Source organism: Talpa occidentalis, unplaced genomic scaffold, assembly GCF_014898055.3.
Source record: "Talpa occidentalis isolate TD23 unplaced genomic scaffold, MPIMG_talOcc4v2.1 talOcc4.14, whole genome shotgun sequence".
NCBI lineage: Eukaryota > Metazoa > Chordata > Mammalia > Eulipotyphla > Talpidae > Talpa > Talpa occidentalis.
The window spans coordinates 44841119-45417834 of NW_023601433.1; the positions used below are offsets into that span (position 1 = coordinate 44841119).

The 576716-nt window shown below is 41.1% G+C and overlaps 2 protein-coding genes across 2 annotated transcripts; both read right to left on the reverse strand.

Moving 5' to 3' along the window:
• Positions 1–151299: 151299 nt before the first annotated feature.
• On the reverse strand, positions 151300–466858 carry DISC1 (DISC1 scaffold protein). Its single transcript, XM_054694671.1, has 12 exons — positions 466801–466858; positions 419437–420416; positions 410713–410782; positions 369887–370031; positions 360232–360361; positions 357854–358089; positions 338278–338332; positions 332629–332731; positions 325084–325272; positions 220293–220353; positions 172328–172583; positions 151300–153943 (listed from the first exon to the last, which is right to left on the reverse strand). The coding sequence occupies exons 1-12, from the start codon at positions 466856–466858 to the stop codon at positions 153779–153781; spliced, it is 2448 nt and encodes an 815-aa protein (XP_054550646.1). The 3' UTR covers positions 151300–153778.
• Positions 466859–514936: 48078 nt separating this feature from the next.
• Positions 514937–544632, reverse strand: TSNAX (translin associated factor X). The gene is made up of 6 exons (XM_037510422.2): positions 544408–544632; positions 543873–543977; positions 541317–541431; positions 535905–536035; positions 520200–520327; positions 514937–516753 (listed from the first exon to the last, which is right to left on the reverse strand). The coding sequence occupies exons 1-6, from the start codon at positions 544421–544423 to the stop codon at positions 516376–516378; spliced, it is 873 nt and encodes a 290-aa protein (XP_037366319.1). The 5' UTR covers positions 544424–544632; the 3' UTR covers positions 514937–516375.
• Between the last annotated feature and the right edge of the window lie 32084 nt (positions 544633–576716).

Sequence of the window (576716 nt, forward strand, 5' to 3'; positions counted from 1 at the left end):
TTGTAATTTAAAGGAATGTTGGCCCAGAATGGCGAAACAAAAGCAAGCGCCTACTCGGACAGATTTCATCTGGATTTCCACCTGACACACTTATACTCAAAACCATTATTTCTCATCAGTCACAACTCAATGTCCCCTCAGTTCTCTCCAAGAAAATTCAGATCTGTAGGATAATGCCCTGCTCCAACTGGACAGCATCTATAAGAACGAGCACAGCGGATATACACTCTCCAGACCAAAGTCTATTTCCAGTAGAGCTCCAGGACCTGGTGACCTGCCAGGGTGCCCACCAGGACTCACTTCTGATATGGTGGCACAGTCTACCTCAGTTCAATTTTTTTTTAATTGGGGATGCATAGAGAAAATGTACACTAGCTCATGAGGAAGAATATCTTTTAGTGCATGGAGGAGACCCTCCAGGGGCATGGTCACCACTTCTTCCTAGAAGTCTCTGGAAATTTGATTGGGTTTAGCACTGTGCACGGAGAGGAGCTGAGCTCACCCCTAGGAAATTGTGAAGGTGTTTTCCTGTGTGTTGAGCAGAGTTTGTTTACATGTCTTACTTTCTCAGTGACAGCATTAAGCATTTTAATAGCACCATATAGCACAAGGCTTTCCTCTCTTTCCATTTTCCCTTGAGGATGTGGTGAGCGATTTAACAAAAGTCCTGCAGCAATCAGTTACTGAGTATGGCTCTACCTCACATTGACTCAATAAAGCAATGAACCGCCCACCACAAGGTTGAGCCTAGCTTGGGGCTGGTGAGGCAAAGACAAGCCAGCTGCGGGCTCTGTACCAGGGGAAAGAAGAGGCTCTCTTGCCTTTTTTGGCTGGATGTGGCAAATTTATTTAAAGATTTTTTTAAAAGATTTCTTTATTTATTTATACAAGAATTGGGGGTACAGGGCATAGGTAAGGGAAGGTGAGAGAATTCACCAGAGACAGGGTGGGGAGCAGTACAGGCAGACGGACCGAAAACACTGCTGAGTGGAGCAGCAGGATGACAAGAGAGGTCATGTGGGTAGCTCCCTGGCCGGCTGGGAATCGAACCCGCGCTGCAGAGGCTGTGGACAGCTTCACAGCGCTGCGTTCAACCCACTGCGCCACCGGGGAGGCCCTAGATTTATCATTTTTGAATGTGTTTTGTTTTCCTTCATTGAAAGTTTTCTACATCTTTACTGCAAGAGAGAATATGCTGGCACTAATATTGTGAACATATTATAAAATTTTCTGGGACCTGTTCCAGCAAGAGAGCAAAGCCATCTTCACAGGCTGCATCCCGTATGGAGGAATCTTCTGCTTGGAGGTAAAGGCAAGGAAGATTTAGCAAGGGGGACCTGGACTATGCAACTCTGCTTTAGGAAGGAAGGCATTAAATCCTGCTTGGCCTTCCTCTAGCATTTACTATTTTCAGCTCAGGACAACTTAGAATTAGAAACCCCACCAATCAAAAATAATTACCATCTTAATGTTGATGACTCACTGTTTCCACCTATTTAAATTCAAACTTGTGTTTATTGGAACAGTTCTCACAGAGTAAAATCTGCTTCCTGGGTTCAAATCCTCAGTTTGATTATCTAATAAACTCTTTGTCTGTCACTGAGATTTTATTTTCAGTTACCAATACTGTCACAAAACCGAGACAACCATTGTGCCAAGGAGAGCTATTTAACAGCGCAGAAGAAAGAACTGGGACTTGGGGTCAGAGGCAGGCACCAACTTTGAATCTCTGTTCCTTCTGCAAGACCTCAGGGAGGTAGTTTCATTTTCCTGCACCCCAGTTTTCTCACCAGTCTTCACAGATCTGTGTTCAGTTGCAGAGTGGGAAAACTAGAAATACTATCCTGGGGTAGAGTGGGATAATGCTCAGGAATTATCTGAGCTATGTAAATAATTATGATTGAACTGGTGGAGAAAAAGAGTGAAGGTCACTTAAACAGATTTTCAGTGACTATGCAAATCCATCACCAACTCATCAAATTTTCTCTTTAATAATATCACTCAACTTTAAGGAATTGCAAAGATAACATCATGGCATTAAAAGTGTTAGTGCACAGGGCCTCCCTGGTGGTACAAGGGTTAAGCCGCAACCTATGAAGCTACCCGCAGCCACTGCAGCACAAGTTCGATCCCTGGCCAGGGAGGTACCCACATGGCACAGCAGACCTCTCTGACTCACCCGCTGCTCCCCTCAGCAGTATACTTCAGTCAATCCGCCTGTTCTGTTCCCCACTCTGTCTGGTGAACCCTCTCACTGCCCGCTCCTCTGACCTGTACCCCCGTTCTTATATGCATAAATAAAAAAATCTTTGAAAAACAAGTGTTAGTGCAGCAGCTGAGGGAGCACCATAGGACCCCCAAAACCCTGCCTGCTCTAAATAGGTTCTGCCATCAGTCACATCACAATAAACATACTCTAGTGTTTAAGACCTTCAATAGAAAAGAACATTAATACAAATAGTGCACAATAGAGAGAGGAGAGAAAGAGAAAGAACACAGTGAAAATAGTTTCAAATTAAACACCCGAAGTTACCCATCCCCTCATGGGTAAATGCCCAGCCAAACAGGGTTGGACTAAAACAGGACCACTAAAGCTTGCCACAAGTTTAAGGCACTTTCTGGTGGGGACCTGTAGGAAAGGGGCAGAAGGGGCCAGGCAAGTCTGGAATGAAAAGATCAAAAATCAAAACCCGAGGCAAGATAAAGACTGCCGTTTTCAGCCTCTCTGTGGGTCTTTGGCCTACATCTGTCTCTTTCAAGTGTCTCCTATGTCCCCTAAGTCCCTGGTACAAGTCCAAGGCCAAGAAACAAGCTTCTCCATATGTCTCTCTGCTCCATGTGACTCCACGAGGTCTTCTCCCTTAGCCTTCCAGTCTTCTCCCTCCCAGCTCAGCCCCACCCTTCCTTGAGTGGGTTAGGGAACCTGGAACCGCCCCTTTCTATGGCTGTTACAAAAGATTATGTTATAGAGCCTCCCCTGGTGGTGCAGGCAGTTGAGCGCCGCACTGTGAAGCTGTCTGCAGCCTCTGCAGCACCAGTTTGATCCTGGCTGGCCGGCCAGCAAGGGTCCCACATGGTGCGAAAGACCTCTCCTGTCTCGCCTGCTGCTCCCCTCAGCAGTGTATTTCGTCAGCCTGCCTGTTCTGTTCCCCACTCTGTCTCTGGTGAATCCTCTCACCCTCCCGTGCATCAAATCTGTTCCCCTGTTCTTGCATAAATAAATATATAAATTTAAAAAAAAAGATTGTTATAGGTTCGAATAATAAGTCCCTCCCCTTAACAGAGGTGTATCTGAAAAAAGTCCACATCGTTCTTGCACAGGGTTTGTAGGATATTGTCTCTATCCTCACTTCGCAGGTGAAGAACATGGAACTTCATGAAGCGAGGTTACCTACTTAAAGAAAGCCCAATGTGGCAGAGAGCTCTGCAGCTCCCATTTTGTGCCCAATCTGACTTTAAAGATCTGAGGATTTTTTATTACCTATAGATGATTCTCAGTCAGAATGTTTAGTCTTCACTACTTAGGAAATTCGTATATTCTAAATCTGCAGGGGTTGTCAAGAAGGTGAAAGAGGGTACTTCAAGGATTTACCATCTTGTTAATGATTCAGCCAGCAGAATCATTCAGAGTTACAACAGTGGAACCCATTCTAGGGATTTTTAGCAGGAAAAGAAAGTGTCGACAGATAGTAGGGAGCTCATAGGATCTCAAAGATTTGAATTTGGAGTTTTCACAGACAGCAAGAACACACGTGCAGATCACTATAGCAGAGACCCAGTGAGATAAACAAGAAATGGACGTGTTGGTCATGTGAATATGTATTTCTCGAACATATTTGGTCATCATCCACAGCTCCTGGTTCAGTGCTCCCAAAGCCTTGGAATTTCCTTTGCTGAGAGTGTTAAAAGGTGTCTCTTGTTATGTTAATAAGGTGATTTTTGGAAAGCACCTTTGGTTGGGAGCTGGTTGCCAAGGAACCATTCCTGCAATTAGAGGGTTGAAACTTTAAGTTCCACCCCCTGACCTTGGAGATGGGGAGAGGAGCTGGAAATTGAATCAGTCACCAATGTTTAAGTAATTATGTCTAAGTAAAGAAGTCTCCCTAAAGGCCAAGACGAGGGGACTCCAAGGGCTGTCTGCTTGGTGAAAACGGAGATTTGGGGAGAATGGTGCTACTGGGGAGGACATGGAAGCTCTTTCTCCCCACACCTTGCCTTCTGTTTCTCTCATCTGGCCTTTGACTTGTATCTTTTAGTATCCTTGATAATAAATTAGTGATCTAGTGAGTAAAAGGGTTTCCTGAGTTCTGTGAGCTGTTCTCACAATTTGTTCGAGCCAATTAATCTAAACCCAAAGAGGATGGCCTGGGAAATGTTGATTTATAGCCAGTAGGCTTGTGACTGGCACCTGAACTCTGGGGAAGGGGACAGGGCACCTCTCATCTGTAACAAGTTTACCAGAAGCCTGGGTGGCAGCCTGGCTTGCTGCTAGTTCTGAAGTGGAGGTTGAGTCTACAATTCAATGCCATCCCCAGATAGTGTCCAAATTGAATTGAATTCTCTGGCTCCCTACTGAGGTGTAAGAATTGCTTGTTGGTACGGGGAGGCTTACCCACATACTCCTATTGGAAGTTGGCCTCAGAGACACTGATCTTCACCTCTGAGGACAGAGACTGTGGCTCACACTGCCTGCGGCCTCTAAGTCATCGGATCGCTCTGTTACATTCTCTCCACCTTGGCAGAAAACAACATTGCCTTGTATTTTACACGGGTGCCCTAGTAGCCAAGTATAAATCCTGTGGCTGGACCTCAGGGGCTGACGAGATCTGGAAAGGTTACACTCTCGTTAAAGTTCCAATTTCTACCGCGAGAGGACTGGATTCATTCCAATGTTCCCCAAGTAACTGTTAAAGATTCTGGCAGCCACAAAAGGAGACTGTTCACCAGCCCCCTACAGCTGTGCTAGCTGCTGCCCTCGTTATTTCATTTCTGGCTAATGTGGTAGCTTCTAACTGTTCTCCTTCTTTCTAATTCTTCTTTCCTCATCCCTTCCTCTATACAATTCCTTGGTTCATTTTTCTAAAATGTATCATCAGTTCTCAACAATTCCTGACTAAGATGCCAATATTATTGTCAGGGTCAAACATTAAATAATTAAAATCAGTTTAGTCTTTGTGAGTAATCTGGAGAGAAGCCACCAGCCACCCTGGGAGGATGGAACACCAGACAGTATTGTGAGGGATGGAAAAAGACCCAAAGGAAGATGGAGCTGCTGAGGGAGGAGGCCCAGGGAATGGAGGGTCAAGGACCAAGCAGGTTCCTAGCCCAGGCCTTGCCTGGGGGATGGGCGAGGTGGGTATATAAATAGAGGGGGGACACACATGAAGAGGGTCTTGGAAGATACACATGGAGGAGAGACATGTAGAGACACATGGAAGAGGTGACTGGAAGAAATATGTGATTGAGAGGCGTGGGGAGACAGCTCCTGCTCCTTGGCAGAAGTGACGGCAGCCATTAACTTCATGTTTGCTTATGTTGTATATTTTGAATTTTGAATCTCTCCTGTTCTCTAAGGACCTGCCTATTCCCTTCCTTCTGGTTCCTCACCAGAAGCTCCCTTAGGTTTGTGGCAAGATTTTAGACCTCAGTGGCCCCACTTTGGGCTGAATCCAGGCATTTGCCCAAGAAGGAAGAGGTCATTTGGGGAGTTTTATTGGAAAACTATTACTTAAAATCTTTCCTATTCTCTCTTCATGCACACCAATTCTATTAAAAATCATCGCATTAAGGGTCTGTTTCCTTTGTCTTTGTGTGAGTGGCCAAATCCCTTTCAGAGCATGCACTTCTTAACATTTTGGGGTCCCTGGGTGCCCCTTGGTTGTATGCTAACCCCACAGATTATTTGGGGAAATAGTGGGGGGGTGGCGAGAGAGGGGAGGGCTCAGGAGAGGGAGGGAAGAAAGAAGAAACACTCCTGTATTTGTGTGTTACTCTGTCTAAGAAAGAAACCCCTGCCTTATATGCCAGGGTGAAATTGCAACAAACTCATTGTGACTCTAAATGTACCCCTCTCTCCTTTTCTCCTTCACACCTAGCCATACACGCTTTACCTGTGATCTAACTTGTGATTTTGCGAATTTGAAAAAGACTTTTCCCCACACACAAATCATGTTCTTTATAGTTCAAAATGCTGATTATACATAGCTTTCATCTCATATTTTCTCTCCTAGACTTGAAGTGAATGTTTATAGCATTAATTTATGCAATATATAGAAGAAAAATTCTGTCCCATCAAAGCAATATCGGGCGATCATTTACAACCTAAACATATATCTCACTCCCTTACTCCAAAATCAATACACATCTTTTTCCAAGCACTTATATGCAGAGATATTTTCAGCTTTCCTTCATTCTCTTAAACATCTGCTTGGTTGTCTCCCTGCAGACATCCGCTAAATAATATGGTTTATTTTGGGTGACTGATTATAGGAAACCTTCTCATATATCCACCAAATGACATTTTTAATCACATCTTCTTTTCAACTTTAAAGAACCAAATGATTTCCTTATCTTGACATAATTTATCATTTGAGCATGAGCCAACAAACTATGAGGATATTATCTATGCCTCCTTCACATGAAGGGCTCTTATCAAGCAAGCAAAGTTTATAATCACTGCAAGGGAAAAGAAGGAAAACAAATGTCCTGGTCAATAGTTCTCTATGTAAGATTTTTTCAAAGGATCTTATCTAGTAAACCTCTTTTCAAAGAGCTCACACACGATGTGATTTTCCATTAACTGCAGAGATATGGTAAGTGATGTGGGTAATATTTTGAAAGTTTTCTCTTTTCCTTGGCTGCCAGCTAGGGCTCCTATTTTATTTCTTATTGGATGTCAATTGGATTTTTCATGCACGAGCCCAAAATTTATGTTGCTTAAGGAATTTGCTGATCATTTTGTTTTGCTTTTTAAAAATTATTTATTTATCTATCTATATATATATTTATTTATCTATCTATTTATTTATTTATTCAAGCACTGGGTACAGTCAGAAGCACGGGAGGGTGAGAGAATTCACCAGAGCCAGAGCGGGGAACAGAACAGACAGACTTACGAAACACACTGCTGAGGGGAGCAGCGGGCGCGGCAGGAGAGTTCTGTCGTGCCATGTGGGACCCTCGCCAATGGCCAGGGATCTAACCGGCACTGCAGAGGTTGTGGGCAGCTTCACAGCCCAGCACTCAACCGCTGCACCACCAGGGGAGGCCCTGCTGATCATTTTGATCAGAAGTTTAAAAAAAAAACAACAACTGTAAGGATAGGGTCACCTCTACATACTTCCCTGCTCTCCTGGTATGTGGTGACTTGTGTGCTCTCCGTGGAGGTGCACCACAGAGCCACTCTTTCTTTCTACCCTTACTTCACTCCCAACCCCCTGCACCTCCTTCCCCAGTTGAATTGTCTATGCCTTTTCCCTACTTCAAGTTTTCTCATTACTGATTACTTTGTTCAGAAGCTAAAAAAACTAAGTGTGAGAAACTGTCCTGGTTTGCCCAGGACTGAGTTTCCTGGGATTCAGGATTTTCATATCTGGGAGACCAGGTAAATTAAGAACATGAGTCCCTTTAAAACTCCATCCTTTCTTAACTTTTCAAGGACATCATTCTAGCTAAGCTCCTCTTTCTATCTTAAACCAGCCATCCTCCCCTTTGGAGCACATCCTTATTTTTAAACATGTACCTCATATTTTTCACATTCAAAGATAATAATGATAAAATAAATAAAATTCAGTTTACCAACCAGCGGCCTGCCACTCCCCTGCTCTCTTTTGCAGCAAAATATCTGGAAAGTTGTTCGTTCTCACTGTCTGCAGCTCCTCTCCAGTTATTGTCTTACACCTGCTCCAGTCGGCCCTCATCCCCACTGTGAAGCCACCAAAAAGCATTATCAGCTAGATCCAGTGTTCTTGGTCTTGCCTCTATCTGTCCATTGCTTAGGTCAGATTGGCCACACCCTCATTCTCGATCTGCTATCCTCCATTGGCTTCTAAGACCCACAGTCTTGCTCTTTATCCTCCTTGACCACACTTCTCTGTCTGCTTCCTTACTCCTTTTCATCTCCCTCCTGTGTAATATTGGAGTCTCTACCCTGGGATCCACCAACATTAACAACACTATGGCCCAAGCTACCAGCTTGTCTGAAATATTGTACTAATGATCTTGTCTGGTCTCCTTGCTTCTGTGCTTCCCCGGATCTGCCTGCATGGAAATATCTTGGCTCAGTTTAGTTCCTGTTTCTTAATGGCTTGGTAAAGTCCAGGTAAGATATCTGAGAATTGAAACACTCACCATGTTGATTTAAATGGACTCAGTGTTTATTGATAGATGAGTGATCTTTTTTAAAGCTTTTATGAAAAGTGTAAGTAACTTTCAGGCAATATATGATCAAATGCAAAGGTTTGTGGTTAAAATAGGTTGTGCCAGTGTAGTTTATACACAGATACAAACTGTGAGCACATGCATTTTCTCCTTGGCCCATGTACAAATTACTAAAATGATCAAGGATAACTCACAAATATTTCCAAAGAAACGCCATTGTATTCCTTTCAATATATAAATTCTAGCTCTGGAAAGCTAATCGTGGGCTCCATGGAAGAAACATGCTCCTCGGGTGGAGATCATTACAAATCACTTCAATTAGTTGTATTTAACTACGTCAAAGGTAGACTTGAAGTAGGGGATTGTGACATATTTGTGACTTATCACATTGCTAGAAAAAGGAAAAATGAAGCTTCCTCTCCTGTACTCCTCAGCTTCTTCTCACAACGTGTATTCTATAACAAGAGGAATATTTAAGAACCAGTATTCACACCACTGGCATTTCCCCAGTTTGAGCCATTTCTCTACCTCTCCACAGTGATGGCAGAGTTCAGATCTACCCATATAACTACATCAAATAAAAGTTTTCTTTTTCTTTAATTTATTTACAAATGTTGGCTGAGTACTTCATTTGGTCTAGAAATTAGGCTCTGTACTAGATGCACAATGATGAACAATTAGGGCCTCCCTGGTGGCACAAGGGATTAAGATGCAGCACTATGAAGCTATCTGCAGCCACTGCAGCATGAGTTCGATCCCCAGCCAGAGAGCAATTCATATGGCACAGCAGACCACTACTGCTCCCCTCAGCAGTGTATTTCAGTCAGTCTGCCTGTTCTGTTCCCCACTCTGTCTCTGGTGAGTTCTCTCACCCCCCCACACACACCTCCGACCTGTACCCCAGTTCTTGTATGCATAAAGAAATAAATCTTTTTTTGAAAAAAAAGATGAACAGGTAGACACAATCTTTTCCCCATGGATCTGACACAAGTAGATCATGTAAAGTTTCTTTCAATGGGTGTGTACTATAACCCCTACTTATATGATATCATTAAATGATATCATCAAGAAAATTTTAAGATATGTTTCATGGTCATATGGATATCATTTTTAAAGTGCAGATTCAAACACCTTGTCCATTTTGCTTTAGGTATCCAATGTTTTTCTTACTGATGTACATAGCCATTATGAACTCTACAATATCCTTCTTTTCATATATATTGATATATCTGTAGATATATTCTCCTATGATGGCTTGATTTTTAAAATTTCTTAATGATATCATTTAATGAAGAATTTTTATTTTCATATATTTTATCAGACAAATAGCTGCTAAAGTAAAAGTTGTTACTAGAAATATATTGGAAAGTCATAATGAAAAAAATACTCGAGAACAACAAAATGACAAGTCATTTCTTAATTGTTGCAGCCAATAATAGTTTCAAAATATGAAAAAGTAAAAATGTACAGAATGAAGGAAGATATAGAAAATCTATAATCTTTTACTAGCAACTGATGAGATTAAAGCACAACAATTCACTCTGCACTGCTGTGTGGGACAATTTAAATGTAAATGTAGTACAAGTTTAAAAATAAATGGATGGAAAAAAATGGTAGAGGATTCAAACACTAATCATAAGAAAACCAGTTATTCAACATTTATCCAGTCTGACAATCAAGAGATCAGATCCAATTTGTCATGCGCATTGCTTTTTAACAAATTGATACAATTTGCTAAAAAAAATTTTAAGATTTATTTGTTTATGCATACAAGAGCTGGAGGTGTGGAGGGTGAGAGGATTCACCAGAGACAGAGTAGGGAAAGAGAACAGGCAGACTGACTGAAATACACTGCTGAGGGGAGCAGTGGGTGAGTCAGGAGAGGTCTGCTGTGCCATGTGGGTTGCTCCCTGGCAGGCAGGGGCTGGGGGTGTCGAACTTGTACAGCAGAGGCTGCGGATTTCTTCGTAGTGCTGTGCTTAACACCTTGCGCCACCAGGCAGACCTTGCTAAAATTTGGTAAAATGTTTTGTGTTTATGTTTATGAGGGATATTTGTCTCCAGTTTTCGTGTAATTATTTTGTAAGTTTTCAGGAAAATACTGGTGTGTTAAAATGAGTTAGGACATCTTTCTTCTCTTCAGTTTTCTGGAAGAGTTTATGTTAAATTGGTATTACTTCTTCTGTAAATATTCAAAAGAATTCATGTTCAAAGTTTTTTTGTGGGAAGTTTTAAACTAATAATTCAATTGATTAAATAGATAAGATATTCAGGGTCACTATTTCTTCTTGAATGAGCTTGCATAGTTTGTTTCTTTTATAAAACCTATTTCCTCTACATCATCAACTTTATTAACAAAATTTTTTATAATATGTGCTTATTATTTCAAGGTCCACAGAGTCAGTAGTGACATTTCCTCTATCTGGGATTGGCAATTTGTATTTTCTGCATCTTCTTTATCAATTTTATTCATCTTTTCAAAGACCAGATTTTTGTATTCATTGATTTTTTTCTATTATTTTAACTAATTATATTGACTTCTGTTTTTTTCTTCAATATGTAACCAGAAATCAAGAATTCTGCTACGTTACTATTTGTCCAGTGTAGGAAACTTAACTTTTTGATTTCTCATAGACCATGGGAGGCATGAACCTTAGGGTAATGTCTAACACTATCAACTGGAAAATGAAAGCTTTACTTCATGAAGGAAATGAGTAATATGTCATCATAATTTATAATATCTCACATATCTGCCCTTGTGACACTTCATAAATTCAGTGCTATTAGGCTAATTGATTTAAAACACTTTTTAAGCTCCCTTTAACTTAATATAGTTTTTCCCATTTTATGGATGAGGAAGCAAAAAACCAGAGAGAAGTTTCTACTGTGGTCTTGGTCGATCACACATCAGCAAGGAGCAGATTAACTTGTGAGCCAAGGCTCTAAAACGTTGCAATTTACAACTTATAAACCAAAATCATTTCAAGTCTTCAGTAACCGAAACAAACAATTAAAGAACTCTATCCTTCTTTTCAAATTATGGCTCAATACGAAGGCAGTCTGTTTTATTGCTGTCTGAATGCCAAACATTTCTTTTTTTTTTTTTTTTTTTTTTAATATTAAATTTTATTTTTATATTCCCCCATACAATTGCAAACGCCCCATTCTGACCCCAATCCTTCCCCTCCCGCTCCCCACCCCCCAAAAAGTGTCTCTGGTTCATAGTTTTTTGTTGATTTTGATTTTCACTTTCTTATATTCATTTTCCTGGTCCCTTATTTAAGTTTTCTAGATTCCTGCTATGAGTGAGACCATCCGGTATTTTTCTTTTTCTTTTTGGCTTATTTCGCTGAGCATGATCCCTTCCAGTGCCATCCATGTTGCTGCAAATTGCATGTGTTTATCTTTTTTGAATGCTGAGTAATATTCCATGGTATATATGTACCACATCTTCTTGATCCAGTCATCTATTTTTGGGCATTTGGGTTGTTTCCAAAGCTTAGCTATTGTAAACAGTGCTGCTATAAACATAGGAGTGCAGGTGCTCTTTGGAATTGATGTTTCTGTATCCTTTGGGTAAATACCTAGGAGTGGAATTGCTGGATCATATGGAAGCTCTATGTTTAGTAAGTCCAGAAATCTCCACACAGCTCTCCATAGTGGTTGGACCAGTTTTGAATGCCAAACATTTCTAATTCTTATTTTGACTATTGTCATTTTATCTTCACAATCCCTTTGTCTTCCTTACTTACATAACATTTAGAAATGAGAGCTTAAAATCTTTTCTATTTAGATTTACCCCCAATTTACATGTGCCCTCTATAAAATACAAATGAGAACCTACCCAATGCAAGAAAGTCTTAACTTTAACAGAACTGGGCTCAAAAACCAGGCCTCTGCATCATTGGTATCCTCCCTTTGGACAAATCATTTTACTGCACTGAGTCTGTTCTCCTCATCTGGGAGAGGGCACCAGAGCTACTTGAAGATGAAGTTAAAAGGGTCTCTATGGGGCCTCCCCTGGGGGTGCAGCAGTTGAGCGCTGGGTTGCGAGGCTGCCCGCATCCTCTGTAGCGCCAGTTTGATCCCCAGCCAACAGCAAGGGTCCCACAAAAAATAAATAAATAAATAAACAAACAAACAAATAAATAAATAAATAAAGAGTCTCTATGAATCTGAAGATGCTTCATAATATATTTTCATTCTTTCTTTCAAGAATAGCTGTTCTTATAATGCAGTTGTAGTAACTAAAACATACACACACACACATATAATCAGTTTAGGAATATAGTCTTTAATTTGTTTATTTTTCAACTGTTAACTGTGTTAGCAGTCCTAGGGCAGAAGATGGATATCTTAGTTATTTATTAAAGTTGTATCTACTGTGGGTTAGCTTATAATTTCTTTACCCATGATGAATAAGTGGCTGAAAATCTTTAACTCAGAGATGAGAATCTAATGTCTGTACCACTGGGGGATTTAAATTGTCTATGCCCACATGAAAGCCAGGAATATTTCTCTTGATTATTTTTCTTTGTTGATACTATTTAAGTTAGATGGCCTTTCTCTATATCAAGATTGGACTGGGGGAGTGGAACTTAAAAAGAGTGGAGGAAGGCATTTGAGGAATGTTGAAGCAGCATGAAATCCAGGGATTTAACCTCCTAAGCTAGCAAATACAGTCACAATTCCTAAGAGAGAATCTCATAAGCCTTTAGTTGCTGGGTGCAGCCAAGGTTGCTTTGTCCTGGCTCCCATCTTAACCCGTCATCACTAGTCTCCCATACACAATTCCATTAAGAGCATTGGGCCATCTGCAATTCTTGGCCACAAGGAGGACAATGCGCTAAGCCTCCAAGGCCAGCTGCTCAAACAAAGAAATCACAGAGATTTGGTCACTTCTCCAGGGAAGAGGCTTCTCATTATGTCAAGCACATTTCTTCCCAGAAGCCCTTGTAAACAGTCAAGCCATCTTGTAATATCAGTTCTGATAGTGAGCTCAAGAGGTGCCGTGGGTACAATCACATCTGACATAATAAAGCTGCTAGAACACTTGGTCTGGCAGTTTTAAAAAGGGACTTTCCTGATTAAACCACCCCTTCTCCGGCAGCATCTGAGATGCCACCTACATAATATGCCTGAGGGAATCCCCGAGGGTCAATATATCCTCCTTTCTCTGCCTTTGTTAACTCCGTGAGGAAGAGTGAGTCAGACGTTGAGATAAATGATCACACATATCAGTGTGTGTTCATATCTGAGAATAAATGAAAGAAAAATTAACCTGTTATTTTGCTGTGCAAGTTATATTATTAATCAGTTCGCTACAATGTGTTTTAGTGAAAAAGTAATAACTCATCATTAGGACGCTGCCCAAGGGGATGGAGCTACCATGGAAACGGCCCATAATAAGAGATAATCTTTCATTTTCCCTCTGAGGTACCATTTCATCAGATACCTTCACAGAACAGTCAACATTTGGACAGAAAAAGAATATATGTCCTTACGTCTATACTTACACATATGGGACTACATCTATGTGATGTCTGTGTGTGTGTGCACACACACACATATACATTTATGTATATATACATCACATAGTTAACAATTTGTGCCTAATAAAGCATCTTCCCCTCAGATGCAGTTCTTCTGGAAAACTCCCTGGCTCTTGTCTCCTGACACCAAAGAAACTACCATTAAAAATCTCACTAGATACTCCAGTAAAATCATTACAACGAGCTCTACATGGAGGAAGTCAACAGATGGGGGTTCTTTCTGACTTAAAACAAAAGGGAATTCAGAAAATGCAGGCCCCTCCCAGCTTCTGATCCTCTGGCCTCCAGCAGTGGAATCCCAAGATGGGAGGGCAGCTGCCCCTACAGCCAAAGCCTGGATGGTATTTTGTGAGAAAGGCAGACTCCTACTCAAAGCCAGGGTTGGGGAGCAGGACAGGGAGGCCCCGTAATTCTGCATAGGGAATACTTACATGAATTAAGGCTTCCTTCAAGATGCTACCTCTTGTTCCTCTCTAGTCAAGAGAGCAAACACCAGATTTATTAACCCATTTCACAAAAGCCAATCCGAAGAAGTCCAAGGCATTGTAACATTAAAACCAAAATTGTCAGACTTCTAGTAACTAGCTGACAGTTAGAAAAGGTCACCCTTCTCTCATATAGTGCTTTCATCTATCAAATCTTGAGCTTGAAATAAATGAATTTAAAATCTTCAAGCAAAGCCACAATATACATGTGACCTTAAATGTCAGGTTCTCTGTGCTTGGTGACACCTGAGCTGGAACTGTCTGGCCAGTTTCGTTGTAGTAGCTCAGGTGAGATGCTCTGTGTCCCCCAGGCTTAAGCTTAAATCTCACTCGATGGAGATCATTTTCAAATTTCTCAATCCCGAACAATCTCTCTCTTGCCTTCTGTTCACCTATATTCCTTGGGCTTTACCTCTTCCTCTGTGTATGTCAATTTTCCTTCCCAGACAGCAAATTCTTTAAGGTCAGTCATCATAGGTAACATAATATTCATTGTACACAGGACACTGTTCCATATTATTTGAAGTACTTTTCTTACATTCATTCACTTGCTCTATACAACAGTCCTAAGAATCAGATATGCTATTGTTAGTCTATACTTTATAAGAAAAGTTAGGAGCATGACAAAGTCACATAGCTAAAAAGTGAGTGAGCCAGGATTCAATCCCAGACTGTCTGCAACAGGAGACTGCTTTTCCCAATTATACTCATTATACTGTCCTGTCTTCTCTGGGTCCCAGAGCACCTATGACTTTAACTACGTAAGTCACTATCTGCTGTTCAGTTATTAACCATTGGTGAGAAGGAGAAACGGAATTGAGAGAACTGAAAAGATAAACTTGAATTAGTACTTTTGCAGGAAAATAATCCAAATCACCTGCTACATTGATGATAAGTGAGTAGCACCATTTTAACATCTGATCATCAGACTTTTAAGACCATTACCAGAATACTTTCTTAGGGTGCCTCTAAGTAGAATTTTATCATCTGTAATACTATGTTTTATTGGAATCTGTGCAATTTGCATTGTGCTGAGATACATTTAGTGAGAGGGCTGGACCTGGTGAAGTCTAAGTTGCCAGAGACTTGGACAAAAGGCACTTAATAAGACCAATATTTAATTCAGTGGCATCATAAGGGCAGGGTTGGTTTAATCCCAGGCCTCTATTGCTACTTACAGATGGGCCAGTTAATTCAACACTATCTACTGAGCACATGGGTAGGCACCATTGCAGGTTCTGGGGCTTCAAGGTAAGTAAAACAAGTGAGGTTCTTGCCTCTGTGAGCTTATATTTCACCCACAGGGGTTAAAAAAACAAATGTGACTAAAGAAGATCAGTTCTGAGTGTGTTATGCGTAATGAAGAAATTAAAGAGATGTACGGGTTCGCATGATAGAGTGCTGGCAGTGGAAGGTGGCCAGGGTCAGAGATTGTGTGATTAGAAAAAATCTCTCTAAAGAGATTATTTTTAAGCAGATTCTGAAGGAGGAGAAAGAGCCAGCAATGCAAAAATATATAGGAAGATGTTCTCAGTAGAAGGAACAGAAGGGGCAAAAGTTCGTAGGTAGGAATTATCTTAGTTTTTCAAGAAACAAAGAGTTCATATGGTTGAAGAAGGGAGAGAAAGAGAAGAAAATGATGGGGTCTGATTTTAAGGTCCTATGATCTATGACCAGTGACTGATTTATTCTAAATCAATAGGAAACTATTGGAGCTTAAGTAAGAGTAAGACTGACCTGATTTGTTTTTCTGTAAGACCTCATTGAACTCTGGAAGTGACCTGTGTTCAGGAGACAGTGTATATTACCCTCTCTTGACATCCTTGTATGTTTGCTACATTCCTTAAATCCTGTCCATACAAGTCAGCATGTCCTACACACCTAAACCAAGGTCAACTTTAGCTTAAAAAAGCACACTTGCAGCCATGGATTGTTACACTGCTGAAATATGAAGCAGTAATACATACAATTTATATCTTACAAAAAAATTCTATTTCAGCCTTTCTTTAATTTTTTTTTGTTTTGCATTTCAGGAAACATTATGTTATAATCACCCATGTTTTCTTCTTTTTTTTTTAGCATTGTGCACTTTTTAATTAAGAAAGTATATCAAACATAAAAAGACACTGAGTCAAACATGTGAGCCATCTAAGCTTACTTGGAATGGAAACAATTTTAATTGATGCAATTTGCAGCCATTTAAATATTTCATATTTGGTTATTAACACTACAGGAAAAGAGCGGGCATTCCATGCTGACAGACCAACAGGAAAGGGACTGCTGGTTTTGTAATTTTCACTTGCTCCGGTCTAATTTGACTGAGAGTGGCGTAGGTCAATGAATATGGTGTCCTTGAAGGACAGAGGACATGGAAAGTGACAGAGGACATGGAAAGTGATATTTCATATTTAAACCCAGTTGTTAGCATCAGAAAAGAGGCAGAGCTATGTTGGGGTAAAGGCTCTTTCTCCCTTAAACCATGTGAAAAATCTTTCAGCTAAAGTACTGTAGTTTCGTGCTAAGATTTCATGATGCCCACTGTAGGAGATGTGGGTGAAACCACTCAATCAGCTGTTTAATTAGAAGACCCTGGCTAGCAAGAAAGAAATCCTATTGAGCAATGCATTTTCTGATTTCATTTTCTTGTCTTACAGCTTGCAGGGAGTGGTGTTTTCTGATTCGTATGTACCTAAATTCTGCCTTTGGGAAAATGTAGAAGAGGAATCAAGGAAGGAGGTATAGAAATGAATTGCTTTTTCACCTGTTGATATCCATAATGGACAAAATTGTGGAAAATAGGGTTTAAGAAAGAAAATGAGAGATTCTGGGGCCTCCCTGGTGGTATAGGGGTTGTATCTCAGCGCTGTCACCACTGCAGCCTGGGTTCCATCCCTGGCGAGGGAGCTAACCCACATATGGTGCAGCAGACCTCTCCTGTCTCGCCTGCTGCTCCCCTCAGCAGTGTATTTCAGTAAATCCACCTGTTCTGCTCCCCACTCTGTTTTTGGTGAATCCTCTCAACCCCCGTATCTCTGTCCTACACCCCAGTTCTTCTACACAGACACACATACACACAAGATAAAGAAAAAGAGAGGTTCTGGTGCAATATTGGAAAGAATTTATCCTCCAAGCTAAGGTTACTTGTCTGTCACAAACAATTCTAGAGAGATGTGGCCTCTTACTTGGAAACCTCAACAATGCCTCTCCTCCCACTAGAGCTACATAGAAAAGTTTGAAAACAATAGAAATGTGGACAAGGAGGCCACTTGGGTGCTAATGAAAACTCTGGTAAAATTCTAAAGGAATTTTCAAAACCCCATGGCATAGAAAGAATCCTGTAATGCTTGCAAAATTTGCTTGAGTTACATGCCCATTTTTCTCACTATGAGGAGGAAATGTAAGCCATCGCCTGGAGGCAAAGCGGACAGAAGCTTCCCTGTAAACACAGATTCTCATCAAAGCACCAATGAAGTGCAGGCCAGAGGCAGGGTGTTGCATTTTTCATTAGATCCTGGGCATGTACGTGCCTTTGTTTCACAGCTGTCTTCGTCATTGGATTCTCCAAGGCCTAGTTTCTCGTTAGTTCCCACCTCATCTGGTCAGGACAGAGAAAAGTTCCCAGCACAATGAGGCCACCACTCACTCTTTTGCACAGCATCCCATTGGACTTGGACTTGACTATTGTCTGAATTCAGTGCACTCTAAAAAACGCCATTGTCAACGCACTTCTTCCAAATCCAGTGACTGAAGGCTTCAGGGGAAAAATAAAAACAAATGCTTTCTAGACAAAGACAATAGTTAACATTTTGAACCCTTATGAAAAGAGTGCTCTATGGAAGATGTGACCCCCAAATTGCCCACTGAGTCCCCTGAGGAACAAGCAGACACTCCTGTATGAATATATTTCAGTTCTCTAATAATCCAAGACCAATGTTGATCTAGTTCTAGCCCCTCTGCAGGTGTTTAGTCCAGTATAGGAATTTGGGAGGCGAATCACTTGCTCAATCCATCATTAGTGTCGCAGACACTATTGAGCCACCTCTGAGTGACGTGGTTTGTCAGAATCTAGGCGGGGTGGGGGTGGCGCTGTCCGGCTCCATCGCTACGTGTGCATTGCTTTTGATGTGTGCTTAACGCTGTGGTTTACTGAAGTTTTTCATTTTTTACTTGGTATCTTGCTAAATTTAAACCCTAAGAACTTTATTTTTTCTTTTAAATAGTGGACTCTTTCCTACTTGTGTCACACATGACATTTCCCTCATGTGATTTTTCCATTTCTATTTAGGGAATCTATGAGAAGATGAATTTTTTCCTAAAGTTAAATTTGCTGAGCTAGGGTAATTTTTTTTAGTTTTTGGATATGCTTAGAATCACTGCAAAAATCATGGGATGCTCTGAGAGGGGAAATGTCTGGATAGGGCAGATGTGACTTGCAGGGAACATCTGGTCTCAGGAAGCGCTCTCTCTCTCTCTCTCTCTCTCTCTCTCTCTCACACACACACACACACACACACACACACACACACACACACACCGATTTATTCAGCAACTTATCATTACCCTACATGATCTTAACCATGTTCCATTGTATCCTGTGGGATAACAGTTTGGACTTCCACCTCTGTACTTTTATAGGATCATTTCTAGATGACAAATGAAAGAACCAGAATCACTAGATGATGCCCTGTTATTAATCCCAAGACATTAACATTCAACCAAGCAACTTCACTAAGGCTAAAGGCACATGTTGCACCCTTCCTGCATTCGGACCAATACAAACCCACTAAAATAAATTCCCTTCAACCCACCAGGAAAGCCTATTCCAAGTGTTCAAGAAAAATGAGCCAGAGAATACAGCTGAGGGGCGCAGGGGTGAAGGGGAGCAGAATGGCTATGGTGATAAGCTGTAGAAATAACTGTAGAAATAGAAATAAACAGGATCATCCACGGTGATTAGTAAATGTTTAACAATTAGCCTTTCAAAAAGGAAAGCACAGCAAAACACATTCAGGCACGCTGATACTTACCATTTGCCGATTTCTGTGGAGGAAACACTCCCATCTCAGACAAGTCACCACCTGACACGACCCACCACCTTGGAGAAGGGCAGAGGTGTGCACCAGCAGCATGGCACATGCCAACAACAACTGCAGAGCATAGATAGTAGTGAAATTGGGAAATGAAGGATTTTGAGTATTTATTAACTTTTTTAAAAATGTTTTATTCCATTGGTAACTTAACCCCCACAAATTTTTACAGTGACTGCATTTAACAACACGCTTACAAAATTGCTGAAAATGCCGTGACACGCTCTGGTAGGCTGCCCAGTGCTGTCCCTAACACACCAGCAGAGCCAGCTGTGTCTTCATCCCGGAGGGGACCGGCACATGGAGTAAATCTGCTCCCCTTTTCCTGTCCAGCCTGGGGAGGAACTGGGATTAATGAAATGGCCATTATAATGCTGTGGTCCCTTCACTTCCCCACCTGCTCACCTCCCCCCTCCGGAGTCATTATTGGAAGAGAAGGACAGTTTTCAATTGATCTTTTCCTTCACCTTCCAAGTATCGTCCAGGACCCTGCATTGATTTCAGCTTCTGCAAATGTTGATACTGTGTTCAGATGTCTTAGGTGCCAGTAGCAACGCCTGCAACAGCATGCCCGCAGCTCCTCTTGGACACTGATGCTGAGAATAAACTTCCAGTCTTGCCTTGCTGGAACCATGCAGCCCTCGCAAATATAGGCTTATAAATTTTACAACACCCATGAAATATTGCTCTTGGAGTAGGAACATTACAGAGATGTTTAAACCAGACCTCTGATTCCCTTGAGCGCTATTTTTATAGCTATTAATCTCAGTATCCAACACAATTTACAGCTATTATAGCTATCTCTTTGCCGACACATACATATACACAACCATAAACAAAACCAGGATAGAAGAGGTGTTTAGGCACAATTAAAGCATCCGATTCCCACACACACTTACAATGGAGAACCCAGACGACTCACTTCTCTCAAAAGTCATTATCTCTTGTATAATTTTTCCTTCACTAAATTCTGCAAAGAGTCCTTTGAAAGCAGCAATCACAAATCCCCCAAAGCCAAAAGTAACTTATGCCACCATGAAGGGAGAAAGCACTGCCCTGAGATGCGGAAGATGAATATCTGAGAATTCCTTTAAATGCTGGAAGCCACAGCCCACCAGTATGACTGCAGGGCCTCAGGGAGCTTATGAAGTGCAGCTTAGCAACACATAAAATGTTATAGTGTATATTTTCATGTATCTACATTGTTTCCCCCATATAAAAGTTTATTGATACCTTCAGGGACTCAGATGAATGTTACAAATGCTCATATTCACTGCCTGTGCTGGAAATAGGTTTTATTTGAAGTTCCTAATTTTTTGCAATATTTGTTTATTGAGTTATATATTCTCCTAATTTTATTTGGGGACCTATGAATAATTTCACGAGCTTATATATGAGTCAGGTTCTATTGAGACCATCACTTTAAAAAAATAAGATATTGCAGTGTCCAGCACCAGGCTTGCAAATAGGGACTCTCCAATCACTGTGTGGAGGGAGAATGGAAGAGAGGGAGGAGAGGAAGTAAGTAGGTAGTAAATTGAACCCCCACAAATTTTGAAAGTGCCAATAAGTTTCAAATGAGGAACATCTGTTGTGTATCACACAATAGGAGAGGGACTGTGAATGCCCTGAGCCACACACTAAACCTGAAAGCAGAGGGGCTCTTGGTTTTAAGGGGCCGGCTGTGGGATGGTGTAGTGGAAAGCAGCATCACATTGTGTTTTAGGCTGAGCTACACAGGGGCGTGGACAGGCGAGCTGACGTTCTTTGTAAGTTGCACGTCTCATTAGCATATTGAGTCTCCACCCACAGTGTCTATTTTAGCATGCTAGTGATTCTTCAGTCACTTCTAGGTCAGGAATTAGGCCATTTACCTCTGTGCCACCATCTTGTTTCAGCTGGTTTTGGAGTCCTTGCCCAGAAAATAAGAAGCCTGCGGGATGGAGGGTTGGTTTCTCACTGAGGATTGACTTGTTGGGGTTTTGTGGAATTCCTATTAGCTGAGTGTTCAATAACAGGGAGATGAAAAGAAGCAAGATCTAGGTTCATGGGTCCTGTAACAGATTCATTCTAGAACCGTATGTCACTCTCAGAAGAAAACCAACCCTTTGATTATGAGCCATGCTTAAGCTGTTGTGAATTTTGATTTGGAACCAATGAGCTGAGCAAGAGAAATCTTCTATTTCCAATCCATCTGTTGGCACATGGCAGCACAAACTGGAGGGAAAGCATTTAGATATTTAGATGCTCTAGACTTAAGGGTTCCTTCACTCCTGCTTTCTTCCTGTCATTCAAAATAGCACAAGTCCACCTCATACTCATCTCTCAGATTTCTCCCTTTCTGAAATCGCTCAGTGTATCCTCACTGTGATACCTAATCTAGCTATTTATTTCCTAAAGCTGCATGTTATTCTCCTGTATCTATTTATAAAATATCATCAAGGCAGTAGACTGTAGCTCTGCTGTTCACTGGCTGTGTGACTGAGCAAATTTCTTAATCTCTCTGAGTCTTCTTTTCACTATAAAATGGGGCTTAGAAACCAGCTTAGAGGAATTTTGAAAGCATTAAATGAGACAATGTATATACAGGGACTAGCAGGGTGCCTGGTATATCATTGCCTTTTAATAAATGTCAGTCATTATAGCTGATGTAGTTTTAAAAATTAAATATACAAATACACACGAAATGAACTTAACTGTTAAATCAGCCCTGAAGTTAAGACATACACACATATTCTATAAGCATATGTGTATACAAGTCATGTACATGCATAGACTATAAGACACACACTATTCCCAACATTCCAAGAGCACCTCCTGCTCTTCCCAGTCACAAACAACTGCTCACTCATGGCATCATTGTAGTTTTTGCAAATAAAAGTACACAGACATTCCCATCATCTGCTTGGTGTCTGTGGCTGTTTTTCTATCCAGCAGCAGGACTGAGTGGTTGTAATGGAGACCAGGTGACCTGCAAAGCCTAAATGATTTACTGTCTGCCAAAGAAAAAGCTTGCTGAACTCTTCCAGCAAAGAATATTTAAAGGTAGGAGAAAGATAATATTGAATTCTCCTGATGAACTGGACAATGTCTTCAATTCAACACACACTCAAATTCCTTAGTACAAGACAAGTACAGTTGACCTTTGAATGACATGGCTTTGAACTACTTACATGTGGATTTTTTTCTATCCTGTGGTTCTGCATTCTTTATTCTACCAACTGTGGGTATGGAATATTAGATAAGTACCCTGTGGATATGGAGGAACAAATAGAAGGGACTTGAGCACGAGAATGGGGTTGATCCTGAAACCTTGGAGGGCTTGGGGGTGATCCTGAAACCAATCCCCCCCAGGATACAATGGGAGGAGATATTAAATTTGGGGAGAGTCAAATGTTATACTAAATTGTCAACTACACAGCAGTTGGCACCTCCAATTCCCATGTAACAAAAGGGTCCACTGTAGTCTCTCTACTCCCATTGCTCAGAGATTATCTCTAGGTAGAAGGACACCTTTACTTTGTTCAAAGGTCTTTCAATGATCATGTATGTCTTCAATAGAAAAAAAAAAGGTTAAACAGTACCAAAACATTGTTATAGAAAAAAATATATAAATGCGGAATGAAAGAAAGGTAGCCAGTCAAGGAATCTCAGTTAGAGGGTAATGAGAGGTCCCTGCTGGCAAGGTGCCTCCATCATTGCTCAGGTAGAGTACAACCTGATCCAAGGACACAGGTGGCCCCCCTGTAGGTGGCAGCTCAAGGGGAGAGAGGATGAGTCAGGCAGTGACAAATTGGTGTCTTGAGCATTTCAAGTCATTTAATCTCCCCTGCTCCACAGAGTCCACAATTAAAAATTCTGATTTTAATTTGCTTTCCCCTATAAATTTGCCTGCAGGCTAATAATAAGCTGAACAGTAAATTAACAGCAAAACTGAGGAATAAAATAAACTGACCAGCAAACATGAGTATCCAATCTGCTTGATGGTTTGATTTTTCATTAAGAATGAATAAATTGATGATATGTTTTTATAGAATCACTGTATATTCCAAATGAGAGTTTTGATCTTAGTTAACATTCAGTGAGATCAGGAATAAGATAGGACATACCAAAAACATATACCTCTTTGACCTAAGTCATCCTTATTTATTTGTTTGTTTGTATGCATGCTTAAGAAATGAGATATGGTCACCATAACCTCATCTATTAAAACCACTTTATTCTTGCACCCCCATCATGCTTTTTCTCCTCTTCATCTGTTCAATCTAAATCTTAAATGATCACCTTATGAAAAACGTACATTTCTAAATCATTGTAGATATTGGAGCCAAACTATCTACTCAGTCCAGTTGACCATTGCCATTTGGATGGACTAACTGGAGTGGTTGTCTCTATTTTACAGTTCATTTTGTGTTCCAAATTTAGACTATGGATATATCACATAAAACTTCTCACCTTTGGGATATCTTGCATATAAATTTTGCACAGAAAAGAAAAATACAGGCTTTTATTATTTCTCAAAACTTATTAGTAAAATGCCTTCTATGCTTGTTAGAGGAGGGTTATGTGAGTCTAGATGCTGGCAAGTTGTTTGTGTAAATAACCAAGACCTTTGAGATAGTGGCTTAGGTCACATACCCTAGTAGCAGGATCCATTTCAGGCATTCAGATCCCTGGGATTTGTTGGGGTGTGCTGTCTGGGAAGGGATGGAGAAAGCAGGATATGCAGAGGGAGAAATTCAGCAAGGATATAGTCTCAGCTGGAACCTGTCACCAGCCTGATCTGATCCCACAGGAGCCTCTCGCAAAGAAACTATGCCAATAAATTGATCCCTCCTTGAGTAAAGGATGGTATTCATCCTGCGCCTCTCTCAGTCCATCACCACGGCGGGATGAGGATGGAATCAGGGGGGCAGGGCATGCTGTCCCAACTGTGGGGGTACCTTTTGTCCAAGGGCCATTCTCTGGAGAAGGGCTACCGTGAGCAGGCAACACTCAATGCCGCTGAAGAATGAAAATCTAGTCAGTAGAGGGATCTGGATGGGGAAGCAGCAGCTTCCCTGAAAAGGAGAAACTTACTCTGTCTCTGAGTGAATGTGGGCTAGTTTCTCTGATAATATATATTTTTTAAAGATTTATTTATGCATCAAGAACTGGGGTACAGGCCAGAGGGGATTCACCAGAGACAGAGTAGGGAGCAGAAGAGGCAGATGTACTGAAATACACTGCTGAGGGGGGCAGCAGGTGAGGCAGGACAGGTCTGCTGCACCTCCCTGACCGGGGATTGAATTTGTGCTGCAGTGGCTGAAGATAGCTCCACAGTGCTACATCTTAACCCCTTGCACCACCAGGGAGCCCCCTCTCTGATAATATTTTGATAAATCCTTTTATACAAGCTATCACATACTACAAAATAGAGAACAATAGCAAAATTACATTATCTCTGAGAGTTTCTGCTTTTAGAATAACTGAGAACTAATTTGGCCACAATTTGGATGGCATATTGTAAGCAAAGGTCATTTAGGAAAGCAGGTGTGTGTGTGTGTGTGTGTGTGTGTGCAAAAAGCAAAATCAAAAGCAGAAAAACTTTCCCCTGAAGTATTTAAATTTACTAGAAGCAAGGTATTCTTGTTTTTCCACTAAATGCACCCTTTATAGACATGAGCATAAAATGTAAACAGGAGTATTAAAATTGTGTCCCAAATCCATTTGGGCAGTACAGGCATTTAGGAATTTATTAAGAGAACCAACTCTCCATCCATAGTATACACACCCCTGGGCGAGGCTCATCTACTTCCCAGGAATTTCATTAATATTAAGGAAAAGATCAACATTGATATCACACTAGCTTTAGAAAGATCTTTCTTGTATTACATATCTGTAAACAGAGTAGTGATTAAAAAAGTGTAGATTTATACTGCCTATTACATAGGTATTGAAATTGAAATTAACTAAAATTAAGAATTGAATTTCTCATTTACATGAATCACATTTCCAGGGCTCAAGAGTCACACGTGACCTGTGACTAACAGATTTGTTGTCACAGATGAAACATTTTTGTCATTGCAGAAAACTATTAGATAGCACTGACATAGACATTTAAAACCCTTCAATGGGGTCTCCCTGGTGGCGCAGCGGTTGAGCGCTGGGTTGCGAAGCTGCCCGCGGCCTCTGCGGCAGCGCCAGTTCAATCCCTGGCTGCTCCCCGGCCACTGGAGGAGGGTCCCCCATGGCGAGCAGACCTCTCCTGCCGCCCGCTGCTCCCCTCAGCAGTGTACTTCGGTCCTTCTGCCTGCTCTGCTCCCCGCTCTGGCTCTGGTGAATTCTCTCACCCTCCCGCGCTTCTGACTGTACCCAGTGCATGTATAAACAAAACAAACAAACAAATAAACAAATAAATAAAACATGCCTCTATTAAAAAAACGTGTTTAAAAAAACCCTTCAATGGATAAAATTTGGAAATATTTATATATATACTTTATATGTAAAAAATATTCTTGATGTTAGATGGACAGAAAAGCAGGCAGCAAGATAGGTAATTGCATTTGCAAATTGTCTCATTTTGAAAGTTATTGTTGATGCCATTAAATTTGATAAAAAGACAGATAGGCAAACAGAAAGGATTTGTACTTTGGAAATGAGCTTCTGTTCATTCAAATATACTTACTATCCATTGATTGGGCAAGTTAGCAACACATTTAAGTCTGTTTGCTCTTTGCAAAATGGGTATAATAACAATTTTTTTGCAAGGATTTTGTGAGTATTGAATGAGTTACTGCTTCTCAAAGGTCTAGCCTAGTGTTTGGTACACAGCAAACTGATGAAAAGATGGGACAGTTATAAGAGGGTGACTTGTGTTATCAATAAAAAGCAACCACTTGTTTATAAAGACGCGTGAAAAGCAAGGACAGACAAAAGCCTTGTGGTTCAGAGAGGCCTCACCTACATCAAAATTAACAAGTTGCCTGATGAAGTGTAAAACAGACACCAATGTTGAGATAATTTGAGCTATGAATGGATCCCATGCCAAGGGGCCTGAAGGCCTCTGTGCTTTTTGGGGAGAGCTACTAGGGAAACTGGTTTTGAGAAGCAGCAGACTAGTGGATTCCAAGAGCTCCCCAGATGCTTACTCTATGTCCGCCATTTCCTACACTTTGCCAAGAGGCCCATTACCTTCCCCCCTTCAATTTAATTGTATGCTTATATTATTGTAATGAGGAGCCACCATTAATTCATATTGGAGGTTTTATGCATTTGAGTTGGGGTGTAAGTAAAATCTAACTTTGAGGAAGTTAATACTCTGATAAAATAAGTAGAAACCTTATAATTATTATTGTTGTCTTTATAAAGAAAAAAAAAGAGTGGGCTCCCTCTAAGCAAGCTTTCAAAAAATTTCAAGCTGCTAATACTAGATTTTCCCCATTTATTTTGATTAATATTTTAATTATCCCTTGGGCATATGTCTGAAATTATTTCTAAGTTAATTGTTTTGACAGAAGCAAAGAAATTGATTTCCTTCTCCATCCCCCTCTTCTTGGTTCAACCTCAAATACATTACTGAAAAGGGTTTAGGAGAAATTAAACTAAACTTAGATTTTAGGATTCAATATTGGGAGATATGATTAGAGACACAGAATTGCTATAAACCTGGACCAAAGCCTACCTCTATTATGGTTAAGAGACTAATTTCTCTCAGCAAGGGTCCTTGACAATCATTTATAGAAGAGGTTTTTGAGAAGCTTTAAAAAAAATCAGAAGAAAATTCATCCAAAAATGAGTTCTCTCAGGAGTGCCAATTAGACTGTATTTAATCTGTATCAGATCACAGGCATTTCAGCCCACAGGGGCTCACACCAGACCTTGGGGATCAGCCTCCCATCCTAAATGCTGCCTAAGCCCCAACAAAAGGGCTTAAGTGGAGCTCCAGGCACTGCCTCCTTTGATCAAAAACAGATTAAGGACCATTTCCAGAAATCTTAAAGATCCTGTGAATATGGAGCCTCCCTGGTGGCTCAGGGGTTAAAGTCTCAGTGCTATCAAGCTACCCCAGCCACTGTGGCCTGAGTTGTATCCCCAGCCAGGGAGCTACCCACATGGCGCAGCAGACCTCTCCTGACTTGCCCACTCCTTCCCTCAGCAGTGTATTTCAGATCTGCCTGTTCTGCTCCTCACTGTGTCTCTGGTGAATCCTCTTACCCCATGCACCTCTGGCTACACCCCATTTCTTGTATGCGTAAATAAATAAAAATAAATCTTTAAAAAAATCCTGTGAATATAAATTCAGTATGGAGAAGAGAAGATTCCTCACTGTGCTGTTTTTGCCAGTTGGCCAGGAATTTAAAGATTGAGATTTTAAAAACGGAACAAAATCCTCTTGGGATACTAGTAAATCCTGGTACCCTGAGGTAGCTCTCCATTCACAGCACAGCCAATGCAAAACATACTACTAGTCAGGCCATTCTAATAATTTTGTTTTATTGCTTTTTACTATATGAATCTGGGTGGATTTGCCTGAACAGCCACCTTGGTCCCCCAGTTTTGAATTAAGACATTGCCCCATGGAGTCTTCCAAACCCACAACTAGCCAGTACCCCATCCCACCCTGCCATTAACACCTCTGAGGGAAAAGACATTGACAGTCATCAGATTCTGATTCTTTGTCTTACTGTATACTGGAGGGTGAGATGACCTTTTTTATACATGTCAGTGGGTGAAGTTTTTAGTTCTCATGGACAGTGATTTCCTTTCAGGTACAGAAAATCTGCCTTTGGATTTTCAGGTATAGATTACAATCACTCCCTCCCCAGAGGGATCCTAGGGAAGGAGATGCCCAGACCCATGGCTGCCTAACCAGTACACAGAAGCAGCTACCCCTGATCAGCGGGTCCCAAGTCCCCAGAATGCTGCTGTTTGTTGATTCGATGCTGCTTCAGAGCAAGCAGCAGCGACTCCTCACAGAACTGCCTCAGCTTGGAAAGGGGTTTCTGACCTGCCTGCTGTGCTTCATTTCCAAATGGGCTTTCTTATTCAAAAACTGGATTCCTTTTTCATCTGTGAACCTTATTGTCTTACTTGCCCTCAGGCTACAAGTGTTGGCACAGCCTGAGTAGAGCTAGGAAGGATGTGCCTGGTTCTGGAGTGCCTCTCCCTTCAGGAGGTCAAAGGCTGGGGTGAGACAGGGTAGCCACAGCCCCCAGGGACATTTTCTTAAAAGGTTCCAGATCCCTGGCTTCTAGCAAAGCCTCTTTGCTTAAGGACCCCAGTGGAAACACTGCCTTCAGGCTGTATCTGACCCTAAGACAGAACTTAATAAGAATGCACACTAGTAGGAAATCAGCTGGGCTTGAGTGACTCAAATGAGAGAAATGGCGGGAGATGTGTTAAAAATGGCTTCTGGACATGAAAAAGGTAACCAGGAACCAAGAGAATAAAATGACAGACACAGAACCCATACACACCTCCTCCAGCTGAGCAGTGTAGGCCTCTGGAGTCACCATGCTGGGAATGGGCACGCAGAGGGGATTACAGGGATGAAATGGTTGACAGAATTGGCTGGAGAGGGTCAAAAGGAAAGAACATTATATTCAGAACCATTGCAGCCCTTTCTAATGTTATTACTACCCCCTTAGTTCCCAGCATTCTCTTTCATATTAATTATTAAGAGTCTGCAAGTGCAATTCCCTGCCTCTAATATGTCTCCTTCCTTCCTTCTTTCCCTGTCTCTCTCCCTCCATCCTTCTCTCTTCCCATCTACTCACTCATGATTCATTCAACATATATTATTGAGCTACTATATATCAGATATTGCATTTACTCTATAGCAGGCATGATTCTAGACCCTGGGGAAATAACATTGATTGAAACTCAAGGAGACTACATTTGAGTGAGGAGACAGATGATAAACAAGATAAATAAAATATATGACATTGTTAAAAAAACAAAATTCAACTGAGTAAATTTTAAAGATCTTATTGACTTCATTCAATGATTCATGAATCGGGCAATTTCCAATATAGCAGATAGAAAGTCGCTGAGGAACTGTACAAAATGAAAAACTATTATAAGCAGAAGGAAGCAGGAACAAACAAGTTATATGGGGCAAAAAAAAAAAAATGGGTAGGTTATGGTAAAGTTACTTTCCTTTAGGGATGGCAGGGGTTTATCAGACAGATCACCTAACTAGTGCTGATTGGGCGAGTCCTGATTGATCCATTTAAGATTCCATTTGGGGGACAGTCAAAACTGTAATTAAAACTTGGTTTTGGGGACATGGGACCTTAGCACAAGTAACTCCATTTGGAGCCTAAGTAAGTCTTGTTTTTAATAACATGTAGGATGATGATAAAGAAATGGAGAGAGATATGAAACAGGGTGAGACTCCTTTGTGCAAATTTAGATGGTGGTATACCATCTAAATCCTAGATAGACAAATGAAAAATAGCCTTTCCTTCATGTGAGAACATGGCCTTTGTGCCCAATCAAAGTGAGATTGGCCTTTGTGCCCAATCAAAGCCCCTTCCTCTGGGGAATGCGGCCCGCACAGGGCTCAGGTGAGGGGGAATGAACGCTGGAGTTTAGAACCTGCTTGCTCCTCCTGTGGGAGCTGCATGCAGCAGCCATGACAAGGGGAGTGTGTGCATGTGTGTGTCTGTCCAGGGCAGCCTTCCTTGGGGAAGTGATGATATTTGAGCAGAGACCAGAGGAGTCAGGAGGCAGACCCGTGCCCCAGGATGTGCAACAGAGGAGCAGAAAGGGACAAGGGCAGGAATTGAAGAATCCACCTGATGAAGTTCAGAAAGGTGAGGGCTCCAGGCTAACTAGTGGAGGGAGCGAGTGGGGGGAGGGGCACGTAGGGACATAGGCAGTAGCAGGACATCGGCCATCACACAGAGAGACTTTGCCTCCAGTCCTGACTGACCAGACCTGGTCCTATTGGTTGCTGATTTGAGGGTGGGCTGAAGCATGGCGAGGGTAGACTCGGGGAGGCTGGTTAAGAGGCTACATAAGAAATGCCCCAGTATAGCTCTTCTCTAACCCATTTCTTCTGCACAGTACACTCTTTCTAAAGCTTAATTTATAATCCGTCGGTGCCTCTACTGGGCCCATACAGTGAATTCTGTGCAGAATAACATTCTGATTCTACCAGGCCCTCGTGTTCCTCTTAACTTCATAGCCAAGCAGCTCCCCTCCTGGCTCCCTCCTGGCACCCACTTTTCCCAAATTCTTGATGTAAGTCCTCAAAAGGGTGTTCTAAAGGTGTTCCCTGCACTGCAGAACTTATGTAATTCTAGTCTCAGGTGACAGGTCAGGTTTGGTAGATTAGTGCTCTTCAGGAAATATGTGTGATCAAAAAAAGAAATGTAGCCTGGGAAGGAGAAGGGAGAATGCAGGATGTGGGGGGATATAGTCTAAGGGAGGGAGAGGACAGGATGCAGGGGTGAGGAGGAATACAGGCTGGGAGGGTGAGAGCCACTGGCAGGTAGGGTGAGGACTCTGAGTGGCCACCACAACATCTACTGCAGTTGGCCTAAATGATCTTTTTTCCTTTTTTTTTTTTTTTTTTTTTTGCATAGAAGAACTGGGGTACAGGTCAGAGGTATGGGGGTGGGGTTAGTGGGGAGGGCTTGAGAGGATTCACCAGAGACAGAGACAGAATGGGGAACAGAACAGGAGAACTGACTGAAATACACGGCTGAGGGAAGCAGCAGGCAAGACAGGAGAGGTCTGCTGTGCCATGTGGGTTAGTTTCTTGCCCGGGGATCCAACTCAGGCCTTAGTGGTGATAGTGTGGAGATTTAAGCCCTAGGCCACCAAGGAGGCCCTGAATAATCTTTTTAAAAATTGATTACCAATAATTAAAAATCAAGGAGACCCTGAATTTTTAATCAATAATTAAAAATTTAAAATTGTAGAAAATCTGAACTGCTGACATCTTTTGATGAGGTCATGCTGAGCCTGCTTTCCTGCAGGGTAACAATTTAGTAGAGCTGAGGGTTAACAGTCCCCTCCACACAGGCTCCTCAGCCCCTCTGGCCTCTCTCACTCTTCACACTGCAGGCCTAATCCCAAGGCCCCCACCATAAACCAATTGTCTTTGCAAACTCTGCTCCAGCCTTCTTGAGCAACCTCTTACCATCCCCCTTTCATACGCTAAAATCTTTTTTTTTAAGATTTATTTATTTTTATACAAGAACCAGGGTATAGGCCAGAGGCATGGGAGGGTGAGAGGATTCACCAAAGACAGAGTGGGGAGCAGAACAGGCAGATGGACCAAAATACACTATTGAGGGGTGCAACGGGCAAGACAGGAGAGGTCTGCCGCGCCTAGGGGGTTTCTCCCTGGCTGGCAGGGAATCGAACCCGCACTGCAGAGGCTGTGGACAGCTTCACAGAGATGCACTCAACCACCTGAGCCACCAGGGAGGCCCCCATACGCTAAAATCTTAATTCCCGTGTTGGTATTAGGAGATGTGGCCTTTGGGAGGTGGGAACTAAATTACTGTCTTATAAAAAAAACGACCCTAACAAACCCAGTCCCTTCTGCCAGGTGAAGACACAAGAGAGGCACACCCTCATCTGACCATGCCAGTACCTTGATGTCTGACTTCACAGCTTCTAGAATCATGAGAAATAAATTTGTTCATAAACCAAACAGTCTATGGTATTTTGTTATAGCAGTAGGAAAGGACCAAGACCCCATTCAGGGCCTCCCTGATGGCGCAAGGAGTTAAAATGCAACATATGAAGCTGTCTGCAGCCACTGCAGCAAGTGTTCAATCCCGGTCAAGGAGGGAACTAACTAACCCACACCGCCAGCGTAGCAGTCCTCTCCAGTGTCGCCTGCTGCTCCCCTCAGCAGTGTATTTCAGTCGATCCTCCTGTTCTGTTCCCCACTCTGTCTCTGGTGAACCCTCTCACTGCCCGCACCTCTGGCCTATACCCCAGTTCTTGTACGCATAAATAAATAAATCTTTTTTAAAAAATAATAAATAAAACCCCATTCAAAAATCTCCTCCTTTGTGAAGTCTTCAAGGACCCCACATGGAAATTTTACTCCTCATTTTTTGGAAAGCCCTTTTGATAGGGTCCATGAGCAACTCAGAGGCAGGGCTGCTTCTTAATCCCATTTGTCCAGCTTCTAACTACATCTGCCTCACAGCGGGAAGCCATAGCTATTTGTTTACATGAGGTGAACTTAAATGAGATGAATGCAAATCTTTCAGAGTTACAAAATCTAGAGTATCTCATTGGAAAGGGACTCAAATTGCTACACGTGATCAAGGTTTAGAAAGAGCAGAAGGGACCTGGGAGTTTGCTTCCCAGCTATCCTGCTATTCCTCAGAGAGGTGGGGTGGTGTGCCCTGTCACAGCAGGGGGAAAGCCCAGCGTTCACACCACACGTGCACTCACAGGTGTCTTGAAAACATTCCCAGGCAAGCTGCCCAGCTTTGATCAGCATGTACATTTATTTTTGCTACAACTCAATACACGCACGGTTTCTGTAATGTCTGTCGGGGGTGCTTGGATGAAGCAGTATCTAGTGGAGGAAATGGATGGAGACAGAGGTGAACTTGTCCAGAAGGAGAAGCAGGGGGGTTGCTGATACCAGCCAGCCAGGGCCCCAGTCTGAGGACATTTCTACTGTACTAAGCAATTGAGAGGTCTCAAGACCATAGGAGAGTGGGTCAGCACAGACAACAGGGCGCCTCCAAGAAGGACTGGGAGGTGAATAACAGGGTGAATAGCAAGACCACAGGAGTTCTCATGGACTGTGAGATACCGCTTGTTGAGGTAGTAATTGGTCTGTGATTACCACTAACTGCCTCAGTATTGTTTAGCCTTTAGTGTCTTCAAGTGAGCCCATATTTTTAACACAATAGCCCCCCCAATTATCCTCAGGGGACCCCCAGTGGATGCTGAAACCACAGATAGTATTGAACTATATATCTATATCTATATAACATATATAAATTATGTTAATAAGGCGAGATGGACAACAGTGACTAAAATTTATATGGATATGTTCTTTCTTTCTCTCAAAAAATCATATATTATGTAATATTTGAGAACTGTGCTTGATTGGGGCCACTAAAACCATGGAAAGCAGGACCACGGATAAGGGGGAACTGCTATATTAGAAAGTGCACTACAGAGAGAGCTATTGAAGAGCATCAATGCAATACTGTGTATACATATTTATAGTTTGCTGTTTGTAGCCCTTTTCCAAGCATGCAACTTAATTTGTCACCACGACAGCCCTCTTCTTAGAGCAGGTGAGGTAATGTGATTTGCTCGAGGTCACGTGGGTAGGAGGAAGTCATTGGTTTCAAACTCCCGTCTCAGGCCCACAGGCCCAGTGCTCCTTGCACAGTGCTCACTGCAGCTTACCAGGGCAAACCCGAGGCTGCAGCCCAAGGTGCCTGGAGGAGCTGGGCCAGCTGCCACACTTTCTTCCGCTTCTGTGCTTCTTGGGCACAGCTCACAGTTGGCACAGGACTGACTGACCCTTTGTCCGACTCCATGGTCTGGCATTACGCCCTTTCTTCTCACCGTCCTCTCTTCTGCCTCGGTGGCTGTGCCTGCTGCTCCTGTCTGGCAGGACCTGAGTGGCAGAGGGTTGGCTACAAGGTCCTGGGCGTTGGCTTCCGGCAAGGCTGTGCTGGTTCAGTCCTTCTGGAAGTCTGACCTCCTCAGCCTTTAGCCAGTGGCCCCTCTAGCCCTTTCTGCTGACTTACTCTCCCATTGAGGAAATGGGCTTCTGCTGCTCAGAGAGAAAGTCTGGCTCTTCTGGGATTGGCACTCTGTCCTGGAAATCCCGCTTGGCCTGCACTCTGTGCTATTGAGGAGTTCATTCTGAAGAGCAGGGTTGTGTTAGGAGAGAAGGGAAGGAGCAGGAAGTAGAAGCCACAAAAAGATCTGTCCTCACACAGGCTTAGCATGTCCTCAGGCCTCAGCATGTCCGAGTCTCATGCACTTGTCCAAAGTGAGGGAAAGAGCTTCTGTTTTCAACTCCTTGGAAGTCCCACCGCCTGGGTCTTTCCTTAGCCACCTTACGCCTTCACCGCTATGAGTTGGGATAGTCAAGAAGGGAGGCTTCAGTCACTGTGAGAAGAGAAAGAAGTCTGCCTCCTCTGAGCCAAGTTTCCTGGGGGCCATGGATGTATTGGATTCAATGCTCAGCTCAAATAGATGTAAAATGCAGTCACTGTGTTATCCCAGGCACTTTCTTGACCTTTCTGTGCCTCAGTTTCTTCATCAGTAAAATGGAGAAAATATGTACTTGCCATGGATTTTTTTTTTTTTTTAAGATTTATTTATTTATACAAGCACTGGGTACAGTCAGAAACGCAGGAGGGTGAGAGAATTCACCAGAGCCAGAGCGGGGAACACAACAGGCAGAACGATGAAGTACACTGCTGAGGGGAGCAGTGGGCGGCAGGAGAGGTCTGCGTGCCATGTGGGACACTTGCCAGCAGCCGGGGATCGAACCAGTGCTGCAGAGGCTGCGGGCAGCTTCGCAGCCCAGCGCTCGACCACTGTGCCACCTGGGGAGGCCCCGCCATGTTTTTTTTTTTGTTTTTTTTTGTGGATTGTATGAGTCATACAAAGCATTACACTAGACACATAGCAACTTGTCCGTAAATGTTAGCTATTATTTAACAAGGAAATGCCATGGAAGAGAGACTTAGGAGGCCATGCTGGTTTGTAATAGAAGAATAGATTCAGTCATTTGGAAAATGAAAGGTTTCCTTGAAGAAGTGACTGAAACCGAAATGGGAAGAGTGAGTAGATTTTAACTTCGCTGAACAAAGTTGGGAACAGCCTGTACAAAGTCATTGCATTGGTGGTGGTGGAAGCATGGTGACTAACAGATAAAAAGAAGTCTGGGCCAGGGGCCTTCCTGGTGGCACAAGGGGTTATGATACAGCCTGTGAAGCTGTCTGTAGCCTCTGCAGCACAAGTTTGATGCCCAGCCGGCCAGGGAGATATCCCCATGGTGCAGCAGACCTCTCCTGTCTCGCCCGCTGCTCCCCTCAGCAGTGTATTTCAGTCAGTCTGCCTGTTCTGTTCCCCACTGTCTCTGGTGAATGTTCTCACCCCCCACACCTCTGGCCTGTACTCCAGCTCTTGTATGCATAAATAAATAAATCTTAAAAAAAAAGTCTGGAACAGAGAGAATCTAGGCTAGATATGGCAGATGTGATAAGTAGTGGCCAGATTAGATTGTGTCTTGACAACCATGTTAAAAAATTTGGGGAAGTCATAGGATATGTATTAGTTATCTGTTGCTGTATAACAAGTGACCCCAAAATGTATAGCTTAAAAAAACACTTATCTCCCTAACTTCTGAGGGCCAGGAATCTACTATGACTTAGCTGGGTGGTGCTGTTTCAAGTTCCACATGAGGTTGTAGTCAACCATTGGATGGTCTCTATTATCGGAGCCTTGACTGATAATGGGGATCCACTTGAGGAGGATCACTCAGGAGGCCTTGGTGCTTGGATATAGATTGTGAAAACCCCTTATTAATTACTCATCTAAATTATCTCTGGGGACTATAATAATTGTGCATCATTTCTGATGGCTAAGCACTGCCACCTGGCCTTTATTATTTGGGCATCTCATGCTCATTGCTGCCAGTCAGCTCAGTTCTACAACAGCAACCCCGGCTACAGAGGAAAGATAACACTGAATTTCTCAGTGATACTCTTGGTTCTTGCACTACATTTCTCTAGTATTGCTGATGAAGGTTCCTCCACGCCTTCCACGGTGCTTAGTCACTTACAGCAGCTCTGACCTTGCATAGTACATTCACTCTGGCATGCCCACAGCTGAGACTCCATCTCTTCTTCTACCACCTGTCATTGGACAAAGTGGTTCTTCAGCAGAGGGCACTTTCTAAGGACAGCTGATATTTCAGAAGACCCTGGAGAGTTTCAGCTAACATTTCTATATAGTGTGAACCACTTGCCTTTTCCCACACTTCTAGAAGTCACCCTAACAGTGTGTTAGAACCACCTCTTGGGATCTGTGACAAAGTGTTAAATCCTGGATTGAGAGAGTGACCCCCCCCCATTGATAAACTCCCTCTAATCCGATTTGATGTTCTGCTCCATTAATTCAGAACCTTCAAAATCCAACCCTGCACATACTATACAGATTCGTGCAGGCACATCTTGGTTATGACCCATGGCTACTTCATTAGAGTCCTTCCCTGCCTTAGCAGGATCTGCATATCCTTGGTGTTGTGATTTATTCCCAGTTATTATCTCCATCCCCAGTAAGGAAGCTGGAGAAACACCTTCTGAGGGGTATCTGTTGTCCAGCAAAACAGAGGCCTCTGCACCATCTTCAGAGGACGGGGGCTATTTCCATTGGTCTGATGGTTCAGGAAAACTGGAGGATCCAACATTTTCTAGCAACCAACACATTCCCACCCCATATCTCAGGGACCCATCTTTCCTAATCAGTGTCCTGGTCATGGTAGAGTACAGGTGTCCAGAGAGCACTAAGCTTTCTCTGAAATTTGCTATAATCAAGATTAAAACCTGGACCTCGTTCTAAGCTTTTTATGACCTCCAGCTAAGGAGATAGTAGCATATTTCCATGCTACTGACTTTCACTTCTAACTTTTCATCGATTCATCACTGCACTCCTTTCATTATCTTCCCCAAAGCTTCAGTTTCCCCAGGCAAAAGCCATCCAATTCACTCATTCCTATAATTGCTATTCTCCCCATAATTTTCCAAACATTTAAAGCATTACACTAGCTAAGGCATTTCCTTCTGCCAATATATTAGTGAATTTACCACCGGTGAAAGCTTTAATAATTGCACTGTTACTTTGGGCCAGGAGCTAGCCAAGCTTCACCTAGTGATGTGCTCCTCACTGAGAGCTGACCAGAGGGTGATCCAGCTCTAGAATCCCATCTTTGCCTCTTCTCAAACCACTCAAACTCAGAGCAAGATAGGCTCTTCCTAGAAGCAGACTCTGTAGTAAAAATGAGTGTGCAAATGTTTACTGGGAAGGGCTCTTAGGATCCACACCTGTGGGGCAGGTGAAGGAAACAGGATTGGGCAGAGGCAGAAGTTGTTCTGCAAATGCACCCAGGTGTTCTGAAATGCAAAACGAGTTTTGTTTTGTTTTTTTCAAGCTCCACTGGGAGTTCTGAAGCAGACCTGGCTCTTGAGAGGTGTCTGAGTTGAGGAGAATGGGATCTTTATGTCCTTGCACTGCCTGTCACTGAATGCCGGTTGCCTTGAGAGGGGAACATGACCTTGGGAAGGCGGTCCTCATCAACAGAGGGTGCTTTCTAAGGTCAGCTGATATTTCTAAGGACTCAGAGGAGTTTGCGCTGACATACTCCCTGCATCTGAGCTATCAGTCCTTCATTACTGAATGGGGATGTCAGGAGTATAGGAAACATCCCATGCTACCAACAAGAGGTGTTTGAGAGTGACTTGAAAAACATTAATTTGAAGGGATAGTTGCCCTCCTATGTTCATGGCAGCCCTATCCACAGTATCCAAGCTATGGAAACAAACTAAGTGCTCAATGACAGATGAGTAGATTAAGATGTGATACAGATACATGATGGAAAACTTAGCTAAAAAAATATGAGAACTTGCCATTTGCAACATGGATGGAACTGGAAGGGATTATGCTAAGTGAATTGAGTCAGAAGGAAAGACAATACTGATGATCTTAGTCATAATGTGTGATCTAGAGAAACAAACAAACAAACAAACAAAAGAACAGACAAAACTAAACCAGAATGAATCCTAGAAATCACACTGTAGAATTAAAGCTACCAGAGGAGGAGGGTGAGAGTCAGGCACAAAGGGGAGGGGAGGCCCCATGGACAGTAGTGGAGGACAGTGGGTGCCTTGGTGGTGGGTGTGGTGTGTGTATATGTATGTGTAACATACATCTGAAGACGTGTGACCCTACACCTCTTAATCATATACAGAGTTGTTAGTCAATACTACGTCAATTAAAAAAATACAACAGAAAATACAAAAATTCACTAATGGATAAATATAAGACAGAACATGTATCATTATACTTCTGTAGCAGCTGCCACGCAGGCATATTCACATTTGCCAAACAGTAGCTGTGAGTTTTGACCAGTGGCTGGCAAAGGTCTCCTGAGAACTGCCTAGTTGCTGCGTAGTTGAGTTCCCACAGTCCACTTCTGGATTCACTGAAAGTGAGCAGGGACCCTCTTCATCTTCACTTTTCTAATACTTGCAACCGCTATGGAAGCTTATAAGTCTTTATATTAGGGTCTTCCTATCAAGAATATCTACGATGTTTCCTAATTTTCTGAAAAATGTTGGTACAGTTTTATCATCCAGAATTTTACCTAAAATAAGAACATGCTAGCACATCTTAATAATCTCTCCAATAATCAGATTAATATATATCTCTTGAGCTCTTAACACTTTTCCATCAGAGTCATAGGTACTGAGTGCTAGGATCCAGTAAGAATGCATTTGGAAGATTTAACATTGATCAGTAGACATGTTGATAGCTGGTAAGTGATGTGTGTATAGTAGGGGGAAGGTTACCAGTCTCAGATCAGTGTCAGTGTTCCTGCAATAGCTGGGATTTCAAAGAGACCTTGAAAGGCAATCACATAGAAAATAAAAATTTAAACATCTTTTAATGTGTTACATAGACTTACTTGGCCACTGCTTATTTTCTCAGCCTTTTTTTCCTTTTTTTTCCTTTTTATCCTTTTTTTCCTTTGTCTCGACTTTATGCTCCACTAATACCAAGCCACTTGCAGTTCCCTTCCTATGTCAATTGGCTCTCCTATCTTTTTTCTTTGCCTAATTTGTCACCTCTGCCATGATAAACTTTGTCTGTAGTCACACTTTAAAACTTAGTTTGGATACCAGTGAAAATGGTAAAGTAAGTGCCTCTGAAAATTCTCTACTCCAACAGAACAATGGGATAGTGGCAAAAATTCTAAGAATGACCTTTTTCAGTACTCTCGAACTTAACCAACTACAGATAGCAGACCAGAGCACCTAGATCAAGAAAAACAACTGAATCTCAGTAAGAACAAACTGCTTTATGTTGCTTTAACTTTCCCAAGTCCATTTTCCCTTCCTAGCACCACCGCAGTCTTAAAACCAAAACTCACAATCAAGTGAAAACCAGTAACATGGCCGCCACTTGACATGCTCCATTATTGGCTTTCCGTTTTATCCTGAAAGTAAAGGAGCAATGCAGAAATTTGTCTTAAAGCCCCATTACCAGATAATTGTTATTATTTGACCTGTCTTGTAGTTCCTGGAAGGCTATTTTTATTTGACCTTGCTCAGATCTCACCTAATATAAATAGTTTTTTTCCAGGGTGGGAATGGGAGTAGGAACATTTGTTGAGAGAGTGGTTTTTTTTAGTATCTTGACTGCCTGAGGGCATGAATAACAGTTGGGGCCAACATTAGAGTCACCAAAAATTTTATGAAAATTCAGGAAATGAGATGTGCATAGAGATGTCACCTGGAGGGCTCAGGCAGGGCCCTGTGGGCCAAAGGCCAAGTGGATGTGCAGGCTTGGTCCCCCAGAAAGGCCAACAAGGCCCAACCACAGCTCTCACCTCTATCTGACCTTGTTTGTTAGTGACCTTTCTGCATTAATTCAGTAGAAAAGTCTGCATTCTTTGTCATGAGTAGCCACTGAAGGTTAGAGTCAATCAAGGACTGGATAGAGACTCTGTAAATGCCTGGAGCACCCCCTCAACAGTCACCCAGGCAGCCTCAGACCCTACTTAGCCTTCACTGGCTTTTGCAGAAAGCACATTTTTGTGTGTTCAATTTCCACAAAATGTTCAAAATATACAAATTCATGACAAAGGCAGAAAGGAGGATTTTTGGCTGCCAGGGGCTCATGGGGGGTGAGGGGGGATGCAGGGAGTAACTAATGGGCATAGATTGGGGGGTTGATTAAAATGTTATGGAATTAGACTGTAGCATTAGTTGTATAATCTCTAAATCTACTAAGAACCACTGAATTATACATTTTAAAGGAGTGAATAGTATGATTTGCAGTCAGACCAGCCATTTGATTTCCACTTTGAGTCTTTTTCCTGTTAAGTTTATGGCTTGGACCAGAGTTTATCTCCCCTAGACCCATTTCTCTACCTGTGCAAGGGGGCATTTCTACTCTACATGAACAAATTGTTGATGCTGGGATAATACGAAGCAGAATCGAAGTTGAATGACTATGGCCAGGAAGAAAATCCAGCACATACGATTACCTGGAAGGCCAGTCAGCCTGTACTCCCTCCACCTAACCCACCCAGGATCGCCCATATTTCTGCTAAAAAAAAGGTCTACTTGCCTCTTCGGGGATACTGATCACCCCCACTTTGTGTTAGTTGGACCTGAGAAGGATTTTGCATCAAGAAGATTTTTTTTGTTCTCTTTTATGGCTGTGGTCAGGGAGAAGTCACTGGAATAATTAGGTCATTATTCACCACAGTATTGAATTGTTCATGGCTAGTGACTTGTTAGGGAGGAAAACTGAGTCAATGGTCTATAGTAAATCACTATGAAATGCTCTGGAGAAATTTGAGAATCAGAAATGTAAAGAATCTTGAGTGATGTGATCTAACTGCTACTTAAAGTAAATTATCTTTCAAAAGGGACAGCTGGAGTGAGGAAAGCGATCAGAATCACAGGTATAGGTAAGGCTCCTGTGGTTTGAAATAGTGTATTGCCTTTCTCCCCGTAGGAAAGTTTTGTGCAAAAGTCTAGTCTGTTCAGAAAATAATGTGAGAGAGTGTTTTAGGAGACAAGGGTTTAAAAAAATAGTTTTGAGAAGTAGCTTTGGGAACAAATCACTATCTGATGTTAAAGTCATACGTCAGTTTTTTTTGTGCGTTTTTTTTTTTTTTAATTCTGTCCGCTATATTTGGCATACAATTACACACTGATTCTTTACAGAGCTTATGTTAAGGAATGCAGTCACCTCTTACTCTTAATGAGAATTCCCAAGCCACGGGTAGGGAGCCTTTCATAACGAAGGATGACAAAATGATAACAGGCTCTGAAAAATATTTGAGGTGTGCTCTAAAGTGAAAATCACCTGGATTTTTTGACAACTCTTGTTGGGCTTGAACATATCACTGAAGGAGATGAATGCTTGTCATCTCTGAGACCCCCTAAGGATGCTCAGACTTTCCTCTAAAACCTAGAGTAAGTTGCTGAATAAACAGCTCCTTTCAGAAGGACAGATTCCCCCCAGGTTGGAGAGAGATAGCATCATTCTGAAGACCATTAGCTGAATTTCTGTGTGACTCAATTACAGTCTCACCCTGAATATCAGTAGTTGTGACTGACAACCCCCGACAAAGCCAGTGCCCACATTCCAACTGCACAGTGAAGCAATCTGCAGATGAAAGCAAATTTTCTCAGATTTCCAGCAGCAGCATTTCTCAAGGCTCCTTGGCTTAGAATATGAATGTAGAGTATTTCCTTGGTGTCAGCAGCTGTGAGTATAGATTTCAGGAGCAATTAATAGCCTACAGGTTCACTCTTTATTAATGGACAAGGAAGATTCAATTATTTCCATTGTTGACTATTTATTCAATGTGTGATTAATTACCATAAATATGTACATATTACTTATACATACATATGTACATGTGTAATCTCTTAACAAAAAGTATCTCCCCTTCCACTAAGAATTGCTTCTTGCTAATTGTCTTTTAAAAACTATCGCAGTGGATATCATGCTGCTAAATATACATTAAGATATTTATAACCAAGTTTAATTCCTTTGTTTTTCTTTCCAAAGCCTGGGATGATATTTTCCAGGCTTGCCTCATGGCCTTGAGCAGGTGTCAGCAGTTATGAATCGCAGGTCAAGTTCATCCTCCATGTGTTCTTGCAGGACCTGAACACATTTTGAAATGGTTGATGAAAAATCCAAAGAGAGGGCCTCCCTGGTGGTGCAAGGGGTTAAGACACAACCTATAAAGCTATCAGCAGCCACTGCAGCACAAGTTCTATCCCTGGTCAGGGAGCTGGCCCACATCGCGCAGCAGACCTCTTCTGACTTCCCCGTTGCTCCCCTCAGCAGTGTATTTCAGTCAGTTCTGCTGTTTTTTTCCCCAGTCTGTCTCTGGTAAATCCTCTTACCAACACCCCACCTCTTGCCTGTACCCCAGTTCTTGTATGCATAAATAAATAAATCTTAAAAAAAAAGAAAAATCCAAAGAGAGTAGTAGTTCCTAACTTGACAATTGTGTGAAATTTAAGTTTCAGGTTCCATGCATGAAGTTGTACATGACATAGTCATTAATTTACAGATTGCCTATGACTGTTTCCTGATGAAAGAACAAAGTTGAGTAGTTGCAACAGAGACATAGAAATCCAAAAATACTTACTATCTAGCTTTTTGCAAAAAAAAAAAAAAAAGTTGTCAACTCCTGGCTGGCCTACAACATTCTCTATTTGTTACTAGTTGTTTTAGGGCTTCCTTTGGCCACTGCCCTGTTAACTATTACAGCATTATAATTGTAGAATTCTTACAGAGTGGCAGATATCTATCAATATAACCCAGATCTACTTTAATTAATGTCACACCCACTTTTGATGGGGCAAATAACACTTTGTTAATCACATTTGACCACACTATTTATTTTATAACAAAAACTCTTGAATTCTACTGAGAAGTGAATCCTTAGCATCAAATTTCTTCTTGGGGACAATCAAATTTGTATACAACTGATGTTTAATGTAAGATTAAAACTACTATGAGTGGAAAAAAATTAAAAATTATCCTTCAATGAACAAGTCAATTGTAGGAAGCCAAACAAGGAATAATACTGCTGCATTCTGTAAATATAAAATATTATTGGAGCCAACAGACCCTGAAGACCCTTTGACAGTGAGCAGAGGAGAAATGGACTTACCCAGTCACTTCAGGAAAGGCACAGATACCTAAATGACAATATCAATTTGTATATTATTCTTCATTTTAGCTCTCTGAAGTGTTTGGTGGGAAGGAGATATTTGCGGAGAGTCAAAGGCCCCCAAGCAAAGCAAAAAATCACCAATGAGAAAATACAAGTTTTTCTTTAACACTTTGGGGAAAAAAATCTCACTTAAACATGCTCAACCAATAATTTCAAATAAACTTTTTTATTTTCAGGTAATTGTAGCTCTGCCCGAGTTGTAAGAAATGATACAGTCAGATCACATGTATCCTTTACCCAGTTTCCCCCAATGGTGACATCTTATAAAACTTTATTTAATATCACAACTGGAATAATAACATTGATACAATTGGCTGCTCTTATTCAGACTTTCTGTTTCACATGAGCACGTGCATGCAAATTTAGCATGTAGTTCCTGATCTACATCATGGGCTGTGGTTCCAATAGCAATTTAAGATTTAAAGTCCCTGCAATGCTAATTTTGGTCTATCTATGGCTCCCAATTTTCTCTCCCATTGCTGTCTGAGGGTATGGAAAGAGTTCCCCTCACCACCACACCCTCAAACCCCACTGCAAAAACAATGGTCATCTTGACAGCTCTAGACAGGGAATGGGTTTTCTGGCTCACAAGGGTGAAGAATTCTGCCTACAATTGAGCTCAACTGCACCAGCGAGGAACCACAGGAAGCCCTGATTACAGTAAGCACCGAGGACACTTGCTCACCCACTCTGCTGGCCTCACCTTCCTCTTCTCTTTCCTGGAGACACCAGGCAACAGATGTTCCAGCCCGTGGGCTTCCATACAACAAAAACCTCATCTAGAAAGTGCTCTTTGCACCTGTGAATCGTAGACACCTCCCCAAGGCACTGCAAGAGAATCTAATACACAAGCCCTGGACCCAGAAAATGATTCCTGAACAGGAATCCTCTACTGAAACATTTAAAATAAAAAGTTTTATAAAAGCAGCTCATCTCCAGTCTCCCTGGTGGTGCAGGGGTTAAAGACAGCGCTAACAAGCTATCCCCAGCCTCTGCAGCCAGGGAGCAACCCACAAGTCACAGCAGATCTCTCCTGCCTCGCCCGCTGCTCCCCTCAACCGAGTATTTCAGTACATCTGCCTGTTCTGCTCCCCACTCTGTCTCTGGTGAATCCACTCACCTCCTGCACCTTGGCTAATACCCCAGTTCTTATATGCATAGATAAATAAATCTTTAAAAAAAAAAAACAGCTTATCTCTCTGGGGTGTTTTCCTTACAATTCTCACAGAAGTTTGGAAACTGTGCCAGATTAGATTTGAGTTACTTCAGTTTGCCCACAGAGTTATTCAAGTTCTTCCCCTTTCCTCTCTGTGTTTGCTCAAGGCTTCTATCCTAATCATTGCTAAATTTTCACATTACCCTCCTCCTCAGCACTTGCTTCCTTTACCTCGCAACTCTTCTGATGAATGACTCCTTCTCTTCAGGTTTTTGCGCTCTTAGAAAACCATTCCTTCCATGGGCTCTGCCCCATTTAGCAGCCCCTCCATGGTCTCAGCAGTGGAAGCACGACAGCAGCTTCCCTCCTCTCAGCCCAGTCTTTTTTATTTTTTAAAGATTCATTTATTTATGCATAGAGCTGGGGCCAGAGGTGCAGGGATGGGGACTGGGCAGGGGTGGGAGGGAGGTAAGAGGATTCACCAGAGAGCGGGGAGCAGAACAGGCAGATTGACTGAAATACACTGCTGAAGGGAGCAGCGAGTGAGACAGGAGAGGTCTGCTACGCCATGTGGGCTGCTCCCAGGCCCTCATCTGAAGCCTGGCTTGGGGCTTTGCCCCACCCACCTCCGGGGTCTCTGAGAGACAGTGGAGGTAGGAGCTGAGAGGCACACACACTCTGAGAGTGGCTTCAAACCCCTGCTTTGCCACTGACCACCTGTCTGACCTCAGGTGAGTCATTTAGCACTTCTGACCTCAGTTTCCTCATCCAAAAAGGGGGCTATGAACAACATCCACTTTCCAGGGTTGCTATGAGGATCAAATAAATCCAATCTGGGTAAAATTCTTGGGAAAGTGACCAGCACCATGTAAACATTAGTTATTATTATCATTATTACTCTCTCTCTCTACCCCAGCTAATTTCCTCATTGTCTTCTTTACTGAAGTCTGGACTGTACACATTCTCACAAGGTTTGCATAACCTCTTTTACCTCCCAGGGTCTGTCTTCGATTTTAGCTCATCCCAGGGTCTGTCTTCTCTAACAAAGACTCCTATGCACAGCAAATTGGATAGTCCTTCTTACTATGAGTTTTAATCATGTTATATATTTATCCACGATGTTAGTCAAACTTCTATCTGACCTGTCAGAGGTAAAGGTAGTGTCCAAGTTTTTCTCTGCTTCTCAGGTCCTGTCCCCTGTGGGGCCTACCTATTCAGCTACTGACTTGCGCTCACCAACCCTCACCTTCACTGCATGCTCCACACCAGTCTGTGCATGTACCAGCATGGATGGTCTGGTCAATGGCTGGATGTAGGGTAAGGAAAAATGTCAGGCTTTTCTGCCCTCCCGCCATCAGGATAGATGATGGATCCTTGAGGTCCTGAATGCATGCCTGATGGCGGGCACCTGGAGTAGGGTGTGGGCATAGGTAGATGGGATTCACCTGGGCTAAGACTGGGCTTTTAAGGGCGGTGTCACGGGGACGCCAGGAGCAGCAGCAGCAGCAGAAGAAGAAGAAGAAGCCGAGAAAGCAGCAGCAGAAGCCGAAGAGAAGCCAAGATCACCAGAGACCCAGATAGAGTGAAGATTTGCTGGGGGCTGGGAGGCCTTCCAGCCTCCTGGCCCCCCAGCACCCCTGCCTGCCATATGCCTGGTGAACCCCAATAAAAGACCTGCAAAAAACCGCTGAGGACTCTGACTCCTCCTTTACCCGGTCTGCATGGGATCAGAAAACCTGCACTGTATCCAGTTCCTGCCTTTACACTGGACCTATCGTGTGGGGTGATCTGAATCTGGGTGGTGCCATGATTATACCATGGAATTGTGAAACCACAGCAGGACAATATCTGTAATGAGGAATGCCATGAGCAGAAACTCTTATTCCAAGTAAATGAAATAAGCTAGTGACTAGGGTCCAAAATTCCAGGTCCCTTGCCAGAACTCTTTCTAGATCAAAGTTAAGTGGGGAAATTTAATAAAGTGACAGCCTCAGGTGAGATTATCCTCAAAGTAAAGCTTTCACATCAGTTCACCAGCATTTTCCCTTGAAGCCACAATGTTTCAGTCATTTGGATCTTATGTAAGGGAGAGAATATTTTCGGCAGTCTCTAAGTTCTTTTTTAGGTATATATTTTTCTCCAGCCAACACCAAGCTAAGAATGTTAACAGGCCATCTATTTAACTTTGATTTCATCAAATGTGAATAAAGTGGTGGCAGGCTGTGGTACTTTTGCCAGGGGGCAGCAATTAAGCAGCTGAGAAGAGACTTGAGTAAGGCAGGGACTCACTCTGAAATGAAATGATGGGTATTTGCTCTGTTGGAACTGTGATTCAAGCAGAGATCTGAGAGGCGAGCCCACATACTAATGAAACCACCTTCCTTTAAACTCCAGGCTAAGTAGCTAACAAGCCCTCTCCACCTTGTTGGTGATGTCAGAATCCTTCCATCACAGAAGGTGTCCCTGATAACTGTGTCTAGATTATTCCATGTTGATGGAGAACCTTCATTTTCTACTTATCCACATATTGATTGCATATGTCCTCTAGGGACTTTTGATGACAGTAAATTGCAAAGGCTTCCTAAGGTCTTTATCTGCAGGAATTGCCTTCAGAGGGTGCTGTACCTTAACTGTGGTGCCTCCATGGGACTCCTGGCTTGTGGGTATAGTTGTCCAATTCACAATATAGAGAACTTAGCAGCCAAGAGGGCACGATACCTTTGATATCAAAAGACCAATGGATAAAGTTATATGGGGAGATCAACCTAGCAAATAGTAATGGTCATTTACCTGCAACATCATTACCTTCTGTAGGGTAAGGAAAAATGTCAGGCTTTTTTGCCCTCCTACCATCAGGATAAATGATGGATCCTTGGGGTCCTGAATGCATGCCCGATGGCGGGCACCTGGAGTAGGGTGTGGGCATAGGTAGATGGGATTCACCTGGGTTGAGACTGGGCTTTTAAGGGCAGCGTCACGGGATCACCAGTAGAAGCCGAAAGAGAAGCAGAGAGAGAAGCAAAGAAGCAGAAGTAGAGATCACCGGAGAGCCCAGGTAGAATGAGGATTTGCTGGGGGCTGGGAGGCTGGTAGTCCTCCCAGCCCCCCAGCATCCTTGCCTGCTGTGTACCGGGTAAATCCCAATAAAAGGTGTGCAAAAACCACTGAGGGCTCCAGGACTCCTCCTTAACCCGGTCTGCTGGGTCAGAAAACCTGCACTGTGTCCATTCCTGCCTCTTATACCTTCCCAGCAGGAGATTCAAGAGGCAGAAAAAATATGGATCAAAAGTTGGAGTGGGGTCTCCCTGGTGGCACAAGGGGTTAAGATGCAACCTATGAAGCTGCCCACAGCCTCTGCAGCACAAGTTCAATCCCACAGCCAGCCAGGAAGCAACCCACATGGTGCAGCAGACCTCTCCTGTCTCGCCCGCAGCTGCTCTCCTCAGCAGTGTACTTCGGTCAATCTGCCTGTTCTGTTCCCGACTCTGTCTCTGGTGAATCCTCTCACCCCCCCATACCTCTGGTCTGTACCCCAGCTCTTGTATGCATAAATAAATCTTTTTTTTTAAGAAAAAGGAGTGTGTGCAAAAGAGTAAAAATGGAAATTTCTGAAGGAATATTGTAGAGGCAGGAAGGCCACAGAGCAGGTTTTCTGATCCAGCAGACTGGGTAAAGGGGGAGTCAGAGTCCTCAGTGGCTTTTTTTGCAGGTTTTTATTGGGGTTTACCAGGCATATGGCAGGCAGGGGTGCTGGCGGGCCGGAAGGCTGGCAGGCCTCCCAGCCCCCAGCAAATCCTCACTCTATCTGGGCTCTCTGGCGTTCTCTCTGCTTCTCTTCTTCTCTCGGCTTCCGTTCGTACATGGCTTCTGCTGGCGTCCTTGTGATGCCGCCCTTATAAACTCAGTCTCTCAGCCCAGGTGTACCCACTTCAGGTGCCCGCCATCAGGCATGCATTCAGGACCACAGGGCTCCCTCGTCTATCCTAATGGCGGGAGGGCAGAAAAGCCTGATACTTTTACATTACCCTACAAACATTCATTTCACCCAGTGTTCTCCCAGATGCACTCAGTCTGCATTTATGTCTGTCTTTTCTACTGTGCTACCTGATGTCCCAAAGTCAAAACCTGGGTTTGCTCAGTTTTCTGTCCCTTGTTCCTCAACAGTCAGTATTCACTAAAGGCTTATTGAATAAGTAAATTTCAATATGGAAATATTGATGTAAGAAACATTTGCTTTTGGCCTGAAAAATAAGTCAGTTATATTTCAGCGAAAGGATTCTGCAAAACACTGTACTGTTGGGGGCCTGTCACTTTAGCCCACACAATGGACAACAGCAGGAGTGAACCCTAAAGTAAACTGGACTGTGGGTGATAGTGTCAATCTATCTATTGTAACAAATGTCTCGCTCTGGGGAGGACTGAGATGTTGATAGTGGGGGAGGCTGTGCATGTGTGGAGGCAGGAGGAATATGGGACTCTGTGCTTTCTGCTCAGTTTTGCTTTGAAACTAAAGCTGCTCACAATGTCTAGTTAAAGACAATAAATCATAAATTGTATTTCAACATGGTGTGAGGGTGGGTGACATTATTCCAGGCAGAGAGGCTAGCATGAGGAAAAGTGACAGCTTTCTACTACATTTACATAATTTCAAAATAATTTCAAAATGAAATCTTGGTGTGATTACACTCATAGTGGCTACTTATCACCTTCTTTATCTGTTTAGTCTTAATACCACCCCTATCCAAGATCTCCTACTAAAGTAAAGTGGAAAAGGAAGAAGCAGAGGTCTCTTTAAAGGAGGTGGGGCCAGGATTAATGACCCAACACTTATAAAGCCCTACAGCTCATTAAAGGACAGTATGAAAAACACACCCCTAAAACTTTCCCAATACCCACACTGCAGATTCCACTCTAGGGAGTGTGAAGAGGATCCACAGCTTCCGAAGTCATAACAGGAGCTCACACACTACTGATCACCTTCACCAGGGAAAGAAATCAAGACACTTGTATTGCATCACAATTATTTAAAAGGGTAGCCCCTTCCATTGCAGGGACCTTGGCTTGATGTGGCTGAGATTCCCCTATGGCAAGGTCCCCTAACTGAGCTTCTGAACAAGCAAGTACTGTGGGGAATCTATCCAGGTAATGGAAGCAAGAGTGATAATGCTGGGTGTGGGCTGAGATGGCATGTTGGGAAGGTATGAGATGTTGAGATGCTAGGATATGAAGGTAATGATGTGTAGCATCGACCTGAAGGCACAGATGAGAGATGGTAGAAGGAACCAGATGTGAGTATAAAGGACTGGCAACTGGCAGATCCCTCTACTGCTTTCTTTGGGATACTTCCTAACTCTCTCCAAGGATTCTGATCGTTATCTGACCAGCAGGAGGAAAAGGAATGGTTCAGACAAGTTTCCATGTCAGAAAGCTTTCCAAGGAGACTTAACATTTGCAATGTTGCAAATGCAATGGCTAAAACGTAAGGAGCTCGAAGTGCTAGTCCTTATTCCAAGGACTTCACCTACATTACCTCCTCACACTTCACAAATGCTGCAAGGTAGTTTCTATTATTAAGCCACTTTTACAGATGAGGGCCCAAGGTAAAAAGGGGTTAAATGATTCACTGATCTTTATAAGATAAATAAAAGGCAGGGCCTATCTGTCTACGTCTTCACAAACTGTGCCATTGCATTATTGCAGAAGGAAGAGGTGGGTGCAGAGAGGAAGGTGAGATGGAGAATTCTAGACATTCATTTATGTAGCATCTTGGTTTGGCATCCCACATAAAAGGCTCTGCAGGACTCTTAACAACAGTTTCTTTTCACCTGCTCCTGCTCCTAGTTCAAATTTCCATAGCCCCACAGTGCATGTATATGAGGGTGCATTCCATGAGGGCAACGAGCTACCTCTGACTGGAGATGGGAATGAGCAAGTTTGGTGAAGATTCCAGACGTACTAGTCCTGGAGACCCTCTTTCTTGGTGGTGATTTTCATTTTGGAAAAAATCAAGGTGTTTCAACTTGACTTTTAATCACTGATTAGAATCTGATAAAGTATCTCTGAAGGAAGTCAGCATTAACTGGCCAATCTCCGGACCTCTATATGGCACAGGGATCAGTAGGTGTGGGCCGGGGTGAGAGCTAATTGGAAAACTGAAGGGTAATAGGACCACCCAGTTAAAAATGAGGCCTCTAGACATGTGGTCTAAGTCATCACCATCCCTCCTCCCCATGGTTCCTTGGGCCCAAAGGATTTGCTCTTCTGTTTCCCTCCTCATCAAACAATCAAGAAAATACAGTGATTTCAAATGAACTAAGGAGATTGCTCCTGGAGAAAGAAGCCCTTGACCACCAGATACATCCTCAGACAGCCTGAGACACGGCAAAAATAAATGGCATCATTCTTGGAATCAATCCTATTATTACCAATAAAGGAATTTAAAGGGCACAACAGAGCCACAGGGCAAGCTAACAAGGCAGCGGAAAGCAGGCGCTGCAGGTATCTTTTGAGTCAGCAGGACAGGTGAGTGGGCTCCTGTACCAGGCTGGTGCCCAGCATCCCCAGGGAGAGACAGAGAAGGGCCATGTCTAGAACAATAAGCTCTGCCTTTCTGTTGGTCCTGTAAATATTCCCACTACCTCTTCCACTTGGGAGACAGAATTTACCAACATACTCCTCATCTCGGGCCAGAAGCTAGGAGCGGAAAGACGCAAACATGCTGTCACGTGCACACGTGGGCTCACCCAGCTGGAGGGGGCCTGTGGCTGCCATCTGTCATCTTTGCCCCTCTGCCAGGCCCACGTGCATGTGAAAGAGGCACACGAACTCAGGAGATGTGTTGCCTGAACATTGCCAGGTTCTCCCAAGTAGGGCACATAACTCATGCTACGTAGGTGCAAAAAAAATGAATTTATGACATACTCAGGCTGCCTTGAGCTGGGCATGGGGACGTAATCCTTTCCAGGAAGATCCAGGATTAGACACTTCTTTCTCAAGTGTTCATTTCAGGAAAAACCAATGCCAGGGAGTCAGCAGACATGTTGAAGGAGGCCATTTTGAACACATATGTTTGGGCCTGATGAGGAAGGCAGATGTGACTGGGGAGCCAGTGAGGTCTTGTAGTGGCCAGAAGGAACAGTGCAGGATCTCTATGATCCGAGCAGAAGGGTAAAGGAGAGTGTCCTGGAGCCCTCGGTGGCTTTTGCAGGCTTTTATTGGGATTTACCAGGTACAAGGCAGGCAGGGCTGCCTGGGGGCTGGGAAGGTTTCTGCTCTTTCACTGTCTTTCCCTTCTTTTTGCTCTGCTGTTCCCATGATGCCACCCTTATAAGGTCAGTCTCTCAGGCCAGGTGTACCCACTTACATATGCCCACACCCTACTCCAGGTGCCCGCCATCAGGCATGCATTCAGGACCGCAGGGTTCCATCTTCAATCCTAATGGTGGGAGGGCAGAAAAGCCTGATACTTTACTTACCCTACAGGTCTGTTCTGAGATTTATTTATTTGATCTTCGTTTTTTCTCTTCAAGGTAACATTGGTTTCCAACATGGTATGTGATTCTGAAGTATAGGATCCCACCTCTTCAGATGTAGGTCACCATACCATACCAACCACCAAAAGCCAAACCCGCCCCCCCACCCCCCCTAGATGAATTCAGTCCAGGACCTTCTTCTGCTCCCCACAGAGAGCCAGGTGCCTTCTGAAGATTTCTGGGATTTTCCAGGGAGTTTGCCTGCTCCAATGCCCCGACCATGACCTTTCAGCTTAGCTGAACACAGGTCATCATCTCTGTGTCGCTGAGCCCTTTATGTCTACTTTGATGTCAGTAAAAATATGGGCTTTCCTACATTCTTTCTTCTACATTCTTTCCTACATTCAAAGGCCTTCACCCCATGTGCAAGAAAGCGAACTTACCCAGAGGAAGCAACCTCAGTTAAAGTTAAATATTAAACCTCCAGAGGTTGCAGGCAGCATTGTCAGCCCTGCCTGCCATCTCCAGTCCCCTTGCTTCCTCTTGGGGCGCCCCCTTTCTTTTGTGTAGCTCTCAGAGTCCTGCCCTGATAGTCTGTTCCCAGCCTCTCTGTGTATTCAAGGACTCTGTCAACTCAAGCTGAGAAATGCCTGCTTGTGGGGGTGAGGAGGGTGATTATGTGTGTGGACTAGGAGCCTCCTCCCTCCCCAGGCTGTGATTAAGAATCTGGAGAAGTAATTTCTTTTCCAATAACCTAAGATAAATCAAACTGTTACTGTTTTTGAGAGTCTTAAATCCAGTTGGAAAATCATAGAATAATTAACAGAACAACATGAAAGAAAACAGGGTCAGAGTTAGAAGGGTGGGTTCAATTCCCCAGCTCCCAGGCCCTGGCTGCCTGGCTGACGCTGGACAAGTTACTCCCCCACTTCCTTCCTCACCTTAAAATATGGCTATTGCCACCCATCAGGGGGAGGAGTTGTTGTTGGTGTGAAGTTCCATGTTCAAAATGACTAGCTCAGTGCTCACATCAAAGCAGGAAGTGATAAGAGCTAGTGGTTCTAAAAAATGTAATTCTTCAAATATCTAACGGAATAACTGCATCTTAAGAGTTAGTTACATTCTTGAAAACAATATAAGCACTAAGTAGAGGCATAAGCAACATGCTTATGATGTGGAATGGAGTGACCCTACAGGAATTCTTTGCCTTGGAAGAGCATTCCTTCACTTCGTGTAAAAGGCCTTCAGGACAAAATAAGAAACACAATTCATAGAAGGACTCCAAGGCAAAGCAGTTCTCCACATCTTGTTCAGCAGAGCAGATTAACTCAGCATTTCTCTGACATGTAGTGACTTTGTGCTCAAGGTTCATATTACACATAATCATTTGTAAATAGTTTGTTCAAAGGAAAGACATTCCAGGATACAACAAAAGATTTGGCGATGTGGAGGGAGAGATTTAATATTACCCCATTTCTATTCATGTCTCCCTTATTCTCACCCACAATTTTTCTTTCCTTAATGGTTATATTTTTTGCTTCAACAACAGTAGTACCAGTTTCCTAAGCCAGAGCCCTGACTCTAATATGTCAATCCAATTCAAAAGCCAAAATAGAAATAATAATTATACTCCTAAGGGAGTCATCTCTGGCTTTAATCTGTGGAATCCAGACCGTAGTCAAGCCTGGAGGGACCAGGACCTAGAAACTCAAAACCCAACTTAGTCAGGAGCAAGTAGGAGTAGACCTGGGTCGGGGGGCAAGTATGAGAAGGTAGGGGAACAGGGCAGGAACTGGAAGACCAGACAGACAGAGGGGGATAAGACACCCGAGATCACATTGGGGTCTTGAGACCTCACAGGAGGTGCCTGTGGGAATTTGAGACCCAACAGGAGGTGTCACTGACCATAGGGAGGCAGGGAGCTCAAGGCCAACCAGACCTGTCCATAAGAAAGACCCTCTCTCCAGGGAGGAGTTGTAGGTAGATAAAAAGGTGAAGTCCCAGAAGTTCAGGCAGAAACTGAAGAATGGACAAATTATGGAGAAGGAAACCTGAGACCAAGAATTAAAGCTGGATCCACTTGCCAGACCTCTGACCTTAGAGAGGGACAGGGCATGAAAACAAAAGTCCTGTTGGTTGAACTGAGACTTAGGTCAGAAAAGGTCTAGAAGCAAACAAAGGTCCTATTGAACACCCTAGCGGCTAAACCACTGCACCACGACACCCCAACTGCAGCAGGCACAGGGCTGCAGAAGCAGGACCCCAGCGAGACAATGCTAAGCGCAGCTGCAGATATACCCAGCACATCATTGTCCTTGTCCAGAATTGGCTGCTGCTCACCCAAGTCACGCTGAGAATCAAAGTCTCCCCTACTTGGAAAGCCCTGTGATTATAAGCGTGGAACCCTTGGCTGTGGTTAGAGAGACTGTGGGTCATTTCCATCCAGCTGTTTCTCTGTGGTCTGAAAATTAGAGGGACTTCAACCTGATCTTTGAACAAATAAACTGAATGTTGAACTGGTGCCTCTTTTAACCTAATTCTTGGGAGAGGGAATTTGAGAAATACCTGTTTCTCAAAGTGTGGCCCTGGAGCACATGGTCTAAGTCACTCGGACAAGGAAAATTCAGGAACCTGGACAGAATTAGAAGATCTGGCGGTGGGGCCCAGGGTATAGCATTTAAACCTGCGCTCCAGGGGATGCTAACATGGACTCAAATTGAGAATCTCTGCTGCGGAAGCAGACAAGTCCCACACCGCAATTCTGGGGTGACTCTCCCTAGTTCCTGTTCCTCAATCCAGGCCTTGGAGATGCTGGGCACACCAGGGCTTGAGTCCATGCCTGCAGTGGTGTTTTGCACTTGGTGCTCTGCTTTAGCTTTTGTGTATGAGCCCTCCTAGGGTGTTCGTGAAATTCCCTCTCTGAACTCTATCTGAGGAAGCAAAGGGAAGCAAATTATCCCAGTTTAGCTCTGCATTAAGTGGAGCTCAAAATATTTCCCCCAGATCCACCTGTTTAAGCAGCATATAAATAAATGCTTTTGTTGCCACTCCCGCCCACTTCCCAGCTCACATCCCTTTTTGGGGCGCTGCCATCACAGATGTGGGAGAGGCATGAAATGTCACTGAAGCATGAACGCCAATGTCAACTGGTTACAGGGAAATGACTCTGTGATTTCCTCTTTCTTTAGGAACTTAAACGAGCATCTAGAGGAAGCCTGTGGGTACATGTGTATGTTGTTCCTTGTGTGAGGAGGTGAAGAAGGTCTCTCAGGCCCTCATATCTGGAAGTGACTGTCCATAGGACCTGCTCTAGTTCCAGTGGTCACCAGCACTTCCCCAGAGGAAAGTCATCTGGAGTCTACACTGCAGGCCTCACCAATGTTAGAATGTAGCTTCATGTAATTTAATGTCACGGCCCTATCCTTTTTCCCTGACTACTCCTCTTTTTATCTTCATCCTACTCCTCCTGATATGACTGCTCTACTGCTCTGAAGCCCTGAACGTGTTCAGGATGCAGTCTGCAACTATGTTGGGTTCTTGGACCCAATTCCAACAAGTGCGTGGAGGTTTCCCCACAGTATCAAGCAATTCTTGGGCACCAGCAGGGTCTGAGAATTCAACTCGATTTGGCTCAATTCTGATACAATTGACCCAAATAGAGTGTCAGATGCCACCAGCTAAGCAATCAGTCTCCAAAGCCCCCAGCTCTTCAGACACCAGTCACGGCCCTGACTGTTACCTGTGCTTCTGACCAACCAACTATGGACCAGAGGTTCCTAAGACACCTTCTCAGGTTTGATTAATTTGCTAGAATGATACAACTTAGGTAGCTCATTTCCTCAACACATCACAGATTCATGACAAAGGATAGAACTCAGGTACAGAAGATAGAAGAGATAGGTAAGACAAGGTGTGAGGAAAAAATGGTGCTTACAAGCTCTCTCCAAGCTTGGCATTCTCCCTCAAATCTTCATCGGCTCAATCCAGAAGCTCTCTGAAAGCACTCCTTTTGGCTTGCAATGGAGGCTTCACTACATCGGCATGATTGATTAACTCATCAACCCTAAGCAATTGAACTCCACCTCTAGCACCTCTCCCCTTCCGGGAAATCAGAGGATGAGTCTGAATGTCCGAGCCTCTATTGCTGTTGGTTTCCCTGGCAACAGCCCCCATCCTCAGGTGTCCTTCAAAAGTTACTGTAATTCATTAACAAGAGACACCTTCATCATTTTCAACACTTAGGAAATTCCAAAGCTTTTGGGAGCCATGAGACAGGAACTGTAGATGAAGACCAAATATATATAATATATATAAGAAATATATATTTGGTCATCTGAATGACCAAATACATATTTCTGTTAAGTCGCAATTTCTTGGGGCCTCCCTGATGGCACAAGGGGTTAAGACACAGCACTATGGAGCTATCTGCAGTCACTGCAACATGAGTTCAACCAGGGAGGTGACCACAGCAGAACTCTCCTGACTCACCCGCTGCTCCCCTCAGCAGTGTATTTCAGTCAAATCTGCCTGTTCTGCTCCCCTCTCTGTCTGTGGGGAATCCTCTCATCCCCCACCCCACGTCTGGCCTGTACCAGCCTCTATTGCTCTAGTTCTTGTATGCATAAATAAATAAATCTTTAAAAAAAAACAGTCACAATATCTCAGCAATCTTTCCTGGCACTCAATGTTTTTTTGGAGTTCCTAGAAAACACCTTTACAAGCAAGCTTTATCTGCCATCCTCTCCTTGGCCAAGATACTATGGTATATATTTTATTTACAAAGACACTGAACAGTGTTTTAAAAATACATGCGGTGCCCCTCCAAGGCGGCCATCCACATCTAGAGCGTTTTTGCTTTTGCTAATTTCAGAACCATGGGGTCAGCTCCTCTGGCGTGAGTTCACACAAACTAGACCCCAGGAGGTGTACACCTGAGCCGGATGAGAATGGCAAGTGAATGGCGATTGGGTGGGTTCCATCACACGCCCCCTACACATAACCTGTCATTGCCATTTGGTGTGTGCTCCGCACCCTCAGTGCTTCAATATTTTATGAATGGCACCGTCCAAGATTTGCTGGCCATGAGGGGACCGCCTGCCTCACTGACATCCTGATGTGCTCCTGGGAAGGGGGTCTACACACTGAGAAGGTCCAGATGGCACTGGCTGTCCTCCACCAGTCCCAACTCCTTGCCAAGCTAGACAAATACAGGTTTTTGACCTCAAGGAAGCAGGATTATCAGGATATTTTATCTCCCTGTGGAACATTTACCTGGCCTCCCTCTGGGTCAATGCCAAGCTCACCTGACAGCATGTTAACTGAGCTTTCTGTTCCAACACTTCCTGGGGTCCACAGGCCATTAGCAACCCCTCCACCTCTCAGCCCTGAATGGGGATTTCTACAGAAGAAGCACGCCGTCTAGTGGTCATCACATCTCTCAAGACTCATGAACCCACAATGTCTTAGAACCATGTGGTACCTCAGAGTGAAGCTGACACTATGGATGAAGTGGAGATGGAGCGTTTCCCTGTCTTCCCAAGTGGCCCACATTCTCTCCTGGAGCAGAACGGCCCGCTCACAAGGAGAAAAGGAGTCTGTCATGAAGCACATCTGGCTCAGCATCTGGAGGCAATCTAGAACAAGTGTGGTTAAAGCGTGTCTCCAAAGGGAATGTGCCCATCCAGGGGGGCACAGACATGCCACCCAGGCAAGGGAAGAAATACAGAAGTTGATTCTATTTTTTCTATCAGATAGAAAATGGCATTTTACTGATATTGATATACATAATGACCATAGTTTGTACATGAAATGTATTAAAAATTGTTCTTTTCTTTTCTGGTGGACTATACAATTCAAAACATCAGAAGACCAGTGATTGAGAGCGGGTTTCTGGGTCAGGCAGAATTTGCTGTGTGAGTCCTGGCTCGGCTGCTCCTTACAGGTGTGACCTTGGGCAAGGGCGTAGCCTCTCCTCATTTACAGGGTGACATGAGAACACTCTCTTGACAGACACACAGAGGACCCCGTGAGGAAGAAAAGAGATAGTGCAGCACAGCTCAGCACCTGGATCCCAGGCATCCCTGGAGAAGTGTTAGTTATTGTCATCACATCATCATAGTTACTTTCCAAATCCATCCACACAAAATGACAAAAACTGACACCCACAGAGTGGTTCCCTAATTCAGCTGGAGTCTTTAATGTGGTGCTTTCACCCACTTTATTTTCAATCCTCGTGATAGTAAGGGCCACCTGGTGAACAGGTAGCCTTCTAGAAGGTCTCCCATCTTCTTATTTGATCCAAAGAAATGCCTCCCTGGTGGCAAAAGGGGTTAAGCACAGCACTATGAAGCTGTCTGCAGCCTCTGCAGCACAAGTTTGATCCCCCAGTCTGCCAGGGAGCAACCCACATGGCACAGCAGACCTCTCCTGTCTTGCCCACTGCTCCCCTTAGCAGTATATTTCAGTCAGTCTGCCTGTTCTTCTCCCCACTCTGTGTCTGGTGAATTCTCTCACCCCCTGCACCTCTGGCCTGTACCCCAGTTCTTGTATGCCTAAATAAATAAATCTTTAACAAAAAAAAAAGAAAGAAACCAGATGTTGCCCACTGCTCACTGGACCTGCTTCCTACCTCATCCCACCTAGAGGCAGGGCGGTATCAGGTCTGTAGTACAATGCCCTGCAGTTAGATTTTGACCCCGGAGGAAACCCCACAAACTCAATGGTTACCTTGTGTCCATTCCTTGGTTCAGCTACATCTGCCCTGCCATGAATATTATTTGGTACAGAGACAGACATGGTGCCTATACAGGCAAAAGAAATGGGAACCACAGATGAGGCCTGCTGGGAAGGGAAATCTACCTGAGTGGTGCAGGTGTTGCTGCAGTCTGAATATACTGCCGCTCTTCCCACTCAATGGCTATATGACTTTGGAGAAGTCACCTCACTTCTCTGATTGAGCTGTGGTCATGCGAGCTGCCATAACACACCAAAACTTCAAAATCCCAGTAGTTTGGCATAAAAGAAGTTTACACTTCATTCCACACAAGTATTCCTGGTTAGCGCACAGCTTGTCTCCACACCCTGATTTGAAGTCCAGTCTCCCTCATTCTTGCAGCCCCTCCATTCCTGAGGACCTCAGAGTTCTCAGTATCCATGGAAAGATGGGGAGAGAATGGAGGAGGCACTACTCAATGCAAGGAGAGATGGGAAATATAGTCCCTTGCAGAGGGAGGCAACAATTAAGAACCCTGCTATAGAAAAGAGGACAAATTTGATGGGAAGTTACCTACCTGCCACATTCTCTGGGCCACATTAATAAAACTAGGGGGTGATAATAATACTTACCTCATGTGATTAGTGCAAACACTAAATGGTAATCACACAATAGCTGTTACATGCATTGTTAACATTGGGAATGAAAGTTCACTATCATTTACCAAAACTCAAAGTCTGTACCTGGAAAATGAATTCAGATACCAGTGGGGACTGGGTTCTGGGATGTAAGAAGGCATTAAGGTGAAAAGCCCCATGCAAAGAAGTTATTTTTGACTGCCTCTCTCTCACTCCAGATCCTTCACCTGCCTGTCCTATGCCTTGCTAGTTTTGTCAGGGTATCATTGAATAAGTTTAAAAAGTAAGCCCCCACCCCTAGGCTAGCAAGCAGGCTTGGGAGGCTTGAATAGATAAGGGAGTGGATAAAGCTGCCCTGGGAGCAGAGCCACAGGACTGACCTCAGTGACCAGAAAAGCCAGCCCGGCCACAGGAATGCAGACGTGGGGCCAGGACATGTTTCGGTGTCAAAGGCCAGTCCGCAAGACCAGACATCCCAGCAGATAACTGGTGCAAACCGGCGCCCTAAGTTAGAAAGCCCATGAAATCAGAGTATGAAAGAGAGCCTGAAATCCCCAGATGTACACCTTTCCCATCTCGCCTGCTGTGTATTCTTCTCTTAGCAGTGTATTTCAATAAATCTGCCTTTTCTATTCTCCATTACGTCACTGGTGAATTCTTTCAGCCCCTGTGCCTCTGGCCTTACCCCAACATTTCTCTCCACTATGAACCTTACCCCACATTTGCCCGTGCGCACTTTGGCATGCCTGCTGTCCTGGGTGCCCCCAGGCCACCTCCTTCCTTCTCGCATCTTCGTTCCATCTGGCTCTTTACCCCCATGATCTGATCGCTGGTTTTTGACTACATATTTGCTTCTATGGAGTTCTCAGCCTCACCTCTAATTCTGCCTAGACAGGCCACTGCCCGCAAGGCACTGCAGGACATGGGTAGCTAGTTTATTGAACTGTCTGACTCGTGTATGAATCTGAGTGTGAACATTTTTTTTTTTTCAATCGCTCCCATCAACTACACCCTTGCCCATCACTTTAATAACAACTGGGGCAGATTTCACAATACCCAGCCACTTTCAGTAGCCAAAACAATCAGTCCAGTCCTACAGGTCAGCTTCACATCCAGCTTAATGATCTTTTTCTCCCTCTTCTCCTTCTCACAACACACTCTCGGTGGGGGAGCAGCATGGGGAGGCAACAGGACCTGCTTTCCCTTCCCCTTCCTCTGTCTTCTGGGTCTCACCTGTAGAAGTTCTTCCAGAAGAAAGGATTGTGGAGAGAACCAGAGTCCCTTCATACATCCGGCAGGTGCTGCCTTTCTGGCTGGGAGGCTCACCTGAGCAGCAGGGGCGCAGGTGCTGGCTCTCTCGTGGACACTGGAGAAAGGCCCAAACCAGCGACCTTATGCATCAGCCACGTGGCCCCAAGGGCCCTCACACCCTTTGCCATGTCCATCTGTGGAATCACTGACTGTCCCCCGCATCTCCCACCTATGATAACATCACATCAAACACATCCAAGGAGAGAGACAAAGGAGAGATTTGTAATAATCCTACACTTTGGACACATACACTCCGTGTCCTGGACACATACATCCTGAGTCCTGGCTGACGTCAGGCCAGATAGCAGAGTGCGGGGTTCATCGTGGGCTCCGGGAGGACTAGGTGAGGTGATGAGTCCAGAGCGCTCAGTCCCAGAGTCGCTGAGCAAGGACCTCTGACACTGGAGCAAACCATACCTCTCCCAGAGGTCTAGCCCAGGAAAAGTGGGGAGCTTTTCTTAGGGAAGTCCTGGGGACTAAGGGAAAGACCGAATGCACAGAGTAGGAGTTGGGGGGGGGGAGCGAAGTGGCCTTTTCATACCACTGGGGGCCCGGTGGTGAAGGAAGCGCTCAGACTTGCAGGAAGCCCTGCCCCCCACACCCGAGAACAAAGTCGAGGAACACGAACACGGGGTGAGCTCTACTTTCTGTGTCTGTGGACAATGCATAAAATACCATCCTCAGGGTCTCCACTCCATTTTCTGCTCCTCTGGTCCCTCCTACTCTCCATTTCCTCTTTTGTAATCATTTTAATGCAAGAATTCTCTCTTTTGCCTGCTTTGCCACCCTGCCACCCGATTGGACCTATCCATGATGCTTAATTTGTGTCTTTGAACCTACCCTGTTATGTAAAGCAAGAGTCCATTGCACTCTGGCTGCAGTTAGTGTGTGGGGCCCAAAGGGACAAGGCCACCCCTACTCTTCCAAGAGCGTCTGAGGCTCTCAGAGCCATGGGTGGCATCACCCTGGCATTGTCGACCTCCTCTGAGAGACAACTGACAAGCCCCAAGGCTACCTCCAGGTACTAATGGTGGCTGAGCAGGGATGGTCTGGAGGATACACACTCCTGGGAGGGCAAACCGAGGCATGATGTGCATGTGGAGAGCCACGAGGCACTCAGGAAGCCAGACCAAGAGGCTGGACTCTCCGGAGTGGGAGATGCCTGAAGAGGAAAGTGGGGAAGGCTAGCAGGGAGTCTACCTGTGTTTCTCTTGGTTTAGACTTCGGGACACCCAAAATGAAAGTGGATCCTTGGAACAGGTCATGGATCACACACACACCAAGCCAGTGTCCATACTCCCCGGGCCCTGTTTATTCCAGCGCTGGAGCAAGAGGCTCCATGACAAGCTCAGGTCAATGCTACCCCACAGGCGGCAACACTGAGCTGGCTGGCTGCTAGGACACTGGCCGCCCTGGGGTGCAGGTGACAGAGGGCAGGCCATAGTCTCAATTGCCTCTCAACAGGAACAAATTATGAGTCTGGGCAAACACAGGGGAAAGGGGATGACCTGGTTAGTGGGTCCTCACCCTTGAACTTCAGAATGCAGGAGAGCACCGAAATGCAGGCACACTTGTTTACAAGGGAGAGGGAGAGGACAAGGGAAAGGAGGCAAAGAGGAAGAAAAGAAAACGCACTGGCCAGCACAAGGCCAGGAGTTGTGTGTCCCAGCCCCGGTAGTCTCCACTCAGAAGCTACAAGAAGGGAGTCTGCCTAGACGGTCCTCGAAGTGGCGGATGGGAAGGCAGCTGGAGAGAGCCCTGAGCCAAGGGTGGGAGCTCGCTGAAGAAACTCCAAGCCTGAGAGCCCAAAGCTGAGGGCAGCAGGTGGTTCCAGGTGCAGAAGCCCCAAGCTCCATCCACCTCTTCTGTCTTCTAAAGCCCACCTGGCAGCCCCACTCTGCCCTTTGGTCGCAGCCACTCACCCAGGAGGTCAGGGGGTGGAGCTGGGAAACACACCACGCTGATGATTAACCACAGGTGTGGGACACAGGGGAAATTTTCTGTACCCCTCTGGGCTCTTTCTGGGTTGGCTGAGTCATTAAAACATCAGAAGGCATAGGAGAATGGGGGAAAAAGATCAATTTAATAACATGTGCACAGGGGAGCTGCAGTGATTAGGCAAGGTTTAAATCCTAAACTAAGGAATGGGTTACATAAAGGAGCACCGGGGTTGGGGGGGTGGCTTCATATGAGGAGGAGGCAACCACTTCAGGTTTACTCTGAAAGTAAAGATGGATTTCTCAGATAGAGAAAACATTTCTACCGATAATCGTACCCTTAACTAATACCCCACACCCCATCTTCATCTAGGTAGCAAAAGGGAGCTGCAATTAGGGAAAAGTAAGGGCTTCCCCTTAACCTCCAGGGTCTTCATTGCTTTCAACTTGAAATAACTTGCATGCCAGAGCAGGGTGTCTCGAGGGACATCATCTCTGAGAATCCTGGGGACACCAGCTTTCAGAATCTTGGGGTGATTTATTTTGAGGACTGTCACATGTATGTATGTACCACACGCCAAACAAACAAAGCCAGCAAGCCACCAATGCCTGGAAGAAATACCAAGCTGTCTAATGGAATAATTAAGTGTCAAAAAAATCCACAGTTCTACCAAGGAAAGAAAACATAAAGAACCCTGAAATGCCTGCTGTGATTTGGGCGATGATTCTGTTTGGAGAGCATGAGGGACTTGCTAGGAAGTTGTAAATATAGTGCTAGTAAATGGGTTAAGGCAATGGAAGGGTTTTTAACTAATGCATCAGGGGGAAAGAGATACTGAAGTGAAAATGGGTCCACTAACAATCAAGCTGGACATGAAGCTGATGATGAGTCTGAAATGGCCAAGATATTGAACTCATTCTTCAAAACCATTGTTAGCAATAGGAATGAAAGGAAAAACACAGACAACGAGGAGGTAATAAAAACTTTTTAAAAGTAACTACTGGCAGAAGCAGATACGGGACCCTTAGACCATGGAAGGACTATACTGAACAAGGGTAGGAGAACTCCTTGGGGGTCATGGGAAATTGATTAGTATATATTGAATCATTTAAACCTCTGCCTGAAAAAAAACTTTGCTATCATTATTGTTATTTTTTTTAAATCAACGATATACTTTTTTTTTTCTTTTAAAGATTTATTTATTGATTTATACAAGCACTGGGTACAGTCAGAAGTGCGGGAGGGTGAGAGAATTCACCAGAGCCAGAGTGGGGAACAGAACAGGCAGACTGACAAAGTACACTGCTGAGGGGAGCAGCGGGTGGCAGGAGAGGTCTGCGTGCCATGTGGGACCCTCACCCAGTGGCCGGGGATCGAACCGGCCCTGCAGAGGCTACGGGCAACTTCGCAACCCAGTGCTCAACCGCTGCGCCACCGGGGAGACCCTCATTATTGTTATTTTAAATACAGTTAGAGAAGGTTCTGAAAGAAGATGTCCAGTAGTCTTGGTGGACCATTAAAAGGAGAGGATAGGCAAGAGTCAAAAGCAAATGTGAGCCTCTATCAAATGAGGCCAACTCTCAGGACTAGATGATCATGACATACACATTGAAAATCACCCAAAGGCTCAAAAAGTTAAACAACCATCATGTTTATTTGAATTGAGTTTTATTTTTAAAAATTGTTTCACACCCTCTTTGCCCCATCCGAATGCCAAACTATTTTCAGTGTCTGATACTGCATGATTCGCAGAACAAAGCTGTAGAAGAATATCAAAACAGGCTCTCCCGCATGAAAATTTTTCTGGGGTGTCCTACTCCCTGACAGCCACCCGGGGTCCTGCACCTGGCTAAGGTCAGGCCTCCATTGAGCCCCTGGCCACCTCCCTCTCAGCTGTGCCCCCTTCAGCCACCTTCCCCTCACATCCTGCAAAGCACTCTATGCTTGGCCTTTCTCTAATCTTGTCCTCTTAGGACCAAGCTTGCTATGGGTGAGGAACTAAATTACATTAAACAGTGAGTGTGTTAATGGGCTTGTATTAGCAAGGCCCTTTAAGGGATAAAGTCTTAATCCAGAGAAATAATTTGCAACGCTAATTGGCTCAGTGACAAGGTAATGGAGCTGGTTTAGGGAGGAGAGCCTGGTGGTAGCATCTTAAGTCACATCTGAGAGTGTTGCCTGAGCAGGCTTGATATGGCTGGACAGAGGCCTAGGGTTGAGGCTCTGGCTAGACAGGAGCCACGTGCACATATAAAAAGGTCACAAAGGGACATTTGACCCACTGTCTCTATTAAGTCCTACTTATCTCAGTGATCTCATTACTGATCTCTCAGAGGGAGAGGTGGCGGTGAAATAAACTCATTTGTGTGAATCTCTACATGTTATCACCAAACTATTAGGTAATAGATTTATTTGGCTATAAATTATAGAGTTAATTAGCTAAAACATAATTGGTTGTACATGTAAGGTCTATACACCCACTGAAGGTTATGCATGGATGAAAGGATTATAAGTAATAGATGTAGTCTTGAAAAGTTATATACAAATGTAAATGTAAACCATTTTTAAATGCAATAAAGAACACTGCTAATTAAGGAAATCCTATAATGATACCAATTTTTAAAAAGGATCCTTTGTAAAATGATTAATCACCTCTAAATTTAGAATCTTTAGACTGTTATAGTAGTTTATTTGAACATGTACACTTATATACCATAATTGTATACATATGGCAACCCCTCCACACCAGTCTTACTTTTTTTTTTTTGGTTATTCCTATCCCAATCTGCAGCTATGAACAATCCAGGCCCTACTAAGACAGTGCAGTTTGCCCACCTTCATTCACATAAGAGAAGGTCCCCCTGAGAATTTAGTCACACCAATATATCAATTTTGCTCTTCATTGTAAGTAATTATAAAGAAGACCTTTTGGAAATGGAATCATTTTTATAGAAATAAAATGGGTTTATAATATTATATTAGGTTTCAGATGCATAACATTATAATTTGCTTTCATATACACTATGTTATGGTTTGAACCAAAAGTCTAGTTTCCATTCTCTACCATGTAATTGATGCCTTTTATCTGATATATCTCTTCCACTCCCTCTTTCCTTCTGGCAAGCAGCATTTTGTTCTTAGAGTCAAAGAGTTGTTTTTGTTTTGTTTATTCATTTGTTATATTTTCCACATTTAATGTAAACATAAGGTATTTGTCTTCTCCATCTGATTTATTTCACTTAGCATAAATACCCTCGAAGTCCATACAGTTTGAAGATGGCAAAATTTCATCTTTTTGTATAGTTGTGTAATATTCCATTGGGTATAAATACCAGGTCTTCTTTATCCAATCAGCTGTCAATGGGTATTTAGGTTCTTTCCAAACCTCAAGTTCCATAAATGATGCTGCAATGAACACAGGGGGCCAATATATCTCTTTGAATATGTGATTTTGGATTCTTTGGGTAAATATTCAGAAACAGAAGAGCTGGATCAAATGGCATTTCTTTCAACTCATAATTTTTTGAGGAGTCTCCACACTGTTTTCCAAAGTGACTGCAATGGTTTATATCCCCACCAACAGTTTTTGAGGGTTCCTTTTTCTCCACACCCTCGTCAGCACTTATTTCTTGTCTTTTTGATAATAACCATTCTCATGGGTGGGAGGTGTTGTTATCTCATCATGATTTTGATTTGGAATTTCCCTAGTGATAGGTGATGATGAGTCTCTTTAGATCTGCTATTGACCATCTTTATGTCTTTTTTTTTTTTTTGGAGAAATGTCTATTCAGATTATCTGCCCATTTCTTAATAGGGTTGTTTATTTTTGTATTTCTGTTGTATTAATTCTTTATATATTTGGATATCCACCCCTTGTCAGATACATAATTTGCAAATATATTCTCCCATTCAGCAGGTTGCCCTTTTGATGATGGTTTCCTTCACTATGTAGATGCTAAAAAGCACTTGTTTACTTTAAGTACCACTTGTTTACTTTTAATTTTGTTCCTTGTTGTTGGAGACAGGTTCACAAAAACATCACTATGACCAGTGTTAAAGAGTTTACTGCCCATATTTTCTTCTATATATTTTATAGTTTCCATTCTTACATTCAAATTCTTAATCTATCTTGAATTAATGTTTATGTATGGCATAAGATAATAGTCTAGAGAAATTCAATCTCTCTCTCTCTCTTTTTTTATATATGACATTTCCTTCCCTGCTTGTTTCTCTTATTTTGCTTCTAATTTTGTCTAGGACCTGGGAGACTTAATGGACCATTTCAGATGGAAATGTTGCTGGTTCAGCTTGGTTGGAAAAAGTCAGGACCGTAACCTCATAGATTTGACTGTAATTTCCTGCTCAACTTCCTGAACAGGGACTTTCAGATTCTTTTAGCCCAGATATTATTATCTGTTTTTAGTATACTTGTAGGTCACTGACTGTTACTTTATTCTATCATGGTTTTTATGAGCAAGTCCAAAAAATTTCAGTCTTACATGTGAAATAATTACATCTATAATTTCTAGGCTGGCTTTCACTGCCATATAAGAATATGGTTGAGGAACATAGAATTAAGATGTTTAATTTACAGAAAATACTATATGACAATCACTGAGTCCATAGAGAAAAAAGGGAAATGGTTAGTTTATTTCTTTGATATTTCATTTTATTTCTTTTTTGACTTAATGTGACTATTTTTGCAATATTCTTTAGCTGTGCTGTGGAAAGGGGAGTCTCTGAGCCCCTGAAAAATAATCTCATTGCACTAAATTAAGTAACTTCCCCTGCATATTATTTCCTTTTGACTTCCATGAAAGGTGTGATCAGCCATTGCTCCGAATGTATTCTTGCTCTTTCCACATTGATCATCACAATTTTTTTCTAATGGTCTATTTCTTAGTAGCTGCCAATGACATGAAACCCAGGAAGTTCTTATATCATATATCTTGACTTAAGATTTGGAAAAAATAATAACAACAAAGTAGCTCAAAGTTACAACTGAAGTGGGAACAGCAGAGGAATGTCCTGGAAGTCACTATGTAGCTACCTGGAATAATGTCCAGTGAGGTCAGCTCACTCTACGCTGTTACTGTAGCTATACTAGAGAATGTCCACCAATGGTTATTCCAACTGGCCCTTAACCCAACACTGAGAACAAGCCTGGGGCTACAAATCTCAGAGCAGGAAAAGAAATGTTCCACCTTCTCACTTGCACATCCCGAAAAATTCCCTGAGGGCTTCCAATATAATGTTCTGAATAGGAGGATAGAAAAGTTAATCATATTTTGGTTCATAAATTGTTGAGTTGGTGCATTTATTTGTATGATAGAGTCATAATGTTAATGATATTCAAAATGGATGGCACATAATGAATTTATAAATCATCTCATTTATATTTCATATGCACTGAATTTTGGTCTTTTCTTACCAACTGTCTCTCCTTGATCGGAAAAATCTATAATGTAATAATAGTGGAAATCTTAGCATTGTTATTATAGTTTCATCTTTTAGAATCATTTATTGATTATACTCTAATACACAATGTCTCTGTGATCATATAAACAATTTTACAAAGCAGGAGGTTTTGGTCATAACAGCTATATTCAGATGTTTACATGGCCTCTCCTGCAGGATGAACTAAGGTTCTTATACAGTTCAAGGTATATATAATGGACAGGACTGAGAATCAGGGAAAAAAGCTGAGCTGAGAGGTGTGTGTCCCAGGTGTGAATCCTAGCCCTATCACTCACTAGCTCTATGACTCTGGACAAACTCATCTTACTTTTCTCAGTTGGCAAATGAAGGGACAGGACTATATAGTCTCTGAGGTCCCCTGCAGCTCTAACATTTTATGTTCCTACAACATGGAAGTTCTAGCAATAGGGTAAATGGAGAAATCAGGTGTGGCAGAATGGTAATGATTTCCTGTTGTGTAATCTAGGAGAACAGAGAAAGAGAGTCACCTGGCCAAAGTATGAATATCTGGGGGACAAGCTGAATCAGAAAGACTCAAGTGGGAAAAACTGGGAGATTATCAAGGAGAACCAGGGTTTAGATGAGAAAATGGGCACTGAGGGCAAACCAAATCTGGTGGTGGAAGGGCAAGCTGGTGACAGATCTCTTTTCTGGGACACTCCCAGAAGAAGACCTCAGACTTAGGAAGGACTCCAGGAGTTCAGCACAGAACTAAGACCATGAATTATGGGCATATCCTGGGTCTCCCTTAGGCAGTTCCAGGTTTGGTGTCCTGGCATAGGCATTGCTGCAGATAGAACTGCAGGTGCCAAACAGCAGTATGTTTTTTTTTGTAATCCAATGATGATGCTCACCAGGGTTTTTAGGGATTATTTTCAGAGTGATATTTCAGCATCAACGACTACTGAATCAGCATACTCCAATCACCCAGCTCTCCTTGGTGAAGGACATAAACTTCATATTTAGCAGTAAGTTTTTGACAGAGAAATGGATTATTCAATAATTTCTGTTAGCATTTGGGAGAGAAGAAAACTAAGCATTTGGGGAAAAAATAGATTCCCTACTTCATATCATGTACCAAAATAAATTCCAAACGAATTAAGTATTTTTAAGCAAATAAAATGGCAAGCAGGGAAAAAAAATCTGGTTATGTCTAGAAATAAAGTTTAATATCTTTATCAGATAAGATCTACTTATAATGATTAAAAGAGGAATTCCCTAATGAAGAAAGGTATGAAGAACAAAACCAGGCAACTCATAAACAGTGGCATAAAATTGACCAGCAAGCAGACCCCAAAAATGCTCAGCCCCATACAGAAATCACAGAAAATAGAAATTGAAACATTTGAGACACCATTTCAGTTCATCAAAATGGTACTTGGTGTTGATGAAGACTTGAGAGAAGTGTGAACCCACTCAGAGTGCAGTGCTTTCTGGGAATCATGGACCCTGAGTAATAGTCACATGGAATATACTGGCATCTTGGCATGGAGATCAACCAGTTATTTCCCAAACCCATTTTCTTATATTCTGGGATTACAAAAGAGGCTACATTTCCCAGACATTATAGCTAAGCTTGGGAAACAACCCAAATGCCCAAAAATAGATGACTGGATCAAGAAGATGTGGTACATATACACCATGGAATATTACTCAGCAATACTACTCAGCAAAAAATAAACTCATGCAATTTGCAGCAACATGAATGGAGCTGGAAGGGATTGTGCTCAGCAAAATAAGCCAGAAAGAAAAAGAAAAATACCGGATGGTCTCACTCAAAGCAGGAATCTAGAAAACCTAAATAAGGGACCAGGAAAAAGAATAACTATAAGAAAGAAAAAATCAAAACAGCTATGAACCAGAGACACACTCTGGGGGAGGGGGCAGAAAAAAGGAGGGATTGGGGTATTGGGATCAAAATAAGGGAGGTGCAATTGTATGGGGACTATAAAAATTTAAAAAAAATTTAAAAAAAAGAAGTATGACAATGCAACTAAATTTTTGCCAAAGGACAGGAACAGATGTCAGACCCACCTCTCTAGTCCTGCCCAGAGATCCCAGGCAAGGGACTGTCTTTGCTCACTTCCCCTTATCTGCTGACCAGAGGGAGAAGATCCAGCAAAGGATTGGAAATTACAAGGAAGTAAAAGCCTGAATGGAACAAGCTCCTTCTCAAACCCCAGCATCAGGGACAAGGAATAAAGTTCTTCATGTTGAACCACAGAGGATGGTGATTTAAAGTTATATGCTGTAGCGAGCATTGTTGTTGGAGACTTTTTGTTTAATGGAGCATTAAAGTTGGGTGCTATAGTGAAAAACATGTATGTGACAATGCTCAGTGGTTGAGTAGCAAGTAGAGAAAGAAATAGAGGTAGTAAGCTGGATGGTTAGCAAGCAGTGTTAAGTTATAACAAATAATTGGTAAAGCTATTGCCTGACTGCAAAGAGACAAGAAGCTATTGAATATTTTGAGAGAATTAGATGCCCTTGGAAACAAGAAGACCAGACCATGAATAGCTTTCATTTGTTGAGACTAAAATAACACTTGGGTCCTCAAATTTCAGCAGGAAGCAGGCTATAAAAGCTGGGCAGTCTCTTCATTGTCTATATGCTGAGGCTCTGCCGATCCTGAGCGACTGTTTCTCCCAGGGTTAGTTAATTCCTGGGGATAGCGAGTGACTCAGTAGTAGTGTGCTTTTTTTTTTTTATCCCCAGCTTTATAGTGCTTTATTTTTTTAATTAATTATTTTTTATTTTTTTTTTTAAAATACTTCTCCCCACCCCCTCAGTTGAGTCCTCATAGAATTTCCTTCCCCAAGGCACCCATATACCATCACCACAGTCCCCTGTGCTCCTCCCTCCCTCCCTCTGATCCCTCTCCCTCCTCCTCCCCTGCAGGATGTCTCTGGTTTATAATTGTCTGTTTTGCTTTGTTGTGTTTTGTACTGTTATTATTTTTTTTACACTGATGTCTTATTTGGTTCATATATATGTATGTGTGCTTTTCAAATGCAAACACCCCATTCTGAGTCCCTCTTCGCCCCCATCCTCTGGGTCACAAACTCCCTATTCTAATCACTCCAAGGCTAGGTACCAGACAACTAGGGACACTATACAACCAGAGTCCACCAAATTATTCAGAGTAACCCGTCCTAACCTGCTCACCTGCTTCACCCATTCCTCCCCACGGAAACCATAGTAAAGCCTTTTGTCCATGTTTTTTCTTCCTTCTTCTTCTCCTGTCAGACCTGGTACTACCCTGTGTGGGCCCCTATGGTGTGGCATTTACCCCCTGCCCCATCCCCTGCCTTAGAAACAATAATATGCTATCTTTTCAATAGCCACAATCTCCTTATGTCCTGATTTTGTTTATTGTACCGCAAATTTCTATTGAACAAGCCCAGTTAAGGCAAACTCATTAATACCAATTTCAGACATTTCATAGAGAAAAATGTACAAATGAGTTCCTTCTAATGAACAAAATCAGGTCTAATTGTGGAAACTCCCCTATCCCCAGGGTAGAGGGATTTTGTAATGCCTGCCTGGCAGAATTTCAAAATTGCTGTAACAAGTGGCTGCTCTTTGTTTCCTGTGCTTCCCTCTCCTGCATGGGAGTTTATTGTGCTATCCTGTCCCGATCCACAATTATGTGTTGGGCCTGAAGAGGGCCATACAAGTTATGTTTGAATTTGTAGGTTTCTGGGTCATGACACACTGCTGAGATCCTGGACATTTGTGATTGGATGGGTTTTTGAGTTGTTCCTCATGGGAAGGTTACATTTGTTTCATATGGAAAAGAAAATGGGAAGGGAAAATAAATCACTGGTGATCAGAAGGATCAAAAGGCCATGGCCTAGGCTACTAAGTTCTTTGTAAGATTCTTCCCCTTTGATGGGCTCACAACTAATCTCAGTCTCCATCAGTAATGGGTATGACCCCATGTCTGAGTTGAAACAAAGGGATAGGGTTGAAAAGACATCTACAACCACAACCTGGCCTGACCTCCTAACTCTCTTTCCTGTAAGTGGGTACATGCAAGGAATCCAATACAAGAATGTAAGACTGGAGAGATAAAACTATAAGTTAGAAGGAGCTTGGATCCCTGAATGACTCTCTGGAGCAGAGCCCTCTCTGTTGGTAGTTGGACTTTATGTGAATGAAGACATTGTTTCTCATTAGAGTTGTGACATAGGCTGTTTTGGGGAGAACAATCTGCAAATACAATCATTTGATGTATTGCAGAGTAATTTGATTGTATTTAAGAGCACAGGCTCCAAAGTCAGACGTCCTGCCACCTACTAGCTGTGCGATCTCAAGCAATCACTTCAGGCCGCTGTTTCCTCACTCATGCAATAGGTTTTCTAATATGAATGATTTCAAAGGCTTGTGGTAAAGAAGAAGTGAATTAAAATTTGTGAAGCTTTTAGAACCGAACTGGGCTTTAAGAAAAGTTAGCTTTTACATGAATTAGCAATTCTACTTCTAACATCATAGATTTTATTTACTTAGTCAACATTTTGAAGGCACTCTCTGCCAGAAATTTTGATAGTCACCAAGTAAACATCATTAAAAAACAAACAAACAAATATAACTAAGAATTTGTAAACAAGAATTTCACTTTTTTGTGCCAAGAGAAAACCAAGAGCAACTTGGATGTTCCCAAATAAGAGCTTATTCAATAAATTATGCTATATTCATGCAGGGGAATAAGATAATGACACTAAAGAGATCACACAGAAAAGTTTCTAAAAGCATGGAAATATAGAAAGATATGCACACAGTGTAAATGTCTGCCTCAAGACCTTATATGTGCTGTACTTTCTGGTTGGACAAAATGACTTGTTCAATAAATAATTGTTAAATAAATGAATTAACTGAGAAAGAAATAGTAAAGTAGTACACATTATATAATTTTATTTGCTAAATGTAGACATAGTGGAAAGATTGGGTTCATGCCCAAATATTATAACAACTATGGTTGATTGATAATATGATAGGCCATTCCTTTTGCTTATCTATATTTTCTATAACAACTTCTTTTTTATTAAAAAGTCAATTTGTTTAAAAATGCGAGTTTGTGTATGAAGAGTCAAATGCAGATCACTTTCTAAGCAGAAAGAATCACAATAATACGGAGCCCAGAATAATAAAATGAACTGATTGTATCAAATGCCGTCCATGTGTCACCCACTGTTTCAAAGCTTCCCATGCATCATTCCAGTTTAATGTCACCACAGTCTTATGTGGCAAGTATGACTATTATCCAGCAGTGTCTCACAGTAGCCACCCTGATATTTCTTTTCCTGGAAAATCTTTTTCTCCCCAGAACTATATGATTTAATCTTAGACCCTGGCCCAGTAATTTTTTCTTTACTTTCTTTTATTGTGGTAAAATGTATATAACATTGAACAGGACATTTTAACTATTTTTAATTGTACAACTGAGTGGTATTACAAACATTCACCTTGTTGTGCTACCAGCACCATCATCCATCTCCAAAACTTTTTCATCTTCTTAATCTGAGACTCTGACCCCTTTAAACTCTAACTCTCCCTTCCTCTCACCCCCAGCCCAGGTAACTGCCATTCTATTTTCTGTGTCTTTGTAGCTGATGATTCTAAGTGGAATCATATAGTATTTATCCTTTTGTGTCTGACTTATTAACCAAGTATCAGAATTTCCTTCTTTTACAAGGCTGAGTAATAGTCCATCCTATGTATATATCACATTATGTCCATTCACCTGTGATGGGAACTGAGTTGCTTCCATCTCTTAGCTATTGTGAATAACAGTGTGAACATAAATGAGTAATATCTGTTAGAGTCTCTGCTTTCTGTTATTTCAAGTATATATCCGGAAGTGGAATCGCTGCATCAGATGGAGCAATTTTGAAGAACAGCTATAATATTTTCATTGTGGCAGCAACTTAGTCCTGGGATTCGCAAGAATTCAGTCTGGTGCCCTTTCTTCGGTGCTTCTTCTTTCTTCCTTGGTCTCTCAACACTCTCTTCTTAACTCTTTAGTCTCCCATTGCTGCCCTTCATCGTTCAAGTGGGTTACAGAAACATTAAATAGTTGTAAGAGCTTAAAGTGAAATTTAAGGTAAGAAGCTTTGGTAATTATTTTATTCCTGTATATAATGTTGAAGACCCCTCAGTTGTATGAAAATGGAAGCCAGTTGGGATTCTAGCCTTAACTCCACAGATTACTAACTATATAGCACCCTGGGAAAAGTTAGAAGTTCAGTTTTCTTCTCTATAAGGAGACTTTTGTTTCTGGTTTTTAGAACAAGACCCTGGGTTGATTAACTAGACACGAGCACATTAGACAAAAATAAAATAGCTTCGTTTTGATGAAATACTATTCTGAGCAAGGCATATCGTCTCACGGTTGGGCTAACATTCCCAACCACTGATTGTAACCTATAGGGGATATTCAGATAATGACACACCCAGGCTCCTTCCTTTCCACTACCACTGGGGTAGGGAATGCATGTGCCACACTGCCTCTTACTTGTGCAAATGGGTACCTCTCTCTATTGCTTATCACCAGGCTTTACTCTCAAAGTAGCTGAATCAGAAAAACAATAAAGAAAGTGGGAACCAAAATGAAAATTCTCTCTTTTCTGAATATGATAGCAGACAGGTTCTTTTATGGTCCATGTGTGTCTTCTCCTGTTCTTGCTCCTCCTAAGACATGCGGTTACACTCCACCACCCAAGGACTGACCGCCTCAGTCTTGTGGGTGGCAGTCAACTTTTCTCCACTGTGAGAGGCCTGATAAATTTGCATGAGGTTAGGGGAGGGACATCCCCAAAGACCTTGAAAGATGGATCTGGGAGATTTCCCACAGACTGAATCAGCCCAGGCCCTGAAGGGATAGAGTGTGGTTTATGACTTCTCTTACAGATGCTTATTTTTCAGATTTACTCACATTGATCTTTGGAATGTGCAGCTGCCTGAACTGTATGCACCTTCAAAGCTGGATGTAAAACAGACAGCCTGGCTAATCCATCACCTCAGAGCTATACTAACAAAGAGACAAACCAAGCAGTAGCAGCCTGCCTCCCTCTTACAGCCTTCTGTGTCACTGTTATTTGTATGCCTTTGCAATAAACTACATGTTCACTCTTCCCTCACCCCAATCCCAGCCAGCCTCTTCTGCTTTAGGAACAGAGGAAGAGAGAAGCCGGCAGTAGCTTATGACCTACAAACCTGGCATTTCTAGTTACCTGCCTTTAAAACTTTACTCCATTGTTCAAGACAGTCACCGACACCCAGTTTTTGCAGATGACAGTTTCCTAGAGCCTGAGCCTCGACTCAAGACATTATTACATTTTGGGGGTTCATTTGCATTTTTGGCCATCTCCAACACCACCAGCCTTACCCCCCTCCACTTTCCCATTGGACTGGAGGATGAGATTCTCCAGTGGAGGGTGCTCCTGTTTTAGTCATCTTTGTGGCACACGCTTGATGCCAAACAAATGGTTGTTGGGAAAAGAAACGAAACCCCATGATCTTAAATTCGGTACTGTAGGTTAAATGGTTTTTCAGGCTTTTCTGTCCTCTCCCACCATTAGGATAGCCCTGCCTGATGGGGCACCTGCAGTTGTTACATTGTTGCAAACTCTCTTACTTACTTCTGGCCTCCTGGCACCCCCACCCCCCACCCCTGCCTGCTGTGTACCTGTTTGCCACACTACATGTAAAGCTCAATAAAAGCCTGAGAAAGCCACGGAGGGCTCCAAGACTCTCCATTACCTGTCTGCTGGATCAGAAAACCTGCTCAGTGGCCATCCTGGCACTACAGGTACACAGTGGCTTCTGAAGGGGTCATGGAGGTAGGCACTCCTTGAAATGGTGAGTGGGGACTTAAGAAATCTGAGCAGCCACCATGTTGAACCAGATTCCTCTGCCAGTTACAGCGTATGGACTGGAGTCCTGTGGTCTTTGGAACAGCAATACTTTCATATTACCCAAGGAGCCAGCAGGACCTGTCTTATGTCCATTAAAGCTCTCTCCCACAAGATCAGGAGCCGTCGTGTAGGGGCAGGATGGGCCCTGAGCAGGATATAGGATCCGAGCAGACTGGGTAAAGGAGGAGTCCAGGAGCCCTCAGTGGGTTTCTCAGGCTTTTTTTGAGCTATTACATACACTGCAGCAACCAGATACATAGCAGGCAGGGGTGCTAGCGGGTCAGGAGGCCAGAAGGCCTCCAAGCCCCCAGCAAGTCTTCACTTTGGACTTCTCGGGTTTCTTTCTCCCCTTCTTTCTCCTGCCTTGCTCCTGCTTCTGCTTCTCTTGGTGACTATCTTAATATTCCTCCCATGGCCCACAGAAGTAAATAAGACAATTTGCAACCATGTAACAACTGCAGGTACCCCATCAGGCAGGGCAATCCTAATGGTGGGAGGGCAGAAAAGCCTGAAAAACCATTTACCCTATAGCTCGCCAATCTTATTAAACTCAGCCTAAGCTTCACAGTAATGAAAGCTCCTGGATTTGCAGGTGGTCTTGCTGCAGGCAAAGACGAGGCTGTGTATTGAAATCCCATTTCATTTTCTCTACCTTATTTCTGAGCTCAAGAAAATGAACACTAATGTCATTGCTATTTATGTTTTATAATGCTAATACCTCAGTATGTCACAAACGTTGTAAAACAAATGCGTTTACCTGTGATAATGCATTCGTTTAATTTAGATGCTAAATACAAAATGAATAATGTGATAAACATGGTGCTGAATGATTAAAATGAACCCTTAATTTCTCACAATTGTTCAAGGAGAAAATTACAGGAAAATATTAATGCTTTTTATAATGATTACTTCACTTGGGGTAAGCAGAAAGCCAATCTTTCCTCCTCAGATATCATTTGTCCCTATTTAATATAATAAATTCAATTAAAGGCCCTAATACCATTTTAAAAACCATTCATCTACCACAGTTTTAGTACACGGACAATAATTTAAAGATTTTGTGTACAATTGTGGAACCAGAAAGAATCATTGAAGTCTTATAGTCCAGTAGCTATTGTAGACAAGCAAATGGGGCCCATCTGAGGGAAAACTTGTCCATGGCCCAACAGGTAACCAGTGCAGAGAATTATGGTAAAATTATGTACAGAATAGATCTCCTCCACCAGCATATATGTCATAAAAGTTCTTGGAATCATAAAAGAAAATGTTTTCTCTAGGTTAATAAAATTTAGCCAAATGAATGTCTTTAAAGTGGTTGATTACAGTACTTCTAGCTTAGCAGGCTCTCTCAGGCTAATTTCTCCAGTTTCCAGAGCTCTCTTTGACATCCTCAAAGAGTCAAGAACTAAGTTGCAGATTTTATGGGAAAGGTTCCACAGGGAAAGGAAGTCAACAGAAGCCTAAAGGGATGCTCCACATACTCATTCACATCTCAGGCCCCATGCTCTGCTTTATGGGACACTCTGGGGCATGCTCTTGAGGCTGCTTTTGCCTGGAAGTGACTGATTCTGGGGTCCAGCTGCCCCCCAGTGCCACCTGGCCTCCCCAAGGGCTCACAGGATCATCTTCAGCACACCTGCTCCTGAAACACCATTTGAGTAACTCGGGTCTGCGTGCAATGCAGATAATAAATATGCCCCAGCAACTGAGACCCGGTTCTGAGGGGCTAAGAGAGACACAGCTCCTGGAGGCATATGTGATAGAACTCATTTCCCGTTCCTTCTGTGTTCACATTTAGCAACAAGAAATTGAATTAAGGCTTAAGTATAATCTTTACTTAACTAGAGCTGAGCGGCCCAACACCCTGTGAGGTCATGTACAGAACATCATTCTGAGGCTGAGTAGATTTAAATATTTCATTATTCAAGTGACCTTGGATTTGTTGGAAAGACAGTTAGGTGAAAACACAAGAAGTTAACTCTATAAGGGGAGAAGTGGACTAGGAGCTGCCACAGAAAGGCTTATTTCCTTACTCTCATGGTTCTTTAGTAAGAAATATCTTTCCAGGACTTCCCTGGTGGCGCAGGCGGTTGAACACAGTGCTGTGAAGCTGGCCGCAGCCTCTACAGAGCTGGTTGGATCCCGGCTGGCCAGCGAGGGTCCCACATGGCGCGGCAGACCTCTCCTGTCTTGCCCGTTGCTCCCCTCAGTGTATTTCGTCAGTCTATCTGTTCTGTTCCCCGCTCTGTCTTTGGTGACTCCTCTCACCCTCCCGCGCATCTGGCCTGTACCCTGGTTCTTGTATAAATAAATCAATCTTTTAAAAAAAAAAATCTTTCCACAGCTCCTTAGCTGAGCCTAACCAAAGAAGCTAGTGAGGTATGGGGGATTTCATTTGACCTGTCCTAAAAGAGATAGCCTTGATGGAAGTGGGACTTTCCTGCTTTCTTTTCTTGCTGCCTCTTTGTACTTTTTTTTTTTTTTTTTCAGGAAAATGCATGTTTTGGGTCTTCTCATCCTCAATGATATGAGGATGTGTATAGTAGTGACGAGTCAGTCAAGTAGGAAAATCAGCACATAGCCACCAGCCCCTTGCAAAACCTCCATGCCAGATCAGCCCCTACCCATGCCAGATCAGCCCCTACCCTGAAATCCCCTCCCCAGATTTCACAGAGGCCCTTGAGACCACGGGCCAGGCCCAGCCTACACGAGGTAGACTGAGAAGCCACCATGGTGCCATCAGCAGGCCCCCTCTGGGCTTCAAGGTCCAAGGTGGTGATGCTGTGCAGCAGCCATGGGGTGTATTAAGATCCCAACAGACAAAGGAACAGTGACCAGGGAGATATAGGAACTGAGGAGATGTGCTATAATACCAAATTTGATCCCAGATTAGAAAAATCTCAAGACAACAGGATCCTGGATTGGAAAAAGTCCATAGGACAATAGGTAAAACTTGATGGGGTCTGTCAATTAGATAACAGTTTTGAATGAGTGCAACATCCTGATATTAAGAAATCCTGTAAAACCATTAACATTTGGGGAATCTGAGATCATTTTATATGATAAGGTAAAATATTTATATTATTTTACAGAGCATATCCAGTAATAGCTATAGACTAGGAAATAAATGACAAGTCTATAATAATAAAATGGTGAAGCATTGCTGACGGCTACTCTTGCAGAGACCAGGGAAGGTTCAGCTCAGAACTATGACAGGTGACCCAAACTTTTGCGCTTTCCTGCAGGTCCCCTCATTCGCAGGAAAGGCCCAAGCCTGCATGATCATAGCATGACCTAGAGACAGGACCTTCCAGAAGACCAGTAGGGGAAGATTCTTACCCATCCTAAGGGTACCCTAGGGGATATTCTCATTAGAAAAGACAGCACTCTCTTTGTTTGAAATCTATTTTTTATACATTTTAAAAAATTAAATATATTTCCAACTACCAGAAAATTATTGATGGCATTACATATTTTGAGATTATATTGAAATGCACTATCAATTTCTGATGAGTTACTCTGATGAGATATCAATTGCTCATTTTTATCTTTTGCAGCTTGGCTGCTACAGCTTCAATACTTGGTAATATCTGGAGTAAGGGATAATTTAGAAACCTGGCATAGGTTAGATTTACATTATGAAGACTAAGCAATTTTTCCAGCATGAGAAAATGTTTTCTGAGTTCAAGCACTTGTAATAAAATGCAAAATTAGTGAAATGGTAATATCTTTATCAAATTGCTAAGTGGGTAGGACTTCTTGTTTTACCCATGTTGTCTAGTATATAACTAGACTAGATTGTAAGTAATTTATTTAGCCTCAAAGTTCATTTCTTGGGCCTCCCTGGTAGTGCAGGGTTAAAGACAGCGCTATCAAGCTACTGCCAACCACTACAGAATCAGTTTGATCTCCCGGCAGGCCAGGGACCAACCCACATGGCACAGCAGATCCCTCCTGCCTCACCCAGCAGTGTATTTCAGTCAGTCTGCCTGTGCTGCTCCCCACTCTCTCTCCAGCTACACCCCAGTTCTTGTATGCATAAATAAATAAATATTTAAAAGAAAAAGTGCATTTCTTTTGGAATATTTGCTGATACATTGGCCTTTTGGGGAGAGGGAGGCACATCACATCTGCCTGGGTTTGTGTTGCCCCTTGTGAAATAAATATCTAATTGCTCATCAATAGGAGTTAAACTTCTTTGAGCACTAGCTTATTTTTAAAGTTAAAAGCCCAAGACTCTCATTTTTCACTTTTGATAATTTTCGGTTACTGCGTCTTCCAGAACCCAGTTGAGGTCCTGCTTCTCTGGCCTCTCCTTGAACTCTCCTAAATGAGGCCAGGGATGCAGACATTCCCTCTTTCTCCACTATGTGTAAACATACCCAGACTATCATTTTTTACCTTGTTAAAAAGCAACCCTCTGCCACACTGAGTGTACTTAACAAGGTCAAAAGGCTAACCGTTAATCTGTAGGATATGCACAGGATGTTTAAGGTTTTTTTTTTATTGTTATAAACCACATAGCTGAAATATCCTTGTGTTTATTCCTTCATATGTCCACTATGCATGTGATTCTGGGTGTTTACATGCCTACAACCAGGAGTAATGTGACTTAAGCCTGTGTGGATGAAAAATAGACACTTGGCAAAAGTCAGAGTGTCTTAGCTTAATATATGAGTAATATAATCACTGACACTCACAAAAGGTCTAATTAGAGCAAGTATATATAATACTTCTAAGTGACTGATAAATTTTAAGTGTTAGAGATCAGCACCAAGGGATAATGAAAAGATTTGAATTTAAAATATACAAATTCTAATGCTAGCTCTCCACTGTTTCTTTTTTTTTTTTTAAGTTTATTTGCAAAATGAAGTAAATATGCCTCGCTTCCTGGTTTGAGTGTTTTAAATAGGAAATGAATGTAGCCGATCTGAGTAAATATTAGACTCTTTATTCAGGCATTCCTCAAATATGCTTTGAATGTCTTTGCATTAAATGCTGAGGACACAGCTATGAAGAGGTCAGCAAGTGTCCAGTCCTGTGGGACAAGACCTTCTGGTGGAAGGCAGGCGTGAACAAGCCTTTACTAAGCAGATCTAAACTGGCCCGGTCAGGGGAGTCGGAGAAAACTTTGAGTTGGTGCAGGCTGAGCTGAGTAAGAATTAGATGTGGGAGTGGGAGAAAAGTGGAGAGAAATCCAGGCAAAGGAAACAGCAGGTCAAGCAACAAGTGCCTGGCCTTACATGGCAACAGCATGGCTTGTGCATGTGCCCCAGATGCAGTGGGGAGCCACTAGGTATTGTTTTTGCTATAGTTATTTTGATGGGAATTACATTTTTAGAGAAGTTTTGGGTTCACAGAAAATTTGAGTAGAAAGTACAGTGTTTCCTAAACTCTCCACAATGCGCGCGTGCACACACACACACACACACACACACACGCACAGCTTCCTCCACTACTGACAGTTTCACCAAACTGGTAGATTTGGTATAATCAGTGAACTTACCTGGACACATCACTGTTACTGAAAGGTTATAGTTCACATTAGGGTTCACTCATGGTTTTATACACATTTTGGGCTTTGACAAATGTGCGGCAGGTATCCACCGCTACAGTACATCTAGAATAGCTTCACTGCTCTAAGGGTGATTTTAATAAGGGAAGAAGCCTACTCAAAACGACTTTTAACAAGATCTTTCTGATGGCAGAAATATGTCTTTCAAACTTAAGGGTGGGGGGGCCTCCCTGATGGCACAAGGGGTTAGGACGCAACCTATGAAGCTACCCGCAGCCACTGCAGCACAAGTTCAATCCCCAGCCAGGGAGAAACCCACATGGTGAAGCAGACCTCTCCTGTCTCACCTGCTGCTCCCCTCATTAGGGTTAGGGTTAGCAGTGTATTTCAGTCAGTCTGCCTGTTCTGTTCCCCACTCTGTCTCTGGTGAATTCTCTCACCCCCCCCCCAACACCTCCAGCCTGTACCCCAGTTCTTATATGCATAAATAAATAAATATTTTTAAAAAACTTAAGGGTGGGGAGAGTCAATGAAAAGGAGAAAAAATCCAGACAAGTGGACAAATGAGGGTAACAAGAAAATGAGAGCAATCCAGGAACACAATCCAGAATGGGACTTGTATCAGGACAGCAGGAAGTAGGGAACAGCTGGGAGACAAGTGGGTATTTATTCCCAGACAGAGTTAGACTTTCTTGCAACCAGGAGTTTCAAGAGGGCTGTCTCCTGGCAAGTTCAAACAGACCTTCTTTCAGCAAATTACCTGTATGTTCGTGTCCTAGAACATTCTGGAGTCCTACGTGCTTACCATGACTTGTTTAATATTACTGCTTCTCCCAAACGTGTCTGCATATGTTTACTTTCTTAAGACAGATGAAACATTTGGAAAGCTCCTCAGTTTTTCTTAGGATTGACTTTTCTGCCTCACCTCCCAAAGTCAAAAAATCTAGTCTTCAAAAAATTTCCTTCCCTGCTCTTTAGCATCCACAGAAAGCAAGAAGGGTTGGCCAGGTCCTGTGAAGGAACTGAGGAGTGAGGAGACAATCCCAAGATTGGAATCATTTCCAGCTCAGATTCCAGATTTTGTGAGGAACAACTCTAAGTTGGAGATAGAAGGTATATGGTAACCAATGCCAGTCCTTCGAATAATTGAAAGAATTACCAAAAATTATATACCTGCTGAAGGTATCTGTTTATCTCTAGGAAAAAACCACATATATATTCAGTTAGTAAGTGTATAAAGCTTGACTTTCAGGCAGGGTTGTTCGCTTGACAAGTATTTGTTGAGTGTCTATAAATGTAAACTAGAGGAACCTTTTCCTCAGTATGCCCTTATTAGCTTTACTGAATTTTGAGCAAATACCAGGGGATTTCCATTCCTTCCTTCTATCCTTCCTGCCTATTTTCCTTATCATTCTCTTTCTCTCTTTATTACAGTCTTAGAACTTAAGAATATTTTTCCTAGTTGAAAACATTCAATTCCTATTTTCTCACCCAAACTATTCCAAAAATGGCCTACAAGAGATTATATAGAGAGGTGAGGTATAGAAATCTTGAGGGACTTCCTTGGGTGAATAAGATTTCTCAGTTTCCCTAACCTTATTCTCTACTCTTCATTGTTCCACTTCATCTCCGAAAGATCTTTAACTCCTCCATTGTAGATATTTGGAAGAGAATTGGGGGATGTTTTAAAGTAGAAGAGATGGTTAAATTCAAATCTCGCTTCCTTCAATTTTCAGCTATGTGATCTCAGAAAAATCATTTAACTGCTCTGTGCCTCAGTTTATTCAAGATGCTTAAACTGGTATTTCTGCCTCATCTGTTTATCTAGAGGACAAAATGAGGGCCGTACAAGTGCTTAGGGCAGTGCCAGGCAGGTGATCCCAGAACATCATCATCACTGCTGGAGGCAAAGAATTGACGGATCACTTAAGAGAACTGACTGAGGTAGCAAAGGGAAGAATCAGATCACGGAGAAGTGTCCTGCCTCCAAACCCCACACTATCCATTGTTTCTGCAGAAGTGAAATTCTATGACAAAGACTTGGATCCAGAACCCTGCATATCTCCTAAGCTTACTTAGACACAATCCACAATCCACTTCTCTCCTCTAAACCACTTTTTCCTTATCAGAGCTTACTTTTTTCCCATTCAAAAATGAAATGTATTCTCTATCAAAATTCCACTCAACTAAAAACATTGTGTGGCACATTTTCTTGGTGAGGAAGTACTCTATTCAAGTCACAGAGTCAGAGAAATAAGTGGCAAAAATCTTTCGATGGCTCTATAAGCAGAGTCTAGTTAGACAAACAGATACATCATTTGTCATACCTTATTAGTCATTCACTCATTAGCTATTGGTTCCAGAAACAGAAATGAACTATTTTTCTAGCCTGCATCTTAGAATGTACTAGAATATTAAGGAAAAAGAAGAAACTGTTACCGGGACTCGAGACCACCCCGTGCCATCAGAAAAGCTACATGTGCTGAGGTGAAGAGTAACAAGATGTTCCACCAGCTCTCTAAGAAACAATTGGTACAATCAATTTAACCTCACATTTATCTTGTCTTGACAATTATTGAGTCATTAATCTTCTCAGTGTCAAGGCATTATTGAACCCAACTAAATGAGTATCCATGGCAATAAATAGAGTAGAGTACACACAGGTGAGAAAAATCTTGGCAGCAAGAAGCACAGCATGGCCTAATGAATTCACAGGAAATGTGGAGTAAAACCAGCGAGTAGAAAAGGAGAAATAGGAAGCTGCGGTGCCCTGATGTCAAGAGTGCTCCCTGTCAAATCAACTTTGGTTCTTGCTTACTTTCTAAATGCTACCACATGATGAAAAGAACCTTTTCTAGAGCAACCACAGACAGACTAAGCAAGGTATATAACAGAACAGGGCCACGCCCACCCCTAAAAAGCATTTTTCCCACAGATAGTGGAGATGGACCTCTCCTTCCTCTGTCTGCTTCCACCCTAAGGGGTAAGTGTACCATCAAGCTCAGAGCCTAAAGCAATGGACACTCAACTTTTTGGGGTTGGGCGGCCTCCTCAGTAAAGCACACTCATGTGCTCCTCAGGCATTGTTACAAATATAAACAAATATTTTTTATGCATATTTGCTCAAAAAATGGAGACTCTACAGAGTAAGAAAAGATGGAAGAAACCATTTCAACTCCACTGCCTTCTGGTTTATGTTCCCCAGCTGCAGCCAGAAACTGTGGAGTCTATGGATTTGGGGGGAGCCAGTGGGCTGGACTTAAGCTCTTCTAGGTCTCTCTCTGTGCTGGCTGAGGTGTCTGAAACCTGGCACCGCACCTCTGACGTAGGAGGGAGAGCCAGGAGTGTTGGGAATGAGGGCAGGGGCTGCCAGGCCTTCCATGGAGCTGGACACAGGATGAGGTGCTGACTGATGCATTGGTCTAGTTCTGGCGTCATCACAGACAATGGGATCTGGGGAGGAATGACACATAATTTTTAGAAAATCAATCTCATCTCCAGTAGACTGTTCCAAAACTGTGTTCTCTGTTAATGACTTGCTCAGAAAAGCATTTGCTCTGTCATGGTTCATTTGTCACCTCCACGTGGGGCCCAGACAGGTATTCCTGGTTTCATGTTTTGTTTTGTTTAAAAAGAACATCAGGGGACTCCCTAGTGGTCTAGGGGTTAAGTCTCAGAGCTATTACCACTTTGGCCTGAGTTCAATCCCCTGCCAGGGAGCTAACCCACATGGCAAAGCAGACTTTTCCTGTCTTGCCTGCTGCTCCCCCCAGCAGTGTATTTCAGTAATTCCCCCTGTTCTGCTCCCCACTCTGTCTCTGATGAGTCCTCTCATCCCTGCACCTCTACACCCCAGTTCTTCTACATAAATAAATAAGCATCAGCATCCTACTGACAATATGTTATCACTATCTCCAAACTTGGAACCACTGTCTTTTTATAAATGAAAAATTGACATTAAACTTTACAACGCCAATACACATGCCTTCAGCTTACTTATGAACCTCTAACAGATACAAAATTATTTTCATGATCATTCTCCCATCTCATTACAAAATATTACCATGATGCTCTTCTCTAAGATAACATCAAGATGCTGCTTTCTTAGATAATACTGAGATGGCCATGTAGACAGCAGTACCTTTGGAGAACTGTGTCCTCAGGTGAGCTTGTCTTTCTGGAACATGACAAACTGTAACCATACAAGCCTGAGTGGCATAGCCTTCCACACACCCAGGCTCTGAGGTGTAGCCAGCAGTGACCATCGCTGTACGCGGTCACTATTGGCACCATCCGTACGTGGTACGTTGCAGACTGAAAGTGTGAGGTGACATGTGATTGTACTGTCAGGGTCTCTTCTTGCCCAAACTAGTCAGGCTCCTCTGAGCCCTGTGGATTAGGCTTCAACCTTCATCTATGAAAGATTTGAAAAAACACTAACATAGCTGATAGTAGCTCAAGGCCTTCCTAGGATGAACCCCAGGCCCTCTGAGAGTACTTGCCTGAGAAAATCTAATCTGCTAAACAAATTTACTATTAGTCTAGTCAACACCAAAAGATTGGGCTCCCCTTTTCAAGTCCTGTGGGAAGGTAGGAGTCAGACTTGAGAAGAGTCATTTAGCAAACTCAGATGGGTTTTATAGAGACCAAGGTTCTCCTTCCAACTCTGTCATTTATCCCTTCCCTGATGCTACCTGGCTGGCCCCTCCTCATCCCCATTTCCAGTCCTTTGCTCCCCCTTTACAACACGCAGTCACTCCCTGCAAATCGAGGTCGAATTCAGTTCCCTATTGCAAAAGCATATTATCAGTTAAAATGTGCCTTCCCCAAGTTAACTAGTGTTTGACTCTGCTTATCTCTGACACTATTTAAGTGCAAAATAGGTTTATTGCCATCAACTACAGCATAGAAAAAAGAAGCCCAGGAGGTGCCACCCACCTACTGCAGAACTTCCAAGGGAAGATAATAGCCTGGTACAGATTGCATCAAGATGCCACTGTGGATTTACATATTAAATATCAGTAAAGCTTAATGTCCTTTCTATTTTCATTAGACCAAAAAAACAAACAAACAAAAATGTAAATTTACCTTCTAGTATTTTCATGCTGCACTCCAGTGGACCATCTTACCCACCACCTCCTCCCCCGCTGCCCCCGCACCTCCATCCCAGTGCATGTAGCAGACTTTCAGGACCACCAAGCAGAAGAACAAACTTCTATGCAGGGAAAGGAATTAAAATTCATGCCTTACAGTACAACCTCATAGGAGATGGATTCCATACTGGGTGATTCAGACTTCACCCCGGTTAGCCCTGGCCCCGAAATGCCAGATCCTTTCATGGATATGGCATCATTGGTGCAGATGGTATTCCCATCTGACAAGCAGCGCTTTCTTGGACCCACTGGCTCTATGCCTAGTAAATGAAAAATGCAAGCAGAACAGATTCAAGCCACTCTTGTCTTCTTAAAATAAGCAATTCATTTTTTAGGGAGGGAGAGCTATTTTTAATAGCACTAGCTATTTGGCAGCTGTTTCCAAAATGGCTTCCACAATTCTAAGAAGCTGTGATTCATCCTTGGGCACGGCAAGGTCCTGGGTACGTGGAAATTCCAGCGGGAGTTATAAATGTCACTTTTCATGCTCAGAACTCACAGCGTCCTCTGTGAAGCCAAAAGTAAGAGTAGGCAAATTCCAGGACAATGGGAAACAAGAATGAGTATTCAACTGGTTGTTGGTCAAACACTCCTGTGTTACCCAGCGTCCTGTGGGAACCACAGTCAAGAGCTGGAAAAGCACTGAGACCTCTAACTCTGTTCCCTGTGGTCTGCAACCACTTCCTCATGGGCTGTTTTCTGCCAGATACTTGTCTTCACATTTGCTTATGTTCCTTTTTTCTTTCTTTCATTTTTATTAGATGTATATATATTTTAGAAAAAATTAAATAGGTGTCAGTTTTGTTTTTTTCTTTGCTTTTTTTTTAATAATTAGTTAGTTTTTGCATAGAACTGGGGTGTAGGACAGAGGTGCAGAGGGTTAGAGGATTCACCAGACACAGAGCAGGGAACAGAAGAGGTGGATCCACTGAATTACACTGCTGAGGGGAGTAGTGGGCAAGACTGGAGAGGTCTGCTGCACCATATATGGGTCAGCTCCCTGGCTGGGCATTAACCTCAGGCTGTAGCAGTGATAACACTAAGACTTAACCCTTAGGCCACCAGGGAGGCCCTCAATTTTGTTTTTTTAAATGTTTTAATTTTTATGTGCTTTTCATATTTACTATAATTATTTTGAACATTTGAACATGGGAAAGGGAAAGAAAAAGTCTCCTAAGCAGCAACAACTTGTTTTCTCACAGTTTTCAGAGTTCATCACTGATTAGGTTTATCTTATTTTATTTTTGTGTATGAGTTTATTGTGCCATATTTGAGACAGATGTGATAACCACTATCAGCATTTTGTTAGATAGGTTTCCAAAATTTCCCAAGCACATACATGCATACACATATATTTATATATTTTCTATGTTTACTTCTCTTTTTCTGTTTTAATGGTATTAATTCTGTATACTGATCTACATTTTCTATATTGCACCTTCAACTCTGCATTTTTATCTCATTGACATAATTGCCTTGATAATGTCCATACAGTATTTCTTTTGTGGAAGCACCAGATTTATTTAGCTGCCTCACATTAATAAAAACTTGGGTTGCTTCAGGTTTTTACTATGAAAATGTGATACCATAAAAATTCTCACACTTAACAATCTTAGCAAATTGTTAAATTTCTAACCATGGGATCATTATTAGTATATGAATTACAAATTGATAAAATATCACCCAAATGCATTTCAAGAATATTTTACCTTAACAGTTCCACCAGTCATCATCCCTGTCAGCATGGAAAATTACATTTCATATATTATTTAATATGTGGTTAAACACATAAAACATAAAATTTTTCAGCATACAATTCTGTGGTATTAAGTACACTCATAGGTTGATCACCCATCACCACCAACCATCCCTAAAGATCTTTTCATCTTCCAAAACTCAAACTATATGTATTAAAAAATAACTCTCCATACTCTCTCCCTACAGCCTTTGGCAACCACCATTCTATTTTCTGTATTTATGAATTTGACTTCTCTAGATAGCTCATATAAGTGAAATCACACAATGTGTGTCCCATTGTGACTGACTTAGTTCACTGAACTTAATGTCCTCAAGGTTCATCCATCAGAATGACCTTCCTTTTCACGACTGAGTAATATTCTACTCCACTACTATATCACATTTTGTTTAACCATTCATCTGTCAATAGACACTTGTTTAATGAATTTTAATATTCAGTTGCAAATTTTTGTACTTCTATCATCTAATTTAAAATGGAGAAATTTAAGAAAAAATATACAATATAATCATAGGCCTATAGTTTCCCTGCCTCCTCTCAAAGATGAAGAAGCACCTTTTCTTTACCCCTTTTCAACTGAGAATCTTTGAAAAATTCATTTCCATGGGAAATGCCATCAACACCCTCCCCACCTTCTTCTCAGATCCCCATGGTGGTCAAAACCCCAGTCACCCCATGGAAGGGATACATCAGGGCCAGTACTCTAACAGGGGTCAATTCAACAATAAAATTATTCTGGTATTGTATTTTCATGCACTTCTTTTTAAATTTCCATTAAACTTTACAGAGAGTTTCAAGAGATGCAGTCAAAGTGTCTGTGATTAATCTCTGAACCTACCACCAGTCTTCAGACAGATGCTGTCATGACTTTGTCAGGTTAGATGTGAGGAACTCCCTTTGTCAAAATCCCTGTGGGATTTTTTTCCCTACATCACTTAAATTGAATTTTTTAAAATAAAGCATTTCCACTCAGATACTTATAGAACATGGAATCTTGATCCCTTCTTACTTACTGCCCCCAAATGACCAACTCCACCTCATGGTGAGACTCATAAATGGTATAAAGAATACAAGTGTATTCCAGCTCTTTCCTAAGGAAAGCCAATAAATCAAATTTTTAAGTAAAGAAAATTAACTTCAGATAAAACTGAATAGTAGAAGATTACTGATATTTTGGTTGTTGTCCTCAAAGCTCTAGGTTTCCTACAGGTACTTTCCATAAGTCTTTTTATAGCACCTTGAAATAGATAACATACATTAGGTTCAGAGAACATTCCAGACCTTGGCATAGTGTAGGAGGACACTAGGTAACTGTTTGTTGAAGGCAAGGATGAAATGCACAACATGTTACAAACCACTAAAATTATTTATTCTGCTTCTTTGTAAGAATCTCCATATTTAAAGGCACAGACTTTCCTACACGTAAATTTTGTCAAAACAGAACACTTCCGAATAGTCACAGTATTTCATAAAAACCAGTTTATAAAGGATGTTTATAGAAAAGAGCCTCCCAGCACATTAAAAATGTTACTTAATATAGTTTACATACAACTTTTTTCCAGAAAAGTATTTAATGCCAAAAATGATAAACAATTTTATGCTACATTTCCTCACAGTATCCTGTTCTTTTCAAAATTTTTTCTAGTAACTAGTTAATTCCTTATTTTAAAGTTTTCTTAGAAAACTTGATTGCTGTGTGTACAGGGAAATGAACAAATATAACTTTTTGGTAAAAAGTGTAGAGGTCAAAGTCAATTAAGAACTCCCTGGATGAAATTTCAAGTTTTTATTTAGATATATGGGTAGAAAATCTAGAAATTATGAAGAAAAGGGTTTTAAGGTCCACAAGTATTCTGAGGTTGATCCACTGGGTTAGACACAAAGCAGACTAAGCTACTACATCTGAATCTGCCAAACACTATGAATAAAACAAGCATCCAGAGACACCCCCTGCAGAGACACCCCCAGGTATATCTGCATGTGGGTGCCCTTACCCACTCCCTTTATGACTTTAGTACTGGGAACCATTTTGCAGGGAACCCCCAAAGATAGTGCCCTTGCAACACCAAACAGGCAGGCGCGAGGAACAGGAGCAGGCTGTAGGGAACAGGGCCCAGGATTCTGTGGAATTCCTTCTGTAACAAGTGCCAAACACAGAAGAATATTGAAGGCGACCCACTTAGTGGACAGCTAGCCGGCTTATTTTTTATGGCAGCTGACCCATCACAGAAATGGAATGAACGAGAAATAGGAAAGACATTCCCATCCCACTTTGCCTCCGTTTTTAAGCCATTACCATTTCCCCAGGTGAACAGTTGAAGGCACTTATGAACAAATGACTGGTGGATTTATTTGGGGGGATAGCTCACAGAGAGATCAAGGCATTATTTAAGACAAAAAGAAAAAATTAAAAAAAAAAAAAAGAAATTAAACAGGCAAGTCTTCTTTGACCTCTACAGTGATCATCTTTGGGGAACCAGGCTCCGTAAAGAAAACATATAATACCATCTTGGGAAGGTCGGGCAGAAGGGCTGTGAGTGGACAGGGATGTCCACTGTGGAAGTCAAATGGGGCACGTAAATGCTCTCTTCTCACTTTCTGGGTCCTTCATGCTGTGGTTCTGACTTTAAAACTTTAAAACTTTTTCTCCGGTTCTTCCAAGGTGAAGACGTCACTACATCTTAGGGGAAAGAAGTGTTGATTTTCTTAAACCCTCCAGCCTCCTGGGTATATTCATACCTGGACGTGGCTTTTGCCCCCTCCCTGCATTTCATCATTAATTTTTGCTGAGGATGTCTGCTCAGCAGGAGATGGAGGAACAAATAAACTAAACAAAAGGCCTCTCCCTTCCAGCCCAGCACAAGGAAAAATAAACATGGTGGATCTTCCGTGCAGCCAGTGATCAAATCATAATGATTAAACGCTGTTCTCAATGGCAATAGCTGAAAATAGCAGGTTTGGGGGCCGGAGCCTACACAGAGTGAAAGAGGTGGGCCGGAAAGCACAGCATGGCGATCCAGTGACAGTAATTATGGGTGAGTTCCTGGCAGGGAGAGTGTGACTAATCTAGGTTGAAGGCACAGCAAGTCATGTCATCTGCCTGCCTCCCCACCCTCCTTTCTCCCAGGAAAATAGAAAGTGGTTTCATTCAGCGCTGGTTACTACAGCTCAGGATGCAGGGCTTTCTGCATTCCTTGCAGATGCTGCCAGCCAAAGGGCGTCAGGGTTGGCTGAATGGAAGAAATGAAGGAGCTACCACAGTGGGTATTTCTAAACTTGACCACCCGAGAACACACCAGCTTCTGCAGGACAGGAACCCCCAGGTCCTCCTGCACTTATTAATACAGAGGGGCCATGGGACCCCAAGACCTAGATACTAGCTCCTCCCTTTGTATGCTCAGGCTCTGAGAGAGTGTAATGAAGACCCTGTTGATGGTGATAGTTTTTTCCTAAATTTTGCTTTCAAGATTTTATTTGCATCTCAGAAGAGTATTGGATTTGTTTGTTCTTACTGTTTTTATTCCGATTCTTTGCCATCTGCAGTCTTGCTGATCCTGGAGGAACTGCCCTCCCAGGGCTAGGCAATTCCTGGAAACAGTACACAGAGGTCTGGGAGCCAGCCTTTCCAATACAAACCAACCAATCCACAGCCCACGCCCAGCCTCTTCCTGTTTAGGCTTTCACATCTGGGGTCACCATCCTCCTACCTTAATCAGGGCCAGCTACCAGAAATCGAATGACAGCCCCTGCAGCCAGAGTCCACTGAAATTTTTCCAACCAGTCACTTTTAAACCTCCTTAGCCTGCTTCATCAGCTCTTCCCATGGAAACCATAACAAAGCTTCTTTCCTCTGTTTCCCCTTACTCCTGGGCAACCTGGATTTCCCATGCGCCCCCATATGGCCTGGCACTGCCCCCCACCCCCTTCTTGGTAACTGTGACTGCTTTTTCAATCAGTTGTCTCCTGATCTGTTGGTCTTACTGTATGTCATTTTTTTTTTTTAATGAACATCTTCTATTTGATAACAAATCCAGCCAGAGTATGTCCCTGAGAACCACTGCAGTGTTTCCATAAGCGCTGAGACCAGGTGGGTCTTGATTTAAAATCTGAACCTCCAAAAATAAATAAATAAATAAATAAATAAATAAATAAATAAATAAATAAATAAATAAATAAATAAATTAGTTAGCTAGTTAATTAACTGGAGCCTCCAGAATGTCAAACTGGGCAAAGGAAACCAGAGCCAACACAAAGGGTCAACATCAGACCTTTCTTGACCCTCTCTAGGGCCCAGGAAGCTAGTCTCCTGTCCTGCATCCAGTCCTGTGAAGGGGGTTCTGTCTCTACTGCAGGCCCCATGTTTTATTCATGTGCCCCTGCCATCTCTTGATGACCTTGGGCTCCCTAGCAAAATATTCCAAAAGACTTTACTATTTTTAATAAAAGGACATTATTTTCAAATTTATTTATGTGAGTTTGTCAACTGGTTTATTATCATGGTCTGGGTGTTTTTAAGTAAATTTGGGTCATCCTGTGATGTTTTCCATGGGGTTTTCACTTTGATTTTCAGATTTACGCAGCCAGTCCCCAAAGGTTGTCTGCTTTCTTTCTTCCTTTATTTTTTCCTTACTTTCTAGCATATTTTAAATTTTGAAGACTTTAAAAATTTAAAAAATTATACAAAATCCTAAAATAAACATATGCAGGCCTACTTTCTAGATTAGCAAATATTATTTATCATGTTTGTTTTATCTTTTTTGAAAAGTAAAAGAAATAAAACATTTACAAGTCAAACTGCAAATTCTTTTTTCTCCTATTCCCAGGCTACTCACCTCCCTTCTTTATAACACTAACTACTGTTATCAATTTGATATGTTTTTCTAGTCTACTTTTTATAACTATACATTACATATGCATGAAACATGAACAACATGAGTATTGTGCTTTAAACTTTCATATAAATGGTTTCATGCTGTAAGCAATATTCTGCAGAATGTTTAGTTTTTAAAGAGCTACCTGTCTATATTATCTCTTGCAGTAGTTTTTTAATGATTATATTGTATTCCATAGTATGAATTGCCACATCTACTTAGAAGTCTTGTACTGATTCTGCAATGAAAATTCTTTTACATCTCCATCAGGCAGATGTGGCAGCATTTCTCTTGGGTATATTCATAGAATTTAAGTTTTCTGGGTCTGAAATTATGTACAGTTTCATTTTGTATAGATATTGTCAAATTTTTCTCCAAAGGAGATGTGCTGGTCATTTCTTCCACTTTGAAATTGCTGCAAAATAAATGTCTATCTGAAGCAGACTGTTAGACTTACAAAGTTGCTAGAAAAGTAAAAGTGAAAAGTAGATGAGTTTGTTAAACTCCAAAGTTTTATCAAATAATGACATAAAGCACTGTTACTGTTATTTTCTAATCTGTTGCCAAGATTCAGTGTCCTAAGATTTTAAAGTTGTACAAATGCTTGATACTCATGCCATTGCCTCTAATTCTCATCTACAACCATGTCACTAAAGTTTTTGCTTTCCATCTTTCTATTTTAAGGAAAAATCCTTACTTTTTCATTTACTATGTCACATTTAGCACTTGCAGGACCTAATCCTTTCAGTTACACACAATTCATTTTTAAAAAGAATTTTATTGAGGTAGCATTGGTGTATAATATTATTTAAGTTTCATGTGCATGGCATTATAATTTGACATCTGCACCCACTACATCACGATCCCCATTAAAAGTGTAGTGTCCACCCATCAACCTATAATTGACCCCCTTTACCTGTTTCACATAGCCCTCACCCCCTTTCTTTCTGGTAACCACCAATCTGTTCTCTGTACCTAAGAATTTGTTTTTGTTTTGTTTGTTTGTTCATTTTCTCTGTTCCTTTATATTCTACATGTGAATGAAATTATATGGATTTCTCCATCTGACTCCTTTCCTCATTGACACATTATTTATAATTGCCATGATATGGAAACTGCCTATGTGCTCATTGCTAGATGAATGGATGTGGTAGATATGTTCATATATAATAGAATACTATTCATCCATAAAAAAGATGAAATCTTGCCATTTGCTACAACACGATTAGAACTTGAGGATATTCTGTTTAGACTTATAACTCTTTAGGGATTCAATTCTACAGGCTCTACCAATACCTCATTCTGTAGCTATAACCACTCTGGCCACTTTGAACATTGAGACATTGTATCTTCATGAGTTTCTGCTGTGTAGCTTGTTTCATTCCTCATCCTTGACCTTAAATTGCCCATAGAAACTTTCTATTCTATTCTTATTCTATTTCTTTCTATTCTATTCTATTCTTATCCTCATGGTTAAGAAAAATTTGAAGGGAAAAAATCTTTAGTTTTTTAAAACATATATATATATATACACTAATTGTTAAGATACTCTCTTTTAAATCAGAAAGGCAATTAATGGGACATTTGCCAATTGTTCACACCCTCACTACTCACTGAATTAAAAAAAAAAGTTATTAGAAAGTAATTAAGATAGATGACCTATATTTTGGTTCAAACATTTAAAAAATTAAATTTAAATTATGATCTCATATGAGTTTTCTTGCTCTTAAACTGGATTTTTCCCATTACAGTGGAAGGTTTTAAAAAACTGTTTGAATTAAACAAAATATCTGTATTTTCAAAAATATTTCAGTGTTTTTCTTAAATTTTCATAATATAATTTACCCAAATTTTATGTTTAATTTGTACTTTTATTCATTAAATGATAGGTGAGGCTCTCAGAAAAAAAAATGAAGAGATTTGATAGTCTTCAATTTCCTACATTGTATTACATAGGAAATGCACTATGCATTCTAACATATGTATTTTGTACAGCAGGCTGAGAAGTATGTTAAAAACTGCTGTGGGTATGTTATATCATAGTCAAAAAAGAATATCCCTCTAAAGAGTAGCATTGTTTATTTTAGCTCCTGGCCACTCAAGGAAATAGATAAAATATTTGGAGTGAAACAAACAATGATTTTTTTTGTATATGTGTTTACATCAATTAGATCTAACCAGAGAGCTTATATTAAAAAGCAGAATCTTCATAATAAGGGCTAGGAGCCTTTGCTCTATAGGTCATCCTCTCTCTCTTCATAGTTATCTTTTAATATCTTTATAAGTGGGGTGACAAACATTCCTGGTTTGCCTGGACTAAGAAGTTTCCAGACCACAGCCTCTCCAATTTAAAAAATGTGAAAGTTCCAGGCAATCCAGAAAGAGTTATTCTATTTATATGATTATAAATATAATTAGAAAGTTTGCTGCCAAGATCAGAGAACTCTAAACATGGAGAGAATGGAAGAGGGAAGCTGGTTATGGGGTCATACACAGCTGATGAATAAGCTTGACAGTAAGGTTGTAAAGTCTAAAACAAGATCAGAAAGTTTGGGGCATGATTAGTCAAGATGGAGAAGAATAAGTGTCAAGATCAGACTTGAGTCAGGTATGCCCATGATTCAGCAGGAGTCCCAGAAGTCAAAGATAGCATCACACACTTTCACATAAAGACCTCTCGTTCATTTTTCCTTCTCTATTTCTTCCTTTATCTATGTACATGCTGTCAAACAACTTGAATGCTTAAGTCAGGTGAGCTGACATGCCAAAAGATGATAGAAGGCCAATTTTAATTACATTGATTCTTCCTAGGAAATGAGAACTTATTTTTTATTGTTTTCTATGAGACCCTACTTAATATTTCAAATATCAGATCCAAATATTCACTAAGAAATGAAGTAAGATACTGTGGTATGTCCATATAAAGGATTATTATTCAACCATCAAAAGGAATGATGTATTGATACATGCTACAATGAGGATTAATATTAAGTTAAGTGAAAGAAGCCAAATATCATGTGTATATAATTTTATTTACATGAAATATCCAGAATAGAATCATCAATTCAGATTGGTAGTTACCAGAAGCTGAAGGAAGGAGGGAATGGAGAGAAACTGCTCATCACTTAAAGGTTTTACTTTGAAAATAGATAGAGGTGGTGGTTTCACAATATTGTGAATGTATACAATGCCACTGAATTGTTCACTTCAAAATGATTAATTTTATGTTATGCAAATTTTACCTCAATAAATTATTCTCACTCTTTGCAATATTTCATTTTAAAATCAATTGCACTTTTGTTTCTATCCAACCTATAAAGACATCAATAATTTCACATGACTACTTGGGGAATATATTTTTCCTAATGTACTTGAGACCCTAGTTAATAATTTTAATTAACCAGTTAACCCTAATCATAGCTAAATCCTGCTATTAGTCATTCATTTCCATATGCATAGGCTTTTATGATTGTTAGAGTGGTTTCACAATCTTGTTTAGACAGCAGGTGCCCCATCATGTCTTCAATTTACTTCATAATTTGTTAGGTCTGAGTCAGGCACAGAGTAAGCATAATCTGTGTCTCAAAATAGTTATCCAAAACCAGGCAAATGTATACCCATCTCCCTTTTCATTTATGGTAAAGTCTTTTGTGAATTGAGCTGCTATAGTTTCCATTTTTGATTATGTCCTCTCTAGACTTTAAGGAGCAAAGATATGTTTGTTACTTATTAGCAACAAAGAAATGTTCTAACTTTATTGCAACTGGTGGTGTAACACAAGCAGAATGGGAGGAAACCTTAACATAAATGTGAATATTCAAATATTTGACATTCTGTTACCTCATTCTGAACCTATTCTGCTATGTGGATTAAGTTAATGCTATCGCCAAACAAGTCTTGAAGAAGTTCCTTTTAAATGTTAACTATTTTAATTTCTGTGAAACCACTGATCATCTCTAATCATTTCCCTATTATATGTCATAATCAAAATCAGTCTTGGGGGGGAACCCAACTTGATAACCAAGAGGTTAAGTCCAAATTATATTATTAATGTTCTCTAAGTATAAGCATTAAGAGCCAAAAGGATAGATTTTACTCAGAAGATAAAGATGAATGAAAATACTCAGCACATTTCCTGAGACTGTCAACCTGGATTGTAATATCTGGTAGTAGATAATAACAATAATCATCATTCATTAGAGTTTTACTTTGTGCTGAGCTTTGGGCTAAATGTTTCGATGTACATAATTCCATTTTACAAAAGAAGAAACAAAAAGGTTAACCTAGATCAGTCTGACACCTTAGTCTGAATGATTCATTATCACCATGTTCTGAAACAATGTTTTGTTTTTGTTTTACTCCATAGAGAAGATGTGAGTTGGAGTGAGTTTTATCTTTGGTCATTTTTAATTTGATTTAATGAGAGATCATTAGAAACAAAAAGGATAATTTATACAGCTAACTAGAACTTTGAAAATATCTTGTTCCTTGCCAAGCTCCTACTAGGTATGGATTAAAAAACAAAACAAAACAAAAAAAACCAAACTGTTTAACTTAAACTGGTAATTGAGTCTCACAGTCATCAAGTCACTGGAAAGGCAATTTAATACTCAACTCAATTCAACTCATTCTAATCCAAACCAATTCAGTAAATATCTACTGTGTGCAGATCACAGTTTGACATCACGTGGAATACAGACATAATAAGGAAAAGTGCCCTGATCACAAAGAACTCACAGGTCAATATCCTAGACAATGAGTCAACATGAGTAACACTCTCGAAGACAGTGACTGAGACAGAGGCAGGAAGCACAAAGGAAAATGGTTGTTGATCCAACCAGGCAAAAGGAAGACTTCCCAGAGTAGACCCTCACTGACCTGAGTTTTATGGAACAAAAACTTCAGACTTCATGGATGGACAAGGAGACAACACTTGTCAGAGGAAATGGCAAGGTCCAAGGCCAGGATAGAGTGCTGAAACGTAACAGATTTGTTATGTAGAAGACTATAAGTAGTTCTGGAAAGCATCCAATTCACATGGTCTTAACCCACCCCTGTGCCTTCAATTTTGATCTTTGCTGCATTTGTATCTCCATCAATCCGCCACCCCTCCTTTCACGCAAGGCTATTTGTACCCACTCATGGCTTAGGAATGTACTGGTAAAGACCAGAATTCCCAACATGAGGCTGAAAGACTGGGAAAAGCTTTGTATTCTATTTTTTCTAAGCTAAGATAAAAAAGTCTTTCCCAGCAGAATACCATTATTATTCTTGGATAGTTCTGTATTTTTAAAATTTGGGACAGATCATGCCTTTTGCTTTGGAGTTAGGAGTTAGGTCAACTAAGTTCATTCTACTTCCCAGGCCATGTTTCTGTCTTTTGTTGTTGTTTTTTATTCTTCATCTGTATTGAATTTGAACTTGAGCAGGCTGTTTCTGAGATTATCTTGTCATAATTGACAATGCTCTGTGCTTTCTCACTTTACATTGGTTGGCTTATAGGGTTTACTGACAGGTTTAAAAGCTAACATTCTAGCCTTTTCATCTTTGCATATTCTTACAGCAGAAACTTGGGGCAAAAAGTTAGTGGGGATTTAGGGGGAGATTGTTCTGGAAAGATTTTAGAAAATGAGGTGACCAGGCTATTTATCTCAATAGTCCTAGTCTGATATCAAGCAAATACATATATTTATTTGTAGGGGAAAGGATTCCACTATAAACAGAAACATCTCAACCATCTGCCCAAAGCTCTTCCAATATAATTACGTCAAACTGTGGCTGATGGCTGGTTGTTGATCCAAATATTTGGCAAAGAGGGTGATACCCTCCTGGGATATCACAGCCCATCCACAGCTTCCTGCCTCATTACATTTACCAGTTTTCCATTGACAATTAGAGAATCCAAAGCTTTTGCTGGAATAAATAGTTTCTGAGTTTGTAAGTTAAATTAGCAATTGAGAATGACTCAAACTAGCAATGTTTTTTCTTTTTTAAAAATTTATTTAATTTATGTGTGCATACAAGACCTGGGTTATAGGCCAGAGGTGCAGGGGGTAAGAGATTCATCAGAGACAGAGTGGGGAACAGAACAGACAGATTGACTGAAATACATTGCTGAGGGGAGCAGCAGGCAAGATAGGAGAGGTGTGCCACACCATATAGGTTAGCTCCCTGGTGAGGGATCAAAATGTTGCTGCAGTGGCTGTGGATAGCTTCATAGTGCTGAGACTTAACTCCTTGTGCCACCAGGGAGGCCCACGTTTTTTCTTAAGGTAATAAGTCAATAGAGCACATACCCCCCAAAAAAAAAATCCCCAGGAAAATTTTAGAAGCATTTTCCATGACAGTAAATATCAATCATCAAACTCAAATAGTCATATTATTATTAGAGGTCTCAGCCAACAGACCTACGGATTAAATTTTAATCATATAGGCTTATATAAAAAGTTAAGCTAGGAAGAGGGTCAGCCTCTCTGCTTTCCTATCCCCAGTCCTGAAAATGAAGTCCACTCTCTCTGTTCCCGCTCCAAAGTTTTAATAATACTTACCATCTTCTGTATTGTCTACTGGGCTAACTCTACTCCCAGAAATTAAAAAATGAAGCAAGCCATGCCTTAAATAATCCCAATTCCTCTATCTCCTTAAAAATCACCCCTTCCAGTCTGACTTCCTGAGCAAAACAGTTAAGTTTATTTATTTGATGATTTTCAAATTATCATTATTACTTCTTTATTGACAACTGAACTTATCTCAAATGTTTCCTCTAGGTGAAATTATTTGTCCTGGCTCAATGAAAGGCACAGAGCAGAATTTCAGCCCCTTCTGAAGCCCTATGACCCAAATCTTTAGATCACCCTGAGTATTATTGCTTATTCTCTCCCTTTCATAAACACAGGCACAGCATGGTGTAGAGTTGACGATAATGTGTGTTTCCTTTCTCACCCCCCTGCTAAGTTTCTTGTTCTTTATCCACAGTGAACTAGAGTGATTTACAGCTGGGCCCTGGGTTAAAAATTGCTCAGACACCCAAGAGGTAAAAGGGGAGAGCAGTGTCTATATGGGATTCCCAGATCTTCTGCTTTCCAATCCACTCCTTCTGCTGTATTCTGCTGGGGTGTCTTGCCAACATTAGACCTCATGGTGATTGCAGCAGGCTGGAGTCAGAATTCCCTGCAGATGTTACCACACTGACCAATTGTTCAGATGTACAGTTGTGAGAGAGGCAACTGGTGGGTGATGGCGAAGATTATTGTCATTCTCCTCACAGGAGGGGAGAAGGAAGAGATCACAGCCCCCAGGCTGACTTCTCAAGCTACATTAGTGATGTTGAGGCAACAGTAGTGACTATTACTCAGTACTGGGGCAAAGTTATTCATGACGTTCATTTCACACTGCTAAACCTGAACTGTGGGCATCATTCTTTCAGCTCATGTGGAGTCCAGATGTATATAGCCAGAGGGAATTTTTTTTCTAGAGACTGTGGATGGATAAAAAAATTTCTTTAGATTCCAGTATGTTATTTATATGCATTCTTTAACACACCGATAATGTGACGGGTGCCTGGGGAATTGGGAGTCAAGTTTGCAAAGGACTTGAGCTGACTCAAGTCAAACAGTGAAGTAAAAAAAAGAGAAAGATTAGAAAAAATCCCAAAAGCTCGACAGGGGGTAGACAAAGAGAGGAGGGAAAAACAGAGCTGACTTTGGTAAGACTCTTGGTTTGGTTAGCTGTCTTTATGTCAGCTCAATGAAAAGGTGAGAAGAGAAAACATTTTAATTGACCTGATGGAGCTCAATCAACCTGTATGCATCATGATCAGCCATTTTCTCCCCACTGTGGACTATGTAACAGCAATATAAGAGTTAGAGCAATAACTTACATTTTTCTTAGAATTCCCACTTAAAAGAACTTTTCTCTCTTGTTTCTCTGGACATTCATATGCACCAATCAGTAACCATCTTAGCTCTCCATCTCTACCCAAGCCCAGTCAGAATCTTGGACTCAGAGAAAAGACATGTATAGCAAAAAGTGAGAACTAGACAGCCTGTGGTCCAAGTCTCCACTGTCCTGTGTTACTTAGAGCAAATTACTTAATCCTGACTATCCTCAGTTTTTTCATCTGTGAAATGGAGGAAAACAAGGCACACCACATTTTTTGTTAGAAGATTTGCAAGAGGCATGCATTAGCCCTCAACAAATGGTAGCTATTAGTTTTTAACCCCATTTTACACATGAGGAAGTTTATCTAATGTCACTTACAACTCTATACTCCAAGCCAAAATTGCTTATTGAGGTCTGTTGTCCCCCGGCCTGCAAACTAAAACAAAATGTGCTCCATAAAGCATTTCAGAACAATAGAATGCACGATGGCATGGAGGGAAGAGACTCTGCTTTGTCCTAGTTCCTAAAAGTGTTTAGAGAAGTAACTGAGATGATTCACAGAGTATCTAGTGCATTAAGTACACAATCTCTAAGTGCCTTTTCTTTCTGTTCCTCACCGAGTTGGATGGAAATCTACCATCTCTACAGTTCCATAAATATTGTAACCGCTGCTCACCACACCCACTGCTACCATCTGAGAGAAGACACACCATCTCTGACCTGGATTACTGACTGGGGCCTCCCCAGTTTCCTGTTTGTTTTCTGCTACTGTCTATGCTTACCAGCCATCATAACAACTTCAAACATAATTCAAATCATGTCTCTACCTACAGGATTACAAAGTCTCCTGACTTCAAAGCAAAAGCCAGTCCCAATACCACCCTCAACTCTTCATACCTTCCCTCCACTCACTCCACTGTGGGCCCTGAGTCCCACATAGCCCCTGTGCAGCTCGGTCCCGCATAGGGAAGTGGCATTGGCTGGTGCCTTTCCCTGTGTTTCTTATCACCCATCACACGTTGTCACACTCTTGTTTCAATGTTACTTTGTCAAAAGACATGCTCTGAACACCCTCTTTGAAATTGTATCTGCCTTAGTTCTCTTGATTGCCTTTAACCTGCTCTTTGTTTCTCTCTGGTCTCTCTACTAATCTACTTGGCAGTGACTTATTTATGTGTTGTCTGTCTCCTCTACTAAAATGCTAGTTCTGTGAGGTCAGAGAATTTTGTGGTCTGTTGTGTTCATTGCTATATCCTAAAGGATGAAAATAGTATCACCATACCATAGGGATTCAAACAATATTTGCTGAGTAAATTAGTAAGGGCATCTTTTGAACATCTTAACTTTTGAGAGGTGGTAATTATCTTTGTTTTTAGATGTGAAGGGGAAAACAAAATGGATGATATCAAAGATGTCCTTCTACTCTGGAAATCAGTTAAAATCCATTCACTCATCAATTCATTCATTCATTGAAGCGACATTTTTTGAGGGTTTTTTAAATGCTGAGAAATACAAAAATAAAGTAGGTGCAATATATTCTCTAACATCAAGAGATTTCTAGTTAAATGCGAAAAGTAGACATACAAACTAATCAGTGAAGGATTTTGAGGTTGTAGTTATGGAGAAGTGATATGGATTCAAGGATAAGGCAGCCTAAATTAGGCCAGTGACCAGCCTGGAGTGCAGCCTCTCCTAAGTCCATGTCAGATGGAGCTGCAGCCTGCAAAGGCTTTATAAATCTCACAACTTCCCTTCTGAGTTTTTCCCATGGCTTTGCCTACCACACAGAAATGTGTCTACAAGTACTACAGACTAACGTCTGAAGCAGAAACCAAGAACTTGATGCTCTGTTTACAAGGAAAACATGCTCTCACTTTGTCAGCAGCCTAAGCTCCAAGGCCCTGATCCTCTGTCCTGGGAAGAAGTGTGTGGGTGAGGTCTTAGCAAGCAGACCCACTCAGCCAGACCATTGCTCCAGAAACACTCCTCAAAGCACCATGCCCAGTACACACAGCAACACACTCTGCTTGTCCAGCCCCCTCACCACCCACAGTGTGCATTCAGATGAATTATTCCATCTGATCTCAGCCGCAGATTTGAAAACTGTAGCTAGATGACATCATAACTTGAAATGTGGGAGAGAAAAGGTCAATTTTCATCTACTAAATGTCAAGCCACCAGTTTGACTGATTGTTTTTACTAACTTGACCAGATCGATAGGTTGTTAAGTCAACATGTTGACACTGATTGAATCAATGCAGTTTGATCTGGAGGGAAGTAGGCAGATATTAGTGGCCACATGTAGGTAAATGAGCATTCACGTGCTTACTGTGTGTCCCTTTGTCCTCATGCAGCATTAGATAGATGCCCTTCATCCTCACACTAACCCTGAAGGCAGGTACTCTTGGTATCCTCATGGTCCACACAAAGCAACTGAGTGAGAAAAGTTATGCATCGTGGCTGTTCCAGAACTTGAACCTATGACTTAACTATTATATTCTACTGCCATTGCTAATATCTTGAAAAATGCTGCAGGACCCACCCCCAGGTGAAGGCATCTCATTCTATTGCCCCACCTGCCCTCTGATGGCAGAGAAGGAGCCAAGAAACTGCCCTGGGGCCTCTAGTGACAGTCACCAAGTGCTGGTTGACTGCATTTGCTGTCCGCTCCCTGGCTTTTCACCGAGTGACAAATGTGTCCTGGAAGTCCGCACAGGGTTTATTTATTTGGATTTTTATGATTCCATGCTTTGAGGTTGGAGGTGGGGAAAAGAAGAGCTTAAGGCTCAAAAACTAACTCTGCTGGGTGCCTCACGTATGCAGCTCTGCCCGACGTGTGTGTTTGTGGATATTTATTTCCCTGCCTGTGTCAGAATTATGTGAGCCCCTGTGTGTTTTGTACTTGAAAGGATCTTCAAAGGGTGACTTCCTTTCAGATGTCTGGACTTCAAGCTTCTTTTCGCCTGTTCTTTCACGGATTGCCTCACATCACGGAGGGCTTAGGTGGATTATCTTTTCTTGCCATGATGATGGCCTAGCCATTCTTGCAGGCCCAGTTTGAGTGTTCAGCACCTGCCCTGTTCCTGTGTTGGGCAGGCTTCAGCAGAGGATAGAAGAATGGCACTCAACATGCAACCCTTCTTAAGGCTTTTCTTTGTCTCTTACTTGCTCATTATTTTATTTCAACATTCAGAGACATAATACTATAGAGGAGACAGTTTCCTCTTCAAGGTTTCTGCTATTCCCAATGATACTTGTCTTTTCCCATCCCGCCAAAACATACATTCAAGGAGGAGGCAAGAAGGGGAACGACTATTAAGAAACCTAGGGGGACAATTTTTTCAATAAAAATGGTGTCCTGAAACAGTAACAGTAGTAAAACTTAGACAGCACTTCAAATAGCGCCAAAGATAGTGCCAAGATGGGGGAACAGGTCACTGGGTTCTACCTGTGCACTCACAATTGCAAGACCACTCAGGCTCAGGCTGCAATTACAATGGGGTTAATTTAACAAATAGGAGAATGGGGAAATGAAGTTTCCAAGGCCACAAATAGCCAGTTGCTTTACTCCAAATAGTGCCCACAGTATCCAGTAGTCCCAAACAAAGGCTGCTTGTGCAAGATGGCCTTTTTGATGAGGGCCTGGGGCCGGTGCCCACACCAGTGAGTGTTAGACTGAGATTCAACTCACGGTGCTAGCAAGAGGTGCAGAGGAGGAGCCGGACACAGGTGATCAGGGTTGGATGCCAGAGTACAGGCACTAGAGCTGTAATGGTGCAATCTCCGTAGAAAGGGGAAGTCCTACATTCCCTGTCCCACCCAAGGAGGAGTGATGCTCAGCCACAAGGAGAAGCTAGAAAAGAAAAAGGAAGAAGACAGGAGAGTCGGAGGAGGCACGTGGAGCAGAGAGGCATGTGGAGCAGAGAGGCATGTGAAGAAGATACCACACTTGCTTCTCGGCCTGGGACTCATACCAGGGACTTGGGGGACATGGAAGGAGACATTTGAAAGTGACAGCGATGTGGGCGAGAGACTAATGGGGAGGCTGACAATGGCAGCCATTATCTTGATTTTGCTTCATTCCTTCCAGACTTGCCTAGTCCCTTCTACCCCTTTCTTATGGGTCCCCACCAGAATGTGCTTAGATTTGTGCAAGGTTTCAGGCCTCAGAGGTCCTGCTTTGGGCCAACCCTGTATGGCTGGGCATTTGCCCACAAGGGGATGGCTAACTTTGGGGGTTTCATGGGGAAACTATTTTAACTGTTGTCTTTTCTCTCTATTGCACATTAATTGTATTGAAGTTCTTTTCTATTGAAGGTCTTATTCATTAAGAGTATGTTTGTCTTTATGCAGCAGATGGCAGAACCCATTTAGAGCCGGCAAGTTTGGGGTTCCTGGGGTGCCCCTCATTCTGCTCACTAACATTGTTACAGCCCTGGGAGAGCTAATAGCCTTTTACAGACTCTGGGCCCAGGCCCACAGGCACAGGCAATAGTACCCGTCAGCAGGTGATGTCAGGGGCAGGGCTGGAGGCCGGAGCAATGCTAAGGCTGCAGTTTGACAGAGATCCACTGTGGAGGTTTCCGAGGTCTACGAAGGCTACAAAGTTCTTCCTGGAGGTCTGAACAAATCTTCTGACTGGTATCTGAGAAGATTTTTCCAGAAGTTCCCCTGAGTCTGTGTCTGATTCACCTCAATGTCTCATTGTCTCATTCACCTCAGCCCTGCCTCTCAACCTCACATTAGACAAGAAACCCACAAGTTACAGAAGAACACCTCCTTTGTGGGCTTTTGTTCAAATACCTTATGTGAAAGACAGTTAAATCTTCATTCCTTTAAAATATAATTCCCAGATTTTTGCACAAGGGAAAGAATTAATGCCAACCCTTTCCCACCAGAGTATTTAACCTTGGGGGAAGGTCACACCTTCTACTCATTTGTCCAACTAACTAAGGAATAGTACTACAGTAGTCAAGAAACCACAAAAGGGTGCTCAGTAAAAGCTGCCTCTCCTTTTATTGTAAATTTACAAGTTATGTAAAATAAAGCAAAGCTGTAACAGTTGCCACCACCTGTCATAAACATACACTCTGTTGCAATAGCAATAAAACCACAGCCTTTCTAGGCCTGCTGTCTTAAGTTACTTTTCCAATCTGAATATTCCATCCCCAACAGTTTATTTACCTGTTTCATAAATATAAATTTTAGAGTCCCTAAAGCATGATTATCTTTCTAATTCCAGGAAGCATGTCTTGTGTTTTTCTGACTGCCTCAAAAAAATGTGTCCAACGCTTGGAATATACCAAATGCCAGTGAGTTGAAGAAATTATTTAGAGCTAGTAATAGGAGAGTCTGGATCGAGTTAATGGTGAATCATGTTGGTAAAAGCTACCAAAGCTAATGAGAAAATAGACACTGTCCCACATTACTTAATGATTGCTACATACATTTAATTTTATTTTCCTAACTGCTTTTCAAGATCCACAAGGGGAGATCCTTTCATATTGTTTTAGGTCCACTTTATTAGGTCTATTCTACATTCTTATAAATATATAATGAACAATCAGAATGTAATATTTTTTTTAAAGATTTATTTATTTATTTATACAAGAACCAGGGTATAGGCCAGATGTGCGGGAGGGTGAGAGGACTTACTAGAGACAGAGCGGGAAACAGAACAGGGAGACCGACGAAATACACTGCTGAGGGGAGCAGCGGGCGAGACAGGAGAGGTATGCGTGCCATGTGGGACCCTTGCTGGTCAGCCGGGATCTAACCGGCACTGCGGACAGCTTCACAGCGCAGTGCTCAACTGCCTGCACCACCTGGGGAGGCCCCAGAATGTAATCCTTTGTCCCAACATCTTAGATGTATGATTAAGATGTTCTTGTTTTATCTTGATAATTTAAAAAAGAACCCTTCAAATGTGTCAGGTCATTAAAGAATGTCATTGGCCTCTGCTGCTGAGTCCAGATGGGAAGAAAACCTACTGCTCCCCCATGTCCTTGCTGCAGCTTGGTGCCCTGACAACTGCATTTCCCTCTGGGTCCTACTTTAGTCACAGATCCGCCCGAGGTAATTGTGCATGTGTCACAGCAAAGCATCAAATAGAGGAACTGCTAAAGTGAGAGGAATCAAAAGTCAGAGGACATAATCGCGTACATGACGGCCATCTTTACAATGCACTTGGCCTCATAACTGCAGTTGGAAAGAAAACAAAGGACAAATCCTCTTGGTCTGTGAAACCTTCCTGCCATACTCTCAGGCGAGATGCTTAGGTCTCTTTTGGAACTGTCCCCAGCCTGGACATGCTATGGGTTTAGGTGCAACAAATGATGTCTCTCCACCAATGATGTCTCTACCATGCTAGTCTAGCCTAAGCAGACTATTTTATCCTTTTTTGAGTTCCACAAAACAACTTATTATTCCATTCACTAGTTCATAATGAAGTGCAGGCTGTTGCCTAACTCACTCAAGGTCAGTACACGGAGGGTTAGTACATGGAAAGACATGTACATTGTTCTTGTGCCTCAAGAGTGCTTCCAAAATCTTTTCTACCCTCTTCTCAGTATGTTCTGCACATTTCAGCATCTACCAAGAAGCTTTATTAAATAGAGGTCGAAGGAGGCTTGGTCCAATCACTATAACATGGTAGGGAACCCAAAAATTGACACTGAAACATGATGCAGGATAAAAGTAACAGTATTTATAGGTAAAGAATGAAGTTTCCGATGAGATCGGGAATGTTAAGGGGGTTGTAATTGTATGGGGAATATAAAATAAAATTTAAATAAATAAAAAAATTAAGGAGAGGTATGATTTTAATCATGAAAAAAAAAAGAATGAAGTTTCAGTGAAGGCGCTGTGACAACTGGTTATCTATGTGGACTAAAAATAAATTTTGATTTACTATCTCACACCATTCAATTTTAGATATTAAAGACCAAATAGGAAATACACAACTTGAAATTCCTGAAGAAAAAAGATTGGATTACAAATGTGAGATATGCCCTCAATGGTTTGTGTTTGTTCTTTCCCAGAAGCAGCGATGCAGGTGTAGAATGCTGACAGCTGACAGGAAGGCAGAACATTTCTATTAGGAAACTACCTGGGCCCCTCTGAACCCTCTCTCCATGAAGTTGGGGGACATCAAAGAGAGTAGACTGCAGACACTCCTCTGGAGGAGATAAGGAGGGAGGGCACTGGATTCTCAAGCCCACAGCCTCTTCGTGAAGCTCCTAGGGCTGAAGACAGTTTCCACAGCCCCGACTGGTCTGCAGGGTGGACTTGGCCTGCCACAGAAGAGCCCATAGGGCCCGTGGTGCCCCTTGAGGAGTTAGGGGGCACTGGCTTGAACTCCCCAAGCACTCACCCAAGGTTGTTCAGATTCTCCAGGGGCTTTGGAGCTCATGGCTCCATTGGATTCTGTTTCTCAGTATGTTGCCTCTCTAGATAACTGTCTGACTCAGATTTGGGACCCACACTCTGCTCAGTTCCCATCAGCCAACTTTACATGCAGGTGTGTCCTGCCCAAGGAAGCCAGGTGATGAGTAGAGAAACACAGGTTTGGGAGGAAAAGAGGTTTTGGCAGCCCAGCATCCACATCTTCAGAGTGTTACAAGGTACAGTGAGGGGCAACCTAGGACCCACAAAACCTTCCTGCTCTAAATAGGTTTGCTATCTGTATTGAAATAAACAAAGATCTTCAATAGAAAAGAAATTTAATACAATTAGTGTGTGATAGAGAAGAGAAATAATATAGTTCAAATTAATTTCCAATTAAACACCCCAAGTTACCCATCCCCTCATGTGTGAATGTCCAGCCAAACAGGGCTGGAATGTTCAGCCAAAGCAGGACTACTGAGGCCCCAAAGCTTCCCACAAGTCTAAGGTAGCTTCTGGTGGGGACCCATAGGAAAGGTGCCAAAGGGGCCAGGCAAGTCGGAGGCTTGCCTTCCAGAGTCAAGGACAAAATCTAAATACAAGTCAAGATAAAGGCTGCCATTGTCAGCCTCCCCATGGGTCTCTCACACATGTCTCTGTCTCTTTCAAGTGTCTCTTTCCATGTCCCCCCAAGTCTCTTGTACAAGTCCAAGGCAGAGAAGCAAGTGTGATGTCTTCATGCCTCTGTGCTCCATGTGCCTCATCCAGTCCTTTCTCTCCCTCCTTCCCTCTCTCTCTCCCTCTCTCTCTCTCCCCCACTTCTCCTCCTTTCTCAGTCCTTCTCTCAGTATTTTCTAGCATCGCCTCCCTGCCCAGCTCCACCCTTCCTTAGGGTGGGGCAGGGAGCCTCCCCTTTTCCTAGGGGTTACCCTGTTACTAAAGGAAACAGCTCTCTGTGCCCAGGGTTGCCATCACTGTGCATATTCAGTCTTACCCAGTCTCCATCTCCATCCATGTGCCAGCTCCTCTCTTCCCATCTCCCCTTCTCCATGCCTTTCATTCCATTTATTTAAAACAGACATATTTTTGAAGAACAGTTTTAAGTTCACAGCAAAATCGAACAGAAATCACACATTCCCACGTCTTCCACCCCAACACATGCACAGCTTCCCCCATTATCCACATTGCACACCAGAGAAGACCCACATTGAGCCATCGCCATCACCCTAAATCCACAGCTTACATTAGTCTTCACTCTTGATCGTGTACATTCTATGGGTTTTAATAAATATGGAACAACTTATGTCCACCGTTATTGTCTTCTAGAAAACAGTTTCACTGCCATAAAAATCTTCTGTGCTCTGCCTGCTCCTTCCTCCCTCCCCTGAGCCCCAGGCAACAACTGATCCTTTTATTGTCTCCATAGTTTGGCCTTTTCCATAATGTCATGTAACTGGCATCATACAGTATGTAACCCTTTCAGATCGGCTTAAACATTCAAGATTCCTCTCTATCTTTTCATGCTTGGTAATTCTTTTCTTTTCAGCACTGAATAATATTCAATGCTTCAATGAACCACAGTTTATCCACTCACCTACTAAAGGACATCTTGGTTGCTTCCAAATTTTGGCAATGATGAGTAAAGCTGTTATAAACATTCCTGTTATTCAGTTCTCTTTCAGTAGCAAAATATCAAGCTCTCCATCCTCCCTTTTCCCAGGCAGAGCCCCTTCCTTTGCCCTCTGGTGGTTTGGAGGGCTTACTGACACTGCTGTCCTCAGGGTCTAATCCCTCCCTTCCTGCGTGGGCTTTTCAATTTCTCCAAGAGGCTCTTCCCCAATGTGAATGCTGAAGCCAGCCTTTCAGATAATTTTCTAGTCTCACTATGTCATGCAAATAAACTAATCCTTACAATGCTATCCTTATGCCTGACTTATAAACAAGGAAATTAGAACACAAAGAGCTTCAGAAAAGATCATCACAGTTAAAGGGTGGATCTCTACAGTCTGGGGCTGAACACAGGCACTCTTGGTGTTCTCTCTGGCCCACTTCCCTCAGGTCTTTTTACAGCTCCATGCCCCTCACCCCAGCTTCTGCTTTCACTGCTGCTATGGACAGCACCCGTAACTTTAGGGGGTCCTGCTAGGCACTGAACCAGTCTTGCATTTCAGAGGCCTAGAAGTGTGTCTCCCCTCCATGCCCCAGGACAGCCCATGGTAGTGGCTCTGTGGGGCATACCTTAGGTGGGAAAAACTACAGGGGTCATTTACCCACTGGAGCTTCCCAAAGGCTTAGGTGGAGTTTGAGACTCTACCAGAGAGCCCCTGTGTTTGGCCCTTCCTCCTCCCCTCCCTCCTCCCTATTCCCTTGCACGTTTCTTCCCTCCTTAATAAAAACAGTTGTAGCATTATAAGTCCTTGCTTTAGAGTCTGCTTCTGGAAGAACCCAACCCAAGAAGGATGGGCTCACTGTGATCTCCCTCTCTGAGGGCCATGTAGAGGGAGCAGGCTTGGGAGAGTTGGCAGCTGAGGGGAAGCCTTTGATATTCAGGCCCTAAGCCCCTGAAGCTGAGGCACTGTTGACAGGTCAGCCATGTCCACACAGCTGCTAACAGCATTGTTGTTGCTTCATCTTGAGAGGGACAAAAATAACTAGTGACTTAGGCTTACAAGACAACCAAAGGAAGTCTACAGAATAAGAAGGGAGCAGGGGGGAACAGTCAAATAAATGACAACAGCAAGAAAACTGGCTTTAGAAAAAATGGGGTCATGGAGAAAAAAAGAAAATAACTTCAAAATAAAGGTAAGTCCTGGGGATTCAATAAGTTACTGCATCCCTAAAATGGGAGGAAGAAGCAATCAGAGAATGAGAAAGAAGTCTTGACATTTAACAGAAAATTATTGCTAAAATAAGAAAATTTCAATACAGAAGTTGAAAAATAAAGTCAACGTAATCTCCCAAAATATAGACCCAAAATAGCAAGAGATGGAACAAAGGAGAGAAAAGATTAAGATGAGATTTGGGGATGGTCCTGCACTCTACTACTAATAGTTCCAGAAAGCGATCACCAAGAAAACAGATACATTATTAAGAAAATAATGTTAGAAAAGTCCTTAAGACCAATTTCTCCATTAAAACCATTTAAATGAAAAAGGCCTGCATCTGGAAACACCATTGTGAAATCCAGGACCTAAGGAAAAAGATTATAAAAGTTTTGAGAAGAAGAGGAGGTGGGAAGAGAGCTACACTGATACAGAAATATGAATCAAGTTGACATTTGCTGAAAGATATTAGACAAAATTAGATTGTCATAAAAACCACAGAAAAACAGTGATGGCCAAGTGTAGAAGAAAGATACGGTCCAGATAGGGCATGATTTTCAGCAAGTCATAAATGGTAGGGAAGAAGGTCCTTTTGGTAGTGGCATAGGATGTTGGTATTGGGAATGTGGAGGTGCACATATGAAATTGTGCAAACGGTTTCACAAAGCAATTGACATTCAGAAGGCCAGACCAAGCTTCCAGGAGAACGTCTTCGGCCACCAGAAAACTCACAGAGTGACAGCAAGTCACTCTTGTACTGCAATTCACTTATACAGACCCCTGATAATTTTTAAAATATACTGGTAGATGCATGACAGGGAGTTGGGTGTAGTATTTCACATTGACACCAGTGCTAAGTGAAGGGCAGCTTTTCCTTCCTCTTCAGAGTTCAGTTACTTTGGAACACTGTGAAAGGTGCTGGTATGTTGTGTTCCTGGAGGCCATGAGGATGGCAAAAGGGAGAGTGAGTGAGCGGTCAGAAGAGGAAAGCACATAGCAGGCTAGAAATGAAGAAATGAGTGGCACACCCTCCTCCCTTAGGCATCCTCTGTGCATTATCAGTCACGAGTATATGTTTTATAGCCATCTATTTAACCAGTATTTATTGAGTTGCTACTATTTGCTGACAGTTTTAATGGAAGCTGGATATTAAGTACTAAACAAGGTAAAATCCCTGCTCTGGGTAGATTAAAGGAGAAAACCAATGTAACTACCTCAAGAATATGGGGAAAGTGTTAAATAAAATTCAAATCTCATTCATTATAAGAGTTCATTGCAAACTAAAAGTAGAAGAGAACTATCTAGTTATAACAAATTATATCCCCTGAAAACCTATAAAAATACCATGTATAATGGCTGGGCTTTAGCGGGGGGGATGACAAAGATCGCCTTTATCACCACTTTTACTGGACATTGCCCTTGGAGGGTTTGACTATTATAGTTAGAAAAGAAAAAGAAATAGGAAGTTGAAATTGAAAAGAGAAATGATCGTCCATATTTTCACATAAAAAAATCTAAGAAACATGAGATAATTTATCCAAATTAATATGACAGGCCAGCAACATGTGTAGACTATAGTCCAATGTGATACAATGGAGAACCCAGAAACTGACCTGAACACACACTGAAACATGATAAAAGATCTAAGCAGCATTATAATATATTAAGAATGAGGTTTTCAAAAAAGGTGCTGTGAAAACTGGTAATTCCTGTGGACTAAAATAAATTTAGATCTCTTATCGTACATCAAGTAATCTCAGATATATTAGACTAAGTACAAAACATATAATTTTAAACCTTTGAAGAAAACAGAGAGGAACATTTTTTGTCGTTTCTTAGTAAGAAAGCATTGATTAAAATGAAATGGAAAATTAGATATTTGATCACATTCGTGTATTAAAGTTTATTGATATTTTTTTAAAGTCATAAATAAAGTAAAAAAGATAAGCCAAAGCCCGTAAGAAGACATTCAGCTCATACAACTAAGTAGGGGTTAGTATTTAAAATATATACATATATGGGGCCTCCCCGGTGGTGCATTGGTTGAGCACTGGGCTCCTGAGCACTGGGCTGCGAAGCTGCCCGCAGCCTCTGCTGCACCGGTTCGATCCCTGGCCGCCGGGCAAGGGTCCTATATGGCGCGCAGACCTCTCCTGCTGCCCGCTGCTCCCCTCAGCAGTGCATTTCGTCAGTCTGCCTGTTCTGCTCCCTGCTCTGACTCTGGTGAATCCTCTCACCCTCCTACACTTCTGACTGTACCCAGTGCTTGTATAATAAATAAATCTTTTTTAAAATAAATAAATAAAATATATACATATATGTATACACATACAAATAGAACTTAGATGCATAAAGTATCTAGATTTTAGGATGTATAAGATACATGTATGTTTATTATAATAAAAAAATGAACAAACATAATTTTTAAAAAGATAAAACATATTTTCTTCATAGAGGAGAAAGGTTGACTGTCAATGAGGATATAGAAAAATAAGAATGCACATGCAGGTTATGAGATTGTAAATTGGTACAATCTTACATTGTGGAGCAATATATAATGCATTATCTGGAATAACAGAATCAATAAGATATATGTGGGGAGTGGGGTGAGAGAGAGAGAGAGACAGAGACAGAGACAGAAAGAGATAAATATTTGAGATATACTATAAGCAACTGGCTCATGTGATTACAGTGGCTGACAGATCAAACATCTGCATTTGACAAGTTGGAGACCCAAGAGAGCAATGTGGCCCAATCAAGTTGACATGTAAAATTAACCATCACAGGTCAATCCCTTATCAATGGGTTACTATCCTTAATCTACAAATTAACACCATAAAGTCATAGTTCCACTTCCAATGACACAAGTATCTTATGTACAGCTGGAAACACACTAACCACTTCCCCAGAAGGATAAGACCAGTGATTTCCACAAACATGGGACATAGCCACACTATTTTTGTTGTAAAATTATTTTATTGAGCAAAAGCAATACAGTGTGGAATACAATTGATGGTAAGACATCCTGTCAGTCTACAGATGGTAGTTCTGGCAAGAGCATTGCATACAGGGAAGGAGAACTGTAGAGTAACTGTGTATTCCAGTAAAAAAAAAAAATGTGTTGCATGATAGAAATAATCTAATATAATCTACCTGCTGTCAGGTAGCTGACGGATAAATCTGGACCATGGTATCATATTGGAGATTCAGTGTTGGTTTCTACTGATAGCAATCAGCCATGGCCACAGCCTAGGCAATCTTGGTGAGTGAAGTCCACTTTACTGACCCATGTATGACCTCTATTCCTACCACCAGGCTCATTTTGTTCCTTTGGGTGATGGGAGGAGTAACTGGAAAGACTGACTCATATCCATAAATTAAGTCATCCTTTTTACCTGATTATTAAAATCCTTTGCTGAGGTCACCCTTCAGTGAGCATCCACATGGTGCACTAATATCTCCATGTTTTTGACCATTTGAAGAAGTTTTTCTATGGACCTCTTCCCCAAATTTTCTTGTCAACAATTATTTAATCATGTTAATTCCGTGTTCCTGACCATCTAGCTAAAGCATTGGACAAGACTATAAAGTTAGTAAAAGATTATAAAGTTAGTAAAAGTGAAATTTTAATATCTTTTAACCCAGCAATTTCCCTTCTATGCATATGACCAATGTAGTTTACACTTGTGTGCAAGAAGACAAGCACAAAATTGTTAGTGTATTGTTTCTAGTATTTTCTTTAATATTGAAAACAAAAAAACTTTAATATTGAAAAGAATCCATCCCATACAGATTGCATAAGTAAATTATCATATACCCATGTGGTGGAATACTACTCAGCAATGAAAATTAATAAACAAGACCTAAAAATGAAAACATAAATCTAATTACAAAATGTCAAGTTCTGTAAGGTAGATAGCATTTGTATAAGGTTTAAAATAATAAAGCAAAGTATTCCAAATTATTTTTGATATTTTACCTGTAATAATAATATAAAAAACTGTAAGGAAATGACCAAAAAACTAATTCAGTTACCTCTGGGGAGAAAGAATATGAAATCTGCAATAACATTTACAATATTTTATTTAAAAAACACGCTAAAATAAATATAGCACATGAAATTGAATAGTGTATATACGCTTTTTATTTCATTATTTTCTATAGTTTTCTGTATGTTTTCAAATTTTACAATTAGAACCAATTCCTTGCACACTCAAAATAATGTCACGTGTTCCTGCTACTATTGTGAATGACAGCAAATATTTTGTCTTACAGGATTAAGTTGCCTCAATGGTTACCTCAAGATTAGGGTGGCTTGGATGAGTAGGGCAGGAGTTATATGGAGATTTCTTCACTCACATGTCTGTTGTTGATGTTAGCAGTCAGTTAACTCCTCAGTGGTAACTACTAACATATCCATATGACTCTTCTTTTCTCTTTGGCTTAGGCTTCTTCCCAGCATAGTGTTTCCAGGAGAGTCAAACTTCTTACATAGTATTGCAGGTTTTCAAGTATGTGTCCCAAAAAGAACCACACAGAAGTTTTGTGGCCTCTTTGTCGTCATCTCAGTTTTATAGTATCATGTTCACTTGTGACAACTAGTTCAATTTATATTTAAGGAAAAGGGGCATAGATCCCTCTTCTCACTGGGAGGAAAGTCAAATAATTTGGAAACATGCTTCAATACCAGCAAATTTCACATGCCGGACAGTTACTGTTATGTTCCTTCCAAAAGATACTTAACCCTTTCAAAATCCTGCTAGAAAATCTTATCTCCGTGGCATTCAACAAAAGATTGAGACCCAAGGCACTGTCTTTTAGGTCAGGACCTTTTGCAAACTTGCTTGGGTTGGGTTCCTCTCAATCTAAAGGTCTGTAAACTAAAGATACAAGTTACTGGCCTCCACACACCCAACATACGATGACTGAGTAGACACAGGAAAACCATTAGAGGTACTCCTGTTCAAATACATGGGGAAAGGTAAGTTCATGGAAGTCACTGGTACATTGCAATTCTGAAATCCTCCTGGATTTGTGGTCAGTTCCTTGACTAGAGTTCAGTTGTCCCCAGGATCTACATTCTCTGGCTTTTCACACTACTCCTTAAGCTCTTGGTTCTGTCCTCTGAGTTACCCATCTTTTCCCATAAGAAAACTTAATGGGGAATACAACTTTACAAAATTAAAATACTAAATTGTAAATAATTTTGTATATTTTTATTTATTAAAATTTTAATAGTAATTATAACAGCGATAAAATTTTGTAAACCTTCAAGACTTGCTTTATTAAAAATAAGAACACAAGGTAATTAGCCCTTTCCCCCTTTGGTTCATATAGGGTTTTTGAAAAGTTGGCTCTCCTAGAGGTTAGGCATGCTTCTTAAATTTAATAATATATAAGTTTAGCAAAAATGTGCTTTGTTGTCCTTCAAGCTTTAACTAGGATCTTGCTGGAATTATTTCATATCCAGACATAACGACAGATATCGCCCTGTGCACTGCAATATCCCACAATAAAAATAAAGGTACTTATTAAAATGTGGCATTCTCGGGCCTCCCCGGTGGCGCAGCGGTTGAGCGCTGGGTTGTGAAGCTGCCCGCAGCCTCTGCAGAGCCGGTTCGATCCCCGGCTGCTCCCCGGCCACCAGAGGAGGGTCCCACATGGCGCGCAGACCTCTCCTGCCGCCCACTGCTCCCCTCAGCAGTGTACTTCGGTCCTTCTGCCTGCTCTGCTCCCCGCTCTGGCTCTGGTGAATTCTCTCACCCTCCTGTGCTTCTGACTGTATCCAGTGCTTGTATGTATAAATAAATAAATCTTTAAAAAAAAAAATGTGGCATTCTCCTGATATTTTAGGTCCTGCTTTTTTTTTTAATTTTATTTTTATATTCCCCATACAATTGCAACCCCCTTATTTTGACCCCAATCCCTCCCCTCCCCGCCCCCCACCCCTCATAGAGTGTCTCTGGTTCATAGTTGTTTGTTGATTATGATTTTCACTTTCTTATAGTTATTCATTTTCCTGGTCCCTTATTTAAGTTTTCTAGATTCCTGCTTTGAGTGAGGCCATCTGGTATTTTTCTTTTTCTTTCTGGCTTATTTCGCTGAGCATGATCCTGCTTTCTGTGAGATCAAACAACGCTAGGTTCTTATTGTCAGATTTTGACAGAGGATTTTTAAAAAGGTGGAAATGACAAATATGAAAAGAACTAGGATTGTTTATACCCTGAAAGCAGGATTAAAGAAAAGGATGGAAGGAAAGAGAATTGACGCGGAGAAACAGACTGAAAGAATGAAGAAAATGGTGCAGGGAGAGAAAGGAGGAAGAAGCCGGTAATTGAAAAATGATGATAAAGGTGTCAAACCGTCTCTGGCATTAGGTCTTGATCTGTCTCCATGTGACAGAATGCACTTTTCAGAATGCCCTGTATATGAAAATTAAAACATGATGGCATGTCACTGTGATGCCCCATCAGAACAATTCTTTTGGGATAATGGTTTATTGGACTAGAGAACCCCACTAATCCCCTCACATCCACAAAGCATCTGGTGAAAAATAGCCTCAAAAGACAGACAACCCTCTGATATTTCTATATTAGTTCCATGAAAGAGAGCCTTTCAATTAGTGATGGAATTACACTTGTGTTACTGCATATTGTACTCACAGTGTGGAAGTGATTACAATGCTGTCTATGTCCCTTAAAGCCAAATGATCTGCTCTTTTTACTTGCTGGTATTAGAGAAAATAGCAACACTGTCCAACAGATAATCCCCGAGTCATGACAAGTAATAAATCTGCCTGCTGAAAAATCTTTAAGAAAACTTCCTCTGGAGGAAAGGAAGGACGTGGGAGGTAAAACCAAATGTGCAGAGTAGCTGATATCAGAATTGTAATATTGCTCCCAGCTCAAACTTCGTATTTTATCCTTGTTAAAATATGGAGACAGGAGACAGGACAACACTGTGAAGTCCTCCTTATGGAAACTGAATTTTTAATGCAGGGTGGCCTGTGAACCAGGCTGAGGGAGAACAGCTGGAATCTAGCACATTTCTGGGAAATTGTTATTTTTGCAAAATAGTGAAGGTAATAAGATATCAAAATGGTCTTTTAAATTTTATCTTCAGCATGAAGCTTCTACCCTGGAGTGGAGAAATATAAGACTCCAACTGACTTTGTTGATTAACAGAAATTTATAATCATACAATGTCACCCCTAGGAAGAATGGGAACTGCTTACAGATGGCAAATGGGAGCTCAGCTACCCAAATGGAGACACTTCCTGCTCCTTAACTCTGGGGAGGTCATACTGGGGGGCACAGGGATGATGGTTCAAGGGTACTAAACCTCTGTGATTTCATCTCTACTATTTTCTGACACAAATTTGGGGATGAACATGGAAAAATGGAACAGAACATGCTGCATTATTTGACCTCTCTGGATCTTCTTAGGAAGTAAAATGTTTATCCTGACATCCGACAGGTAATTGTTATGTTTCCTCTTCTTACTAATAAGGAGTTCTTATTTTCCTTAGATGTATTTGGAGTAAGTCTACAACTTGATCTAAACTAATCTGAAAGTTCCATACTTCAAATAAAAGAAATCTCAAACCGAGTCATCCTCACTCCCATTAGTGCCCCCCAACTTCTGTCCCAAACACACCCCAAACCTGAAAGTTCTCTTTAACCCACTCCTTCTACTTTTATACCATCAACTTTCTCATGGGTGGGGGGTGCTTTCATGAAAAGGCACTGGCAACATCTCTGAAATGTTTTTCATTTGCACAAAATTGAAATCATACCCCCATCCTACCTCCATTCTTAGAGCAAAATGGAATTTCCAGAGAGATGCAGTCCATCCAGGCTGCTAATATCATTTTCCCAGACATTACAGTCTATTTCCCTCACATCTCCATGCTGTGACTTGCAATGTGCAGATTCAGGTAATCTTTTATTCTTAATACTGCTGAAAGAACTAGATCAAGAACCACCTGACATCAAAATTACCAGTTTTCTGTAAAAATTCAAAGAAATAAAAATTCTGAAATGGGGCTTTCCAAAGTTTATGTATGTTCCAAGAATGGCAATGGGAGGTACAGATTTACACTGGCAAATGCTCACTCTTAATTATAGATGTAGTGACTCAAGAGTGAGGCTATTTCTCAATGCAGAAAAACAGGAAGATGGAATTACTTGTTTATTCCCTCAGTAATATCTATAGGGTCTCTATTATTTGCCAGGCACAAAAAGATCCTGTATTTCTAAGAAATATTACAAGCATTTTCTTATTTATTGAGAAAAAAATTTTGCAAGTTTACATAAAAGTGCTGATTCTTTAAATACACAACAGGGGCTTCCCTGATGGCACAAGGGGTTAAGTCTCAGCACTATGAAACAATCAACAGCTACTGCAGCATGAGTTGGATCCCCAGCCAGGGAGCTACCCACGTGGCGCAGCAGACCTCTCCTGACTCACCCCAGCTCCCCTCAGCAGTGTATTTCAGTCAATCCACCTGTTCTGCTCCCCATTCTGTCTCTAGTGAATCCTCTCGCCACCCCCCACCACCCCCCACCCCGCCTCTGGCCTGTAACCCAGTTCTTGCACAAAAAAATAAATATTTTAAAAATAATAAATAAATAAATAAACACATAACAGGAAGGGGTATATTTCATTACATCCAGGAAGATGGACTTAGGTATTTCATTTCTTACATACACACACACACACATATACACCCACCATTCTCTTATATTACTCTCTTCTTCGGGAAAGGACAGGTAAGATCAGATCCTTACTGATTATCTGTTGTCAGAATTTAAGGTGTTCACTCCTGGGAAACAGTGCAGCGTCATTAACCCCGAGGGGGAGGGAAATGCATGTCTGGCCAGGTGGCTTGGAGGCGCTGCCCTGGAGACAGCAAAGGAATCCCCCTACCTCGCATTCCCGTGCTCTCAGAAGCCATCCACGTGTGTCTGGAGTCAGGTGTGGGCACTTCAAAGCTTGCTTTGATTGGAGAGCTGGCGACGCTGACAGTCTTCTGCACCCTGCCAAGCAATGCAGAGGGAGACCCCTTCCGTCTCCTCTCCCTCCCCCCGAACCCCTACACCAGAAGCACAGCATACTGATACCCTCAGTCCAGTCCAAGACAGACAAGACACCTGAGAAGACTAAGCTCCTGACCGCCATGGTCCTGATGCTTTGGCACAGAATTTGCCCGGATGTGGGAGGCCTTCTGAGGCTGAGCATGCGCACCAGAGAAGGGCCAGGGAAGCTCCCCCAGGGACAGTGAAGCTCTCTCTGAGGGGGACAGAATCAGCAGGGCGTTAGGTGACATCGGCATCTATCTGTTGAGGCTGAGCTAAAGCTGAAGAGACTCAAGCTGGAAATTAGACCTCTCTGATGTGAAAGGGTTAAAAAAAAAAACAACATTACAAGTGGTTAGTGAGTATTCTCTCAGGGATTTGAGAGGGGGCAGGAACTTAGTTTTCTCTGGGGAATATGAATTGCAATCTAGCCCTAAATACTAGAAATGCATTTAAAATCATTTCCACTGTGGCAACCACACCTTAGGAGAGAAATCATATATTATCCAAAAATTAAATCTAAGTCATTTCCATTATTCTATTTCTATCTCAGTATCTCATCCAAGAGCATGTAAAACAAATCTGGGACTTTCCAGGATTCTATTGCCAATTCCAAGGGCAGGGCAACTTTGGTTTTTGAGGAAGCAGTGGTTTTCTCACCATTTTGAAATGAGAGGATTGTCATTTATCATAAATGATGCAATGAGAATTGTTAATAATGCAAAATTGACAGACTGAGTATTCTGAAACAGAAGAAGGAGGGTAAGAGATGAGGTTGGAGAAGAGCTCAGGGGCTGGATTTTGCGGGTAAAGGCTTTGAGCTTAAAACAAAAGGAGTTGTCAAAAGGTGAAAATCCAGGGGGGATAGTTATTGGTTTGGAATAAGATAGCTGCCAGCGGATGGAGAGAAGAGGCTGAATACGAGGGAGAACACTCATGAGCTGCTGAATCTGGTCTGGGAATAAGGAAGAAGAAAGAATCAGGGGTAACTGGGATATTTTATAAAGCCACAGTGTAAGTGTTTGTGCCCCTTATTGAGATAGAGAAGCCAAGTGGAAGAAGATTCTATGTGTAGGCGCACATATTAAGGTCGTTGATACCAAGGGGGCGTCAAGTATACAATTGTATTACCAAGCTAAAGGGAGAAAATTGGCTGGAACTGAAGATAAGGGAAGCACTCAACTTATTTGTCATAATTTAAACCCTAGGAGTTGATAACATTGTGCACAGATTGAAGAGTGCAAAATAGGAAGGTTGACCAGAGTTCTAAGGAAAATGTATAAGACATGGCAGAAGAATAGAAGACCCTGGTATTAAGAAGAAGTGGTCAAAGTAGAAAGAAGAAAATCAACAGAATTTTTTTCAAGAATCAAAAAAATCCAGGCAGAGCAACTGTCAAGAAGGAGCAGTGATCAAGTGCAGGAATGCTGGGAAGAGTTAAGTAAGAGAGTTCCAGAGGCGAGACAATGAACTTGCTGGGTGGAGTGTTGTGTGGGGAGCTGGCCTGCATAGGGGTAGGAAGGTGTGAAAGAGGAGAGAAGGTACTTTCTAGGGGGGACGTTTAGATGTGTACGCTGCATGCCTGGACACAGTCAAGGGGCGAAACCCAGGGACTTGGAGGCCTTTCTTCTAAGCAGCACAGTTGCAGCTGGGCTTTGAGTGATGGGCAGGATTTCATTCTGCTGGAGGGCAGGGGCGAGATTTTTCATTTGGGGAATGAGCCTGAACCAAGGTTTAAATCTACACTATTCTACAGTCATCACAAGTCACATAAGGCTCTCAGGCTCTGGATAAGTAGAAAAGAAACACCGAATTTCAAAGACTTATGATGAAAAAAGAATGTGAAATATCTCATTAAGAATGTCATAGGATTGCATCTTGAAAAGATAATTTGTTAGATATATCAGGCTAAATAAAATAGATTCTGACAATTAATTTCATCTATTTCTTTTTTTACTTTTTTAAAAATGTGACTTAGGAAGTTAAATTACTTTCACAGCTTGCTACCTGTTTCCCTCAGTGATGACCTAGAGATGAAATGGGAATACAAGAGCAGGGGCCACAGGGGACAAGGTGTGTGCTCCTGTGTAAAAGGAGATAAGTGTAGATAATTTTAGTGGAGCTAAAGTAGAAAGAACTTCCAAATGCAGGCAGGGAAAGTGCCAGCAGAAAGCTATTGGAATTGCCTAAGCAGGAGCAGCTTTCCGGCTACAGGGAGATTCAGGCTGTGTTTTCAGACTGATAGAAAATAAAGGGAAACATGTTTCTAGAAGAGTGACAAGGATAAGAGAGGAGTAGACCACTAGTCTATCTTCTGTTTCCCTATCCCTCCAGCAGCATGGCCTCAGTGTCAGAAGCCAGCGCCCAGATCTGAATGGTGAATGCACTAAAAGAGGAAGGGGGATTCCATCTGTTAGTCTCTCCTCAGGGCACAGCCCTGCCAGATGCCAAGTACAAGGACTTGGGAATCAAGTTGCCTGGGGCAAAATCATAGCTGCCTCTTTTACCCTCTGACTTTTGGTAAGTCATATGGCGTCATTTGGCTCAGTTTTCTATTGTTCTCTTTTGTCCAAGGGATTGCAGAGAGTGCTTGCTGGATGTAGTGTTATAGTGAGTTCTAATAAGGTCCATGTGCATGAAGGATCCATGTGTATGTAGGGAACACTGTGACACTTGGTTCGCACTGGGTGTTGTTACTGTTTAATTCCTTTAACTACTCTGCCCAGTGGCAATCGGAATTCCTGTTTTACAGGTAAGGGTACTGGACAAGAGCTATATTCAGAGCTTCTGGATTGAAGTCCTTCCTCCACCCTGTCTTGGACAAATCACATACTAATATGACATTTAACCTGTCATTTAAACTGTGCTCACAAACTTGCTAATGTCACCAGCATGAGGGTGATGGTGGGTAGGCTGGTCCATTCCTTCTAGGTTGGTCAGCTCAAGAGAAAGGGACACACGTTCATAGAAGCCTTCCCTGCTTAACTTTCCAACCCTCTCGTTTTTCCTTCATTCTATCTGGAAAGCTGCAATCCAATTTCTTGAAAGCCCAAACCAATCACAGTATGACTTTGATTCTCTCATTAGGTTACATTTTACACATAACAAGTCAGCTCAAAGTCTCTAGTCTTTTCAGTGCATCAGCAGGTAAATTATGTCAAACTCCCACCCCCCACCCTACCAAAGCAATAGTCTGTTTTCCAGAAAGAAAAGGGATCTTGGAGAAAACATAACCACTCTTGAATTTTAGTTATTTAGGTTATTCTTTATTTTTATTTGCTATTATCAATTATGCTGTATTTGTATCTAGTACATGTATATTTTCCCTATACTTGAATGATTGACTTAAGATCTATGCTTAGAAATATTTTATTGGTTCAAAAGTGAGAAATATTTTTGAGAGATCACTACAAAACTTTTTAAAAATGATTGTACCATAAACCATGGTGAATAACTACTAAAAGACTATCCTTCCTGTCATTTATAAATTTATAAACAAACATATATCTCCTTATTCCTTTTCTGTTATATTAAGTGAATGGTGATTGATGTTAGTAAATGTTGAAGACATTCGGTGGCATGAGAAAATTAAGTATCATAATAATAATCATTCTCTCCAAGTGAATCACATGATTATGGAATATCAGTAGAATTTTCCTCTCTTCTTGCATTATAAACAAGTGATTCTGAATTTTTTCAGAACAATGAATATGAAAGAATATGGAGAAAAGTCAGGGAAAGCATTTTAATAGTCAAGAGAAGACAGAAAGTTACAGATACAAGGCAGTGCAATTATAATTGCATTGTACTGGTGCAAGAATATACACTGAATATATACCTCCTTTATATACAGAGTTTTTGAATGCATTGGGATAACAAGCAAGTAATTTGAGGGGAAATCAACTTAGATTCTCATCATACAAAGTATAAAATATTATAAGAAAATAGTTATCAATAAAATATTTGGGTTTAGCATTCTAGTCAAAGAAATAATTGAAAAGACTCTAAGGAAAGTGTAGCATTCTTGATTTGTTAGATTATGATGGGCTTCTGCTGATGGCTCATAAATTCAAAGATGAGAACAAAAGGTAAGTTTTGCTGTGGAAAAAATCTCATTTTTAAATAAGATTTTCATTTTAATTAAAATATAGCACTTATACAGAAAGGTGCACAAATCCTAAGTGTGCAATCATTAGGCTCTACTTAAAAGTAACCATATTCCAACTTCTATTATTTTATGTTATGTTTTAAAATTTCTGAGCCTTATAGAGAAGGAATCCTGTAATATATATATTTCATAAATGACTTATTTTAGACAACACTACATTTGTGAAATTTCTCTGTATTATTGGAATAGCAGTAATTCATTCAATTCCATAGTTGTGTAGTATTTGCTCTATTATTTGTGATTTTGCTGTATTAAAAATAATGCTGTTGTAATCACTGCTGTACATGCCTTTTGGGGCATATATGCTTTCATTTCCACTGATATATATCTACAATAGAATTGCTGGTTTATAGGAATTATCTATGATCTATGGAAATGTATGCATCAATCAGGAAATAAGACTACCCCTTGTTCCACACTTTATACTTGGAATCGTAGCCACATTTTTTTAGTCATTCAAAAATGGGGGAGGGTGAATCAGGGATGTTGTAATAACTTCTGGTTTTATTTCCTATTCTCTCAATTAGTAATATGTTGAGCTGTTTAGTATCCATTAAAGTTTTGAGCCCATTTTTAATTGGTTGTCTATCTTTTTCTTAATGATCCGTTGGAGTTTTGAAAAATATTCTGGCTATCCTTCTTTTGTCAGTTACACATTTTACAAATGTCTATCACTTGGTACTGATTTCCCTTTTTACTTTCATTGGTATCTTTTGATCAACAGATGTTCTAAATGCTAACGAAGTCTAACTTATCAGTATTTTATGCTATTTTTTTGTCAATGTGTCCTGAAAAATCTTTGCTTTCCTCAGTCATGAAGTTATTTTTCTTTACCTTCTAGAAATGTACTTACTGTTTTACCTTGCACATTTCTATCTAATATCCATCTGGAATTTATTTTTTTGTATGGAGTGAGGTAGGATCTCCTAGTTTTTTTTTTTTTTTCTCCCTTAGAGAGATACTCATCATCTCCCTGCCCTCCCCATCACACACATTTATTGAAAAGACCATCCTATCTCCTTGCATCTTTGTCATAATTTAAGTGACTGAATATGTACAGCATTTTTTAAGATAGACTCAGTCTATCCATTTGGGGATGAAGAGTTAGCCAAAAGCATTGGTTAGAAACTCTCAAAATGAGGTTAGTGAATCATTATTAGATGTCATTTGTTCATCTTATCTATTTCTGTTGGCAGTTAAGTGCAATTTCTGTCAAAGGCCTAGCATTTTCCATTTTTCTGTTTCCCCAAAATGTAAATTAATCTCCTAGTTTAAAAAACTAAAAAGAATCTAATGAAGAATTTTTTTTTTTTTTTGCTGTAAAGGGATATTAATTGATGGGTGTGGGGAGAGAAGAATAATTTTGAAATTTGAGAATCATAAATCTCTATGTACCATTGGAACCATAACTTCCTAAAAATGTCACCATCAAAATATAATTTTGAGTTTATAAGTATTCAAGTGTTTCAAGATTTAGAAGTGAATTTTTGTGCCTGATGTCTATAGTAAGCGCCAAAAAATATTTTATCTCCAGAGAGCTCAAAAATATTTTTAAATCCCTATTTACATGCCACATTTGAGATTCAAACTAATATCTAACATGATCACTTTTGTTATTTTCCTTCCCAACAGAACATGTGATTGAGTGACTCAAATCCAGTAAACATCTCGCTGAGGGTGAAAATTTGATGCTTTAAGCTCTAGCTTTATGTCAGTACATTACTCATCTCATCATGACAACACCACCACTTTTCTCTGTCCATTATTCACTCAATTTACAAATAAAAAAATGCAAAATAACTAAATAATTGCATGAGCCAAGACCACAGAGCAAAAACAGCAGAACTGTCCAAAGGGAGTCGCTGGCGGATACCCTGCCACCACACCATCCAATGGTCCACACCATTGGACCTCTTTTTTCTGCTGATGAGACCTTGGAATCGAAGGCATTGCTTTTCAAGTGGCTCAGAAGCAGAATGTGCAGTATTTGAAGTTCCTGTGTAATTTACATCCCACCTCTTACACATCACTGTCTTCATTTTCTGTACATTCAAGTAGGAGGCGCTTGGCATGCTAACACCTCAAGATTAGGTTAAATAAATAATTAGTCAGTAGGGAAGCACATTTTGAGGTGAAGAATTAGGTCAAAGAATGTGCTGGCAAGTTGATTCTAAGGTTCTCTGGAAGAAGGAGGCCTTCAGTTGTACTTTATTTTTTTTTAAAGATTTATTCATTTTATGCATACAAGAACTGGGGTACAGGCCAGAGCTGTGGAGGATGAGAGGATCCACCAGAGACAGAGCAGGGAGCATAACAGGCAGATTGACTGAAATATACTGCTGAGGGGAGCAACGGGCAAGACAGGAGAGGTCTGCTGCACCATGTGGGTCACCTCCCTGTCCTGGGTATGAACCCGCACTGCAGAGGCTGCAGACAGCTTCACAGCTGATGCACAACACACTGCTCCATCAGGGAGGCCCTTCAGTTGTACTTTGAAAGAACAGAAGATTTTGGTTTTAGCAAACTATGTCTATATAGTTGTCCGTAGATAGATGTGCAGATGAATAGGATTACACATGCATGTTTACATGTGCGTATGCATGTATACATATACACACAATACGTGTGTTTGTGTGTGTGTATATATATATATATACATGTATCACAGTGAGAGACAAAGAAACTGTTTAGTTACTCCAGAGCTTCTTTATTAGTCTGTGGGCCTAAATAATAGGAATTCAGGTGGAACTTTTTTCTTCTTTTTTTTCTTTAAATTTTCTGAATTATATACAAAGAATCAGTGTTACTTTAATAAGTAGACTATGAAAATAAAATACAAAATCCTCTTCAGGGATGATGTATTTCCAAGTAGGAAGATATTGTTAGGAGTGGAGCCATTCTCTACATGCATGGAGACACCAGAGGAGTTTCTATGGGAAAAATCTTTATATAGAAAAACTTGACTGTAACAAATGACCAACAACTCCCTGTCAACACATTATTTAATTTTTTTCATTGTGAATGAAGTTTTATCTGTCTCTAAGCCCTCAATTGATCAACTCTGGTGAAAGATTCTATCTCAACCAAATTTCAAGGTCTGCTCCCTGTTTCTGGTCTCAGAGTTTTATAGAAGCCTCACAGCACCAGCAGCTGTGAAATATCTTGTGGATTTTAGTGGTTGGAGACTGCGCTGTCGGTTCTTCTGCTGGCTGGGTGATGTGAAGCAGGGAGGGAGATGCCCAATGGTGCCCTCTCCCTGCTTCTTGCCCCCTGCAGCTCTCAGACTCTGCCATGGGGACCTGGGCTGCCTCCCAACACCTCTGACAAGCGGCCCACCTACAGGCTTTGCCATCTCCGGCAGGAGACATTCCAACAATTCCCAGGGAAACCAGAATCTCTAATTTATAGAAAAATCTCCCCAATATTTTAAGGTTGGCAACAAATTAAACATTTTATGTGCATTTAGCTGTCACCTTGCCCAAAGGGTAAGTTGGCCAGAACCCAGATCACCCTGGCCCATCAGTGCTTCCTGTGAGAGCAAAATAAGCAATTCTGTGTTCCTTTTTTCGCTGGTAAGTCAAAACAGCACAAATGACAGCACTACCATTAATTTTTCAGTAACTCTTCCTGCCATAAAATTGACTGTAGGAGCTAGCCACATGTGTTTGAGGTGCCAGGGAACACCAATATCACTCTCTAAATGATAAAGCCTTTGCCTTACAGATTTTACAATATGGCTGTGAATATTAATGGGCTAAGAGATGCTAATGAACTCCCTATAAGTAAACACCATTGTTTCAAAAGTGGAATAGCACCCCTTGGAAAGAGATAACAAGCGGGGGTCAGGGATGGCTGATGGAAGCTTTCCTGTCCTAGCTGTCATTGCCAGCGGTCATTGGTCACAGCCACTGTTATTGCTGCCTGTTTAAACAGGGAGCACAACTAGCCCATGTAGCTGAGCAGGAAAAGCACAGTTCCATTGCATGTCATGTGTTTAGGAAATAATTTGGAAGAATTGCAAATAAATGGATACAGATCACAGGTTGTATTGCCCTCAGAGAACAAAGAGTTGTATGTATCAGCACCATGCTGTGAGGGTGAGAACATGACCATATCTGATATTCTCATCTCACTGTAGGAAACTAAGTCAGCCAGGATATACATTCTCAAGTGGAGGGCAGGGGCACAGGGAGATGTCTCCTGCACCCCAGCGCTTAGTCCTCTGAGCTTGGACAGGTACATGGAATGGAACCGACGAGACTATAAAAAGAGATTCTGAGTGGCATATGCCCAGACACTTTGCATATTCCCATTCTCCTTTGTTGCTCAGCTAACATTATTTATTCATGATAACAGGTAATTAGATTGTGTCCTTCAGGGCCAGCTCAACAGATGTGAAGTGAGGAAAATGTGACTCTGTGTGTGTTTGTGCGCATGTGTGTTTGTAAATGTACATGAAATATGTATGGGAGTATGTAAAAACGTCACAAACCACATGAAGAATAGCTTGTGCGAGACCTCACTGGTGGTGCAGGCAGTTGAGTGCCGCACTGTGAAGCTGTCCGCAGCCTCTGCAATATGGGTTCGATCCCGGCCGGCTGGTAAGAATCCCACATGGCGAGGCAGACCTCTCCTGCCTTGCCCACTGCTCCCCTCAGCAGTGTATTTCATCAGTCTGCCTGTTCTGTTCCCCGCTCTATCTCTGGTGAATCCTCTCATCCTCCCACGCATCTGGCCTATACCCAGGTTCTTGTATAAATAAATAAATCTTTTAAAAAAAATAGCTTGTGTGTTTTACAAAGCTTGAAAAGATTTTTAAGACTTTATAATGTGTCCTTTCATAAATTATGCATTTTGATGACCAGCACAAGTGTGTGGGGTTAGACAAAGGGACACACAGGCATCTGGAGTCTTAGGTCACGAGTGCTAGCACTCAAAGGAGTTAAGTCCCTCTTGATGTAACCACCAGCAACAAGGAGGGCTCTGTCCTCCTTATGCCACCTTCTCCGCCAATCTATTGTAGCCCTACACTGTCCCTTAAAAAGGAAAGGCTGCTGAGGACGGACGGCATTTCAGAGGGTGCAAGGAGGAATAGGATGGTCTAGAGGACACCATTGACATTAGAAGAGGCACAAAGAGAATCACATCAAACAAACTGCAGGCAGCAGAGGCTGGCACTGCCTCTTCTAATTTCAATGGCACTTTTGGAAATGTAGCCATTGTGCATGAACATGCTTTATGACATCCAGGCCAACTGGAAGAATCTTGTAGCCCCCTCTCTTCACCTCACCTCCTTCCACAAACACTCCCAGACACACATAGACACTCTGACTGAAACACATACATACAAACATTTTCAGGCCCTGTGTCCTCCCAAAGCCTTGCCTGGAATGTACAGCTGGCTACCTCTCAGGAGGGAGAGTCAGAATAGAACAGAGCAGATGCAAGCCCCAGGAAAATGTTGAAGGAGAAACATAAAAGGACGTGTCCAGAAAGAGAGGGAGTAGGAAAGGTGCTTTTGAAAATGCAGTAACAATCATGAAGTGGTACCAGAATCAGGTTAATACGTTAGCTTCTGCCAGAGCTCTCAAAAGGCTTGACTAGCATTGTTGGGGGAGGGGTGAAGGGTGCTGACACTTACATCTTGGCTGTGGAAATGCATTAAAGGAAAAGAATTAGATCCAGGACCTCCCTGATGGCACAAGGGGTTAAGATGCAACCTATGAAGCTTAACTTCAAATCAGCAGCCACTATAGTATGAGTTGGATCCCTGGCCAGTGAGCTACCCACATGGTCCAGCAGACCTCTCCTAACTCACCCACTGCTCCCCTCAGCAGTGTATTTCAGTCAATCTGCCTGTTCTGTTCCCCACTTTGTCTCTGGTGAATCTTCACCCTCCCACACCTCTGGCCTGTAGCCCAGCTCTTGTATGCATAAATAAATAAATCTTTAAAAAAAAAAAAAGAATTAGATCCAGTGGACCAAGGGCAATAGAACATCTTGATGGGAACAGTGCCAGGGTCTTTGCTCTGAGTCCTCTCCATTAGGTTGGAGCAAATAGCTCTGAGTTCAGTGTGCAGAGTAACCTTCAGCATTTCCCTGACACCCCCAGGGTCCCCAATTTTTAGAACTTTCCCTTTAGTTAATGATTATCACATACCACAGAAAGGGGAATCTCTGATCAAAGGTTTTGTCTTCATCCCCATCCTGCCAAATATTCCTAACAATTTTTGTACAACAAAATCAACCTGATTATCAAATGTGTAGTTGCCAAAAGTTTAGAGAGATGATTCATTTCTTGGATAACATAACCACATCGTAAAAAGGAGCTTTCTAAAAGCTGAAATTATGGATACCAAAACTAAGATGATAAAATGTAGAAGGATTCAAAGTGAAGACCTAAATGCAGGTTATGAACCGCAACCTCACTAGTATGTGACTGAAGAACCCAATAATAGCAATTTGTAGAAAAAGGATCTGGAATGTATTGACTTGGATTTAAACTCCAATTTTTATTAAAAAAAATTGTAAGAAAGTCAATGTGATCAAAGTCACATTCATGAATATATATGGTTGGTCATGTAGTCATAGAAAAGTGTTACTGAAGGTGGTATTAGCGGTCATCTTCATTACTTAATAGAACTGAAGTCTAAGCAGTTACATGGAACAATGAATGGAAAAGGTGAGGTGGGTTCCATTTTGTGTACCAGCTTCAATCAATGGGAACATCACTTCTGGAGAATTGCTTGTGAGAAGGATTCTGAATTCTCCTCTAAGCTCAACAAAAAGGAGGGGTATCTGGCCAAGTGATTCTGCCTTGGTCTGGAGAGGGGCCCAAAGACTACAATGGGCACAACTCTCTTGGTGCCCATCCTTCAGCCCAGGGGCTCACCATCCCAGCGTGTGTGCTGCTGCAAGCCCTGTCTTGGCACTTTCTCTTGGTCTGCACTTGGGTTGGGCTTCAGTGCTGTAGAGTAAATCCCTTGACAGATGAGAGCTGAAACACATATAACTCTAAGTTCCACACACCTGGGCGGGGAACATTCTAAGGTGTGTTCCAGAGCTGACCAGCAGGATTAAGGCTCAGTCGCCATGGCAGTGACCTGTTCAGTAGTATACACTTGACTGGTTTCCTTTCTTGCCTATTTTACTTTTCCACTTCCCTACAGGAGCTTCCTGGAATCACCTCCCAAATAAACCACTTGCACTAAAATCCTTATCTCAGGACCTGCTTCAGGGAGAGCACACCTAAGACAGCCACATATAAATAAATATGTGTGTGTTTGTATTTATATGTGTGTGTATGCATGTATGTATATATTTGCCATCCTGATAGGAGTAAGGAAATAATATCCACCCAGCACCAATCTGTGACCCAACAGAGTAGATGTTAGGTGCCAGATCATTGACAAACCGGGATGAAAATCGAGGAACAGAGACTAGGATGGTGAAGGGTTTGATGTCTCTTCATCAATTCAGAAGAGCTCAGATTTTAAAAAAGGACATTGAGATCAAATCTTCAATGATACGGAGGCAGTTCAGTTTTGAGGTATAAACACTTTTGACTTTGGTTTTATAATTCTTAATACACAGTTCAGATATGCCACCTACTAAATTTTTTAACTAAAATTTTTCTTTATTTTTAAAAAATTGTATCATTTTTATTGAGGAACTTTGGTTGACTTGATTTAAGGGTACAAGTTCACACCTCTTCGGATGTGTGTTCCCACACCACGCCCACCACCAAAGCATCAATTATCCCACATCCTAATACTTTCTTTAAAAATTATTTTAATGTCTAAACCTTCATGTATTTTTCCATACTATAGAAATTATGAGAATATCTATCTCTTAGTATGACTTTGTGAATTAAATGTGATAATGCCTGACTCACAGTAAGTACAAAATAAGCACCAGTTACATGTAAGCAATGTCTTTTTTTGGCTCGTGAAAGCATTACTAGAGGCAGTGTTTTAATATCAGGGGAACTCAGATTCAGGTGTAAATTAATCAAGTGGGATCATTTTTAAAATCATACCAATAATGTATGTTGCTGGTGATGAAATTGGCATCCTTCCAAATGGCCAGGAGGAGGTGATGTTGGCCATGGTGGGTGGGATAGCTGACCTCTATTGGCCAAGAGTCTAGCTGTCCTGCCTGCCTCCTCTGCCTTCTTCCAGGCTCCTTCTGTCAACCTCCTTCCTTACCTCACCCATTCCCCAGCCAAAGCCCTAGATTGTTTAAAATCCCTAAGGACGCCTTTGTTTTTCTTCCTTATAAGCATCATTCTTGCAAATGTCGATCTCAAGACACTAATTTGGTGCCATCTGGACACAACACCTCCCCAGCACTCCACTTCAGAAATGACTTGCACCAAGCCCCAAGGCAAGTAGCTCAGCAGCACAGTTTCAGGGGAACATATGGTAGAGGCAAGTCGCCCATGGGGGTCCTGGAGAGGAACTGAAAGAGGCCTTCCTTTCTCCATATATCTGGGTTATGAACAAAAGGTTCATGAACACTTGTATGGCAGGCTTGAACAAAACAGTGTCAGGCTGCCACCTCATAGTGGGACCCTGTCCATCAGGCCTGGGCAACACAGACTGGCTGGATTGCAAAGTCAACAAGTTGCCTCCATTCCTCAGCCTCCACATGGTCTACCCTCACCTCTCCACAGCCCACAGTGTGCCTTTACCCCTGATTGGTCTAACATAGTTCTGTGGCTTTAAATACCACAGGGCATTAGACTCCCTAGAAAGAGTATAGACACCACAAGTACAGACACCATAAGGTAACACCACAAGTGTTACCTTATCAAAATAACTAAAATATGAAAAAGAATTGGGTCCAGATCACTTACAAAATATTCCCAACATCAAAATTGTCAAAGGATTATCTACATAACATAATGTCCATTTTATTACACTTTTTAAAAAAGATTTATTTAGGCATACAAGAACTGGGGTGTAGGCCAGGGGTGTGGGGGGTGAGAGAATTCACCAGAGACAGAGTTAGGGAGAAGGACAGGCAGATCTACTGAAATACACTGCTGAAGGGAGCAGCAGGTGAAACAGGAGGTCTCCTGCGCCAAGTGTGTTGCTTCCTGGCTGGCAGGGATCGAACTCATGCTGCAGTGGCTGGCGATAGCTTGATAGCGCTGTCTTTAACCCCTGTGCCACCAGGGAGGCCCCCATTTCATTACTCTTTTGAGTTATTAAACATGAGAGCATCTCTATGTTTGATTATAATCAGTAGGTCAGAATTTCTAATTTCACAAGTTTCTGAGTAGGTCCAGTGATACTGGATTAAGGATAATCAACTATCAACTAAGGGCATTACTAACAGCAAGCCATTATTCTGAGCAACATGTATTGATTAATCATTTACATGCCAGGCATTATTTTAGAGGTCATGGATCCAACTCTACACATATAAACATATACACACAGAGTTTTTACCCATGTGAAGCAGTTATTTCAAACAAAACAACATTCATTGTAGGGTGTAATTGCCTTAAGGGTGGGGAAAACCTATCAAAGCCAGAGTTCCTAGACCTTAAGAAGTCTAGACACACCAGCCCTTATACATTGTAAACTCATAACTAAGGATATTTTTATGCACCTAGTACCTTGTACATCATAGGAGCTCAATAAAAATAATGATGATAACAACTTTGGGCCCCAGAGAATTATGAATTGTGGGCTCTTTCTGTGGTCTTAATTTTTTTTTTTCTCTAGCTCATTTCATAGCAAGAGAAATTCAGACCCACACCGTCAGACACTCCCTTCAAACTTCTTGGGTTGAGGAAAAGAATTGCTCAAAAGGAGGGGAAATGATATAAAAAGAAGAAAGACCCTAAATATAAACTTTGAGGAAGTTGCAGTCTGGTTGAAGGTGGACTCTGCTGCCAAGTACCAATTAAGCAATTTACCAATTAACAGTAGGGCACTCATCAACTCCTGCTGTTTCAAGGACTGCATAAAATAATTCAGTCATGGAAATCACAAGCTGTTGATCTATTAGTTTTGTGTTTACCTAAGCGCTGTATAATATGCAAGAAGAAGAGGAACAGGTTTGCCTATGCTTTAGTTAAAGGTTGCTCTTTTAATCCTAAAACAAGAAAAGGAAGGGAGTGTTTTTATTCCTGTTATCATCACTCTGGTGGATATCTGAACCGCAGGAATCAAATTTCTCCTCCTTATAGGTAGTGATGCCTCCATAACTTAAAGGCTCTATATATGTAGAAGAGGAATAATTGTCACTACCGTGTAGGGTTGCTATTAGGATTAAGATTATTTATGCAAATCACTTGGAATGTCACTGACCTTAAATGACCTGCCACAAGGTCTCTGCAGTTCTTTACATCAAAACTCCTCCCAAGGATTAATTTCTGCAACCACCTATGATTTCTCCCCTTTTCTCCTTTTGAACTTCTCTTTTAAGTATTCCTTTATTCCTACTTGGTCTAACATAGTTGCATGACTTTAAATACCAACTATGTGTCCCGATCCAATCCAAACTCATACTTCCAATTCAGTCTCTCCATCTGCCTGTCTAATAGACATCTCAGCTCAACATGACCAACTACTGATACCCTATTCCCTCCACACAACTACCCACAACCTACTGCCTCCCAACTTCCACCCCCATACACACAACATATCACTTCTTCCCCCACGGCCTCCAGGATCTTAAAAACCGATACTACTATTAACCAACTTGCTCAGACCCAAAACCTAGAGTTCATATTAGATTGCTTTTCTTCCTTCACACAATTGACAAGTAAGCATAAGTTAAGAAAGTGAAGATCAGGATTCAAGGCTAAGAACATAGTCAGAAGCAAAGTTTCATGTGGAAACAGATGCTAAGTTGAAATTTTGTGAGCAACTCAGAGCAAATGAAAGGAGGTTAGTTCAAGGTCAGTTTGGAAGGAGAGTTTGATTACAAACAAGGATGATCCTTAAATAAAAACTTTATTCTTTGAACAATAGCACATCATGGAAGGGTTCTGGGCCTGGTCTGACCATTGATTCAGTAAGCTAACTTTGACAACAAATTTAAATGATAATAAAATAGAGACAAAGAAACCAAACAGAAATGTATAGCAATAGTTCAAGTAAGTATGATTAAAATCTGAATCAGACAGTAGATAGAGAGAGCGAGATATAAAAACTCACATTGGTAAAAGCAGTCAGAACTTGCCTGATTGGATATAGGATTAGGAAGAAGAAGGTAACTGTGGGGGTTCTAGTCAAAGTTTCCTGGAAGACAGTAGTGCCAGGAACGGAGGTAAAGAACAGCTGAATTGTAGGCAGAATTTCAAAAGGAAAAAAATGAAGTTGTTTTTAGACAAACTGAGCTTGAGATCACTGTCATGTAGTACAGGAAATGACCAGAAGACTCTAAACATCAAATAGAGGACAAAAATAGTACTTTTGAAGGTACAAAGCTATACATAACTGTGAATATGTGGTACAATCAGTACCTAACATACAGATTGTGCCCACTATATCTTGTTAACTGGATCTTATGTCTTTGGGAATAATCACTGTAAAGATGTTAAAATTGTTGCAACAGATGAAGCTGCCCAGTGAGAAAAGATATTGGAGTACAAGGGCTTTGGGGTATCCTTCTTGGAAGCGCAGGAAAGAAAATTAATGCATGAAGCTTGATATAAGATGAGAATATTAAAGACTATAATGTCAAGCATAGATCCCCAGAGAAAACAAAAATTCAACAGGGAAAAGGTTTGTTTCAACAGGGGACAAACCATCAAAACATATAGGAATGCTGTTAGATTTGGCAGGTCATGTACCAAAAAAGTTTAATGAAGTGGAGGGATCAGTCTCACCACAAAATGAGTCAAGAGCACCATGATGCAGAAATATCCGAGTAAACTATCACAGATCGTCAAAGTTCATAGTCCTTCAGTAGTTAAATGGGAATTAATCTTTTAGTCCTTCTGTCCATGCATACAAGCATCATTATCAAGTATGTGAAATATGTCCATTGTGACAGTTTTCCTTAGCTTTCCATCAAGGTTCAAGAGCCAAAGCAAAAATTTCATACCAACATCATCATTTGTCAGACTTAGAGATATCACAAGTCTGCCCCCAGGAATTGTTGGGGGGGAAACAGCTTTCATTCAGTATGCTTTTGTAAATGCTTTTCCCAACTTGGGAAGTCATTTAGCAGTTCAAGAAAATTCTCTACTTCCTCTGCAGGACAGAGAAATCTATGACGGAGGGAAAATATCATGGGAGAATGAGACATATTCTCTTGCTACCATAAGAAAATGAAAAGATAAGACCTGGGGAGGCTGAGCAAGATGATAGTAATCTTCTTAATGGCTATGATTTCAGATTTGCTCTAACTATCATAAATGAATAGACAGTTTTAAAAGACAGAGGTTTAACAAGTGAAAGAGGGAGGATGGGTTGGGAGCGTGAAGAGGAGAGCCAGTAAATGATTCAGTGTTGGCCTCATGCTCCCTAATTGGATCACCTTCCAATCCCCATGTGGCTGTTCCAATATTGCCTCCAAGAACACCTGGTTTAGGACAATCATTCCACTGGTCTTTCCCTGCCTACCTTTGGAATCCTATCCTGGAATTCCAGTTAGAGCACTGACTCGGAGAGCCAGGCCCTGCCCCATGGCCTGTTGCTTGTTAGTAGGACAGAAACATGAAAGGTATACCAGAATACCAGGCAAACAATTTCACAGTGACTTTGTAGACTAGTTGAGAATCTTCCCCACAGTTGTGACATACCTGTGGTGCATCTGTCTCATTATATGAAGGACTCAGGATCGTGCTAGCATAAAATATCCAGATGCCTGGACTCATTTCAAATCTCTTGAAAGTGAGAGACTCCCTGGTAATTGCCAACTCCTCAAGTCAGGAAAAGGGAAGAGACACCTTCCTATACTTGCTTTTGAAAGTCAAAATCCCATCTAGTAAGATGGTGCATGCATTTCCAACTTCCCTTGCAAAGGAATAAGTCTTGCTTATTTCTTATAAGCCCTGCCATTGCACAAAGCCCTTTTTCATTTCCTTTTATTCTCACAGTTTTATAACATGTCACCCGCTACCTCCTGGCCTCATAACTATTTTCTTCTCTCTTCCTATATTTCCTAAAAGTGCACTGTTTTATTGTCACCTTCTCTTTTTTAAACATCCTCCTCTTACTTGCACAGGTGTCTTTGCCCACAGAGCATGTTATCAGTTTCTCTCCAGTTTTCTTCATTTTCCTCTGTGAAGAAGTTCTTCCTTATCCTACTTGTAAACTACAGGAGTCTCTGAGCCAGCCCGAAGCATCAAAAGTTTCCATCCTGATAAAGAAGACTGTGGGGTTTTATATATATATATATATATATCGAATGTTCCTACAGAAGCAGAGCAAAGTCTTGGTTTCCTGGTTCCCAGCGTGCCAAGCCTTACAAACTTTATTGTCCTGCTAAAGCCTGGAATCCCTGAGGAATACCAAGCAAAATACTACAGTCTAGACCTTGCTTCTAATGGTTGTATGTAAATGAAGAGGGTGATTTAGATTCCTAAGTTTACAGTAACTGGCACTTTTCCTTTTTCTTCTAAGGAAGAAATGCAGGGACCCCCCCCCAGTGGCACAGCAGTTGAGTGCAGGGTTGCAAAGCTGCCAGCAGACTCTGCAGTGCCGGCTCGATCCCCGGCTACCGGGCAAGCATCCCACATGGCGTGCAGACCTCTCCTGTCGCCTGCTGCTCCCCTCAGCAGTGTGCTTCGTCAGTCTGCCTGCTCTGCTCTCCCCTCTGGCTCTGGTGAATTCTCTCACACTCCCATGCTTCTGAATGTACCCAGTGCTTGTATAAATAAACAAAAAATAAAAAAAATAAATTTAAAAAAGTTAAAAAAATAAAGAAGAAATGCAAAAAAATTGCTTAAAAAGACAGCTAAATAATAAAAGCCCCAAGTGGGAAGTATTACAAAAGTTAGGAAAATGGGTCTTTGAAGTTGGGTGCTGGTGAAGGAGAAAGGCAAATTAAGGGTACTGGTATTAAAGCGCCACTTTGGGAGGGAGGATACCAAAAGCTGCGCTAACTCAGGGCCTGGAATCTGTATTCCCACATTAGTTAGGGGGCAAGGATGTGAAATGGGTGGGCACAAGGCCACAGAGGGAGCACTCTGGCCAAGGCCATGTGGGCATGCAATTGTTCATGTTGAGCAGGATTCTTTAGAAAAACCCTTACAGGTTTATGAGTATTTACCCCTCAGCTACATTGTGTTGAGTCGATGAAATACAAGTTACCCAAAGCATGTACTTCAACTTTTTAAAAAAGATTTATTTTTATTTATGTAAGCATACAAAAACTGAGGTGTAGGCCAGAGCTGCAGGGTATGAGAGGATTCACCAGAGAGAGAGTGGGGAACAGACAGGTGGATGTACTGAGATACACTGCTGAAGTAAGCAGGGGGAGAGACAAGAGAGGTCTGCTGCACCATATGTGGATTTTCTCCCTGGCTGGGGATGGAATCCAGGCCTCAGTGGCTTGATAGTGCCAAGATTTTAATCCCTGTGCCACCAGGGAGACCCCCTCTGTTTCAACTTTTCAGATTCTTGTGTGTCTGAGACCATCATGGGGGCTGGAATAGGAGCCAATAATTAGAAGTATTCTTTTTAGACCAACATCAGCCACCTCCACCTGAATCACTGAGTGCATCTCAGGAGTTTCCCTCTTTAAGATGAGCACAAAGTCTTAACTGAGAAGGAATTCCCTTTAAATTGATTGTGTTCAAGCCCCATACTAGAGATTTTCCTCAATTTTAAATTTCTGTGTCTATTGCTTTATTTTTAAAAGTCTTTCATATATACTGACTTTGAGGTTTTCTAAAGCCCTGGAAGTCATGTTTTATTACCATCAACTTCATTTTGCAGCTGTTCAAGCTAAAGCTCAAGAAAGCAAGTGATAAGTCTAAAGGCGCACAACTGCCAGCTGGAAAACTCCTTTGGTCCAGAGCTTAGCTCTTTAAATCTTGGGCTCCTGCATGACCCCATACTTTTGATCTACAGACTGAATTGCATGGTCATAGACCCAGAAGAGCAGCATCAAAGGAGATCAATACAATACCTATTGGCAGAGTCTACTCTGTTTATTTCAAATAGTAGGAATTATCCAACTGTGATTTGCCTGGTGTGGTTATTGTGGATACAGTCGTGATAAGAAGGAACACTATGGAATCAATGAAGTAAATCCGTGCCTGGTTGGGATTTCTCCCAGTGAGTGAGGAATGAGCTCCTTGCAAGGCTGCTTAATATCTTTAGTTCCATCCTTACCTTTTATTCTACTAGTCTCACTCGTGGGAATTTCTCCTAGGGACATAGTTCAAAGGAAAGAAAAAGCTATATTACAAAGCTGTCATTGCAGCTGTATCTATAAAAGGAAAATATTTGTAAGATTTAATGTCTATTTCTAGGGATGGCTAAATTATTGTAGATCAATTTGATAGACTATTATGCTGCAATAAATACAAGGATTAAATGACTATGTAGGGCCTCCCTCGTGGCGCAGGCTGTTGAGCGCAGCACTGTGAAGCTGTCCGCAGCCTCTGCAGTGCAGGTTCCATCCCGGTGAGAATTCACATGGCGCACAGGCCTCTCCTGTATTGCTCGCTGCTCCCCTCAGCAGTGTATTTCATCAGTCTGCTTGTTCTTCTCCCCACTGTGTCTCTGGTGAATCCTCTCACCCTCCTGTGTGTCTGGCCTATACCCCGGTTCTTGTATAAATAAAAAAAATTTAAAAAATGACTATGTAGCAAAATGAAGGCAAAAAAATTAAACATAAAAAAACTAAAAATGCAGTTTGGCAAAAATATGTCTTTGGGTGGACAAAGACCAGAAAAATGAAGATGGTGGATTGTACATGAATCTTTTTAAACAATTTCTTTCAAATGTTGTTGCTGGTCTCCTTAGGCTTCAATTTTGTGACCATGAAGTATTGACAGGTTCAGAATTTGGCTGGCTTACATAGGCCAGCAAGGCATTAGAACCACTCAGTCTAATGTCCCCCTGCTTAATTTAACAGTGCAAATGTACACCTGCAATTCTGCACATGTGTAAGTATAGCTGAGCTCAGGTTCCTAGATGAAGAATCAATATTGGAGACATCTGGACCTCTATGGCTCAATCAGAAACAGGTAATATTTATTACTTATTTTGAAGAAATCTAACAATTTGTAATGACTTCCTATCCAAAAGTTTAATGCATCTTTCTCTAGTCAGTTCCTGATCTTAACATTTCCTTCACCTAAGACAGACATATTTCATACCTAATTTATTCCTAGTAGTTCTTAGTAGTAGGGACTTTTCCTACATTTTTATCTTCTGATTACTATTTTTATGTGTAAAGCCTATTGATTTTTGTCTATCAATTTTATGAACTGTGTAAAAACTTCCTTAGATTTTTTTTAGCTTACAATTACATCGCCTTAAAGATTACTTTTGCATTTTCCCCTTTCCAAATTGTAGTCTTCATTTATTTTTCTTGCGTAACTGAATGAGGTGATATTGTCAGTGAGATATTTCCAGTGGGGTAAGTGCACATTCTTGTTTTATTCTCCACTTTAGCAGTAGTGTTCATTTCTATGTCCTCTGTCAAGGGGTCTAGAAAATTCTATTTTTTCTAATGTGTGGACCTGTGTTGAAAGTGAAAACACACACAATTTTGAAGCACTGCTTTATTAGAAATATTTTGGGTGATGTGAGTAACTGCACAATTAATCATCCCGTAACAAAGAGATGAGATAAATAAACCTGATACATGTTTCTATCATGCACAATCCAGGTGACAAAAAGATGTGTAAGGTACATCACAGCTTAGATAACAGTTTTAATTTCATGTAACAAAAAGTGAACTTCATGAAGCAATAAATTATATGATAAAATTCAAAGATCAGATATGGTAAGGATATTAAAAATAAAAGTATTTAATCATTTGTATAAGGAGGCAAGGAACAATGATATGTAACTTTCTTGAATGCTTTCTGAAACACACCAATTGAATGGTATTTTCAAGAAAATCTGCCCAGTGTCAAGCAGGAAGTGATTGTTCCTGGCATGGCTCTTGTGGTGGGTGGGGAATGCATGGTGTGTGAGGATATGGCAGGTGGGTGGAATAGCCAAAGCCTGTTGAACCTAGACTTTGTTGCTGGCAGTGGAACAGTAGTGCCTACCTGGGTGCTGGGAAGTGCAGCTTTCCCTTGGCTCAGTTTCTCTGACTCCACAGACAGGACCTTCAACATGACCCTACATTCTTATGTGAATAAATAAGCTTTATGGCTCCCACCCTCAAAAGACATGAGAGCACTTAAGGAAGAGCACCAGACTCACCTGTCTTTAGGTGCCATTGTTACCCCAGGTTTGCTAGTTCTGTGCCTCCATAAAAGTTTGTTAATTTCCTGAGACTCAAGTTTCCTTATCTACAAACACCCACCTAATAAGATTGATATGAGAATGAAAAGGAGTGTCAGTCATAAAGGTCCTAGGACAATCCCCACTCATATGTGTTCCTGGGATGGGGAAACCGCCTTGCTGCAGAAGCAAAGTTTCTGATATTACGTATTAAATGTATTGGGGGAAGGATCTTTTTGATCTTCAAATTTCAGGAAATTAGAAGGAACCGGGATGGTTCCTAACTGAGAATAGGCTAGACAAAGACAAATGGGAAGACATTTGAATGCCAGCATCTCAGCATGGTAGACTTTGTGATAGATTATTTATTCTCTCACCTCATGTCACAGTGAGATCAGCTTCTAAGTCATCATTTGTAATTTGCACATTGACTCATGCTCTAGACTATCTCCACAAAAGCTCAAATTTTTATTATTGATGCTTGGTTGTTTCTAAGTTCAATCTCTTTTGTGGTTTTCCTGACAAATAGTGCCCTATAATACAGTTTAGGATAAACGGTCCTGGGTCTTCCAGGGTCAAAGAGGCCAAAGAGAAGGAGGCTTGTCCTGAGAAGCTTGTGTGGTGCCTTCCCCCACCCGCTGGCCTTAGCAGGTTTCCTGGCTGAATCTGAGACCAGCTCAGACTCGATGTGAGTTATAGCATGTGGCAGAAGCATCCTTCTTCTGCCTCAGTACTTAAAAATTTGGTTAAGAGTCTAAACAAGAAAATGAACACACTGCCCACTGAAGGGACCAGAGAACCTTAAGTTGGGGTATACTCAGAACAGTTATTAGCTTCTAGAATTTTCAAATAGATCATGAATTCAAGATTCATGATGTTGCTGAGTAATACTAACCACTTTTGTTATAAACTGTTAAGATGGCTTGTGTCAGGGAGGGATCAATTTTGAAAAGATAAATGTAAAAGTAGGGATTTATTATCAAAGATGTGGTCAATCTTGACTCTTCCTAAGTTTTGATTTACTGGCGATAATTCAAGGATTCAGAGATTCCAAGTGCCATAAGAGTAGGACATAATAATTTTTAGACATGACTATAAATAATTCAGACATTTGGTCCATCATTGAAAAAACAGAATTCATGAAATAAGCTCATTGTATTTACTACTAAAATATGCATATTATATGTTTTTAAATGCTCAAGATACAGCTATAGGAAACACAATCAGCAAATTCACGTGAATTTTGGGCTTTTGCTTTGTTCCCTGGACTTTGGCCAATTGCTGGCGTCAGCAGGGACAGCTCCTTGAGTGTGGACAGAAGCAGTGCACAGCACGGAAGGCTTCACAAAGCACCAGCTGCCTTCTGGAAATGACAGTGCGACTTCAGGAAATGACAAAATTTGTTGCAGGCCTGTGGATCCCAATGTAGGCAAGAACATCACTATTCCTATAAGAATAAATGAAAACAGAGGCACCAGAAGAACAATCAATCAATTAAACTTATCAAAATGTGGCAGGTAGTTATTAAGTTATTACTCCACCAAAGTGTGAGCCTGGTCTCTAACACACACACACACATACACCCCCCCCCACACACACACGATGTAAATAGGTATTTGGGCCACAATCTCCCCAGAGAATGCAGTGCTACACAACATGACACTGTTGGGATTTTAGTAAGATTCAAATGGAAAAAAAATCTATGATGCATTAAACTTGGAAAGATTGGGCATAGACAAAATCCAGTGGCTTTCATCGCTATAAGCTTTCTCACAGTCTAATATGCTAATGCACACTGAGATGTTCCCAGCAGAAATAATAACATGGCCTGTTTCCACCAACTTCTTGACTAAAGGGGTACTGATTCATGTGCAGCATCTCCAGAGGCTGCCTTCCTCTACTGGACTTGGGGAAGTAGATGCTGGGAAGTGAAGCCTAAGTGAGCTCACACTGATGTATGCAGCTGCCTCAACAGGGAGGAGCCTGCAGTGCTCCAGATTAGTGAACAAGTCCTGCCTGCCTGAGCACTGCGCTGCCTTATTGAGTATGTACTGTCCACTGAATACTGTACTGCACTGAAGGTTTTCCACGTCCATAGCTGCCTGGCACTTAATGGAACAAGTTAGGGAGGAAAACAGCCAAGGCTCACAAGTCTATACATGTCACCTGATCCATTCATGCCCACTACTCCCTTCCCACATTTATGTAGGTTAATTTCAAGATTATCCTGACAAAACCCCAGGGACCCTTTCTGCAGGGATAGGCCTTGCCACAATAATAAAGCTGAAAGGCTGCACGTGATCTGTGGCATGTTACTTTAAAAAAAAAAAATTCTTTTGGAAATTTTCTTGTTAATTCTCTGAGGTTATAGTGAATCACAGGAGAAGTAAGGGGGGAAAGCTGTTAATTCCAGATTCTGGGGTTAATTAGCTCCCTTATAACATGTGCCTGTAGGAACGTGTCATGGGTGTTGGTGAGAGAGACTTATTCTGCTTTCCCTATTACATGTTCATCAATCAGGAGATATTTTAATTGTTACAGAAAGCAGGATGGTGCCAGAAGAGAGGCATTTTTCTAGCAGAATTCACACCAACTTCTGTCTAATGGGGGCTGAGATAAAAAGATTTCTAAGTCCTGTGCAGGAAATTTCAATTAATGACACAGTAAAGATGCCTCTGAATGACAGAGGGAAACTTACCAAATCAACCCTCCCACCCCCCGTATTCCAGAGGGCGGACTCCTCTCAGCCTCAGGAGAGGGAACGCAGGCCCTTTCTGTGGGTAGCCCTCCAGGCTCTTCCTCTCCATAATTGATTCAGGCACATTGGTTACACAGGGAGGTGTGAGCAGCCGCTGAGCCTCCCGTTGCTGACGTGGTCACTCACCCTCCTTCCCCCATCCTGTCACGCCTCAGGCCTGTGCTTCCTGGACACCAGCTGTCACACAGGAAGCTGCAGCCTCTCTCTCTCCCACCTCCTTTGCCGGCTGGAGCTGCAGGATCATGATCTGCAGCGTTTCCTTCACCATCTGGAGCTCCCTCTTGAGAGACTGTGCACACTTTGTCAAGGAACACACGCAAAGGTGAGGGGCAGCCCTCTGCAGCCTCCAAGGGAGATAATAAGCGCCTGCAGGAAGCAGATGGGCACTGACTTCTAATTGCAGCCTCAAGTTCTTCCAACTTGTAGGAATTAAATATTAATACAAATTTTACACTTCTTTTAAGAACAACTGCAATTTCTACCAGACCTGGAGGTTATTAAACTATCTCTAGCAATCTTTCAAAAAAAAAAAAAGAAGAAGAAGAAGAAGCTTCAGCTCTTTGACAGAGACAGATGGCCAACTGGGAGGCTTCACGATACAGGGTCAGTGTACCCATAATTCCTGCTAACGCCCCAATGGGCCAGGGCAACTGTCACATCCAAGCACTTGATAGCAGAAAGGGCAAAGGCTGGACATCAGAGCCTCCTCAAAAATCCGGGATTTGAAGCAACCATAGGGCAAGATTCAGAGTCACAAGTATGGTCACTATGCTCAGCCAGCCTATCATCCTCAGTTCACATATTGAGCTCAGTTTTCTCATGAAACAACAACTTTTAACCCCTATAGGTTCTAATCTGCTGCTGTGTGTTATTATACTTCCATATACTTTTAATTAGCCATCCGGTATACTCAAGATTTGGTAGAAAGCAGGGAATTTGGTTTTCTGGTTGATTGGTTGGCTGGTTGTTATTATTTTTTTTTTTCATAAACTATTGGGTTCTTAGTTTCCTAACCTAAATGTTTCTCTCCTAGAGAAACTAATCACAGATAACTTAGCAAATAATTATACAGAATAAATAAGGCTGTCATGCTCTTAAGAAACATCTCTCTTCTGGGTGTTTAAGCTGGGAAATGTTAAACCAATAGAGTTTTTTCTGTCTATCCATCATCAGCCTCTCTGCTCTTTCCTTCATGCCTGGAGACTCTAAAATAAATACAAGATGAGAGATGGATTGAATTTTTTCAACTTAACAAGCAACCTCATCCAACAGGAACAAAGGGAAACATAGAAATATGTTGACACCCTTTAAATACCATTAAATCATCACATGAGGTTAAACCACTTAAATATTACGAGATCAGACATGGAGGAAATAGAAAGCTTTGGGGAAAAGTAGCTTTCTGAGCTCTTAGCACTTATAGACCATCTATGTTATGGTGGTGTTTTATTTAAGTACAATGTCAAGAGACAAAGACACCTTTACTTCGTGACTGTAGAAAGCTTTCTCCTTTTATAAGGAACTCTAGAGGATCATAGGAGCTATGTAAATGAAACTCTTCTAGGCAAAAAAAAAAAAAAAAAAAAAAAAAAATGCTGCTGAACCCATCCTGAAAAGCTTCTGGCTGCTTTTCATCCTCTTGAAGCTTCACCAAACTTCATCATGTGTGCAATTTACATACACTTGCTCTGATGGTTCACTTCTTGCACTTGAATTTGATGGAAAATGAGGGTGAGGATGAGGAGGTACAAGGAAAGGAAAAAAAACAAATATTTGTCTTTTTTCTCTTTTTTTAAGAGACTTCATTTTCCTCCATTTCTCTGGACAGCTCTGTTAATCTTTAGTGAAAACACATATGACTTTATACAAGCAAAAGCATAAGTGGTCCCAGACGGAATACCAAGCTGCAATTTAATCACAAAGTTGTGCTACATTTATAAGGAGTAAGCATGGAGCTTAGGCAGTTTATGAATCCTGACAAACTCCTGAGATTTAATTACCTTTGATAGGCATCCTGGGACTACACACCCCTCTGTTATATGCTAAATGATGACAAAGTTTTGAAGGAGAGACACTGAACCAAAATGACTTGTTTCTTGAAGAACTGGAAAATGTTCTGGCACTGTCAGAACACACTGAAAAGATGTTAAAAGAGAGTGATAGAGAAACCATAAAGGAAAAGGGCTGTTATAAAACTAACACAACAATCTCCCCTAGACAAGGAGGAGTCAGGCAGGTCCTTGTGGGTAGGCTCACCAGCTATGGGAAGCTGGAAAATCATTTTAGGCTTTAATTTGTCTCACTTGAGAAATGCAGAATCTCATTAAGAAGGGTTAAGGTTTAAAGTTTTTTTTTTCTTGTGGGAATATAGTGCCTTTTTTGAGGTACCCTGAGATTTAAGCCTTATTTTCTAAGACAGTAGATGTAGCAAACACCTTAGATTCTGTTTAAACAAGCCCAGATATCAGAAATCCCAGAACCCTCACTGGGTAAGCCTATGGGAAATACTCATCAACATGAATATTTTTTTAAAATTATGTTTTTATTTACAAAATACCTCTCTCTAACCAACCTGTATATATGATTCCTTCCTAAAAGAGAGTTTTAAAGGTATTTTGAATGTATGGAAATGGAAGAGCATTCAGGATAAAATGTGGAGTGGGAAAGAGAAATAGCAAGTTTCAGAACAATTTGTACACAATGAGCCTAATTTTGCAGAAATGACTAAGAAATAAATCATTTCTAGTCAGAAAAGATTCTTAACAGAAACAGGAGTAGAGTTTTAGGTATTGTTATAGGACAGAAGCTGGAGTTTTTTCCCCCCATACATCTGTGATATTCACAAAGCATACCTTCATATTTAAATCGATGTGTTTATAAGAGAAAGCACTTGAAACATTTCTCTCTAATACAGTTGGAGAAATGAATGGGCAGATAATGATTCTCGATCTTTCTTTCACTCCATCAAATATTCAAACATTTCTCGAGCTCCTACTGTGTGCTAAGAAGTGTTCCAAGCACAGGAGTTATACCAAACAAGATAACTGCCATCACAGAGCTTCAGTGCCAGTGAGCGGGGCAGAAAACAAGCACACATGTATCTGGAAGATGACCTGGGAACTAGGGGAGGATTTTCAGCCAGGGAATGACAGGATCACTCTCACTGCTTTAATCATTGATAGATTAAAGGGAGCAAGGGCAGAAACGTGGAGATGAGAGGAGACTATTGCAATAATTCAGGCAAGGAAAGACCATGGTTTGGGCCCAGGAAATGGCAATGGAGGTGGTGAGAGGTAATCAGATGCTGGAGATTTTTAAAGATAGAGCCAACAGCATCTGGTGATGGACTGGAAGAGGAATGTGATGGCAGGAATGACTCCCAGATTTTTTGTCTAAGTAATGAGCTGGAAAAACAGACTTGCCATTTACTGAGAAGGAAAAGATTGGGAATGTTTACTCAGGGTGGGAGGAATTTGACTTGGGGCATGGTAAGCTGGAGAAGTCTATTTGTCAGCCAAGTGGGGATGTTGGGTAGGAAGCAGGCATGAGTCTGAGGTTCAGGAGATACCTAGGCTGCAGATAAGTACTTGTAGGTTATACTGAAAAATAAATTTTAAAAATATTTTACAACAATTTTTCATGGATTCACTGAAAAGTAAATTATCCCATTTGACACATTGTATGGCTATTCAATAGTAGAATCAGATTTTTTGATTGCTAGTTCAATAAATTCATAGTTGAAACCCATTGACATAATTTTCATTGATTTGTGTCAAAGACCAAAGCAAATAAAGAAAAACTCCAGTATTGGAATTTCAGGTCTATATGCTAGAGGTGCTCATTACTTCTAAGTGCAAGAATAAGTCTCCAAAGGGCTGAATGATTCTTACAAAGCTTGTGCCATAGAAACCTCTATGGTCATAAACAAAGTTCCTCTGTAACAGACATACCACCAGAAACATGTGCCATCTAAGGAAATCAACACATTGATTACAATACTGGCACAAGAATTGACATGCCAAGATCTTTAAAACCCCTTTGAAACCCAAGATCATACTATACCACCTTGGGAGAGACTATACACATATTAAGCCAATTTATAACTTCTATGTAAAATTGTGCAAATCATGTGTACAATTAGTAAAGGGATAACACAACAAACCACATTTCACAGATGAGGTCCAGGAATACAGTGGCAAGGCAGCATTGCTATTTAGGGCAGCCACTGGCAAAATCCTCAAATTCTTTCAAAGGGGTCTGTGTGTGTGTGTGTGTGTGTGTATTATCAACAACTGAGTGCTTTGCTATCAAGTGGGTTGCCAAGCGATTCTTTTAGTAGCTTACTCAAAAGTAAGTCTTGAGTTCATCTGATCTAGTTGAGTTCAAAAATAAATAACAACATATCCTTCAAAGTTGTTCTCATTTGGTAAATTATTCCTTTATTAAATCCTCTGCAGTCACCACAGCCTACATTACCTGGAAATTCACTTTCATGATGAAGGTGATGAACACAGTTGTTTAAGACCAAAGAGCAAAGCCTCAGCCTTATACCCCACAGCCCTGTGTGTTGGATCTGGCAACCCTACAGGGGCCCTCTTTATACTTCCTCAAGGTTTTTCCTCCCCCACTGTGATTCACCAACTCTTCCTCTTCCTGCCCCAAAGTGTGGGTGAATATCAAAAGGAAGATCCCTAATCACCATACCTCATTATCTGAGCATAGATGATTCTTAAAATACCACCTCTTAGAGTCTCAGTTTTCTAATCTACAGAATACATGTATTAAATATGGTGAGACTTATGGTCCCTCTTCCAGTGCATTAGCTCTGGAGGAGGAAAACATTTCCAAGGAGACAACACTAACTCCAAAAACTGTTCCTTTGTCTGAAAGTTGAAGCAAACAAGGGTCCTTTAGGAAATGTGATGTTTGTGCATGTGCCTGGATGTACTTAGAGTATTTGCATGCCATCAAGCGCCACCAAAACTAATCGATTGGGCACCATGCATTCCAAATCAGCAGAGAGAATAGAATTCCACAAGGGTTTCCTGGACATGGATGTAAATAGAACCACAAATAGAATCAGTCTGTCCCCATCTCATCTATGTCTCAGAGGCAAGCAGAACTGCCCTGGGGGCTTTGAAATACCAAATGCGTCTAAATCAGGTGTGCTTCTTTTTCTTTAAAGTGTATGGTAGAAAATGAAGGAGAAAAAGAGAGTTGGAAAGCCCTGCTTAAATATCCACCTAATCTCATAAATTTTTAAAGCATTTTGAACATGGAGGATTCATTACATACACTCCAAATGTTTTTCAAAATGTAACTGCTAATTAGGACTCAAAATGACTGTGAGATTGTACTAGACACTCTGACTAACGCTCCTGGAAATCCCAGCTTGACTGGCAGTGAAGTCACACCTCCTGTCCTATCCTCAGACACCAGGCCTGAGTCACCTCTGTGATGCTGGCTCTTCCAATTAATGGTGCAGGCTCCTTCCAGGCACTCACCGCTGCAGTAGCTGACGGCTTTGTGTTGTTATTTGGTCATGTCACATATAATTTAGTGTGCCTGTCAGGATGATGAGGAGACATGGCCTGTTTCTCACCCACATCTTCAATCTGTCAATCCAATGTCTTCTTCCTCAAAGCAGGAGGTTCCCAGCAGCTGCCTGCAGCCCCAATATTAAGTCACGACTCCTAGAGGACCTGTATGGACACTCAGCCCCACTACCTACCCGTCTGTTAGGACCACACTAACTATGCTTTTTCACAAGTGCCTTTCCCATAAAGAATGAGAGTCTGTCATGCCCAAGACTTGCATCGCCTGGACATAGACTCATATTAATCACGGTCACTCCACATTATAAGCACAGTCAGCTCTGGCAGAGTGCTTAATGGAATCAAACAAAAATATTACACTCACTGTGCACTGCCTTCGTGTTGTTGACAGCAAGCTGTTTCTTTCAGACGCACTCAGAGTTGTGTCTTTGATCAAGATTGGAAACACCAACCAGTCAGTTTGGCTGTAGGATTCTGGCAGCCTCTTTGAATCTCTAGAGAAGTTCTGATTTGAAAGAAAGGCTTTAGTTTGTGTCAGGAGCCTCCACAGAGCCTTGTAAATATGTCTTTCTGTCTTAGGGCACTATGCTCCCCTCAGATCTAAGCATTGTACTCTATGAGTTCAAAGCTATCTCCTGTGGATTTACACTCAATCAGTGATACAAAACAAAGCCTGACTTTCAGAGAAAAGTCTGGAAGAAATCCACATTCTGATTTTTGTTTGCAGGGGAGAGGTTGACTTCAGCACCTACCTCAGTACTTCCCAGCTCTCATTTAACATGGTCCCTCTATGTCTCTACTTAGCTCAGCAAGGATCAGCAAAATTTTCAGAAAATATAACCTTAATAAAATACTTTTATTATGGTTTGAAATTTTTATAGCAACCTGTATGCTCCCTAGAACAGGCTTGTCCACTTCTTTACAGGCACAGCTGCCTCCCGATGGGCCAAGTAGGACACAGGGCTTGTGGCTGGACGGTTCTGTGACTTGTTAGAAATAATCTTAGACCAGCCACATAATTGCTAAGTTTCAGTTTTCTCAACTATGAAGTAGGAATCATAACTTCTATCTATAGCAGATTTATTAGAATTAAATGACTTTTTAAAACTATTTATTTATGCATACAACAATGGGGTACAGGCCAAAGGTGCAGGGGGTGAGAGGATTCATCAGAGATAGAGTGGGGAACAGAACAGGCAGAATGACTGAAATACACTGCTGAGGGGGGCAGCAGGCAAGTCAGGAGAGGTCTGTTGTGCCATGTGGGTAGCTCCCTGGCCAGAGATTGAACTCATGCTGCAGTGGCTGCGAATAGCTTCATAGGTTGTGTCTTAACCCCTTGCACCACCAGGGAGGCCCTAGAATTAAATGACTTTTAATAGAAGTCATTGTATAGCTGTTCATTGATACCTTCAAGTATTTATTCCAAAATAGTTGAATCAAGCTCCACCTCTTACGTACAAATGAGATGTGGTTTGAACTTGGGACATAGACACTAGGAAGGCAAATGGACTTGGAGAATATAGTTTTCTACCTAACACCAAGCCCTTACCACATATAAGAACTATATGAAACATATTTTTAAATTGAGCCTCAAGAGAGGAACATGTTCTAGCAGATGTTACAGATGAGGAAGCTGCTGCCTAAAGAGACTTCATCAGTTGTCCATAATCTGGATGCTGCTGCTTGATGACCTGGCTTGGACTGGTTGTGGGAAAACTGAAACAACCTTGTTTAAATACAGCTCTGTCCCCTCTCAGCCTCTTCCTCTGCTGCCCAACCTTATTAAGAAGGAAAGCCAATGACCTAAAATCAAAGTAACCATCTAGAAAGTTTTTAAACAAGAGACCAACACAAAGCCTCATTGCTCAGAGGAGGCCACCTGACCCCACCACAAGCTGAGGTACATCCCACTGAGAAACAACCTCGCCTGCTGGGCATGGGGCCAGGAACTCCTCCTTGTATATTGGCTCTGTTCATGGCATTGTTTACAGGCACCCAGGTACAGATTGTCACTTGCCCATTTGCTGAAGGTCATGCTCCCTGATAAGACCTCAGATCTGTGTGCTCCAAGAACACGAATAAACAAAAACCAAAACAAAATTCTTCTACTGTTTCTTTGGTCACATTTATAACAATAACTTAAATGCTAGTTCTGTAAGAAGCAGGAAACTATGAAGAATAGAATATCTGGTTTAAAAAATCTATCTTTAGCAACCTGAAGTTAATCGTTGATTAAGTTGAAGAAATTTCCTGCTAAGTTTAATAAGCAAGGTCAAAGATTTAAGGTCATAATGAGGAAGAAAACACAGTGTTAAATCTATCATTGAACTGTGGTTCTGAATATTTTCAACTAAGATTAATCCTGGACCTTTTAAGACTGCTTAAACACACTGGACTTACATATAATAACACACACACACACACAATCTCATATACATATATGAATACATACTCTCACATCCTTGAGAAACAATCACACACATTATATATACAATCTCACACACACATGCTCACACACACTCAAGAAAAAATAGGGTAAAAAGTGAGATTCTGAAAAGACAGCAGTGAAAAGCAAAGATGAAAATAGCGACACTTTCCACAAATTCATCTGATAAAAGTCTAGAAAGGATGAATGAACAGGGAAGTGTTTTTATCTGGAGAAGTATCTGAATTAAATAACTGAAAAGATACAGGGTGGCTGAACATCTTTCAACCTTGTGCACCATCTATCAGCCCCCACAAGAACCACACAGTGACACACTGACTGTGTCCACCAATCAGCAAACGCTATAAGCCTGCGTGTGGAAGCACACAAAGTGTGTCCTCACACTGTCTTGCTCATTTAAAGTGAGTTCGGATGAAGGTATGCGCAGAAGTGACACCAAGAGTATTAAGTCTTGAAGAAGAACTTGAAAAGGAAATGATCTAAAGTCCTGTTTGCTGTGATACTCTGCAGTCCACACAAGACAGTGTTGTATGGTAAAGAAAGCCAAAGATGGGTTTGGGTTGCTTGGTATGAAGAAAGTCCCTAGAATACTAAGCCAGTCAAACTCACAACCATCTGAGCCCCCACAAACCCAGTTCACACCCCTGAAAACTGTATTTTCTTAAACCTTGTTGCACACATGTCTGAATCTTATAGCTGATTTTTAGTGGCCAGATTTTATAAACAAAAATGCTGAATTATCAAAAACTAGAATGAAAATATTACTCTTTTTAGAGTATGGATAATATGAGAGATCTGATGTATGCTGTACTATAAATAACAGCAGTAGCGGTATCTATGTGTTTTCCTCTGCTGAGGCATGGAAAAGTTGTGTGTGTTTTTCAGACTTTCTTCTACAAAATATCCTGGCAGGTTTTTAATCTGCAAGATGAAAGGATATGAATGAGCTCCTCATCATGACTATGGATTGCAGTGTGAAGTTGATCTTCTAAGTACAATAATTTCTTGCCTATGGCTTCACATTTTTCTCCAAGTTCTGCAGAAAAGATGTAAGATTCCTGGCAAGAGAAAAAAGAAAAAGATTATTTGTAAAGGATGGGCTTTTTCAGGGTCAGGAACACATCGGCACTTTATCCAGTAGTCCACAAAGGGAAGATGTTCCAGCAGAGCTCTTCCAGCTTCCACACCCTGGTATGATTATGCTAGAACCTTTGTCTCTCTTGGAGGTCGTTCTTGAGAAAACATGAACTGATTTCAAATTATTACCGATGGATAAATGGTGTCTATGTAGCTCCACAGATTACTTCCCTTATCTAGTTATTACAAAGTGCTATTTCCAGTATGTCAACTCCTAAAGTACATTGATCAAGGGAGAAGTCTGAGTCTTCCAGCTGCATCCACAGGCAGATTCATCATACAACAGGAATGTTAATCAGAGAGGAGCTGGGGCAAGTCACAGGAGCAATGGGGCTGATGTGTATGAACATAAATACTCCTTTAAGGTACAGAAATCTAATAGGACGCTGAACATATGTCTTCATACTGGTCAAACCGCCGAAAGCTAGATACGAATGAGATTTTAAATGCCATGTAGTGTTATTGTCTATATAGCCACTGCCACCACCACTATAGGTGTTCATTTCCTCTTCCCCACATCAGGACTTATGCTCCTTAAGTGCAGGATGATGGCGTGTGGCCATTGCTGGATGCAGAGCTCTTGGTGTGATGTCAGACACATGGCGAGCACAGTGTCAGGGCACCATGAATGTACAGTTGTGGAGCCTCCTCCTTCTCTAATATTCTCCCCTCCAACTAGTGTCCTAGCAAGGCTAGGAGAGTGCCCTTGTTAGGTCACTTTGCTGCATGTAACCATCACAGAGCTGAGTCCAACGCCAGCCTCCCACCACCTGGCATGAGACCCACACACAAATTGCTAGTTGTGTCCCCTCTACTCTCCCACATACAATATAATTTTCACAGCCATTGCACCCCTGTTCCTCCTGCCTGTCCCTGTTCCTCTACCCTTCTCTGAAACCCAACCTTTCCTTCCATGCCCCCAAAATGTTTCCACCTTGTCAAACAGCAATTCTGACAGGTGATAGGTTCTCACACGTGGCAAGGGCCATGGGTTGTGCGTTCATCCTCGGGCCACAAGTGTAGCACTGGAATATAGAAGGCACAGATTTTTTTAAAGAAAAGAATAAACAAGAAAAAGAGGAAAGAAAAGAAAAAAGGGAAGGAATCTTAGGATAAAAGAAAAGGAAAAAAAACACAAAACACAAAAAATGAACTTATAATTAAAACTTCACTAAATGTTAAAGGAAGTAATGTTTCCCAAATAATTGTCAAAGTTTTAGAAGATATATTAAAAATAATTTTGCATAAGGGAAGGTAGTAAAAATATATATTCATATTGAACTGTAGAGTTACTGCAAAAGCTGTAATTGATACCCAAAAATAACAAAATGCCCAAATGTAGTGATATTCAATGTTAAAACATCCTTAGAGTCATGGTTATATAACTTCATAATTTGTGTCCATTAGTAGCCATTAAATCTTTAAATCATTAATAACCATTAAATATGCAATTTAATATCCTCTGTTAAACTCCAGAATGCTTTAAGATTTATATCCCCAATGATGAACCATATTAGAAAAAGAAAGTGCTAATGCAAACTATGATAATTATTATAAATATTAGAAGAGTCTAATATAATCCAAGTAATAGTATGTACAAAAGAAGAGAAATCAAGTGACAACAACACATAGTTTTGAGAATAACGAACACAAATGAACAGGAGGGCATGTGAAGCACATATGAAGACTTACTCATAATTGGCTGCAGTAGTGGTGAGAAGACAGCAAACACAAAAATCACTATACATATTTTACTGAGCCTACAAGTAATAACTTTATCATGCAAAGATGCAGAATTACAAAATAGACAAGTTACATGGAAGTTGAGAAATGAACAATGAATAACATCATAATTATGCATGAAATAAAAGAGACACTGAGAAACCAAACATCTGGAGGAAAATGATTGACAGTGGTGAAACCACAAGTCATGCACGAAGGAGAAAAAATACAGTGTTAGTGGGGAAATTTACACAGTGAAGAATACACTTAAAGAGAAGAAAAACTTAGAACATGGAACCAAGGAATTTAAAATACTCTTAGATGGAAACAAATGACTCAATCATCTTAAGTCTAAAACAAATAAAAATCAGAGCTGAATTAAATCAATTTAAAATATGGTTGTAGATTTCTCCCTCAACACATAATCCTGGCTGGTTTTTCTTTTTAAATTGTGTACAGATAGACAGCAATTGTGTCAATTCGGGGAACCAATTTGAGACCAAATAGCAAGAACTTCAAATTGTTCATATCCTCAGATCCAATAATTCTACTTCTCAGAATGTATCAAGAAGAACATTTATATATTTAAATTTAAATAATTTGTATTAAGCCTTATAAATAAATATAGAAAAATATGTTAAATAAGATATATTTTAATAAGGCTAAAGTCATTGCATTAAAAGAGGAAATAACTTAAATATCTGACAATAAAGGGAGTAGTTAAAATTCTGGCACATACAATTTGCATTTAGCCATTAAAGTCATTTTAATACAAGAATATTTAATGATGAGGAAATACTCAAATAGGCAAAGCACTGAAATATTCACGGTTATTATTCCAAGGGGCAGTATTACAGCAAATTTTATTTTTTTCTCTCTACATTGTTGTATTTTCTGCATCTCTAAAATTTGAAGAGTTACCAAGAACACTAATTCAAACCACAGTGGAAAAGCACAGAGGAAATAGTTTTAAAGACAATTTTAAAGATTAAGAGAACACAAAGCCATAATGGAGCAGACAGCTCCAGTTTCGGGGGCCAGCAACAGAAGCTCTGATTGCTAGTCTCTCACAGGGCTGATTCTCGAACTACAGAATCTCTCCCAGGCTCCTGTGTTGTTGGCCTCACTGATTCTGATCCTGAACTGGGAGGACGTGAAAAGTGGCTTGCATGGGGCCTCCCCGGTGGCGCAGTGGTTGAGCGCTGGGCTGCGAAGCTGCCCGCGGCCTCTGCGGCGCCGGTTCCATCCCCGGCTGCTCCCCGGCCACCAGAGGAGGGTCCCACATGGCGCGCAGACCTCTCCTGCCGCCCGCTGCTCCCCTCAGCAGTGTACTTCGGTCCTTCTGCCTGCTCTGCTCCCCGCTCTGGCCTGGTGAATTCTCTCACCCTCCCGGACTTCTGACTGTACCCAGTGCATGTATAAACAAACAAACAAATAAACAAAACATGCCTCTATAAAATAAAAAAAAAAAAAAAAAGATACAAAAGCTTTTAAAAAAAAAAAAAAGAAAAGTGGCTTGCATGGGTATTATTTCAGGAGTTGGTGGCTTGACTCCAATATTCTCAGTTGGAGTCTTGGGAATAGAAAAAATAAGACCTAACCAAGAAGTGACAGCTCATGTGCCTGCAGATTCGCACATTTCTATGAATCTGACGAGAGATTCTGTTCTGGCCAAAGGAAACCTATCTGCCCAGAGGGCAGCGTGGGCCCACAGTCATAGGTATCACTGCATAAAGCTGCAGGGTTCCTGCCTGTCAACCCTACACTGAAGGGCTAAATGGAACTTTCACGTCATTTCCTTGCTGTGTCCAGAGCATACATGTGGCCACAGCAAATGGCCTTCCAGACCCTGGAATCTCTGCCAGCAAGAGAACGTTTATACATTCCCTTGGATGGGGAAGGGCCTTTGAGGGCCCTCGATGAACAGAACACAGAGAGGTAACATGCCTGGCTTCCAAAACCAGACAATAATAGGTGGTCACTTGCCCTGGAACTCAGCTACATGTTGCAAGGAAGCCTGAGGCACATGATGAACAGAGCACGTGTAGATGAATGGTTGAGAGTCCCAGCGGAGGCCCCAGTCATCAGACATGACTGGGACTGAACCTTCCAATGATTCCAGGCTCCATTTTCAAGTCATTCAACCAACACCTAGACATTGTGCAGCAGAGACATCCCTGCCCATAGTGCCCCCACTAAATTCCTGAGCCACATATCCATGCAAAGTATATATGGTTGTTTGAAATCACCAAGTTGGGGTGACTTGTTATGCAACCATAGTGGCTAGAGCAGTGGGCTACAGGGGTTGCACCCAACCCAGGATCCTGTGTGGATGGACTATTGAAAAATGTCAGCATACTCAGAGGTCCCTAGTTAGAATGATGCCAAGACTGACTAGTTCTTGAAACTCACTAGAGTGAATGACCGGCCTGGCCTCAGGGCATGAAGTGTTTAGCCATCCACACAGGGAGCTGTGGCTTTGAGGCAGAGAAGAGAAAGAAAGAAACTTTCATGAGCAGCCACCGTCACTGATCACTGGTTCTCAAGCCCCTGGCTCCTGGTGTGGGTTTTTAAATAATGAAGGTTCATATTCTGAGCAATTACTTGTTTGCAATAAGGCCTCGCTTCCCTCCAGGTTTGGGAGAAAGCCTCTTTCTTTAATGAACACTCAGCACAGCAAGGAGCTCCCACCACGAAAGGCAGAAGGGATTCACACTCGCATTGGGACACAATCACCCCAAGGAAGGAATGTCAAAACCACGGCACCATTTAAATGGCCCTGTCCTCAGTCTCCCCCAGAAGCATCCAGTGTTTTGTGATCCTGACTCTGAGAACACCTCCTGGAGTGTGTTCTTTTCAGTCACTAGGTATTAGGCTTTACTTGCTTGCAAGCCCCTGGAGGGAGAGCAGGGGGATTTACTATCTACTCTACACCCATTTCTAATATTTTATCTGCTTTATTTGTCTAAGCTTTGGTGGGAAGTTAAAAATCAGTAAAGAAAATGGGTGTCAAGTTTTGCTTGCTGGTTTGTCTTGAAAGAAAGGGAGCTTCTTTTCAAACTGTCTTCCATAACAGCCTTGGCATTTCTGTTTAGATAAAATAATGAACTTAAGTGAGGTGTACTGGTCAGGAGGCTCAGCTTGGAATACAACTAGGTAGGAAGTACATCCTCATCTTACACTCACCTTCTTCCCCAGGACATCAAGGCAGGCATTTACAAGGCCACCTCATGTGCAAATGTCACATCCTTCCCTAGAGCCAGCAAGGAACATAAGAACTATCTACTTCTGGGCCTCCCCTGGTGGCACAGTGGTTGAGCGCTGGGCTGCGAAGCTGCCTGCAGTCTCTGCAGCACCAGTTCGATCCTCAGCCGCTGGCAACAGTCCCACATGGTGCGCAGACCTCTCCTACCACCCGCTGCTCCCCTCAGCAGTGTACTTCATCAGTCTGCCTGTTCTGTTCCCCGCTCTGGCTCTGGTGAATTCTCTCACCCTCCTGTGCTTCTGACTGTACCCAGTGCTTGTATAAATCAATAAATAAATCTTTAAAAAAAGAAAAAGAACTATCTACTTCAGTTCCTCCTCTTACCTACAGGGAAAAGGTCTCAATCCTGTGACTTGCTGAAGGTAAAACAATGAGAAAGGCTGGGGTCTGAGATAAAGGTCTCCTCACATCTAGCCAGTTCTTTTCTCTGGATCTAACTGGGGCAAACACAGAAAGGGTTTTTGGGGGGCTAGCCCAGGGAGGGAGGGAGAGGGTCACAGAGTGATGACAGGAAGAAATCAGAAAGCAGAGAGCCCCTTCCACCTTTGGACCTCTGCAATATCTCCGAGTCTTGGAGGGCTCAAAGCTCAGTAAGGGGGCTGCTCGCTGCAGGACCCAGACACGGGGTGGAGAAGATAGCAACCAGAACAACTTAGGGTGCGATGGTGAGCTAGGGACCTTTAGCTGCATGTCTGTAAATCTGGACACAGAGGAAAGCAGATCAGTCACTAGGGAAAGACAGTGAGGATTTCTTTTTTCTGAGTAAGAATATGAGAGCCTTGATGTGTCATCCTTTCTCCCACCCTGGCAGATAGCAAATGAGCATTCCCTGAGCCACGTCCACTAGTTCATGCACTGGGCTCTGCCTGGTATGAAATTCATATAGTTCACTTCCAATTTTATTATTAAATGAAATGCAGAGAAAAAAACCCCACCCACATTGACTGCACAACTGATCCTTAATAATTAAGATATCATCCACTAGAAAGCCACTGGTTTCCTCCCTGAAATGGAATTTTGCAGGATTTGCAATTCTGACTGGATAAAGTACAGGTTGGTTGGCATTTCAAAGTGTCTCTGAAAATTCTCCAGTAATTTGCCCCACCAGGCAGTCTTTTCAGAAATTCAAATGATGATTTTTTTTTTCTTTCTATACATCCATCTCATCATCCAGCCAAAGAATAACACTTTCCCCATGGGTCAGAATGAAGCTGCCCTAGGGAAAGTGTCTCCTTGCTGAACCTTTCTCCCCTGCCCTTGCCTAGCACACCCTCTTTCTTCAAATCCTGCACATTCCACTTTTCCAGATATGTTCCAGGATCCCTGAATCTCCTCCCGCCTCAAAGCTAGGTTTGGGGTGTCCCTGCCACACTGTGGGGCTCTCTCAAGCACATCACCTCTTCAGTGCACATACACCTGCCTGGCCCCCCACAACATGCTAGCAGGGTGGCGCGCTGCCATTCCTATAGTCCCAGCATGAGCACGCTGCCTAGCTCTTAAAAAACGCTCAGTAAAAGTTGTTGGGAAAAAAGAATGAAGATTTCCTTTTCATCATGTCTTAAGGAAGATATGCTCTTTCTCTGACTCCATTACCCAAGGCACCCTCATGGAAAAATGTGAAATCCATAGAAGGGGAGGTTCCAGGTTCTCTGTAACACCCCAGGAAGGGTGGCACTGAGCAGAGAGGAGAAGCCAGGAAAAGACTGGGAGAAGGGTGGAGAAAGGAGGAAGAAGTGGAGAGACATGGACAAAGAAGACCTGGGAGGCACATGTTGCAGAGAAAGACATGTATAGAAGCGGCACTTGCTTCTCGGCCTTGTACTAGGGACTTGGGGGACATGGAAGGAGACACTTGAGGCAGACATGGGTGAGAGACCCATGGGGAGGATGACAATGGCAGCCTTGATCTTGATTTTGCTCCTTTCCTTCCATACTTGCCTGGTCCCTTCTGCCCCTTTCCTATAGGTCTCTGCCAGGAGGTGCCTTAGACTTGTGGCTAGATTTCAGGCCTCAGTAGCCCCCTTTGCGCCAATCCCATTTAGCTGGGAATTTACCCACGAGGGGATAAGTAACTTTGGGTGCTTCATGGGGAGACTATTTTAACTATATTCTTTCCCTTCTCTCTCTCTATTGAACACTGATTTTATTAAAGTTCTTTTCTACTGAAGGTCTTATGCACTAAGAGTATGTTTTGTCTTGATGCAGAAGGCAGAACCCATTTAGAGCGAGCAAGTTTGGGGGTCCTGGGGTTCCCCTCTGTCTACCCACTAACACTCTTTTTTAAAAAGATTTATTTATTCATTTACACAAGAACCGGGGTATAGGCCAGATGAGCAGGAGGGTGAGAGGATTCACCAGAGACAGAGCAGGGAACAGAACAGGCAGACTGACGAAATACACTGCTGAGGGGAGCAGCGGGAACGACAGGAGAGGTTTGCCAAGCCATGTGGGCCCCTCGCTGGCTGGCCGGGATTGAACTTGTGCTACAGAGGCTGTGGACAGCTTCGCAGCATGGTGCTCAACCGCCTGCACCACCAGGGGAGGCCCCCCACTAACACTCCTGCCAGAGTATAAAGAGCCACATAGTAACCCCATGAGGAGACTTCTCTGAACACAGTCCCCATGCCTGGGTGCAGACAGAAACAGCCTAGCCTGGGAAATCCCTTACCACTAAAGCAAGCAATGGGTCCCCTGTGCCTGCCATAGCACTTCTACACAACAGTGCCTTTTATCAGCCTCAGAAAAGCCCTAAATCTTTCCTACTATCCCTCCACACAGGTAGGATTCAGTAGCAACCACTCAGCCAGGCAATATTTCAAATATAATTTGCTTAACTCACCTCATGATCAAAACCTGTAGACTTGAATATTTAGGCAGAAATTTTCAGCTGTGTTGAATTAAAGCAGATGTCAAATTTCTGTCTCACTCACCAAACTCGGGTAACATGATTTAAAACAGAAAATAGAATTTCCTTGGTTGAGCAGGATTTTCCCATTAAAATGACTTCATAAAATCATGTATCTATAAAAGTTAATACCCAAACCCCCAAATATACCCAGTAGTTAGTCTGAGTGGATGTCCAAACCTCACACACTGGAGAAAAACTCGGCGGCATATGCATGGCCTGGGTCCCCAAGGACTTTTTTTTGCTAAGGAGTATTTCCCACAAAGCTAAGTTAAGTCCCTGCCTGTGAAATTTGGAAAAATATCAACATTTAAAGTTTTAAAGCTAGAGCTCATATTCAAAGGGCAAGGGATATATATTAATAATAATTGTTTTGATAAGAAAAATGTCTCATCAGGTTATATATAAAGGAGGAAATCAAATTTATTATTTTTGTTCTGAATAGAAAATGCATTTGAAATATTTAGATGAAATTGAGTAACTGCACTATATTTTGGGTTCAGTCACTAGGTCAAGAATATTTAAGTAGCTGATTTTTTGGAGTGCTGTCAAAAGTAGTTCTAAGGGAACAGGTAGTTGGTGCCTGAAATGAAACCAAAAAACCTCTGAAGTAAGAAGTATTGCCATGACCTAAAACTTAAATTGAGAAAAAAATCAGCAACCTGCCTTTCGGGTTTGCCCTTCCTGCATGAAATGCATTGTGCTGGGTACCATGCTTTAAAGTCATCAAAATTAGAAATCAGAGACATTCTGCAGGAGCAGGAGAGAGAAAGGGGATCAAAACAGGGGAGGGAAGAGTACAAGGGACTGTGGTATTGGTTCATGGGTGAATTGGTGGCGGGAGTTTTATGGGAACTATACCTAAGAGGAGAAAGTATACATTGTATAAAAATGAACAACGATGAAATATATATAAAGTATTATATTATTTATAATATATTATATATTTTTTATATATATATATATAAAATAAAGTCATCAATTGCTTTCCCTGTTGCTAGGCATCAGGGGTGTAGGAGAAGGAGCCCCCATCTTGGTTTGGCTAGCCTACTCTTTAACTCAACCAGTTTACTCAGATCCTGTTTTCCTTAGCCAGGTAATACAGCATTAGCAATAGATGCTTATCCAGAAAAATATTTAATTCTTCAAAGACAACCCATTAAAGCATTCATAACAAAAAACAGATGACCAAGCAAATCTTCCCTTATGGTCACGAAGCCATTTACATTTAAGGATTGTGCACCATAGCAGAATTTGAGTTTAAAACTAAAATTGCAGAAGCAGGCAGGCACTGCACACATACAACTTACAAATCAAAAATACGACTTGAGCTTCACAATGTTTGCTCCATTGTTAAGTTTCATTCCCTCTCCTATACCTTGAGGTGAACCAGATGTGAATACCACCATCCGTGAGCCTAGCTGATGCATTAAAGCATTTCCTTAGTTCAGTATTAAAATCACAGCCTTAAATATGTTCCTTTGGGCTGTTTTCCAAAATATTTGCTTGGTAAATATATTCCAGGAATGCTCTATGGTTTTCTTTCTTTTTTTTTCATTACCCACATAAAGAGTATTTACCTCAAACTCCTGTACATACCACAAAGACTATCTCTCACATCTATTTGAAATGGTTTTTAGAAGTATTCATCTTTCCACAAAAATTCAGAGTTCTACAATCATTGTGTAAATGGCAACAAGAGGCACAAATGAAGACCTCAAAAGTGCATCATTATTACTCCATGTAAATATAAATATTCATTTAAATATCCAGATTATATGGTTACACCCTGAGTAAATGCATTTTCTTTTTAAAAGCATCCAGATGTCACAAGTGGTAAGGAAAGCATCTGAAATAGTTAGACATCTTTAGGTCAGAGCAAGCAATGAACAGTCTTCTAGTATCTGCAGGCTTGTTATAGAGAAGAGGCTGAGAAAAGGGATCTGAATTTACAGAGTCACGTGATAAAGAAGTGATGAAAGAAGCAACTGCCTGTTAATTCATATATGTTACTTGGGCTATGGTTTCTAGTTTACATGATAGAAATATTTGAAAAGCTATATGTTGTAGTCCCATGATCATTCAAGAGAATTTGGACTATATTCCTTTTAGCACAGTGTTGAACATCAAAGGTAAATAACACCAAACAATACTAGAACCTTCTGGGGGGGAAATCTATTTTTAAATGAGATCTACAGCATTAAAAAGTAACTACACTATCTCTATGTAACACTAGGTGAAGATTCTGGGGATAGTGACATCAAACCATAAGACTTTTGTATACATTTTTTAAAACTGTAAATTGGACACCACTGGGGGAGTCCATTGAAGGGGAAACTGTTCTGCCAGGTGCATGCTGCTGAGAAGAACCCATGACCACGAGTCAAGGGGGAACTTTGAGAACAGAATTAACTTGAGAAAAGAATCAAATGGCCACTTTCATTTGTGTCCATTTGAGATTTAAAAAAAAAAAATTTCTAGATGTGCCATTAAGCTGTGCCTTTAAGAGACTACTAAATTCCTTATTCTAATGCTGAGGCTTCCCCCTGGTTCTGGATGTCACCCTTTATAAGTGGCAAACTCTTCACCCCCAGGTGGGAGTTCCAGAACCCTAGCCCAAGCCTCATGCCTGTTCAGAGAGAGCAACAAAGACAGGCAGGAAGTTCTGACAACTAGTGGAGGACAGGAAGCTCCTGACTAACTGCCCTCGTCCCCCAAGGTGAGGGAATAAGATGCAGCTGCACCATGACAAAGAGGCACAGTGTTAGTTCATTTTCCAGAAATGGATTAAAAAAAAATTTCTCTGCTACTCAAAGGAAACCACTGCCTGTTGGGTAGATAATCTTCTATGTCACAAGTGTGGCAAATGAGTCCTCACCCTCCCGGTAGTGACTGTCCCTACTGATCCCTCCAGTGTTCATCAGGGAGTGACAAGGAATTTCCAAGGTGTATGAGGCTCCAAAGGCCCCCAAGGGTTTTTCCTCAGAAGCAGTGAACTATTTTTAATTAGTGGAAGAAGTGCCACAATTAGACCCTGCAGCACAGAAAGTGGTTCCATACCTTTCCAACAGGAGGGGAAGCGTGCATCAAAGGAGTTCACTTCCTTTCCTTGGGCAGGTGAGGGAGGCTGACAGCCTGAGAGCATTAATTAATGGAAAGAACCAGCAGGAGCCAGCTAACTGGCAACAGGAGAAGCCCCTCCCTGTCCCACCAGCCAGGTGCCAGGTAAGACTCGCTCCCTCTCTGCTCAGTGACCAAGGAGACCCCCCATGAGCCTAGGCTTTCCCTTCCTACGGAGTTGTCTGTTCCTAAACCTCCCTGTGCCTGTTGCCTTTATAAATGTAATTACATCATTTCAATAAATACTATGCAAAGTGTGAAAAGACTCCATACAAATCAAGTTTAAAACCTTAGAGAAACTCAAAAATATTGAAGAGAGGCAGAGGAAGAGACTGGGCATTGCCCTGCAAGTGCCCTTTAAATTTCCAGTCCACTTTAAAGAAAAGCAAACTGGAAATCATCCGTGTTGCACTGTGGTCAGGTGGATGCCAGGACAGAGTAGAAAACCAAGACTAGCAGGCAGCAGGCCTGTACAAATGCACAGCAGTGGTCCCACATGAAATGTTTAGTACATAAAATGAAAATTGTGTTTTGGGTTGTAAAAAAAAAATATGTAAAATGCACATGTGTCATTTTTATGATTCTCTGTTTTTTTGTTTTTTTATCAATCTACCAATTTCTGATACTGATTGCTTCTACTGTTCTACTCTTTGGGGTAAATAACTGGACTTGAGATTCACTAAATTGGAATCAAGTTAGAACTTCCCGTTGTCACCTACCTCACTCTTTTTGCTTTCTCCCCAAAGGCATCAGTCAAAAGGAATAAATCCACCTGATAGGTAAAAGTGAGCATTTTCGGGCCTCCCCTGCTGGCGCAGCGGTTGAGCGCTAGGCTGCGGAGCTGCCCATGGCCTCTGTAGCACCGGTTTGGTCCGCAGGCACCGGCGAGGGTCCCACATGGTGCTCAGACCTCTCCTGCCGTACCCGCTGCTCCCCTCAGGAGTGTATTTGGTCAGTCTGTCTGTTCTGTTCCCTGCTCTGGCTCTGGTGAATTCTCTCACCCTCAGGCGCTTCAGAGTGTACCCAGTGCTTATATAAATAAATAAATAAATCTTTAAAAAAAAAAAGAAAAAGTGAGCATTTTCGCTGGAAGTTGTCACAAACTCAGATGTGGAAAAACTATTAAGAAATCAGTTCATTCAGAGCCTGCTTTTTTTACCCTAGTTCAATGGTGAGGCAGTTGATGCTTTGAGAGCTCAAGTGAGCTTTGGGATATTCTAGAGCCAGGAAGTAACAGAGAAGAGAAAGAATCAGCTCAGAATTTGCCATGACAGAAAGAAAACCCTTTTGCCCACTGGAGATATTTCCAGAATTAGAAATAAGGTTAAGGTGGTTGAAGATACATGTCTTTGCCACCAATCCCTTTTTCCAGCTTTCTTTTCACATGGAAGAATGGTAGATATCAACAATTTTTGAAGACCTAGAATAATACAATCCATGAAGTTGCACTGTCTCTTGTGTCTTATTGCTAATTGCTTCCATCACAGACATCTGAACACACTGGCTATTCAAATACTGCATGAAATGGCTCAAAGGCGCCAGATCTTTAGACCTCATTTAGCCTTCTGGGTGGCAGCTACCTACTGGCTGGAAAGAGAAGCAGCAGGGGTGAGAAGGCAGGAGAGAGTGAATCTGTCCAGGAAACTCCATGGGAGTGGACCCCACTTTGTAGTAGAAATAGAAAGCACCCCAGCAGGACAGGCTGCAGACAGGAAAGAAAGAATTACGCAGGTATTATGGTCAGAACAGGGAGCACAAAAGAGCAACTTCACAGAGGAGGAAGCTGGCTCCCTGATTTCCCCAGCTCCTGTCTGGCCCCCATGCAATTTCTGGAAGGTCTAAAAGCCAGGGCCAAGAGCAACTGATTGTTTCCAGAGTTGGAGGAAAGGCTTGGAGGAGAACTGTAATGAAACTGAAAAAGAAGAGAGCTCTTATAATTTAAGGAAGCGCTTGCTAAAATTGGCCCTCAGCCCTGTTGCTAATTTCCTCTATAACAAAGCCCGAAGCAAATTACTTTGCCTTCATGGGCCCAGCTGTAAAATGGGGGAAATGGTGCTGAGCAGCCTTGTAGGGACCATAAACACACTGAAAGCTTTAATTAATGACAAAGCTCTTGTGACAACAAAGTACAACTAAAATGCACAGAACCACATTGGCCAGATAAGCACAGTGAAGGTTTTGAAAATCCTCTCCCCATGGACCTCTGTAAGAAGTCAGCAATTTTTTGTGGAAGATTTGGGTAAAAAAGAAATTGACTGCCTTCAGGGCATCATGCTTGAATAGAGAAAGCAGAGTGAGATGGCCAGACACAGCAGGGAGTTCCAATGCAAAACCAACTCAGCACTGCAGAGCAAATAGACATTTTAGCCACAGGATAAAAACACAAGTAGCCAGGCTTCAGTGACTCCCTGGAAAATCGAAGCAGGAAAACAAAAACACCTTCCTAAGGAGACCCTTGCTTATTGTTTCTCTGCGCCTTCAGTAGACTCACCATCTTCCATCCAAACACAAACATGATTTTTCCTTTTTTCAACCTTTCTTCTCTTGGATATCTGCCACTAATTCATTGCTCACTTCTGCTTCTTGATAAAGGAAGACAGGTATATTGTTTTCAAAAGTCTTGGACATACTTGTGATTCCAAAAGGAGAGATAAAACACCACACACAATTTAAACCTCTGCTGTGTATGCATCACACCATTTTATTTTATTATTATTTTTTTTATATAGAGGCATGCTTTATTTATTTGTTTGCTGGTTTGTTTGTTTTGTTTATACATGCACTGGGTACAGTCAGAAGCGCGGGAGGGTGAGAGAATTCACCAGAGCCAGAGCGGGGAGCAGAGCAGGCAGAAGGACCGAAGTACACTGCTGAGGGGAGCAGCGGGTGGCAGGAGAGGTCTGCACGCCATGTGAGACCCTCCTCCGGCGGCCGGGGAGCAGCCGGGGATCGAACCGGCGCCGCAGAGGCCGCGGGCAGCTTCGCAACCCAGTGCTCAACCGCTGCGCCACCGGGGAGGCCCTGCATCACACCATTTTAAACACATCTATTTTATTTATATCTTCACAGGCCAGAGTTTTCATTTTCTTAGGTGGGGGGTGTTTTGTTGTTTTTGTCTTAACAGGTGAGGAAATGCAGCCTATGAATGGCCTAGGTAGGATTACCAAACTGTGCTGTCTTCTGATGGTCCCAAAATTGTGTTTTAAATAGGTAGATGTTGTTTTTAAAACTTCTGTAAATGTTCATTCACCTTTCTGGGGTATCAAGTTATAGACAAGAACATATCTAGATGTTTATTTTAGATCTAAATGTCATGCAACTACCAACAACACAATCAAGATACAGAACAGTCCTACCCGTCTCTCCCCACTCCCAGATTCCTTCATGTGACTCTTTGGGATCAACCCCATTCTCCAGTTCCTGGCAATAACATCTCTGCTTTCTGTTCCCAAAATTTTGCTCTTTCCACAAACATCTATCATCTTAACATTCCTGGCATGACTTTGAAGGATACCTGGCCCAGAAATGTAAACCCAAAAAAGCAAAGTAGGTGCTGCACATGGGACGGGCAGGTGATGTGCAGCCATCCCAGACTGGGCTCAGGTTGATTCTGGCAAATAGAAAGAGAATTTTGAAGCCTTTGGGATTTCTAACCTGCCTTTAATGCTGGATCAGGGAACTGGAAACATAAGCAGACCAGCAGGCAGGGAGACAGGCAGGCAGCAACTGAGCCCTAGGCCCCTGGAATCTCTCTTTTTTTTTTTTTTGGTGGGACCCTCGCCGGTGGCCAGGGAACGAACCGGTGCTGCAGAGGCTGCAGGCAGCCTCGCAGCCTAGCGTTCAACCACTGCGCCAGCAGGGAAGGCCCTGGAGTCTCTTCTTTATTCCTCTCACCCAGGTGTCTGTAGTTACATATACATGAGCCCTGTGCTCTCTGGCTTCTTGGTCCAAGTGTCTGTGTTCCTAGGTGGAGGCACCCTGTGTTGGCGCTCCCAAGTGCTTTTTGCCATAACACATTATCATGTGTGGGTAATGCAACATGAGAGGCACGCAAAGCCGCAGGTGATGATAGTAGAGGCTGGTGCCGGAAGGTGAAAAAGATCCTGAGTACCCCCATGTTCCCTACAGCAGGGCAGGGACCGGCAGAAGGCCCCGAAAATTAGCAAGAGCTTTTAGGTCCCCCTGCTCTCCCACACCCCCAAGAAGGCAACAAAAACTATTATAGTATATATCCAGTGTATGGTCAGGAAGGACCACTGAGCAGGTTTTCTAGGATCCAGCAGACCAGGTAAAGGAGGAGTCAGAGTCCTCAGTGGTTTTCTGCAGGTTTTTACTGGGATTTACCCGGTACACAGCAGGCAGGGGTGCCGGGGGGCCGGGAGGCTGGCAGGCCTCCCAACCCCTAACAAGGCTTCACTCTATCTGGGCTCTCCGGCCTTCTCTCACATTCTCTCTGCTCTTCTCATGGCTCTGCTTCTCTCTCGGCTTCTGCTGGCGTCCCTGTGACGCTGCCCTCAAAAGCCCAGTCTCAGCCCAGGTGAATCCCATCTACCTATGCCCACACCCTACTCCAGGTGTCCACCATCAGGCATGCATTCAGGACCACAAGGGATCCATGATCTATCCTGATGGCGGAAGGGCAGAAAAGCCTGACATTTTTCCTTACCCTACATCCAGCATTTCAGTTACTGGAGAGGTGCTGAGGGTGGGGGAGGGAGGGCTTCTGGAAGGTCATGGAGCTCAGAGAAGCAGTCACTATAGTACTTCTGTAGCCAGATCCCCTCCACCTTGCAATAGAAAATATCTGTAGACTAAAAATTAGGAATAAGTAGAATTAAACTCTAACCACTCTTGCATTTCCTCTTCAGGGCTGTTAAATCATTAAATCATATTCGCGTTTTAGGATTAACTGTTAACTCACTGAATTGCACCCCCTATTCCCTCCTTAACATTTAACTGGCTCCACCTGCATTACTAACAACTTGGAAAACTGATTGTGTTACATCCCTAACAAAATTCTCTGTGTCCCCCTGAGTTAATAGTGGCATCAGGAACAAACATCTGCTGATTGCTGAGAAAACACCCTGCTGGGAAAGTCACACACCTTGACTCCTGGGTCACCTAGACTGCCCAGCACTTCCTTGGACCAAAATGTAAAGACCTGCACCCTGCTCATATTCCATCACCCCTTATATAATCCCAGCACTCCCACCACTAGGGAGCCAGTTTTGGGGTGCCTATCCTGCTGATCCCTTGATGGTCATCTCAAATAAAGTCCTTCACTCTGAAGTCCTTCCTTTTAGGCAAACATAGCTCTATTTCCCTATAGCCAAATGGCAAGTGGTTCTAACCTTATACAGGAAGAATAACACTTCTATATCTGGGAAAGTCATCCCCCAGAGAGCCTGGAGGGACGCATGGACACAGTGCAGAAGGGAGGGACGGAGGTGAAAGGAGGGGAGGGAGCTCTTGGGAGCACACTTTGAAGAGCCAGTTCAATCTTCAAAGCCTTGGCCCAGGACACCTCCATTCATACCAGAATATTCAAGTCATCCAACTGCCACAGGTGGCAAGGTTTCGACAACTCTACCAAGACCTGCAGCAGCTAGATTTAGGGGGAGAATTCTACCTACTGCACTTCTGCTAACTCACAAAGAAGGTGAGATCATCTATACTTTAATTTAGAGCCGAATTTTATGAGGTCAACAGGACTCTATAGAGTGGCAACAGCCTGCTTTGGAGTAGCAAAGTGAATATTTGTTATTCAATTCAAATATTGAATTCAAGGATGAATTTTCCAAGCTGTGCAAAAAGCAGTGACTATAAGTACATGTTGTCAGCAAGCGTCTGCCCTGTAAAACCAATGTCCCTCAGTCAGCACAGGGGTGGGTGTACTTAGGTGGGGGTGTCATGACCAAGACCTAGGGAGAGTCTAGCACCAAAGGTGAGGCATGAATAGGAAGTGACACATCCCTCCAACCTCACCATGCTTTTATTTCCTCTCAATAGTCAGAACCTGGAAGCCTGGTTAGAAAAAGCTCCAAGGGCTCCTGTCATGGAGCTGAAATTGGAAAAAAAACAATTCTCAAGTCCTTTCGTTAAAGAGAATATTATTGGAGGGGAAAGTGAGTGAAAGGGAAGGGCAGGGAAGACAGAGAGGGAGGCTGGGCAGAAAGAGGAGATCATCTTTGTCACTCTGGTCAACCTTATGGTAAAGTGCTAAATGAACCCTCATTTTAATTTGTAACACACAGGGTCTCCCTGGTGATGCAGCGGTTGAGCGCTGGGCTGAGAAGCTGCCCACAGCCTCTGCAGCGCCGGTGCGATCCCTGGCCACCAGCAAGGGTCCCACATGGCACACAGACCTCTCCTGCCGCACCCGCTGCTCCCCTCAGCAGTGTATTTCGTCAGTCTGTCTGTTCTGTTCCCTGCTCTGGCTCTGGTGAATTCTCTCACCCTCCCACGCTTCTGACTATACCCAGTGCTTGTATTAATTAATTAATTAATTAATTAGTTAAAAATAAAAATAATAATTTGTAACACACATATCATAGGCCAAGTATTAGGGTTTTTTTTTTTTTTTTAAATGAAATGAGTAGAGTACAAGCATTCATGATGATTTAGGTTTGGCAAAAACAATGAATGGGTTATACACATGTCTTTGAATGTTTGATTCTAACAGAAAATGATATGATATAGATTTTAAATATATGATATATCACATGCATATTATAACTCTGCTCTATATGACATGTATATGTTCTATATGGTAGTTATTAGACTATATATTCCAACTGTAGCCATTAAATTTAGCTCTTTTTAAATTTCTGCAAAAATGCCACATTAGGGCCTCCCCGGTGGCGCAGTGGTTGAGCACTGGGTTGCGAAGCTGCCTGCAGCCTCTGCAGTGCTGGTTCAATCCCCGGCCACCAGGCGAGGGTCCCACATGGTGCACAGACCTCTCCTGCCGCCCGCTGCTCCCCTCAGCAGTGTACTTCGGTCCTTCTGCCTGCTCTGCTCCCCGCTCTGGCTCTGGTGAATTCTCTCACCCTCCTGCGCTTCTGACAGTACCCAGTGCTTGTATAAATAAATAAATAAATAAATCTTAAAAAAAAAAATTCTTAGAAAAAAAAAAGCCACATTATTTCATAATCATGTCTAGAGTTATTAAAAACTTTAAAGTCTGTACATTTCAATGGGAAGCCCTCCCACTCCTGTTGCTCCCATTTGGAAAGTGGTACCAAAGCACCTCTCAGAGTAGGGCCCCTGCTGTGACTGGGGGGACAGACAGACCTCTTTCTGTTCAGTGATGGCACAGTGAGGCGAGGTGGTCAGGTGAGCCTTCCACTCTTCGAGGGCCTCCAAAGGGGTCTTCCTCTCATGTTCACAGTGCAGCCTAGGGGGGATGGCTCCCCCTAAGTCATCCACCTGCTTCTCATCATCTGCAGACTGGTTATCCCTGCCCTCCTGGAGCTGCAGGCTCTGGATAAACAACTGGCAAGCTTCCAAGTCAGCTTCCCATACTTTTCCAAGCAGTGGACACTTGCAGCTAAAGCAAAGGAGAAACAAATAATGATTAATAAAAATTAATTCAGTGATGTTTCATCATACCCAGTCAATAGCTTGTCTACCGGGCTAAAAGTTAGCAAATTACCATACAGTTAACATCTTAAGTTTACATGGTGATGAAGTGTTTCAACCAGAAGATTTAGAGGGGCAAAATTTGCATACTTTCAAGTAACAGTGAGATAATTATAGGTTCTTTTTTTGCTGTTTGGTCTGCAAGGATACTTAGGAGCCTGTGTGTTTTACTAGACTCAGTGACCCAATACAACACAGTCCCCGCTCGTGTCTGTGCTCTCGGCCTGCAGACTTTGAGTTCCCACACCTACCCAAGTCTTCCTGTAGCTTCCATGTGCTGTTCCATCTGTCTACAATATCCCTCCTCTGCCATATCCTACCAATGCATTCTCATCCAGGCAATTAAATAAGTGAAGTAGTATAGGAATGAAAGGAACCATGACAAGTGATAATCAGCCTCAGTGGCAGAAAGTAAGAGAGTTATGGACATTGACTAGTAGGAAAACATATCCTTTTCAGAAGGTCTTTCATCAGCTATAAGGAATGCAGAGTCAATGTTAACAACTAGTTTGATTTTTCATGGAAAGTCCAAAATCAGGGATTTTTAATAAAAATGTGTACTTTTCACCCCCCATTTAGCTTCAAGATAGACATTTTCTATACAATGACTTCCATTTAGTAATCCTTCTTTCTACTCCATCTAATCTACAATTTGGTTTAATAATACATTTGAATTTTAGTTACTTTATTTTTCATTTTTAAGATTTTTTCTTCTCTTTCATATATTTCAGTTTGTTACTGATATTATCCATCATGTCCTTTATTTTCTGAACATATTAATCATCATTAGTTTAAAGCCCATGTCTCTCAGTGATGCATCCAGAGGAAAATGAGGCAGAAGCAATCTGAGAAGAGATATTAGCTAGGAATTTTCAAACATTGACAAAGGACATCAAACTACAGACTCAAGAAGCACTACCATCTCAAAGCAGAAGGGGGAGGGGAAGAAAAATGCCAAATAAAACTGCTTAGTAATGGAGTTATCATAGTGAACACCAGAGGCAGACCAAAATACTTAAAAGCAACCAGAAAAAAAAAAAAAAAAGACATTCACTTCAAAGGACAATAATGTGGATTACAGAAAAGTGGAAGCCAGGAGAAAATAAAACATATTGAAAACGCTGAGAGAAAATAACTGCCAATCTAGATTATAAATCATTTCCAATTTCTTTCAGAAATAAAAATAAAATAAAGATATTTTCAGATAAATATAAACTGAAAGTATTCCTTGGCAGCATAGCCATAATAAAAGGATCCCAGATGGAAGCAAGGGCATCCACAAGAAAATAAAAAAAAACTAAACAAAAACCACAATGGGGAGAGTAAGTAACCAGAATAAGTAGGTGACTTTCGATGCAAAAAACAGCAATATTAATTTTCTTTTCAGTCTAAAATATATGTAAAATTTAAATACATGACATCCAGCACTAAGGGAAGGAGGGACAAAAATTAAAATAGTCTCAGTTCTTGTGTGATCCAGAAAGTTGTAGAAATATTCGTTATATTAATCTCTAAAAAGTCAAGGATTCATACTGACCCCTTTATGGTGATTATAAAACACATTAAAAACTTTAAAAATTAATAGATATTAAATATAAGTATTAAGTATTGCTTAAGTGTTGCTTTGGGAAAGCAGTAGAAGAGTCAAGAATAGACATAATACAGATGGGAAAATGGTAACAGAAATATTTTTAGCAAAACTTATTAGGAATTACATTAAATATGAATCAAAAAATATTGTATTTAAAACGCAAAGATGTTAGACTAGAGTAGAAAAATGGAAATCCAATTATATGCTGCTTACTAGAGACATGTTAAATATGAGAATACAAACAGGTTGCAAATAAAGGATGGGAATAATATGCTATTGTAATTTATAATAAGAAACATACATTTGGTCTTCAACCTCTTTTCTGACACAGATCCTAAAACTCCTGGAATCTCCCAAGTGATGAATGCAACAAAGATGTCTCTTATTATGTTAATGAGGTGACCATTGGAAAGTCTGTAAGGATAGGGGCTGGTTTCCAGGGGAGCCAACCACAAGATTAGAGGATTGGAATTTCCAGTCCCAGCTCTAGCCCTCTAGAGAGCAGAAATGGAGTAGAGACTGAATTTAATTGTCAGTGGCCCGTGATTTAGTCAGTCATGCCTAAGTAATGAAGAGTCCATAAAAACCCAAGAGGGAGGGTTTGGAGAGCTGCCAGTCAGTGAAGGCATGGAGATCTGGAAAGAGTAGCTCACACGCCGAGACCATGCATGAAAGTTCAGTGCCCCTTCCTGCATAACTTGCTCTTGCCTAGCCATCTGACTATTTTACAATAAATAGGAGCTCTAAGAAGTAAAATGTTTCCCTGAGTCTTGTAAGATGCTCTAGCAAATTAACCCACAGAGGAGGTTGTAGGAATCTCTGCTTTGTAATTAGTCAGTCAGAAGTGCAGGTGACAGCCTGGACCTGTGGCTGGCATCTGAAGTCTAAGAAGGATGTCATTGGAACCACAGGTCCATAGCTGATCAAAAGGAAACACAGGTAACAGCCTGGGCATGTGACTGCATCCAAAGTTGGAGGGGGAGGCAGTCTTGTAGGACTGAGTCCTTAAAAATCGTTTGTTGCTATGGGGAACCTCCCCTACCACATTGGAATTTGGTGATCTGAATAATGAAGACTATCATTGTAGGGTAAATGGTTTTCAGACTTTGTCTGCCCTCCCACCATTAGGATCGCCCTGCCTGTTGGGGCACCTGCAGTTGTTCCATTGTTGTAAGCTGTCTTGTTTACTTCTGCTGGCCATGGGAGGAGTATTGAGATAGTCACCAAGAGAAGCAGGAGAAAAGTAGGAGAAAAGGCAGGAGAAAGAAGGCGAGAAAGAAGCCGGGAGTGAACACTTGCTGGGGGCTTGGAGGCCTTATGGCCTCCTGGTTCCCTAGCACCCCTGGCTGCTGCACTACATGTGAGAGCTCAATAAAAGCCTGAGAAAGCCACCGAGGGCTCCAGGACTCTCCTTTACCCTGTCTGCTCAGATCCTAGAAAACCTGCTCAGTGGCCCATCCTGCCACTACAATCATGAAAGCATTATTAGAAATTAAAAAAAAAATGTAGTGAGGAAAAAAGTCTTTTCAAAATAGTGTACTATGCCACATGGATATCACTGCAGAAAAACAATCAATCATGATTACTGGATCATACCACATAAACATCAATTTCAAGTGGAATGTAGATCAGAATGTAATGCAGTAAAATGATAAAGCCTGTGAAGATAATAAAGAATATTTTTATGACTTTGTAGTAAGCATAGATTTCAAATAGCATAAAGTGGTAACCATAAAGAAAACAAATGATAAATTTGACTTCATTATTTTAAGAACTTATAGTCATTAAAAACCACCATTCAGAGAATGAAATGGTAAGACACAGAGTGGGAGATATTTATAATATGCATAATCAACAAAGGACCCATTACAGAATGCAAAGATGCCTGCAAGTAAATAACAAAGAGACAGACAGCCCAATTTTTAAAGAGGGCAAATACTTGAATGGACACTTCACAAAAGAGGGCATCTAAATGGTCAGTGTGTAACTAATACGCAACACCATTAATCATCAGGAAAATACTTATTAAACCACAGCATGATGTACTATTACACATCATCAAGACAGCTAAAATTTAAAAACCTGACAATACCAGGCAGAGTGGGAGTGGTGTCCAGCACACATGGGAAACAACAGTGCTAGCTATGGTGGGCACTAATTTCCAGTTTCCTAATAGTATCTAATCCAAGAAGCGCAAAGTGGCTTTTTATTTGATCTGTGATTCTACACTAGGATCACTTCAAAGTCACTCAGATTCTTTTCTGTACTTATGTTTTCATGTTTATTATCTGTTTATTCCTTTCTTGAGTTCCCCATTCTTTTTCCTAAGACTTTTGTTGAAGAAGACATTTCTATTTTTTGTTATTAGTTATCTATGTGTTATTTTTCTTTTACCCAGGTAACACTGGTTTACAGCACTGTGCATGACTTAAGAGGTATAGGTTGACACAATGTCAGATGTGTGTCTCCACCCCACCCACTCTGTGAAGGCATTTTATCACTACCTCATCTTTAATGTTTATCCTCCACTCACTTTTTCCATTTCTCAACATTTCTAACTCAGCATGTTATATCTTTTGTAGGAATCAATCCCTTTTCTCATGAATGTTGTATCATGTCTGTTCATAATTTATTTTCAAAATTCCTTCTGTCTGTAAACATACCTCCTTTTCATTCTATGTTTTACTTATTTACCTCTTTTCAAATTTATCTGGTTGAGTATTATCAGAAGTTTTCTATTTCATTAATCTTTTCAAGGATCCAGCATTGGCTTTGTGAATCTTGATGTTGATATCTGTTCCCTAGAACCTTGATTTTTTTTTAAATCTTTTTATTTTCTTTTTTTCTCATTTTCTGAATTTATTATCTTTGTAGTAGCTTCATTAAGCACTTGTTTGTTTTCTTTTCTTCTCGTTTTAATTTCCTGATAAATGCAGGCAAAGCTCTAAATTTTTTCTGACTAATACTTTAGCTATGTCCAATATGTGTGTCTATTAAGTTTTCAATGATTAAATATTTTAAAAATACAAAAAATATGGAGAATAATTTAGCAAATACTTGTATACCTACCATCAAACTTACCAGCTTTTAATAGTTTCCTGTAGTTGCATCAGATTTATCTCCATAATTTACAACATTATTGTCCCATAAATTTTATATGTGGTACTTTCATTGTCTTTCCTCAAGATTATCTCTTAAACTTAATGACTATTTAGTTACATACTTTTCAACTTCTAAATAGAAGAGATTTTCTTTAGCTTCCTTTGTGATAGGAAAGCTACTTTTATCACATACTGATGGAGAATATACTTGATAAAATTAATCGAGGTTTCCTCCATCATCATGTGCTTGATTGCTGTTTGTAAATGTTCCATATATGTCAAAAAGGAATAAACATTCTGTTTATTGAGACAAAAGTTAAAGCACATTATATCATTAAAAAATTTATATATCTGATATTTTTCAATTAGCAATAATCGTACTTTAGATAAACCTCTTTAGCTTTGATAAAACCACTGTGCAAAGCTAATTTGTTTTTATGCTAATTTGAATTCTTTTGTTGTTACCAGTTTTAATTTCCAACTACAATTCTTGATTCATCTATTGCCCCCCAAATTCTATTGATTGTTTTGTGTATTTCAGAGAATGTTAGATAAATCTGTTCTAATCACTAAATTTTCTCCAACTTTTCAATATGATGATCATCTTTGTTGATATATTTTATATTTAAATTTTTAATTAATTAAAATTAAAATCTCCTTAGTCTAATATTGTAATTGTTACTCGAATATTCTTTTAGTTCCATTTTTCCTGGCTTCTATTTTTACCATCTTTTTATTTTCAACTTTTTTTTTTAAGCTGAATCCAATACAAAACATTTTTGCTGAATTTTCAAACAATTCATTCTGGGTTTGGATTGGTGGCTGTAACCCATGCATTCATAAATACTATAATTATTGCGCAATTGTTGCTATTTTTGTGATTTATTACAATGAAGATTTTTAATTTTTTAAAAAGTTTTATGTCTACTTCTTTTTTCCAACTTTATTTTTATTAAACTTACATATAGTTGTGAGGAAAAAATGCATAGAAACCCCATGTATCCTTTACCCAGTTCCCCACAGTGGCAACATTTTCTCCTTAAATCCAATGATGGAAGTGTTGAATTTTTTGTAATTGCTCCCTGGGTTTCTCTGGCTCTATTTTTGTTGTTGTTGTTTTGGGGATTGTTTTTTAGTCTATTTTCTCTTATTCAAATTGGGTTAATGATCTGTTCTCAAGTTCACCAATTCCATCCTCTGTTACCTTTCCTCTACTATTGAGTTAGTCTCCAAAGAGATTTTTATTTCTGCTTTTGTAATTTTCATTTTACAACATTCATTTGGTTCTTGTTTTATAACATATATTCTTTTACTGACATTTTCTATGTTTTTATTTATTTCAGTAGAATTTGTAATTGTTCTTAGATTATTTTTATGATGGTTGCTTTAAAATTCTCATAACATGATTCCAACATCTAACTTATCTCTGTGTTGTGTCAGGTGATTTTTTTTTTTCTCCTGCAAGCTGTGATTTCCTTCGTTTTTATTATGATGAGAGATTTTTACATGTATCACAGATACTTTGGCCATTATGTTAGCAGATTGAGTCTTATTTAAATGTTTTATTTTACAAGGAATAGCCCTCTCTATTTTTATGGGCTATGGTTCCAATGACATTTTAATTTTAGACAACTGTAGTGAGTTTGTTTGTTGAGGGAGCTATTTTGTTCCATTTTGTTTGTTTTATCTGCTGGATTTGTCTGTTCCCATGAGGGCTTCCACTGGTATCAGCTGGATTTGGCAAAGGCATTTCCCCAGGCTACTATTGGCTATCTCAGGGAGGGAAGGGAATCCTCGGGCCAGCAGTGAAGTAGAACAATCTCCTGGATGTTAGCATGTTATCCAATAGTTGGTGGTGCAGACTCACCTGCCTGTAAGGAATCCCTTAGGTGAAAAAGGAGACTGCCTGCTTTGCACTTTAGCGAACCTTCACCTCCCTTAACCTTCACCACCCCCAAGCCTCCTCCAACAAGATATGTTTGTAGATACTTCAAGGCTATGTTTTACTTCTAGATTTTTTGCCAAGCTACATTTTTTGTTTTATTTGTAAATCCTCTATTTCATGGACAGTAAAATTTACTGAGGTTGTTTCATGCACTTTTTCACATATACTGTCCTCCTGGATTTGTTTTCATCTCGTTGAAATACTTCTTCCTCTGAAAGTGCGTCAAAGAAGATCTTGCATGGTCAACCACTTAAGGACTTATGGATCTGAGAACATCTTTATTTCACACTGAATCACTAAATAAAAGTTTACTCAACCTGCTGGCTTCAATATTTTGAAATATTACTCCATGACCTTCTTGCTCTCTATGTTGCTATTGAGAAGTTTAAGATCAGCCTAATTCTCGTTTGTTTATAGCCAATCTTCTCTTAGAAGTTTCTTTTTATCTTTGTCATCTATAAATTTTAATTATAACCAATTGAGGTTTCCACTTTCCTTTCTATTCCAGTTTGTACTCTATTAAGCTCATCTATCTAATGCCTTAAATCTTATTTTTCTGGGAAATTTTCAGTCATTGGTCACTTGAATATTCCTCCCTCTTCTCTAACAATAACATTCTTTTTTTCTGGAATTTTTTTCCTATAAACATTGATCTTATAACTCTGTTCTGTTTACGGTTTAACTTACCTTTTATGTTTTCCTCTGTCTATTCCTGATGGCCTCATAATATTTTGATATAATATCTTGACTCATAGATAGGTTTTTCAGCTAACTTCATTCATTTAGCCATTCAATCCACTGACAGATACTTTTTTTCCAATTTTTATATTGTGCACTCTGAATTTCTATTTGAATTTCATTAAAATTTCTTATCTTACTTTGTATCTCCAGTACCCTCCCTTATCTTTGGGAAATATTTGCTGAACATCTTCTTGTGTCTAATTCACTAATTATGGTTCATCAGGTATAAGTCCTGCAGTTTATTATTTTATAGCAGTTTCCTTCCTAAGTCTCATTCCCCTTTTGAGTTCATATTTCCTTAAGCATATTAGCTACATAAGCTAATGATGGGTTTTTGGAAAAGGGGATAATGCCAAGGGTCTATAGGTGTAGGTGGTGGGAGGGTGGTATACCACCCCAGAGAAAAGAGCCTCCAGGGGAACAATTTGTATTTCTTACTTGCAGAAATATGCATCCCCCCCTCAGTTGTAGTGATGTACCCCCTCCAGAAACAGGGAGGGCTGGGGGATGCTCAAGAGGCAATTCATCCATTTGCTATCCTCCCATGCCAGTGCCCTTCAGATGTTGGTTTTTAACCCTCTCTCTCCTGTCTCATCAGCTGGTCGGTGTCTTTCTCTTTATAGGCGCAACAGGGTGGGCACTGGCCTTCCCAGCACTGTTAGAAAAATGGGGCACACCTGAAAATCTCTCCTTCTCTTTATTATCTGTTTCTTCACCACATGGAAACCAAACCATCTTCAGTTGCCTGGGGAGTAGGAACTCAACAGACCCCTCAGTATTTCTTTGGCTTCCAATGCTATGTGCAGTACTGGATTCAAGGGAAAGAGCCAGAAACTCAGTTCTCATAGCTTTCCTAAGGGAATAAAGTTTGCTGCTCCTGCAAACAACTTTCTACATGATAATAGTATGAATACTGTACTTTCATGTCCATTTGCCATTTGGGAATTTAATATGTGTAGTCTATAGGTGAAAGTGAAGTTTGTCATGAAGTGTCTCTTAGAATGAACATATCAAAGTTTGGAAGCCAACTTCAGAGATGTATGCTGAATGGTGAATAAAACATGTAGGTGTAAAATTGTAATGCTTCCTATGGCACACCAATAATTTCAAAATTTAGATTTTTAAAATATCTTCTTATTGAATCCATTTATACTAAAGAACGCAGAGGTTGGTTTCAAAGTTTTTGCTATTCCTACACAGGAGAGTAATTAGGTTGTTAGTAATAATCCCTTAAGTGATGATTCATAGCTACTTGAGCTATGTGAGATCCTGTTTTCGCAGCCAGTAATGAGGCAATTTGAAGATACAATTTCAGTGTTTGGGGGGAAAGTTCTTGAATAGAGAATTGAGATTCATCATTTCTGTTATTTCTCCCAGTTGGAAGTAAAATGAGGTCCAGGAGATCATCTGACTGTGGAACTGAGGCATGTGTGTGTTACTTATGGGGAAAGGTGGTGAGAGGGTAGGCAAGAATTTTGCAGGCAAGCTTCTATCCAGTTTAGGTATGGAAATACTGAATCTAATACAGGCAGTTATAGCTTCATCTCTTGTCATCAAACTGTCTTTCCTGACTTATTAATATTTTCATTTAAAGGGTATTAGCATTTTACATCATCCTTTGGAAGGTCTGAAGATAAGAAGGCCTTTTAACAAAACCATGAAGTTACAAAGTAAAATATCAAAGCAATATGGAAATGCCCACTGGCACTCAACTCTTAACTGCAAATGGTTTAGACACTAATAGTTCTCATGTTTCTGAAATCTTTTCACTCCTCAGGCAAAAATGACCTAATCTCCAATTTAAAAAAAATTTCTATTAGAAATATTTAAATTTGTCTTCTATTTTCCAAGAAAGAAAAACTAATACAATTCTCCCTGAACAAAGATTTGGACATTTTAGCCTCCTCCCCCCAATGCCATCTGGTAAGAAAACAATAGAAAATGTAGTATAAGAAAGAGTGTTTGACTAGGAACTGTAGTGGACATTATTGGTTGCTGAATCAATATCTTTTCCTCTTTTTGTTCTTCCTAACAGAACTCAGGTAGAATTTAGGTTACCAGCCTTCCCTCCATGCGACATAGTGGAAGCTAATTACTCCCAAGTTCCTCGGGAAGATTGTTATTAGATGAAAGTAATCAAGTCATGACATTCTACTGGACAAGCCTTTATAGTGCAGGGTTAAGGACCTCCTGAGAGCTGAACTACACTTAATCATTCCATGACTTGTGACCCACTGGGGTGGTGATGACTGGGGAGTAATTATTCCTCTCCCCCTACAGCAATAAACAAAAAGACCACTACATCTATCTCATGACTCTAATGGAGCAAGCCTACAGACAAAGTCAATGCACTATCACTAGAAATGACTGAAAAGAGAAATGGAAGGAATCTGGTTTTGTTATAACAGGTCTGAGTTACTGAATCAGTCAACCCAAGTGTCCATTTTACTCTTGTTTAAGACAGAAAGAGGCAGGATACCTATTGATTTTAGATGAACACATAGCTATTCAACCCAAATCACACAACTCTTACTGGAGTTTAGCTCCTACTACAAAGTTTGGTGACCTTTGGAAAATACCTCAATTTGAGTTTCCACATTTGTAATATAATCTCTCTTATGTATATCTCAGAGGATGGTTGTAAAAAGGAACACACAATATGTAAAGAGCAGCAATAGAAGAAAAAGTACAAAAGTTTTCAAATCTTGACTAGTAGGAGGCACCAATGAAATGGAAGTCAAACTTAAATGTACATGTTATAGTGGCAAAGATGTGACTACTGTGGCTATATTTGTTTATAAATCTCCCATTATATAAGAAATAGATTGGGTGAGACCAATGATCATTTTTACCCAAGACCTCCAACTTGCCAGTAATTATAAAAGATTCTTTGCAGAGGGAAGAGTAGTTATCATTATAATCATCCTCCCCACAAAGTCACAGATTTTACAAGTCCTTTTCAACTTTGCAGCCTATCTAAAGCTGCAAGTAACAAGTTTTTTTTGCCCCCTCTGCATCACACAGTATTAAACACCCTGGTGAAGAGGGAAAGAGAATACCGCCAGACATAATGAGATAGATGATTATCTGAAACAATTATTGAACACTCAGTTTTAGGGCATAAAGTCAAAGTCACCAAGATCCTCATCAAACCAGATCCTCCTCTTAATTTCTCTATTTATATACATGGCCTCTTTATTCCTGTCTCATCTGCCTTGTTCAGTGTTCTCCCCCTTTTAGAATTCAATCCCTTGAAAGCAGGAACCCTGTCACGTTTACAGCTCTAGTCCCAGCACCTAACACCAGAAGACACAAACAAGGGCACACTACAGGTACAAAGAGATTTACATTGAATAAAGGCCAAAATCATGTCTCTTTCACTGTCTTTGTTTCCCTCAACTCCCATATCCAACCACAGATGATAAATTGATATTTTTCTCTTTTTTCTCTCAAATTATGTTTGTTAAAGTAAAGTTGGTTTACATCATTGTATCTCCTTTGGGGGTGTTATATAAAGCCTCTACAAATGTATGTATTCACAGCAAGCCCATCACCAGTGCTCCAATAATCCTAAACTGAGGATAGTCTTCAGGTAAAGTTTTACTTTTTTCAAATTGCCACCCTAAATGAAACATCCAATTTCTTCATCTCTGAAAATTACAACTAATGATGGGCCTTTCTGCCTTCAAATATTTTACTCTTCCAATCTAGTCCATGTAGTTTTGCTCCAAAAAAGTCAGTAGCTCTATTGCGTGCCAAATGGAAAGCAAGACCCTTCAAGACCTTTCCCAAAATGGCCTGGGCCCTGGCCAGACTCCTCCCCTCCTGCTCACCTGTGTTCCCAGATGCCTTTCAAGTGGACCACTCACTCTTCCCAGGACAAATACACACATTTCTAAGTACAGATAAGTACTTCTCATACCTTTCCCCGATCTCCCAACCGCAGGTCACTTGAATAAAGATCTCTTCCCTGATCCTCACACAATCCTTCTGGCTCCTTTCTTTGAACCCACATGACATTTGTGGTACACTTAAGACAGTTTTTACATCTGCCTTGATGTCTGGGCTTTGTCTGCATGTACCTTCTTCAACTATATGCACTTAATGAGGTTTGAGAATATTTTTAACTTATTTTTGGTAACCCTCTAAACCATACAGTTTAAGAAGGTATTCACCATGACAGGCACTCAATAGTGTTTCATTAACTAAACATTCAGTGAAGTTACATTTAAGGGGATCTTCCAATTTAAAGTAAAGAAGACAATTAAGTTTAAAAACATCCATTCTAATAAAGGTTAATAGGGAAAAGCTTCCTTGATAAGTGATCCCAGTAGGTTGACTACATTAAAAATTAAAGTCTCAGCATAAGCTTCAATAGGCAACTCTACTTTGCCAGAGCCACATTCATTTCTAGGCTCTCCAATGACTAAATGGAAATTTTCAAGTATTTGACTATAATTTTGTCACGGAGAAAATCTTTCTATGAAAGACACAAAATTCTGGGGCCTCCCTGGTGGTGCGGGGGGGCTAAGCCAGCACTATGAAGCTGTCTGCAGCCTCTGCAGCAGGAGTTCGATCCCCGGTGGGCTGGGAAGCAACCTGTATGGTACAGCAGACCTCACTTGCCTCCCCAACTGCTCCCCTCAGCAGTGTATTCAGTCAGTCTGCTTGTTCTGTTCCTCATTCTGTCTCTGGTGAGTCCTCTCACCCCCCATACCTCTGGCCTGTACCCCAGTTCTTGTATGCATAAAGAAATTAATTTTAAAAAAAGAAAGACACAAAATTCCAAATTTCTAAAGGAAAAAAAGAAAGTGATAAGTCTGGGCACACTTAAATTCAACTTCTATGTAGCAAAATTTCCATAAGATAAATTCAAAATACAAATGACTTATTAGGAAAAATCTCTCTAACATAGTCCAAGAGTCAAATTCTTTAGCTCACAAAGAGTTTTGAAAATCAGTAAGAAAAAAAGCAAACATTAAAGAGGAAGTAGAAAGAATAGACAGTAAAAGGAATAAAATTGGCCAATCAATATATGAAAAGGTGATTGGCTACACTCAATATAAAGATATACAAATTAGGAAATGAAAATCTGAAAGTCATATAATTTATGGTTTTAGCTTGACCTCTTTTTAGAAAAGTAACTTGGTGATATTTGTCAAAATTTAAAATGCACCTGTTCCTTGAACTAGTTATTCTACCTCTAAACATTTACTCTACAGATATATTGAGAGAAGGAAAAAGAGATGTGAAAAATAATGGAACACAGGCAACTGGAAAGAACTAGTCGATCAGATTTACTGATACATACCATATAACCCTTCACAACAGGGTTAGATCTCTTAAAATGGAAAGACCACCAAGAAAAATTAAGTGAAGACAGGTAAAGCACAGAACAAATCATATTCTGTTATAACTCATTTGAATTTGAAAAAAATAACCCAAGGGCAGGCATATGTGCTCATTCATGAGTGAGATATTTCTGGAAGGATATACTTGAAACTGCTTCCTCATGGCTGGGGGAGGGACAAGAGGCTTTTACTTTACATTTTATCCTTGCTGCTGTATTTTAATCTTTCAAACAAGCCACAAGCATCCTTTACTTTTATAACAAGAAAGAAATTTTTTAAAAAATTTAATTTGTCCACTTCTTTTCCTTTTGCCATTTTGCCAAAATTTGCATAGTTCTCAACGTTGGTGCAAAATTTTCCCCTTCTGCATAGTCCTTGGGGTTTGTGGAGCCACAGTTTGATTGGTGTGAGCTGAAAGTCAGGAAAATAGCTCCCTGATCAGAGCTCTTCAGAAGGGTAAGAGCCTCATTTAGTCCTGGAAGCTACAGGATAAACATGTTCCCATAAGGAGGGCAGCCAAGGTGGAGCAGGCTGGTGGGTGACTGATGGGAGAGAGGGAGGGAGGTGGGAGAAAGCTGGGGGGGAAAAGTGGGAGGGAAGAGGGGGGAGAGAGAGAGAGAGAGAGAGCATGAGGAGAATGCAAGCCTCATAAATCCTTTCAGAGTTTATCTTCTGGGTATATTCCAGTAGTTTAACTCAGGAAGAATAGGAGCTGGCCCAACACTGTAGATGAAATGCATTTTTCTTCCTGCCTCTCAGAACATGCTGCATTCATTTATTAGAGTTCAAAAAGAACTCTCTAGGGGCCTCCCTGGTGGCGCAAGGGATTAAGACGCAACCTATGAAGCTGTCTGCAGCCTCTGCAGCATGAGTTCAATCCCAGGCCAGGTTGCTCCCACATGGTGCAGCAGACCTCTCCTAACTTGCCTGCTGCTCCCCTCAGCAGTGTATTTCAGTCAGTCTGCCTGTTCTGCTCCCCACTCTCTCTGGTGAATCCTCTCACCCCCGCCCCCCACCCCGCCCCGCAACTCTGGCCTGTACCTCCAACTCTTGTATGCATAAATAAATAAATCTTTAATTAAAAAAAAAAGAACTTTCTAATAAATGCCCGGAGAGTAGGGAGGAAGTCGAGCCTGCTAGAAAGCTCATACCCCAAATATTTTATCAGACAAATGTGCACACCAAATAGTTAAAGAGGCAAGGGTTAGCTGCACACACATATATCTGGTTGTTGGAAAAAGAAAATATAGAAATGCCCCCAAAACTATATTGTGTTCTAACAAGAATAGTAAAAGCTACTTAGGAATAAGCAATGTCGCTGTGCCTGGTGAGTCTGGGGAGATTGACAGCTCAGTGTGAATCTCGGGAAACAAAGCTGGAGCCGGAGACAGGAAAGCGGCCTTTGAGTCCCATCATTGTGAATGTCTCAGCAAGGGCTTCCCTGGTCAGGGGCATTCCCTAGCCACAAACTGCAGAAGGTGGTCACACCATTTCCAAACATTCCTGTGCCTGCAACAGAAGATGAGAAGGATATGCCACTCTGGCTCAGGGAGTGCCAACGTGGCTTCTTTAGGAATGACAGGTGGCAGGTATGAGAAGAAAGGGCAGAAGGGAGAAACCAGCATCCTGACAGCAACGGCATGGAGGCGGTGAGGCACCACAGGAGAAGAACGTGAGAACAGCGTTAAGAAGCAGCGCACACCAGTCACTCCCGGTTGCCTCCAACCCCTCATCTCAGCCCCCCTCCAGGATTCCAGCAGTATAAACACTGCCTCTGGGCAGGCAGTGGTGTTGGGAGAGGCAGCTGACCCTTACCCAGCTGGGAAGGGGACACTGTCCAGCTGCTGTGCATTTGCTGCTCTTCACTGCCTTTGAGGGCCTCGCCAGTGGCCAGTGTCCTCTCCAAAAGAGGCAGGTGTTTCTAAGATAGAAGGACAACGTGACCAGATTCCCATCACATGTGAGATAATGGAAGCACTAGACAATCCCAAGAAATATTTCTTCTTCTTTGCTCCTGTACCTCAGTGCCTCTAAGTGCAAGATGGACACATCGTGCTTGAGGACAGTTTTGGTCACTGAAGTAGTGAGTACAGTTGCAAAGTGATGGAACTAGTGAGGGAGGAGAAATCAGAACCCCTGGGTCCCAGGCAGGGCTATACGCCAAGTCCTCTAAGCACAGGAGGGGCCCACTCCCCCTGCCCAGCCTATTAGAAGAACCAGTGAGCAGTCGGAGCTCAGCTTTACTACAGACAGCTGTGCAACCTCAGGCCAGTTACTTACCCTCTCTGAGCACGTTTCCTTACCCACCCAGGAAGGAAGGTTGGATTGAGAGGACTTCAAAGGTACCACACATGAAATATGTAGCACTGTGCCTTTCCTCCCAGCGCTGACGTGTGAGCTGTTAGTTCTACCAGCTTCCTCACGTCTCACCATATGACTGCCTCAACTTGAGCTTACCAACTTCATATTTCTCATGGTCGTCAATCCCACAGTCCTCATCTCAGGTATTCTATTCACTCCTTGAAACTTTGCTTAAAAAGCATCTTCTTTTTGAAACTCTCCCTCCCTCCTCTCGGTAAAGTTAGTTACTCCTCCCTTTGGAGTGCCACAGTATGTCCTTGTAGGGTAAAGAAAATATCAGGCTTTTCTGCCCTTCCGCCATCAGGATAGATGATGGATCCTTGTCCTGAATGCATGCCTGATGGCGGGCACCTGGAGTAGGGTGTGGGCATAGGTAGATGGGATTCACCTGGGCTGAGACTGGGCTTTTAAGGGTGGTGTCACGGGGACGCCAGCAGAAGCCGAAAGAGAAGCTGAGAGAGAAGCAGAGAAGCAGAAGCAGAGATCACCAGAGAGCCCAGGTGAGTGAGTGAGGATTTGCTGGGGGCTGGGAGGACTGCCAGCCTCCCAGCCCCCCAGCACCCCTGCCTGCCATATGCCTGGTGAACCCCAATAAAAGACCTGCAAAAACCCACTGAGGACTCTGACTCCTCCTTTACCCGGTCTGCATGGGATCAGAAAACCTGCACTGTGTCCTTCCTACCCTTACAGTCCTCCACAGCTCTATTTGGGAATGGGCCATGCATTGCAATCATCCACAGATCCAGATTCTTCAAGATCAGAGCATGCCCTTGAAAAATAAATACATCAGCCAACACGTAATGGCTTCCCCATAGGGTTTGGTCAGTCTGCCTTGCAGTCTCCTTCAGTCACGATCAAGGATTAAAGGGAATCAAAAAGCCCAGAGCAGGACACAGAAGTGAGCTTTCAGTAGCTGCAGCATCAGCAGAAAGAGCAAGAAGACTGAGTCGCTTCATCTCCTCTCACAAGCCTGACATCAGTGGGGAAGAAATTCGGTACTGACACTGTTCAGCAGTCACTATAAAACACCCAGGACTTTTTGTCCCTAAACTGGGTAAAAAGAAAGTGAAAGAGCAAAGTAGCCACTGAAGAAAAGCGACAATAAGGATTGGTAAAAGTGATTGTAGGGTAAAGAAAATATCAGGCTTTTCTGCCCTTCCGCCATCAGGATAGATGATGGATCCTTGTCCTGAATGCATGCCTGATGGCAGGCACCTGGAATAGGGTGTGGACATAGGTAGATGGGATTCACCTGGACTAAGACTGTGCTTTTAAGGGCGGTGTCATGGGGATGCCAGCAGCAACAGCAGTAGAAGCTGAAGCCAAAACCGAAAGAGAAACCGAGAAGCAGCAGAACCAATGCCAGAGAGGCCAGATAGAGTAAAGACTTGCTGGGGGCTGGGAGGCTGGCAGGCTGCCAGCCCCCCAGCCAGCACCCCTGCCTGCCATATGCCTGGTGAACCCCAATAAAAGACCTGCAAAAAACCACTGAGGACTCTGACTCCTCCTTTACCCGGTCTGCATGGGATCAGAAAACGTGCACTGTGTCTTGTTCCTGGCCTTTACAGTGATCCACAGGGATGAAGGCACTGGCGAGCCTGACTAGTGACTACCACTGAGGCTACTGCGCCTGAAATGTATAAGACATGGACATCCAAGTGACGAATCTAAATATGACAGCCCAGCAGCAACACAGGTCAGAAAGGTGGGCTTTTGGAGGCTCCACCGAGCACACCCTCAGTTCCCGTGAATGCAAGGTCTTACCAAAGTCCATGGAACCTGCACTCACTGAAACTAGATGCATAATCTTGGGGGGAACATCATGGGAACAAGGTCCACAGATATTGTGAGATTCTAAAAAGGGCTTGTGATTTATAATAAAGAAAAAAAGTTATGAGCCTCCCTAGTGGGTTGATTTTCAGCGCTATCACAATATTGCCACTGCAGACTAAGTTTGATTCCCCGCCAGGGAGCTGATCCACATGGTGCAGCAGACCTCTCCCGTCTACCCTGCTGCTCCCCTCATCCGTGTATTTCAGTAGATCCGCCTGTTCTGCTCCCCACTCTGTCTCTGGTGAATCCTCTCACACCTTCCACCTGTAGCCTACACCCCAATTCTTCTATGCATAAATAAAATAAATCTTTAAAAAAAAGAAAGTGGTGCAAGTGCATATGAATCACCTGGGGATTAAATACAGTTAAAATGCAGGATCTGGTTCATCAGCCAGGTGGGACATGAAAATCTGAACATTAACCACATCCAGGGAAGTAAGTGTTCTGGTCTGTAAGTCACACTTTAAGCAGCAAAGGTCTTTACACTAAACATGAAAGCCTCTGGATTAACAAACCGCATGTTCCTGCAGGATTTTGTGGGACACAAACCGGTCTGGATTTTAGTACATGTGACAAGGTACACAACAGAAGACAAGCTGAGGCAGGTAATACCAGCACTTTCCATAGGCCCTTTGGAGTCTGGGACCAGCTCAGTACTAACACACAAAACCTTCCCTCACCACTGACAAAAAGAACGTGAGTCCCAGGTGTCTGGAACCTTCCTATTTGTTCAGCAGGAAATCCAGCAAAGAGAAGGTTTTTCTCATTCTGACTTTCATTCACCATCTCTGGGTAGAAAAGTGTGGCTCGTCAAAGGAACCCACTCTGTAGAGACTGTGTGAGTGCTGAATGCGTAGCATATAAAGCATGAGTTAAAACCTACATGAGCAAATCAGAGACTTGGCAAATTCTGGCAGCAGAGTCTACTGGCAAACACTGACCCCCCCAGCGTGCTCCTCAGCCCTTTCGGCCTGGCGCAGCTTTCGGCCCCAGAAGGGCAGTGCAGCTGAGCAGTGCTGACATCTGGTCCTGGAGACTAAGTTTTTCAGGGGATGGCAGAAAGCGAGAGTCTTACAGCTAAATTGTGCATCAACTGCTCTATCCCCAGTACACAAAGCATCACAAAGGCTGAAATCCAAATTGAAGGCTAAAAATAGCACCATAAAATTATTTCCTTCTTTCACTCCACTAGAGAGCAAACGGCTGACATCAGTATCTGCAGGGCACCACTGACTTCTAACAGTTTACTCAGAAAGAACGGTTGTACAACTGCCCTTACTCGCCAGCAGACCGAATGCCCCAGAATATAAGGAAGGAAAAGCAATTACACTGTTGCTGAAAACCAATAATGGATATTTGATTATGACTATTAATGGGAGGGAAAAAAGAGACAGACCGCTGAGCAGCAACCAACCACACTAAGTGAATCTGCATGAGATTCCAAAGGGGGATTAATTTTTTGTTTTCTTTTCATTTCTCAGCCAGTCATTTGAATGTGACACCAAACTTTAAGCATGGCCTGTCATATCCTTATCAATATTCAATGCCACCACACAGGGTCACATTATCTCTCCTGGATACCCAAGTGACAGGTTCCTTGCTGTGGGGGAGTGTTTTCTTTTTGCCTCTAAATGTGAGGCGGATATAGCAGGGAACTGACTTGTCAGATTCAGGAAATTAACTAATTTTTCAAGGCATCAGAAAGACATCTTGGAGCAAATATTTACTTCTCTGTTTCTTTCCTACTGATATTGAACACACATTATCTAATCTGAAGGAAGCTGCATTTACAATCTCTGTGAACAAAGGGATGTTATGGCTCATTCTAAAGAAAACAATGCCATCAATTCCTTCAGCCACTAGTGAAGACACCACGGGGCAGCGTGAAGTATATTTGTCACCAAAGAATAAGCGGGACTGTGATGGACGGCGAGAAGAATGCCATTTCTCCGACTCAGAACCACTTCCTCCACATTGCCTACCTAGCCACTGAAATTCCAATCACCGTGGTCTGCCTCAAGGTCCACAGAAACATGGTCGTTTCATGCAAAGCTGGTCATAAGTAACTCAAGGTCGCTGGAGGGGAAAGCTGGGAACAGGAAGGGCTGGATTAGAAGATGTTGGGTGAGGAGACAGGTATGTGTCACCTTCTCTGTTCCCGGAGGGTGGGGAGGGGGTGTGGAAGGGTGGGGAGGTTCTGGGCACTTTTCACACCTTATTTCATTGTATAATACAATTTCACTTCACGGTATTATTACGATGATCTCTGCCCTCGAGATCCCAGCGTTTGTTCAGGTTTATCTAGTGAGTTAGGTGGTGGGGTTGAAATTGAATCCCATTCTGAGGACAAAAACCTATTCTGGTGGTGCCATATTTTCACTTATTATATGAGAAATATTTAGTTTCCTTCTCTACCCAGGAAACCTGGTTTTCTGTTCTAACTAACACAAAACAAATACTTAGGCGCTCATGACTGGTCTCCAATGCACAGCATGAGACCCATAAAAGTTCCCTTACCTGATCATTTTATCGTCTTAGATCTTGCTTATTTTTGTACAAATGTAGGAACATTTCTCTTGAGATGACAGGAACAACAGTAGTTCTTGTAAATGATAACAAACAAAACAGGCATTCATTATTTTGTGCAAAAGTGAACATTTCCCTGGGCTGCCTGTTACAAAAACAAAGGTATAACTGAAAACCATTTCAAGTTCTATGTCACACACACATACACACACACATACAGATTGTCGTGACACTCTTCATATCTAAGCTTTATATTCTTCTTCCAAGAAGTCTAATATTCAGTCTTTTCAATAATCATAACTATGAATAATAATTATTATTTTTACTATCATTCATTTTCACCTCATTCTATTATTGTATAACATATATGATTGCAAATGATAGTAATGTCAGCAAACATTTACTGAGGACATGCCACCATCAAAAAAAATATGCTTTCCATATTTAATTCATCTGCCTCCTAGCCCTGTGAGCAGGGTACTCTTTTATTTCCTTTTGTAGACAAGAAAACCAAAACTTGAAAAGGTCAATAATTTTCCCAAGATCACAAAACTAGAAAGTGTAGAGGAGTCCAGGATTAGATCATCTGACCCCAGGACCCACAACCATGCCCTTGTCTCCTCTCAAATTGGCAACACTTCAGATCTTCTGATCACTGGCCCTTGCTCAGGCTGGCCACAAACCTGAAAGGTGTCCCTTTCTACAGCTGTCTGGGCCAACTCTTCATCCAGCTTAATAGCTGCCTTTTCTTGGCATCTTGCATGACCTCTCTTCCGGGAGGTCTGGTTGCTTTTTATCATGAAGAAGATGTCATGTCTGAGCCGTAAGTTCTTCGAGGGACAGCCACATGTCATTCCTTCCCTCTACCTAGGCTACCTAGCCCGAATCTGGGTGCACAGGAAAACCTCCACTTAGATGTCCCTGCAAGACCATCCATTGGGTCTGGGGTTTTTGTCCCTTCTCCTGTCCATTAATGATGAGGATCTTCTGAATGGCATCTCTCCATATCTGCAACAATAATTTTGAAACTTCCTCTCTTCTCTGCTTTTAATTAGCTAACAGATTTCATCAAGTCCATCAGACCACACTCAAAATATTATTTTAACCACTTTAATCATCTGATTTCTTTATCTTTCCCATAGGTTCTATTCTAATTTGTATTTCCTGGTACATTCTTGCCATGTGTTAAAAGTTATTAAACTTTCTAAGTTTATAAAATATATAAAATGGATGTGGCTGCTTAGGTCATAAATGGGTTGGCTGCAAAGATTTTTCAAGTAGTTCTCTTTCCCGATATAATTGCCTTTTCAAAGATCAGTAACAACTTCAAAGAGCTGGACTGGTAGATGTGGAGTCAGATTGCTCACGTTCAAATACTAGCCCCACCCCTCACTAATGTACCACTGTGGGCAAGTGGCTTAACCTTTCTGAGTAGAAATAATGACAGTTTCTTCCTCATTGTGAAGACAAAATGAGTTAAAATATATAAAGTACTAAAAACAGTACCTGTACATGATAGAGATCACACAGTTACGTCCACTATCATCACTGCCAGTACAAGGCCTGCCAGGACCAGGGCCCTCACGATCTCTATAGGCCAGTTATGAGTTTATTGCCTCTTAGCCCCAAATGCATCCCTCATTGACTTCTTTGCAAAAATGTATCTGGGCCCTTAAATATTTTTCCTTTGCCAGCTGGCACTGAGTTTCACCAATAAAGGGCACTGCAGAGACAGTGCAGGAGGAGGGGGATTTTCTTCCTGGTCCCAAATGTACTGTATGCTGCTTCTGGAAAGTGGATGGTTACTTCAGTGCTCAGTTTCTGCAGCTTCTTCAGTTCCCAGCTCCCTCAGGCACACAACTTCGACTGTGTCTTGTCTCCTGCTGTGTGGCAGCTTCTCCAGCACAAAACCTCGGCAACATGCACAGCGTTTCAGCACCTGAACATAAGCAGCTCCTAGACGCCAAGAGTTTCAAAAAATTCTCAAGTAGATTTTTTCAGACTGCCTCTAATGAGACAACTCTTTTTTACTAAAATTTTATTTTATATTTTACATCATTCTTCATTTTTGTACAATGAATGCTTTCTCATCTTGGTTATAGTCCCTGTGAAATTCCCACCACAATTCACCTGTATACCATCACCATTGTCCCTTGTGCTCTTCCCACCCCTGTTTTGATTCTACCCCCTTCGTTCCCCCTGAAGAATGTCTCGGTTTATAGTTGCCCCTTGATTTTGATTTTTACTTGAAGTACTTTTTTCCCCCTGATTCCTTATTTGGAACCCCTATATTCCTCCTATAAGTGAAATAATCTGGTATTATTCTTTTTCTTTCTGGTTTATTTCACTGAGCATGATCCCTTCCAGCTCCATCCATGTTGCTGCAAATGGCATGAGTTTGTCATTTTTGATTGCTGAGTAATATTCCCCTGTGTATATATACAATATCTTCTTGATCCAGTCATCTATTTTTAGGCAGTGGGGTTGTTTCCACAGCTTACCTATTGTAAATAGTGCTGCAATAAACATAGGGCTGCATGTGTCCTTTTGAATTAATGTTTTTGTGTCATTTGGGTAGATTCCTAAGAGCGGAATTGCTGGATCATATGGAAGCTCCACTTTGAGCAGTTTGAGGAACTTCCACACAGCTTTCCACAGTGGCTGGACCCATTTGCATTCCCACCAGCAGTGCAGGAGAGTTCCTTTTTCTCCACATCCTCACCAACATTTGTTGTTGCTGGGTTTTTTGATATGTGCTATTCTCACTGGTGTAAGATGGTCTCTCATTGTGTTTTTGATTCGCATTTCCCTCATGACAAGTGATGTTGAACATTTTTTCATATACCTGTTGGCCATTTGCATTTCCTCTTTGGAGAAGTGTCTTTTTAGCTCTTCTGCCCAATTTTTGACTAGGTTGTTTATTTTTGTTGAGTTTCATTGCTCATTGTATATCTCTGTGAGACAACTCTTTGTGAACAATCTTCTTTGGCACCCTAGAAGATGTATTCCAGAAAACTCCCTGGAGAAGACTTTCAGCAAGTTATACCGTGTGGCCCCACAGCACTTCTTGTCTATCCAAACTAACAAGGTGTTGCCCTCTCTAATGGGGTCTGTGTCTTAGCCTGGGGGCAGGGAGCACCCCATCATAGCCCTGTGTTTAGATCAGCTATATATAAATAGATAGAGACATAGATATTAGATATTTTGATAACTGATTTTTGCTTTATTCTGCAGTTCTCATGTGATAGTACCCAACACAACACTTGCCTGTCCTCTTCTGACTTTGCTATTCTGTTAGCATTGTTAGAGGACCTGCATCTGAGGCAGTGAGTAATACTGGTGGCCAGCTCAGTGGGAAAGAGAGAGCTTTCTGCTTCATTCCCTGACTTCCTGAACAGGCACTGCTGGGAAGTGGGGGAGCATGCAGTGACCATGTGGACTTTAAAAATATGGAGCACAGGTGGGTCCATCCTTTATGCCACATGCGGCTTTCACTTCTGCTCAGTAGATGGACAGTGTCTCACCGCACACAGCTCCCACGTGAGGCTTCCACTCTGCAAACAAGCACCTTCCCCTATGTGTGGTTCCCATGTGCATCTGATCTCTGCTCAGTGGATGCTATCTGGAGTGGGACAGATGGCATCTGGCAGCATGCTGGCCAATAAATTTTCCTTTTTCTCTCAGCTCTCCTTTTCCTCACTCCCTATGTAAACAAACCCTTTTTGTTTTTGTGTGTCTGCTTTTAGAATATTTCCAGGATTCTAAGATGCGCAGGTGAAGATTCACAAATCAGGTCATTCCTCTTCCCTCTGGGATTCCCCCATAGTGGTATTTGTTTCTCCCCATAATGGCACATGTAGGGAGGGCCGCAAGGATTCTGATTTTCCATCACTGGGACATGTTTTGTCCCCTTTGACTGCTCCCATGTCTGTCTTTACTGGGACTCTGCCCTGGCCCTGTGCCTAGGGCATTCCTTTAGGCCAAGAACATCAAATACGCTCCATGTTCTGGGCCAACTCTGACTAAATACAGGGAATGGAGGGAGGTGCCTTCTCTATATTTTTTTAGTGCTTTCTGTACTTCTTACTGATGAAACCCTTATTATTCCAATTCTCTATTATAATGAATAATTCTTTATGTTATGCCATCCCTGCTCAAATTACCATTTGGATTCTGTCTCCTGATTTGACTGAAACACTCTCTGTCCTCATCTCCTTGTCCTTATTAGGAACCCTCAGTACCCTCAGCCTTCTTTTTATTCTTTATAAACTCTAATTCTATTCTTGTCTGAAGATAATTTGTCTGCCTAGATGTCCTGAAATGCCACCAAATCTTCACATGGCTCACTCCTTGGACATTTCCTCGGAGTAGCTTTCCAGAATTTCCAATATAAAATAGTTCTGCCCAGTCTCCAGTGAAGATATGGCCCTCTTTTGCCTTCTTCACAGCACTTATCACTATATAAATTATCTTGTTCTTTCATGTAATTTTTAAGACAGCAAAGACTATGCCTCATTTATTGAGGACTCCTGGTCTGCTACAGAAGTACTTACTAGGCAGTTATATAAAATGAGAAGGAAGAAGAATAGAGACAGAAATAATAAAAAGTAAGAAGTAGGGAGGGAGGACAGGAGGAAGCAAGAAGGGAGAAATCGGGAAGAATTTGTAAAATCATGCCCCTCCATTCTAATCGAGTTTCCAATCCTAATGCTCCTGATTTAATCAATTGCTTCATTATCTGTTCTCCCAATCACTAATGCTTAAAATCCTGGACTCACCAATCTGTGCTAACTTTCCACACACAGTCACTAAGTCTCATAGATTTTTTTTTTCCTTTAAATATATCCTTACGTTTGTTCTCTCTTCTCTAGTAGCTTTATCATTCTCCATAGATATTAATCTAAATGTCATCATGGAATCATGACTTTATTATTTTAATAGTCTTCTTACTAGCCTCTCTAATTCCAAGTTCTTTCTCCTTTCTTAACTATTCTAATAGCATTGCCAATGAATTTTTCTAAAATACTGCTTTTCATAGAACATTCTCCACTTCTCCTTTATAGACCAATTGTTACTTGTTTCATCCAGGCTAATGTACTGATCTACCTAAAGAGGCCCCCTCTACATTGGCCACCTGACAAGCCGAATTGTCCATCAGGCCACAACAATCCAGCCCCATGAGTGAGCCCTGCCAGTCCTGTCCATGGGACTTAATTCACAGGGGCTCTCTCCCTCCTAATATTCTGGAAGGGGCAGAACAAAGTTGTGATCCACAAAGGCTTCCCTGGAAACTACAGACGCACTGATTAGCTACTTCTATCAATAATTATGCACCAGAAAACATACATAGCTTTAAAAAATATAAATGTATAATGTCTTCTCATCTTATCAAAAGAAATTTGTGCGTTCCAGAGTTCTCGGTGGCTTCAGGGGGTTGCTGAACAAGCAGTGGAAGAAGATGGGTGATGAATAATTGGCAGCCTCCTGATTGAGGATAAATACAAGTTCTAAGAACCACAGAACCTGTGTTATGGCAATCTAAAACTTTGCTCCTCTAGAATGTTCTAAGACAACTGACCAGGTCACAGTTTTTTCTCATTATCCATATATCATTTTCTCATTATTCATACCAATGCCACATTTATGCATGGCTGATATTATAGACATATTTTTAAAAAGAATCAGAAATAAGAATTTTTCACCAATGGTGTTTTCTTAAAGGACCTCCTATCTACTTTATCCTTTCTATTTTCCTTCTTTTGAAATTGTTAAGAAGAAAGACATTTTGGGGGAAAAACTACATGTTTCCTCACACTTCCACCCCTGAGGTTAAAAGGACCCGAGGAAAGCAGAACAGAACACGGGTGCCCTTTCATTAAATGGTGTGAGTCCCCATTATGTTTAAAAAAAAAAAAAGCTTTAAGGCTCTTAAGCAAAAATAAATTTTTTTAATATATCAAAAAAGTTAGGAACCAATGAAATGCCCTTTGATGAAATATGGTTAAGCAAATTGCAAGCACTATGCACTTATTGTAATGCCAAATAACTATTAAAGTTATGGTTACAATTATCATAAAGTAACATGGGAAAAATATTTTTGGCAAACCACAGCTTGATACAACATCAACATTAATACATATAATTAGTTATAACTGTTGTCAGACCTGGGAGAGCTTGGAGTGGTATACTTTTGAGTATATGTAAAATATACTTGTAAATATATATTATATTTGAATAAAATATAAATGCCAGGACAGAATGGGTCACAAACAGAAAAATCTAAATCTAAAATGGTCTGGCTTCCAGTTCTTCAGGACTTGACCCTCTTCTGGGTCAAGCTCAATGAAAAAGGTGATTAAATGGGTTGATGGACTTAAAAATGTGAGCAACTATGTGATAGATTCTACTTCCTTTGTCTAAGAAGTTCTACATTCAAAAATGATTATGACAGGAACAGGATAGTGAAAACTGCACCTTTCATCCAAGGGGAGGATATGAACATATATGCTACATTATTAGAAATTAGTGGAAGAATAGGCCAAATTGAATAAAATTGGTTTCATGTAGGGGGATGTCAGAGACAGGTTGAGAAGAGTAAATGATAGTTATCTCTTACTTTGTACATTCTACACTAAGCCATAAAGTTTATGGTATGTATTTCTAAAAATAGCAACCACCAAAATAGAAGACAATATAAAACACATAAGCCTACTATGCATTAAGCTAACTGTGCATTGAGTCCATGAACTACACCAAGGGGAATTAATTAAGTTACTTTAAAACTCTGTAATTTAACTCTGCATCCCTTGTGGGATATAGTCTAAGAACAAAAAGAACTGCTGTGAAGTCTAAAGTTGTGTTTAATTATTAGATTATTAATAACAATATCAATATCATTCTAAAATCTGTGAATGTACATTACAGTATATATAAAATGTAGAAATATCAAATATATTATATTTAGATATACTATGTATCTAGATAGTAAGATTACTAAATATGTGTTCCAATATGCTATTTGCTATGTAAAGCTAGGTAGATATATAAGTATATAAGTAAATTATGTTGATTATGTTAAGAACCAAAATTTTCAGCCTAAGAGAAATACAAATATAAAATCTAAGAAGTTAAATAAAACCTTAACATCCTAAATTTGAACTAGAAGTAAAAATATGAATCTGTGATATTATTACACTGCCTAAAAAATAATCTCACTCTGTACACTAAAAGTCCCCCCCCCCAAAAAAAAATTAACCAACCCAGTAGTCATGTGCACCCACAGGACCTAGGATGTGGTTTCTAAATATCATTTCCTGCTAAAAATAACAACAATTCCTTGCCAAAAATTCCAACTCCTCATATGGGACAGGAAATGTATAAGATGGGCATGAAACAATGTGTTACATCAGAAAACATGGAAACCTCTAAGTTGACGTTGGAAGACTCAGGGGCCAACTTGAAAGAGTTCTCAGCTAAAGATGGGAGAATTTGAGGGAAAAACATAAGTTGTACAAAGAAGCAAAACAGGGCCTCCCCGGTAGCGCAGCGGTTGAGCGCTGGGTTGCGAGGCTGCCCCGCAGCCTCTGCAGCACTGGTTCGATCCCGACTGCTCCCCGGCCACTGGAGGAGGGTCCCACATGGCGCGCAGACCTCTCCTGCCGCCCGCTGCTCCCCTCAGCAGTGTACTTCGGTCCTTCTGCCTGCTCTGCTCCCCGCTCTGGCTCTGGTGAATTCTCTCGCCCTCCCGCGCTTCTGACTGTACCCAGTGCTTGTATAAATAAATAAATAAATGTTTAAAAAAAAAAAAAAAAAGAAGCAAAACAGCAAACCCATGTTAAAAACTACCATGACTTCATAATGGCACAAGTATACACATACATACACATTTTTTTTCACCTTTGGCAGATTCGCCCTAAGTAATAATTACTCTGTAAACTACTGCATAAAGAAAAAAAAACAAGCATCTATCATGTCTTTCATAAATTGTAGCTCAGGACAATCCAAGAGATGTTCAACAATTTTTTTTTTAAGTTTTGAGACATTTCTTTTCCTTTATTACAAGTGAACTAAGTGACTGCATCTTATATCTCTTGAAAAACAGCCTTATTGAGTGACTCCTTAGTTTGAAGCAATACAAATTTGTTCTCTTCTAGTTCTGGAGTTCAGAGTTTCATCATTAATTTCTCTCAGCTAAAGGAAAACTTTGGTCTTCATCACAACATAAAAAGTTCAGTCCCACAAGTCATCTTTGAATTGACATATGAAAAAGTATTATTTATACAATTCTAGCTTAAAGAATGAGGACAGTGACAGAATTATAATTAGTGTTTTGCAAGCCACTGGTGAAATGATGAATCTAGTTAGTAATCACCAAAATAGGTAAAAGCTGATGGGGAATTTGAATCCAAGAAGGCTGAATCCCAACATCTGAACTCTGATCAACCTCACCACCAAAGGAGAGAGATGACAGATGTTAGCAATGTCCTTTTTGACTCAGTAGAAAGTTACTCTGCTACCAGTAAAGAACTCTTGACAATAAAATCCAACTTCAATCCAATAGAAGCTCTAAAACTAGCTACCAGTTTATGGGGAAATACATAGAAAATAGAAACATGTCAATTACTCCAAAGATACAATCAGTCAAATTCAATAGGACAAACAGCTGGGTTTCTTGAACAACAGTAAGCAACTAAAGTAAAAAGAGAGGGACTGTCCATTAAAAGAAATCAAAGACATGTATTTTAATGTGACTGAACCACCTGCTAAAATAAAATTATGAGACAATTAGAGAAAATTGGAACAATAGTTATCTGATAATAAGAAGGATTATTAATGTTTTTAGGTGTAATAGTGGTATCACAGATTTTTTTTTGTCTTTATCTTTTTGAAGATAGACACTAACATACTTGTGGATTAAATAAAAAGCCTGAGATTTGCTTCTAAATATTCCTGTTGGAGTAGGTGGGTTCAGTAGGTTGAACAATGGCTCCCCAAAGATGTCTAGCCCTAATATTCAGAACCTGTGACTGTTACCTTAAATGGCAAAAAGGACTTTGTAGATGTAAGTTAAAGACTTTGGGCTGGAATGTAATCCTGGATGTTCTGATAGGCCCAATCAGATAATCACAATGGCTTTCTCTAAGAGGGAAGTAGAAGGATGTGGATCCACCTACCCAAGGAGAAGGGTAGGTGGTGACAGAAGCAATGATGGGAGGGATGTGCTTTGAAGATGGAGAGACAGTCCACAAGTCAAGGAATGCAGGTGGCCCCTGGGAGCTGAAAAAAGTCATGAAGATGATTCTCCCCTCAGAGTCTCCAGAAAGAATCAGCCCTGCCCACACCTTGACTTTAGCTGAGAGAAACTAATGATGACCTTCTGAACTCCCGAACTAAAAGAGAATAAATTTATGTTGCTTCAGACTAAGTTTGTGGTCATTTGTTTCAGCATCACAGTGGAAAAGGGAACAGGAGCAGACCTGAAACCAGCACGGCCATGTATTGAAAACTGTTGAATTTGTATGATGCCTACATGAGGATTCATTACAACATATATAGTTTCACACATGTTTGAAAAATTTCATAGTAATTAGGTTGTCTTTTTAGTCTTACTAAGGAATTTTAAATCAAAAAGTCCATCTTTAAGATAGTTTTTAAGTTTCATCATCTGTCTTATATCCAGCTCCAGAATGTTGTGCTAACTACCAAACCCACAAAGGTTTTGGGCCATTGACCATATGCTTAACTTCTGTGAGCTCCAATTGCCTTACAGAGTTGAGTAAGTAACCACGTTTGCATCTCATTGGGTTGCTAGGCTGCATGAAATAATCCATGTGAAGTATTTATTGGTATTATGTGACACACGGTTTCTTAATAGAGGTTAGTTATTGATATTATCATTACATGTCATTTCCAGCTTCCCAGTAAACATTTGAAAATTGCCTCAAATCAATCTCTAGCATGATTATCACAATCTTTTAAAATATATTTTCTACATAAGTATTTAGAGTGTATTGAAATCATCAATAGTCTGTTTTGTTTGTTTTATTACGATGGTTCCCTGAGAGAATGAGCAAGAGGCACAAAAGGGATCAAGTTAAGCCCAACAGAGAGGCTATAAAGCAATCTCTTTCCTGAAAAACAGCTGGTTAACCTCCAAGGGTGCAAATATTCCATAGTCCTTGAGCTCAGGATGAGTGTCTATGTTGCTGGTTTCTTCTGCAGCAAGGAACTGAGACTCAGAACTCTTATTATCCTATGTAAACTGAAGGGAGAGCTTCCATTTCTTATCTCAAAGTTATATCTTCCTCCAAAGCAGCTGCAAAAAAATGGTTAGACCTGTTCTTTCAAGAACAAATTTGCAGAGGCCATTCTACAGCCAGTTCTTCTCAAAAGGACTCTATTTTCTGCTAATTGGTGGCAAGATGCCCTCCTGGGGCTTAAAGGGTGGATTCAAGTCTGATCCCCAGAGGTTATAAAATAATAATAAAACAAACTCCCCTTGCCCAGCACATTATGATGCCTCAAGTTCACGTAAGATCCTGGAGTCCTCCATATAGTTGGAGATGGGACTCTCAGACCCATTAAACACTCTGCACCGAAATAGTTAGGATGTTTGTTCCTGAGAAGCACAGGAGAGAAGAGGACCACAGCCTGGTCTCCTTTCCTGTTTCAGAAGTGACAGATATTAGAAGTGATGTGCAGTGAAAATAGGAGGGTTATTTAGACATTTAATAAGTACACTAATGAACAATGGTAATAGTGTTCTTCAAATTGCTCTATAGGCTTTAAAATTTCTTCAAGAAAATTACTATATGGATTGGTATTATTGACTCATTTTACTATAATGCTAAGCTAGACTTAAAAGAGGTGGCAGAAAGATCACTGGCTGATACATCTGAAGGTTGACAGAACAAACTGGCTATAACCCTTTACATCCATGCTGCCACCCTTCCTCTAACTATACCTAAATCTTTCTCAGGCTTCTTATGTGGAAGTTAGGAGGCAAAAAAGCATACATGGCAGAAGAGGCCTCCTCAGATTAGGCTTAACAAAGACATGTCACTTTGACATGTGGATTATTTCAAGCTGAAGTCAACAGAGGCCCTGCAGCCTCACAAAAAATCTTCACTACACCCATAACTATCCAGAGGAATAAAAATTGGGGGTATTACCCAAAAATAGCTTTTTCTTTATAAGAAATAGCCATTCTGTGGAGAAATCTTATCTAGATGGCAGGACAAATATGTAATTAAAGAGCATCTTGTCATCATAATATGAGTCATCCTCTCCTCATCCTGTGAGTCCCCCTCCTTGAAGCCCTCCTTGAAGTCCCAGGCCCTCATCCCATTCTTTACCTTAGGAAACCTCATTCTGCTCCACTGGCTTTAGAATTTACATCTATGTAGATTTTCCATACATAAATAATTAAATTTGTTCTTTTCTCTCACTCATCTATCTGATGTAAATTTGAACACTCAACCTGGTCAAGAAATACCCAAAGGGCTGGGGGGGGATGTCCTCTCCTCCCCCACATTGCCAAATTTCAAATACAAACATCGCCCTTAAAACCCATGTGCATATCAAGGGAAAGCAATGTCTGTTCCTATGCTTCCCCTATTCTTATTCTTCACATTTTCTGAGGACCTACACAGAGATGGTATTTATTTTTACAACTTAAGGGAAAAATGAAAAGAAATGGTCCAATAAAAAATGACCCAAAGTATTGATTTCACATATTGCTGAACCTATTTACATGGCTGTCTATCTTTTTGTGGTCATTCATTCAAGCTCAGACTCTGACGAGGTGCAAAGGCTAAACATGCAGAGAGAGCTTGGCTTGTACCACTCTGAGATCACAGAAAAGTGAGTACACAGACATGGCCTCCCGCCCCTGGCCCTCCAGACTCTGGAAACACGCTTTTCTCCTCTGTCACCCCATTTGACCCTGCTCAGTGTGTGAACTCTGAGGATGGCAGTGGAAGGGGTACAGCTGTACTAAATACCACACTGGAGAGACAAACACATCTGCCTGGAAAAGAAAGTCACTACTGACAGAACCACAGAAGCAGTCAGAAAACAATAGAGAAAGATGTTAGCTTGGGGTGGAAGTGAGGAAGGCTCTCCACATTGTGACTCGCCTGCCAATGATTAAGCAGCCAGCTTTTCTAGCTTTGGGCTTGTTGAACCCTGAAAATACTGAGCACTGTCTAGAGTGTCTCATTGTTATTTTTATTAATGCAATTAATTTTTTTAATGGATGCCAACATGAATCTAACAGTTTCTGTTGGAGGAAAACATGCTAACCCCACTATTGAGGGTGGCTGTAGAATTGGGACAGATGCATGTGATGACACAATTAATACAGATCTGAATTCAGGACTCCAAGAGGCAAGTGGAATCAAATGAAGCTTTGGGAGGGTTGTTGATAAGGAGGGTTGTTTATCAGTCACATCTTCAAAGATGCCGGATGCTGTTTGTGGAAACTAAATCAGCAGTGTCCCTTATCCGTGGAATATGGTGGTTTTCAAAGATAATAGAAAAGTCTACCATGCCAGAAATTAGTTCTGAAACAGTAACCCCAATCCCAGGAATTCCTGCTCCCAGGCCTCTGAATGCAATTGTGGCCACCCCCCAAATATGTATTTATTTTTCCTCGAAAGAGACTTGACCTAGTAGACACCAAAAATGAGAAATGTCCAGGACCCATCAGATGGGAGGATTGGGGGCATGATTGTGAGGGTGCCAAAAAGGCATGTGAGGAGGAGAAGGAGCTTAGTCTCACAGGCCTCATGCTGGAAGGCCTATGTGCCCTGGAAGCAATATACTAATCTCAGGAACAGTTTGTTTTTGGCTTAACATTCTAACTGGTTTCATTTATTTCTTGTTTCTAGGTTTGGGTGCTGCTAACACCTCAGACCATGGAAACAACAGGCTGACCCAGTAATTGTCCCTCTCTTGATCTACCTCCCCAAACCTCCTCTCATGAGATATGGTGGCTGTTACTAAGAGTTTACCTCAGAGAGAGAAGCTCAGGGCCTGAAACCAAATGCCTGACCAATTTGCTTTCATCAGTTCATCTCTCAGGATCTGAATCTGGATTGTCCCACTGCATCAAAGAGAAGCATTAGCGTAGATTGACTGGAAGTAGTCTAGATGGATTAAAGTAACTTGAGATAAGAAGCTAACCTCCCGTTGTCACAGCTGCCACAGAGGGTTCAAATGCTGACAACCCAGAAAACTATGATGGGACTAAGTTCTTTCTGAAGTTGTACAGTTAGACTTGACTAAGCCTTTCTAGTTGGAAAGATTCATAGTCACTTACAGATGTGCAGAATCAGATGAAACATACTCCAGGTGAGACCCCATCCCTTTGGCAAACAGGAGGGTGACATGACTTATAGAAACACATCTCTTCACACCCCAATAAGCCACACAAATGGCCACATTTGCACCAAAGCAACACTCTAGAACAATTTCCATTCTGTGACTACAAGAGTAGACAAACACCATCATGAAAACAAAGTTCCACTGAACAGCAACAAATTAAGAACATTCTAGAGACACAATGCCAATGAAAACAGCCAGGCTTGAGTTCACTTGCAAAGTGGGATAGCACAGCACCAGGATGACTCTGCACCAGCAGAGCCATGTACTGCAAAGACACAGCTTCCAACCAGGTGTTGGCTTATTTTCCCATTTAAAGAAAAATAGAGGAAATAACTCTGTGAAATTACTTTGTGTAGCTGTCACCCACTTGGTAATTCTCTTCTCCTCAGTTCAGTAAATAATTTTATGATTTCTTTTGGGGTCTTTTTTTTTTTAAGTACCACTGATGTTTTTTTCTTCAAGGCGAAGACTCTGTGAGTTTTGTTTTGTTTTGTTTTGGGGTATGTGTGAGTGTGTGTGAGTTTGTGTGTGTGTGTGTGTGTGTGTGTGTGAGAGAGAGAGAGAGAGAGAGAGAGAGAGATGAATGGAAGGTACAGAATTCTCTTTGAAGCTTAGTTTATAATACAATCACAATATTCTCCCAGCTCAAGAAATGTCATCTTTACATCAGCCCTAACAGAAGGTAAAAAAGGACGGGTTTTCAGCCTGAGGCGGTTGTGATAAGGGATTTAGAACCTCTCCTGATGAGCAACTGGATATAACACGCTGCAGCCCAGCACACACAGTGTCTTGTAGCTAATGTTCACGTGGCTGTTGTATGACTCAAGATGTGTAGGGGTGGGGAGGGGAGGGAGAAGGGAAGAAGGAAAAAAAAGAGCAAAATGAGTCAGAGAAATGTAATATTTTATCTAACCTACATTTGCCACGGCTGCTGCAGAGCTGTCATCTCACTTTACATGAGATAAGGGCAGTGAGCAGAGTCTTAAAAATGACTGTCAGTGAGAAGTGAGTGTCTGAGAAATTCCATGAGGAGTCTTACTTTTATTAATCATGCGTCTGAAGCTAACAGGTTCATACCATGTTAGCAAATTAAACTATCTCACAAGCTTGACAATGCTTCCTTGGATCGTTAAAAGCTTTCTCGTTTTAATTAATGACAAATTGGTTGTCTACCTACTAGGTTTCCATTGATACAGCATTTAATTTTTCTTTCAGATTTCACAACTTACTGGCAAAACACAGCACAAGTGCTCTGGTTATATACCATGGTTTCTCTTAAGCTTGTAAAAATCATCTTAGTTTGGACATTCCTTGTTGGTTAATTACAATGGCCCTTTTGAAAATGCGACGCTGAAGGCTGCTGGCACACAGGGAGCAATGGCACCTGGACCCCATGAACCCCGTGACCTGCACTCACCTGCCCTCCTGAGTTCAATCTAACGCAATATCCCCAACTTTCTGAACTAAACTATATTGAATAAGGAAAAAGGAACCTCAGGGCATCTTGCCAAGTCTAGGGCTCCCTTAAATAATGGTTTATTTCTTAATTGATCTCAGTGGGCAGAGGGATCCTGTCTCAGCTTTAAAGCAGAGAAGCTTTAGGGTTCTAGCAGAGTCAGTTACCAGAGCCTCTGTTAAGACTGTAATCCGGACCTCCCCGGTGGCGCTGCGGGTTGAGCGCCACGCTGTGAAGCTGTCCGCAGCCTCTGCAGTGCGGGTTCGATGCAGCCAGCAAGAATCCCACATGGCACAGCAGACCTCTCCAGTTGCACCTGCTGCTCCCCTCAGCAGTGTATTTCTGTCGTCTGCCTGTTCTGCTCCCTGCTCTGTCTCTGGTGAATCCTCTCACCCTCCCACACCTCTAACCTGTACCCCAGCTCTTATATAAAAATAAATAAATCCTTAAAAAAAAAAAAAAAAAGATGGTAATCCGTCTCCTGCCTAGTTCCAGTCTATTAGTCAAAATCAGTCATCCTTTTTCTTGCTCAGGCTCTTTTTGGAACAGCACCATGTCCAATTAAATGTTGAGACATCAGTGAAAAAGACAATGATGACAGGTGACTAAGACCTCCGTATTACATGTCTCCCAACCTTTTAGCACTGATGTGGCAATCAACACTGCCCCCGTCATGTCACTGATGCCACCCAGGTTCTAGCCACTGTAACTTGTACTGGGAAGAGGAGCTCACTCCTCTTCAAAGCCCCTCAAAAGCTTCCCACAGGTTTCAATCTAACCCTCCTCTTCTTTCCTTCTGCCACCCCCCCTTTTTTTGCCTTCTCAAAGGAAATATCAGAGGAACAGAAGCAAGCATCTTGAAGTTACTTCTCCCCAATGCTATCTCTGAGACTGAAGAGGGTCAAGACAAGGGGCTTTGGTGCCCCATGAATCACAGAGAGAAGATATATTCTCCCCGGAACTCTAGAGCCCAGAATGGAGTCTCTTTCACTTCAATAACTCTTCAACCAGGCAGGTTAGTTCTAAAAGCAGAAGTCCGCTTGAGGATCTCCAGCCAATCAGTCATAGAAACCAAGGAAGTCTCTAAATCTTTGTTGTAACCATTAACAGGAATGCAATACCTCAGTTCTTTTCTTTGCCACCCTCCGCAGGAGGTGCTAACAGCTGGCCAAAGGGCAGAGAGTAGAAAAAGCTAAGTGTTCAGGTAATCAACAAGGTTTGGCAGGATCTTAACAGAGCTTATTATCTATAAGCAAACATCTCTCCTCTCCACATAATTTCACCAGGAAGGTGAGGGGTTCACTTCTGATTTTATAAAATGAGTTGTTTTTTTATTATAGATTTTTTTTGTATCATAGTTTTCCTGGTGTTGCAGCTGCTACTGAAGATGCTCAGAATCAGCTACCCCAGGATCTCAAAACAGGTTGCCCCAAGACATGCTATTTAGGCACGTGGATTACTTTGAATAAAGGTCAAGCAAGTCCCTGAAGGCTCAGGACTTTTTTCACTCCCTTAACTACCTAGAAAAATGGCAATTAGGGGTATTACCCACATTTAGGGTTATCACCCAGAAGTGAACTTTCGATCAGGAAATCTCTCTAAGAGGCGGGGGAACATGCAGTTACAGAGCACTGGCCCATTCCCCATGTGACTCACCTCCTCGCTCCTTGAAGCCCAGGCCCCTATCCCAGTCCTTAGCTCTCCCACTGAAAGCAGAATCCTCATTCTCTATGTGAGTTCCCCACACATACACAATTAAACTGATTTTTTTCTCCTGCTAATCTAGTGTCTGATGTTTTCATTACCAGCCCAGCCCCAGAAGAACTCAGAGGAGATCTACGTTGCTACGTTGCCCCTACATTGCTAAGGGAATAATAGCTATGATGTATAAGCCTTTATTATCGTACCTGAGAAACATTTTTAACTTGCTCTATTATAGACCCATTGTAATGCTGGAAAATTGACGCTTGAAGAGATTTATTAACCTAGTGTGATGGTGCACAATTCTGATACAGCCACATTTGACTCAAAGCGTAGGCTCAAAGTCTAGACTATCGGGTACCAGAGTTTGCATTTGAAGTCTAAATGTCTTTGGTTTTGTGCATGATCAGAGGGAGAATATTTGTTTGCAATTTGCTGTGTTTTGTTATAGTAAACACCTCAGGAGGAAGGAGACTCTTTTCAGTAACTCCTGTGTGGGCATCACTGCCTGGCATACCTAGAAGACAGGGTGGATTCTGTCTGCCCCTTTTCCTTTGTGGACCAGAGGAGGGGGTTAAGTGGGATTCTGGGGTGGCAGCTTCTTTCCTTGCTTACTTGGAGGCAGGAGCACTGACTATCTTCCTGAAAAGCTTATCATAAGTTACATCTTTTACATGTACTCCTCATAACATTAGCAGTATATCTGTATCATGAATCCTACTGCCTGGGCTAGTGACTATGGTGGCTAATCTAAATCCCCGTGTAAACACTGGCAACATTTTCCCTGCCCTTATACATCCTTGGTTTTTCCCTACCATTTTTTAATTCATGCCATCTTATTATGTGTTATGGGTTTTTCTTTCTGTCTACATATATCTACGAATTTAAGAATTATTATTTTAAGTACACTCCAAGTTTTTCTGGCATGAGGTGAAATAAGGTGAAAATTAAATGTAAATATATTAAATTAATGGTTTTGTACAATTTTGCAGATTTAAGTGCTAGAAGTTTCTTGTCAGTATGAATTTCAAAATAATAAGATATTTTAGATCACTGTTTCTCCTAGAAAACTAGACAATGCAGCCATATTGCTTCAAAATTCAAAAGTGGCACATCCAACAGTGGATATTTCCATGAAGGTTTTCATGTACATGATGTGCAGAAATCAGCACACCTGGTTTGAGAAGGGACGTGTGTGCTTGCTACAGATGTCTCGATCAACCAATGGGTGAGGTCTCATAGTTTCCACTTGTGGAGTCCGCCCCTGAGCAGGCAATTGAAGTAAGAAGGTAGAACATGGAGAGATAAGAGGAAAACTCATGTCCCAAGACAGTATATGCAAAGGACAAGTGAGAGGCAGATAAGAGACCAACCAGGAGCCGAAGAGGGAGAATCAGTGTGGCCACATCCACTTAAACAGAATTGGGAAGCGGAGCCGCCCTGGTGGCACAAGGGGTTAAGTCTCAGCACTATGAAGCTATAGGCAGCCACTGAGGCCTGAGTTCAATTCCCCGGCCAGGGAGCTGACCCACATGGTGCAGCAGACCTCTCCTGACTCGCCCGCTGCTTCCCTCAGCAGTGTATTTCAGTAGATCCACCTGCTCTGGTCCCCACTCTATCTGGTGAATCCTCTCAACCTCCGTGCCTCTGGCCTATATCCCAGTTCTTCTATGTAAGAATAAATACAATATTAAAAAAAAAAAAACAGAAGCAGTAAGGACAGACAGGATTCAGTTCAGTGGAGACACTGGCAGGGATGAAGAAAGGGGGTGATGCTCCTTCTCCTAAGAAAGAAAGGAGGTGGGGGTGAGGGGACCAATAGCTCTCAGCTGGGAATAGAAATGGACTCAAGAGGGTGATGCCAAATTAAGGAGGGAAGAAAAAATTGAGAACCTCTGTCTTTTCTGAGACTGTAGAGGCAAAGCGCCAAGGGATCAAGGCCACACAGAAGCAGCAAGGAGGCACATGAAGAGGGAGGTCTGACTCGTGCCTGTTGAGAGGCAGAAGAGGAAGGCGTCGGTCAACAACAAAACAATAAAATAAAAGTTACAAAAAAATGGAGGCATCCACATGTATCCGCTTTCCTTTTTTTTATACCATGCAGGGAGGGGTCCCCATGGCAGCCAGCCCCTTATTTACTTCTACCATGTCTTATAGTCACTCCCTTCAGCAGCTTTTGAAATAAGTTCAATGTGGGTGAAAAAAGGGATGGTCCCAGGTGTACAGGAACTTCAAAATCACCTTGCATAATCTGAAATAAAAGAGTATTATATGTTGGATCACAAAGAATTCCATTCATTGTCACACTCCTATTAGAAAGGGGCCAGCAGCCTCCAGGTCTGTCATCATGAAAGCTAGTATAACTCGATCAAATTTGGAATATAGACGCAGGATAAGTTGGCGCTGAGGTTTTCAGCTATTATGCAGTTAAGGACCACACACCTCACACCTCAATAAGATATATGAATTCTTGCCTGAAGTCGCCATATAGCTACCTCATTTTAAATCCCCCCTCCTCTGCCTTTTGTAATCCTGCCCTTCTGTCTCCATGCCTCTGCTTCTTTCATCTGCTTTGTGTAGTCTGAGAGCTGACTCTTCTGGTATAGAATTAACTCCCTTTTCCTTTGTTACTGTGAAGATCAAGAAGGTTGCTGGGGTGGTCATATTTCATTCAGTGTTAGAGAACATGTTCCTGGCAGCACCTGGCACACGGCCATTAAGACATGGGAACATGGGGATGACTGGAAAAGATGATGTGGTGTCTATAGACAACAGAATCCTATCCAGCTACAAGATGAAATCTTGCCATTTAAGGACAGCACGAATAGAAGTTGAGGTGACCACGCTAAAAAAAAAAGTCAGTCAGAAAGAGAAAGACAAATCCTGAGTGATTGTACTCTCATGAGGAATATAACGGAAAAAAAGCAAATGACAAAAAAAAAAAAATACAACAGAAAAAATTCTTAGAGACTCTGACAATAAAATGGAGGTTATCAGAAGGGAAACGGAAGAGCAGCAGATGAAATGGACAGAGGGGTCAAGTCGATAGTGGTGAATGAACCGAGGACTTTGAAGGTGGGTGAGGGGCAGTGAATACATGTAGGAGGTGTCAAGTTGCATTTCGGAAACTTACATAGTAATGTAAACCAATGGTATACCAATGAAAACAGATACTTTTTAAAAAGTGAATACATAAATGAATATTATCTTCAGCACTGTAGCTGACTTTTTTTTAAGATTTATTTTTATTTATTTGTACAAGCACTGGGTACAGTCAGAAGCACAGGAGGGTGAGAGAATTCACCAGAGCCAGAGGGGAGAGCAGAGCAGGCAGACTGACGAAATACACTGCTGAGGGGAGCAGCGGGTGGCAGGAGAGGTCTGCGCGCCCTGTGGGACCTTCCTCTGGTGGCCGGGGAGCAGCCGGGGATCGAACCGGTGCTGCAAAGGCTGTGGGCAGCCTCGCAACCCAGCGCTCAACTGCTGCGCCACCAGGAAGGCCCCTGATATTTTTATATGTACCCTTATCAGCAAGAAAATCATGAACATGCACTCATACTTGTTTTAGGAAGAGTCTGCATGTACTGCTATATTCTTTCAAAAAAATTTCAAAGACAGCATTTAAATGGGGGAAAGTAAAATAGAAATTCTGAGATGCTTCACCCACCCCCTAACAGACATGTGTACATTGGAAACAAGTGCTCTGGGGGTCCATCTTCAGCCCTAATACCCATCTTCATTGGATCGTGATCAGTGGGGTCATCAATACTTGCTCTTGGCCATGGCTGACAGGCTCTGGGAGCCTGCAGTGAGGGACCAACCCTGAGCTCTGAGGTGCACTGGGGAATGTCCTCTCACCCTGGAATGTCTGTATATAAGCGCTTCTCCCATACAAATCACCCTTTGAGGGTGGGGACGTTGCCTCCATTTTCTTTTGTCCATCCCACTGAGCACAGTGCTGGCTTAGACAAAGGTCAATGCAATTTTTCTGATTACTCTCCAACTCCAGTGAGCTAACTCTCAGGCTTTACCGGCTTCTGGAGTGAAGGCAGAATGATCCAGACAAACAAGATGAGGAAAGAGCAGGGGACACAGGGCCCATGACTGTGCTCACCCTGTGGGCCTCCTCTGATGTTCATTGCAGAGTGAGTTCACCCAGCTACCACAGCGCATCTGGCCGTCCATACTGAAATGTCAAGATAACTAGAAATTGAACGTTAACTTTTTTAGAAGAACCAAATCACCTTTAGAGCTAATGAATGGTGGTGGGTATTTTGATTTTAAAAGAAAATTTAAAATGTGGGGCCTCAAATAACCTCAATGATGGTTTGCTAGGGAGGAAATAAACAGCTTACTGAGCTGAATAAAAATACAAGTCATCTTTAGAAAAATATATCATCTCTAAATTTCAAAGTAATTTCAGGTTAAGAACAATGAGTTTTACTAGTTCCTTTTAGAGCAAAGAAAAGCCTTTAAGGTGGTATTTAACTTTTTCCACATTCAAAACAGATTTTAATGATGCCTATGCTTTCCTTTCTGATTATAAAAGTACTATGCACACTCAAAAAAAAAAAAAAAACTTGAGAAACACAGAAGAGCACAAGGGAACAAAAATAACCTATAGTTGACTAAATTGCATCTATTGTTTGTGGTAAAGTTCTATATTCAGCTTGGGGGAGGGGGCCGTGGAACAGAGATAGAACCAAGAGATTCTAGGAAGAAAAGAAAACTTCCCATTAGTCATGCATTCAGGAAATTCTGTGAGCTTAAATGGAACCACTACTCACAGCCTGAGGGTGAGGGGTTGGGTGCCCAAGATGCAGAGACATGAGTTTGCCATTGGACAGTAAGCAATTTCTTCTAAACAATGGTTAGAGATATAAGATGTAACAGATGATAAATCAGAAATGTAACTTGCCTACAAGACTTGAATATTTCTTTTGGCTCTTTGAGAAAGACAGTTAACAATATGTAATTGAGAAAATATAAATTAAAGCAAATTTCAGCTATAAGGGAAAGTGAGTTAGGTCAAAAATATCATGCTTAACAATTATCTCTATAAAAAAATGTACCTAATGAAGTAAGGATAAGTCCCAGGGTTATTCTATTATATAAATATACATACCATACATATACATATGTATATAGTACATATTACAATACATGTTTCATTCTATTATATTAAGATTTGATGGCAAGACAAATGGATTTCTGGAGCATAGTATCTTCCTATGTAGTTTAGACATTTTGAATCTAATAGTTGAAAAAAGTTTCAAGATACTGTTGCTACTTATCCATCCATTCTTGCACTAAATACAATTTTATTTTTTTAATTGCTTCCTTTGTTTTTTTATAAGGTTGATTTATTTATGCATACAAGAACTGGGGTACAGGCCAGAGATGTGGGGGGGTGAGAGGATTCACCAGAGACAGAGTGGGGAACAGAACAGGCAGACTGACTGAAATACACTGACTGAAATACACTGCTGAGGGGAGCAGCAGGCAAGACAGGAGAGGTCTGCTGCGCCATGTGGGTAGCTCCCTGGCAAGGGACTGAACTCATGCTGCAGTGGCTGTCAATAGCTTGGTAGTGCTGCAATTTAACCCCTTGCGCCACCAGGGAGGCCCTTAAATACAATTTTAATGAACATTTACTGCATGTCAAATGGTGTGCTAGCCAGACAGAAAAGTCCTCGTGACAAATTATTTTAAGTGGCTCCCCATGTAGGTAACAAGGAAAAAGCAGAAGACAATGACCAGAGTAGCTTTAGAGAGAAGGAAACTTGTGCTAAGTAGTGAGAGTTAGTGTGCACCCAGAGACGAGCGGGGTAGGGGTTCCAAGAAAGTGCTGCTAGGGAGGTGAAATGGGGGAACTAAAAGAATCCAACTATCAATAGTTTGGATCACTGGGGCCAGGCATCGGTGGGGATTAGCACCCTGAGGTGGGAGCAATAGGCTGGAGATGGTTAAGATGTGGATAAAAAGGGCTCCCTGGTGGCGCAAGTGGTTAAATCTCAGTGCTGTGAGCTATCTGCAGCTTCTGCAGCACAAGTTCAATTCCTGGCCAGGGTGCTACCTACATGGCACAGCAGACCTCTCCTGTCTCGCCCGCTGCTCCCCTCAGCAGTGTGTTTCAGTCAGTCTGCCTGTTCTGTTCCCCACTATGTCTCTGGTGAATCCTCTCACCACCCCCCACACCTCTGGCCTATACCCCAGCTCTTGTATGCATAAATAAATAAATCTTTAAAAAAAAAAGATGTGGGTAAAAATGGAGCCTGAAAGAACTGTAAACAGGGTAATAAACAGTCATTCTGGCTGCGGGACAAAGGAAAACTGGAGCGTTGTGAGGCTGAGAGACAATTTAATGAGCTGAGTCAAAGCTGGTAGCCACGGGAATGAGAAGGAAAGCAACAGGGGAGTGGGTTGTGGGCTGATCACGTAACTGATGTCAGCTTTCTGCTCTTTCACTGTAGGTAAGAAAAAAGACTTCCCTGGGGCCTCCCCAGTGGCGCAGCGGTTGAGCGCTGGGTTGCGAAGCTGCCCGCAGCCTCTGCAGTGCTGGTTTGATTCCCGGCTCCTCCCCGGCCACCAGAGGAGGGTCCCACATGGCGCGCAGACCTCTCCTGCCGCACCCGTTGCTCCCCTCAGCAGTATACTTCGGTCCTTCTGCCTGCTCTGCTCCTCGCTCTGGCTCTGGTGAATTCTCTCACCCTCCCATACTTCTGACTGTACCCAGTGCTTGTATAAATAAATAAATAAACCTTAAAAAAAAAGAAAAGAAAAGAAAAGGAAAAAAAGACTTCCCTGAAACACTGGGGGGCATGGAGGCAGGGAGGAGGAACTCCACCATTAGCATCTCCCCTTGTTAGGAGGGAGAACAGGACCACACCTTACAACTCCATTGTTAAAAGGCAAATACTCGCTTAAATATATATTAAAAGCCCCCATTTCAAGTTTTCCCATTTTTCATGATATACTCTGCAGGGTATTCCTTTGAACTGCTGACAGCAACAGATACTTCCTAGCTTGTTCATTCATTGACTTTCTTGAAAGAGAGACATTGTCCCAGTTTGTGTGGGTCTGCAGGTCTCAGGGTATAGACACACCTCAGTGCTTGGTTCCAGACCACCACAGTAAAGAGAGTATGGCCATAAAGAGAATAACGTAATTTTTTTGGTTTTCCAGGTCATATAAAAGTAATGTTTAGGGCCTCCCTGGTGGCGCAAACGATTGAGCGCCACACTGTGAAGCTGTCCGCAGCTTTTGCAGCATGGATTCAATTAGCAGCCAGCCAGGGAGATTCCCACATGGCACGGCAGACCTCTCCTGTCTCGCCCGCTGCTCCCCTCAGCAGTGTACTTTGGCCCTTCTGCCTGATCTGTTCCCCATTCTGTCTCTGGTGAATCCTCTCACCCTCCCACACATCTGGCCTGTACCCTAGCTCTTGTATAAATAAATAAATCTTTAAAAAAAAAAATATCTTAAAAAAAAGTTATGTTTATGCTATACTGTAATCTATTAATGATTGCATTATGTCTTTAAATAAGGTACATGCCTTAATAGCATTGTCTTTTAAAAATCAATATATATGCTTAAAAAAAGAACATGCTTAAAAATCAATATACATGCTTAGAAAAACAACATACATGTTAAAAGGCACGACACTAGCCAACATAGAGCTTTTGGAAAAATGGTATCTATAGACTTACTCAACACATGGTTGCCACAAGCCTTCAATGTGTAAAAATGCATAAGTCTGCAAAGCACACACACAAAAAGATATGCCTGCACTTCGAGATAGAAGCAAAGATAGCCTTGTCAATTAGATTGTCTGGAGTCACGACTGGCCAGATCCAACTCTTGCTGTAGCACCGATCCTGACATGTATCCTCTCCAACATTCTAGTGGGAAATGAGCCATCTATTCACTTCATAGCTACTTTTTTTCTAAACCCCTACAAGACCAAGAGATGCTGTAGACAGTGGAAATACATAGTAAAGATGTTCATCTGCATATCTCATCTTGCTTTAGTCAGTATCTTGCAATGCTCACTGAGCAATCACTATGCTACAAACCATGCAGTTGCTAACAACACGTTCTGTACTTCAAGATGCTGATGCTCGTGAAAAGAACTTTGACTGTTAGGAGACCATCCAACCCTTACTCCTTGGAGTTGGTAGGGAGGGTGGTGCTGGCCCAGGAGGGAGAGCATGACCATCACTACTCTTTCCACTGCATTGTGCTTTGAGGCAGCAAGAACAACCTGGACCAGGTATCAAAGGGGCACTGGTTCCCTAGCCTCTGCTACTCTGCCTACAGCCAGAGGGATTACAGATCCCAACCTGCATTTTCTCCTCTCCATTCCATTGTTTCTATTATACCAGTTCAAGCAAATCTGAGCCAGACCTCCTAATAGCTTAGACTATCAAGGGAAATTGTCCTTAGGAAGTAGGCTGTGAAATGGACCAGTTAGCATCCTGGTCATTCAAGCCTATTGAGGACTGAGTAAGAAATATGAGTGAAGCATCCACATGGCTGGATGACAGAAGATGAGACTGGGGTGTCTACAAATAAATTTCATTCACTCATTCATTGATGCAATCATACACTCGACAATAATTTATTGGGCATCCCTACACTGCTCAGCGCTATCAAATCACAGGAGATATAATCTAAACAAGATGGACATAATCTTCAATACCTGACATTAAGCACACTGAGAAACAGGAAGGATCATTTAATGTGAACACATCACTCAGTAATGAGAATCACAGAAAGATTCAAAGAGAAGACTCCTAAAACTTGAAGGATGAAAGGAGTTAGACAGATGAAGGACTGGTGGGGGCAGAGCTGGAGAGGCCCACTGGCACACGGGCATGGAGGGGTATGAATCAGAATGCACCTGCAGGTGCAGTGTGTCATGGGGAAGGAGACTGGCCAGTCTTAGGCCATACCAGATGGTGCTCCTGAAGATTACTTTAAATGCCTAAGCATTAAGTTGAACACATGAAATCACCATTTTTCTAGGCCACAAATAATCTAATACCAGAAATTTGACATGGTACAACCTAGCAATTCCCTGAGTAATACTCCTTGGCCTACCCTTTTCAATTAGTGTCTCTCCAGAAAAGAAGACAGTGGCACTGGAAAAACATAAGGGATGAATATGAGCAGAGTAGGATGGGGGGCTGTGAAGGGTGGCACACAAGATCATGCAGGCCCTACAAGGACACGGGCCAGAGTAATATGTTTGGGCTTTCTCCTCAGACAACGGGGATGTGTAATGACCAAATTTGTAAGTTAATGCTCATTCAAGGTGACCTGCAGAACAGAGTGGAAAGAACAACAATAGTGACAAGGAAAACACAAAAAGCAGCTACTGGGAGCATCTAGTGAGAAAAGATGGACCGTACCAGCACAGTGACAGCAGGAGGGCTGGAGGATACAAAAGAGGCAGAAAGGGTGGGACTCAGGGTGAGGTAGGGGCAGGGGCTATGATCGGGTCCACCATTCTGCAGAGGCAGCCAGGAGCCAGGACATGACCATGTGGATGGAGGAGCGTCCATTGGGTTGGACACACAACAGGAAGATTTGTTGTGGAGGGAAGAGGATGAGTTCTTGGATGTTACTGTCCAATCAGTTCTGATGATAAGAAGAGTGAAGATAAGAAGTAGGAGGCAAAAGGAATGAATGTTGCTGACTCTGTAAGTGTTTATTACACAGTGTTTAATAAAATCCACACACTGACAGTGGAGGGTAGGTGCCCTTCCATCAGTTGTATAAGAAGCTGAAGGTGAGTGTTTACCTGATATTAGGTGGCTGACAGTGGTAGGGCTATCATTTTTTTTTTACTTATTTATTTTTTTAAAGATTTTATTTTATTTATTTATTTATTTATTCATACAAGCACTGGGTACAGTCAGAAGCGCGGGAGGGTGAGAGAATTCACCAGAGCCAGAGCGGGGAGCAGAGCAGGCAGAAGGACCGAAGTACTCTGCTGAGGGGAGCAGCGGGCAGCAGGAGAGGTCTGCGCACCATGTGGGACCCTCCTCTGGTGGCCAGGGAGCAGCCGGGGATCAAACCGGCTCTGCAGAGGCTGTGGGCAGCTTCGCAACCCAGCGCTCAACCGCTGCGCCACCAGGGAGGCCCCAAGGGCTAACATTTTAATGGGCATCTCTTTTTTCTTTTTTTTAAAGATTTATTTATGCATACAAGAACTGGGGTACAGGCCAGAGGTGCAGGGGGTAAGAGGATTCACCAGAGACAGAGTGGGGAACAGAACAGGCTGATCTACTGAAATACACTGCTGAGAAGAGCAGCGGGTGAGTCAGGAGAGGTCTGCTATGCCACGTGAATAGCTCCCAGAACAGGCAGGGGTTGAACTCATGCTAAAGTGACTGTAGATAGCTTCACAGCACTATGCTTAAGCCCTTGAGCCACCAGGGAGGCCCTTAATGGGCCTCTCTCTACCAATATCCAAGCTCTTGCTACTCCAACTGGCTCCCAGTAACCTAATGGAATGTATGATGTATGGGGTGTTTAAGGCTAAAAAACTCATAACCAGAGTCAAGAGGGATGTACCAGAAACCTATCTGGGAATACATGGGAGAGGAAGAGGGGGGACCCAGATCAAGACCCTGCTTGTAAGAAGGAGAGCCATTTCCTTGGAGGATACCTCTCACCCCACATTCTACCCACCCTCTCTGTCATAGTTCCTCTCTAAGTCTGGGGCATGGGAGGCACAGAAATATCAGTCAGTAGTGGAAAGAACTTGCTTTCCAATCATCAGGATAAATCCATATAGTACCTAGCTTGCTCTGCAGAGCAGAACTCAGCAAGGCAGCTGAATTTAACATCTCTTAAGGGAAAATCAGTATTTTAGCTGATGGCATTATCTTAGCAGACAAAGGTTTAAGGCATAGCCTATTTAAAGAGTTATTTAACAATTTCCAAAATAGTAGCAACCCAGTCTCCATAAAGCTAAATGAGTCCCAGGGAAGAAAGCACATATTACATTCTCGCACTTGTTTCTCTAATTAGGAACAGGCCCCGGTGGCTGGGATTTATTTTCATGAGTACACATCCACAAAACCCAGAAACATCTTGACATGCTGCAGCATCCCTAATGTTTCTCAAAACTGAATCCTAATTAGGTTAAAAAAAATGCAACCAGGAATTTTCACGCTGGTTTTGATTTGGGATTCAAAACAGAACCTAAGATGTGCATTTTTATATTGTTCCAAAACATGTATAAGCTGGGTCAAAATTCATAAGACCCCCTTCAGACATTACAAAGAACAGAAAAACAGAGCCAGGCATGATTCTGAATTTAGCAGACCAAAGAAGTTTCTTCTTCTTACAGAACATGAAGACTATTCTGTGATCTCCCCACACTTTTAAACATCTTAGTCTATTTACTTTTTTATAAGAGGAGAAAGGGCTGGGAGATGTTTGCATGGCACCTGCTTCTCCCGTTACAGGATTAAAAGACTCCTTTTCTGTGTTTTTCTTTGTTCATTTATTATATAAACTGGCCTGCCCTTTTCTTTGCTTTCACTAAACTCTGCTCTAATAAAGAATCTGCACAGGCCATGGAGTCTGTGGGGAAGAAATTATTGTCCTTACCTGTGCAGCTTATCCTCCAGCACTGCCATGTACTTCATTGTTTTCTCCTTCACACTTGTTTCTGCAAAACAAAAATCCTATGTTGATGGAATTATAGGCAAAGATTGAACAAAACCCAGAACTGCTCAACTCAAAGCCAAAACAAAAGAATTGAGGTTAAGCCTCTAGTAATGGTCACATCTGACATTTGGAAAATACTTAAATCCATTGGATGTGTTGCAGGGTCTAGGGCATCCCGGGTCTTTGCATGAGTTGAAGTGAGGGAGCAAAGGCATCACTGCTCTCCCTTTGCTTTCAAAGGCAGCTCACTCGATGTCAGCTGTGGACTCCCCTGTGCTCTGTGCCTCTCACCTTTCCCACCCAGTAGCCAAAAGCATGGCTGGACAGGAAAGAACACCAGAGAGAGATACAACTACCATCCTGTGGAGGAAACAGAGGACCCTCACCAGTGGTAGTTCTTCACAGAGAAATTTTAACAATGAAAGGAACTGTTTAAGTTGATCTCTTATCTTAGTCATTTATGCTCATCCACATATTAAGTTGTGCTAAGTTTATTCTCCAAATATTTTCATTGAATATTTATCTGTAGCACCTACTATGTGTCCAGACCCTGCTCTGGGGATCAAGCTGTGGAGACATGGTTCCCCAAAGCTAGATGTGCTACTGGCCCATCTACAAGCCCTGCTAATTCAGAATGTCCCAATCAGGAATGCTGTTTCACGTCCTACACATATTTGTGTACCACACACTGTCCTAAGCTGGTGGGATAAGCCAGTGGACAGAAGAGATAACAATTCCTATCTACGTAGTGCTTAATTCTGGTAGAGGTAGGTAATAAAGAATAAACATAAAAGTTACATAGTGTACTGGAAGGCGCTAAGTACTAGACAGAAAGAGAAGGCAATCAGAATGGGGTTGCAGAACGGCCTTGATGGGCATTTTTGAGAAGGTGACATTTGAGTAAAAGCTTGAGGAAGAAGGACCAAGCAGTCTGAGGGTCCTCAGCAGGAGGAAGTCTGCAAGCTCCACAGCATGTGGCTGGCGCAGAAGGGCCTTGGGGAGAAGAGGCAAAGGCAGAGAAAGAACCCAGGTCTAGTCATGTAGGCCACTGTGGTACACTGGATTTCCAAAACATGGCCTCGGTAATATTTCCAGTCCCACACACTCTTCTAGGACTTGACCATTCTCCACGAAGTGGTGAAATCTCTTTCCCTCCCTTTGAGTCTGAACGGGTTATGACCAACCCAACCAACTAACTATGTCAATATAGTTGGTATATAATGTCTGGGGCCAGGATCTAGCTTGTGCCCAGCGCTTTCTCCCAGGCACCCAGTCACTACATTGTAAAGAAGCGCAAGTCACAAGGAGGGGCCAGTTGTAGGTGTTCTGGTTGACAGTCAGAAGGTCTCAGCATATAGCCTGCATCTGCCACCAGATACGTAAGCTTTCAGATGATTTGGGCTTTCGGTCTGAGAGACCCAGACATCATAGAGACAAGCCATTTCCACTCTTTCTAAATCCTTCACTCTGAATTTGTGCACATAATAAATGGCTGTATTAAGTCATGAGTGCAGGAATGATCTGTTATACAGCTGTAGTAGCTGCAAGACCAATGCAGGGTTTTCAGTGTTCTGGGCAAAACAGAAAACACTGCAGAAAAGGGACAACACATTGGCTTATGGTTGCTGTGTTGAAAAGAGATTACAGGAGAGGAGAGAAGCAGAGAGACAGGGACAATGAGGACAAGGTACTTTGGAAAGTGAGTACTTTCCATCCAAAGGATAAGAAATGCCTAGCACCTCCCTTGAGAAAAAGAAAGCCACATTCTTATATTTATCCAGAATAATCCAGATGTATACCATTGTAATTATTTTTTTAAAAAACTGAATGCTAAATACTTGACTCATCTAAGCACCTGAACTCCAGCTCATGACATGTAGGAACTGCCCAGGAACAGCTTGGCAGTTCCACATTTTTCCACCTGTCTGAGGCTACATAGGAGGATGCTATGCTGAAAAATCACCTTCCCTGGACCCAGATCCCAGCCAGACAGCCCAAAAGTGCCAGGTTGGACTAAATGTTCAAGAGAGGCCGGGGAGTTTAGGTTTTCACTTCTTAAATAATATGCCCACAGACACACTGATTGACAAAGAGTGTTCTTTGCTTCTCTTCTCACCCTCCCTCCTCTTTCTTCCTTTTCCCACAATCTTAGGTTCAATAGAGCAGAGATGGAGAAGATATTTGGTAATGGTGAGCCAAGGTGCTGGGAAGCAAGGAAAGAAAAAAAGAAGACCGGGGTCACCAGGGGTCCTGATTTAGAAAAAGCAGAAAACGCCTCTTTCTCCCCATTTGATAAGGGAATCTGATATCCACATATAAGCCATAATATCAGAATGGAAGTCATAGAATCTGTTTTATGAATCCAATTAAGCAGAAACTGATTGATAATTAAATGAGATAAATCTGTGAACACATTTAGCAGAGTGCTTGGCACAAACACAAATCAGTGTCACAGCAATGAAACCTGATTCCTGCTTCACAGAAGGCACTGTATGGGCATTATTAAAGTATAAAGAAGATGTGGCAGGGCCTCCCTGGTGGCCAAGGGGTTAAGACTCAGTGTGATCACCATGATGGCCTGAGTTCAATCCCTGGTCAGGGAGCTGACCCACATGTGGCGCAGCAGACCTCTCCTGTCTTGCCTGCTACTCCCCTTAGCAGCATATTTCTGTAGCTCCGCCTGTTCTGCTCCCCACTCTGTCTCTGATGAATCCTCTCATCCCCCACACCCTGGCCTATACCCCCAGATCTTATATGCATAAATAAATAAAAATAAATCTTTTAAAATAAATAAGTAAATAATAAAGACGTGGCTTCAGTGATAGCTGTAGGGGCAGACTCTCACAGTGATTACTCACTGTGAATACAGTGAGTGCAGAGAAATATTTTCCCAAAACTTTCATTATAACTAATAATCCAAAAATATCCCAATCGGTCAAATGCAAAATAATGACCAAGTTATCCAGCAATATCCTTTTCAGCATAAACAAGGAAGTTAGGAGAATGTTAAGTGGAAGCAAGTCTAACTAGGTTTCACTGCATTATATCTTTTGTTTGCATAATAAAAGATAGCAGTATTTATCAGGATAATAGTACAGGAAATGAGTAATACCCAGGCTGACTTACTATCAGATTGAAGACAGCAGTGACTCCAGGAACTTCTGCCCCACCACTCTCAATGAATAAGGAGGGCATTATCAGATCAATACATAATCTCAAATTTGAAAATGGAAGCCAAAGGGAATTTCATCAGTTTAGAATTAATCACAAATTTTATCTGGCATTAGTTCTTTTATTGGAATTTTCTAAAATAACATATCTATCAAGTGAGGTCTGACCTTGTTCTACAAAAATAAGTCATCAGATTTCAAAGATCCATTATTATTCAAGAATTGATTCAGATAAGACTGAGTCTACTCCCATTAGTAAAAAATCTTCCAGAAGTAAAATATGAAAGACAGAGAGAAATTTTAGGATTCTGAGACTCTAAAGTATTACTCTTCCTTTCATGAAGGAACTTCTGCTTATTTTGGTAACTAAACCCTTGTGGAGATGAAGTGGTCACACAATCTGTATAGTAAGCCAGAACAATAAAAACAAACATTGGATGTTTACTTAACAGTATTATTTGACAACAGTAAAACACTTTCAAAAAACTAGTGGACATCCACAAATATCCCAAGGGCTCCAAGGATAAGGAGGGGGAGGGAAAGAGAGAGGGACACAAGCGGGTGGTGAGAAAAAAAAAACAACATTGCAAGTAGATAACTGAAATAAAACAAAAACAAAAGCTTTTTTAAAAAGATGATTTAGGACTTGAAAACTGACAGAATCCTTTATCTGAAGTACTACAGATATCAAATTTTATAATGAAGGGCAAGATGGAAATACAATGCCTGAGTGCATCCCCACCTGTACCAAAGTGACCTTGACCACCATATGGGAAACCCAGTATGTAGAAATGCATGGTATGAAGATAATGGTATCAATTTAGGTAGCATTTTATTAAGCACTTTCTATGAGCTGGTACTGTCTTCAACACCTTGTTCTAAATGTTCACAAATAGAATCTATGAAGCAAGTTCTATTATCATCCCCATTTCATAGATGGTGAACAGAGGGCAGCAAAGGTCAGTTATATAACTAGGACGTCTCCAGAGCCTACAGCTTCAGAACACATGGCTCAGTTTTAAATACCATAAGAGGAGCTCAAAAAAAGCACATCAAGAAAATGCCTTTGGGATTTCTGCCACCAATAAAATGAAGCGGGTGTTCAAAAGACAGAGTAATTTCAGCAGAGGCCAAAGATTGTACAAAATAAAAGTCAAAGTTACAAAAAGAACTAGCAATGGCAAAAAAAAAAAAACCCAAAAAACAAAAAACCCATCAACAAATGAAAACGTAATTGTATACAAACTACAGACTACAGGGAAGAATGTTAGTAAGATATCAGCATAAAATAATTTACCATTGTGGAATATATATGTGACACATATATATAAAGGGCATAGGTCAGGTGATTTCAAAGTAAGTCATAATGAAAAAAACATGATTTATAATATTCTAGGATTTATATTGACATTAAGCCACTCTTCCCAATGATAACATGTCAAAATCATGTGGTTTTTACAAATAGATTTGAATTTGCATCTATACATTTGCTTCTATTTCTACTACCACTTTGTAGGGTGGTCATTTAGACAGAACCCTCTAGAGAGTGTTCCTGAGTTTTAAAAAAGTTGCCTCCTTTCTAGGCTTTAGACTAGTCAATGTAAATTCTCTAAGGTTGGAAACAAAGAAATGCATCATCACTAAATTAGCAATTGATTCACATCTCATTTGTGGGCTATCATTTAGTGCATTGTTCAATCTCTCTCCTTTCTTCTCATGTTGAGATTTGCAAAGAGAAGAAAAATGGTCAGGTAGGTCCTAAAGAATGAATAAGCAGTAACAGAGAGCAGGTAGGTTCCTCTTTGGGATTGTGACTGACATTCTGATATCCATCTAATGTTTCTTAAATGCCCCCCTCATGCCAGGTTGTGCATGAGGCATTGGACTGCAGAAGTGGACACTAGGCTGCCCTTAACTTGGAGAAACCCAGGTTTGGTGACAGAGGGAGACACATAAACAGATGATTAATAAAAGCAATGAGTTCAGTTCACGGTAGAAACATAAAGCAGCAGTCACTCTGGGAACATTGTGGAAGGAGAGTGATGGGGTTAAAAAAGGCTGCCCGGAGGAAGTGAGTGAAGTAGAGATCTTAAAGGATTTTCCATGCTGGCTGAAGCCAGAGGAGGCATGGATAATCCAAAACAGAAGCTTCCCATAAAATAAGATTTGTGTTTTAGAATATCAGGCATTTAATGTCCTATCAGTTTACTTTCCCAATAATTTCGGAATCATTTTTTTCCCTAAGCTTACATTAGGATTACTTGATATAATACATGATCCCACACCGAAGGAAGGCAGTGTGGCTACAAGAAATGTGTCGGTCCAAAAGCATGAACACCCACCTCCATCACAGCCTCCCTGCAAGGTGAATGGAGAGACATACTGGTTCATCCAGAGAAAGTGAAACTGAGTGAAAATGTTGTGTTAGAGTAACTTCATATTGGCAGCCAAAGGCAGACAGGGGAAAAGCTTTTCCAGAACTAAAGCATCATCATGATTGTCCATAGGAAAGCAAGCCAAATACAGTAGACCCTTGAACAATGAATCTGATCTGTGCCAATCCACTTATGTGGAATTTTTTCAATAATTACAGTAGAGACTCCAGGCCCACGGGATCGACATTCATAGATTCAACCAACTGTAGTTGTCAGTGGTTGAGTCTGCAGATACAGAAGGCTGACTACAAGGGACTACAGTATCTGCTGGGTTTTGGTATTTGTGGGGGTAGAGGGTAGGGTGGAAAGAAATAGGGGGTTCTGAAATCACTATCCAAGGGATCCCAGGGACCACTGTAGTTGGGGGTGTCTGTGCCCCAATCCCCACATTGTCCAAGGGTCAACTGTATCCCAAGTTATGCTTACAGTTACACGTCTGCAGTTTGGCCCTATGTGCTGGTATGTGGCTGCAGGTGCCCCAAGAGATGCCAAGTGGGCTACCGCAGGGAGCACTGCACTGTTGCCCTTAAGCCCAGAGTTCACCTCAGGGGCCTGTCCATCCTGATGCTCTAGACACCAAACACCCCCCCCCCCGCTTTGACGGGAAGAGATAGTGGGCAGGAGGAACGAAGGGGAAACGCATAGGTAAGTTCCACCAGGTTTAAAAATGTTTAATATTTAGTGAGTACTTAAGCTCCCTAAAAGATAAAGCCCAAGTTCCAATTTCACCCGCTGTGCTTGTCACTAGTTAATTGGGTGTCATCTGATACAGCAATTCTCACTTTCCCAATTCAGACCTGCCCCTACATGCAACCTCTTCATGCCCTTGAAGCACACCGACTAATAAATCAGCACTACTCAATGATAAAAAGAAAAATCAAGTGTGCATGGTATGGAAAGCAGGTCAGAAAAAAAAAGCTAACACTATCAGTTCTGAGCAGCCTCGCTCTATAGTCTCCACTCGCGTATCTTCACCAACCAAATGTTTTTACCACAGAGAAAGACAGACTAACTATCCCCAGTTCCCCTCCTGACAGCAGCAGGCTTGGGTTGGCTTTCTTGCTTTCTAGCGCATATAATTGAAAGAATTGTGACCTGGAGATTGATTAATGTATTTTAAAATTTGCTTAAAATGTCTATTATTTGCCTTGCCTAGTAGTGTACATTTGAGAATACATACTCGCTTTGATTCTTTCTCCTTATTTCCTTCTAACACGCAAGCACATGCATGCACGTGCCACATACATACACACACCACACACATGCATCCACCATTTGCATCCACACGCCACACACATAATTTACTTGTCTTCATATCTTTTGATAGATCAAGGAATAGAACTTGGGACTTTGTTTTTAAAGTGGAATACTATTTTCTCAAGCAATTTGTGTTCAACAAATGCCAAATCCATACTCAATCTTCTTAAGCTAAGCAAAAGGAGCTCACGTAGGAGCCTGGCTCAACGCTTTCCAATGTGTGCATTATCTTATTTAATTCTCACAGTAACTCTCTAAATCTCTTTTCAGGATAAGACCAAGCTTGAAGGAAGTTAATTCAAGGAGCAAATTAAAAATGCAGACCTACTTCTGTTTTAGGCCAAAATCTATGTTTTTTAAATGCATAGCACAGTCGCCTAGTTGCTATGAATTTCACTGAAGGAATTCTATTGTCACAGAAGGAGAGTGTTTGCTTTCCCTTCTAAGGTAGAGGCTTTACATATAACTGCTAAAGGTTTGACACTGGAATCCCTCTGTTTGAAACAAAAGTGTCCTAGTTAGGGTTCTCTGTTTAGAAGAGAGACTGGAACACTGGCAGGATAAGTTAGAAGGTTCTTAAAGGCAAGGAATGGCAACCATTTAAAACTAATCAGATCCACAACTACAGGGTGTCTCTCAACTACATGGTGCCCTTGAACTGTCACTGGAAGTAACTAAGCAGACCCTGGCAGAGTGGCACTAGGGAGGAGGAGAGGAACTTTTGAGCATCACCAAATGCCCCTCACAAGCCTACTTTTCCAGTCCTGATTTCCCATTGCTCAGTGCCATGGCATGTCATACCCAGGTGCACACCTCCACACAGAGCAGTATCTGCCCAGAACTGCTCCCATTGGGACAGCTAATCCCCCGGCCCCACTCTTTGCCAGCACATTTTAGCACACACCATCTTAGCTGAGTCTGTCCTGGATTGAGGGCTCACTGATAAGAACCAATCAGGCTCCTTTCTCCAGAATTTTCACATTTGCACTCATTAAAGGGGACCTTTGTTCTCTATGCCAATGTTAGAACAGCCAGGTTGGGAGCGGCCTGCAACCACAGTTCAGTCACAGTGCAAGAAGGAAAGTGTTGTGGGTGGGAGAGCTGCCAAGTTCCCCACACCCACTTAAATGTAGCTGCCTTGGACTAGCTACTGGGAACTAGGGGTGCAAGCAGAGGGGCCAGGTAAGGCAGACAGCCCGAGAATGAGCGCATACTACTGTAGCCCACCTTGCACCCTGGCACTGCTGGGAAGGAGATGTGGAAGGAGACATGCAGAGGAGAGACATATAGAGTCACCTGGAAGAGTCCTGTGAGTGAGAGACACATGGGGAGGCTGACAACAGCAGCCGTTACCTTGATTTGTACTTTGATTTTGCTCCTCCTGTCTCAAACTTGCCTGGCAGCTTTCATCCCTTTCTTGTTTCTCCACCAAAAGGTGCATTCGACTTGGGGCAAGCTTTCAGTCCCTGCTTCAGGCCGGCATTGTTTGGCTGGGCATTTTCCCATGAGGGGACAGGGAATTTTAGGTGGCTTATTGGGAAAGGCACCCTCTCTTCTCATCCCTCTCGATGTACTATAATTCTATTAAAGATCTATCACACTAAGAGTCTGCTGTGCCTTTATGCACATGGATGGCCAGATACCTTAGGAGCATGCAAGTTTGAGGGTCCATGTGGATCCCTTGATTTCATAATAACAGAAGCCTGACTCTCAGTAAAACAGAGAAGAGGGGAGGAGAGTCTTGACAGCTTCCAAAGCCCTGGGCTCAGTGTCCTGCTGCCAGTGACATGCCTGCCTCCAGGGTGGTAGTGCCCTGAGCCAGTTCAGTGCCTTCTGCAGTTCCGAGACTTGCACCTCAGCTCTTACTGCTCCCTCTGCCTGGAATACCCTCCTGAGGCATTTTCTGCCTCTGACTCATCAACATGTCCTCTGGGCTACAACCCTCTCCCCACAATGCTCATTCCACTTCTGGAATCTGGCAGACCTTCTATAGTCATCAAGGGCTTTTAGGGCATGATTTATCCTTTTTGCTCCAATCTAGCTTTTATGAATTCTTAATGCCTAGCACAGTCCTGTGCTCCAGGAACCCAGGATGCTGGAATTTCCCACCCAAATGTCCCTGGGCCCACTTCTGAAAGTGGGCAAGCCTGCTCCCCAGCTGGCGTCGTGAGGGTGTACGGCACCACAAGCCAGGTGGTTGTCACACAGGTGTATGGAAGGAGGGTGAGATGCGAGGAGGGCGGTGGAGTTTATCAAGCAGGGGCAATTATTGGGGAGAGCTCTTCATCTTAGCACCTGTGGAAGACTGAGGGTAGGGCAGGATTGGGAAAACTGCCATATAGATTTGACCTAACAGATGCCTCATCCAGCCCCCGGGGACTGTGGAGTTGGGAAATCATTCTGAGTTGTCCCGAGATGTGACCAGGGCCCAGGCTTTTGTCCCTGCATTGACTGCCCTCTGGATCCAGGCATGTCTCTAAGCAAGTTCATTTTCTTGAGCCCCAGAAGTCCTGAAAGAAGCTGACAGCTGAGAATCATCTCCCCCAAGCCTGCCCAGCATCTGGAGGAGGCAGGCCCCTATTTCCAGAAGAGGCTAAGTGGTCAGATCTCACTACAGTGGGGTGGACAGAGCTTGGCTATGTGAGCTGGGCTTCCCATGATTGAATTCATGGCACTCATAGTGAGAAAAAAACAGATGACACAGAAGGAAGGCAGCCCTTGGGGGAGGGTGGGGTGATTTGGGGGCCACAGCTGATTCTCCTGCACCTTTGCTTTCTAGCACATTGCAAGGGATCCAAGAATTCTAAATTTATACCTAGTCACCTTGCCATTAAGTTAGTGAAGTGAGTTAATCAATTTTAAAATTTCCTGTATTTTATGATGCTTTGCCATCTGGACTTTGCTGCCCCTCCCAGGCTTAGTCAATTGCTAGAGATAATAAAGAACTCTGCAGAGAAAAAGGCTTTCATATACAAACTAACCAGCCCAGTGTCCACACCCCAACCACCTCCTGCATGACCCTATATACACAGGTGACTATGTACCTTCTCTAATACCCCAGGACCAGGAACAGATAACGAGGGACCTCTAAGAAATCCTAAAGCTCTAAAATTACTTAAACGACCAATCCTAAATCTGCTACCCTGCTTCACCCATGATTTCCTACGGAAAGCACTTAGCTATAAAGGCTCTCCCCTGTTTCCCCCTCACCCTCTGCCTCCTGGCCAACCCTGGTGCTTCTTGCTGTGGCCCTGTATAGTATGCTCCTCTTCGGGAACTGTGGGCAACAAGCTCTTTTCATTGACAATTGTCTTCTAATCTGGAGGCCCCAGTATCCCTGAGTAATCATAAAATTTACATTTTTTAATTTTTTTTAAAGATTTATCTATTTATTTATACAAGCACTGGGTACAGTCAGAAGCGCGGGAGGGTGAGAGAATCCACCAGAACCAGAGCAGAGAGCAGAGCAGGCAGACTGACGAAATACACTGCTGAGGGGAGCAGCAGGCGGCAGGAGAGGTCTGCGCGCCATGTGGGACCCTCGGCCTGGGATTGAACTGGCGCTGAAGAGGCTGCGGGCAGCTTCATAGCCCAGTGCCCAACTGCTGCGCCACTGGGGAGGCCCAAAATCTACATTTTTAAACCTCAGCTTGAGAGAATAATACTTACTCTTTTTAGCCACTTATTAGACTAACTGATAATTTTAAATATTCAGATATGCTGTGTATACACCTTGTCTGCATCTCTGCCTCCCTCCCACACATAGATGCATGCATTAGTGATGAGCCTGTTCTCACCAACGTTTGCAGTTAATTCTATAATGGACAGGGAAAAAGAAAGAGTCAAGTCTTATCAGCTATGAACACAACATTACGAAAGAGATGGATTTCAGCCTTATCAAAACAGCCAACAGGGAACATAATCCTTCATCTTCCACAGCCAGAAACAATGTGTTGAGACTCCCAGGAGGCACCTTCCCAGGAGAAGCATCAAGGACAGTGGCAATATTAGGTGCTTAGCACAAAGAGGAGTTGGGAATAAGAGTGCCCACTCTGGCTTTGCCTCTGAGGGTTCCAATATCACACCCTAAACTGAGGCTCAGAAAGTCTGGCCATTTCTATGCAGCAGAGCTGGCAGCTAAGAAAGACAGGTACAGCCCTCTAATGGGAGGTTACTGCTGCCTTCCCCAGGGCTGTTTATATTTTTCTGTCTCTTCCATTAGAATTCAAGCATCAAGAGGGTAGCAACCCAAAGTGGGTTCTCTGTGTTTTATTCAATTATTTATTCACTGTATTACAAAGTGTGTCTGATTCCACACTCCTGGCCTGGCTACTTAGCATCCTTGTGGCTTCAGAAAACAGAGAAATGGCACATGGGAAAACATGCTGGTTCGAAGCACTGGCAGTGGGCATTTAGCATCCCTGGGGGGAATGTGCAGGCAGCCATATGTGTTGAGAGACATAGGGGCCCCTAGAGCCTTATACATTCAAAGTCAGAGTGAAACTCACACCTCCCAGCTACAAGGAACCCTCAAATTCACCCTGATAGTGCAGAGCAGCTCAATTTAGGAATATCCATAAGATCTGAAGGTTTTGTACCCTCTTAACCTGGAAAGAGAAACTCAGAACTGTGGCTTAAAGGGACCTCCTTTTGGCCACTGTTCACATGGGTGCTGATAAGAACAGCATTTGTAAGTCAGGGGGTACACGCTCTGCTAATGGCAGTGATGTAATCCACTCCCACCTGCCATCTGCAGTGGGCAAGGCAGAGACAGGGGCCTGTGTTGGCTGAAATTAGAAGAATGAATGTCAAAACTCCCCACACGACTCAGTGCAAGCCGGTCATGACTCCTCACTGCAGTGGAGAACATAATACAGCAAGCGTTGGGGTTGAATCTGCTTTTCAGTCTTTGAATTTGGAAATTGTATTTGGGGTGATGCTATGTGAAAACTGAATGCATTAAAACAAAGTGTAATAATATGCAGCATCTCTAATAGCTTCTAGTGAGTGTCCTCCTTCCTCCCTTGCTCCCTCCTTTCTTGCTTATTTCCTCCCTTCCTTCCTCCCTCTCAAACACACCCTACAGAGCACAAGATCCATGAGAATTTAAAAATAACCTAACATGGGCTTCAAAAAGAGTAAACTAAATGAGTCCAATTTTCTATGCCTTTCATTTTAAATTATGTGCTAAATGTCTAGAAGCATAAGATGTAAGTGAGGAGGATGGGACATTTAAAATCTAATTTTCAAAAATTGGGTCCTAAGGCAGAACAGTGAAAATGCATTTACACATATAATTGCGCCTGCAAATCAATACTGGCATAACAAGTGCCCCCTTGGTTGGTGAGATGGTCTAGCCTGGGCTCACCAAGCCTCAGGAAGCCAATTCACTCGCTCAGTGGGTATTTACTAGCCCCTGCTGGGTAGCAGCTGGTGTGCTAGGTGCTGAAAGAGATGGAGGTCCCCAGCTCATGGCCTCCAGAACCTTGTGAACTAGTGATAAAATCACACTGATAAAGAGATCTTGACACCACTTAGAGAAAGGGAAGGAGACAGGCCAGACAGAATGGCTAGTGAGCACAAAGACAGGCACTTCACTGGCAGGAGGTGTTTTGGGAGAGAGGAACAACTGAGTAGGAATATTACCAATGAGCAGGAAATAGGACAGGTAGCAAGAAGAGGTGGATGGGGGTGAGGAAGCATATGCAAAGGCTTGGGAGGCAAGGGAGAATGTACACCTTTGGGAAGCTGAGTGTTCAGGCTGACTGAAAGGTAAAGTGTAAGGAAAGAGAACTGGGTAAGAGAAGTGATGAGAAATGAGGATAGGAAGAGAAAACAGAGAGCATGTCAAGAAAGGCTGTCTGTATCCCTGTGGGGTTGTGGACTTCAGCCAGTCCAGGATTCTTACAAAGAGCATGACAGGATACAGCCAGGTCCCCGAGTCTTTGAGCACAATTCCCTGCAATGCAGAGAGTGGGTGGTTGAGGCAATGATATTTGATATTAGAGGATCGACTGGATGCTGCTACTGTCATGCAGAAAGCCTGGAATCATAAAATACTCATGGTTAGAGAAAGGTGGAATGATATTTAGGAAACAGAATTGACAGGATTTCAATTGGCAATTGACTTGTGCCTAGTATTAGGTTGAACTCATCCATCCATTCACTCAAAAACATATTGAGCAGCTACTATGTGCTGGGCACTAGTTTTGAGGTTGGAAATACAACCATGGAAAAAAATAATGTTAAATAAGTCAATATTTGTAAAGATGGTTAGAGTGGTGGCTGATATTTGGGAACTGTTATGTGTGCCTGGTATGTGTAGAATAAATAAAATAAAATAAAATAAAATAAAATAAAATACACAGAGAACTCACATTCCAAGCAGGGAGACAGATAAGCAAGGAAGTATCATGTACCATAGTAACTGGAAAGGGGTGATGAGATGAGACTATCCCGGGAGTAAAATGGAAAGGAGAGAAGCAGCTTGATGCCAGGTTTCTGGGTTAGTGATTGGCAATGGGAAACATCAGAAAAGAAAGATTTAGGAAGAAAAAAAATTAGTTCAATTTCTAACAAGTATAATTGAATGTGTATCTAAGAATTCTAAAGAAAGTTGCCTGGCAGAAGGGACGAATGAGTAGTAGAAATTGAGCAAAGTAGAGAATAGGGAGCTACCATCCTTTATGAGGTAAATTGAATCTGTGAGTAGGTGAAGCCATTCAGGATGGATGCATTAGTTTCCATTTGCTGCTGTAACAACTTGCTTAAGATAATACAAACATGCTGTCTCACAGCTGTAGGTAGAAAGCCCAGCACAGCATGGTTCAGTTTGTTCTCTGCCCAGAGTCTCACTGTGTGAAATCAAAGTGTATAAAGGAGTTGTCTTCAGCATCTAGAAGTTGCCCACACTCCCTGGCTCATGGTCCCCTTACTCCATCTTCAAAACCAGCAATCACATTTCCAAATCTTCTTATACTTCAAATATTCTAACTCCCCATCTGCCTCATCTCTCCACTGCTTTAACCCTGAGAACATTCTCTGTTTTTAAAGAGGTTTTTTTTTTTCTTCTCATTAGATTGGGCCCAGTTTTATAATCCAGGATGCTCTCACCACCTCAAGAAACCTGACCTTAGGTGTGTCTTTCCTCTGGACATGTAACATCACATATTCATAGAATCTGGGGTTTAGGACATGGACATCTTTGGAGGCCACTCTTGTGCCTAATACTTAAGTCCAGTAGCACGACAAGAAAAGGTGACAGGAGACAGAATCCCAAGAAACAAAAGCCTTTAAAGAATGGGTAAAAAAGTTCAATAAAAATAACAGAAATGGAGTGGGCAGAGCAGTAGAAAGACCGCCAGAGAGGCAAGGTCTGTAGAAGCAAATGAAAAATAAATGTTCATAAGGTGGTAAACAGGATTGAGTGCTGAAAAGAAGATTGGAAAAAGTCATCTGGATTTGGCAATAGAAATAATCGTGATCACCAGTTGCCTTCAAACACTAATTTGAGCGGATGCCCATCACTGAATGGACTATGCTTGCAAAGTACATTTTTCCAATAATTTTATTGCATAAAGCAATCACACAGAGCATACCTAGCTGAAGCATGGAGGTTACCTGTATGGCCTTGGACTCTCATTAACACACACATACACACATACACACATACACTCAGAGTCCTCTTTCACATTGTTTCTGCTATGCTCCCCAGCCTCTCACATCCTCCTCCATTGCTGTTGAAACCAGTTCACCTTCAGTCCCCAAGCTCTCCTGCCAACCACAGCCTGGACATGCCACCATTTGCTCATCTCCACAGAGCTGCGTGGAGGAGGCATTTCATGCTGTCACACACTGGGAACTGGGACCACATCAGTTAAACAGACATGAACCTGGCTTTGAAATAAACAGCCTAACTCTCATCCCACATGCACATTCTACCTCCCATGGAACAAAATGAAAGCTCTTTATTCGGAGGAAGCAGAGAATGGAGCCCTTTCCTACTAAATCCACTGAGATTAAGCCCCTGATATGTGAAAACACTAACTGCTGATGGAAAATCTATTTTCCAATCCCTTTCGCTTCCTGGTATTTGTTTTCAGTGTTTAAAAGGCATTAGGCTTGACACTAGCATGGTTAATAAGTTAATGTCCTAGATATTTAGGAGAGGGTAGGTATAAAATTATTGGCTTAAAATGATCCCGGTGAAACCATTTCTTCTGACAAGATCATAAAGTGCACTTTCCCAGTGAGTCATATATAACTGGCTCAACTATATAATAAAATGGGGGTACAGGCTTAATGGAAGACAGAACCTGTTGGACTGCAAATTAAAGAGTCATTTCCGTCTCACGATGCTCTGTAGTTGAGGGATTGAAGGATCTTTTCTCTGACACTCATTTTGTCATCCGACTCAGAGATAAGTGAGCCACTGGTTTCTCCTTATCACAGGGCCATGAAATAATTATGGGAGCGAGATGGTGACACCTTGGACCAAAATGCAAAAGAAAAACATGGAAAGTAGAAACCCTGTTTTTTTTTTATTTTATTTTACACTTGATACCAGAAAGGCCCAGTTACCAACTCAGAATTCCATTAAGGTTGTAAAAACGAATTAGTTTTAAGGGATTATGAAAATAGAGCCATTGTGTTTAAATATCAGAAGGTAATGAGGGGAATGCTTCTGTTGATTTGTTTGTTTTTTTTTAAAAAAGATTTATTTATTCATACAAGAACTGGGGTACAGACCAGATGTGCGGGAGGGTGAGAGGACTCACCAGACAGAGCAGGGAACAGAACAGGCAGAATGAGGAAATTCACTGCTGAGGGGAGCAGCGGGCATGACAGGAGAGGTCTGCCGCGCCATGTGGGACCCTCGATGGCTGGCCGGGATCCAGCCGGCACTAAAGAGGCTGCGGACAGCTTCGCAGCACTGCGCTCAACTGCCTGCGCCACCAGGGGAGGCCCCCTGTTGATTTGTTTTTAATTACAGGTGTTGAGATACAGGTAACAGGTACATGGCATCAGGCGCTAGGACAGCAACAGTTGCTGAATCTTTGAGATGAACTTGCTAGGCTTCATGGAAAACCAACCCTGCCAGCTTTCACCCTGCTACCATTTTAATTCTGCTGCTCTTTTAACCATATACCTTCCACCCATAAAGACATTTAAAAGTTCACTCAAAATGAAGAATGCAATGCTGTCATCTCTCTGTGCTTGGTGGGTTGGGTGGAGATAAGATCTACCCCCAATCATGGCACGTGGCCTCCTGGTCACTGCATGCCTGGGCAGAGAGTCCCTCCTCTGTTCTATCCCTGCTGCCACCTGGGGAATGACAAGGGTGCAGAGGGTCCACTCTGAGGGGATTGCACAGGTGAGGATTGGGGTTAAATGGGGCTAGAGTGTGGGAAAACAAGGTAGGATAGAAATAGCAAGTCTGTGTTTAAAAGCAGGCATAGAGGGTGGCTGGGCTAAGTCCAGGGCCATCTGGGTAACCTCCATACATTCAGCTAGGCATGTTTTATGTGACTGCTTTATGCAATAAAAATACTGGAAAATGTACTTTGCACGCATGTATCATTAAATGTTGTGCATTCACTCAAATTAGTGAAAAAACCACTTATATAACACCTTATATATTTTATTTTATGGGCATTTTATGGTGCTTCATCTTTGTCCTAATTTTCCCTTCGGAACCCTACTCTTACTTAGAGCAAAAGTCCCTCTTACAAACTGAATTGGCTTTATAGGGTTGCCCAGTTAACACCAGGATTCTACAGGGATGGAAGTTGTTTTAAAGGTATGTTCGTTGCTTTCCTCATAAACGGCTTTACACTGATTATGTTCTCTGAAATTACCTATTGTTAAGCAATCCTCTATTGTATGTGAAGAATAATCTGTACATTTGTGAGACATTCCTACCTGTCAATCTGAGCTTTCTTGCTCTGAAAAAAATCAGGATCTGAATTTTGAGAACCACATTAACAAAATTAAGTGTTCTCCCCCACCCCTTGTGTAGATTGATTTCCTTTGTATTCATGAGGTCATTGAAAAATAATCTGTTTACAAAAAAGGGTGGGGGGAAGGGACCACCCAACATTGTTCCCAAGTAGCTTGGCTTCCCCTGCTGGATGCCACTTGCATATTAAACTCAGGATATGCTACCGTTCCCCATAAAGTCTAGAGAGCAGAGTGGATCATCCTGCTGTATTAAGATGTTTTGAACTCTTTTTAACACAATCCTTTCTTGCCCCCATTTTGGCAAGAGCTCCCTCTGAATTGAGCACATAAGAACTGTGTCATTTATCTCTCTGGCTCAGGCCCAACCACAGTTAATCCCTGCAGGCTGTTCAAACAAGAGCAGGAGGCTCTGAGATAAACCCTTTCCTCGAGTTTCACCAAATCTCCCTCTAAGTCAACTCCAATAGAAGATGCAGGTCCCAGAATAAGTTTTGCCCCTCGAACGGGGGTGGTCTGGTACACCCCCTTCACCTCCAGGAACCTTCAAACCACCTCCTTGGAAGTGGAAGTCAAGCTTCAATTGGGAAATTGAATGAGAATTGAACAATTTAATAGGAACCAAACAATTTCCCATCTGATCAAAATAAAGAAGTATATATTTACAAATTTCATCAAATAGATCATTCATACAAGATACTTAATAATTGAGTTAGGGCCTCCCCGGTGGCACAGTGGTTGAGTGCTGGGTTGCGAAGCTGCCCGCAGCCTCTGCAGCGCCGGTTCAATCCCCGGCTGCTCCCCGCCCACTGGAGGAGGGTCCCACATGGCGCGCAGACCTCTCCTGCTGCCCGCTGCTCCCCTCAGCAGTGTACTTCGGTCCTTCTGCCTGCTCTGCTCCCCGCTCTGGCTCTGGTGAATTCTCTCACCCTCCCGCGCTTCTGACTGTACCCAGTGCTTGTACAAATAAATAAATCTTTAAAATCATAATAATAATTGAGTTAGCTGTTTTTCATCTAATGAGTAACAATATAAAAAATAGACACATCTTACAATTACAAAGAAGTGTATCTTTTAGAGACATTAACACTAAGAAGATTTTACCTTCTAAGTTGAATATTTCTATTGGGATCTGTGTATGTAAAAAAAAAAAGTCACTCCCTTTTTATTTCATTTGTCTGTGCTACATGGTACCCACTAAAATTCAGCACAAGCAGGCCTCCCCAGTGGCGCAGCGGTTGAGCGCTGGGTTGAGAAACTGCCCGCAGCCTCTGCAGCGCTGGATGGATCCCCGGCTGCTCCCTGGCCACTGGAGGAGGGTCCCACATGACACGCAGACCTCTCCTGCCGCCCGCTGCTCCCCTCAGCAGTGTACTTTGGTCCTTCTGCCTGTTCTGCTCCCTGCTCTGGCTCTGGTGAATTCTCTCACCCTCCCGCGCTTCTGACTATACCCAGTGCTTGTATAAATAAATAAATAAATAAATCTTTAAAAAAAAATTCAGCACAAGCACCTCAAGAGTGTGCTTGACTACAAAGACCAGAAGACACTGTCTTCAGGAGCACAGCCTCTAGGTGATGGCTGTACACTGAGACTGAAAAATGCTTCCATAATGCTGGGTGGCTGACTTCCACCACATTCTTTAAAGGCATTTATTTCGATCTTTTACCAAACAAGATAGAAATAGAGATTGTGTGTAATAGGAGAGGAAAAGGATGGAAATAAAAAATGATATCCCTAGACCAGAGGATGTGGTTAACTGCGACTGAGTGGCACTCACAGCTACTGTTACATGCTATAACTCCTCCGTGGTTCCTCCCTCCTCTCTTCTGCTCCCCACTTTCTTGGCTATCTCTTTCCTCCATCTTTCCTTCCAGATATAGTATGAGACCATTTTCAGCCATGTTAAAGGTTGAACAAGTAGGTCTGTTCTGGCTTCTAGCTTCCTGTCCTCTCCTTAAGTCTGTTTCACAACTAGAATTTTATGAGATCTGGGCAGTGGAGACTGTAGAGAGAATCCAGCTGGTCTCTTTCAATCGGTACACATCCCAGAGGAGGTGCTTAGTCACCTATATTCACTCAGATTTGGAGAGGTTGGGAGAGGGACCAACTATACACAGTTGTCCTCACTGTGTTAATCTGTTCAAGCTCTATAACAAAAATACCATAGATGAGTAGTTTCTAAGCAACAGAAATTTATTCCTCAAAGGTCTAGAGGCTGGGAAGCCCCAGGTCAAGAAGTTGCCAGGTTTAGGTGTCTGACGAGAGCTCTCATCCCGGTCTCTATTTTTTTTTTTAGATTTATTTATTTATGCATACAAGAACTGGGGTACAGGCCAGTGATGCAGGGGTGAGAGGATTCACCAGAGAGAGTGGGGAACAGAACAGGCAGATTGACCAAAGTACACTGCTGAGGTGGGCAGAGGGCGAGTCAGGAGAGGTCTGCTGCGCCATGTGGGTATAGCTTCCTGGCCGGCCAGGAATTGAATTTGTGCTGCAGTGGCTGGGGACAGCTTCAGAGATTGTGCCTTAACCCCTTGCACCACCTGGTCTTTTATCTGTGTTCTCTCATGGTGTAAAGAAGGAAAGTCTATGGAATCTCTTTTATAAGAGTGCTAATCCCATTCTTGAGGGCTCCACCTTCACAACCTATTCACCTCATAAAACTTCTTAATGCCATAAATTGGGCATGAGGATTTAGCATTTGAATTGGGGAGGGAGTATACAAATATTTAATCTATAGCACCGACCACTATATTTGATGAAATATATCTAATTTAAAAAGAAGCCAGGTTAAAATAAGCTTGGAATTTTTTTTTCTGGAAATTCACAAATTATATTATAAAAACCAGAGATACCATGAAAAGTCAAAAAGTGGGGAATGAAAATTTTAAGGAGATGTCACTCGCATGTCATAATCAAAAGGGCAAATGCTTTATCCAGAACTGTTTTAGAGGTGGCAATAAATGGCTGGATGATTTATTTTGTATAGTATCATTTTTGGTTATATTGTTATAGCACTTACTTGTTTTTGTTTTCAAAGTAAGACCCCAAAGCTCTTCTTATAATTGAAAGAGGGCATAAAATAAGAGGTCAAGAGCAAGGCTTTGAACTCAGGATAACTTGGGTTAGTTCTGCAACTTACCAGTTCAACTTGGGCAAGCTAACCCATGTCTCTCCACATCATTTATTCCCCCTAAAAGTATGACAATATGTATACTTCCCTTATAAGGTGTCTGTAAGGAGTCAAAGACATAATGGGTATCCAATAATTAACTTTTACCATTTCCTGATATTGCCATTAGCATCCATTTCATCATCAATGTCATGATGGTGGTGTTGGGATGATACAGGGACATTAGTCTCTATTTTGCATATTTTTGCATTTTATGTCTAGTATGGATATAAACTGGGCTTAATATAAAGAAGTTTCACAACTTTTGGTAGGTGCTCTCCAGAGTTGGGAATCAGAGGCATGATTTCACAGATTTTGAGACAAAAATAGAAATTTTGAAATACCGTGTTTAACATTGGATAAATATTAAGTACATCTAGTATAGGATAATGTATTACTCATTTTAGGATGATTTCATTGAGTTTAGAATACTGAATAGACATAAAAAATTGGCTCTTGGAGAGCAGTGAGGCACAGTACAAAGAGGATGGCTCTATGTTGTTCGTCTCCAGAAGCACAGTAAGCATGAGCTAGAACATGAACGTTGTCCCCTGAATTAGGTGAAACCATGGAGGTTCAGAGAAAGAACATAGACTTTGAGACAAAATGGGATCAAACATAACCCTTTCCATGAACTCATGCATGTTTTCAAATCTCAGATCCACTTCCTAACATGTAAAATGAGAAAAATTATTCCTATGTGTTAAGTGACTGTGAGAATTGCAAGTAATATATATATAGTGTGTCTAGCAGGGTGCTCAACAGATGCTCAGTACAGAACAGCTAATAACATTACCATAACTATTACTTCTGTAATTCCATTAGTTGATAATATAATATCAAATGCAGGACAAACATTAGTCTGAGACTAGATCAGTAGTTTCCAAATAATGGTATTTCCTGCCAATGTCTTTTATCATTTAATATGATGATCCTGATTATCATAAGACAAAAACCCCAATGGCAATGGGTTATCTTGCAAGATAATATCTTCCTGGGGCAGGGTGTGGGGGGTGTTACCACTCAGCATAACTTCAAGAGTATCATTTTCATAACATACCATGCCATGACTCAGTAGCACTGTGACTGCAATTCAGGACAGTAGCACTAGGTGTCAGTGCTGAGCAATAACTGGTGGTATAGTCTGGCTCCCCACAATGAGGAGCAATAGCTACACAGGTGAATAATGAATTGAGGTATACAGTGAACCCTTAATGGACAGAAGGATTGTCACATGTCAGAACAGCACAGACATCCACATATTTCTTATCACCTATTTCTTATCACATTGATTCATTCATTCACTCATTTATTCACTCACTGATTCAATATTTATTAGCCCCACCAGGAACTACTAAGTCAAGTGAAATGTTTGTTAGCAAACCCTCTCCTGGTCACCATGGCATGAGCAATTCCCTAAGGCATTTTGTGTAGGTCTGCTTGCTGACACACATGCATCAGAACAAGGTGTGCAAACACATCTACTCCCCCACCTGAGATGGTTTTCTAACAAGAACCCTGAATGTCATGGGTCTGGCTTCTTTCACGTGAGAGACCACCACAAAATGAGGACTACCCTAAAGCCAGCATGGCTAGTCAGACTTTAGCTTGGACAGCCAAAACTACCTCAGTTTTCTGGGGTTCCTTTCAGAAAAAACCATGGGACAATCAAAGTGAGTCTTTGAGCATAAACTAGTTTGGGAACCCAATAACCAGAAGTGGATCGAAAGCAGAATGACTAAAGAACATGACTCACCCAGTTGTGAGTTTAGCAGGTAAGGTGCAGAGAGGATGATGACTGGCTATTCAAGCAGAATGAAGGGAACTAAGAGTAAATCCTAAAGGAGGACAAGTTCCTAGGCCTGCATTCAGAGCTCTGCTCACCCGTGGACCCCTGAAACTTGCATCTGACTTGCAATGTCTAACATTCATCAGCACTACATTTGACATCATTCTGTCTCCTCTGTCAAATAGCTGCAGTAAGCAACAGCCCTGGGTTTACACGCCAACTAGGTGCCCATCTGTGCTGATGGGTCCCTTCTCCCTCAATAACTTAGAATATATTTGCCCCTTGGGATGTGACAACAAGCAGCGAAATTGAAATGGTAATTAAAAACCTCCCCAAATACAAATGACCTTTATATCTAAACCAGCTATCAAGACCTATGGCAGGCTGAGCAGGCTGTGTGGGGTAGTGCTAGGAGCACAGCTCCAGGGGTTCATGGTGTAGCTGGCACCCCACTGTCATTTCCTGGCTGTGGGACTCTGAGTGACAAACTGAACCCCTCTGTGTCTCAGGTTCATTGTCAATAAAGATATCAAAATAATGGCAGCAACCCCACACAGTTACAGTGACAAGGAAGTGTGTTTAACACGCACAAACCTCTTAGAGCAATGCCTGGCACACTTGCAAACACTGAGAAAACTGTTAGCGTAAAAACAGCACCGGAGCAGCTGGAAGAGTTCCACTTGACCAATGGCTCTCCTGTGAACTCTAACTCTGTGATCTTCAACTGTTACTAAATGTCTCTGCCCTCACACCTCTTCTCTGTAAATCTGAAAGGCTAAGTAAGTCTCTGTGGTCCTTCCAATTCAAAACAAAGCAAAATAATATTGGGAACATTTTGTCAATTCGTTTTTTGCAATTCCCTATTCTATTAAAAAAAAAAAGTTCTTGTTCAGTGATGTTGACATTGAGAGCCTGGTTCATCTCAAATTTGCTGAATTATAATAGGCCCCAGGGGCTTCAGGGCACCTCTCCCTCCAGGCTCCATGTCTAGAAACTGCAGCTGGCCCCACTGGACTCTGTGTCATCCAGACTCCTGCTACCGTATATTTATTAGCAGTCAGGTTTGAGCAGCTGCCCTTCCCTCCATCCCCAACTCCTTCACCACATGCCCCTTAAATACAAGATGTGAGGAAATCAGAATAGCTCCCCTTTGAGGAAAAAAGAAGTGGTGGCATGCCCTCTTTTAAAACGACTTTCTCTTGCCAGTCTCAAAAGAAACCCCTTTTTTGCTTTCCTTCTTCTCATTTGATTTTTAAGCCAACAAAAGCCCCCTTTGTTGCCCCCTAAAATCTTTGAGTCACAATGGGCTTACTAACCCCAAACAGCTGAAAAACAGTCTGCAAAAAAGCATCTTGTGCTTGTCCTGAGCTCCTTCCCCACAGCGTGCCCTGAGAAAGCTGATGCCTTGCACATTTCCAGAGTGGACTTGTCTTCCCACTCCCTGGCCGTGCAGTGCCGCGAGGGCTCATTAGCCTGGGAAAAATAACAACGCAGCGGCAGACTAATAGACGACAGCGTGAGTGATTTAAGTCATTTTCGAAGTCTCGGGGTTAAAAATACATTCTTTTGGCTGTGAGATTGTGTATTGTGATCGAGACTACTTGGGGGCAGGATTTCCATATTTTGTCAGGAGTGCGGGGGTGCATAGGAGAGGAAGGATGAAGAAAACAATAATGTTACTGGAGGCTGGCTCTGTGGAAGTTTAGCACGTTGCAAGCACAGGAGGGCACAGCCTTCCACACTGATCATACCTACGCAGAAAACCACCAAAAGGTCACTGCCCGATGGCACCTTCCTGCACATGACACCATTTACTTTACTTATGTCTCAGAAGCTTTATGTAATCATGTCAACCCCACTTTTGCGTGTAGCTCCACTGGTGACTTTTAATGTCCTGAAAGCAGAGATCAAATCTTATTCTTTACCCTTTCCTGTGTCTTTCATTTAATAGGTGCTTTCCTTATTTTAACGGAATAAACACAAGAAAGGAACATTGCAGAGATTATAGAAGAAATTTCCTCTCATGTTAAGCTCCCTAAGCCAGAGAATATGCTCCCATGTAGGGTGTCTTGGACACCACCCAAAAGAGAACTGCTGAAGAGAACTGCTGGGTCCAAGCAAGCAAAGTGGGCAGAACTGCAAAGGTGGAGCTGAAGGGACAGCTGAATCTAAAAATAAAATTTATTATAAAAAAATATATATATATACTCAACAAATATCTTTCAAAATGACAATTAAATAAACTTAATTAAAATTAAAAAAAAAAAACAAATTTCAGTGAGACTGTGATGGAGGATCAAGTCAATGGCTGGTGTTGTTAGGTACCTGAGTCTGCTCACCCATGACCAAAGGGGCTCAGCATTTGGAAATGAGCTCCTGGGAGACTTGTTAAATATCCCCCTGTTCCCACAGAAGCCCAGCTACATTACTCTCATTTACATTTATTGGGCTATCTATTTACTTCTGTGTGGCTCTCCTTCACTACCTCCTGCATGTTCTAAGCACAATTCTTGCTGCAGAATGGCAGCCCAGTCTGAGGAGCACAACCATGGGCAACCTGGGAGCAAGGAATATTGGCAATACAGGCAGGTGGGTGGGGCATTCCTGGGAAGGCTGGCTACCACAAAGAGGCAGAACTGCAAGACATAGGACAGCAATACAGCAAGAACAACACTGGTGCTAAAATTTTCGGGACACCATTTATATTACCAAGATTGGATCTGATATCCAGAACACAATAAGGTTCCAACCACCTCAATTACCTAGGTAGAAATGAAGCGATAGGAGGCTGAAGCATAGGTTACACAGGGTATATCTATGTCAACAGTAAAAATACTCTGGTGGTCATATATTTTACTGTTTCTAACTTAGATGTAAGCATATATGCCTCATGTGTTGGACTGGCATTGATCTTGGATTCACAGACCAATAAAGGGCTTAACAGAGATTATGTGGCTCTAACTGTAGTGATGTGGAAATCCAGATGGGGTATGAGAATTTTGAGTTGCCCCATCATCTGCATCTCAAAGGAAAGGGACTTTTCCTTTGTAATTGGAGAACAGCTAGTTGGTAGGACAACTCATAAGTTATCACCATCCCCAAAGGCTTTGTGATTAGGCTCTGGAAACACCCTATAGCAAAATCATTCCTCACTAAAGTAATTGTTGAAAACCATGATATTTAAAAACCATTGTTGGAATTCTAAGTAAAAATTCCAGGAAGCCCACGAACTTCTGAGAAAACTACACGAAGTTATGAAGACAATGTATCATCCCCTTGGGAAAGCCTCATTGCCTGAAGCTGGACTTCCTGGAAGGGGGTCAAGAGGGAGCCTGAGAACTGAGTTCACATTTGAAGCTTCGCTACATCCAGGCTTTCAGCCCTTGGTTTTAGTGGGGAAAAATCCCTGCCTTAAAATCCAAGAAGCTGGGCCTCCCCTGGTGGCGCAGCGGTTGAGCACTGGGCTGCGAAGCTGCCCGCAGCCTCTGCAGCACCAGTTCAATCCCCAGCCGCAGGTGAGGGTCCCACATGGCGCACAGACCTCTCCTGCTATGCCCGCTGCTCCCCTCAGCAGTGTATTTCGTCAGTCTGCCTGTTCTGCTCCGCGCTCTGGCTCTGGGGAATTCTCTCACCCTCCTGCACTTCTGACTGTACCCCATGCTCATATGAATAAATAAATAAAAATCAGTAAAATAAAACAGTAAAATAAATCAGTAAAAAACAGTAAAATAAATAAATAAAAATAAATTTCTTAAAAAAAAAAAAAATCCAAGAAGCTACCTCTCTCTTTTTTATCCCCTTGGCTTTCCTTCTACTGTGTGTAAAAGTTTTTACTCCCTCAGTCCCATTGCTTCACATTTGGACACAAGGTAGACACTGAAACTGGGGCATGTACAGATACGAGGTTCTAAGATGGATCACCAAGTTCATAAAATCTGTGATCATATACCTAGCTCTCCAGACCCCACTGTCCGGTGCCACGAGCCTGGCAAACTGTTGGAATGAAGACTGGGTAGGGAAGGCAGACTTCCACTATGCACCCTGGCTCCTGCCACCCCTGACACTGTAATTCTGGTTTTACTGACCTGAATTTTGTATACTATATATTATATGGATAACATGCCAGTGCTTTTGAGGTAAATCTACTGCTGATATTGGCTTGGAGTCAAATAGTAATAAGTATAAGCAAATTAAGAAGTAATTATGCATATTAAGTATTAATAATGCTTATTCCTAAATAATCCTGCTATTGTCTTAAGTCTTGCCACAAACAGGGCATGTGAGGTGGTTAATGCCTGGAATTTAGGTCCTGCATAGCCTTAACTGCACACCATTCTGACTGCAGGGAGCGTGTTGGGAAGGGAAGGGGACAAGTTTCTAGATGAATTCTAAAGTTCTATAATAGCACCATAATGATGAACCTCAAAGTGCCAGAATAAACTTGAAAAATCTCATACTATCCCAACTTCACTTCATCCAGAAGACAAATGCTGACCTGACAGGTGGCAGGCCAATAATTAGAGCAAAGGAATTGTTAAAAAAAAAAAAAAAAAAAAACTTGAAGGTATCTTTCTACTGTATCAACAAGGAGACACTCTTCTTTTCTGCTTGGGAGTGATACCCTCATGCCGGTCTCTATAAGAAAATTCAATTTGTGGGCCTCCCCGGTGGCGCAGCACTTGACCGCTGGGCTGAGAAGCTGCCCACAGCCTCTGCAGTGCCAGCTCGATCCCCCGGCCACCGGCAAGGGTCCCACACGGCGCACTGACCTCTCCTGCCGCCCGCTGCTCCCTTCAGCAGTGTATTTTGTCAGTCTGTCTGTTCTGCTCCCTGCTCTGGCTCTGGTGAATTCTCTCACCCAACCGCACTTCTGACTGTACCCAGTGCTTGTATAAATAAATAAATAAATCTTTAAAAAAGAAAAAAGAAAATTCAGTTTGAAATATGCTCCTTCTCTTCTTCCTCTGGATCCACTCACATTGCCACATCATCCTCATTTTACCCACACAGATACGCTTACATCCACCCCACATACACTGTCAAACATAACACCAAAGTTTCAATACATTGCCCAGGAGAAATATTTTGGTCCTGTAACTCTTGTGCTTAAATGTGCCTTCTTTGACAAGAACATAATTTTCCTTCCTGGATCCAACTTGTGAGCAAATACACAGCCGGGCTGCATGTACAGCCTTCCTGCTCCCCCACCACGGGTCCAGGAACCGCCCTGTGTGGGCTGTGCTCCCAGGGACAGATGGGCCAGGAGGGAGGGGGTCTTTCCTTCTGCCTTTCTTCTCCTGGTCCCTTCTCCTGCCTCTCCTTCATTAATTAATTGTTGCTCTTACTCACTATGGGGATAAAGTTCATCTTTTTAACTTTATATAATTTACATGACAAGATTGTTAGATTTCATAATTAAATCATCAGTAAGCTTTCGGAGAAAATAAAGAGATGTTGAAATAAGTGACCCTTCTGCCCAGAATAGAGGAAAGAACCAGTAAATGCACACAACAGGGCTTGTCAAACAAACACAAATGAATGTTCAGTTTCACAACCTCAGAGCCCAAGCACATAGCCCCTGAGCACTTGCGAGGCCTCCTCTTTTGCCAGCAATGTTCTCGAAGAAGATGAAGCAGTTCAGAAGCAGAGTACTTCTTTCTAGACTCAGGCTACTCAGGTGCCACCATGTGAGGTCCTATGTAAAACTGTCACAAGAGCGTTGTGAGAGCCATAGAGCTAACTGCTGACAGATTTCTATGTGATATAACACTAGGAATATACACTGACCAAATTCACGCCCCAGCAGAGATGTTTCCTTGGGCATAAGCAATATGAAACAGTCTGAACTGACACTCCACACAGCAAATCAAAAAGGCTACGTGTTTGTTTGTAAGTTTTTCAACAAATTTTTTAACATAGCAGGTGAGATGATGCTTGTGACATTGGCCATGACCAACAGTTCCTTCCTAGACTCCGAAGGAAAGCATTGCAGAGGAAAGAAGGAAAAGGCCTGTTTTCAATCCATAGTTTAATGGCAGACATCTTGGAATACTGGTGACTGGGAATGAGTGAAGAAGAAGGAGTCCTCCAAAGAGCAGATGATAAGGAGCCCCAGAGTCCATGTTCCCTGCTTGCCATGTCTCCTGCTTGTGCAGGAGAGCTAAGTGGTGGCTGGCTGATTCTAACTTGAGTAAGTATAGTACAAGTGGATTAAAACCATTTTGACTTTCGTAAAAAGTAAATGCTACATTTTCTCAAGTTGGGGGTTGGTGGCCTGAGTGAGTGTCACCTGGTGATGCTTTACAAGCTGGATTTTCTGAGAAGGTTGGACACCCAGAAGGTATTCTGGAAGGAGCATCCTTCCTCAGGGCAGGGCTCCAGGGATTACCAAAGCATCTCTCCTGGATAACCTGGCAGACTGGGCAGCTGTCACCTCCTGCCTCAGAGCTGCTCACAGACATCATTCTGCTCCAGATTCCTGCAGAAGTGCCATCCCGCAGGCAACAGCACTGAGTGGTTAGGACAGTTACTCACTCTGGGATCAGGGTGCCCTGATGCCAATCCCAGCCCTAGCACTCACTAAACTCACTACACTTCTCTGTGCCTCCCATTCTTCATCTATGAAAGAGAATCATGATGGCACAAGCCTCAAGCCTCAATGTGAGGATCAAATGCACCAAAATTTGTAAAACTTTTAGGCTTGTACACAGAACCCAGTAACACTTAGTCAATATTGGTGATTATTGCTATCTTTGTTCCCTTCAGACCTTAGTCCAGCTCAACAACTATCTGGTTGAATATCTGCCCAGGGCCAGATTTCCCCAAAGGAGGACCTGATTTTGAATTATTTCCTTTACCTTTCACAGTGACCCACTGAGAAAGGAAGACCTTGCATCATCCCTTTATCCCATGTCAAAAAAATGAGGTGGAGGAAAAGTAACGTGCCCAACATGGGCGGCAGAGCCAGGATTCACCCAAATCTTTTGGCCTCAGAGATACCGTTCTGGATAGTCCTCAATCAGGACAGAAATAAGCTACTAACTGCCTTTCTCTGGGAGGTAAAGAAGCAAAATGGTCAAAGAGAAAGCCGTTGGATTTGAAGCAAGTAATCAGTGAACAACTTGTTCCTTTATGTTGACTTTCAAGAATCCAATCATGATATTATTTTCTCCCCAATGAGCATTCATTTACAAGAATACAGTGGATGAGAAGCACACTGAAATGAAAGGTTAGTAGCTCCATCACCTTTCCCAAGTAGAGAACAATTGGTCATTGGCTCACAAAGTTTAGGGATGTTACAGTGCCCACATTCTGCATACTGGGAGCCCTGGAATTAGCTAGATTAAGTCACATGTGACAATGCCAAGTGTGACTTCTGTCCATGAAGCCCAGTCAGGACCCAAGGAAAGAAGGCAGAGATTCAGGCCATGGGTCTCTACTCAACAGAACAAAATACGGGATGCCCAGTTACTTTGAAAATCAGAAAAAAAAATTGTTTTAAGATTTATTTATTTATGCAAGAACTGGGGTATAGGCCAGATGCGTGGGAGGGTGAGAGGATTCACCAGAGACAGAGTGGAGAACAGAACAGGAAGATTGACAAAACTGCTGAGGGTGGAGACAGGAGAGGTCTGCCGCACCACGTGGGACCCTGGCTGGCCAGCCAGGATCGAACCTGCGCTGCAGAGGCTGTGGACAGCTCCACAGTGCAGCGCTCAACCGCCTGCGTAACCAGGGAGGCCCTGAATATCAGAAAAAAATTTTAATGTACATATATTCCAAAATTGACATACACCAAAAAAATCATTCAAAAGCACTCATGTTCATAGCAGTATTATTTCCAATACTCAAAAGGTGAAAACAACCCCAATATCCACTGACAAGTTAAAAAAAAAAAAACAGGGCCTCCCCGGTGGCGCAGCGGTTGAGCGCTGGGTTGCGAAGCTGCCCGCGGCCTCTGAGGCGCTGGTTCGATCCCCGGCTGCTCCCTGGCCACAGGAGGAGGGTCCCACATGGCGCGCAGACCTCTCCTGCCGCCCGCTGCCCCCCTCAGCAGTGTACTTCGGTCCTTCTGCCTGCTCTGCTCCCCGCTCTGGCTCTGGTGAATTCTCTCACCCTCCCGCGCTTCTGACTGTACCCAGTGCTTGTATAAATAAATAAATAAACCAAAAAAAAAAAAAAAAAAAAAAACAAACTCTGGTGTAGCCTTACAATGGAATAGCATTGAGCCTAAAACGAAGGGAATTCTGACCCGTGTTATCATGTGGATGACTCTTGAGGACATTCTGCTAAGTGAAATCAGTCAGTCACAAAAGGGCATGACTCCATTTGTCAGAAGTATCAAGAGTAACCAAAATCACACAAAAAGTAGAACGGTGATTGGCAGGGATTGAGAGATGAAGGGGAAGGAATGGGGAGTTGTTCCTTAATGGGTACAAGTTTTAGTTTAATTTTCATCTAGATACACTCTGTGGATGGACAGTGGGGTTGGTTGCACAGTGAAGTACTTATTGTCACTGAATTGTACCCTTAAAAATGGTGAAAATGGTAAATTTTATGTTATGAATACACATTAAAAAAAATCCAATTTATCCAAAATTCAAATTTAACTATCCCCAGATAACATCTGCCAAGGTCTGGGGACATTTTTCATTGCCACAGCAGGGAAGGGAATCCTACCAGAATCTACTAGGCAGAGGGCAGAGATGCTATAAACATCGTTGAGTGTACTAAACAGCCCTTAATGACATGAATTATCTAATCCAAATGTCAATCACGTTGAGATTGAGAAACCCTGCCTTAAAGGGATGGCAGAGAGACCCTGCAAAGATTTTGTCTGGGTTGTTTTGCTTAGTATAATCCCTTCCAGCTCCATCCAGGCTGCCACGAATGACTTGAGTTTATCTTTTTTGATGACTGAATAGCATTCCATTGTATGTCTACACCACACAATGATGTAAAAAAACTAAAGATTTTGCCTGGGGCCTGGAAATGTAAACTTCAGCCACCAATTGCAAACAATAGATTCCCACAGGGAAATAAAAAATACAAAACCTATTTATAATAGGGCACGCCTAAAATTATTTTTAATTACTTTGCACATGATTTTTATAACAAAATTCTGTTTGTGAGAGATTACAAGCCAAAAATAGACACCCAAAGAAACTCGTTTTGACTCATTCCAATGAAGATTAAGAGCTTATAGGGAAAGGTCTTCTGCCCAGAGTCAGCATCACTATACCTTTGCCACAAAAATAAAATTAGCTAGGGATTTATTTCAACCGAATCCCCATAGCAAAGTTCCTTACACAAGCCAAAAGGATGTACACTCAGGTTACTGCCTGCAAAATACCCCGTGTCTGTGCCACGGAGTGTCTGGCTGAGCTAATTTGACCTCAGACTCTCTTGTTAAGCCTTTTAAGCCTAAAAAGAAAAGGAAATCCACCAAGAATTTGAAAACAAGCATGATGAAGTCTTTTTTTTTTTTTTTTTTTTTTTTATAGAGGCATGTTTTCTTTCTTTATTTGTTTGTTTTGTTTATACAAGCACTGGGTACAGTCAGAAGCGCGGGAGGGTGAGAGAATTCACCAGAGCCAGAGCGGGGAGCAGAGCAGGCAGAAGGACCGAAGTACACTGCTGAGGGGAGCAGCGGGCGGCAAGAGAGGTCTGCGCGCCATGTGGGACCCTCCTCCAGTGGCCGGGAAGCAGTCGGGGATCGAACCGGCGCTGCAGAGGCCGCAGGCAGCTTCGCAACCCAGGGCTCAACCGCTGCGCCACCGGGGAGGCCCGCATGATGAAGTCTTAAACCCATTTTTCACTATTATCAATGATAAGAAAAATGAATGGTGTTTTATTAATGCTGAATTAAGAATCAAAGATAGAGTATAAGCTATTGTCAAAGTTGTCTTAAGAACAACAACAAAACAAGATTAGTGTCACTGAGCTATGTATAAATTATACTCATGATCCATCAAGAAAATCAGTGAAGAGGAGATGAAATGGTATTTTCAACTTCTTAAAAACAATTAAGATTCATCCATCACCAAAGACTTTTAAGGCAAACCAAGGGTAAAATCTGAAGGAAAACAAATGTTGGGCAATTTAAACACTAGGATAGGAAAATCATAATATTTTTTAAATGGAGGGGCTATACGGAAAGTTATACAAGGAAAAAACTGTCTAGAATGGAATGCAGAAAACATATAAATAAGAAAGGAATCTATAACCAAAATTAGGTCACAATGGGACAGCTGCTGCTGAGGTTTCCGGAGGCGGAGTTGGTACATGCTGCCTCCCGGCTGCGTAACTTTGCATTTGTTTCCTTCTGGCCACCCCCATTTCTTTCCTTCCTTCCCCAAATGTCTCTTCCTTCCTGCTGGCCCAGGGTCTCACCACCCCTGTAAACATTGAAAGAACTATTAAAAAATATTGAAGCATCAGCCTCCTGAAGATGTTCTCAGATTTTTCCCAAGGTGTCCGGGCAGGCTTTCTCGAATACACATCACCTTGGCATGTGGAACTAAGGTCAGTCGAGGGCCTGCAGGGTTTAAGAGAAACTGTTACCATTCCCTTAATGAAACAGAAATAATCTTTTAATCAAAGAAATCTATCTCTGTGGTTTGTAGGACAAATATCTAGAGCATTTGGTTGTGTCGGATGAGTCACCCTCCCCTCATTATGTGACACCCCCTTCTCTCTCCCTGTTGCCCCAGGCCCTTATTCATTAGCTCAAGAATAAAAAAAGTCTAATTTATTCTAAAATTTACAGTCACATAAGCTCCCCACTGGTCTTTTCTCTTACTAATCTGTCTGATTTAATTTGTTTGCTTGACCAGCCCAAGAAGAACTCAGAACAGTAGGGGAATTTTTCTTCTGAGTCACTACAATTCAAGGAACTTTCAGCGAATAGAGATATATTTCTCTGAACTGAGGGGCCTCAGGATAAATGTAGGTGAAATAAAACTTTAAAGCCAGCCTTATAAATGTTGTACTCCAACATAAGGAGACATTCTAGGTAAAAGAAATTTGTAAGCTGGCAGTATGAGTTGTCCCAAATCCTGTGTGAACTGGTGGGCTAAACCATGGGCTGGTGGCTCAGTCCAAATAATTTGGCCAACCACACTGACCATACGGTGCCATGCTAGACAAAAAGTGTTAGATCCTGACCCATGATTGCCTCACAATTTCCTGGAAGGAGGAGGCTGAGCACTCACGTGCACAGCGGAGTGAAATATGTATGTGCACACACAGGCATACCCCAGCCCAGAGCAAGCTATAATGCTGTGTTCCTCCTCTTGTTATAGAGCAACCCCGATATTAAATGGGTTCCTGCCTGTGGGTCCTCACCCGCGCGCTTTTTTGGGACATCCTTTTCCCCCTAACACTCTCTGTCTCATGTGAGCCTTAATATTTCCAATGCTTAGGGTTTTTTTAAATGATTTAATGACAACATATTTACATTTTAATATCCTGATCATTCCCTATAGTTTTTTTTCATTTCCATTTCTATGTCATACCCCAAAACAGGAGGTGGATGATCAAAACAGTCATTGAAGAGGGGCAATTCTGACATAATGAAACAAATCAAATCCTGTAAAGACACCAAGAGCTTACTACTCACGAAAAGAACAGGAAAGATTTGCAGGTGCACAGAAACTTGCCTATCTGTCCAAGTGCTGATTCAAATAGGTGTCCTGCTAATCAACTTGTCCAACATCATTTAACCACTTAAACTGAATTGCTCTTCTCAAGGGGAGTAAGATTGTTAGGGGGAAAAGGATGTCCTAAAGCTAATTCCATACAGGCTTTGTGGACTCCACCCCCACCCCAAGCCAAAGCCAAAGACACTGGGAACTCCAAATCCCATCACCACCAAAGGGAAGGTGGCTGGGACCTGAGGGTGGGGGTAAGCAGCCAGGTTTGGTATAAAGGCAGACACGTGGGCTTTGGGGGGCGGGGGGGGGCACAATTTTGGCTCTCCGCAGCTAGCAGCGTCCGGCCAGCTCGGAGAGTGACTTTGGGTTTCCAGGTCGGCGGATCGGGTAGGAAGCATTAAAGACTTTATTTCCCTATTTTCTCCCTGAGTTGTACATTTTCCTTATTTCCTTTTCCCTTGTAAATAAACCTTTTATTAACCTTTTGTGTGTGCCTGTAGTGGAGTATTAATAAGTCCTTTTTAAGCGCGCGGGTGAGGACCCACAGCCAAGCATCCCGTTCAATATCGGGGCTGCCCTATAACAAGATCACCGTCCACAGGATTTACATCATTAACAAAAGCAATGAATTAAGTACAGCTCTGGCAACTTTTCTAGACACAGGTAAAGACTGCAACTGTCCAAAGAAAAGGAAAATGTAGCATCAAGTAAGAGGCCCCAGGGTAGCTGAAACATGCTTGTGCAGGTCACAGGTTAGCTGTGCTGTGCAAATACTATATGGCAGAAACAGCAGAGCCTTGAGATGCAAAAACTCAGACTCCTCAGAGATGGCAACCTGTTGATGCTATGATGCTATGAGAATTCAGTTAAAGTAACTTTCATTTGAGAATTGTCTGCTTCTCTTTTCTACCTCAGCTAAAAATTGGTGAAACTTCCTATCTCTGCAGAGATCCTAACTGCTTTGTGGAGAAAAGCTATTCTTCCTGATCCTGTGAAAAAAAATGCTGCTGAAGTTCAGGCCAGGTTGTTTTCAGCAACACAATCCACCCCCTTATCAAAGAACAAGTGGAGATTCATGTCAAGCAGGTCTTCCTGGAATCCCTACCTTGGTGATCCCTGTGAAGACCTTTAGATAGTGTGACTGAGAAGAGGATTGTGCTTGGCCAAAGACAGCTAACTGTTTCCCAATATCCATCCTCCTCTCTGTCAACAGAATAGAAAGTCGCTGGGCTTCCAGAAATACATTTCTTGCTCTCCCTAGATGTAGCCATAAGACCAGGACCTTAGGGTCCTGAGAGGAAGTGTCACAGTTTCTGAGACCTTCCTTCAGGGAGAGCGTGCATACGCTTCTAATGCTTCATCCCTGCCTCCATGCTGCTGCTACATCAGCAGGTTTCTATGGCACATGAGGCTGAAGCCACACATGAAGCAGCAAGGTAACAGCAGCTTGGGTCTCTGAAACGGTAAAGCAATGTGCTGACTCTGGGCTGCCCACCTGATTTTTCCACGAGAGAAAAAGAAGGACGTCTATTTTAAGCAACTGCAAGAAATAAGTATTTGGGCTGTTCTGCCCTAGCTGAAGCTAATGCTAATTAATATAACGTCAAAAACAAATAGGATGGAAAAGATAGCTTGAGATGGGTATTTTATCAATGTAACATTTCTCCTTCAGGCAGAAGACTTGAAACCACCTTATTAGAGAGACTATGAAAGTTTTCAACTACCAAGATCTCAGTGGCTTACTTATTGCACCCTTCGTAACCTACCAAAATTCCATAGCCAAGCCCGGCTCGTAACCACAACCAGCACACTAGACACAATTCTCACATTCCTGCCTTGAAAATGGATTTCTCCTTTTGTTTTGCCAATATTTATTGATCACTTCTTTCAAAATTTAAGGTAGAAATTAAGTGAACCTATAAGAGTAACTTCTTTTCTTTTTTCCTTTACTTTTTAATTTAATTTTATTTTATATCTATTTTACATCATTCTTCCTTTTTGTACAATGCATGCTTTCTTCTCTCAGGTGTAGTCTCTGCAAAATTCCCACCACCAATTCACCCGTGCACCATCACCACAGTCCCCTGTGGAAGAACACATCCCTCCCTTGTTTTGAACCCTCTCCCTCCCCCTCCTCTATAGAGTATCTCTGATTAATAGTTGCCTGTTTGTTTTTTAATTTATTATAATTACTTATTTCCTGGTCCCTTGTTTGGTTCCCCTACATTCCTCCTATAAGTGAAACCATTAGATATTTGAGTAACTTATTTTCAACTGCTGCTGTCTTGTCCTTGGAGAAGTCACCTCACTCCCAGGTGTAAAGATGAGATGAAGAGCATGGTTCACATGCCTTGAAATCACAGGGGTGGACATGCCACCCAAGATGAACCAGAGTCCTTTAAGATTGACATACCAGAATTGAAAGAAAACAGTTCCTTTCTGTGGTAGGGAAAAGAGAGGAGGTGCAACTTAGAAGGTGCCAAGCGCCACCCTGATCATTTTCCCTGTCACACAGTGTGACTTGTTTGCACAAAAAGCCAAGGAGAGCTGTGCAAGACTACCAGTTATCTACCCAATAGTTGTTTTCTCCCATCATAATGTGTTTTAGTTAAGCACATAGCTTTGAAAGGGATGGCAATGTACTTAGCTAAAATTAAACAAACTCAGAATAAAACAAAAGTAATTGCAACTAGATTTCAGTTTCCCTTGCAAAGAGGATTGCCAGAGGACCCAATCGTGACTGATGGGACACAAACAAGCTACTCTTGGGGTTTGTAAGAAAGCTGGTTACTCAACTAGCAGACTCAATTGGTGTGTACCTTTCACCTGTTGCCTTATCGCTGCCTGGAATGGCAGATGTAATGATGGAGAGGGGGTAGCCATTTTGTAAGCACAAAGAGGCAAGTAATGCCAGAGAGTGGAACACAGACACAGAATATGAAAACTCCACGGCAAAAATATTTACACAGGGGAGCGCACAACAGACTAGGGCAGAAGACTATGGGTGCACTGGTGGTGGGAGAGCTCCGGTGACCACACCTGTGAGGAGAAATCCTGTATTGTCAAAATATTAACAAAGATGTAAAATAATGATACTTCATTAATTTTTTTAAAAAATGCATGCACTTTATGTTCATAGCAACATTATTCATCATAACCAAGCCCTGGAACCAACCTAAATGTCCAATGACAGATGATTGAATAAAGAAATGGTGGACCATCTACTCAATAGAATCCTACTCAGTCCTTGAAAAAGATGAAATACTGCCTTTTGCAACAAAGTGGGTGGCTCTTGAGGTGAAGGTGCTAAGTGAAATAAGTCAGAAACTGAAAGACAGTGACTGATGGTTTCACTTATTTGCGGAGTATAAACAATCAAAGAAAATAAACTGGCAAAAATCATTCTTAAGCTCTGTGAAAACTACGGTGGTGTCCAGCGAAGATGGAGGAAGGAACAAGAGGATGTGGGAGCGAAGGTGACAGGGTTGTGGCACTGAAGTTGGGAAAGAAGTAGAGGAAGAGGGAGAAGGAGGAGGAGCAGAAGGATAGAATCTTGAACCCCATGTCCCACTTATAGGAAGCACCAGCCCCCCAGGGTGTCCAAACTCACACCCATGTGAGAGAAATTTGGAAGGGGGAGGCACACTGACATGAAGAAAGGCCAAGTCATTCAGCATGGTGCTGGGTTTCTTTTGCTGATTCACAGATCAAGACCCATACCCACAGTGAATTGATTTTAAATTATCACGTTACAGAAAAGTTGCAAATACAGCACCAAGAACATTTCTTCCCTCAACAGTCACCCTTAAGAGTTGTGGATCCGATACCCTCTCATTCCTGAATACTTTAGTAGTTATTTCCTATAAATAAAAGCATAACCTGCGTAACCACAAGACAACATCTAAATTAGGAAATGAATTCTGACAGGTGACTACCATCTAACACACAGGTTTCCTTGAACTTTTGCCACAAATTCCAATCCTGTCTTTTATAACAAAAGGATTGCCCGCCCCCTTCAGAATCCACACTGCTTCCAGTTCTCAGGTCTTTAGTATGAACTGTTTCCTCAGTCTCCCCTGGACCTTCATAACCTTGGCACTTTTGAAGACTACAGGCCACTCATTGCCAGTGTTTCCTCATGATTAAATTCAAGTTTGCATTTTCAGTAAACAATAGCACAATTGTTCTTCCAGTTGTTTCCTATAAGGTGGCACAGGATTTACTATGATGTTACAACAATGTTCATCTTAATCACTTAAGATGGGGTCTGCCAGACTTCTCCCCTGTAAATCTATTCTTTCCATCTTCGTATTTAGAGTATTCAAAGGAAATATAATTGAAACTACATAAATGTCCTACTTCTCAAGGACCGATCAATTATTTATTTATTTATATGTGGACTCCCTCTTTGGTTATAAACCCCTGATACCATCTTCATTTTTTTCAATGCTAAAAGTATGTCCACTTTGGCCAGTGGGAGTCCACTCAAGTTGAATTCTGGATCCTTCATTGTATCCCACTGTTCTTTAAACACTTCCTTGCTTTCCTGTCCCAACATATACCAGGCTCACCCGATATTTTCCTTGTTTGTACTCAGCAGTTGCTCCTAAAATCCTGGACTCCTCACAGTGTAATGTGTAGATAGAAGCCAAGAACTGGATTCTGGGGTGTCCAGAACTGCTGTGGGGGTGTCACTACTCACAGTTTCTCTCAGTGGTAGAGCTAGAATGTGTGTGTGAATGCATAAGCTCACACACACATTCACTTGGTATTTCTTTGCCTATCTGCACATATTGAAAACTCTGAGTTCACAATGATAGTCCCAATTTTACTCCCACACCACGAGGGACTTTGAGAGACTGAGCTTCCAGAAGGGACACGACAGGCAGGACACTGCAGGTCCTCCATCATGGACACCTACTTGCTTTACCTCATCTAACGTCTTCAGATCTAAATTGTCGGGAGGGAAAAAAAAGGAGGGAAAAGGGAGGGAAGGAAAGGGAAGGAGAGGGGAGGAGGGAGAATGAAGAACTCCAATGAATTCTTGAGGGAAATATAATATCCAAGAAAGCCTTGCCTCCAACAATTATGTGTGACTGTCAATCCCTACAATAATTTTTGAGTATCCCAACTTGTATCCACAGGACTAGTGAAGTCTCTAACAGAATATCTGTATCAGAGATGGCATCAGTGGAAAAGGGTCAGGGCCTAGCCGTGATGGAGGAGAAGAGAGAAATGGGCTTCTAGACTGATTCTCCTGGGAATGTGTGCCTTGTAGGGACAGGAATTTTCACTCCACACTGGCCATTATGAGTAGCTGTATATGTAGTCCCTTCTACGCAGCCCAATTCCCTCGAGTCCATTTACCACAAGAACAGTGTCTATTTAAAATTTGGATCAGGGACTCCCTGGTGGTGGAGGCAGTTGAGTGCAGCACTGTGAAGCTGTCTGTAGCATCTGCACTGCAGGTTCAATTCCAGCCGGCCTCGGAGATACCCACATGGTGCAGCAGACCTCTCCTGCCTCGCCCGCTGCTCCCCTCAGCAGTGTATTTCAGTCAGTCTGCCTGTTCTGTTCCCCGCTCTCTCTCTGGTGGATCCTCTCACCCTCCCGCACATCTGGCCTGTACCCTGGTTCTTGTATGCATAAATAAATAAATCTTTAAAAAATAAAATAAAATTTAGATCAGATCATGTCACCCAACTCTTGAAAAGTCTGAAGAGTTTTCCCATCTTAATCAGAAAGATTTTAACATCCTAGTATTCCCAGCCCTATTTCCTCCATGTTCTCAGCTTTCATTCCCCTCTCCTCATTGAGGTTCTTCCACACAGACCTCATGGCAGCCCCCTGGATGCCAAACATGTGAGCTAGGATTTCTTGGCTCCTCAATGTTAGCTGCTAACAGCCACCTCCTGTTTCCAGGAAAGGAAAAAGGAGATTAAACCAAAGTTCCTAAGGAAAACAGCCATGAAAGGCAGCAGGGGGAGCATTGAATTCAAATCCCAAATACAGACTAAACTACTCAGAAGACTTCATCTTGAGCTAATGCTATTTTTTTTTTTTTAAGATTTCTTTATTTATTTATACAAGCACTGAGTAGAGTCAGAAGCGTGGGAGGGTGAGAGAATTCACCAGAGTCAGAGCAGAGAGCAGAGCAGACAGACTGACAAAGTACACCACTGAGGGGAGCAGTGGGCGGCAGGAGAGGTCTGCACACCATGTGGGACCCTCGCCCGGTGGCTGGGGATCGAACCGGCACTGCAGAGGCTGTGGGCAGCTTCACAAGCCAGCGCTCAACCGCTGCACCACCCCACTGGGGAGGCCCAGCTAATGCTATTGTTGCAGAGAGGAATCTCCATAAAAATGGGAAGTTCCATGTTCCCTGCCCCACCTAGCGAAGGGTGGAACTGAGTGGTGAGGAGAAGCTAGAGAAAACATGGAAAAGACTTGAAGACTTGGAGGACTCATAGAGGAGAGACAAAGAAGAACTCAAGTGGAGTCAAGAGATGTAGAGGCACTTGGAAGAGACATGTGGGTGAGAGAGATGTGGAGGGTGACAACAGCAGTAGTTACCTTGATTTGTACTTTGATTTTGCTCCTTTCATCCCAGACTTGCCTGGTCCCTTCTGCCCCTTTCCTGTTATTTCCTGTCAGAAGGTGCCTTAGACTTATGGTAAGTTGTCAGGCCTCAGCAGCCCCACTTTGAGCCAACCCTACTTGATTGGGGAAATAGTTACCCACAGGGGATGGGTAACTTTGGGTATTTAATTGGCAAACTATCATCTTTTCTTCTCCTTCTAAGCACATTAATCCTATTAAAATTCTCTCATTAAAGAATATGCTTTGCCTTTATGACAGAACCCCCTTAGAGCATGCAGGTTAGGATGGCCCAGGGGACCCCCCCACAGTCTGCACATTAACACTATAATAAATGAAAGAATTCTATTTTCACTGTGCAACTTCAGAAACTTTTACTGAGGAACAAAATATTTAACCCAGAAACACTAAAATCATTTATTTTTCCAGTATAACATGACCAAAATCCAATAAATCCAGTTTTCTATATTATGTATCTATTTTGGGAAGAAAGGAAGAGAAGGGTGCATAAAACAACAAAATGGAAAGTCTCTATATTCGGTCACTGTGGACAAATCTACTTGGCACTATCTGTCCAAAAAGTATTTTTATTGGCAATTACTGGAACATATGACAAACTCCACAGAAAACAATAATCAAATGTTCGTGCTTAGATACTAAAAATACACTGGGATGATTATGATTTTTTTTAATCTCTAATTTCAGCACTAATGATGATCATTATTAAAATATATGTATAAAGAAATCAAACCACAGGTTTTGATAGAGAAGGGAGCAAAGCTCTAAATAAATACTTCTTGCTGTAAGAGTGATATCATCCTCAAAATTAATCAGACCTTCCAAAAACAGATACAGCATTTTAATCAGGGAAAACTTATAGCCACAGTGAATAATAACAAAAGAAAGGCAGAGATCAAGTGGTAGACCAAGACCGCTTACCTTAAGGTTCCCAGAGTTATCTTTTGGTGATAAATCCAATGCAATTAACCTGGAAGAAGGTCATGGGTCCAAACTTCCTCAAAAGGAGTCATTCTCAAAATGTGCTCCCAGACCAGCAACATCAATATCCAGGAATTGCCTAGAAATGCACCTTCTTCTACTCTCCTAGCCCGATACCTCTGGAATCAGAAGCTCTGATAGTCCAATAATTTGTGTTTATAACAAGCCTACCAGCTGATTCTTATGTACACATTAACTTGAGAACCACTGCCCAAGAGCTTCCTAAAGGGCGTGAAGTAGCGTTTTAACTTTCTCCTGATTCCTTGGAAACAAGAGTAAAAAATTGCTCAGGACAGATAAGCAGTTTGTAGTTGGGAAAACCCACACGGCTTAGCCAGTGTTAGGAGGATTTTCTGGCAATATCTGTCTCCTGGGGTTTCCATCTGGCCTAGTCATTTATTGATGTAGAATATAAAGCAACTACTTCCAACTTTAATTGTTGACTTTCACCATCAATTTTCAAATTACATTTTGTTCTATTTATTCCAAAACTTTCCAAAGAAAAAGAGTAAAAATCCAGGTTTTTCTCTTTTCGGTCTCCCTTACAATTCAATGAAAGAAAATCTTTGCTCCATCTAAATACCCTTCCCTCCTCTTAGCACACACCCTGCTCAGCATACACCCCAACCAGTGTTGGGGTGTCCCTCACCTTCTGGACACTCTGTCCAGTTGAGTGGACTGCAGTTGCCCCTCAACAAAAAAAAAAAAAAAAAAAAAACAATGGGAAAAAAAGAATATGCAATTCTTTCTAGAAGCAGTGTGTTATTTTCTTTAGATCCTAAGTACACAGATGTGTACGTTTGGATTATTATGTGTGATTATAAGAAACATTATTGCCATGACTTAACATTTTTCAGAGGTCAAAGACATGACTTACCTAATTGGAGATATATATATATTTAACCCTTTCGCCATCCACATTTCTGTGTTCATTTTGTACTGCTTTACTGCTTTGATTACATCTTGCTGTTTTATACATCATGCTATTTTACTTACCAGGAATGGATGTTTCTCCCTGATTTTATTATCAGTTCCTTGAGGGCAGCAACCACACATTTCTTTCTCATGAACTAGAAATGTGCTTGTAATGAAATTCAATACACATTTGCTTGTATATATTTAATTGAGTGCCTCCTTGCCCCCTTGTCCCAGGAATGAGTTTTAAAACCCTGCTGTTTACTACTTGAAACTAGATATTTTTTTTTATTTTAGGAAAAACAAAACAAAAAGAATAAAACACCCCTGACTTAAGTTAACCCCAAAAGGAGCAACTGACAGAAAAAAAAAACTGTGTCTGTTCCTGAAAATGGCAGTGATTGGGTGTGAAGTGAGCAGGCTGTCACAGTCACCAGGGGGTCTGCCAATCTCACCAACACATGGCCCAGGACTCAACATCAGCAGCATGATGTTGCTTTCAGGAACTGACAGCAGCCCAAGGCAGCAGCAGGCTCTACAAACATGACTGCAAAATGTCGCATTAAAGAAGTTTTTCAGATGTTACAAATTGGCTGAAGGTTGTCACAGAGAAAAAGGAAAAGGAAGAGGAAAGGACAATTTTGTCAGTGCTATATAAGTGAAAGAAATATTTTGGCCTTATTCCATAAATGATAACTGAAATACTATCTGGGCCAGTCAATTTATCAAAGGGAAAGAAAACAAGCTGCCACTCTAACCCAGAGAGGAGAAAAATAAGGGACAAGAGATGAAAAAGCTCCATTCACTTCAAAGAAAAGACAGTGACAAAGAAACTAGAGCAGGGTGGACGATTCACACAAACCCTCCAGTTATCCTGGCAGAAGCATGTCCCAGTCAGTTCACCAAGGTCAGGCTGCAAGATGCCTTCCCTTCTGTTGAAAGTGCCCTGCCCCACCTCAGCTGTCTAATGAAATTCCATTCATCCTTCAAGATTTGCCTGCAGAGCCTCCCTGGTGGACTAGGGGTTAAAGTCTCAGCGCTATCAACTCTGTGGCCTGAGTTCAATCCCGGACATGGAGCTAACCCACATGGCACAGCAAACCTCTCCTGTCTCGCCCTCTGCTCCCCTCAGCAGTGTATTTCAGTAGATCCTCCTGTTCTGCTCCCTACTCTGTCTCTGGTGAACCCTCTCACCCCCTGCCCCTGCACCTTTCGCCTACACCCCAGTTCTACTATGAAAAAATTAAAAAAAAAAAAAAAGATTTGACTGCAGTGTCACTGTCTCTCTGAAGTCTTGCAAAACTCTGCTATACAACATTAATCGCCCCCTTGCCTCCCCCTGCACACCTGCTGTTGCGATGCCCACCTGGGGTCATGTGCCAGTTTAGGTGTGATTCTAACTCCCATGCAAGTCAGTGACGCCAGAAGGTGGGGCGACTTCTCAATCACCTTTCTTTCACCAACAGAATCTGCCCACAGGCAGGTTACCTCACCAGTCAGTGCTCAAAAATCTACTACTAGGGCCTCCCTGGTGGCGCAAGGGCTTGAGCACTGCACTATGAAGCAATCGCAGCCTCTGTAGTATGAGTTCGATCCCCAGCTGGCCAGAAAGAAACCCACAGAACTCTCCTGCCTTGTCCACTGCTCCCCTCAGCAGTGTGTTTCAGTCAGTCTGTCTGTTCTCTTCCCCACTCTGTCTCTGGTGAATCCTCTCACCCCCTGCATCTCTGGCCTGTACCCCAGCTCTTGTATGCATAAATAAATAAATCTTTAAAAAAATATATTCTACTAAATTGTTCAATTTAATATAGGCAATGCTTCCATTTCCAGTGGTAGAAATTTTATTGGATGGCTATGACAGGTATAAGACTTATTGAACAACTGAGAGCCAGACATGGTATTGATGATTTACATACACACCATCTACTTTAATTCCTCATACTAATCCTATCAGGAAACCCGTGCCGAGAGAGGTAAGAAAACAATGACACTGAGATGCAACCAAGTCTGAACACACACATATTTTTCACCCTGCTCTCCTGCATGAACACATGTGCCCCACACAACTTAACCTGGGTTAGCCTCAAAGTCCTCTGTAAAACTGCACATTTGGAGCTCAGTGCTTTAGTCCACTTCCATAGTGCATAAGGAAGATAACTGATATACCACCAAGTACTGGACAAGTGGGAACAATGAAAAGCACAAACTAAAATGGAAAAAATATGGCACATGACCGATTTCCTTTCCAGAAGTTTCAGAAATAGCAACTAATTGATGCTTCTCCTGAAGGAACAGCCCTCGGTAGAAGGTAGATATAATTGTACTGGCCTCTGTACAGAGATAACTTGAACATGGGAAGATTTTTATACCAATTATTTTAAACGCAATATCCCTGTCACGAAGGTCAAACCTGGGTCTCAATCCAGGGAAAATGCAGAAAATGTCAGGGCAATACGCATAACCAGCCCCTAAATGCTTCCCAACTAGACTCCATTTCACAGCACACACATAAGTGCTTGGAAAACGATGGTGGGAAGTTAGCTGTTACTAGGCAACTTTGGTGCCAAGGAAACTCCTCAGGAAGTGGGAATCTGGTGGTAGAAACACTGATGTCACCCAATACTGGCCTTTTGATCACTTGACCCCATTTCAGCCAGTGTGATAACAGAAAAAAGACAGGAAACAAACAATTAATGTATCATGAACTGTTTCATGTTTTAGCAAGGAGTGTGAGTTTTAAAACAATCAGCTACATTGTGGAAAATGGGCAGAGGGCAGAGGTGTAAGATAAGACAGAAGTGAATGGGTGGAGACCAGCTCTCCAGGCCGCTGCAGCATCCAGGTAGACCCGGATAGTGGCCAGAAAATATGAAGAGATGGGCATTTTACAAGTTATTTTATGAGACTGGTACAGTATTTAATACTAAGATTTGAAAATGGTAGAATGGAAAAACAAAAGTATAGTTAATCTGATTTATTAAGATGGATATAAAAATTAGCAAAATTTCAGCCAGGTATTAATACTTACAACACTTATTCTAAAATTATTATCCACAATAATGTTAATAAACATATGATTTATGTTTATAAATATAAAAAAGTGGAATAACAATAGTACAAAAAAGACAGGAGAGTAAAGATACAAGTATATTCTTCTAAAATTCTTATCACATATAAATATATATTATATATTATAAATGCAATTAGCCTAGATGTTTGATATTATATATTTAATTATAATAAAATATATAACAAATATAGTATTTAATGTTGTTTGAATGTAGACAGTGTTAAGTTAAAGACGCTAATTGTAAACCTTAGAGCAATCACAGAATAGAGCCGAATGGGAATCATAATAATCTAAGTGACAAGATCAAAGAGGATATTAAAAAATACTTAATTCTAAAGTAAGACAGAAAAAAAGTAAAAAAGATTAAAAAATACTGATGGAGAAAGACAGAAAAAACATTATTAGCAAGACAATAGGCATATTAATAATTACATTGACTATAAAGAGTTTAAAGATTCCAGTTAAAGGAGGATATTGTCAGTCTGCTTTAAAAAGGCAATATCAAACTAAAGTATCTTTCAAAAACCCCAATTTAAATATAAAGGCACAAATAGGTTAAATGTAAATGAATGGGAAAAGATAGTTCATGCTTATACTCACCCTAAAAAAAACCTGGAGGAGCTATATCCCTGCCAAAGTAGACTTTAGGAAAAAGGAAAATTGACAGAAACAAAGAGGAACATTTTGTAACAATAAAATGGGCAATTTGTCAAGAAGACTTAACAATCTCAAATGTGTATGATTTAAATAGAGCATAAACATATTTGAAGTATCAAGCTACTTGAATAGCAGAGCATGGAATATATTTTTGAAAGAACTGGAAAGAGAAACAGACATATCCAAAATTGTAGTTGGAGATTCCAACATACTCCCTTGACTAGTTGATACGTAGATATTAAGTCAGTAAGACTAAGATTTGAACACTATCAGCCAGTACGTTTATAGGACATCACACCCAGCAATCGCAGACGTTGCCTTCCTGTGCACATTAGACTATTACCCAAGATAAACTATATGCTGGTCCATAAAACAAGTCTCAGTAACTTTAATTAAAATCATGCCCAAGAATGCTTTTTGTACACAATGAAAGTAAATTAGAAAGTCATAGCAAAAAGATATCTTAGAAATCCCCACTTAGGAATGAAACAATCCATTTTCAAAATAATTCATAGGAGAAATCACAAGGAAAAATATTTTACTTGAATGATAATGCAAACATAACAAAATGTGTGGGCATCAACTAAAGTAATGCTTAAAGAGAATTTTATAGTTTTAGGAAAGAAAGTTTAAAGAACATATTAAACCCAAAATTACTAGAAGTAAGGAAATAATAAAGAAAGTAAATTAAATATAAACTGGACAAACAATATAGAAAGTTAATAAAACAAACACAAAAAAAAGGTTCCCTATCTAGACAGTATAGAGCAATAAACACTAATTGGGTGATTTTGGTTTTTCTTTTTAATTACCATTTATAATAGGAAAAAAACTCTAAACCATACACAGGATAAATTTAACAACAAAATTATATTAATAATAAACATTATATAAATGAAGCTGTATGTAATGTTCATGAAGGGAAAATCAATAATATAAATTTGAATTTCCTCATAAAAGCTTAATATATAAATTCAATGCAATCCAGTAAAAAATCTCTATTGGATAAGTTGATCCTAAAGGAACATGAATAGCCATTAAAATTTTGAAGACAAAAGAAATTTAATCCTGTATGTTTTGTAATAGAAAATATTTGTATGATATTGGGGTAGGGAAGCATTAAAAAGAAATATTTAGAATAAACCATAAAGGAAATGATAAAGTCATCTAACCTAAAATTTAAAACTCTGCATGACAAAGATAGTGGGGGAAAATAAAAACTCACTTATTCAGAATATGGTGGGGCAATATTGTATTTGTAATATTTTTTAATGTAAAAAAATTTATTTTTTAAAGATTTATTTATTTATGCATGCAAGAACTGGGGTGTAAGCCAAAGGTGCGGGAGGTGAGAGGATTCACCAGACAGAACAGACAGAACGGGGAGCAGAACAGTCAGATCTGCCAAAACATACTGCTGAGGGGAGTAGCTGGTGAGACAGGAGATAACTGCTGCGCCAAGTGGGTTTCTTCCTGGGTTGCTCCCTGGCTAGCCAGGGATGGAACTCATGCTGCAGTGGCTGGAGACAGCTTGATAGCGCTGTGTTTAACCCCTATACCACCAGGGAGGACCCATGTAAAAAAAAAATTTAGAAAAATAAAACCACAGGTTCCTTTGAATCAAATGAGATAAACATTAATACTTACAATGCATGGGTGTTCGTTTTGTGATTTTTCTATACCTTTCTATATTTTTTAAAAGATTTCACATTAGAAATTAAAAATTCACAAAGAAAGATATACAAATAATTATGAGACAAACTATTTGCCTATGTACATAGAGTGAGATCTCTGACCACATTCAGTCTTTAATTTGGGGCCACTTTAAAGTTTGTTAGATCATGGGGCCTCCCCAGTGATGGAAGGGGTTAAGTCTCAGCACTACAAAACTATCAGCAGCCACTACAGCACAAGTTCAATCCCTAACCAGAGAGCTGACCCACATGGCGCAGACCTCTCCTGACTCACCCACTGTTCCCCTCAGCAATGTATTTCAGTCCATCCACCTGTTCTGCTCCTCACTCTCTCTAGTGAATCCTCTTCCTTCCCCACACCTCTGGCCTACACCCCAGCCCTTATATGCATAAATAAGTAAAAAAAATTAAAATAAATAAATAATGTTAGATCATGGTCCCTACTCTGTATTGGGCTAATATGTTCACTATCCCATCCAGCACTTCTGAGTCTTCCTTTCTTTGGCTTCATAGTGCATATACCAGCATATACTTTCTTGATAAAAAGGAAGCTCTTCTATCTCTTATCCCATGTCTATTTCTTCAGATGAAAAGATCCATGGAATCCAGAATAGGACATCATGTCTTCACGGTATTTTTGAGATCATATTTACCTTCAGGGAGAGACTGTATCTACTGGTGACAAATTCTCCTCTCCTTCTTACTCTTCGACAGCAGTGTCAGCCATCTTTCATGCCTCTGAATTAGACCAGGCAACTTGTTCTTGCCACTCCACTATGAGAATAACATACCCCAGGTACCCCTTACCAGAATGAAGAGATTATATAAGATAGCTCTGACCCCCATCCACAAATACATGGCAGATGCACAGAACACCCACAAGATAAGTAAGATATTAATCTTATGAGTAGAAATATAAAACCACTGAGATTTGGGGATGTGATACTACATTATCAAGGTAACAGCTGACTAGTATACATCTTTTTATTAAAAGGATAATTTGAAAATTATTTTATTTCCTATATTCTGTTACTTTATGTTGAAAATTTTAATAATTGCCTGCTTAACTAAGATGGTCCTCTTTATGTCACATTTAAAGTTTTCTAGACTGGGCCTCCCTGGTGGCGCAGTGATTGAGCGCTAGGTTGCGAAGCTGCCTGCAGCCTCTGCAGTGCCGGTTCGATCCCCGGCTGCTCCCCAGCCACCAGAGGAGGGTCCCACATGGCGCGCAGACCTCTCCTGCCGCCCGCTGCTCCCCTCAGCAGTGTACTTCGGTCCCTCTGCCTTCTCTGCTCCCCGCTCTGACTCTGGTGAATTCTCTCGCCCTCCCGCGCTTCTGACTGTACCCAGTGCATGTATAAATAAATAAAAAAATAATAATAATAAAAAAAAAAAATAAAGTTTTCTAGACTATTAAATTTTACTAGCCACACCCATACACAAAACACAACAGCATTTAAAGCTGGGTTCAAGTTTTCATTCTAACTTACTGCTTGCTATTAACTTCCCACAATCTTCCCTAATTGTACTCTTAATTCGTGAGTATGCCATGTTCTTAAATATTAATTTAATCAAGCTTACCTACTTTATCTACTCAGTACTTTCTAATTCATCCATTAAGATTTCAATCAAATATCCTGGTAGTCCCAGAAAGCTCATATGTTTCATATGAACAAATGCATCATGTTTTCTACTTTTACACTCATTTCCCCAGTGGTTCCATGAGCATGGGGACCAAGTCTGAGTCACTTTAATGCCCATCAGATATCACATGGTAAATTATCATCATCATCATCCTGTGTAACATGTATAGTGCTAATCTTTTCACAAGTGTTCTTCTTACAATGAAACCTACAAGCTTGGTGTTATTATCTTCATTTTATAGGTAAAGATACAAAAGCACTACAAGGTTTAGATATTTTCTCCAGGACACAATTTCTAAGTGAGAGGAGCCTCCCATATGCCTTTGTGACTCCACATTTCCTGCCCATAACAATCACAAATGAATAGATCGACCAAGAATTCCTTGTTACCGTAAAAACACTTTGAATGGTATCAACATTATTAAGAAATCCTTTGTGGGAAAGAGGCTGAAACTGACTAAATATTAAATTACTTTTGTGGAAAATATAGTAATCCTTCTGGCTTCTGACATCCACTAACTCCACTTAAGACTTCGATACTTTTTTACCTTTGGGTGGTCTTTCCTAGGTGTGTAAATATTCTATGCGGTGTCATTTTTCTCCAAGCAACCAAGGCCAGAAAATGCTTTGAAGAAAGAAAATGCTTTGAGGAGATAATGAGGAATGGTTCTCTTTCTAACAGGTACTTCCTTTTGTGATGGATTTGGAACCTCTAGCCAGAAACATTCATAGCAACTGGGTCCAACAACTCACCTGGAAAGGAGTAAACTTAGGGAAACACTCTTGAAGATACGTGGGGAATCTCTGTTGTGCTGAGGTTGAAGTGTGCATTATGGAAAGGAGAGGCCAGAGGTAGCCACACACTCAAGCATGGAACACTCAAGTCCCCATGGATTTGTGGCACTGTAACATCCAGAAACAATCAGACTTCCCATGAGAAGAGATGGCCTGGATGCAATGCAAGCTTTCCATATGTTCTCTTGACCCAGGTTTGAGGTCCTATAGAGACTGGACAGCTCTTGAGCATCCAATCATAATCCCAACCTTTCACACTGGAGGTCACTGTTCTCCAGGCCTAATCACCCAGGACCAGGGATCAGAAAACTAGGGACAATCCCTAAGTCCCAGAACCCACCGAATTGAATCAAATTAGTCATTCCAAAGCCTGTCACCAGCCTTCACCATTCCTTCCTGCAGAAACCACAATATAAGCATGTGCTCATGGTTCCTCCCTTTTCTCTGCTTCCCGATTGACCTTGGGGTTACCCCATGTGCCCTCCTATGGTAAGGTGCGCCCTTTGTTCTTGGGAGCTGTGAGCAACAAGCTTTCTTGTCAATAGCAATCGACTCCTGATCTGTTGCCCTAACTCTAACTCAAATTTTATGAACCCGCTATATGTTAGAACACTGAAAGACAGCTTTCCCTACAGATGTGAGCACCTCTACCTTTCAGTTTCCACAAGGCTTTGGTGGAGCTGCCAACAGATGGTGGAAAATGAATACCCCACTCTTTATCATGAGAGGAAAACGTGAGCATAGCTTTAGCTATTAAAACATTTTTAAATGCTGAACACAGCACCCAAAGGAAAAGAATTGAAAATGCATTCAGTATGGAGAGAGAGTACAGCTCAGGTGAGATTACCAACAAATAGGAGATTTGTCTGAAACTGTGAGTCTATATTGTCATATTTTATCTTTTTTATTGTGGTAAAATATTCATAAAGTAAAATTTACCATTTTATCCATTTTTAGTATAAAATTCAGTGTCAATGAATATATTTATATTATTGTGCAAACATCACCACCATGTCCATCGCCTATTCACTAATTTTATTCATCATTCAAAACTGAAACTATTAATCCATTAAATACTAACTCCCCTCTCCCTCTCCCCCCAGCTCCTGTTAACCATTATTCTACTTTCTGCCTCTATGAATTTGATTATCTTCACTGCACCTTATAAGGGGAGCTATACATAGTGTAATTTCTAAGGAATTCCAAGTACTCCATGGAATTATTTTAAAATTTAAAAAAAAAAACTGATGTGCTATCTCTCTGACATTTATTTTTGCTTTACACTTGATGAATTCTGTGTAGACAAGTCTATATTTTGTGTATGCTCAGTATATAATTTCAGTGGGACTTCACTGAAAAAGAAATTTCCATCCCTGCATTTCAGTAGTCACTATGCTTTTTACTTATACAAGATCAGAACTGTTAAAAGCACAGAGCACTCACATGTACAGAGTTAACCTATGTGTATCTTACATTAAAGCTGTGTACAGTAGAAAAGCAACTATCCATGGCATACCTTGAAAAGCTCATGAAGAGAAATCAAACTTTTAGCAAATCAAAGGAAACACATTCCCTAAGCAAATTCTGCAGTCTAAGAGAAACAATTTCTCATACATCAATTCCAAAAAGCAAGAAGTGCTAGAACAATAAATATGAAACAAACCACAGTTCCCTTTAGTATTAACCAATGTCAGCCTTTTCAGCACAACCTGAAATACGGACTACAAGTGCTAAGCAACATCAATCTTCTAAAATAAAAATCTTTGGTGCAGCAGACCTCTCCTGTCTCGCCTGCTGCTCCCCTTGGCAGTGTATTTCAGTAGATCTGCCTGTTCTGCTCCCCACTCTGTCTCTGGTGAATCCTCTTACACACACCCGCCGCCCTGCACCTCTGGCCTATATCCCAGCTCTTGTATACATAAATAAATCTTTAAAAAAACAAAATAAAAATCTTTGGGGAAGATGATTTTCAAAAGAACTTCCTAAAAGTCCCACAGTTAAAACCATCACTACTGGGTCATATAAGGTGTTCTATTAAAGCCTTTTTTGTGCTTGACAGAAAGACATCTACTAGATGGGAAGAAACAGGGAAGAAAACCAAGAAAAACTGCAACCAAATGAAGTGTGTATATACACAGTAAGAGGAGCTCTGGGTAGCATCAGAACTCAGGATTTAAGATGCAATTTTATCAGTCTGTCACATCCTTTGTGTGCAGCCCAGCCCACCCCACCCACTTCACAGGGTCTCCCTTCCCTCAAACATGGAGGGAAGGTTGCTCCCAAAGATTCCAGAACAGAGTGGCATTCTCCTCATCTAAAAAGGAAAACATTATTCACTCACCAAACATACTGCAAAACACCCTTATCAGCTGCCTGGGACCAAGGCATGGCGGGACACCTAGAAACTCTGCAGTTGCTCTTCTTGCCTCATAAGTCCATCCCTGTCCATTCTCCTACCTTGTCCATTGCCTCAGCTTTTCTCCTTTTCTTTAAATAAATTAAGTAATGCTAAAGCTATACAAGGGATGAAGATTGTGAAATAAATAGCCTAAGATAATCTTCTACTTCATAAACGCAAGCTGTTGATGAGTCCTAGCTTGCACGTGCTCCACTGCCTACCCCCAGAGTGACAACTCTTAGGTGATTACCATGTCTGTGCACTTACTCTTTTCTGTGGGCTTATGTATGTATCCTCAACACACATGAAGTAGTGTTTTACACATTTTTAAATTATATAATTGATCTCACGGTGTATGCATTCTTCTGGGACTTGCTTTTCTCACTGAAATTTATATATATGAGGTGTATTCACATTGATATGTGTAGCAACAGTCCATTCACTTCTCACACATATAATAATTTGTTATGTAACTCACTTATTCATAAAAGAAATACTCATACTCTAAAGAAGCAGCTCACCTTTACCTGTAAAGGATCATAAATTAAAATGGAAGAGGTAGTAGTTGTCAGTCCCTGATCTATTGTCCCCACTCCCTCACATTGACTTGATATCCATAATTTAAATTTTCAGTAAATTCAATCATGTTTTTCTCTAGAGTGATGATTTACAAAAAATATTCCATGTTGCAAACAACAGAAATAGATAGAAAGCAGAAAGCCTGGACTAGTGGCCAGGTGTAACCACCTGGCACTGTAGAATTAATGGCATAGCACACAACATACCAGTTTGAGAGAGAATCTGTGGAAGACAGATTACACATTCATCTAAAGGATATTCCAGGACTCAGCTATTCTAAAAGGAACTCTACATGAATGGAGCAAATCCATCTGTCAATGAATACAAGAATCCAGTCTGGCACCTTATGTTCATCTTTCCATCATCAAATGGAAAGGAAAAAGTGAACTCTAGATAACTGTTTGGTGCCAGGGAGAACAGGGGTTGGCATGTGAAGAAGTTGAAGCTCTGAGAGAAATGGAAAATGGCAGCCACAGAAGAAGCCAATGCTTAAGGAAATGGCTAGCCCATCTGTCTTTCAGAGTTGCTTCAAGAAGGAACCAGATGTCTGATATTGGGAGAGTAGAATAATAACTTGCATTTAAAATAAAATTAAATTAGAAAGCAGACATGTCTGGTCTGTTTTGCTTGTTTCCAAATCATGTCCAATGTCTTCATCCTGTTTTATTGGCTTTTGGAGTTAAGCACTGGGTATCTTAAATCACTTTTCAAATTGAGCTAAGGGGAATAAGCTACAAAAAAACTTACAGAGAAATCCATATTATTTGCATTCCAGGAGACACAAGTCTAGAACTACTCACACAAACAGGGCTGACTCAGCTACGATACTGAGACTCTAGGGGAAGGGAGAGAGAACATTTTGATTAGCCTCTTTTGTATTCTTTCTTGAAAACTTAGATGCAACTTTCCTTCATGAAAATTCTTTTCTTAATAAAGAACCTCACCTGGAACTTTAACCCACAGAAATTACCGAAGGGTTTTGCAGATATACCACAAGCAAACTATAACAAGGCAGCCAGACCAGTATTGTTTAATAAGCCATACCATAGGCCACAGTTATAAGGGAATACAACGGCTGAGTAAGAATAATTTGACTTTGCTTAGTCAAGCAAAGGGACTGGTCTTAATTTCTTTGATTACTAAAGAACCAGCACCCAGTGGTTCTTTCCCCTTCATTCCTCCCTCCTCCGCTTCCTTCTCCACTAGCATCAAGGACACCGTCAGAGAGGAAACTCCTCAGAGACTCTTTCATTCATTAAATGCATGCCCACAGGATCAACACCCAGACTTATTGTTCAAGAGAGGCCCAGAAACTGGTGAAACAGACCACACACATAACCCAGACCATCCACAAATGGTGGAATAAGAAGACACTCTTATAAGCTTTTGAAAGAAAGGAATCTAGAACCAATCTCCCGGTCCTCAGTTAAGGCTCACACCTCCTTTTCTGACCAGCCTAAATCAGGCTTAACACATATTTCAGGCCTCACATTTCAGACAGACAAAAATTATCCCAAGAATATCATAGGAAATCACTCACCTGCTTTCTTCAGTCTTACCTTGATTGTTCAAAAATGCTAAAAATATAAACTATGATTCAGCTTTTAAAACGTCTGTGGCCCTGTCATAATAACAGCAGGCTCGACACAAGGGTGCAAGAGAGAAAATCCAATTAATCCTTCCCCCATGGGCAAACAATCTTATCAGATATTTTCCTTTAGTTCTTGCAGAAGTTTTGCATGAAAGATCCCACCTGTCAGTTTTTCACATTTCAGTACAGAATCTCTGAGGCAGGATTTTTATTTTAGCTCAAAGGTAAATTTTATTAAAAATACCTATTACAGCCAGCTGGTGTCAAATTGTTGGTTTGCTAACTAGGCATCAACAGGAGAGCCTATAACCCTCTCTTTCACAAACATGAGCACTGCCAGCTAGTAATAACTTCTAAAGCTGGTCAGCTATGGGCCAAGAAAGCAAGAAATCCAGGGATAGAGATGGGGGCAAAGGAGAAACTGGACAGACTCCCATGACATCCCCCACAAATCAAGTATTCCTGTCTTAAATACTTCGTTCCCCCAAATTGGCTCGATTCCCTCTGCAAAACTGGATCATTTGAAGACACAACCCAGAATTACATTCTGATTTTCCCACTACCGTATTTGTTCCATTAGCATAACATGTTATCAAACACCAACAATGTATGTGTCAGACATAAAATGCCCCAGAAAGACTCGGGTTCTCTCACATTTAGAGGGGATTTGCATATAGCAAGAATCCAAAGACGAGCTGTCAACTCCAGCATCAACTTACTGAGTGGCTGCATATGTGGAATGCAGTTTCACCACACCCACACCCCACACCCCACACCCCCACCCCCCCTCCCCCGAGAGGACATACTGAATTCAGGAATGTCCTTCCCCTGACACCTCCATAAACGAAGCACTCTCAGAATTTTATATCAGGCCTAGGTGTCGCCACCTTGGGCTGGCCTCTACCATTGTCATTCTGAAGCTGTACAATGGCAGCAGAGCTGGTAATACCCTTCATTCCCATCCTGGAACAGACCTGGTGGGTTCAAGCGGAAGAGCACCAGATCTGGAGTCAGTAACTCCATTCGAGCTAGGGCTTTCCATATGCTGTATGTTTAATAAAGATTTATGTACTTACACATACATGAACTGGGGTACAGGCCAGAGGTGTGGGGGGGTGAGAGGATTCACTAGAGACAGAGGAGGGAACAAAATAGGCGGGTTGACTGAAATACACTGCTGAGGGGAGCAGTGGGTGAGACAGGAGAGGTCTGCTGCACCATGTGGGTTGCTCCCTGGTCGGGGATTGAACTCATGCTGCAGTGGCTGCAGATAGCTTCACAGGCTGCATCTTAACCCCTTGCGCCACCAGGGAGGCCCCATATGCTGTATTTTTAATAAGTATGAGCCTTTTTTGGCTTTCCTTATTATTTTGCTATGGGCAAACAATCTTCTTGATTAATCTACTTTGGAAGCAAGCTCTGCAAGCACACCCCATATAATCTAGTGTGGGCAGAGAGGTGAGAGGAATCACCTTTAGTGATTCTAGTGCAGGGGGTGAGAGGAATCACCAGACACAGAGTGGGAAGCAGAAGAGGTGGATCTATTGGTGCACACTTCTGAGGGGAGCAGTGGGTGAGAAAGGAGAGGTCTGCGGCTCCATATGTGGGTTAGCTCCCTGGCCAGGGAATGAACTCACAGTGTAACTAGAAGGCTGTCGTACTTCTGATATGCTCATGTGAAGCCTGCAGGATTCTGGGATCCAAAATGAAGACGGACAAACCTGAACTCATCACATTTCCCCCATACCTGACCCTAGTCCTCTATCTGACCCCTTTGTCAATGGCACTATCGCCAAGTAGAAAGTCAGAAAGTCAAAGTCACACCTTGATCCTCATTCTCACTGTGCCCTCCCTCCATGGAGCTGAAGTCAAAGCCCAGTGATCATTCTTCCAGGTGTTCCTTCAATGGGTCCACACTTGCTTTCCCGTCCGCAGGTCAGTGCCCTCAGCCCAGTCAAACCTCTGTCTTGTATCCTGAGCAGGCTCCCTGCCTGCAGCCTTGCCCCCTCTGTCCTGCACACAGCTGTCTGGGGCTTTAAGATGAATGGCATGACCCTGCCGAAACCTTCGTAGCCTTCTGGAGAAAGTCAAGTGCCTTGACTTGGCACAGATGTCTCATTTGTGACCGGACCCCCAGCTTCTGCCTGTGCCTGCTCTGACCCGCCCCATATCCACTCAAGGCAACATCACTCTTAGGTCCTGAGCCCTGCTGAACCTTCCTTGCCTGGCTGTCAGGCTACCGCTTATCTACAGAGAACATGAGGTCTCTGAGGGCAAGGAGAAGATTTGGATGTCTTTTTTGACTATTGTTCGACTTCTTGTACCTAGAATTGTGTCTGGTACATAGTAGCAGATACCTAATAAATATGGTTGAAAGAATGAAGGAATGGTTATCCAAGACTCATAATAAACATCCTTTTCTCCTGGGAGCATTTCTTGGCTCTCCTTAATCACAACAATCAAATCTGTTATCGTTCATGTGTCTCTGCTCACAGCATCCTGCAGGTACCTGCCTTATAACATCTGTCACTCTGTATTCTGATTGCTGTGTCCTATGTGCCTTCAGCACTGTGTTAGGAGCCCCTTGGGAGCCAGAACTTTTTTTTTCTAGAAGTAACATTAGTTTTTAACATTACATAGGTTTCAGGTGTCAGTTACATGTAAACACCTGTATATACTACATTAGGCTCATCACCAAAAGTCTAGTTTCTTTTTTTTATTTTTGCATAGAAGAACTGGGGTGCAGGCCACCCCAGATGCACCCCAGGTGCACCCCAGGTGCAAGGGTGAGAGGAATCACCAGACACAGAGTGGGAAGCAGAAGGGGTGGATATATTGGTGCACACTTCTGAGGGGAGCAGTGGGCAAGAAAGGAGAGGTCTGTGGCTCCATATGTGGGTTAGCTCCCTGGCCAGGGATGAACTCAGGCCTCGGTGAAAGGGCTGAGACTCAACCGCTAGGCCACCAGAGAGGTCCCCAAAAGTCTAGTTTCTCTCCATCACCATCAGCCAGTGAAGGAACTGCCTTATGTTTGCTCTTGTGTTCTGTCTCTGTCTCTTCCTCTCTCTCCTCTTCCTCTCTCCACCCCACCCCATCTTCTGCAGATCTGGTACAATCAGGTACCAACTCTCATATCCTGTGTATGACAGGCATCGTTAGGCCTGAATGTCAGCCACAGGGATGAACACATAACAGGCTATCCTAAATTTTAGGCTATTCCACATTTGCACTAGATAAAGAATCTTTTTTTCCTAGCTAATTCATGAGGCTAATGTTACCAAGGATGTGTTGAAATGCTCACTATCCATTCAGTTCCCTGGTGCAACTCTGGTAAGGGACAGTGATTGAACCCTTCTTACCCAAAAACAGAAACCACATTCTTGTGCAGACAAGAAATAATATGCAAATTGCGATGCCCAGGTACTATTGTTAGATATGACATGATAAAATTACATTTCCTACGTGATATGTTTTGTTAATTCAAAGGCCACCCAAAGGATATGTGCAAGGAGAAAGCTACAAATGGACTGATGAGAACAGTGCGAAAAATGCTTGGAGGTATACATGGAACAGAAAAATCAAACACATTGTCTCCGAAAGATATACAAATCCAATTCCAGTTGAGTCCATTTTTCTCTTTCTTGTGCCTAAATGAATGAGAGAGGACAGGAGGGATTCTGGAGGCCAGTTAGTTATAGATGATGGGAAGGATCACCTGCAAAAAAGATGCTTCTTTATCTGGTCATTTCTCACAGCTCTGGGGGGTATTTAGAGATTATCTCTTTCCCCAGCTGTAAGGACCCTGACTACAGGCCCTGCAAATAAATCAACTGGAATGAGGAGAATAGTACATTTTCCCCAGAAGGTAACTATTAAAAATCACTATGCCAAGGCTTGTTCCATCCAGAAAAAATGTTTTCATAAAATCTGAGCAAACAGCAAACACCCCTTGTGTCCCCTGTGGCCCAAGCCAGAAGTTAGGAGAGGGGACTGGCCAGCAGGCCTGGGTGCAGATGCTGCATCTCCACCAAACAAGCTGTGGCCTGCAGGTGAGTCCTTAGTCCCAGGTGGCTGGTCGATTCAACAGAGTGGAAAATAACACCAACATCTGAGGGCCGTAGTGAGGGTGTGCTGGGAATTTGCAAGGATGTGAGTTAAAGAACCCGACACAGAAAAAAATAGGGGTGATTATTATCATCATAGTTTTGCTTCAAATTTTCTGGTGGCTTGGGGAAACTTGTGAAATAAGATAATCTTCACTGACTCTGGAAATTTTAACTGACTTTCTTGGTTGCCAGGATCTGACACAAAGTGGGTACCAGTTAGAGTTCTGTGATGGTATACATGGTGAGGGCCAGGTGGGTTGTGGCATGGAAGTAGGACCTTGACTGAGGGGGTGTAACTAGTTAAACCGAATTCCTTTAGAAATGATTTGTTGGGGGCCTCCCCGGTGGCGCAACGGTTGAGCGCTGGGTTGCGAAGCTGCCCGCAGCCTCTGTGGCACCGGTTCAATCCCCGGCTGCTCCCCGGCCACCGGAGGAGGGTCCCACATGGCGCGCAGACCTCTCCTGCCGCCCGCTGCTCCCCTCAGCAGTGTACTTCGGTCCTTCTGCCTGCTCTGCTCCCCACTCTGGCTCTGGTGAATCCTCTCACCCTCCCACGCTTCTGACTGTACCCAGTGCTTGTATAAATAAATAAAAAGTAAATAAAATTAAAAAAAAAGAAAAGATTTGTTGTGGTGCTTAACCCCCAGTGACTTTCTTATGAGATGATGTCATCAAAGGGGCATTCAAGTTACAAAGAGGTGATGAGGGTGGGTCCTGATCCAATCTGTTGGTGGCCCTTACAAAAGGTGACAGTGACACACAGAGGGAAGACCAGGTGGACACCCAGGGGGAAGCAGCCATCTGCAAGCCAAGAAGAGAGGCTTCAGAAGGAACCAAATCCGGATATTAGATTTCTAGCCCCCAGAATTGTGAGACAAAACACTTCTGTGGCTTAACCCACCCTGTCTGGGCATGGGTTACAGGCGTCCGAGGAAACTGCCACAATGTGGTCTCTACCCTGCCCTGAAAGACCGTTGCCTAATGAGCTTCAACTTGAAATGGAAATAAAATAGAGAAATATTTTCACAACTTCAAAAGTTTCATTTGCAAAACTGCTCTCAAACTAAGAAATAACAGAATGGAGCTGAACCTTCTCTTCTTACTACTCCCATCCAGCGATATATCTCGCTATGCTATGGAGATGATTCTCAACATTACATGTCACCAGATTTCCCTGAATCCAGGCCATCATGTCTAATTGCCTCTCTGATTCCCACTTGGATGTCTCTACTGCACCTCAAAAATCCAAACCCAATATTAGGAACCATGCCTCCCCAACCTGGTCCATCATCAGAGTCCAGGCCAGCACTTCTATTCACCCATTGTGCAAGGCAACAATATAGGGTGCTGCTTGTCACATCTCCCCACTGTCTCACCCAATACATCCCAGAGGGCCATCCACTCTTCCCCACTAGACTCTCCAGAGTCTCTGCATTCATCTCCCAGCTGGCCTTGCCTTGTCCCCATCTGCTCTTTGCCTGGCCCACCAGAACAGCCTCCCACAGGTTTTTCAGGAATTCCTGCCTCTAAAGCCCATTCTTCCCAGAACAGCGCATGTGGTCTTTGCAGAGCAGATCAAATCATGTCAGTGTCAGCAGAAAATATTCCATAGGAACTCTCCTGCCATGCTGATAGGGGTGGAAATCAGAATGTCCACATTAGACAACTGCGTGGCTGGGTCCATTAAAGTTAAATATATAAGTGTGCCTTAAGTCCCATAAATTCCACTCTTAGGAAAATGTCGAACAGAAAGAGGAAATAGAAATATCAAGTAGTGGGCCTCTCCGGTGGCGCAGCGGTTGAGCACTGGGTTGCGAAGCTGCCCGCGGCCTCTGCAGCACCGGTTCAATCCCCGGCTGCTCCCTGGCCACCAGAGGAGGGTCCCACATGGCGTGTAGACCTCTCCTGCCGCCCGCTGCTCCCCTCAGCAGTGTACTTCCATCCTTCTGCCTGCTCTGCTCCCCGCTCTGGCTCTGGTGAATTCTCTCACCCTCCCGCGCTTCTGACTGTACCCAGTGCTTGTATAAATAAATAAATAAATCTTTAAAAAAAAAAAAAAAAAAGAAATATCAAGTAGTTAATAGCAGTGCTGTTTCTAAGAGTCAAACACAGAAACCACAGACAAAACGATAAATAAATGAATTTATATTCACGCAGTAAACTATTCTTACATGAGCAGCAAATAGCTGTGTCATTTGTTGAGTGAAAGAAGCCCCCAAAAAGAATAAAACCAGTATGACACCACCTATAAGAAGTCCAAAAACATTAACTTATGGCCTTACAAGTTAGGAAAGGGTTTACTGTGATGACTGGGAGGCAGTACAGGGCAAGGGCTGTGGGATGTTAATAATGTTGTATTTATTGACCTTGGTTCACTGTGAAAATTGATAAAATGGCCCAATGGGAACTTTTCTGTATGCATATGTTATCAACTAAATGTGTGTGCCCTGCAAAATTCACATATTGAAACGCTACAAACCAATGTGATGATAATTGTGGTGGGAACTTTGGGTTAGATGAAGTTACAAGGGCATGAGTGGTGTTAGTGTCTTTATAAGGGTTGGGAGAACACTCACTGTTCTCTGCTCCCTGCCTGTGAGGACACAAGTCTGCAAGCAGAATTCAACCAGGTGAGCAACCTGAGCTCGCACCTCACAGTGTGTTAGCTACTGTCTTCAGCCAGTCCATACATTTGAGTATCACTGTCTAAAATGACAACTGACCCTTGAACCATGCTGGAGTTAGGGGCGCTGGTTGTTTGCACAGCTGAAAATCTGCATGTCACTTTTGCCTACCCAGAAACTTAATGACTAACAGCCTGTGAATGACTGGAAGCTTTACTGGTAACATAGACAGTTGATCAACACATGTGTTGCATGTGTTTATATCCTATATTCTTTTTTTTTTAAGATTTATTTTTTATACAAGAACTGGGGTACAGACCAGAGGCACAGGAGGGTGAGAGGATTCACCAGAGACAAAGTGGGGAGCAGAACAGGTAGAGGACCAAAAACACTGCTGAGGGGAGCAGCAGGAAAGATAGGAGAGGTCTGCCACGCCATGTGGGTATCTCCCCGGCCAGCCAGGAATCAAACCCACACTGCAGAGGTTGTGGACAGCTTCACAGCGCTGTGCCCAACCTGCTGCACCACCGGGGAGGCCCCTATATCCTATAATCTTACAACAAAGTAAGCTGGAGAAAAGAAAATGCTCAGAAAAGCATAAGGAAGAGAAAAATGCATTTATAATGCTGAACTGTATTTTATCAATACCAAAGTTTACATTAACAGCTTACATGATGAATTGTGTGTCAGTAGCGATATCAATATTGTCTTACAATATAACATACTGTAGATGTTATATGTATTACTAACACTAGCAGCAAATCAAATTTTCCAATAATTTATAATTTTTAATCCATATATTGATGGACCCATGCAGTTTAAACCAGCTGTGTTGTTCAAGGGTTCAAGGGTTGAGATACCCTCTTCCTGTAGTAGAAATTGGAATTTTTAGCATTTCAATGACATTTTCCCCACAGATCTGCTCTATGGTTTTTTGTTCTATGAGTCTTGTTCCCACATAGAGAGGACATATGCAGGAAAGACCTGATTGTGTGGTTGAATACATTTTCCTCAGTTGCTTGACGTTAATTATTTGAATTTTCCTCAATGGTATTCCTAATGTGCTTTATCATTGATAAAACTTGTCAGTATAATGCTATACCTTTCCATTTAGGACCTGGTATGAAAAATCAATTAAATTTTATGAATACTCTACTCACTCTAGTTTTCAAATCATTAATGGACTGCTGTATGAGACCTGATGCTCTGGGGGCTGGAGAGGAATGTAAGGCAAGAGACATCACAGGAAGGGGCGAAAGTGCCAGTCCTGTGTGCACCAGGCCAAATACAGCTCTGCGTCCCGACTGTAGCTGCCCTTGGTTTTAAAATCATCTCAGGTAAGAAAACAAAAATAAATAAATAAATTTATACTAAAATAAATAAGTAAATAAATAAAAATAAAATCTACACTGATCTTCCTCTCCCATATGTCTTACAGAGAACCTGATAAGAAAGGACTCCCAAATCTTTTAGGGAGATCCCATATTAGATATCGTGCTTTGGCTCCTAAGATCTCCATAAAATGGTAATAAATGGAAGGCGGTCTGTCACGGTCTGAACACAGAGAGGGCATGCGTAGATTAGGTGCTGGACATGAAGCCCTTTCCATGACCCCATGAGAAATACGTCAAGGCCCCTCACACAATTTTCTTCCATAACCATCCCTCTGCATGAAATAAACTGAAGTTCATGAGTGGATGCCTGGAATATATTTTTATATGTGGTAGTGGGAAATCACATGCAATGGGAGATTATTTTAGAATGTAAAAAGAAATATTAAAACCGAAAGCAAATGTCAAAACCAATTTCTTAAATAATTGCTTATCTGGGGTACAAGGAACTTGCCTCAAAAATAGGCACTTATCTCGAAATATGCAGTAACCCCAACAATGATTGTGTATAGAAAATTGAGTTGAGTAGATGAGTAATTTAAGGAGAATTTTCTTCTACCGGTTTCCACAGCATTGTCAAGATTATGCTCCTGTCATCTGGATTGGTTTAAAATAAAACTCAGTTGGTTTCTTTTTTTTTAAGAACAGATGGAAAGAGGGACCAAAAGGCGAACAGTATGCAAACAACAGCAGAATTTCAAACAGTAGTGGGTAAAGAAATGGAAAATAAACATAAGTCTAGGAAATAGCAACAACTTCAGTCCTAGAAAGATATTTTCCAGCCCATCACGTAGACACTCACAGGATGAAGACTCTCTGTTACTCTGTCTCTAGCCAACACATCAGACTGTGGGTGTCTTAGGGATCTAGGGAGAAAGGGGTCTGGGGTCTCCCCACTGGGAACCAGGAGTCTAGAGTTCAACTTTCAGGAGCTTTTTGTACAGTTAAATCAATAAAAGAAGCTGGGAGTAATAAAATAGCATCTTCAAGCAAATAGAAAGTAATAACCCTACAAGATCTGGTATGACACGTACATTTTTTTTCATTACTAAGATGAAGAATATTTTTAAAAGAATGAAAGAAAGCCAATGTTAAAGAGAGTAAAATGCTTACATAATTCAATAGAGTAAATGATCAAGTACCAAAGAAAATTCTCATCGTGGAGACATCAGAATTGGTCTACTCAGGCAACAGCACCCTGTGTACTGCCTCCATCGGGTTGTTTTTGGGCCATTGCCTGGAGAAGGCTTCCGAGGCCTTCCTCACCCAAATGTCCCGCTACCTAGGTGAGGGCCTCAATGTGGCATAGTGTGACAGAAATAGGAAGTAAAATGGAAGTCTCAAGCCTCTGCCAGTGAATCTATTGCAAACAATCAGCGACTCTCCTTTCAGATTAGGACGGGCAGCAGAGAAGAGCAACACCGTGTAGAGCAGCTGCAGATGGTGGGGGCAGGGTTTGACTGGGTGCCCCTGAGGGCTCTGGAAGCAATTCAGAATTGCTCCCACTCTCCTCCCCACACACACCACAAACACACACACACACACACACACACACACAAACCACATACATCTTGTGCACAGACTCCACACACACGTATGCATACCACACACATCACACATGCCACATGTATGTGTGTACATATGCACATACTGACACGCTAAAATACAAACACACGTGTGGGGGGGCTGTGCATCACACACGTGCTCACACACACTTTAATTCCTCTACCAACTCTGATCATCTTCTCACCTCCTCTACTCTCTATTTCTCTCGAGTGGCCACCTCTTGTCTACCCCACCCTGAGTGGACTTCCAGCCTGGGGGCAGCCCTCACAGGCACCAGTTGGCCCTGCTGATGTCATGCAGGTTTGAAGGTGAACTGAGTCCTACTTTCAGTACACAGAACTGTATTTGGAGAAAATTGGGCTGGGAGGGTGAGACAAAACCCAGTGGGCATGAGACAGCTCAGACCCCTCCAGACAGCACTACCATGCAGTACCAAAGACCCTCGTAAATCCAGGCTACTCCCCTCCCACCCTTACCTGAGGGGTCCAGACACCCTATCCTGAAGGAAGATAAAACTCCCAAGAGCCCAAATGGCTGTAGTAAGAAGATAACATTTAAATTAATAATGAGAGATAATCATTAATTCCAGGCCAGTTACTAAAGATAAATAGGAAGTATTCATGGCTGATGTAGTATCTTACAAGGAATTGTTCATATGTTCTATGTTCATATAGTTGATATATTTTAAAAGCTGCTTTTTTCTAGGAAGCAGTGTTTTATGTTTAACTCCATTTGCTGTTAATACCAAACATCTTTGTGATGATGTGATAACTGGTACTTGCTGGCTGAGCTCAGGTTAGGGGTGGGGTGTAGGCTCCCCCGGCAGCCTTGAGTTTCAAGTCAAATAAGCCATATTTACTCTCTCAAAGTTACCCAAGCCAGCATCTACCCAGATGCTGTTTGATAGTATAAGGTCACAGGTCAAGTGGGTCTGATCCACTGTCAAGTGGACACAGAATCAACCGGTGGGAATTGCCACAGTCAGTCCCTGCAGAAAGGGTCTAATGTGAGCCGCAGGAAGGCTCGAGATCAGGGCAGGGCACATCAAGAATCATGTTTTCCCTCTCATGGATGTCTTCGTGGGAAAGAAGAGGTAGGGTCCTGGTGCCAAAGTCAGACAGAGGCAGCTCCAAGCCAGGCTGAGGCTGAATTTAGTTCTCATTCACCTCCTGGGCCAGAGCTCCGGGCAGGCACCAGGCAGTACAATGGTATGTGACACTCCTTGATGAGAGACTGAGCCAGAGTCAAGGGCTTCCCACTCCTCATAGGCACAAGACTGTGCCACCCAACAGGGGGATGGATAGAAAACTCCTTCCAACAGAGTGACAGGTTGGGAGCCTATCAGTCAGCACTGACTACCAGTCAGAACTGACATAATCATGGTCAGTTCACCATACATAGGACCCCAGAAATAAGACTTTTTCAGACCTTACCCAAAAATGGAGAAAAATTCCAGGTCAATTCTCATTGCTTCAGGGCTTGGGTCCAAATGAAACTGCAAAAGCAAGCAGGGTGTGGGCAGACAGGGACTCATTGACTACAAAGGCAACCCACTGCTGATTTGTACTCTGCATCAAGAATTTTATGGGCCATTTTTCCAGATCAAAACAATATTCTATATCCACAAGCCATAGAAAGTAGGGTTCAAAGGCTATATGTTGCCGATGTCCCACAAACCAAGGATTCAGAAATGAAACAAGAAAACCAGCTTGTGGTTTAGATAATTTTTGTCAGGGGTCATGCCCACCTTTTCATTCAGCACTAGAAACAACTATCAAGTCTGTTTCCGAGCTAAGAACAGAGACTCACTCATGATAGTTTATCTTTCAGGCCCATACTTCTCCCAGGTCTCACCACCTACTTACTTCACTACTTTTAACTCACTCAGTCACTCAGTCACTCACACATTCATTCCAGCAACCTGACAATTTTGAGTATTCTGGATCCTAGGCTATGTCCCTTCAAAGCTGCATTCTCTCTGCTAACCTAAGGAGATCCCCACTATGAATCCAACAGTCTGGTCCCTTCTTCCATGCAGGGAAAGCCATACCTTCCTCGACTCCTGGCCTGAGTATCACTCGCTTCCTGCAGCATTTCCCTTACTATAATAGCTTCAAAACTGCGTAAGCACTGACACTTTCTAAAGGCTCTGGATTTGGTTTCATGTTATTTGTTTCTTTCTCTCTCCCCCAATGAGAACAAATATATATATATATATATATATATATATATATATATATATATATATATATTATACTAAGCTAACAGCTGCTTTGAGGATGTGCAGCTCAAGCCTGAAGCCCAGTCCAGGAGCAGGGGCACCCAGTAGAGTTAGAATTGGAGCCAAGACTGCCCAGCAGAATTACGGCAACCCCTGAAAAGGATTAAGAAAGGAATGAAAAAGAAAACAAAAGAAGGATAAAGGAAGTGAAGGGGAAAGAATAATAAAGGATAAAGTGGAAAAGAAAAAAATAGAGGGAATGAGGGAGCAGGCCAGGAAGCAGAGTGGAGTGTTGGGGCTGTTCTGATGGGGCTCCCTAGCCCACCCCTGAGTCCCAGGCACATGGCCCTGGCTGTTTTTGAAAGCAGAAATAAGTCTTTATCTTTTATTCTGCAGAGATTAGTGTTCTCTGAGGTTCTGATTTTCCCCCTTGTCTGCCATCGGCTAAGCAGGAGCTTCCACGTTTACTCAGTACCAAGACACTAATGCAAAATGAAGAGAATATTAGCAGAGGGATATTATGAGGAGGGTGGAGGCTTCCTGTTCTTCCTTCCCAGTCGTAGGGTCTCAGCTTTCTGTTCGCTTTCTTCTAGAGAAGATCCCAACCAAACGGGTGATTCAAGGTTGACAGGACAGAATAGACTGTCCCTGCATTAAGCTGTGCACAGGGAATTGCTTCCTAGCCAGACTTTCCAGTTCATCAGCTATTATCATTTGCCAGAACTTAAAACTTCTTTTTTCTCCATAAATATAGCTATATAAGAGGTTCTATTTTCCACGACAACAGAGTAAGAGAGGGGGACTGAGGATAACACCACCACCGAAACACAGGGGCCACGGGCTGTGCGTCAGAGCTTCCTCTTTTCTCAGATTTGAAAATGAGCTCCTCCTGCCCTGCACACTCAGGAGGGTTTACCAGCAGCCTGACTAATTAAAAGTTTCTGTATATCTGCCGGGGATTCTCCTGTGGTGTGAGCAGGAGCTCTCTGCTTCTCCTGGGGACCATGCTATTCCCTCTATTATTATTTTTAAACACAGTTCCAAACTGCTCTTTACTGCCTCCAGCCTCTAGCCACCGGGAGAAGCCTCACACGAACCAGCCCTGATTCTTCTGCCACTGCTTATTCTCATCTAAAGCAAAGTCAGTGTATCTGTTGAATATTAAACAATTACTTCCTTTAAATCTGTCTCATTTCCAATCACATAGAATGGTGATATAATAACTAACAATAATTGTGAATCAGTAGTGAAAGGTAAAAAAGCAGATTTAAATAAAATATCCCTCATTATGGTTCTGAGTTCTATAACTGTTAAGACAGCTGTCTGGAGCATTATAGGAAGGTGGGTTTTAAGAGGTCACCCTCCCAATCACGTAACAGAACCAAAGATCCAAAAGCAGACCTTCAAAGATGAGTGATGTCATCAATGAGCATGATTGTGTTGGTTTATCTGTTATTTTTATTCTGAATGTTACAGGAATAATGACTGGTTGACCCAAGTTCAGAAGTGAAGTCTTAGAAATGCCACATTGCTTTTGCACTTGATCCCAGGAAGGGGTGCCCTCTTAAGGCACAGAGGATGCCCAGACAGTAAGCTTTGCTACAGCGCCCTCTTGTGTCCAAAGGATGGCAAGGACACCGTTCCCGGATCCCCTTCCCATTTAAGAAACCCTATTATTATTTTAATTACAGATTAATTACACCCTTTCATCAAGGTTGAAAAAAGAATCCCTACAAAGCATGACGGCTAGGAGTAGAAGACATGCTTTTTGCTTTCCCTTCTTATTGTGACATCATTTCTTTTCAAGGCCCTTTCAACTTAGTTGTAGTTGGGAATTGGGCTCTGAAGTCAAACTGGTTTGAAGTCACTGTTCTCTGGTTTGCAGGTGTCCTTAGGATACTTACTAATTTCTCTGTGCCCAGTACCTATCTCCCAAGGTAGTGGTAACAAATGCAAAGGACATTGAAAGTGCCTGGAACCTTGTAACAAATGTTAGCCATTAGTCATTATTATTGTCATATATTTTTTTAAAGATTTATTTATGCATACAAGAGATAGGGAACAGGCCTGAGATACGGGGTGTTGAGAGGATTCACCAGAGACGGAATGGGGAACAGAACAGGCAGACTAACTGAAATACACTGATGAGGGGAGCAGCAGGCAAGATAGGAGAGGTCTGCTGCGCCATGTGGGTTGCTCCCTGGAGGGCCGGGGATCGAACTCGTGCTGCAGAGGCTTCAGATTGCTTCATAGTGGGGTGCTTAACCCCTTACACCACCAGGGAGGCCCTATTGCCATATTTTTAATAAATGAGAGAATTATTATATTTGTGCTTGAAGTGACTTTGGAAAAAATTAATTTCAATCTCCTAATTTGACAAGTGAGAAATCTCCATTCTGTAGGAACAAAGTGACCTGCCCACTATTACTTAGCCATCCAATATTGAAGCTGAAATGAGGGTTCAATTCTTCTAGCTCTGCAGGGTCCAGACCATCACCCCACCGCAGAATAGCATCCTCAGGAAGAACTCCTTTTGCCCTAAATGTACAAGATGTGGACTGTTGGAGCAAGGGTTTGGGGGGCTTGTGGGGTGCTGCAGGAATGGTGCTTAGCCTTGCTCACAAACTAGTCAGAGGTCTACACACAGGGGGAGTGAGAGATCCCGGTGCACTTTCTACTAAGGTAGTGCCAAGGTGAAGACAGCTATAATCCAAGAGTGAGCAAAGAACAAAGGAAACTATTGCCTACCTAGAAGTACTGGCCGCACACACTTACAGGATATCTAAAACGACCACACACATGCAAAAAAAAATTATAAACTCCTGTAAAACTGTCTCTAGAGTAAGAGATTCCTGACCCTCCACACTTTCAAGGTAATAGCCAATATATGGCCAAGCTTCCAGAGAAACCTGTACAAATGTGAAACAAAGAGGCACATTGGTTATGAAATTGATATCTCTCACATAAAGGTTTTGTTCATTTTGCTTTTAAAGAAAAATACTCTACCACAAAAGGACAGCTGCGCTGTGCTTCCATTTATATGGGGTACCCAGAATAAACAAATTCATAGAAGCAAAAAGTAGAACAGCGGTTCCCAGAAGCAAGGGATGAGGGGATGGGGAATTATTATTTGAAAAGTCTGGCCAATATTACCAAGAAAATATTTGCCAATCTGCAGACTGGTTACTTCCTACACTTTTAAATCTCAACCTGATGATTATTTCATTGGACTAAAGATTATTTTGTCTTGGATTAAGACACACAAACACACAGTGCAATAAAGTCTTCAGAAGGCACACAACCTCCCCTCTTGGGTGATTCTCCAGGATTTCCTAAGCTCCTTCTGATTTCCTGAGCACCTAAAGCTGACCAAGAGTCTAACAAGTGTGAACACAATTACAGTCAATGTACTTGGTGGTCTTCGGCAAATGTGAAGAGTGGCCATGATTAAATGGCACCAGAAAACTCTCTTCCAAAACAGAAAAAGACATGCTGACTTCAGATATGAACTATCAGCACATGGCAATCACCAGATTCACCAAGTCAGCATGTCTGCATCTCAAGTGCTCCAGGATAGAGATCAGAGACCAAGTTCTCATCACAGCTCCCCCACTCACCAGTTACAGAATGTTCGTGAAGAACCTGACTTCATGGGGCCTCAACTTGCTCCTCTCCAAAACAGACTCACTAGGTCTCTGACAGCTTTCAGACATTATACTGTGATCTGGGCTCAAAACTGTCCTGGGGTGTACCACAGCCTGGCTGTCACGTACTATTCACAGCGATATAATTGAAAAACTTCCCCCAAAAGATCAATTATGATAAGACTACAATATTTAGGCACCAAATAAAAAAAAAATCTACTTTCTCTTTGTGGAATAATTTGAAAATGCAGAAGTGAAAGACTGAACAGTTAATTTCACATATCAAAAACAAAAATAAAGTAAGAACTACAATGGACAGTTTTGGGTTTAAGCTATTCTTAAGTTACCCATTCTCTTTCAACACCCACAAACATAGTGCAGTGCTGAAAACTGCACTGCAGCCCCACATAACAGTAGGTGAACAATAGAGCATCTCTGATAACTCATATAAATGGAAGACCAAGTCTTTCTTAACATCCAGATTAGAGATATGAAGGTAGGGTGGGGCAGAAGGAAGAAATCTTCTAAAATTTCTACCTGTTTTCATCTGAAAACTTCCCCCGAGAACTGGGATAAATGGAAAATGATCAGTATCATTTTATATGTATGGGGAGTTGTGTGTGTTTCATAAGGTTAATCTTGTAAAGCAAAAACAATATTTAAGCTCAGCTGTTCATAAATTGTTAGCAGCTATACTCTGCAAAGAGATGTATGAACAGAATCTTCATTAAACATATCTAAGGGGCCTCCCTGGTGGCACAAGGGGTTAAGATACAACCTATGAAGCTGTCCGCAGCCCCTGCAGCACGAGTTTGATGCCTGGCCAGGGAGCTACCCACATGGCACAGCAGACCTCTCCTGGCTCGCCTGCTGCTCCTCTCATGTATTTCAATCAATCTGCCTGTTCTGTTCCCCACTCTGTCTTTGGTGAATCCTCTCACCCCCCACACCTCTGGCCTGTACTCCAGTACTTGTATGCATAAATAAATAAATCTTTAAAAAAAAAACATATATATGGCCACCCTTTTCTATGAACAGGCACTAAAACAGAATTCCCAAATGCAAGAGCAGGAGTATTCTCTCTTCAGGGGGCACAGTGATTTCTCTAAGAAAAGGAAGAATTGAATCCCCTCTTTGATTCTGAATTTCCTCTCAGGCTTCCTTCAGAGCTGGAACTTTATTTCCCTCCCCATCAAGCCTCAGGGGACTGGGAATAGACTAGCCCTTGGCAGCAGCATCTTTATTATTCTTGCAGAGTAGAGACAAGGGACTCGTTACCCTATTTTCTCAAAAAGTTCAGGACAAAGAAAGATGACGGAGTCTAAGAATTCCGGTGTTGGAAAGATACTGTGATCTGTCTCTTGAAAGTTTTATGAGTTTAATCTCCACAAAGGGGCTGAAAGTACCATATTGTCTTATGAAAAGTAATGGTTCAAATTTATCTGAATTTGACATGAACTAGACTTTCGTGAAAAGAATGTTTTATAAACCATGTCAATCATAACTGAATACTTATTAGTTCGACATTTTTGTGGCAGTGACACTGCAGGCCCCGAGGGGCATCATTATGCCCTCTGTACACACTGCTGCTTGGTGCTGATCTATAAACTGATGAAGTCATGCTTGTCATTTATTATCCCTTATCAAAAAGAAGTGACCAACTTTATCACATAAAAGCCATCAAAGTCTTTTGGAGTCTTCTAATAGTGGTTCAAATATTGGCTCTGTCCCTTGTCTGTGTAAATACGGGCAGGTTTTAGCCACACAAGCCTCGGTTTTAGCAAACTGAAAACAGTAGATCTACCCTCAAGGTGAGAGGCAAACTAAATAATATTTATAAAGTACTTCCAGCCATGATTGGCACACAGGACGTCTCCAGGCAACAGTAGCTGCTGCCACCACTACCATCATCCTCATCATCATCATCATTCCACACTGCAAGTCATTTTGAGATGTTCTCATTCATGATGTAAAACTATTGTCAAAATAATGTTTCTCCAATTGCAACAAAGATGTCTGAATGTTTCCTGGATCACTTGAAGAGGCTTCAAAACATTTTTTAAATCCTCTTTAAGAAACGAAAAGGAGGAAGTCCTCCTGTCCAGCTTCCAGAGCATTAACTAAGGGTTGCCTAAATACACGCCCCCTTAGACTAATAAAATATTATAAAGCAGTCATAACAAAATGCTTTATTTAAAGACAAAAATGACCCCTAAATATCAAAGTGGAAACAAATCACCAATATTTTTCAATAAGCTATTATTCTTTTTTGTATTTTTTTTTTGTATCTTGACATCATTGTGTGTTCCCCATAAAATTCCTACCACCAGTTCACCCATAACCCATCACCATGGTCTCTTGTGCTCTTCTCTCCCCTATTTTATCCCTTTTCCTCCCCCTCTCTCACAGAATGTCTCTTATTTATGGTTACCTGCTAGTTTTGTTTTATTATTGTTGTTGTTGTTGTTGTTTTTTCCTGATCCCTTATTTGGTTTCCTTATATTCCTCCTATAAGTGAAATCATTTGATATTTTTCTTTTTCTTTCTGGCTTATTTCACTGAGCATGATCCCTCCGTCCATGTTGCTGTGAATGGCATGAGTTTATCTTTTTTGATTGCTGAATAATATTCCATTGTGTATATATACCACATTTTCTTTATCTAGTCATCAATTTATGGGCATTTGGTTGTTTCCAAAGCTTACCTATTGTGACTAGTACTGCAATAAACATAGGGGTGCAGGTATCCTTTAGAATTAATGTTTTTGTGTCCTTTGAGTAGATTCCTAGGAGTGGAATTCTGGGTCATATGGTAGCTCCATTTTCAGTAGTTTGAGGAACCTCCACACAGCTTTCTATAGTGCTTGGAACAGTTTGCACTCCCACCAGCAATATAAGAGAGTTCCTTTTTCTCTACATCTTTGCCAACATTTGTTATTGCCTATTTTTTTAATGTGTGCCATTCTCACTGGTAAAAGGTGATATCTCATTGAGGTTTTGACTTGCATTTCCCGATTACAAGTTATATTGAACATTTTTTCATATACCTGTTGGCCATTTGCATTTCCTCTTTAGAGAAGTGTCTTTTTAGCTCTTCTGCCTATTTTCTGACCTTGTTTTTGTTGAGTCGTGAGAGCTCTTTGTAGATTTTTGTGATCAGTCCCTCATTCTTAAAGGATACTTTCAAGTAACTAAATAAGAATAATATACCAAAACAATTGGAAACTAGTCATTTATTGACTATCCCTTTTTAAAGTTCAAATATGATACCACCAAGGGACCCTCACAATGGAAACAATGCAATGAATGACAAGAGCACCAAGAATCCCACCCCTACCGGCATACGACTCTGGCAGAGCTACTTCTGTCCTTCAGGAATCTGAATCTGATGATCACACATACTATTATATGCATTACAAGGATATTTGTAAAGCAGAAATGAAATCATGGTTATAAAGCTTATAGTCTACAAAGCAATATAACTGCTGTGACTTATGTGGTATTTGGGGATCCAGCTCATGACCTAGCAAAACATGATAAATTTCCAAGAAATTTTAAAGCTACTCATACAATGTTGATAGCTAGAAATCAGCCATGAGGGTCAGACATTGCAAATCAGTTTACCAGTGCACCACTGGGTCTAGTCAATATTATAAAGTTTCCTAAGTTTATAGATGAGTAAGCAACAGTTCAAGGGAAAAGGAATCTATTGTGAGGCAATGGGTCTCCATCAGATTCTTAAAGCATCATTGTATTTGGAGAGAATGGACACAGTGTATCACATAATTAAATATAGTCAATCATAAGATGACAGAACAATACCCTCTTCATTAACAATCAAGTCATATAAGCACACAGTGGGACACGAAAATGGAAAAATGATTCCTGGATCCGCAATCTTTGGTGTATCCTATTATCTGCACTGATTTTGAGTGACATCATCAAGCTCTTAGCATAATCATTAAAGATCATAATCTTTAATGCTAATCATAAAAGATCTACTAAGATTAAAGATAAGCTAAGAGCTAGGTAGCTTCTGCAGCAACCAAAAAAAATAAAAAATGTAGGCTAGACTCTTAAAGAACTCCAAAATGTAAGAAACCTGCCATCTGACAGAAAATGTCTTCTTGTATCCTTGGTTGTTTGTTAAATAATCAGTCTCCGCACTGAACACTTCCCATCTAGACAGGGGCTTCACCCGAGACCCCCCCAGTTAAACTCCTATTGCTAACCATTCAGAATAGGACACAGAGATGCAGATTTTTTTTAAGAAACAAAAAATAGAAAAGAGATGGTTTGTACTGATAAAAATGGCCTTCAAATGTTGACAAGGTCCAGAACTATTTACAGATGCTTGGTCCAAGACGATGTTTGGATTTCTGCCAGACAAATCCAGATTAAGCCCAAAATTTCCCTCATCACCAAGCCTTTTACAGGTTATGACAGCAAGCAGTCACCTTGCCATGTGATCCTTCACATACTTTATCTGAATTAGTATAATACAGAAATAACAGAAATAGTGGGGAGCCCTGACGAGGAGCTGGGCTGACATCCCCTTCAGAACTTCAACCTCTGACTAAGTCAAACTAAAAGCAGGACCCGCATTCCTGACTCCCCAGTGCTCAGAGGTCTCTATCTTCTAATGGTTCTTGTTTTCTTAAGAAGAAAAAAACTGAATTAAAATGCAAAAGAAAAAAAGAAATGTTACAAAGAAATCTGCTTTCAAAATGAGGCAAAAGAGATCTTGAGGCAGCAGTGAAAAGCTCTGACCAAAACAAATCAACAAAACAATAAAACTCTTAGATTAAATGAACAAAATGGTGGCTACCATAGTGGAAAGGAGGGTGGTAAATTAGGTAAGGAGGCCAATTGTAGGGTGGTGGGTGGAAAGTAAACTTTTGGTGGGGACCATAATATAGTATAATACACAGCTGTTGAATTATGACACTGTACACTTGAAACCATTAGTCTTAAACCATATTACTTCAACAGAAAACAAAAATTTAAATGGAAATGAACAGAAAAGAAATAGAGCAGGGTAGACAGATTTGGAGACTTGATGAAGAATAAGTAAAAGTATGTCAGATAGATATAGGGCATGTTGCAAAAATCTTGGAGGGAAAAACCTGTAAAAGGAACAGAAGATTGAAACAGAATTCTCAAAAGAATGCTTGTTTCCAAAATGTCTCAAATAAAACCATACACCTTCCTAAGATAAGATGCTGAGCTCAGACGCCATTCCCCAGGGCCACCCAATGGTGAGTGAGCACGCAGAGGAACGTATTTTAAATTAACAAGCACCTTCTGGATTTGGAAAACTTTCCCTGAAAATCACTGATAGATCAATACCACCCGTCAAGGTGACCCCGCTGCTTATCCCCAGCGTCTTCCTCAGCGGCAACTTCTCTGACATTTCTACTCTCCCCAGACACCAGAACAAGAATATCCTGAGGAGTCGAGCAGCAGATATTAAAACACCACAGAGGCCAGAAGCAGAGAGTAAGTAACTCCTACGATCTTCCTCCAAGAAATTGAGCATGAGGAAGAAAGCAGGGCTTTGCAACATCTTCTAAGAAAGTAAATAGAAGAAGGAAAACTACAGACATCAGCTGCAAGTTATAATCTTCCACTGAACAATAAAAAAGTAGTCTACAATGGTGAGTGAGTGGAATAGCAAGCAGGGAGGTCGGGAAAGAACAGTGAGGAGGCAGGCAGGCAGCATGCAAACAGATGAGAAGGAAGCAGGAACCCCTCTATAAGCAGGGGGGGAGGCTTATAACAGCACTCCACCCTCTTAGGGAGATTTTCCATATTGGTCTGTCTGTTTCCAACAAGAACTGTCTGCAGCATTCAAGCTGAGCCCATTCCAGGAGAGGGTAAACCGACATCAGCTAACTTCATGATTCTAGCTAGCAAATCTAGGTTAAGGTTTGACTGTGTAAATTCACAGCATCTCAAAAAATAAAACACTGTCAAGGTTCATCTGGTATAAACATTTACCTTCACCAAAGCCCTGAGAGTGAGTCCCATGGTCAACACCACTCAGCAGATGGTAACCTGTGGCAAAACCCACAGGTCCTGAGCCCCAAGTGTGTGGCCTCTCCTCACAAAGGGAGAATTGGCACTTTGTGTTCTTCTTTCCCGGAAGTAAATTCAATAAAAGAAAGCTGGATCAACAAATATAAAATTTTAAAATAAATAGATCAGCATTTTCAATGACTTGAATAATTGTAAAACTTTAAGAATATCAGTTTCATTTCTTGAAATGAAAGGTTTCTGTTTGAAAGGCTGGGACTGACGCTGGAGTCTCTGGATTATGAAATAAAGCTCTGCAAAGCAGTGAAGTGAAATACCCCAATGGAGCAGAGCTGGGAACTTTCACCACCACCTGCTCACACAGGGTTGGACCAGCTCTCGGGGGTCAGGGCTACATAAGACCCTTCATACTCTGCAGGCATGTGTCCAACCAGAAGGTCATGCTTCTGAAGTAAGCTGGAGCAGGAACTGGGAGAAGAGCAATGTGTGGGAGCTAACTGGGCTTTTAGCAACTAAAATAGCATACTAATAAATTCATTACTACAATAATTGATACAGATTTCCACCAAATTGTTTGAACAACTTTGACTTTCAAAGAGTTTTTGTATTACCAATCCCTTTTGAATCGGTAACCCCTAAGAAGCAGAGGGAATACAGAGTAGAGAAAGGGGGTGTTTAACTGACCCCTTGTTCCCTAACTTAACACTGATTTCCTCCCTCTTCATTGCACTGAGTTCCTGCCCTGCTTTTACCCCTTCCACAGGTCACAGGATTCAGTCAATTTCAGTACACCGTGACACATAAATATTCGATGCAGCTAAAAGCTCATCAAGGTCACCATCCAAATAGGTCAATCCACCTCCCACCCAATAATTCCAGCAGCTAATGAATTGTTTAGGCTTACACAGCTGGACAAACATCTGTATGAATTTATGTTCTCCAAAGCCTTCCTCATACACACCAAGCTGAAAACAAAGTTGTAAGTACAAAAGCCAGATAATCACAGGAGTGTGACAGTCTGAGCTTCACAACATATACATTGTAAAGGCGATTTTAGATTTGAATTTGCACAGCCTTATGATTTCAAACTATTGAACTCGAGATGAGAAATTTTTTTTTAAAGATTTATTTATTTATTTATACAAGCACTGGGTACAGTCAGAAGCGCGGGAGGGTGAGAGAATTCACCAGAGCCAGAGCAGGGAGCACAGCAGGCAGAGTGATGAAGTACACTGCTGAGGGGAGCAGTGGGCAGCAGGAGAGGTCTGTGCGCCATGTGGGACCCTCTTCCAGTGGCCGGGGAGCAGCCGGGGATCGAACCGGCGCTGCAGAGGCTGCAGGCAGCTCCACAACCCAGCGATCAACCGCTGCGCCACCAGGGAGGCCCAAGATGAGAAACTTTTTTTAGACTATGCATGGGAACATGTCCAGTAAAGAGAGGTTTCTTTTTTTTTTTTTTAATGTTGAATCAAGATCCAACTTGGATGCTCACTTTTGTAGACTGTAAAATGGATGTACTGAGGAAGGAAAGGGAGCACCTCCCTTGAGATACAATTGCCCATAATACAATCTCATGGTTAGCAAAGTAAATTCACACTTAGGACATTGTTTTCAGGATACGAGTAACATCTTGATTTTTATCCTTATCCCTAACCCCTGCCCTCCAATAAGTTTTACATTACGAACAGAAGACAAGAAGAGAGTCGCTTTTATGAAAAGAGATCAAAAAGAGAAGTAAAATTTCAAGCTTTGAAGGGAAGACTGTTTTGATGAAAATGAAGATTAATTGCTTTTGTCAAACAGGGAAACATTTTACCACTAACACAAAGTGACCTAAGGTCATTTATAGAAAGGCATTATTTGCAAGTATATTCTTTTGTGATTCTGTACAGTATAGTAAAAATTAATGGCAAAGCCAAGAGTAAGGTGTATGTTTTCAGAAGTGTCATTTAGAAATTTAAAGAATTTTTAAGGAAAAAGCTTTGACATTAAAAACCACAATTATCTCCAACATTTTAAAAACCAGCTCAAGAATTTTTTTCTTTAACTAAAAAATTCCCTTAGATTCTTATATCACATACCACCAAGAATGTGGTGACATACTACACACCACATAGGATTATAGAGATAGCTTTGAAATTTCTGACACAAAGTACATAAATATAGGGCACTCGTACAAAGATTTACAAAAGGGTAAGAGGCTGGGAGCAAGCAGATACATGAGAATTCATAAATGTAGCCAGTTATTCTATTTGTAGCTTTATATATATAACACTGTATGTTAAATAAGAAAAGTAGTCCTGTATGTAATTTACATGGTACAAGTATATCACATGTGTGAAGTATATAAACAATATGGATATTATTAGGTAATAGGTAGTACTGCCAGGAGCTATACACATATTTTACAACTTAGCAGACATTTTCTAAAGGTTTATACACTTTATATTATCACATTGATTATACTTTATAATATCATATACATCATACATCACACATATATATATTCTATATTATACTTCAGTTACCCTTCACAGTGACTATACATCCTCATTTTCTAGATGAAGAGTTGGAGAGAAAGAAGTTAAATGATTTACATACAATCAAACAACCTGTAAGAGGCTAGCCAAGATTAAAATAACTTGGCCTCACTAAGCAACAAAGCGCATGCAGAAGCTGCCTTTGCTTTATTCATTTGTTAGTTGGTAGGTTGGCTGTCAGCCCAAGGGGCACTATCTCTTATGAGGTTCCTTGGGTTTTTGACCAGTGCACTCCCTGAGGGTGGGTAGTTTGGTTTCTTTCTCTTTGCTACAGTCATTTCCATCCTTTGCAACAGACAGCAGATTGTTATCGTGAAGGAAGTTGTTGAAGGGGTTCTTAAGGGAGGGCTCTGTCTCATTAGGGCACCACCAGGCTCCCCAAATTTCACATTCAACCATAAATTCATGGATGCAGGCACAAAGACCCAGACCCAGCACCAAGCTAGGACAGGGCAACTGGTGCCCTGGCCCCACATCAAGCCCAAGTCCAGCTATAGCCCATGTCCAGCCCACTGGCTCTGCATGACCAGTCCCTCGTCACTCACCCACCTTCAAAACAAGAAACTGTGCCTGCTCCCTATGTCCTCTCCATTAAGAAGCATTTCAATACTAGTGTTTGATTACTTTGTCTCTGACAAATATTTTTCTCTCTAGCCCTTTTTCCAAGGACAGCAACATTTTATTAAAGAACTCTAAATACCTCCAGAAAGAATGCTAAAGGCAAATATCAGCAAAGATGTTAGCACAGCTTTCACATATCCCCAAACAGCTTTACTCTTAAAAGAAAAAAAGAGTGGAATTAATTTGGTTCTGTTTAAAAATCCAATCCAGAGGGCATTCTTCACTGAACTACAGTCTAATCTTTTAGAGTTGCTATAAGGTCAAATATTGGGCCCAAATCCAAAACTATCTGTCATAATCCCTTGTCATTTAGATGGGATTTGCACAGTAGAAAAACTTAAACTTAGTTACAATTCTATTTCTATTTCACATTGAGAGAAAAAAAAGCCTCTGACTTCTTCCTACTCATTATCATTGCTAGTCTGACAAATGCATTCTCTATAATCCTCACTCCCGACTTCACCCCATATTGGAGATAGAATTGGCGGTTATCTTCATTATTACCACACTGATGGGCTAAATCCAACCCAGGATGCTGATGCCCGCGAAAGCAGAGAAAACCCAAAGTGAAAAGTAAATATACCTTGTTAAGCTCTGAAGCCTGACTAGTTAGAAGTAACCACTCTTGCCAGCTTAACCTGACTTAAACAAGACCAGGAGCACATCATTCCCCAAATGTCAAGACTGGAATGTTTTACAAAATATTAGAAAAATTAATAATGATACACTCCCTTTTATGGTGAAAGTTAATGCACACAAGGAAGATGCATATAAAGCAGCATATGTTTTCATATCCTTTGAACCCTTTCATCCCTGTGCATAGTTCTACTCTTCTTTCACTCATGCAAAGGAAAGTGAACCAATCAATAGCTTTTAGAGACCCTCCAAATCCAAAAGTTAAGACAAATAATGCTCAGAAATGGACTTCAAATAAATAATATATGACCCATTCCCAATGTGAAATGAGATATCGCTAGTGTATAAATGAAATGATAAATAACTTGAATTTTTTTTCAAATGACAAAAGGTTCTACCACTTACTAGTTGTATGATCTTGAACAAATCACTGAACCTTTCGAAGCCTCAGTTTTCACTGCTATAGAATACAATTAACAATTGTCCCTCCTCATCATGCAACTGTTCCACACTACTAGAATCTTCTAGACTAGTCACACACCTTCGAGGGAAAAATCTCCTAATTACCCTTCCTGACAAGGGAGAAGATGCCTTGCTCATCCTTTATCTTGTTCTCCAACCAGTCAGTCCTTTCCTCCCTATTCAAATACAACATCCCAATGTTCAATTCTAAGCATCTTGTAAAATAAGACTCAGATCCCACTCTCCTCAAATGATGTTCTGAGGCAGTGCCTGTTCTTCCCTCCCCCACACCTTTCCCACCAACCTGGCCTGCTTTGCACATAGCTGTCTTTACTGACCTCTTCTTTTTTCATGATCTCTCTCTTCCCAAGTCCTATAAATCCTGTTAAATGGGCATAACTGTGCCAGGGGAGGCCCTACTCTTGGGTCTTCGGTTCCTTGGAGTTATAAAACAATCACATTTCCACCCACTTGGAACAAGGGTGAAGCTCTCCCCCAGCATGGGTTGGGCTCCTTGAGGGACAAGATTCAGTTGCCCTCACTGACTCCATGTTACGCCAGATTCTGCTGCAGAGTTATCTTCCCACCTCTTGGAGAGGAAACTGTCGAGGCAAGGGCAGTCATCTGTGTGTCCCCAGGTTCTCAAGGACATGGAGTTGAAGACAGAAGAGAATTATCCACTCAGAAGACATGTGAGTCTAAAAGTAGATAGCCACATATACACAAGTGCATTCTCGCACACTTAAAGTTGTCTTAGAAAAATACAGTTCAGAAATATATTCAGACACTCTTGTACTCTGAAACAGACATGTATGGATATTTACAGTAACAACTACTAATTATGGGTTGAAATGTATGAAAGGAGCAGAAGCAGCACCTGGGAGGTCTTACGCTCTGGAAAAGTAGAGAGGGCCCTTGGAAACTCAAAGACCTCACCAGATGTGCTCTCCTGAAACAAGGTTGCCCTTGTTATGACCATCACATGCTACCCATGCAGGTTTCCTTGTAATGGTGTCTGAGACGACTAGGTGACAGTGATAACCTAAGGAAATCTAAAATTAAAACAATGAGCTATTTGTGATTCCCACTCCTATTGATGACTGACTGAAACAGAGCAAAAAGCCAGAGCCTTAGATTTTCTGGAAAAGCTATCAGAATGACGCAAAAGAAAAAATAAACCAACCATGCTCCCTTGAAATAAAAATTTCCCTACTCTTACCATATTTAAAAGAATTCTGATTTATTACTCTTTTGCAATTTCACAAAACACAGAAAAAGCCCTTTTTTCCCCTTTTTTGGTGAATTTCTTACTAAACTGACAATGTGCTTTGCATTCCCATAGTACCCACAGCTCCAAAATCTTTGGTTTATTTTTTCCAACTGTCACCATCCACAGTTATTTCAGACTATTCCCTGTCAGGGTCAAAGCAGAGGCTCTATTTTAGCGAACTTTGCCGCACTGAAATATTTTCATCATCCCAAAGACATATGAGAGAAATTTATGATTTACTGGCATTTTAAATAACTCGAGCCCAAACTTGTTTGGGATATGCATTTCACAGACAGGGACGTCTTTCAAATGTCAACAGATTTACTCGATGGCAAGCTTTGGCCTCATTCCTGATGTCCTAAGGGCTGTCTGTCATAGGATCATAGCTTGTGCCTCCGTCTGTCCCTGACTTAGCCATTGGTGATGCAGTGGGGACAGAATAAACACTTCATCGGGGGAGCGCCTGTCATTTATCCCTGATGCCTCCCTTTACTTCTATCCTCTCCTGGAGTATACAGCAAGCATCAATCCAGTCCCAGCTTACTCCTGCTCTCAGCAAACTGCAAGTCCACTTTCCATGTGGACCTGGTCCTCACAAGAACTCATAGAAAACAGGATAAGTTAGTATTAATGAAGATAGAGAAACCTCAAGCATCCACAGATTTGTTGACTTTCAAACACTGCCAAGCACTGTGGGGAGATTTTGGGGAGATAGCCTGCCCCACACTTCCCAAATTCAATTTAAACTGCCCCAAAGACACAATGATTGAAAACTGTAGGGAACAAAATGGAAAATAAATCTCAGTCCTTGCTCTTCCATAGCCTCCAGGAAACAACTGTAATTTGCCCATAAGTATATGAATTAGTACTTCAAGAGAAGTTCAATGGGGAATGGTGCTGCAAAGATAAAGATTATAGTATAGAGGATCAAAAATGTATCTATACTCTTTGTAAGTTCATAGCTATAATTAGCTTTGATGTAAAATTATGCACTTGTATAGAATCTGAATGATTCTTTGACAAGCACATCATCGTTGTCCTCATTATTGTTATCATCATCATCACCACCATCATCATCACCATCAGTAATAGCAGGAGCACCATCTTCAGAATCCTGCAGGTTTTGAATGTGGCATCTGGGCCACAATGCTTAACCTCTCTGAACATCGGTTTCCTCTTCTGTAAAAGGAGGATACTGATACTACCTTGCAGGCTTGTTGTAAGAAGCAGTTGTCATGTGTATCAACAGTAGTATGTGCTCAAGGAGTAGTATGTGCGCAAGTAGTATGTGCTCAAGGAGTAGTATCTATAGAATTCCAGACAAGGTGGTAACAAAAGGTCAAGCAAAGCTAAGCAAACTGTTGAAAACTGTGTTATGTCTTTTTTTTTTTTTTTGACAAATTAGGCTATGAACCCAGATCCTTTTTTTTAAACAATATTTGCTTCCCCCCACCCCCTCAGATTTGAGTCCCCATAGAATTTCCTTCCCCAATGCACCCATGTACCAGCACCACAGACCCCTGTGCTCCTCCGTCCCTCCCTCTGATCCCTCTCCCTCCTCCTCCCCTGCAGGATGTCTCTGATTTATAATTGTATGTTTTTGCTTTGTTGTGTTTTGTACTGTTATTATTTTTTTACGCTGATGTCTTATTTGGTTCCTCTATATTTCTGCTATAAGTGAAACCATGCAATATTTTTCTTTTTCCTTCTGGCTTATTTCACTGAGCATAATTCCTTCTAGCTCCATCCACATTGCTGCAAATGGCATGAGTTTATCTTTTTTGATTGCTGAATAATATTCCCTTGTGTGTGTATGTGTGTGTGTGTGTGTGTGTGTGTGTGTATATATATATATATATATATATATATATATATATATACCACATCTTCTTGATCCAGTCATCTATTTTTGGGCATTTAGGTTGTTTCCAGGTTTTACCTATTGTAAATAGTGCTGCAATAAACATAGGTGTACAGGTGCTCTTTTGAATCAATGTTTTTTTGTCTTTTGTGAACCCAGATCTTTTGACAACCTATGAACTCACAAGATTATCTCTAACCCTGCAGGCTGACTATCTTGCAGATGTATTAGAACACTGCCATGTGCAGGAGAAGCAAAGACCAACAGCAGCAGCATTACCCAAAGGCTGTTTTACATGCAGACTCCTGGGCCCCCAGCACCCTCCTGAATCAGAATCAGCATTTGAACAAGCTCCCCAATGATCCAGATACCCATTATAGTTTGAGAATCACTGCCCTAGGAGACAGTCAAAAGACTGTCAGCTCTAATCATTTAAATATAGAGACACTTTTTGAGGGGTGAGGGGTGGGGGGCGGGAGGGGAGGGATTGGGGTCAGAATGGGGGGGTTGCAATTGTATGGGGAATATAAAAATAAAATTTATTATTTGAAAAATAAATAAATAAATATTCATTTATTTATTGTTTCACCCTACAAACATTTTTGGAAAGCTTGCTGCATGCAAGACACTGAAAGGTATGAAAACAACATATATTCATAACCTTCAGAATAGAAACTGCTGGCTGTGGTTAACTGCTGCCCGAAATAAGATCCGATAATCAGGCATCATATATATGGGGTTGAGGAGAAATAAGGCATTCATACATGTTTGCAAGTCATACCTGAGGACAAAAATGCATCTGCTAGTTTAAATAATCATGGTCACAGAAAGGCTATGCCCCAGTGCTGGTTCCATCTCCTCAGGGATGGGACCTGTATGTGACCAGAAGACCCAGAGAGGATTAGACATGATCTGATTTTTAAATTCTCTTATAAAATGTAGCAGTGGGAGTGCAAACTGGTCCAACCACTATGGAGAGCTGTGTGGAGATTTCTGGACCTACTAAACATAGAGCTTCCATATGATCCAGCAATTCCACTCCTAGGTATTTACCCAAAGGACACAGAAACATCAGTTCCAAAGAACACCTGCACCCCTATGTTTATAGCAGCACTGTTTACAATAGCTAAGCTTTGGAAACAACCCAAATGCCCAAAAATAGATGACTGCATCAAGAAGATGTGGTACATATATACCATGGAATATTACTCAGCATTCAAAAAAGATAAACACATGCAATTTGCAGCAACATGGATGGCGCTGGAAGGGATCATGCTCAGCGAAATAAGCCAAAAAGAAAAAGAAAAACACCGGATGGTCTCACTCATAGCAGGAATCTAGAAAACTTAAATAAGGGACCAGGAAAATGAATAACTATAAGAAAGTGAAAATCAAAATCAACAAAAAACTATGAACCAGAGACACTTTTGGGGGGGTGGGTGGCGGGAGGGGAGGGATTGGGGTCAGAATGGGGGGTTGCAATTGTATGGGGAATATAAAAATAAAATTTATTATTAAAAAAAATAAATAAAATAAATAAATAAAATGTAGCAGTGAATAACCTGCTACTGTCTGAAATTGGGTGCCTCCTCCCCCACAAGTTTTTATGTTGATTTCCTAACCCCAGCACCTCAGAATGTGACTGTATTTAGATACAGTCTTTAGAGAAATAACTAAAGCTAAAGAAAGTCACTAGGGTGGGCCCTAATCTAGTGAACAGTGCCACTAAACAATGAGACTAGGACACAAACACACAGAGGGAAAGCCACGTGAAGACACAGGTAGAAGGCAGCTAACTATAGGCCAAAGAGAGTCTCTGATGGAAGCAACTCAGCTGACATCTTGGTCTCACAGCCTTCAGACTGGTGATAAAATTAATTTCTGTTATCTAAGCCTCCCACCCTATGGTACTTTGTTATGGCAAATGGAACAAATTTATATATGCTCACCCATGCTGCCAGGTAGCACACCAATATCCCCCAGGTTGATCACTACAGTCCACTTTTTTTAAAGATTTTTTAAATTTTTTTGTTATTTATACAAGAACCGGGGTTCAGGCCAGATGTGCGGGAGGATGAGAGGATTCACCAGAGACAGAGCAGGGAGCAGAACAGGCAGACTGACTGAAATACACTGAGGAGGGGAGCAGTGGGCAAGACAGGAGAGGTCTGCCACACCATGTGGGTATCTCCCCGGCCAGCCGGGATCAAACCTGAACTGCAGAGGCTGTGGACAGCTCCACAGTGCTGGGCTCAACTGCCTGCACCACCAGGGAGGCTCTCACTACAGTCCACTTTACCGAGGCTGCAGGTGAGTCCTTAATGGAAGGGAAACCAATTAACTAAACAACCCATACTCCTCACTGCCTTAGAATGTCACTCTTAACTATCCTCCTACTTCCCTGTTACAGTTCCTCATGCTACTTTGTGGCTCCTGTTCCTCTGCCTGTCCCCTAAATGTCCTTGGAAACCTCCCTTAGGCCTTCTTCTTTCTGCACTTGCTTTTCCTGTACATTCTCTTCTATCTCCATGGCTTTAATTATCATCCATACACTGATAACAGCCCAAAACTGCGGGGTCAGTCTGGCTTTCCTTAGTCAGCTTAACAACCAGCTGTCCATTCAACCTATCCACCTGGAGTCACATGAGAATTACCAACTCAACTGGCTAAAGGGAAATTGATAATCTCTTCCAAATCTGCTGTTTATATCACCTTGATTTTGATGAACATGTCCAACCTGAAGGCCAGACCAAGACTCTGACCTTCAATCTCAACTCCTCAGTCATTATCACCCTGCTGCTCCCATCTCTAAATATCCAAAACAGAGTCCTGCTGGCACTAAGTGCTAAAGATATCACACCCGACCCACTCCTGTCAGTCTTCACTATCTTGTTTCTAGTCACCTTCTTCTCTCTCCAGGACACTACACAGCCCCGCTCATCTCCCTGAAAGAGGATGACCCTCAAGCACAGTGTGGATCCACTCTACACAACACAGTCAGACCCACTGTGGTCAAGGTGTTTATTTTTGGTTTACCTTTTTTTCAAATGCAGATGTGATCAAATCACTCCCTGCTTTAAAGAGAAAAACATCTGTTAAATTGTTCTATCTTGCTCTTATAATAATCTCCAAACTAGGGCCTCCCCTGGTGGTGCAGCAGTTAAGCACTGGGCTGCGAAGCTGCCCGCAGCCTGTGTAGCGCCAGTTCAATCCCCGGCACCGGCAAAGGTCCCACATGGCATGACAGACCTCTCCTGCCGCGCCCGCTGCTCCCCTCAGCAGTGTATTTCGTCAGTCTGCCTGTTCTGTTCCCCGCTCTGGCTCTGGTGAATTCTCTCACCCTCCCGTGCTTCTGACTGTACCCAGTGCTTGTATAAATAAATAAATAAATCTTTAAAAAAAATAAAATAATCTCCAAACTATTTCAATTTAGGCAAGTACAACTGGTCCTGCCTGATTCTGGAACTTAAGCACTCCCCACTCCTTTTACATTAAAGAAACAGTCACAAATGCAAGAGTTCATCTTTTTAATAGCTGCATTGTATTCCATAGTGCTAATAAAACACAGTTTCTTTACCCTTTCATCCTGATGAACACTTAAGTTGTTTCCAAGTCTTGGCTATTGTGAGTAATGTTGTAATGAACATGCAGGTGCAGGTATGCAATCACTGTTTTTATTTTCTTCATTGTCAAGGTGTTAAGTTGTATTCATAAAACTTATACCGTATCATAAACCAATGGTACTGCCATTTTTAAAAACAACATTCATAATAGTTACATGGAAAAAAGTCTCACTGAACTTCTTACCGCCTCTAAATGAAGCATGTTCTTTCTCACCTATAAAACCTTGCTTTTGCTTCTGCCTCAAAGTGCTTTCCATAGTTTTCCATGTCTTAAGTCACAGCTTACATATCACATAGTCCGTAAATCTAGCACCCCATGCTTTCCCACCCTAACATTCCTCCAACTGTATTCTACAATTGTCTGTTTTCTGGTGGCTTCTCCAAGTGCTTCTCCTACCTCTAAGGGCTGGGCACAGTGGGTTGAAACCCAGGGCAGACATACCATTAATCAAATAACACATTGGCTTCATGGTCCTACAGCTTCATGGGCCCCTTTCAAGCCCTGTATCTAATTTTGATTCACAATTTTATATGCTTTCTCTTAAATAAGACCTACCTCCAAATTGTATAAGCTTTGGAGCCCACAAGACCTGGATCCACTGCTGGTTATATGAATAAATGAGGCAGAGACTTAGTCTCACAGAAATGAAACAACTACTCCATTTCCTGTCCCACTTCATGATGTGATAGGACTTGGGTGTGAGTTTGCATGTCTCCATACATGAGCCCGTTCTCTGTCCAGTGTGCCTACTGAGGAAGACAAGCTCATCACAGCTGGCTTCAGTTTCCTCATTTAGGAAAGACAGTAAATGTTTCCTAGGATTTTATAAGGAGTGATTCATAAATCATTTCTGAAAGTACCTCCCCAGGAGTTGGTACATGAGTGATTCTGAATATAGGATTTTTGGGTGAATAATACTTAGAAATACCATACTTCACGAATTCCAGATGGTGTCAAATTTGGTACCTACTGAAGTGGAGTTCTAATCCAACAAGCCTTTCCTCAGCTCCTATTCTATCAATATATGCACTGGGGAAGTGGTAATAAAACAAATGATCTCAAGGTGGTGTCACAGAGGTGGAGGCAAAAGATATTTGAACAAAGAACTATCAAAAGGGCAAAAAAGAGTTACATTTCTTCATCTTTCTTACTGTTTCTCTTTATTTAATATTTTGTTCATTTTTTTTCTCTCTCTCTCTGAGGAGTTATCTCTTGCCCTCTGGTCTAAGGTTGACTATGACTATCCTAGTGAATTAACAGTTCTACTCAGTCACTGGGCTGCCTTCAGTTATAACATGAATGATGTTTAAGGGGGTCAGGTTAAATCTGTGAAGTGAACAAAAACTGAATACGCTTTTGACAGGTGTCACCATAGAAATCTTCTAGGGAAGAGGTAGTTCCCTGGAAAGAGACAAATTTAACTCAGCCAACAGACAGGAAGTTTGGAGTAAAATATTCAATAGACAACTCCCTCTTGAGATTGAAGCATTTAGGAAAGTCTTTTAAAACTTTTGCTTGTTTGTAAAATTTCAGCTAATAGAACTTACAGAGCAACAGACACTGGCTGGTCTACTAGATAAATGGGGTACAAGCCTGCGTAAGAAGCTAAGAAAAGTGGTCACCATTCCCTCTCCTTGAAAGGTGCTGCTCAATCCTGAGACCTGAAGTGTGACACAAACTAGCATGTGCCAAGCTCTGCCTTCTGGAAGGTTTGTAACCTTGGACTCTTCTCCAGAGGAGGAGAGGAGACTCTTCTCCAGAGTGTCATACAAATGGAGTCAAGCAGTGTAAAGGCCTTTGAGTCTGGCTACTTGGATTTGGCATAATGCATGTGAGATGCATCTGAGCTGGTGTACATATTAACTGCATGTTCCTTTTTTATTACCAAGTAGTATTCTATTGTGTGGGTGCACTACAGTTCATTATCCCATTCTTCTTTTGGATATTTGACTTGTTTTCAGTTATGGATGGTTAGGATTATTGCTGCTACAAACATTCCTTATGCATTTTTTTGTTCATATTTCTTTCTACAGGACAAATATGTGTATGGTAATAGAACTACTGGGTCACATGGTGAGTTTAGAAGAAACTACCAACCTTTCTCAGAATGACTTTACCATTTTACATTCCGTCAGCAATGTATAAGGAACCTAGTTGCTCCAATGCCTACTCTTAGCATTGTTCAGTACTTCTAATCTTAGCCACAATAGGTGAATATGTGGTAAATAATGTCATTTTTTAAAGACAGGAACATTTATAGAAGATTACATCTAATCATCCTCATAAGATGAGAATGTTCAGGGGCATTTGAGGTCACAGAAATTGAGTTTCTTTAATGGCTAGCCTCCACTTACAGAAAATCTTGAAAATCCCAGCAGAGCAAAAAGGTATCTTGTGGTCTGGCTCTTGCCCATTTCTTCCACCTCGCCTCCTACCATTGTCACTCCTGAGCCCTTCAGTACTGCCAGATCAATAGTATTATTAAGCAAGATTGATTGAGTCCTTGCTATGGATCAGGGCTCTGAGCCAAGTCTGTCACATACATTATTTCATTTCAACCTCTCACCACCCTGAGAGGCCCATATGAGTAGTAGTCATATTTCTATACTGCAGGGGAGGAAACTGATACTCAGAGATGGCAATGTATTCCAATTTATACCGCTGCTAAATGGCAGGGCTGAGATTTGATCCCTCATCTTGTGTCCCTAATGTATCATGCTGACAGTTTGTGCTGTTCTCTTGCCTTGAGTCACAGTACTTCCACCCTCACGTACCTTCAAGCCACAAGTCATGCTTTCCCTTCCCTGTGAAGCTCCCCTGGCTTTTTCACAGCAAAATTAGCTGTCTTCATCTCTGCTCACCTCTTCTCTTACCTGTTTCACCCTCACCACCTGGTATCCTGTGGATTGTGTGTTTGCAAACTTCTTGAGGCCAGAAATCAGATCTTTTCACCCTAATGTTCTCCATTGCCTGGTTCACCCTATTGTTCTCCATTACCCAAGAGGTGTCATGTGCCAGCAAAGGCTTCTGAATGAGAGACCAGGCAGGCTCTACAAGAGCTACTGCTGCACAGGCATGTGAAACATAGGCTGATAGTTCTTCAAGATGATCCAATACATCCATATAAGGGTTTTATATGCACAATAAAAATGTAGAATCCAAGAAAGGACGTTATACAGTCATATACATAACTCTAGAAACAGACTCAGATACCCACCCCTATCCACATCAAGCAGGACGTGAGAAATATAACACAAGATGACAATAGAGACACTCACTCAATTATTACAGCTTTAGGCCAATGGGGGGAAAAGAGTGGATGAAGGAAGGAAAAAGCTCTTTTTCATTTTCATGCTAGAGTTGTTTTCCTTCCTACTTACATGAACATTAAGTCTCTTTTCTCCTATGTTTAACAGGGTTATTAAATATTTATACCTCTCTTTCTATCACTCTCAATTAAGAAAGATCATTTTTTAATGGTAAAAATAATTAAAATAAATTCATTAGCCCAGAAAGTACCTGGAGCGATGTGGGCTAATTATTTGCCTCTGGCAAATATGACCACAAATCACTCTAGACAGACGGTGATTCAGCCACCAAAGCACAGCTTCGACCCAACGGAGACCAGCAAGCAGCAACTCTCCCCAGTGTTTGCATTCCATGAATAGATGTTGAATTAACAAATCAGTTTTTAAACTGAGACATTTAATAGTATCAAGTGGCAACACTCAGCTGTTCCATGGGCCAGAATCTTCTCCAATCTTCTCCAAAGTAAGGAATTCAAAAACTATGGAGACTATGTGTATACACTGACAATTCCAAGACTTTATCATTCTTTCCCCTCCATTGATTAAATGATGGTAAACTCAAAAGCTTGAATACAAAAGTTTAGCCTCTCATAATTCAGAGCTAAGCAATTAATTTTTTGTTCCCAAGCCAGGAGAAGACCCATTTCCTTTGGCATCAGCTCCCTGACCCACCCCTTCCATCCTGGCTCTGGTTTCACGAATGACCTGCTTTGGTTCTAGCAGAGATTTATTCCTCTCCAGGCTCCATACGAAGCCATAGTACCCTGACTCATGTCCACCTCCCCACCGACTCACCATCCTTTCATCAAAGGCCACATATGGAGAATTAAATACAACACAGCTCTCCTACTTTAATCATTTTTTTAAATAATGCATAAAAAAAAACAGAAACAACCAGTGTCTTAATGTCAAATTTCTTTTTCCAGTGTTTTAGGATCCCCATCAATTCATGCTTCATATAATTTAATCAGTAAGAACATAGAACAGAGTACGCGTTAGACGTTTCCATTTCTGTGTCCGTGTACCATTTAAGGGCAAACTCCAGGCATGGTCTTTGCTTGGTAATTAGATGTGAACAACCATACTTTGGACAAAGAAGTATCATGTCTCCTTGTATTTGCACACAAGTGTCCTGATCCATTTCACACTGACAGCCATGAGCTGGTTTATATATCCAACAGAGCTTGGCAAGACAAGATGACCTTTCTAATTGTCATTATGAGAACCACAATTGCGAGTGACTTTGAAACATATGGTAAACTTCATTATGCTAAAATATAATAGCTTCTACTTTGGGGCTCATGATGAATATTAATGTCAGGGCTCCAGAGGAAAAATGTGCTCTAAATTTTATATTGTATAAAACCCTTTCAATACCAAAGACAGCATTTATTTATAGTCTTCAGGCTTCCTCATAGATGCTATTAAATATTCCATTAAACATGGCAAAAATGGAATGAATAATCATGGAACGTTAGTGGGGGATAATGATCACCTTCACAGTAGCAGGCCAACCTCCAGGCAGGGCAAGAACAAAGAGACTTTGACTACAAACACGGGTGCAAGCAGGACAGGCAATGTACTTACAGGAGTCTGTGGGGAAAGTCTGTCCTGGTGATGGAGACTGCACCAGAAGCCCCCGCTGGACAGATGTGGGGCTGGACTTCATACCCTTCATCCCAAGTATGTGGAGACTGTGGGAAGTTGAGCCAGTCAGAGGGAGCGGTTGGGGTGAAGCTTTGAAGGAATGTAGGAGTGGGTGCATGTGTGTCGCAGGGTGTGGGATATTACAGAGGTGGAGGGAAAAAAACAGAAAAGAATGTAGAAGCCAATGGGGATCGGCCAAAAGCCGTGAGAAGAAGTGGTCAGGGTGGTGGGAGAATCATACCCACAGCTACAACAGGCCAGAGGTGCCTTCCTGAAACCTAAATCACAGTAATTTATTATGATTACACATCACCAGGGCAAAGAGATCTTTGACTTAATACCCAGTGCTGCTTATTGTCTGCGGAGAGAAGGGGAGGGAGCTGTGGCAAACCCAGCCTATCTCCATGAAAGGCTGGTGACAGTTTGAAAGGTCATCCCATTTGGCCTTCTTCCAAAACAGGGAAGCCCTTTATCTCCCATGTCCTTTAACTCTCTCCCTCAAACTGCAGCTTTAGAGGCCACACACACCATAAATAGACACTCTCCTTTAGTCCCCAAAATAACAGCAAGCTTTGGGAGGAAAATGTTCCTCTGGGCAGGAGGACCTGTTTTTCTAATGAATCTTTTGAAGAAAATTGGAAATTGTTTTCTAATAAAAAGGCCAAAATAGTGAAGCTCTTAACATGAGATAACCATGCAGAAAAAGGTAACTATCTGTATTTTAATGACCATAAAAATATAAAATAATACCTTCACAAATGTATTGTAAAAAGTGAGATAGGTTTATTAAGATCCCAATTGCATTAGTTCCCTAAAGATAACATTCTTTTGAAAGGCCAGGCCCACCGAATATTAACAAGCAGAGTGAAAACACAATATCTTTACTTCCAGAAATACTATCTACTATTGTTGCTTGTTAAAACATTTCACCCAGATGCCTTAAGAAGTTTCAGCTGGTGAATCCTCTCACCCCCTCCCTACTTCTGGCCTGTACCCCAGTTCTTCTATGCAAAAATAAAATAAATAAAATCTTTAAAAAAAGAAGTTTCAGAATTCATTCTGAACTGTTATCTCATATGCTATCGTTTTTTATAAAGATTTCTTCCAGTGATCCATAAGGAATCATAATAAGGGATTAATTTCACACATACATACCAGTAAGATAAAAGATGATAGCCATATTATAGTCAGATGAAATAATCAAGTTTTCCCCTTCCCCCCACACACTAAAGAATAATGGAAAAGGACATGGACAGCACACAATGAAAAAGATTTATAAAGGCACAAGAATCCCATTGTTAGTTAAATATATCAATAATAAGGCATGCATTATATACCATTACTGCTATTATACTAATAATCTTTTAAGAAATAACTGCCAGTATTGGAAAGGATGTATTGGTAGCATCAATTAAACTGGATAATCCTTTTGGAAGTCAATTTACATTATGTTCCAAATCATAAAAGTCAATTGTGCTCTTTGACCCAGGAATCCCAATCTGGCCCTTTATCTTCAGAAAAGAATTCATAAGGTGATCATTAAACACACCAAAAGAAAGGGATGATTAAATAAATCACGGAATTTGACTCTGGGGATGTCGTAAAGATCACAAATAATAAACTGGAACTCTGTTGCAACAGGAAAATATGTATATGTGAGGAGTGTGACAGGTCTGAGTCAGCCCGCCTTGTCACTTTCCGTCCACAACTCTCAGCTCACTGAGCCTCACTGTCAGCATCTGTGCAAGGAGGGTGATGAATTCATAGTCGTTGTTTTCATTATCATCCTATAAGGCCAAGGGCAGAGCTGTGTCCACACTCTGAGTATAGTAAATGTGTGAACGGTCTGCACGTTTTCCAGCTCTAAGGGGACACCCAAGATGTTTCCAGCAGTTGTGTTACTTAAGTTGTATGATGGACAATTTTTGTTCAATTCTAAAAATGTGTTTCATTCCTATGATAAATGATATGATATTCTTTGTGGAATAAGTTAAAAAATAGGGCTAAGAAGGGGAAGTCCACTAAAGTAACCCCAGGAATGTCATAAGCCTCAAATTTAGAGGATTCTTGTATAACCCACAGGAAAAATTATTTCGTTTCCAAAGGCTGACATATTATCAGGATTCCAGACCACTGGAAATTGGAGAGTTTGGTGACATGGTGTTTGATATTCAGCCTATATGGTTTCTCAGTCAATGAAAGAAAAACAGGTTTGGGTGAAGGGTAAACAGACATTTGTCAAATTGCAATGTATCTGCCTTGCTAATATAATTGGTGTATATGGACCAAAGTCAAGTGCTGGGTTAGATAGCGTAACAAAGAAGCTCGAGACTCCTGTCACCTGTCCAAGCAAGATCAGGCTTCCTTTCACTAAGCACATCCTGGTATCACAATATATCTTCATTAGATTCTTCCTTGAGGAAGGACAATAAAATATGTGGGGATACGTGAAGTATAAAGCAGCTATAGTAACACCTTGGAAAAGAGAGATGTTCAAACAGGCTAAAATAACCAAAAGCTTAAAATCATTTTGGAAAATGAAAAACAAACAAAATAGTTTGGTTATAATTAATCCTAAGACAAAGTAGGCAATTGGTTGTTAAGAAAGACTAAAGACTCTGGAAAGTTTAATGCCAAAAAAATAAAATTACATTCTATTAAGTATGTGAGCATGTGAAATACTGCATATCTGGTTTATAAATTTTTGATGATATCAAGTCAGTATATCTTTAAGTAGCTCTTGATGGTTTCTGCCATGCTATAAATATTAAATTACAGCACATTGGCCCACCACAGTGAGCCAATCCCTCCCAATTATATAAAAATCTGGAAGGAAAGTGTATGGAGACAGGATGGTCATTCCCAAATACAAAAATATGATGGGTCCAATGGAGTAGAAACTGGTATGACAAAGCAGTCAGGGTAGGTACACATTTATCAGCATACTCTTTTTCCTTTACAAGAGTAAAGAAAACTTGAACACTCAAATTAACAAAAAATGATGATCTCTCAAATGAATATTATCTCTCTTGGGTTGCTAAATACAGGTAGCTTTAAAGAGGAGGAAACACACAGCAAAAATGGCAGGGAGCCATAACTCATGGCAATGCCAAATAGAAAGACAAGATATTTCTTACAAAATTAATTATTGAAAAATGCATAATAGTATAAGAGATGTCATAGTTAGTGCCAATTAAATTTAATGCTGCAAAACCTCATGAAATTGGATACAGTCAAATAAAAATCAGTCTTAATTCCTCAAAGTCCCTATGCATAGAATTTCAAAAGGCTGCTTTATTTAAAGTTCAAAAACTCATTCCAAAGAAGTCCAGAGAGATTACCATGATATTTTGGCAAGTTGAATTCTTTGTCATCAATAGGATGACATATTAATAAACTCTTTCAATCAAACAGGGCTTGAAGTAGTGCTCTACTAGCAACTAAATAGTGTCCCAATCTGCTTATAGGAATATATAGGGAAACAATCATATTTAAGCATTTTAGAACAGAAAGCATAAAATAACATTCTTCTGTTTTTTGAAAAATTATCCAAAACTGGTTTAACATTAATAAGTAACTATTCAATAATGTTGTTACAGTTGAATTTTTTCTCATTTGTGGTGGTATGTTAAGTCCCTCTCAGTTACCCTTCAAAAACAAAGGATTTGGAGTTTTATACAAAACATATGATTATCATAAGGGTGATAACCTTCAGAACCTCCTATGGAGTTGAAGCATCCATCTGGTATAAAATTGCAACAAATGCATCATCATTTCAGGCATGAAATATAAGAGTGTACTTAGAAATTTCAAAAATGAAAAAAAAAACCTCTGTTTTCAGGGCACTTATCAACTTAGTATCAAGAGTTGATTTTCATTCAACTTTTCATTCATAGTTTGACTATGAGTGCAGTTTTTAGGCAGGGTGGTGAAGTTGAGAGTAGGTAGAGACCTTATGTTAGGAATCAAGTTCGTAAAGAACATAACACAATGTAAAACGTAAAATTGCAGGAAAAAAAGGGGATTCAAATCCTAGTCCAGACCCTATGTCCACGTGGGATTGATTCTCTCTAAGTCTCAGCATCTTCACCTGTGAAGGGGAAACTGTACTGGCTCAGCCATACAAAGTACCAGAAGACTTGATGACTAAATATATGTTGAGTTCAGCACAGTGCCTGACCCAGAATAAGGGCATAAAACAAAAGAAAACTCATCATCAATTGTTACTGAAGAGAAAGTGACAACATAAAGAGGATGATTTCTTTCTTTCAAATACATGCAATATCCACAACAGATATAGCTAATCTGTGCACACAAGGGTTCTGATAATTGTTTTGTTTGCCATAGAGCAAATAAAGAAGAAACCCGAAAAGAACTCATTTTTAAACCTATAAGAAGATGAACAAGAGAATTAAAATCTCCTAATTTCAATTAAGTTCAAATAATAATAATAATGCTTTATTTTCAAATCATAACATTACGTTGTTTGATTGACTTAGGGTGACATTTCTTCCATCCAGGGACATATTAAAATGGGAGTAGAAAGAGAGTTGCACATCAGGGCCCTGGAATGTTCTGTCTTACTCAGGACTGTCCTATGTAACAACTCCCTCTCCCAAACCACAGCAGATGGGCTCTCCTGTAGGAATCTAGGAATCGGGAGGTTCCACTTAGCACCATTTTGAATTTCATCTTCAGAAGGGAGTGTATGAGTGTGAGTGTGTGTGTGTGTGTGTGTGTATGTGTGTGTGTGCATGCATACAAGCTGGTTGGGACAGACAATGGTTGCTAAGAATGATTTACAAAGCAGAACATCTTACAGATACTTAAGAGTCACATGTACCAGCCATTACAAAGAATCAAATTCTTGCTCCACGGGCAAGTAAAAAGAAAAAAACCTGTGTATTTCAATCAATAATGAAATACAGTTAAGTCATCATTGCACTCCCACCTAGAGGGTATGTGATTGAAATATTGTTAAGTACTTAAAGAAATCAAAATAAATAGGTAGGTATAAAAGGAAGTAACAGGTAGGACTTCTGAGAATTTGCATGAATAAAAATAGGAAAAAGATCAGAAACCAATGAGAGCAAAGAAAAAAATGAAAAATAAAATGTGTATAATACAGAATCCAGAATTCAAGACCAGATGGGAATAAAGATGACTTCAGTAGCTTCAAAGACAGTGTGATTCATTCTGGACCACAAAGATCTAGTACAGTGGGTGGAAATATTATAAACGCTCAATGAATGCTTATTGGATGGATGGATGGATGGATGGATGGATGGATGGATGGATGGATGGATGGAAATGAAAGAGAGCTCTGGATCTACTGAGTCATATATGATGCAAGAGAGAAGCAGAGAAAATTCAGTGATTTGTTAAAGATCATCAAATCTTACACAGCGATGCCTATATATGACATTTGCTATGCAGATAACTATCAAACAATAGAACTAAATTAAACTGCAGCCTTCTATATCCTAATCCTGGCATTTTACACATTATGGAGATGTCCCTCAGTAGAATTACCACAATTATTTAATAAAGGAGAAAGGAAGTTAATTGCAAATTTCAAGCTTAGAAATTCATGGGCAAAAGTGCCAGTAAGCGATAACCATGCTAATAGTAATGCAAAGATAGCACTGGAAAGGAAAAAAAAAAAAAAAACAAGAAATTAAAATACACATATATGTTTAACTGAGATCCTGATAAAATAATTAACTATTAAGATGAATCAAAATAAGTGATTAGAACTGGGAAAGTTCAGTCAAGAAAAAAAGGCTTTCAATTTTTTTTTAAAGATTTATTCATTTATTTATACAAGAACCAGGATACAGGCCAAATGTGTGGGAGGGTGAGAGGACTCACTAGAGACAAAGCGGAGAACAAAACAGGCAGACTAGCTAAATATACTGATGAGGGGAGCGGCAGGCAAGGCAGGAGAGGTCTGCCCAACCATGTGGGTATCTCCCTGGCTGGCCAGGATCAAACCCATGCTGCAGAGACTGTGGACAGTTCACAACACTGTACTCAACCACCTGTGCGACCAGAGAGGTCCGGTTTTCAAATTTTTAATAGGAAATTTCCCTCCACAAGTTCAAATTATATATTTTTTAAATCTAAACAAAGATGTCCAAGTTAGAAAGATAGAAATCAATAAGATATTTTTCATATCACAATCTAAGTTCCTCCACATACAGAACCTGCAATACTCTCCCCGTTCCATGAGGAGCAGTCTGATGAAAAGCTTAGTCCTCAGTTATTAAAAGTTCTACTACTCCTTTGGCCCAAAGAGAGCCCAGCACTCAAAGGAAAGAAGTGACATTTGGTGAACCTATACAGTATGTTCTCTGGTCGCTCTTCCAGGCAAGTGTCACCTTCAGATCACCTAAGATCATTGGAAGATTCCATATTTAACCTTAATTAGCCTGAGTTCTTACTAAATCACTTCAAAGGTGTTAGACTTTAACGTGATGTTTCTTAAAATTTGGAAGATCTTAGCATGATCCCTTTGAGAATCTGTTGAAAAACTGGATCTTTTGTAGAAAAAATAATGTATAGATCCACAGGTCTAAAATTTGGACATGGGCCTTCCTGGTTGCCTAGAGGTTAAGTCTCAGTGCTATCACTGCTACTGCCTGATTTTGATCACCGGCTAGGGAGCTACCCACATAGCACAACAGACCTCTCCTGTCTCTCCCGCTGCTCCCCTCAGCAGTGTATTTCAGTAGATCCACCTTTTCTGCTCCCCACTCTGTCTCTGGTGAATCTTCTTACGCCCCTTGCACCTCTGGCCTACACCCCAGATCTTCTACACTATATAAATAAAATCTTTTAAAAAATAAAATAAAATTTGGAGAGATTCACAGACCATCCATGAACTCCTGTTTTGGAAGGCATCCTCAAATGTCTTACCCAAGAGTAAAACAACAGCCACAGGAAAAGGACTTATGCATTTGTTATAAATCTGTCCCTAAAAACATTACATTATACTCTCAAAAAAATTTTCCTTTAGAATTTACCACTCTTCATATTCCTGAAAACTTTGTGTTTTAAGTTGCTTATGAGGCAGCAGATGATGCTTCAATTGTTTTTTCTGTCCTGGCTCCTAGGAAGCTCATTATCACATCATATTTCCAACCAAACTAATTAATACAGTCATTAACATTTTTTCTGGCTAAACTTTTAGATTTTATTTTTAAGAAAATTTGTTGTCTATGTCTTTGTTTATGTGTTTTTCCATATCTCTATTTCCTTCCACTCACTGAAAAAAGAAACAGATTTATTCTAATGTTTCTTGTAAAATTCCTTCTAAATATATCAATAATGCAGAAAGGTAATCATTGCCTACATATGTAGAACATGTAAAGCACAAGAGCTCCAAACTGGAAGACTTTTCTTAATATTGTGACACAGAGAAAGCACTTGAATAGCTCCAACATTCATTGATTATAAAAACTCTCCAACATATAGGGATAGAAGAAATAGACTGCAATATAAGAAAGGCTATATATATAGATATATAGATATATAGATATATATAGATATATAGATATATATATAGAGAGAGAGCCCACATAAACAACCCACAGCTAACATCATACTCAATGGTGAAAAACTGAAAACTTTTCATCTAATATCTGGAACAAGACAAAAAATGTCCACTTTCACCATTGAAAGTGGTAATCAACCTAGTAGTAGAAGTACTAGCTAAAGCAATTAAGCAAGGAAAACTATAAAAAGAAATCTATCACTATTTGTAGATGATGTTATATTCAATAATATATATACTTCCTTTTACTAGTTATTTCAATTTCAAAAGTTCTGAAGTAGTCCAATATGTGGGCTTTCTCATCTAAGACAAAATATAGATTCTGCTTCAAACCATCATTGAAAAGTTGATTTCACGTCAACTTTATTACCTTTATCTTTCTCCTTATTTGCCTTCCTTTTTCTCCTTACTAATTGACAGGCAAATGATTTTAATCTGAACACAACCAGCTATCATCCCCAGAAAAAACGAAATCCTGCCTTTTGATATTCACACTGAGAATCCCTTTACGTATTTTATGGATCCTCTACACGAATTCCTGGCAGTTCACCGGGCTGCACACCCAGGCAGATTTTTGAGCTACATCTGCAATGTCTTTTCTACTCGGGCAGCTGGCATAAAGTGGGAAAATTCATTAACATGCTAATGATGTCCTATTTAAAATTCTAGCCCTGATTATTCTGTGATTAAATCTCTCCCCTTGACGTCTGCTTCCTTTATATCTGAGTTACAGTGAAAAATCAACAATATTAATAAAGTACAATACCGATTACCAACTTATACACAAGGGATAGAAAAACAGTTATGTAAATCTCAGGCTTGTCTTTTTTCTGAAGAGCAGATGTAGCAAACTGTAAAAAAGTTACTGAATTTTTTTTTAATCTCACCCTCCCTTAAAAAAAATTGGAATCCACAATAATTAAAGGTTTGTAGTTCATTTCCATAAGTATTGAAGGATTGAAAAATAGATTTAGCTTTCCATTCTATTTCACAGCACTTAAAATTGCTCAGAATTCAAAAGTGTTCTCCTGAAAGCTTAAGAACAGCTCACGGGGGGTTAAAGCTCATCCCTCTCTCACCACTTCACAGAGAGTGTGTGTCACTGGGATGAAAGTCAGCAGGTTGGGTAATGATCTCTGTCTCCCTTTGCCCTTGAGTACTTTGGCATATTTCAGTCCTTTTTCATCATATTGTTCTGTCTACTGACACCCCAATCTGATTATTCAACTCAGACAAGCCAAGCATCTTCTATGAAAGACTATCAAAACTTATCACTGCACTCATTAATTTGGAAAATGAATTTTTAAAACATTTTTTAAATAAGATCTAAGATCTGTGTCTGTAACATAAAATAAAAGAAGAAAGAACTACTGTTGTGTTTTAAGATCTGGTCCCAGCAAATGAGCAATTATTTATGGTATTTTTACCATTTTAAAAAATACCACACCATACAGCATGGGAGAGGGAATGGGAGGGAAAGGAGGCAAAACATGCAGGGAAGAGCACAAGGGACTCTTGGTGGTGGAGCCAGGTGATATGGTGGTAGGAAAAATACAGGAACGACACCAGAGGGGAGAATCCAACACTATCCAAATATTTTTTTTTAAGATTTATTTATTTATTTATTTATTTATTTATTTATTTATTTATTTATTTATTTATACAAGCACTGGGTACAGTCAGAAGCACAGGAGGGTGAGAAAATTCACCAGAGCCAGAGCAGAAAGCAGAGCAAGCAGACTGACGAAATACACTGCTAAGGGGAGCAGCGGGCGGCAGGAGAGGTCTGCGTGCCATGTGGGACCCTCGCTGGTGGTGGGGCATTGAACCAGCGCTGCAGAGGCTGCGGGCAGCTTCGCAGCCCAGCGCTCAACTGCTGTGTCACCAGGGAGGCCCAATACTATCCAAATATTAACAAAGATGTAAGGAAATAAATTTTTCAAAGAAAGTACTTTTAAAACAATTAAATAAATTTAAAAATACCATGCCAGGTACACATCAAAATAAATAAAAAATAAAAACAGTGCTTTTTAAACATAACCACTGGTAACCTAGACAGGTACATAAGATGTAATGATATTGTAAGTGATCAGTAAAACAAGTTCATTTGTCATGAGCCATTATTCTTATTCCATGAATGAGTTCTCTGTATGAAAGAAACTTATCATCAGTCCCTAAGACTACAAATCTCCCCAGGTGCTATAGAAACAGGACACTGGGTGGGCTTGCTCATGCACATGGCTGCATCATCTCTCTTGGAAGGAAAGTCACATGTTGAAAAGCACAAAATAACAACACAGAAGAGCCTGATCCTTTGTCCGCCTGAAGTTGCCTGTCCATTTCTAATTGCCTTTTTCCCCTGCATGCCACATTCTACAACCATTGCTGGGAAATCAAGATTTTTTTTAAGAATACTACATATTGTGGGCTTCTCCTGGTGGCACAGCGGTTGAGCGCTGGGCTGCAAGGCTGCCCGCAGCCTCTGCAGCACCGGTTCATTCCCTGGCCACTGGCGAGGGTCCCACAAAAAAAAAAAAAAAAAAAAAAAAACCTACATATTGCTCATTCCTTTTCTTATTTTCAAATGTTTTACCTGAGAATAAAAGAACTCCGCTCATGGTACGTACATGCACACATGTACTATTCCTTTATATTTGCTCTACAATTAAACTTGTGCATAGAGCTCCCTCTGAATTGTTAACTCTCAAAACCCAACAAATGACAAGATATGGACTTTGGCCTAAGCCTACTACATTTCAATAGGCAAAAGCTTCAGTTTACTAAGGAATTTATCATTTATTTATTTGTCTCCTACATTCTTAGCAACCCACCATTATTAATTTGGCTCACTAAAAGCCAAGTCACCTCAGGTTGGTTAAAAATTAGCTCCAACCAAAAGAATAGGGAAAAGAGTAGCTGAAGCAGCAAAATCCACATATAAAAGATAAAGAAAATCTTCATAACAGTAATGAGCCATCTGCAATTTAGAATCAACCATGGTAACAATCTCTTATTCCATTTGTTTATGTTTTATTCATCATTTTGAAAATACTTAGTGAAGTGACAATGATGAGATTCAAAAAATACTATGCAGCTCATTTTGTTAAAGAGATATTAATGGCTTTCAAGTGCTCAACGTTCAAATGAAAACATCATTGGACTAAATTTGTCCAAATTTGTCATGTCTTCTTTATTCTTAGATATAACCATTTCCTCATTTTGTGCCAAAGATTAGGTTGTGATAACATGAAAATTTTCATAGTTTTCATTATTTATACATTTTTTAAATCAATAAAATTTGTTTCAAATGTCCAATGCCCATCATGACAATAAATCACGCTATGATATATGGGGAAGGGGATTGTCATTCCTTGGAACTATAGTTATATATTAAGGTTCAAATATAGAGTCTAATATATGTTTGGCAAAAACAAGACTGTACCTGCAGAAATGAAAAAAACAAAAAGCTCTGAACCAATGTAGATGTGTGAAGAATCTCGCTACACAATTCAGAAAGTCTTCAAAACAAAATGTATTCACTGTGTAATGGCACGCTTAATTTCTGCTAGCTGATTTCATATTTCTTTATTTGGTTCTAAATACTAACCTTTGTTTCCTTCGATTTGTGTAGTGTTTTCAAATAGACCTATTTCAAATGTGGCTGCTTCATATAACCATTTCTTTCTTATTTCTTTTTAGAGAATCATACTATGAAAATATAGTCATTTAATAGTATATATGTATTTCGTTCTCCCAGTAAACAGCATTTATTATGAGGGCATGTTATGCTATATATGCCCTTTTCCTTACATCAACTTCTAGCTCCTAAGAGAAATGCAAGTGAAGCACACATGTGCATACTCACACCCACTCACACACACATGTGCAAATATCTGAGGGTCTCTATGTTACCTCATTTAGACTGTACCATGTAATAGCCTATAAATTGGATATTCTTCTTCTTTTTTTACTAGAGAAGAAATAGCTTCTAACATCTAATATATTTGACATCTGAATTTACATCATACATCATTCTGCACTTAGAAACTGATGCATCAGAGATTCTTACATTTGTAGTAAGAAAAAAGTTTTTATTTTATCAATTTGTACTGAACTGACATCTTCTCAGACAATCGCTCAGGGAGAAAACTCAAGGAAACCTTAGTTACTTCTAACAATTGGAACATGAAGAGAACATGAGAATACTTTAACTACACTGGTAAGCAGTTACTTAAGCTGAAGCATCTTCTACAACATTCTTCCTAAGAAAAACACTCTCAGAAAAGCTTATTCATGAAAGAGCTAGTTCAAAGTCTTTTCTCAATTTTTTGAGTCGGCCTGCTTTACTCTGTGATTTTGTAAGCAAGACTGAGTCAAAAAACAAAAGGATGGTAATTGCAAAACACAGAAAATTCTCAAGGCCTGTGCCAAGGGAGAAACTGTTCTAAGTAATCACAAGATTATTAGCAAAAACTGGGTAAAGGAGGAGGGAAAAAACAACACTAATTCAAAAGGAAACTTTGCTATGTTAACTGCAGCACTATTTACAATAGTCAAAATATGAAAACAATCTAAATACCCCATAACAGATGAGTAGCTCAAGAAGATGTGGTACATACACACAATGGAATACTACTCAGCAATCAAAAGAGATGAACTAAAGCCATTTCCAACAACATGGTTAAAGTTGTAAGGGATTATGCCAGCTGAAATAAATCAAAAGGAAAAAGATAAATTTAGGATGATTTAACTTATATGTGAAATATAGAGAAACCAAACAAAGGGTCATGAAAAAAAGACAAAACCTGCAAACTAAACATATATCTGAGGAATACAGCAGGGCAGGGCAGGGAGAGAGGGGTATATGGGTCAAAATAGGGTCAGGAAGAGCATAAGGGACTGTGGTAATGGACCATGGGTGCCGTGGTGGTAGGAGAACTATGGGAACTACACTTGAGGGGAGAAATCAAATACTGTCAAAAATTAACAATGATGTAAGAAAATAAATATAAAAAATATTTAATTAAAAAATACACTATAAAAAATTTCATATATGAACAGCAACACAAAAACCAACAGGTAATCCTACCCCATTTGCCAACAATCCTGCCAACAAAATACTCCAGGAAAAATGCTGGAGGACACCCTCCATTGTGGCATGCACATGAAGCATAGAACAACCTGTTCAGCCACACCAAACAATAAACATCACAAACCGTTCATCAAACAAAAGTTGTAACCACTTACCATAGGCTGTTTCCCCATGGTCCAGTTCTCTTCTCAGTCTGTCGTAATCTTCTCTAATGCTTCCCAACTTTTTGACATTCCTGGAACTCAGCACCAGCAGCTTGTTAAGGAGTCCCTTCAGCCCTTCCCTCTCTGATGTTAATGATGTAATGTCCTCCGTGAGCTCCTTGGCCATACAGAAATGGTTTCCTGCAGCACATTGTGAGAGAGAAGGAAGGAATCAGGCTTTACAGTATCCCCACACAAGGAAGATTTAGCAACAGCTAACGTGCATCAACAGTGTAGATATAGCACACTAAACTTTTTAATTATGTCAAACTTCATAATATTCCTCCTTCTATGGAGGAATCTGGAAAAACACTGATTGATTTTCCTCCATAAGCTGGAAAACCTCCAGTCTCCCTATCCCCTTATTTGTTATATCTGTTTTAGGGGGTTCCATTCGCTAATTCATGTCCTTGTAAAACATGATGACACAAAAATGTCCCAGATGAACTATGGGTAGAAGAAACCCATTAGAGCAATCACATAGTATTCCTCCATTCAAATATCCAAATGTCAAAGAGATGAATATTAGAGGAGGAATCCCCCCAGTGGTGCAGGGGTTAAAGACAGCACTATTAAGCTAGTACCAGCCACAGCGACATAAGTTCTATCCCCGGCCAGGGAGCTACCCACATGGTGCAGCAGACCTCTCTTGTCTCACGAGCTGCTACACTCAGCAGTGTATTTCAGTAGATCTGCCTGTTCTGTGCCCCACATTTTCAAGCATGAGAGTGAATAAAAAAGTGGGAACCAACTGGGCCCCCAGAGACACTAGAAAAATGTGCCCCAGTGTGTCATTCCCTGCACAAATAGTTCAAAGAGAAAAGTCCCCCCCCCCAAAACAAACTGGAAGAGACTCTATATAAGGAATGCATAAACAGAAGGTTTTCTGGAAATCCATCCTCAGACCTCCCTGCAATTCATGACAAGCCCTAGAGAGCAGGCCCCTCAATAAAATATGAGAGATCATTAATTAAAACCTGAGTCCCTGCCTTGATCCTAAAAAATGTGGTTTGGGGAAATGCCTAGTGATGGATGTGGAAGTTTTATATATGCAGAATGAGTATAAATTCCCAGAGAGACAGTTAATATCAAAACCCAAGCCATGATAAAATGCTACACTGCCCTCAGTTAATATTTTATAAGCATTTTGGCTGGGGATTCAAACCCATGAGGTAAATCTTGCCTGATGTTAGCCCTGCCTGATGACTAAAGCCAGCCAAGAGCTCTGTGATGAAAATTCAGAAAAGTCAACGTTGATCTCTAAAGGAAGTCCCATCAGTGACCCCGTGACCCCAATCTCCGTAACTTTAATGGGCCCTTTCCTAAATGCCACAGGAGGATTTGTGTAGAGATGAATGTCCCGCCTTTGCCATCACACCTCACATATGCCTGCCTCCTCCCTAGCGAACTGTATTTGGGCATTCAGGTGGGTTTTTTTAAGCATCTGTCAAAAGATTTCATTCCACCAATAGCACAATCAAAAACCTCTAGGTATACAACAAAGTTGGCGCTCATTTCACCCACTCTTCTTTCTAACTTTATCCTCAGCATCTCTGAATTAAAATACTGACCCTCCTTTACAGCATAGTATTGGGGGTTATTTTCCGTGACCATTATTTGACAGCCTGATTTTATAGACGACAGAGCTCTTCTTATATCAACTGTCTTATTTAATCTTCACAACAATCCAGGAAAGGGATGTTACAATGATTGTCTTTAGTTTCCAGATGAAGAAACCGAAGCCCAGAGGATGACTTTACCGATCTTACAAAGTTTTGGAGTTCTAAGACTCCATATGTAGTTAATGAAACTGAACTCAGTATCTCCAAACTCATGTTAGGTGTTTACAAAATACAGTTCAGTAAGTGATTTGGTCCAAAGATGACCACAAATCATCTTTTGCACAAAGGGGATGTGCTTATATGGGATATTTCACCCACTCAGTACACACACACACACACACACACACACACACACACACACGCACAGAGTATACTTGCTTGGATCCACAGATAATTTTATTTACAATGATACACTTTTACCTACCCAAATTTGAGTTATACTTCTTTGTTGGGAGAAAAGTAATAAAACCAGTGCGAAAAATAATTGAAACCTACTTTTTTTTCTGGCATAACACCAGATCTTTTAAGGAGCTCTAAGCTCAAGTAGATGGGTAGAGAAGTCCACAACCTATCATTCATAGCCTCCCCTCAGTGATATCAAGACTACCTGCCACATGTGAACTTGAGGAATCTGAACATAGGTGATAAATAAGCCCCAAAAACTGTCCCCTACACACACACACACACACACACACACACACACACACACACCCCTTCCCATGAAAGTTGTTTCAGCTGAAATTTGCTGACTTGTCAGTTTTGTTTCTTTCTTCCAGTGACTGATTCTCTGAGATGACAAAAAGCATTTTCTGTGAGCAGAGCCCCAGGACTGGTTTCGCACATCAAACATTTAGACAGTCATACATTTCATAGAGAAGATGAGGGAGGACATACACTGGAACACACAGGATTTCACATCAAACAGAGGCTGCTTCAAACAGCTTAAGAACATGTGATGCCTGGTGAGAGACTAAATACACCAACAGACAGTAGCCAGTTCATATATGGAAGTAGACTGCTACCCCACAGTCTGCAGTAACCTACCCCGGAAACCAACCATAGCTATATTAAGCAGCCCTGGGAGACAGCAGGCCATAGGGCAGAAAATAAATAAACCTGGACGAAGTGAGACTGTTTATCTCCAGTAGCAGTTCAGCAAACTAAGCAATAACTTCTGCAACAATTGGCCCCAAAAAGCCACGATTTGATTAATAACAGACAGCTTCTCTAATTTTTGTCCCTCCTATGGTCCAACTTAGGACCAACCAGAAAAAAAACAAATATGCTCCACTAACCAATCACATAGGGTGTTCCACTTAATACCTCCAGCTCCCCCAGGCCAACAGCTTCCAGTCCAATGGCATCAAAAACCTTCCCTTTTAGTCACTACAAAATTTTCTCACTCTTCTGCCTGCCTCTGTCTCTGCCAACACAAAAGTGATAGTGGCTGACTCCCTGCTCTAGCAAGTTCTGAATACCAGCCTTTGCTTCTCATTTGGTAAGTGTTCACATTATTTACATTTATATAGACATCATCTTTGAAAAACCTTTAAAGGGTCTATCATCTCCTCCAGTCATTGATATAACTCATGGACTTTTTTTTTTTAAAGATTTATTTATTATATAAGAACCGGGGTACAAGCCAGATGCATGGGAGGGTGAGAGGGTTCACCAGAGACAGAGCAGGGAACAGAACAGGCTAGATTGACGAAATACACTGCTGAGGGGAGCAGCGAGCGCAAAAGGAGAGGTCTGCCGCTCCATTTGGGACCCTCGCCCGCCAGCAGGGATCGAACCAGTGCTGCAGAGGCTGCGGACAGCTTCACAGTGTGGCACTCAACCGCCTGCACCACCAGGGGAGGCCTCCAACTCATGGACATTTTTAGAGAGGGAAACATTTTCTATTTATCTAGAAAATCGAGTTTATTTTCTAGAATGGTATCATTTCCCCCAAATCATAAGCTAAGAAAGATTTCAGGTTGCCATTGATAACACTTTTGTCTGCAATGAATATATATTTAAGTGTAGATCATTTTTATTTTCTATAAAGGAAAAGTGAAATTGGATAGAACCATATTTAAAAAATAAATGGCTTGGGGTGCCAGAGACATCTTGATGTGTTATTTAAGAATAAATGGTTATTTGAACTATTTGTGCCTTGGAAATAGATAACAGGAGAAAAGTGGGAAAGAAAATGTATCTCAAGCTGAGGGGAAACCCAAAAGAGGAATGGAAATAAAAGAATCTGGAGATCAGGAATCAACAAAGGAGTGTCCTTTTTCCTAAATAAATTACTCTTATTGGCTATCTTTTGAGTGACACATATTAGTCAAAGCCCAAGAAAAAAATAACCAATGACTCAACAGATGGATCAGATCAATAACAGTGGATGAGTCAAACATGGAAAGGTGGGAGCCAGAAATGCATACTAAAGGGCCTTACCCGACAGCTCAAACCTGAACAGGAGACATAAGACAGTGAATCGTAAAAACGTTCAGACAAACAAAAGGCCCTCTAAGAATCTTAAGAACATTCTCTAAGATCCCCTCCAGTCAATAGAGCTTCTCAGAATCTCAAGGCCCTTTCACTTATGGCCCCCACCTGCCTCCCCCCACACCCACCTTCTCAAGGGAACCCAAAACAGAGAAGGCTTCCTTTGGAAATGTTTACATTGTGGTTGTCATCTAAGGGAGTGAGGTTTGCCATCCTGAAGGCACTGAAATAAACCCATCAGGATCCCAAGAGAAATAGTTTTTTCTCCTCAGGCCCTCCCAGTGTAGTACAGCTCGAATGGAAACAAATCCCATTAAGAACAGAAGTTGCAAAAGAAGATGACCAGTCTGGCCCGGCACAATCTCCGGAAATGACCCATTGACTGAAAGGTCCATCCACAAAGAGACTGAAGAGTGAGCAGGAAAAGAAGGCAGGTTAAGAGGTGACTTTTCATCCCAGTGAACTCAGTCATTCCTCATCCAATCAGGCCTCACTGCTTTTCTCAGCTGATCAAAGAGGTAAACAGAAAGCCTAGCCCCATGTGCTCTATACCATCGTAGGGATTTTCCTTGGGAGTCGAAAAAGAGGTTTTTCCCACTTGGGAGAAGGCTATCTCTGTTGCCTGAATTATGTTTCTCCTCTCTTGGGCTTAATAGAGACACTATCCACCTGTATTTCTGGAAAAGATATATTGATTAAGAAAGGCAAAACCCCTAACTCAGAAGCAAGACTGTAGTCAATCTTCTTTTTTTTTTCTTTTAGCAAATGGGGCAATAATTCCAAGTGAATGGCATGTGAAGCTGTTAAGAGGCAAGTCCCTCGTTCACATTTCCATGTTCTACTGGCTGTAAATAATACGCATGACTGCACCGGGAACCAAATTGCTCATTAGCTGCCAACATTAGTTGTTTAATGACCTGAAGAGCAGAAGCTGCCAATTATTGTATTCCTTCTTAAAATGCCATTTAAAACCCATACATGTAATTATTATACCTTTTCGTTAAATTTTTATGATTCTTCTGAAGTTGATGAGCTATGGGTTCATTCAACCTATAAAACTCAGAGAATACTGGAGGATGTCATTACATAAGTCAGTTAAAAAATACATGGATTACAATGGAGTATAACACCTGATCTGGCACCACTTAGCTAGTTGAGTGAACTCAACCAAGGACCCCAATCTCATGATCTGTTTACTGGATGCCATAGTATCCCTCCCACTCACCTAATATTGCTGTTGTAAAAATAAGAAAAATAACAGATGCAGATAAAAGTTTTAAAGCACTATGCAAATAACAGGGTAAGGGATTATTTTCAGACACTGGGGTTTTCAATCTACTAATGCATGGGGAAATACATCCCTTAATAACTACCAGATTAAACTGAAAAATGACCCACTGAAAAAACCTTCAAAGATCTACAGTCTGTAATTGTTGGCGGAAAGGATGTCCTGAACAAACTCCACTAATGTTTTATGGACCCCACCCCCACCCCAGACCAAAGAGACCCATGACAATGAGACAGGGCAAGCTAGGGTTATTAGGCAGTTTTAGGGACAGTGCAGGAGGGGACCTCTGAAGAATTTAGGGAGGCTTCAGAGATAAGGATAACCAAATGGAAAGTAGCCCATTCCACTAGGAAAAACAAACATCCCAGAACCAAGGACAACATTGTTAATGCTGGTCCTGGTTTCCTTCAGGTGGTAAAGGGAGGCGGAGATTGGAGAAATGGAGAGTGGTTTAATTTATGGACACATTAGAAGGGCAGCTGTTTAACTTCAATGCAGGGATGCCCATCCAGAAGACTGGGCCATAAATTTAAAGATGCAACAAATGGGGAAAGAGAAAGCTGTTAGATAAGGAACGTGAAGATCCCCTACTCAGTAGCAGATTAAGTGAAACAGCCGAGAACTAACCAATCACAAAGAGACTGGTGGAGCTTTAGAATAATGAGGGAAAAAAAGGTATATATTCCCTGAGACACAACTCCACTTTGGCTTCCTTGCCCCTCCCAGGCCTGGTTCCCTGGCCTGGGAGTCCCACTTTATTTCTGCTCTTTTTCTCCTCAATAATTTTTTTTTTCTTCTAAATAAACCTGCGCTTCTTGCTTGCTTGCCTGAGCGTCTGCGAAGTTCCTGCTGCGGCTTCGTGAGACACCAACCCGTGGAGGGTCTAGCGGCTGGGGCTCAGCACTGCCCTGCAGCCTGGAATCCGATCCCGGCTGGGAGACTAGGCCTGACAATTCCGGTATCAACAACAAGGACTACAAATCCCATAATGTCATCACCACTGAAGGGGGGACTGCTGGGAACTGAGGGTGGAGTTAAGCATCCAGGATTGGTGTATAACAAGATATGTGGACCTTGGGGGACCTTGGTTTTTCAACAGTTTTCAGCGTGCTGTTGGGGTCCCAGATCAGCAGAACCGGTAGGACACATTCACCAATTTATCTCTCTTTCTCCCTAAGTTATTCATTTCTTCATCTCCCCTTTTTGTAAATAAACCCTTATTACCCTTTTTGTGTGTGCCTGCAGTTGAGTCTCATTATAAATCCCTTTTAAGGGTGCAGGTGAGGACCCACAGTCAGGCCAACCCATTTCACATTAGGATTGCTCTGTAATAAAACAAGACTATTAAAATAATTATATCGGGCCTCCCCGGTGGCACAGCGGTTGAGCGCTGGGTTGCAAAGCTGCCCGCAGCCTCTGCAGTGCCAGTTTGATCCCCGGCTGCTCCCCGGCCACCAGAGGAGGGTCCCACATGGTGCGCAGACCTCTCCTGCCGCCCGCTGCCCCCCTCAGCAGTGTACTTCGGTCCTTCTGCCTGCTCTGCACTCCGCTCTGTCTCTGGTGAATTCTCTCACCCTCCCGCACTTCTGACTGTACCCAGTGCTTCTATAAATAAATCTTTTTAAAAAAATAAAAATAAATAAAAATAAACTAATTATATTACTTTGTCTCATGTCATTAGTCTGTCCTCCTATAGAAAACAGTTGATCACACCCAGTAATATTCTTTGAGCATCCATAGATACATAATCCTATATAACATTGGGTAGAATTATAGGTTATTCAGCATCTAGTGTCTAAACTGTATGCAATTCCTGTTTTAGGAATTGGAAGTCCAAAATACAGTACCAATGCTAATAGTACATTGTATATTATGTGTTCATCTGTATTTTTAAGAGCCTTATCACCACTTCATGAGAAAATCATGATGCCTATCTATTCCATCAGTTTTAGGAAACTCCCCATAAAAGCTTCAAGATATCTGAGTAGGACATATGTTACACAGAAAATGCTAATCAAAGACAAAACACGGATTTGGTGGTGATCATCACTATTTTACTCCAGCTGCTCTTAAGTCTCCTCTCTCTCCAGTTACCTGATATGGCGAGCATTTTGGCTTCAAGTAAGCCTGGTAGTTGGGTTTCAATGTCATTAACTTTCTTCCTCAGAGTGCTACAGAGTTCCTCACTCATGCACACCTAGAGGGGGATAAAGAGCCATGAGTCATTGTTTATTCAGGTAAAAATCAGATGACAATAAATCAGCCAGTTGAGAGATTTCTGGTTTATAAATAATTAAGGAGGTTATAAATAATTAAGAGGGGTGGTAAAGAGTAACTGGAGGAGAGTTCTTAAAAAGGAAGGAATGCAAAAAGAAAGGAAGGAAGAAATAAGGAAGAAGGTGGAAAGGTAAGAGAGGAAGGAGGACTAATAATGCAAACATTTGCATATTCAAATAGGTTCTGTACCTTTCACCACACCGGAAACCAAAATTGATATGAGCCAATACAACAAAGAAACTATCAACTAAAAAAATTTCTTCACTCTGCCTGCTCCCTTCTCAGGGGCCTTAGCTACTTACTCCCTCCTCCTAAAATACTCTTGCCCCAGTTAACTCAGCTCACTTACACCCTTCAGGGCTCTGTTCAAATGTCACCTGGGAGACCTGCTAATTATGCACATCAAAATGGCCACCCTCTAGGCCCCTGGCTAGAATGCAAGCTCTGTGAGAGCAGACATTGCTGTGTCTCACAGATAGTAAGCATCAATAAAAGCCCACAACCTCTAAGCTCAAGGGCAGAGCAACAGACTAAATTGAATCACTTACCAAGACATAATTGAGAGATGCTGTCTAATTAAAATTTGAGGGTTCATATTTGCTGAAAAGTCAGCTTTGAAAAATGGGCAAGGAGATCTCTGTGAGGTTTGCAGTTTTTGTGATTTTATTTTTCCAGGGTACTCTAAATTCTTCCTGTGTGTCCGTTGCTTTATCAAAAATAGCAAAAATTTTAAAGCTCAGTTTCTTTTTTCAAAATGTCTTAGGTTATCGTTTCTTTTGTTTGAAGCTAAAACATCCAAATGTTTTCTTTTGTTTAAAGCTAAACTTCACAGTCAATGGCTATCTATACTGAGATTAATGAGCTAGCTAGAACAATTCCAGTTGAACAAAAGCATATGGCACAGCTGAATAAGGATGACATGTGTGGAGACATATTGGGATGATCCACGGGGAAGTCTCCCTCTTTTTCTTGCTAAAAATCTAAGATTTCATTCAATAGTTAAAAATAACCCAGTTGGATTCACAGAGCTCAGAGAAAATAAAAAATTTAATTTCCCCAAAAGAATCTAGACCTTGCTAGATACCATCAACTTGAAAGATTTTGCTGATCTGAGGCTGAAATTGCGATTGTTTTTAGAATCAGCGGAAGCCTCACCCAACACGCCCGAAACAGTACAGTATTTCTTCCATGGCCCTAAACAAGTTATTTTCTGTCCAGAGGCTATCATTTGCCAAATCTCTCTTTAAAACTCTTTCTCTGGATGAAGGTGACAGTGTGGCAGCCTCTAACCCAAAGTCTGCACCAGCAGAGCTGAGCATACACATGTATGGATTCCAAGACCCATTTCAATAGTAGTGAGATTTGGCAGGATGTCAGAACTGGGAGTTAAAAAGAAGATATTCTGGACAGCATCCTCACCCTCAACCCCCGAGCAGTAAGTCTTAGGCTCTCTACCCAAAGACCGGCACATCTTCACCCATCATCTAAGAATGTCATCAGAAGTTCAAGAACATTTCTATGACTCTGTAACACCAGTCATAACACTAATGTCTCATCCACTATATTTCTGATTTTAGTTAACAGTTTCTGTTAATCATGACTGGGTCAGTTTCTCCTTTGTTGAGCAAATCTATCCTTCAAGCTGTCACTATTAATATGAAACAACCTCTCTAAATCTTCTTATTAAGTTGCAATGTAAATTCTTTCAGGCTCTGCTAAATGTAATCTAATATCGACCAATCTCCAGATATCCCATTTATTTCCAACTATTTCTTCCATCTCATTTATCCCTTAATTACCTTTGGTTTGGGTAACCCATAAGAGTCAAGAAAAGTAATGAATGGAAGGAAGTTTCCATCTTTCCTTGAGAGAGGACTCAAAAGAATATCTGATCTATGTATCTAATAGACTAAAGAAAGAAAACATTTGAACTACAACTTTTACCTCAAGGTCACCAGTCAATCAAACCCGCAGTGGACAGAAAGTTATTTTGTGTGACTGGGTAGTTGTTTTAATTCTCTGTTGACTGATATGTCCACATACACACATATTCATGCATGTGCATGTATATGCAAGCATGTGTGCGCGCACATACACACACACACACAGACCAGAAAATCTGCATCTCCTTTGAATTTACAAATTCAATTGGAGCCTGAGGACTCATTATCAAATGGAACTTTTACATTTGCATTTTTAAATCTTAGACATGAATTCCTTACTCCTATGGAAAAACAAAGAAATTACAAGTTTTTTGTAAATGCATTAGAGCAGCTAGGCAAACAAAGTAAACTATTTTTGGTATATGGGCAAATCCAAAGTTTTAACAGTAGCTGGAGATTAGCAACCAATTCCAATGTCTTGTGCACGTGCATATGTTTGTATATACACTGTATAAAATGTCATACAAAATATACACCTATATAAACACTGCCTGTGTTATGTAATATGCACACCTGCATACTCACTGTAGAGATACAAACTCATTATAGTGTAATCACTATATGTTCTGATATGCAAAAAATTGAAAACCAAACTTAAAAGTCCCCCTATCTTTTACCTCTACACAGAAATTTAGGATGCACCTGATAAATGGCACATATTTCCAAAAGAAATACAGAAGGAGTATTTCTACCTCTTGCAGGAGGCTTTGTCCTTTTCTCTCCTCCCTATGGCTTTGCCTAGAAGTCACGGTGGTGGATATTGATAGGGTTATGGATGCAATTGGGCTGCATGGTTGTGACTTACACAGCAGGAATTCAGGCCCACTTGCTGTCCTGCTACATATAACAAAACTGGTAAACTGAGTCAGTCTCCCTTCATCATCCACTTGGGCAGGGGAATGGTCTTAGCCCCACTCAATATAAAAGCCTAAGATAAATGCCCTTTACCAGAGTTCTGCCTGGGGACTCACGACCTCCACTGCCCCAAATAGAGCAGTGCTGTGAGTCTCCTGCTCTTTTCTTTGCGGGAAGCTCCAAAGGAGGGCAGGGCAGCTCCCAAGCAGCTCAGGTTCCTGAACCCAAGGCCATCTTCTGAACAAGACTGAATGCTAAAAGGAATCTGTTCTTTCATGCAGGGCAAAAATGCCCATCAAACTGTTACTGCGTGGTTTTTAGCAAAATCATTCAATGTTTTTTCAAGAATGAATTAAATACCAAAAGTAGGGAAAAGGCCAGAGTTACTGGAGATGCTTACCAATGACACACAAGTCCAACAGCCCACCCCCAAACCTGGGCTTAGCTGCATGGCCCTGCGAGGTCCTGGGCAGGTCTTCCTGATCACTTTCTCTAGAAAGGATTCCTTCCAGGTCAGCAGATTTTGTCTGCTTTGCTTTCTGCTCAGAGACCTTCTCTTTTTACATTTCAGCTATTACATGACCACTCTGTTTCCCAGACCAAACACAAATACTTTATTACTAAAGTATACCTTAGTATACTTTATTACTAAAGGAGACAGAGAACTGTGACAGAGAACAGAGAATTGAATATTAATTAATTAATTAATCTTAACATGAATCTTAATTCATACCCAGTTCTCTGTCACCTTTAGTAATTCAGAATAACTGATCCTCCTTCACAGTTTGTCAATAACTCAGCTGGGTATGATTGTCTCTGCAGATAGTAATCTACCCTCAGGAAGATAGTAATCTAAGATAGTAATCTACCCTCAGGAAGCACCACATTGACTATGCAATTGAATTGACCATGTGCTCCCAGAGAACAATGAAAGCACACTTTATCTCTACACAAACCAAGGTCTTGACATGATACGTCAATGGCAGATTAAATAGGCAAAACGATTCCAAAGTCAATTTTTTTTTTTAAATATTAAATTTTATTTTTATATTCCCCCATACAATTGCAAACGCCCCATTCTGACCCCAATCCTTCCCCTCCCGCCCCTCACCCCCCAAAAAGTGTCTCTGGTTCATAGTTTTTTGTTGATTTTGATTTTCACTTTCTTATATTCATTTTCCTGGTCCCTTATTTAAGTTTTCTAGATTCCTGCTATGAGTGAGACCATCCAGTATTTTTCTTTTTCTTTTTGTCTTATTTCGCTGAGCATGACCCCTTCCAGTGCCATCCATGTTGCTGCAAATTGCATGTGTTTATCTTTTTTGAATGCTGAGTAATATTCCATGGTATATATGTACCACATCTTCTTGATCCAGTCATCTATTTTTGGGCATTTGGGTTGTTTCCAAAGCTTAGCTATTGTAAACAGTGCTGCTATAAACATAGGAGTGCAGGTGCTCTTTGGAATTGATGTTTCTGTGTCCTTTGGGTAAATACCTAGGAGTGGAATTGCTGGATCATATGGAAGCTCTATGTTTAGTAGGTCCAGAAATCTCCACACAGCTCTCCATAGTGGTTGGACCAGTTTGCACTCCCACCAACAGTGCACAAGAGTTCCTTTTTCTCCACATCCTCGCCAACATTTGTTGTTGCTAGTTTTTTTAATATGTGCCATTCTCACTGGTGTGAGATGGTATCTCATGGTAGTTTTGATTTGCATTTCCCTGATTACAAGTGATGTTGAACATTTTTTCATATGTCTGTTGGCCATTTGCATTTCCTCTTCAGAGAAGTTTCTTTTTAGCTCTTCTGCCCATTTTTTGACTGGATTATTTTCTTTGTTGTTGTTGAGTCTCATCAGCTCTTTGCAGATTTTTGTGATCAGTCCTTTATCATTAGTGTTGGGTGCAAAAATGTTCTCCCAGTTGGTGGGGTTTCTCTTTGTTTTTGTTATTGTCTCTTTTGCTGTGCAGAAGCTCTTTAATTTGATGTAGTCCCAGCTGTTTATCTTTGTCTTCACTATCACTGCTTTGGGTGATGTGTCTGTAAAGATGTCTTTGATGTGCAAATCCCGTAGTGTTTCGCCTATATTTCCTTCTATGTATTTTATGGTTTCAGGTCTTATGTCTAGTTCTTTAATCCATTTTGAGTTGATTTTTGTGTATGGTGTGAGGTAGTGGTCAAGCTTCATTCTTTTGCATGTAGCGACCCAGTTTTCCCAGCACCATTTATTGAACAAACTTTCCCAAAGTCAATTTTAAAAAGCAAAAAGTAATCACCTACTATACCATAGCCATATGTTTGTGAGGACCTGAACCCTGTCCTCCTGAGAGGAAACATAACTAATTTCTCAAAGTACTCCCATCTTAAAAGTCTTTTGTAGCAAAGGTATTTAATGGGGGCACAGAAGTCTTTTTCCATGCCCAACACTGACAAACTCCTTTGGGAGCAAAGGCCAAGCCAGACAGTTCCTGGGAGCCCAAGAGTCAAGACCTCCACAGGGAGCCACCCCCACTCTGGCTCTTCTGGCTCAGTGCCTTCTCTGCACAGTATCTTCCCAAGTCTACATTTCTTCCGGAATCCAGGTGTGTAGTGAGTTAGACATGAAAATCAGTCAAAAGAAAACCTCAGAGATATTTTTGGAAAATGGACATAGAAAAGTACTTACCTTGGCAGTGATTTCTTTAAGTGACAAGTTGAGGGATTTTATCCTGTCCTGCAGGCTAGAAGGATTAGAAAGACAGCATTAGCCTTCTTGGTGTCATAGCTCAGTAACACCGCACCTGTCTTCACTGAAACAGTGAAACTTCCATCAGCCCAATGGCTGAAGAACAGTGAGAAGGATGACATCAAATTGGCTCCATATGACTATGGAATTAACAGGCTACTGGGAAGCATATTTTCCCTCCTTAAATCAGTATCAAAATCTGTTATGTCTATCATGCACGCCTACTGAGAGAGTGAAGGAACAATCCAGAGGTACTCCTGACAGCAAAGGATTAAAATTTGCATCCTATCAACACCTTCCAAGGAGAATGGTGTACACTGGCCTCTTAGAGTCTCATGGGCAAGTTATCAAATATCTGAGTCTGCTGTGTAATTCAACAAATATGTACCAGGCACCTTCTGCACTTAGCAGAGAAGCAGAGCATATAAGAGAAAACTACATTTAATGTATATCAACAATAGAATTACCTCACTCTTCAGGCTTTTCCTTGCTGCTTTTTTCTCCTTGGCACTTAACCACCTTGACATATTCATCTACTCTCATAATTTCTCTCTCCTCCACTAGAATATATGTCCCACAATCACTGCAACTGCCTATTGTGTTCACTCCTGTATTCTCAGTGCTTAAAACAATTGCTGGAGCTTATTAGCAGGAATTTCATAACCTGCAGAATGAATGAATGAAACTAAAACTCAGATCTTATATTGAATGTTGTTATCTAATGGGAAAAAAACACATGCAGGCAATCAACTATAACATAAAACAAGATGGAAAAAAATTACTATAAAGGGAGCAGAAACCCAAGACTAGGATCAAGCTGCTATTTAGAAACTGACACAGGCAGAGTAAGTGTCTCCAAGTGAGCAATGGAGATAATAACTTCCTTAGCAATTTAGAAGCTAAGGGGCTGGTGGGAAAGCTTGCTGGACAAGTTGGAAAATAAACTAGCCCTCAAAGAAAAGAGAAGGAACAAAGAAATTTCAGGGAGATATTTCGTGGACACAACTCACCAAATAGTTTACGTAGGTGAGTAGTGAGAGATAACACCACCAAAGGAAGGAGTCTTTCTGGTAGATGGGGAGAGGAAAAGTGGAAGGGGAAGGCCTATCTGTATCTGCAATGTTTGTATATTCATTTAGGAAAAGAGAATCAAAGTAAATATAAGGAAAATGCTAATATTTAATCTCAGTGGTAGATAAATGAGTATCTGTTATATTTTCAATGTGGTTAGCAATTTTTTAAATAAATTATTTTCTTTTATATAATTCTTACATCATTTTTCATTTTTGCATAATGTATGCATTATCATTTTGGTTATATTCCCCAACAATTCCCACCCCCTTTTTCTGACCCTAATCCTTCTTCTCCTCCCTCTGCCCCTCCATAGTGTGTCTCTGGTCTATAGTTGCTTGTTGATTTTGATTGTTACTTTATTGCAACAATTAAAGTAATTTTTAAAGAAACATCAAGGCAAGTTGCAGTCAGCATTGAATGCCAGGCCAAGAAGTTCTAACTTTATCCCGCAGGCAATGGGAAATTTTTTGAGCAAGAAAGCAATCTGAGAGAAATTGGGGTTTTTATCTTCTGGAAAATTAGCCGTGCAGCTGTCTAAGAGATGATTTGGAGAAGGAAACACTGAATGTGACAAACCAGAGAAACACTTTGGGCAAAACCCAGTTTTAAGGTTCATACAATAATGGAAGTTAGAATGGAGGGGAAATAGTAGATCACCTGATTATTTTGATGCTGAAAAGCAGTGAGAGTATTTGATGTACTTATTCATTCAATCATTCACAAACTCAAATTCTTTAATATCTATTGAGCACCTAATAAGTTAGGAACTTGGGATATAAAGACATGGTTCTTGCCCTCAACAACTCACTGCTGTTTGATGGGAACCCAAATGTGGCCCCCAAAATATTGTTAGAGGCACTAGAAGAGAGGTGGTCACTTGGTAAAATGATCAGGTGTGAAAGGGATGGTCAGATTCTCTGGGGTATGTGTGGGGAGGGGGTCAGGGAAAGTTTCTTCAGTGAGCATCGCAAAGTATTAGAGCTAGACAGCCCGTTGCTGGTCATTGTCCGTCAGCTGTAAGAACTGGTTTACAATGGTATTGCCTCCACTGGTCTGTGATTTTGGAATACAAGCAAACTCATCTCGATTGCCAGTAGCCTAAAACTGGGGCAGGTAAAATCTCACCAGTGTCATCCCCACTTTAGCACAATGTTCTACAGAGAGTTGTGTACTCATAGAACTGTACTCATAGAGTTGTGTACTCAACCCAAGAGGGAGAGACGAGAGCCGATGAACAGCAGGGCACATGGCAGCAGGTTTTTCTGAATTCACGAGTCACACTATGACAAAAAATCAGTATGCTCAATGAAAACAAGGGGAAACAGCATGTGCACCCCACCTGGAAAATTCTAGACACCAGCTGAATGGAGGTTGGACTGCTTGAAGGCAGGGAAGTTTGAGAGGAGAGGGACAGGCAGGAGCAGACCAACCCACTGGAGAGGCTGGGTGGCAAGGGCAGAAGGTGTCCAAGACTACTGTGATGGTTCTGATTCCAGCAGCAGAACTGACATTGTGCTGATAGTGCCTGCTCTCCAGACCTAGAAACTTCATTGAGCAGAAATGTGCTTTCCCAGGTCAAGTTTCTAGAAATCTGATCAACTAAAACTTTTCAATGTTTTTCCACATAATGGATCCTGCCTGAGCATAGTATCTTCCAAATAGAAGCAGAGGTTTCTTCTAGTAACACACAAAGACTAATTCAAGTTTGAACAATTAAGATAGATAGGCAGTGGGTCGACTTATTGACACTAAACTAAGCTGAGCAAAATGGCAGTGCCTTTAGCTAATGCCCAATCGGTCAAGAAGGATCATTCTAGAGATTGACAGAGCTCTTCAGTCTTGGTTCAGTTCTGGCCCTATCCCAGAAAGAAAATTAGTCTCCTCTCAAATATCCATGTTAGAGCAGGGGGCAGTGATGCAGATAATTGAATACATTGTTTTATATTTGATTTGATCTATATTTAATTTATTTAATTTATGCGATATTACTTTTTGCAGTAGATTTACCTTCCTAATTATGTTTTGCTCAGGCTAATATTAACATTAGTTGCATCCCTGGGGTATACACTGAATGAAAGCAGTGGGGGGCAGAAGAAGATGAATAATCTATATGCTGAGCTAGTGGTTTTCAAGTTATTTTTAGTAGTAGAACTCTTCCAAACAAAATTTTACACAGAAGTGGAATACACCAAATAGATAACAGAGAATCTGTTTTAAAGGAGGTGGTGTATCCAGCCTGGGATTCAAATCATGTCACTTTGACCCAAAATTGACACCATGCTCCACCAACACACTGTGCTCAGGGGACCAGGGATACAAATTTGAAGACCATAATTTATAAACAAGAGCTCTAAGTACTTCAACAATGCACACTGATCCCCATGTTTCCTTTAAGCTTATGTACTGTCAGTGACAAATAAGAATTGTCCTCTCAGGTCAAATTGTACTGAACCCAGGAAACACAAAAGTTGTCCCCACAAATTAGTAATAATGTTTAAGCAAACACACCAGAGGAGTATTTGCCAAAGCAATATCTCCTTTCAAAGCAGCCACTGTAGGAATAATAGTGTCAAACATTTATGGAGCACTTACTGAATTCCAAGTAGAGAGCACATAGATTAGCATTTTAAATTCTCATAACTCTATGAAGTATTATAACAACTACATTTCAGACAAGGAAACTCCTCCAAAGGGAGATATAAGTACTTTCCCCAGGGTTAACCAACCGGTAAATGGGCAGATGATAATGTAGGCAGTCTAGCTGGCTGTCCTCATCACCACTAAATTATATTGCCTCTCTTAGAAGCTGTGCACTTATTCAGAAACTGCTGCTATGGTCCAGGTTGATTTTTGGAATTCTGCTTTAGAACTGTGTTAAATTTACAATGCAATCAGTAGCATCCCTTGTAAATACACATTAATCTTTACTCACAAACTGACAGATATTCACAATCAATAAATAATGCCTTAGAAAATTTGAAACTGCAGTCAACAATGTGGGACAGAGAAAGCACATCAGAGGTGGGCCTGGGGCTGGCAGTGGTGAAAGGAAATCGAGGGCAAAACATCTGTTACAGATTAATTGTGTTCCCCTACCCCAACTCATTTTGTGGGTGTCCTATGAATGGGACCTTAGAGTGTCTTTACTGACACAATCAAGTTCAATAACTTTATTCAATATGACTGGTGTCCTTATGAAAGGAGGAGATTTGGACCCAGACACACATGTAGGGAAGGAGAACCCTGTGATGACACGGACAAGACGGCCATCTGCAAGCCGAGGAGGGGGGCCTCGGAAGAACACAACCCTGCTGACACCTTGATCTTGGAGTTCTAGCTTCCAGAACTGTGAGAAAACATATTTCTGTTGTTGAAGTCACCCAGTCTGTGCTGCTTTGTTATGGCAGCCCCAGCAGATGAATACATGTGGGAGTTTCAGATTTTAATAGTACGATTAATTATACGTGTTAAGCTCCTACATACTGATGCTCCAGGGTCCAGGAAAAAAGTCACAGCAGACATGATGGCTCTTTTATTTGCCTCAGACTCACAGACTGTTTCATTTTCAACCCACCGAAGTGAGAGACTAAGAGCTACTTCAACAACAGAAATTTGCAGAATGTAAATGTTCTCCTCTGTGGCATACGAGCTAAAGACGATGGTGGGTGGTTGTATGAAAATGTGATGAGAAGATCCCTGATTTTCACAATAATGTTCATGGAACCATTGGTTAGTACAGAAGGTCACAGACACCTAGGCTTTAGGGTAGCCAAGAAAAAAGGCTCCTGAACCACTAGTGCAGTGTTGCAAGAATATCCCAACTGATATCAAAAAACACTAATAAAATATTCAATTTGGCCTGGGACAGATTGTTTTGCAGCAATAATTAGAAGAGAAAGTGGAATTGAAGTAAGTAATCTAAATAGTACCAGCCAAGACTTGGTCAAGGGCCAGAATGAGACATCCATGCAGGAGAATATCAGCCAAGCAATTTGGGTTCAATGACAAGGGGGGTGGGGGTGGGGTGGGGAGGTGAGAAACTGTTCTAAAAAAGAACAGTACAACCAAAGAACTGCCTCTGCTGTTACCACTCTGATCCAGGTCACAGGTCCCCTCCTCTGAAATTCTACCCTTCTGAAGTAGAATTTAACCCCTCTACAATCTTTTCTGCCAGGGCCTCTTTGCAGGGCATTCGCCTGAGGGTGACCATTCTGCCAGCCAAAACAGTGGCCAAGCAGAGTCTTCTTCCAAGGGTGTGGATCTTTCTTGGACACGCAGACCAGGTGTCCACATGTGAATCCCATCACAGTGCAGGACAGATCCCAGGGCTGGGAGGGAGACCATGTCCGGAGATCCATTCAAACTTTTCCTCTGGGTCACAAATGTCCTGTTGCCTAGATGGGCTCTTTTATGTTCACATACTGGAAAAGCTACCTCACCCCATAGTGTGTTCTGCTCTTGGCTAGTGTCTCCTCCTGCCACCACTATCCCAGCCATGACCACCATGGCACCAGCCTCAGCAGGACATGTCTACCTAAAACACCAACCATGCAGCTGTCCCACAGCCAACCTCTGGAGAACAAAGTCTGTCCCTATCTTACCTGACCCTTACTGCACAAGAGTATTACTGCCACTCAGAGAATTCCACCACCACCTCACTGGCTCTGAACAACTGACTTTCTTCAGGGGTTTGATTTCCTTACCTGCAAAATGAAGAAGTCTACCTTCTAAGAAGCTTCTGATCCTACCATCCAAGATTCTTTTACTAATGTTATTTTATTTGTAGGGATTGGAGAATCTAAATACATGAAGGTTATAGAAAGTGCCAGATATAACACTAGTGACAGAGATAGATGCACAGGCCAGATCTCAATTCTTGAAGCAAGAAACAGGTTTTTCAGCTCTCGGAATCAAATTGCATAGAAAGTCTGTGTCTACCAGTAACTGTATGAACAACTGCCTGCCTGTGGTCTCATCTGAAATTCCGATTTAGCAAAAAGCTATAGGAGATGAGAAATACAGGTTTCCCCACTATCCAAAGATGGAAATTTCCTATTTGGTATAATTTGGTAGCTTATTCTTTGGGCCTGGGAACATTCAAAATATTTTCCATATAAGTTAATGGTGATAGTGTTCTCAGGCCCCCACTACCCCCCTCAAATAATAAACTACCAAGTCATACCAAATAGGAATGTTCTACATTAAGATCACTGGGGGCAGGAGGGCAACGCTACCAATTTCATCTCCAGACAGACTTCTCCTCACCCCCTTTCTCTATCCCCATCCTCAGTTTCACCCTGTGTTGTATTTAGTAAATATGTTTAAGAATGATAGGCTGTCACTGAAGCAAAGTAGAAATGACAAAAAGGGCAAAATTACAGTTATGCCACCACAGGCACTACTTGGGTCTTGATTAAAAAAAAAAAAAGGACAGGAATCAGTTGACAGTAACAGTCTTGCCAATTAGTGCTCAGTCCTTTAACTTTCTATAGGGGGCAAGTGGTTAAGAAAGTGACAGCAAAACAGCCCTTGGAAAAGCAGAGTGTTATCTACTTGGCCTTTTTCTTCCTTTGGACCCTCCTCTCCTCACAGCTGATAATGTCACATGTCCCTGGTGGGATATACATGGGGCCCAAACAACAGAAATGTCAAGAATTCCTCCAAGCTTCGGATGATCTGGTAAAAGCCGAACAGGGCACAATTTTTTTTTTTTTAAAGATTTATTTATTTATTTATACAAGCACTGGGTACAGTCAGAAGTGCGGGAGGGTGACAGAATTCACCAGAGCCAGAGCAGGGAGCAGAACAGGCAGAAGGACTGAAGTACACTGCTGAGGGGAGCAGGGGCAGGGCAGGAGAGGTCTGGGCACCATGTGGGACCCTCCCCGGTGGCCGGGGATCGAACCACCACTGCAGAGGCTGTGGGCAGCTTCGCAGCCCAGTGCTCAACCGCTGCGCCACAGGGGAGGCCCAGGGCACAAATATTTATTAAGAGCAAGCATTCTATATGACTGTAAAAAGCTATCACGCTGGTGATCTGTAGCCTTTACTCTTGGGAAAGACTGCATGGTGCAGTTGAGAGAGATCTGGACCAAGAGGCAGAAGCTCTGCACTTCTACTGACTGCCCCCAACTGTCCCTCCTGTACCCACTTCTGACCCAGCACACAGTCTCTTTCTGGTTTGGCAGTGGAGGGAAGCATGTCAAGAGCACTGCATGTCACTCCACTCTTGCTCATCAAAAACTAGGCTATCTTTGGGGGATCTTGTGTCGAATGAAGTCTAGAAATAATTTTTAATAGATTATTCATACACATACTCGAGTAAGAAAACATTTTGGAGTAATCTGACAAATTGAGCACATGAACTTTTAACCCAGGGGAAGTAAATATATTTGATGTCTTCCTTTCTGGCCCAAGGGGATTAAATAAAAGAACCAAAGCAAAATAGGCCACAGGAATATTTGGACTTGTAGCACTTGGATTCTTCCTCTCCTCTGGGTCATACTCGGGATTCACACATGTTTACTGAATCATTTTATGAATGTTAATGATCCTAAATCTGATCCTATATCAGGTAGGATACTACACTGTTACTCTTTAGTCTTTGTGATTACTAACTCAGCATACTGAGATTAAAATGTCATGTTTATAAGACTATAAACGCTTTTGAGTAAAACATATCCATGCAACTCAAGTACTCTTAAGAAAGAAAGATTTCCAATGATTCTGGAGTCAAGATATTGCTGTGAAGATACTGAGCAAAGGAAAAGAACCCTAACATTAATTTAGTGGATTTGCTGGATTTTCCCAAATTGCTGATATAAATAAGATAGATCACACACACATACGGGCATGCACAGACACACCCTAGCCTGGTGCCATCTCTTGCCAATTCTCATCCCCACTGGGAAACTGCCTGACATTACAGAGTCACAGCTTGCATCTAGGTCCAGTTCCATCAAAATTCACAGCTTTATTTCCAACCAATTAACTTGGTTATTGGCTTCTCCAGATATACCAAGTGTTAATTCAACCAGATCTTTCTCAGCGCCTCTCAAACAATCTTATTCCAAACTGAAATGTAAATCATGTGCCAAAAACATTTTGACTTACAATTTGTCTGTAAGAGATTTTAGTTGTTTAATAAAGAAATGAGAGCAGAAATCAAAAATATGAACAGCCTTATGTTCATATCCTTGCTAATCTCCTTTCAAGTCTTTCTTCCCAAGTTGTTTAACATACAATAATAAAATTGGTCGTATTGTACTGGTCTCTTATTTTCTCTACAATAAGAAAACAGAGTACTACTGGTCTCTTATTTTCTGAAGACTGATAATCAAGATGGCTCCATATTTTCAACCACTGGCATATCACAAATGTATTTAAACACTCAAACAAGATTTCAATTCTTGGGCTCTAGAGGTCTTTAAAACACTACAATTTGATCCAAGAGCAGGAATGATCCAGTTTCTGGGTTTATTCTGTTACATGATCCAAAGGTAATATCAAATTTCCATTTCAATCACTGACCCCTTAATTCTGATTATCTAATAGGTTATATTTCATTGTTCTCAGAGTTTTTTATTATTGTTGTTGTTGAAAAAAATACCCTGAACTGCATGCATTTCCTTTTAATAATGATTTTTTTCTATGTATACTGCTTTTCCTAAATTTCTGAACATGGATACCTTTTATAACTATGAAGTTTGCCCAAAAAGTTCTACTTTCTGCTTTGGACTTACTCTGCTTTTCTGAATCATCTTTAATTACCTGCTATCTAGCTAAGCACTCTCATATGTACAACAAAAGCCTGTAGAAAGGGTTTAACCTTACATTTCCCAGACTCTTTCAAAATCTGCTGACAAAGCAACAGATCAATCTGATTCCTGAAGCTGGAGAATATTATAAATCTTATTTCCTAAGATGTTTCAGTAGGTAAACAAAAGGTCTATATATTTTACTGGATAAAGACTGCAAAAATAGGTCATTGGTGAGTAAAATGAATGAACAGCAAGGGGAAAATCTAGTTGAAAAGTAACTGAATAAGGGGTTCTTTTTCCACAACTTACTTTATTTACTCTTCATTATGACTTTGAGATTGTAATTTATATAGATGAGTGTATAACTTCCACCTGCTATCTAATTTCTAACACTATACTGCATTAGTTTTTTTATGTTTATTGAAGTAACTCTGCATTACTATACTATGTTTGAAGTGTGCATCATTATAAATCAACCTCTGTATATACTACATTAAATTAACCACTAAAGGTCCGATCCTGTTCTTCACCCTACAACTGATGACTTCTACCCAATTTATCTAACCCCTCCCTCCCCTTTCTCTTCTGTAACCACTAATTTGTTTTTACAGTCAATAAGTTCATTTTTGTTTTCTTTAGTTCCTTCATAAGAATTCAAATACCAGTATCAATATGACTCAAAGAGGAAGCCGAGGAAACTTGCCAAAAAGGACAAAGTAGTCACTTCAGTGGCAGCCAAGGGCAGGAGTGCCTCACCAAAAATGACCCCCCCATAAATAAGGCACAGTTCCAGTCCCCCTCACCCCAAACTCCCACCAGCATCTCTGGTTTGCATTTATGAGAGCAGCCAAGGAATTGACTCAGGATCCATTAATCACCCCGCTAGCTACTTGGAGAAGAAGTGCTCTTAATTGACTAAGCTCCAGCATGGAGCTGGCATTTCCAACCTGGGGCTATTCCCAGTGGTTCCTTGAAAAGGGTCTGTCCAAACACAAGTGAATTCCCTTCTGCTGGAAGAGCTTTAAACTTTCAGCTCAAGGTCTAAAGAACAGTTTAGTCTGCCATATTAAAGTAACATCTGAAAAGTTATAGGAGGGAATTGTAACACACAACCTATAAACAGGAAAACATTCTCGGGATATGTCAAGAATAAGAAAATTTGATGAAAGGGAATAGAGGCTAGTAGATGACATCCAAATTACAATGAAATTAAATACAGAACAGTTCTCAAGGTGAAAATAATGGAAAATTAAAATTAAAATTGACAGAAGAAAACTTTAAAAAATAGTCACACGAATTCAAGTTTGCCAGGAGTTGACTTGCAAATGCAATAATATTAAAAGAACTATCTGCAATCATTTTCAAATGACTATCTCCCAACTTTGAGAATCTATTGAATACTGGTTGAAAATAATTTAATCTGATGCCTGAATTGTGGAAGAGGAATAGATGAGTCTACAAATTACAAGCTGCTCAAGAACTACTTCAATTAATAATAACAATATGTTGCAAATTCCTGGAAGAAAATAAAGCATAATTCATAAAATTTCAAAATACAATACTTAAAAATATATAGCTACTGTTTCACCCTCTTTGTCCTTTGTTTTTTTTTTAAATGATTGAAATTTACTATAGCACAAAACCTCTTTCTTTTTAATCTCTAAGTAAAGTAAGATTTCTCTCCTTAAATTTCTCATAGTCAAGAAAGAGACAGAAATCAGAAGCCTGATTTCTTGAGACAGCCCAGACAGGTGCTGGTTTCAAGTCCCTTCCTTCTGAGACATAGGGCAAATTAGGGTAATTATGCAGTTTTAGGGACAGTGCAGGAGGGGACCTCTGAAGAGTTTAGGAAGGCTTCAGAGATAAGGACAACTAGAGGAATGTGTTAACGCTGGCCTTGGTTTCCTTCAGGTGATAAAGGATGGTGGAGTTTGGGAGAGTGGTTTAATTAGGGCAGCAGACTCATTTATGCAAGGAGGAGATGAGAAGGGGTCAGCACTAAGACCGGTGGGCGGCAGCCTGTTTTTCTTCAAAAGCTGATGTTTAACTTTCTCTGAAATGCAGGGGTGCTTGTCTGGAAGACTGGGCCATAAAGATAAATCTATCAAACAAGGGGGAAGATGCAACAAATGAGGAAAGACAAACCTGTTAGATAAGGAATGTGAAGATCCCCCTGCTCAGTAGCAAATTAAGTGAAACAGCTGGAGAACTAACCGATCACAAAGAGACTGGTGGAGCTTTAGAATAATGAGGGAAAGAAGGTATAGATTCCCTGAGACACGACTCCACTTTGGCTTCCTTGCCCCTCCCTGGCCTGGTTTCATAGCCTGGGAGTCCTGCTTCATTTCTGTTCCTTTTCTCCCTCAATAAACTTTTTCTTTCTCTAAACAAACCTGCCTCTTCTCGCCTGCTTGCCTAAGCGTCTGCGAAGTTCCTACTGCGGCTTCGTGAGACACCAACCCGTGGGGATCTAGTGGCTGGGACTCAGCGCTGCCTCTGCAGCCTGGGATCTGTTCCTGGCTGGGAAACTAGGCCTGACAATTCCGGTATCACTTCTTTTCCCACCCATTCTCTTCTTTTCAAAGTTGAGGATAGGTCAACTTTTCTGACTGCCTATAGAGGTGACTTTCAAAGGAAATGGGAGGATACGTGGGTGTTGTGCTCCAAACCCTGAACAATGGCTGCAGGGCCTGGTTTGTGTTCTAGTGACTTACTAGTCAGTCACAAGCAATCACCCATCCAGAAAGCAAAGAGCCACCATGGTTTTGGATAGTCATGGTCCACCCAGGAACCTTTGCAAGGTGACTTATCAGGGAGCTATTAGGATCAGATTACTTGGGGTAGAGGGAAGGGTGTTTAGCAGTCTGTTTTAACCCATTTCACAAAATCCAGAAGTGCAACATGATCAAGGTCTGGAAGGACCTTCACCATCATCTAGTTCAAGCCCTCATTTTGTAAATAAGAATTCCAGCTCGTCTAGCGCCAGACCTTGCTCTTGGTAGGTTCTTTTCCTCCTACTTTCCTGTCTTTGGAACTGCTAGCTGACTCTAACTTGAATCTGTTGCCTGCTTGGTCTCCTGGGCTGCCTGTGTTTAGAGACCCATTTGCTCCAATACCTCACAGGTAACACCATGCCCCTCACCAGGGGGGCACAGAGATAGTTGTCACTGGCCTGAAATGGCATCTGCTCTCTCTTGCTTGGATGCACAGATTCTTGCTCTGCCTACCTGGACTTCTTTCCATTGACAACCTGAACTCTTGCTTCCAAGCCCTGGGTTCCCCAGGTTGTCAGTATTAATCACCCCATCCTAACCCCTTCAGAAAATGGCCAGAGCTGTCAAGACCCTTACTGCTGTGTTCCAGTGACTTGCTAGTCACGAGCAATCATCCATCTAGAAAGCAGCTCATCTGCAAAATGGTGTAAAGCAAATATATTGCCCAATATACCTTATATTGTTATTGTAAGCAAAAATGAGCTTTTTGTAAATACTGATGTTAAAATTAATGACTATTGGTATGATGATTATTACAAATCTAAATAGGAAAGACAGACATGATAAATATGAGAGTTGAAGAGGGCACATCTGCAGAGGGATCCCAGACATTGAGGTCTCGGTCTAATCAACGAGACCCACTGTGAGGCCACTTCAGACTGTCATTGCTCATATGCCATGATCTCACTGCATGGACTTCCTGCCTCATAGTTCCTGGGGAAAGCAAGGTCTTTGTGTCAAAAGAAAAGGGAAGGCGGGAAGGCGGGAAGGAGGGAAGGAGAGAGGGAGGAGGGTGGGCCAGAATCTCCTGGAGCAACAGTATTAGCAACACAAAAAGCTCCTCGTCCTCCAACGCTCTTAGTCCCAAAAAGCCACTGTTTTTAACAAACCTACCAGTGAACAACAAAGACAGAGAAGGGAGAAAAGCAGAGAACACAATCACAATACTCAGAAGAGAAGCTTAAGACCAGAGGCATTCCCCCTGAAGTCCCCACCTTGACAAGTTTGGCTTGGCCTCACCACTAGTCACCCCAGACACACTCACAGGACACACAGCTCCCTCTTCACACCCACACTGGGAGAATCTCCCAGGCCTGTCTGTTTTCCAATTCAGGGTTTGCTGAGTCTTTGTAGCTTCTCACTCTAATAAGATATGTATCTGAAGGGAAAATGGGACTATTGATTTTTTCCCACTTAGTTGTGAACTGCTGAATTTCATTATTTCGAATAGCACTCAGAAATCAGCGCCCTGAAATCAACCTGGACTGCTCACTGGATGGAGGGCATGTGCAGTGGGGATGCTCTGAACACCCCAAGTAGTCAGTCACACTGGCTGAGCCCTGAGCAGCTAAGCTAACAGAAAAGTAAGGCCCATCATGGTGTGCAGACCACTGGCCCAGCCCAGTCCAGCCATGACCCAAGGTCCCAGGTGCACCAACCACAGTCTAGCCAGCCTTGCTGTAACGAGAAGTTGAGTTTGTTTCACAGTTTGTACCATTGGTTTGTAAAAAGATGTGACATGTTTCTTCCACTGCACAAGAGATAATTAATCCATGAACTGCTGGAACTCATTTCACATAAAGCAGTGTGAAGTCCTTTGCAAATCCCTGTTCTGTCAACTTCCGTGCTGTGGAGTTGCTGCTTTCCCAGGGGGTTAAAACAGTTCTCCTCTTGGGCCTCCCTGGTGGTGCAAGGGGTTAAGTTTCAGCACTATCAAACTATCAGCAGCCACTGCAGCATGAGTTTGACCCCTGGCCAGGGAACTGACCCACATGGTACAGCAGACCTCTCCTGTCTCGCCCGCTGCTCTCCTCAGCAGTATATTTCAGTCAGTCTGCCTGTCCTGCTCCCCACTTTATCTCTGGTGAATCCTCTTCTCAGGCCCCACCCTGCACCTCTGGCCTACACCCCAGCACTTATATGCATAAATATTTTTTTTTAACTTCAAATAGATATACATGTAAGTTTTTATTGGAATGAAAAATAATGATTTATTCTTACTGGCATGAGGGAAGGTCAAACAAATTGAAGGTAATGTGAAATCAAAGAGTATAGGAATAATAAAATAAATCTTTAAAAAAAAAAAAAAACAAAGTTCTCTTGTTCATTGGAAGAAAACCATTCTTCTTGGTTCCAATCAAAAGGCAGCTCTGATGTCCCTGAGAAGACAACTCTTCATTCCATCCTGCTAGGACATTTTTGATCCAGAGCACAGACATGGGAACATTCAAACTGCTTGCTTGGCTTTCTGTTACAATATCCAGATAAAAACCAGCACACTTTTCTACTCCCATCCCTTTGGTAACACGGCCAGAGACTGCCAACCAAATTTAGTCACAAATTATGAAGGCCAGGGCCTCCCCGGTGGCGCAGCGGTTGGGCGCTGGGTTGCGAAGCTGCCCGCAGCCTCTGCAGCGCTGGTTCGATCCCTGGCTGCTCCCCGGCCACCAGAGGAGGGTCCCACGTGGCGCGCAGACCTCTCCTGCCGCCCGCTGCTCCCCTCAGCAGTGTACTTCGGTCCCTCTGCCTGCTCTGCTCCCCGCTCTGGCTCTGGTGAATTCTCTCACCCTCCTGAGCTTCCGACTGTACCCAGTGCTTGTATAAATAAATAAATCTTTAAAAAAAAAATTATGAAGGCCATGCAAGTCATAATCTCCACCAATGATTTGCTCAGAAATGCCAAGTATTCTTAGGAAGATGCTTTTCAAGCTCAGTGTATAGGTTTTCCAGACTGAGAAACATATTCTTTGTTCCCTTGAAATTACATGTTATCGAGCTGGATAAATCAAAAGCAGCTTCTCCCCAAACTAAACCCTGAGTTTATAGCAGTCCTCGATAAAAAAGTTTGTGGATGATGATCACAATAAAAACTTCGTGGATGATGTGGAGTGGTCTTATATCTCTAGATTTTTTAAATAATTCCAATCTCCACAACCTCTCTTCATAAGACATCAAGATTGTTCTGTTTTACAATATGTCTGCATCTCTCCATCTGGCCTAAAATGAGCCTTGTCTCAAAAGCAACAAAGACAGCTACTGATGCATATGAGTTGCACTCTTCTGGTGGGGGCATACACAGGATACACCTCCCCCCAGTCAGCATTTTAAAAAGACAGCCACTACCTCCCAGCAAAAGCTCAGTTAACTGACCTAGTCTAATTAGTTAAAAGTCTGATCAGTTAAAAATCTTCTTTCAAATGCTCTATTTCTGGGAGTCTGAACCATAGCCACTAGTTTAGAAAAGGTATTTCTTCCTTATGAAGTGGAAAGCCCATAATACAATGATGGTCTTTTCTAAGTGGTGTTTTTAGCAAGGAACACCATGAACTTTCCTAGATGGAAGAAAGAAAGCTGACTCGTCAAAGCTTACATACTACCCAAAGAATACAAAAACACGAATTTGAAGGGATATATGTACTCCTATATTCATTGCAGCCCACTTACAATAGCTAAGTTATGGAAATAGCTTAGGTGCCCAAGGATCAGAAAAACGTGGTATATATCCACGATGGAATACTATTCAGCTATAAAAAAGAGTGAACTCCTCTCATTTATAAGATCATGGATGACCCTGGAGATGATTATGCTAAGCAAAACAAGTCAGAAAGAGAAAGACAAATATAGGATGGTCTCACTTATATGTGGTACATGGAGAAACATAGTAAAGGGTCAGAGAAACCAAACCAATAATAAGCTGTTAACATCTGACAGCAAAATTGAGGCAACTGAAGGGGGAGGAAGGTGAGTAGAGAGAAGGGAAGAGAAGGAGTGGAGAACATGGTGGAGGATTGTTGGACACTGGTGGTGGGCAGTATACATTTGTAGAGGTTTGAACCTTTAACCCCCAACCAGATACAAAGCTGTATCTACTTTTCCTCAATAAAAATAATTTGAAAAATAAATAAACTAGACATAGAGTTATAACACAAAAAAACGGCCTGTACACTCCAAATGGTCCCAAGGCAGTGATGTGCTGCCCTGCATCACCAAGTAATAAAGGAGAGACCAAGGGTCAGCTCTTGCAAGGTCATCCAGATTCCAAGGATGTCCCAGGGGATCACTCTCCAGAGACAGAAAACTCTGAAAAGTACTCGTGGCGCTTTCTCACAACCAGGGTCCCAGCCTGGATGCACCAGCCACAACCTCACCAGGAGGAGAAGGCCATGATAGGTGTGTTTCTTTTTGATCTTTGAGGCACTGCCCTATCTCCCCTTCATCCCTCTCCCATACAACAACTAGTCCTCACATTCCTGGATTTCCTCCCACACAGAGACCTCAAGGTCTGAGCTGTTGAGCTATCCAGGTTTTCCATGATCATCTCAGCACAGAAAATGAGAGCCGAGTCTTGATCTGAACTCTGTTACCTCGGCTTTGGGAATGATGGGTCATCCCCAGAGAGCCGCCATAGCACTGCACTATATTCCACAGGCATCCTCATACTCAGTCTCCCTGACAGCATCATAAAATTGGATTGCCACAAACTGAAAAGTCTTTCCAGAGCCTGTTCAACTGATTAGAGGGCTGGGCAAGTCACATATTCATTCCCTGTTCTGTCCAACTTCTAGCCTGGATAAAGCAAGCTGCAGAGCATAGGCAAAAGAACAGACTAGAAATGCTAAGGTCTGACTCTGGGACTCACCTCTATCAGCCTATCTTTTATGAAGTTCCTTGTTCTAGATTAAAAGAGATAACTTCAGGGCCTCTCTGGTGGCACAAGGGGTTAAGCATTGCACTATGAAGCAATCCGCAGCCTCTGCAGCACAAGTTCAATCCCCAGCCAGGGAGCTACCCACATGGCGCAGCAGACCTCTACTGAGTCGCCCACTGCTCCCTTCAGCAGTGTATTTCAGTCAGTCTGCCCATTCTGTTCCCCATTCTGTCTCAGGTGAATCCTCACCACCCGCTTAGCTGGTCTGTACCCCAGCTCTTGTACGTAAAAATAAATAAATCTTTAAAAAAAAGAGAGAGAGAGAGATAACTTCCCTGAACCTGTGAGCAGAAACTATCTTTTAGTAGTTCAGACCCAAAGACAGCTATCATGGTGCATAAGATCTCCTAGTAGCTGCATCAGGGAAACTTTCTGGGTTTTGTTTTCTTGACTGTAAAATGAAAATAACAAGAAGCGCCTGCCTACCATGCCAGGCTGCTCTGAAAGCTACGAGTCAGCCAGTGAGGAAGAGCTCATTCTGCGACCCGTACATCTCTGTACAGGTACAGGGCACACATGCAGGGAGACTTCCCTGCATGAATTCATATTCAGCTCAAAACATAGAGGCTTTGTTAAATACTGCAATGGATTCTAAGTTAAGCCTGCCCTAGCTTTTTCCCTCAAACTTTTTTTTTCCCTTTTTCTGTCAACTTGTGGGAGAGATGAGAGGAGTATGACAAACCTCTGGACTATTAAGAGCAAAGGGAGAAATATGTAGGACACATCTGGATGGCAAGACCAAAAAAGCTTCATTTTTAAGGGTGATGTATAAAATTATGTATTTATAAATATAAAAATAAAATTACATGTATATTCCATCATTCATATTACATATATACATATGCTCTATAATATGATATATATAATTATGTGTGCCTATGTATATTCACATGTGATACATAATGTATAACTACATATTTTATATACCTATACATATGTATAAGTATAGACAGAGAGAATGATTTCCATGGAAGAACAAGGGAAGCAGAATAGGAAAGATTCTTTTTTTTTAAGATTTATTTATGCATATAAGAACTGGGGTGTAAGCCAGAGGTGCAGAGGGTGGATGATTCCCAGAGAAAGCAGGGAACAGGATCTACTGAAATACACTGCTGAGGGGAACAGCAGGTGAGACAAGAAAGGTCTGCTGCGCCATGTGGGTTCCTCCCTGGTCAGGGATCGAAATTGTGCTGCAATGGCTGGCAATAGCTTGATAGTGCTGTCTAACCCCTGCGCCACCAGGGAGACCCCCAGCAGTAGGAAAGATTTTTACAGGCTGAGGCGATAGGATAAGGAAGCACAGGAAGATGCAGGGAGGATAGTACAACACATATCCAATGGTGAGTTCCTCTGGTCATGCCAAATGTGACAAAAAGCCAAATTTCCTCCCTTGTTCCATGGTAATGAGCCATGGAGTTATGTCTACAGGGATATATTAGCACTAGAAAGGGAATAGAAGGAAATCCTCAGCAACTCCTTAGGGATATTCTGTGATATCCCTCACAGAATATCATCTGCGGCTTGCTTTTATGGACTAGATAAATGATACATGTGAATCATGTACAGGTGGGGATAGACATTCACTCACTAGTCTAAGATACATTTAGACAGCAGTTTGAGGGCTCTTGGGAGACTGAAATCCCCATAATAAAAACAAGGTAAGCATATTCAAGTGTTTACTCCCATCCAGACACAATTAAGAAAGCTCAGTTCATCCACATAACAACTCTATAAAGAATTTATTGGGCCTCCCTGGTGGCACAAGGGGTTAAGATGCACCCTATGAAGCTATCCTCAGCCACTGCAGCACGAGTTCAATCCCTGGCCAGGGAGATACCCACATGGCACAGCAGACTTCTCCTGTCTCACCTCTGCTCCATCTGCCTTTTCTGTTCCCCACTCTGTCTCTGGTGAATCCTTTCACCTCCCTCCCCCACACACACACTTCTGGCCTGTATCCCAGTTCTTGTAAGCATAAATAAATAAATCTTTAAAATAAATGAATTTATTGTTTACTTTACCCAAACAAAAAGTGGTTCCCAGTTAATAAGGGGTTGAGTGAGGGTTCATCTCCTGATAATAAGATGGCAGAGTCCATATTCACAACCACTCTGGGTGGTAAGTTTTACTAAGCATTTTCTTCAGCATAATAACCAAGCAGATGATTAACTTTCTCGTGGCCCTACACCCATAGCACTTTTGAGCCTACTACCTCCTGCATACGTATTGGGGTACTACTCATTTTTTTGTCTAACATATGTAAATGTGTGTTCTGTTTTCGCCAGAATAAGATTCATAACACAATGAAGAATCTCACGCCTTAGTGATATAAGAAAAGAAAACAACTAGGGTTGGAATCAATGAACAGAAGTTTAAATATCAGTTTTGCCTCTTATTGAGAACTCTGGGCAAATTTTAAACTTCCTAAAATTTCTTATCCTTATCTGTCTAATAAATAAAATAACAGAAGCTCTTCACAGAGTAAAGTTTAGCGCAGCACCTGGCACACAGTCAGTACTCAAAAAATTTTAGCTATCATTGATAATAATCCATTCTTCCAGATGGAAACACTGCCATTGAGTCTCCAGTTTTTAATAGTTTTCCCTTCCCCCATGATGAGAGTTGTTAATCCACTCTACACGATCCTCCTAAGCAAAGGCTGACATTAAAATCTCTAACTAATTGAGCTCTAATAGATCTCAAAGGGAGAGAAGGTGTCCCTGGAGGTGTTTGGAAATGGGAGGGCATGCATTAAAGTGGACAGTAATACTGGAAATCAGTAGGTTGAGTGGTCAGGACATAAAATATATTTCAAAGCTCAAGACTTCCCGTCCAGAATATCAATGGTGGCTCCATGGGAAAAAAAAAAAAATACAGCACTACTTGGAAAATATTTATAAAGGAGGGACAACAGACACAAGCAATGCTATAAACAGGTAGAATTGATGAGCCAGGCAAAATAGTTAGGAAATCACTGATACCTCTTTATGGTTTCAGGTGGTTCTGCACGGAGGGGGATCTGATTGGCCAATGCCAGGGTGTCCTGCAAGTCCTTGCTGACCTCCTGCAGCTCGCCCAGGGACAGCCTGCCCACCAGGGGTGTCAAGTCACAGCCCTGCCATGGAAGGAGCTGCTCCAGCTCGTCTATCTCCTTTCTCAGCCGGTGATCTTTTGCTTCCAGCACAGACATTCTTGCTTGCAGGGCTTCAATTTCCCTCTGCAGAGAATGGAGAGACCAGATCTTATAAATTAACCCTGCTTGTGGCAAACATCTCTGCTGATAATGAGTCCTTTAAGTGAGAGTCAGCCATATGCACAAGAACCATGAAGTTCTGCTTCTGAAGCAGGCAGATTTTCGGAGATTTGCTGAACTGGAAAAATCATGCCGACTTTATATTTCTGATTATTTGGCATAAGAACAAGCATCCCTTCCCAAGCATTAAATAACTATGGAGGGGTGGCCAAAATTTGATGTGGAAAATCCAGCAAATGTATAAGTGACTCAGTCCATTTCATGTGGAAGGACAGCAAACATGTATATGTGTGAGATGGGAGCTAGTAGGAAACACTAGGCATAGAGAAAAAAAAAAGGGCAGATAATCCTAAATGAAAATTTAGTATATAAAGATTACAAAAATCATAGTTTCTTAAGATGACAGCATTAAACAAATAATGAGATGCTGCAGATAGCATTATACAATCTAAAGTTCATAAAAATATTAAATAAATTTAATTTCCATGAATATAACAAACCAAACTCCAAAGAATCCATAGAGTATCATCCAATCTTGAAGTCAATTAATAAAATAAGCAACAGGTAATTGAATACCCATTGTGGGTATGGTGTTAGAGTAGGTCATCCTCTCACTGCCCATAGGGTTCTGAATTTAAAATGGGACTCTTTTAATTAACATCCTCCAGTGCTGCACACATTGGTTTCTAGCTGATAAGAGCACAGTTCTAAACCTGGGTGTCTCCCTAACTCTTATCTGTGTTCTCTCAACCCCACGGTAGAGATGACCTACAATTTCTTTTCACTGATCCCACTTTTGGCAGAGGAGGAAGTATGAGGAGGTACTGAAGATCCACAGCTAAGACACTCTAAGAAGAAAATATCTGTATTGCTGACATTATCTCCCAACTAACCTACTTGCTTCCACCTTTGACTTTCCTGCCACACATAAACTCCACAGGCATCATGACCATTTCATATAGCATCTGGCACATAGTAGGCAATCAATAAACACCCACTGAATAAATGACTAGCTTTCCAGAGTTCTACCAAGAACACTCCCTTCAAACACTAAGTACCCTGAGCTAAAATTAGTTTCCGTACACTCTGAGCTCATCAATAATAATGTAGACCTTTCATTGGTGACTATTTTTCAAAACCAAAAACCAGATTTCACATTTTCATTCCTCCAAACCTTACAAGATGCTCATCGAATGTGTAAGTGCTCAATCTGTTGGAATAATGAAATAATCAATAAATTTGCAAGTCCATGACTTTTGTTTCCTTTTGCCACCTTGGTATTATAGGAACTTCACTGGAAAAACTCAGGGGATGACGGGGTGGTGGGGGTGAAGGGGTGTGAGGATGAAGGAGCAAGTTTACAAGCCCCCCTGAACTTGCCAATTTTGTTCAACTATTTAAAGCCTTAACCAGGATTTGAACTCAGTCTGAAAGCCCTCAGCTATTTCTGAAGTCACATTGCCTCTAAAATGTGGCTCCCCATTCCTGTCTCAAGGCCTCCAGACTCAAGCAGGTGTGCACACATCTTCAAGGTTCCCTACCTGTAGGGGATTCCATCAACTCTCAATGTTCCTGAATGTCTCCTGGCTGTAGCTCAGGGATGCATCTGGATTTCAAGGCCCTGGATGATTCTTGGGCATCTTTTGTCCACGCTTTCATCCAAAGCTCTGTGCCAACCCCTCCTGCCTGCCCAGTCTGTCCTTACAGCTCTGTCTCCCTTCAACGGATGCCCTAACTTGATAGGGATTTCCATAAAAGACTTCACGGCACTGATTTCTTTCTATCTCCCAAAAAAAATCTTCTAAAGGTCAAAATGATGAAAGGTGACAAATTGGCCTGGCAGACAAGGAAAGCATGTTCCAAAGTTAATGAGGAATGTCTGAAACAGGCACAGCGCTGCTGAGTTTTCAAGCCCTCATTTGTAATGAGATTCCTAAAAGCCCTCCGGTTATCTCCACCCACCTCTCCTCTCTGTACTTCACGGTTGGATGGCCAGGCTTCTAATTGCCACACTCCAGCAAAGCAAAGACCCACTTTGCTGCATTTGGCCTACATGAGTAAGGGGAAATTGCTGTCCTATTTCTAGAATATTCTTCACCTGCATACCTGCAACTGCTGCTTTTCTTGAAGAAGCCAGTCTCGTCTGGTGATGGCCACATGCAGGTGGTCCTGAGCAGTGGGCACCAATGGCTTCAGCTCTGTTCTGAGTGTGGTTTGGGGGCTGTCACTGCCAACCCTTAAAACATAAAACATACATATTGGTATAGATACATTGAAGCTGAAATCCTTAGATCTACCAGAATGCCGAGAAAGAAATCTCACAAGGTGGCCCCTGGATGGTCTTATCCTTAGAAAAGTCATAAGGGTGAAGTCCCTAATGTAAGTTTTTATTTTAATTACACTCTCTCAGGGCTTTGCTTCTTCCCAAGGCCAAACCACTATTATTGGGTCTGCACTGCACCGCAGCCCTCAGCCACATGTGCTGCCTCTGCTGAAAGTGAAAAAAACACCCCAGACTAGACTTAGTATGAAAACAAAGTGTGCAAACCATCTCCTCAGGGATGTCATTAGTGGTCATCACCTGTTGGAATGATCATATTTTTGATAGCTTGGGTTCTATTAAATACATATTTTTAATTAATTTCAACTGATTTTTTTTTCTTTATTTTAATGTGGCTACTAGATCATTTAAAATCACATGTGTGGTTTGCATTATATTTTGCTGGACAGTGCTGACTTGACCCTGCAGACAGAGCCAAATCCAGGGCTGAACTTGGCTGTGATGAAAAAGATACCAATGATCAGCAGATACGTGGGTTAATGGTATATTTATATATATTGGGTCAGAGATCCTCAGAAAAGGTTTGCTGAAAGACCATGGAAAACCTCTTAAACTTTCTTTGGCTTCTTTTCTTAACTCTTACAGGAGTTGGGATATTTGCTTAAAGCAAAATTTGTAAAATATGGCACTAGCTGGAGCCTTACACTGGTGACTTAAGCAGAAGTATTAGAGGTACTTATCATTAAAGGATGACTAATTCATCCTTAAAGTGTTTGATTCGTAACTCAATGCAGATAGACAGGAGGAAAAAAAAAAGCTTTAACCTAAACAGAACAATGTCAACAATTCCAGGAAGAGATATCTGGAAAAAAAAAAAAAAAAAAAAAAACCTCTATCAACTAAAATTTAAAGGGAAACAACATGCCAGGAAAGTGATTGCGGCATACATGTCTGGAAATGGGAAAATATTGTTGCTTTCAGGAGTTAAACCAAGAAGAAAAAGATGATTACATCAATCAAATTTTTTTAAAAGATTTAATGAGGGCTAAGGAAAATGCACATCATCAAAAATGCTTTCAAGTACACATTCAAACAACTCAAAAATATTTTTCACCTAACAGGCTGCAAAACTTTCATAAGCCAGAATTCCTTGATGAGAGTAAGGAAGATTAGAATTTCATTATAGTATGACTTTGGAACCTACATTCCCACTTCTATGACATCCTTGTATGCAAATAATCATGGATATGTATGAAGATTAACTGCAAAGATATGACATTTTTTCTTAGTAGCCAAAGACTGAAAATACCATAACTATGGTCCCAAATGAAGATGAAAGCTATATACCATGACACCCCAACAAAGGCTCTGCAGCCACTAAAAATAGGTCAGCAAAGAAGACAGAATCACAAAGAAAATATCCATTAAACATTTTAAGGGCAGGAATTATGGCACTATGTATAATGTGAACCACTATTCTAAAAATAACATGTATATAAAATGAAAAGTAGGAAAATATTCATCAAAACACTATCAGCTCTTCCCTCTGGGTGGTGGAACAAGTCAATCTTTTCTACATTTTCCATAGGCACCTGTATTTTTTTAGAACTGAAATAGAAAAGTTGTCTACCACACATACTAGTAATTATGCTATTTATTTACATATCATTTTTAAAGCCAACCTGTTGTGGTCCTTGCGCAAAACGTGTCTGTGCTGAAATAAATTTCATTCATACGTTAATGATCAAGGGTATTTTCCCTGCAGAGAAGCAGCTATCTATAGCTTCTGGCAGCTGAAGCATGAATTAAAGCTGTCAGCTCCTCCCCTGGAATCTCCTTTGACACAGGTGGAACTTAGCTGACACGTGGTCATCGACTCGGGGCTCATCAAACAGAAGCACAAAGCTGCATGTTCTTAGTTGCACATTCACAAAGGTGGTCTCACTCCCTCCACATTGTGTAGAAAAGAAAATGAGTAATCCCGATATGTCTTATTCTTTGTTTGCCTCCTCTTACGCCCAGGTTGTTTCATTCATTCAGAAAAAGAAAAAGCCTTAAACCTGCCTACCACGGCTTGAGCGGTAAAAGAAACTTGGTGCCTACAGAGAGCAAGAGAGACCAGCACAAACACAGGAAAATAAAAAGACATGGATATATGTTCAACCCAAGGTTTGAACCAATTACTGTAGGAGCTGAAAGATGGAAACGACTCTCCCACTCCCAAAATCTTATTGTGGCACTTATAGAGTAAGTGAGTGAGTCAACGAAGCTCTACAATGAAGCAGCCCTAGTATTTTTAAAAACAATGGTAGAAAATGTCATTTCAGCTTTGCTAAGCTAGAAAACAGCAGTTACTAAGAAGGAGCTTTGCTTATATTCCTAGATCTAACACCGATTCAAATTCTCTGAATAATCTTGGAAACTGCCTACTTATTATAACACACCAGGAAATTTTAGAAATTTATTTTAAGACCTGTTACTCACTGTTTTATGTATTTAAGACCAAATAGTAATAGTAGTAGTAATCAGCTTTTTTTTGTTAACTGATAATAGTAAAGTAAACTAATATGGACTGAGAATTTACTGTACACAAGACATCATTTTTATGGCACTCACTTCTCAGCAACAGACCTAAGATAAAGAGATTATATAGGCTTTCCCCACTCTCCAAAAGTAGAGTGTACCTGTGAAACCTTTATGCTGAACTGGCATAAAGCCAGAAGCAATTATCATTCAAATTTATGGAAATTTTGTTGACATTCCCAGACCCAAAAACTAACTTACAAAATCATACCAAATGACACATCAAGCCTAAAATAACACTAATACATACAAAAAGCAGGAGTGATGTAATAAATCCACCACCTAAAGGAAGCAATTCCAAGCAAAGGAGCTTGGCGGGCCCATTACCCACACTCAGATTACCCGCTGCCTTTAAAATGGCTACAGCAAAACAGATGCTGAACACAGTTCTCATTTTTAATCTTTTATTATAAAACTAAAAATCTTCATGGGGTTTGTTTCCATTAGTCAGGTACTAACGATATTTCTTGCAAGAAAAATGACACAAGGCAAACTTTTGAAAAGCAGGACTATCTGCATTAGTTTTTTCAACAGGGTGAAAGAGGGGATTGACTTGCTCTTCACTGCACAGAGAGCAAGAAGAATTGAGGAGTCAATGACACCTCAAGTTAACTGATTGTCCCTTTCAAGTCCTCTCCTGGACACCATATGCCATTAGCCTCCTATCAAGGTTTTGAACTTTGGTTTCTCCCTGACTTCAAGCCACCCATATCCATTGATTAAGTTCCCTCACTCCCTATTTACACAAACAACTGAGAATGATGTGGAAAATTCAGCATTTGGAGGTAGAAGATACCATTTCAGCCTTACTTCACATTTTTCTAGTTATGTGTCCTTGGTCTTATCTAGCCTTTCTGAACTTTAACTTCCTCAATTTTAAAATGGGCATGATAATGGGGCCTTCCTGGTGGCCCAGGGGTTAAAGTCTCAGCACTATCAAGCTATCACCAGCCTCTGCAGCATGAATTCAATGCCCAGCCAGGTAGCTAACCCACATGGCATAGCAGACCTCTCCTGTCTTGCCTGCTGCTCCCCTCAGCAGTGTATTTCAGTAGATCTGCCTGTTCTGCCTCTACTCTGTCTCTGGTGAATCCTCTCAACCCCTGCAGCGCTGGTCTACCCCCCAGTTCTTGTATGCATAAATAAATAAAAATAAATCTTTAATTAAAATGGTCATGGTGATGATCATGATGATGGTGGTGATGCCCTGTTCCCCGTATGGCTGATTATGGAGACTAAATTTATCCCCAAAATGACCACTGAGTGCAGTGTGCAGGTCACTTCCTCACCCTGGGTCCTTAAAGGGAAGGAGACAGAAAACCTCTGCCCTCAGAGAACTTGCTATTTACTGCCCTGCAACATTTGCATTGGGAAAATGAACACGGCGCTCATGCCCAATGGGCATGACGTCCTATAGGGAGAATGAGGATTAAAAATGAAATGATTCTGAGGATCTTCACATGTGTCAGAAGAAGTCTCCAGAATGAAATCATCAGCTACTGACCACTGTGGGAATGGGATGTGCTTACACTTCTGAACTCCAGAATTTGAGCCTGTTCAGTGGGACTATGACCCTGGGAAGAAGAGGGACCCGACAATCTCATATTGTTGCCCCCACTCACCTGCACTGAGTAGGGGCTTAGCAAATATGTATTGAGTGACTGAATGAGCCCATGGCCTAGAAAATCCAGAAGTCATTTATATTCAGCTTTCTATTGCATTAGATCATTTTTTGCACTAATTTATTTCCCAATTTGCTCTGCTTATGCAAATATTAAGAGTCTCCAGAATTTCCTAGATAGATACCATCTGGGTCAGGATGGGAGTTAGTGAAGGAAATCAACATAGAATTGAAAATTAGCTACAGAGGAGCTACAAGTGGGTAACTGGGAATTCTCTATATTATCATTAATCACATTCATTACTTAATCCATAAGAAAAGCCCCTGTGATTAACCAAACTCCTCTCTCTGTCTCCCGCACTTTGACTCTGGGTATAGATAGTCATTGACAGGTGACTGAGCCATGGCCCCAGGATGCTCTGTAGCTCAGTAACGAGGCAGAGGACAGGTTTCCATCTTTCAAATCTTCAGTTCTCTGAGCCCTGCTCCCTCTCCTTCTACAATGTTGTTCCTTTTATATTTAATAATTCTCAATGTGTAATCCCTAATGTCAGTGTAAATTAGCATTGCGCTATAAACTAATCAGTATGTAAAATGAGCAAATCCCTCAGGGGCCAGAATTAAAAATATGAGAGCTAAGATGTTAGAACAGCACTTAGTGCCCATGGGGACTTGGGTGTCTGAGACCCCACTTTCAGAACCAAGGTTTCCTACAGATTCCCCAGGGCATGGGGACAGCCCAGTGATGGGTAATCCTGACCTTTTAACTTCTGTCTTTTCCACCAATCATTTAAAGAAAGGTAAGACCCATTTGTCAAATAAGATCCATCCCACTGAAAATATTTTAGTTCCAAATTTCCCAGGAAGTTATTTTTCATCCCAGAGATAACATTCACCACGTGACTTTGACATGTGCATAGTTCGGTAGCATTGAAAAAGAATGAAAGAATGACACCTTCTGGGTGTCAACATTTTCTGAGCCAGGTAGTCAGTGAGTGTGAGTCTGTGAAGAGCCCACGTCACCATCTCCTCTTCTGCCAGCCTCTAGCTCTCCAGAGCCCTCCATAGCCTTTCCTATGCTTGTAGGGGAGTGGAGGAGCCTTCACAAGCATTGCAGTGAGAATATGGACAGGGCAGAGAGAGACCAGATAAGTCACCTGCTTCATGACAGACTCAGGTGAATTTGAGTGAATTTGGCTTGGGATACCTTTACTTGGAGGCTTTTATTTATAATTCACCAAATCTAATACACATTCACTTCAACTTCAACTTCAACTTCTCTCCTCATTACTTCCTCCCTTCTCTTCTCAAGACAGTGAAAAGGATCAGGAGGCAGTCTCCTGGACAGGGGGCACAAGCCTGTGCCCATTTGGTTCCCCACCTCAAACTCTGATTTGGGATTCAGAAATATATCCTGGTATGTTAGTAATGCAGATCATTTTTATGAGGTACCATAATGGGAACCATCTTGTTTTATGTCTCCGGTAAAATGTGTCTGTAGCAGTCATTTTCTCATCTAACGCAGTTGTATCTTCATTCCAATCTACAAACTTAGGGCTGACTGTCACTGAATTCTGTGGTGTAATGGTCCCCAAAAGCCAATTAAGTGGAAATAATGAACCACAAGCTCAAAGGGAATAAAGGAAGAACTGATCCGGGGGAAAGGGACTCAGTTCCAGAAGCATCATGGGTTCTACAACATCTCTTCTGTTATCTCTTCTGTTTCCATCAGAAAGGAAGTGTGTGAGCAGGAGCTATTTGGAGAGGCAAGCATGAGCTCTGCCTTGATAAGCCCCATTGGAAAACCACTGCATGTCCTTATTTTTAGACTTTCTTTCATTTTGCTTCAAGTAATCCATTGGGAAAGGGTCTTTGACAAAGGGCACTTTGCACACACACACACACTTTAGATTGTAAATGTCACCTATTTTAATGCACCTTGGGAAAGTTCCTGTGGAAAAATAGGTTGATGATCAAAGATATGTAAAGTATTAATAAGAAAAAGTATCAGTCATATATATAACAGCAGGCCAAACCCCTCTCTTAGGAAAAAGGAAAAGATAACTTTTTTAACTAGGTAAAAGATACAGCCAGAATAGATTTCTCTCTGTCCTCTTCTAATGAGCGCTAAGAGAGAATATTGAGGTAGAATTTTCCAGTTGCTCCAGAATTAGAAGCTAATGCCTAAGGACACAGGCCTAAATGCCCTCTATTCCAAATCTCTAAGAGTGGGGTAGGTTGCCCTCACCCCAGGGGCTGCGTAAGCAAAGGTACCACAATCAACAACCATCTCCACACACACTCTACTGACCATGTGGGGAGCAGAGTCTTTGAGAAAGATGTTTTTCCTTCCTCTTCCCAAGGTTCCACTTAGGGGCAAAGAGGGAGTGAGAGAGAGGAGGGGGAAGGAGTGGAGAGAAAAACCCACTAGACTCACTCATAAAGATGGGGCGTGCCTTGCAAGAAGGAAGCCTGACATTTGATTCTCCAAAAGGATCCCTAATTTGGATTCCCTTAACAGCAAAGTCTGAGGCAAAGGTTTGAGTTTGGACAATTTTTTGGAGAAGTGATTTCCAAAAAACAAAAGTGAGGGAGTGAGAAAGAAATCAATGAAAGATGCACACTTGAGCTCATCACTACATGGGCAACTGGATCTCAATTCTACTAGGAATCTTCAGTGTGGAGGAGGGAGGTGTGAAACAAGCCTCTGAACTGTCCCTCTAAAGGTTAGATAGACCAGAGGCAATTCCCACCCCAGTGGTCCAGGGTTGCCCTGGAGGGCATTATTCACCCTTTTTCTCACAACTTTCTAAGACAGCTCTGTCGCAAATAAATATGTTGCCTGCCTGAGGTAGAAAGCTGTCAGTGTGCACAGAACTGTCCACAGCTGGAGTGGACATCATACCAAGGGATCAGAACACAGGGCACCATGTGTCCACTGCAGCGTGTGCTATGCAAAGGACTTTCTGAGGATCACGCCTCCCTTAATCAGGGTCAGGAGACTGGAGAGCTACCATGGGGCAGAGAGGGCCTGGAAGGTGGTGACCTCAATGCCCACATTCAGCATGGCAAGGATTTGTGAGCTTCTCATGAATTAAGGGGATCACAAAAGTTATCCTCCCCACAAGTGCTCCCATTGGGGAGAAGACACCCCACCTAAAAAGGCTGAATGATAGACCAAATGCATTTTTGTGCAGTCAGGTTGAAGGAGGCTACACTCACATCAGGATCTAGGCAGTGGGGAGTCCCTAGGCTGCCCTCTGGGGAACCAGCAGAGGCCCACAAGACAGTGAGCATGTAAACACCTACACACAGTGGGTCCCCAAGTCTCTGTTAAACCAGGGAATCAGCCATGACCAATAAGGAAAGGATTACAAACATTGAACAGGTTAGGATATATCATTGAAGTTCAGGTTGGACAAGACTGGAGGATGTTCATCCATAATTGAAAATGACTCAGACATATACATCATCTGCCCAAGATAATCATGCTGTTTTGTAACTACACTGAGTAGATACCCCAGCAAACCCATTATATCACTGAGTGGTGAGGGACCAGAAACAGAGGGTGGAGGTGCCCACCTGCCCACCTGAGTACTAGTATCTACTATTGGACGAGCCAGTCAATCCCTGAAAGTAACAGGTAGAACTCTCTGGACTGCTGGAAGGACCTCAACAAATCAAGTGTGCCTCACTTTTATTCTATGCAAGTTCAGAGAATTATACAGTGCTTTCTTCAAAAAAAAAAAAAAGCTAAATTAGATAGGTATTTTAAAAAAGTGGGAAATAAAGAACCTAGTTGTGCAGGAATGTTTACATTTCTTTAAGTTTTATCCTGAACCAAATTCCCTTAACCTGAGACCCAAAGACACTCCACAAAATGAATGGATTAGCCTCAGAGATCTGCAAGTCTCCTGGACCAGCACACAGCCATTTGTGTGTTCAGGCATATGTGGCTTCGTGATAGAAGTCCACAGCTTTCATCAGATTCTCAAAGAAACACTTGATCCAAAAAAGGTTAAGAGGCAATTATTTGTGTTACTAATTGGTATTGAAAATTTGCCATATCAATGCAACTATTTTGTTTTCACAGGAAAAGGACCATTCGTTAGAAAGTATGCTATTTCCTGTACTAGGAGAGAGCCGCTAGCCTGTAATAAACCTTTTTGTCCAGGCGCTGGGTTATGTGAGCGCTGGGCTGACACAGTGTCCCCCTGGTGGCTACTGTGAGAACTGCAACCATGGCCCTCCTCTAAAACAGCCCAAGATCGCGGTGGATGACAAGATATAGCCCTAAAGACCAAAAGGAAGGAAGAGTTAACTAGAAAACTGAGTCGGGAAGGGCCCACTGAGAAAGGGCGCAGAAATGAGGTGATAACACAATGTTCATATGACAAAAGAACAGCAATGGGGAGATGGCATTCTCCTGCTCTTTCAGGAGACCGTGTGAAAAATCAGGAGACATTCTGCTACCCGCTACCAGCCAAACAGAAGAAAACAATTGCCCTCACTGTTAAGACAGGCCATGGGGAGATACCAAGGTAAACTGAATTACAATGCCATGTACACTTACTAAGGATAGGCCAGATGATCTGTGACTGTCAGGGCCTGAATTGTGAATAGGCTCACAAACTTGTTCCCTCTCCAGCCTTTCCCAGGAAGAGAGGTAACAAGCAGGAGGTGAGTGCAGTGGCCCCCTTTTCAAACATGCCAGCAATGGGACCCTGACTTGATTGGTCTGGATGGAACTTGCATACTTTAAAACTCCAGATGACTCAAATGGACAGCCAGGTCTAAGAGCCACTGGGTTAGAAGTAGTGGCTGCTCTCTCTACATGTATGACCTATCTCAGGAGACCCTGGGGTAGTAGAAAGAGTGACAGTTGCTCAGGAGCTGGAGGGAGAGTTCGGGGAAGTACATTTTCATCCCTCAGTAAGTGGGGACCGCCTGTGGCTCTCACAGACTCAACATGACCACGCTGCCCATGACAAGAGGAAATCCACCCCACCTTCTCAGAAGGTTGCCTCCAGGAGACACTTAACACCAGCCCTGTGTTTGTCAAGGGACTCTCCTTGTCAATTAACAGAAAGGTGCATGACCCACTCTGGAACCTCACTCTGGAAGAAACCCCCTCCTGCCCAACCAGCAAAGGGAGCGCTTCCAGGAATAAGCTGCTGAGGTCTTTCCAGCTAAGCTCTCCCCAGGTCTTTGCAACATGGGAACCCAAAGAGGAAGAGAGCTGAGCAGGGACAGAGGGATCCACCCCAAGTACTTACTGCAGAGCCCGATGCAAGGCAGCCTGGGCCTGTGCTCCCAGCTGGTGCAGGAGGCTGCGAAGGGCCGGCTGCCTGGAAGGAAGCTGAAATTGCAGGTCACTTTTCTCTTTCTCCAATTCTTCTAATTTTTGTTTTAACATCTCAGCTGGAAGCCCAAAACGAAGAGAGAGGAATGAAGAAGATGAAACTCGAAATAGATAAATCCCGTGTCTCTTAGTCCCACTACCAGTGAATATTCACCTTAAAGGCATAATGCAAAGGTGACTGGTTTCTAAGCCAGTACTTCTGTCTCTCCGTTGGTGCCGTGAAGACTCTTCTGTCTTCTGACTGACAGTATCACCTTCCTACCTTTTGTTCTACTACTACAAAGATTATTATTTATGTATTCATATGAGGGTCAAAATCAGGATCGCCACATGCAAAGATACATAATACTATTTGTAAAACCATATGATGATTTGGAGAAAAGCCCACTGATTTTGAAGAGTAGTAAATAATCAGTTGGAAAAAAATCAGTGTCCAAGTGTTGATTTGAAGAAAGTTTCCTTATAAATTGCCCCTGAGACAGAACCAGCCTCAGCAGTCCTAGAAGCACTGTTCAAAGTCTATCATGTGATAGATAACCATAGAGCCACTAATGATACAAAGGAGGGGCCCTATTATTTTTTAAATGACTTCAAGTCTCCTAAAACAAGGTATGAATATAGAATCACTATCAGACAATTTTTATTTAAAAAAAAAGAAAATACAGAAATTGAAATTCCCACAGATGACAACTTGTCTTCATAATCAAACACCTAAGAACTGGAAAGCTTCCCGTATATTTTTTTTTTTCCCAAAATGTAAGAACTGGGATTGCAAAGGTCATCCCTCAGAGCTTCCCTCCTGCTGTGTATGCCAGGCAGATGAGGGGAAGCCTCGATTCCCTCTCTCCTTGGCTCATAGGCAGACCCCAGCTTCTGACATCCCAGCAGTCACCCCTGGCCACTGAGCTCCATCAACTCACCCAGGTGTGCAATGCAAACAGTATCATTTTCTACTTTGGCCACAATGAGAAGACATTTTAGAGATTTCTCCTCTAAATCACAAAAACTCTTCTACATTTCTATAGCCCTGCTGGCTATTTTCAAAGTAGGCTATTTCCCTGAGAATTAATTTTAACTTAAAATGCTGTTTTCAACAAGCTTGTCTTTTTGAAAACATGTCAAACAAAACCTTTCATCACACACAAGCAGAGGTGAGCATTCATCACAGTGTCCCCTGGCTGTGGCCCTTCTCTCTTACTGGGTGCTCCCAAGACAGGTACTTGGGCAGAGGAAGGGCAGGCACCAGGCATCCTGGACAGCAGAGCTGTGTGTCTCTGGGGATTCAGCTGAGACACTGCCCCATCAACTTGTATGCATTGGGACCAACAGCCAGAAATTGGCTAAAAGAATTTGCCAAGGAATCATTCAGAAAGGATCATCTACTTCCGTCTGAGGCCAAGTCACAAGTGCCTGCCAGTTTCTCAATCTGTGCCACCTTCTTCAAAATGACAGCTGGAGCTATTTCAGATAACGCACTTGTAATGTACAGTGGAGCTTGGCCTGGCAGGTCTCCTGAGACAACCCCCAAGGGATCTGCTCCATAACACCAAGCTTTATGCTTCAATTTTTTTTTCTTTTTTCTTTTTGTATAGAGCTGAGATGTAGGCCACAGGTGGGAGTGGTGAGCGGAGTCACCAGAGACAGAGTGGGGAACAGAACTGGGGGATCTACTGAAATACACTGCTGAGGGGAGCAGCAGGCTAGACAGGAGAGGTCTGCTGCACCATATGTGGGTTAACGCCCTGGCTGGGAATTGAACTCAGGCATTAGAGGTGATAGTGCTGAGATTCAACCCTTAAGCCACCAGGGAGGCCCTTAATATTTTTTGATTTATTGTCATTAATTTTTTTATCTACTTATTTTTTGCTATATGATATCAAAACCTCAAAGAGTTTTTACCTTATGTGATTTAAAATAACATATCAATTAAGTCATAGGCAGTGGCAAAAATGAGTTGCGATCCTCAGTTTATATCTTAACTCTGCCATCTCTAGCTGTCTGACCTTTAAATGACTCAACCATTTTTATCTTCAGTTTCCTAATGTGTAGAAATAGTAATGATAATAATATCTACTTCATACAGTTTTCTGAGGATTAAATGAGACCATCTATACAAAGCATTCAGCCCCGTGCTGGCACACAGGACTTGTCCAAATGAACTGATTATCAGCTGTACCATTAAGTATGAGTCTTCGATTGCTCACAATGATGTTCGAAATCCAGTCTGACCGACCTCTGTCACCCACCCTGCTTTAAAGTGTAACCTCCCACTGTCGGGTGAAAAGTCCTCAGACAATGCAAGCTGATCCAGCCAAATGAAACACTGGAAATGGTGAGTCGGCAGCCAAAAATCACATTCATGATGGATTCCAAAGGAAAACATAAGTTATCCCAGGAAATACCTGTGATTAGTTATGTTCTGGGCTCTCACTCACCTTCAAAAGTGTGTATAGCTAAAGTTATTAGAAGAGTTTATGGGAAGGACACCATCAATTTTATAGTTGATAATTATCTCTAATTTATGTTACTTCCTACTCCAGTCTTTTGAGAGGCTATCAGCTACTGGGGGCTACACTTCACGTGCCAGCATCACCTCTGGGTGGCATGAGGGTACAGGGGTCAACATTATAAATAAAATTTCTCTTGCCTCCTATGGAGAGGAATTGCATTGCAATCATCCTGTGGAAGAAGAGGACTATGAAGGAGCACACAGGTGGGGTGCCCACCAGCACCCATGATGCAGGGGGACCTTGGGAAGCCACACAAAGGAACATGCTGGCATGCTAGAGAATGTACCTGCCAGTGCCTATAGGTAAGGTAAAGGGACCAGCAGGTAGTGCAGACATCCAGGAGGGGAAGATAGGTTACAATGAGAAATAAGTAAGTCAGGCTTAGTAGGTAAGTAGGTGGAGGACGAAGACAGCCAGGATTTTAGTACTGGAGAATGTATCGTTGACTCTTGAACAGCATGGGTTTGAACTACAAGAGTCTCTTATATTTTTCTATCCAATGTTCCACATTCACAGATTCAATGGTTGAATCCAAGGACATGGAACTCATGGAGATGGTAGGCTGACTGAAGTTACACTCAGGGACCAACACTCCTAACCCCTGTGTTGTTCGAAGGTCAGCTGTGCTCATAATTATGAAAAGGAATAAAGAACTTAGGCCTGTTACTTTGGAATTGGAGGTACTGGAACTGAGTATTTTGTAGTATAGCTACTCACAGATATATAAGGAAATAATTACAGGGGTGTGTGCATGTGTATTTATATATATGTTCCACCTATAGCAACTAAGAAAGCTTAGAAGCAATAACACCCCAATAGCAACACACTCAGTTTCTGATTTCTAAACACCATGCTCCATGAAAAAAAACAAACTGAGTCTAGTATTGACACAGGGACAGTATGAGTCTGGATTTCTTGTACCAAAAGAGTAGGGCATGCTTAAAGATGGATGGGGCCGCGCCAGAAAGACGCAGGAGCCGTGTTGAAGGAGATCCCATAGGCCAAATTTGGGATAACTTAAGAATCAAGTGAATAATACAATGAATGAGAATTGAGGTTTGGTGGGGTGCAGGGTATCAGTGTAAATTTAGATTATCCCCCCACACGCACTTAATGTACTAATCCATCTCGAAAGGAAAATGTAAGTCTGCGGTAGAGAAACCTGGAACGGGTTTCACTCGATTCAAACAAATGATGAAGGTGTTAACATCAGCGGGGTGGGGACAAGTCTAGGCAGGGTGACACCTGGGGAGATGCACCAAGAAGCACACATTTCCACGATGTTCCTGTCAGGGCTACGTGACCTGAGTCACAAGGAAGCATCCAGGGACCCAGGTTGAAGGCTTCCAATAAAATGTCAGGTCTGCCTTTCTTAAACATCCAAGGTCATCAGAGACAGGGAAAGGAAACTGAAGAGATGTGCCAATTGCATGCAATTGTGTTCCTGACCACAAAGGACAGAGAACAATGCTGGACCTCGGGGCAATGTGCTGGGTCTGCAGACCTGAGAGCAGTGGTGTGTCAAGGTTGATATCTTGACTGGGAGAGTTGCATCTTGGGTGTGCTTAGAAGCGTCATGTTTGGGGAAATACACAAGCGAGGGCTGATGGGCATGGTGTCCGCAGCTCGCCCTCAGGTGGTCATGGGTCTCAGGTGGTCAGGGGTCTGCACATCTGGCTGGGGAATTGGAGTGAGACATGTGAGTTCTTTGTACTTTACTTGCCACTTTTCTGTAAGCGGAAAATGATTTTTTAAAAATTTTGAACACAGCCCTATTACATGCTGTCCTTGTTACTTTTATGTCCTTTCTTTGCATGAAATCCTGCTGTGTCTTTAAGACAATCCTATTGTTCTATATGGCCCAGTGGTTGAGGGAACATAACTCACTGTCTCTGGCTTTTCCTTCTATTAAGCCTCTGCAAACATTCTGTAGACATTGTTAATCTGATTTCAGTTTGTAGCTCAAGATTTAAAGCCAGATTTTCAGGGTGCTGCACACAGCAGGTGCTGAATAAATGGAACTGACTTACCATCTTGCTGACAGAACAGAAACATTAGAAATTTTGATTGCACCTGGCAAGCATAACTGACTAGAGCGAAACCAAACAAACTCAAAGTTAACCACAAATGATATTAACTTTGCCACCAAGAAATAAGCAAAATGATGCATGGAATAATATGTTCTAATGGATACTATACATTCAATTTGTGAACATAACAGGCTTTATGTGTAAACCCTCAGCGATAAAAATGTTAACCATGATCTCATTCCATTTTGGATCAAGCAAATGTATTTTTTTGATGCTACTGCAACATATTTATTATGGTTTAATTGAGGGTCAGCATTCACCTGTTTTTCGTCAGTACTAAGTGCCTGCAGCTAGGGCTACAATATGGAAGCAGAATGAAAGACAAGTAAGTACTTTCCCCATCTATGAATAAATACGCAAATAAGCATTTACAGAGCAGCAAGAAATCTTCACATATAAAGACATCCTGGTAAATAGATTCACTCCCTACTGCCTTGTTCTGTCTATGGGATGACAGGATAGATGGAAGAAACCATATTCTTGGCTAGGCAATCATTGTATATTCTGAGGAGGCCCTCTAAAGTTAAGAAGCAATCAATGTCTTCATAAGTCATTTTCCCTTGGTTTTTACATAATGGCCAAGAAATGCTATTCATTGAGAGTGGAATATTCTAATAATTCCACATTATCATACTCCTCATGTGTAGATGACCAGTTTACAAAGAATTAGAGTATAATAAAATGTATTTCAGACTAACCTGAGACAACTGAGCCAGTCTTTGACATTTCAGAATATTGGAATTTCTTGGATTCATTATCATAAAAATCAGTCACTATTGGGGCCTGAAGACTTCAAGCATAATAATCATTTTTGAGAATATATATTACATGCCTGGCACTATAATATACATTATTTCTGAGCCTCACAACAATTTGTAGATTAGGAATACAAATGCAGGGACTAAAATTCAGAGAATATAAGTCATTTACCCAAGGCCTCAAAATGAGTGAGTAGCAAATTCAGAATTTGAACCTTCACCTTTTCTGTCGTCCAGCTCTGGGCTTGTTCTATTATGCTTTCCAGGGGCCACCCGTGAGTTTCCTGATCACACAGTGGCCCTCACTGCCCACTCACCTGTCTGAGTCCTCCCACTGGGGGGGAGAAGCCATATTCATCTGTGCCTTGCCAACGGTCTACTCAGTGCCAGGCACCCAACAGGTACTGCACAGGTGCTGAAGAAAGGAATGTTTCTATTCAGGTGAGGAGTGCTGCAGACAAAGAAAAGCAGCAGCAGCCACTGGGTGAGCACTGCTAGGCACCAAGCACCTTGCTATGCATCGATTATGCCGTCCTCATAATGACCCCAGGAGGGAGAGGTGGTTATTCCCATTACACAGAGCAAAAAGACTGTGGTGCATGAAAAGTTTAAGAAATTTTTCTAGGGCCTCCCCGGTGGCACAGTGGTTGAGCGCTGGGCTTCAAAGCTGCCTGCAGCCTCTGCAGTGCTGGTTCCATCCCTGGCCACTGGAGAGGGTCCCACATGGCGCGCAGACCTCTCCTACCGCACACACTGCTCCCCTCAGCGGTATACTTCATCAGTCTGCCTGTTCTGCTCCCCACTCTGGCTCTGGTGAATTCTCTCACCCTCCCGTGCTTCTGACTGTACCCAGTGCTTGTATAAATAAATAAATAAATCTTTAAAAAAAAAGAAATTTTTCTAGATTAGTCACACAGTTAAGTAGCATCAGAAATGAACTCATGGTATCTCACCCCAAAACCTATGATCTGAATCATCATGCTTGACTGCGAAGGTCAGGTCTGCACTGTATGCAATATCCTAAAATATAAGCCTGAAAGCATTAAACACGTGCATACATGTCTGTTAGCCTATTTTCTATTTCATTTACCTCTTTCTCACAGAAAGCATGTAGTGGCCAAAACAAACAAAAAAAAAAACTCACAAAAGTGGAAATAGTTTTAGATCCAATTTCTAGGGAAATGGTGGATATCCACTCATGAAATGGGTGAATAGCAAGTCAAAAAGCAACCATTAAAACTGTTGCAAAATATTCTAATATTACGGGCCTCCCCAGTGGCACAGCGGTTGATTGCTGGGCTGCGAAGCTGCCCACAGCCTCTGCAGCGCCGGTTTGATTCCCGGCCACAGGGCGAGGGTCCCACATGGTGCGCAGACCTCTCCTGCCGCCCGCTGCTCCGCTCAGCAGTGTACTTCGTCACTCTGCCTGTTCTACTCTCCGCTCTGGCTCTGGTGAATTCTCTCATCCTCCCGCACCTCTGACTGTACCCAGTGCTTGTATAAATAAATAAATCTTTAAAAAAAAAATTCTAATATTACAAGGGAAAAACAGGATATAAAATTCTATATACATATTATCTATAATTTATATATGTTTTAAAAACTGGGAGGAACTAAGATTTCTGGCAATCTGTCATTGTGATTGTGAATGATTTTTTCTGTTTCTCTTACAAAACCAGCTGTGAAATCTTGAGTTGTTCATCATTGAGGAAAGTATTATATATTATAAAGTTTTAAATAGCCTACTGTTACTTAAGCTACTCTTTAATTTCTGCATAAAAATGGAGATTTGGGGCTTCCCCTGGTGGCGCAGCAGTTGAGTGCTGGGCTGCGATGCTACCCGCAGCCTCTGCAGCCCTGGTTCGATCCCCGGCTGCCGGCAAGGGTCCCACATGGCACGACAGACCTCTCCTGCTGCGCCCGCTGCTCCCCTCAGCACTGTATTTTGTCCGTCTGCCTGTTCTGTTCCCCGCTCTGGCTCTGGTGAATCCTCTCACCCTCCCGTGCTTCTGACTATACCCAGTGCTTGTATAAATAAATAAATAAATCTTTAAAAAAAAAAAATGGAGATTTGGTGTCCTCAAGTTTTTAATGCTTAAACTACTTACCGTAAGCTTGGTTTCCCTGGGTCATAGATATTTCCAGTGTACATCAAAAGAAATGTTCTATTTTAAGCTCACCAATATGTGTAAAGAAGACTGAGAAATTACTTTGGTGGTATAAAAGGAAAAACAAACATTTGGTGGAAACTCAAAAATTTTGGAAGACAAGCAATATTTCAACTACTTACCCTATCACCTTGCTCTTAATATATATTTGTTGATTTGCTCTGAAATATTTCAGTGGGCTATTTGGTTTGTAACATATGTTCTTTCTCAGCAAGAATTTACCAAGCAACATAAAATGAGTGATCAAAAGAACAAAAGCAGGGGCCTCGCTGGTGGCGCAAGGGGTTGTGTCAATGTTAAGTGTCAGCACTATGAAGCAATCTGCAGCTACTGCAGCACAAGTTCGATCCCCAGCTGGGGGGTTACCTGCATGGCACAGCAGACCTCTCCTATCTCGCCGGCTGCTCCCCTCAGCAGTATATTTCAGTCAGACCATCTGTTCTGCTCTCCACTCTGTCTCTGATGAATCCTCTCAGCCCCCCTCACCTCTGGCCTACATCCCAGTTCTGATATGCATAAATAAATAAATCTTTTTTTTTTAAAAAAAAAAAAAGGAACAAAAGCAGTGATCCCAGCTACTTCCCCAGGTATTGGGTATGTCAGGTATGTCAACACTAGCACTGTGTATGTGTGTGTGAGTCTGTGTGTACACAAAGTAGGTCCTGCAATAATGCAGTTCCATGCACTGTTGTTTCAGTCTATCATTGGTGAGAAAAAACAATCCCTTGGCAGTGGGGTAAAGGGCACTGTCTGTGTGAAGTTGACACATTCTCCCCAAGTCTGTATGGGTACCCCAGCTTCTTCTCATACCCCAAAGACATGCATGTTAGGTTCACTGGCCTGTTTCCATTGTCCCAGTCTGAGTGAGGGGGTGTGTGTGTGTGATGCACCCCTGCAATGGAATGGGGTCCTACTCAAGGTTGTTCTACCTTGTGCCCTGAGCTGCCTGTATAAAATCTAGCCACCCCACCCCTGAACTGGAATAAGCAGCTTTGAAAGTGAATGAATGAATGAATACGAGTGATGGTTGGATATTAGAAGTGTTTTGGATTTTTAATTAGAAGGTTGGTGATTTTTGTTATGAGCAGAAAAGGACTGTAGGAACTTAATTACTTAACTAGATCTATGGTAAAAATTGGTTTTATTAAATATTTCACTTAAAGTCCCAGTTTCTAATAACCTGTCAACAACATTAAGTAAGGACTTATTGTGAGTGTGAGTGTATATGAGTGTGTATAAGTATGTGTATGAGTGTGTGTGCACACACATGCTGTCAGTAAGCTTGCAAACAGTGATTAAAGCTGCAGTGTTCAGACATGTCAGAAAAGAGAAAATTCCTCAGGATCAAGAGTTTCTGAAAAGGTGGTTTGGTTATGGGTCACTCCAAAATATATTTTGCCTCAATTATTAAAACTAAATTCATAAAAAAGTGTTTCTTTCACCAAAAGTCCTAGGGAATTAACCAGCATACTGAATGTTGGTTACTTTTATAAAAGCCTTAAATTTTCAAAGCTACCAAACCTTTTTGAAAGGATATTTCCACAGATGCTGAGAAAAAGTGGGTCACTGCATACATGTGACCATGTGCACTGCTCAGAATCTGGGGTAGCTCAATCTCCTGCTGGCAATTCTCAGTTGTCTGCTTTTTTGTTGTTGTTTTGTTTAAATTGAGATAACATGGCCTCCCATGGTGGCGCAGTGGTTGAGCGCTGGGTTGCAAAGCTGCCCGCAGCCTCTGCAGCGTCGGTTAGATCCCCGGCCGTCGGGTGAGGGTCCCACATGGCACGCAGACCTCTCCTGCCGTGCCCGCTGCTCCCCTGAACGGTGTACTTAAGTCGGTCTGCCTGCTCTGCTCTCCACTCTGTCTCTGGTGAATTCTCTCACCCTCCTGTGCTTCTGACTGTACCCAGTGCTTGTATAAATAAATAAATCTTAAAAAAAAATACAGTCGGCCCTCACTTTAAAAAATAAAAAATAAATTGAGGTAACAATGCTTTACAGCACTGTACATGACTTAGGGGGATGGGGTCACACCTCCTCTGATATATGTCACACACCACACCCACCAGCAAAGTGCCCATGATCCTTTCCCCAAGACCACTGGGACTCTCCCCTATGTGTCCCACCCCTTCCCACCCTCCACCTCTAGTAGCCTCAATTCTGCAGTCATATTTCTAGGGTTTGTTTTGGTTTAGTTTTGTCTGTTCTTTTGTTTCTCTATTTTCCACATAGGAGTGAAATCATCTGTCTTCTTCTGATTTATTTGACTTAGCATAATCCTCTCCAGTTTCATCCATTTGTGTGCACACATACCTTTTTAATCCACCCCTCTGTCACTGGGTTATCCACTTTTTTATTTTATTTTTTTTTTATAAATCTTTTTTTTTGAAAGATTTTTTAAATGGCTTTTTTTTTTTAAGATTTATTTATTTATTTATACAAGCACTGGGTACAGTCAGAAGCGCAGGAGGGTGAGAGAATTCACCAGAGCCAGAGCAGGGAGCAGAACAGGCAGACTGACGAAATACACTGCAGCAGGAGAGGTCTGCGTGCCATGTGGGACGCTTGCCCGGTGGCTGGGGATGGAACCGGCGCTGCAGAGGCTATGGGCAGCTTCACAAGCCAGTACTCAACCGCTGCGCCACCAGGGAGGCCCGTGATCCACTTTTTTAAAGAGCAGTAAAATGTGTCCCACATCTCCTACACTTTCAACATTACTCCCACCACCTCCTCCACTCCTATAATCACCACCACTAGCTTTCCTACCACTACAGCCATTAACAACAGCACACCTGCCCTCCTACTGATTATAACAGGAAGAGAGACCCATGCACCTTCCCAGCTGTTTGTTAGGAAACGTGCACTGAAAACACCCAAAAAGGAGAGCTATTCCTCAGATTCTTTCCAATAGCTACAAAACAAGGAGAGAGAGAGAAAGAGAGAGAGAGAGAGAGAGAGAGAGAGAAAGAAAGAAGACAAGAGAAGAAAAGCTACTCAACTGCACAATGAAATAAGTCAGAAAAGACACAAACCAAAATGTTAATAGTGGCTATCTCTGAAAGCACCATGAGAAAAATAGTGGAATTTTTTCTTTAGTTAATATTTCTGAGCTCTCTAAATGCTTTTACAGTGATCATGTTTTTCTTTAATAATTTAATTTTTAATTCATTTTTAGAAATAAAAGGCAACCATTAACTGTGACATTCAGGCAGGGCAAGTAGATGACCTACCTGGGGTCAACTAGCATGAACTAGGAGGTCAAACACAGCATGGTCCAAATTCTTGCTTTGGCACTTTTCATGCAATCTTTTTGAATTTCAGTTTTTCTTATCTACACAACTGACACACTAGATAGTTTTGCAAAAAAAAGATTAGATGATGTGACGTATGGGAAGCTCCTGGCAGAGCAATGTTTTAAAATAGTTAGTTATCATTATTTGGCAAGACTGATTAAGCTATCAGTCTCAAGAACATAGTATGCCCCCACTCATCTTCCTCATAGCAGGACAATCCAGAAAAGTCTTGCTATAGTGATGGCCAAGAGAAGAGCTCAGCAGGACTCCAAGGTATTCATACTCAAGGATTAGGATTTAGGATCATGGGTTCTGAAGAGGCTACCTCAAATCAAACTCTAAGGCCACTCTTCACTGATGTCATGATTTTAAATAAGTCAGACATCCTCTAAAACTCAGTCTTCTCAACAACAAAATGGATCTATAATAGAACTTACCTTATGACTTTGTGACAATGGAGAGTATAATGCCTGGTTCCCTGTTTGCCTGCTCGTGACATGAATTATTGCTATAACCATGAGGTAGGGAAGCAGATTTAGTTAAAGTTTAAGGATCCTTTCTAAGTTAACTTACTACATGATACCCAAAGTGAATATGTGGCTAAGATAATTGATGGAATAAATTGAATAGATTAAATCTTTAGTGGCACTTCCCAGTTAGTTTCGAAACCTTCACTTGAGTTTTCTAATGCATGTTTTTTAATGCACAAAATTAACATGACCTTCCTATATTAAGAAAAACATAAAACTATTTTAGGAATGATACTGCCTAAAAATTGGGTTATAACAGAATATATTTCAAGGTCCCTTCTAATTCTGAAAATTCTGGAAGGCACAAATTGAGAAACACAGACTTAGAATACAGCTCATCCATCTCTCTTTTTTGTTTTATGTGAAAGAACAAACCTACACACAAAAACTGAGGGGGGTGAAGGAAGGGGTTATCCATTTTAGACTATGTAAACTCTGAAAAAAAACTCGTTTAGAATGTAATGGCAGATACTCCTACATAAAACAATTTTTATGCCATGTTATTTACTTTAATTGAATTTAGATATATGATCAGTCATTACCAAAATGGGTTAATCACTTGGGCAATTACTAACTCACTTAGCAATTTAGATGCACAGCTGATAAGTGAATCAACTCTGTAGACTGAATGTTGACGTTTAGTAGGTAGAATGTAACAAGGGGAGAAGTAAAAAGAAAACTTCTTTATAGCATATTGACTATACTAACAGGGGCATGGGAAATTTCTGGTAAATAATAATGTAATTTAAAGTGTCAGCCAGTGTAATTTAAAGTGTCACCTGGTGGCACAGGCAGTTGAGCGCAGCGCTGTGAAGCTGTCCGCAGCCTCTGCAGCGCCAGTTCGATCCCGGCCAGCCGGCAAGGGTCCCACATGGCACGGCATAACTCTCCTGCCACACCCGCTGCTCCCCTCAGCAGTGTATTTTGTCAGTCTGCCTGTTCTGTTCCCTGCTCTGTCTCTGGTGAATCCTCTCACCCTCCCGAGCATCTAGTCTGTACCCCGGTTCTTGTATAAATAAATAAATAAATCTTAAAAAAATAAAAATAAAAATAAAAAGTGTCAGCCAGTGATTCTTGGACCATTTCCACATCAACAGTAACCTTGTAGAATGACTCTGTTGACCTTCCAAATGGTCACTTTTGAATATCTCCTTCAAGGACTCTTCCTTCATGTATGTTGAAGGGTCTTGGACCATAGAGTAGATTGATGTGCCTCTCAGACATGGGAACACACTATGAGCGCTGAGGTCATTTTTAATGAAATGAATTTATGAAAGGATTCAAATACCTACTCATTATTCCTCACTATTGGTTTTGGTTGGACTCAGTTTTCACTATGAAACCGGACATGGCATTCAATTAGATCCTATGAATAGACTTTTCACAAGTAATTTGCTCTGCTGGTGTTTTCATAAAAAATTAGCTGGACACATCTGCTTGTCAGCGGTCAAAAACCACAGGCTCTCTTACCCTTTTAATGGTAATTGCTGCAACCTGTAATCTTTTTCAGACTAAATTATTTTTTGTAGAACATCTTTTAACATACTCATCTGTAATGGAATTCAGGATATTAGGGATGCACTACTGAGCAACCACCATCATCATTATTTTAAAAATATAAGGCAAGCCACATGCATGTGCAAATCCCTTTCTGCAATGGACAAATGGAACACACCAGTGTGATGCTCAATGCCAAGAGGATTGTACTAAATTGGTCCCTGGCTAACGATATGGCAGCACAAACAGCTTAAATTCTTTGAGTGGCATAAAGGGATCTAGATACAATGGCACAGTCCCAAAAAACTAAGAAGATTAAATAAATTATTTTCACTAGCCTGAGCTATTCCAATTAGGATGAAATCCAATCAGAAGGAATAAAGCATGCTAGACTATTAGTTCCTTGGAACAAAGTAGAATGAAGCTGTTTTCTTTTGGCTGAAGCACCACAATACAAATAAAACAGTGACCTTCAATTCAAAGGCAATGTTAATAAGAGAAATCACGAAACAGCAGCCAATGATAAGAATGGCTAATAAAGAGCAAAGCTTTTAGTGCACTGTGAACCTACATATGCACTGGTTTCAAGCACTGCCTCTATAAAGAGTAAGGAGAAGTTAAAGGATTTATAATGCTCTATAGCACTTGTTTTAGAAGTATCTTTTCAGACTCCTTAGATACCACACCAATTTTAGAAATAAAACTGGAGTTCGTGGTAATATTTTCAAAGAGCAGGAATGCATCAGTAACAGATCACAGATGCAAGAAAGACCTCAGGGGCCTTTGTGAACCAATTAAAGTTCCTGTGTGGTTCCACATGACATGAAGTCATGGTACCTGGCCATTACGCCCTTCGATGGCAAAGCATAACTAGTACAGAGCTCCAAAACCACTGAGCTAGAAAAATAAAAGCAGTTGACAGTTCAGTGACCCTTACTTGGTGGAGAACTCTAATTCTTGGCCCCAGATGGGAACTGCCAACAGGTGCTGACCAGATGCAGGAAGAAAAAGCTGTGGGCACCTAAAGGCTGAAGGTGATTCTGCCTTGTTGACTCCTGTCTCCCCAATACCTAATGCAGGTGTGCTACAAAAGGCTCTTACTGTTCAGGGATGAAGTAAAAAGTGTTATGCTTTGCATTCTCTCAAAACCTATCTTGGCTTTTTAATCCTTAAAACTGAAATCTAAAAGATAAGTTCATAGATTGTGTAAGACGGTATCTTAAACATCAGAGGATGTATAAAAGGATGATACAAACAATGTGAAAGGGAGTGTTCCTCTCTCTGTGTAAAGTCCTGTAGTATAAGAAGAAAATCCAAAATTTTAAATGATTTCAATGTTTAAGGATCAAGAGATACAGATTTTAGTGATGAATTTTAGGACCAACTTTATAATCTTGGAATTATTTAACCTCTCCAAGAATCGGTTTTCTCAATTTATAGACGAGAATAATAATTCTAGTCCAACACTGGATTATTGTGAAATGATAAGAAGAAAATTTCTGTAAATAATTTTGAAAAATGTAAGTTTGGCAGAATTGTTACAAAAAGTAAAAATGATGCAAAGATTTCTTTGATGGTTCTAGCTGTTGATTCCAATTTCATTCAACTCAAATTTGCTACTTTCAATGTGACCCAAAACCTGGAGGACTGTCAAATGCAGAGGATTTTATGGCCAGTCTTGCTCTATGTTTACTTTTTATGATGTAAAATGAACAAGACCTTCGTTCTCTCCTCTGGGCTCATTCCTAGTCCTCTATTGAAATATGCAGACAGTGCAGGTTACCTTTAGCTTCTCAGGTATCTGGAAGTTATAAAGCCCTTTGACGAACTCCTTGATACCTGAGTATACTAACTTCCATCATATGTATCAGTAAGAATATCAGCAATAGAAATACCTATAGGTATGCAGTAGAAAACTACAGTGAGGAGCACCAGCTCTATGAAAAACAGAAAAGAAAAAAAAAAGCTGTTAGATAAGGTATGATGAAGAGTTTCTGAGTTTTCCTCTAGAATTCTTTGGCTAGATATTCATCCATTTTATTTTCTTGCAGACACTAGCAGGCATACATGGCTGGTGTTTTAAGAAAAAGTTGTAATAATATTAACTACCAAGCATTGACTGTATGATTATGCCAGCTGTACTCCTAGTTGAGTCTCTGATGCATGAAAATGTGTGTATACACACACACATATATATATTTTTACATCATTGTTCATTTTTGTACAATGTATGCTTATATGCTTTCTCCTTTTGGATGGATTTCCCTCTTGCAGTGGAGTAAACTCTCAATGTTGCCCCTCAATTAGTCAAAGGCTAAGAAAGACTGTATCTGTGATATACAGTCCACCCATTCTCTTTTGGTCTTCTAAAACCACCTCCTGAATTAGGACAGAGCAGCAGAGAGACATGGTTAGGGGTTGTGTCATGCTGTTCACCTACCTACACTGATGTTTTGGCCTGAATGCATTTTGGAGGCACACTATCAACCTGTAAGAATTGATTTGGGGGGCCTCCCTGATGGGGCAAGGAATTAAGACATGGCACTATAAAATTATCTGCAGCCACTGCAGCAAGAGTTTGATCCCCAGCCTGGGAGGCGCAGCAGACCTCTCCTGACCTCTCCTGACCTCTCCTGACTCTCCCGCTGCTCCCCTCAGCAGTGTATTTCAGTCAGTCCTCCTGTTCTGTTCCCTACTATGTCTTTGGTGAATCCTCTCACCCCCCCGCACTTCTGGCCTGTACCCCAGTTCTTGTATGCATGAATAAATAAATCTTTTAAAAAATTGATTTGAGAACACTGACTTTTACATTATATAGGAATGTTTCTTCCCTGCTCTTTGGGTGTCCATGAGGCATCTGCCAAAGGCGATGGAGTGCATTTCTTGGTTGGTGTGTTGAGGGGCAAGAACAAGCAAACATAAATCAGTCTCTGCCCCCCTCCTTTCTTGTTGAAGGCCAGCTGATCTTAGGAAGCAGTCATTTTGTCTATTCCTCCAAGAGCGCAGACCCCAAACAAAGATGAGCCTACAGTTTGTTCACTGCCTGCAGCTGATGGGTAATTCTTATTCTGGGGCTGGGAATTAAGGGATCTCTTGCTGCAATCTATCTAAACCATATCCTGTAAAGTTGGCTTCATCAGTTAAAGAGTTGATATTTAGATCTCCCTCTTTTAAATTTTTTGTGTTACCTCTCAATTAGTTCATAACATGGAAAAGCAAGATGTTACTCGGGGCAGGGGAGATGCACCAGTTATTAAGCTATTATCTCTTAGCTTTTATCTTTTATTTTCAACTCTGTGGTGCTGGGGCAGGACCTCTACAAACCAACCACACTTCTGACTTTGCTACCAACTGCTATGAGTTCAGCAATGCTGGCCTACAACAGCTCATTCTAGGAACGGCAGGGGACTCCAGTTTGTAGGTTTTCCAGCACTCACTGTAGCAGCCTCCTCCCCTGAAAGACACCAGTGCCACAGGTCAGTGCCACCTCCTCAGAGTTATGGATACAAGGACCCTTAACCAGTTCAGACTTTGCCAACCTGATTTTTTTCCAGCACACTGGGAAAATACCCTGCTTATTCTAAGATGTGTTTTATGGATATAAAATGTGAGAATCCTGGAGTCAATAACCCAGAAAACCTCAGTTCCCCTTGACTGTGGCCCCTCCATGGACCCGGATCACTGGAGACATCATCAGGGTTTGTGCAGACCTGGGATGGCCTCCCCATCTGTGCACCCTGTAGCCCTCTCTGTGGTCACTGTCAGAAACTGTGAAAGACACTGATGAAGATAATTAATTGTCAAAGAGCAGCACTGAGTACAAAAATCTTGCCATCAAGTTCTTGAAGGCCCTCGGGATAAGCAGACATAGCCACCACACCACCCCTAAAAGCTGGAGGAAGAATGGAAGGAGAGAAAGAAACATCAATTCCTGCCCTTCATCTCTCCAGCGGGTCTCCAGAGCTGTCGACATCCAGCTGTGGAGGGAGAAACGGAAAAGGGAAAGGAAGTCTGAGCTGAGAATGACATTGAGCAATGGCTAAGGGTGTAATAACCTGATTAGTGAGTCAGAAGTCACCAGAGCAGACTCTGCACTCTAAAGTAAGACTAGCCAGAATAGGATCAATATTTTTAAATGCCTGCTATGGGCAAACTATGTGAAAAGTTTGACAGAATAGACACGTTACAACAAGTTTAACCTTTGATGTACACGTGAGACTGTACAGCAGAAATGACTCTCACTTAACTGGGCCGGAAAGGGGTTCCATAAAAAGTGAGTCCACACTCATAGCAGGAATTTAGAAAACCTAAATAAGGGACCAGGAAAAAGACTAATTAATACAAAGTAAAAATCAAAATCAACAAGCAACTATAAACCAGAGACACACTACTGGGGTGGAGCGGGGGGGGGGCGGGGGGCAGAGGAAGAACTAGGGTCAAAATAAGGCAGGGGTGCAATTGTATGGGGAATAGAACCAAAATGAAAATGCATACATTGTGCAAAAATGAAAAATGATGTCAGAATTATATAAAATATTTTTTAAAAAAGAAAAAAAAAGTGAGTCCAGAGTCGGTGCCTCTGCCTCACAGCCACATTACTAGAAGAGAGAAGGAAAGATTATCACCATGTTACAGACCTGAGTTGGCAAGCCAAGGGACTCCCTGCCCAGATGTTCTGCCTGCAATTAGTACACACTGCCACCAAGGGGAGAATGAGTGCTTAGTTAGGGTCCTCATGGACCCCAAAGTGTAATTCCCATAACTGACATTAATCTCAGTGTATTTTTCTATTCACTTCTGGGGGTGTTTTTTTTAACAACCATACAAAAATGTAATTGTCCAAGCACAGATGTTGCATGATAATGGTTTTGTATTCCCTGATAGGGGAAGGGGGCTTCAGTGGGAGAGTTGGGGCTGGGTAGAGACTCCTCAAGTCTACAGCCTCATGTTAACAAATGTTATCCAGGAGGTAGGGAGAGGGAGGTGGAATCGGATGCCACCATTATCCTAAATGAACATACTCTTGTCTGTGAGTCCTTTTTCTTTCTTTTCATTGTATCTAAACAAGGAACGGTTGGCTTTCTGTGTAGATATCTAACTGTTTTTGTTTTATTTAAATTTGGGGAGTTTCATGAATAGGAGTTTCACTCATAAGGTTGAGGCTTGCCTGGTGGATCCAAAGCAATTGGTCCCAGCTGCCAGGAAGAAAATGAATATCTCTAAGTGGAATGGACACAGCATAACATCCTTGGCTGGCACTAAGGGCGTCAGTAGCACACTGCTGTTGATGCTGGAACACCACACTTGCAGGAGCTAATCAGAAACACTCGTGCCACTGGGGATAAAGAGCAGGATTTGTTTCACAGCAAAGCTTGCTTGGCAATCCTGTTGTCCCTGTTCAGGACTCAATTCCAGTCAAATGCCATCACCCCTCTAGGCTGAACATCTCTCACACTATGTTTTCTGGACACACACAAGTCAAGCGTCCATTCAATATGAAAAAGAAGCCTAGATTTGGAAGGAATTTCTTCCTTCCTTTCCACATAGTTCCAGAGTTTCCAAGGTATCATTTTCAGGTCCTTATGATGGTGCTTTTCAAGTATTTCTAGTTACTTCTTGGGGTAGGGGGGGAATTGCCTTTTTTTTCCAACAGTGGGACCCCTTTTGAGATGAAACCTTACCGAAGTACTCACAACAGAGAAAAGCTAAAGTACTCTGGTCTTTGGGGTGCTACTGCCTTCTCATCTCCACAAAGGCATATCCCTAAGATCCCCTCAGAAAGGCTCAAAAATCACGGTCTTTCAGTCTTCTGAAAAGACACATATCAAAAATGTTGAGGAGATGTAAAAATATTGCCAGCCCCAAGTTTGTGTTGCTGTTTCAAGTTCAGATGACATAAATGAACATTTCATTGGGAAAGGTTTTTAAGAAAAACCAAAGGTTTGTACCTTCATCCTCTGTTTTGATAAATACAGACTCTTATCCCAGAGACGTGAGTGACTTTCTGGTTCTACAGATATGCATAAAAACTAATCTCAGCCAGATTGTTTTACTTGGAACATGAGGCCAAATCCTCAGTTATGGTACTAAGAGGTGTTAAATTTCTAATTTTCCAAAGCTTTTTTATTTTTGCATATATCCTTCTAATTTCTTCCTTTTGAAAAACTTTTTTTTTAATTGTCTTACTTTGTTGTATGAAAAAGATTAAAAAGCAGAAAATGTGATCCACAACTCCCTGATTAGACAGGCTCAGCTAATGTGTTGACATTTACTTTCATTAACACACTGTTCATAACTATTATTCCCATTGTTTCTTACATGAGCCAAGCCAAGTGGATAAAGCAGATGTTATCGTACCCATTTAGCAGATGAAGGTGTGATTTCTCACATCACAGGAGATCTGGCTCCGGGGAAAGTTCCAGAATGACATACCTACTTTTCACTTTTAATTTTCATGGTTTGGACCAACACTGGCCCATACATGCCAAATAATGACACAGCCCTTCTACTGGCTTCCTAAGGAGCAGTTGTCCATGCAGTTCATATCAGATACAGAGCTACACCTAAGTCAATGTAAAGTAGCACTTTCCTCCACCAATCCTGCAAGGCAAGGCCATATTTTCTACCAGTTTCCCAGAACCACGGCTGCCACACCACTATCTAGGAAAAAGAGCAAATGTGCAAAGTCCACATTCTAGTCCTCAGGTAGAAAAATTGTAAGAGAGAATCATCCAATGCTAGAAAGCTAAAGAGAAGTAGTCAAGTTTAGGGGAAGGCAAAAATGAGGCCCTAAAGATGATGAGAAGAAAACATCCTGTGAAGTCTTAGAGAGGACGCACTCGCACGAAGACAGAAAAGTCAAAAGAATATAGTGTGGTCCAGTCAGAGTAAACAAGTCTGTGGTGATAAAAATTCATTGTGAACAAATCTCATTTAAAAACGAACTCCCAGAGGAACTCATTACACTAAATGTTCTGGCAGTGACTTAGGTAGTAGTCATTTCTAAGCCACCCTTGGGGATATAAAAGTCACTGCTCTATAGCTAATGGGGGGGTGGGAAGAAAAAAGGGGGGCTGCTTTAGTGCCTGTCTCCTTCCCAACAATAAGCCTCTGTCAGGTTAGTGTTCTATCAAGCCTGTCAATTGTAACTTATTTTGTGTTAGGAGACAAGCTGGCACATCGTATAAAGGTCAAGTGGAAAACTGTCCCCTCTGCTACATCACTGTCATCAACTAATAAAGGTCATTCCACCCAATATATTGCCATGACGGAAAATAACTTTGTTTATCTACTGTAAAATATTAAGAAGTCCCTCTGCCATGAGCATTCTGCTTTCTCTTCACTCTCAAAAGGCATTCAATTAGACACCCCAAAATATTCCAGCAGCTGCCATGACACTGATCTGTTTGCAAACAAATTTGGACAGAAAAACACAGAGATAGTAAGCTTAAAAACCATCTATATAGACTCACAACTTCTATTTTACTGGTGTGTTTAACTGGAGTAAACACATTGATCCAGCATTATAAATAACCCAAATATTTAGCATATACCTTCTTATTTAATTCTTGTATCTCTATTATCCTATTTTACAAATGGGAAAATTGAGACTTAAAAAGATTAAAGTCATTCATCCAAGCTTATATAGCCAGTAAGCAGCAGAACCTGTTAATTTTTCAACTAGGTTGACCAGAAAGGCACGGATATTTCACTACTCCAGCATTAATAGAATTATCAGTTATTAATAACACAACATAGAACAACCATCATTTGTATTGAAGAGATATTTTGAACATATTTTGAACATGGTTGTTTTGAACAACCATTTCTTGGGAGTCTACTCTGACCATTACACTAGGTGCTAGGGATAAAAATGAAATTAGACAGCACCTCCTTCTCTCCCCCAGGGAGCTTACAGTTCAGCCAAGGGAACAGCCAACATCTTTATTAAAACAAAACATGTATGAGGATAGGGAATGTGCAGAATGCCCAAAATAAGGGATGTTGAAACCAAGTCTTGATGGTTTAGTCACCTGAGAGCCTTAGTAAGGTCTAAATGGAGAAGGGAGCAGTGAGTAGTGTCAACAGAGATATCAGACAGAATGAGAAAGCACACAGGAAATACTGAAAGACTAAAGAAGCAGTTGCTTGGGGAGAAGAGAAGTAGAAGGAAATGGAGTTAGAAGACTAGAGAAGGGCCAGGGCAAGAAGGTGTCACTGCAGGGCAAATTTAACACTTATCCTAAAAACGTCGGTCATGGGACGAGGTGAAGTGGGAAAGTGATCTTGTTTTAGGAGGAAGACTGGCTTCAATGTAAAAGATGAGTTTGAGTGGGGAAAGGATGGAAAAAGGAACCTATAAGAGACAAGTGTGTTCATCCAGGTGAAAAAAGGGTGGGCTGTAAGGACAAAAGGGAGAGCTATTGAGGATGTGAAAACAGAAAGATACAGTGGTTCAATGTCCAGGGAAAGGTGAGCAACCAGCACAACTCCCAGTTTCTCTTGCCATTATACTGTAGGAGGAAATGCTGCAGGAGGAGCTGTGCTGAGGTGTAAAAGAGACCAGGAATTTATAGACAAAGGATGGTAGGGAAAATACAGTCTCTAGATCTTAGGTTAGATATTTTAGATAACAGTATTGGATTATTCGAGTCCCTCTTGTTCGTGGAGAGAATCAAATGTCAGGAAACAAATGTACAATGAAAATAATTCTTAGGCTAAGGTGAGCTGGCAAATACATTAAGATCCCAGAATTGTCTGATGAATGTAGAACACACAGAACTGAAAAGTGTTCAGTTTGTGGGAGTCAGAGGGTTTTGGCAACTAGGAGATCACTGAAGTTGTCTCTCTCCACCACTGTATTCTACAGCTCCACTCAGTGCCTACTCTCAACACATGCCCCCCCACTTGGCCCCATCTGTCTGCCTCTCCTCACTCACAAGACCAAGTGATGCCAGACCACACACTGACAGCTCAGTGAGGCAGAGACAGCCTGGGGAGCTGGTTCAAAAGTGTGTGGAGGCTCCTGCTCACCAACTCCTGCCACCAGCCCAATGCAGACATGGACAATTCCTCCTATTGCTTTGTACCCATGAGACACCCTTCAGTTCTGCAGAATGTCTGCCCCCTTCCAACTGAAGACCTTGATAAACCCTCAAATATTTATATCCCATAAAGGTTTTTGTCTCCAAGTCCTACAGAAAACTTATTCAAATTTCTCTAGATCACTTGAAGAAAAGAAAGTGGGTCACATTTCATCTCCCAAGACAGGGCTTCCAGAGCAGTTGAGGTATTCACACCATGCTTTCACCCTCATTGATTGGGGAGCAGGAACAACAGGCAGGCTGCAGAGCTTATTAAATCAGAAGGGAGCAGTCACTCAAAGTTTTCTTCTGGTGTGCGTCTCTGTCACCCAGAATGTGTTGGTACTATATTTGCTGTCAATTTTTTAATCAAACATGATGCAAGATTTAATTAAGTGCCTGAACAGTTTATAAAAACAAAATAGCTGTCCAGCAATCACCCAGCACAAGGAGCTCCACAAAGGATCAGGGGCACCATATCATCACCATAATGCAGAGGAGGAAATGGATGCCATGTTTGTAAATGACCACTTTAAAGGGACAATTAAATAGCTGTTTGGGAACTTCTCCTTAACCTTCTCTGCCCATCAGAGGACAGGCAACAAAGCAGCAAAGACCCATAGAAAAATGACCAGAATACAGAAGTTCTTCCATTTGCATCTTCCTCAGTCTTATGTTTAGTGCCTCAACTGCATCTCATTTTCTTCCTTTTACAATTTTTTCCATCCATCCTCAAGACCAGGATCACCAATTCTTTCAGAGCCCAAGCAGAGCTGCAATTTCATTTTCTCAATGTCATCCAATGTTACACAGCAGAGAATGAGGCAAAGAAAGAGAATCAAGGTCATGAAATTTAGATGCAGAGGAAAAAAAGCATTTGCCTTAGGAAGATATGAAGAGTAGTCAAATTTTAAAAGCTTCGTTATAATTTCCATGTTTTAATATATCTTGCTTTATAATATATCATTTCCGAATTTTTCGCAGCTTGAAAGAAATCAGTCTATGTGCAAATAAACTTCTTATTAACAAACAGAAAATAAGTAGTCAAATCATTCAATCTTTTTTTCTGCAAGCTGCTGATGCTGACTGCCAGCAGGGAGATTATTCAAAAGCAGTCACATTTTACACAACATTTTCTCATACATAGCACCCCAGGGTGGCAAATAAAGGAAAAAGAACAAATAATCTTTCAATATCTGTGTGCCACCATTCACTTTAACTTTCCACCCACACAGCAGATTAAGTGTTACTGTTTCTAGTGTATCCAGGAACAAACCAGTGCTCAAGAGCAGATGACAGGAGACAGCAGCACCTGACACTGCGTCCTCACCCAGTCCCGGGGCCCTGCACTCTGCCTGCAGAAATGTCCTCACCCAGATGTGCACAGCAAGTGAATGAATATTTATCTCATAGCTCATTGTATGGAAATTACATGTCAACTGAAAATATAGAGAACATTAAAACTAAATATGTAAATAAACACTTGGTCAATTTTTCCCAGCTCATGAAGATGTTATATACTGAGTGCCCCCAAGTTAATTAAGTTCATTATTTCTAATTGCCACTTCATATAGAAATAGAAAAATCAATTCTGCCAATTGAATCCATCAGTCCTCAATTCAGTGATAGAAAGTGGGCCAACTGCCCCCGTATTACGAATATACATATATATACATATACATATATATATAAAATAACCAACTGATGGATTGAACTTTTCCTAAGTCTAATACACACAAGCCCCCTAGACATTGCCACAATCAGAGAGAAATCAAAGTTTACTTTGCTTCCTAGGGAAGATTAGGACAAAGGTCTCTAGAAAATCTAATAAGAAGCAAAATCAAGTTAATATGTTAGAGCATTTTGGAGGAGGGAGGGGAAGGACTATGTCTAATTAACCTCCACTTCCCATCGCCTGGCCAAGTTCTTGGAAACAGCAGGCATTCAACAAATGTTTCCTGACTAAATAAATGAACTGTGCATTGTTGTCATTTTAATCTTCTTGTGTATTTATTAACATCCCCCACTTGGAAATCCATGCATTGCTCTCAGTCACTCCTAGTGACCCCTTGTGCAGGTTTCACCAGCAGCAGGTACACGGGCTACTGCTTCTACCTGCTCAGCAGCAGCTGCCCCATCTTCTCATAGCAGACATATTCCACCACACCAGAGACAGACAGACAAGCATGCCTGGAGTACAGATAAGCTTGCATTGGGGTTTTCATCTGCTTTGGATAAATACCTAGCAGTGGTGTTGCTGAATCATATGGTATTTTTTTTTTATCCTTAATTTTTTGAGGAGTCCATTCTGCATTCTGTAATGGCTGCACCAGTTTATCACACATTCCCACCAATGGGGACAGGCTTCCCTTTTCTCCACACTTGTGCCGATATTTGCTATTTTGTGTCTTTTTGATCAGAGTCATTCTAACAGGCCTGGGGTGCTATCTCTTTGTGGCTTTGACTCACATTTCCCTCTTGACCAATGATATTAAGCATCATTTCATGTTTTTACTGCCGTCTGCATATACATCTTCTTTGGAGAAATGTCTATTGACATCCTTTGCCTATATTTCATCTGAGATATATTTTTGTTGTTGAATTGTAGTAGTTATTTGTATATTCTGGATATTAATCCTTTCTCAGATATATGATTTTCATGTATAGACTCCCATTCCATCAGTTGTCTTTTCACTTTCTTGATAAGGTGTTTTGATATATAAAAGTTTTAATTTCAATACAATTTACCTAGGTTTTTTGTTACTTGTGCTGTTGGCATCACATCTAAAAGTCCATTGGCAAATCCCAGGTCATTAACATTTATCCCAATGTTTTTCCTAAGAATGCTGTGGCTTTAGTCCTGTTATCTAGGTCAGTGAAGCATTCTTATATGTGATACAACTTGTATGGGATAGGAGGTAGGGATCCAAAATTATTCTTTTGGATGTAAAATGTCTACATGAAATTAGAGTGGTCAAACCAAATTACTCAAACTTTTGTGGAAACACCTGTGTGAGCTTAGTATTTATATCTTCCCTGGGTCATCAGGGCCCTATTGTGGGCTTGTGTCACCCCAAAATTCATATATTGAAGTTCAAAGTTTGATTACCTCTAAATGTGACTTTATTTGGAGATAGGGATTTTAAGTTATTAAATGCAAATGAAGTAATCAGGGTGGATTCTGATCTAATATGATTAGTGTCTTTATAAGAGGGTATAGAGGAAGCCATGGAGTAAGACACCATCTACAAGACAAGGAGAGCCTCATTAGGAACCAGACACTTTGATCTTGAACATCCAACTCCTAGAACTAGGAGGAGACACATTTCTGTTGTTTAAGTCACCCAGTCTGCAATAATTTGTTATTGCAGCCAGAGTGACTAACACACCCCTGCCATGAAAGAAAAATCATGCAGGCATACCAAAAACAGAGTCAGTTTGGATGTGAAGTGATTGTGGGGGAAGACTGGGTTCTGCTTAGGCTTCTGCCCCTGATCACAGACACATCCTGCCAGGGCTGTAGTCTATTTCCCAATCTGGAGGAAAAGGAGAAGCACCCCTTAAAAACATTTGAGAAGTAGAGTGGAATGGTGTCGAAAGTCCTGAATGTCCTCACAGAGGGGCGATCACTCCATCCCACTGAGCTGGCCACAGAAGTTGCTTCATCTGCCCTGGCCTCCTCAGAGAGGCTGAGCTCCCCATGCAATGAGACAGTCCCTCGGGTGAGTTTGTTCTCCTGGATCCCAGCCAGGAGACTGTCCAGACAAGGAAAACTTGTGAGAACTAAATACAGGGTCAGGTACAAGAGAGACTTCCTGCCCACCATCCTGCTCCATCAACCAGATTCCAGTGCTTAGGAAACAAGGTCACTTGCTGAATTTCATAGGCAGATACATAAAAAGGCAAAATGCTATCTTTATATTAGCACAAGTGCTGGCTAACAACCATTTAAACAGTGCTGCAGCTCATTCAGCAGAAAAATGTCTCCAAGTTCCTACTAAGTACCTAGTTAGGGAGAAAAGGTGGAGGAAAAAACCATTCATTCATTTGTCTTGGTGTTTTGTATTCAGCAGCACGTCCCATCCTGGAGCTGTCAGGTTTCATCATGAATAATGCATGTGGCAACACTTCACACAATCCTGCAGGACAGCCTGATTTTCTCCTGGCCAGGGAAGGCAAAGCACAGTCCTACCACTGACCTTCGGAACTTGGTCAGTTTGGACATGGTCATCAAGAGTCGACATGCAGGCCTCCCTGGTGGCACAAGGGGTTAAGTACCGCACTATCAAGCAATCTGCAGCCTCTGCAGCACGAGTTCAATCCCCGGCTGGTCAGGGAGAAACCACATGGCGAAGCAGACCTCTCCTGTCTTGCCCACTGCTGTCCTCAGGAGTATATTTCAGTCAGTCTGCCTGTTCTGTTCCCCGCTCTGTCTCTGGTGAATCCTCTCACCCCCCCCCCACATCTCTGGCCTGTACCCCAGCGTTTATATGCATAAATAAATAAATAAATCTTTAAAAAAAAAAAAGAAAAGAAAAAAGAGTCAACATGCAGTCCCAGGTGCTTCTACCTTCAGAGATCCAAGAGGGTTGAGAAACCCCACACTTTAATGCCAAAATATAAGAAGGAGGTGAGTGTGCACCCAGCTGGAACAGCAAAGAGAAAATGCATCACTGAAATCATGTTCTGTGTTATAGGTGAAAGGGAAGAGCATGGCATATGTCAGGTAGGTGCTATCTAAATTGGCTACTTGCCCTTAAAGCTCATGAGCGCAGCCAGCACACCCCTGCAAGCACAAGTGGTGACGCTGAGCGCCTCCACTGGCCGAGGCGTCAGCCCTTAACTGGCAGAATCATATTCTCCTGCAAGCAGGAAAAGCAGCTACAGCAACCTCATCTAGTAAGGGAAACAGCATTCTATAAAAATTCTTTTGTTTGTTTCAATGTGTAGCTCATCTTCCAACTTTCAACCTTTTACTTAAATTAAAAGGAAGTCAACACCCATTCTCCCTTGGGAGAATAATGCTGAAGACTCAAACCTGAACAAGCACAAGTCCTAATTTCCTAATGGCCTAATTTTTCAGATAAAATCATGGAACATGATGGCATTTGCCTGTGCATCCCAGTGTGAAATTTTCATCTGTTCCTTCCCTGGTTGTCAAGTAGATAAGTGTCCAGAAGACAGAAACTTCCTAGCGAAGTTTTGTCCCCATAACTCCTAGAAAGTTCTGGGAGCAACATGGCGGCGAGGAGACGCTGCAAGTAAGATCTCCCATTAAAAAAAGTTAATAGGGAGGAAAAGCGGCAGGTCCCAGTGAGAATTGGGACACGGAAGATAAACGGGTGACGCCAGCAAACTGCCCGAAGAAGAAAGTGGCCATAAAAGAGGACCAGAAGGGAGGGAAGCGCAGAACCCTGCTCCCCTCTCCCGCCCACAGAGGCGGCACTCTCCGACCAGCAGAGAGGAGGGAAATAACACACTAAAACTGCAACAGGGTGGTCCCCAGGAAAGGGGGAGGTTCCCTGCCCCACCCAAGGGAGGGTGGAGCTGAGCAGCAAGAGAAGAAGCTGCAGAAGAGACTAAGGAAGGAAGCAGGATGGAGCCAGAAGGAGACCTGGAAGAGGCGCCTGGAGCCTAGAGACACGTGAAGAAACTGTGCTTGTCTTTTGGTCGTGGACTGGGTGACACAGATGTGGGTGAGACCCGTGGGGAGGTGACCATGGCAGCTTTTATCTTGATGTTGATTTTGCTCTTTTCCTTCCGGGCTTGTCCGGTTGTTTGTGACCCTTTTCTGTGGGTCCCCACTGGAAGATGCTTTAGACTTTTAGCAGGCTTTGGGGCTTTGCTCTGCGCCATTCCCATATGGATGGACTTTTACCCACGAGGGGATGGGTAACTTTGGGTGCTTCATTTAAAAACTAGATTCTTTGCCTTACCTGTATTGTTTCCTAGTTTTATTAAAGTTCCTTTTCATTAAAGTCTCCTATGTTTTGTGTTGATGCGGCGGATGGCAGAACCCATTTAGAATAGGCAGGTTTGCGGGGCTTGGGCTGCCCCTCTCCCTGTCCTATAACAAAACGACCAACAAGAACAAACTGCGCAGCAAGCGGGACTGTGAGTGGAAAGGAACTATTGCAGCCACCACACCCCGTGAACGGGAGCTGAGGCGAACCCTGCAGGATCCGCCACGGCGGTGAGTGAACGGCTCCGGGCGCCATTAGAGAAGAACAAAGACCCCGGGAGACGCGCACACAGCCCGGGCTGCCGGTAAGCTGGCGCAGAGAGCGGCGCGCTTGGCGCGCTTGAAAAGAAAACGCGGACCGGGATCCCGGCTGCCCAGGTCCCTGCGCCTGCGACCTAGGCTTGCGGGGAGACGCATGGAGGCCCTCACGGGGGTGAAAGTCCCTCCCTGAGTGAGCAGAAACCAGGCGCCCAGGCACGGGAGCGGGGTGCAAAAGGAGCCATTCCCGCGCCACTGAACTGGGCTACAGCCCGCGTCCTGGACCTGAGGGCTTTGAACTGAGACCCGGGGCACGAAAATTCGGGGCGTGGGTTCTCCACGACGGTGGGGCACAAGGCAGACACAGCACCCCAAAGCTGTTGAGGTTTACCCTACCATTCCCGCTCTGTTCCCTGTCCCACTGGGTGGGGGGGGCGAAAAACAGCCCCCCAAGGACAATAGGAGAGATCTCTGGCGCCACCTAGCGACCAGGAAAAAAAAGTCACTAACACCCCATAGAACAGGAAATTTCTTAAGACTGCTTGAAAAGGGCAGAAGGCCTCTGGAGGACCCAGTGGCCAGCCGGGAAGTTAGCCCACCCCACGCCAGGCCCCTTCCAACCAGCAGTCTGAGCCCACAGAGGGAGCAGGCACCCTCGTCTGGGGCAGACCGGGGGGCGCAGAAGAGTGTGCCTGAAACCGGAGGCGCAGGGACTGCATCCCGCTTCGCCATTTTAGAACAGGGACATTTCTTCAGTAAAAACTGCCTAAAACCAGCAGAAAGCTCCCCCAGAAGACAGAGATGGCTCCTGGAAGAGCCAGAGGGGAGCGGAGAAGTTCACCCAAGATGCCAGTCAGTCCGAGCAACACAGTGTCCCAACGCATATGACAAATTAGAAAACAGACAGTAGGGAGTAGAAGAACCACACGCAACCTAACAACTCCTCAGGAAAGAAGCACACAACAAAAAGAAAACCACTCCCCAGATTGCAACGACAGCAACTTGGAAGAACTTCTGAGCCTTCCAGAAAGAGAATTTAAAATTGCCATGATTAAAAAAGTGATAGATCAGAAGAAGGAAATAGAGTCCCTAAAGAGGGAAGTAAAAGAAATGCAGGAGATCAAAGAATTAATGGAGGAACTAAAGAACTCTGGGAAAAGCAATGAAAGCAGAATAGATGAAATGGAAGAACAAATAAGTACTCTTGAAGACACAGAAATAAAAAGAACCAAAACAGAAAAGGAAAGAGAAGTACGAAGGAAAAAGAATGAAGAAAGACTTCGGGAACTATCTGACTCCATGAGGAAAGGAAATATAAGAGTTATAGGAATTCCAGAAGGAGAGGAGAGAGATGTAGGAACAGAGAAAATATTCCAGGAGATAATTGAAGAGAACTTCCCAAATGCAAAGAACGAGCTGAAAATTGATATACAAGAAGCAAGAAGAACACCAAACTTCCACGACAAAAGGAAAAACACAGCAAGACACATAATAGTAAAGCTCCCAAGAATCCAGGACAAGGAAAAAATAATGAAGCTGACAAGAGAGAAGAAACAGATAACATTCAAAGGAAAACCAATCAGGCTGACATCAGACTTCTCCGAAGAAGCACTACGGGCAAGGAGAGAGTGGAGGGACATAGTCAACAGACTCCAAGAAAACAGATGCCAACCAAGAATACTCTATCCCGCAAAGCTCTCTTTCCTCCATGAAGAAAGAATATGGACCTTCCCAGACAAAGAGAAACTCCGGAATTTCATTAAGACTAAACCCCCACTCCAAAAAATACTACAAGGAATCCTAAAGCCAGAACCTCAGAGGGACGAATAACAATGAAAGAAGACCAAAAAAAAAAAAAAGTTATTAAAAGAATAAATAAATAAAATCAAAGGAAAGACAAACATAATGGCAAATACAGATGCTAACATATCAATATTAACTCTAAATGTAAATGGACTAAACTCTTCAATAAAAAGACACAGAGTTGCAGTCTGGATTAAGAAACAAAACCCAACCTTTTGCTGTCTCCAGGAAACACATTTAGCTACAAAAGATAAAAATAGGCTCAAATTCAAAGGATGGAAAACAATCCTACAAGCAAATGGGCCAAAAAAGAAAGCAGGAACAGCTATACTTATATCAGATAAAACAGACTTCAAACTCAAAAAAATAAAAAGAGACCCCACTGGTCACTACATTATGATTAAGGGGACAATACTTCAAGAAGAAATAACACTCATTAACATATACTCACCAAACGAAAGAGCACCAAAATATATCAGACAACTGTTGTCCTCTCTGAAAACAGACATCAGAGAAAACACATACGTCGTGGGAGACTTCAACACACCACTATCAACAATGGATAGATCAACAAGACAAAAAATAAGTAAAGAAACTAAAGCTCTAAATAAGGACCTAGAGCATTTGGGCTTAACAGACATCTATAGAACACTAAACCCAAAAAAAACGGAGTACACATTTTTCTCAAGCGCACACGGATCATTCTCCAGGATCGATCACATACTGGGGCACAAGACAAACATCAACAGATACACCAAGATTGAAATCATACCAACCATCTTTTCTGACCACGAAGGCATCAAACTAGAAATAAATCATAAAAAGAAGGCAAGGAACTATCCTACCTCATGGAGATTAAAAGCCACACTACTGGAAGACCACTGGACTAACGAGGAGATCAAAGAAGAAATTAAAAAATTCTTTGAATTGAATGACAAGGAGGACACCAATATCCTAAATGTATGGGATGCAGCAAAAGCAGTAATAAGAGGAAAATATATAGCAATAGAAGCTCACATCAAAAAACAAGAAAGAACTCAAAGAAACAACCTAATCTCAAAGCTCAAAGATCTAGAAAAAGAACAACAAAAAAACCCCAAAACCAGTAGAAGAAAAGAAATAATAAAAACCAAAGCAGAAATAAATGAAATTGAAACTAAAAAAACAATCCAAAAGATCAATGAAACCAAGAGCTGGTTCTTTGAAAAAATCAATAAAATAGACAAACCCCTAGCCAGGCTCACAAAGGAAAAAAGGGAGAAAGCACAAATACACAGGATCATAAATGAAAGAGGAGAAATCACAACGGACACAGCAGAAATCAAAAGAATAATCAGTAACTACTATGAACAGTTATATGGAAACAAGTTCAACAACCTAGAGGAGATGGACAAATTCCTACAACTCTACAATCACCCAAAGCTAGATAAAGAAGAAATAGAACACCTAAACAGACCAATTACAAGCAGCGAAATTGAAATGGTAATCAAAAACCTCCCCAAAAACAAAAGCCCAGGACCTGATGGATTTACAAATGAATTCTACCAAACATTCAGAGACGAATTAGTGCCTATCCTTCACAAACTCTTCCAAAAAATTGAGAAGGAAGGGACAATACCAAACACGTTCTATGAAGCCAATATTACACTAATACCAAAACCGAATAAGGACAACACAAAAAAGGAAAACTACAGGCCAATCTCCCTAATGAACACTGATGCAAAAATCCTCAATAAAATTTTAGCTATCAGAATCCAACAATGTATCCATAAAATAATTCACCACGACCAAGTTGGATTCATTCCAGGGGCACAAGGATGGTTTAACATCCGAAAATCAATCAACGTTATCCAACACATCAACAAAAAGAAATATAAAAACCATATGATAATATCAATAGATGCTGAGAAAGCTTTCGACAAAGTGCAACACCCATTCATGATAAAAGCCCTTGAAATTCTTGGGATACAAGGAACATACCTCAACATCATAAAGGCCATCTATGACAAGCCAACAGCCAGTATCATTCTCAATGGTGAAAAGCTGAAAACAATTCCATTAAGATCTGGAACAAGACAAGGATGTCCACTCTCACCACTGCTTTTCAATATAATACTGGAAGTCCTAGCCAGAGCAATAAGACAAGAGAAAGACATCCAAGGAATCCACATAGGAAAAGAAGAAGTCAAACTATCACTATTTGCAGATGATATGATAATATACATAGAGAACCCCAAAATCTCCACAGAAAAACTAATTCAACTCATCAATCAATTCAGTAAAGTGGCAGGATACAAAATCAACACGCAAAAGTCAGTAGCCTTCCTATACACAAACAATAAATCTGAAGAAGAAGAAATCAAAAAAACCATCCCTTTTATTATCGAAACAAAAAAAATCAAATATTTGGGAATAAATCTAACAAAAGAGGTAAAGGACCTATACAAAGAAAACTATAAAACACTGTTAAAAGAAATAGAAGAAGACACAAAGAAATGGAAAGACATCCCCTGCTCATGGATTGGAAGAATAAACATTATTAAAATGGCCATCCTACCAAAAGCAATATACAGATTCAATGCTATTCCAATAAAAATCTCAATGGCATTCTTCAAAGAAATAGAACAATTATTGATGAAATTCATATGGAATCACCAAAAACCCCGAATAGCCAAAGCTCTCCTGAAAAAAAATAAGGAAATGGAGGCATCACACTCCCAAACTTCAAACTATACTACAAAGCCATAATCATCAAAACTGCATGGTATTGGAACAAGAACAGACATACAGACCAATGGAATCAAATAGAAAATCCAGAAATAAACCCACAGATTTATGGTCAACTAATCTTTGACAAAGGAGCAAAGACTATGCATTGGAGCAAAGAAAGTTTGTTCAATAAATGGTGCTGGGAAAACTGGGTCGCTACATGCAAAAGAATGAAGCTTGACTACTACCTCACACCATACACAAAAATCAACTCAAAATGGATTAAAGAACTAGACATAAGACCTGAAACCATAAAATATATAGAAGGAAATATAGGCGAAACACTACGTGATTTGCACATCAAAGACATCTTTACAGACACATCACCCAAAGCAGTGATAGTGAAGGCAAAGATAAACAGCTGGGACTACATCAAATTAAAGAGCTTCTGCACAGCAAAAGAGACAATAAAAAAACAAAGAGAAACCCCACCAACTGGGAGAACATTTTTGCACCCAACACTAATGATAAAGGACTGATCACAAAAATCTGCAAAGAGCTGATGAGACTCAGCAACAACAAAGAAAATAATCCAGTCAAAAAATGGGCAGAAGAGCTAAAAAGAAACTTCTCTGAAGAGGAAATGCAAATGGCCAACAGACATATGAAAAAATGTTCAACATCACTTATAATCAGGGAAATGCAAATCAAAACTACCATGAGATACCATCTCACACCAGTGAGAATGGCACATATTAAAAAAACTAGCAACAACAAATGTTGGCGAGGTTGTGGAGAAAAAGGAACTCTTCTGCACTGTTGGTGGGAGTGCAAACTGGTCCAACCACTATGGAGAGCTGTGTGGAGATTTCTGGACCTACTAAACATAGAGCTTCCATATGATCCAGCAATTCCACTCCTAGGTATTTACCCAAAGGACACAGAAACATCAATTCCAAAGAACACCTGCACCCCTATGTTTATAGCAGCACTGTTTACAATAGCTAAGCTTTGGAAACAACCCAAATGCCCAAAAATAGATGACTGGATCAAGAAGATGTGGTACATATATACCATGGAATATTACTCAGCATTCAAAAAAGATAAACACATGCAATTTGCAGCAACATGGATGGCGCTGGAAGGGATCATGCTCAGCGAAATAAGCCAAAATGAAAAAGAAAAATACCGGATGGTCTCACTCATAGCAGGAATCTAGAAAACTTAAATAAGGGACCAGGAAAATGAATATAAGAAAGTGAAAATCAAAATCAACAAAAAACTATGAACCAGAGACACTTTTTGGGGGGTGGGGGGCGGGAGGGGAAGGATTGGGGTCAGAATGGGGCATTTGCAATTGTATGGGGGAATATAAAAATAAAATTTATTAAATAAAAAAAAAAAAACTCCTAGAAAGTTCTAATTTCCACATTAGGATATAAAATGCTATAGACCTGGAAAGGGCAGGAGGCAAAGCAAGACAGCCAGAGCACAAGGCAGAGCCCCTCTAAGCCACTTCCCTGGTCTCTCTGAGAACAAATGGTAACAGTTCACCCCACGGTGATCCTGGATGTAAGCAGGGGGCACACAGAAACGTGCCCAGCATGGAGCAGACATGGAACAGCTGTACATTGACACAAATACCCCGCAGAATTAGAATACATGGGAAACATCATCAACTTCTCTTGGTTGCACTCAGCTGCTCTTCCTGTTTGCAGGAGACTTTACGATTCTGTCAGTTAAGGGCTGAGATCCCGGCTCATGGAGGCTTTCAGCATCACTGTTGTCTTAGCAGGTTTAGGTAATGGAATCTTTCGTAAGGACTAAGGATTCAATAGGTAGTGACACCTCCTTCAGATTTGAGCTGTTGTATTAGCATTTGTTTGGAAATGGAAGCCTCATTGTGCAGAACAGAGGGATATTCACTGCAAGCCCTCCTCAGGTCAATGGGAGGAAAACACTGGAGATAACAAATCAGATGGCATGCAGGAGGGGAGGGAAATGGTAGAGCAGGGGGCTGCAGACAGAACCACACCATAACCCCATGCAGTGCTGCTCTTTCTCTTGGAAACATCTGAAGGTTTTGCTGGACCTGTCTCTCTGAGCAGATACCAAATGCAGTCCACTTTTTAAGTGGGAACACAAATAATACAGGTTGCCAAAAATAGCGTATCTGTTCCTTACACTCCAAAATGGATCCACGTCCCATTTACTCTGGCAGCCCTGGGGTTACAAAATGACCAGATTCTATTAAATCTTGTTTTCTTCTTTTTCTACCAGAATGAAATAGGGTACAATAGAATCTGGGGTTTTTTGCTGTGTTCAATCACATCTGCTTCTTAGAAGAGAAAGCAGGGATTCTGGTTCTGAACATTAGACCCCAGGAAGCCACTCAGATACCAAGCCCTAAGGAGGTACAGAGTAGGATTTCCCATGAAAGAAAGGTGTCAGGTTGAATAATCTGAATCCTATCACCAAAGTGCTACCATGGATGAATAAAGAAAGCTTGCTAAAAAAATAATTCAGAAAAAACAAAGATTGTTCAACTTAGACAAGTGCTCGTCATACTTTGGGGAGACTTCTATGCTTGGCCTCTGCTGCGATCCTTTTTCTTTAGATGCCTCACATTTTAATGTACTAGATTCTTGTCTGAACTGATATTGGTTGAAACAAAGAAGCAGGGTAAAGCCAGCACTGCTTACATCACATTGAGGTGACTCACTGATGAATTCCCAAAATGTGGCTTCTTCTTCCTTGCAGCCTTCTCACCATTTCAGAAGTGAAGTGGTAGGCAAGGACTAGTAGGCATAGGCAGGGACTATCATCTGAAATGGATCACTGCAGGTGATCCATTTGTGTAGGGACCACAAATCTATACAGGTACTAAAACAGTAGCCATATCAAAAATGGCTACTCGCTTCTCCCGCCAGCAGGTCACAGAGCCTGACCCTCAGCTCCCACTTCTACACTGCACTTCACCCTCTGCAGCACCCCAAGGTCTCATACTTGTCCCTTAGCTGGCCACAGACATGGGCCAAGCATTAAGGCAATGACTTTGATGTAGCATTTGTAGCCTTTAAAGAAAGATCCTAAGCAAATACCACATCATACTATTCTTTTTCTCCCAAGCCCTCCCAGCTTTAAGCAAGAATATAAAGAAATATTAACTTTACTTCCCTAGTGAGGGAGAGATGTAATTAGAGCCTTGAGAAGGTTTCCCCACAGGCATTAGTGGATGAATTTGCCAGCACTTTGATGAGATAAAACATGGAACTTTCTATTCTGTGCCAGTTGCTCCTTTCTCTGGAACACAAAGTCATTTTTATGAGTGAAACTAGAAAGAAAAAAAAAAAAAGCAACAAAACCAAGGGAGATAAGGTCACCCTCTAGATTCTCCTTGCAAATTTCTCAGATCCCAGCAGACCACGACCCCTGGGACATGGCACAGCTGCACAGCGGCTCCTAACAACAAAAAAAAATAAGTGATTCCCACAAGGACTATAAAAGCTGAATACAAAGAAGAATCTCCATAATTCCAAACACTTTGTAGTAACCCTGGATAAAGTAGGTAAGAAAGGAAATACTATTCAAATCCTATTTCATCCAATCTCATTACAACAAATTCTCCAACTCAATGTTGTAGAATGACTTAGCAATCAGCTTACAAGAAATTATCAATCACCTACTATGTGACAGTTCATGCACCAGAGCCTGCAGTGATCCATTTCAGATGATAGCCAGATTCAATTTCATTTCAACAACCAAACTCTTGGATGGTGGCTCATAGTCATGGTAGCTTGTCTGCCTCTTTACCTTCTCTAAAATGTCCTTCTAGATGCATCATTTTCACCCTCCAAGGTCCATTTGGATTACCACCTTCTCTATAAGCCTTTGATCCTTTGCCCACCCCAAAATCTAACAGAAGTAATTCTCCCCTTTTGGAAATTTCTTTGTCTATAGAAAATACATAGTGACATATAATATAGATATATAACATATAGATATAGATACAAACATATATTATATCAATATATTTTAGATACAAAATGATATATCATTTTTGTGTATCTGTAACAATGGCACCATCTACTCACCATATCCTATCACTACACTACCCCAAGTGTGGTTGTCAGAACATCAGCATGCACATCATTTGGGAGCTTATTAGAAACAGAATCAGAACATGCATTTAACACGTTCCCAGGTGATTCTGATAGACATTTAACATTGAGAAGCTCTGTTATAGCCAATGGATGCTTAATAGGTATTTGTACATAATAAGCCAACTTCTACACAAAAATATATTCCCCCTCTCTCAATCCATCCTGTGACTACAGATGGGCAAGGGAGTATCTCATCTTGAAGGGGCAAGGGTGCTTTCTGCTTGCATTCCTTCTAACTTCCATGCAAGGCCTCTCAGCCTGCAGGTAGCAAGTCACTTACTCGTTCACTTGGGAAATACTGACTGAGTACACCACGTACTGTGCACACGGAATAAGAATACTTCCATCTCGGCCTCCCTGGTGGCACAGGCAGTTGAGCGCAGTGCTGTGAAGCCGTCCACAGCCTCTGCAGCGCAGGTTCGATCTCGGCTGGCTGTGGAGCTACTCACATGGCACAGCAGGTCTCTCCTGTCGCGCCCACTGCTCCCCTCAGCAGTGTATTTCAGTCTGTCTGTTCTGCTCCCCACTCTGTCTCTGGTGAATCCTCTCACCACCACCCCCACCCCCATACCTCTGGCCTGTACCCCAGTTCTTGTATGCATAAATAAAATAAATCTAAAAAAAAAAAAGAAAGAATACTTCCATCCTCAACACCCTGAACCAAGTTTGCAGGTTTGGAGAGTTTAAATTGAATGAGTGGTACATGGTCTCAAAGTGCCTTCCAGGGTGCTTATCTACTCTGCTAACTTCCGGTGTGTCAGGAGGGCACAGTTCAAGGCTGAACTCTACCTCCAGAACTCAGCAAGTTGCCCTACCCTGGGCCTAGATCTAGTAAAGCCTTGCCCCAGTGTTTCTTTAGTCATCAACATGCACCTCTGTCACCTGGAAAGCTTGAGAAAACACAGAATGCTAGCCTACCCCCAAAACTCCTGATCCAGTAGACACTGACATATAAAGAAGAAAAAAAGCAGGAATACTAAATAAGTGTGTCTTTGTTCTTTTCGCAGAGTATCCTGTCCAACTTTGTTGCCTTATGTGTTTCAGAGATATATGAAGAAGAGCCAAAAGTAGTAAGTCTTCATTTAATGAAGCCCATTGAGAAAACCAAATCCAGAAAGTTCACCAGTTTTTTTTAAAGATTTATTTATTTATGCATACAAGAGCTGGGGTACAGGTCAGGGGTGTGGGGGGGTGAGAGGTTTCATGAGAGATAGAGCGGGGGACAGAACAGGCAGACTAACTGAAATACACTGCTGAGGGGAGCAGCAGGCAAGTCAGGAGAGGTCTGCTGCGCCATGGGGGTTTCTCCCTGGCCAGCCAGGGACCAAACTCATGCCACAGAGGCTGTGGACTGCTCCATAGTGTGGTGCCCAACCCCTTGCACCACCAGGGAGGCCCAAAAGTTCACCAGTTTTTAATCAAAGGAAGAGGACTTGGTTGTCTACCTGTGCCACAAGCTTTGTTTGCTACAGCAAACACTATTGCTAAAGGGATCAAAACTCAGTCCATGGCAAAGAAAATAAATTTATACAATAGAGGGGACCCTCAAAACTAGGTTTAATTGTCTTTCACAGACAAAAGTAATCAGGTGCACCCTGCTCCGGCAATAGTTCATTTTCTCGCTAACTATAGCTATTCGCAGGGCTGAAGGGCAGAGGTAGACTTTCCCTTGCCTCACGCCTCCCATCTTCCAGCTGGCATCTTTATGAAATCCAGACAGCCAGGAAAAAGAGGGATGGGATTGTTTAGAGAGTTCCCAAATTCCTCCCCTTCCTCCCACACCCCTGTCACTTTCTAAACCCCATCTTAATAATCTCTGTAATAAAAACACTAAATAGGATCAGCTCTGGATAACCTATTAATACAGGATTTGCTATGTTTTGGGAATCCCTCTCCCCATTCGTGTAGTGCCCCAATTCCAATGGTCTGTGACAAATTCATTGGTCTGGAAAGTCTATTTCCAGACCTAGGTGTGCTAAACTTGGTTATCATCAGGAGTATCTACCAAGTATGTAAGTGTCGGGGGGATCCTGGAAGTTATTTTAAGTATTCTCATTTTCCCATGCCCAGCATAAATGGGGATGAAATCTTGCAATCAACATACATTGTGCAAAAATGGAAAATGATGTAAAAATATATAAAATAAAATAAAATAAAATCGTTAAGATTCTTCCCAGGCCATCCATACCTGAGATTCTTCCTTGACTCAACCTACCCTGCATCCACTCAGCTGCTATGTCAGCATCTGACCCAACTCCTATTTTGATGCCTCGTTTTAACTCTTCTTTTCTACCTTCTGATTGACTTCCTTATCTGCTGGTCTCACGCTACTACTTCTTTCTAGCTTAGGTACCAACGCCATCTGCAATGGTAATTCGATACATATGATCCCTTTGGCAAAGCCTAGCATCTCCAAACTCATTCCATTTCCTGAGTCTGGTCCCAGAGAGTATGAAGTCAAAATGCCGCATGAAGTATTTATAGGCACAGCAAAGTCAGATATTGTGTCCACCTTCCTTTCCTCCTCCTGCCACATTGTCTAGCACATAATAGATGTTCAATAAACATCTTTTGATGAGTGAGTAAATTATAGCTATCTCACACCTCAGGCAGACAGATAATGAGTTAATACAACTTTTTTTAAATTTTCTAATTTTATATATTTTTTACATCATTTTTCATTTTTGCCCAATGTAATATATGCGTTTTTATCTTGGTTATAGTCCCCATGCAATTCCCACTACCCTTGTTTTGAGCCTACTCCCTTCTCCCCACCCCTCATAGTGTGTCTCTGGTTTATAGTTGCTTGTTGATTTTGATTTTTACTTTATTACAATTAGTCTTTTACAATAGGTAGGCTATGGAAACAACCCAAATGCCCAAAAATAGATGACTGGATCAAGAAGATGTGGTACATATACACAATGGAATATTACTCAGCAATCAAAAAAGATAAACTCATGCAATTTGCAGCAACATGGATGGAGCTGGAAGGGATCAAGCTCAGCGAAATAAGCCAGAAAGAAAAAGAAAAATACCAGATGGTCTCACTCATAGCAGGAATTTAGAAAACCTAAATAAGGGAACAGAGAATGAGTTAATACAACTTTTAATATACAAGTGCTCCACATGTTTCTAGACAACTAATAAAATTAAACTTATAACCCACTGGATTAACATTCATGAAGTGCTTCAAAGTCAGCTAAATGAAATAAGGGACCAGGAAAAAATAATAATTACAACAAATTAAAAAACAAAATTAACAAGCAACTGTTAATCAGAGATACTTTGCAGGGGAGGAGGAGGGAGAGGAATCAAAACAGGGGAGAGAATGTGTTCTTACACAAGGGACTATGGTGATGGCACATAGGTGAATTGGTGGTGGGAATTTTGCAGGGACTAAACCTGGGAGGAGAAGAATGCATTGTACAGAAGAATGATGCAAAATATATAAAATTAAATTAAATTCAAAAAAATGCCTGAACAGGGTCTCCCTGGTGGTGTAGGGGCTAAGTCTCAGTGCCATCTACTTATCACTATGGTCTGAGTTTGATCTCCACCCAAGGAGCTAACCGACATGGTGCAGCAGACCTCTCTTATCTCTCCTGCTGCTCCCCTCAGCAGTGTATTTCAGTAAATCTGCCTGTTTTGCTCCCCACTCTGTCTCTGGTGAATCCTCTCACCCCCCACATCTGTGGCCTACACCCTAGTTCTTGTATGCATAAAATAAATAAAAATAAATCTTTTTTAAAAATCCACTAAATTTGTGCTATAAATTAGTCAACCGTTATTGAGTGGAAATGATCAAAGGGATGTATTTCACAATTCATTTGGGTTTGGAAGATAGATATGAGTGAAGAAGGAAAGGAAAATGGGACACTATGAAAAAAAGAAGTAATAATAAATTAATGCTCACCTTTATCAAAATCATCATCCTCAATTGCTTTTTCTTGAAGTTTCTGAAGATTTAACCTTAAGGATTTTACCTATGTTGGTATGAAGGGGGGGAAATAAAAACCAAATTACAATAGCATTCAAGCAAACTCACTTTGTTAAAGCTAAGACATTTAGAAACTATTTAGAAACTGAACTTCTTTATTCTTCTTTAAAAAAGGAACCGCAAATGTACAATTTTCCAATGCCAGATGCATTCATTTCTCTAAAAAATGTTATATAAAGAAAAAGTGTAATTTGAGCATAAAATCCACAGAGTTAGAATGTTATTTTAAACAAAACATCACACTGTACCCTTATCTGCATGAAAAAAAATGCATAATAAAAAGGAATACAGATTTCCTGACCTGACCAAATGGTCTGTTATAAAAATCACATTAAAATTATGAAGATAAACATATAAAAATTGGGAAAGAAAGCAAAAGAAGAACAGCATGAACTTAAACTCAGCAGGCTGTCCTGAAGGCTGGGTGAGAACGACAAGAAGAACTGCACCAGACCCTCTTACGAAGCAGAAGGTTTCCATTATAGAAAAGGGCATTGTCGTATTTAACCTGAATATACTCAAAGACCCCATCATTTGCCTGAGAATTGCCAATATGTTCATTTGTAATTATTTTTCTTCTCAACAGGAGGTTCAGGGATTTTCTGAAGATGGACTCTTGACCTATTAATGGGTGGATCTGGGCTTGCTCCCTAGAAACCCCTCCCTCCCATCCTTTGCCTGACTTAAATTTCCTTCAGCACCTAGCTCACGCATCACTCCTCCATACTGCTTCTCCTGTATCTGTATTTGTTTCTACTCATAACATCCATTTAACAAATATTTACTGAGTGTCTCTTAGATGTCAGGTAGCATTTGGGGTGCTGCAGAAACAGCGCAAAATTCTTAGCCCTCTAGACTTACTTTCTCATGTAGGAAGACAAAAGCTAAAATAATAAGAAAGTGCTTTGCCTCCAAAAGTGATCAGTGCTACAAAAGGAGAAAAAAAGTAAAACCAAGGAGGTCAGAAATGTAGGTAGACAGTGGGGTTGTAATTTTAAATAGGATCTCACTGAGAATGTGATGTTTGAGCAGAGATTTAAAAGTGATAAGGGAGTAAATCATGAGGATCTCTGGGAGAAACCCTTTACAACGGAGAGAAGAGTGGGTGCAAAGTCTCTGGAGCAGATGCATTCCTGGTATGGAACATTAAAGCAAGAAGGCCACTGAATCTGTAATGATTGATCAAGGGGAAAATTGTAGAAGATGGCATCAGAGAAGTAGTGAGTAATATGTATGAAGAGCCATGAAGACCATTTAAAAATTCTGATTTTACAGTTCAATAAAGTGGTAGGATATAAAATCAACACGCAAAAGTGAGTAGACTTCCTATACACAAACAAATCTGAAGAAGAAGAAATCAAAAAAAAAATCCCTTTTATTATTGAAACAAAAAAAAATCAAATACTTGGGAATAAATCTAACAAAAGAGATAAAGGACCTATACAAAGAAAACTATAAAACACTGTTAAAAGAAATAGAAGAAGACACAAAGAAATGGAAAGACATCCCCTGCTCATGGATTGGAAGAATAAACATTACTAAAATGACCATCCTACCAAAAGCAGTATACAGATTCAATGCTATTCCAATAAAAATTTCAATGTCATTCTTCAAAGAAATAGAACAATTATTGATGAAATTCATATGGAATCACCAAAAACTCTGAATGGCCAAAGCTCTCCTGAAAAAAAAAGAAGGGAATGGAGGTATCACACTCCCAGACTTCAAACTACACTACAAAGCCATAATCATCAAAACTGCATGGTATTGGAACAAAAACAGACACACAGACCAATGGAATTGAATAGAAAATCCAGAAATAAACCCACAGATTTATGGTCAACTAATCTTTGACAAAGGAGCAAAGACTATGCATTGGAGCAAAGAAAGTTTGTTCAATAAATGGTGCTGGGAAAACTGGGTCACTACATGCAAAAGAATGAAGCTTGACCACTACCTCACACCATGCACAAAAACCAACTCAAAATGGATTAAAGAACTAGACATAAGACCTGAAACCATAAAATATATAGAAGGAAATATAGGCGAAACACTACGTGATTTGCACATCAAAGACATCTTTACAGACACATCACCCAAAGCAATGATAGTGAAGGCAAAGATAAACATCTGGGACTACATCAAATTGAAGAGCTTCTGCACAGCAAAAGAGACAATAACAAAAACAGAAACCCCATCGACTGGGAGAACATTTTTGCACACAACACTAATGATAAAGGACTGATCACAAAAATCTACAAAGAGCTGATGAGACTCAACAAAAACAAAGAAAATAATCCAGTCAAAAAATGGGCAGAAGAGCTAAAAAGAAACTTCTCTGAAGAGGAAATGCAAATGGCCAGCAGGCATATGAAAAAATGTTCAACATCACTTGTCATCAGGGAAATGCAAATCAAAACTACCATGAGATACCATCTTACATCAGTGAGAATGACACATATTAAAAAAACTAGCAACAACAAATGTTGGCGAGGTTGTGGAGAACAAGGAACTCTCCTGCACTGTTGGTGGGAGTGCAAACTGGTCCAACCACTATGGAGAGCTGTGTGGAGATTTCTGGACCTACTAAACATAGAGCTTCCATATGATCCAGCAATTCCACTCCTAGGTATTTACCAAAGGACACAGAAACATCAATTCCAAAGAGCACCTGCACCCCTATGTTTATAGCAGCACTATTTACAATAGCTAAGCTTTGGAAACAACCCAAATGCCCAAAAATAGATGACTGGATCAAGATGTGGTACATATATACCATGGAATATTACTCAGCATTCAAAAAAGATAAACACATGCAATTTGCAGCAACATGGATGGCACTGGAAGGGATCATGCTCAGCGAAATAAGCCAGAAAGAAAAAGAAAAATACCGGATGGTCTCACTCATAGCAGGAATCTAGAAAACTTAAATAAGGGACCAGGAAAATGAATAACTATAAGAAAGAAAATATCAAAATCAACAAACAACTATGAACCAGAGACACTCTATGGGGTTTGGGGGGCGGGGAAAGGAGGGATTGTGGTCAAAATAAGGGGGTTGTAATTGTATGGGGAATATAAAAATAAAATTTAAATTAAAAAATCAGAATTCAAAAAAAATTAAATTAAATTAAATTGAAAATAAATAAAAATTCTGATTTTACTCTGAAGGTCATGGGGAGACATTGGTGCTTTTGAGGAAAAAATATGTGATCTGATGTATGTTTGAAGAGTCTCATTCTGACTGCCCCAGATAGAGGTACAAGTAGGGTGGCCAGGTTAGAAGGAAGCTATGGAACCAAACCAGGAAAGAGGTGATGGGAGCTTGGATTGTAGCAGGAGCAGAGGAGATGGAGAGACGTGATCTGATTCTGAAAATATTCCAAAAATGGCTGGTGGAGAGAGGACCAACAGGAACAACTCACCAATCACAAGCAGTGAAGGGGGGAAGAGGTGAGAAAGAGTCAGGCTAATGCCAGGCTTTTGGTGTGAGCCACTGGAAGAAAGGAGTTGCAAGAAAGTATCTTAGTGATCCCACCATCTTTTTGTTTTGTCTGCAGTCTCCATTTAACCCTGAAACATGTAATTGCTCTTAGAGGATCCTCAGGGTCCCCTTCCTGTCTCAATGATTAAGGGGGCCACATGCAGACAAGGCCCAGTGTGGGTTCCTGAGTAACTCTGCAGAGCAGAGTCCCCAACCACCTCTGTGGAAGGTGAAGCATAAGCAAGAAACACGACTCTGGTTTACTAAGCCTCTGATATTGTCTGACTGACTGTCTCTAGCCAATACTAACTAGTATAATCTCCAAAGCCAAGCACAAAGTGTTGTACTAGCACTGATGGGAAAATATTTTCTGAATGAAAGAATGAGTGATCATGTTAACACCTTTATAACTGCAAATTTTACCAGTTCCTTAGTCCTTCATAATAGGGGTAGGAAAAAAGGCTGTATGGTTGATTGAACTGCTACATAAAGCTATAGGATTACCATCGCCACATCCAAATTATGGTACTATTAAACACTTACTAGAGCTCAAGCAGATCAAAGAAAAATTCATTCACAACCAATGCCCACCTCATTTTACCCCTCTTGGCTAATTACCCTATAAGTGTCTGAATGGATGCCCTGGATATGCCTGAACATCCATCTTGCTGGAAGCACAGCCACTGATGGGCATGTCTTTACCAGTGACACAGCCCAGGTGAGACAGGCAATTTCCTTTTTCACCAGTTTCTAGCACCTAATTTCCTGCCTTCTCAGACTTAAGGACACTAGACAACACTGCAGCACTATGCTGGGAGGCCATTGTAAATAGTAAAATCACCAACAAAAAGCACAAAAAACATGACAAGCACAACACTAAATAGACCACCAAAAAGACTCTTTTATGGGATGAGACCTGAAACAAGAAAACAGGGTGTGGCCTTGTTTGACTTCAACTGGGAACACCCATCGAGTGACTCAAATTTGCAGCCATTCTGCACATATCCACAAATGGCCAGGAAAGCAATGCCAACATTAACTTTGAAGATACCGTTAAATTTTAGCAAGAAAGCAAATTCTCAAATATAGAAACCACAAATACTAAGGGGCCACTGTATTTTAAAAGGAGCTAACATTCAAATTCCTGAGATTTGCATTTTTAAGGAGAAGGGAGGGGGAATTAAGAACTCATGATATAACACCTAGAATCCCAATCTTTCAAAGGATTCTTTTGAAGACCCTTAGCCCAACTCCCCAGTTCTGAGTAGCCCAACTGAGGAAACTGGGGCCTCTGCACAGACATAATAGAAATAGCAGGTCCTTCCCCATGGCCCTCTCATCTCACACAACCCCAGCTATCAGGAGCCTGTTCCTCTTATTAAAACAAAATCTGTCTGCTCATAAACTCTCTGCCCTGGGCAGAGATCCTTCTCTCACTCCCACCACTCTGAATAAAGTTAATTCCTTTTCCACACAACAGAGACACTCACATAATTGAAAATGGCATCATGTGTTCCCCTGTCCAGGTGTTAAATTACCATAAACAATGATACTTAAACTATAAATAAACTGTGTCCAGAGCCTATCCTTTGAGATATGAGTTAAATTTTGAGCTTCCTTTGGTGAGAAGTCTTCCTTTCTTTTTCTTCGAGTCAAATTTTCTTAACTTTGAGTTATTTTCCTATGGATAATAACAGGCAATACCCTGGGCACCTGTGTAGCGCCAGACTCAGCTAGACTCTGGATGACCACGTTAATCCTCATGGCAATCTAGCAACATTACCTCTGCCTTCTATGAGAGCATCTTGAGCCATAGAACAATTAAGTGAGAATCTCGGATCACATAGCCAGGTAGGGACAGCAATAGGCTACCCTCCCGCTAGCGTGCCATGCTGCAGGCTCAACAGGACAACTCACAGGCACCCCAGTAGGCACCGAGGGGCAGCAGGGCTCACACCTCCCCCAAAGCTCCTGGAGTGGCAGAAGTACAGACTAGGTAAGCACGCCGCGTGGACAAACCCCAGCAACCTGGCCCTCCTTCCCCATAAAACAACTCTCTAGTGGGTTATCACCAATTCTTTATGTTCAAAGGCTGCTATTGGGCAATAAATGAGAAAGGAAGGGATGAGTCTAGGGTTGGTTTTATTTTCTTTCTAAAACTAAATATCAAGAAATCTAAAAGGGGGTAGGTGTGGTGACATACATCTGAAGAAGTATGAATGTATCTCCAAATCACATACAGTGTTGTAATCCAACATTACCTTGATTTTAAAAAAAGACAATTTTTAAAAATTAATAAAATAACAGATGAGTCAAAGTAGCATGGAACCTACTTTGAATCAGTCTCCATCTTGGCTGTAGCTGCCACAGGGAGATTCTAGGACAAAGCAGCTCCCTGTCAGTGAGTACAAAATGGGTGATGAACCCACTCATAGGTTTCTGCTGACCAATGATGGCTTAGGGGAAAGACAGCAACACCCTCTTTTCCCTGCTTATCTGTGATTATGAAAGAAACAATAAGACCAGCTGATGGTCACAAAAGACCCCACATTACAGCTTCCTGTCTGAAGAATCCTGTCCACTAATGCAAAAGGTTCAAACAAAAGACCTAAACCCTAGTTCACTCCTCTTCTTGATTCTTTAAAACTACCCTGTGCCCTGGCCCTGATGGAGCACACCTGGGTTCACCCTTGGGTCGTACGTCCAAATCATGATTCTTATTCTTGAATAAAAGTTTGTTTGTTTTTTCAATTATATTATATCTGATTATTTCTCAGTGAACGGTGGCTCTCCCCAGCCACAGTCCCTGGAATTCCAGCTCCCAGGTCCTCCTGTGACCCGGTGACCCTCTCTCAGAGAGCTGGCATGGTGAACCCAGGGCACGGTTGGGTCCCCAAGGAGTCACATCTGCTCAGGGTTTCACAGATTCCAGTTTGTCAAAAACTCTGGGTTCTTAGGAAGACGTGATCTAGAGCCAAGTGAGAGAACATAAGAGGAAGGGAAAAACTGTTGGCGTTGGTGCTACCAAAATCTAGCAGATGATTCTTGAGCACCGCAGTAGAATCATTGCCAAGGAGAATTTCTCTCTGGTTGGTTATTTGGGAAGAAATGGAGCTGGTTATTATAACAGCATCCTGCTTTGCTTCTCTTGAGTCAAAATTGGATTTTGGAGATAGAGAAACAGTGGTATGTTGTAGAGATGTTTTTTAAGATCTCCAACACAAAGTGCTGAAAATTGATATTTAGGGTCAGTGAGTGCTGTAAGGGGGCATGTCCTAAGTGCTGTGGGAATGAAACAGAAAGAGGAGTTCATTTGATCTGAAACGCCCCAGGAAGTGGCTTAGAGTCACACCTGAGGGATAATATAGGGAAAGTGTAGGAAGATCATCCCAGGCAGAGAGAAAACTGTAAGCATAAGATTGCGGCACAGATTTCCCTGGTGTCTTCAGGAACAGGAAGCAGTCCCAGATGGCTGAGCTGGCAGGAGTCAAGCATTGGAGCAGGCAGGGAAAGGTCTCCACGATCAGGATAAGGAACATGCATACTATCCCAAGAGGAGCAATGAGCCAGCATAGGAGCCAAGCCCAGAAACACACCATTCCACCAACCTTCCAGAAGGTAACTACTGATCACAGGGAGGATGAACTGGAGAAGAGAGACACTGAGAGAAGGTAAATATGCCAATAATCTCTTGCAAAACCCTGGTACAAGATAACAAGAAATTACACAAAAGCAGTGGCCATGGCTGTGAGAGGCAGGCTGGCCACTGGACTGTGAGATCTTGGAGCCTGGTTGACCACATGAAGAAAATGAGGGCAGGGAACACTGATGATGAGGGCTGTTTCTCTAAGGAAACGAATGGATTCTTTTCATTTAAAACAACAAATATGTATCAAGAGTAAGGCCCTTTCAAACAGGTTTGGTGGAGATGACAGTAGCTTCAGTTTGGGTCACATAAAACTTGAGGATTCTGTGCACCACTTGGGAATAGAGACCCCCATGTCTGGCATGACTTTGCTCTTTCCCCGAGTTATAAGTCAGATGGCAGGTGGAGGGGCCCTGCAGGCCAGCACAAGGCAAATGGATGGGCCAGGAACACTAAAGGGAAAGAATTGAAAGTAAATGAGATCTGACTGATGGGAATGAATGTGAACTTCACCTCCTCAGGTACATGATGTCCCTGCCTATAAATACATATATATATATATATATATATATATATATATATATATATAGGTATAGAAGTGTGTGTGTATATGTGTATATATATATGTATATATATATATGCTAAGTATATATATATGCCTATAAGTGTATATATATGCCTATAAGTATATATATATATATATATGTATACACAGACATGTATACACAGACACACACACATATACACAGACACAAGCACACACCCAGAAGGAAAACAGCCTTCAAGAGCATAAGCCACCCAGCACTCTGGGTCTGCCACAAAGCAGCTCTGCCTTGGGCTCCATGGGAGCTTTTCAGGGAAGAGCAATGCTGCCAACTCCCATGCCCACCTCTCAGATAAGAAAGGGAGCAGCAACGTCATGGCACTGGGACTTACATTTATCCATCCATGCTAATTTCCAAAGCATTTACGTTTTCATTCGGCAACAGAGCCATCTGTGCAGTGTTATCTCTACATAAGGAGACTGAGGGCCAAGAAGTTTAATGACCAGAAAGGAAGTCTCCTGATTCTATGCTATGCAGTTCCCACCACAGAAGGATGAGACATGAAGCTCATCGCACCCAGTACATGGGAGTCAGCATCTTCATATCACTAGATCCCTTTTGAACATCAGCCACCTTCATCTCCCTCTATCCCTGGCCTCTATCCCTGTTTCAAAGCAGAGCAGGGTGAGCTAAACTGCATGCATCCACTAGGCCAGCAACTGCAGAGGGGCAGCAGCCCAGCAGAGAGCAAAGATGGGTGAATAACAAGAACAGACTGGTGTTCAAAGTGAAACAGCAGAGACAGAAGTGCAGCAACATCTTTGTACAGTCAGCCACAAAAGGAGCTGTTGCAGCTTCTAGGGAGGAAGTCGGTCAAGCCAGAACCACTCATTTCCTGCCCTTTGCCCAGAGCTAATCTGAGCTTGTGACAATCTCAGGGCCCCAAAGGTTGGGGAGACACCAACCTCCAGCTGCCTCCGGTGGCTCAGCAGGCAGTCCAGTAGCACAGACTCACATTTCCTGAGAAGTAGGTCCGAGGGGAGGGCATCCCCCAAGATGTTACCCTGGAAGCAGGAGGAGGCAGTGTCGGTGGCCAATAAAGCAAGTTTCTCACAAGCCAGACTGGGACTGCCCCCTGCGGCCTGCACACAGTGTTCCGGGCCCTGAGCTGTCTTGAGACTGCAGGACAGAGAGAGAAGTCGAAGGTCCGCATGAGGCCTTTCCAAGTCAGCAGCCATGGCTTCTGTCTCCTCTAGACTCTGACAAGGGGCTTTGGCTTCTCTGGATGGTGGGCAGCCTTCTGCTTCTCCACGTTCCCCAGCAGAGCCAAGTGAGAGCCGGATGAAGCTAAAGCTGGAGGTGAAGGCATCCTGACAGCCTTCTGGGGCTGAGGGGGCTTTGAGGCCACTTGCGAGGCTGCAGCTATCACTACTCACCTCCTCTGAGGCCAGACAGCCCTTTGTCCAGGTGCCCCTTGCTCCTTCGCTGCAGGCTGCATCCCAGCTAAGGTCTGGGGGCTCAGCACTGTCCATGGATGGAAGCTCCCCCTGACAGCTGATGTTCCCAGGGCCACATGACCTGGTTATCCTGTTGGGAAGTTTGGCAGCAGCTCGAAGCTGAATCCCAAAGAGCCCCGTGGCTCCCCTTACAGGGCTCAGGGCCAGGCGTAGGTGGCCCAGAGAGGTCAGGATAGAGGCTGTTGTGCCCTTGGGGACAGGGCTCCCAGCAGAGGGACCTTGCCACTGGCTTCCAGAGTCAAGCGCACACTGTGCAGTCCTTGACTCAGACTTCTCACTGCACACCTCTCCCTGGGGCCAGAATGGGGTGCCCACTGCTGGGGCAAGGAACCCGATCTGGGGCCCAGCTGTGCTTCTCATGTAGCCCGGCCTCCGTGCCAGCCTCCTCCTCCGAAAAGATGCTGCAGGTGCTGCACAATCCTGGTTGCCTGGGAAGAAAACAGAAAATGGTGCCGTAAGCACACAGCTCCCGCCGGCTCAACTGGAACTGCATTTGCAGAACATCCCTGAGGTCATCTCCCAGTGCATTTGTCCAGGAGAGATGATGGTTCAGTGAACTCAGGGCCAACCTGCTATGAACATTTCTGATGATCCTTGGGAAGTGTTTGCTTTGAATGTACAGAAACAACACAGCATCTCAGCGCCTCTGTTTAGCAGAGCAGCTGGCATTGTTGTGAGTTTTGCCAACACGTCAGCATGCAGATTGGAGATACAACCTCGGCAGCCCTTTCTGAACCCTCCAGCATCTTGCCTGTTGGTCTTTTAGGTACATCAGCATTTTCATCACAGAGTGAGCCCAGAGAAAGCAAATGACTTGAAACCAGAATGTCAGCGCACTCCTCAAAATGAGATCAAATCACTTATTCTTGCTACTCATTGAACAATAGGTCAATTTTCATTATCTGAGCTATCCATGTCCCTGCATGACTGTGGCACAATTTATGCCCATCAATTCATCTCACACAGAGGATTACAGGAGGCCCTGCTTGATGAATTCTCCAAATTGGGGGCTGTGTTCTTCCCCCTCCAAACGACCCCTGCCCCCAGCCATGCAAGAGGAATAGAAACAATGAAAAATACTGACATTTCAAAGAGCCAGGGCAGTGTAGCAGTTGAGAGCATAGTTCTGACATCTTGGCAGGTTGAAACCCTGGCTGTCTACTGCTGGCTGTGTGACTTTCCACAAGTTACCTAACCTTTCTCTGCTTCAGTTTTCTTATCAGTAAAATGGGGAAATAAACAGTACCTGTGATTAGATGGTTGCTATAAGCATTAAATTAAATGAGTTGTTAGACGTAGACAGCTTAGAACAGCACGTAAGACTCATAATAAGTGTTGGTTATTATTTTCACATTGCATAGCACCGTGTTAATCATAATGTGCCTTCATCTACATTAATTTCAATTGTTCCCTGATGAAATCATGTAACTCAGTCATACCAGGAATTGCAACAGAGGCTCAGAAAATTTGACTTTCAGGTCTCCCCAGTGGCACAGCGGGTTGAGAGCAGCTCTGTAAAGCTATCTGCAGCCTCTGCAGCATTTGTTCGATTCCCGGCGAGCCAGGTAGATTCCCACATGGCGTGGCAGACCTCTCCTGTCTTGCCCACTGCTCCTCTCAGCAGTGTATTTCAGTGAATTTCCTTCTGCCTGTTCTGCTCCCTGCTAGGTCTCTGGTGAATTCTTTCACCCTCCTGCACCTCTGGCTTGTACCCCAGTGCTTATATAAATAAATAAATCTTTAAAAAAAAAAAAAGAAAGAAAAGAAAATTTGACTTTAAAAAAAAAAAAAACTAAGCGACCTGAAATTCAGAGAATTTGAATTTTCAAAAACTCCATGGTAGTCAAATGACCAATACAAAGTCTCTGGACTCTGCTGGCATAGTAAGACCGACAGCATTAAACACAGTTGTATGTATTACTGCAGCCTGAGGAGAGAAGTAGAACAAAGCCTCACTGCAGGCTCACACACCTTGCTATGTCTCCCAGAACATAGATGGCGCTAGGACCTTTGCTGAGGTCAACAGAAAGCACTGAGTGTAAATGACCCCACAGTTGCCATCAGCACACACACCAGTCTCTGGAATAGGTGTCATGAAAAGCCCTGGGGAAATGAGCAGAGGCTACCTGTTCTAGAATTTGAGCACCTTAGGACAAGACATGTTCACCCAATGGCCTGCTCTCATCTACTGAGCATACCAATAGCTGGGACCCTAGAAAGAGCTACTAACACCCAGTGTACATAGAATTCTAGGAGCGTGCAGTGCAGGGAGCAATGGAAAGAAAGGTTATAAGGAGCTAGGAGAAGAAGTCAGGGCAAAGGTAAGGAGGAGCATGTAACACAATCCTAGGAGCTGGGTACTATTTTCAGCTAATAAATAATAAAATCAAGCCCAGAAGACTTGAGTATGACCTAGAACTCCTAGATCAGTTTCCCAAAGCCTCGATCTGAAAAGAAGCCCACCTCAATTCTAAAACATATGCTCTGTCTCTATCCAAGTATATCAGTTAGCATAACTTGAAATGACAAGAAGTTAGAAGCAGGGTCTCAATAAGATATCTGAACATCCACCATTATAGCAGCATTATTCAGAATAGCCAAGGAGGGGAGACAACCCAAGTGTCTATTGACAGATGAGATGAATGAATAAACAAAATATGGCATATGCATATAGTGGAATATTATTCAGTTGAAAAAGGAAGGAAATTATGACACATGTTATAATGTAGGTAAACCCTGAGGACATGTCAGTCACAAAAGGACAAAATATAAGTCTACTCATACAAAGTACTCATATAAGTACTCATATAAAGTAGAATGACTTTGGTAGTCAATAGCAGGCAATGGGCAGAGGCTGGGCAGAGGCTGGGCAGAGGCTGGGCAGAGGCTGGGCAGGGGCTGGGCAGTACAGATAACGTCAATGGGGACAGAGTTTCAATTCAGAAAGAGAAAAATTCTGAAGATGGATGGTGATGTTGGTTGCATAACAAGATGAATGAACTTAATGTCACTGAACTGTACACTTAGGAATGGTTGAGAAGGTAAAGTGTGTGTGTGTGTGCACTTGTGTGTGTGTATTTTACCACAATTTAAATGTTTTTTTAATTTGAATAAGCCAATTTGGGTCATCATGTTCTCTGGTCCAAAGGACACCCTATCCCATCCTTCAGGGGTTTCATCATCCAAGGGTACTCCCAGTACATTGGGGTCTTGTACACAGAACAGTCAGCAGCACAGACCTGTGGTAACTAGGGGGGAGAGGGCAGCAGAAGGACAAAATGTAATATGCCCTAAAAAACTGGCAAAATATTTTTTTAAAGAACACGAATCCAAAAGGAAGTAAAGAGGACATTGAATTCTGGCTTCAATTACCAAAGGAAAACAACCCAGCAATTTCATATCTTGAAAAAGGAGTCCTGTGAAATCTATATTGTCTTTTGGCTTATAGACTTTTAACTGTTTTTATGCCAAGTCCCAGTCACCCGCAGAATGCTTCTAAAGTTGAAAGAGCAATGCTGAGTGGAAAAGAATCTGTTTGAAATTTCCATCCTTTTCAAATGCCTGAGGGCACCTCAGCCTGAGTAACCTTTTCCAAAGCCACTCAACCAAAGGGGTTTTGAAAATCCCCAAGTCATCAGGTTCCAGGGGTTGCACAAAGTTCCCTGATGGGAACCTGTGTTCCCATTGGGGTTCTCCAAATTCTTCCCATTGAGGGTCTGCTGAGATACCACAGTCCTGTATGAGCAACAAGCCAAAAAGAGCAGAGAGCCTCCTGGTGGTGCAGTGGATTGAGCACAGCGCTATGAAGCTGTCCTCAGCCTCTGCAGCGCGGGCTCGATTCCCAGCCAGCCAGGGAGAATCCCACATGGCGCGGCAGACCTCTCCTGTCTCACCCACTGCTCCCCTCGCAGTGCTTTCGGTCTGTCTGCCTGTTCTGCTCCCTGCTCTGTGTCTGGTGAATCCTCTCACCCTCCCGTGCCTCTGCCTGTACCCCAGCTATTGTATAAATTTAAAAAAAAAAAAAAAAAGCAGACAAGAGAAAAGAGTTTCTCAAATGTGGACGTAAGAGGGAGAGGTCAGGCTTGGGATGACCCCGCCCTGCATCCATCTGAGCACTCATACATCCCACACCCTGTCACACACAAACCCTAGTTTAAAATTCTAACTAGGAGAAGGCAGAGGAGCTAACATTGGGATCCAGAGGGCATGTTCAGAATGAGCCATTAGGATTCCAAGATGGTTGCTCTGACATGCTAGAAAGACCTCCAGTGCTTCACTACCAAAGTTTTCCTTTTTCACTTTTTTTCCATTTTTATTTTTTGAGGAAGTTTATGATGTCTCCTCTGACTAGAAATCATTTAGCACTTACATATCTTGGCTAAAATGCTACCTCTTAGATTTGTTCAAAAACCCAGCCCTAGCCTCCCTGGTGGCGCAGTGGTTGAGCGCTGGACTTCAAAGCTGCCCACAGGCTCTGCAGCGCCAGTTCGATCCCTGGCAGCCGGCAAGGGTCCCACATGACAAAAACCCAGCCCTGCCATCACATCCTGCAGTTAGGAAAGGGTTTTGAGGCGTTCAGATTTGAGAGAGGAAGACTTCTTCCTGATACTTAACTGCCCTCAGCTTGGAGAATGGTGGTTGGAGAAGGCAGGAAGTCCAGAGTGGTCGTGCAAGGGAAGGCAGGAAGTAAGGATAAGCAAGCTTTTCAAGTTGCTGAGGAAAACCAGTTGTGCCGACACTTCTGTGTAAAGCCCATCTGGTCACAGAAAGACTGAGGAGGAAATGAAGCCTCACTCAGCCTTCTCCACCTCCCACGCTTGCGCTTCATAATCAACTCTAAGGAGGGGAGCACAGCTCCCCTTACCATCATGAACAGCCTGGTTCTATGAAATACCCCACCCCATCCTGCCCAGTGAGCTCTGAGATTGAATAAAAGACAGGAGCTTGGAATAGACCCAGATGTCAACAGGCTTCTACATGCACTGGAACAAGGTGCCAGGAGACATCTGCTTACCTAACATAAGGAGAAAATTGGGGGAAGTCATTGTTAATCAGCTAGATCAGCAAGAATCCTATCGGCCCTGACTCTAATGCTCTACCCCTCATCCATCCAAATCCTCCCCATTCTTGGGAGGTCCTCTCCCCATCAGCTCCTTTGTCCTGATCACCCAGTTCATGGGGCTTTACCAAGGATCCATATCACTCCCTTGCCCCAATTTATTAATGCCTACAATAGTACTGATAGCTATTTTCTTTGATGTACCTAAATTGTTCCCAACTTATGCAATGTAGAGGCCTCCTGATGTCCTTATAATTCCCAAAAATTCAAATATAGTGAGAAGGAATTCTAATACATATTGACCATGTAGAGGATTCCCCACTGTCTGAAAATAGAGCATTCTCATAAAACCTTTTGTAAACTGAAATGATGTAAAGCCAAGAAGGAATTACCATTTGTTATTTATATAGAAAAACTTTGAGCATTTCCAGACCCAAAAAAATAACCTACCAATTCAACACATCAAACCTAAAATACACTAACATATAGTAAAAGCAGGAGTGAGATGATAAATACACAGCCTACAGAATGCCAGGGGAGGAGCGTGGTGGGGTTGCTTGGTGCCAGGGAGTGTGGGCTGCCTCTAGAAAGGCTGCTGCAAAATTAACGCCGAACAAATGCTATTTTCACTTATGTAAAAACAAGTGAAAATCCTCTTCTGATTTCTTTTGGTTAGAGAAAATGGACTAGAAAAAAAGAGGCATGACAAGAACTTACAAAAAGCAAGGAATATTATATTCATTTTTAAATAGGAAATCTAAAATACACAATTTAAGAAAACAGGATACTCAATGAATTTACTCGGAAGATGTTAAACTTCCAAGACTCAAACTTAAAACTTACACATGTTCATTTGGGCTCAAGCAAGTCACTTGACTGCCCTATACCCCAGTATTTCTAAAGCCCTATGGGTAAAACATGTCTGCCTCAGGAAGGGGATACACAGGAGCTTGGAGATCACTGCTAAGAACAAAGAGAATAGACAGAAAAGAACACGAACATGAAGATTTTACAAAACATGACTTGGGTATAAATGTATAATGGAAGCATAAGTGAATATATTATTTTCATGAAAGGAATTTTAATCCTATTTGTCATGGTGAAGCACAAGACTTTTATAAAATGTTCAGATTAACCAAAAATTTAAAATCATAAAAAAAAATCCCTATGGATTAACTTGTTTTCAAATCATCACGGTCCAATAATATACACTTAGTGCAAACACTACCTAACACAAGTCATCTATTTCTGGTAGTTCAGAGTGCACTGGAGGATTCAGAAATGCCTTCAGGTCATTGTCAGAAGCATCTAGTGAGCAAAACAAGTGCTGGTACAGAATAAATCAGCCTTTAATGCATTTCCATTTTAATTGTGTAAAGCATTGCAATAAAACAATTCCTTACTGAACACAAAATACCATATGAGGATGCAGACATGAGTACTATCCCTGCCCCAAAATTATTCATGTTGTAGCCTTAGAGGTAAGTCATGAGACAGAAATTGTCACAGAAGGAAATGTACAGTGTACATGTACTACTTCAGTCACAGAAGAAGGAGAATTCTGTTTGAAATTAAACTAATGAGGTAATCAGTTTAACCCAGTTGATTTATCTGACAGATCTTTGCCCTTCAGCTATGCAGAAGACTCCATGATCTCCAAAGCACTCCTTAATTTATGTGACACCCCAAAAACCACTTCATGCAATTAAGGGGAATAGCAGTCCAGGCACATTCCATGTGACAAAGGAGACTAACAAGCAAACATAAGCTCAAAAACTCCCCATCAGCCTGGTCAAAACTTAAGTCTCTGCTGTAGTTTGAGTCTTTCCTGTCCCATCTATTCTGCCTACTCTGCTCCCGCTCCTTCACCCTTCATGGTCATTACCCTCAATCATGTTTCATCCCTTTTTGGTGTCTGCCTCATAGAGGATCCAAAGGGTGTCCACCACAAACATGGGGGTCATGCCCTCTTGGGGTTTTCCATCTTTGGAGAAACAGAGAGTGTAATCAAGCAACCACAGAGAAATACTGATGGGGTATTAAAGGTCAGATTTATATGACAGGGGTCCTGGCTTTGGTCAATGGAGTAACATTTGGTTGAGACCTGACAGATGGCTGAAAGTTACAGAGATCACAGAAGAGGTTTCTAGAAAGAGTCTGAGAGAATACGGAACAAGGCCAGCTAGAGGAGTGGCACAGAAGTGTCTGGTGATGGACAAGAGATAAGATGGAGCCAGACGCTACCATGCACAGAGGCAGCATTGAGGTTGGACCTTTGTGCTGGGTAGAATAAGAAAACTCGGAGAGACATTTAACAGAAGAGGGGTATAATCTGATCCACATATTTTAAGTGCTCTATTCTTTTTAAAAAATATTTATTTATTTATTTGTTTGTTTGTTTATTTATTTATACAAGCACTGGGTACAGTCAGAAGGCGGGAGGGTGAGAGAATTCACCAGAGCCAGAGCAGGGAACAGAACAGGCAGACTGACGAAATACACTGCTGAGAGGAACAGCGGGCATGGCAGGAGAGGTCTGCGTGCCATGTGGGACCCTCACCGGCAGCTGGGGATCCAACTGGTGCTGCAGAGGCTGTGGGCAGCAGAGCCTGCAGGCAGCTTTGCAGTTCTGCGCTCAACCGCTGCACCACCAGGGGAGGCCCTTTAAGTGCTCTATTCTGTAGAGAATAGAGCAGCAGGAGCATGATCAGGAGGCACCAAATAGAGGGCAAAAATGGGGAAAGTGAGTATATGGTGTTTTATGGAGGTGAAGTCACCACATGAAAAGGAAACCTGATCTCTGGCATCTATGTCCGTCCTCTGCTCACATAAAATAATGAATCAGGACTTTTATAAGATGAGGTACAAGGAGCACGGTTTCTTCTTAACATCCTGGAGAAGTCCTCCACCCTCCATCAACCTCCCCAAGCAATATTTAGACAAATAAATACTCTGGGCCATTAACCTTTCAACGGAAAACCCATTCCAAAGTCATCCTAACTAGTTACACAGATGTCTTCATTTTTTAAAGCATTGTTAGTATACAATGTCTTTCTTTTAACTTGTTATCTTCCACTATTACACATGCAACCATATATAGTTCAGTTTCCCTGGCAATCCAAAAGGAAGCATTCCTAAAGCCAAGAAGCAATCAACATTCCACTCAATTACCAAAAATTAAGTGTTCCCAGATGCGAACAACACATCAAACCTAGAATATCACTCATAGAGTAAAAACAGGGATGACATGAAATATACACAGCCTGTAGAAAGCAGCCCCCAGGGAAGGAGCCTGGTGGGGTCACTCTTGCTGCTTCTATACTGGCTGCTGCAAAACCAATGATGAATGCTTTCATATTTTTTTTTTGTCTTTAGTTGTAAAACTGAAAATCCTCTTGATATTTATTTTGTTTGCAAAAACAGGGACTAATGTAAGCCTTTTATAAAGGGGAAATGGCATAGCACAAACTTTCAAAAAGCAGGGCATACCCATATCCAATAGAAGCCAACATCATCCTCAACAAACTGAAGCTAAGTCTGGCCTAAAATTAAAAGACCAACAGGAAACATCATCTATGTGCATGAAGTATCATGGTGTGTGTGTGTGTGTCTATATCTGTGTCTGTGCAAGCCTACATGCACATAATATAAATGTGAGTATGTGTGTTTATATACAAACATTTATATAGAATGTAGATAGGTATATTAGTGAGAGAGAGACAGAATTTCATACAAAGAAAGCCATTCTTGCCACTACTCTTTAAATCTTCAAGCCTAACAGGCCAATAAAATAATTGCCACAGAATCTTGCACTGGACTTGCTGACATCTCACATTCTAAATTGACACTCCCCAACCCTTTGGAAGGCAGATTGTTTTCCTAAACATGATTATTCACCAGCTGCTCTTGGCAAACTCAACCACTTTATCCTGCTCTAGCATTTCCATAATCTTCAAAGCAGCGTACACTGTAGGTACAGAAGCCAACAGGTCTGTAAGGCACAGGACTCGTGCTGTAGGGGGTTCCATGAAAGCAAAGCTCTGTACTCCCACCAGCCTCCTGGTCACCCAAATGCAGTATCTTTGACTCCTCACCTGCAGATACCACTTCTTATCATAGCTTCACAGTGTGGCTGAAATCCACACTGATAGTGATTTAACTGCCTACAGCTCAGCCCTGAGACAATGAAACTGGAAAACTTACTCTGTTCAGAACACAGGGAACAGGTATGTGCCAAAAGTAGGAAGAAAAGCAAAGTAACAATAAAACCGGCATAAACTGATGAGCAGAGGGGGACTCTAAGGTGACAACCCATTTCTTAAACTGAGCAGTGGGTATATGGGTGCTGAATTTATTACCATTCTCAAACAGCCCATGCAAATATATGTATAATTACATGGTAAAAAGATAACTTTATATATGCTTATTTACTTTATAGCTGTGAAGTAGTGTATGACAAATGTTCGAGTTTATGGTCTCTGCCCTCAGGGAGCTCACTGTTCCACGAAGAAGCATATTTATCAGCAAGCAGATGCACACAGACATGAGCAATTCCATCACTAGAGGCAGAGAAAGGCCTCATGAAGGAGCTGACTGACCCTGCAGCTGAGCTGAAAGGATGAGGCTACAGAGGGCAACAAGGAAGGTAAGGTCATTACCTGTGAAGGGAACAGCAAGGGTAGAGGAATGGAGCCATGAAGTTCAGAATGGCTGGGACCAGGCAGGTGGAGAATGAGGCAGACCGCAGGCTGTGAGCAGGTGCAGGGGCTTACAGGTGAGGGAGAGAGATCGGGGATGGGGTGGGGTCAAGTGCTGGAAAGAAGAAAGTTGGAAACAAGGGGTATGCATGCAGTAAGGCATTGGAAGAGCTAACAATGCTTCCAAAGGTGGCTTGAGAAAGAAGTGACCAGAAATGACCAAAAGAAACCACAGGTGATTCCAGGAAGTGTTGATTGGGGATATCACTTGATCCACATGCAGCCCCTGTATGTCAAGTATTGCTCTTTATAGTGAGTGCATACTTGGTGTTCGGTGTCCTCAGTTTGAGTTCTTCAGTGGAAACATTGAGATTTTGGAGCAGTGATTCTAAAACTTAGCTGCGCATTCCAGCCAACCAGGTATCTTTAAAAACCCAAAATCCAAGCCACACCCCATGACTCCCATGACTGATGAGATCATGATGTTGGGGAGTAAGACTCAGGTCTGGATGCCTCTTAAAGCCCCCCCAGGTGATTCCAGTGGGCACTAGGGCTGGGAGCCTTTGCTTTAAAGGAAAGTGCTACTTGGAATTCAAACACTTCATAAACTTGATGTGATGTGCAGATGTTGTTTCCTTGCAGAATCTTCCAACAGGCTTTGTGTCTTGAAACTTGGCTTTATCTGCAAACTGCTACATGTGCATAAAATGTGGTCTGTATTTAGACTTTGTCCCATGTGTCTGTTCTAAGTCTTTAACCACACATAGGATTTCCTCTTCTAATCAGACAATGGGAGGTAGGGATCCCACAACATGACCACCAGGAAGAAGGGGATGGGAGGCAGGGAACTACTGTGCATTGTCTTACTTCCCTAATCTTCAGCAAGGAGCAATGGGCCCAGCAACAGTTCAACATTCAACCCACTTTTGTTTTTATGGGTCAAAACCCACCTATGCAACATTGTGAGACCCTGGCTTGGATCTGAAATAAAGAAAAGATATTAGCGGAAAATGCACGGAAATCCCAACAAGATCTGTTTGTTTGGTTCATTGTACCAATGTTCTTTTTCTAGTCTTAATAACTGTGCCATGATTATATGAAGTGGAAAGTGGGTCAAGGATTATCTTTGCAACTTGTCTATAAATCTTTAAGCATCCCAAATAAATGTTTATTATTTTTTTAAAAAACTTGTGCACACACATGCATCCATGATTTATGAACCTATACTTTGCCACAGTAAAGGGCATGGGCTTGGGCTCAGGAGTTGCATTGTCTGAATTTAAAACCCAGCTGTCACTTCTAAGTGAATGCTACCTCTTTGCCACCTTCATTGTCTCACCGGTAAAATGGGACTCCAGCTCGTGGATTTTCTGGGAAGAGAACTAAGAATACAAATCTCACTACCCTATACCATGCCAGGCACCAAGTAACCATTCAGAAACAATTTTATTTTCAGCTCAGGAACAAATATAAGAACATCATCCAAAATAAAGGCACCTGGAGGCAGAGTTCAAGGCAATGACAAGGCAGAGCAACATCAGCTCTTATGCTAAGCCTTTCTACTAATGTGATTCCAGGGACCAACCGGGATCTACAACATGCACACACACACACTCGGCCCTGCAAGGTGGCATGGGGATAGTTGTCCAATGTTTTCTGGTTGTCCTATACCTGCTCCACTGTCTGATCTGATATTGTGTGTTCTGCTTTCTTTCCTAAGTCTGAATCTCCATTCTGCAGTTGAAGCAGGTAGTTGAGGAATTTAGCAGCAAGAGATTCATAAGATATATGAAAGGGTCTGCTCCAAGATGACGCAACAGTCTCCTTCCCCTGTGCTATTAATTTTTATAAATGATTGTCTTTCTTTTAATGTAAAGTGCTACTTGAAAATCTGATCGCCATCTGAACCTCCTCATGAGTGCTGCTAGCTACAGATGGGTGTTTCTAATGAATTTTTTAACTGCTGCCCTAATAAAATATGGATGAACCAGAAGGAGCTCTCTCTATAGCTCTTATTTCTAAATAACTAAACAACTTAAGTTTCTGCTCTTATTTTTGCAGCAAAGAGCTGCAAGCTCTCACATCCACCCTAACAAAAGATAGCTTTTTTCATGCTAGTCCATCTATAAAGTTCAGTTACCTTTTTAATGCCATATTTTATGCATGGGCTTATTTTCATAGCTTTCTAAATGCCCCGCTTTGCATGCCAGATTTGAGAAGTGTTTATTAAAAAATGATCCCCAATTGTCAGCACATCACACATAAGTAGTTCCTAGAGACTGGAGCATCTTTCGAGGAAGTCCCTACTTTGCACTAAATTTTTATAATGCTCAGAACTTAAGCCCACATCAAAGGCTTCTGCTAAGAGCCTGACCTTAAAAATGATACAATTATAGCATTGCAAAGGTCCTGTTGTATGACCCAGCTACAAAACAAGAGGAAATTCAGTAATTTTTCCTGAACAGGAAAATACAGGAAATTGGTACAATGCTGTGAGAAAAGAAAAAAGAAATCAGCATTACAGGAGTCCTATGTTGTAAAGATCTGTACCCTGTGCTGTACCCTGGGGGTGACCACTTTACCAAGTGGGTCTGCGATGCAAGGAAACATTCTACAATAGAATATGATTGTGTTTTGTCCACATTTGAGGATTCTTCCTTCAAAAACGTCCCTAATCTCACTGCCTATTGAGATACTATACATAGCTTCCAAGTTTTAAGTGACTATGACTATATCTAGAAAGCTCAAAGCTTTCTGGACTGATTTAAACACATTTAACATTTGCAGTTGCTGATAACTAGGCAGGGCCTAGACTGGAACTAACCTTTGCACTACTTACAAGTAAAGAGTTTGCTTAAACGTAAATACATTCAAAGGGTACAAACTAATTAAATGAATTCTTGTCTCTTCTCATCTTCCTAATGCCTCTTCACTTACAGAGTCGCCTCTTCACTTATGGAGTCGTCTTGAACAAAGCAATACATTTTCCTGCTAAGAATAGCCTCCATGAATGCTTTGATGTTTAAGTATCTGAAGTGTGCTTTGGTGATAGTAATGTTTTCACACTGTGGGAAGCAACTAAACATCCTCACTACACTCCCTGTGAAAGCTTTTGTTCCCAAAGTGGCATATTTTATGATTTTTAAATTATTGAAATGAGACACTGGTGTCGCTACCAGTCGCTACTCTCAGATAGCACATCAACTCTCAGGTAAGGGCCATCTGCCAGAGGAGGCAAAAGACCAAAGTGCTAGCTGTTCCCTCAAGGGCTGGAATTCCGAATATGGTGGTGACACTCTCTTAGATAATACAGCTGGGCGTAGACCAGCCCCAGGCTAGGTCACTGGACCCATCAGAAACCCACCACAGGGAGATCACACAGGCTGCATAAGGACAGGCGTACCAAGGAGGTGAGTGTGAAGCAAAGAGGGCCTCTCCTCTTGGCCAGTGAGTTTGTGACTTGGTCCCTAGCTCTCCACTAGAAAAGCAACTAATGTTCAGCATCCCAGAGTGACAAGAATTGAAGGAGTCAGAGGATTTTCTAAGAGAGTTCTAAAGTCAGACTAGATTTAAATCCACCTCTGCCCTTTAGAGCTCTTTGACAGGTCAGAATATATCATCACCCAACCTCAGCTTTCTTATCTGTGGAATGTTAATTATCTCTTTTTTGTGCGGTGGTCCCCTAAAGGACCTGTGCTCTGAGCCACTGCCCACACTGCCTTCTCTCAGCATATCCATGATCGCACAGCTTCTGACATCAACCCGCATCACAGAGCAAATGTGTCCACAAGGCAAAGTGGCATGCCTGCCCAGGAGACAGAAGCTTTCCTACTATTCTCCCAATTTCCTGGGCAAAGGAGGATGTAAATAACACATTCTTCCTCTTTGCCTCCCTGTTTACTGCTGCAAGCTGATCAACCCTCTCTGTTAGCAATCATTCTTCAGATGTATTCAATGTCATTTTTCTTATTTCTGATCTCATTTCAGCCCTGCCTTTCTGAGATAGCACCCAAGTCACCTTGAATGACTTTTCCCTCTGCATGTATGGGGGGGGGGGGTTGGGTGTGGGGAGGGTAGAATCTGTTAATCAGTTATAGTAATGTTATTCAACAGTCTATTTCAGAGTTAATTTTGTTCTGGGTTGTTTGTGTGTTTTTAATCTTCTTATATTCCTAAGAGAATAGAATACAGTGAAGAGAAAATAAAATGAGTAAACTTTATAAAAGCATAGCAGTTCATGGGAAAAAAAACTATCAGGAAAATATCAGACAACCTGTAAGGCATTTCTGGCAAATAAAAAGAAACTGAAATTTTTAATACAGCTATATTTTCCCCTAGAGCTCCAGAGATCCTCTCTATGTCCATACCTTGACCAAGAGCTCTAAAAATCTCATTTTCCTTTGGGGAGGGATTAAGGGAAAAGATGTGATATTTAACATACTCTAAACACTCAAAATCAGGGCTTTTTCCCTTTCTCCGTTCATTTTCCTGTTTAGTCTTTGGGCTATTTTTCTCACCCTCTGGCAACATCCAAAGGCCTATTTCTTTTCTTTTTATTTTCTTTTCTTTCTTTTTTTTTTTTTTTTTGAAGGTTTGTAATAGATAAAACCACTGGCTAAGTCTGTTTTTCACTAGGATGGGCTTTAAAACTTGAGTTAGCACTCACTAAGGGAATAAAGCTTCCTTTGTACACAGGCTATTTTGAAATAAATGAGGCGATCCTGAGTAATAAATTGGCTTTAATTCACGTATTAAACTGAGGGAACATGAAAAGGAGACCTGTAGACTGCTGTGGTGGCCTCTGAGAAATCTGTGCAAATAGGAGCCATGTCAACAGACTAGAAACACTCCAATAACCCTCTCTTGTTCTAAATGGGGAAACAGGTTGTTCCTATAAATTGAAGTCTAGTGATTACAAAACAGTATGCACACAGACAAGACACCAAATAAGCGTTGGAAGGTTAAAGATGAAGTTATCTGTGAGCACTTACAAATGAAAAGAGCCTACATAGGCTTAGAGGAAATAAATTATGTCTAACTAACTTTGCTGTATTTAAACTGGCAATAAGAAAAGGGGAAAGATGATAGCATTTATTGAGAATTCTACTGTATACCAGACCTGGTAAGTCAGGAGTAATGTAGTGGACATAAATACCTGGACTTTGCCCAGAAGATTTGAAAAGGTATTTCCTGATTTCCTTGTGTGCAAGTAAAGGTTGGAAGCAGGACAGGTCAGGCAGACAGTGAAGTAGTAGCTGGTGAATTGACAATTCCAGGGCAGAGACTGAAATTTGAATGGATAGTTGACTAGAGGGTGGGTCCCAGCTCCCTGGCAGTGGACTCTCCCTTTTTCCTCTTCTGTTCAATAGTGGAACACAGCATCAAGACCTAAAAATGTCTCAAAGGGATGAGACTTCCATACAACTGTTGTATATTGTGACAAGGAGAAATAACTGACTGAGACAATGGCAGGAAAAGGAAAAGGACTAGAACACACCTGTAGAACACTCACAGCTACCATAACCCCCCGGGGAACCCAGCTCATAGGGAAATGATGTCACACAGTGGACAAGGGAGCAAGGCAAGGCCCTGAAGGCTGGAAGACAAAACAAAGACAGAGTAAGTCTTCAACCAGTGAGCCTCGGAAGGATGCAAGCCAATGGCACATGGTTACCTTCTAGAAAACCCAGCCAACTCAAGGGACCTTCAAACTGAGGAAATTTTGAAAGTAAACATATGTATATGAATGAAAAATTTAAAAGAGCATATAGATCTTCTTGTGGTCAAAATTCAACCTAAAACTGTTTTCATATGAAATCTTCCTTCTCACCTGTATCCCCCTTCTCTGAGAATGAACACTAGTAGCTACAGAAGCCCCAGAGCAAGGGTGAGGTTGGGACAAAAGGCAGCGTGAGGATCCCCAGGACCCAGCAACAATGGAGGGTAAACAGATATGCCCTTTTTGCGAGGTAGATCAAGAAAGTGTCATGTTGGTGGTTAGGAGTAGCCTAATGGCCAACAAGCAGTGCACACAGAGGTGTGTGTGATTCTGCACCAAACACACACAAGCTGTGTACATAGCAGCATGGTTCTCAAATTTTCACCATCAATTGCATCTTCTAAAGAGAGATATCCTTCCAAAAGACAAGAAACAACAAGTGTTGGCAAGGATGTGAAGAGAAGGGAATCCTTATGCACTGTTGATGGGAATGTAAATGTGCAGCTATTACGGAAAAGCAGTATGGGGTCTCCTAACACTAGAATTTTAAAACTAGAAATGCCATATGGTTATCCCACTTCTACGTATTAGCTGAAGAATGCAAAAATACTAATTCAAAAAGATATATGCACCCCCATGTTTATTACAGCGTTATTTACAATAGACAAGAGCTAGAAACAAGCTAAGTGCCACTGACAAGTGACTCAAGTGACTGGATAAAGATGATATACACACACAGGCTACTCAGCTATTAAAAAAAAGATGAAATCTTGCCATTCACAACAACACTGATGGACCTAGAAGGGGTTACGCTTAGTGAAATAAGTTAGAAGGAAAAAGACAAATACTGTATGATTTCACTTATATGTGGCACCGAGAATCCAAATGATTGAGCTAGACAAAAGAAAAATAAACTACAAAATAGACTATAAGATAAAATTAGCAGTTACCAGACGAGAAGAGAGAAAGGAATGAATAAATCAGGTAAAAGGGGTCAACTGTATTGTCATGGATATAACTGGACATTTAGTGGTGAACTCAACTATAGTACGGATATAAATCAACATTTGTTGATTTGATAATGATGCACACTTTAATGTTCCAATTCAATATTACTTCAATAAAAACATTATTTTAAAAAATTAAAAAGAGAGTGATTCTTTTCGATCTCTAGTCAACTTTGTTTTAAATCCACCAATCCAGAGATTATGCTTGTGGGGACATTTTCAATTACACAATCAATCTTGGTAAAGGGCCGACAGGATTAAAATCAGATAGTAAGTTTGTATGGATGGGCGTAGTGGTGAAGTGGGCCAAAGGTTCATCAGGGATGCCCCACAAATCCTCACTCCTAAAAGGTGAATTTTATATCCTTGCTAATGATTTGACAGTACAGGATTTCCTCCCTCAGGTGTTGTCACTGTAGTTAGAAGGTGATTTTTAAGGTTATTTTTGGAATGTTTTCTGTCATTAGGCTTTGTTAATAGCTATAGGGTATACTGGCTATACCTTCATTTAACTGTGTTCTTACTGGTTATAGATATATTGGCTATGCATTAATTTAACATATTCTTAATAGTCACAGGTATATTGGTATAAATTTGTCCTCACTGTGCTCTTAACTATGTAGCAGAACTGTATACACATGGTCACAATGGCACAATGCTATTTTTTTGTTTGTTTGTTTAAAAAAAAAACTATTGGGCCTCCCCAGTGGCGCAGTGGTTGAGCGCTGGGTCGCAAAGCTGCCCGCAGCCTCTGCAGTGCCGGTTCGATCCCCGGCTGCTCCCCGGCCACTGGAAGAGGGTCCCACATGGTACGCAGACCTCTCCTGCCGCCCGCTGCTCCCCTCAGCAGTGTGCTTCAGTCCTTCTGCCTGCTCTGCTCCCTGCTCTGGCTCTGGTGAATTCTCTCACCCTCCTGCGCTTCTGACTATATCCAGTACTTGTATAAATAAATAAATAAATCTTTAAAAAAAAAAGATTTAAAAAAAAAAACTATTTATAAAATACAAGGCCACCAGCAACCCAGTGAGGCCCCTCCCTAGCCTCCTAGGGGTAGCAGCACTGCTGGACACTCAGGAGCAGTTCTTCCAGATTCAGTTCTTCAAAGGGGCCCCCACCTAACAACCAAAAAGGAAAGGGCCCACCACATAAAAAGCCCCCAGTTCACCTGACTCAAGATGGGCCTGGGCTGTAGGTCTTTGACCTAGGGGCACACCAGCATCTCTGCATAGGGAGCCACAAGGGAGACTATTCTATAAACAGTCCCAAGTTCCAGCCAGGCCCCCTCCCCTGGCCACCAGCCACTACCCTTCTGGAGCCCACCAACAAGACTCATAAATAGGACCTCCTCAGGCCACATCCCTGGGAGGAGGACTCTGAGGAGGACAGATAGTTCTGGGGTTGGGGCCTCCCTTTCTGTGCACTGGATAAGTTAGCTGTGTGCTGGGCCTGGTACCTGGTGCTCTAACAATATTTCAATGGTGGACGTTGGGGGTACCAGGTCCCAGGAGCTCACAGCGGCCTGAGGGGTGAGTCCCAGGACAGATGTTCTACAGGTGGACAGTGGGAACACCAGGTCCCTGGAGCTCACGGTGGCCCGAGGGGTGAGTCCCAGGACAGATGTTCTACAGGTGAACGGTGGAAGCACCAGGTCCCTGGAGCTCATGGTGGCCCGAGGGGCGAGTCCCAGGACAGATGTTCTACAGGTGGATGGTGGAAGCACCAGATCCCTGGAGCTCACGGTGGCCCAAGGGATGAGTCCCAGGAGTCCCAGGAAAGATGTTCTACAGGTGGACGGTGGGGACAGCAGGCCCACACACAGCTCCCGGTGGTGAAAGTGGTATGCGCTGGGCCTGGTGTCATGGCCATGGCTGGTGAGAGAGCTGATGGGCTGGGTGTCCGTGTAGGTGCTGGCAGCAGCCACACCTGGTCTTTACAACACCAGGAGCTCAAGCTCCTGGGATCCGGGTCTAGCAGAAGTGCTGGGCAGGGCGTCTCAGCAGGGCCTGGCCACAGCCCCACGTGGTGGGTGGTGTTTCTGTACAGGTGCTGGACTTGGTTTCCCAGGCCTGGCTGCCTGTCCTTGGGAAACCCAGGGACCTGTCTTCAGTGCTTCAGGCCTGAGAGCACAGTGGTTTGTGCCACAGTGGACTGGGGGCCACTGCCATTCTTCTCACCCAGCCAATGGCTCTCTGACCATGGAACCAGGTAAGTGACCAGTTTGGCCAGGATCCCTGAGACACCTAGAGGGTGACTAGACACCTGCAGTCGTCTAGTGTGGGTGCGGAGACTCAAGTGGCCGCAGCTCTCAAGCATGAAGGTCAAGAGGAGGGTTTGGGCCTGTGGCCCGGGACAGGCCGGTGGTCTGGGACAAGCTGAATGGGCCTGGAGGCCCAGGCAGAGTTGGACGCCAAAGCGCAGAGCAAGGCAAACAGAACCTGCTCCAAGAGAGCCATCGCTCCAAAGTGAGGAGTAGGCCCAGCGACGGGCTTTATATACCTTCCCAGGTGGAACTCTTGTGAGTCACAATGCCTCCTCTGACGTCACCCTCACAAGCCAGACAATTGTAAGGCCCCTCTCACCTGGGTCTTGCTGGTGCAACCAATCAGTAGGCAGTTCGGCCAGCCAATCACCACGCAGCTCTCACGTAGCATTTCCGACTTCTCTGCCAGGTCAACCAGCCCCTACAGCGTGGACCCGTAGTCGGGTGGGTCCTTACCCCTGGCATCCAGGCTCCCACTGGGGCTGTGACCTGCCCAAGCAGGGTAGCCCCACTCTGAATTTCCAAGACCCCAGGGATCTGTGACCAGGCAGGGGACTTGCTTTTTGTCAAGTGGTGTCCCCCCCCCCTTTGTCACACCTCCCCACCTATGCTCAGCCCAGGGGTTTCCATGCTGAGATGGATGGTGGATGGTTTTTAACAGCTCTTTTGCCAACTGCCAGTTTGCTGCCTGCAGTTGAGGGCAGGATCTCAGGGAAAGGGAGAGAGAGGGCAGGGCGGAGGACTGTGGGTGACATTGGGCAATGGCAGGGGAGGCAGGTCTCCAAAAGGAGGAAGGGTGGCACAATGTTATTTTTCTTATAACATCCTTTGGAGCTTAGCACTATGGATCTAGCAAGTGCTGCAATGCCCTGCAAAAAGAGCTTCTTTGAGGCCATGGCAGACCACTGAGCTGAGACTACATACCTGGGCCAGATCTATCTGATGATGAAACACAGAACATCAGTTCCTTCTGTGCGGTTATGTTTAAATGAGGTGAGACAAGAGAAAACACATTGTAAACTTTAAAGTGCTGTAGAAATGAAAAGGTTTACAAATGCTATTTTCTAATATTTGATATATGGATCAAATATTGTTATTGTAGCAGCCTGGTTACTACCCATGATATTCTGTCTCCCCCACCCATCCCCCAAACTATAAGGCTTTACAATATACCTAACAGACGCAAACTAGATTTTTTTATTTATGCACACAAGAACTGGGGTGTAAGCCAGAGCTGCGGAGGGTGTGGGGGGTGAGAGAATTCACCAGAGACAGAGTGGGGAGCAGAACAGGCAGATCTACTGAAATATATTGCTGAGGGGAGCAGCAGGCAAGATAGGAAAGGTCTGCTGTTCCATGTGGGTTAGATCCCTGGCCAGGGATTGAACTCATGCTGCAGTGACTGATGATAGATTAGTGATAGTGCTGAGACTTTAATCCCTGCACAACCAGGTAGGCCCAGATGCAAACTAGAAAATTCATGGGATTTAAAAATAGATGTCAAATACTAGTTTGATGAATTTGATAATCTGATGACCATTGAGTCATCCAGTATTCACTGAGCATCTATTAAGTGCTGTATATGTTCTAAGCCCTCAACATAGTTTATGTAATTTAACGTTCACCAAAACCTACTAAGTTAAGGATCAGTGCTTTTAAAACAAGATCACTGAGCTCATGGAAGTTAAGTAATTTGTCCAAAGCTACCCACCTGGTTAGTGCTGGAGCCAGAACTGGACCCCAGGAAGTTAAGCCTCTTGTTCAGCCTTAACCCCTTCCTGCAACAGGCACTGACTTCGCCTGTGAGTCTGGGCTAAGTACAGATCTCTTAGTGCATGGGACTAAGAGTCTATGTGGTCTGCTTCCACATTTGCTAACACTCAGATGTGAACACCAAAATTATAACTGCTCAATAATGCTACTGATTATCTTTGAAATATTCCAACCTATAAGAAGTAGATTACTAGGAGCTCTAAGAGAAACTCAACTCAGCACTAATGTCCAAATGTAACTACCTTGCATGATTTACAAAGTTCTTTATACAAAAGGTTTCCAAATTGAAAATGTGCTGAGGTATATTTGGCTTCAAGCAGAGACTCCTAATGAAAGATCTCCCCTTGTGAATAGCATTAGATTTAATCTGACAACCACACAAAATGTATCAGTTACATGAAAGGGAGAGAAAGCCTCTGGAGAAAGTGAACAGTTCAACTAGGAGTTAGAAACTGACCCCAAAAAGGGGGGTTGGGCGAGTCAGTTCCTCACCATCAGCACACCAGAGATGAGTTGGGAGTAGCAATAAAACATTAAGACTATGAATTATTTAATTTATTGTAATTAGAACAGACTCAATTTCATACTTAAGACCATGTTACTCTTACCCACATTCAGTTGTCTTTCTTGAATGGAAATAGAAGGGAAAAATTAAAGCCAAACAAACCAAGAATATGTGCTTAATCCTGGGTTAAGCCCCAGGGAGAACCGCATGCTCACTTATCACCCTTACTTATGGCTTAAGGAAGGAAAGAGGTTGGCAACCTCTGTTCCAAACTAGCTGAGTGTGGCTTGAGTGGGGGATCACTTGCATCAAAATCACAGAGGAGGCCTGTGAAAATGCAGATTTCTGAGCTTTTCCCCAGGCCTCTCAAACCAGAATCCTAGGGTAGAAAGTCAAGGAACATTTTTTTCATAAGTGCCGATGGCACTTATTTAGTACTATAACCCCAGGCAGGCAAAGTGGGAAGGGCTTCTAGAAGTACTGTACTACTGAGATTGCAAGGGAGGTTATCTGAAAGGTAGAGATTTCCAAAGGGCATGTGCAAAGATAAATAGAAGGGAAATGATAAGGAATGAGTACAAAAGGATCAGGAAGAAATGAGAAAAATGTCAAAAAGACTAAAGGCCAAAATGAGTTACACCTTCTGTAAATATGCTAAGGACAGCAAAAAGATGTGCTTCAAACCAACAAACAGACAAACCTGGGCAAGAAAGTCAAACAGGCAGAGACAGATCCACAAATTGGGACATAATGGTAGCAAGTGAGGGAAAAGACAGAGCAGAATTACACAGATCAGATTTTCAGCCTTCATCTCTGTTAAAGAATATGATCTTCAGATTCAAAGGATAGGGATAGCATCAAAGGATAATCTAGGAGAAAATAAAGCCCACAAGAAGCAAAAAGATAGAAAGAGAACACCTCATCATTTCAAATGAATTCATGTCTCTGAAAGAGGTTGGATAAATTATGATCCAGTGCCAAAGGAACTGATGAACATGATCACAGAAATATGTTATAGGATGTAAGTCCCACAGTAGTGGGAGAAGTACCACCATGGTTTTGGGTAATGATGGGAGTGGGCATCATTTTTGTCCATCGTCAACATCTCATTCTCCTTGGACTACAACTCACAAATGCCATGACCTGGAATTCCTGAATTGGACTGCTGGAAAGGGGGAAGGAGCAAGGAGCATATATGTAGTGGTAGGGAATGAGAAGGAAGGAGGGACAAGAGGGGAGGCTGCTCCTGGTCTTTCATCCTGGCAGCTGTAGTGTTCATCAGGCAGGCTCTTTAGAGACAGTGGAAGTGGTCATCTTGATAGCTCATTGTGGATTATCCAGCTTGAATGGTACATTGTGAATTTGGGGTATTTTCTTTTCTTCCAGTCTCCTGAGTTCTGCCCAACTTATTGTTTGTATTCTCCTATCAGGAGGTGTCTTGAACCCATTCTCCTGGCAGCTCAGTTCCAGGTCCTGCTTAATCAGCTGGGTGTTTGACTATGAGGAAATGGGTGATTTTGAAGTTTGTCTGGGAGTCTGTTATTTGAAATCCTTCCTCTTCTCTCTAAACATCTTTGAGCACACTAAAAGTTGGCTAATTTGCCTTTATGGACACAGATGGCACAGTCCCTTAGAAAAGGCAACATGGACTTTTTCCCTTAACAGTTTGGGGTCCCTGGGCACCCCGTGGTTTTGCCCAGTATCAAATATATTCATTAGGGTTTGGAAAATCATGGTTCTACCAAAGAACAAAGATTGGCAAGTTCTTTGACATCAAGAAGGGAAAAAGTAGACTCTAAAGGATAAACCAAATAGATTCTAAGTGAAATTCTAATGTAAATTCTAAATAAAAACTCAGACAAACCAGGCATCCTCCGGGACAAGAAGATGGAATAAAGACAAGTTAATAGCTCTTCTGTGGGCCCATTGAAATGAACAAATCATAAGAAGTTGAGGAGGAGACTTTAATGGAAATGCATGATCACAAGCCCTATTCATTTTCTAGATACTAAAATGCAGTAGATCCTTAAACAATGTGGGGTTTGTTTAGGAACAGTGGATCCCATTAAGTCAAAAACCTGTATTTTGACTCCCCCAAAACTTAACTATAGTCCTCCCTTGGTATCCAAGAAGAATTTATTTCATTACACATATGGACACCCTTCCCTCAATCCTCTACTTCCACCATACCAAAATCTGAGAATGTTATAATGACGCTTTATGGTCAGCCCTCCATATCTGTGGGTTCCACATCTGCAGATTTAATTGACCAACATCAACAGTTGGTTGAATCCATAAATACAGACTCCATTGTGAGAATTCTTATATAAGTGGACCCATACAGTTCAAACCTGTGTTGTTCAGGGGTCAACTGTAACTACTTATTATTTATATTAGGCACTCTTACAAACATTTTACAAATATTAATTCATTTCATTCTCGTTAACAGTCCTATTATTAGCACCTTCCTATAGTTAAAACTTCCAGAAGTTTTAGTTTAACTTCCAGAAGTTAAAATTCAGGAAGTGTGCTCCAGAGTCATACTTTTAACACTGCATTACTTCTCAAATTATGAGGAATTACTGAAAAATACTTTGAATGAAATTAATAGCATACACCAAAATCAATGCATTCCTCTCTAGTTCTTGAGTTAATTTGAGAAATAGTAATATTAAAGTATTTTAGAAAACAATAACCTAGGAAGGTTTGCCATAATCTGGGTTCTCTATCAGTTTGTTCATAAAATAAATCCATCTCAAAGGCAACAAGAAGTAGAGTTCCAGCTTAAAATAGAATCAATAACTTGGAATAGCAGCTTGAGAAAATGTCAAAATGTAAAGCAAAAAGTAGATGAAAAATAATTCAAGAGAAGATGATATATACACAGATAATATACACCTGTGGACTATAGGTGTTTCCTGGGTAGAGAAAGGAATAGGGAACCACATAGCAGCATTCACAAGAACCAAGACTTGGAAACATGCTAAATGCCTATTAACAGATAATCAGATAAAGAAATCATGGAATATATACTCAATGGAATACTACTGAGCTATTTAAAAGATAAAATAGTCTTTTTAACAATATAGTGGGATCTGAGGTATAGCTTATGTTAAGTGAAATAAGTCAGAAAGTGAAAGACAATTACCAAATGGTTTCACTTATTTGTGGAAACAAATGAAGAAATCAAACTGGCAAAATATAACAAAAATAATTCTTAGACTCCGTAAAAGATATGCTGGTTACCAGTGGGAAGGGGAAGGTGTATGAGAGCAAAGGATAGAAGATATCAATGTGATAGAATAATGACACTAGAAATTTAATGGTGGGTAAATGAAGTATATATCTATTGAGGTGTAAAACTCAATGATAGTTTTTCAAACAAATGGTTAATCAATAAAATCTAATTAAAAAAGTAATAGGGAAAGAAAGACATAATAGAATAAAACTTTTTAATCTAAACTTATAGTTATAAAAGATGTAAGCAGCATCTAAGAAAAATATAAAACACCAAGAAAACCTGGTAAAATCACTGAACACCAAAGAAAAAGAATGAATCCTATATGAATTTCAGAACAACTCAAGTCACAAATACAAAGGGCAGAATTCAAACTGGGTTCCAAAGCAACTTTCAGTGCCAAATGACACTTAATAGAGTAGGTTTGGGGGGAAATGCAAGAATTTTATACCCAGCTAAGTTGCCAAAGTTATAAAGAAAACAAAAAATTATTATTGAATGTGTACAGATATAGATACTAAAACACCGATGGGCCTTCTTGAGGAACAAAAAAAAAAAAAAAAAACCTCTTTATGGTTAAATCCAGACAATAAAGCCAAAAGGTGGAGGACTCAGAAATAGTAAAGTCCTTTTATGAAAGGACAACTGGGACCACTAGATCCTCTTAAATAAATAAGGATAGACAACAATGAAAAGTATAAATAGAGTATCAAAAATATAGTAGCAACGGTATAAAGAAATAATAAAAAGATCATTTTGACATTTGTTGGCTTATCAACCTCACTTGATCAACCAGTTTTAAAGATGAGAATTCTTCAAGCTCAGAGAAGCTAGCTTCAAAAATACCCTCAAAGACTTTCCAACAGAATATCAAAAATATTTCCATATTCACCACCTGATATGAATATTTTAAGTTCATTTGTCTTACCACTCCTATTTTGTACACTGATGTAAACACATCTGAGGACATAAATATTGCTCCTGAATCTCTACCCAGTTGTACCTCATAAAAATTTCCAGCCATCACCCTCACTGTAATTCTTTCTATGTCATCCCTAATCATCTCCTTTGGACCCTGAGTTCCCTTCCTCATATGACTTCAGGAAGGGTTCCTCCATATCAGAACAGACTGCTTCTAGGAACACAATGAACAGGGAACTTCTCCAAGAGAAAATCAGACCGACTCTGGCAAAACTGGGACTAGGAGCAGCATACAGAGAACATGGGAAGATCTGGCAGGGTGAGGCCTAAATGAAGGAAAAGCTTAGGAGAAGTGAATACTGTCTCCCAATATTTTAAGGACTGCCATGTGAAACTGAGTAAACTGAGGCTTGTCCATTATAAATGGCAGCTCTCTGATCAATGGCCCATATCTCAAAGACCATAGAAAGCCACGCATTCCAATTCCGAACATCAGTGGGTCCCACACCACTTCATGGTGCTTATCACACATGCAATATTTCCTTTATACTTTTGTATAAACTTGCTCATGCCTTTTGCTTCAGTAAATATATTTTAAAGTATACTTTATGACAATACTACTGTAAGTGAGATAGGACAATCACTTGCCAATGAAAAGATAGTCATACAAATGAAGACAATGAAAACAAAGCAGCATTTTTTTGTTGTCAGACAATGAAGCCTTGGAGACAAGCCTGCTTCGCTCTGTCTTTATCACAAAGGGAATTTAGTTTTAGAGAAGTTTAAAGACACACAGCAGCAAACTGAGACTTTCTCCTTGACAGAAGTAGAATATAAGAATGTGAAACAATATTATTCCATTATACAGCCTGTACTATGAAAATCATCTCTTGGACCCCCAACCTGTGAAAGAACACAACCCACATTTGTACAAGAATGAGAGCCTGAGGTGGAAATTTTTGCTTAATGATTTATAAAGTTATTCCAACCTATAATTTGCAAAAAGCAAGATAGGCGCTCATGTAAAGCAGGCAATGTCAGGGAAAAAATTCTTAAAGAATACTAGTTACATTTAATATTAATATTTGTTGAATGTTCTACAGTTTACAAAACATTTTCATTTACCTACTTACAAGTAATCTATTGAAAGTCGTGACCATTCTGTTCCCAGAATAATTCAACAAAGCATCCCTCAGCACGGATGACAACTAAGGCCCCTTCTACCACAAGTCTTAGAATCTGCCTTCCTTGCTAACCTCGTGATTTGAATTGATAATTTTTCAAAGAATAAGAATCCTAAATTAAATCTCTAACCTATGGTCAGTAAATTTGAATTACATTTACCCAAGTCAAAAGTAATTTGATTTTAACAATTACTTGTGTGTATTAATACAACAGATGATGCAAGCAGAATAACTACTGTGTAACTTACCAGGGATAAGAGGGCTGTAGAGAGGTCACTGAAGGTAAGGAAGAATTGACGCCTTAGTTCTACCATTTAAAGAGAGGAAAACCCCAAAGGGATCAACAGACAACAAAGTTCAAATGTGTAAATTTTTAAATTTATCCCTACATACCTTGGGTATCTTTGGATTGTCTCAGATTTATCGAAACCAAAAAGAATGAGACCTCTGCAGGCCTCTTGAATGCCTTGAGGTTAGAGGAAATAGTTTTTCCAGTTGCTCTTCTCCCTCTAGGGGGCACTATCTCCTAACTGTTCTGTAGGAACTTCCTTCAGTTTATGGGCTCCTGTCTTCCTGAGGCCAGGCTGTGACCAAGCAATGGTGGCAAGGGAGCCAACTGGTTTACCTGCTTTGGAGGTACTACATTTCAGCTGCATTGCTTGGGAACATTGGCCTGTGAATGCGTCAACATTTAAATACAAATTCTAGGAAACCCAGATGGTTTGGGCACAGCCATTTTGAATTTAAATGGAAAGAACCAGTCCATGTCTGAGAATGTTCAATAACCTCAGCACCTCCTTCTCTGAAGTTAACTCTGAAGTCTCCTCTACAGATTCTCAGGTTTCCAGTCATCCTCAGAGCCCATAATGACTGTGAGAGGCTGAAAGCCTTTTCTTTTCTTTTCCCTAAGAGCATTTGACTTTACCCTGTAAGCTGTCAGTGCCACAGATTGAAATGGCTGGGAGATCCCATGCCATCTGAAGAGTATGTAGGGAGTGGGTAGACCAGGGGATGGGCAGATGCCTACCTTGTGTGTCTTCTGCTTCTCTCAGCTTCTTTCATATGGTTCTGATATTTGTTAAAACATAACATTTCTATGTAATGCTAAAAAAATAAGATTAGATATTAACTGAGGGTTTCTGAGCTGACAATCATTGTCATATTTTATTTATGCCCCAATGAAAAGTACCATAGATCTTTAATTAGATTAGCTCCAAAATTTGCCATCTTTCTCTCAGAATTCCATCTGTCTCTCCTTATTAGCCAGGTCTTTAAATCTTCCCCTAGAGACATTAATTCAGTACATTTTTTTCCTCTTGGAGCCAAAAGCTACATGGCTCAAAATGGCAGACATTCTATGAGATACAAGAACAATTCACAAATCTTTTGTTTTAATAAGATGTCAAAAGATTAGGGGATGTAGTTAATAAGCAACCTGAGTGTCCAGTGTGATGTGATATGAGCACCAAAACTAAGCATTGTATTAGCTCACACTGAAGACACCTAGCATTCAGATCAAGGGAGGCAGGTCTGCTCCCTATTCTGCTAAGACCACATAAGGACTCTTCTTTTTCTCTTTGAATAACTTTTAAGAGAAAACAGCCAGAAGGGCCATTAACAAGGCATGGCCTTAAGCAGAAGAGAGCGCCTTTTTATACCTATACAGAGTAGTCACCGAGCCAGGGAAGGTGAACCCTGAATATGACTTAGAATGGTAACAGACAGCAAGATGTGAAAGAGAGAATTTTAAAGAATGAGTCAGAAATCATCAAGCAGATTGGGAGAGCAGAAAAACTATTGGATTAATTTCCTATTGCTGCTATTTAAAACAGAAATTATCATAAACTTAATAACTTAAAGCAACACAAATTCATTAGCTTCTGGTTCTGGAGATCAGAAGTCAAAATAGTTGGCACTGATCTAAAATCAGGCCATGTTACTTTACATATGGAGGTTCCAAGAGAAAAGCTGTTTCTTTGACTTTTCTATCTTCTAGAAGCAGCCTAAATTCCTCAGTTTATGGTCCCTTCCTACATCTTCAACACCAGCACTTTCAGCATGTTCAAATCTCTCTCTGCCTTTGGCCTCTGCCTGCCTCTTTCACCTGGAAGGGTGCTGTGACTGCAATGGGTGCACAGGGATAATCCGAGACAGCCTTGTCACTTGAAGGCCCCTTGCTAATTACATCCACAAAGCTTCTTGAGCCACGAAAGGCAACCTACTCAGAAGTGTCAAAGACTAGGATGTAAGCATGACTGAGGGGCAGTTATTCTACCCACCACAACAATCATTAAAGGATAGAGAGAAATAATGATGGGCTTCAACTTAGATCATTGGCATAATGAGATGTTAAAGGCTTGAAATGTGGACAGCTGTTAATATTTGTGGATCTTTAAAATAATAATAAAAAGGGAATCAGGGACATCTGGGTTCAAAGACAAGTTCCTCCATTTATGAACTGGGTAAGTTCATAAAGTTACCTAGTATCTCTGATCCTCAATTTTCTCATTGAAAAAAAAAAAAATAAGGATAGTATCCCCCTCCTTAGCCTATTGTGTTAGTTAATTGTCAACCTTAATACATGGCCTGACACATAGTGGAAGCACATTAAATGGACCTAAAATCTAAAAATACATATGAAATAAGAAATTAAGGCTCACAAAGTTCAGTAGCATAGCCATGTCTGCTCAACTTAATATCTGTGATGCTTCCACAAGCTAATCCTTAGGGTTAAGATCCTGTGTAAAGCATCTACCGATTCAACAGAAAAGTAAGACTCCCCATGAAGGTTGCAGAGCTAAATGCCAGTTTCTGAAAGGAGCATTAGCCCCTTTAGATCTTGGCTGGGGAAACTAATAAAATAGATAAAGTGTAAATACATGTGTCAAATAAATATCAAATGTGATTGCTAGCTGTGGTACAGACAATATGAGTAATAAACAAGGGCAAGTGATACAAGTCATTAATCTGGATTCATTTAAAAAAATAAATACGCTTCCTAGAAGGTTTTGAAAGAAAAACTCTTTCAGACAAGAGAGTGGGAAGTGATACAACCAAAGTGGGGATGTTCATTGCCAACTTGTAGGAACTGTGAGTTAAAGTCAGAATCATGTGTATCAATGGGCTTCCCTGGTGGCGCAAGGGGTTAAGCACAGCACTATGAAGCAGTCCACAGCCTCTGCAGTTTGATCCCCAGCCGGCCAGGGGCCCACATGGTGCAGCACACCTCTCCTGACTCACCTGCTGCTCCCCTCACTAGCGTGATTGGATCAATCTGCCTGTTCTGTTCACCACTCTGTCTCTGGTGAATCCTCTCACCCCCTGCATCTCTGACCTGTACCCCATCTCTTGTATGCATACATAAATAAATCTTTAAAAAAAAAAAATCATATGTATCAAGTATGAGGATTTGAAAACCAGCAGGCAACAGGGCAGATGATGTTGAAGGGGAGATTGGTCTGCATACTGTATATGCAGCATTTAATTGCAGGCCTATGTGTCTCTTCAGTTTCTTGGATGTCCACACATTCTGGTGTTTGGCACATATAAAATCACACACCTTGATGAATTGCTCTCCCACTACTACCCACAAAAACAACTCTGCCTCAAACTATAGTATATGTGAGCAAGAAATAAATTTTGAAAATGATATGGCACTGAGAACTTTGGGTTTTATATTATAATAGCAGGCATTAATTAATATAGAAATTGGTGTCTTGTCATAGAGTACTACCTAAAATAAGAGGTACCAACTTTGTAATCAGGACGTAGACAAAAAGAAAACTAGTATCAGAGGTTGGAAAGATGGAGACCCAAGTTACACAAGGGCAAGATGTTTGGTAACATCATCACCTTCAATAACTAAGAAACAGACAGTGTAGACTGAGCTTGCAGCTCTAAGGAAAAAAATTGGAATGTAGAAATATTTGTAATAAAATTAAAGAAATAGTAAATATAATATTAAAGTAATATTAAAGAAAAAGATTTTCTCAGTGAAATTTGTTGGTTTGCAAGTACAAATAGAAGGGGATAGAATCCCAAAAATTGTATGCTGAAAGGGTTGGAAAAGCTGACTGCTTCAGAATCTCAAACAGTAAGAAATAAGATTGAAAAAGCTTTGAGTGATGAAGACTCAAAGGTAGTACAGAAAGAAACTGAATTTAAAATAACTAATATGAGTGTTTCCTTCCCTGAGCTTGGGGGCCTCTACATAATCACCATTTAATTGAGAAGGACATGGAACAGTAAGGTAACATAACAGATAAAGCTTGATAATAATGTCTAGGCAAAAACTTCTAGATTAGTTATTCATGTAAGGAACTCAATGAAAGAAAATAGAAGAGAAACCTACTGTTTGGACAAACAGTATGGATAAAATGTATGACCTGAGACACAACAAACCTGGACTATTTTTTTAATTATTTATTTGAGTCTTTAAAGAAACCTTAAGTCACCAAACAAAGGGCAGCAAATACTGTGTGCCGCTTTCTAAAGATGGCAGACTCCCCAGTGACCACTTCAAATGTTGCCGTGGAGAACTAAAGATGGGAAGGAAATTGGCAGGACAGAGCCAGGAGTTATAGGAAACAAATGATAACAGATTTCTTTCAGAGAGCAGAATCAAGGTCTAATTGCCCCTGATTGGAGGCCTTCACCTTGGCTATCCACTGGCTTCCATAATCACTTGAAACCTGTGTCTACTAGGCATCTCCCATTTTACCCTATTCAAAATGGGAGGTTTTAGTGCTGTTATGCTGTCTCTGCTCCACCACTGAAGCCTGGGTCGTGCTAGGGGAAAGGACAAATAACTTTTTTCTTTTTTAGCTTATAAATCACAGAACCGTGAGGACCCTGATTTAGGTATGATAGAGAAGACTGCACATTGGCCAGAGACCCTGAAGAGTGAGCTAGCAAAGGGTATGTCACCCCAAGATGTCCAGAGCAGGCTGCCCCAAGACTTCCCCCCTTTGGCATGTGGATCATTTCAAGCTAAGGCCATTCAAGGCCCTGCACCCTCAAGAAAAATTATTACCACTCCCTTAACCACCAGCAATGAAATTACCTAGCTTTTGCATTATTTAAAAAAACAAAACAAAACAAAACAAAACAGCTTGCTAGAGGAGAAACCTGTCTATACAGCAGGGTAAACATGAAATTACAGAGCATCAGGCCTTTGTCCTATGACCCACTCTCTCTTCATCATAGAAGTCCCCCTTCTCTCTTCTTGAAGGCCCAAGTCCTTAGACCATCCTTCCTCAGGATAAATACTCACATGTCCTATTTACTTTAGAATTTACATGCATGTAGATTCTCCATGTGTCTGTCATTAAATTTGTTCTTCTACAAACCTGTCTGATGTTACTCTGATTGCTTGACCAGCTTAAGAAGAACCTCTCCACCCCTACGACAGACACTATGTCTACATGTGACCTAACGTGTCTCCTTCTGGGAAGAAGTGGGTTCTAGATGTGAAAGGAAAAGTGAAAGAGGAATTTGTTGACCAAAGGGGGAGCTCTGGCAGAGGCTTTTTCCTCCCACATACACAGCAAAGGGATGTTTCCCAGTATCCTTGAAGCTTTGATTTGATTGTGACTAAGGCTGGCCAATAGGATGTACATAGAAGGGGTAGCTGCCTATTCCAGTTCTGATCCCTACACACCTCTTGTGTAATCCTCTGCTTTCTCATCCACTATCTGCTGGCTGGGCATCCAAGACCAGGGCAATCTTGGATGTCACAGCCTGGAGGTGGCACAGTTTTCGACAGCCTGAGTCCCTAACTGGTCATGTAAGGCAGGGCCTCTCCATCCAAATCTAGTGACTAAAGGTGACCGTGAATAAATGGAGGGAGAACCTGAACTTTACTTAGGAGAGAAATAAACTTCTAATGTTTTAAGTCAGAATATCTCAAGACATCTGTTAGAGAATTAACATCACTTTAAATCCAAGATCTTAATAAAAATTAGCATGTTCTAAAAGATGACAACTGTAAACATCCCCATTTAATGTGCCGAATAAATGAATTACAGCACAGGCATAGAATAATGAATAGTCATTAGAAATAATGATGTAAGCAATATTTGTTTTGTTTTGTCTTTAGATTATGTTTATTGAGATCGCATTGATTTACAACACCATAGATGACATAGGGTTATCAGTTCATACCTCTACAAACATATGTTCTCACACTACATCCACCACTAAGAAAGCAATATTCTTTAGTTCGTTAGCATGAAAATGTTTTGTGCCAGAAAAAAATTAAGTTAGAAAACATAATCCACTTCTGTAAAATTGTATATGTATATAACACAGGCTCTGAGAATACTCTAGAAAGGTGTTCATTAAAGAACAGCAGGGGGGCCTCCCTGGTGGCGCAAGGGGTTAAGCACAGCACTGTGAAACTATCTGCAGCCTCTGCAACAGGAGTTTGATCCCCAGCAGGCCAGGCAGCTATCCACATGGCACAGAAGACCTCTCCTGTCTCGCCCGCTGCTACCCTCAGCAGTGTATTTCAGTAGATCCACCTTTTCTGCTCCCCACTCTGTCTCTAGTGAATCTTTTCACCCCCCACACCTCTGGCCTGTACCCCAGTTCTTGTATGCATAAAGAAATAAAAAGAGAGAGAGAGAGAAAGAAAGAGAGAGAGAGAGAAAGAAAGAACAGCAGTGAAATAAGCGGGATTTTGGTGATTATTTCTTCTTCTACCAAGTATTTTTGACTAGTTTGACTTTTTTTACAATGCTTATGCTTTGCTTTTTATACAAAAACAATAAAGCCATGTTTGAACATTAACTGTATTATTTTCCCTTCAGCTGACCCTGTAAAGTCCCTTTCAATTCCCTTAAGATCTACTCCCCCATTCCCTTCAAAGTGAAATTTCCGAAAATCATTACTTCAAAGAAGTCAGAAAACCTGTGGGCGAGAAATGCTCCTCCCAAGACAATAACAATCTCATCTAGGTTTACAGCTCATCTTCACTTTTCACAGCACATATATTTCCATCAGTTTATAAGAAGTGACATGATTTCAACATCCCCGTCTCTGTCCCCTGATTCCAGAACATGGGGCAGGCCTTGTAAACAGACCACTGTCCCAGGAGAGGAGGAAGAGCCAATGTAATGTTGGGACCTGTGCTAAAGGCCCCAATTTGATCTAAACAAGGAACTACTGAGGGGAGATGAACAGGGAGCCATAGCTCTGGGTTCCATCCCAGACCAATGCAACACAGCTAGGGTTACAATAAGGCAAAACAAATATTCTGATTCCCAGAGCATGTAAAAGTTATGTTTACACTATACTGTAGTCTATTAAAAGTGCAATAGCACTGCGGCCAAAAGAAATATATATACTTTAATTAAATGTGACATAGAGATACAAATTAAGCACCTGCTGTTGAAAAAAAAAAAATGGCTCTGATAGACTTGCTCAATGCAGGGTTGCCACAGGGCATTAATTTGTATAAAATGTATCTGTGACATGCAATAAAGGAGCTTGCCATAAAGTCAGGTATGCTTGCTGATAATGTCTACCACTGAGTTAACTGCCTTCCTCCAGGCAGGGTGAGAGAATGATGCTCTGACCGACATCTGCAATGTCAGGATTGCAAACAGGCACCCATGGTAATGATTCTTGCCCTTGGGGTTTGGTTTTAGGTAACCATACTTTGGCTAAATAGCTGCCATAAAAATTATAGGACTTTGAGCAGAGGTATGAGCCAGGTAAACCAGAGTTCTAGGAAAATTAATCTGCCCCACTGTAAGTAGGAAGAGGTTAGAGGTTCTTCCTACTTACAGTGGGGCAGATTAATTTTCCTAGAACTCTGGTTTACCTGGCTCATACCTCTGCTCAAAGACTCTGAGGAACTTACCAAGCCCTTAAGTACCTAACAAATTAATAGCACTCACAAAGCCCACGTAGGCAGTGCAGGAAAATTGAGACCACTCCAATTACATCAAGCAGAGGACATTTAGTACAGGGAGTTGATTGCAAAGCTATGAAAAGAAGTGCAAGAGAACAAAGGAGAAGGAGCGGTCAGAAGCAAAGAGGAAGAAGGACTCATAGCCAAAGAGCACATTTTCATGCTCCTGGGCTGTGTGCCTGAGCCTGTTCAATCTGCTCCTCTGTTGAAGAGGTTGTCTCCACTGGTTCTGAAGCCTGCAAGAAGTCCCAAATCTGGAGTCCTAATCATCCATCATTGGATTGGGTTTCTCTGAGTCTCCTCTGATATTCTGGCATTGCTCCAGCAACTACCTGCAACTGGTTCTATAAAACCTGGAATCGGGAAGTATTTCTCTTCCCACCTCTGGCCTCCTAGTGGCTCTAACTAGCAGAACTTAACCGGAAGGAAGCTGGGGAAGTTGCTGGATGTTGTACTACCTTCCAGTTGTTTCAAACTTCCAGCCCAGCAGCAAAGAACTCAGAAGGGCATTCGGGGGCCCAAGAGCCAATAAGCAGCATCCAGTCTGACCCATTCTTTTCTGAGTGTATTAACAAATTTCCATTGTGGATGTGGTGAGGAGGGCAGTAGTAAGGAGCTGAATGTTGGAAGACAGAATTATAGCCTTGGCTTCCAGGAAAAGCCTACAGAAATTTTAGTAATGAGGAAAGAACAGAAGTGTTCCTCTGACTAAGGAAATCGTATCATTGAAATTGAAGTGAAATGACCAAGTTAGAGCCAGGCAAAGCTCTCCAGAAGAATCTCTCCAGAAGACTGCTAATTCAGCATCTTCATCCTATTGACAGGGCCACTGCTAGTACATATAGCCCATCATGCAATTTTTTTTAAGGTGCCCTCTGTGGGGGGATAAACCATAAAAAGAGGTCCTCTCTGGGAGGGCAAATGAGAAAAAGGAAGCTCCTCTGAGCTGATGGATTAGAAAAAGGCATGTCTTTCTCAGCACCAGGCCCTAGCCTGATGTCAGCCCTACTCGCCCCTGGACTGGCACCTCACCCTTCCGCAGGGTGAGGTGATATCATGTGCACAGCTACAACCACTTATTTTAATATGCTACTATTTTCTAAGCCTTTTGCCTATATCATATCATGTTATCCTCACAACGGAATAAGCAAAATGCTTTCCAGCTTACAGAGGAAATTAAATTACTTGTTCTGCATCACATACCTAGCAAGTGACAGAATTGCTGTGGGGATTTAAAATTTACTATTAATTCCTCAAAAATAACACTGAATGCCAATGATGAGGAGGACACGATAGTCAGATCTTTACTCATTTGGCCACAGTCAATACTCCTAACAGTATGAAGGGCTATTATTACTTTCAATCCACTCGCCCAGGGTCCCCTACTAGGAGCACTTGAACACCAGGTCCAAGGAAATGTTCCTCCTCGTGCGGGTGTACATGCCACATGCACGCAACCCCAGCTGCCAGGAATGGCATCTTTCATTTATTTATTTTTGATACTAGTTACTGCCTCATTCAACAGAGGGCCAAGCACAGTCAAATCTGATGGGACAAGGAGACCACATAGGAATATCTGAAGCTGAGATTTCCTGTGGGTTTTTTTTTTTTTCCTACTGGTGAAACAAAAAGCCCCTTTGACTCTGGCTCCTTTGGGGTTCCAGGAAACAAGCTGGCATTCTCTTTGCACTGAAGGGCCTTTGACTCCCACATTCACTGCAAACAATGCTGAAAGAACACCCAAAGGATTAGTCAACTGCCAAGTCCCCAGTGTCACAGAAGTTCTCCCTCAGTGGAAATAGCTTACAAGAGACAAAACCAAAAGTGTAGTCCTCTACATTAAGGCCGATGAGGTTTGGTGGGAAAGCAAGCAGCTGGGTCTCTCTCTGTCCCAGTGTGCACTTGGGTTGGGTTCATTTTCATAATGGTTCTATAAAATAAATGGGAACTGGGAGTCTTTCCTCCCTGGAGCCAAAACACCTGAGAAGCCAAGCTAGAAGTCAAACTCCCTGTGTTTAGAGAGAAAAGCCATGGCAGGCACTCTGCTGAACTGCAATTCTTCTAAGGTTAGAATGCCCTCTTTGGGTATGAAATGATACCAGCAAGAGCAATGAATTTTCTGAGACAGGAGAGGAAAACTATCAGAGAAGACTCAGAGAAACCTAAATCCAGACAATGTCCTAGTGGAGAATCTTACAGAGTTTATATTTCATATAGATGAAGATTTTATAAAGAAAAAAAGTAAATTACTTCTTCCAAAGCAAACATTGACTGGATCTAGAACAGAATGTCCATTGCAGAACCACCCCAGATATGCTGTTATGCAGCCAGCACTCTCTACTATATATTTGATAACAGTCATCCACAATGAGCCGCAACTGCACAAGCAGCACTGGAGTGCTTAGGTCCAAGGAAGCATCATATGGGCTTGTCAGTGATGGGGGGCATTGCAGGGGGCACCTTGACAGTTCTAACCCTTTACCTTTTGTTCTATCAGTAACAGCAGTTGCCCAATACTCTCTCCAAGATAAGCAGTCTCTGGAAGCATTCAGGGCAGGATATCATCCGCCCTCAGGTTATAAAATCTTGCACCAAAAGATTAATCCAACAGGCAACATCAGGAGAATAATTAAAACCATTGTGAGGTTTTGGCATGACAGGTGTGAGGGAAAGACGTCTGGAATATTAAAAAAAAAAAAAGCTTCAAAAATATTTACATACAATAAATAGTTGTACGTAATATTTGCAGATAATCCCAAATCAGAATCAAGAAAATATGACAGTGAGAGTAAAATTGATAGGATTTATCCACTTTTCCATTCAATCTACACAACTTGGCCATCTCAAAGGGATAGGCAGAGCAAGACAACACAATAGCCAGGCCAAGGATCAAAAGCCAAGGACATAATAGATGTTCAATAAGTATCTTTTGATGAGTGAATAAATTATAGCTATCTCACACCTTAGGCAGATAGATGATGAGTTAATAAACTTTTAATATGCAAGTGCTTCACATGTTTCTGAACAAACAATAAAATCAAACCTATAACCAACAGGATTAATGGTCATAAAGTGCTTCAAAATCCATTAAATGAGACTCTGTCTGAGAACCACAAACTTTCTCTCATTTATCTCACATCCGTCTGACCTGACTAAATACCCACAGTGGCAAAACCTCATGGGCACAGGAGCAAGGTGATGGCAAGATTTTATCCCACTGAGTTAAGGAAAAAGGCATCTAGTTTTCTCACCAATCACATGTATCATAGGAACCAAAGACCTGGATTAAGGTATAAGGGACTAACTATATAGCAAACAGATTATAGGCTGATGTCAGGGGCAGTATTAGAAAGTTTATAATAGATTCTTTTTTTACTGAAATAACTGGCTTGTAACATTATACAGGTATCAGGTGCACATGTTGTTTTAAACCAATGCAGGTCAGTAAGAATTCTACTAAAGGTCTAACACAAATGATGTGAAGTTAAATAAGACAAGGCCTGGACTAATTTAACCCTGACTAACAAAACATACCTATATGTTTCTCTCCATTGAATTTCTAGCTAACTTACCCCTCCCCCAGTTCTGTAATGATTCATTTATGGGAAAGCCAGTTTCCTAATCTAGACAAGGCATTAGAAAAAAGAGAAGGGGGAACTTTTGTTCATTAAAAAGCAGAACAAAAATTTTAAAACAATGTCAGCATAAATATATTACAAGATTAGCATAAAGTAAAGTAACCTCCTTGGTACATCTCATTTTATTTCCACTGCACACTACTTCACCTCAATCAAATTGGGAAAATAGGAGCAATATCAATACCTTTTCTTATATATCACCTTATGCTTTTCAAAAAGTTTCAAGGGAACCAACTACCATCTCTGGTAAGTTGCCAAAAATGACCAACACAAAAGGAAGGCAGAGATATACCTGTTGGATGACCTCTAGACTGTTTAGACAATGTAAAGTTATTCCTTTGGCCACAGACATATGAATCCACAAGAAAGAATGATATTGTAGACAGCAAGGGGATGGGCACTGTTCAAGAAGGAATGCCCCACACGTTACCATGGCAACACTGGAAGAGTCTCTAATGTTACCCAGCATACTCTTGCCATTGTGGTAAACAAACAAGGGCAAGATTCCCACCAAGAGAATTCACCTTGATATTGAGCATGCTAGGCACTGGACTAGCCGAGAGAGCTTCCTGAACATGTGAAAGAAAATGATCAGAAAAAAAGGTCAAAAAAAGCTGTTTGGGTTCAACTGAAGCACCAGCCTTCTCCACCCAGACAGGCACACTGTGAGAAGGAAAGGGGCCTGACATGGCACAACAGGTGTGAGGGAAAAACCTCTGGACTATTTAAAAAAAAAAAAAGCTTCAAAAATATTTACATACAATAAATAGTTGTGTGTAATATTTGCAGATAATCCCAAATCAGAATCAAGAAAATATGACAGTGAGAGTAAAACTGATAGGATTTATCCACTTTTCCATTCAAACGACCATTTAGGTCACATAAAGAAAGATACAAAAGCTGCAGGATTGGGAAATAGTTCAGAATTCATGCCCCAATTCCCAAGACTAGTTAATTGGCTGCGTAGATGGTGAACTCATGAGTGTTAGATCAGTGGGGATACTCCCATTTGTCATGGCCCCCACACAGCTGGGAACCCTGTCTCCTGCCATATGGATCTGCCTGAGATGAGAACAGCAATGAAATTAAGCAAATGCAACTCATGGCCAGGATATTAAAGCAGAGTTTCTACAGATGGAGAACTACTAGATCTCTTACTAGAAGAAGAGCAGCATATTTTATATAAAAGTGTAGAAATCAATACTTAACTAAATTATCTTCAAAACTAGCATGCCTAGAAATAAACATCACTACAGATAACTTGTAAATTGAAGGATTTCTTGCTTTTCTACTTCTCATTCAACCTATATTCACTGGTCATCTACTAGGTATTAGCTACTTGTAATGATCTGGTGTATCCAAGCATGTCCAAATATCCTGAACAACATCCAGAACCTTCCTCAGAATAAATTCTCTTTTCAGCACTGAACACTCAGTGGTATGGACAATATTCTACATATGTCTCTGTAACTTAAAAGCTATCACAATATCTCACAATGTGGTTTGTGCATCTCAACAAACATTCAAACTGAACTGAAATTTTAGAACGCTTGACTGGTTTCGAAAGAGAAAAATAACTGATATTGTTATTCAACCTAAAATATAAAAAACTGTTTAATTCAAATCAATGAGAGTAGAATAAATTGTGAGCATACTACATTAATGAGGAGGTAAGGAAGTAAACCAGCCAGCTTCCTTTTGCTACAGTAGCTTACACTGAAGTAAAAAAGGTATATTTAATATATAACAAACGGTAACAGAAGAAAAGAGAAAGCGTAGAGGATTCCAGAGAAGGAGGGTAGGCTGGGATATATTACTGACTAGGTCTTAAATGAGGAATGACATTTTGATCTGCAGAGATTGAGGGCAAAGAGGATAGACTCCATCATATTATTGGTGGGCAGAATAATGTGTGCAATAAAAGAGCCAGTTTTAGGGATTTGGTGCCCAGTTTACAAAACGCCTGGAAAGTGAAGCTAAGAATTTGCTTGCAAGGCAACAATGAGTCTTTGCACAGAGAAACAATAACCTGACCACATCTGTGCTTTGGGAAGATAATTCTGGCAGCAGCATGCAGGCCTGACTGAAGAAAATTACTAAGCAGAGAATACCAGGATGGGAAGACTTAGGAAGAAATAGGATACCTTCCAGAAAAGCATCCTTAAGCTCTAAGGGTTGTCTTAAATCACTTGAAAAGAACACCAGCCTTCCTTGTATCTTCCCTCCAGACTGTATGGTCCTTAAGGATAATCTAATACATCTTTGAACTCCCCGCTGTGCACACTATGGGGCTATGTATATATACTACATGCTAAATAAATATTTTTGAATAGACAAATGCAATGGAATTAATAAATGGATAAGTTTATGTCTCTCAAAGAGAATTATATAACCAAAGCAAAACATAAGGATAAAGATTCAAAGTAATTTAAAGCCCCCAAAACTACTGTTTGAATTGAATGCAGATTACCTATAACTAAAGCTAGCAGTCTCACATTTCTCTATACCTCACTGGTAACTATAATAAAAAGCACTAGGGAACTATAAAGAATAGTACTGAAATATGTCAACTTTTCACCCCAGGCTTTATAATTACAAAACAGCTTTCACAATTCTAAGTTTACAGTGTATTCAAAACATGTGAATCCAAATTTATTTCTATATTTACTTTTTCATTTGACCACTGTAAGTAGTCCTTCCTTTCCCATCAGCATTTGAGTAAGATGAAGTCTGATGTCATTCATACATGCAAAACACATATATTCTCCTCTATCAAAACCAAAGTCTCAAAATTGTACCAAATCATCTTACCAGTGCACTCACAAATTAAGAGACAGCAGTGATAAAAAAGAAATGTGTGCATGTCACAAAATGAAAAATTTTTAAAGATTTTTTTATTTATGCATACAAGAACTGGGGTATAGGCCAGAGATGCAGAGGATGAGAGGATTCACCAGAGACACAGTGGGGAGCAGAACAGGTGGATCTACTGAAATACACTGCTGAGGGGAGCAGCAGACGAGACAGGAGAAGTTTGCTGCACCATGTGGGTTATCTCCCTGGCCAGGGATCTAACTCATGTTGCCAAACTCATGTTGCAGTGGCTGGTGATAGCTTGATAGTGCTGTGTCTTTGACTCCTGCACCACCAGCCAGGCCCCCACAAAACAAAATTTAAACTCAGATTCCACATACAAGACACAATTCACTCTTTAAACTTGAGGGATTTGCCTTTCCACTTATGAAAGCAATTAGTCTTCATGCAGGGCTACCTGTCAAATGCACATTTCTACTCTTGGTCGATTTGTTCGCCTGGATGAACATGATCAAGTTAATGATTAATATCAATCCTAGACATGTGTATCCCTGGGGGGTTACAGTACCTGCTGCACTCAGGCAGCTGACTATGGAGAGCTCACTAAGTATCTTGAGATAGAGCCACCTTGGTGAGGGGAGGAGGCAAATGTGAAATCCCAATAAGCAGGAAATAGGAAATGCACACAGTAGCTCAAGTCCTAGACAATCCCAACCCTACAAGATAAAACCCAGAAGATTCTAGAGCTCAAAATCTGTCCCACACAATGTACGCCACATGCAGACTCCCCCATTATATTCACCAGAGAATCACCCAGTGTTAACACAAATGCTTCCAATGGCAAAGGCTTGCTGCTTTTCAAGGTGATGGGCAGTTTTTATTTTTAGCAAGATTTTCTCTAAATTAAGTCAAAAGTTGAGCCCTTATTCATGTATGGCTCTAATTCCAATTCCGGACCCAGTAGGCACTCTAAAAATGTTGAGTTAATGGTGAAGTGCACAAGTGGATTAGGTCAATTGACCATTTGACCATAGTAGCTGCTCAAAAATCTACGTTTTTAAGAGTCATGATGGCTCAAAAATAATAATAATAACAAGGATTTCATTCAATTCACTTAATATTTCTTAATTAGGTATGAATTCTGCAGAACTACAGAATGAAGCAAGGTTTTGCCACGGTAACATGTATGGGGCATTCATTTTTGATCAGTGCCCTCCCCCTTGATGTTTACACTATCACCTTTCTTCTAGATTTGCATGTATGTGGCCAAAGGGACAACTCCATGTTTTCTAAAAGGCCTAGAGGACATGTGGCAGGCGCATTTCCTCTTTCCCTTTGTGTTGTTCACTCTGGCCACTTCCTGGGGGATGGTGGCTCTGGCCAAAAGAGGAAAGCTAAGAGACGAGAAACCCAGATTCTAACACTCTGCTGCTATCCCTCACTTTTTGTGCCTAAAATGTACATAGGCCAGGGCCTCCCCAGTGGCGCAGGTGTTGAGTGCTGGGTTGCGAAGGTGCCTGCAGCCTCTGCAGCGCAGGTTCTAACCCTGGCCGCAGCAGACCTCCCCTGCCGCCCACTGCTCCCCTCAGCAGTGTATTTCATCGGTCTGCCTGTTCTGCTCTCCACTCTGGCTCTGGTGAATTCTCTCACCCTCCCCTGCTTCTGACTGTACCCAGTGCTTGTATAAATAAATAAATAAATAAATAAATAAATAAATAAATAAATAAATAAATAAAAGGTACATAGGCCAGATTCTATGATCTCCACTGTCATTTACAATTGCCAGTATTCTAGGATCAAATGGTCTTTCTATCCTCAGAGATTGCTATCCCCACCTCATGGAGTTTACTGTTTTAATTGCATTCATTGAACATACAAACCCATCTGCAAATAAAGGGTAAAAGTTCTGTCAGGAGGGCCAAGTATTGGGGTTAAACAGATAAGCTTTTATCCACATATTTTCAGCATGAGCACAAGGCTATGTGCTAGGAAATTACTCTGAAGTTGACATGAGAAAGATAATTAAGGGCTATTTATTTTAATTACTTCATTTGAGACCAGGCTACCACTATATTGACCAAACACATAGTTTTCTGCAGTTGCACTTGTTAACCACACTTAAGGACGCCTCGCTGGCCAGAACTCAAGAGATTTAACCAATTGATCTTTTGAAGCGTCATCCAGTATTAAGTTCTATGATTCTGTTTATAACATTCAATGACCAGCAACCCTAGTTATTAGAGGAAGTCCCACAATATCTACTATCCATATCTGAGACAAGACAGGAAGCAAGTGGCCAAAAGGAAAGACAGTGAGGCTAAAGGAAGCCAACACAAAACCAGTGATCATGTCAGCAGCTGAGCACACCATGTGGGCCTTTGACTGCCTTCCAGAGCCAAATATAAATAATAGTCATTGGTTAGGCACACTTCTTTCCCATGTCCACACGATGTGACAAATTGGAAGCTGATTGCAAAGTCTGTACTCAAAGAGGAAAATTATGATTTCAAAAGAAAAAGTGGGTTTGGAATGGTGATTGGTCAAAGCATATGTATGGTCAAAGTATCTGTGGCAAGAATTCAAAAAAATTGAATGATTGTTGCCAAAAAACATTTGCTAAGGAACCTTCACCACAAAGTCTTTAAAATCAAAAACAGTTTGATTACCCATTTAAGTACATTTTCTCTATTATAATTTTGTATTAAAGAGGTTTACATATAAGAAAAAATAAAATAAAATCAAGAACAAACAACAGAAGACTCCCAATGGCAAAAAGTCTTGCATTAAATGGTGCTGACTGAAAAATGGCTGGCCACAGGTGGCCCCAGCTGTGCCAGAGGGAGGCTGTGCATCTCCAGGGTGGCAGCCAAAGGCATCTCTGGAATCAATATTCTTTGTATGAGAACCCTGAAAATAAACTGAATTATCATCATCAATAGCAAAAGAATAATTCTAACTCTGGACTAATGACCCTAATCTAAAATGTTACCTGTATTTACACTCAGAAACTGTGCTAGTTCTAGATCTTATCATTTAAAGTTCTCATAATACTCTCTCCTTGCTCTGAAGGCCTTTTATCAAATTTTAATCAAAACTTATAATAAAATTCAATCCTCAATAATTTAATCTCTAATCTTCCAATCAAATTTTTAAGTTTATTTTAAAAGTTTCAATGAGCATCATAAAATTTGACTTACCTAAATTAATATCTTAAATATTCAAGCAATAAGCAAGCATTATGTTGTAATTTAGCAAAACAATTATAGTTTGCATCCCATTTTGCAACAGATATAAATTGATGAACATAACACAGAATAGATTACAAGAACAGAAACACCAAGCTATTTGTCTGCACTGGTGAAATTACAATGTTTTTTTTAATGTTTTTGTCTTGTTTGTAGTTTTCTGTGCTTCCTATAATGAGCATGTTTTACTTTTGGAAAGCAAATATATATACATGTATACATATTCGTGTATATATATGTGTATGGATATATATATACATGTAAATACATAAAGCTTCATTTAGGAAACAAATAAATTAGAGGTTGCTTCTGTAGCACAGGGACCTGGCATGCACTCTTTCTCAGATGCAGACTTTCTCTGGAGGTCTATTTCCTTCTGGTGTTATCTTGAGTAAATGCTGAGATCCCTGCAGAAACATCCTCGGTCCCAGTCCTGCAAGGTAACCATGACACCAAAAGCCTCAATCCCAAGTGGAACCTAAGGGTGCTAACAAATTTAAGTATTACAGCATAAATTCAGACTAAATTCTATTTAGTTTGATATCTGCAATGAGTCCTTGCAATATGTTCTGTCAAGGTTTTAATGCCTTTTTTTCTCTGTAAGTTTTCATTGTTTAATTTTTTTCAAAAAGATCGTTTGAAATGGGATTCTAAAGTCAGAATAAAAGAAATTAACATCATTTCAAAGTCTCTTCTGCCAGGGCTAATAATTCACTTTTATTTTGTAGTCTATAAATATGTAGGATACATTGTTACCTTAATCTAACATAGGTCCACCCTGAAACATAGCTCATCATTGTAGCTTCAATTCGGTAGTTCATGGAGAACACAGTGGTGAGAGGATCCAGTACTAGGGTTCTACCCTTAACAGCAATGTGAACTTAGGGGGAAAGCAGAGTAACCCTGAATCTCAGCTTTGTGCAGGGATAATAAGGCTTATAAATAACTGTCTCACAAATGTTCAGGGCAAATTTCATCAAAGGAATTCCTAGTGGAGTGCCCAACACACTGTAAGCTCTAAAAAAAAAAAAAATCACAGAAACCATTATTTCCTCCCAATAGAGGGGATGTCTTGTATTTGCCTAGTGCCCCATACCCTTCAAGATGCTTTCGCTACTTGTACTTCATTTGATCCTCATTCAACTCTTACAGTACAAAAAGCAGAAATTATTGTCCCATTTTTCTTTTACCTTTTTTGGTAAATAAAGGAGGAAACTGGGGCCCAAGGTCATCAAACTCAGCTGACCCTGACCTCTTTTTTGCTCAGATTCTCAACTGACCTTCAACAGACTTCATGTGCCATGCTTGGATGTAATAAAACTAAATTTCTCTTAAAACACTCTGCTATTCATATTTTCATCACATCCAAACTGGTATTTCCATCACATTCCAAATTATTTAGGTTTTGTTTTGTAACAATTAGCAGCTAAAGTCATTTATGTAGAGCTTACTAAATATAATATGCCCCAGGTTAGGTGATCCACATCCACTGCACCTTTAAACACCATAACAATCATACAAGGGGGACACTGTGTAGTCTCCATTGTACAAACAGGGAAACTAAGGTAGGGCTAAGCCCAAGATTGAGATGCAGGCAGTCCCCAAATTCCAGGGCTTAGGATGCTGGGATCATCCAAATAGCATTTTCCCAGGTCTCCCTGGTGGCGCAAGGGTTTAGAGGCAACCTGTGAAGCAATCCGCAGCCACTACAGCCTGAGTTCGATTCCTGGCCAGCCAGGGAGCAACCCACATGGCGCGGCAGACCTCTCCTGTCCTGCCTGCTGCTCCCCTCAGCAGTGTACTTCAGTCAGCCTGCCTGTTCTGTTCCCCACTCTGTCTCTGGTGAATCCTCTCACCCCCCCACACCTCTGGCCCGTGCCCCAGCTCTTGTATGCATAAATAAATAAATCTTTTAAAAAATAGCATTTTCCTACTGGCCATACATTTTGCAATGTGCTCTCACAACAAATCTGACACAGGAAGGCCCAGGTTGTCAGTATTTTCTTTTACACTTGAGAGATCCGAGGCTCTCAGAGGTTCTGAGAGAAGTGTTTGAAGTCACCGGCCCTCTCGCGGCCCCATAAGGACGCCACACAGCACTCCCTGACTCACAAATGTCATTCTCTTAAAAGTTTCAAATCCCATTGCATATATTTTAAGAGTGCGAAGGCAGAAATCCTGTCATGCTAGAAAAGCAACCCTCACTTACTGGCTTCAGTACCAATCCAGAGTGTGACCCGTGCTCTGGGGATGAAAACCGAGCGGTCCCTCCCCAGCCCCGCAATGGGCGTTACAGTCGCCAACTGGGAAGTGGGAGGAGACGAAACTGTTTGCAAGCACCCTCGGGAGGTGCCAGCACCACGTTCCTTACCCACCCCCAACCTCTTCCGCCAGGCCCCTGGCCGGGTGGAACCCGAAATTCCTTAGGATGCCTGACCTGTGCCGGCGGGGCGTCCCCTGACCAGCGGGTGCGCAGAGGAGGGAACCCCACCCCCCGGGGCCAAGGCGGCGCGGCGTCCGGGAGCTGATCCAAACCCCAGCCACGCCTGCTCCGCCACCAGGACCCGCCACCGCGCGCGGGTGCGAGCAGCGCAATTTCCAAAACTGCCGCTCCTGGGACTCCGCGCTGTCCCAAGCAAGGACCCGGCTCGACCTGGCGCCGGCTGGCAGCTCCAGACCAGCAATCCACGCGCCCTGCCTCAGTTTCCCTCGCCTCGAAAGGGGTGCACTAACCCAAGTTGCTAATGGAGACACACCCCCAGACCTACACGCCCCCCAGAGCGCGCCCTCCCCGCCTGACACCCCAGTCCGCCGGGCCCCGGTGACAGCGCCCCTACCTGAGCGGAGGGCCCCGCTGCCACGCGCCGGGGCGCTCTGAGGACCCCCACCCGGCATGCGCCCCGCCGGCTCCTCCCGCTCCGCCTCGGCCGCCTCCAACTCCCCGGCTGCGGGCAGGCGCCGGGCGCCCCAGGGCCGGCGAGCGCAGCGCTGGACGGGAAGTGGGGAGGGGGCTGGCGAGGAAGGGGGAGGCTCCTTCCTTCAGCTCCGCGAGGCGCCAGTTTCCTTCCTAGCCCCGGCCCCTTGCGCGCGCGCGCGGACACACTCTCACGCGCGCACACACACACACACACACACACACGCGCGCGCGCGCGCACACACACACACACTCACGCACGCGACCTGGCGGGGCGGGGCGGGCAGGCAGGCAGCCTACCTCCTGGGACCTGTGGAAAGTTTGCTTTTTGCTCGGGCGCGTTTCTGAAGGATCCCGCTGCGGGGGCGCGCCATGGGGGCGCGCGGGGACAGGAAAGGAGAGGCCCCGAGGCCTTCCTGGTGGCCTCCCCCAGCACCTCCCAGTAGCGCGATTAGGGAAGTGACCCAAGGGCTGATGGAAGCTTGGCGAGGAGAGGGACTTGGTTATGCAAGGTAGGGAGAGAGAGGGGAGATGACAGGCGTCCCTGGGAAAGTGAGTAGGAGTAGATGTTCAAAAATGATATGTGAACTTAACTTTTTGACTCTTCTGAGAAGTGGACTGGTCGGAGAGAGTCCCCTCCACATGCTGGGCAGCAGTCCAGGGCACAGCTTGTGGTCCAGGCTGAGCTCCTAGGCTCCCCGAAACAGCTCCTCTCCTCTTCAGTTCATTCAAGAAGGCTTCTGGAACAACCCTTAGGTAGTACCTGCCTGAAATGGTTCTTGCCCATCAGAAGCTCATCTCTTTGATCTACTTTCTGATTTCAAAGATCTGCTCTCTGATTTCAAAGATCTACTTTCTGATTTCAAAGAGATGAGCTTCTGATGGGCAAGAACCATTTCAGGCAGATACTACCTAAGGGTTGTTACAGAAGCCTTCTTGAATGAACCCAAGTAGAGAGGAGCTGATTCAGGGGCCTAGGAACTCAGCCTAGACCGCGAGCTGTGCCTTGGACTGCTGCCCAGCAGGCGGAGAGGACTCTCTCCGACCAGGCCACTTCTCAGAAGAGTCAAAAAGTTATGCTCACATATCATTTTTGAACATCTACTCCTACTCACTTTCTACTTTCTGATTTCAATAATCTATCTTCTGCGTCTAATCAGTTAAATCTTAAATTCAATTATTATATATTTCATTATAGGATTTTCAGTACAGTATAGGATTTTTATTTGACATTTCTTATAGATCAAGTTCTCTGGAGAAATTCTCAATGTTGTCATTTCTTTTCTTTACTTATTAATCACATGGTTTTAGAATTATAACTGAATCTAATGTCTCTATGTGAGTCTAATTCTATTATCTAATACTTTCTCTTAGATTTTGAACATTTTATCCTTTATTCTGTTATGTTTGCTTAAACTGTATTGGACACAACATAGTACATAAAAACTACAGAGATTTAAAAAAAAAAAAGCAGCAGCTCATCTCTTTAATTTGATGTAGTCCCAGCTGTTTGTCTTTGCCTTCATTCTCACTGCTTTGAGTGATGTGTCTGTCAAGAAGTTACTGAGGTGTATGTCATGTAGTGTTTCACCTATATTTCCTTCTATATATTTTATGGTTTTAGGTTTTATGTCTAGTTCTTTAATCCATTTTGTGTTGTTTTTGTGCATGGTGTGAGGTAGTAGTCAAGCTTCATTCTTTTGCATGTAGCAACCCAGTTTTCCCAGCATCATTTATTGAACAAACTTTCTTTGCTCCAGTGCATATTCTTTGCTCCTTTGTCAAAGATTAGTTGACCGTAAATCTGTGGGTTTATTTCTGGATTTTCTATTCAGTTACTTCTAAGTCAATGTAGCTATTAAAGGGCTTCACAGATTATTAGCAAAACAAGATGTATTTGAATGGAATGATTTTTGCTTAGGTACATGTTAGAATGTTTTGTTAATGCAAAATAATCATTTGTGTAATTTTTCATAAAATTTTATTAAGGGATATAAAATTAGGATTATAATGCTATTAGAGTGCACAGACAGCAAAATTTTCTTAAATCTAATTTTGGAATGTGTCTCTTTTGAATTCCAAGGATAGAAATTTGTGTCCCTAGGGTAAGAAATCTCTTATCAGAACTCTGTCATGAATTTTCTAAGACATGTAATAGTCAAGACTTGAACAGAGAGCATAATAAATTATTCAGACATGCCAGAGAAAAGAAGAAAAAAGAAAAAGAAGAAGAAGAAAGAAGAAGAAGAAGAGAAAGAGGAGAAGAGAAGAAGAAGAAGAAGAAGAAGAAGAAGAGGAAGAAGGAAGAAGAAGAAGAAGAAGAAGAAGAAGAAGAAGAAGAAGAAGAGAAGAAGAGAAGGAGGAAGAAGAGAAGAAGAAGAGAAGAAGAAGAAGAAGAGAAGAAGAAGAAGAAGAAGAAGAAGAAGAAGAAGAAGAAGAAGCTCATCTCCTGGGGCTCCCTGGTGGTGCAAGAGGTTAAGTCGCAACCTACGAAGCTATTGGCAGCCACAGCAGCACTGTTACACATCACGGAGAGGGGCACCCCAGACCCCGCAAATCTGCCTGCTCTAAATAGGTTCTGCCATCCACTGCATCAACACAAAACATATGAGACTTTAATGAAAAGAACTTTAATGCAATTAGTAAACAATGCAGGGATGGCAAAAAATATAGTTTCTAAATCAAGCACCCAAAGTTACCCATCCCCTCGTGGGTAAAAGTCCACCCAAGCAGGATTGGCCCACAACAAGGCCCGAAAGCCTGATACAACTTTATGTTACAAGTCCAAAGCACCTTTCAGTGGGGACCCACAGAAAAGGATCAGAAACAATCAGACAAGTTTGGGAGGAAAAGAGCAAAATCAAAATCAAGACAAAAACCACCATTGTCACCTCCCCACAGGTCTCTCACCCACATCTGTGTCACCCAGTCCACGACCGAAAGGCAAGCATAGTTTTTTCACGTGTCTCTCAGCGCCATGTGCCTCCTCCAGGTCTCCTTCTGGCTCCATCCTGCTTCCTTCCTTCCTTAGTCTCCTCTGCAGCTTCTTCTCTCCCTGCTCAGCTCCACCCACCCTTTGGGTAGGGCAGGAAACCTGGAACCTCCCCCTTTCCTGGGGACCACACTGTTACAGCATGAGTCTGATCCCCAGCCAGGGAGCTACCCACATGGTGCAGCAAACCTCTCCTGACTCACCTGCTGCTCCCCTAAGCAGTGTATTTCAGTCAATGCGCCTGTTCTGTTCCCTGCTCTGTCTCTGGTGAATCCTCTCACCCCTTGCACTTCTGGCCTGTGCCCCAATTCTTGTATGCATAAATACATAAATCTTAAAAAAAAAAAAAAAAGAAGCTCATCTCCTGTCAGGAAGATAAACCTGCACATTTACAACTAAACAACATGCAGTAGACCTGTCAAGAGCTAAGGCTTGGCACAAAATGTGTTGCAGTTCAGGTGTAAGAAGGAACAATTGTGAAGGATGAGGAAGACTTTCTGGAGGAATGGGAAGGATCGCTCTAGAACAAAAGGAGAAGCTTCAGAGATGTCGTCAAAAGAAACTGTGAATGAAGCCATATAGACTTGACTGCTTACAAGTCAGTATGTCCTGGGACAGAGTGACTATATTAGCAGGGTTATTAAGGATGGAGGGAAAATGGTGGAAGTAACATAAAGTTGTATCAGGCTAGATTTAACGATATAAACTTCTGAGCAGAAATCTGGATGCAGTGCCATAGAGAGAGAAATTACAAGGAGCTCAAACAGTTTGTTTGGTTAGTTGACTGAAACAAAGACCAAGAGATGAACCACACTAAATGAAGGGGAAATACTGGAAATGCCTTGGCATACTGCTCTGGAAGATTACCAAAAGATTAGGGAGAATGCAGTGAAATAAGTCAGAAGGAAAAAGAAAAATATCAGATTGTTTCACTTATAGGAGGAATATAGAGGAACTAAATAAGGCATCAGTGCAAAAAAAAAAAAAAACACAACAAAACAAAAACAGACAATTATAAATCAGAGACATCCTGCAGGGAAAGAGGAGGGAGAGGGATCAGAGGGAGGGAAGGAGGAGCACAGGGGACTGAGGTGATGGTGCGCGGGTGCTTCGGTGAAGGAAGTTCTATGGGGACTACACTTGGGGAAGTGGGGGGAAGCAAATATTCTTTAAAAATGAACATGATGTAAAAAATAAATTAAAAAAAAGAAAAAACTTTTTAAAAAAGATTAGGGAGAATGGGTATTAGAACAAATTTATCATGTAAGTGCTGCTCACCCGTTACCCACTGTGGGGTGTGGATGGAGGAGTGTCTAGAGGACACTTTTTTTGCTGGGACTCTCAGAAATAACTTTATGGCCCAGCATCCTTGGTCACTTTTCTCTGTAATCTGACATTGCAGTAAGTGTTATGGTCCTTGAAGTGGGGTCATTAAATGCCATGGGAATAATTGGATCCTAGAGTGGCAGGGACCAAGTGGTGGCAATGAATCACCAAATGCAAGGTGGACATAATTGCTGTAGTGGACAGCAGAGTCAAAGCAGCAGCCAGAATAGTCTCATTCCCACCAACTGACCACACTGACAACTTGATCATGGTGTTTCCGGAAGTGAAATAGATGGGAAGGCTATTAAATTCTCACCTGACCTGTATAAACAGGAAAACTTTTAGACTAAGTGAGCAAAAGTCTAACATGAATACAAAACAGAGACTCAACCCTTTACTCAGTTTCCAGATTTCAGTCACTTTACAGACCCAGAATTCCTTGAATGAAGACATTAGTCTCCTAGAGGAAAGACCGAATAGCACTGCCAAATATGTACACTTTGGGTCTTTTTTTCTAGCCTTCCTCAAAAGGACAGATATGTGGCCTTTTACCAATGTGGAAAGAGATATAATCAAACTTTTCAAGAATTACTGCACACTGGCTCTGTACTGACTCTATTTCCACAATCACATTACTGTGATCCAACAGTCAGGTGATGAGCAATTTTAGGTCAGGTCATTTCATAGTGGGTCCCCAAACCCACCTTGTGGATATTTCTCCAGTTCTGGAATGTGTCACTGGAACAGACATATTAAGCAACTGGCAGAATCCCCACATTGAGCCCATGCTTGTGGAATGAGTGATATTCTGGTGGGGAAAGTCAAATGGAAGCCATTACAACTTCTACCTAGGAAAAGAATTTACCAGAAGCAATTCCAAGAGGAATTTGAAGAGAAATAGTGCCACCATCAAGTCAAAAGATATAGGAGTGATGATTCCCACCATATCCTCATTCAACATGCCTTTGTGGCCAGTGCAGAAAACAGATGGATCTTGGATAATGATGGATTATCATAAATCTAACCAGATGGTGAGTCCAATTGCAGCTGCTGGACCAGATGTAGTTTCATTGTTTGAGCAAATTAGCATATCCCCTAGTAACCTGGTATGTAGCTCTTGATCTGGCAAATGTTTCTTCTCCAGTTAGCAAAAGCCACCAAATGCAGTTTGCTTTCAGCTCTGTTGGTCTAAAAGTATTAGTTTCAAAGGGAGGAATGCTTCCTCCAATATATACAATGATTCCATTTAATTGGAAGTTAAGATTGCCACCCACAACATTGGGGTCTCATCTCTGAATCAACAGGCAAAGGACAGAGTTATGGTATTAGCTGTGTGGTTGATCCCGACTACCAAAGGGAAATTGAAGAGGCTATTCTACAACAGAGACAAGAAAAAAGCATGTTTGTATGTAGGCATCTCTTCGAACGGCCATGCCCTGTGATTAAGGTCTATGGAAAACTGTGACAACCCAATTCAGACAGGGCTACTCATGGCCCAGGCTCTGCAAGCATGGTTTCTGTCACCCCCAGCCCCCACCTCCACACCAAGCAAAGAACTATGACCTGAACGGGTAACTGAAGAAGGAAGTCACAAATACCAGCTATAACCACATTACCAGTTAAAGAACAGAAGAGTGTAATTTTCATGAGAATTTCTTCCTTATTTTATTATGATGATATGTATATATTAATCAGGACAGGAAGAAAATGAAGATATTTGATACATATTTTATCTGTTTTCTTCCTTTCCTTTTCCACTTATCATGTAACATAAATTTTATTAATAATAACCAAATTTGGGCCTCCCTAGTGGTGCAAGGTGTTAAGGCTCTGCACTATGAAGCTGTAGGCACCCACTGCAGCACGAGTTCAATCCCCAACCAGGGAGCTAACCCACATGGCTCAGCAGACCTCTCCCATCTCGCCCACTGCTCCCCTCAGTGGTGTATTTCAGTAGATCTGCCTGTTCTGCTCCCCACTCTGTCTCTGGTGAATTCTCTCAACCCCACCTCCTCACACCTCTAGCCTACACCTCAACTCCTGTATGCATAAATAAATAAAATAAATTTTAATAAATAAGTAAATAAACTTACAACACTTCAAGTTTTAGGATGTGAAGAGGGAAGGACTAAGGACTATGAATCTTCTAGAGAGAAAGTACATTTTTGATTATGCTAAGAAAAGCTGTATCATGTTTTATAAAAGTACTATGTTATTGTTTTTATTCAGAAATTAAGACTGGTTTCAGGAAATGTATGTGGATGTTAAGTTGAGAACATGTGGACTGTACTGTGTTGTAGTTTTTATATATTAAGTTGGCTGGGCCATAGAACCCAGCCATCTAAATAAACACTAATCTGAGTGTTTCTGCAAAGGCATCTTTGTAGATGTGTTTACCTCTATAGGCAATTGACTTTCAGTAAAGAATATCTTCAATAACATGGGTCCACCTCTTCCAAACAGTTTAAGTCTTCAAGAGTAAAAACTGAGATTTCCAGGAAAAGAAAAAAATTCTGTCTTAAGACCAAAGCCTCAACTCCTGCCTCAGTTTCTAACCTTAAAACCTGCACTAAAGATTTCAGATTTGCCTGTCCTGACAGTTGTGTGAGCCAACTCCTTAAAATAAATATCTTTCTCCTTCCTGTCTGTCCAGCTAGCTAGCTCTCCATGTCTCCCTGTTCTCCCACTTGTCTGCTCTTCCCTTCAGTTCTCCTTTCGAGGCTTCTCTTTTCCCATCCCTTGTGTTAGTTTTCCCTGGAATCATACCTTAACTCTTTTTTTTTCAGCACCACTCATACTTGTCCTGACTATCTCAGGATTTCCCAGATTCCAACTACCCTAATGCAACCTCAGTCAGTATCTCTGGCTGAAACTTCCCTCCAAACTCCAGATTCACCTTTCCACCTAGAGGCTCTGCTGGCCTCTCAAATGTAATACTCCCAACAGGAGTCTCACATTTTCTCCCATGCATTTCCAAACCTTCTGTTTTTCCCATACTAACTTTTTTTCCAAGACAGCTTTTTTTCTCCTCTTGCTGCCTTCCCCTCAAACTGGAAATGATGTTGCATGATCATTCACCTCATTCTTTGTAATCACTGACTGAATCCTGTTCATGTTGCTTTGGAAGTGTCTTTTGTGTCCATACCCTCCTCTGTTTCCACTATTTCTGAATTAGACTGGGTTTTATTGTATTTTCAGCTGCTGCCTGATATCAACACTTACTATCTAAGAAGCCATTCAGACTAAGCAGGTTCAGTCATTCCCATCAATTCCCCCTCACTTTCAACTGTGTTCCCCACCTCCAGTGCTGGCCTCACATGTATCTAATCAACCCTGCAGCACAGCCTGAAAGGCTTCCTACCACGTGGTTAAGAGCATAGGCTCTGCACCCTGAAAATGGCATACTTATCTCAACTTCACTACTTCCTAGCTGTGAACCTCAGGAAATCATTTAACCTTGCTAAGCTTCAGATCGCTCATATGCACAACAGCATTACCACATGAGAGAGTAGAGAAGAGGGGGCCATGTGCAAGAGGTATTTAAGAAACAAAATTATATAAAACTTGGCAACTGTGTGTTGAGGATAACTGGGATGAAAGCATCTGAGATGACTATGGTTTTTAATTTAGTTGACTAGGCCAGGTGGATGGTGATACCAAGAAGCTATGGTTCCCAAATATGTATGCTCATTACAATCATTTGGCAAATAATGTTTTTTCCTGGTCTTATATCTTAACTACAGTGCCCAGCTGTATATTCCTAGTCTTATCAAAAGCCTATGTACATGATTGTTTTATTGTCAACTTGATTATTTTAGGAAGTAAGCTTTGCAGAATCCCCTTCTCTGGTTAGTTAACCAGTTACAGCTGGCCAAAACTGTGATATCTGGGAGGTAGCAGGAAAGCAGTTGCCATTTTGTTCAATCATTCTTGGTTTGAGACACTGAGGAGAGATGCAGAGGTGCGTTCCAGTTTGTCCTCTCTCTTCCTTGTCCAATGCCCATAGATCCTTTTCAACTTCTAATGCCTCTGACAACAACCACCCTGGGGCTCACTTCTCTGCACACTCCCTTAGGAAACAGACACAAAGAGTCATAAGCCTTCCATAGACTTCTATATCAGCCCCTTTCATGATCCTACTCCAACAGCTAGACATGCAGGCACAGGGATCCTGCAAGCTTGTACTCATCTACCCACACAGGGTTGGTTAAAAGCCTTTCTTGGATACCTCCAGTCCCAAGACTCTTGCTTCTCTAGTAATTCCAACAATTGTATTATGTCTCATTTCTATAATATATTCCTTATTCCCCACTATTCATAGTGAGTCTGCCTCCCCAATTGAATCCTATAAACCTATAAGACTGGGCCTCCCCTGGTGGCGCAGGCGGTTAAGCGCAGCGCTGTGAAGCTGTCCGCAGCCTCTGCAGCACTGGTTCGATCCCGGCCGGCCAGCAAGGGTCCCACATGGCACGACAGACCTCTCCTGTCTTGCCCGCTGCTCCCCTCAGCAGTGTATATCATCAGTCAGTGTATATCGTTCTGTTCCCTACTCTGTCTCTGGTGAATTCTCTCACCCTCCCACGCATCTGGCCTGTATCCCGGTTCTTGTAAAATAAATAAATAAATCTTAAAAAAAAAAAAAAACCTATAAGCCTTATACACCTACTGATTCCAAATTTCCAGCATGGAGATTTACAGAACTCTTCCTTTATTTTATGACAGCTTTCCCATTACCACATCATGCTGCTTTAATTAAGACTCTTTTAATTGCAAGCAGCCAATACCAGCATACTCTAACTTAAGTAAAATGAATCTTGGTGAGGACACAGGCAGTGTTTCAGGCATGATGAAGCTGGTCCCCTAGAAAGACAAGAGACAAATACAGGAAAACCAGCAGGACCCTGGCAATTTCACTTTCCCCTGCTTCTATCTGCTCATCTGCTTCCCACCGCTCCCCAGTTACATGTTTCTAAGCCAGCCACATGGAAAGCCTGACCCTCATGGAGTTGATTCCAAATTTCAAGGAATGAGATCCTGATTAGCCCAGAGTGAGTCCAGAGCCCGTATCTCTAATGCCATCAATTGTAGGCAAGGAAGTGGAGCCACACAGGAACACAGGATAAGCACAGCAGCCTGGAAACGTCCTCTGAACACAGAGATGAAGGACAGGTAAGGGACGACGGTGAACTGGACAGCCAACCCAAAATGTGTCCACTTTCTTTTTTTTATTATTTTTTAATAAATTTTTTTAAAGATTTATTTATTTATTTATTTATGCAAGCACTGGGTACAGTCAGAAGCGCGGGAGGGTGAGAGAATTCACCAGAGTCAGAGCAGGGAGCAGAGCAGGCAGGAGGACCGAAGTACACTGCTGAGGGGAGCAGCGGGCGGCAGGAGAGGTCTGCGCGCCATGTGGGACCCTCCTCCGGTGGCCGGGGAGCAGCCGGGGATCGAACTGGCGCCGCAGAGGCCACGGGGAGCCTCGCAACCCAGCGCTCAACCGCTGCGCCACCGGGGAGGCCCTCAAAATGTGTCCACTTTCAATGTCAAGGTGAGGGCACCAAGTAACCTGCTGCTTATGAACAAAAAAATGACACCTTTAGATTCCCTCTGCTTTTCATATTGCTTCCATTGTAGCTATTATGTAGAGTGTTGCCAGGGACTTAAATTCTGAATATCAAGATGTATAAAGAGTGTCTACAGAAAGGGTAACTGAGAACAAATGATGAAGTGATGGATAATTGTTCTATCAATATTTTTTTAATTTGAACTTTTTTGAACTCTTTTCTTTATGAACGCCACTAAATTCTTCATGAGAGCAGAAATGGAATAACATCTTAGATGCCAATGCAATCTGAGCCTGAAACCTAGACTCTTGCATCATTAGCAGAATCAGCAGTTCTGCTATATTGAAATTATGCATATCTACAGATTATATTTAGATAGACAAGGAACATTAAATACTACAGGTGTGATTTATAGCAAGAAGCTAGGAACTCAGAGAGGAAAATGGTATAATGCTTTTGCCAGGACTGTGATCTTCAAAAATTATATTTTAGAATTTGGAAATCTCTTAGAAGTTTATTAATTATAGCCAATGTTTACAGGACACTTACCACATCTCAGACACTGTGTTACACAATTTAAACTTGTTAAACTTATTTCATCTCTGCAACAAACCAATTATTACACATCCATTTTCAGACTGGGTAACTGAGGCATAGAGAGGATAGAACTTGCCAAGGATCACAAGCATTGAAAGTGGAAGAGGGATTTGAACCAGGCAATCTGGCTGCAGAGTCCATATTCCTAACCACAGTGATATGCTCTCTCTCACTAGACAAAAATGGCATTCTCTGATACCTGAATACAAACTCTCATGCTCCTTCACATGGTGAGACTTACCCTTAGGTAATAAGTCATTCATACTGCTGCATTTTCACACATATTCCACCTCAACCCACCTTCCCTTAGTTTCACGCCCAGAAGTGGGAGAAGAGAAAGCAGACCATGCTAACCATGCCTTCTATATAATTGGTGTATCTTTTCACCTCTCCTTCTAAGTCATAAACTCTTGGGGCAAAGGCCATGCCTTATTAATCTTTGCATCCTCTAACCAGAGACTTATTAGAATGAATGTTCTAAATTGAGATTCTGAGACTTGACAGGCTTGTTGATTTATTTCTCAAGTCTTCTGCAAATGCTCTGAGTATGGCAATGATAGATCTTCACGAGAATTCCCACCAAGTAACATAGCCAGAGTTAAATAGGAAACATTCTCATTGAGAACAATAACAGTGCTTAAACAATTCTGGGAAATTTAATTGTCTAGAGGAGATCTTTTCTTTAAAAAAAAATAAACTTGAATGAATTGGAGAAAAGAAATCTGTCTTAAACTCAGGAAATAACATCAGACAACATGAAGACTCTCATTTGTTAATGCCTGAAATAGGAACTTGGTTCAGTTTCAAATACCATCAGATAATGGCTGTGCCAAAGGATGTTATCTTAGTTTTAGGCTACATAATATAAATAACTTTTTTTTTGCAGTACATATTGTCTAAAAGTTATATTAATGAGAAAGTGTGGGCTCTCATTCTAGACATGAAATCCTGAGACACCCCTAATTTGTGACACATCTTTATCTCCCAGGGATTCATTAGTCTCTGCTAGCGACTTGGCATTCAAAATGGGTTTATGTGCTCAAATGGCTAAAGCCATTAATGAAGGATGTCTTAATTTTATTCTGCAATAAGATCTGCCACTCAATCTTTTTTCAATCTGTTCTTGCCTTGGTTTACCACACACAAGGTCAAGACAATGAATGCCACTGACAAGACTCGCTCCCCTTAAAGTTTCATCCACAGTTAAATTATTCATTGAGGGAGAGCCAACGTATGCTCCTCCACTTGCTGCTCTTCAGTTTCTGTATTTATTCCAACTCCCATCAAGAAAGAGATACTTGCACTTTTCACTTTTTCATAAAAGTCCATTAATTTAACCCCATCAGCCATATCACCTGTCACTTCCACAAAATATGTATAACCCCCTCACCTCCTAACCGTCTTTTGTGATCCCTGCCAGATAATATTTGGCTGCTCTCACAGTTCTCATACACAAGGGACAGCATTAATCACCACAACTACACGTGGCAACCTCCTCAACATTGGAAAGCTCAGCCCCTTCAAAACTCTTTTGATTTTCTATCTCCCCTCTCAGTGGGGGAAAAACACTCTTCATGGTGCCTCGACCCAAGTTCTCTCACAGCTGATTTCTGTATTGTCGTATCAGCATATGTTTCTGGCCTACCTTTTCGTCATAGGAGAACATTCACACACACACACACACACACACACACACACACACACACACTGAGGCAAAAGCAACCATCAGGAACCTGTAAATGTCCCAGCTCAACAAAGTCACATTTGCAGAGAATGCAGCTTCGCACAGCTCAGGAAGCCACGAGGGCAGTTCAAAGTGGACAACTGTGCAAGACAGGAGGCAGTTGCATTAACAAAGTGCCTGAAGCTAAGCAGCCCACAGATTGTTTTCCCAGTGAGCCCTTTCTCCCCATGCGTTTCCCAGGGTGTGAACTGAGTGTGCTCTTTAATCTTCTCCAGCAAACACTTAATGCTTACATCTCCATTAGGATTTTCCTGGGGAAGAAAATTTCACACCATTTAGCCAATATAATATTAGAATCCAAAATCCAGTCAGGGTTATTTCTCCAGGTAGATGTGGCGGTGGGGGGGGGGTTGATTTCCTAGTTTCTTTCTTTGAAAACAAGAAGGGGCTTCCCTGGTGGTGTAAGGGGTTAAGCACCACACTATGAAGCAATCCACAGCCTCTGCAGCACAAGTTCAATCCCTGGCCGGCCAGGTAAAAACCCACATGGAACAGCAGACCTCTCCTGTCTTGCCTGCTTCTCCCCTCAGCAGTGTATTTCAATCAATCTGCCTGTTCTGCTCCCCAATCTGTCTCTGGTGAATCCTGTCACCCCCTGCATCTCTGGCCTGTACCCCAACTCTTGGATGAATAAATAATAAATCTTAAAAAAAAAAAAGAAAACAAGAAGGAAACCAGATGAGTGGCTTTTAAACTGATTTCACTGCTGGTCAATAAAAATTGTAAACAAAAATAAGAGGGTCAGTAATGTTATATTACTAACATTTTATTTTGACAAGTTTATTTTTAAAAAATACTTCCACCAGGGTCTCCCTGGTAGCACAGGGGTTAAAGTATCAGCGCTATCAAGCTATCATCATCCACTGTGGCATGAGTTCAATCCCCCGGCCAGGGAGCTAACCCACATGGCGCGGCAGACATCTTCTGTCTTGCCTGCTGCTCCCCTCAGCAATATATTTCAGTAGATCCACCTGTACCTGTTCTGCTCCCCACTCTGTCTCTGGTGAATCCTCTCACCCCACTCATATCTGGCCTACATCCCAGTTCTTTTATCTATAAATAAATAAAAAACAAACCTTAAAAAAATACTTCCACCAACTTACATAACCATTAATAATTTTAAAAAGCCTTTTAAACCTCAAAAAAAATCATGAAGACATCATATCAGAATAAACCACACTCCCTTAAGTGGAAAGAAGTTTTCCTTTCTGAAAAAAAAAAAAAAAAGATTACTTTATCCCTATTTTTTTTTTTCTCATTTTACCTTGACCCAGTGAAACTTCCATGGCAGGTAGGACCAGTCTCCAAGTGTGCTCTTAGGGGCCAACTAATGAGACAGCCTCTGAGCCAAGATCCCCTCTTTCATGTGTGATGCACAGTTTTACAACAGTAAACCCAGGAATATAATTAAGCTTAAGTTGTGAAACTATTTTTCAGGTGTAAACCTGTTTGTAAGGTTTTGATCTTAAGAGTTAAACTTTCACTAAGGATTAAACTGGAACATTATTGGGAATAGAACTAAACCATTAGTAGATGTCTAATAATTCTGAGGTTCTGCCTTGGACACACAATGGGAATGCTCTTCCCAACCCCACTGGAATTGGGTATAGTCATGTGACTTGCTGTGGTCACCTCTGTGGGCAGAGGTGTCACATCTGGATGGACGCTTTAGAAGCCAATGCTTGATTTATGACTCTTCTGGGAAACAACTCTTCATAATGAAGTATGTCTTGAAATGGAGCTTTTGTCAGCCTGATTCCAGAGTGACTCTGTTATTAGAGTCCTCTCTGTAAACCTCCGTAGAATATGTGACCTGAGCAAGAAAAAAAAAAAAACCTTACATCGAACTAAGCTATTAAGATTTGGCTATCATTTATTGCCATGAATGATTATTTCATTGTGATTAGTTACCAAAGTGCTCCAAATTTTGAAAGTCTGTTACCTGAATGGTAACTTGATGCCTTAGATTATAAGTTTGGGACCTGACAGCTACCTTCAGGCTGTCATCAACAATATTTGCATTCTTCAGTTGTGAAGAGCCCCCCAATTTCTAACTAGAAATTTTCTAATATTTCTAAGGCCTTCCTCCAGGAATGAAAGCTAAGTCTTAACAACAGGAAGAACACATAAGACATTAGGACGGGGAAGTCTCAAAGGTAAAGCCTTTCTTGGAGGAGCCCCTTGCTCTGACTTGTAATGAGATTAAAGGAACTTTCTTTTTTTTTTAAGATTTATTTATTTATTATTTATACAGGCACTGGGTACAGTTAGAACCGTGGGAGGGTGAGAGAATTCACCAGAGCCAGAGCAGGGAGCAGAGCAGGCAGAAGTACACTGCTGAGGGGAGCAGCAGGTGGCAGGAGAGGTCTGTGCGCCATGTGGGACCCTCCTCCGGAGACTGGGGAGCAGCCGGGATCGAACCGGCGCTGCCACGGCTGCGGGCAGCTTCGCAACCCAGTGCTCAACTGCTGCACCACCAGGGAGGCCCTAAAGAAACTTTCAATCTGGTGTTGCAGTGTTTTATGAGACATCAAGCAAATCTTCCTAAAAGGAAAGGAAGACCTTTCTTTCATTCATCCTGTGTCCTAGATTATGGATATAATGGTGGGACCTCTAGCAGCCATCTCGGGCCATGAAGACAAGCGCCACCATCTAAGAACAGCAAAGCAGAGAAGTAGAATTGGTTTGTTTCCCAGATGACTTTGTGGAGTGGCCATCTCCTCTTTGGATGTCTTCCTTCCAATTTTCCTTATGTGATAAAGGAAAATCTGGTATCTCATTTATGCTGTTAGTTTACTTTTTTCTTATAATAAAGAAAACTTAAATCTAACTATTATATACCATAAGTTTTTTTTTTTAATTATGCAGCCAGTTTGAGAAAAGTCTGCAACAATAGAGACTATTTGGCAGTGGTGGCAAACAGAGTGAGCGTAGACCAAATTCCCACATCCCACTGGTGTCTCTCATAGTGATGGAAACTGCCTGAGGTATAAGCTGTGCTCACAGGATCACACAGGGAAGAGGATCGTCCCACATCACACATGTCCAAGATCCTGAGCTTCATGCCCCGGGTCTGATGTGTACTGTCAGCTGAGACACTGAGCTGTGTCCTTGAGCATGAGCCAGATGCCTTGACAGATGGCAAGAACCTGGTCTTCCCAGGCACCCAGTCATTGGAGCAGCATGACAGAAGGAACCCAGCTCCCTGAGCCCAGCTGGTAATCCTCTTTTGTCCTGGGGCTTAAGGAGCCAAAGTCCTTTGCAATTGTGCTTTCCAAGCAAATCTTAAAGCTGACAGTCTGGTACAGATCTGACTATTTGTAGTAAGAAAGAGACATGGTGTAGGGGCAGGACTGGACCAGTACAGGTTTTCTGATCCAGCAGACTGGGTAAAGGAGGAATCAGAGTCCTTAGTGGGTTTTTTGCAGGTCTTTTATTGGGGTTCACCAGGCACATGGCAGGCAGGGGTGCTGGTGGGACGGGAGGCTGGCAGTCCTCCCAGCCCCCAGCAAATCCTCCGTCTATCTGGGCTCTCTGGCGTTCTCTGCTTCTGCTTCTTCTCTGCTTCTCTCTCAGCTTCTCTTTCGGCTTCTGCTGCTGCTCTTTTGGCTTCTACTGGCGTCTCCGTGACGCCGTCCTTAAAAGCACAGTCTTAGTGCAGGTGTACCTGTTATAGGACAGGGAGATGGGGCAGCCCAAAACCCCGCAAACCTGCCTATTCTAAATGGGTTCTGCCATCCGCCGCATCAACACAAAACATATGAGACTTTAATGGGAAGGAACTTTAATAAAACTAGGAAACAATACAGGTAAGGCAAAGAGTCTAGTTTCTAAATGAAGCACCCAAGGTTACCCGTCCCCTCGTGCATAGAAGTCCATCCAAATGGGATCGGCCCAGAGCAAGGCCCCAAAGCCTGCCACAAGTCTAAAGCATCTTCCAGTGGGGACCCACAGAAAAGGGTCAGAAACAACCAGACAAGCCCGGAAGGAAAAGAGCAAAATCAACATCAAGATAAAAGCTGCCATTGTCACCTCCCCGTGGGTCTCACCCACATCTGTGTCACCCAGTCCACGACCAAAAGACAAGCACAGTTTCTTCACGTGTCTCTAGGCTCCATGCGCCTCCTCCAGGTCTCCTGGCTCCATCCTGCTTCCTTCCTCAGTCTCTTCTGCAGCTTCTCCTCTTCCTGCTCAGCTCCACCCTCCCTTGGGTGGGGCAGGGAACCTCCCCCTTTCCTGGGGACCACCCTGTTACATACCCACTTCAGGTGCCCGCCATCAGGCATGCATTCAGGATCACAGGGTTCCCTCATCTATCCTGATGGTGGGAGGGCAGAAAAGCCTGATATTTTTTCCTTACCCTACACATGGATACACAGACAAACAAGGAACTACAACAGATTTGAAATGATAAGAAACATAGCCGACATTTGCATGGGATTTCAAATACATACATATGTATTGGCTTCAAGATATTTCATCATATTTTAGCTTTTTCAACCATCATAACCACCATATGAGAAAGCTGGAAAAAAAATCATTTCAACTTCATTTTAAGGAATTGGGGGAGGGGAAAGGGAGGGAAAGAAGCTAGCAGAGTTATCCATCACTGTGATCAGTCAACAATAGTGCAGCCAAGAGTCCTAGATGTTCCAAAACACTTTCTACAGCCAGGTAAGATACAGGTTCTGCCTACACGGGTCTTAGCTCTTTGGAGAATACACAGAAACACCTAAAAAAAAAAGTGACATAGGAATTCAAGGGGAGCAAGAATTGGACTCAGGTGACTGGGGAAGAGAGCGAGCACTCTCAGGCAAAGGGAAGAGTGGAAGCAAAGTTGGGCATCTTGCCATAGAGATCCACTTACCCAGAGCTGAGAGTTTCTCTCCGTGAAGGTTCAGAGGCGACCTCTTTAGAGATGGAGGTTAAAGGTAGATTGTGCAGAGCCTTAAATGCTAGGTTGAGAACTTGAGATTATTTTTGCCTGTTAACAAGAAAGAGCCATGAAAGATTTTGGAGCAGAGAGAGATCTGTACAAGGCAGATTTTTGGTAAGAGATGAACATGAGAGGAAAGAGAGGCAACAAGGAGAAGAACACAGCAGGAGGTGGGATGCTGAAGTCTCAGAGATGGTGGGGATGGAAGGAACCCAAAAGGAAGGATTAAAGTGTGAGTCAGGATAAAGAAATGTTAGTGCCATTGCCATTACGTTTCAGGTAGAGGTGAACATAGTCAGAAAGCCCTAGCAAGTGCTAACAGATGAAGGGCACCTGCTCAGCAGAAATGTTCAGTGACAGTCATCTGTGCTGGTATAAACACTGAAGCACTAGGTCTGGAGAGACGGTAGACTGAGAACAGAATACTGAAACCTCGCTTCCATCATTTCTAAATGGGAAGTGGGGGGGTGGAAGAGGTGGGAAGAGAAGCAGAACCAGGTGAAGGCATCACTTCCAGGAGCCTTCCAAAGCAGGCTCCTGGCTCCCATTGTGCCAGTTACTTTTTTTTTTTTTAAGATTTATTTATGCATATAAGAGCTGGGGTATAGACCAGAGATGCGGGATGTGAGAGGATTCACCAGAGACAGAGTGGGGAACAGAACAGGCAGACTGACTGAAATACACTGCTGAGGGGAGCAGCGGGCAAGACAGGAGAGGTCTACTGCACCATGTGGGTTGCTCCCTGGCTGGCCAGGGATCGAACTCGTGCTGCAGAGGCTGTGGATTGCTTCATAGTGCGGTGCTTAACCCCTTGCGCCACCAGGGAGGCCCGTGCCAGTTACTTTTAACACAGAGTTGTCCCCCTATATCTAAGTGGGGTGCCCCCAGGACCCACTGCATCCTAGGGGCAGGAAACCCTCTCTGTAAACTGCTGAAGTTTACCAAATCTGTGACTATCCAGAGCAATGTCATGAAAACCAGAAAGAGAATTGAAAAAGAGAGTAGATAATGAAAACAAACTGCAGAGATATCTATGAGCATGAAGATAAAAGAGGAGGCTAGCCGAGCGAGCTGTTTCAGGTAGTGCTCCGGGGCAGGAGCACCATGGAAGGAGCTCAGGAGGGCGTGCATGGAGCAGAAACAGAAGGGCAGGTACAGCTTCTCTTTCAAGAAGCTTTGCAGAGAAGGGAGCAGACGTTTAGGGAAGGGGGAAGGGAAGAGAATATGGTAAACAGGCTGATAACTAAACAAAGAGGAAAGAGATAAAACAAAGAAAAACAGTAGATACACAGAAGCGGGATGGCAGGTGATCTGGTGTCCCAGCATTATTCACAATAGCCCAGAGTTGGAAACAACATAAGTGCCATCAAGGGATGAGTGGATAAAGAATATGCAGACATACACAGTGGAACACCACTCAGTTACGTGTATTTTTTAAAAAATGAACCCTGTCATTTGCAACAACATGGATGGAACTGGAGGGCATTGTGCTGAGTGAAGTCAGTCAGGTGGGGAAAGACACAGACGATTTCAATTTTATGTGCTACCTAAAGAAACAAAGCAAACAATTGAAGTAAATGAAAGAAAAACAGACTCAAACTATGAAAAGGGTCAATGGTATGCTGATAGATGGAAACAAGAAAACTGGAGGTGGGTATAAGACAGTATATAAGATATTGCTTTACAAGGCTGAAACTTATATACGTTATAACCTGATGGTCAATAAAAAACAGAGAGGACCCAGAAAACTGAAGAGGGTGACAGAAGAGAGCACAGGTCGAGGGGAGATTCAAGATGAGAGATCAGCAAGCTAAGACCTGGAAAGGTAGTGGACAGGCAGTTCTGTTCCCCATGGATACCTTCCTCACAGAGTGGGGGTGGGGAGCAAGGGGGGTGACATTAGTCATTAACTGCCCTTTTTCAGGACTGCTGCTGAAACAGCACAGTTCATTGCAATAATCTGGACAGGACCCAGCAAGAATACTCCTCTGATCACTCGATACCTGGGGAGCAACTGGGAGGCAAAATAAAAGAATAAGAAAAGCTGGCAGAAGTGAAAAACATGCCCAAGTTCTTGCCATTAAGCTAAGGGCTTTACTTGGACAATTTTACTCAGTGTCTCCCCCTGTCAACCACTCATCTCTTTACGGCCTCCAGTTTTGCCTTCTTCTGAATGTCATAAAATTGGAAACATACAGAAAGTAGCATTTTCAGATTAGCTGTTTTGATTAACAATAGGCATGGGAGATGCTTCCAAGCTTTTTCCTGGCACAATAGCTCATTTCTTTTTAGCAGTGAATAACATCTCACTGTCTGGATGGCCCACAGTCTATTCACTCACCTATTGAAGGAAATCCTGATGGCTTTCAAATTTGGGCCATTAAAGATGATTAATAAAACTGTGATAAATATCCACCTGCAGATTTTCTGTGAACATGGTTCTCAGCTCCTGAGAACCAAGGAACCTAAGTACCAAAGAGCATGATTGCTAGATCACATGCAAGAGCACATTTAGTTTTGTAAGAAAACATCAAATTATCTTCTAAAGTTTCTGTTACTACCTTGCATTGCCACAGCACTGAATGAGGGAGCCTGCCTGTCACCAGTATTTGGTGTTGTCAGTTTTGAATTTCACTGCTCTAACGGGTATGTATCTCCTTATTGTTTATTTTGTACTTCCCAGTGGAACACCTTTTATATGCTCATTTGTCAAGTTGTTAGGGGGAAAAGGATGTCCCAAAGCAAATTCCATACAGGCTTTGTGGACTCCACCCCCACCCCAGGTCAAAGCCAAAGACACTGGGAACTCCAAATCCCATCACCACCAAAGGGAAGGTGGCTGGGACCTGAGGGTGGGGTTAAGCAGCCAGGTGGATACAAAAGGCAGACGCGTGCGCTTTGGGGGCTCTCTCCATTTTTGGGCGCTCGGCCAGCTCGCAGCGTCCGGCCAGCTCTGAGAGTGACTTTGGGTTTCCAGGTCGTCGGATTGGGTAGGACGCATTAAAGACTTTATTTCCCTATTTTCTCCCTGAGTTGTACATTTTCCTTATTTCCTTTTCTCTTGTAAATAAACCTTTTATTAACCTTTTGTGTGTGTCTGTAGTAGAGTATTCATAAGTCCCTTTAAAGCGCGCGGGTGAGGACCCACAGCCAGGAACCCATTTAATATCGGGGTTGCTCTATAACAATGTGTTTATCTTCTTTGGTGAGGTGCCTTTGAGGTCTTTGGTCCACTTTTAATTAGGTAGCTTGTTTTCTTATTGTCATGTCTTCCTATTTTTTTTTTTTTAGATTTATTTTATTTATACAAGAGCCGGGGTACAGGCCAGATGAGCAGGAGGGTGAGAGGATTCACCAGAGACAGAATGGGGAACAGAACAGGCAGACTGACTGAAATGCACTGCTGAGGGGAGCAGCGGGTGAGACAGGAGAGGTCTGGTCGCCATGTGGGTTGCTCCGAGGCCGGCGGGGATCAAACCCGTGCTGCAGAGGCTGCAGACAGCTTCACAGCGCTGTGCTCAACCGCCTGTACCACCAGAGAGGCCCCCCTATTTTTGTTTTTAACAAGATTTTGTAATGACAATTTTGAAATATATGTTATGTGAGCATACTACAGATATTACAATAAAAAATCCAAATTGTATAAAATGGAACAATTAAAATATAAGGGTACCTGACCCAAGAAGCCTCTTTGAGGATCTCTGAGTTTTAGCTTTTGCAACAGTTACTTCCCATTGTGACACTGTTATTTTGCTCTTAACATTTTGAAACAAAACATGGATTGACAGAACACAAAGGTCTCTGCATACATCTAAGTGTTTTGTTTTCTAATAAAGGAAAAAGGAGCTTCTCAGAAATGACCACTAGGTGGTAGACCTTGACTAAAAAATGCTATGCAAGGTACCTCCAGCACAATTGCTCTGTGCAACTTTTTTCTTTTAGGGAGAAGTTCATGTGAGAAGGTTGGGGTTTTGCAGGGGCCTCTCCTGATATACCCAAAATCCCATCCTCCAGACTCCTCACGGAGGCTGCCCCGGATCCACTTCAGAACACACAAAAAAGGAGATGTCCTGAGAGAAGGGCAAGGCTGAAGACAGAGCTTTCAAAGAGAAGGGTATGATAGACACCCTGTAACATTCACGGTATTCAGATAAAGTCTGTGCACCCTACACTACCCAGGTAAATGTACCCCCAGGAAGAGAGGAGTCTTGATGCAGCCAGTCTCTGGCCCCAGAAAGAGGAAACTTTTGAAATCCTCTGGCCTTAATTCATCAAGTTAGAATTCCCAGAATCTTTTTGCACTTTGGTTTGATCTGTTACCACACCTACCACCACTGAAGTACTCATAGTCCTCCACCATAGACCACTGGGCCCCCACCCACTTTGCTCCCCCCGCTGCCCTCCCCCAATAGCTTCAGTTCTGAGGCCTAACTCTAGGATCTGTTTTGGTTTAGTTTTGACTGTTGCTGTGTTTTGGTTCTCTATACTCCACATATGAGCAAGATAATCCAGTATTTGTCTCTTTCCTTCTGATTTATTTCACTTAGCCTAATCCCCTCCTGTTCCACCCATGTTGTCACAAATGGCAAGATTTTGTCTCTTTTTTACAGCTAAGTAGTATTCCAACCTATCTGTTGATATATACCACATCTTTATCCACTCATCTGAATATTATAAACAGTGTTGCATTGAACATGGGGGTGGAGCCTTTACAAAACAAACTGCAGCTGTAGAAAGGTTTTGTTTTGAAAATATAGAGAGGAATTTTATATAGAGTGGTGATTAAGTAAACTATCCTATCAATCTGATCATCATTTGAGTTCAGTTTGTAAGACAATGAGGGTACATCTGTCCTTGTTTTGTGCTCACATCAATTTTACAAGTAGCTAGAATGGTTGTCATTTCTAGGAATTTAGTTTGTTTTTACCTAAAACAGTAAAATTCTTTTAATGCTTGCTTTTCCTTAAGCCAAGTCTTTGAAAAGTGTAATAAATTATTTCATTTTACTTTGGTTAAATGATTATTTCCCTTCCATGCAATTTCAAAGCCTCTGTGAGGCAAACACTTATTTTTATCAGTCCTACTATTGTTTCTATTGGGTCAACTTCTCTCCTTTTTATTTTGCACCAAGGTTACAACCTTGTGGTTAAAAGAATTAATTGTTCAGGGCCTCCCTGGTGGCGCAGCAGTTGAGCGCTGGGTTACGAAGCTGCCCGCAGCCTCTGCAGCACCAGTTCAATCCCCAGCCGCTGGGTGAGGGTCCCACATGGTGCGCAGACCTCTCCTGCCGCCCGCTGCTCCCCTCGGCAGTGTACTTCGTCGTCTGCCTGTTCTGTTCCCTGCTCTGGCTCTGGTGAATTCTCTCACCCTCCTGCACTTCTGACTGTACCCAGTGCTTGTATAAATAAATAAATAAATCTTAAAAAAAAAAAAAAGAATTGTTCATACAAGCCTTCCAAAGGCTCAGCTATTAAAAGGAACCCTGTTTAACCTCCTATATTGTGTGGTGGTGTAGCACTCTCTTTTGCAAAGCAATGAAATATTTTATGTATTAATTTTTAAAAATCTATTTTAAAAAAGAAACAAAATGTAAATAGAAATTTTAATACCCCATGATAGTTAATTATAACATACTGACTTAGTAGATCATTGTCTATAGTGAAAATAATTTTGAAGACCATGAAAAATGATAAAATCCTGTGTTTGTTAATAGGCTTAAAGAACTTCTAGACATGAATATAAGCTCACTAAAAGGCAAAGCAGATTACAAAAGATTATGTTTCTCAGCAAAGGCATGCCAATAGTAAGACCCAGAAACTGACTAAAATGCTGTTTTCCTAACAACTGCTGAGAATTTAATCTCTTGGGGTCTCCCTGGTGGCACAAGGGGTTAAATACCGCACTATGAAGCAATCCGCAGCCTCTGCAGCCCGAGTTCAATCCCTGGCCGGCCCAGGAGAAACCCACATGGAACAGCAGACCTCTCCTGTCTTGCCTGCTACTCCCCTCAGCAGTGTATTTCAGTCAGTCTGCCTGTTCCGCTCCCCACTCTGTCTCTGGTGAATCCTCTCACCCTCTGCATCTCTGGCCTATACCCCAGTTCTTGTATGCATATATAAATAAATCTTTAAAAAAAAAAAAAAGAATTTACTCTCTCAGCTCACGTGTCACCTACAAATATGATGTAGTGACACACTGTGATTATCTTTTATTATCTTTGTGGTTTAGAGTTGCCATAGCAGTAAAATTTATTTTAATGTAATTATTAAATTTTACTTTACCAATTAAAGTATATTTTTAGTTGCTGTGAAACCAGAGCAATGTAATTTAATCCCAACTATGCTACCACAAGGTTTACATATTGCTTCACATTTTCAGCCTGTAATAAAATGTCTATAACTCTATAATGTCCTTCCTAGGCAAGAAGAGGCTTATCCCTGGAAGGGGCCAGGTTCTTTGGCAGCCAGAGCCTAGAGCACGCCCCTCCCCATCCACCGAGGAGAAAAGAGTTATGCGTGCCAATATTTAAATGGGAGAATGAGTGACGCTCAGAGTCATACTTTAAAAAAAGGAAAAGTGATCTTCTTTGGGTTGTTATTCACATGGATTTTGGCAAGGAAACTGTGCTTCCTTGGGCTGCTTCCAGAACCTGCAATCCCAGGACCTCCACAAAGAACAAAGGGCAGCGGAGGTTGATTAAGACTCGCAGAGAGGGCCTCCCTGGTGGCACAGGGGGGTGAGCACAGTGCTATGAGGCTGTCCATGGCCTTTGTGGCGCGAGTTCGATCCCCAGACGGCCGGGGAGCAACCCACATAGCACAGCGGACCTCTCCTGTCTCACCCGCTGCTTTCGGTACATCTGCCTGTTCTGCTCCCCACTCTATCTGGTGAATCTTCTCATCCACCCACAACTCGGCCTGTACCCCACTTCTTAAAAAAAAAAAAAAAAAAAAAAAAAAAACGACTCACAGAGAGATTATTTCCTGGCCAGTTCACAGACACAACTTTCAGAATCCTGCAAAATCTCACAGTATGGAGAGCCTAGGAGAGTGGAAAAGTTTTGCTGTTTAGAAGACACAAGTCAACCATCGTAAAGGCCCTCTTACCTTTCCCAGTAGATGTGGATTGTCATTAGTAGATGCCTCCAGTGGGGGTTCAATTCATGGACCTACCACTAAGCCAAGTGTGGGCTCCCCTCACCAAGGGGAATCCATATTAGCCGAATGGAGGGTGGGGGAGGGGTTGGGCTCCTATCAGGGGACTCCCCTTGGCAAGGTAGGCCCCATTAGCCCTGCTGGGAGTTCATGTCATGGACCCCTCCTCTAGGCCAAGCAGGGTTCCCCTTGACAAGTGTATTGTATAATTATATGAAGCAATTTGCCTTTAAAAAAAGGGGGGGGGCTCCCTGGTGGTGCAAGGGGTTAAGTCTCAGCACTATGAACCTATGGCAGCCACTGCAGCAGAAGTTCAATTCCCTGGCCAAGGAAGTGACCCAAATGGCACAGCAGACCTCTCCTGCCTTGCCTACTACTCCCCTCAGCAGTGTATGTCAGTAGATCCGCCCGTTCTGCTCCCCACTCTGTCTCTGGTGAATCCTTTAGCCCCCCCATACCTCTGGTCTATACCCCAGCTCTTGTATGCATAAATAAATCTTGAAAAAAAAAGAGATTGCCCATCAGAAGTTATGTGGTCACAAAAGAATTGGATGGATTTAAGTCAAATTTTGGTTTACTAACATAATGGACAATCATCTTAAAAGCTCATTTTAAATTAGTAATTTTTCATCTCCACCTGTATCAACATAGCATGTTTTCAAATAGACTGAAAAAGAACAAAGTTTGCAAAAGTATGTGGGTAGCAGAATATGTGTATAGTAAGAATAGTTATATAAGGCAGGAAATTTGAGTTCTTAAAAGAAAATTAATTGTGGAGGAAAATACAAACTCAAATAACAATGTATGTTATTATTATATATCTTCTTGCAATGCTTAGAAATTTAATAAATGAAATATACAGAGAGTACATTAAAATCTATATTATATATTAGATTAGATAGAGATTGGATTACATATTGCAGCATCTATATAGATTTACAGTTCAAAACTTATTTGCAAAGAAATGACAAATTCTTTGCAAATGGGAATCAGAAGCCAGGTGCCTTTTCCAGGAAAGAGATTTCTATATTGAAAAAAACAAAGGAGTTGTGTGCAAATAAATAATCACCATGTTAAATTAAGGGGTCAAAGACCAGCTTGGCAGCTGGAACAAACAAAAATTTGTCATCCAAACTCTTTGGCCCTTCTTTCCTAGAGTAAATTTGGAGCTAATTAACTTTCAAGACTTTTCCGGGATTTTTTCCAGTGACAAGACAAAGAAACACACTTAAGATAAAAAACAGATGTTGAAGTTTGCTGGTCATTTGTTCATGTACATTATATATTTTTATGTCACTGTTAAAGCTGCAGTTTGGCCAAGGTCCAAACCTATTAGGTGAAATGGACTTCCTGGGCACTCAGTGTGTACGGTACACACTGGAGGCTGCCTGGATTCTTCCTGTTCCCTGTTACGTGAGATATTCCTTGTTGCAGGTTCTTTGGGTGTGCTGCAAAGATCTTCAGAAATCACAAGGGAGTGTAGAAACTGTAGCAAAGTTTTTATGTTAGCATTGGGCTGTCCCACACTCATCACACCATCTCTTTCCTGTGAGATCATGAATTTTGGTTACTCATGACTTGGCCATGGGAATACAAGAAGGGGAAAATACAGTTATATTTTTCCTATACAGATGTCAGGGAAAATCGAGCGAAAAAGAGAAATAAAATGATAAGCAGGATGGGCTGAAATTCTTTAAGAACCTCATTTCTTTAGAACCCTGAACCATCTTGTTTACTACACAATACAGTGTATATACTGCATGACAACAAACAAATGCATTAGAACAAAGGCCCTAATGCAACTACTCACCTACTAATTAAGCTCCTGGTAGCCCTTCCTATATTAAGGGAACTGCCTCCTTGACCCCAGTTCTTTCTTTGAGAATATGGAAGTGTGATTCTCTGAGTGTGACTGGAACAAAGGTGATATAATCTCAAAAGAGAAGAATGAAACAGATAAGGCCTGGGAATTCCTGATGGTCTTCTTCTCCCTGGGTCTCTAGAATCTAGCTATCTTACCCCAGAATTATTCCAATAAGTCCCCTTTATTGATTAAAATCTGTCCAATGGTTTCTGCTATTTGAACCTTGACTAAGAAAGACTACATTTGAGTCAATATATTGAGTGATTCATTTTGTTCAGGACTACTCTTTGTACAATGCAAATAAAGAAAGGAAAGGAGGGTCACACATTAAAATTAGAAGTGCATTGAATAATTTTTAAAAATATGAATACAGCGTTTATTTCCTCCATCTCCCCCCAAAAGATGCCCACTGCCATTTATATTTCTTCATCTTTATAATAACCTGGTGACATGGCAAGAGATACATTGCTTTTCTCTCTGCCACCACCCCCACTTGAGAAGACCAAGACTAAAACAGACTAGAATCCAAGATGTCTGACTCTTGCTCTAGATTATTTCACATACACAAGCTAAAGCATGTGCCCAACTATAAAACAAGTCTTCAGAGATACTGGAATAAATGGTCAGAAGTAGAAACTGTGCATGAAGATATATTGGGGGAGGAATACTGGGGGTACAATCAATAATACTGATTATACAGGACATGTAGCAAAATCAATATACACATTTATTTTTTTTTTATTGTTGTCTTCCATGGTGCCTTCAAAATATATTTATGGAGCTATCTTCCTTTGTCCCTACATGGAGGCTTTGGGAGATCCCGTGACTTCTGTGTTCACTTTTCAATAATAAGTGGTTCTGTATGTCTCACAGGCCATGTCTCACATAGTGGTTTTCCTTCAGAGACTCCTGACTCCATCTATTAGAGGTAATTACCTCTAATAGAGGTAACTATTAACACATATTTTACACATGATCCAGTAATTCTACTGTTATGTATACACCTGGGAGAAATTAAAACTTGTAGAAAAATGTTCACAGCAGCATTATTCAGAATAGTTGAAAAAGTGGAATATTCATCAGCCAATGAATGAATAAGCAAATGTGGGCTTTCCTGTCAATCATATACTATTCAGCAATGAAAACAATGAAGTATTGATGCAAACTGATGTAGATGAACCTCAGAGACATTATACTAAGTGAAAGGAGCCAAATGCAAGAGCCAGAAAAGGCACATTCACAGAGACAGATTAACATTCTTAGTAGTTGCCTAGGGCTGGATGGTATGAATGAGGGGTTGGCTGCAAACGGACAGAAGGTTTCCTTCTGGGGTGGCAAAAATGTTCTAAAATTAGATTATGATGTTGATTGCAGGGCTCTGTAATTTTACTAAAAATCATTTACTTAAATATTATAGTATAAATAAAACAAAATCTTTTTTTTTCTGGAGACCACAAAAAACCTGTTCAAATATAACTTTATTGAATTTGCAACAGCATTCTACAGTAATATATTTCTTTTTAAATCACATAGCAATTAGCAGTACATATATAAATATATACTTCAGTAGACAAATAACAATAAAATTACTCCAGAAAACTGGAGTAGCAGACATGTATAGTCTAAGAATATAGTAATGGTTATATTTTTATAACCTATATTCTATATAAAATAAAAAATCTATATTTCATATTCTATATAAAAAAAATTTCCATAATAACATAAAGAAATTAGATTATTAAAAGCCTCTCTACAGTTAAGACTCTCATCTTAATATCACAAAAATGAAAACAGAGAGTAATACTAGACACTGGAATATAGTAAAATTTCTTATGACTTAAAAAAAATACTAGTAATGTAAATGTTTTTTAGAGTTTAGATGGTTAAGCCTAGCCTAATCATCCATAAACTACAACATACCTTGGAATTATTTTTTTTTTTTAAAAGCTCCATCTTTTCAGGGTCTAGTTTATCTGACAAACTACAGGGATGATGAGAATGCACAATTACAGATTGTCACCACAACCAGTCCATGAAAAAATGAGGCACTTGCACCAGAATGCAAATCAGCACTATCAATTATATTTTACAACAAAAATTAAATCCTGTAACTGATCTTAAAGTTCTCTCTAGACTTAAGTTAGGGAGCATGTTTATTTTGTCAATAGATCACTAACTGAACAAAACATAATCTTAATTATTGCATAAAATTAAGGGCTAGAACTTTCTTTGGCAAAATATTCATAGTGACTGCTTCTGGAAATTAGACTACAGGATTCTTTAAGTTTTGCTTATATGGATTTTATAAACTTTCTTCATTGAACATAGGACTTTCATAACAACAGGAGTGTGTGTGTGCGTGTGTGTGTGTGTGTGTGTGTTTTAAATAAAAGGCATGGTTGAATCAGTTTGCTGGTCTCTTTGTTTATTTATTAAAAGGAGAGGGATCAAAATAAGACAGAAAATCCACAAGCCTAAAGGTGTTCTACCAAATTTGTCACATAAAATGTTAGAATTTGTTTCAAAACGAAACCAATAACTAAACACAGAGCTCAAATACAGGGACAAACTGAGGAAAACATTTGCACATTTGCAAGTCCAGTCAAATCAGTTATTTAAAAAAAAGTTGAACCTCGTTGAAAAAATGAGCAAAGAAAACAAACAAGCAACTTATAGAAAAAAGAAATACTGCCATTATCCCTCGACCAAATTATTCAAACTCATTCACCTTTTGGTGAGGGTATAAATTTGTGCAATCTTTTTAAAGGGCTATTTGAAAGAACTCTACCAATCCTTTTCTAAGGGTAGTTTCTATACTGCAGTACTTGGCACATTCACTCTTGTGAATTTACCCTATAGATTATTCGAGCAAATATATCCCCACACAAATATAAATATATGCTCACTGTAAGATTGTGATAGTGAAATACTAGAAACTTAAATGTCCATGAGTAGGAAATAAGCAAAATAATAATGTACCTTAGAAATGCAATCCTACGCATCCTTAAAAAGTACTACCTCCAGATATGCCAATATGGAAACATCCCTATGAAAACTGAAGGGGAGAAAAAAAAGAAAAAAATGAATAGTAAAAATCCATATTGCATAAAAGTTAAAAGGATAAGGACATAAGCACGCACACACACATATAAATACACAATGATTACCTTTGGGAAAAGAGACTGTTGGGTAGGAAGGTTATTTACTTTTCATTTGGAACCTTCCTGAGCTGTTTTGCATATGTTAAGCCTGTGTTGTCATTTTTCTAGTGTCCAGTGGAGTTAGCTAGGAGGTGGGGTTATGAACCATCCCTGTTTTCATATTTTTTCCTTCTCCATATTTAAAAATACTTAATGAATTTGTTATTTAAACAGGTTATTATTTTCTGCCTGACCTCCCGTCACAGCGATGTCAGACGCAGTCAAAGAGGATACCAGATGCAGCCACGGGTGCTGTGGCGGCACGTACATGTGAGCGGCCCGAGCAGCTGTGCGCTGGCTCAGCCTCCGCGCATGCGCAGCATCCGCCCTGCGCGCTCTGCAGCCTGCTCACCAGGTCACCCCAGGGCAATCCTCCTGCAGTGGCAGGTCTGTGGCAACAGGCTTTGAAATGCATACATTGTCTGGGCATCTTAAAAAAAGCAGTGTGGAGGTGCTCAGGAGTGTGGGCAACAACAGAGTCCAGGTGCGATCCCTACCTGGGCTCTTCTAGAAGCTCCTCTAGTCTTTCTTCCAATAATTTGCCTTCCCATGTCAGAATTTCTTCACTAGGCCCACTTTCCAAATGGTACTCCTAGAATAAGGACTAAATCCAGGTATAGAGATAAGTGGGGTCTTTTTACTTTTCTGTGCATTCCAGTTTCTACAATGAACTTGTGTTGTTTTATCATCATACGTATTTTTTTTAATTTTTTTTAAATCATGATGTCTTTTTTTTAAAGATTTATTTATTTATACAAGAACAGGGGTACAGGTCAGGCGCAGGAGGGTGAAAGAACACCAGAGAGAGAGCTGGGCGCAGAACAGGCAGATTGACTGAAATACACTGCTGAGGGGAGCAGTGGGTGAGTCAGGAGAGGTCTGCCTCACCATGTGAGTATCTCCCTGGCTGGGCCAGGGATTGAACCTGCACTGCAGAGGCTGCAGACAGCTTCACAGCGTGGCGCTCAACCCACTGCGCCACCAGGGAGGCTCATAAATACCTATTTTAAAGATAATGATGAATATAGAGCTATGTTAAAGCAGGACATCTACTGGATTCCATAGAGAATTTCGGTCAGACGGGCTTGGCTCTCACAGTGTCCTTTCTATATGGACAGGACAGAAAGGCAAGGAAGGCCAGTGAAAGGTACTTGACAGATTTGCTTCTGGTGAAGGTGCAGCAGAGGGGAACAATGAAGAAAGGAGAGGGATATGGAAGCGAAGAAACAGGAATTGCTGGTACACACAGGCTTTGAGGCCTACTTCACTATATCCTCCCTGTTTCTCTCTCGTCCATCGTTACAGAATTTGCTCTGTGTCTGCTAGACTCAGCTCCATCTGATGCATTTAAAATTTTCTCACCTTGACTGGATATGCATAAACTTACAAAGGAAGGACAATAGGAATGATGGTGACACCATCTCTCATGCCAGGCACTAGATGGCAGAAGCTCCCAGGAAATCTTTAGAGTCAGACCCTCCCTTCTAAAAATGCCCAGAGGGAAACCCCTCTGATATGGCCATTATGGCTAAAGTGTCTGAAACCAAAAGACTGAGTTACTCTTCTACAAAAGTTCTGCTTCACGGCAAGGAAGAAAACCAAAAACAACTTTGTTCAATTCCACTGTAGCCTGGTTTAGGCTAAATTGCCTAAGTTCTTGCCTATCAACTCGATTCCCACGATTCCCACGTGTAACCTGCAGCCTCTTCCCTGGTGATCCTTTGTCTGCGGCCCTCAGCAATAATTGTTTCTCCACAGGATGAAGGCTATCCATTTTAGTTCAGAGGACCAGAGTTTACTCAGGATGGAGGGTGTATACAAAGGAGGGGGAACTGGGGCACAAAGAGAGGAAACTGGTCCCCATTCTTTAATTTGCTCCCCGTTTGGCCTCCTTGCAACACAAAGGCAGGCGTTGCTGGCAGATGTTGGGAAGGAGGTACTGAGGTCTTCCACTTCCTGGCTACAGGTTGAACTCTCTGTTGCCTTTATCACTATCATGCAACAACCTGTTGTGTTTTACTTTTGACCTGCTCCTGCTCCTTGGCGGGGACTTTTTGGGGAGTTTTCCACAGTGCCCCTCCTCCTGGTGGTGCTACATCTTCTGGAATCTCTGGTAAGAGCTTCCATGTACCTACAGCATCTGTGCTCACAATACCTTTCAATAGCTATCATCTTCTCAGCTAATCCCTTTTAAAAAGAGGTTTTGCTTTGCCATACCTTTGGGATATAATGGTGCCAACAATTGGGTCTATTGTGAATGCCACACCAACTCTCAAGGTCACAAAACTCCAGGAAATCCTGGACTTTCCCACCATTGGTTTAATCAGTGAACCCCTAAGTTCATGTTGATTCAAAGCAAAATTCAGCTTTCAAAAAGACAGGCACACATTTAGATCAACGAGAGAATAACTCAGATTGACATATTATTTTTTTTATTTTTTTAAAGATTTATTTATTTATTTTATGCAAGAACCGGGGCACAGGCCAGTTATGCAGGAGGGTGAGAGGTTTCACCAGAGACAGAGCGGGGAACAGAACAGGCAGACTGATGAAATTCACTGCCGAGGGGAGCAGCGGGCGAGACAGGAGAGGTCTGCCACGCATATGGGACCCTTGCCAGCCGGGATCCAACGGGCGCTGCAGGCTGTGGACAGCTTCACAGCTGGGTGCTCAACAACCTGTGCCACCAGGGGAGGCCCCAGATTGACATTTTAAAGCAATTGTTTTGAAATCATTTCTTAAATAAAACAAATTGCAATTAAGCAGAAGACTATTATGGTGTAATTTGGCTAAAAACTGCACAGCAAGATGGAGAGTGGATGACAAGCTCTTCATTGAACGGAGGCCCAAGAATACTGCAAACATTTACATAAGCACTAAAACACCATCACTAGTGTGGACAAAGGCTGGGCCCTAGGTTAATGAGCACTGGGTTGAGTCTCCATGTCACCAAAGATCTTGAACACGCTATATTACAGATGGCTGCTGGGGCTCTGGCCAGAACAGCCATCCATGCATGGAACTGAAAGCCTGAATGACATCTGCTGCAGGAGAGAATTACTGGAAGGCTTCTCTGGGAGTGAGCACAAAAATGTCAGGGAAGATGCCTTCTTTGGGTAGTGAGGGAGGCAAGGATACATTGGCTTTCATGGTGATTCTTCCCGACCCCAAATCATTGGCTTCCCTTTGGCTAACACAGCACTTCCTGAAGTGAGTTCCACAGGATGACTTCTTTATACATTCCATATAAAGCGGTGCTGGGGGTCAAACTAGCACGCCTCTGGTTTTTCTGTCAACAGCAATCCCCTCAGGGTTTTGTTAAATAAAGATTCTGATTCTGGGTGCACTCCTGAGACTCAGCATCTCCATCCAGCCCCAAGGAGGTGTTGCTGTTGGTGGTCTGCTGATAAGAATCAAATCTTGCTAAATAGATTTTTTAAAAGACACTTCATGTCTTTATTGTATTTACATGAACTGTAAACTTCCAAGGGGGGGTAGACAGAATTTAATCTTTCCTAAATGTCATTGTCTTAGAATCCTTTTTTCATGGAGTATCTCATCTCTGAGGAATAAATACATTTTTGGAAAATGCTAGTCTAAAATGATACAGTTCAGTTCTGAAATTCCAGGTGTGTATGTGGCTTTTCCAGTAATCCCACTCTCCCTTCCTGTAGAATCCTAGTTCCTAAAGCTTTGAAAGTTGTATTAATCAAGCCTCCCCTGGTGGTGCAGCAGTTGAGCACTGGGATGTGAAACTGCCCTCGGCATCTGCAGCACCGGTTCGATCCCCCAGCCGCCAGCGAGGGTCCCACATGGCGCACAGACCTCTCCTGCCGCACCCGCTGCTCCCCTCAGCAGTGTACTTCGTCAGTCTGCCTGTTCTGTTCCCTGCTCTGGCTCTGGTGAATTCTCTCACCCTCCTGCGCTTCTGACTGTACCCAGTGCTTGTATAAATAAATAAATAAATAAATCTTTTAAAAAAAAGTTGTGTTAATCAGTACTCACAGCAGGGAGCTGTTCTCTGCTCCCAGTCCTGTTCCGTTTCCCTCTTTACTCCTAAACTCTGTGCCTCTTAATCTTCCAGATCCATAAGGATCTTCTGGAGAGCTTATTTAATAGACTCCTAGAACCCACATCCAGAGATTCTGGTTTAGTGACTCTGGAATCCACCTTTCTAACAAGCTCCCAGGTGATACTGACGCTGCGGGTCTGAGAACCACATTTTTAGAAGCACTGTCCTAGATGTCAAATCTCTCCAAACAGGCCTCCTTCCCACCACTTTAGAACTTGACAGTACATACTAGGCATTTGATAATCGTTCACTTTTCCTTGAAGGCATTTTATTTCCCCGTGAATGTATAAGCATCTCAAGACAAAGGACAGTGGCATTCATTTCCATTTCTAATTGTCTAGTTTAGTACGTTGAATGAACAAAAATGAAGGTTGGCCATCTGTGAGGCAAGCATTCACATGCTGAGGGGCTATGTAAGCCCACAGTGCCCTGTGCCAGCCAAGTGATTCACCTTCCCCTTCTTTTTTCTAGACTGGCTGGATTTATGGATCTCTTCCTCCTTTTCATAATGAGGCAAGTTCCCTGGAAAATGCAATTGCCTTGCTTATCATAAAACTAGTCTCTTGTTGCTGACATCTGTGTTGTCCAGACCCTGGACCTTGGCAAAGACCCTTGCACACACATTCTGCCCTTTTGCCATCTACCCTGCACACTGGTCCTTTTTTTCTTTTCATGCTTACTCCTTCCTTCCCATTCCTACAGGCTCTCTATAGTTTGAACATTAGCATTAGGTTTTAGAATGCCCTTATGATCCTAATCCCTATATTCACTGCTTTCGTGGCATCTTTCTGATTTTCTGATATCATTCTACATTTTCAGTCACTAACTCTGAGTCTTCCCAGGTTTTCTGATAACCTCTCTCCCTCCTCCCTCTCCTTCACTTCCTCACTCCTGGCTGATTTATTATAGCCCTGAGTTCTTAGCTTGACTTTCGATCCCAATCACTGTCTTGATACAAAAACTGTACACAAACTTAACTCATGCAGAGAGGTACATAAGAAGTCTGTATTTGGCTCCATTTTATTATTTTTTTTTATTTATTTATACAAGCACTGGGTACAGTCAGAAGCACGGGAGGGTGAGAGAATTCACCAGAGCCAGAGCGGGGAGCAGAGCAGGCAGAAGGACCGAAGTACACTGCTGAGGGGAGCAGCGGGCGGCAGGAGAGGTCTGCGCGCCATGTGGGACCCTCCTCTGGTGGCAGGGGAGCAGCCAGGAATCGTCAGACCAGCGCTGCAGAGGCTGCGGGCAACTTCGCAACCCAGCGCTCAACCGCTGTGCCACCGGGGAGGCCCTTGGCTCCATTTTAATAAAACCCTCCCTCTGGTCATTTGGACATGGAATCTAATCTAGGTGCCATACTGAAAAATGTTCAAGGTGGCCTTCCTGGTGGCCTAGGAGTTAAGTCTCAGCGCTATCACTGCTGCCACCTGAGTTCCATCCCCTGGCCAGGGCCAGAAAGCTAACCCACATATGGCGCAGCAGACCTCTCCTGTTTCTCCCGCTGCTCCCAGAGACAGGCAAACAGCATGAAAACTGTGTGTATACATGTGTCAGTGTGCATGTGTGTTCACACATGTATCTGTGTGTACATCATATATGTGATCATTATATACAAGTATGTGCATGTACACACCTATAGATGTTTATATTTGTGCCATTAGATGGCAGCAGGAAGCATTCATTAAAAAGTTGGCTTCAGTAGTCAAGTTTCTTCCTTTGTCAGATGACTTTTCTCAGACACCCAGCATTTTCTCTCTCTCTCTCTCTCTCTCTCTCTCTCTCTCTCAAACCACCTTTTTGGGTCTCCCTGGTGGCGCAAGGGGATAAGTGCAGCACAATGAAGCTATGGGCAGCCACTGAAGCACAAGTTCAATCCCCAGCCAGGGAGGTGACCCACATGGCGCAGCAGACCTCTTCTGTTTCTCCTGCTGCTCCCCTCAGTAGTGTATCTCAGTAGATCTGCCTGTTTTGCTCCCCATTCTGTCTCTGGTGAATCCTCTCGCCCTCTGCACCTCTGGCCTGTGCCTCAGCTCTTGTATGCATAAATAAATAAATCTTTTTTAAAAAAGAAACCATCTTTTATTTTATTAAATTTGTGAAATTATTATGAAAAAAATGTCAGATGTTCCCAAATTGAGATTAATGCAATGGGACCCCATAAACCCATCATATAGTTTGTCATAGTTTCAATTATTCACCCATCTGTCTCTCTTTCTTTCTCTCCCTCCTTCCCTCTCCATTGAATTTTATTTTTTTAAAGATTTATTTATTATGCATACAAGAACTGGGGTACAGGCCAGAGATGCGGGGGGTGAGAGGATTCACCAGAGACAGAGTGGGGAGCAGAACAGGCAGATCTACTGAAATACACTGCTGAGGGGAGCAGTGGGCGAGTCAGGAGAGGTCTGCTGCACCATGTGGGTAGCTTCCTGGCTGGGGATCAAACTCGTGCTGCAGTGGCTGCACATAGCTTCATAGGTTGCGTCTTAACCCCTTGTGCCATCAGGGAGGCCCTCCATTGAATTTTATTTTATTTTAAGATTTATTTATTTATTTATTTATAAAAGCACTGGGTACAGTCAGAAGCGCGGGAGGGTGAGAGAATTCACCAGAGCCAGAGCGGAGTACAGAACAGGCAGACTGAAGAAGTACACTGCTGAGGGGAGCAGCGGGCAGCAGGAGAGGTCTGCGCACCATGTGGGACCCTCACCCGGTGGCCAGGGAGCAGCTGGGGATCGAACCGGCGCTGCAGAGGCTGCGGGCAGCTTCGCAACCCAGCACTCAACCGCTGTGCCACCGGGGAAGCCCTCCATTGAATTTTAAAGCAAAGCTTAGACTGCATGTTGTTTACCCCTATATACTTTGATATGCATATCTAAAAAAGTCTTTTCTTACATAATCATAATACTACTGTGAAATTTAATATTAACAATAATTTCTTGGAAACATCTTTTTTCAATGCTTTTGAACAAGAATAGTAATATTTTACATAATTTATAATTTAACAAAAATAATACTTGAATAATAAACCAATTCTGTTTTGATTTTTTGAAAGCCGATTTCACTTTGGAGGTTTCTGATGTAGCATTCTGTTATATAAATGGCTTTAGAAAAGTATAGGTAGACTGTAACTGGAAGCTGGAAGACCTTCGGAATATTTTCGCATAAATTTTAGTTCATCTCATTGCTGTTCTGTGCTTTACTTCTATTAAGCCCAGAACAATGTTGCTACCTGACAATACTCTAAAGGCAATTAAAGAAATAACATCTGCTAATCTCATTAAATTCATTGAGGCAGGATGGGAATGGGTACTGGTAAATGGAGCAGATAATTGTGAGACATATACACTTAAACTTTCATGTTGAAAAGTAATCACAGAGAACCCTTTCTCCTTCGGCGCACGTACTGATACTCCGGAGCACGTGTGACACATGGAATTCCTATTAACTATGACAGGGTGGAGTTAGGTAGGAAAGTCATGCCAAAGACCTCATCTTAGTAACCTTGGAAGAAAATATTCTGATACCTACATGTCTGGAAAGAAACATGTATAAATAACGACATGGTCATATAATTAAGATCTTACATATCCAGAATACAAGAATTTAGAAAAGAAAAAGCTGATGTTCATTCCAGAAGAAAACAACTCAATTTTTCATAAAATAACAAAAACATTCATATTACCCACCTGATTTCAAGTTGAACTCCCCATTGCCTTTACTACCATCTACTTTCAGCAATTTATTCTAAACATAGATGCAGGCAAAGATGCAATTACAAGGACATATGTATATAAACACACACCTATAATCATAGCTAAACTAAAAAGGAATTGTGCTCTTTGTAATATTTTATAATACAATTTTTTTCACCAATGTCAAAACCTTTACATGTTAGTCAATGTATCTACCAGGTGTTTTTAAATGGCTACAATATTCCTTCTACAATATTCCTTCGTGTTGTTATAATGCAGTTAATCAATTCTGTTGTTGAATATGAAGGATTACTTTCAAAGTATTTGTGATTATAAACAACACTGACACAAATGTCCATATTTCTATATCTATCTATAAATATATAGATTTACATATAAAAATATATATTTGCTGCATACAAACATGCATACACACATGCCAAGTGAAACTAGATTCAAAAGATAATGAGCTAACAATATGCTAATAATTATCTCTTCAAGTGGAATATGAATTACATTTTCTATAGATTTTTCTACACTGTACACAATTATATAAGAATTAAAAGAAACAGGCCTCCCTGGTGGCGCAGCAGGTTGAGCGCAGCGCTGTGAAGCTGTCCGCAGCCTCTGCAGTGCGGGTTCGATTCCCAGCCAGCCAGGGAGATTCCCACATAGCGGAGCAGACCTCTCCTGTCTTGCCCGCTGCTCCCCTCAGCAGTGTATTTCAGTCAATCTGCCTATTTTGCTCCCCTCTCTGTCTCTAGTGAATCCTCTCAGCCTCCTGTGCCTCTGGCCTGTACCCCAGCTCTTGTATAAAAATAAATAAAAAATCTTTAAAATTTTTTTTAAAAAAACAATGAAAAGAAACACCATTTAAAACCCATCAAATTGGCCATCAGGATTGGCAAAATTACGTGGACACACAATTTCATACAATTGCAAAAAGCAGCCTAGGTTGGTACATGCACTTTAGCAACATCTACTAATACTGAACTTGATATTCTAATATCAGGTAATTTCACCCTTTTGTAATCTATCTATCTAAATTCTTGTGTGTGCTCACAAGGAGGTAAGCTAAGAATGCTATGGTAGTAAAGGTGTTAAAGAGAAACAAAATCAACTGGTTTTATGTGCATATAAAGAAATTTGTTATAAGGAATCAGCTCATGCATTACGGAAGCTGAGAAACCCTAAGGTATACAGTCAGCAAGCTGAAGAGTGGAGAGCTGATATGTAGTCTAAGTCCAGGTCTGAAGGCCTGAGAACCAGGTGGTATAAGTTCCAGTCCAATAACTGGTTTTTAAGAACCAAGAAAAGTATAAATTCCCTCCTCCTACTCTGTCTCAGTTCACTGGGTTAGTTCCACCCACATTAGGAAGGCTATCTGCTTTAGTTTGCCAATTCAAATATGGTATTCCCAACTCAAATCTAAAAACACTCTCAGAATAATGTTTCATCAATTATTTGGGCATTCCATGGCTGAGTCGTGTTGACACATAATTACAGTATAGCTTGTACCACCAAAAACTTGAAAACAATCTATTGTCTATTCTTTCAACAAATATTCACTATGTGTCACAGATTGTTCAATATGTCTGGTATATACAGGTGAGTAAAGGAGACAAATAACATTCCTCTCTTTGGGGAGCTTACATAGTTGTTAAGGGAGACAAATGATAAGCATAATACGTAGTTATATATTTATGTAATAAGGGAATACTACTTTCCACAACTTCAAGGGTACCACTCACATTATATTCTAATGCAGAGGTTGCAAATATCATCCTCTGAAAATATGTAAGGCAGCAATACTGGTTGGGAATAGGCCAGTGGCAAATAGCCATTTAAATGAGGTCGAAGGAGGTCTGATTGGGAAGGTGACATGTTAGCAAAAACTTAAAAGTGATGAAGGAATTAGTGTGCAGGTGTCTGGAGGAAAGAGCAAACCAGGTAGAAAAACCAGACTTTGTAAAGATCCCTAAGTTGGAGTTCAGTGAGGCTGGTATGAAGTGAGTCAACCCCTGTGTTAATGTGAGTTATCCCCTGCATTAAAAATGAAGCAGGGATGGGCCTCCCTGGTGGCGCAGCGGTTGAGCGCTGGGTTGTGTAGCTGCCCGCAGCCTCTGCAGCGCCGGTTCGATCCCCGGCTGCTCCCCGGCCACTTGAGGAGGGTCCCACATGGCACACAGACCTCTCCTGCTGCCCGCTGCTCCCCTCAGCAGTGTACTTCAGTGCTTCTGCCTGCTCTGCTCCCCGCTCTGGCTCTGGTGAATTCTCTCACCCTCCCGCACTTCTGACTGTACCCAGTGCTTGTATAAATAAATAAATAAATCTTTAAAAAAAAAAAAAAAAAAAAATGAAGCAGGGGGGCCTCCCTGGTGGCGCAGCGGTTGAGCGCTGGGTTGCAAAGCTGCCCGCAGCCTGTGCAGCGCTGGTTCGATCCCCGGCTGCTCCCCGGCCACCGGAGGAGGGTCCCACATGGTGCGCAGACCTCTCCTGCCGCCCGCTGCTGCTCCCCTCAGCAGTGTACTTCGGTCCTTCTGCCTGCTCTGCAACCAGCTCTGGCTCGGTGAATTCTCTCACCCTCCTGCGCTTCTGACTGTACCCAGTGCTTGTATAAATAAATAAATAAATCTTTAAAAAAAAAAAATGAAGCAGGGGAGGGCAGAGTGTGTGAGCCTTGTGAGCCATTGCAAACATTTGGGTGTTTTAGTCTGGGTTGGAATTTTCAGCTTATAAATAGTATTTAAATCCATGAGATTGCAAAAGACTTTCTCACTCAGTCGTTGTATATATACATTTTTCTATTTTCAGTTACTGTAACTCAGAAATCTTTCCATAACTATATGTACAAAGCCGTCTCGTTCTTTTTCATGGTTTTATAGCATTTTATAGCATTTATAGCATTTTATAGCATTAATCGTATGGTCATAACAAAATTTATTTAACCTCTAGGATATGCATATTTTCATTTCTTTAATATTTAAAACTGTGCTATAAGCATTTTGAACTTGTAATTTCACAAATGTGTGAATAGACTTGATAGAGTGCCAGAATACCCCCATAGGTCAATATCAATTTCACAGATCGGTTTCCACTCTTCACAGCAACATGACTGGCCATTTTCCCCACATCAACCTGGTATTATCAATCTTCAAATCACAGCCCATCAAATAAGTAAAAAGTGAGTACTTGTAGTTTTAACTTGCATTTTTCTTTCAAGAGAAATGAGACATCACTTCCTCTACTTAGTAATTATTGGTATTTCATATCTGAAAACTGTTTCTATTAGTCAATTTTCAGTCAGGAAAACAGAAAACACTCTAGGTATTACAATCTGGAAAGGATTTAATACAGGTGCTTCCAAAGCCTTGGAAGAGCTGGTGGAAAGGAAGGTCAGGGAAAGCTGCCAGTGAATTCAGGAAATCAAAAAGTTACAGGAACTGCAGGAAACCACAGCTGCCGGCAGCAGTGAAGCAGGTGATTAACAGAATGCAAAAGCTCCTGCAAAACCTCACGTATGCCATCAGATCAACTTTCATGCTGGCCCTCTGATGCTAAGGAACAAGAATGGCTTCCGTTCCTCTTTTGCTTTTCAAATATTACACGTGCCTCTCATTGGCAGGCTGCAGATAAAACCTTCTTAGCAAGAGAATCAAGGAAATGTGATTTCCAGGCTTCCAGTTCCTACAATACAGATTTCAGAAAGGAGGTCTTGGCACTCACATAAACCCCTATAACCAGGTCTAAGTGTGCTACGTCTCTCCTACGTCTTGTCTTCCTGAAAGGGACAAGATGAAATTCTACCTGTCACTCTCCATTTCTGATGTTCTTTCTTAATATTCAATACAACTCACCTTTGCTATCCTATAACTTGAAGACCAAATTAAAAGGTTAACCATCAGGCCTCCTTGATGGTGCACGGAGTCAAGACACAACCTAGGAAGCTATCCACAGCCACTGCAGCACGAGTTCAATCCCCAGCCAGGGAGCTACCCACATGGCGCAGCAGACCTCTCCTGACTCGCCCGCTGCTCCCCTCAGCAGTGTATTTCAGTCAGTCTGCCTGTTCCGTTCCCAACTCTGTCTCTGGTGAATCCTCTCACCCCCCACACCTCTGGCCTGTACCCCAGCTCTTGTATGCATAAATTAATAAATATTTTTAAAAATAAATAAAAGGTTAACCACCACCAGCACAAAGTGAGGTGGGGGCAAAGGGAAGGCAACTGATGAACTTATAAAATAAAAACACAAAATCAGGACTACATATATACTATTACTGAAGTTCCACTTTCTGCATCTGCTCCTCAAGTTACAGTTGATACTTATCATTTTCTTCTTCTCTCATTCTGTTCCCTGTTGTCTTCAAACCTCAACTAATTGAGGTTCTTTACCTGATAGATGACCCAAATCTTCATTCCCGAAGGGTCAGTGTCATTAGGGTTCTGCCTATTGATGTTGCTATAGTGTTTCAGCCATTTTCCATCCACACACAGCAGTACTAAGAGCTGTCACAGAAAAACTCCTGTGGGTATGTGTACAATTACATGCACATGCATGTGTACACAATATAATGGAGAAACTGGAAGATACTGCACAAAGGGTGCAAACTCCCAGTGATAAGACTAACAAGGGGATAAAATGTACATGGGGATTATAGCTAATAAGGCAGGGTCACTATACTTGAATGTTGCTAAAAGAGTAAATCTTTTTTTTTTAAGATTTATTTTTATTTATATAAGTACTGGGGTACAGGCCAAAGGCACGGGAGGGTCAAAGAATTCACCAGAGACAGAGCGGAGAACAGAACAGGCAGACTGACCGAAAACACTGCTGAGGGGAGCAGCTGGCGAGAAAGGAGAGGTCTGCCATGCCATGTGGGTATCTCCCTAGCCGGCCAGGAATGGAACCTGGACTGCAGAGGCTGCAGACAGTTTCACAGTGCTGTGTGCAACCTGCTGCGCCACCAGGGAGGCCCTAAAAGAGTAAATCTTAAAAGCTTTCACCACACACCAAAAAAAATGGTAACTAGGTAACCACAGGGATGTGGTAGCTAATACTATAGTGGTAATCATTTTTTAATGTATAAATGTATCTAATCAACACATTTACACCTTAACCTTACATAATATTTCTATGTCAATTATATATCAAATTCTATGTCAATAAAAATATCCAATGATAATAAAAGTTGAAAAAAATAACTTTCATCCTAAAATTTGAGATGGATGGGCTGAAAATTAACTATGTACATTTATTTTATTCCACAAAGGCAAAACATCTTTCTCTTAATGAGTGCCAATTATATATGCAAAGGGAGCAATCACAATAGGTAATCTCTCACTTAAAATATCAGTGTGATTCTACACAATGAGAACTTTCACTAGGGGGCAAGGGAAGCTATAAATGTGGCACATTCATTCAACTTCATTTGCTGTTTTTGAAAAAGAAAAAAAATTCAAAGAGCCTTTTCATGAAGATGAAGCCAAAAACAAAGAAGCTCTGTGACACTGACTGTTGCCAAGGTCAACACCCTCATCAGGCCTGATGGAGATATGCTTGACTGTCTCCTGAATATCTTTGGATATTGCCAGTGAAACTGGGATCAGATAAACTGAGTCCAGCTAAGTTAAGTCTAAATATAAATTCTTCACCATTAAAAAAAAATACAAAAACTTCCACTACTTCCTAAGGCCCAAGTATTGCTTCATCTAGAGACCACAGAATTAATAGCTGAATTGGGAAAACAATAAAACAAAGAAAAGACTAGAAGCTAATCAGGTACCTACGTAATACCCAAATTGGGGGGTGGGGAAAGCAATTCTTATGCCTCTAAAACTAAGAGATCAAGGTGGATCGATTTAAGGCTATAGAGACATTTGACTAGTCAGCATAATATTTTACTAATAAGCACTCCATATGTATTAAAAATATTTACAAAGCCAATGGTCAAGATCCAGTGGGGGAAAAGCCTAAAAAAAAAAAAATGTAAAAGATATCTAACATAAAAAATTAGAACATAAACTCAAAAAAGGTAAAATAAGAGTGTAAATAAATGAAAAAGAAAACAGACCATCAAAAACAAAGCAAAACCCAAAAAAGCAAAAGTTAATTCTTTGCAAAGAGGAACATAATGGAGAAACATCTAGCAAAACTGAACTGAAAAATGTATGTAAAGAGAAACAACATAAATATTGTGGATACAGACATATAGCCAAGATATAATCATAAAGAACACTATACCGACACTTTGTCAAAAAATTTGAAAATGGAAACAAAATGGCACAATCCTAAGAAAAACACAATTTATTAAAACTTACCACTAAGAAATGATGGAAAATGTGAGTAACTCTACACATTTTTAAAAAAAACTAAGCATGTATTTAAAAAAAATCTTCCTCAAGGCAAAATATCAGGCCCAAGTAGTTTCACAGACAATTTCTAGCAAAATTTCAAGGAACCTATCGATATACTTTTAAAAAAACATTTAAAAATTATTACGGAGCTGGGATTTATATATCATAAATTTCACCATCGAAATGAGTAGAATTCACTGTTTTTTCAGTATATTCACAAGATTTTGCAACCACATGAAACACCACAAGATTTTCCATATCACAAATCCCAGAATATCTCCATCACCTCAACACAAAAACCCACACTTACTAGCAGTCACTCCCAATCTCCCTCACTCTGCATTTGAAATATTTCCTATCAGTGAAATATACAATATTTGGCCTTTGTACCTAGTTTCTTTTACTTAGCATGATGTTTTCTAGGCTCACCCATAATGCAGCAAATATCAATATTTAATTCTTTTTTATATATTAGTACTTCACTGTTGGGGTACAACATTTTGTTTATTCACTCACTGATGGGTGGTATTTGGGTTGTCTCCCCTTTGGGCTCTTATAAATAATGCTACTGCCCATATTCGTATACAGCAGTTGCTCCCTTATATATGGTTTCGCTGTCCACTGTTTCACTTACCCAACTGCAATCCCCTCCTTAGGTTCAAAAATTTGCTAGAGCAATTCACAGAACTCAGGAAACCCAATTAATAAACTACCAGTTTATTATAAAAGAATACAGGACAGGTCCAGCCAGAAGGAAGAGATATGTAGAGCAAGACAAGGGGAACAGGGAGCTTTCCATGCTACTCTCCCAGCACCAACCTAGAAAGCTCTCTTATTCCGTCTTTTTGGGGTTTTTTTTAATGGAAGCTTCATAACATAAGCATGATTAAGTCATTGGCAACTGAATTCAACCTTCAGTCCCTCTCCCCGCCCCAAAGGTCTGCGATGGGAATGAAAGTTCCAACTCTCTAATCACATGGTTGGTTTCCCCAGCAAACAGCCCCCATCCATAGGTGCTTCCAAGTACCTCTTAACAAAAGACATCATTATCACCCTCTACACTTAAGGAAGTTCAAAGGGTTCTGGCAGCTGTGAGCAGGAATTGTGGACAATATATAAGCTTATAAATAACAGTATTGCATGAGTCATCCTTGAGGGGATTTTTGATTTGCATTTCCTGAATGGCTAATGATGCTGAGTATCTTTTCATGTGTTTTTGGCCAATTGTATATTATCTTTACAGAACTATCTATTCAAATCTTTTGTCTATTTTTTAATTTTTGTTATTATGTCATAAGAGTTCCTTATATATTCTAGATTCTAGTTTTTATCAGATGTATGATCTGCAAACATTTTCTCCAACTCTGTGGGTTGTCTTTTCACTTTCTTAGTAGTGTCCTTTAATAGACAAACTTTCACTTTTGATGGAAGTTTTTTCTCTTTGGATGGTTTTGCTTTTGGTGTCATACTTACATTGCCTAATCTAAGGTAAAGAAAATGTATGCCTGTTTCTTGGAGTAAATTTATCCTCATGTATTATCTTTTATAGACTTGTCCTTTCAAATTTTTCATTGCTGGGCCTCCCCGGTGGCACGGAGGTTGAGCGCTGGGTTGCGAAGCTGCCCACAGCCTCTGCAGCGCTGGTCCGACGATTCCTGGCTGCTCCCGGGCCACCAGAGGAGGGTCCCACATGGCGCGCAGACCTCTCCTGCCGCCCGCTGCTCCCCTCAGCAGTGTACTTCGGTCCTTCTGCCTGTTCTGCAACCCGCTCTGGCTCTGGTGAATTCTCTCACCCTCCAGCGCTTCTGACTGTACCCAGTGCTTGTATAAATAAATAAATAAATCTTAAAAAAAAAAAAAACTTTCAAAAAAATTTTCCAAAAAAAAAAACCCACAAATTTTTCATTGCTAGTGTAGAGAAATAAGATTTTTGTACATCGATATTGCACTCTGCTATTTTGCTGAATTCATTTATTGTTTCTAATAATTTTGGGGGTTTGTTTTGAGGGTCCTTCAAAGATTTCCTAAATATAAGATCATGTTATCTCCAAATAGTTTTACTTCTTCCTTTCCAATCTGGAAGTCATTTCTTTCTTTTTCTAGTTAAATGCCTTAGCTAGAATCTCCAGGACAATATTCAATAGAATTAGACATTCATGTTTTGTTCCTGATTTTAGAAAGTTTTCAGTTCTTTCACTATACTTTCACCAATGTCGTTTTTCATCGATGTCCTTTATCAGAATGAAAATTTCCTTTCTATTCTGACTTTGTTGTGTTTTATATAATGAAAGGGTGTTGGATTTTGTCAAATGACTTTTTTTGCTATTGAATTGTATTTTTCCTCTGCGTGCTATAATGTATTATTTGATTTTCATACATTGAATCATGTTTGCATTTCTGAGATGAAATTCTACTTGGTCATGGAATCTTTTTTATGTGACTGGATATGATTTATTATTAAGGATTTTTTTTTTTGGCATTTATACACAGGGATCTTGTAATGTCTTTATTTTACTTTGGTAGGAGGCTAACACTGGTCTCATAGAATGAGTTAAGTGTTCCCCCCTTTTCTTGAAAGGATTTGAAGACTGGTGCTAATCCTGCTTTAAATATTTGACAGAATTAGGGCCTCCCTGGCCTAGGGGTTAAGTCTCAGCCCTATCACCAATATGAGCTAAGTTCAGTCCCTGGCCAGGAAGCTAACCCACATGGTGCAGCAGACCTTTCCTGTTTCACCAACTGTTCCCCTCAGCGGTGTATTTCAGTAGATCTGCCTGTACCTCTGGCCTACACCCCAGTTCTTGTATGCATAAATTTTTTTTTTGATGTTTGACAGAATTAACAGTAAAGTCATCTAGTTCTGGGTTTTTCTATATTGGTTTTCTGACTAGTAATTTAATCTCTGTTACAGTTCTGCTTAATTTTCAACATCTTCTTAAATCAGTTTTAGTAGTTCCTAAGAATTTATCCATTTCATGTAGATTATGCAATGTGCCAGTATACAATTGATTATTCATGTAGCTTACAATTTTTATGTTAAGAGCGGTAGTAATGTCTCCTTTTTCATGACAGACTTTAGTTCTTTGAGTCATCTTTTTTTCTTTCTTGATCAGTTTAGCCTTAGGTTAGTCTTTTTTAAAAAAAAAAACTACTTTTGTACTAATATTTACCATTGCTTTTCTGTTCTCTCTTTCTGAACTAATCTTCATACTCCTTTTTGCTTTGTGGTTTAGTTTGCTCTTCTTTCTCTAGTTTATTAAGGGAGAAGCATGGATTGTTGATTTGATTTTTTTTTAATGTAGGGATTTTTTTAAAAAAAATTTATTTATTTATGCATACAAGAGCTGGGGTACAGGCCAGAGGTGTGGGGGTTAAGAGGATTCACCAGAGACAGAGCAGGGAACAGAACAGGCAGATTGACCAAGGTACACTGCTGAGGGGAACAGCGGGCTAGTCAGGAGAGGTCTGCTACGCCATGTGAGTTGTTCCCTGGCCGGCCAGGGATCGAACTCATGCTGCGGAGGCTACGAACAGCCTCATAGGTTGTGTCTTACTGGTTGTGCTACCAGGTAGGCCCCTAATGTAGGGATTTAAAGCTATGAAGTATCCTCTTGAGAACTGCTTTCATTGCGTCCCATAAGTTGTATGTTGTCTTTTTTTTCTTTTTAAAGTATTTCTGAATCTCCCTGATTTCATGTTTCACTGGTTATTTAGAAGTTTGTTATGTAATTTCCACGTATTTGTGAATTTGCCCAATGTACTTCTAATTTCATTCCATTTGTGGTCACAGAACATCCTTTGTGTGATTTCAACCCTTTTTAATGTACTAAGACTTGTTTCATGGCCTAACATTTTGTGCTGATGTTCCATGTACATTTGATAAAAATGTGTCTTATTTTTGAGTTGAATTCTGTATATGCCTGTTAGATCCAAGTGGTGTATAGTACTTGGTCCCCTATCTCCTTATTGATTTGCCTTGTTCTTTTGTCCATTATTGAAAATGAGTATTGAAGCTTGCAATTGTTACTTCTGAATTGTCTACTTATGTCTTCATTCTATCAAATTTTGCTTCATGAATTTTTGGGCTCTATTGTTAAGTGTGTGTCTATACACATATTACATTCAAAATTGTCATATATATATTTAAAGATTTATTTTTATTTATTTATGTATATAAGAACTGGAGTGTAGGCCAGAGGTGCTGGGGGTTGAGAGGACTCACCAGAGACAGAGTGGGGAGCAGAACAGGCAGATTAACTGAAATACACAGCTGAGGGGAGGAGTGGACCAGACAGGAAAGGTCTGCTGTGCCATGTAGGTTAGCTCCCTGGCAAGGCATCATGTTGCAGTGGCTGCTGATAGCATGATGGTGCTGAGACTTAATCCCTTGTGCCACCAGGGATACCCTGTTATAGATTCTTGATGGGTTGCGCATTTTTACTATTAATGTTGTTCTATGTCTCCATACTAGGATAGGTAGGCCAAAAATTCTACAACAGTTTGATGAAATATTTCTTCAGTATGACCAAAAAATAAGCTGAACTTCTGTATTTTGATAGTTTATTCAGAAGATTTCAATTTTAAGCATCTATAAAACATTTATTAATCCATTATTTTACTTTAACATTATAAATTTAACTTCAAGTGACAAAAAAAAAAAATATGTAATGAGACAGACGGTATTTCAGCAGTGTATCTTAGAATAAGTAAACCCAAAATTAAAAAATCCACCATCACCGAAACAACCAACCAACTTACTTTATTAGGCATGTCTATGTTTTATTTTCCTTTTAAGTGTTATTTTTTGGAAAATTACGCTTTCAAAGCATCTGCTCTTGCAAACAGAGCAGTTAATCTTTCCAAATATAAAATTCAATATCTAAATTTTCAAAACTCACAAAACAAAAGGAAATATTATGTTAGCCAACGGGTCATGCTCAAGTCAGTTTTATATCACAGGGAATAATCTAGAAGTAATTTCAGGAGGTAAAGCCCAATTCTAAATATTACTAGACACTACCATTATTCCCAACAATGTGGACAATTGTCTTATTGCTGAATTGTATATGGTAAATTTTCTTTGGCAACTTTTTACACTATTAACACAATCGGACAACTTTTAAAGGTTAAGATTAACTTAGTTCATAAATTTCAAAACTTCATTCTAATTACTTAAATCTAATTTCTTATAGATGCTAGAATAGGAAACATGCCTATTGTAATATGACAACAAAAATATTGCTAAATAATTATTACTAAAAGCTTTTCAGTTGTATGTGCAAGTATATAATTCAACTGAAACACCAGTGAAAATTATTACAATGTTAGCTCCAATTCTCTATCAGATTTTCTGATAAAGGACAAAAATTAAATGTAGAAACTAACATCTGATATCTCAATTTCTCTGGAAAGCTGTTTCATATGGATTCAATATGCCCTTAAATCAGCCAGAATATAATATGGATTTTCACAATAACCTTATAAACTTAAAGTATATTGACAAATAATTAATTTTTAATTACTGTTCTATGAAATAAACCTACTTTGGAGGTTTGCCACAATATTACCAAGAAATTTAAACAGAAGCTCAAGTCCAGAGGCATAAGAAATCTCTATATATAACAAAATCACCAATTTAATTAAAAGTGGGTCCCACTAAATATTACCACTCCAAATGCACACAAAGTAAAATAGGTTTGGCAGAAAGTGCACTCTGAAGCATGTTCACATTCACAAAGATAAATGATGAAAGTTAACCAGCCAAAATTCAAATAGGCATATATGCAAACATTTGTGTGCACACTTTCATGAGTAAGATATACAAAATGATTCATTTTGACAATTTTATGTACAGCTGTATACAATTTAAAACAAGTACAACTGAAAACATTCTATGTAAAAGTCACAATAAAGTCAAATGAAATACTAAGTAACAGTCTTACAAATTGGTCTCTCTTAGGGGTTCTCAAGAGAATAACAGGTGACTAATCTTCTAAGAAATGCCCTCCTCTTGATCAATCATTTCTGTTTTAACAGAAAAAACATCTGCCAGCATGTGTTTTGGAATTTCTGAACCTCGGACTTTCAAAGCATAACAAGCATTTTCTACTTTAGCCAAACTTTGTTTCAAGGTATACAGCTTCTTAGAAACCTCATAAGGCCCAGTGTTGCCAATAAATGAAAACCCATCATACACCTGCCTTAAAAACTGGCTCACTTCAAAGGGGGTGTCAATGTCCCCATTCCCCACACTGTTAATACACATCCGCATCAACTCTCCAGTTAAATCAGCCACTCCCAGAAGGTAATCAACAGGTGTGATTTTCAGTCTCCAAGTACCACACTGCTTATCCTGTGCATCAGAGGAGGGCTGGTAAAAAAAACACAACACACACACACACACAAAGAAAACACACCATGAAAAAGAATGAATATGCATGTATCACATTTATTATAGGGTACAAAATCAACAGCTGATCAGTCATACTAATCTTTAAATAAGAGGATCTGTTTTGCTTAATGACCATTCAGGTTACAAGAAGAATTCATGCCCTGGGTTGGGAGTTGAAGCAAATGACTTCAGGCAAATTTTGAAATCTACCACTGTATCATTATAAAGTCAACTATTTCCAACTTGACAAAAAAAATCAAATATACATTCTTATTAACTAGGTCTAATGACTTTGTTGGATCACAATGAAAAAGCCCTCCAGGTTGGTGAGCCATTCACATTTCCCTAAGTCATTTAGTTCCTTTCCGGCCTCTCTCTCCCCAGTCTGCACTGACCACCATTATTTTTTACCCTCTCACTGAATTCTCCTCAGTTCCTTCAGACTGTTTTCCTACTGCAGTTGCCCATCAAAAACACAACCTTTACTCAGTTTTTAAAACCTACTTTTGTTAGTGCTTTGTTCAAGTGGCTGAAGATCACTGAGCTAAAAATATTAATAATCACAACTCTAATTTATACTGCTACAAATTACTCACCAGCCCTTTTACTTATTCTTAGATGATTCTCTTTCCAGTCTCCTCAAATACTATTTCAAACCTTCATGGCTCTCCTTAGCCCCCTACTCAGTCCCAAAGTTCTTTGCTCTCAAGTAGACAATCTTGCCTATTTTCACTTGCTTGGTCATTTGCCAGATCACCTGACACAAGCTCTCTTAATTAACTTGTCCCTACCAAAAAACAAACAAACAAATAGAAAAAACTTATGTATGTCCACATCCATCTTTACCTTCTATCCTCCAGTATCAGATGATGAGTTGTCCCTCCTCTTGTTTGAGGTTAACTCTTCCAAATGACCTTGACCCATCTCCTCCCACCTCTTCCAGGACCTTGCTTCATAAGATGTATGCCCTTGGGCAAGTTATTTCATCTCTCTAAACCTCAGTTTCCTCATCTGTAAAATGGGATAACAGTACCTACCTCAGAGGTTTATTTTAAGGTTGAGATAACATTTACCAAGTTCTTGGCATAATGCCCAACACAAAGTAAATACTCAATAAATGTTAGCTGCTATCACCAGTACCAACATCATGTCAATCTCCTCTCCCCACATCAATTTTTCTCCTCTACTAGATTATTTCTAAAAAAGACAAAGCCTAAACTGCTACTAAAAGTCTGTATGAGACTTAACTCGTGAAGTAACAACCATATTGGAGGACATTTTAGGGATAGAGAATTGCAAAGGCATACAGGTAAGAACTGGGTTGGATATCTGAGGAGCTGGTAGGCATTTCTTTTGAGTGAGGATTAGTCTAGAAAGACAAGGGTAAAAAGTCACATTAAGGAACTTGAACTTCACCTATAATTTACAGTGTCACTGAGAAATGAGGTCCAAGGAACACCATAGGTAACATAGCTAAATAATCACAGAACTGGACAAACACCCAAAGTCACTTCCCAATTATCCTAATGCCTGTGAAACTGTACTATGATATAAAAATACCTGCTGTTTTCTTCTTAAGAACTGGCACCTTTTTTAGAAAGGGTAGATTGGGGTAAAGGAAGTTGTGTTTCTTAAGTCATTTATAAAAATAACTTCTATTTAAAAAACAATAACCTTCTTCATTTCTATTATTAGAAAGAAGGCATTCCCTAGTTTTAACTAAGAAGTTGATTTTAGAGAAAAACACCAAGTTAAAAAAAATTAACAAATTTCAACTAATAAATTGTCAATAAAATAAATTCTACTTTACTAATAATATCAGAGACCAGGGGAAAAAAAATTACTTAAAACACAGTTTTTCAAAATGGATCTGAAGTAGTTAGGGATGAAATATGATACCCATGATTTAAAGTGACAAAAAATAATTAAGACAAAGCAAATATGACAAAGTTACTTATGAATCAAGATAATGGGTATATAAATGTGTGTTACATTCTGTTTTCTAAATATTTGAAATTTTTTCCTAAGAAAGTTTTAAAAAATCAAATTAAATTAAATGATTTTGGCAATATTCTCAATAAGCAAGTCAGAGCAAAATGTCTTCCCCTATCAAATTCTCAGAATTTTTACCACCAACAGTGTTTAGCACTAAAAGGAACGTTATTATAAATGTAGTCTTGACATAAAGTACATATGTATAACCTTAGAGCAATTTACTACCTAGATCCTAAAAACAGTACACTTCTTTCAGTTTCTTTTTACGATTTTGCCCTGATATTTCTATTTTGAATTAGAAAGAACCTGAAAGGAAAGTGTAGTTACTATCTGAAAGAAGCAGGCTTACATTACTTCTTTCTGTAATTCAATCTTCACTAACTGAATGAAAATATGAAGGAATTTTGCTTCTCAAAAAACGAATTTTCTCTTTAACAAACTTTATATAATTACGAGAAAATACATGTCTTCCTTAAAGTTATACCTGTCATGCAAAACTAAGTCTCATTCTGTACTATTAAATTTCAGTCAATATTTATGCATTATTTCTACAGTTTCTTCCATCTTATTCCTACCTATACTGAATCTTTTAGTTATATTTTTAAAATAACAAAACGAAAAAATATGAAAAATAAAGGGAAAACTTTATTTCATCCTTAAGTGTACTGCCTAAATAGTGTTATCTTGAAACCCAGAGAATCAAACAGTATTTAAAAGCCAAACTGCAAAATTTTCTTCTAATTCAGAAAAACCACATATATTTTAGATGGAAGAATTATGAACTGCGTAAGTGATTAACAGCTCACTATATAACAATTTTAACTTCTTTAATAATAACTATTGCACACTTATGTTCATGTGATATATACTGCCTAATTTAAAACCTTTCTACCAAATCCCTTCAAACATTTCTTTGAGGTAGATATTTGGTGTCGTTTTCCCTGCAATATACTTTGAGAAACACTGGCAGAATGGACAAGGTCACTGGCTTGGATAGTTTCAAAGCTTAGCTGTATACTTTTTAATTGTGTGATTTTGGACAAGTTACTTAAACTCTCTAAATGCCTATTTCCTTCTTAGTAAAATGAAGGTAATAATTCTTACCTCACTAGGTTAATAAAAGGATTAAATGAGATAGTGCTTATAAAGGGCACATGGTAAATACAGTAAAACCAAAGGCCCACTTAAACAATAATCACTCAATAATTAACGCTTTAAGAGTATCAGTTTTCCAAGATATCCACTGTTGTTCTATTTACTAACTAAAATATTTAAAAATACCACTTCCCGAGTTGGGAATCCATGAAGCCACACTTTAGGAAAAATTTCCACCTCAATATTCTTAACATTACAAGCCAGTGAATCTGCTGTAATTATTATGCTGTTATATAAATTATGTAATAAATGTGAAATATAATTTAAAATCTTACGGTCTTATTTTCTTTCCCATTGTCTTCTGTTGTAAATATCAACTGTTTATTAATTTCATCCATACTTATTAATGACCGTGTTTTGATGAAGTGTTGAAAAGAGACAGCCTCCACATATTCCTGCAGTCCTGAAAAACCAACCAAGAAAATTACTAAGGAATAGCTACTTAATAAGAAAATGTCAGAATACAGAACTTCAAATTGATTATCACCTAGCTCTCAAAAAAGTTTATAAAGGATGCCTACTATAATGCGAGCACTAGATTTGGGGCCATCGAAAAAAGTCATAATGCATTTTTGCTTGAAAAAACACAGAAAAATGTGTCATGATTTTTCCAACAACCCAGTACTTAGAATCACTTGGTGACAGATGGTTAACAGGGAGGCTAAGCACTAAACATGGCAAACATTCCTTTGAACTTTATAGAAGTTTGGAAGTAAAAGTGTTCAAGTTCTTCCTACTTCATGAGTTACTTGTGTTAAAAACCTACTTTCTTTCCTACAGAGAAATGTCAAAGACTTTCAGGGGAAAATTCCTTTTATTCAGAAAAGAGCCATTACAAAAAAATCTGGTAGACTTTAATAGAAAATATACAGGAGACTAATTTTTGCTTCTTTAAATCACAAAACGACTCAATCAAATTAGACATAAAACTAGATCATTTGGGTCTTTCTTAACATTTTAATAGTTGAAAATCACTTAAAATAATTGAGATTAAACAGCAAAATATAAAATACCTTTTTTTCTTCTCATACTTCAAATGGATCTAAAAAGGATAACTCCTTTCTATTTTAGTAAGGTTAAAAATAGTAAGCTGTTTTGCTTATTTTGTACCAGATGAAATTCTACAAAATTCACACTGAATTAAAAATAAATTTTGGTAAAAGTCAAAAACCATTCTGTAAATATTTTTTCATATGTTTCAAAACAATTGAATTTGATAGCCACAATTCTCAGTATTATTTTGTTATGTCAATCTGCAAGTTGATAGGCACAGGGCAAAGTCTTAAAGTGATTATTATTACTGACAGGTTAGAAAACTGTCCTAAATACTCTTCTAGAAGGCTGGAAGTCTTTATTTATGTAAAAACAGGAAAAGAAGATGGATTCTGATTAAGAAAACTTGTAACTTAGTAGAATCACTGGTATCTGTCTCTCTAACACTTCTATTACAGCATCCCACTACTCACACAACCTCACAGGAACTGACATTAAAAATCAGGCTTGGCAGTAACATTGAGGAGGCTGACCATCAAAATGCCAAACAAGGGTCAAAAACACAAAGGGAAATGGATGACCTGATTTTGACAGCCAATAAGAGGAAGTAACTAAATGAAAATATCCTGACTCATTTTGAGCTGCAAATGTTAAAGTAAGGTCAGCAAATAGGTGTCTTCAGTTGAAAAAATATGATATGACAAACTAGGACAATTGAATAAACTATAACATGCTGAGATATAAACAAAGTTGAGTTTAACAAATCAGATAACATCTTTAATGTTTACAATAAAAAATATTTTTATAAAATTTTAGCCTTATGAATAGGTGACCACTGGTTTCCCTCCCTAAAGACAATCTGTATTTCTCGTGTCTTTCCAGAGATACTTCATATATACAAAAGCAAATAGCAAGTCTTAAAGACCACTAATCAGATTTCTTAATAAGCTTTAATATAGTTAGCCTCATTAAAAATGAGCTAAACAAGATGATGTGTGCACAAAGATTTATGTACAAAGAAGTTCATCATTACTGCAAAAAAAAAAAAATCTTTAAAAGACCAATAATATATGTACCACTTGTCAACTTGTTTCTCAGGTTCATTATTTATAGGAAATGGATAATAGAATATAGACCCTGAAACATTTTTCTTTTGCCAACTAGAACAATACAATATTAAGGTTTGTGGGTAGAGAATGCTGGACAGCAAAGGAAGAAAAAGCTCTTTCTTGTTTGGAGCAACCCTCTTAGCAGTCCTCTAAGTGTGAGGCAACCAGCAGCTCACAGTGGCTAATAACATATATCATATCATTGGGGGCAGCTTCCCTCTGAGTCACCTCCTCCTCAGGCAAGGAGTTTTACAGCATGGCACCCTCCCAGAGAGTTCCACCAGTGCAGTGCCTTAGCAACTTCTCTGTCATCCAGCAGGCCAGACCTTCACGTGAGGGAGGTGTGAGAGGACTGCAGATGAGGGCTGGACTCATCCAGATTTGTTCCCTCCTTGAATGATCTGCCTCAGCTCTGGAGTAGTGGCTGCTCCCTCTATCTAACATGTCTATGATGTAGAGTTCAGTTCTCCTCTTAGTAGGTAATCCCTAAATAGTTAATTCCTTATACTGGACTCTCCCTGTTCAAATTATATCATAGTTTTGTTTGCACCCTGTGAAAACAATAGGAAATAAGAAAAATAAATAATGGTATTATGTTTCCTTCCACCCCTACCTGCTTCTATAGCAGAGGTGAGTTGCATCTTTTGAAGTCAGTCACTATACCCAGGCTGAAAATGCAATTTCAGCAGGAAGCTCACTACAGATTCTCCCTTTAATGTACTAGTGTTCCACCTTACGTTTTCTACTGGATGCTGTCAATATTTAAACACACTCAGACCTCTCCCATTCATTGGCCCTATCTTTCCTCAGACCTACTGCCTCATCTCTCTCCACTCTTTCAGTTAAATTTATTGAAGTAGCTGGCTACATTTCTTCAATAACCTTACCTCACATTTTTCAATCTACTTCATTCTAACTTGAGTCCATCTCTATACCAATACAGCTCTCACTAGGATTAACATATTTAATAAGTCTAATAGACATTTCTTTCAGTCTTAACTGCATTCAGCATTTCAAATACCTTCTTCCTTTCTTTAAACAAGTTTGCCTTTGGTTTCTGGCTTTCCTCTTTTTCTACCTCTCTGGCCATGTCATCTTTTATCTCTGCCTCTTATTAATACCAGGCTTTCTCAAATTCATCTTCCACCTTTGGTGTAGACTTACTTATGCTCCAAATGTATACTTGACAACCCCATTAGCGGGACCTCAAAATAAATACCAACAACAACTTCACAGTCTCTCTTCCAAACATGCTCCCCTTTGTTTTTGCCAATTCTAAAAGCCTCCAGGCATTCCCCTATCTATTCTTGACCTCTTCCCATTCACTCTCATACCATAGACTCTTTGCCCTTTGAATATAGAACTATGACCACATTATCTCTGCTTAAAGACTGAATAGTTCCCTATGGTCCTTAGACTATAGAGCAAAAGATCATAACATGGCTTACAAAATCCTGCTTAATTTTATCCCCACCTATATCATCAATCTCACCTCATGCTATAAACAAGCTGTAATTCAAAGTGTTACTTTTTTTTAAAGATTTATTTATTTATTTATTTATTTATTTATACATACATACAAGCACTGGGTACAGTCAGAAGCGCAGGAGGGTGAGAGAATTCACCAGAGCCAGAGCAGGGAACAGAACAGGCAGAGGGATGAAATACACTGCTGAGGAGAGCAGCAGGCATGGCAGGAGAGGTCTGCGTGACATGTGGGACCCTCGCCGGCAGCCGGGGATCGAACCGGCGCTGCAGCAGAGACTGCAGGCAGCTTCACAGCCCGGCACTCAACCACTGTGCCACCAAGGGAAGCCCCAAAGTGTTACATTTTAAAGATGGGTACAGAAACCAATATTTGTATAATGTCTAAATTGATCCTAACATTCTTTATGTTAACACAAGTTTTATTCTGTACATTTTGGGAAAAAGCACAAAATACAGTAGAGAAATAATTAAAACACTATATAAACTATAATCATTAACACAGTGGTAAACAAGGGAAACTTGCTAATTAAAACAGCATGGAAAGGATTCTAATGACAACACCTTTCTAAGTAAGGTGGCTTAAATCATTTTGTGGGAACAAATTTTGCTACATACTCCACTATTTTCACTATGTATAAGAATTAGATCATGTTTAAGGAAAGAGTATAGGTTTGTCGTGATGCTTAAGAATAGCATCCCAGGACTATTAAGCAGGACTTTGCTTAACAGAGTTCTTTAAGGAGTGTTTGGACATGCAAGAATAGGAATGGGGTTTAATTCCTATTAAGGCAGGGACCATAGATTTGAAATGCCTTGTATAGTAATAAGAAAAAAAAATTAAGTTTCAGTAATGGGAGAGGATAGGGAAAAAAAGGCAGTGAAAAAGCAAACTAGTCCTGATTCTGAATGAACTTTAACAAAGATACAAACTACAGGAGAACCTATATACAGTAAAACATTGTTCCTTTGTGAATGGGAAAAGCAATGGCTGAATTCTTTAAGCGGTAAAGAGTTGTTTTAGCCCCATGAGCCAAACAAAAGCATATGAAATAATACTAAATTGACCAAGTAGCCTAAATAACATAAAATTTACTACATTAAATACTTTATAACGTACTTTCTATGGTATTAAGTTCATTCACTTTTTTTTTTTGTAACCATCCCTACCATCTTTCATCTCCAGAACTCTTTTTATCTTACAAAACTGAAACTGTACCCATTAAATGGTAACTACGCTTTCCCCTTTTCCTTTAGCCTCTGAAAATCAGCATTCTTATTTGTCTATGAATACAACTACTTTAGGTACCTCATATAAGTAGAATCATACAGTATTTGTCCCTTTCTTACTGGTTGATTTCATTTAGCATACTGTCCTCAAGGTTCACCCATGTTATAATATATGTCAGAATTTACATCATTATGAAGATGAAAAATATGCCATTGACATATGACATTTTGCTTATCCAGTTATCCAATGGACAGAGTTGCTTCCACCTTTTGGATACTGTGACTAAAGCTGCTATGAACAAGGTTATATAAATATCTGCTTGAGTCCCTGCTTTCAATTCTTTTGTATATATACCTAGAAGCTTCTGAGTCTTTCAAAAAAATAAAACAATAGTAGAGTTTACTAAGTCTTGAGTGTCAATTAACACATATCTGGTACTTTACATCCTTTTAATGCTCATTATAAATTTACAAGGCTGTAGTACTACCTTTACTTTATGAATGAATACACTGTAGCTCAACGAAGTTAAAAAATTCACCCAGGTCTTATAGTGAGTAGTGAAAAAAAAAAAAGCTTCTATAATTTAAAAATTCATGCCCTTCCCTGCTTATTTGCTTCTTTATAGTCAACTCCATATAAATTCTGGAACATAAAACATATTTACTTTTTCTCACTTTTCCCCCCACTAAATCCCCAGTTTACTCTTCTTCACACTTTATTTAACCTTATTTTCTAGTGTCTCATAGTAAATACTTTCATGATCCCATGCCCTCTCTCAAATCTTTTTCTACATGTAAAATGTTTAAAAGTTTGATACACCCTAGTCAAGGCAGCATTTGTTTCCTTATACCCACTACATGAAACTTACATTTCAATAAAATGTTTCAGTTGGCAAGTATTATCAAAGATCGCTCCTTTCATGGCTATGCTCCTTTTCTCATCCCCAAAGATAGGAAAAAACCTCTAGTAAATTGCTAATAAAATCTCACCTTGCTCCTCTACACAAGTTTTATCAAACTAAACTTGGACAAAAATACCTTAAAATCTGGTATGTGAATATTCAGACTACCCAGATGGTCAATTTAATGTACTTTGGAATTAAGTCCATGAAAAAAGCGATATTCTTACAAGTTTAGAGTTCAAACTGAAAAAGTTTAGAATTTTGTTTTTTACTGTGGGAAAAAGGGATTATGGAACAAGAGCCCTCTGTGGTGTCAGTCACAGTTAACATGGGGAGCTGTCAAATACTACATTTTCAAGTATATCTGAAGTCATTATTTAAATTGTCCTTGGATACGTGTCATTTAAGTTACTTCAGAGGTAAGGTGATTATTTCTACTCCATAGATATCATGGTTCATGATATACCATCGAGAAAGTTCAAGGACATTGAGCCCCAAACACTGAAAAGTATTTTTGGTCACATGTAGGTAAAAGGATGTTTAAACAAGTCATGTTGCAACTTGATGAAAAGGACATCCGCTATTTTCAGTGAATAGTCCCCAAGGTGAAAATTTTCAACCTACTGCCATATTCCATCAAACAATGCCTTCCCCTCTGCTTTTGTCTTGGATGAAATCCAGTTAGGATTATTTACGGAACCAGCTGCCAGTAGGACATAAGTCTGTAGGTTGCTTTTATGTAATTTGTTATTTTTCTCCTCTTTCTCCCTATCAGAACATATACAAGGGAACACAATTAATGACTTGATTATTTTTATATTTAAGCAATATACATTTAGTCCAAATCTCCATCAAAAACCATATATAAAGGTATATAGGCAAGACACAGATTTCCTTACAAACTTGAATTTCTTTCCAGGTTTTAAGTGCTTGAAAAAGTTTTTTGACATTACTCAGCAATTTCACTCCCAGGTATATATCCAAGAGAAATGAAAGCATATGTTCAAACACTTGCAGGAAAATGTCCACAGCAGTATTATTCACAATAACCAAAAAGTTGAAGCAACTCAAATGACCACAACAAATGAACTGATATACATGTACAACGGGGTATTATTCAGTCACAAAAAGGAATAAAGTAGACTGATACATGCTGTGACATAGCTGAACCTTGAAAATATTATGCTTAGTGAAAAAAGCCAACACAAAAGGCCATATATTGCATGATTCAACTTTATGAGCTCTCCAGAATAGGCAAATCCATGGGGACAGAAAGCAGATTAAAAGTGGCCTAGCTTTGTGGTTACTGGGGTGAGGGAGGGTAGATGGAAAGTGACTGCTAACGGGTAGGCGATTTACGGGTAGGCGATTTCTTTTTGGGATCACAGAAATATACTGCAATTTGACAGCAGCACAACACTGTGCTTAGCTGCTAAAACCCACTAAATTCTACAGCTTAAAAGGGTTAATCTTATGGTATGTAAACTATATCCCAATTTTTTAAATTGTATTTATAATCATTTATAGGAATACCACCTGATTTTGTTTAAAAATTAGCTTTACCATGTCACTGAAATGTTAAAGTAAAATCAGATCTAGGTTTATATACAGGCCACTCTGCTAAAACAACAAAAATAAAGATAACCTGTAAGCCTCAGCTTTGTAAAGTAAATACAATTATACTCCAAGAATAAAACTTCAACCCAATTCTGCTAATTTGGATTTTGTCTGAGTGAGACTTTTTACTCTAGCACTGAGGAGCAGAGCATATCAGTATGACTGAGTTTCTATCCAAAATGAAAATAAACTTTAAATTTAACACAGATTCATTCTGCATAAATTCCATGACGGAGGAGAACAAGCATTTGTTAATGGTTATGTGTCAAACAAATGAAGAAATGCTTTCCATAAACATATTTATTTTTCAAAACAATTCATGAGGCAGCTATTCCTCTTCCCATGTTACAGGTAAGAAAGCTGAAATCCAAACAGGTTGTATATTTTGTTCCAAGGTTGCAGATCTAAGGAGTAGCAGAGCACATAATCCCAGGTCTGTCTGGCAGCAAAGCTTCTCTCTCTCTCACCCACTGAGTAAGTTTTATGAGTTAAAAGCAAACCTGAGTGAGTAGAAAAATTAGTAGCAATCTTGTAATTCCCCCAGAGATGACTATCCTAATAATATGGGGTTACATGTCCTCCTATCTCACTGAATAGCATGAAACATGAGACCCAAATCTGCAGCAGATAATTCATCAGCACTGTCAATCCCCTTTGGAATGACAGTCAAAATATTTTAACAGGAATCCAAATTCTATAAATCAATATATAAACCCCAAATTATAAATAATTCTTTTTCCATTACTACTTTAAACTACATATATCATAAAACTGCTTTACCAAGTTTTGTAAGATACAGCATAAATTACTCACCATATCATTCTGTTAACTCAAATCATTTCTTGATTTTTAGATGGTGTTTGAAAAGATCTTTTCATTTTTCTTTCTCTAATTAAGTGATGTCCTTGGTCTAAGCCATGATACTGGAGATCAACAAACTCTCCCTGGTACTTCCTCCATTAAAATGAGAGTCAACAGGAAACTGAAGATCCTGCCAGTGTTGGGATTCACAGGCCTGCCTCCATTTACACTTCCTCCTCTCCTACCACTCACCAACTTTCAGTTCCTAGCTCATCAACCATTCAGAGATATAGGGATTAGAAGGAGAAAAGAAAGGGGTTTTATGGTGTTACTTGGTGGTGGTGGAGGACATTTCACAAGACAGAAGACAAATTCCCTTAGCCCAGGCCTCTTCCTTATTTGCAGAGAGCTTCTCCCCTTCTCACCAGAGATTAGGTCTCAAATAAAGCAAATCTTCTGGAACCACCACAAACCCTAGTACTGCAACCTAAGGAAATATGCTCTGCATGAAACACCTGCTTATATCCTTGTTTCTCGGTAGACTTCCCAATACTAACTGCTTCTGAGACAGGCCATTTCTTTTGGTGGTTTACAGAAAAGAGCTAAAGTTCAGCTGTACGAGAATTCCCTTTCTCCATCCCTGGACTGAAAGCAACTCCCTAGTTTTCCCTCCAAAAATTAGCAAATTCTGCAGCTGCTTCCTAGCTGTAGTTCACAAACCAAAAAGTATATAATGAGCTAAATTATATCCTCCTGTAATTCATATTTTGAAGCCCTAACCACTGGTGCCTCAAAATGTGACTGCATTTGGAGATAGGGCCTTTAAAAGGTCATTAAACTTAAATAAGGCCTTTAGGGTGGCTCTAATTCAAACAGACTGGTGTAGTTACGATAGACACCTGGGATGCTCATGCACAGAGAATTAACATGTGAGGGCACAAACAGTCTTAAATCAAAGAGAAGCCTCAGGAAAAAACCAATCTTGCCAACACCTTGTTCTAGTACTTCAAGCCTCCAGAACTGTGAGAAAACAACTTTGTGTTTAAATCATGTAACCTGTAGCATTTTATTATGCCAGTAGTAGCAAAGTAATCCAGTATCATAGAATCTTTACCTGAGATAAACTAAATATGCTAAAATTTACTTATTTTACTACTCATCAGTTAATTATATTCTATCAACACACAAAAATATGTTTTTAACAACCAAAATGGCCATAACACTGTATCAAAATGAATTATTGTGTCCTGCTTCTCCAATTATCATTCTGATGCAACTAAGTAGCAAAATCCTAATAATGACTCTAATTTTATACTTCATTCATTTCCATAGCTATATTTCTGATCACCTTTATTGATCAAGTAAACTTTCAAAAATGAGTAGCATAACTTTTAAATATTCCTGGTTAAGTTTCTACCCTTGTTCCACTCAGTCATTTCTGTATCTCCTACTCCCCGCCAATTCTAAACCACAGCCCTATGTTCCATACCAATTTCTCAGTGCACAATAAGAACAGATCTGTCAATCTACCAAATCTCTGAATCCTATCCTCTCTTGATTCTTCTGGGATGTGATTTCACAAAATATTCTATTTCCATTAGTTAAGATTCCCCAGGATCCAATCTTTGCCTTTCTTCTCACTCTACACTCTCCTTGGGCAATCTTACCCATGTCTATAAATCCAAATACTGCTTATAAGCTGATCACTCTAAGGCTACAATTGCAGAGTAGCCCTATATCCTCAGTTCTCTAGACCTATTCTCTAGACCTGAGTTCTCTAGACCTGAGTTCTCTAGACCCAACTGTATTAGGCAGCTACATGGATCCCCCTAAATTCCTAATTAATAACACCCCAAACCCATTCCATCATCCTGTTTTCTCCTCTTAACAAATAACATCCCCATTCAATCAGATGGTCAAGCCAGAAAGGTACAGGTTTTCCTAGACTATTCCCTTTTCCCTATACTTTTTTTATTTTGTTTTTATTTTAGTTTTTTTCTTTATTCTGTCAGTATTTATCAAACACCTACTAAATATGTGATATACATTAAGAAACAACAAAAAGCTATTACAGAAACTTGTAGAATCTTATGCTAGTAGAGAAGGAGATACAATAGCGAAATACGTGCTTTCATAGCATGCCAAAGAGTGCTATGGGAGAAAACATAGAACTATATTGTGTGCTGGGTTTTTAAGAAATATATTAACATTTAGGAGATTAAGATGAAGTTTTCACTAGGGGTTAGGTTCTAAAACCAGTAGGTAAATTAAATCCACATAAGAAACCAAAAAAAAAAAAAAAAAAAAACCACTTATGTGACCGTGGACAAGCATCATAACCATAAGCCTCAATTTCCCCAATTGTGTAATGGTAAAAATAGTATCTATGACTTAGGGATGCTGCCAAGATTAAATGAGTTCAAGAACATAAAGAACACTAGTTTAAAAAGATATCTCTGACGGCTATCATTCACATTTCAGATAGAATTAAAATATCAGTTAGGGGGCCTCCCCGGTGGCGCAGCGGTTGAGCGCTGGGTTGCGAAGCTGCCCGCAGCCTCTGCAGTGCTGGTTCGATCCCCGGCTGCTCCCCGGCCACCGGAGGAGGGTCCCACATGGCGTGCAGACCTCTCCTGCCACCCGCTGCTCCCCTCAGCAGTGTACTTCGGTCCTTCTGCCTGCTCTGCTCCCCGCTCTGGCTCTGGTGAATTCTCTCACCCTCCCGTGCTTCTGACTGTACCCAGTGCATGTATAAACAAAAACAAACAAACAAACAAATAAATAAATAAATAAAACATGCCTCTATTTAAAAAAAAATAAATAAATAAAATATCAGTTAGGGACTGAACTTAAGTTTCATGCACCAAAATGCCTCAAACACAGTGACAGTTTTTATCATCACAGTGATATAAACTTTGAAAAAAAAGATGAGTTTTTTTTTTCCTTTGAGATGGAAGACATTTTCCACCAACTGTTAAATTTTCAACAGGGGAAAAAAAAAACAAAAACATGATAGGGTACAAAAAATTTTTTAAGTGATTTATTTCAAGCAACTAATTATTTGCTCATTTGTTTAACCATCCCTTGGGACAATCTGTAATCTACTCTGATAAGAAATGTGTAGAAAACAGACCTAACTTTTTGTTGTTGTTCAATTATTAGTAGGATACGCAATGTTTGAGCTCACACAAGTATCCCCTAGGGAAATGCTCTGCGTGCCATTAGCACTATTCTTAATGAGGAAAAGCACAGAACTGCTTTAGTTCATTGCCAGAATTGTTTTATCTTCAAGTCAAAAGAACAACTATTTGGAGTAATACCAAAACAAGCATTTAACAATTACGAGCAGCAAGCTATTCATAAGCATCATATTGTTAATGCTACCCTAATTATAAAGAAGCTTATTTTATTAAAAAAAAAATCTGTCAGCAAATTTTTAAGTCCCAGATACCTGTTTATCTGACTGCTTTACTTGTTACCTTTAGAAAAACACATCTTTATTGCTTCAATTTAAAGACCTCATTTTCTTTTAAAAACTGCTAGAAAAGTGAGATAAAGGGAATCCTTACATTTTAATCAGTAAGTAATCTTCAAAGAAAACTTACCAATTATAAATAAAAATTTAAATAGCATGATACTGATTTATAATAATCCTCAATGAAACAGTAGTGTAGAAAAATTTGAAGATTGCTCCTGTTTTATTAATGTCCAAGAGTACAGTGTTTCCTTCCTGCTTTAAGAAATACACTACTGGCTCACTGTCCTTTTTACATTTTTTTCCTCCATTTCTGTTTTTATTTTTTTTAACAGAAATTAGGATTCTTTTTAAGCTTTATCCATTTTTCAGTTTGGTTTTTTTTCCTTCTAAAATCCAAGTACAACTTTGTAGGTTTCGTTTTGTATCTATCTGGCCCTTGTCTCGTTTAAATTCTTTCCTTAGTGCCTCCCCAATGGCGCAGCGGTTGAGCGCTGGGCTGTGAAGCTGCCCACAGCCTCTACAGCACCAGTCCGTCCCCAGCCGCCAGAGAGGGTCCCACATGGTGCGCAGACCTCTCCTGCCGCTCCTACTGCTCCCCTCAGCAGTGTACTTTGTCAATCTGCCTATTCTGCTCCCCACTCTGGCTCCAGTGAATTCTCTCACCCTCCTGCGCTTCTGACTGTACCCAGTGCTTATATAAATAAATAAATCATTAAAAAAAAATATTTCCGTATACTTTCCTCATTGATGAATGAAAAACATACTTAATAGATTGTTATTTAGGCTAAAAAAAAAAGTAAATTTAGAATTTTCAACCAGATATGTTAGGGAACTTTAAAGCTGTCAGGATCAGCAGGGCTTACTGAAGGACTAAAATGGAATTAGAAAGTTTACTCAAGATATGAAAAATATGGCACCATAAGATGAAGCATCAACACTAAAAGGAAAATACACAAATTTTTATAAAAATGCAAAACTTTTAAGTATAAATTGAACAGTGGATGTCTATTGTGGTCACCTTTTATTATATTTATTACATTGCCAAGAATTTTTACAACACAGGCTTAATGCATGATGTAATAGAAAAAATAATCATTATGGAAGTTATTCAAACACTTGTCTTTAATTATCAAGGTTAATTAGGATACTTGAAGAAGGTATAGGATGGAATTTCCCATTTATTCTGATGAAGTAAGACATTCAGATCTGCTTCTTCAGATCAAGAACTTCCTCGAAACTAGGAGAACCAACTTGTTTCCCCACCACCAATTCAACCACCTGGTAGCCCTCAAGATTACACATGTATACCTATTTATACATAGCAGTACTACTGTAACTAAGATATTTTCCTACATGGATCTACTCTCTAGTACGGGTAAAGTTGTGGAAGAGTAAGCAGTAATAGTAATTCACTGGGACTATAATAGTCACCTATAAACAAATGGTAAGTACCACTTCTCCTAATCTATATCCCTGAAAAGATCTACAATATACCTGCAGTCTCGAGATGCGACTTTTGGATTTCAATCAACCCTGAGAACTGACAGAAGTGAATATGCTGGATGTTCCAGCTTACCTCCTCCCCACTTCACCCCTACTAGAAGAGGCATATAAAAATTTCAGGACATTGGATGGAACAAGGCAAAAATTGCCACAAACATATCTGCCCTGCATCCAACTAGAAATGACACAGTGCCCAAGAAAAACCTCACCAAAGGGATTTTGGCTTAGTAACATTAATATAAACAATGAAGCTATTTACACTCAACATGGTACATATTTCTACCTCAGGACTGTCACGCAGTAAATTATTATTGATGTCATCTCCCGATACAAAGAACTGCTCTGGAAAAAGGAGCTAAGAAGTCAGCAGTCAACAATTTACATAAAGTATATGAACCTTAAGTGAATATATCTTGGTAACATTTTATATATGCATAATATCTATGTACCTATAGAAAACATTTTTACCACTCCAAAGGATTCCCTCCTGCCCCCTAGTCAATAACCCCTGCCCCCAAGCTTTACCCCCAAGTAACCACTAAGTCTTTTAGCTCCCTAATTTTGTTCCTTGAAATTCACATAGATTCATAAATGATTCTCTTTTGCCCAACAAAATGTCCTTTATGTAACATATATTTATGTTAGTCAGACTTCAGACATCTTTTGAAAATGAAAATTTCTTAATTTTAATGAAATTCAACTAATCCATTTTTCTTTTTGTCATAAAAAAACTGACTGCTGGGCCTCCCTGGTGGCGCAGGCGTTTGAGTGCAGCGCTGTGAGGCTCTTCGCAGCCTCTGCAGTGCCAGTTTGATCCCCGCCGGCCTCAGAGCAGCCCACATGGCGAGCAGACCTCTCCTGTCTTGCCCACTGCTCCCCTCAGCAGTGTATTTCATCAGCCTGCCTGTTCTGTTCCCCGCTCTATTTCTGGTGAGTCCTCTCGCCCTCCTGCGCCTCTGGCCTGTGCCCCGGTTCTTGTATAAATAAAATAAATCTTAAAAAAAAAACTGATTCCTACCACAAATTCATTAAGATATTCTCATGCTTTCTTCTAGAGTCTTATGTTAGTTCTCACATCACCTTTCTTTCCACCAATACCTCTGATCTCTATCAACCTGCCAAGTTTGTCACATTCGAGGTTGTATCACTTGACAATACAAACTAAATACATTAAATCTTTTTTATTATGTATGCTGTTAAGAAACCAAATAAATCCCTGATAGTAAATAATAAACCATCATTGTGAGAATGTGTCTTCGCTGGGAATATACTATAATGATTCTTCAAAGAGTTGTATGAGTTATCACTTCAGTTTCTAATAACATACCCCAACTTTAAACGATATATGCAAGTATTTCTCTTACAGATATGAAAAGACATTTTAACACTACAGGTTGACATTTCTGAAAAACAAATGCTGACATTATAAATATTTAGACTAGAACTGGACACATATATTGACATTAGAGTTCTTATGAACTCAATGAATTAATTTTTCACTACTGAAATAACCTAAACCCAGTGGAATCAGCCATTCAATGTAAAGAAACATACAACTTTCATATACTTTTATAAATGTGAATCAATCTGACTTTATCTTTCTGCATTATATACTCTTTCCCATCAGTAAATTCATATTGAGAAAGACAAAAAAGAATCAAGTACTTTAATTTAGCTAATTTATCCAATTTACAAATGACGATAAGCACCAAGACCCAGTACTCCCTGAACCTTTTTAAGTATATAAAACCCAGAACTACCCCATGATTCCCACTACAGACTTACACTATGAGATATTGAGGTACACCTGACTAGGTGATACTCTTTAATGAACCTATGAAAACTAAAACTTTAATGAACCTATTAAAACTAAAACTTAATGCCATTTCTTCCTATGGGAAAAATGACATGTGCTCAGACAGAATACCCTTCACAGTCAAGAATAAAGTTCATTCTACTAAATCTATTTTTCTCAACTGCTATATTAAAACTTATCAATGACAAAATAAAATCTATCCATGACCATTACTATATCGCTAGAAAAATAATAAATTCAATTAAGCATTTTGAGTTACCTTTACATTACTTTTCAGAAGTCCTAATTTTTTCAAAGATTTACTTTCATTTATTTAGTTAGGCATACAAGAACTTGGATGTAGGCCAGAGGTGCAGGGGGTAAGAGGATTCACCACAGACAGAGTAGGAAGCAGAACAGGCAGATCTACTGAAATACACTGCTGAGGGGAGCAGCAGGTGAGATAGAAGAGGTCTGCTGCGCCATGTGGGTTAGCTCCCTGGCCGAGGATCGAACTCATGCCACAGTGGCTAGCTATAGCTTGACAGTGCTGAGACTTCAATCCCTGTGCCACCAGAGATGCCCCAGAAGTCCTAATTTTTAAAGCCCACAATATTCACTATTAAATTATTATTATTCACTATTCACTATTAAATGAATATTCAATATTCATTAAGCCCACAATATTCACTATTAAAGTGTCAATTAAATTCATGCAACTCATACATAAATCATGTAGTATACCACCAATATAAAAAAAAAAAATTGGGACTCCCTGGGGGTGCAGTGGGTTGAGCACAGCACTGTGAAGCTGTCCGCAGCCTCTGCAGTGCAGGTTCAATTCCAGGCCAGCCAAGGAGACACCCACATGATGTGGCAGACCTCTCCTGTCATACCCGCTGCTCCCCTCAGCAGTGTTTTTGGTCCGTCTGCCTGTTCTGCTCCCCACTCTGTTCTAGTGAATTCTCTCACGCTCCCGCACCTCTGGCCTATACCCCAGTTCTTGTATAAATAAATAAATAAATCTTTTTTAAAAAATGTTACCATTGAAATGAACCTAGACTTACCTGTAGTAATGGCTCTATGGAATTGATGCATGTCTTCCCCTGAGAGTTCCTGGGCTACCTGCAGTATCTTTTGTCTGACACCATCCAATTTTACGTCTGATTCTGTTAATATTTCTTCCATATCAGGAGCACTATAATCAAGATATTGGGAATATTTAGAACAGCAGCCAGATACTTCAGAAGAGAAAAAGTTAAATAATAATAACATAGGACTAAATAAATAATGCATGTATTTGAGTACTTCTCAAAGCCATAATTATATTTTATTAAAAGTATGTAAAAACATGGAAAATGCTATACCACACTATTAAGAAAAACAAAAAGCATATACAAAATTACACGTATTTTATATGCTCATAACTACATGAAAAACTATGTTCATAAAAAAATGATATCTGGAGATACCTGCTTTTAGTCAGAATGGAGTATAACATGGACAGGATGTATCTTTCCACTAAAAAGAAAAAATACACACAAAACAATGGTATTCAGACATTGGGATAAAGATGCATCTTGGGAGAAAGATGCCTAAGAGAGTGGGGCAAGAAAGGTCACATGCCCTATGATTGCTCCATATTATTCCATGGAGAGCTTCCTCCAAATGACAGTGCAGGGATGAGAAAAGTAGGTGGAGTCTAGGGAGTAAAATGGAAGAGTTGGGAGTTCAGGGAATCAAAATAGCTAATATTTGCAGGAGTAACAAAAAGGAGACAGTTACACAGAGTTTCAGAGATCTACAAAGGATTCACTCAAGCATCCAGCTGAGTTCTGATCAGCACAGGCATGTGAGAAAACTACCCAAGGCTGAAAAAAGACCCACCAATGTAAGCAGGCAATCTCCATACGTTATGTAAGGCTAGAAATAGCTGATTCATAACCAACAGATAGACAGTATAAAAAATATTAAAGTAGTTCTTTAGGTAAAGGGAAAAAATAACCAGATGAAAATCTGGATCTGCACATAAGTACCAGGAATGGTAAATATGTGGAAAATATAATTTTTCCATATTTTAAAAAATCATACTGTTCAAAGTAAAATTAATAACGTATTGTTTGGGTTATAACATATACAGAAAAAGAATGTATTACAGGGCCTCCCTGGTGGCACAAGGGGTTAAGACGCTACCCGTGAAGCTATCCGCAGCCACTGCAGCATGAGTTCAATTCCCAGCCAGGGAGCTGCCCACATGAATAGCAGATCTCTCCTGGCTTGCCCTCTGCTCCCATCCCCTAAGCAGTGTATTTCAGTCAGTCTGCCTGTTCTGTTCCCCACTCTGTCTCTGGTGAATCCTCTCACCCCTAACACCTCTGGCCTGTACCCCAGTTCTTGTATGCATAAGTAAATAAATCTAAAAAAAAAAAAAAGAATGTATTACAATAATAGCACAAAGGTGAAGCTTGTACATGAGGGATGAAAAAAGTATACTATCATAAAATCTTTATACTGTACACAAAGTGATATGCAAGCAGTGCTTACTTTACACAGTATTAAGCAACCTGTGCATATCAATACTATGACCATAATTTGAGAAGTGACTGTTATTACAGAACCATGCAGAATAAAGAGGTGGTTCCAAGATGCACAAGCTTAAGTTAACACAGAATTATGCAAAGTGAGGATGGTTGACCACGACAGGTTAAAAGATATATGTTATAGGGGCCTCCCTGGTGGCGCAAGGGGTTAAGCACCGCACTATGAAGCTATCCACAGCCTCTGCAGCACAAGTTCAATCCCTGGCCAGGCAGGGAGCTACCCACATGGCGCAGCAGACCTCTCCTGTCTCGCCCACTGCTGCCTTCAGCAATGTATTTCAGTCAGTCTGCCTGTTCTGTTCCCCACTCTCTCTGGTGAATCCTCTCACCCCCCACATCTATGGCCTGTACCCCAACTCTTGTATGCATAAATAAATCTTTAAAAAAAAAAAGATATCTGTTATAAATCCTAAGGCAGCCACTACAAAAACAAACAAAAAAGATATAGCTAATAAGCCAATAAATAAAGAAGAATTATGTTAATATATTACCTGTGCCAAAATAGGCAGCAAAGAGGAAAATGGGTATTAGCTATAAATCCAATGTTATCAATAATTACAATGAATATAAATAACATAAATGTAACTGGTTTAAACACCTCTATTAAAAGGAGGAAGTATTGCCTCCCCGGTGGCGCAGCAGTTAAGCGCTGGGTTGCAAAGCTACCTGCAGCATGTGCAGCGCCGGTTCGATCCCCGGCCCGCTGGGCGAGGGTCCCACATGGCACACAGACCTCTCCTGCCGCCCTCAGCAGTGTACTTGGTTGGTCTGCCTGTTCTGCTCCCTGCTCTGGCTCTGGTGAATTCTCTCACCCTCCCGCGCTTCTGACTGTGCCCAGTGCTTGTACAAATAAATAAATATTAAAAAGAAAAAAAACTGTTTTATCTTTTTAAAAAAAAAAGGAGGAAGTTGTCAGAATGAATAAAAAGGCAAGAAAGATAAGAAATACATTTTAAATACAGACAGATTAAAACCAAAGAGGATGGAAAAGGTATACCCTGCTCATTCAAAAGAAAACACAATAGTTGTATTAACAAAGTAGAAAACAAAGAATATTTCCCTGGATGCCATCATAGCAATAAAGGATCATTTCATCAAGTGAACATCACAATCCAATATGTTAATATATCAAAATAAAAAGCTTCAAAATACATGAAGCAAAAATTGCATAAATGCAAAAAAAAAAGAAAGAAAAGATAAACCCACAATGACAGTGAATAGATTTCAACTCTTCTCTCAATAATTGAAGGACCAGAAATACAGAAAATCAGTAACCATAAATGACTAAACACTGCGCTATCAACCAGCAAGACAACTGACATTTTAAGCATCCCACACCAGAATGTCTCCTTTCAAGTGTACGAGGAACATTTTACCCAGATAGACCATATTCTGGGTCAGAAACAAGTCCAGTAAATTTAAAAGGATTCCAGTCCTGGAAAGTATAGTCTCTGTCCACAGTGGAATCAATAAAATAAAGAAGTCAGCAAAATCCCCACTTTTAGAAATAAAGTAACATAAAATCAAAGAGAAAGTATTTTAAATTAAATGAAACTGAAAAAACGTAACAAAATCTGCAGGCTGCAGCTAGCACAGACTGAAACTTAAAAGGGAAATTTATAGCATTTTGAAATTTACAGCATTTCTTCTTTGATCTCATCTTTCACAATAAGAAGAGCAAATAAAAGGTAAATTTGCAAAAGAAAAAAAAGGCAGTAACTGAACAAATTTAACAGAAAACCAAGAAATACAGAATGTCAATGAAATCAACACTTGGTCCTTCAAATCAATAAAACTAATAGTAAATATCTGGACAGATTAGGAAAAAGGGTGGACATATTACCAACATCAAGAATGAGAGAGGTAATTATTACAGATCCTACTGAACTCAAAGAATAATAGATTATGAGATGACCTGGAAAAATTACTTGAAAGACACAAATTACCAGAATTCTCTAATGAAGAGCTACCTTCCTTTATGTAGTAAAGAAAATGAATTTGTAAGTTAAAATATGAAATCTGCTAATTAATAGCTATCTTCATGTACTCTGGTTGATTTCTTTCATAAAGTACTTTTTACTTTTCTGTAGCTCATAATGTTTCTGGTTAACCGTCTCCATTTATTGATCATAAAAAGTTTGTACTATGTGTAACTATGTATAACTATGATAAAAACGGGTATGAAATATGAAATCTGCTCATTGATAGTAGCTAGCATGTTGTGACTGACTACTTTCATTCAATATCTTTACTTTTCTGTCATTTACTATTTTTCTGACACTATTTTTTACATTTATAAGAATAAGCATTTATAATTTTCTTATTGGGCAAATACTAACAAGATGACTTTATATAATCACAAGAATTTTACTAAAATATTAAGTTCTCCTTTCAGTCCTTTCTCTAAGCTATTGAGTATTGATGACAATTATTTTATAGAATTAAGAACAGGTTCATAATTATTCAGAATAGTGTTGCTTCTTTCCATAACAAGTTAGAATGTATAAAGTTATCTGAGAACTCACCACAAAAAAAGCAAAAAATGACTAAAGTCGGGTAAAAAGAAAAAGATAACACTGCCACATTCCAATGAATCTATGTCTAAATTTGCTTCCACTTAATGTAATAGAAATAAAAACATTAGTTATTAAAAAAAAAGCACTAGTTATCTTAAATTCTATGGGGACTACACCTGAGGGCAGGGGGAGGGGAAGCAAACATTGTTGAAAAATGAACAATGATGTAAAATATACATAAATAAATAAATTTTAAAAAAACTTAGTGAACAGAATACTTCAATGTTTTGTTTTTTTTTAAGATTTATTTATTTATACAAGCACTGGGTAGTCAGAAGCGCAGGAAGACAAGAGAATTCACCAGAGCCAGAGCAGGGAACAGAACAGGCAGACTGACAAAGTACACTGCTGAGGGGAGCAGTGGGCGCAGCAGGAGAGGTCTGTGCGCCATTTGGGACCCTCGCTGGCAGCCGGGGATTGAACCAGCGCTGCAGGGGCTGCGCGCAGCCTCGCAGCCCAGCGCTCAACTGCTGCGCCACCGGGGAGGCCCAATGTTTTTTTAATAAAAAGACACATAATATAAACTCAATCACAGCTATCCTAGAGACATACAAAATATGTAATAAAAATCTCTCTGGGAATTACAGGGTGGGCACTTTCTGCCCTCTCATGGAATAGAGATGCAAAGAAAGCTGGTACAATGAAATATGAAGTGAAAAGGCAGAGATGAACTATGAAGATACTCAGCTGCCATCATAAGATATTCCAGAATCTGTATAATTCACTTACCACCTCTGTTTAGCCAGTTTAAGCTGGTTTCTTTTATTTGCAACCAAGAATTACTTTTTTAAAAGATTTATTTATTCATGAATACAAGAAGTGGGTACAGGGCCTCCCTGGTGGTGCAAGGAGTTAAGCACCGCACTATGAACCAATTCATGACCTCTGCAGCAGGAGTTCGATCCCCAGCCGGCCAGGGAGCAACCCACATGGCGAAGCAGACCTCTCCTGTCTCACCCGCTGCTCCCCTCTGCAGTATATTTCAATCTGCCTGTTCTGCTCCCCACTCTGTCTCTGGTGAATCCTCTCACCCCCCCGCACCTCTGGCCTGTACCCAGCTCTTATATGCATAAACAAATCTTAAAAAAAAAAAAAAAAAGAGTTTAGGTCATCCAATTTTGTTGTAAATGACAGGATTTCACCTTTTTTTTTTTTAAATAACTGAATAATATTTTAACAGCTAGTTACTGTCCATTGAGAGACAGGTATTACAAACAATAATTTCAAACGATATCAATGATTAACAAATTTTATGGGTCCAGCACTTAGTCTGTTATCTTAAATTTTAAAGCTATTTACTCACCTTGTAATCCTATGGAGGAGAAAAATTGTCCTTTTACTTTCAACAGTTATATCCCGACTAAGTTTCACAAGTCTTTCATATTTGTCGTGCCTTGCATCAAGTTCCTGCTGAAATGCTAAGAACACATTATTATGACTATAAGCATACATCTATACTTGAAGACTACCAACAATATTGTTGCTATATATGATAAAGCAACTATTATTTAGTCTATAAAAATGAAGAGGATAAACTTTATTTACTTTTAAAGTACTTGGAAATCAAAGGCTTTGTTAGTAACCACAATATTCTTTCTTTAATACAGGTATGTCTTAACTGGGTCTTCTCACTCAAAGACTCACAATGAGATACACATATTATAAAAAATATCTGGTCCAGTAAATATAATGTACTACAAAATTATCACACATAATTACTTACAAAAATTACTTCCAACTACCTAAGTTACATTTTTTTTAATTATCTTATCATACACTATACAAATATCTCTAAAACAGAAATTTAAATTTTTAATTAAAAATTCGTAACTTCTAACACCAACTGCCTGAATTTTCAAGTCCTAATTGTTAAAATAACACTTAACTCTTATAAACCAAACTTAACTCTCTTAAGTGCTTTATTTCAAAACTGTATCTCTCTCCAAAGACCTACAAAGTTGTTTTCCTATGGGGATACCAAACAAATGCATCTTGCATAAATTAAAAAAACAAAAACCTAGAACTTGAATAACAACCAATTTAGTAGCTGAAAAGGGCCTAAATACATATGGTCTTTAATTATTGATATACTAATTAGGCTAGATTTTCCCTAATATTTCCAAACAATTAACATGTATTATGATGACAAAGTTAAATAAAACTGTTCCTATCTTTAAGGAACTCAGTGCAATGAGATAAAAATATAAACAAATAAAATGTAATCATGCTATAAAAAAATATGTAAAAAGTTCAAGTGAAGCAGGAACCACCATTTTCTTTGTTCACTCCTAACACATGCTAGAATGAAGGTGTTCAATATTTGAAGGATGGATATATGGATAAATACGTGCAGGCAGAAACATAAAATGGCAAATATGCTTGGAAAGAAACAGTTCAGCAGAGGGTGTGTTAGTGTGTAAACATGGGGAAGACTTGACCCACTGTAGTTTTTCCATGAATATAAAGCTTTATCAGTATGCTCTCGACTCAGTTACAATTAGTTGTCTTACACCTCTAAAGTTCACTGAAGGTGCTGTGGTGGTTTTAAAATATATCTACAATTATTATTTAAGACTCCTCCCTTCAAACGGTGGAAGCCAATTTTCTTCCCCTTAAATATGAGGCAGAGGGGGTTTTGCCTCATTTTTAACTACAAGAATGTAGCAAAGTGACAACATATGATGTATGATTAAGATACAACGGGGGCCTCCCCGGTGGCGCAGCGGTTGAGCGCTGGGTTGCGAAGCTGCAGGCGACCTCTGCGGCGCTGGTTCGATCCCCAGCTGCTCCCCGGCCACCGGAGGAGGGTCCCACATGGCGCGCAGACCTCTCCTGCCGCCCGCTGCTCCCCTCAGCAGTGTACCTCTGCCTGCTCTGCTCCCCGCTCTGGCTCTGGTGTATTCTCTCACCCTCCTGCGCTTCTGACTGTACCCAGTGCATGTATAAACAAAGAAACAAAGAAACAAATAAATAAATAAATAAAACATGCCTCTATTAAAAAAAAAAAAAGACACAACGGGATTCTACCTTCCTCCTTTGCTCTCTGTCCGGGGGAAGCCACATGCCATAACATGGAACACTAAAGCAGCACTGTCGGAGCGAGCCATGTAGAGAGGAACTGAGAGTTGGTTGTTAGCTGACCTAACTTGTAAACAGTTATGAATCCTCTAGCCCCAGAAAAACCTTCACAGGACTGCAAGTTAGAACAGCTAAGCCCCTCTCAGATTTCCACAGAAACTATAAGGTACAGAACGATGGATATTAGACAAGAGGAAGAATTTTGTTTTTAAATGAGGAAATTGGTCATGTTAATATACCATAAAATGGGGAATGTGAAATATATAAATATTCAGATGATTTACTAACAGATATGAGTTCCCCATTCTATGCAAAGTGTCGCAGTAAAAAACAAAAACACAGTCCCTACCTTCAAAAGTCTAGTTGAGGAAATAAAATCAAGATACATCAAAAATTAATTATATGTGCATATACACTTTATATGCGTGTGTATACATATATCTGATAACGTGTTATTTCAAAGCATTGTCACTCCAAAGACCTAGAAGTTGCTTGTCCTATAGGGAGTACCAATAATTTTTATTTATGTGGCAGGTCTGATTTTAATTAACTTTTACCTCTGTAATTGCAATGGAGAAAGAAGTCAAGATTTTTGTAATCTACACCTTCATGGTAGACCTAACACCATCGCAAAACCGCCAGGAAAACTAAAAGGTTCACATATGCACATGTTAAATTCCTAGGAGCTGTTCTCTTGTTCATTACACAGCTAAATGATTCTTGTTATTTAGAACCTCTTTAGTTCTCTCCCCTTAGCCAACTGACATTACAAAGAACTTACATTTGAAGGCCAACATCACAGGTGAAGATGAATTAACATCCTTCCCTTCTCTTCTCTGGTTATGTGGGAAATTGTCATGCTTCCTTTTCCTGAACCCTCCTGATCCTTACGTAGAGAAAAAGAAAAAAGTTGGACAGAGTTCTTCCACCACCAAGAACTGTCAAAACATAACTGCCAATTCCTTTAACACCAGAAACCCACGGAAGCCCTCTCCTTCCAGGCTTTCTCAGCAGACAGAAGAGAAGCCCTGCCTTTTCCCTCCTAACCTTAAGCTCATCTCAACCAAAGGGTTCCTTGATCTGGCACCAGGTGGAGCAATTACCGAACTAAGATCAAAAATACATCTCAAAAATACAAGAAAATGAGAGGTGTAAATAGAGCCAATGTGACCGGGAAAATCTCCAGGGCCGCCACCCCCCGAGCCTGCAGCGGAGAGGACATCCCTCAAGGGTGAGGAAAAGTGCAGAATTCGACCAAAAGCCTGGAGATCCTCCCCCTTTGAATACATAATGCCCGATGTTGTTGAGGATGCCACCTTCTTTGTTGCTCATGTCGTCAAGGCCTACGGTGAGATGAGTGAAGACTGACCGCCCTGGAGCTCGCGGAGCGCGCAAGGTGCCTCTAGCAGCCGGAGAAGAGCCGACCGAGGGCCTTTCAGAGTCGGCCGGAGTCTACGCACTGGCCGGAAGTGAGCGCCCGCAACCACCCAAGCCTCTTGCCTTCGGCCCTCGCACACTTCCGGCCTCCGTCCAACCCCGCCGCCACTGTCGCCTCGCTACATCCGGGGACTTCGCGACTGGGCTTCCGTCGTCGCGCCTGCCCTCAGCTGTGCCTGAAGACAAAAGCAACTCTCCACGCTTCACCGTATGCGCTGTTAACAAAAAAAAAAGATGATGCGCTTACTGGAGGTGAGGTTTATGTAAATGTGGGGAAGTGGCGAGAAACGTATGTAATTTTTTTTCCTTTCAAGGCACCTTTGTAGCACCCTCGTGTTCCCTGAGCGTGGACCCACCCTCCCGCGCAATGTATGTTGGGAGTTGAAGTTCTGCAGAAATCGATCTCCGTGATGCTCGCTGCAGGCTTGTGAGAGAGCCACTAACCCCTGCAGTGGTTTGGAAAGTTCTTAGGATCTAAGGTGGACCTTACAAAGTTAGGAATTGTTAAACTTTCCATTCCTGGCGGTGATGCCAGGAACTAAAGTGATGGAAGCATGCAATTCAGTAAGTGAATGGCGTTGCTCTTATTCACTCTGTTAATGCTAGTATTAACCCGCCTTTCTGTTCTTCCCCTCGGCCCCAGCCTGCCTTGTACTTTCCCCTCCCTCCTCCTCTGTCCTTTTCCCCAACCTAGCTCTTCGGAGCCTGAGTGCCTGCGTTCAAATTTGCCTCTACCACTAAGCAGTTGTGTGACTCTGGGGGTATCATTAACCGCTGTACCTCAGTTTCTTTATCTGTAAAATGCAAATCTTCCTCCCAGGATTATTTGAGGACAAAACGAGTTAACCACTCTGCTGCGTAGAAGAGTGTCTTTCACACAGTAAGTGCTCAGTTAAATTTTAGCTGAGAATTTAGCTTAGTTAAATTTAACCTTACAGAAAGGCTAGTAATAATATTAGTAGATGTGCTCTAATGAATGGTGAGCTTTTATTTTAGACAGCTTCTGATATCTTATTAGACTTTGTGCACAACCACCCCCAATACAGTAAGCTTCGTGCCCAAGTAAGCCTTCAGAGATATTTGTTGAAGAATGACGTTCCCGTCAAGAAAGATAACTAATTCGCAATTGAGCAGCCAATTAGCCTACGTCTAGTAGGGAAAACAGGATTTTATTGTACTTTCTCCTAATAACCGTAGTGTATACCGTCTTTCCTCATTAGTTTAGAAACGAAAGAACATTTAACTGGCTAGACTAGCACAGTAATTTCAAGCTCCTGACAGGAGTATGTGATGGGAAAGCTTTGTGGTCTGGGTAAGTTTTTTCAACTTTGAAAAAAGTAATCACCACCCATCATATTTTGAATACCTGAATACGTGAATTGAGGAGTCAAACCCCTTATAGATAAAATAAGCTTCCTGACACCCAGGCGAAACCCTACTTTGTGGATGTTGGGCAAATAATTCTGAGTTTATGTGAGGTCTGACCTTACATATCCACCAGTATCATTATTCTCATTAGAGTGACTTGATCATGGGGGGGGGGGGGAAGAGAACTAATACAAATGTAATCATTTAAATGTGTTGGCTCTAGAGCCAAGGAAGCCAATGAGTTTTGAACATTTTTAGAGTTAATGTTTATGTTATCATAGTCTGAGAAAGGGTATTTTTCCTACCTCTACTCAAATAGCAACACCCAAGACCCCAATAATTGTACTCATAAATCCAAAACCTGGATTAGCCAAGTTTCTTACCTTTCTCCAGTCACCACTCCTGCTCAGCTATTAGAGCTCTTTCACTGCTTCCCATAAATGAAACGATTAGAACACTGTTTCATAACCCACAATGACTTTCAAAACATTTAATAGAGGTGAATCCCAGGGAACACTTTCCCAGCATTTATTTGCATATGCAGTTACCCCATGTGTCCCAAAGGTAGTTATTAGTTAGGAAATAAATTTCAACCTCTATGATAAATGCTGATGGCATCTCTACCCTGTTTCCTTGTTCTATTTCTTCAAATGCATACATATATTTTTAAAATTTGGCAAGACATGCTTTTTTGTTTCAGAGGAAAACTAACACACCAAGTCAGGCAGAGGAAAGTAAAGATTGTTAGTAAGATCTTTCTTCTGGAATGATGTTCCTTCCTTCTCTTATTGTTGCATTCTAATTGCCCTGCTTGACTCTTAATAAAGGTCTAAGGATTTTCCAGCACACTTATTTTTATTCAGCATATAAAATGTCACATTTATCACCTTTACAAGAAATAAGTCACATCAAAAATTGGTTTGAGATATTGAAAAATATGTATCTATACACTGATATATAGTGTATGTATTTAGGAGAAATATAGGCCCTTAAAAGATTTTTGTGTCTGCAACTGTCTTTTTAAATGGCTATTATATAAACTCTGGGGAATATCATGGAGAACTGCCAGACTCTTGAATGCCATTTTTTAAATAATCATAACATTTAGAAGACACCTATAGGATCAGAAGTGGTATTATGATGTGTAAACATACCAATTCACAGATTTATTTTTCAAGGAATGCTAGGGCATAGTAGGAGAGGGGAGCTGGTATTTGAGGAAATAAAGATGGATAGGCAAAACCCACGGTGAGGAATCAGTTCACATGCACTAGGATGACTGTAATTTAAAAAAAAGAAACAAAATATCAAGTGTTAGGTGAAATATGGAGAAATTGGAACTCTCATACATTGCTGCTAGGAATGTTAAAGGATACTGCTGCTGTAAAAGATAATCTGACAGTCTCAAACAGTTAAACAAAATTACCATATAACCCCAATAATTGTACTCACAAGTATGTACCTTGTACATATATGTTCATAGCACCACTGTTCATAATAATCAAAAGGTAGAAACCACCCAAACAGCCAGGTAAATAAATGGATGAATAAAATGTATACAATGGAATATTATTTAGCAACAAAGAGGAATGAAATACTCTTCATGCTATAATATGGTTAGTATTGTTAAGTGAAGAAAGCCAGCACAGGAAGCCATATAGTACATATATTTTCATTTATTTGAAATGTTTAAAATAGGTAAATCTATAGAGACAGTGGGTTCATAGTTGCTTAGGGCTGAGAAGCACGGGGGACGGGGATAGGTTGATAGCTAAAGGGTATGGAGTTTCTTTTAAAAAGAATGAGGGGGGCCTCACTGGTGGCGCAAGGTGTTAAGATGCAAACTATGAAGCTTTCCACAGCCGGTAAGGTGGAGTCCTAATCCTAAGGACTGGAGACCTTACAAGGAGAGGAAAAGAGAATGATCTCTTCTTCCATGTGCACACACCAAGGGAATGTATGTAAGGACAAAGCAAGAAGGTGGCCATCTGCAAGCTATGAAGAGAGGTGTCCCCAAAATCTGACCATCCTGTCACCCTGGTCTCAGATATCCAGCCTACAGAACTGTGAGAAAATAAATTTCTGTTGTTTAAGCCACCCAGACTATAGTATTTTCTTATGATGAACCAAGCACAATAGAACACCATTCATTACTAAATCTTATTGGCTCTGCCTTCAACATATACTCAGATTATAACCAGTCTTCTCAAATTGTACTATTATTCCCTTAGCCAAAGATACTATCATCTGCAGTACTACAGTATTACTTTTTTTAAAAAATTCATTTGTTTATAAATACAGAACTGGGATGTAAGCCAGAAGTGTGGGGGGTGAGAGGATTCACCAGTGAGAGTGGCGAGTAGAACATGTGGCTCTACTGAACTACACTGCTAAGGGGAGCAGCAGGCAAGACGGGAGAGGTGTGCTGTGCCATGTGAGTTAGCTCGCTGGCTAGGGATTGAACTCATGCTGCAGTGGCTGGCTATAGCTTGATAGCACTGTCTTTAACTCCTGTGCCACCAGGGAGGCACCAGTACTACCATATTTCTAAATACATTGCAGTATTTCAGGTGAAGCGTCAATCAATGTGGCAGACTTCACTGTAGGCTTATTTTTAAAAATTGCCACAGCAACCCGCTTTCATTCATCAATATCAAAGCCAAACTCTCCACCAGCAAAAAGATTATGACTCCCTGAAGGCTCAGGTAATGCTTAGCATATTTCAGCAATAAAGTATTTTTAATTAAGATGTGCATTGTGGGTTTTTTGACATGACATTATTGTACACTTAATAGACTACAGTAGAGTGTAAGCATAGCTTTCATGTACACTGGGAAACCAAAAAATCATGACTTGCAAATTGTGGTATTGGCTTTACTGCTAGGTTCTGGAGCCAAACCTGCCATAACATTTATAAGAAAGGAGAAAATGTAAGGGAGAAGAATATCAATTTTCACCTCAAGACCAGCTGCAGAAACAAGAACTGTAGGCTCAACTTCTATTTCCTTGTTTACTGTACTTTATTAAAAGAATTTTTTTCTTTCCTTTTTTCTACCCAGACCATTGTTTCTATGGCATAATGGTGATTGTTGCATGTATTGTTTATATGTATTGAGAAGGTTTTGTCCATGAATGAGGGTAGAAATGAAGTAACAGGATCTGGTACTCAGGGGATAGTATCATGTGGGATATTTTTTATTTCTGGTCAAGTGAAGACCAGGAATAAAAAAATTAAATTCAAAATAAAATTTCCTGAGAAAGTGAATCTCTCTAGGTTCCTAAGATAGAAATACATACTTTGGATGGAATAGAAGAACAGCAGCAAAATAGATACCTGCATGTAGATAACTAATAGACACAGAGAATTAATCTCACTGAGGGCTTTCATAGAAAAAAAAATTTAATGTTAATGAAATCAGAACCGGGTGGGACTTTGTTACCATTTCAAAAATTGTCAAAGGTGAATGAATTTGACTTCATAAGTGTTTCTGCAGGATAATCGCTTCACATGAAATCACATGATAGGTTTCAAGGACTATCCTTGGATTAAATGTGTATTCCTTTTACCAGAACTACTTCATTTTAAGAAACCAGTCCAACATCCCTTCATATATTCCTTTTCTGATAAACTATTAGAATGGATTGTATCGTTGCAAAGAAAAACTCTAATTGATCTAGAAAATGTTACAGGGAATAGGTGCAGGCCACAGATCCTGAAGGAATGTTTATTGGGCTTAATAATTATTAAGACACCAAAGGTTCAGTGAAAGTGTTTCTCAGGTAGACTCTAGCATGCAGAAGCAAAAGAGTTACCTTATTACCTATGTCAATGTAAGGAAGTGCCTATTGAAGGAAGACTTTGTGGGACAAGTGTCTTTTTTCCTTTAAGTGCTGAAAACGTTAAAGAAATATGGGGAAAGCCTGAAGATAAAAATTTTGGACTGAGAATAAAGAAGCAGGATTTTATTTTATTTTTTAAAGATTTATTTATTTATACAAGCACTGGGTACAGTCAGAAGCGCGGGAGGGTGAGAGAATTCACCAGAGCCAGAGCGGGGAGTAGAACAGGCAGAGTGGCGAAGTACACTGCTGAGGGGAGCAGCGGGCATGGCAGGAGAGGTCTGCGTGCCATGTGGGATCAAACCGTCACTGCAGAGGCTGTGGGCAGCTTCGCAGCCCAGTGCGAAACCACTGCGCCACCAGGGGAGGCCCAGAAGCAGGATTTTAAACTATGTTACAAGAACTTCCAGTGTATTATTAGCTTCAGAACTGAGGTACCATAAAATCAGACTCAAATTATGATCCTATGGATTGTTAAAATTCAAAGTTTAATTGCATTTATAGCATCACAAGATCTCGCTAAGTGGGCTATAATGGAAGACTCCAAGAGTTGAAATGGGGAAATAGAAAAGAATTTGGAGGATGTAGACTACACACTCTGTTAAGCATTTCTTGTGTGCAGAAGTGGAAACTCCCACCCCACATACCTGATGAAAATGTTCCTGCTTTGCTGGAGATCTCACGACGACCTCACCTCATTTACCTTGTCAGTGGTGGCCAAATTGCCTCATGCCTCATTTCTGCCACCTCATATTTGTCTCTGCTTCTACAATTAGGATCAATCCCAGCAGGCTCTTGAAAGTCAATTACAAAGTCAAACTTTAAGGGAAAGTCTTACACCCCAAAAGATATCTGTCGATTTATAATGTAAAACTATGAAGATCAATGAAATGCATCCTGAAAGTGTTAAGAAAGAGAAATAATTTTAGCTAGACTAATATTTAATGATAAGTTCTCAAGCCAATAGGAGTCATTCTCATTGTTTGCATGCTCAGTTATCTGAAACCTAGACTCAATGGTGGTCACCTGAAGTTACAAGAAATTCCTTTATTATAAAACAGAGAAAGGACGATAGGAATTTAGGATGGAGTTATCATATTAAAATAGAATTCTGAATACATTGTCTTCATTATAGTATTGAGAAGTACAGTGGAGTTAGGGAAGGCAATCAAGAAAATATGACTGCCTATTGACCCACAAGCAGAACCTGGACAACTGGAGGCTCCTTACCCCTTTGCCTTCCACGGAATGTGCATTCCACTCACCTTCCCCATCCCAGAAGATGCCCAAGGACATATTCCTGAGACAAAATATGTCGTTGAGACCATCTGGAGGGCTTACGTGGCTAAATCCAGTTAAGCCTCTATATAAACTTTTAAGATTTGGCCGGAGGGTACAGACAACTCCTGTTAATCAAAACTGCCACCTACCAATATGGAGTGGCTTGCCTTTGTCCTCAGTCTCTCCCTGCCTTCTTTGCGGGGGAGGGAGGATTCACATTACAACCTTGAAAGATCCTGAAGTTGCAACAAATAGTGAAAGCTGTAAGAATTTTCCAGGTACTATAACTGACTTTTCAGTAGTCTGGAGATGATTCTGTCATTGAAATGAATTTCAATAAGGTTGATGGTATCCTCGGCAGTGGCCAGAAGAAATATTTTAAAAATAAATAAGGTTTGGGCCTCCCTGGTGGTGTAAGGGGTTAAGCACAACACCTTGAAGCTACCCGCAGCCTCTGCAGTACAAGTTCGATCCCCGGCTGGCCAGAGAGATACCCACATGGCGCAGCAGACCTCTCCTGTCTCACCCACTGCCCCCCTCAGTCAGTCTGCCTGTTCTGTTCCCCACTCTGTCTCTAGTGAATCCTCTCACCCCCCTGCACCTCTGGCCTGTATCCCAGTTCTTATGTGCATAAATAAATAAATCTTTTTTTAAAAAGTAAATAAGGTTTGATTGGCATAATAGCAAGATAATTAGAAAGGTTCTAGATCACATAGACCTTAGAAACAAATTACCCTCTAAAAGTTCCTTGAAAACTGAAATTTTACTTAAGCATTCATTATTAAACATCACTGCCCGTCACTTAATTCCCATCCTAATTCATTGAGAACTGCTTGAAGATACTCTTGAAGAAAACACAGTAGTAACATCACCAGTACTATCTGTAAATTCTTCTCCTAGACTTCCCCTAAGGGACTGTGTTTATTTACCAGGACACTTACAGCAAGGACTATCTGGGTGGACTCCAGAAGTCTGCTATGATACGTGGTAAATATGCATGTTGATGAATACAGATTCTACATGAGTATGCCTCCTGGTGATTTAAATGGACACCTTACCATTTCCACAGTTGTTTCCTAAACAAACAAATATATAGTTGGGATACAAAATATAGTAGGGTATGCAATGCTGACAGAATTTTCACATAACCTTCTGATCTGTGAAATATATGCCATAATTGTAGAATGAGCAGAGTGGAAGTCTTTGAAACTCTTCCCACCACAGGGTAAAGCTAAACACATTTTTAAAGAAATCTGAGATTTGTGCCATCATCAAAGACTTGCAGGGAGCAGGAATGATTATTCTTAGCACATCCCTATTTAACTTGCCTCTTTCACCAGCACACAATGAGTTTGGGGTAGTTATTATCATACGTGTAATTATGGGTGGCGGCTCCAATTGCAGCTGCTATTTTAGATATGATCTCTTTTCAAATGCAAATCAATAGCCCCCAATATCTGAAGTTATAAACATTCTCTCATCAATTTATTCTTCTCTCCCCAAATAAGGAAAGAGCATTAGAAGTAGTTCACTTTCACCTCATAAGAACACATTCTTACCTCAAGGCTATGTCAATTCAACTGCTCTGTGCAAGAATTCAGTCTACAGAGATCTTGTTCATCTCTCTGTCACACAGAGGATGTTCATCTGGTCTACTCCTCTAAAGAATCATGCCACTAGGACCTAACTAGTATTAGAATGACCTCACTTATGAAACAGTAAGTGAAGAAATTGTCTAAATATCCAACAAGGACATGGGCCAAATCACTGTCCACTTGCAAAGTGTAATATGAAAATAAATTTACCAAAAGCTTGAAACACACTGACAAATTATTTATATTGCTATACTAAGTGAAAAAAGTTATACAATATGTTCTGTGTATGATTTTAAGGACAGAAAAGGATTTTTTTTTTAAAGATTTATTTATTTATTTGTTTGTTTGTTTGTTTGTTTGTTTGTTTATACAAACACTGGGCACAGTCAGAAGCGCGGGAGGGTGAGAGAATTCACCAGAGCCAGAGCGGGGAGCAGAACAGGCAGAAGGACTGAAGTACACTGCTGAGGGGAGCAGCGGGAGTGTCAGGAGAGGTCTACGTGCCATGTGGGACCCTGCTGGCAGCCTGGGATCAAACTGGCACTGCAGAGGCTGTGGGCAGCTTCGCAGCCCAGCACTGAACCACTGCGCCACCAGGGGAGGCCCAGAAAAGGATTTTAATAATGTAAACAATGGTAGGGGTCCAGTAATACATGCACTCAAATTGCTGATGTCAATGTAAAATTTACAAAGTTTTTGAAAAATAAATTTTTCAATACACATCAAGAGCTTTGAAATTTGTTGCAGTTATTTCACTTCCAGGACTATCCCCTAAAACTACGCATAGATGCAAATAAATCTTTATTTTTTTATTATTGATTTTTTTATTTTTTACATCATTTTTCATTTTTAAACAATATTTGCTTCCCCCCACCCCCTCAGGTGTAGTCCTATAGAGTTTCCTTCACCAGTGCACCCGTGCACCATCACCTCAGTCCCCTGTGCTCCTCTCTCCCTCCCTCTGATCCCGCTCCCTCCTCCCCTGCAGTATGTCTCTGATTTGTAATTGTCTGTTTTTGCTTTGTTGTATTTTGTAGTTATTATTTTTTTTTACATTGATGTCTTATTTTGTTCCGCTATATTCCTGCTATAAGGGAAACCATCCGATATTTTTCTTTTTCCTTCTGGCTTATTTCACTGAGCATAATTCCTTCTAGTTCCATCTACGTTGCTGCGAAAGACATGAGTTTATCTTTTTTTGATTGCAGAATAATATTCCATTGTGTGTATATGCCACATCTTGATCCAGTCATCTGTTTTTGGGCATTTGGGTTGTTACCAGGTTTTACCTATTGTAAATAGTGCTGCAATAAACATAGGGGTACAGGTGTTCTTTTGAGTCAATGTCTTTGTGTCCTTTGGGTAGATTCCTAAGAGTGGAATTGCCGGGTCATGTGGTAGCTCCATTTTTAATAGACGGAGGAAACTGCAGACGGCTTTCCATAGTGGTTGGACCAATTTGCACTCCCACCAGCAATGTAGGAGAGTCCCTTTTTCACCGCATCCTTGCCAACATTTATTGTCGCTTGGTTTTTTGATATGTGCCGTTGTTACTGGTGTAAGGTGGTATCTCAATGTGGTTTTAATTTGCATTTCACTGATGATATGGGATGTTGAACATTTTTTCATATGCCTGATAACCATTTGCATTTCCTCTTTGGAGAAATGTCTTTTAAGTTCTTCTGCCTATTTCTTGACTGGGTTGTTTATTTTGTTTTTGTTGAGTTGTGTGAATTCTTTGTATATCTTTGTGATCAGTCCCTTATCAGTTGACTGGAGTGTAAAGACTTTTTCCCAATCAGTGGGGTGTCTCTCTGTTTTGGTTAATGTCTCTTTTGCTGTGCAGAAGCCTTTCAGTTTGATGTAATCTCAGGTGTTTATCTTTTCCTTGACTTTCTTTGCATTGAGTGATGAGTCTTTAAAGATGTTATTGCGGGGCCTCCCGGGTGGCGCAAGGGGTTAAGCACCGCACTATGAAGCTACCCACAGCCTCTGCAGCACGAGTTTGATCCCCGGCCAGCCAGGGAGCGACCCCCATGGTGCAGCAGACCTCTCCTGATTCGCCCACTGCTCCCCTCTGCAGTGTACTTCGGTCAATGTGCCTGTTCTGTTCCCCACTCTGTCTCTGGTGAATCCTCTCACCTGCCACATCTCTGGCCTGTACCCCAGCTCTTTTATGCACAAATAAATAAATCTTAAAAAAAATAAAGATGTTATTGCAATGTATGTCTTGTAGTGTTTTACCTGTATTTTCTTCTATATATTTTATGGTTTCAGGTCTTAGCCCAGTTCTTTTATCCATTTTGAGTTGATTTTTTGTGCACAGTGAAAGGTAGTGGTCTAGTTTCTCTTTTTTTTGCATGTGGAGGTCCAGTTTTCCCAGCACCATGTATTGAACAAACTTTCCATATTCCATTGCATATTCTTTGCTCCTTTGTCAAAGATCAGTTGTCCATATAAGTATGGTTTTATTTCTGGGCTCTCTATTTGGTTCCATTGGTCTGTGTGTCTGTTTTTGTTCCAATACCAAACTGTTTTAATTATTATGGCTTTGTAGTATACCTTGAAGTTTGGAGGTGTGATACTTCCTTTCTCCTTTGTTTTCATCGGTAGGGCTTTAGCTATTCGTGCATTTTTGTGGTTCCATATGAATTTCATCAGTATTTGTTCTATTTCTTTGAAGAATGTCATTGAGATTTTTATTGGAATAGTGTTGAATCTGTATACTGTTTTTGGTAGGATGGACATTTTAATAATGTTAATTCTTCCAATCCTTGAGCAGGGGATGTCTCTCCATTTCTTTGTGTCTTCTTCTATTTCTTTTAACAGTGTTTTATTATTCTTTCACCTCTTTTGTTAGGTTTATTCCCTGCAAATAAATCTTTATAGATAGAAATGTTTAATGCAGAATCATTTCCATTACTCAAAGATGGGAATAACTTAAAATGCTCAAATATGGGAACCCTTATATTGATGAAATTATGACACGTGCATGAAATGGAATATTATATAAATATTACATTTAACTCACAAAGATTTTCATTACATTTGAAAATTTTGTGATAATACATAATAAAGCAAGACAAACTTACATACATTATATCAATCTATTAAATATGTGCATTTTTGTAGAAAAACTATTAAGAAATAGAACAACAAAGATACATGGTTAAATACTTTTCACTGAAGCACTGCTTGTAATAGTGAAACTTCTGAAGCAACTTAAATGTTCATTAATAGAACTAGATTAGTTCAATAAATTATAGTATATTCATTTTACTTTTACTATGTCTTAACAGTGTCTCATTAACAAGGACTTGTTTTGTTATTTGATTCAGACTGAAAACTTATATATTTTAGTTGGACAGATAAGTATATTCACTTTGATTATGATTACTGATAGGATTTCTTTCTACCAAAATTTTTTTTGATTTCTATTTGTCTTACTTTTTCTGACCTCTCTCTCTTTTCTTCCATTATTAAAAAATTGTGGGATTTATTTCTTGTATTCTCTTTCTCCACTGGATTGGAAAATACATCTGTTTATATTTGATACTTTCTTTGAAATTATATCTATACTTAACAATACTCAAAAAATTATTCTTCTATAAAAAATCAAACTATTAATGGCACTTCCCTCCAGACTTGCATGCATTGAATTGTAGTTTGTTGCATTACATCATGTGACATACATTTAGGCTTATGATCTTCCTTTATACCATCAGTTTGTTCATTTTTACCTGTTTTCATACCTTACAGAATTTCAGATTTTCCTTGTGAGATAGTTTTCCTCCTTTTACTAAAGAAAACTTAAATAACAATCTAACTCGAAAGAAAAATACATAAAATATAATACATCCCTATAAATTATTAAAGGAAAAAATCTGCTGTGACACCCACCAAGTCAAGAAAGAACATTACTGGGCCTCCCCAGTGGTGCAACGGGTTGAGCACAGTTCTGTGAAACTGTCTGCAGCCTCTGCAACGCGGGTTTGATTCCTGGATGGCCAGGGAGATACCCACATGGCCTGGTAGACCTCTCCTGTTTCACCTTCTGCTCCCCTCAGGAGTGTCTTCGGTTTGTCTGCCTGTTCTGCTCCCTGCTCTGTCTCTGGTGAATTCTTTCACCCTCCTGTGCCTCTGGCCTGTACCCCAGTTCTTGTATAAAAAAAATAAAATAAAAAGAAAGAAAGAACATTACCAGGACCCATGCTGCTCATCATCATCGATAGTTTCCTGGAAACTGTGGACTTTTAAGCCTAACTTTGTGTAGTGAAACCAGATCATCACATAATGAGCTTTCATTCCACATTGGCTAGAATTCTCTTATTCCCCATCAACACTATAACAAAGCAAAGTTGACCAAAACGATGTTATTATAGGCTCTGAATATATGTCCAGGTTAGTTCCATAAAAATTATATATATATATATTTATGTGCAAATTATACACACACATTCAACCATTTTTCACTAGGAAGAAAATATCTTTAGTAACAGTTTTTGCTTTAAAATCAACTTTTTATATATCAATATAGCAGCAATCAACTTTCTTTGGGTTAGAGTTTGCCTGCTATCTCTTTTTTCGTCTTTAGCATTTCTGTATCCTAATATTTTAGATAGCTTATTTAGAAATACCACAGAGCTCATTTTTTCTTTTTTTTTTTAAGATTTATTCATTTATGCATACAAGAACTGGGGTACAGGCCAGAGGTGTGGGGAATGAGAGGTGTCCCCAAAGACAGAGTGGGGAACAGAACAAGCAGATTGACTGAAATACACTGCTGGGGGAAGCAGCGGGAGAGTCAGGTCTGCTGTGCCATGTGGGTATCTCCCTGGCCAGCTAGGGATCTAACTCGTGCTGCAGTGGTTGCAGATTGCTTCATAGGCTGCGTATTAACCCCTTGCACCACCAGGGCGGCCCTCATTTTTTCTTTTGAGTGCCTCTCTGTAATTTTGTTGAATCTGTTAGTCTAATTACATTAAATGTAGTTACTGATATATTCAACTTAAATCTATCACCTCTCTATTTGCTTTTTATTTATTTCATCTTCTCTTTGTCCCTCCTTTTGCCCTTGTTTCCATTCTTTTGAATTGACTTAATTTTCAAAAATCCTTTCCCTCCCCAGACTTTCGTCCATTTCTCAGCCTTGTAATTATATCCTCTTTTAATTTTCTATTAGTGTTTCCCAGAAAATTGCAGTTTTCATTCTAGACTTATCAAGACCAAATGCAATTTGGTAATTTTACCTTCATCCTGAGCAATGCAAAGATCCTTTCCTTACCTTTGTTTTATTATGCTATTGTTATTATGTATCAAATTTTTCTATTACTATATTTAAATTCCGTAAGAGGGCCTCCCCGGTGGCGCAGCGGTTGAGCGCTGGGTTGTGAAGCTGCCCGCGGCCTCTGCGGCGCCAGTTTGATCCCCGGCTGCTCCCCGGCCACCAGAGGAGGGTCCCACATGGCGTGCAGACCTCTCCTGCCGCCCGCTGCTCCCCTCAGCAGTGTACTTCGGTCCTTCTGCCTGCTCTGCTCCCTGCTCTGGCTCTGGTTAATTCTCTCACCCTCCCGCGCTTCTGACTGTACCCAGTGCATGTATAAACAAAACAAACAAACAAACAAATAAATAAATAAATAAAACATGCCTCTATTAAAAAAAAAAACTTTAAAAAAATAAATAAATAAATAAATTCCATAAGAAATATTATTCTCATAACTATTAGTTTAGGTAATCAAAACTAACTGGATTAACTCAAATATTTACCATTTGCATGGCTTTTATTTCTTCTTGCATTTCCAAGTTCTCATCTGAGGTTGTATTTTCTCCTACCTGAATAAAACCACTTAGTATTTCCATTAGTACAGGTCTATTCATAGCTAGTTCTCTCCATCTTTGTTGGTCTAAATTTTTTTTCTTTTTCTTTACATCTTGAAGAATATTTTCTCTGGGCATAAAACCCTAAGCTGGCAGTTATTCTCTTTCAGCTATTTAAATAAAAATTATTGGGAATATAAAAATAAAAAAATTTAATAAAAAAAATTATCACTCCATTGTATTCTGTCTTGCACTGCTTTTGGTCTAGTTGTCAATCTAATTGTGGTTCTTTAGTGTCTTTGTGAATACATATTTTTAGAGTCCTTTCATTTTGTTTTGGCCTTTTGAAACAAAAGTAATAGAAAACTAGAATAGCAAGCATGTTTATTTGCCAGTCTCTCTGTGAATCACTGGTCTTTGCCAATACTAGGTTTTTAGAATAAGGCAGAGAAAACACATTTTTTAAGTTAACAGCTATGTTTTAAATGTATTACCTATTTCTTATTATTTGAAATTATATACAGCAAATAAAACTAGTCAGGCAGAACTATCTCTATTGCATATTGTAAGAGCTATAAAAGACTTTATTTGTGAATCTTTTTTTTTTAACCAATGAACACAATGTAGTGTGGGGTGAGCTCCTAAGAAAGTCTGATCAGTGAGCACCTGTTTTCATCAGCAACTCCCCTCAGGCTAGCAGGGCTGTTCTAATGATATTCTGAGACCACAGCTAGATTGATTATTGCTTCCATGATGTCCCTCCAAAGCAGTGCAGGGGAGAAGCAAGGTTAGAGTTAGAGCTCTGGCCTGGACCCATGGACCCCATTCCATCCTCCTCCCCAGGCTGAATCCCCCACTAACAATCCCCTCACTCACACCAGTTTGGGAAATCTCCCATCGGCCTAGACTGGAATTTCTCATAATTTCTGTAGTGGGTCTTCAAATCCTTGCTTCGCTCTCACTTTTTATTTGGGGAGATAGAGCCAGAAGCCTCTACTACAATAGCTGCAGTCTTGTGAGGAAACAGAAGTCTCCTCTTCACGGATATTTTCTGGGCCTTTTTCTCTTTGCCAACTTCAAAGATTACCTTGATTTGAGTTTCTTGGATAAAAGGTACTTTGAAAGACGCAGTCATTTGGAAGCTCACTGTAACTTTATTTACTCTTAAAAGGGCACCATTGACTTGGGCTCTTTAATTTGGGGTTCTTGGAAAGAAGGCCAAACACTCCCTGCTACCCACCTGGGAGAAAATCGACATTCTTTTCTTTCTCTTTCTCTCTTTTATTTTATTTAGATATTTAATGCTTTTCTTCTCCATTTCCTTTGTTTTAAAGGAAACATTTAATAGGCACTTAATAATTACATGTGGACTTGATCTAGATCGCGAGCTCTTTTCATGAGACATTTGCACAAGAACTGATGAAACCATCTGTAATAAAAGAGTCTGCCTTTTCTTAATTATAAGTCTGACTAACTGAAAGTTCTGATGAAGGGTGTGTTCAAGTGCAAGACACATTCCTTATGTGATTAGCTAGGCTACCTGACTTCAAACAAGTTTTATTTTTGTCTCTCTTACTGATATATTGCATGGCCTAATTCTGCTTGGCACAGATGAAGTTTGATCAACATGTTTGGCCAAGGTAAATTAGCAAATCCCTAAATAAATCAACTTGTTTGGGCAAAACAAATAGATCTATTATGACATGAGCCAAGCAGAAACTTCCCCTGCAACTTTCCTGGGTCTATGACACACCTTCAATGTCTAAAGGTTTCGCCCACTACTGCAGGGAGCAGAGCTGTACCTGCGTTGGTGCACGTTGAAGTTTACATAAGTTTAATAGTCTGTGTCATGCTGTTGACTTGACTCAGAACTCAGTGATGGGCAGGTCAATGTTACCTGGAGAGCATCTGATCTTAATCTCAAATCTGCCTCTGGTTTTGGTGAAACTGTTGAGGACTCTGAGAAATAAAACAGAAATGCTCTCTTATCTGGCATCTGAGAGAGAAATGAAATGTATATCTTTAATTTTTTAAAGCACTCTATTGAAAATGCCTAGATAAGACTGTGAAAGTAGGCATTTTCTGACACATGCATGTGGATTTCAAATCTATTGAAAATACAGTTTCTCAAAGAAAAATATTGGATGGTTTCACTTATAGCAGGAATATAGGGGAACCAAATAAGACATCAGTGTAAAAAAATAATAACGGTACAAAACACAACAAAGTAAAAACAGACAATTATAAATCAGAGACATCCTGCAGGGGAGGAGGAGGGAGAGGGATCAGAGGGAGAAAAGGAGGAGCACAGGGGACGGCGGTGATAGTGCACGGGTGCATTGGTGAAGGAGATTCTATGGGGACTAAACCTGAGGGAGTGGAGGGAAGCAAATATTGTTTAAAAATGAACAATTATGTAAAAAATTTAAAAAGGTAAAAAAGGAAAAAAATACAGTTTCTCGCACTTGATATTTCATAATAAATTATCCTGGTTTTCAGAGATCAGTAGGTACCTGTATAACAAGAAAAACTGACTCTTGGTTTGCACGTAGCCTTTGTAATTCTTTACTAAGTTATGCATATTTGAGATGATCACTGGAAGCAAAGGTATGTTCTTGGATTGCAGCAGGGCTTATATTTAGAGGCAGCCCTGTGGAGCAAAATAACAGAATTTGAGGAATCAGCTGGAGCTGAATTTGAACACTGGTTCTGCCATCAAGTTGAAGCTTCATACTTCCAGCCATGTAACTTGATTTGTCTGGGCCTCAGTTTCCCTCATCTGTGTATGAAGGTAATTAAGTGAGATGATGCATGGAAAGTATCTGATACATCAGAGATGTTAACATGATGGTTGCAATTACAGTTACAATATTCACTTAATAAGTGTTTGCTTGTTAATATTATATGGAGGTGACTCCCAAGAAAGGATAAAGCATGAATGTTTTTTCTATTTGTCAAACATTTATAACTCAATATATAGAAAACATAGGTCACATATATGCATATTGGATTAATATACATGAATAAATGTTATGTACCTCCCCCATAACTGAAAAGTAGAAATTGGAGAGTCAATGAAATGACATTCTATTTTTTTTGCTGTTAGAATTTAAATTGTCCCAGATCTTGGAATAACCATAATATCAATTGAATATAAATTGAAAACTATACAGCTCCATTTTCCTTACATATTCAGGAATGCCACAAAATATTGTAACTCTTATTTCATCATTTTTATGAAGCCCTTAGCTTCAACACTTATTATTACAAATTCAAGAGGTATATAAAATAAACTATTTTAAATCTCTTTTTAAATTTTTGCATAAGAAAAAATGCTTTCAATATTTTAATAAAATTTGCTTAATGTTGCTATAGCTTATCAAAACTTGATAAAAGTAGCACCAAAAGGAAAAAACAAAACCCTCAGCCCAACTTAACTAATAAATGTCACTGCAAAGTTGTAAATAAAATTATATTCAATAAATCCAGTAATACATTCATCAAATCATTAATAAATATATTAGATAGAGATCATCAGCATTACCTAAAAGTTGTTAGAAATCTTAAGAATTCTATAAAGGGACCTCCCTGGTGGCACAAGAGTTTAAGATGCAACCTATGAAGCTGTCTGCAGCCACTGCAGCATGAGTTCGATCCCCAGCCAGGGAGCTACGTGGCACAGCAGTCCTCTCCTGACTCTACCATTGCTCCCCTCAACAGTGTATTTCAGTCAATCTGCCTGGTCTGTTCCCCGCTCTGTCTCTGGTGAATCCTCTCACCCACCGCACCTCTGGCCTGTACCCCAGTTCTTATATGCATAAATAAATCTTAAAAAAAAAAAGGATTCTATAAATGTAGTTCCCTGTATTAGTATGTAAAATCATATGTTCTTTGTAATGGCTTTGTAATGTGTCAACTTGGCTAGACTAAGCCAAGTTTCGATGAATTCCCTTCCTTATAGAATAAGTCAGTGTTAACAACTATGAACAATTTATATACACACAAGCAATAACAGCTCCCATCAACAGACAACACTTACTGATTTTAAGACATACTCTGATTTCAGGCAGTTTAAAATTTCAAAGAGATCTGCAGCTAAAGATCAGTGAAATATTGCATTGATATTTAAAATTTGTGAAAAAACAATGGGATTATTGATTATAATTAATTTTCTTTACAATACTAACACATTTTGATAAATTAAACTCAGGCACAAAGTCGCAGGACAAATGACTAGTTACAACAGTTATTTTTAAAACATGTCAAAGAATTTATTACCTTATGATAAAAATAATTTTTGTAAATTAGTAAGAAAATAATCAATATTCAAGACAAAATGAGCGAAACACATAACCAGACAGACAGAAATCAGTGACATTGTGGCCAACTCTCAATTATGGAAATGTAAATTAAAACAAAATGCTATTTACATTATCAGGTTGTCAAAATTTTTAAAGTTTGGTAATATTCAGTATTGCCAAGAGTAAAGAAAAGCAAACACTTTCACACATTATTGTTGTTAAAAGTATAAGTGATAAATAAATAGATGGCACATCTTTTATTTTTTTTCACTTTTTGTGAATACTTTTTTGTATATATTTATTACATCATTCTTCATATTTGCACAATGTATGATTTTTTCCCTGTGAAATTCCCGCCACCATTTCACCCATGCACCATCACCATAGTCCCTTGTGCTCACCCGGCCCTGATCCATCTCCCTCTTCCTCCCCTAGAGAATATCTCTGATCTATAGTTGCCTGTGGATTTTGATTTTTACTTTATTATAGTTACTTTTATTTCCTGATCCCTTATTTGGTTCCTCTACCTTCCTCCTATAAGTGAAACCATCAATATTTTTCTTCTTTTTGGATTATTTCACTGAGCATAATCCCTTCCAGCTCCATCTGTGTTGCTGCAAATGGCATGAGTTTATCCCTTTTGATTGCTGAGTAATATTCCATTGTGCACATATGCCCATCTTCTTGATCCAGTCATCTATTTTTGGGCATTGGGTTGTGGTCAAAGCTTACCTATTGTAAATAGTGCTGCAATAAACACAGGGGTGCAGGTGTCCTTTTAAATTAGTGTTTCTGTGTCCTTTGAGTAGATACCCAGGAGTGGAATTGCTGGATTATATGGAAGCTCCATTTTTAGTAGACTGGGGAACCTCCATACAACTTTCCATAGATGTTGAACAAGTTTGCATTCCCACCAACTGCGCAGGAGAGTTCCTTTTCCTCCACATCCTTGCAAACATTTGTTGTTGCTAGGTTTTTGGGTGTTTTTTGTTGTGGTTTGTTTTTTTGTTTGTTTGTTTGTTTGTTTGTTTGTGGGACCCTGGCCAGTGGCCGGGGAACGAACCTGCGCTGCAGAGGCTGCAGGCAGCCTTGTAGCCCAGCGCTCAACCACTGCACCACCAGGGGAGGCGCTAGTCTTTTTTTTTTAATAAGTGCCATTTTCACTGGTGTAAGGTGGTATCTCACAGTGGTTTCGATTTGCATTTCCCTGATTACGAGTGATGTTGAACATTTTTTCATATGCCTGTTGGTCAGCAAATCTATACTTCTATTGTTACTTTATTTGTTGGTGTTTCTATATTGTATAATATTGATTTGGATTTCTTTCCTAATTAAAGCCCCCCCTTACCTATTTCAGATTTGCTGGGGTTTTTTTTTTCATGTTGAGCTTACTTATTTTAATTTCTTCATTTGAAATTGAGATTAAATCCAAATACAAGTATTTAAGATTATACAAATGTAGCTTATTTTTCAGTTTTGATTTCGTTTTTAATCTAGGAATTTAGTGACTATTTTCATTTTTATTTTATTGTGGCCACTAGACAGGGTCTGAAGGATTTCTACCTCACAGAATTTATTAAGACTGTCATGTGTTTTCATACATAATCATTTTTCCCAGTCCATAAATGTCCTAAAAAACTCATTTTGCGATGTTCTAAATGTAAGAATGAATTATCTCATTTTATTATGCAATTACACTATATCCTTGTTTCTTTTTATCTAATTCATCTTTATTTTATAAGGGAATGTCCTATTGCAGTATATTTTTCATGTTTATTTCTCTATTATATAGATGTTATATTATTTTTAAAAAATATAATATAGGGCCTCCCCGGTGGCGCAGCGGTTGAACGCTGGGTTATGAAGCTGCCCGCAGCCTCTGCAGTGCCGGTTCGACCCCTGGCTGCTCCCCGGCCACCCGAGGAGGGTCCGACATGGCGCGCAGACCTCTCCTGCCGCCCGCTGCTCCCCTCAGCAGTGTACTTGGGTCCCTCTGCCTGCTCTGCTCCCCGCTCTGACTCTGGTGAATTCTCTCACCCTCCCGTGCTTCTGACTATACCCAGTGCTTGTATAAATAAATAAATAAATAAATAAATAAATAAATAAATAAATAAATAAATAAATAAAAATCAATATTAAAAAAAATTTTAATATGATAAATCCTGTTCACTTAGTTTTTACATTATTCCCTGTTATCTCCTTCTTAGTATTTTCCTGTTATACCATTTATCAACAATTAATCTTATACCAATATCAATTTTAGTTACATGTTGAGAGTAATACATGACTTTTTTTAATCTACCAGTCAAATGATGTCTTTATTAATAAAATATATATTTCATTTCACATAATTAATTTTGGTGCATGGGCTTTTTTAAATTTTATATAATTCTTACATCATTTTTCATTTTTGCACAATCTATGCATTTTCATTTTGGTTATATTCCCCATACAATTCCCAACCCCCCTTATTTTGACCCTAATCCCTCCTCTCCTCCCCACCCCCCCATAGTGTGTCTCTGGTTTATAGTTGCTTGTTGATTTTGAATTTTTTCTTTATCATAATTAGTCTTTTTCCTGGTCCCTTATTTCAGTTTTCTAGATTCCTGCTATGAGTGAGACCATTCGGTATTTTTCTTTTTCTTTCTGTCTTCTTTCGCTGAGCATGATCCCTTCCAGCTCCATCCATGTTGCTGCAAATTGCATGAGTTTATCTTTTTTGATGATGGCACATCTTTTAGTGTGACAAATTGTCATATGTCAATTTTTTGTTTCTTTTTTTGTGGGACCCTCGCCGGTGGCCAGGGAATGAACCAGTGCTGCAGAGGCTGCGGGCAGCCTCGCAGCCCAGCGTACTCAACTGCTGCACCACCAGGGGAGGCCCTGTCATATGTCGTATTTTAAAAATGTATTCTTGGCTTTATAGAAATCAGATTATATCAGTGTTTTGAAAAGTGTTCTACAATAGAACTCAAATATATCAACCACGTGACTTTGTAATTAAACCCATTTAGATAAAGCCTGGGCTGTAGGATTTAACATAGAGAAGGAAAAAGTCTGGGTTCTAGGTAGCACTGAATCTATATACTTCAGGGTTTCTTAAAGGTTCATTCAAAACTCCATGTAAATAATTGCATGCGTGTTCTACCAGTCATGAGAAAAACACAAATAAATGCTGCTTGGAGAAGCAGAGAAAATACAGAGCATGAAGCCAGGCAGACCTGCAAGCACCTCTCATTCCTAGCACTCATTTGCTATGGAACTTGGATAAGACAATTTCATTAGACTGGGAAAATAAGTAGAACACTATATGCTTTGCAGAATTATGGTGAGGACAGAATGAGATAACATATAAAGCTTCTTTGTTGTGACCTGATGTATAGTATTTAATGAGTAAATACAAATTTTATTTTATTATTAGCTCAAAATCTTGGCTATTGACTCTTTTAAAAATGCTGTCTTAATTCTGGAGAAAAATGAAGCTATTCAAATTTAATAATTCACCTATAATTCCTTCTTTGGAGATATTCACATGCTGTTTGTCGATTTTGTTTTCATTCTTGCCATAAAGTTTTCAGTCAACACACAAATACTATTCCAGGTCTCTGTCTTGGCTCAAGATGACTTTGGGTCAGGACAGTCATGTGCAAAAATATCTTGCATTTCATGATGGTTCTACATTTTTGTAGATGTCAAGTTAAGAAGAACAGTTAATCCCCAAGAATGTCACAATTTACTGGTGTTGGAATCTGTAGCTAGCACTCTGGTAGTATCTATTCATAGCAGTCCCATGGGTGACATTACATTTGTGTTTTGGAGATTATCTGAGGAAAAGTCACTTATTGTTCTTTTGTACTTGAAAAACATCCAGGTTTATACAGTATATTATTTTTAAAAATATATCTTGCTTTGAAATAAGAGAATCTGTTGCAAGGAGGGGAGATTTGAGTAGACTGGATGAAGACCTTAATTTGAACCAAGAATTCTAATGTGAAGAAATGTTTATCCCTGAAATGTGTCCATGACCTACATTATATCCTATTACGGGGAGAGTGAGAACTGAATTACAGGCACATGTACTGTGTCAACTCTATAAAGTTACCTTAAATATAGAAGACCTTTTAGGCTTCAAACAGAAGGAGAAAATTATTGTTGCTGAGTTAACAAGCAAAAACCTGCTTTGGAATCATTCGTATTAATATATTGTAGGGTAAGGAAAGAATGTCAGGCTTTTCTGCCCTCCCGCCATCAGGTTAGATGATGGATCCTTGTGGTCCTGAATGCATGCCTGATGGCGGGCACCTGGAATAGAGTATGGGCAGATGTAGATAGGATTCGCCTGGCTAAGACTGGGCTTTTAAGGGCAGCATCATGGGGACGCCAGTAGAAGCCAAAACAGAAGCCTAGAAGCGGAAAAGCAGGAAAGCAAAGAAGCAGAGAGAACGCCAGAGAGCCCAGAAAGAGTAAAGACTCGCTGGGAGCTGGGAGGACTGCCAGCTTCCCTGCCCCCCAGCACCCCTGCCTGCCGTGTACCTGGTAAATCCAAATAAAAGCCTGCAAAAAAGCCACTGAGGGCTCCAGGACTCTGACTCCTCCTTCACCCGGTCTGCGGGATCATAGAAAACCTGCTCAGTGTCCATTCCTGTCCCTACATATATCTACATGGAGAATGTAGGAATCAGAAAAAGATGGTGAGCATCAGGGAATGAGAGGTTAGAAAGGTACATCCAGAACTATCTAGACTAAACTGATGAGCCACACAACTAACATCTTTTATGCTGATTGTATGCTGAATATGGAAGATGCTCTTGGCTGCAAGTAACAGAAATCTTTACTTTCCTTCCTAAATGTGAAGAAAAGGTATTAGCTCATAGAACAGAAAGTCTAAACCTAAGACAGGCCCTAGATACAGCATAATGAAGGCTTTAGCTCTATTTCATTGTTATTGGCCTGCCCTGTATCTGCTAGCATGTCCAGACTGTCTTCCACTAATAATACAAGAGGAAGGGAAGCGAGTGCGTGGAGAGAAACTATTCATCGGTTCATTTAAATTAGTAGCGGTCAGATGCCCACGATTGCATTGATTATTATTGCCATGGAAATATCATGTGCTGATCAGCTTAAATTTCACCCCCAGAGTCAATTACTTGACAAGAGGAAAATTAATGTTATTGGCTTAGCTGGATAGAACCTTTCCCAATTTGACGATAGAGTCAAGTTCCTCTTTTCATGCCTGTATATGAACAGAGTTGGAACTCTACTAGGAAGAAGATGGTGGGGTTAGAAGGAGAATGTATGCCAGGTAGACAATTGCCAGATTATACTACATATGTTCATTAAGGAACCTTCTGATCAGAAGTCAAAATTTTAAAATTTACTGTCCATGGGATGTAAAGTTCTGGTCACATTGCCCCTTATATTTTTCTTGTTAATATAGTGACATCTGGATTTATACCATTATCTCTCTAGATCTCCACGGGATTGAACCATTCTTGATGTGCTGACAAAATCAAGTGTTTGTGCCTGCATTTCTGAGAACCAGTTGCATAGAGAATATAACAACTTCATCAAGGTAACCCCAACATTACAGACAGTTTGCCTGTCATTGACGACTTCCTTCTAATCATAGTTCTTGCTTTCATTATTCATATTTTATATTTCCTCAGCTTTCAGTACAGAATCATTCTAAAGTTTTATTTTTATGTATTAGTGTGAGCATTCTAAGTCTGTGTCTCGGGTTATTACCTTAATGTAGTACACATACAAGCCCAATATAATTTCTTTTCCTTTTCATTTATTATGTTCCTTTGATACTTGTAGGGTAAGTAAAGTATCAGGCTTTTCTGTCCTCTCCCCATTAGGATTGATAATGGAACCCTGTGGTCCTGAATGCATGCCTGATGGCAGGTACCTGGAGTAGGTTGTGGACATATGTAAGTGGGTACGCCTGGGCTGAGAGACTGAGTTTATAAGGGCGGCATCACGTGGACGCCAGCAGAGCCGAACAGAGCCACGAGAGCAAAGAAAGTGAAAGGAGCAGAGAACAAGGCCAGAGAGAATGCCAGAGAGCCCAGAAAGAGTGAAGGCTTGCTGAGGACTGGGAGACCTGCCAGCCTAAAGGTGCACTGGCACCCCTGCCTCCCGTGTACCTGGTAAACTCAATAAAAACCCTGAAAAAGCCACCGAGGGCTCCAGAACTCCTTTATGCCATCTGCATAGGATCATAGAGATCCTGCTCTATCCCTTCCTGCCTCTACAATACTTATATGTATGTTAAAAAAAAATTAGCAGTTGCATGTACTGGAATGAGACAAATGCGAGCAAAGACTTTGTTTTATTTACCACTGTAACCCAGAAATTAGAATAGTGCCAGGCATATTTGGATCTTCAGTAAATTACAGGCAATCCTTACTTTGCACAAGAGCATGGACCTGTAAAATGAATGCGCAAGCTAAAACCAGTCAAAGTGTTACTTAAAAAAAATTATTATATTGTACTTGCTTACAATGCAGGCAAAGTATTCTTAATAGCCAATGGGAAAGTTACAATGTTTGATGACCATTAACATTTTTCTTAAAACACTAAGAATCTCTGTTGTCAGTTATAAGTGTAGAGCAAAGTGAGAAAAAATAGTAAAACAAATGTTTCTTTAGTACACTGTAATTTAAAAATTAGAAACATGGAAAAATCAAGTGTTATTTCTTTGCAAAAAAATCAATCAAGAGTAGTTTGACTGGTGCTTGCCTTCTCATTGTATAAATTTTCAGCTGTGATGGGCGTCTTTTCTGACGCTTGTCAGATTGTCATAGTCCTTTTAAAGTTTGGATTAACTTTCAACCCTTTATCCTTTAAGCTTTCAATAAGGTAAAATGTCTCTTAGAGTTCTTTTAATGTGAAGTTATTTTACCAGCACCAATTCCCCAGGACATCTTCATCCTTCTGGACACCATTACTTTCTTCATTTATGTTGATAAGATTGCTTTCACTAGCTACTGATGGCTACAAATCTAGTTTCTCAAGTGGCTGTGGTGTCACCATTCCCGTGGTGAATGAATTCTTGTAACTTGCACTTATGTGAGATTTGGATTTCATTTCCAGTGTAATCACTTTTCTTCCTCGGTTGTACTTTTATCCTCACTGGACAATTTCCTTTTTGAATTATCCATTTTATAAAATATCATATGGGTTTAACATTGGGAAACAGGAGCAACACAACTACACACTTTGCAGTCTGTACCTGAAAAGAATAACAGAGCCACATTGAATAAGAATCTGAACAGTCCCCAACTCACTTTGAAAGAAGTGACGTGATTGGCCACTGATAGCAATGTGCCTTTGTTTTTTTGTTTTGTTTTGTTTTGTTTTTGTGGGATCGAACTGGCGCTGCAGAGGCTCGGGCAGCCTCGCAACCCAGCACTCAACTGCTGTGCCACCAGGGGAGGCCCAATGTGCCTTTTTTTTTTTTTTTAATTTATTTTTTTAAATAGAGGCATGTTTTATTTATTTATTCATTTATTTGTTTGTTTGTTTTTGTTTATACATGCACTGGGTACAGTCAGAAGCGCGGGAGGGTGAGAGAATTCACCAGAGCCAGAGCGGGGAGCAGAGCAGGCAGAAGGACCGAAGTACACTGCTGAGGGGAGCAGCGAGCGGCAGGAGAGGTCTGCGCGCCGTGTCGGACCCTCCTCGGGTGGCCGGGGAGCAGCCGGGGATCGAACTGGCGCCGGAGAGGCCGCGGGCAGCTTCGCAACCCAGCGCTCAACCGCTGCGCCACCGGGGAGGCCCCCCAATGTGCTTTTGTTATTTACTTACTAATGTGAGAACTGAAGATGTAGCAACAAAGTTGGTATTTCATGTGATTAATCAGTTAATCTATTGAATGTTACTGTAACTGAAATTTTTTAAGGATTTATTTATGCATGCATACAAGAGCTGGGGTACAGGCCAGAGATGCAGGAGGTGAGAGGATTCACCAGAGATAGTAGGGAGCAGAACAGGCAGATCTACTGAAATATACTGCTGAGGGGAGCAGCGGGCTAGACAGGAGAGGTCTGCTGCACCATGTGGGTCACCTCCCTGGCCAGGGATCCAACTCATGTGCAGTGGCTGTGGACAGCCTTACTGTGCTGTCTTAACCCCTTCTGCCACCAGGGAGGCCCCTGTAACTGAAATTTGAACCAGGTTGTTGAAGAACTGATGTCATTGAACTAAACTCTATTAACTGAAATTTGGGTATATTGAAATGAGGCAAGGTGAGGACTACCTGTAGTTTAATGAATAAATGAATTAATTAATAACTTATTGATTATAGGGAAATATTTGATTTATATACAGTAGGACCATTTTACAAAATTTATATTTGCAATGTAGCTGTTCGAATAATATGGTGAGCAAAAGGGACATGATTTTGACTTTTTGGAGGTTACATCTTATGGGAGGATACAGGCAAATAAGTCACCAATCACAAAACAGAATGATAAGCACTACAGTGGGAAAAATATTGAAAATGATGAAGGCACACAATAGGAACACTTAACGTTTCTTGTAATGATCTGAGAAAAAAATCCCAGAGGTAGTAATATTGTCACCGGGGTATGAGAGGAAGCTGAATGAAGAGCAGAGTGAGATGAGAGAGACCTTGGTAATTTCAAGGAACTGAAAGATATTCCTTATGCTTTGGGTGTTGAGGGAGAAGAAGAGGGAGAAAGAGGGGGGATGGGAGAGAGAGAAGACTATAACAAACACTTCTAGGTGGGAGGATAGGACTTTGATGAAAACTAAGAAATAATCAAGTGCTTAGAATGAATGGAGGTGCTTTACAAATGATGAATCTTACTTCCTCTTACAGAAGTCAGGGCACATGTATTATCTCCAAAATTTCCATTATAACATACAATAGTGAATGACCAATTAATAATTATCCCAGTGGGACTTTACTTATCTGACCTGTAATAGAAAGTGAGTCGCATCTATTGACTGATGTAAACTTAGCAAAAATAATTTACACAGAAAATTGTGGGTTTTTTTTTTTCCTATTAGATTTAGAGGTAGAAAGAAACTCTTTGAGGTCCTCCCTGGTGGCACAGGTGGTTGAGCACAGCGCTGTGAAGCTGTCCACAACCTTTGCAATACCGGTTTGATCCCTGCCGGCCACGGAGCAACCCACATGGTGCGGCAGACCTCTCCTGTCTCACCTGCTGCTCCCCTCAGTAGTGTATTTCTGCCAGTTCTGTTCCCCACTCTGTCTCTGGTGAATCCCCTCACCCTGCCGCACATCTGGCCTGTACCGCGGTTCTTGTATAAATAAATAAATCTTAAAAAAAAAAAAAAAAGAGGGCCTCCCTGGTGGCGCAAGCGGTTGAACACAGCTGTAAAGCTGTCTGCAGCCTCTGCAGTGCCAGTTCGATCCTGGTTGGCCGGCAAGAATCCCACATGGCGCAGCAGACCTTTCTGTCTCTCCCGCTGCTCCCCTCAGCAGTGCATTTCAGTCAATCTACCTGTTCTGTTCCCCACTCTGTCTCTGGTGAATCCTCTCACCCTCCCACGCATCTGGCCTGTACCCCGGTTCTTGTGTAAATAAATAAATCTTTTTAAAAAAAAGAGAGAGAAAGAGAGAAAGAAACTCTTTGTGCTAAGACATAAAGTTTTGCAAATAATTTGGCCTTGAGGAAATCAACTAAATGTTCTGGTCATTATTGAAACATAGGAATAGTGATTGTGCTTTTGCTATATCATTGCCATCTCATGATTTAAATTCCTTTAATGAAACATGAACTTAATTTTCATACATGTACAGCTTTACCATAATAATCATCCACTGTTAATAATTACTACATATTTTTATTTCCTCTCCCTCCTTAGTCTCCACAAAAATAAATGTAATAAAATAATTAGTAAATCTATAAGTTCATAGGAATAAAAGGTATAGGAAAGGAGAGGTAGCAGATAACATTTCAAGAACTTTTTGGAGTCTTCAGATTGAATGTAAGAGAGGTATGGTAGAAAAGACACAACTTAAGAGTGTGTGCAGAGGAGGTAGTGAAAAAGCTAAGAGCTGAACCATTCTGCTATTCCACGAAAAGGCTCAGGTTGTAAAAGCAAAAGTAAAAATGAGGTACAGGACTGAAAATAGGAAGATGGCATGAAATGTGTGTGAGAGCTCAGTCAATTCTCTCCTTTTGCTACCTCATGACATGTGTACCAATGTGTAGAATCTCTGGTAGGAACCCAGAAGGTTTAATCCCTGAGGAATTTGAATAGGAATGAATCAAGCCACAGAGAAACCAGATAAAGCAGACAGTAAAATTGCAGTAATTATAGCCTGGATTTCATTCTAGCCAGATTAGATCATGGCGTAGAGTCGGGTTGAATGGAATATACAGCATGTGCCTACAGTTGTTTCTCTTGTCTAATGGCATTGGCCACTGCCAATGGCTATTGTCAATGGCCAATGTGTCGAAGAGTAATGGAGAGAGTGGGTTTCCAGCTTTGTTACTCACCTTAGTGGAAACATCTCTAGCATTTCCCCATTAAATAAGACACTAACTTAAGAATTAGACCATCTGGGGCCTCCCTGGTGGTACATGGGGTGAAGTCTCAGCACTATGAAGCTATCCACAGCCACAGCAACATGAGTTCCTTCCCTGGCCAGGGAGGTGACCCACAAGGCGCAGCAGACCTCTCCTGTCTCACCCGCTCCTCCCCTCAGCAGTGTATCTCCGTAGATCTGCCTGTTCTGCTCCCCACTCTGTCTCTAGTGAATCCTCTCACCCTCCGCATCCCTGGCCTATATCCCAGTTCTTATGTGCATAAATAAATAAATCTTTAAAAAAAAAAAAGAGACCACCTATTATATTTGTGGTAAGAAAGTACCCTCAATTCCTGTTTTCTTGAGTGTTTTTATCTTGAATGTCTGTTAAATTTTGTAAAAGCATTTTTTTAATTAGTAGAGATCATGATGGTTTTTTCCCTTAGATTTATTAACAGAATGTGTAGTACACTAATGTGTTGCCTAACAAAGGGAGATATGTTCTGAGCATTACATTGTTAGGTGATTTTGTCATATGTGAACATCATAGGGTGTAATTATACAAACCTAGATGGTATGGCCTATTACATACCTAGGCTGAAAGGAAAGCTTGTTGAGACCAGGATTGTATACGTGGTGGATCATGGATCAATGTGTTAAGTGATGCATGATTGATCTAGTGGATTTCCTAATGTTGAACCAAATTTGCATTTCTGGAATAAATTTCACTTGACATGATACATTATTTTCATAGACTGGTGTCAGATTCTATTGCTAATAATTTGTTGAGAATTTTCCATTGATACTCATGAGTGATATAGAGCTGTATTTTTCTTTCTTTGTGCTATAGTTATCTGGTTTAGGTATCAGTGCTATTGAAAGAATGAAGGCAGCTTTATGAATGGAGATGTAAAGAAAGGTTGTGGTTACTGATTTATGGAGACAAAGTAAAAATGCACAAACATCAGGGAAAGCAATGAGATAAGCAATTTCATAACAACATGTGGTAGGATTGAGCCCTGAGGAACCATGTGGGGTGAAAGTGATTGCTGACTCAGCTGTGTTTGTGGATTTTCATGCAGCTGCTGTTATGTGATGGCACAGTGTTAAAATTCATGTGGGCCTACATGAATTCTGTACTCACAGATAGCATTTCCTTGTTCACCCATTGTATATGGTTACTTAGCCTTACACAGACATATAGCAAAAAAAAAGAGACTGTTTTCAATCCCCTTTTACAGGTCCCAAAACAGGGCTTAGAAAGGACACAAAACTTAGCGAAGACTAATTAGTTGATAAGCAGGCAAGGTGACTGTGGAAGAGAGGACAAGTCGGTCATCAAATATCCTTGCTTCTTTTTCATACTGTAGAACCATTAATTGAGAATTGGCTGCTCTTCCACAGACTGCCTATGCCAGATTCCTTTGTATCTTTCTGGGTCCATGTGACAAGTTCTGAGATAGAGAATGTAGAAGTAATTCACGACTCTGCCAACTTTCATCCGTAAAATAACTCCTTCACCATCCCCCACTACCCACCCCACGCTCTCTCTTTCATAATCCACTGGCTGAATGGAAATAACACCAAGGATCTGGAAGAGGATGGGACCCATGAAGGTAGGAGTTTGGGACCTGACAACCATGTGGAAAGCAGCCTAGCTGGGAACATGAACTGTGAAATGAGCAAGAAAAATTTTTTACTGTTGTAAAGACTCTGAAAAATTCCAATTCATCTAGAATGGCATCTTAATGTCACTTAAACTAATGTATAGATAGTAGTGAGAGTGGCAAATGGACTTTTACTTTTGTACTGATGGAAGTAGGAAAAATTTTGTGTGCTTAGGCACCTGAATGGAAGCACAAAGACATGAGCGAGGGTTTGGGAGAGACTGTGTGAGATACCCTCAAATGCACAGCAGAGAGCAAACTTAGAGCAGGGCTGTGCACTGTTCTCACGGGCAGGGCTAAAGTAGGACAGCCAAGAGGCAGCTGGAGCTAGCAGAGAGGCCCAGCTAGGCTTGTCTGTGAGCACATGTCAGATATACTTGGATGCAGCCTCTAGAGGTGGGGTGAATGAGTCAGCAAATGTGGATATTATTGTCAATATTGTCTTAGTAAAACCCACAAGACTAGTGAAAGAAGGCTTCTGAGAAGATGATATTTAAACAAAAACCTAAAGGAGGTGAAGGAGCTAGATGGGTATCTGGGAGGAACATTACAGACAGAGCCTAGAGTAAGCAGAAGGCTCTGGTGGTGGAGGGTGGGGAGCATGCTCAGGACAGTTGCCCATTGATCAACATGGGTTTGAACTTCAAGGAATCAGTGTGACCCGGTGAGACTAGGGAAGGTAAGAGCATTAGGAAATGAGATTGAGCAGAGTGAGTTTGGAAGGCAGATCACGGTGAGCCTGAGAGATTATGTAAGTGTTCAGATTTTATTTTTGAATGACATGGGGGTCCACGCATGGATTTCAAGCAATGAAGTCACAAGATCTAACAACATTTCAGAATGGATCCTTTTGGCTGTTTTACAGAGCACAGACAATAGAGGGTTAGGGTGGAAATAGGAGGACCAATTAGGATACTATTGTAATGGTCTCAGCAAGAAGTTTAGATGCCGAGCACTATTCTCTTAGGAGTGGAGAGAGTGTTAGATTTGATATATAATTCAAAAGTAAGCTTGACAGAATATAGTTATTGAGTGTAAGTTATGACACCCAGGTTACTAATCTAAACCATTAGAAGAATAAAGCTACATTTTACAAGATGGGCAAGAAAGGAGAGGGTTAAATTTGAGGGAAATGGAATGAAAAATCTTATTTTGAATATGTTCAACATGAAGTGCATACTAGATAGCTATCAGGAAATGAGGAATGAGATATTGGATAAAGGAGGCTGAAGATTTCTAGATTAAAGATACGATTCTGCGAGCTGTCATAGATAGATAGTATTTAAAGTCCAGGACTAGAGGAGATTATAGAGGTATTAAATGTTGGTATAAAAGAGAAGGAATTCCCTTTCAGCCAGAACTGCCATATCCCAGAAAATTGCCAAAATGACCCACACAAAGGGAATGAGGAGAGGCGACCACTGTATGTACTCCAGGCCTTTTAGAAAATGTGGAGTTTGGACCTCCCCATGGTGCAGCGGTTGAGCACTGGGCTGCAAGGCCGCCCACAGCCTCTGCAGCGCCAGTTCGATCCCCGGCCACTGGGTGAGGGTCTCACATGGCACACGGACCTCTCCTGCCGCCCGCTGCTCCCCTCAGCAGTGTATTTTGTCAGTCTGCCTGTTCTGTTCCCCGCTCTGGCTCTGGTGAATTCTCTCACCCTCCCATGCTCCTGACTGTACCCAGTGCTTGTATAAATAAATAAAATCTTAAAAAAAAAAAAAATGCGTAGTTTTCCTTTGGCCACAGAAATGAGAATTTACAAGAACGGTGTTGATGTAGTCAGCAAGG

Coding starts and splice junctions, on each gene's coding strand:
- DISC1 (XM_054694671.1), bottom strand. CDS start 466,858: ATGCCGGGTGGGGGTCCTCAGAGCGCCCCGGCGCGTGGCAGCGGGGCC. Junction 370,032..410,712: donor GGATGATGATTTTGATAAAG/GTGAGCATTAAT, acceptor TTGGGCTTCCAG/CTGAGATGTTAAAACAAAAA. Junction 338,333..357,853: donor CCACCTGAAACCATAAAGAG/GTATCAGTGATT, acceptor TAATCCTTCTAG/CCTGCAGGACAGGATAAAAT.
- TSNAX (XM_037510422.2), bottom strand. Junction 520,328..535,904: donor CCATAGAGCCATTACTACAG/GTAAGTCTAGGT, acceptor TTGGTTTTTCAG/GACTGCAGGAATATGTGGAG. Junction 516,754..520,199: donor ATGGGAAAGAAAATAAGACC/GTAAGATTTTAA, acceptor TTTTTTTACCAG/CCCTCCTCTGATGCACAGGA.